The 576,716-nt window shown below is 41.0% G+C and overlaps 7 protein-coding genes across 11 annotated transcripts in view; 2 read left to right on the top strand and 5 right to left on the bottom strand.

Moving 5' to 3' along the window:
• MFSD4B (major facilitator superfamily domain containing 4B) overlaps window positions 1-8,620 on the top strand; it is a 10,950-nt gene extending 2,330 nt beyond the window's left edge. Inside the window, exons 3-4 of the mRNA XM_058021261.1 lie at window positions 783-899; window positions 3,393-8,620. Of these exons, the coding sequence (XP_057877244.1) occupies window positions 783-899; window positions 3,393-4,630 (1,355 nt within the window). The 3' untranslated portion in view covers window positions 4,631-8,620. The remainder of the gene's footprint in view (window positions 1-782; window positions 900-3,392) is intronic.
• Window positions 8,621-8,890: 270 nt separating this feature from the next.
• On the bottom strand, window positions 8,891-120,727 carry REV3L (REV3 like, DNA directed polymerase zeta catalytic subunit). Its single transcript, XM_058020326.1, has 32 exons — window positions 120,557-120,727; window positions 78,978-79,167; window positions 77,489-77,563; window positions 75,889-76,049; window positions 71,713-71,809; window positions 63,790-63,884; window positions 63,106-63,210; window positions 62,058-62,142; window positions 61,824-61,972; window positions 61,406-61,534; window positions 58,662-58,899; window positions 55,455-55,591; window positions 48,814-53,005; window positions 47,457-48,439; window positions 46,797-46,879; window positions 45,626-45,751; window positions 43,860-44,052; window positions 41,387-41,498; window positions 33,000-33,115; window positions 27,904-28,022; window positions 27,101-27,219; window positions 25,997-26,138; window positions 21,909-22,153; window positions 20,811-20,919; window positions 19,755-19,961; window positions 19,009-19,118; window positions 17,872-17,986; window positions 16,312-16,449; window positions 15,294-15,484; window positions 13,988-14,234; window positions 12,387-12,596; window positions 8,891-10,014 (listed from the first exon to the last, which is right to left on the bottom strand). The coding sequence occupies exons 1-32, from the start codon at window positions 120,693-120,695 to the stop codon at window positions 9,874-9,876; spliced, it is 9,498 nt and encodes a 3,165-aa protein (XP_057876309.1). The 5' UTR covers window positions 120,696-120,727; the 3' UTR covers window positions 8,891-9,873.
• A 32,886-nt stretch (window positions 120,728-153,613) lies between these two features.
• TRAF3IP2 (TRAF3 interacting protein 2) lies at window positions 153,614-168,624 on the bottom strand. The gene is made up of 7 exons (XM_058020858.1): window positions 168,264-168,624; window positions 165,870-166,045; window positions 164,285-164,373; window positions 162,504-162,572; window positions 160,116-160,232; window positions 158,940-159,014; window positions 153,614-154,220 (listed from the first exon to the last, which is right to left on the bottom strand). The coding sequence occupies exons 1-7, from the start codon at window positions 168,383-168,385 to the stop codon at window positions 154,074-154,076; spliced, it is 795 nt and encodes a 264-aa protein (XP_057876841.1). The 5' UTR covers window positions 168,386-168,624; the 3' UTR covers window positions 153,614-154,073.
• A 19,145-nt stretch (window positions 168,625-187,769) lies between these two features.
• On the bottom strand, window positions 187,770-324,805 carry FYN (FYN proto-oncogene, Src family tyrosine kinase). Of its 5 annotated transcripts, none has more exons than XM_058019761.1 (14): window positions 324,708-324,805; window positions 263,949-264,023; window positions 240,094-240,223; window positions 227,520-227,777; window positions 226,900-226,996; window positions 222,275-222,373; window positions 221,071-221,174; window positions 216,714-216,863; window positions 214,780-214,944; window positions 210,331-210,510; window positions 208,449-208,525; window positions 208,194-208,347; window positions 199,805-199,936; window positions 187,770-189,379 (listed from the first exon to the last, which is right to left on the bottom strand). In XM_058019761.1, exons 4-14 carry the CDS (start codon window positions 227,764-227,766, stop codon window positions 189,171-189,173), a joined length of 1,614 nt encoding a protein of 537 aa, XP_057875744.1. In that variant the 5' UTR covers window positions 227,767-227,777; window positions 240,094-240,223; window positions 263,949-264,023; window positions 324,708-324,805; the 3' UTR covers window positions 187,770-189,170. The 5 variants fall into 5 exon arrangements, with proteins under 5 accessions (XP_057875744.1, XP_057875743.1, XP_057875747.1 ...); XM_058019760.1 differs by having other exon boundaries at window positions 240,094-240,228; window positions 263,953-264,023; XM_058019764.1 differs by lacking the exon at window positions 214,780-214,944 and adding an exon at window positions 214,149-214,304 and having other exon boundaries at window positions 240,094-240,228; window positions 263,953-264,023.
• Window positions 324,806-360,127: 35,322 nt separating this feature from the next.
• CCN6 (cellular communication network factor 6) lies at window positions 360,128-395,379 on the top strand. Its single transcript, XM_058019929.1, has 6 exons — window positions 360,128-360,246; window positions 361,272-361,481; window positions 391,496-391,758; window positions 392,119-392,361; window positions 394,500-394,693; window positions 395,098-395,379. Exons 1-6 carry the CDS (start codon window positions 360,128-360,130, stop codon window positions 395,377-395,379), a joined length of 1,311 nt encoding a protein of 436 aa, XP_057875912.1.
• A 1,122-nt stretch (window positions 395,380-396,501) lies between these two features.
• Window positions 396,502-409,722, bottom strand: TUBE1 (tubulin epsilon 1). Its single transcript, XM_058020841.1, has 12 exons — window positions 409,698-409,722; window positions 409,551-409,624; window positions 407,700-407,752; window positions 406,529-406,586; window positions 405,836-405,951; window positions 404,714-404,835; window positions 403,258-403,445; window positions 402,271-402,446; window positions 401,359-401,499; window positions 399,692-399,832; window positions 398,253-398,427; window positions 396,502-397,188 (listed from the first exon to the last, which is right to left on the bottom strand). Exons 1-12 carry the CDS (start codon window positions 409,720-409,722, stop codon window positions 397,030-397,032), a joined length of 1,428 nt encoding a protein of 475 aa, XP_057876824.1. The 3' UTR covers window positions 396,502-397,029.
• A 3,319-nt stretch (window positions 409,723-413,041) lies between these two features.
• On the bottom strand, window positions 413,042-511,056 carry LAMA4 (laminin subunit alpha 4). Its single transcript, XM_058020810.1, has 38 exons — window positions 510,673-511,056; window positions 488,867-488,968; window positions 479,959-480,083; window positions 475,704-475,784; window positions 470,980-471,194; window positions 466,972-467,067; window positions 464,958-465,109; window positions 464,706-464,816; window positions 461,836-461,947; window positions 459,741-459,908; window positions 458,803-458,996; window positions 456,944-457,060; window positions 455,210-455,358; window positions 453,087-453,228; window positions 451,934-452,030; window positions 451,057-451,173; window positions 450,236-450,421; window positions 445,223-445,362; window positions 443,876-444,049; window positions 442,708-442,850; window positions 442,199-442,361; window positions 439,989-440,122; window positions 438,671-438,842; window positions 436,526-436,657; window positions 435,352-435,494; window positions 431,676-431,811; window positions 430,416-430,553; window positions 428,769-428,902; window positions 427,366-427,530; window positions 426,467-426,620; window positions 425,592-425,782; window positions 423,878-424,067; window positions 422,888-423,043; window positions 421,903-422,062; window positions 420,774-420,904; window positions 418,258-418,351; window positions 417,155-417,274; window positions 413,042-415,731 (listed from the first exon to the last, which is right to left on the bottom strand). Exons 1-38 carry the CDS (start codon window positions 510,871-510,873, stop codon window positions 415,586-415,588), a joined length of 5,481 nt encoding a protein of 1,826 aa, XP_057876793.1. The 5' UTR covers window positions 510,874-511,056; the 3' UTR covers window positions 413,042-415,585.
• Window positions 511,057-576,716: the final 65,660 nt, after the last annotated feature.

Genomic DNA, 576,716 nt, shown 5'->3' with positions numbered 1-576,716 from the left:
TAATAACCTAATATTTTCTGTTCAAGATATTAATTGCAGGTTGCTTTATTATGGAGGCAATTATAAGCATAGAATTGAACTACTGAACTTCCTCCCAAATGGTAATAAAAGCAATTTCCATCTGCTAAAAATATTTTCTGAAATGGCATGTTGTAAGTGTAGCCAATAATGGCGAAATGAATGCAGGTAATGAACTGCTGCAAAATTTGTTATGAACAATGTTGTAGTTCTGTCTAAAACCCCAGAAATCCCTTGGAATACATCCCTCATGTGAGAACAAAATAGAAATAAAAGTCAGTATCTTTATATGAAGATCACTTGGTGGACGAGGTGCAATTACTTATAGCATTTTTAAGAGTTTAGTTATTTGGGTTCTTTTAGAAATGGAGCCAAATTAAATGTTATGCAGTTCTCAGAGGACAGGCTTGACACTGCTCAAACCCATGGTGTACTGGTTTCACACTGAAGTCACTTTCTAAATCAGAAGTTTGCAGAAGACTTTTTAGTGTCCCAGCAGGAGCTACTCCTCTCTTTGCTTTAGCTAGAGAAGTTTTACATGCAAGTTTTGATGAAATTCCTTTTTTTTCCCAACTAAAAAATTATCTGTTCAACTTTCTAGCTGCTGCTGCTCACCGTGGATTGAGGTATTTACATTGCATCCCTTATTAGGATTATCTGTAACTTTAAGAAAACCATGAATTTATTTGTATTTCTTCTTCTTCTGTGTTATTTAAATGGAAGCTGTAGTATGAGAGTGTTGTTTTGTTTTTTAACCTTTGCAGCCTTCTCCATGCTTGGAACAGCAGCTGGTCTTTATGTGATACCCTGGTGTAACCAGTCCCTGCTATTGACCATCTTGATGTCAGTTATTGGAGGTTCCATGGGAATTCTGGACACAGGTAGGGCACCCTGTGCTCTGACCATTCTTTCAGCAAAAGAATTGGAAACTTCAAGCATACCAAAACAGTTGCTGGTTTTTCTTGTGATGCATGGTGAATGAAAAGAGGGGAATGTTTTACCTGGTTGTGGCTCTTGGATTAGTCTGGTCCTTAGGCTTCCAGCGTTTGTGTGTGAGACAGGCCTTCCTTTGGGGCTGGTTCCTGGAGAAGATCAATTTGCATTTCAGTGGGCCATTACAGGCATAAAGAAAGTGCCCTGTGCTCTTTAAGCAATGTTTTCTTTAAATTGCTCATTTGCAGGAAGCTGGTGAGGACGTGGTTCATTAGCATTAGCTGTGCCTAAGCTAGTCCTGAACAAAGCCTTGGTGTTTGAGCTTCTTACAGCTGCTGTTGGCAGAGCTGCCCACCTGCAGCTGGGAGTTCACAGCACCATGGTGCCCATCTCCCTGAATTAAGGGCTGTTTTCCACCTTTGGCCAGCCATGCTTATGTGGCTGGGAATACAAATTTGTTCTGTCCCCAGATTCTAAGTCTGTGGCATGTGCATACTGCAAATGGCCTGGGCAAAAACCCCCAAACCCAGCAGTTTGCTGGACAGCTGTTCAAACCCAGTGTCTTAGCAGAGGCTTATTATTGGAGGAAGATGATCTTGAGGATCTTTTCCAGCCTAAACGATTCCATGATCCTGAGATGTGTTGGTGAAGTTGCAGAGCCAGTGCAGGTGTGGTCAGAAAGGTCAGTGGTGCTGGAGCTGTGAAAAATGAACTCCCACAAAGGAGTCCCTGGGCAGGCTCGGACAGGGCAGCTCAGGCTTTAGCAGGCAGCTTGCAGCAGGAGTCAAGGCCACAGCAGAGGCTTTGGGCACGCTCAGAGATGCCTGGGAAATGCTGGCACACTTGCACATGGAGATTAGGAAATGCCCAAAAGTGCATCCGTCAGCAGAGTGCTCTCATTGCTGCAGCACGTGGTGGTGAGGCAAGAGCAGGCAGCCCCTCCTGGCACCGCTCCAGCCGTGTCCCAGCAGCTGTGCTGGCTCTGCTGCCCTCCTGCAGGAGCTGGGCAGGCTCACTAACCAGCAATCACTACAGCAGCTGCTTGATCACCTTCAGGGCAGGGTTATTGCTGAGACAGAGCTGACTCACGTGTCAGCTTATCCAAACAGCTCTGGAAGCATCCCAGCCAGGGCCTGGCTGGTTGGCAACAAAGAGGAACGATGGCTGCACATGTCAAGTGTCTGCCTTAATGCTGTGGGGTTTGAGGGAGCTCTGCTAAGATGTAAAAAGAGCAGGATCCAGTGGTGAAGAGATGGTTTTGCACAGCACAGGTTTGTGTTAAATAAACTGAGTGCAGAGCTGTATTTGCTGCCTCTGGTAAGATTGTTATACGTGGCACTTGGTTTAAAAATTCTTTGGATGGGAAAATCTTGTCAGCCAACGGTCAAAATACCTTCAGTGGGTGTATTGCCTGGATCAGACCTCAGAGCCAGGGAGACTCCCCATGCTGAGCAGGAGTACCAGAAAAAACTCACAGCAAGGCAGTAAGGCAAAGCTGAATTGGTTTGGAAGAGTGCTGAGTGACAAGGGCTGCTGTACTGCAGCACAGGAATTTGATTACTGTTTTGTTTTCCTGCATTCCTCTGAGGGTCTACTTCAAAGCACCTCTCTGAGATCTCATTTCCTACCATTATTGTTGATCTGATGGTGTTGTAGTTTGGTGCTTACAGCAGTACTGATGCAAACCCTTCTGTTTCTGGAAAGTCATTTGAACACAGTGGGGTGGTGGGCCCAGCCCATCAGTAGCAAGTGAATTGTTATTTTTCCTGGGATGTTGTTTAATGAATTTTAAATGTTGTTTTTGTTCCTCTGATTCTTAGCATTGGGCATTGTTGCTTTTGATACTTAGAGAAATGAGAAGCAGTTAAATTTCCCTTTTAAAAAAGGCTGAAAAATGGTGCAAATTGTCAAGGAGGGTAATTAGAACCATAGAATCATAGGGTCCCTAAGTGGGAAAATACCCTTAAGGTCATCAGGTCCAACCCTTAACCCAGCACTGCTGAGTCCTGCCTTAAACCATGTCCCTAATGCCACATCCACATGTCTTTCAAACACCTCCAGGGATGGTGACTTGGCACTACTTTCCTGGGCAGCCTGTTCTAATGCTTAACAACCTTTTCCCATGAGAAAATTTTTCCCAACACCCCATCTAAACCTCCCCTGGCACAGTTATGTCTGTCCATTGCTGCTGGATTAAGCCACTGTGTGACTCTTTGTTTTGACTGCTCTGAATATCCTCCTAAAGCTCAAGTAATCGCATGGATTTAAGGTAGAGTTTCAGTAAACTGCTGTTTTACACATTGTGTTTGCTAAACCTGGCATTATTGTACATTGAATTAGCAATATCTGTTATGGTTTGTTTTGTTTTGTTGGTTTTTTATTTTCTTTTAAACAATATCTAGTCTCAGACTGAAAGGAATGTTTTTCTCTCTGATCTGCAGGTGGCAATGTACTGGCACTGTACACCTGGGGATCAGAGGCTGGGCCACACTTGCAGGCTTTGCACTTCAGTTTTGCTGCTGGTGCATTTCTGGCTCCTCTGGTGGCTCAAATGGACTTGGGGAGTTCCAAATCTGAGGAACTGTCAGGGGCTGAAAAGACAAACCAGTCTGTCCTCAAGTCTGTGCCAACAGCATCAGCTGCATCAGCTACACCAGCACTGAACGACCATCGCAACGAGAGCTTTTTGTGGTCCTATATTTTCATAGGTTCCTATATTCTCTTAGTTTCCATCTTCTTTTTTGTTTTGTTTTCAAAGAGCAGGTCAGCTAAAGACAAATCAAAGGCTTCTGCGCACAAGGACAAGCTTGCCAAATACCACTGGCCCCTCGTCAGTCTGCTGTTTGTGTTCTTCTTGTTCTACGTGGGAGCTGAGGTCACTTACGGCTCCTATGTGTACACTCACGCCATGGTCTTTGCTGAGATGAAGGAAAGCGAGGCAGCCACCCTCAACTCCGTCTTCTGGGGCGCGTTTGCCGTGTGCCGAGGCGCGGCGATATTCGGCGCCGCGTTCCTGTCCCCTGCCACCATGATCGTGCTGAGCCTCGTGTGCTCGGCCGCCTCCTCCACGGCCCTGGCCTTCTTCTCCCACCTGCGGGCCGCGCTGTGGGCGGGCAGCGCCGTGTACGGAGCGTCCATGGCCACCATCTTCCCCAGCGGCATCGCCTGGATCGAGCAGTACACGGTGGTGGAAGGGAAAACGGCCTCGCTCTTCGTGGTGGGCGCGGCGCTGGGCGAGATGTGCATCCCCGTGGCGGTGGGCTACCTGCAAGGCAGGTACCACCACGTCCCTGTCGTCATGTACACGGCCTTTGTCACCTCCATGGTGACGGTGCTGCTCTTCCCCGCCATGTACAAACTGGCCAACTGGCCCCAGCAGCGCGACTCGCGGGAAGTGAGCGACAGGGAGACCCGGAAAACGCTGCTGTCGAACGCCAGGCTCACTGAGGATGAGGAGGAGGAGGAGCAGCACGTGAGAGAGTGGAATGATGCAGACTTCGAGGTGGTAGAAATGAATGACGAGCTCAAAAACTCTCTGAGGGACACGTCCCACAGGATACCAGGGGACTCTCCAGCTGTCCAGCCCCATCTGGACAATGCTTTGGGTGATCCTCCAGTGGTTGCTGATGGTTCCCCTGGGAGACAAAATGGGAGTATTAACTGGGACAAGAGTGAATAGAGTCAAAACTGACTTTTTTTTATTAATGGAAATGCAATTGAATTGTAGCTGTTGTCAAGTGGTTCGGGAACCCTTTCATAGTGGTGCAGAGCTCAGCATGTTCATTTTCCCAGTCCTTTCTCCTCTTTCAGCCTGTGGGGATATGTCTTGGAGTGGGAAGGTCCTCAGCGATGTGAAAGGGGCAACATGATAAATGTTTAGCTATGCCAAAACTGTTAAAACATAAAAGATGTTTTCTAAATATGAGGCATGCCTCCAAGGAAGAGATGCTGTAATAACTGGGAAAGAAGGGGACTGCTCAGACTACTCAGATTTTTAAGGTGGGTGAAAGGTGCAGGTCTGAGATGCTTTGTCACAAAATGGTTTCATGAGAGAGGAGAGGCATCTGTTACCAGTAATGCTGAACTTTCTTACCTTGCGAAGGAGGAATGTTCCTACTGTGTCTGAAAGTTGTGTGTGATCAAATCAGTTAAAATTTCTGGTGATGCCCAGGAGCTGTAAATTGAATAACTTGTGGCAAACTACAGGAATTTTTGGTTCTGAGACAAAGACAAAAAAAACCCCTGGGAAATGGTGGCATATTTGCACGTGGAGATTAGGAAATGCCCAAAAGTACATTTCTTAGGAGTGAAACCATGCCTTTGGGTCACTTAAAAGCAGTTTAGGAGAAAGGGCACAAAATGGGCCACTGTTTATCTGCTCAAATGCATAACTCTAACCTACTAAACCGTGGCGACAAATCTAAATAATCCAAAGTCTTTCTGATTTTAATTATGGCACTATCACTGAAATAAAAAAATGTACCCAGAAGATGATAAAATTATAATGTAATCTTTGAATGGTTTGAGTTGGAAGGGACCTTTAAAGATCATCCAGTTCCAACCTGCTGCCATGGCAGGGACACCTTCCACTGGAACAGGTTGCTCAGAACTCTATCCAGACTGGCCTTGAAAACTTCCAGGGCTGGAGCATCCACAATTTCTCAGGGCAACCTGTTTCAGTGCCTCACCACCCTCACAGGAAAGATTTTTTTCCCCTGATTTCTAATCTAAACCTACTTTCAGTTTGAAGCCATTCCCCCTTGTTCTATCCTACATGCTCTTGTAAAAAGTCCCACTCCACCTTTCTTGCTGACTCCCTTCAGGTAAAAGAGATTGCTTAATATATGGTATTTTAAAGCCAGTTGTGAAAGGTTATCACAACTTCTCTGGTTTCCTGTCCCAAGACTTACCAGAGTAATGTTACAATGGAGATTTGAGGAGAGGGAATTATCAATGAGACAATCCTTTCCAGAATGACTACTTGCCCCGGCCATCTGGCTTGGTGACATTTGGGTTTTTTCTTTGGGGGGTGACATGGAGATGGATTCTCCCTAGTGGAGAAGCAGTGGTTTGTATGTGAAGGTTCATTGCTGCTGAGCAGGAAACCCTGGGCAGGTGCAGCCATGCCAGAGAGCTCTCCCAGTAAGAGGAAAAAAGTAACAGTAAATGCAAAATCTGTCTCTGAACAGTAATCTTGTCATTTGTCAGCTTGGAGCTCCAAATCAGTTCAGTATTTTTTTAAGTCTATATGATAAGAATGTGCTTTGTTAGGGGTTTTTAACTTCGCGCTGTTGTTAGTATGTTTCTTGCTAAGAGGTTTCATTTAGTAACAAAAGGTCTCCAGGTGTAACAGCACAGAATGTCAGATGTTCCTGGATTTCCAGGTCTGGTTTTGTTCCCTCTCTTGTCCTTCAACTATGCAACCTAGGCTTGAATGGCATTATTTTTTTTTTCTTCTGAGAAGTTAATAAGAAGCCAGAATCAACTTGCAGTGAAAGTTTTTTTGTTAATAGCTTGCCATGTTGCAGAGCCTCCCTCTCTTTCTGCTGCTGGCACTTAAATGCCACTGTGGTTTTGATGGATTCCTTCTGTGGCATCTTTTTCCAGTGCAATGCATGGACCTGCGCTTTAGAATGCAGCCTGGTTTCACCTGAGCCACGAGGGTTCTGTCTGCTTCCAGGGATGGTCAATGCCAGCCCCAGCCCCGGGCACAGGTGACATGAGTGAGTCTGTGTGGCCCTGAGTGCTCCTCTGGTGTGACATGGAAGCAAACAGTGTGGTAGGCAGAGGGAATGGAACGGGGGCGCCTGGAGCCTGCATTTCACTGTTTTTCCTCTTCCCATTTTCCCTCCTGCACGCTGTTCTGTGTGTGGGAGGTAGGGGGTGTCAGCTGATGGTGAGGAGAAATCTCACTGGTGCAGGGGCAGGGAGAAGGTGCAGGACACCGGCACACAATGAAAGATACAGAAACTGTTGAAAGATACAGTGAAAATGAAAGATACAGAATGAAAGATACAGAAACTGTTCTATGGCAGCTCCTTGCTGGACCTGCCATCCCCGTGTTGACATTGCTATAAAAATGTTTCCCCATACCTGAGATCATGGTGCCAGAAGAAAGTTACTTAAAGAAAGATACTGAGCAACCAGGAAAATTATTCTAAACTCCCCCAATTTCTATGCTAAGTTTTGATGAAATTCCAGATTGGAATGTCCTACACGTAAGACTGTTCTCTGGGATACTTTACATGGATATTTTATATCGTTTGCATAATCAAGTACTAAAAAACCCCAGAACATGAAATCAAAGCTGCATTGGGCAATATGCTGTAATCTCTTAGAAGCTGATCTACTGCACATATACAGACACTTATTTGTGTTTCTGACCAGCGTCGTCCCAGCAAATGTAAAAATATTGCACAAAACAAAGATTTTCTTTTTTTTCCTGCATGTATTAATTCCTGTGAGAGTAACTTCAATTCATCCCCATTTCCTCTTTAAAAAGCAAGAGGTCTGTGTAGTAGGAATGGAGCAACAGGCAGGAATGCCAAGGTAAGAGCAGCCTTTTCCCTCAAGTAAAGGATCCAAAAAGCAGTGGCTGTAAGACAGTGGAAGCTGAAGAATTATCTATGTGGAATCACTTTCCACTGACGTGTGGAGACCTGCCTAAATTTAGAGTCATCTTAATGAGGACTTGGAGCCTTCAGTGTCTTAGTTCTGGTCTTAAACTTGAACTGGCTAGACAGACAGAAAGTCTTGTCCTTATCCCCTAACCAGCCTGCTTTTAACACCAGGGGCTGCCCTTGACTGAAAATAAAATGCTTGAAGCAATTTAAGTTTAAAACAAGATCTAGGACATTTCCAAGGATGAGTCCAGCTCATACCAATTCTAGGCACCCTCGATGGCCAAGGCTTAGCTCCCTGCTCTTGGATTTTGGCGTTCCTCAAGACTGGTTATCAGACAATGAATATTGGTTTTCTCATGTTTAAATTTCCTTTCACAGTAAATTGCTTCCTGGTATCTACAGCTGAAGTGAGGATCTATTTACAATGCAGATCTATTTTAAGTTACAGGTCCTCCAGAAAGCTCAAATACTTGCATGTTGGGGGTTGAAATTACTTGAAGTAACTGTATTACATTACTACTGCCCTGCTTATGCTTGAAAAGCCATCCCTCTGTTGAGGACAAGAGCTTTAATCCATGAATTAGATACCTGAATTTGATAAGAATCCTATTTTTGTCCACGAACCCAGGAATAGTTTGAAGATGAGTGCTGTGCTCCAGTGTGAAAGGTAACCTCTTGCAGCTAAGTGTCATTTAATACTTTATTTATCCTGAGGCACTGCCAAGTGCTGGAGTGTACTACAAGCACTCACTCCTGGCATTTGCACTTTTATTCTGTACTTGACCAATGCGTGAATGCACGACCAGGCAAAGTTTTCTGCCTTGATGTTTTGTTTTTTTAGAGTTACTTTGCATACAAGTGCATTGCAATCTGTAGATTTTCTATTGTATATGTAATAGTTTTTATTCTGCTTGGTGTGGGTTTTACATTGTACTGTGTAATGTGACATTTAATAGACTGACTGGTGTCTTGACTGTAATAAATTCTTAACTGGAGAAGGCACTCAGGTTCCTCGATGTAAATAAAGTTTTCTTCTATTTTTCAAATCTTCTCTAGACTTTTAAATTTAAAACTTGGTCTTTGTCTGACTAATGGAAAACTGGAAATGTTTCTCTTCTGGTTTGGGGAAGGCCTCTAAGAACTCCTACTGATATTTTAGATCCCGAAGTTTAAGATGGATTCTTAACTTTGATTTGAGCAGTCTTGTTTTTACGCTATTGTGTGTGCCAGAGAAGGAAACAAATTGAGGGTAAATATTAAAAAAAACCTGTACAATTTTTTACCATATCATTTTATTCAACTTTAATATGGTTTCCATTATTAACTTCTAAAACAAAATGATTTCCAGTTTAGAAAACAATGCACTGACCACATAATTCCTTTTCCATTTTATACAGTTATACAAATATTCTAAATACACATTTTGTCAAGATGGTGGCAAATAAGATTTAACTGTACAGTACGTAAGGAAAGAAAATATTTTAAGCATATTTAGAAGCAATAGAAATGTCTATACAAAACAAGCAAAAATGGAATAAAATTTTATATTTAAAGTATTGCAACAGTCCCACAGGTTTGTAACAAAAATGTCTTTGCACAGTTCCTCACAATGCCCCATTAATAGCTAAAGCAAGACAGCAATTTTTAGAAAATAATGTTTCAAAATGCTACACATGGTACTACTGCTTGCACAGTCTGATCAAAATAACAATCTACTTGGAATCAAGCAAAACTTAGGAGGAGATATACCAACCAACTTTAAAATTATCTGTATAAAAGTCATTGCACATTATTTTACTCAGTTGTTTGAAAAGTAAAAAAGTGTATTTACAAAATATTTCGCAGACAAAATTATAAAGTGAATGGAGAATATATAAGTAACACGTCTTGATACTGACAGTTCAAGAACACACACGAATGGTTTTATCATTTCAAGAGGTTTTCAGTGCTCCTTCCTCCAGGAAGTAAACTTGACTTCTACTTTGAAATGGATTTACAAGATGTTACACAGAGCTATTTCAACATCAGCATTATAAAACAGTATGTTAGAAACATGAAAGGAAGAAGAAATTTTTACATCTTAAAAAGTGAGCTATTCATAGATCAACAAATGGGTTGGGTTTTTTTTTTCAATTTAGTTATGGTAAGCGTTCATTATTCTTCAGACAATAAACCCAACAGTTAAAATGGAAATCCTGGACTAGGTGAGAATTGAAAAAGCACCATGCACAATAGTCTTAGTGTGGTAAACACTGAAGGAAAAACAAAATAGCACCTGGAATCCTGTAACACAGATCATTTAAAACTGGTCAAGCAGCTGGCGGAGATAGGGTGCCTTTGACAGTTCTCTGCTCACTCTGGAGAGCTTGAAAAGCACGGGGCAGTTGAGGGAGACACACTGGATGTGCCGGTCGAAGCAGCCCGTGCAGTTCTTGCATATCTGTATCACATAAGAAAAAGCAGAAATTATTTTAAACAACACAAGCGAGGCACAAACCACTAGGGACTACTAAATCCTCAAGCCTGCATCAGCAGAACAGGCACAGCCCTCTGCACAGAGCTGCTCCCCAGCAGGGAGGGCCCCACAGCTGCTCCCTTCTCTGCCTCAGCCTCTTGGGCTGCTGCCCAGACAGCTCATTTGGCTGCTGGGGGGGGGCTGGCAGCATCACCCACTGAACTGGGCAAGGAGCAACAGCACAACTCCACAGCTTGGGCTTCAATCCTGCTAATTAAGTCCTGCTTGTGCATGTGGTGGCACTTGAAAAAACAAGGTAAATAAGTTGACTGGGTTTAAGCAGGGCAGTGTGTTCTATTTGTGATAAACTTACTCTCTATGAAAGTCTCATAGTGAAAAAAGAAAGAACTCTTGTCCGGCAGTTATTCTCTGCAGAGAAAAGGGACTTTAAATAAATTACTCATTTCAGGATAAGCTTTAATTAGTTTTACCTAGTTAGAGTCAATCAATCCCAACACCAAAATACACAGGCCACAGTAGTTGCACTGCTCTTCTTGATCAAGGAATTACTTGTTAGTGCTGCTTGAAAGTACTTTTAATGTGAGATACCTGATGGAATAAAATAGCAGCAGTTTTTCCAAAGGTAGACACCTTCAGGAAACAAAAGGCCCCTGCTTTGGTGTTATTTTTAACCTTTGCAGCATTTGCACCTGCAACAGTTTTTCTAAAACCTTAGAAAGTTGCTTCCAACCACACCTGTCTTTTGTAACATTAAAATGTTACAGTTTATTCTATCACTTGCATAGCCTGATCAACAAACCCAAATTGTATCCCTTTGCCTTTAAAACTAGTTCTTTTCCCTCTTTCCACCTTCCCTGGTGATGCCAGGCCTACATCAGCACCAAATCCCTGCAGACTGACCATAGCTGGAGAGGGGCAGCCCCTCCTGGCCCAGTCCCACAGGTGGCACCTCAGAGGATACCAGTCCTGTGACCAGAAGGAACAGGATTTTAACAGCTGGTTCCAGGTTTGTAAACTCAGAACTTCATCTATCCTAGCTCTTCTGAAAGAGGCTGTGGCTGGTTTAAATGCAAGGGATCAAATTAAATGGTACTTGAGACAACCCCTAAGTTCGGTTTGTGTTGAGGGGAGAAGTCTATGGTTTTAACCTAGAGCATGTAATTTTTGAGTGCATTTTAAAATAATGTACAGCTCAGTGTTATATCAGTTTTCTGCTGGCTCCAGAATGTTTAAAATCTCAAAGGGCTAAAGATTTAAGCTGTGAAGGATATATGAGCCTTCACAGTAAAATAAGACAGATGCTCTTACAGAGGCATCAAACACTGACTGGGACAGGTTCCCAGACCTTGCTGAGCTGTTGTGTGGTGCAGAGACAAGAGAATGTTCTAATCAAACTCACTGACCCTTCTGTGGGGCTGGACCAGCCTGCCAAGTTCTGCTTTATTTCAGAACAAGAGCAATGCAAAGAGTTCAAAGTACCACAGGCAAACAGCAGAACGTGCAATTCCTCATTTCTGCCATTCACAGCGCAGATAAAGGCAAATATTACAAAATACAGCAAGAAGTCCACACCTTAGTAATGAAATACTGATGAAGTGAATGACAGTGCTTTTTTAGCAACCCCATGAGAACCTATCAAAGCAATGCTTAGATTTAGGAACATTTATATCTCCCTGACATTCAGACACTAGCATGTTTCACGTGCTAGTGCTAAAAATAAATTTTCACTAAAATATTTATTAATTATAAAATATGAAAATTAGGTGAAGGTATGTATATGTTTCCACAAGGGGAGGCATTGTGCTTTGCTGTAATACATTCATGAGCACAGTCAGCTACCCTCTTAATTGACTTCTAGCTCAAGGGGAAAAAGCAGCTTGGAAAATTCCTATTGAGAGGAAAGGTAACAAGAAAATCCCCAAGCTAAACCACATCCATGCTTTACATATAAATAAATAAATTTTATGACTCAAACATTTTTGTTTCTAGAACATCATCTGTTATTTTAATGCAAAAAAGAGTGAATTTTTTACACTCTCACAGCTCTCTGTCATTATAAAAAGGGACTTACAAACCATATAAGGTACTCTTAAAAATCAGAAGAAAATGAGAAAAGTGTCTTCTGTTCTGATCGCCTCCTTTGCCTTAGCTTTCCACAAAGCCTAGGAGAGTAACAGCTGCTGTGCTGCCTTCAACAGCAATGAGTAAAGCAAACAAGCTGCAGCACATGTAACACCTGGACCATTTATTTCTGTTGGAGCATTCAGTAACGCACTGCTTTGGAATTTCAGCCCCTGTCTTTTGCCGACAGACATCTGACAATGCTCTAATCGTACCTGGACCAGCTGCTCTTGTTTACGCTCCAACTCTCGGATTTCTTGGTTGAGAATCACTGCCACATGCTGGGGCTGGCTTCTGCATTTATTACAGATCCCATACTGGGTCAGTTCATCACACACAGGACAGTGTAAGGTCGTGAAATACTGGGAGATGGTGCCCTTGCGTCCCTCCAGCTCTGTGTGGGCAGCTGAGGCAGCCTTCTGAATCTGTCAGGAAAAATAATTAAGAGGTAATGAACTCCCAAGAGAGCAGCTTGCCTTATTCCTAGCTTACATAGTTGTTTTTTTTCCAAAGGAGTAAGAAAGTGCAAGATGGCCTGCAGGGCCTGGGTTCATACACAAATTATGAACATGGATCACAGCACTCTGAAGAGTGCAGCACTGGCCCTCAAGTGATACACTGAACAGAGCCCTCCCCAACACCTATTTCACAGGGAATCTGTAACCAGAAACATCCTTGGTCACACATCCTTAACTCCTGATCTCACCTCGAACTCTGCCTCCTGCAGCTGCTCCTTTTTTAGGTGCTGGTCTGATTCACATCTAAATGTGCTCTGGCTGCAGCTCCAGTGGCTGCTTTCTGGATGCTGCTGTCCTGAGCACAGCTCTGCCATGGTGCTTTGGTCCATGGCACCAGCTCATGCTCTGATTTCCTTGGACAAGGCTCCACAGGCCCATCACCCTGGGAAGTTTGTTCTCTGCACTTACTCCTGCTGCTCATGACTTTTGCTTTGTGCTATCCTTCACTCTCCTGCTGCTCTGCTCTCTGTGACTTCCTTGCTGCTCCTTGGCCTTGCAGAAAGCCAGGGCTCTTTTACCTTTCTAGAACAGCTTGTTGGAGGCTTAAGGTGACTGCCATGGTGCCATTGGAAAGGTAAAGAAAAGAAGAAGAACTGAAGTCAATCAAGGCTGTATTGGGAAATACAGCTATACTGCAGTGGGAACATGATGTATTACTATGCTGCTGAAGTCTGTTGTGAGCAGAGTAACCAAACTACACAGATACACTGTCTTTTACCATCCCTTTTTGTCAAGGGAATCACAAACTAAAATCCAGCTATCTAATGCTTCTTTTCCTGCATCTCAATGACTTCTTTAACTTTTAGGGAAGTAATGTTTGGGTATTACTGGCTTTAAACTTCTGGTGATAAAATTTTTCAAGTGTTCCTGCTGCTGGGGCACGCCACCCTTTCTATACAGACAAGAGATGTCAGAACATTTTGAAAAAACAGAAGTTCCAACATCTAATATAGAGAGATTTAAAAAGTGGCACGGCTAAACAGATGCACATACACATACTGCTAAAAATACAGAGTTATGGCAAAATATTCTCTTAAACTATAGAAGGGATCAGGAAACAAAGGATGACTGTGATCAGCCCAGCAGAGAAGGGTTGAAAAAACTGATTTACTACGTGAAAAAAAATCCCACACAGAAGATCTAAGAATCAGGACTGTATATTTGAGCATCAAACACTGCTTCACAAAATAACCTTTGCTGTTGCCTCCTGTCAACCTCATTCCACTGCAAGTCACAGCAAGGCGAAACACTGCAGCCAGATGCACTGCACTCGTTAACCCCTGTTAGAAAACACTCACCCGGGGCAGCTCGTGGTACCAGCTGAAGACATCTATGCCAATGAGCGAGAAGACCCTGGCCAGGGGGGGCAGGATCTGCTTGGTGATGTAGTAGGTGGCGTTGAGCCTCAGGCTGGGGTCCTGCAGCAGCTCCAGCGGCCGCCGCACGAGCTGGATGAGGGGCAGGCCGGGCATGCCGTACACGATGACGTAGGGCACGCGCTCCCCCACGCGCGGCTCCGAGCGACGGTCGTAGGCAAGCATCCTCCTGCCAAAACACAGCCCTGAGAATGCACCCAGAGGCACATCCATAGCTACTTCATTTGCCTGTAAGCCTCCCCATCTGACTAAATTAGGTGCTCTCCAGATGGCTTGGAGTCAGTGCCCGTTATGAAGCACAGGACCAAAATGGTTCATTTTTAATTTGACTTGTGATTGGACCTAAATTTTAGAACCTGAGGCATAAACCCTAAAGACACAGTCTGTTTCAGGTCACTTGAATTTGCATGCAGACTGTTTTCTAGCTACCACTTCCTTAAAGAAACATTCCTGAAATATTTCCAAGGTACTAAAAAGAGCTCAAGTACAATTTGCTTCCTGGTCAAATTCTGATCCTTTGCTTTCTGAGACTGCTTGCTCAGTAGAAGGATATCTGCTTCAAACTGAATTATCTTCCACTCAGAAAGCAAAGGACAATTCAATTTGAAGTAGATATGAGTTCCGGACTTCAATGTTGTTTTATTACAGAAGGATAGCTTAACTGGAAGACCTTTTGTATTAAGCAAGGTGGCAAAATCTTTCAGCTTACATTATCTACTTTTCTATTACTGATCAAGGATATCAACAGGATGAAATATTAACTTTAGGTAAGGTACTTTATTAAAAATGAAAAACTATGCCTAGTAATGTATTTCACAGCACTAAGAGACACAACTGTCACAATCTGTAACATATCTAATAACTGGGAGTGATCAATAATCTTGGAGAGTCCAGCCCTTGTACAAAACCCAAGCGGTAAGTAACAGAAGTGAACACACTATCAGTGTCCTGACAAGACTTTCCTCTTGCATGTGTGCCTCTTTCCAGGACCATCTTTCACACACAGAAGAAATTTAGGGACAACAGCTTCAACAGTATTTGAAGAAGACATCTGACTGCTATCTGTAACTTGACAGTACAAAGGTCAAGAGAAAAAATATCCACAATCTGCTATCTAATGTGTCAGTGCAAAGATCAAGACAAAAAACCTATGAGCTCCTACCCATAACCTGTCAGCAGAAAGGTCAAGATAAGAAATATCTGCGATTAGCACTTTTGATCTCATTACCTGGTGATTTCCAGAGCAGGTACACAGGCTCCAGGTTTGTATGCTGAGCTCCCTCTGTACTCTTTTGCAAAGATGAAGTCCTGCATGCTGGCTTTTCCTTCCAGTAACTTCATGCATTGATTCTGAACATACTGCTTGATCTGACTTATGTCCCGTGTTTCAAACAGCAGCTTGATAGAACACTCAAGTATCTTTACAACCAAAAGAGAAAGGTGAGAAAAACATGTATGTTTGAATAAAAAAGAATTAATTGCAATTAATTCAGTAAATTATATGGAAATACAAATACAGTGCTTAGAAAAAGTAGCAGTGGTGAACCAGGATATTGATAGGTTGCAATGACTTTCACTCAAAGACATTCATAAACACATTACTGGACAACTTTCTCCTCAGTTTGCCACATCTTCCATGACATCATCCATACTCCAGCACTAAGATCATCCATACTCCAGCACTAAGATTTTTTCAACAATTATAGAAGTTTCCAAAGTATGAGAGAAGATGTTTTTACCCTGCCATCTAAAATATTTTGCCATGACTTTACCCTTCTATGTTACTATCGTTTTTACTGGCATAAATGTCTTTTAATTTGGCTAAGGACAATATTTCCTAATTTCTTTTTAACCTCTCAATACACAGCTTAAAATAAACAGGCAAAAAAAGGGGTATTTTAAGGGAAAGCTTAGCTGAACTAGAATTATGTAAGTGAGCTATTTGGAAGACAGATCAGTGTGTCCCACTCATCTGGCAGTAATACTTCCAGCTGAAGTGAACTGGATCAATAATGGTCTTTGAAAGGGCTTACATGGGCCAAGGGCTTTTTATGGGATGAAATATAAGCTGTAAAATACAAATCCTTGTAATGCTGTAAAAGATCTTCAATTTATTTTTCAAATAGCTCACACAAAAAATCAGATGAAGATTAAGACAACTCAAAGGACTAGAAACTCTGAGAAAGGACAAATAAAAAACCAGAAGATTACAATTTCATTCAGGAAGAAATCTATGAATAGTTTACCTTGGAAACAGCAGGACAGGAGTCCCTTCGGACTGTCTCTATGCCTTTTGCATCAAATACTGGGTCCTTCTGGTCCAGTGTTTCATACATGTAACCCACATACCTCTTCTTAGTTTGCAGGACACATGGCAAGTAGACCTGGAATGTTTAGAAAGAAGACAGCCCAGTCTGGAATGTGTTTGGAACATAGAGGGTTTCCTAAGGAATACTGTGCTTTGTTGTTTTGTTGTGGTCTGCAAGTTTGTTTGCCTTTTTTTTTCTTTTTTTTTTGTTAAATCATTACAACTGATAAAATAGATCAGAGGACTCTTAAAGGATGGCTGAGGAAGTTGGGATTCTGCGGTGTTCCATTCTTAAATCACTTTATATTTCATTTAGCTGAAGCTCAGATGGAAAGTGACACACAGTATACATTGTTGCAAGTACCTTTACTTTTCTGGATTGCACCTGTCACCATTTCTAATGTAACTCTATTATCATTCTTTCTTATAAAGAAAATGTCATTTTAAACATCAGAGAAGAAAATGCTCCCAGCACAAGTAGTGGCTTAGAACTTTCTGTTTTCAGACTTAAGGAGATCCCAAAAATCTGCTAGTATCTCCATTTGGAGCAAATGTGCTTTTTAAATTCCTGTGTTTGGAGAACAGTTTTCTCAGGAATGGATTTTAAGGGTCATGGTCTCTTTTGTTTGTTTTCTCCAACCTCTTTATTTGATTCTTGATTGTGGTAAGCATTCCTTGAATACTTTGAAATGAAAGAATGGAGAACAATTTCTTCTTTGTAGTGTTACTAGAATAACACCACATCTTCCTGACTCTCATGGAAGAGGGAACAGTGAGTTTAGGTTGCCTCAGGCTTAAAAATTTTGATTGACCTTGTCGAGTCAGGTATGTATTTTAAAAATATCCAGACCACCTGAACTAATGCTGACTGACCTGGACACCTTGCTAATGACTTTGCAGTGACAAACTTCCAGCAAAATCATTAACATATTGCCTTACTCTTCTATAAATATTTGTTGTGATTAATATTTCTTTTAGAAGCCTAATGAATAGATTTTAATGACTTTTCATTTTAGAGGTGTATGTATCATGTGGACATATGCTGAAGTGAGTGTGCTAAGACAGGCTGAAAAATAAATATCAGGTTTGTAATTAATGCACTGGAACTGGGGATGGCAAACATTTCCTCTGCTAAGTTGCCAACTTTGACTCAATTGTAGGTATACACTCCCAAACTCAGGGAGATATTTCAAAGCTGATGAGACAGGAATTCAAACTGCCTGATGCTGCCAGCACAACAAGCCACTAATGTGAAATTAGGAATATTTCTCTTTATTGTTCACACTACAGTGTTCCTCTGAAAAGGGCCCTGAGGCATTAAGGAGCTTGCAATACATCTACAGAAACAGCACATGACTTGTTTATTCTTACGTACATTAGGTTCAGAAAAATATTTTATCTTCAACTTTTTTTTTTGGCTTTTTTTGTTTGGTTTTTGTTTTGTTGTTGTTGGTTTGATAACACCAAAAACATTTCAAGCAAAATACTTTTCTTTTACCTTTTCAAACTTCAGTTTAACAGGCTTGGGATTTGTTGCTGTTACAGCTTCAGCAATTTCTTGACCAATCTTAAAAGACTGCTCCTTTGTGGCTCCTTTCAAGAGTACAAACATGCTACAAGAAATCAGACACAGGAAGTGAATGCAAATCTATTCAACATAGTTCCTGAAAACCATACACTATAGTTTCCTGGTAGCAAGGCAGGGATGTTATTTTGAGTTGTATTCTCCTTCTTCAGCTAGAAAAGCCAAAAATCTGAAAAACTTCAGTGTTCAGCATGAGCTGAGGAGTGCCAAAGGGCTACTGAATGCTGTGACAATCTGATGAGGCAGGGAATGGACCGCTCCCACACCCTACAAAACTGGAGTTCCCAGGGAAGTATTGCAAAGAGCTCTGGTACACCATTTTTTCCCAACTATGGGAAGCAGCAGGATTTTACTTCCTTTCTTCAACATTTTTTTTTAAATGAAAGCACTATGAATTCAGTATCTTTGAAATGTCAAGTCTTTTATCAGATCCAGATGAAATCAGTCACTGGATTCATAAGTTATTAAGAAAGGACAGCCAGACAAGCTTTGTTTCCCAATGGCTGAAAAATTATCCAAGTGTGGAACAGAGATGGATATGGCTAGAGCATGGCTATTATTTAGATGAAAGACTGACTGAGAAAATGTATGTCAGGCAGCCTAATAATATCTCTGTATGCTCTGGTGGCTGCTTTTGAATTGTATCCACTTCTGAAGCTTAAAATAGTGCCTGCCTCGAAGTGCAATGCCTACTGTTATATATACGATATTTTCAAAAATAAAAATGGCATCAGAAGCAGGCACAAAAATAATAATAATTTGGTAAACTAGATTTATATTAATTCACAAGTGAAAAAATATTCCCTCCCCGCTTTCTGTTCCACATAATTTTCAAAAGAAAGGAAACCTTTAAAGTACTTAAAGAAACCCGAGCAAACTCAGTATTATTCACTTTGCATATTCTGCAAGGCAGTAAGCAACATTCCAAAGAAGATCCACATACCCTTTTCAGCATTATAAATTTGTCTTGCTGAGACAAAAGCAAAATCTATCTATCTATGAAGAACTGTTATGATTTTAAAACATTTCAAGAAGCAGATCATGAATTACCTGTCTGTATCACCATATACAACGTGAGCACCCCATTTTTTTGTATCATTCACCAGTTTAATGGCACGCTCCAATGTTTCTCTGGCTTTGTGGACAATGCTGTCTCCAATCTGCAAAGTTAGATTGAAAATCTTTATTCTACTGCTAAACCAAATACTAGCTCTTGGTAACTACAGTCTAATCATGCTTGATCTTGTTATAAAAATCACTGTATTGAGATAATATATTTTATTTAATGGTTTAAATGCATATAATAAATAAAAAGGTCGCTTAACTTACCCCAAAATAACAAGAACTTAAAGAAAAATGACCAAAAACTAATAAGTATTAAAATAAAGGAGAATCTGTTTTTAACTTCTAAAGAAGTTTATAATATATATTAAAAAATCTATGGAGCAAGACAAGACTGCTCAGGATAGTTTTCTCTAGTTTTTGGATTCTGCTGATTGCCATGAAAACGAAATAAAACCTACAATGTTTTGTTTAACTTCCACTACTAGAACTGTAATCCAATCTACCTTTGGAAACAGTTCTACAGAAATGCCAACTCCAAATGCTTCTTTACAGGAAGAAGACAAGCTTTATATTTTTCTGGAAGATCAGAAATAAATTCTAAGTTGCTGATTTTCAGTACTACTAATAAAAGCAGCTTTGCTGAAAGTATGTAGCTTGTTTCAAATACTAATATTATGTTATCTGACTAGTGTCTTTCCAACATTTTAATACATTTTACCTGCAACCCTTACCTCAGTGCATGGCATTCTTCCAGAAAAATTAGCAGCAGTATAGCCAAAAGTAAAATTAGCTATATATTTAAGACCCAACTGACGAGCTTCAAGCATTCGAGTCACAGCCTTGTCATGCTTGTAAGCCTTCATTGACTGTTTCACCATTATCCTGGTGTTCAAGATTTCTTCTAGCATCCTTGGCAGCACACCCTTTCTTACTGATGGCTGCCATAAAGGGAACAAAGAAAAACATGGTGTTAGAAAGCCCAACAGAAACAGTCAGGAGTGAAATCAAACCCCAGAACTGTTAGTTAGCCACTGACAGGAAGACAAATTAACTAGCAAGATGCCCCATCCACCAACAGTTTGGCCTTTCTCACAAATATTTCAAGGAACCTAGAATACAGGCAAAGCTCCTAAGGACAGAACAAATATCTTTTTGTTCTTTGTATTCATCAGCCCTGCTGATGCAATGTTTAGATAACCTCATTAACTAAAATGTGACTTCAATATTTAGCTGTTAATTCTCAAAGTATTAAATGATGAAGGAATATTATCTTTTAAAAATTCTGCAAATATTCTTTACTTTTTGTTTCACATTAAATACAGGTATGCTGGTGATTGCCTAAATATTTTTAATAGCTCCAGGCCATACTCATTACACATCAGCCATCAGGACACATTACAAAATGAGAACAATGGAAAGCAAGTCAGAGACCCTCATTTCTGAAATCATTACTCTTTTTCTAAGAAAGCATTCTGCTATACAGACAGGAGAAAAATGAATTGTTACACACAGATAATTACTGTTTGATCCCCAAACTGCACAAGTAAAAAACAGTTTAATTATAGATGAAATAAGCCTTCAGTATAAAGGAAAGCATAGAGACATTTTACTTCCTGAGATGCCAGAAGTTCAGCATTGACAAATAGCAAAAACATTGTGAAATGAAAGAATGAACCTCCCCTTTCTGTCAGCTCTTAATGCAGCAAAATATAAACTACAATATCAATTTGATCTGAAGTGAGCCAACAGGCAGTGAAAATGCTGTCACAGGGCACTAACATCATTACCTTGACAAAAGCTACTCCACTGGGTGACACTGTGATATCATGTCTAATCTGGTAGAGTAAGTCAGGAGGTACTCTCAGAGATGTACAGCCAAATTTGAATGCATCATACCTAATAAAGAGAAAATTTAAACATGAAGACAATTCATTCATTTACAGACTAATCAAGTGAAAACATCAGCTCACATTAAAATGCTAATAATGCCAGCAAGGACAGAATAAACTCAAGTGTAAACAAACACAACATAATTTCAAATTTCTTAGCTACATACAGAAGGTTCTAGGAACAAAGTAGTAATAAACAGCTAAATTCCAACACATGCATAATTTATAAATTCTGCTCTGTGTTATGAATTATTACCAAATACTGAATTAGTGGAGGTATGTACTCAGTACTGTAATCCCCTATGGAAACTATCCAAGTTTACCAAGTACCACACTGCACTTTCTTCCTACAAATTCAGAATTTCAAATCAAGAACTTGAAAACCTGATGGTGACACCTAGCAATTACTGCAGGCATCTTTCCATTCTTCAAAATACTGTTTTACAGAGGTAATTATAACGAGCAGTGAGATCTTTCTCCATTTAACAGAGTAACTGTTAAGCTCAATAAAAGATAAGATGCTACAAAGAATAACTCAATTGTACCTTTTAATTTTCAGTAATTAGAACCAGAGTGAACTACAAGTGATACACAAACAATCCTAATTCATTAAGGAATAACCCCAGTCTAGTTTTGAAGACAGATGGTGGATTTACAGTAACTTTAACTTGTTCTGAAGCAATATTAAAAACCGGCATCACCACAATAATCAAAGAGGTGTACATACACACATGCACAGAGTTGTTTCCAGGGGTTTTTAAGAGAACAGAGTCTAATTCTATATTTAATTAAAAATACATATTGATTTTTATATGTATGTGTATAACGTGCACACACCCACATGGTAGATTTTTATCATCTGTATTGTGTAACAGAAAATGGTGCTATTCATACGTGCCCACTGTTTCCAATGGCAACCAGGGGTTCTCAGTACTTTAGAAAAGACACTCAAGTATCTACAGAATCAAAGATCATGAGAAAAGAGTAACAACTTACTTTCCTAAGTTCTCAACATGTCCCAGGCAGGTAGAATAGCAGTAGTTGTACGCTATGACAATGGAAGGATACAAGGACTGGAAATCCAAGACAAGAACAGCGTTGCTGTAGAAGCGGGACTCGGGCTCCATGATCAAGGGAACACACTGTGGGGCTTTCATCTGAGCTCGCTGCTGGACACTGGGAGTCACAGCAATGTAGTTCATGGGCTTTGCAATGCGCAGCATCACCGACTCCACACGGTACTGCAAATCAGTTTGGGTATAACCATTGGCATCAAAAGGGCAGAGCAAACCTGCATTAACTAGTGCAAACACACACTTGCATTGCCTGATTTTAAAGTACAATTAACTTTTCCAAAATAAACAGCCATGCTCTTAAGGTATATTTTAATTGTATTTTATATCACTAGATCATCTTTAGGTGCCTTCCAACCCTAACCAGTCTATGGTTCTGTACTCTGTATTACACAGAGTAGAACTTTTCCACCTGTTTCCTCTTCACTTAGCCCAAATCATTGAAAATTGAGTACTTTTTATATATGGAAAAAATAATCATCCAACAGGCTTCAACAATGTATGTGGATGGCCATGCTACTGTCAGTGAATGAGCATTTGCTAAACTGTACTACTGTCAGATCTGCAGATCACTGAAGAAAAAGTCTAATATGCAGTAAATCCACTGGGTATCCTGCTTTCTCCCCGATACCACAAGCAGAACAGGAAGCATAAAACAACAAACCCTGTTCAAGATACCACAAAAGGTTGTATGTGTAGCTGGCAACAAGAGAAAAAAACCTCAATGCTTTAGTAAAGGCTTTACAAGTACAAATGGGCAGGTATGCACTGTGTCCATTCAGAATAAAAACCAAAATAGCTGAAAACATAATACATGGTGTGAAAACTACATACATGGGTGGCAAGGGACTGAAAAATCCCAAAATATCAAAGAACAATTCTACATAATAGTAAAATCCTGTGCTTTGTAAAAAATCACTATTAAAGACCATCTGCCTGACACACTATGTATTCAATCATTGTACTGAATGGGTTAGATATAATTTCTTTAACCTTGAAATTATAAATGAGCTTACAGAACCAACAGCCTTAACAAGATCCTGCACCTTAAACAGAGGTTGGGGTTTGATGTGTTGTTAGGGAGCAACATGAACTGCTACTGCTGCCTTGCACTAATTGCATATTAATTTGTGTCCAGTGATGAACATGGATGTATGACAAGGAGGTCAGGGACTGGTTCTGGCAAAAGGTAGATTTTGGGTTTTTCTCTCTGGTTTTCATAGCATTGTAGAATTTAGGTTGTTAAAGACCTCTAAGATCAACCAAATCCAACTGTTAACCCAACGCTGCCAAGCACCACTGTACAGGGATGGTGACCCTGGACAGCCTGTTCCAATGTCTGACTATCCTCTTGGAGAAGAAATTTTTTAAATACCCAATCTAAACCAGCCAGAGAACAAATTGAGGCTATTTCCTCTTGTCCTATTGTTTCTTATTTTGGAGACTGACCCCCACCTCAACACAGCCTCCTTTCAGGGAGTCACAGAGAGCATTAAGGTCAGTCCTGAGCCTCCTTTTCTCCAGGCTAAACACCCCCAGCTCCCTCAGCTGCTCCTCACAGGACTTGTTCTCCAGACCCTTCACCAGCTTCATTGCCCTTCTCTGGACTCACTCCAGCCCCTCAATGTCCTTCTTGTAGTGATTGGCCCAGAACTGAACACAGGATTAGAGGTGTGGCCTTTACCAGTGCTGAGTACAGAGGGACAGCCTGGTGGTGCTGGCCACATTGTTTCTGGCAGAGGTCAGGATGCCATTGGCCTTCTTGGCCACCTTGGCACACACTGCCTCATGTTCAGCTGCTGTGGACCAGCACCCCAGGTCCTCTTCCTCTGGGCAGTTTTCCAGCCATTCTTCCTGCAGCCCTGCATGGGGTTGCTGGGCGCCAAGGGCAAAACTCTCATACAACTGGCCTCAGCACATTGACCCAGCCTGTCCAGATCCCTTTCTAGAGCCGTATTACCCTCCAGCAGAGCAACACTCCCTCCCAACTCGGAGTTGTCTGCAAACCAACTAAAGGAGCACTGGATCCCGTTGTCCAGATCATCAGTAAGACACAAACCAGGACTGGCCTCTTGTTTGTTGCCCATGCTGAGCGCACTGGTGCAGATGCACCTCAGCTGGGCTATTGATCCTACCACCATTTTTTAGGCAGGGGGAGAAGCCCTAATCCCTTTCAGGGACCATTCTCAGGTGCATCTGTGGTTCCTAACACATCAATAATCCTTCTGTCTTTGCTCCCATGTGGATCTCCAGCCCTTACCTCCACTGAGACAGCAGACTAAAGGACTTTGCTAGGACACTGTTTCTCAGCCACTGGTGTGATGCTCCCAGGTTTATCTCTAGTGAGCCTGATCTTACTCCTTTCCCCCTCCAAATCAAGTTTAAAGCTCTCTCAATGAGCCTTGCTGACTCCTGTGCAAAAACCAGCAAGTTCTCCAAACATCTGACTAGTTATCTGTAATGCCTGTGACCACCTCTTGTTAGATTTTGTTTAGTCTACTAAGAAATGTTTGAGATGGCTTAATACAATAAACAAAAATACTTTAAAAAAGTTATTGTAAAAGTCAATGAGAGATTCGAACATGGAAAAATGAAATATCTGAAATCTGTTCTTATTATTCCATTTTAACATGTTTTTCAGCTATGGGGGAGTATCTTCATAAAGGGTAGTGACTCTTCTGTGTGAAAAAAAATTATTTGAGGTGACTGGGATTTGTTGCAAGTGCCATTTTTTTTGGTCTAGAAAGTTTCAATGGAAACAGAACATACGTGCACAGAAGGGAAGAGAAAAGAACAGTCAGGATAGAAAATGCAGCATGCTTCTGTTGCTCACTCCCACTCACAGACATCTGAGAAAATGACAGGCAGAACAGTCTTTGTGGGCTGCAATCACGACAGTTTAAGCATATCTATGCTGGCAGTATGCCAGTCCCACACTCCCTGTCCCTAACTGTGCATTTCTCTTCCCTTGCTCCAACAGTGGTATTTTCTGATAGTATGGTGAACCAGATCAGGGAGCTAAACTGGCAAATACCTGCTGAATATTGCCATGGTTCTGCTGATGGTGCCTGCCAGCCTGCTCCCCTTTCCCCCCAAATACAGGGTCATTACCAGAAAGACCAACAAGAACCTGATTTGAGTCAAGAGATGACACAGGCAACTGCAGTCTAAGAAAAAAAGGTGGCTAAAGTTTTTTAATAGCATTGAATTGTTAAGGAAACTGCAGCTTCAGACACTCCCATATCTTGCTGGCTTATGATAACAGAAGAGTTGTAACACATGACAGAGCATCTGACTCTCATTTCAGGTGCTGCTCAGGTCTCACATGTTGCCATGAAAGCAGTTCAGTTAGCCCAGTCACTCACAATCTGGGCAAGGAAAGCTTTTGGTATTACTGGAGACTGCTGGGCTCCCAAACAAAGTACACATCTTGCTCTGCTCCCTTTTCTCTCTGATGCTGGTATCAAAATAATAGAACCACAAACATCTTGCATGACATGTATTTAATAAAGCCAGAGCCCCTCTTGTCTTAGTGTAAAATCTCACCCAGAGGTCTGCTGCACCAGAAATGTCACTTAGAACATACTCAATGCTGCTTTGTCTGCTCTGAAAGAAACTAATCTCATCTTTCTAAAACATGGTTAATTATATTTCTTAATGTTTTAGAAAGCACTCATTTTCAGTCTCATGTAAGTGTGAACAATACCAGCTCAAAGGGAAAGCTTAGTGCTCCTGAAGGCAGTAGAAGATATTCACTGGTGTGATTACATTTGGGGAACTCTATTTTTAACACCTATTTTTAACCTCTGAGACTAGGCAATTCTAAAGCAGCAATAATAGATTGCATGGTATTCTTTATGTTTCAATTTCATGTTTATTCATGTTAACAGCCTTCTGTGACCCTATGAAAATACACATATGGACTGTTACCAAAGAGAAGTTACCAAAGAACTAGAACATTTTGTAAAAACTATTTTGGTTTTGTGAAGTATAAGTAGAATGAAGTCTTACCTGGGAGCCTCTTGTTAATACATGTAAGAACTGAATGCCAAAAACTCTTGCCATTTCACTTGTTCTGTCAATCAAATCCAGTTTGTCTAACAAGAGGAGATTCCCACGAACCCGGCTAACATAATGATCAACCATTTTCCATCTGTCAGAGTGAACACCTCATTACAAACAATCAGAAGACTGCTGCTCTTTCAACTAAGACAAATTATTTTTATGGTAACTTGTAACAAAACAGCAAATAAAATTTTCCTCTAGAACACTTTCATACAATTCTTTCAAAAGTGTGGCATATGTAAATATACACTTAGGTATTCTAAAGACATACACACCTTGTGTTACAGCAAGCTATTGTTAAGCACCTTGCAATGACTCAATATATCCTGTTTTCCTCACTGCCCCAAAGAATTACCAAAACAGACACAACTACCCTGTCATCACTTTACATGTTTTTTTAACTGGACCTTTGTGGAAACATCCTTCTGTATTAAGAATGCCTACCACAGCTGAACATAAATTCATAATTTCAGTATAAATCATGTTTCCACTTAGCTACAGAAACCTTTACAGAAATTTTATGTATGTCACAAACAACGTGCAGATCAGTATACAGTTTCATAAATTGTTCATATCACATAATACCAAATTGCTTCAAAAAGAGTGAAGCTGAATGTGATACATGTCACATGAAGGTATTTTTAAGCAGCTATAGCTACTGTCTTAACATTTTGTGCACTGTTTTGTAATACTTTTAAGCCTAGCTTGCTTGACATGCACTTGAAGTAAAACAGAAGCCTGGCAGTTCATTAAAAGCCCTTCTAATGAATAGCATATACAAAATAGAATAAAGACATTATAGAACTTCAAAACAGTATACATCTATTCAGGTATGTTGAAAATGTAACTGAAAATATTTTACTGTAATATTGAGGGTATAACTATACAACAGAATATCCAAGTAAATAAGCTCATGTTGCTGCATATACACTGCTCTAGTACCTAAGCTAAATTGATTATTTCTTCCTATTGTGGCTTTATCTTACACCTATCCAATGTTAAGAATCTGGCCTTAAAAACAGCAAACAAAATTAATTAATAGATCATTACCTGTAGACATCTGCCTTATTGTCAAACCAATCAGACAGAACTCGGAACGTAAATAAAGGAAAACGATGATGAAGGACATGAAAGCCCACATTTTCAAAAGTGTAATTTGTTAGATTCACCTAGGAAAGCACAGTGGACATGTCAAGATGCATGATGGCTCTCATAATCGAAAAATCTCTACTTCTCAAAAACTGCAAGAACTAGATTTATTAACTTTTTGTTAATATTTTGTTTAAAAAGTTAGTCTTAATTCTTAGAAATCCCTAACTATTTACAAGTCAGGAAAAAGCATCCCTTATCAATTGAAAAGAATATGCAGAATTAAGTAGTTCATAAAGATCAGGTCTGAACTTGGTCAGAACAAGATTTGTAAAGACTGGGCTATTTGAGTATTAAATGGAAAGTTATAAATGGAACAAAAAAAAACCCCAAACCAAGAAACAAACAAACAAACAAACAAAAAACCCCCCAAAACCCCTGACAGTTTAAAATATGCTCAAGTACTTATTGTACTAAAAGCACCATACTAGATAAATTCCTAAAACAAGTAAGTTGTTCTTAAATCCCACAAATTACTGAAAAGGAGTATCATTAAGAAACATTACTGAAAAATAAAGGCTTCAGGTCTTTACAATTTAGAGATACACAAAATCTATTCTCAGAAACTGACAAACCACTCTATTTGAAAAGGTGTCTAAAGGAAAAAATTGTAGAAGTTACACAAGTTACATGAAATTTCCAACTAAGTCTGCAATAATTAGAAAACTCAGTAAATCAAAGCATTAGCCTTTTAAAAAATTTACCTCATGTCTCATCATTCTCCATATATTCAAGACAATTCGCCCAACAATATTTATTTCACTCATTGTATCCGCTCCATATTCATCCAGCTCAGTGGCAAATCTGTTCTCTTTATTTTCATCTAAAGACATTAAAGGAGAATCTATTTAGACAAGTTATAAGACAGTCAAGACCAGATAAAACCATCCCTCTTTCAATTTGTGCTCTCCAGAAAAATAAGAATTCATAAAGATTACTGCTGTTTCCACAAAATTATTTATTTACTAGTCATCCACACAATCTTTACATGAAACCCCCCCACATTATTCTGCTCTTGCCCTTTACAGAGAACTCTTACTTTGGTTTCACTGAAATAGTGTCCAAGGCAATATATTCTCCATTGGTTATGCAATGCTGAATGTTCCTTGAGCTGCACATGCAGTAGTGCACAACATAAAAAATGTAATTAAGAAAAAAGTAATTTCTGCTCTAAGGAGCTTATAACTCAAGGCTTCACTTGCAATGATCTTACACAGATTGAACCAGGTCATGGGAGAGAAAATTCAGTCTCTTTCATACAGTATAAGCAAACCCACAGCTGTGGGAGTAAGTAGAAATAACTTCTGCATAGCACAGGGAGAAGGAAATAGGAAGGAACCAATGCAGATACAGAAGCAGCACTCTAAATCTTTCTGTGAGACAGCAGTGTCTAAAGTAGAGAAATATATCCTCTTTCTCCATCCTTGATTTTTGTCATGCTTTGGAATACTGCAGCACAAGAGAAGGCAGTCTTTTTGGTATGCCTTTCTTTAAACCATCTTTTTCCCAGCCATTTTAGGTCTACAGTTTTGGTGTTTTGTCCAGAGTTTACAAAGATGTTTTTTAAAATGTACCACACAGACTAAAATCCATTATGAAAACACACTGATCTTCAGGCTTATTAGTTTAACAGGAGAGAAATCACTTCAAGGCAATTTACTCACAATTCTAAACGCATACCCATTTTTAAACTGCTGGTTGCTTTGTATTCTACCAGCACTCATTTATCAGGTACAGCACAGTCTGTACAGTACCCTGATAATAAAGAGCAGAACATTTTGGACACAGAGTGTAGAAGTGTGGATACACACTGCTTTGCAATAATGATCAGAACTGAACAATTAGATCCTCAGACAGTCATGAAGCACATTTACCCTTCATGACAGAAGTAAAAATTGCCTGAAATGCTGCAGAACAGTTGTGAAACAACATAACACAGACTAATTTTGTATGTTGATCTTTAAATGTGTCCCATATAAATTAAAATATGGTTAAAAAAACCTATTTGTCATTTACTGGCCCTATTAGTAAATCCCAGATCCTTGACAAAATTTAGCAGACCTTTTGTACACTTCATTAAAATGCATACTATCTTTTTAACCTTCTTATTGTCTCAGATTTTTAAGGAGAAAAGCCAGCAATTTATCTTCCCGTGTTTGGACGGAAAAAAATGCCCCACCAAGTAGCAACATTTTTTCTTCTGCTTTTCTTCATTTCTACATGCTGAATCTCCTGTGAAAGTGAGGAACTTGCCTTTCTTCCCCTCTTTTTTTGTTTTTACTGGAAGTAGAAACTATTGGTTAGTTCTACTTTCTTCAGTGTCATCCCAGTTCTCTTTTGATTTGTTTAGGGGATTTCCTATATTAATTTTGTTTCATGTCTTGCTGGTAAAAAACAGGCAGCAAAGTATACTGTGATCACAAGGAGACCCACTGTCTGATGAACTCTGCCTGTGATGAGCACCACCATATTACAAAAAGCCTGCACTACTTTCAACTGGTGTGGGAAATGTGTCACCAGAACCATGTAAGCCTCTTTGGGAACTATGCTGGTAAGAAGCAGAACAGGACATTCCTCCTATTTTTCGAGTGCATGAGATGAAATAAAAAGAAGTCTCCTCTCATCCTCTCTTACCCACTCCCTAACTTTGAGCTGTGATGCAAAGGAGGAACCAGGAGGGCACACAAAAAATGCCACCACGCACAGGCATAGTATGCACTTCTCTTGTGATGATGTGTCCTATGACTTATGAATCATTCACTTGTAAAGGGCAGAGGCAGCATCACACTCAGCCAATAAAGCAAAACCAGAGAGAAGCCCAGCTTTCTTTTTGTTAAGTTGAAAGGAAAAAGTCCCTTCCATCTCTATTGCAACAAGAGGTAAGAGAAGCGTACTTCTTGAAGGAGCACTTCCTGTTCTGAAAATACAGCATGTGAAGAAGGGAGGGAAATGTGAAGCACAGGGGTTGGAAAAGCAAGAGGAAGACAGATAGGGTCAAAATCATGGACAAGGAGGCCAAAAAGCAACAGAGAACACAACGACTTGCACATATATGGTCATGCATGCAAGACATTTACGGCATGACATTTCTGGGAAGAGCTCATCAGTGTAAACATTTTCTCATCTTTCTGCTGCAATTCTGTCAAAACAAACCAAACACTTACCTTAAAATAACAGCAGTTCTTAGAAACATTTTAAAGTGTTATGTATTCCACTTCTGAGTATGCATCTAACAGCTGGCACAGGAACACCTGCACTACAAACACCAGGGCTGGGCAGATCGTGCCTGTGCTCTGCATGCTCACTTGAACTTCATGTACAAAAATGTTACGGGCTACAATCCTGATTTCCTTCACTAGAACTGAACCCATGTTGTGTGGGGCTTCATGGTTGTAGAGAAGGAAACCTGACTGTGAAATACATGGGGACATTACCATTAGGAACCATACAGTTCCCTTTCTTCTTTGAGGACCCATTCATGTGTATCCCAAAATCAATAACTTGAGGAAGAGCTTATGTCAGGAAGATGGGTACGATTAACAGCTTTGCTCATGGTTTGGTTCTGTATCAAATACAGTGCAGACAGAGCGGTCCTGCAAGACACCAACTGTGACTCAGCCTTTGAGAACAACAGCAGAGACACATGTCCCAAACTGAAGAGATTGTTCAGCCATACTTCTACAGTGGAGCAGCAAATCTTTGTGATCTTTGGAGGCTTTAAGAAACCTTTGACTACAACACTTACTGCTCCTCTTAATACAGACATTGCAAATCTTTAGATGTAATGGGTCAAGAATTTTTCTGAACATCCTTCAGTACCTTTGAAGACTGTACTCAGAGGCAGGATTTTGCAACTAGTGTATCATCTCAATTTGAGCCATCAGGGAAACTGAATAACAGGGTTCATGCAATCCACTATTATTCCTAAAGAATAAATTTGAGAGCTTTGTCCTGAAGAAAAAAACTTAGGGGCACTGATGGCCTGTTCATATTTAAACTACCACATGATCCTCTTTTCATATATGAAGTATTTAAAAATTCACCAAAGTTCAATTGCCAACAACATTTAACTGAAGAGGCAATTTTTTTTCTTGTGTTTTCTTGTCTCTGGGAGGAATCTATAACCCAGTTCTTTTCCAAACATGTCACAAGTATTGAAAGCATCAAGAGTATACAAATATTCAATCCTCAAGGAAGGACTGTGTGAACACAGTGCTGCTAAAACAACATATTCTCCTGGCCTGGCACACAGGACAACTACATAAAGGATGATTTCTGTGCTGGGTGTGCTCAAAGATTAAAGTAGCCCAGTATTATGTTCTGTCATGTACTCAAAGGCAGGTGCTTCAAGATGGGGGAAGCAGCTGCTGATACTCTCCCTAAAACTCTTCCAGCTTCCAATCATTTTCAGCTTCCTGGGCCAGACATTATTTTCACATATATCATAGCTCCAAATGTATTTTTCTTGCAAGAATTTATCTCCTTTTAAAGCAATGTACACTATAAGCATTTGTACTATCTTGTGACCAGGAACTAAAGAGTTCAGCAATGCTGAGATTAAAAATTAACTTCTACTCTGTAGCTGCCACTTGCTAGTTTCACTTGATTTCCAGTTCTTGCATTGGAAATAACCACGAAAACCCAATCTCTATTTCCCTTTACATCCCTCAATATTTCACAGGCTTTTACCTTTCCTACACTGTTTTGGCTCTTCTGGAATCCCAAATTACTAAATTATTAGCCACATTTGGATAACCCTTCTCATCTTTACCAGTTCCTCTATATCCACTTTGATGGGAGGAAGGTTATGAGGGGGCTACTGCCTCAGTATTTGAGGTACAAGCACACTACATATTTTTACATTTTTTACATTTACATTCATTGTTTTATATATTCCTTGCTCTGTAATTCCTAACATTTCCTTTTGCAACCATTACAAAGCAACAGGCTCAAGTTTTAATAGAACTATCACAGTAATGGACTTCTTATTTCATAGCAATTTAATTTCTGTACTGATGCTTTTTTTCTGTACAGCTGGCAAAACCAGCTTTTTCAACTGTTTTGATCTTTAAAGTCTCCCTCATCCACATCACCCTGATGACTGCAAAGAGCCAGAACAAATTACTGAGACACTTTTTCATTTTATAAAGTTATCCTGACTCTTCTCAGGTATGACAGCACATTTATTTAGCTGTTCACTAACTCCATTCTTCAGAATGATGGCTTCTATTGATTGGCTAAGTATAGGCACTAGGCTTACCATTCTCATCCAAGTTTTCCTGCCAGTCTAAATAGACTTTTTTCTGAATGCTGGAGGAAAGCATCAGCACTTGGACCCAATAAATTTGCCCAAAGTACAAGAATGGTCACTGAAAGTGAGGATTTTTATTACAAAGCTGTCCAGGACAATTGCTGCTCAGGAGCAGTTTTATGTTCTTGTATTACATCCAGAGAAATCACAAATGATGATTATGGTAGGTACTCTGAATGGCTGGAGCCAAGGAAAGCAAAAGAAGGTTTGGTAGCAGAAGCACCTCCAAGAACTGAAACTTAACCCACAACTATAGAATATAAATCCAGGTTCATGAATGCAGGACACACGCACAGAAGTGGAATATGCCACAAATTTGAAAATTCAGAAAACACCAGGGGTATGTGTGATTATACTATTAACAACACAGGAGCAAGAACAAAAAAAAGTCTTTCTGAAGGAATACTCTGCATTTATTTTTTAAATTTGTTCATAGATTTCAACTTGCTTCTACTGGAACTGAACTGAAGCCCTAAACAAATAACTTACCTGGCACACGAGAAATCATCTGGCATAAATCAACATTCAGTGCTGCAGCCCTCTGTAAGAGATATCCCCAGGAATGCATCTGGACTTCATAGCCTAGCAAAATGTCTGGGTCATATCTAGAGAGGTAGGGGGAGAAGAAAAAATGAGCTTCATATAATTCACAAAAATATTTTCCATGAACAAAGTATAAACAGGATTTCATTCAAATTATGTTGAGTTTTAAAAAGGCGCAGTCATAATCGGTTTCTATGAAAGCAGCATCTGGACTAGGAGACAATATTCAAAGCAGGCAATCTTTTAGGGTTTATAATAACATTCAATGGCAAAAATATTTAGAAAGGATATTTTCACTGGATTTTTTTTTTTGGTCTTTACAAATAAAGGAGGTCTCATGAGGTTTTATTGATGGCATCAGGAAGTATCAAGCATTAGCTGAAACTTAGCAGCATGAGACAGATGTGCAGTGAATTATAGCCATGCCTATGGAACAGAATTTGCCAGTAGGTTAACTGGAATGTTTACTGATAGTATTGTGTCACACATAATGCAGTATAACTCTGAGTAATCAGAGGGAACTTCAGGTCCTAAATGATCACCCCTTATTGTGAGTTACAATTTGTAGTTGAGCGAGAGCTGTCTAAACTGAAACAGAGAAAAGCAACTGTATCTACCAGTTCTCCTTAAATACCTTTTTCTAGATAGCCTTCTTTCTAGACGACACACAAGGAAAACTTATCTTATGCTGTATCTCTTTCCAGCTGGAAAATCTAACTGGCTCAGGTATGATAATAAAGTCAGAATTGACTTCTGACACAATCACTTCCAGTCAGGCTCAAAGTAAACCTCACTTGACCGGACAAAAAATGTGGCTTTAAAGACAAAGCACAGGCAGGAGTTAGCTCAGAGGAGCCAGTATCACCTAACTTTTGAGCAGGCACTATTAAAACCCCAAGTCATGATCTGGTGATTTGGTCAACAGCCTAAGAATGATTTTGTTGGGCAGAAAGAGACCGGACAAAGTAACATAAGATATCTGTTATTTTTACAGCAAGGAAACAAAGGAAGTTTCAGTGGGATGAATAGCTGCTTCCTGGTTAGACTGAATGACTTTTAAAGTATTTTCCAACCTTGATGCAGCAGGCACTATTCAATACAACTGAATGACATCAGGGCAGCTGTCAGGAGGTAGAGGATGGATGATGGGCTGAGGATCCTGTACACCACAGTCTATGCCCAACTCTACAACAGGGTACAGGCTTGTAGACCTTAGTTTATGGAGAGAGTGGGCAGGGGCCTTGGATTACTAACAGGAACTCTGTACTCCTTGCATCCATGAACACATAAAAAAAATACAAACATTTCTTGACTGTTGAATACAGAACACCCTTGCCCTGAATACTCAGTTAGTTATATCACAGACATTACAAATGAAGCTTCAGACTTTATCAGGAAAGTGTCTTCCTTGCTTATGTGTCCTAGCCAAAGGCAATGACAACTCACTTTGAGTTGATACTAATTACTTGGAGAATAGCTCCAAAAAACAGTTTCTCCACACTTCTGCCATGGACACTGACCATCTATGAAAAATAGTTGAATGCTGTTACTTATCATGGCTCTATCTTTATTAAAATTTGGGCTTTTGGTCAGAAGTTGCAAAAATCCCCTTTATCACCTACTTCTACTTGTGAGGGAATGGTTTTGATACAATTTTAACCTAAAGCAGGGGATTCTAAAGCAAGTTTTTGATTTCTGGCATTCTACAGAAAGTAAAAGAACTAGCAGTTTGAATTTGGGGGATATCTTGCTATCTGCTGTTCATGTCAAAAGAAGAATTATTTGGTTTTGGAGGTGGAAATTTACTGCTTCCAGGAGTGGAAGCAGTAAATTTACTCAATATGGAAACCTATTCTACCAATGGTACAACCCCAAAGCTACTTGGAACAATTTATGGACAAATGACTCAAACTAGCCTGCAGTTCGTTCCAGCAGCGGAACCAGTGACAAAAAGAGTTAGGACTGCTGGCTGCTCTGCACAACATACAATGATTGTGAAATGATGCTTATAATTATTAATAGCTCAATTTCAGCTTTGAAATAAAAAAGGAATTATGCCATGTTTTATACAGGCATAGAATAAACATTATAAAAATTAACATATTTTCAAATTAATTATTGTAATAACTAAACTTTCCTGGTCCTAGCATATGGCAAATCAGTACTGATTAATTAAAATTAGGGAAGTAGTCATTCGTTACCATATTTGAAAACTGGCATCACATAATTCAAAATGGAGAATACTTGTAGATTTTACACAAGACAAGGCATTATGCAGATGGGGTCTATGATAGATGCAAATGTGAATCAGAAACTCGTGAAGAATTGCTTAAGAAAACATAAAACAATATTCATTATGCCAGAATTTTGCTTTCTCTTATAAGCCTGTTCTGAACAGAAATAAGAACTGTTTGGAAGCAGCAAGGTGGTGAAGTTTGTCCTTCATCAACTGATGAAAGATAGTTGCTTTGGGTTGTAACTTGCCCAAAGAGGGCATTACCTTTCTTACTTCCTACTTAAACAAAATTAGTGGGCTATTATATTACTACTGCAACTGAATATATTTTATCAGTTCTGGAGGTAATTTTCCCATTACCTTTTAACCTAGTGAACAAAATGTCCTCTGTAATCCATCTGCATATAATATCAAGAACTGTTTCTCTAGTATCCTTCAGATGTGAAGGTGTTTTTATAGGACAAGACATAAAAGCTCTTTAGTTTATGATGTTTTCAGATACATGCTTTTTCTTCTAGAAATAAATTGTGTCTAACTTAAGTATCACATATTTTAACACAATTCTATGTAAATCCACATCCAGATTGGAAAGCTTATTAATCAAAATATTTTTTTAAAACTCAGTCTTGCTCATCCAGGCCATTAGGGATCGCCTGTAATTGCACATTACTGACTTACAGGCTATCACTTTACAGCACATTGCTTTGCTTTTCCATCCCAACTAGATACCACCCATGTATTAAGGGGAGTGTCTAATTTCAGCTAATTTTGGCATCTCAAGTTTTCTAAACTGGTCTCCATTGTCACTGAACAAAAAGGCCTCTTCAGGTGAACCATTCTTTGTATTTTAGTCATCTCTTGCAGACCAACATCCTATTCTGTTGAACTCTTCTGGTGATGAGGAAAGCTAATTAGACACTGATTGTGAAGTACAGATGTTTAAGTTTCAGTCAGATGACTTATACAAAGCTATCTAAATGGAAAATCAAGGTAGAGTAGCTAGCAAATGGTGAGATCAAATCTTACTGTGAATTTCCTGTAATCACAGTCCTTTAATGTCAGTTGGTACATATTTAAAACTTGGATCCAAGTGGTATCCTTCTAAAAGCATGAAAACCAATAAACATACTACTGGCAACTCAGAAGTTGCTCAGATACTGCAGTAAGTTACACATATATGTATTTTGTATGTACATCTGTATGCATTCCCAAGTGTATCTCAATTATCTCTGAAGGAAAAAACAAAGTAACATTAAACTGCAGAACTCCTTTCTACTAAGTAACACTTACAACCCCAAACTCCTGCACTACATACACCTAAGATCTACCTTATGCAACAGGTTTAAGAGACCTATCAAATTTCTTGCATCTAGTAAGAGACAATATTGTTTCCTGCCTCTATGTTGCTTGCTCATGAACTACATCCCAATTTATGCTGCAGAAATGCCCTCTCCTGCAGCCCAATCTCATGTACCAGCGGTACCAATGTACCAGTGGCACTTGCTGAGACTTCCTGTGGTATTCTATTTGCTAATAGAGAAGAAGAGATGTCTGGAGCTAAAAGAGTACATTATTCTGCATGGGAAGATGAACAGGTAAACCCAAAATTTAGCTGATGTGAGAGCTTAGCTGAAGTGTGACTCTCTCACTCACTTTCTCCTTTTCAGGCGGCGCCACAAAGACAACAGGCTGTGAGCTAAGAGGACAAGTTTTATCTTTCATCCTCCTGTCTCACAATTTTTACAGTATACTATGAAACTGGTCTTCAACATCAATTCAAGCTATTTTATTAGAAAAAATTGTAATAAGACCAGCTGTTACACCTGCAAGAAACTAGTAAACTGTAATACTGATATTTGAAAGCTGCTGGCTAGGAGTAACACGACAGGGATAAGAGGTGTGCTTGCCAACATATGCTCTTTTGTTAAAAGGGTGGGCCCTGATACTGCTTTGCATGCTGTTGCCAGACTTTCTGCAAAGATGAAAAGCAGCATTTATGCTGGCAGGATTTAAACACAACAGCATTAACATTCAACTCATACATGCTGCAGAGAAAAGAAAGGCGATTATTTTCCTTTCCAGCTAAGTTGTATCTGCTGCTATGACATCTCTTCCTCTTTCTCATTTGATGATTTCGTGAATGAACACTAAAGCTCCCTGTTATACCTTCCCTTCTCTTATGTGTCTGCTTTTCCTGACTGCTATTTTTCTTCCAGCTTATGATTAAGAGAAAAAGGGAGGGGGTGGGGAACCATGCCAGACCTATGATACAGACAAAAGCAGTAACTGTGCATAGCAACAGAATGCTTGGTGACTCAAACACATAACTGAAATCTCTGAAAACATTTTTCCAGCTTGCCTTAGACAACAAAAAAATCCATAAAGTTGATAGAGGGCATTAGATACATATTTCTACAGGAAAATGTCACTGATGAAGATGATACTGGCCTGGAAAAAGAAGGTTAGATTAGCACATCTCTATTTTAAGAAGAAGACGTTGCTAGAGTATTTACAGAGGAAGAAATATAATGCACTGTATCCAAACAAAAAAATTCATTAGCATTATACACCTTACAAGAAAAACACTATAGAAATATGTAAGTATTAAGCATTAGCAGTTTAATACAAAAATGTTATCCCCAAAATGTTTATATAAAATCTTGTATTATACTCCATTCATGTAATTCTATCAAAAACTACTTCAGTTGAGACAAAGAGCTGTGGGTGTCTCTAAGTTTCAAGTAGCAATGGATCTACTACTCTTTGTTTCAAGCCTGCCCTGTTTTCACATCCTCTGTTTGTCTGAGAGATGGGGATTGTGCATTCCCACATGAATTCCCCAAATTTTGCTCCTCTCACACGTGCAGGACCAGCCGTTTTCTGCTATCTGCTAGCATCTGCCCTTAGGGAGAAGCAGAACAATTTGCCCTAAAAGTGAAGGAGAGGCTCAGACATTTAATTTCTCTTTCATGGGAATCCACTGCTCCATCAAGCTTGCACATCTCTAGTTTTCCTATCTAGTTTTAAATCCCAATGCAAACATTCTTGTAGCATTCCATTCCACCTTCTCCTCCTCCTCAGTCAGCTTTCCTGTGTTAGGGAAGTATGTAAATGTGTTTACTTTTTTTCCTGCCTTTAGGTTCAGAGAGATGGCTCTTTTACTTCCTCAAGCAGAGAGATTCTTCCATTTTTTCTCTATCTCATTGCAGCTGACACCTTATGATCAACAGAGGATCTGTTCAAGAAAGCACCTCAGGCAGTACAACAGAATGCTTTAGGACAGCAATACATGTCCAGGCTCCATTTCAAGAAAAAAAAAAAATCCCCTCTGAACGTTCCAGAGAGCCTACAACTTGGATGTCTCTGCTTCTAGGACATCCCCAGCAACTGCACAGATTAGAAGGATGTTGTCTCTCAGCTGCTTTATGCCAGTTTTGAGCTGAAGCCCATTTTTCTGGTTTACAGCCAGAGGACAGTTTACCAAAGAAGGGAAATTTGGACCTATGCAGGTGCAGCTCCCTCTCAAAGTCTAAGACAGTTGTCAGGGTACCAAAAACCAATCTAATGATGCTTTTCTTTCTAGACAAAAACCTAGTCAGACACTGATGAGCTATGAGTATTGCAGAAGTTATAAATTTTCCAGGAACACCCTTTCCTTCATCTGTGTGCTGGAAACAATGACCCAGAATTCTCTACATGGCTCTTCCAGAGTTTACGTGTATTGACAAGAAGTTACAGAATCAACCATTATTTATTCTCAATAGCCAGGATGGAAAGAAAACAAAAGGCCTAAACAAGGAAGTAGAAGGCTGGAACTTGAAACAAATAAGTATGTTCCACAATTTCCCATTTCACATATATGGAATAAGAGGAAGAACTAGGCCAACTACTAAGAGAATGAGTAGAAGTAGGAACAAGAATTCTTAAAGTGGACTGTAAAGATAATTCCTCCTGCAGCTAAGATCCTTTCTATTCCATGCTCCAATAAGTTGATAAAGTCTGTTCCTGATATTGACAACCAAGAGTGATTAGGCAGTCTGTCATTCATCATGCCAGGAATCTGGAATTTCAGTCTTCCACCCTTCCCTCCAGCTGCCCAAGAGGCCAAGAACATGAACGAAAAGCAGGCTGCAGTCATGCTGGGCATGCTGTTCACTCACAAGAGCCTATTATTGTCCAGCCTAAAGCATGTATCAGAATATAAGATACTGATACAATTCTTTGCTTAAAATTAAGGTGATTTTGAGTGTTGATCCATGAAGTTCAAGTGATAATATTTCTTAAGTATAGCCTGATAGTTCTCTTTCTCTAATCTATCAGACCTACTATTAAGTGCATCTACCAGAACAGTCAAAGCACCTAGCTTGTGCTGGAAAAAAATAACACTAAAAAGGTAAACAGAAGATTGTTTAAAAATAATTACTATTTTTCATTAAAGCTGCTTGCTTGTTCATTTCTCATTGAGGAAGTTTTTGCACTACTTCTTAATTACATGGTTTTACCATACTTCCTCCTTCAGTTAAAGCTACTCTGGGCCTAGACACTTGTTTTGTGCTTAAGAAATACAAAACACTAACTCCAACAAAATTTCTCCTTTTTTTGCCCAGGCTACAGAAAATAAACGGGGAAAAAGAGCAGCAAACTGTAGATGTGGTCCAAGTTGCAAAAAACTTCTTTTTTGAAAGTCCATCAGAAGTTTGATAGCTGAGTTCTAGAGTCGTGAGGGAAGGAAACTAAGATGATGACAATAGTCTGTCTCTCCATTAATAGAGCAAACTTTTTATCTTCCAGGAATACAAGTCAACTAACTCAATCTTTATGGATGAAGTTGCTTCATCAAAAAGATACACTTGCACACGCTAGAGAAGATCTCATTAGCAGAGATTTCTCAGACAGCAACCTGATACATTCCATCTTGAAGTACACCAAAATTGGTTTTTTGTTTGTTTTTTTTTTTTTTTTTTTTTGTTCTGTAATGCCTTCAGCACATACAGATATAGAAGACTTCTGATCTTCAGTGATAAACATATATTTTAACTGCTGGGTTGTCTCTCTACCATATTCTGTCCTGTCACGTTTTAGAGTTCCACACAACTGGTGGAGAATTCTTCATGTACTGGCAGTTTCTCATTCTAAGTAATTTTCCTAAGTTTGATGGAGCACTAGATTTCCAAGAAAGAGAAAAATAATATTATATTCCTTACCTGAATTTTGTCTTCTCTGAACAGGGATCTGCTGCTCTGTCAGGACCCACCCTGTGCTGGTTGCATTCAGCAACTCTTTTTGTATTCTGGCTTCATGGGGTTGGTCAAAGCCTTTCTCATCAGAGGTTTTCTGGTTGGAGAGAGAAAGAATTGCAAATGTACTCTGCCTAGTTTGTTTTTTTTTCTTGTGCCTCTATTCCAGCAGGGTGACTCAGAGTTTAAATCTGTTTGTTTTTCTTGAAATTTTACAGCTTTGCACCTGTCAGTAGGGTCTGGAGAGACGTCTGTGGTTCCACCTACGCACCAGGCGAGAGGGCTCCCAAACAGGCTTCTCAGCCTCGGTGGAGAGGGGGAAAACCAGCAGTTTTCCAAGTTTGATGGAGCAGGGGATTTCCATTCAGAGAAGACAAAACTAATCAAGGAAACTGATTTTTCAGTGAACCCTTATTTTAAACTGCAGCAGTTTCAGTACCATGCAGGTTTTTTTCTGTCTTGCCTCAGAGTTCCTAGAAAACTCTTCCTGTCTGAGGGGTTTTCTGTAGCTCTCAGCACTCTTAATATCTACTGTTCTGTGAGTTTCAGAGAGAGATGTGTAATGAATTCTGGGGTTAACAGGAAAGTTGTACATTGAGAAAGATTACTTATATGGCTGATAAGTTTCAAGATTGTAACTCAGCTGCTTAAGAGGATCTGAATGTTCTTGCTGTCAGAGAAAAGGAAAAGCAAAAAGTATTTTTATCTGAAAGACCACCATGCTTGTCCACTCTAGAAATAAGCCTCTGAGGGAAACAACAACAAAAAAAATCAGTATTTGAAAGACTGGCAAGGGTTGAAGGAACTAAATCTGCTGTTCCAAGCCTGAAAAATAAAAGCAGAACGTACAGATATGCTACCTTTTTACAATATTCACTACTTCCTGGAAAAGAGTTCTTTCATCAGTAGCGTAACTGACTTCTAGTCCTGTAACTCCAGATCTTGTAAGCAAGGGGGCTTGGTCTCTGCTCCCTGGAAAATAAAAGTAAAAAAACCTGTTACAATTTAGAAGGAATTTCATTACTTCAGTCAACAATACTGCTTTAGAATAAAACATACGACCAAAAAGAAGAATGGAACACAACTTATTTTTATCTTTAATAATTATCACAATTAATTCCATGAACTTATTTTCTTCCTCTTGGGTGGAATAAGTTTTTTCTTTTCACTTTGTAGAATTCTGCCATAGTGGTAATCTTGCACAGATTCTCAGACAGAAACAAACCCGAGTCACAAGAATTTTCACTATTTTACATGCACAGGAGTCTAGCTCCTGGAAAATTACTCTTAATAAGAAATATTAAATGACTATATGACAGCTCACACACTGTTTTTATGCAAAATATAATTTTAATTGCTATCTCAGAGTAGTGCTTTGCAAAATGCCTTACAGAATGAAAATGCTTTATAACAGTATAGCTCTTTTTTTCCAGCACACTAAGTTACTGACAGAAATGGAAAAACATGACCAAATGCTCACTTAGTGCACATTAAGAATGTCCACATTGATAATGTCTGAGTAATATCTGAATTTGTATGCATGTAGAAACTCAGCATTTGCCTTCCATATTAAAAAACCTTCTTCAAATGAATAATGCACAACACATACTCTGTTTTCTTTACACAACAGGTAGTATGAGCTCTGATACAGTGACAATGCAGATTTTATGAACTGGAATTTTTAAATGGCATTCTACTTTGACACATTCTTAAGAATTAAGAAAAGTGTGCTTTCAGAAATAAATGTTAAAACAAGTACTGCGACTTACAAAGCAATAATAACACAAAAGGGAAAAAAAAAGATGTATCTCAATGTCAAGTCACTCCACAGGGAACTCAAAAAGTTCTAACCAATAAAGTATTGACAGCACACATCAATTAAAGCAACGAATGTCACAATAACATTTAAACACATCATTTTATTTCACTAACAAACCAGATCAGAACCTTCATTTTTTCAAATATCATTGGACATTTACAGTTCTTGATAAACTATCAGTGGCACACACACCTAGGGAGCCATAGTGGCTATACTGTAGAAAAATCTCAGTAAGGTAATAGAAATATATTTTTTAAGATAGTAACAAGCATATAATACCAGAATAAAATTCACTGAGAACAATAAGAACTTAGCTTAACATGATATAGTATCTACAAAATACACTGGTAAAAGAAGAAGCTGTTGCCTTATTGCTAATTTTTTTGTAGGTTTTGTCCACGCTTAAAATTTTAGACAGTATTTTGTGGTTTGATACACATTCACATTGCCAAAGAAACCCTGAAAGAAAAAGGACTACTTTGGGGATGTTTTTTGGTTTGAGATTTTTTTTGTTGGGTTTTTTTTTTTTACTAGCCTAAACCAGTGGTACTCAACCTTTAACAGCTGGAGAGCCACTTCTTAATAAAATGGAGTTGTAGAGCACCATAAAAATCAAATATCAATGGATTTTTTTTCCATCATGACACTTCAATGTGTGATGATGCTGCCTTAATGCCACCACACATTGATACATCACGACATGACACATCAGCATCCTCTCTCCCAGCAGCATTCTGTCTTCAATGCCTTCTGGCTGCTAAGAGGGAGTGGGGTGGAGGGGTGCAAGGGGCAAAAGGGCAAGTTTTTCCCCATTCTGCCCCACAGCTGCTGGGTGGGAGGTGATCTCTACTCTTACCTGTGGGGGGATCCCAGCAGCTCCTTTTCTTTCCCCCTATGGGAGGGGGAACTTCAGCGACTCCCACACTGCTGGTCCATTTGCTCAGTGCTCCCCGCGCTGCCTGATAGAGTGGAGCGCCGATCAGATGCCTACATTGCGAGAGCCGCCTGTAGGGCCATGAAGAGCCACATCCGGCTCTAGAGCCACAGGTTGAGTATCACTGGTCTAAACAAAGCCAAAAAGGTACAATAGAATAAGGGCCCCTGTTTAGATCCTAAAAGGATCAGTTAAAACCACAAAAATAAGCCTTAAGTAAAATATAAAACATACTGTCTCGCTTTTAACATTTTCTACTTGCAGCTATCCAGCAACTCGAGTAGGAAACTAAAGGCAAGTTTTCCTCTTTACACTTTTAGAACACTGCAGGAGCTTGTCCACAAGCACGCAAACATGGATATTTTGCACACGCAAATGCCATTTGTGGTTTACAGCCCATGCAATAGTTCTTTGGAAGATATAAGCAGGAAAACTCCATATTTAATACGGCCATTCAACAAGACAAAATTAAATGAAATACATAGTAATATAGATACTCTATTACATTTTGCTTGCTACTGTTTGATTACTATGAAATAGCATTTCTGTAAAATATCATATGAAAAAAAGAAATAGGAACCTTGGCTTGATGGTGTCCTGCCTCTATCAATCACTATAGCACCAGTGATTTCTTTTGTATCAGAATTTGGCAGTGCTGAGTCTGATGAGACGCAGTAGAATAAAGCGCAGATCGGATCAAACTCTGGATCTGGTTCCAAATCTCGTCTTGTTCGAGCATGTAACTCCATACTGATGAGGGTAAGGTGCTGGACCTAGCAACAAATAAAGACAGTATGTTAGTTTGTTCTGCAGGTTTCTTAAAAAAATTAAGAGAAGACTGTGCAAATGAGGACAGTGCCAACATTTATATGGTGGTATTACATTGTAACTACAAGGTTCCACCCTAAAATTAACAGAAGTGATTAACCATGCATCTTTGGATCTCACATTTTTGCAAATACCACCATCTTAGGAAAAACTAAGATTCATCATGAAACACAGCTTTATAGTCAGTTATGAAAATTCAGTATTTATGTCTGAGTACTGTATTCTTCTACTAAAAGCAGAAAGTAAGACAAAAACCAGATAATGCTCAACTTCAACAATTGTAAATTCCTGTAGTGTTTTCAAACACCTTTGTATATTGAGATGAATCACATTTCTGAACTGATCAAGAACAAATAATCACTCTTGGTCTTTCTTCTCCCTTCCCTCCCTCACACAAGACAATCATGAAAACTAAGCCCTACAGGAAGGTAGGGAGAATACCTAACTTTGCCTTCAGAACTTTCACATCATATTGCCAGAGTTTTTTGCAGAATGGTTTACATTTAGAAAATGCTAATCCCTATATACTGTGAAGTTTTGACTGTGCAGTAAAGACAGTATTATTTAATACTGTTTCCACACCATATTGCTACTCTTTTGTCTTGCATAGCATTGCTCATAATGTGGATTAATGGAGAGGTTGGACAGATTAGGAGGGAAAAATTAAAAGTATTTCTGTGTATATAGGATGCTCTAGGGGCAGCCTGATTTCCTCCAGATTTGCATGCTATAAATTGCTACAAACATCACTGGGTAAAATTTTACTATCAGAACTCCATCTCCATTTCCCCCAGGATCACTGTGGCTTCTCTATGTCCTTTACTCAGTGCTATCTCCCTATCTGCTCTATAAACTGGCCAACAGCTAATTCCAGGTGTGCAGACTGTCTAGAAGCACATATACACAGGCTGCTCGCCCTGTCAGCAGCCAGACACAGCAGGACTGTATTTACACTGCTTCCCTTTCTCAGGCACCTTGATTCCTCTCCCCACACCAAACACTCACCTACATTAGACAGATATAAAGAGACCTTCTTTGAGATAGGCACCCTTTTGTTAAATGTAGTAGAAACGGTCCAACAGGTTCAGAAGGTAACAAGTAGAAATACCAGGAGGGCCTTACTAATTGCTGCCAGATGCCTTATTTCTTAAGGAAACAATCCATTAAAATTATGGTCTACTAGTTTTTCAAGTAACGTTTTTATGCAAAACTGACTATTCCTTCTGATTTTTCCCCTATTTCTATTTTTAAAGGGAGATTTATCATCTTCTCAACCAAAATACTGTGAAGTCTAATTCAATACTGTTAGAGGCATTGGATATCAAGCTGAAAATGGTAGATCAACTACTTATGAGCTCTGCAGACATCAGCTGATTAACAGCTGACATCAGCTGCAGACATCACTGATTAATTTTTAAGTTACTTAGGGAACTCAAGAAAAAATTACTTTTTATTTTCAGAATAAAATTGGCTTGATAAATTATAATTTTAAAAAGTGACATGCAAGAATAAAGTTACCTCATGTAAAGATTTTGCTTCCTGCAGGTTTTCCACACTGACTTTAAAACCGTAAGTATTATTTAAAGATGGTCCTTCAATCTGGGAAGTCTCTTTCTTTGGAGCACCGAGGGCAGCAAATTGATTCTTATCAGGCAGGGGAAGAAAAAAATCACAGGATAGTGAGAAAACACAGGTTGCTAAACTCATATGTAGTATTAAATAACAGGCAATATTAAATACAAATTTATCAATGAAAATGCAAATGCTACACTGCAAATTACTAAAAGGTCCCCAACCTTTAACTATCTCCTCATTTCATTTTTCAATATACAAACAACCGTTGTATCTTTCTGCCTTTTCGGAATAATTTTAATTCATAGCAAAGCAAGAGGCAGTTTGAAATACTTAAAAAACCTCCCAAACAATCAAAAACTCCCAGAATCCTACCAAAAAAACCCCAGTCCCACACATACTGGCTTTCTTGGAAGTCTGAGGATATTGAAACCAGCAATTCTCTATTCTCTCTTGAGCAGCAATTTGTCAAAAAACCCTGCTTCAGTCATTACTTTTTAAGGCACTGAAATAAAGGTATATTAAGTACCTCCTTGAAATAAGTGAATATATTAAGAAAAAACTACTGGGTCACTCCAGTAATGCACCTAGCCCTCCATTCTGCTTCAACATGGAGAGCAGAAACCGTTTAAGTAAAATAAGTCCAACCTCTTTCTCCTCTGTTAGCACACCACAAACTGCCCTCCTTGTTTTCAGAAAATGCCTAGAACATTGTCTGAAAACTAATACACATAGAAACACACAAATATACACAGGTCTGGATATATCTATATATATATATCTATATATATAAAAAAGGGAAATCACACTACAACTTAAAAAGGATGTTGTAACTCCAAGAGCAAAACATCTTTATATGGTGTCTCATTAGTTTCTCACTACCCTAGAGCAGCATTCTCAATCTCCAACTTACACGCGCTTCCCCCAAATTAAACTCATAAATTTGTTCCCAACTTTGAGTGTGCTCTGATTCTACAACATTTGCACCATATCATTTTAAATGTATTTTCAAGATCTTAATAATAAAAGACAAAAAAAAAAAAAAACAAAGAAGAAAGAATGGAAATGTGTATATACCACAAAATAAAACACATCTGTGCAGAAAATGTTAATTTACCTTCATTTGTGTAGTTAGAAGTACTCTTCGAAGACCATCAGTATTACTTCCCCTCTTGTGGCTCAGTTTCTGAGCTTTTGGTACTGTAAACAGGAGAGAAAGACTACTTAGCCTCAATAGTATTGTCTAGGCATCAAGCAACATGCAAGGAACAAAAGAGGCATTTCATTAACATTCCAAACAAATGTTACATACATAAATAAATACAGCTTCATCCTTTGTCAAATCCAAAGCACAACTACTGCAATTTGGTACTTATGGACATATAGGAACATTAATAAGTTACAAAGCCTCACATCATCATCTTGAATACTGCAATGTTACTCATACTCTACGTTGAGATTTTTTTTTAAAATACAAGCAATATAGTCAACAAGATTAAAAAAAACCTCCAAATAAGCAAAACTTCTAAATTAAGCTTTTAACCAGCACTTCAGAGTTCAGATACTAGAGACTGTTAGGAAGCAAATGGATGTTCTACTTGTAGACTTTTCCAATAATTCAATAGTTACTTTGGCAATAATGCACAGAACTTTTCCTTTAAAACTAATTTTAAATATATTTTTGCAGAGATATAATTTTTTTCTTATTACGTAAAAAGAAATATATTTAGATTTGTGTGTGTGTGGGTGTATAATTAGAATCACTTAATGGATTTACCTGCAGATAAAGGAGTAAAACCAAGAACTTCAGGTATTCCATCTTGGTTTTTTCTGTGCACAATGGGTGTACTATGTAGACAAACTGATTCAGAATTTCCAGGATCTTCATTAACTGGAAGCGGGGATGTGTCAAAGGATGTCCGAATGTTCTCCTGGGTGCCTGGAGAATTTTGTGTACTTCCAACATCGTTTCCTTCCCCAGAAGACAGAATAATATTCTGATTTTTCCACTCTGTGTCTTCTAAACTGGACTGTTTAGGATCTGGAGATGCCACCTGTTGCCAAGGAGGAAGCACCGGAGAATCTGGAGAACTGTAACTGACATAATAATCTTCTTCCTCCTCCTCCTCCTCCTCCTTATCATGTTCTAGAGCTGAAGTAGTGTGTGTCTTGCTTGCACATGAAGTTTTATTAGATTCTACATCATTTTTAGTATTTACAGAAGTTCCTATGGTGCTTATAGACTTATCACAGTTTTCCTTGGTTTGCGTTTTTGTATTTTCTGCCACGGAGGCAGGAGAAGTCTTTGTAGGCACAATAGGTCTTTCATCTTCCAGGCTAGACAAATTCAAATCTTTAGCTACTTTTATTACTTCTATAGATTTCTCCTCAGACAACACTGCAGAGTTGAAACTCTCATCTGCCTTTGCCTGCTCAGCAGGATGATTCTTAGGCAATTTCTTGAAATGTTCATACTCTTCTTTGGCATGAAGCCATATCTGAACCTGCTGTTGGCTTGGAGCACATTTGCATGGCATTATAACTATTTTTTTGTCTTCACTAGTTTTATGGCTATTACTTTCTCTTTTATTAACAGTAGAGTGACCATAATGAGGAGGAGATCCTGGTCTAGGACTTTCTGTCATTGCTGAAAATGCAGTCTTCCAGAGTCGTAGACCTTCTAATGAGAAGTCCCCTTCAAACTCAGGGAGGTCATTTGGAAGTCTGGTTTCCACCGTGAGAAGCCGCCCTCCAATCTCCCTGTGAAGAAAATAGTTTGAATTACTGTTTTACTCCAAACTGCACTGCAGGCATTCCTCCAGATGACAGAAAAGCAGAGTATTACTAACTAGTTTTCTCACTATGCAATTCCCATGGGCAGTATTTTCATTTTACAAACTATGAAGGCACATTCCCACTTATTACAACAATATGCAATAAAAAATCCAAAGTATCATGAAAGAAAATGGGTATTTGGACTGGAAGCACAGTAACTTTCAACTTCAAATGGATGTATATCAGATGGGATCTTTCAAGCATCCGTACCATATAACAGCATAAAACTGTTTACAGGAATAAATTAAATTTAATATAATCACAATCACAGGTAGACAGAAATGCATTTAACACAGTACCTTGGCTTTTCTGGAGCATCTGAAGGGTTGCTGCAGAATGGTTCCTGATAGACTGTTTCTGCGAGATCATGATCCAGCAAAGTTGCCATGATTTCTTCACGACTGGGTGGAGACATGAGAGGTTTAAGAATGTGAGCAGTACGTGGTGTAAAGCTTCCATTCTTGGATTGTGAGGGAGAACTGGTTGATCTTGGTGAACTATCTGGAGTTGGAGTTAATGCTTCGTTGTTTCTTGAAACGTGTAATTCTAAATCCTCAGAAGCTGCATCTAGAAGCTCACCATCAGGTGATGACAATAAGGATGTAAAAGAGGTATTAACTGAATCAAGTGGTTGACAAGGTTCAAAAGTGGTTTCTTTTCTAAGGTGGCTTTGAATCCAGTCTGAGCAGGTTGGCTGAGAAAGATTAAGAAATCTCTCTTTATTTACTGTATTTATATTCAATTTGAACTTTTCATTTAAACAGACTTCAGTCTCTTGGGTACAAGAGGTATCAATAAAACTAGATCTAGAAGTTGAAGAATGAATGTTTTTCCTCCATTGACTATGGCAGTGGTTCTCACTATTATCTAGTGAGGTCTTCTCAAAAAGCTCAGGGCTCAGGCCACCAGACCGTATCCATTTATTTGTGCTTGAAGAATGTTGCTTTTCTTCCTCAGATTTTTGGTCATTATGACATAGAAACTCACCTTCTGTTGTTTGTCCAGAACCAAGATCCTGAACTGCATCACTCAAGAATTTCTGGGGCAAATTTTGATCTGCTGGGACAAACTGGCTTGCAGAATAAAAACTGCAAAATCCACTTTGCCCTATAGTATTAATATCAAAGTTGTAATTGTGGTCTGGAGATAAGCTGTCTTCAAGTGAGTAACAGCTTTCAAAACCAGGGTCTGAAAAGAAAATGGGGCTGTCATCAGATACAGAACGATCAGTGCGATTAGTCACCGGCTGGCTTGAAGACTCCTTTTTTGCAAGTTTTGCTGTTTTTTCTTTAGGTTTTGTGCTCCTGGGAGAACGAGATTTTCTTGATGATGTGACTGGTCGTGACCTTTTGATGGCTTTATTCTGTTCAAGAGGGCATGGTATGCTCTTGCTCAGCTGTGTTTTGTCTGGCAACGGCTCCTGTGCAATACTGGCATTCTGAGCTTTCTGCTGTCTCTTCTGGAGCAACTCTTTTAAAACAGCCAGGCCAGACTGTCCTTCACCAAATGCTGATGGGGCCACTATATTCCTGTTTTTGTACTGGGAGATGGGTTTTGGTTGCATGGTTGTTTCTGACAGAGGCCTTTGTTTTGTGGTTTCTGGTTTAAAATGTGACATATCCAAAATAAACCCTCTCTGGTTTTGATCGCAATTTAACTGCTTCACTGGACTCTTCAAAGATGTTACTAAACAGTTTTTAGGCAGTTGAAGTGGCCCAGGGTTTTCCTCAGATGGCTTAAGAATAGAAGAACAAGGATCAGAATGCTTGGATGCCTCTGGTAAACAAATAATCTGCTGCTGATTATTGTCTTTACAATGCAAATAGTTAGTGGTATGTAATTGATCCATCTTTGCTGTGTCCAGAGAGTCACGAGTTTCATTTAATTTCCCAGCTGGTGGCAAATATCTGATTTGAAAATTTTTTATCTCTTCTGCTTTTGGAGAAGTCTTACCTTTTGAGATATGAGCATTCTGTGTTATGTGAGTTGAGTGATTAGATGGATCAAATATGTTTTGAATGAGAGCAGAGTCCTTCATTCTAAATATAGCACTCTGAGTCCTGGACCTCTGAGAGCTCATTTTTGGTACTTCCCTTCCAGATGCTGTGAGAGTAGATGTGAAAGATGGATGAGGGTCTTCCCGTGGAGCAGGCAAACACTGTACATCTACAGGCTTATCAATTTCCATCAGTGAGTGAAAACAGCCCAATGAATTACCTTGTGCATCAGCTGAAGGGAGCTGTGCTGACGGCAGATATCCAGCTGAATAGCCGGGAAGAGGACTGTCTTTGAGGTTGTGAAGTGGCTGAGAGCAGACAGAGTTGTAAGAAATCTCATGAGGATCTTGATGCTTCAGCACAAACTTGACTTCTGTAGCAGAGCGACTACTTTCTTTTTCATCTTTAAATACAACGCGTTTTCTTGAGGATGCTTTTTCAGCAGCTTTTTGTTTTGTTCTAGGTTTCTTCTTTCCATCATCCGGTGTTTTATCAACCTGATTAATCTTTTTCTTTTTCTTGGTAGACACAGTGGGGCTAGAAAATTTCTTTTTACATTTCTTAACCTGAGTTTTTGCCCTACTAGTTTTTCCTACACTAGTATTAAGTGTCTTGCTGTTGTAGATATTGGGACCCCTACTAAATAAAGCTTCTCTGTCCAGGTTGGTTAAAATTTCTTCTGCTTTTGGATCAGTGGGAGACCAGCAGCGAGGTGGAGATGTGTTTACTGGGCTTGTGCTTCTCTCAGAAAGAAAACCTAACTTAGACATAACATCACTATAGTTATAGTCACAGTCTTCAGCTTCAGCACTGTAGGAGGGCGAAGGAGGAGAAAGAATTGTATGAGTCCTTTTTCTGAAAGATAAAGTTCTTTTAATATTTGTACTACCTGTTTTTTGTGGTTTTCCAGCTTTTTTCTTGGTTGACTTATGTTTTGCTTTCCTTTTGTGACTTTTCTTTGGTGTTAGTGGATAAATAGGATATTTGGTTGCAGGAGAGTCAGGAACTTTTGGCCAAAAGTCCTTTAAAGGTGCAAGCTTTTTATATAAATTCATCTTTTCCTCTGTGAGTACTACTCTTTCCTCACTAGAATCTACTTTCCCCAATTTAACAAGCATATTTTTTCTCCCTCTAAATCTATTGATGATAATATATTTAATAATAACAGGTGGCAATTTTTTAGAAAGTTTTCTACGCTTTCGAGACTTCTGAGACCCATCCAAACTTTCAACACTTTCCATCGGTTGAGGTAGATTAATTTTTGAGTTGTGTGCGACAAAGCTCGATTCGCTGTCTTCAGCCTCATAATTCACCTTCCGTTTTGTTCGGAGCGTGTACTTATTCCCACACAGTCCAAATGACTGCTCAGTTTCAAGAGATCCATCTGCAAACTGGCAGTCAGTGTAATTAGCAGTACTTGTAGGCATTTTGTTTTCAAAAGCCTCAAGAGGAACTTGAACTAAGTCACTAGGTAAAGCACTATCCTTATCAGGAATGTTACTACAGGCATTACCTTGTGTATAGCAGCCTTCCTTCACTGCTGCAACATCATTTACACCTGCAGGCTCCTGACGATTGATAAAACTATGCTTCTTTTTATTCAGCTTCAGCCTGGACTGTTTGTTGCCCTGCTGTAATTTGTATGTGACGGGAGCTAACTTCTGTGGTCGACTGAGACAATTAGAAAGAACAACACTAGGAAAGAACATATAATGTGCTGCTTGTTGACTGAGGCTTGGCTTTTCCGCCTTGTGCTCCTGAAATTCTTCATACCTAATTTTAAGCTTATTAAGGCCACCTTCATCAGTGTTATTTTCAAGTGAATGTACCACAGTTCGACTGCCTCCTGAACAAGATACCAATTCACAATTTTCTGTAGCTGTTGCTGGAAAAAAACTATTTATACTTGCACTGCTGGATTTTTCATTTACTTCAGAGGACATTTTACCTTTGGAGTGGCTCATATCAGAAAAGTTATATAAATTTTTATTCAACATGTTGTCACCAATATGGCGGCCCACATGCATAAAAGAGACATCCTTTTCAGCCTTCCTAATGCTAATGTACTTCCTACTAGGTATTGGTCTGTTCACTGATGAAATATCATCCTCATAGTCAAAAATATTATTTCCACATGAAGGAACTGGGAGAGTATCTTTCTTGTTGCTCTCTTTGTGAGAGTTTTCTGCATGGGTACTATTGCTGAATGGAGTTGGGTACTTGGCTGAGTAAGTGCTTTCTTTTGTAAGAGAATGGACTGAAAGTTCAGGTCTTGTTTCTGTGTTTGGTTGTGAGAGGTCTTCTACAAAATCTTCATTATTCAAAACATGGTTAGAAAGGGCACTTGTGTGTTTACACTGAAAAGTAATTTTAGCAGAAGATGGGGGTTCTAGTGTAGCAGCATCTTTGTGAAAGATTGAGGTCTTTACAGACATTTTGCTTGTTGCAATAACGGAGGAGTGAGTTCGAGAACTTTCATTATTCAAAGGATTGTCTGAAATGGAAGAAAAGCAATTTCATTCTAGTCTTCTTGTAAAAAAATAACCTAAGGCATTAAAAATTTTAATAGTATTTTCCTGAAAGCCTTCCCATCCAAATAAGAAACAAAACACTTGCAAGTCACATTACATTTATCATCATGACAACTAGAGACCCTGACTACATGAGTTGCTTTATCAAAATCACATTGTCAGTACATTTGTCTCAGGCATTTTGTCAGTTATACCTCAATGGCAGACTTGCATACAATTGTCAAAGATTTCATGCTGACTTTCTGAAAGAAGACTTCACAATTGCTTTCAGATGACTACATAAAAACAGACTGATTTCTAGAAGTTCTGTACCCTGCTTTGTCCCTGAGAAGTATGTATACTCATTGGCTCTGAAAAACTAAATTCTTATTTAGATGACCTTCCTTATGTAGAAAAATCATTGCATAGAAAGCTAAAGTAGTACATCTCACAACATGGCAAGGGCTTTGTATGAACTGTGCTGTGCACTAAACATAGGTATTTTCCTGCATTTCTATATAGCAGAGCAATACAGCACCCATTCAGGTGTTCATGCAAGGAGCTTGCACCAGTTAGTTAGACCATGGATTCATAACCATGTATTAATGTTCTCACAAAATCTGAGACCAGGAGGTGCTGTGGTAATTTGTCCTGTGCAAACTCATCACATGGTACGAGTGATGATTTTCATCTCTTTTGCTGATACATTCACCACATTTATTGCGGGGCAAGTTTGGACAGGGACGTGGTAGCAAATTAACAAGTGTGTGCTTGCTCATAACCTTGCTGAACAAGTAGTTTGTCAGCAGCTGTACCACTGCAGAGGCAGCTACCACAGAGCACCTGGCACACAGAAATTTGTTCCACCTCTTGTATCCACATCTTTAGCTGAAATGTTGAAGGGAGATAGGAGTTATGAAACATGCTACATGACCTGAAAGCATGTGCTGCACACTGATTTACTAGCTTGGGATCCTTTGGGCCTTTAGTGTAAGTCTCAATCAATTTGGGGATCATCTTCGATTCATGCTGCCTTCAGCTTAGCAATTTATTTGCTGCTGGCTGAGAAAAATAAAAGGAAGTCCCAATCTGTTTTGAATAACATTTTCTAATGCATACACAGAGTCCCTGAGGTGTGAAACACAGCTGGGAGACACTGCCTATTATTGTCTGGAGGTAGGAGTCCACAGAAAGAAGGAGGATGATTAACTGAAAACTCAGAAAATGGGAGTTTGGTGGTGCCAACAAACACCTGGAAAATACCTGGCTAGTCAGATATAAAAACTGCAAAAATACTTGTCAGTCAGTCAGATTATATGGACACAGATTCATGTGTGGATAGGCATTTTCTAATTTAGACAACCTGGACTGAGATCTGTTTTGAATTTACTGTATCTCATATTGTAAGAAATCAGTGTAAAAGTTGACAGAAATACGCTTTCTAAGCCAATGTGATATTTCACATACTTAAAATATGCTTAAATTCAAACAATTACTTAAGGAACAGTCTCTTTAGCCAGCAGCATCTCTTATTACAACAAATTAGAAAGTATGGCAAATAAGGAAATTACAATTCTATATCTGACAAAAGCATACCATATTAGCAGTACATCAAATCATGTATTAATCCTACCATTATACCTATAAAACAAAGGAAAAAGCAAACTATGTTTTAAACACTGAACACAAAAAATAATGGTTATCTATAATCTATCTAGTAAGATCATACAGTTCACTTTCTCAACTGAACATTATAATGTGACTTGCAGATTTTCCAATGAAACAAATAATGTTATTTATATATTTCCCTAACTTTGAAATGTGCATTCTGTTGACTAATGTTATTTGATCAAAGATATTGATCATGTTATAAAGATGGCAAAAGATCTCTACAGAATAATTTTTTTTTATTTACACATTTTGAAAGGCAGTTCCTTCTGCAGTGGCTTTGCCACTCATAGTTTTAATTCATGCAGTCCCAAATGTGAATATGCAATCTGCAGAATGAAACACAGGCCCAAACAAAAGCTCACTATAGTTTAGCATGTGTGGCAAATACTTGTAAAGAATCATCTAAATCTACACAGTAAGACATTAATTATTTACAATAATCCTAGGAGAATAAATGATCACACAGAATCATTACTCTTAATATCACATTTGTTTTTTTCCAAAGAACTAATTAAACTATGTCCTTTATTGGATCATCAATACAATTTGAAAAACAGATTCTGGGTAATACATAGAGGGCACTGAGATTAAAATACAAGCGTTTTTCAACGAAGATGTTAAGGGCCTGCTTCTGCAATCTGTGAGAACTTTTCCTTCCAATTGAAACACGGACTGAAAATGGTCAGCACTTTTGAGAACTAGCAATTAGATGTGAAAATGAACTATGATTCAACTTCCAAACCTGATTTTCCATTTACTTACCACCATTTTCATCTGCAGTTCCATCTAACTGAGGTATTGAGAGATTACTTAGGATATTGTTAGCGCTCCACTCCATTTCTTCCTCCGAAGACGAATCCTCTTCTGTTGAACTTCGATGCATATTTTTGCCAGCTGACCTGGAGGAAAGTGAAGAACTAACTGATGCATATTACTTCTATTAGTAAACACCATGAGCCATAGGGAACATGAAACTCAATGGGGTGTGGTGCTATATGGTTGTGTAATTTGGGGGAGCAAAAGGAAACAAACAAAAATTTTGTCACATTTCTCAGTGAGAAAGTCAAAATATTATTCAATGTTACTATTTTAAGAGGCAACAGTGGTAGCCAAACATTTTAAACAGCAGGATTCACTAACTTAAGAAGATGCAGAGAAAGCATTTAGATGTTTAATTTTAGATCAATTTTACTGCAATTTAATTTCATTGCTTCAAAGTGCTTGAAATTTGAAGACTAAACCAACTATGCAAAATTACTTCAGTTCAGCTGTTAGTGAACAGATGTCTACTTTTTTGTGGGTTTTTTTTTTTTGTTAAGAAGTCTTAGTGTATTATAACAATTCTCTCTCTTGGCAGGCTTAACTAAATCATGACCAACAAAACTATGCTTCATTCCACTTCTCACTGAATATTCTGAAGCAGCTGTTGTTAATACTTAAGCTGCTTTTACTAAGTTAACTGTTCTACACTGCCATGTTTGCAGTCATAAATTCACTGGGAAAAAAAAGAAGCAATTCTACAAAGAAAAGCTTCTCTGGATTTTTTGTGTTTGCTTTATATGGGCATTGGGGAAGGAAGAATATAATAGAATATGATAGAAAACCACAAAGAACAAATCCTGCAGTATATTATAACTTAGGGATTTGATTTCTTTTTTAAAATTAAGTGTGAGATAGTCAAAATTCTTACCAGAAGTAAGGTATTTTGTGACTACACAAAAGAAATACAGATACATAACAGAACTGAAGTTTGGGGTTTTTAAATTTGTTTGTTGTTTGTTTAAGTTTGTGTAATACCTTAAAAGATATAAATACAAATGTTTTGAATTTACAGGAAGGAAAATCCACAATAACCTAAATACAGTTGACTTTTGTAGAATGCTTTGATGACTGGAGATATATGTATGAATTATATGTATGGTACCACCCCAGACATCTGAATGTCAGCACAGAGCTAATTTAGATCAGGACAGATTTGTTAGCTCAGAAACAACAGGCTCAAATGTAAGCACATCATTTCCACTCACGTCTGGAAGCATGACTTGGAGAATCAAGTAATAAGCACAGCTACTCTCCATGATCTAAGAGAGCTTAGTTTCCCTCTTCCATGTTCCCAAAACATGGAAAAGCACAGCACAAAGCAATCAGCTTGATATGCAAATTAATATCAAACTGAGGATGTCTTCCAACATGAATTATGCTGCAATCCCAGGTAAATCTTTGTAAATTTTAGTAAACCAAATCAGCCTGGAGATGACCTCTGCAGGTAACTTGGATTTCTCCTCATTCAAGCCTATCAGTTTGGATTCTGGGAAAATTTATGTGACACAAAGATATCACCATACATGAATTAGTCAAGGTCTTGGTGGGCTTTTTTCTCCAATTCAATACAAATCAAACCCAAGCCACTGAATTCATTCAATGGGGTGTGGTTACTCCTCATTAGCACAATAGATTTTCTGAGATCATGTAAGACTAGTAAACACTCACTAACAGAAAAGCCTTAGTATGGATATTCAAGGATGCATTAGGAAGCCACACAGATGGAATGAGCCTGAGCAGAGTAAAGTCAGATCCATCATCAGATTCAAACTGGTTCTTCACACATGAGCAGAATCATGCAGGGGGCAAAGATACCCATGGCTTGTGTCTGAAATCAGTCCAAATTCTGTAGAGATCTCAGTGAAACAGAACTTGTAATTAATTCCCTCTGAACACAAGCTCAGTCCCTGTGGAAGTACACGGTACGTACATTTTCCCTAGTGTTTTCTGTCTGGGATTAAGGTGTAGGCATATGTGAGTAAGAGATCAGTGAGACAGCTCATCAAGTCTCTTGAGTTTTTAAATAGGATTCTTTTCTGCATGAAAGCAGTTAATTGCTTCAGAATCCTACCTGACTCCTGAAGTTCTACAGTCAAGCCTATACAGAGCTGTGCCTGAGCTAATGAATTCTGCAAGATACAGGTTTTCACAGTAACTACCACTAAACTGAAGTTTGATGTGAAGTGTTTTGGATGAAAATTTCAACTTTCAGACTACTGGAGGGAAAAAAACCAAAGGTCAGATATCCTAGAAAATCAAAGGTCAGATAGGAAAAGTAGCTTTAGAGATCAATTATCTCTAGAACTAGGAGACTAATGAACTAACTAAATTCTGGTTCTGTTACAACTTTAATGTGCCTTATGGAAATAAAAGAAGCATTTCTATACCTCTCTAGTCCTCTGAAACATAGTATGATTACAATTTCTGATGTAGGAAGAAACCCCAAATAAAAAAATGTTATGTCTGTGAAGTTCCTCACACTTCAAACAGAATTATAAATATCAGAAGCTGTGCTGAAAGCAGGGGGCAAGAGAAACTGGATATAGCTGCTTTCAATGCCTGTCAGTGCAGACTGTACAAAAGGTCATTACAACCTGAGAAGGTGTTCCAAGAAACTTGGCCTTAAATATATTGAAGTTGCTGACCTTTAGCAGTCAAGCACAGTGAACAACATTCATGTTTTGATTTAAGCTTTGAACATGGAAACAAATGGATGTTTCTTCCTCAGGTTGCTTGGTTAGTCTTCATATGAATACTTCTTAAATATTGACTTTACTAAAAGATGTACAAGATACACCTTAACATTTGCATCATACCCAAGGTGTGACCTTACAAGCAAGTTACCACTAAAGGTTTTCTTGTATTTGGACTTGTAGAACAAAAAGCCCACTTAATTCTTCCTCAAAGAGCAAACTAGAAGCTTATGTTTGGCCAAGTTTAAACACTTAATCTTTATCTCCAGATAACACTGATAATCACATCATCATCTAAACAATGTGCATTCCATCCCAAGATCTGCACAGATTTTTCCATGTTGTTAACAGAGACCTCTCCACATCTCATTGGGCCCACAGCATACTTGAAAACAAGGTGGGAGGAAGGAAAGATCTGGCAGAAAAAAAAACATTAAGAAAAGAAAATATATACCTCCTTTTTTGCCCAGGCTCTTCCATGCTACTGTCCCACCTCTGGGACATTAGCAAGCTAAGTTCCATTTCTTCTTTCTCACACTGTGGCTCATTTTCTTCATCATCACTGTTCTGAGAATTTCGCCAGCTTCCAAGAGAACGATGATGAGAGAGTGTTTTTTGATGTCCCATCTGATATCCATCACTCTCCAGTCCAGCCAACAGATCAATCATGGCCTCATCAGCACTACTGCCCACTGCAGAAAAAGCCCATACAAGTAGAATCTATATTTTGTTCTACTTGTAAATGACTAGTTACAGTCTATCAGTAAAAAACAAAACCAACCAAACCAAACAAGAAAGCCCCTCACCATTTAAAAATCTATTTTTTTACTGTCTAAGGCAAGGCATGCTACAGAACAAAGCTCTTTTCATATCTTGTTTTTTCAAATTTTATTATTTATCTTTTCTAGCTCTATATCTAAAACTTTGACAACTTTCTTTCTGCCCTACTCTTCTGATTGTACCAGACCCAGTGGACTCACTTCTCTCTCTCTCCACTCTCCTATTACCTTCACATATTCAGTAAAGCTTCCCTCTCCCCTTTAATTTTAGCTTGAGTGACAGCTTCTGAAGCATCACTGCCTTCTCTTGCTCAATAGCTGCATTAGCTTGGAGCACTTTTTTCTGTATCACTTGAGGACTTTCAGGCACTGCATTTTGTGAAAAGGGATGATGATTTTGACCAACTATTCCTCCTTCTGTTCTTAAATATAATGCTCAACTTTGGCTCCCTTTTCATGTCACTTTAACCTGTTTTATTCCAAGGTTTCTTGAAACACTGAAAGTTTACCTGACATCACTCCTCTCTTAAATTTCATATTTCTTTTATTTGACCCAAGCTTACAGTAATTTATGCACTTCCCTTCTGTTTTTTTCTTAAAAATCCTTCCAAGTCACCATTTTTTCTCACTCTCTTCCTATTTACCTATCATCTGACCTCATAATCATTTTATGACCTCAAGTCTACTAGGCATCTTTGTTACTTCTCTCTCCTTCTCTAGTTTAAGAACAATAATCTCTAATTTCTTTCCTTGGGAAGCATCATATGATTAAAATGATCTTGAGAATTATATAAAATAGATCTCAACATTGGTGAGAAAGGCATTTTTTATATTTTGCAAAGGCTTCACAAGATACCACGCAACCCTTTACAACAGAAACCATCCCTTTTTCCAGAGTTTTTGAATTAACCCACTTTCAATTATACTTTCTGTTCTTGGCTCCTGTGCCCTTGGTGAGGCTCATCATTAAACTCCAACCTCTACTTCATGTTAATATGAACCTTGGGGTGTAATTCACACTGAATAGCAGAAGTCACGTGGTTCACAGTCTCCTTGTGGCACTACAACTCTACTAGAGGAAAAGTGAACACTTGTGCAGGCTATGAGGGAGCATAAGAAATAAATATGCAGCATGTTACTCATAGTCACACAAGACACTAGGAATCAGCATGACAAGAAGGGAGGAGAGAAAGAAAGAGAAAAATAAAGTAATATAATCTCAATTTGATTACCTAGTCAATGGAAAAAAAAGACAATTTCATCACTTCAATATGGTTGAGCAATTCAAATGTATATATTACATTTATTACCCCCTACATATTATTTTAACCACGTTTTATCCTCTCAGGTCTGCTCATGTTTGCCAGCTCTTACAGGATTTCTTACAGTTCTTTCAATAAATCCAAATCCTTGCCTATGAAACTTCTACAATCAAAATCTTACCTATTCTCTGCAAAATAAAACTACACTCTAAATATAACTTCATCTACTCCTCCTTTTTTAGCAAAAACAGATTTCAAGGTTGTATATTCTATTACCCACAGACATATACTGTTGCCCAAGCACATACTCATACACTATAGGTATCAAAACAAATGGAGGCTACCACAGGTTTTAAATACTCCTCCCTGCCCAACACTATGTGATTCACATTAACATTATACATTATGTTTACCAAAGAACATACACAGAGATACATCATGAAATATGTGCTTTTCATCTCCTTTAGAGTATTTGAACTATTTCTACCTCCTAGTTTTTCATACAAGGTCCTTTCTTGGTTATTTTATGGTTGTTTCCCCCTCATGCCTCACAATTTTACTGTCATGGTTTTTCTCCTCCTCTTAAATATTTTGCTTCTTGTTTCTTTGCTTCAACCATTCTTTGTATCTAAAATTTTTGGGAAATGCTCTGCTGCAACTTGCCTCTCATTATCAACCTACTATTGCCCAGTACCTCCAGACAGCTCTTCTGAGCCTCTGAAGACAGATCACATGCATATTTTCTATCTTAACTGTATGAAAGATGCAGTCAGTAACTGCAAGAGTATCATGGGCAGACAGTCAAAATCATCTTCATTCTGATAGTTTTAGCCTTATAGCCCTAGGAGCACAAGGAAGAGCAATACCCACAAGAGACTGCATTGAGCTGACCTGGCAAGAGGACAGGGCTTGTTGAACCAGTCAAACAGAGCAGCCTCTACAAATATAGTCCTGGTGACACTTCTTAGAAAGCAGAAGGTGTGTTTTGGTGGTGGTAGAGTATGTGTCTGTGTGTGTGAAGTCTAAACCCGTTTTCAACCTGAAAAACTCCTTGAGAAAAATTATTTTCTTTCTTTCATGATGGGTAGCCTAAGGGAACACAAAGACTGTTGAACAATAAAATAGTCTGGAAGAAAAGACATTCCAGTCATACTCACTGAAAACAGTAGTCTGATTCAGTCTTTGAGACAAAGGCTGAAAGCACTGACTATTCTCCACAATGTTTAAAATTGCTTCTTCATTAATAAGTGCTTCCTCTTCTTTATCAGTATGCATCCTATTGGAGTCTTAAAAAGAAAAAAAGAGAAGAGAAAGCATAAAACTTCTGAGTCAGAGGCATCAATACATTATGAAAGCAAGTCACTTTAGAATGGATTTTACTATCCAACTCTATTTCCATTATTTGCTGTAGCAATTTTAGAAAGGCTTACGCTAACAATAACAAAAACCAAAACTACTCTTTGGTTTTTCATAACTAACAATCACAACTTCCTTGGCTTACTTCTGTTAATAGTATGAATAGACAAACCATGACATAGATTTATGCCTAAACAATTAGGATATTAAAAAACTCACCTTTGCCCATCTGTTTATCATCATGCACTTCTACTGTATTAGCTGGTGTACACGGAAAGGCTTCAGGAGAAAGTACCTCAGAATGTAGTGTTAGCTCAGCAGAGAACTCCTCTGATCCATTACTGTAGTCCAATGATCCTGACAACGTTCTAGTTAATTGAAAAGCAAGTTTTAAATGCATATTTAAGGTTTGCATAGAAAACTATATTTTATGACAAATGGCTAAACACTTACACAGAGAAGTCATTTTGCTTGAGAATTTCTTTAAGTCTCTTCTGAAAAAATTTTTCACTCTCTGTTGCTGGCACAAATCCACGGTCTTTAAAATTTGAAAAATATTTGTTATTCAGTTTTACTTTGACCTCTCAACACAGAGAGCAGCTAAAATTACTGATTTTATAAGAAAAAGGCTCAAAGTTGAAGTGCCTGCTAAATTTCAGTGCCAAATCCGAGGGCTGACTTTCCAAGAGTATTAAAAAAACTTTAAAATACTTCACATACTCCCAACTGATCTCATATGCAACTGTGAGTAACAACAGCATTTATAAATGATGATGCAAGTACCCCAAGGTGAGCATCCAAGAAAAATCAGTGAACATTTTTGAGAAGTCTGGCTTATGCAGCCTCAATAATATTACACAGAAACACAGGAAAAAAGTCAACCAGAAAGTAGTCTGCCTTAGCCAGAAACCTGCCTCTTTCCTTCTTTCAATCCTCTGTCTTATTTGCCAAGTATCATTCATATTTTAAAAGAAATATGGCCCCAGTTCTATGGAGAATAGCCTGCTCACTATGCAATTACGTTGCAGAGCACAATCCTCCCCATGTAATGAATTTTACATAAAAACAGGGACATAAAGACAGGAATTTGTCTATCCTATTAGAATTTTAATCTAATATCACCTTAGCTATAATTCTGCAGAAATTCAATGGAACTGCCCTTGTGCATAAACTACAGTGGAAAGCTTCAGCATAAAGAGATTTAGCTTTGTTGGTATTTAAATGTTTTCCATCACAAAGCACACAATCTTAACTAACATTATCATTCATTCTGTCAGAATGTTTTGCAGACAGCTGAATCATGATGCTTTAGGCAGGGTTACATCATCTTGCTTTCAAAACTGGAAAACACATACTGGACCATCAGTAAGCCTGGAAGTAAAAAAACCAGTACATCTAAAAATCCCTCAAACATGATACACCAATTTAAATTCTGTCCTCTTGCTTGCTTCTTATTCAAAGTTTTGGATTAACAGCTGCTCAATTGTTTGGGTTTTGTTACCTTGTGACTCAGGTGGCTTAATCTGAGAAGATTCACATTTCTGCCTCCGTCGCTGCTTTTCATCCTCCCATATAGCTTGCAAACCAGGGTTCCTGCCAATCTGGGCTGAAATATGCAATTATACATGAAGGGAAATCTGCCAAAACGACAAAGCATTCTTTCCCCAAATTGGATTCTAACACTTTTCCTCATCTCTTTGTCATTCTAGCCTGTTATTTTTTAATTGTCATTCCTGCCTTACTCTAAGATTTGGTATTATGTAAAAGTTAAGGTGTAACTTCATTTGCTTTCTAGATCTCCTATTTGTAATCTAGATCTTTGGCTTTTTCTTGTCTTCCCACCAAGTAGTGTGTGTATATATATATGGGTGTATGCACATACATAGGCATACATGCACACATGATGTTAGTATTTCCATTAGTATTTTTCGTATAGGTCTGAAATCGTCTATTATGCATTTAAAAAAACCCTCTTTATATTGCTCTGATAAGACACTATTTTTATAACCTCCTTTCTTTCAGTTAACTATTTGTTTTCAAACTTTATACATTTGAAGATCAACAATTCACTAACACTGAAATATTGATTGTGATTTAACTAAGATGAACCTTAGAAGAAGAGTGAACTATGACAACATGGTTTCTGTTCTAAAACCATTTACATGGAATGTTATTAACAAGTCACCTTCAATATCCAGTTGATTCAAAATGTCAGCAGCTACTGCATCCACCTCCAATTCACAGGTACTTTGTGGCTCAACACCTTTCAACATTAAAGAGCTGTGACAACATAAATACCACAGATTAATTTTATCAATACACTGAGTTTGAAACATGTATCATCACTGCTTTTTAACCGGACTAATATCAAAAATTATTTTGAGGAAACAGAAGTGACTAACTGAATGCAGAATTATCAGTTCCCATCCTCACCTGCAAGTTCTTAAACTAATGATCATATTCAAATCTAATTAGATAAGAAATCTGTACCTTCAACTGAAAGGGTTTAGCTTTTCCTTTTGTGAGGAGAAGAGAAAGAGCTGGTAGATAACTCCAATTAAATCCAACTACTAAAGCAATTACAACAATGTTCTTCCCCTCAAACACAAAATGAAATTCTCTACATAACTCAGCCAATAGGACCAGGTATGCTGGCAGGATCATGCACCCAGAAAACACAGTGGCAAGAATTTTTCTTTCTCATTCATAGTTCAGGACAATGCAGAGCCCTTTAACATTTACAACTAGTTTTTCTGGAGATTTTCTTTATTTAGCTTGGTGAATAAGAAAGGGAGTATTAACAACCTTACTATATGCTGAATTAATACAGCTAACCAGGACAGCTGGTTTGATGAAGACTTGAAATACTAGAAACAGATTCAAGACTGCTGTACAATTATCTGATCACCTTCCTGCCGTGCCTTTTCAGATCTGCAAATGTCAGTGACCTTCCACCTGCTGCTGTCAGTGAACAAATTTTAAGGAGTCCATGGAGGAAGGTAACAAACAGAAACCATCTTGTAAAAGTCTATTTACCCTTTAAAAACCCTACCCTTTTAGGGCAATACTGAAAATCCACTCCAAGCTCTTCAACTTTCTAGTAGGGCTTATAGCAATAGGACAAGAGGTAATGGTTTTAAACTGAAAGAGGGTAAATTTAGACTAGACATAAGGAAGATTTTGTTTTATGATGAGGGGGTTGAAATGCTGGAACAGGCTGTCAAAACAGGTGGGAGAAATCCCATCTCTGCAAACATTCAATGTCAGGTTACAGGGCTCTAAGAAACCTAATGTAGTTGAAGCTGTTCCTGTTCATAGCAGGAGGGCTGGACTAGATGACATTTAAAGGTCTCTTTGAACCCAAACTATTTTATGATTCTATGCACACTTTTAAAGACAATCCACTGCCATCATGTCCCTCCATTCCCAGTCATGCCACCAGCTAGGAAACAAACCCACAATATGCTCAAAATTCATACTTTTCATGTCACATACTTTGGGTGTTCACTCATCAAAGGAATCAAACAGAGCTCTGCCTGCACAGTGGGCAACAGGAACTGGAGGCAAGCTGAAACTTGTATTTTGATCCCACAGTAACAAATCACTGCAAGAGCACTGGGAAACAAGACTGAGGAAAGAGGCTGCAAGAATTCTTAGCTCCCTTTACAAAACCAAAACACTTCTGGGAACAAGCAGAAAGGACTATGATAGAGAGTGGTCAGAGACATCAGAAATTTGGTAAAGACTTGCTCTGACTTGTCTGGAGGATACAAAATCAAAGATCTGAGCTTCCCACTTTCACTGATTTCCTCTTTAAAAGACAATTAAAAAACCCCAAAACTAATGGGGGTTGGAAAGGAAGATGAGGAGCCTTTCTGTCGAAGACTACAGTATTTCAATTTACATGGCATATCATTCAAATTAAAAACACTGAGATAATACCAGGCCTTTTCTGAAACAAATCTAGGATTTATCATTATAGTTGTCATTAACACTTTGATGATGAAGGCAGGGCTGGCAGTCAAAACTGCACACTCTAAAGAGTTACATGGAAGCTGATAAAGACACCTGACACACAGTAAATTCTTCATTAGACTTGAGGGAATGTCTTCCCAATACCACTGGTTCATTAGCTTGGCATTTAACATCCTTGTCAAGGTGAGCTGCTAGACACTTGCACTAGTTGAAGTCATGGTAGTAGCACTACAAGCTTCTGTAACTTTCAGGTAAGCCACAAAGGCCAAGAAGTCATTTGTTCCCACTTCAGGAAAACCCTTGAAGGGCATATGAAAGCAGAGCAGCTTTAACTGACCCTGCTGACATTTTAATTTAAGTTTAATAAAACAAAACCATGAAGTGGTAAGGGGGGGATTACAAACTGTCCTGAATACAGTTATTTAACATGGTTACATGCTGCTTTGGGAACTGGTTCAAATGAGTATTGGCAACAGCTTGGTCAGGTGTTAGGTTTGGTGCTTTTGCTCACCTAAAACAAATGTGTGCAACATATTGGGAAAATACACAAAGTAACCGTATTTCCCATTCTCTCTGATCAACACACATTTCCTCAGCAGCTACAGTGCTGTTTTAGCAGGTGAGAAGACAGCATGAAGAAGTCAGAACATGTCTACTCTCCTCCCAGTGGTGGTTGATTGAAAATATGAACTATTTCATGTCATTAGCAGCTGTAATACCTTCAAAGATATTCAGAAGTGCCTGTTCAATACAGGTTGCTTTATACTAATCACCTGCCTCACATTGCATGCATTAGTTTTGCAAAGAAAAGTAGTGGTTTAGGTAATGCCAAAATCATTATTTGATAATATCTGTATTAGAACAAGGTTGGAAAAGAATGAATTAGGAAGACCCAGGCAAAGCTTTTCACAGCATCTGTGTTTCATTTTGTAAGAAGGCATGTAAAGAGACTTGTTCACAAGATAAAATTTGTAATACAGGTATATGAAAAACAGGCTTGAGTGAGGTAGTGTCGAAGGAACCCAGCTGCAGGAGAATAGAAATTTACTCTCTGAAGAAGCAAATCAGGGTTGTACAACACTGAGCTGCCATACTTGGGATACTCATACTAATTAATTTTAAATTGCCTTTTATACCTACACACTAGGTGAAAAACTGCAATACAAATCCATCTTACTTTTGTATAAAAAGCTCCAAATACATTATTTTGAGAACAGAGAAAGTGGTCCTTATTTTTGAAGAACGTAGTAGTTTGTTCACACTATCCACTGAGATAAAAACTATAGTTTAGGATGAAACTTGTGCTCAAAGAAACTACCAAGGTCTGGTTTCTCAGATGTTGAGACAAGGAATTAAGGTTACAGTCAACACTTTTTAAAAAAAGTGCTCACTACATGCAGCTAGGTAGATCAAAGCTCTTAAAACCCCTGAAGAATACCAATATTAATGACAGCCTAAGGAAACAAGTTCTGTAATGACCCCATCTGAGGTATTTGTAATGTTAAACACACAAGAGCACAAGAGACAAAAACTAACTTCGTGGAGTATCTGAAAGGTGTTACTCAACTGTGCTGATAAGGACTCTAAAACTTCACATAATAATTTTCCATGCTCTGCTCATGGCAGAAAACATGTCCTTGTTTTCAGGATGCTCAAGTGACTTAAATAATATGCACATTATATTAAAAAATCAAACAGCTAAATAAAAACATGCACAGGCTGACAAGCGAGAAAAGCAATTATGACAGTCACAAGCTTAGCAAAAATCTGCAACATTACATATCTGCTAGACTGTGCAGAAGTGTTATTTGTCAGATCTCTCCACTTCCATATAAACTAGTGTCTAATAGCAAATCTAAGATTTAAAAAAAGAAAGTGTTTCTCAAAAGCATTCTACCAATCATTCTGCTTTTAACACATTATGTCCAAGTGGTAGACTTGACTGGCAGATACTCCAAGTCTGATGTTTACCAGAAAGTTTTTTCTCAATGGAACTCATAGAAGTGTTTCATCATTTATTATCAGCTGCCTGAATGGGATAACAAAATGTGTCTCATGTCCAGAACTCCTGATGTCAAAAACTCTTGGATAGCAGTACCAGGTTCAGGTGACTGCTGCCCATTTCAGGTTAGGCTTTGTAGGCTTCACTGCAATAACACTGGCAAGTATTACAACTAAAAGCCTTACAGGGATTCCTGGGCACTAGAAAATTTGGACATTTGTCTACTTGATAACAGAATCATTCTACAATTACATTTTTTTAAAATGCCTTTGACTTAATACAGTGCACTTATCATAGCAGCCAATCAATAATTTGGAGATTTGCCAGGAGCAAGAAAGGACATGGCTGGGTTGAATGCTGTTCTTGCTAAGTGGCTGAGTAGCAAGGTGCTCTCTAGCATGAAAGAGGGAGTTCAGTCACCAAGAAAATTTGACATATTCTCAAATGTTTTTTGAAATAAGGAACCATCACTAGTATTTACTCAGCAAAATGCTGTCCATGTTACATATGTGACTTTTAAATTTTGCATATTACCTTCCAGGTATCCAGAATTGTATTTCAGCCAAGTGATATACTGTGTTCCAAAGTCAAGAAGTGCCCAGTCACTGGCCCTGCTTGCTTAAACAAGAGAACTTGTTAACTGCCACTTACAGCAAAGACTTGGCAGATACATGTTGGACTATCCCTAAAATGTATTCTTAAGGTACACAAAGGATAATGAGTCCAAACAGACATCCAGGTCACTAAGAATACAAGACAGGCCTAGAAATGTTGCGGTCTCAAACAACATTTGAATGTCTTTTCCCTTCTTGCTTTTTCTTGACAGAACAAGTAATTACTTGAGCATACAGTTGAAAGGTAGGGAAAGATTTATGTGATCTTCATATCTGATATAATGGACAGGGAAAGAAATTTAGAAGTTCAGTGATATTTAGAAGAAACTCCAAATGCTACTGAAAATAGCAGTCAAGTGATAAAATTACAGTACGTAAAAAAATTTTGCTAAACAATTCATAAAACGGTTACATGTCTCAACTTGAACTGGATGGAACTTGAAGAGGACTGGATAAGAAAGTGAGGGGACTGTGCAGATAATTCACATGAAACTAAAAATAAATACAGCTGTTGATATGCAAGTATGTATGTTGGGAATACAGAAGACATTTTGTTAAGAAAAAAGAAATAAAGTAAGAAAGGCAGCTTTACAGTTATTGAGTAATGCTGTAGCATGCAAAAATAGAAACAGCTGAGTCACAATCATTTCAGCAAACAATTAAAAGGGTTTCCTTGGATAGGTATCTCATACTATCTGGGTCAGATTTACCCTCAGTAAGGCTGATCATGACAATTACAAATCCATTAAGCCAACCTAGAAGCAAATTTTCAGAATTTGAAAGTAGGAAGGCAATATGAAAGTGGCACTGAGTATGGGTTTGATTACAAGAACACTGTTTTAACTTGATGACTCCCATAAATAATCCAGGAGAAATTTCAACAGGCAAACATTTTTGCGTAGATACAGAACAGAGTAAAAGCAGGACTGGAAAAGTTTAGATTTCTTGCTTTGCTATGACATGTATGTCCTACAGCATGGGGAAGACAGTCATGCTAGAACACCCTCAATAAAAAAATTAATTTTCTAGATAAAAGAACGTTTAACACAGTATCAAATGTAAACAATTTCAGTTGCAGGAATCATAAATGAGTTCCTAATTTATTAAAGCATTTTAGGAGCTAACTAAATGTGAAATTCCTCTTGGTTATCGAAAAAGGACAGAGCATCGATACAAAATGTGTAGAACTGAGTATAGGGCAGTTTCTGTAACTGAGCTTACTTCACATCTCATTAATACAGCAGTGTAGTAATGAAATATCCTGATAAGGCAAGCCAGTAGACATGCTGGATACACAACCAGATCATAGTATCAGAAAACAAAAGCAAGATAACTGAGAAGTAGAATAATAGAAACAGGATGAGAAGAGAAACATCTTGCACTAATAAATCCTAAAATGTTCACAAGCCAAATTGGCATGATAAATGAAAGTGTAAGGTGTATGGGGAACTACCATTATCATTGCACATGATGTACAGAGAATTTGTGTGGTATTTTATGTAGTATTCAGGCTTTACATTCAAGAAATAAATTCCTGCTGGTAGAAATACAGCAAATGACTACCAGGGAATGGACAGACTTGGGATTTTCCCCATTATTGTTAATGTCCCACTTCTGGAAGACATGTGAGTGCTGGAGAAGGACTGGCACAAGTGAGGTGCTGCACCCCTTGCTGTACATGTGGAAGTGTGGAAGGAGGAGGAAAGAAGACTTGTGGTTACAGCCATAAGAAGGCATCCTTGGCTCCTGCTCTGCTGAGCTCACCCCTCTCTGGTGCTGACAGCCAGAAGTACTACTCTGCTTTCTGTTTATCTGCCTTCCCCAGATCTGTGTAAAGTAACATCAGATAATCCTGGTCTAACTTATGATCCAACCCTAATGCTTACATAAGTTGACTTGCAGAACCAAGCCAAAAAAAAACTGAAATGGACCATGAATGAAATATGCAGCCAAAAAGAAGAAATAGCCCAAGAACAACTGCACATAAAGTGACCACAAGTTCTAAGATGAATGTTGGTGCAAAATTCCCTTGAAGTAGTAAAACAAACAGAAAACCAGATGTAATCAACACAAGCTCATGTTCTTGCATGCTAGAAAAACCTTAAGTATGGCCTAATGCACACATTTTCTACTGGGTAGGCAAAAACTCCCAGTATCTAACACTTGCAGGAAGTGTGGCATATCGAGCCCAATAAGCTCTTCAGAGAATGACAGGATCCACCCAAAGACTGAGAAGATTACTAGATGACAGAAGGACCTGCCAATCATTAGCAAATAGCTTAAAGAATGAACTTGCTGTAGATAAACTATATAAATCAGTAGTTTCCAATACTGTGAATTTCTCTCCCCTCCCCAACTCTGGCCACAAAATCCCCAAATTCAAAAAATATTTCATTTTCTTATAGAAGTAAAAGGATTACACATTACAAACTGCGTAGGTTAGGAAATGCCTAAGAAAAAGGAAAAGCATGGGAGACAGAGATGGAAATTCTAAGCTAAGTTTCATATGTAGCTGCCATTTGGAATGGACAAACTGAATTCTCTGATAACACACTATTCATAGAATCATAGAGTCATTAAGGTTGGAGAAGTCCTCCAAGATCATCAAGTCCAATTATTATCTAAGACTTCTAAACCATGTCCCCCAAGCGCCACATCCACATATTTTTTGAACACTTCCAGGAGATTCCACATATTCCTGGGCAGTCTGTTCTAATACCTGATCAGCCTTCCAGTGAAGTAATTAATACTCAATCTAAACCTCCTCTGGCACTTTTATTGTTTATTATTTTAATTATTGTAAATTACTAGAAATAATTTTATTTATTGTTTATTATTGTTATTATTTATTACTCCCCTTTCCTCAGGCCATTTTATTTTGTCCTCCCACTTCTTACCTGGGAGAAAAAACTGACCTTCACCTGGCTGAAACCTCCTTTCAGGGAGTCATAGAGAGCAATAAGGTCAGCCCTGAGCCTCCTTTTCTCCAGGCTAAACACCCCCAGCTCCTCCTCACAGGACTGATGCTCCAGACCCTTCACCAGCTTCACTGCCCTTCTCTGGACTCACTCCAGCCCCTCAATGTCCTTTTTGTCCTGAGTGGCCCAAAACCAAACTGAGATGTGAGATGTGGCCTCACAGTGAGGTCACATTAGTTAAGGATGATTACAAAAACACAGTCTGTGAACTGATGTGTAAATATTCTCTATAACTATTAAATTGGCTTAACTCTTCACCAAACTCTTCATCATCAAAGTCATCATTCAAAAACCCAGAAAATAGAATTTTGCCCATTATTTCCAAGCTGGATTTTTATAACCATAAACCACAAAGCATCAGGTGACTAAGACTATACAGAGAAACTAAATAATGGTCATCTGTGTCACATCATCACTTTTGTTTTTTGAACATGCAAAAGATATAAGGGTCCTTTAAATGAGAGACTGGAACTCTATTACATGCCAGTTAATGTATACAGGAACATATAGCATACAACAGAAAAACCTGGGATGCTGACCTTGGTATTTCATCTTCTTCCCATTCAGTGAAAGATACATTGCTTGAATTTTCTGGCAAATGAGTTCTATAATGTTTACTTACACCTGATGTGTCACCTAGAGAAAAAGTAGAATGAGAAATTAATTAATTTGTGGCAATATTTTTTACAAATATTATATCACTGCATTTATTATTTAATATTACCGGTCCACCTGCTCCTAAAGAATTAATAGCACTGCATGATATAATTTTCATCCATTAACTATGCTATCATTTATAAATGACCTAATTTTCTTTCTCAAACATAGACACATTTATATAAAAAAGAAAAATATACTTCCAACACATTGACATTGTCTGAACTACATTTGTTGCATTCCAGTCATATCTTAGCCTAAATTCAACCTTCTCCTATTCGTGAAAATTTCAAAATAAATCATACAGCCTGATGTAAACTGCAGAATTTCTGGGTCCACATTTCAAATCCCAATGGAAATTAGAAGCCAAAGAAAACACTACTTCACACTTTTCCTTTTTCTTATTTGTTAGCTGGAAGGGAATATACAACACAGTCGAGATACAATGGTAGTAGCAGTAAGTGGAAACCTGCAATGAAGGCAGATGTTGTCTGACCTACAAATAAAGAAAATACTCTACATTTGCTCAGAGGTCTCCATGTAAGGGAGTGTGCTCCAAAGTCATGCTGGCGAAGTCCTCTCTGAAGAATTCCTACCTCTCTTGAGGTCTCCACCTGAACCCTCATTTTTCAGAGAAGGCAAAGAAAATATACACAGGATATGGCACAAGAAAGAAATCCCAGGCTCCAAGAATGGAGTTGGAGGGAGGTAGAATGGGAGAAGACTTTGAAAATTACTCAGTCTCCCACTTCTACCTAAAGGACCAGCTTGAACCTTGAATTTTCTCAGCTATGTTGGTGTCATGCACCAGCAGCTTTCTGGTATTAAATTTACCTTTCAGCCATAGCAAACACTCCTGCATTTGTTAAAGTTACACCAATTAACTCAATTGTCAGAGGTCTTCAGTAATTAAATATTTATTAGAACATATATTTTTATTCTAAAAATTTCATAATAGTCTTCCATGTGAATTCCACTACTTGGAATATTAGGTTTGTCCTCATGTAGCAAAAAGTGCTAAGTTACTACAGAAGCAATTGGAGGCACCGTGCCAAAAGAACCTTAGAAACTACAAATGGAACCAAGCAGGCTTAATTCCATGTGTTCCAGACCAAGCTTACTGCTCCCAGATTAGGTTCCTGCAAGCCCTGTCCCTACATCAGACTCTTCAGTGCACAGGATGGCACATGTGGCATTCAAGTGGGCTGAAAGGACACTCTTGTGCTCATGCAGAGCGAGCTCACCTTTCAGCCACACCTGCCCTGTTATGGTCCATGCACTTCGACGCCTAAGCATCAATTCTGGAAAGACAACACAAAATATCTGATCCCATTTGCACAGATCCAGCTCAAACCTAGCACACCTTACTGTCTGGGCTCTTCAAAAGTGCTGACTTGTCCTGGCCAGCTAGTCCAGGAAAAAAACACAGCCATGTTTTTACTGTGTGGCATGTCAGCTAATTCTCCATATTAAAATGTAAACTGACTATGCATGGAAACAACTCTTCTTATTTTTCATCTGCAGCTTGATTAATTTTAAGTTAATGAAATAGGACTGAATAGTTATATATTTTAAAGGAAAATGAATCTCACAGCAGTTATGCAAGGTTATAGGCCAATTGGTAAAATAGATACTATTTTAATGTATATAATTGCATATATACATTATATATACATTATATGCATATTGCATATGCAATAAAAATGCATATAATTTATTATAATTTATTTTTTTAAATTACATGCATTTCAAGTACCACACCACAGCAGTTTTAGGGCATTATTCCATTTCTTCTTCCTTATCATTGCTGTTTTCATATATTTCTAAAAATTGAGGCTCAAATTCCTGTATTAGCTTGTTTCTTCAGTAAAATTAATCATAGGAACAGGAATTAAGAAGAATCAATATTTCCCTTCTCTTGACATAAAGATCTTTAAATACAGTAGCAATGACACATCAAGGTCTTTCAGAGACATATCACAGAAGCAGATTCAGCTACTGAAAATAAAAGTTTTGCAACAGTTACAGTGGTATGTAGTGCATGAATGAATAGGCAGCCTTCTTCACAGCCCACAAAGACAAGGCCTTGAAGAAATGAACTGCTGCACTTTCTGGATACAAGCTGATGAAGGCAGAATATTCCTGCTACAAGAAATCTGCATGCTGACCTCTCTTAGCCTTCAAAAAGACTGACTTATCTCAGTGAGAGAAACACCACTATGAACAGGCTCCTGAGGCTGCTTGCTTACACTGACAAATGTGTTAACTGGCAGACTCATTTTCATATCATCTGCAAGGGAAGTAAGGGAAGTGTTTGCTGCACATCTTTTGGCAAAGGCTTTTACTGCTGTCTAAGAAACAGTGTTTGGTCTGGCCTGTGTGACACAGCTGTACCTGACTGAAAGGAACTCCCACAACAGAGAGGCTGAGTGAGGAACAGGCAGGTAAAGTGTGTCAGGTGAAAGCAGAGGCTGTGCTTCCACACCACTCCAACAGCCTGAGCTCAGAGAGGGCTGCTGTACAAGGACAGGCTCCTGACAGCAGGGCCTCTGTAAGGCTGCACCAGGGACAAACCATTTGTCGCTTGGCTGCTGTGCCAGGAGCAACAGACAGTGATCCTGTGCCTGGGGACTCTGACAGACTGAGCTCAGGCTCCTGATGCATGTGTGATGTGGAGCCATGCAAAGCAGAATCAATCTTCCTAGGAGCACTGCAGCCAGTATATGATCAAGCCAGACCAAGTAGTGTCATTTTTTTCCTTTTATTTTATTGTATTCTTCCCCTATAAGAATAGTTAAAGTACACTGGTCTCAGCCCATACTCCTCTTCCACTCCTTTGCTCCCATTCAAGACTTAAGTTTCTCATCCATATATAAATAATGAAGGAGAATATAAACAGCTTATATTTTTCATCTGTCATCTAAAAAAGGGAGAAAAAAGATCACTGGAAAAAGAATGGAAGCAACTATTTGATACAATCCCACTGCACGTTTCCAGAAGGCTGATTTGAATATTTTGAGAACTAAAGGTACCTGACCGTATTTCCTCAGAACTGAAAACCCTGACAATGCTCTGTCCATGGCAGAGCTTTTGCCTTCCTACAGTTCTGACACTAGCAAAAAGTGTGGCCTGTTGTTGGACATGACAAGAGTGTTTTTCCTACAAACACGAATTAGTTATAAAACTGCATGGGCTAATCCACTGTCATCTGAATATACATACATAAAAATAAGGAGAAAATTCAGCATGATTATTGGTCTACCTTTTTACAGAAAGATACCTCACCATTCCTTTCAACTTTTGCTTTAGCTGTAGGAACAATTACTATTTAAGTAATCAATACTTATTTTACTAAATGTTACGTACCAAAGGCATGCTTTTTCTACTGTTATCTCTCCTTTATGACGAAGAATTTAGAAGAATTAGGGATGTTTTCACCAAACTTAATTTTTATGTCAGTGGTACATCCGAAATGCCAAATTGATTTCTTAAAATGCTTCCTTTGCTCACACACTAATAATTCAAATTTTACCTTAGAGCAAATGATTTCAGCACAAACACAAGTATTTTAATTAAGAACACTGATTGTGATTAGAGCAAAATCTTTAGCCATAATTTTGTAAAGACACTACTGCAACAACAACAAAAAAAGAATTTTAATTGATGTAAGAATCAAAACCATAAAAAAAATTAAACAACAGTCTTATTGTGCTATCTTTCATGTCAATTCTTCAACTAAACATCAACAATTTTTCATCTTCTAGAAAAGAGGTGTGGTCATCTTGTGAAATGGTCACAGCTGCACTGTGGACAGAACACGTTTCCTGACACACAGCATCTCATTTTGGGAAGCAGGCTGTTCCTCAATCCCCACACAGAGGCATGAAAAGAAAAAAAGCTACATATGGACTTCGTTTTGACACAGAACTTCACGGAAACAACACGATACTCATTCAGCCAAAATAAAGCAAAAGCTTGACAGTGAGTGATGTCTTGTACAAAATGGTAACTTTTAGCCTTAAAAACAATTATTTGGTCTTAAGAAATAAACACCTTACCTTTTCTCCTTGCTTTTCTGAATTTCACAGCAGCCAGGTTTATTAAATTCATTCCATATAAATTGTAGTCTATAAAGAGTTGGAGGAGGTAGGGAATATGGGCTTCATGAGGCTGGTAAGATTTGTTCATTATGGCTCCACCTTGCAGAAGCTCACAAACTCTAAAAGACAAATTAGGACACAAATAAAAAATTATTTACGACAATATTGATATCTGACTTAATCAAAATACAGAATAATTATCGACATTTTAAATTTTGCCTTCGTTGTATTTTTAACTTAAGAACTGTGTTTTCACAATAACAGTTGAACAAAAATGATCTCTGCTAATAATGATACAATATTTGTGTTTAAGTTGCAAAGGAGATTTGAATCTTTCAGCTAAAAAACCATGAAACTCTCTGAAAAAAAAATCCTACAATATTCTATTTCTGCAAGTGATCCAAAAGCCATTATAGGCCAAGGAAATCTTTCAACAGAACAACTGTGGCAGCTTGGCAGCTGCATGCCTACCCAGCAGTAATAAGTTTGAAATTCTCTCTAGTTCTCATTGACATATATATAATGTAAATGATACATATAATGTCCTTCATGGTTTTCAAGCTACATACTGTATACTCAGAAGTATTTTATAACTCTGCAGAAGGACAAATCCTCTCGTTTAAACAGCTGCACACTAAAAAATAATTGCAAGTATTTGGATAACTGTAAACTGGTACAATAAGTTTATCTCAAATTAACAGTATACAACTATACAACAAAGAAAAGCACTAAGCATTTCTAAATGCAACAAACTGGGATTTAAAATAAAGTTTTATACTGAAAAAAGAAAGGAATAATTTCAGTGAAGTGTCAGTCCTTATTTGGATAGGAGCAATTCAAACATGAAGATCTCCAAATTTTGAAACAACTTTCCCATCACCCATTAATACAGAAATTTTAAATAATGCAAAATTTCACTTGCCTAGAAGAAAAAACAGATAATCCTGTCTTATGATCATGTATTGGACCTTTCAAAAAAAAGTTACAGTATGTAATAGCACACACTCAAGAGATTTTAGTTTATGCTTGGAAAACAATTCCTCCTTATTTATTTTTGAATTTACTGCATCTACAGTAAGATTGAAATCAACAGCACTTTCATACAGCAGAACATTACTGAGAAATAGAGAAACTGTCGAATAACAAAAGCTACTCAGTTTTCCAAGCAAATCTTAAATTTAGTAATTTTTACTGGAACTAAAACCTACCAAAATTTACTTCCTAACAGATGAAATGAAGCCACATGAGAGACAGCTACTTTGTTATCCTTAAGAGTTACAGGAAAGTAAGCTGATGCAAATTTGTTTAAGTGTTCACAAATTACAGTAAACATATAACAACTAAAGGCAAGCATGTTTTGGTATTGCTTTTCTGACATTCTACTGCTTTAAAAGATTATTGGTGTGTTTAAAATTGGTAAATTTTATAGTGTTTTGAAAACCATGAGAAAATAATTTTGGAGATTTTGTTAAGTTATTGGTGAATCTTATTTCAAACCTGACTTTTTAATTCAAGATACAAGGAAACCAGACAGAACTTTGTACTTCAAGATCCTTACCTTTTTACCATTGCAGGATTGTAAAGATAAATCTTCATAAACTGTCTCTCCTTTTCATGGTAACCATAAAAAGGCCTGAAGAGAAAGGAATAAAAGCAAGAAGCTAGCCAGTTATGCTGTGGCATTTATTCAATGACATTTTACTATAAGGACTATTAAATAAGCATGTCTATCTACTCAGTTAAAGATGAAGATGGATTTAATCTAGGTCTTTCCCATTAGCCTCTAATGCAAACAAACAAAACACCCAAAACACTCTTAGGCTGCTTTGAGGCAATGAGCAGCTGACTTTCAGTAACAACTGTTCTGAAATTCTAAGGCAGGAAAGGTGAAAAAGAGGCAGGTTCTCCTAATTACTACCTGCTCTTTTCTCACTTATTCAAGTAAAGATTGTCATCAACAGTTTCCTCTGCCCAGCTTTCACTATTGAGATGAACAGCTATACTACAATTTATATAGTTCTTACAAAAATAACAATATCAAGAAATTTGGTAGGTGACCTTCTTTGTTACTGTAAAAACATCAGAAAGTTCTGACTGAAAATAAAAACAAGTTATTGCAGCCACTTTACTCATAATATCTAGAAGCCACAAAAACTGGCTGGGAACAGAAATATTAACTTCCTACACCTAAACAATTAGAAAGAGTGTATTTCAGAAATGCACAAAAAAAGCAAATAAAACAGTGTTGCACAACACTGAAAATTAGCATTTACATAGTTTTGAAGATGAAAAACTGAATGCATGTAGCTCAATTACCTATGCTCTTCAGGGACATTCTCCTATTACTCATTATGATTTGAGTTATTTTTCAACCCTTGGTTGTGCAAGTCAAATAAAAATTAACTAAAAGAATCCTTAAAATGCTAACACTCAATATAGACAGCTACACCAAATAAAACACAGTGGTCATCTTGACAGATTAATAAAGGAATGTTTAAGGGCCTCCACACTTCCTGGCCTGTGCTGCTGTAAGAATCAGACCGATAAAGACAACTTGAGAGTCTCATAGGGGCAATTTCATTTGAAACAAAAAAAAAAAAAAAAAAAAAAAAAAAAGGAAAAAAAAAAAAAAAAAAAGAAGAAAAAAAAAAAAAAAAAAGAGCACCTAGATTCAGGCTCCTGGAAGACATGCCCGGTCTCAGGGAACACAGAATAATCCAGAGAGGTAGAAATGCTGCATGGAAAGTACTGCTCTAACAGCAGAGACAGAAAAAGCTAAGAAGAACAGATTTTGCAAAATTATAGACACTAGGATACAAGCTAGGAAAAAATGGTTGTGTCAAGAAGGTTTTTTGGGAAAACCTGTTAACTGTGTTAAGGCCAAAGCAAGTGAGAAGAATAATTAAGAAGTTGTACAGCCCTGTATAAAGACATACATGGGTGGAAAACGAAAAAAGATTAGCACTGCAATCATCCAAGTCCAAATAGTACAACTGCAAAAAGCTATTCAAAACAAGCAACCAGAACTGCTGACAGGTCATACTTACATTCCAGACACTAATGATACTTTGAAAACATGTTGGACAGTAGAAGATGGATTTCCTAAAGCCACATTGAGTGCCCTGTCAATGCTGAACGCCACCTGACGAAGGTAGCACTCTGGATGCTGTCCAAAACCATCGTACGGTACATAGAGGTAAGGGAAGATACCATGCAAGTGGAGACAAGTCTTCTGACCTAAAAACAAAAGGTAAACATTTATTTTCTAAGGACTACTTTTTCTTCTTCTTAGTAGTTGCTACATCTGAGTTTTTTCATATTACTTTCAGGTTCTTCAGACAGGATAAATTTATGATGCAAGTGCAGGTGTGTTTCAAGCAAAAGGTACTAATGTACAGCAGTTCTCACACTTGATCCATTGACAAAACCAAAACAGAACAGATGTGGTTACCTGACATACCCATGACTACACCTGTGTAATAGAATCCACTATTAATTGTTTTCTTTATAGAAACAACACAACATCTCTCTAAGATTACCTTTGCATACTGAATAAATGTTGGATGCTTAACAGTTTCTCAGCCTTTGTGAAAAGTTCTCAGTAGCAATTACACAATCTCAGAAATTAAAAAGAACATCCAGAGCACCTATGAGGCCATTCAGTATTCTAGTTATTAGGGTGTAAATTGGGATGTGGAAAACATACCAGGCAACTTTCAACTTTTAACATCTGTAGATCCCTCAGAGATTTCTACTCTATCTGCAAATCTCTAGACTCCTAACAACACACTTACTTCTCAGCATTAGTTTCTGTGAGTCTGCAGCAAGAGCAGAGTGAAAGGACACACCATGAAAACCTTCGTGCTAGACCAGTCTGAGCTTCTCATTCACACAAGGCAGTACAGTAATACAGACTGGGGCCTCCCAAACCCACCACATTTTTAGGGGGACTAGTCTCAACTACAATGCATGTTATCTGCTCTTTTCTCACCACAATGCAACAAAGCATGAATTTGGTGGCATCCATTTGCCACCTTTTCAGTCCCCAAAATCATTCATGACTTCTCAGTGGCCAGTGAAAACCTTTCACAGGAAAACACTGTAAGCATGTGTTGCTGACTCACAACCACCAGCACAAGGACAGGCAGCACATATCCCTTTGCATTTTGTTTGGATGAACTCCCTGCATGAGGACAGCAAAACTGGCTGTGCTTTCATCACCCAGGAGATGAATGCTACAAAAAGGGAACACAACTTCACTGATCCACAAGACCCATGAAAAGACTTCTAAAAGCCCACTCTTTCAAACTGAGGTTATTTCTTAGCTGGTAGAGCTTGCCTGAAGTATTTACACTCAGTCATGTCCCAGTGGCCACCCAGTGAAGACAGCTTATGCCTGTTGAAGTGCAGCAATAACAAGACTTTCAGACTGGGGACTGCCTGCAAATCTTTTACACCTGTGAAAAACATGCCCAAAAATCCCACTAACAGCACAGCTTTTTTGACTCTTTTAAAACTGGGGTCAGATGTGTTGTTCTTCAATTATGTTTAGAAGTAAAGAAATTGATAAAAAAATGGTACTACAAGTCCATTTTCTGAACTGAATTTTATTCTTGCAAGTCACCTCCATCAAGTCTCCTCATCAATGTTGAAATACAATCTATATATGCATTCATAATGTTAAAGTCACCATCTATGAATTCTGCCCAAGTCTTTTAAGGTATTTCAGGAGTATAAAGTTCTTATTTATGTACCACGCTTTTCAAACAAAAATTCATTAAGAGAAACGGAAAACTAAAGAAACTAAGAACTACAGGTTTGAGGGTTTTTTAAAAACGAAAAACAAAGGACAGTAAAAGCTTTATATGGCAAAAAACTTCTTCATCTCTAAGGTGGAAAAAATAATCTATTAGTAGCATGCGAACTGAGAGGACTGATTTGTACAGTGGTAGCAAACCATTTATTTTCTATACCAAGTCACCAACAAATCTGAGTGTATACTGATGGCTGTACTTAGGATTGATCTTGAAATAAAGGAGTCCCCCATCCAAATATAATTATCAGAAAATTAATAGTTCTTTGAAGTCCTACAGGTTCTCTATTCAAGTATGGTTGGTTGGTTTTGGGAAGGATTTGAGTTTGTGTTTTTTTATTACTTTTTGTTGCTAATCTGTAAAGAGTGGGTTGTTCTTCTTGTTTTTTTAAATCCCAGGATCATGTTCAGGGGAAAATTTAAACTAGTTCATGAAGTAATTTGTCTGAATGCTCACTGCAGCTTAAAAAAACAAGTAAACAAACCAACTCACCCCAAGCTAAATTTGATATTGAAATACAGATTGAATTTCTATATATACAAATATACATGTCTATACCCCCATGAATTTTACAAATTCAGGTGTTTGCTTTCTAGAACTCATCAGTCAGAATCAGTTCTGTGCTTATACATTTTATTTGCACTGCTTGCTATGGACTCCTTTCAAGAGCATGAATTTTTTCATATTTAAAAAAATATCTTAGCTTTAATGGTTGTCCAAGTATTCTGAGTTGGAGTTAATTTACGATCCCTTCGGTTTTTATGTCATAATTTAGGACAAAATTGCAAAGCACGAGAATAAACAGAACGGTGACACAGTCTAAACTTACTGTACTTAATTCAGGTTTCTTTCAAGTTAAGCAGCTATTTAACAATTCTTGCTGAACTGAAAATCTACTTTTATTGTTGAATAAAAATGAGAACACGTACAAAGAAAGTTTCAATCTGTTCCCTTTCCCTGTACTCCCCTTTATGTGCAAAAAAACCCATGAAAAACACTGGCTTTGGATTGAGCAGAGTCAAATTGCCACTTAACTCCAGGGAAATCTTATAGAATACACACCCTGAGCTGCTTTTCATTTTTGATTCTGCCAAGAAAGCAAACAAGTTACTGCTGAGCTAAGACTCCTAGTAGGCTAACAGCAGTCAAGTTACATGGGTTTACACAGCTACTTCCTTTGATCCTCGATAGTATTGATTTCTTAATCGTGATCTTTGGTTATACTGCTATTTTTACTTAAAATTGACATGATTAGAAGTCTGACCCTGTTAAGAACAGTCATGTATTTCCATCATTTAGGTAAAATCATCAAAGTGCACCAAATATCATGGTATTGAGTTTGAAGCCCAGACTCCAGTAATAGAAACCATGGTTTGCACTAACCCATTAAAAATTCTAGTGGATTCTTTCCAATAGAGCCACAAGGAGAAAAAAGATCTACCCACTGAGGATTTCAGGCTACACAGACCTGCCAATTTACAAGAATTAAAAACTTGGCTTGGGAAAAGGTTAATGAGTTTTATGGTTTAAATATGTTAATCTTATGCTCCTGTTTCTTTTTGGAGATACAGAAAAACAAATTTGTGCCACTAGAATAGCAATGACTGCTACAGTGCCCACTTACAGTGACCAGATGATGTTATTTTTATTTCTGTTCATCAGTTTCTTCACATCTGTAGAATCAGTGGAAGGGATGCTCAACAGCAGATTCTGCATATGACTGCTCTCCACAGAATTTCTGGATACAAAATTGGCCACTGATGGGACAAGCAACAGAAATGTTTTCATTCTGTGCCCTCTTCATGGGCCTGAAAGAATGAGGTCTGCACTGGCTGAATCACCTGCAGATCAAGCACCTCAGTATGACTCAAAGAGACTGCTAATTAAAGCACCTATAAGTAAAGCTGAGGCTTAATTATGAGTCTTTGTAAGGCACTGAATGAAGTGGTAAATGAAGGAACACAAAAATTGCTGCTGTAACATAGAAAAAAGGCAATACACAAAACCTTGAGATATTATGAGATACTCAAGTAGCAAACTGGCCATTTTCTCTGAAAAGAAGACACTGCCAACTAAACATCGATATGGATGAATATTCATAATAATAATTATGAATCAATACTTCAAAAATAATACAAATGCAGTATTTTCATACAGCATAGAAAGAAAGCTCACCTGCAAAACCCATACTTCTAAAAGCAAGTGGCATAAATGTTACTGAAGTATTAAAATAAAGCATTTTGCATACTTGACCCATGAGAGAGATATTAAGAAAGTCAATCTGGTATTTCTTCTGGAAGATGGTTGCCATATACATTACTATTAGGAGCATATACCAAGTATAATCCTTCAGCTACTCTATAATTTTTAGTATTACAAGAAAAATCTGTAGCAACCCTAAGATAGAAAACGTCAATCTTATCAGAAGAGAACTGAAACCAGAATGATAATGCAATGCAAAGATACAGGAACTGATGTCTTCTGACCACCAAAATGCTCAGCCATGAAGAATGATCTGGTGGGGATGAAACTGAGATGCAATTTACACAGAATGAGTGAAGCTGGAAGGACCTCTGAAAGTCATCTTGCCCAGCCCCTTGCCCAAGCTTATAAACACCTAATTTCACAGCACAAGAAATTAGAGAATCTGAGAATTATTATTCAAGTGTCCTCAGAGAAGTGCCTTTTCATCATTTGTAAACATTGAATTTGATTTAAACTTCTAAATCTTTCTTACACCAAGATCAAATTGGACAAATTTGTGTACAAAAGAAAAATGTGAACATTATTAATAAGGGAACTTATTTAATTGTCCAGTTCAGGAATAAAGTTTGCAAATAACACAGAAAAGGAGCACATGAACATCTATATATACATTCCAAGAGAAAACAGAAGTCTATCTGTTCTAAATAGACACATACATGACTATCTCATATTCCATCAAGGGAAGAGCTTCTGTAGATAATGTCTCCATTTATTTCCTCCAGAAGCCTTACAGAAGCCTTACTTTTCATAAATGATACTCAAAGCTGTGTAGCTCCTCTCCTGTAATTCTTAATTTAGAAACTGACTACAGAATCCTCACTGATGGAACTCAGTGCTGGAAACATTCTGAAGAGATGTCTTCTTTAGTATTTAGAAAACAAAAACTAAATCTAGATAAATATGACTTCAGAGAACAGTTCAACACTGGTCTACATGCAGTCATATTTTGCTGTGATATTTCTGCTACAGAACAAGCTGATCCCATTATAAGACGCTAAGCAAAGCCTTAGGGAACAATGGTTTGGGAGTAATATAGAAATTACAGCAGCATTTAGAAGCATGGCAAAATCCTAAGATTTTAGGAAATTTGGGCTGGGAATTAATAAAGAGATGCAGAAGACGGAAGACAAATGGCTTTTCATACCCTTGCAATCTGTTAGAAGTACTTCAAGTACAGTTTTATAAAGTGGAAGGACTAACTAAGCATGGGCAAGTATTAGAAGAAGAATGCACACAAACATGTCAAGTGTCACTACAAGTTGCAGAAAAAATAAGGGATTTCTTCCCTTTAACAGAAACAGTAAAGCAAAATTATAAATCAAAAGACATGACACTACCATCTTAAAAAGAAAATTGGTATTTTCAACTAACTTTTGAACCACTTACATTCAAAAACACTTGAAAAATGAACTGTGAATAGTGATGCCTACAGAGAATTGGAAAATTAATAATTCTATTGTAAAAAGAATTCTAAAAATGAAATTTTTAAAGTGGAATATTATCTGAAGTCAATTTCAAATATGTAAGAGAGGCATTCATTTTTTTGCACATAAACAATGAGCAAACCCCAAGAGAAAGCACAAAAGTTGAAACAGTTTATTTAATACATCAACTCAACGAAGATATTCTGATTATCTCCGTAAAACCACCTCCTCCTGACTGGAATTGATTAGGATGGATCTTTTCGGAATTCCTGCTGAGACATTAGAAAACAACCTCAGAAGTACTACTGATAAGCCTAGCTGTTTATAGGATGCAAACATACATCCAGCAGAAAGGAACATCTACTCCCTACTGTTATCACCAAGCAAAAATAACTGAAATATAACAAAAAAAAAATTATTGTTATGCAGTCCAACTAAAACCAGGAAAGTCCAGAGTGGGATAAGATAATTTAAAAGTATCTCCAGAAATAATGGAGACCAAAGAAAGTAAGCATCTCAAAAAGCAAAGATAAGCTATGTACAAACCATTCTTCAAGCTGATGACTGTGAGTTATGAGAAACAGCCATAGTTATTTTCTTCTTTTCTTAAGACATACAAGGTGAGGACAGGTATTCACTTATTAAGGATCTGTCTATAAAATGAACCCCATACAAAATATTATTCTTGCTTCCTCTATTGACAGATTACTCATGTAAGCAGCTGGACAACATCAGTAACTATTTCTAGACTGAGTGTCAAAAATCACTATGAAGCCAGCCAGCTAAAATGAGCTAAAACACACAGAGGAGGGAAATGCAGCTGGCCCCAGCTACAGACTCTAGCTATCATACTGAGTGAGCTCTTGGCACTCACAGGCTGGCAGCCCAGTCCAAGCTGCCATTCTGGTAAGAAACTCAACCACATGAAAGCAACACAGGCAGGCTATGTTAGACCACACTGACCAAAGCACAGCTGAACAGAAAAGAGTGTATTTACTAGTCTCAGGTAAACTGATGAGGTGTACTGCACCACATCCTGTAAAATATGAAGAAACAAGTCAGTAATAAAAAAGGAGGGCAGAACAGTCACCCCCCTTTTGGTTTCCACTTCCCTCCTCAACTGTTCATTAAAGACTGACACTGCCACACAAGTCAATCTTACTGGTCTCTCTTGGTGCAAATTACACAAGTCACACGTAAATGGAGACTGGTGCACAGACAGATATTCAAAGAAAAGTTTTTGTAGTAACTGAACTTTCACTTCCACAGGAGGCTCATCTTCCTATTTAAATACTGCAATGTGTGTGCACTGCTCCAGCCACAACTCATCCCTTTGTCCTGTGCTACACAAAAGCAACTAAAACATTCTTATTCAACAGGTATTTTTCTGTCAGCTGCAGAGCTAGTTGGATAAAAAGCACCATAAATTATTACCAAAAATTATTTGTTACTCTAAACTGCAGGCAAAAACTCTCTGGCCTTGTGGTAAGGTTAACAGTGTTTTCATCAGTATAATCCTTCCTAGACACTTTTCAGCAATGCTGACTATAAATTCCTGGACAACACCAAGCTTGTGTAATCTCCCCAGAATGACACACTGTAGAGTACATACACTCATGAGTCACATTATTTTATGCTGACAATGAAATGACATCACATTCTGTTTGTTTTCTCTTTCTGTATTCTTCAAATGGCACTAAATAATTCTATAAATATTTCTTGAAATTTTTGGGTTTGTGTCTGCATTAAGATCTCTCACTTGCAGGTAACTGTCATTTCAGCCCACTCCTTGAGCTGATGAAAACTAGAGGATGTGCTCCACAAATACAAGCACTGCTCTTAGCCTACTCATAAGCAAATCTGCAACACTTGGTACTCCTTATCACACATACCCTTTCATTTCAATTAAAAAAAAAATGTTTTTATTTTTATGTTTTAGGCTTATAATTTTTGGACAAGTAGCAACTTAGTAGGAAGTACTTCCTTACTACAGACACCCTCCAAATTTCTGTGTAAGCTTTTGAAATGACTACATGGTGTGTGACAGTAATAGTAGGGGACAGAATCTCATGACCCAGGAAATAAACTGTATTCTTAATATCTTGCTAACTCTGTGTTCCAGGTTTATGTGCCAAGTGTTTGGCAGAGGAGGGGTTGCTGCGCAGGACATGGCCAGACCCAACAGACACACTGCAGAGCAGAGCTGAGTCCCTCAGCCAAGCTGGGGACACTCCTGGGAGAACATGTTTAGGAAAAGGAACACCACAGTCAGAGGAAAAGCGGAGCAGGAACATCTCCATGGAACAGCAGATAATCCCTGCAGTCCATGGAGGATGCCACAGTGGAGCACAAGGATATTCCTGAAGGAACTGAAGCCCATGGAGAGCCCCCATCAGAGCAAAGCCATGATGAGGAGGAAGAAGACAGAGAGACACCATTGTGTACTGGCTGCAACTCTCCATGTGAGCGGGCATGGCACGGGTGTGGGATGCGAGAAACAGAGCTGAGCCTGGGGGAAGGGGGGGAAAGGTGTGCTGTTTTGAATTTCTTTCTCACTACCTGAATCAATTTTAGTTGGCAATAAAACAGCTATTTTTTCCCAAACAGAGTTTGTTTTGCCTGCAATGATAATTGGTAAGCAACTTCCCTGTTGTTATCTCAACCTATTGTTTTACTGTTTCTGTTTTTCCTATTTTACCCCCTTCCATTACCAGACTGGGGGTGGTGGGCTGCACAAGCAGGCAGCTGGATGGAAATTTTGCTGTTGGTCAAGTCTGGCTGAGCACAAACCACTTAACAGAAATTATTCTCTGGATGTCAATCTCTAAAACATATTAACTATGTCAGACAGTAAAGGTAACAAAGTAAAGCAAGACTTAGTGTTAGCAGACTCCTATCTTCTACCTTGTGATCTCTAACTGCACCAGAAAACTTCAGAGGGTGTTACAGCTGCAAATCTCTACTTTAAGCCTTTACTCAGAATAGAAGTTTCAGTCTACCAGATTTAATTCAATAAAAACAATATACAGCCTCAATCACCAAAGTAACAAAACCTTTCAAAATGCAACATTAAAATATTTAACCACAAACTTGACTAAAATAAAGTAGTCCTATTATCATAGCTTACATTAAGTGATGTATTGGTATAAATATTGTCTGTTTGTTGTGTTAATACATAATTAAACAATGTGGGAGACAGTATTATCCTTTACAACAAATGTACTTAAAAATATATTAGTGAAAGATATGCCTATTCATGAGTCTTCCAAAAAAGGTTGTGCATGAAGGTGGAGAACATTCAAGACACTTCCATGTGGGGGAGAAACTCCAGCAAGCAGACAGAAAGATAAAATGCTCTAGATCCATTGAAGATTTTTAAGTTAAGATTGCACATACCTCAAATCCTTATTATAGTTTTTCCTAGAGAATTTCATGACAGGATCTTTCAAGCAAGTGAAACAATTTTCATCTGGTAACAGCAGCACTAGGTGTGCCATGAACCCATCCTCAGCCAAACTCAATTCTATAACCCAGTTACAGAGGGAGCGGTTCCATAAGTGACTTAGAGAAACCATATCCTCAAAAACCAGTGGTCTGAATCCTGATTTATCTAGCAGAACTGTAAATCCTGAGCATTTCTAAATTCTAAATTCTAAAGTTTGTATCACACACATAGACAAAAATGTTACCAATCCCTTTTTGATCATATAATTTTTAAACTTCAATTTAGCAGTTGTTCAATAATTATACTTATCATCAACAGATAGTCAGGATTGACTTGAGAGGTACTGTGCAAGTGCAAATACAGTAGTTTCAAAGAGTGGAAACAACAGCAGCATTAGAAAAGATTCAGATTACAGCATTTTTCAGTATTTTTTAAAATTGTTTTCCTTCACACTAAAGAGCACAGTATATGGAAATCACACTACAGTAATGTTTTATTTTATTTTGCCTGTGAATATATTAGATAGTCTCCTTGCTTTACAAAAGACATAGCAGGGTAAGAGTCTCATAGAAGAAAAAACGACCTTGAAACCAAAAGTAAATTAAATGAACTCTTTTTGGACCTTTCCTACGGTATTTTAAAAGAATCTACATTTTAGCTTTTTGCCTTCTACTGCAAATACTGTCCTCAGGTGTCTGCCACACCCTTATCTGTGGGCACTAACAAGCAGGGTCTTCACTGACTCGTTTCCAGGTGAACAAAGACCTAAGCACCCACTAAAGCATGACTGAAGTCGATAGATGCTACATGCAGGCACAGCATTTGTAATTCTTTACATGTGCTATTTTTATGCCATCTTCTTTCCTGTTTTACAAAATATGTAAATGAATGCTCTTTCAGTAATACAGCCAATGCTATTATATTCTACACATTTTGCAATAGTATTAAGTATCTTAATTCCTATTTTAAGGTTTTTTTTCAACATACTACTTTCCTTCCTCACCCTGAATTAGGCACCCATCCCCCTCTTTTCATCTTCTGTAAAGTCTAGTGTCTTTTGGCAGCACTGCAAGGCTTTCATGGTTATTTGCCTGCTCCAGGCCTTTGTTTCTGCAAAGAATGCCCAGACTTTGTAGTATCTTTATCTTAGGCTTGTCACCATCATTAACTGAGAACACACACACTGCTCTACTTCTTCACATGATTAGAACTACAAAATCTTTTTCTGTTCCAGTGCTACAGCAAAAAAATTTAAACATCTGAGCACTTTACAGAAAGTATGTATCCAAAGACTGCTTGCCTTGTATAGATCATTTCATGTGGTTGCCTTGTATACACTCAGCAGCCTTCAGAGTGGCTGTAAAACCTGTGTAGACTGGATGCCTCACTTGCCAAGGCAATGTATTTATAGCAGTATCTGCATTCTTTAAGGAATGTTTTGAAGTGTTACTCAAAAATATCTGTTGCAGATGCAGTGTCACCCAGCCCAAATACTCCTGTTTTACAAGGTCATCTCACTGGCTTTTGTATTTTGAATTGCTGAAATTCTGTGCACAGCACAACTAACCAGTGGCTACTTTTCTGCACTGAAAACAAAGGGTCTCCCTCAAAAAATCAGACAGCAATCTAGTTTCACATTTTAAGCGAGTATCAAAATGTGCTGAAGGGTTACTTAATCTCTTCACAGCTCTGTTCAGATTTGAATTCTCTTACCTCCCTTTCCCCAAATCTATGATAGCAGTGATACACAGGCAGCGTCACAGAACCACAGAATTAGGTTGGAAAAGGCCTCCAAGATCAACTCCAACCTATGACCAAACACCCGTGTCAACTAAACCATGACACTGAGTGCCATCCAGTCTTTCCTTAAACACCTCCAGGGACAGTGACTCCTCCACCACCCTAGGCAGCCCATTGCAATGCTCAACCTCCTCCTTCTTGTGAAGAAATTTCTCCTAATGTCCAACCTAAACCCTCCGTGGTGCAGCCTTAAGACTGTAGCCTTTGTGACTGAGAAACTAACAAGTTTTTAAATAAAAATAATATTTGAGCAATATTTGAGGTTTTGTCTAATAGCATTAATAAAATGTGCATCAATAGCAAAATAACGGCATTAAAATACAAAGACTTCCCCTCCCTAGGTTCTCAGTAGCCCTATAGCTAATATCCAGTTAGCACAGAAAACAACAAAAAACCAAATAAAAGACCCTAAAAGCCACCACCACAATATAACCCTTCCAAAAAAAAAATAAATTTACATTCTGCATGAAGAGGAGGCCCAAACAGGTAAACAGAGATTTAAAAAAAAGTCAGAGTGGGAGGTATTGGTGTTGGAGGAGAACAGGGCCAATCTACTGACAGAAATCTGAGTGAGTGCCAGAACAAAGTGCTACTAGTCAAGCCCTGGACTCCTCACATATATTATTAAAGTGTATTTGTACAACTGATAGTGACTGTCTCACAAAACCTTAGCTACACATGATACAGAGCAAAGACCTGGAATTTGCAAGTCAGAACAACATGCTGAATGATTTACCTGCATAATGCATATCTCATTTGTCATAGCAGTCAGAAATTCATGCCAATGAAGCAGACACCAACGCACACAGAAAGGTTCATCATTGAGGCAGATGAATATCACTGTAGTAAACAGAGAGCACTCCCACCTCTCCCTCGGAATTTTTACTGGGATGCTGAGTAGGTCATATGTTAAAAAGGCAGAGGGAGCCTTTATTGCATTGAGACAGTTAAAATGGTTTAGAAAACAGCAAAATAGTTCTATGCCTAATTAAATCATTAAGCAGTCTAATGTTACAGAAATTCAATGCATAACTTTTGGATGAAGCCCCACAAAAGCTTAAAAAATTAAAACCTAGTCTTCTCATTTTACAATCTCAGTTTTTCATATGCAAGTTACTATCATTACCACAGCTCAGACTTGCAGATAACTTAAAAAAAAAAAAAGGTAAATACATCAGTATTACAACAAGGAAAAAACCCTCTCAGAGTGAATGTGTAATGTGGATTGAATTTGTGACTGCGGATGATAAAAAAATATTATGCCTACTCACTGAATAATTGGTGAGAGCCACTGAGCACCTTGTGCTAATTGCTGGGGAAAATGAGAAAATATAGTGTTTTATCACTTTATTGAAAATCATCCTAATGTTTCACACAAAGAAAAATACTTCTGGCATATTTTCACTTTTTTTAGTGACTGCAACCCTGGTGTTCTTTTAACCAAGAATTTATATGCAACACTGATAAACAGAGACTCCAGAACTCCTACAGCAGATGAGGAAAAGATGAGATGGGAGGGGAACTAGTTAAATTTGGCACCTCTGAAGGTTGAAGAGGTCCTTGTTCATTGCAAGAGGGTTAGACTAAATTACCTTTAAAGGTCCCTTCCAAACCAAACCGTTCTCTGAAAGCCAAAAACCATTTTGAATTGACCAGCAGATGCCACTTGTCAGACTTTGCTGATCTAGATGAAGACCTAAAGTCATTTGTTCATTGTCTCAAGTCACAGAAGGACCAAAAGTCTGTGTCCAAATTTACACTGGTGTTTCCAAGGCTCCATAAAGCTGTATTTCTCATTTTTTGCATAGGTGTAGCTCACATTTCAGGTTAAACCTCCAATGATTTACTACAATTAGATAAATGATATAAACAAGCAAGCCAATTAACAGTAAGACACTGAATGCTGAAAAAATTTGAGCTACATAAAAGGTAAATATGCTGAAGATGAAAGTATCAAATTAATAAAATTTAAGGTTGCTGCTAAAACTACAGAAAACTGCAATATATTACCAAAACATAAAGAAAAAGGAATTAATGGTATCATGACACAGAGGCCTTGCTATTATAGAAATAACATCAGCTCTTACAAATCAGTTCTGAGAACAACTGCCTACCAAACACAAAGTGACCAACATGTGGCCTCAGCACAAGTGACATCTATCACTATTTAACCTTCTCAATCAAAATCAGCCCAGGCCAAAGAGCAAACCTGGCAAACAAAACAACTTTGATTCAGCCAGTGCTGTATGCTGTCCTTTGTAGTGAATATATACTTTCTCATTTAATTCCAGCTCTGTAAGAGCAACAACTGCACGAGTCACCTTGTAGCTGGAATGAATAATGTACTAGATTCCCTATAAACATTAATCTAAAACCAGTTTTATGAATGTACTGCATGTTCAGCATCTGCACACATCAACTTCAGCAAATGCATCAAAAGGTGAGATTACAAGTAGAGTTTGATTGCAAATAGTACAGCTAAGTACCAAAGATTCCCTTCTCATACCACATATGAGAAACTACATTATAAAGGTGCATGAATTCATTCAAGTTAGAGGTAAAGAACATGCTTACTGGTCTTTTTTTCCCCCCTAAATTTAAATGTCAAATTTATTTAAATATTACCTATGAATTACTATTGAATGATAAGCATGTTTTAAATTACAACTTTTTAAAGTAAATTTTTAAAATAGATACATCACAGCATATTTGAACCTAGCACATTTGGATTTTTGAGTTTTCAGATTACAGTGAAATGGAAAACATTTCAATGTTTAGATACTACTCTTTCTCCCACCCATTTTTAACCTTAACAATACCTAGGAAGAAGTGAAATAACACACAGTGTTACAAACTTGGAAGTTTGCTACACATGTTCCTCAGTTTTTAATTTTTGTCCTTTTATGTCTCTAAGAAAGGTAAGGGAAAGACAAAATCCAAAATACAGCATAAGGAAAAAAACAAAACAAATCTCAAAATCTTCTTTGTACTCCATGAATTTCAATACAAAAACATCTTCCAGGTGTTTATGCAGAGAGAGATAACATTGAGAGGTCATTCTTTAGAAAAAGCAATTTGGCTGGACAGTAGAGACAAAATCAGATGACATCTAAGCTGTCCAAGTCATCTGGTCTTGCTCCTGCTCTCCATTTCTCTTTTGAGACTGAACAAGACTGGGGAAATCTGCACTAGGAACTGAACTGGAACACTGACCTGGCTAAAAACTCATCCTGCAAAACAATTACCCTTTCAACACATATCAGCTCCCCAGGCTCACCACAACTGCACAACTTACTGTGCCAGCACACACAACCACACAGAGCAGCTGTGCTTCTTGCTTCATACAGCACCACTGTCAGCTAATAGACAGCATATGCAGCATCCCAAACTATCACCTAATTGTTAGCTACTTTAAGAGCCAAGGGAAAACAATTCCTATACTGCCACATTCTTACAAGTGGGAAGGAATGGCTGGTACACACATACAGCTTTTATGTTGTGCCCCTTCCACAGAGAGATGAAAAGCAACTATCTTCTGCAAATACAAGAAAATACCAGTAAACTAACTGCTCTAATGTATTTAAGCAAACGACATCTCTTAAATGTTTCTTACTTCTAAAGCAAGCTAGACAGCCAGTATTTTGCAGTATTTTTGGCAAACTAGACCGAGAAAGCAAGTAACTTCCAAACACTAATAAAACGGAAAAGGATTTCTTCTACATTTTCAAGAGACAAATCCTATTTTTCTTATCACTTGTAAACCACATCACATGACTTGAGTTTCATGTGGAGAAAAAGAACCAATTAATCCAGAGTGTAAAACAAATTAAGTATTTCTAAAACGGAAGCAATTATATTAATGTTACTATAACTGTACTAGAGGTAAGACAATGGCTATTGAATGGTGAACGTCACATTTCTGCCCTTTTTCATATTTAAAAACAGAAAAGATGGTGGTGGTGTTGTTCACAATCAAGAAATGTACCAGTTTTATATACTTTGCAGTTATTTTCTGGACAACATAAAGGGGCAGAACAAGAGACCAGTATGAAATCATGTGTTCACACTGTAAGGCTATGGGAGCACAATATAACAGAAATGAATAAAAATCAGTACAGTTTGAAGTGCACCATTTTAAGACAGATTTAGTGAATAGCTACTACTCAGATTACAGCTGTGATTCCCAAACTGATTAAAACAATTAAAGAAAATTAAAACATGACAGTGTCATACAGCAATAAATTGTCTTTCCACAAATGAAACAATGCCAGTTTGGTAATTGTACTTATAAACAAAGATCTACAGAAAACAAATATGCATGAAAGTTCGCAAATAAATTACAGCAGAAGAAATTGGCTCAGCATTGGAGATTTAAACAAATCTGCACAAAGTTACTGTGTCAGAATTATGATTTATCAAATCACTTTTAAAAAGTGGAACAAAAACAATCTCACTGGAATACACCCAATACAGGATTCAAGACACACCCACCACAATCTGCAGTTAGGCATGCAAAAGAATGTAAAGTTATTTAAACATTTGGAAAGAAGTTAGACTATTGTTAAGAAAACTTTTAAGAAGTACTGATGATAGAAATCAACACTGTGGCTTGCCATGTGACCAGGTTTACATTTTTGCTCCAAAGAAGTTTGAGGTTAACCAACTAATAATTAACATCTGCACTCAAATGGAAGATATATAGCTCTAGGGAAGTGTATTACAAAACAGGCTATTTTCTAAAGTAGCTTTATTCTAGTTTTTAAAAGTGCTTAAAAGTCCAATTTGTAGTTCATTGCTTATAAAAAAATTGTTCAGACAAGCCCCCTGTGTACACTATAAACATGCATAAAGTAACTTTCCTTTTTCTAATGGAACCACATATAATAAGGGACTGTCTAACTTCAAATGGACCTAATACAGTCAAAGTGATTTTTAAAACATTCCTAGTCCAAAGTAAATCATTTCAGCAAAAGAAGAATCACTGCAAAAATAAGCAGACTCAAGACAGTACATGGGTAAAATTACTACTCTTCATGTAGGTACCACACCATATTTAAACAACACGAGCTCTCTTGTTACCTGCCTGGATTTTTGGGCCCATGAATCCTGTCTATATGTGTGAGGCTCTTTATCTGCAGTTTCCTATCTTGACTCATTTCGCTATGTGTACTTCAACCAAAACTTGCATCACATTTTTAGTGGCAACACTGACTACATAAAGATGCTCCTCTCTACAGCTGTTCCCTGAAGAGAAGGAGGGGAAAAAGAAAGTATTTTATTTCCATGTGTCTAATTGTCAGAAGAACAGACCTACTATGAATCAGATGAATCTTTTTTCTTGGTCCAGAGACCAACCTTTTTTTTTTAAGCATGAGATTCATGCAGTCTAATGAGTTAAGCACCATACTGCTTCAAAGGGGACTAGCAGCAGATTGGACCCCTTCAACAGGTAACTCACCCTACATTAAGACAGCGGTTTTGTAGACAACATTTCTTCAGTGTTTCAGAAGCACAAACAACTACTTCCAGAAACAGCAAGAAAGCAAAAACTATTCCCTGCTATGTAAATTTAAAAAGATATTTTACAGGGGCATGTTATATGCACTCAAACTTGAATAAGTTGGAGAAAATTTCAAGCTGTCACCACAAGATTCATTTTCTAAGAAACTTCCAATATTTTCTACCATGTTCTAAGTTTCCTTACTTTTCACCAGATAAATGAGGCTTCTTCCGATTACCATCCACACAGAAATGTGTAACACAAAGACAAAAAGCCCATAAATGCAAACAGAGAATCATATCTTTGTGATATTTTTAAATTTTTAAAATTAAATTATACATTTCACTGCCTTTCTTAAATAGAGGAATAGTCAATGGACATCACCTCCTTAAAGTCTTGTCAGGAGCATGTTCAGCTAAATAATCAAAGCCAGTGATGTCAAATCAGAAACACCAAATGCAACTTACACTGTCAAGCAAGTAATACCGATTCCATGCTATTAAGCTTTATGAGAAATACAATGTATAGTGCTTGACAGTTTGCTACTAAAGAGTATTAAGTCCTCTCTACTAAGCCCTTAGCTGCACTTGCCAGAAAGTACTGATCTGAAAAATACTCTCTTCCTTTCTTAGTTCTCCTTTTAAAAACTGGGAATCGACCAGCACAATATTCACTCAAGCTGGAATGGTTCCCCTGTGATGGACATAAATGAGCCATGCTGAATTTGGTGAATATTCAGTGAAGGACATCTACTTTCAACAAATGAAGCCCATTGTCTAAAGAGACCCAATCCTTCTGTGACTGGTGAGGATCCTGCACTAAATGTGATGATGTCAGCTGCTCCTTCTACAACAACAATTATCTCTCAATTCCACTTGAAAATTCTCCAGTGATTCATTCTGACTTTTATTTCATCAACATGGGTTGTGCAAAGTACAACTAAGAAATCTCCAAAGGCATGGAAGCTTCTTTCAGTGGACGGGTCTGACTATTTGGAAACATTTGTTTCCAAAACAATACCGAGCCATATTTTGCAATGAGTGCTCACGCTTTCGAAAAGAGACAAGGCAATGGCAATGCCAGGAAAGGCCTCCTAATGCCATAAATCAAATCAATACCAGGGAAACACTTGTATTGCCATAAATAACTCAATCTGTCTAGAAATAAAGATAACTCTTTCAAAGAATATTGTGATGATCAGAACACTCGATGTTGAAGTGCTTAACACTAACAGGAACAAAAATACAATTGCATCAGAAGAGCCCAGGCTTTCTCTTTCTATTTCACACAGTACAGAAGCAAACTGCATCTGGCCTGATGCTGTGCTCTCCTGAAGCTGCTTTTTACAGTGTTACATTTTATATGCTAGAAAGAGGTTTGAATTAAAACAGACTGGGCTTGCCAAACTACACTTGTATTTACTAAACAGTGGCTTTATTATGCTGACGCACTTGCCTGATCTTTCAGCAGATCTACCCAGATCCAGCACTACCTGAAAAGGTGTCTCATGTGTCATTTACATCCCTCTGGAGAAGAGTTTCCTCACACAAAGGAAACAAGAAAATAGCATCTGCCAAAATACAAAAAGCATCAGAAATGTTAAACAATAATGGATAAATAGTAAAGCCCAATGATCCTATGAACCCAAACACTGTGCTTTTGCCACTGGCCAAAATGCTACTTTACATGGCTTATCCTGTTTGAATGGGAGAAAGAAACAAGTAATAAATAAGTATATAAATTCTATCTCATCACAGTTATTTTATAAACAACAGCATTCTCTCTTAGAACCAGAAAGAGCAGACAGAAGGTAGAAGCCACTTGCCCTTTATGCCTTGAGCTATGTGTGAGTGCACTCAGTATTGGCATTCTCTCTTAGTCACAAGCAGCTGAAAGAATTCAATCCTGCACATGCTGAATTATTAATCAGATACATTTCTAAGAACAAGCACATCTCAAAAACTGGTTTATCATGCTATAATTTACTCAAATTATGCATTTAACAGCTGCTTTTGGAAGACAACAAAGGCCTCTGCTCTATGACACTGATGTCCTTCTCCCATAGTATGAAAATGGCAGAGACCCCAGTTATCCATGGACACATTTCATGAAAAGTTACATTTAGTTTCAAAGTCTGATTCCATTGTGGCAGTGACACCAGCTGAAGACACTATAACAGATTGCTCAAATGCTTTGAAAGCACAGGCAAGATGTTTTGCCTGTCATCCCTGGAAGTATGAGCACATGCACAACTTACAGCAGGTTGAACCAGCACATAAATTTACAGCATATCAGCTGCTCCTGCTATGACAGTTTGCAGAGCTGTTACTACAGGGTAACACCATTAAAGTAGTGCTGCAAAGCTAGTGAGCTCTCTCATGAGCTCCAAGATAGAGGAAGCACAATCCTACCTACAGATTTTATCTAAACTCCCAGTATTTGGAGTCAGCTGCTCACATACAGCTCAGACCTGCACAGGCCAGTGAACTCTGAGTAACACAAGGAGCCTAATGGGATCTGGAACTCACATTTTTCTACTTCACACAGCTGTAGTTAGTACCCTACACTGCTGAGACTGAACTACATGCAGTATTTCCCAACCAGAAGCAACCCTGCACTGATACAGCACTGAATCATATTGATGCAGCAGGCTGATATTTAATGAGTTTTCCCCCCTAAGTTATGGGGGAAGGCTTCTTCAATTTGTCTGTATTCCAGGACATTACAGACCTGGTTGCCCAGTGGCTTACATGACAAAAGCAGCCATTCTAGAAAGATCTATATCTATCTTTAGGAGAAGTTGTGGCTACCACTTTCTCCTAACAGACAGCTCAGAAGTCTTTAAATACCTCTCTCTACAATTCTTCATTGCTTATGTTTTTGTTTGAATTTGACTAGCCTGAATTTCAGGTATTTTTTTCCTGTGGTTTTCTTACTAAACTAGAACTCATCACTTCTTCTCAAGCTCCTGATACCATCTAATAGAAGTTTATTTTAATATCCTCTAGAGGAGAAAAAAAAATGTTTTGAGCATTCTTCAAAGCCTCCTATATTTTTCCTACATAATTTAAAATGCAATGCCACAGAGTCACACTGTTTAGCACATCTGTTTCACAAATGCTACCTTCAACCTCTGGCATTCTGTTGTAACCAAAAATGACATTAGCCCAGCCGCTTGTCTGCAATGACCTGCAATTCTTTTCACAGTCGCTGTTTTCCATACCAGGGACTTTGTTTACATTCTTTGTTCTTACAAACAACACTGCACTTTGTCTGAACATTTAAACTCTACCAAGTGATCTACATAACTATGTATGACTGCTACTATTCTTCAACTTTCTTGAATTCTATGAACATTGCATGTTACTTATACAAACTAACTGAATTATCAATTTGCATTAAAGAGTTTATTATAAATAAGTATTATGATCAGTAGTAATATTTCTCATGTGAAATCTTTTTGGTCCTTAAAGAGATGAAACTTCCAAAGTTATTGAACTTTTCTAAAGACCAAGCTCCAGCTTTTACTCTGCAACTACATGCAATTCAAATCAAATGAAAACATATGGTATCAGGTGATACAGTTATCAGAACACTTTTACCTTGAATTTTACATTGCAGTGAGAATTAAAATAAATTCTCAAGCAGTTCTCTCCTGTGTCCTCCACTCTCAATAAATTTCTTTAATAAGTTTTACTACAGTTATAAGGGATATTGTTAAACAGGCCAGAAAGAACCAATATGCTTGTACTTCACAGTACACAGCTATGGAGCAATAAATTAAACAAGTACTAAAAGAACAAAAACCTAAAAATGTATCAATAAGAATATGCATAAAATTTGCAAAAATATGCAAGAGTATGCTTACCATAGAACTCAAAACTAGCCTGATTGAAAACAAGATACATTGTATATTAGAAGCATAATAACATTTCCAACTACATACATTTTATCTATCTCTATCTATATACATATATACAGTAGTTAGAGCATGTGGGTGTGTTCATTCAAATAAGGAACACTGGTTGAAATGTCTGCATTCTAAAATTTTACTTGTGGGACTAAAAAAGCTCTATCAAGCTCAGATTTATTTACTTACTTACTTTTTTTTCCTCCTTTTCACTTGTGCTGCAGTACTCCTAGTTTAATTGTACTCATTTTGACCACCAAAGCTGACAATTTAAATCTTCTGAAGGGATACTCTGCATGCTAAGTGCGCTGTTAAATGCCAGTAATCAAACACAACCTAGACTGAACTACGCATATTTTACTAAGTGTTGGCTGTTTGCCTTTGTTCCATGATTGAAGATTTAATCACTTACTTATTTAATATCCAGTCTCTCCTGAAATTCGGTTCTTACAAGTCTGTAACTTCATCACAAGCAACTAGAGTTCATCTTTGTTAGCTGTACTGAGCTTCTCCCTTATATTACCTGGATCAAATCATGCTCCTTTAGCCAAACAGGATCACTATTACAATTCCATTTTTAGGGAATCACAAGTTATCTGTCTGTGTGTGTAATGGCTTGATGAAGGCATTAGAAGAAAACCAAACCACGGAAAAGGTAAAGTAAGTGAACTAGAATTACAAAGTTTTTCTAAATTCATCTTGTAACATAGACCATTTTTCTCAAGTAGGTGCAGAACAAATATCTTAAGATTGGTGAAATTAATGTATGTAGATAATATTCCTTTAGAACTGAGAAACAGCTCCATAAATAAATGCCACATTAAAATTACTAAAGTATTCTTTCTTTTAATTCAAGACAATAGCATGAGAGAAAATATTTCAACAAACAAAGAAGAAAATTTGAAATACAAGCTAGTTGGATAAACCCATTTCTGTTGTAGGTATATTAAACGCAATTCTTCTGTCATATAACAGATTGGCAGAACAATTGAGGTTGGAAGGCACCCTGGACATTATCTAGTCCAACCTCCCTTCTCAAAGCAGAATAATCTAAAGCAGGTGGTCTATGGCAATGTGTAGCACTTTAGTTAAGGAGTTTTTTCTCCATTTGACTCCTGTTTCTACACAAATGTATTTTAACAAATATTTAAGCCATACAATCACAACCACAATTAGCTTTAAGCCCAACAAAAATGAAACAAAAGAAAATGCAGTGGGTTAGGTTTTGTTCAAGAAAATAAATATAATTAATTATCATGTGCATGAAGTATCCCGATTTGACATTAATTATATTGGCAAGTCTGAAGTTTTGTTCCAGAAGAGAGATTCTAAATCTGAAAGTTTGCTGCTGTTCTGTTTAATATTCACATACGTATGCTCCTTTACTCTTTTCACTGATTATCAGCTTGTATGGGCTCTACATTTTTCAGAATGCAAGTAACATGCACATAAACATGGTATTACTTTCTAGAGCTCAATGAACAATCAAACAGTAAAGTACTCTGACATTCTGGACCACCACTATTGCACTTAGATTGCTGTAGTTTTAAGAACTATTGTTTCAGGCTCTCTGACAGCTCTAGTCCATCACACTGACTTAATTCTGGTGTTGAATGTTCCCTTGCAACTACAGAACTGATTCTCATTTGAAAACAAAGTTAAAATGACAAATCACAAAACAAGGGTCCCCAAGAAGCTTTCTTTTGTGTCCCCTGAAATTGCTGCAATTATTCTTAGAAGTCTGACTTTGCAAAAAAATTCTTAAAGTGAAGATGGCAAGGAACAGCATGTATTATACAAAACTGATATACTGTATCAGAACGTTATTGATTCAGGTTTTGAAAATTTATGTCTACTAATTACCACGTTTAGAAAAAAGTATCAAATATCTATACAAGCTTAATTAAAAAATTTCACATATTACTGTATTAAGCTTTTGAGTTGAATGGATCATCAAAAGCAACAGGAATACTTAAAGAACACAAAGAACTTGCATTTCCAATGCATGGAGAAAATCATCATCACTATTCAGTTGCATCAAAATAAATCCTCAGTTCTGATCTTTAATCTGTTTAAAAGCTGCATATTTTAGTAATAGGATGGAGGCATCTACATTTAAGACACCCAGAGGACTTAATTAAGCTCTTCAGTAGAACCTGGTAACTGGAAAAGCAACATCCAACCCAAATACAGACATCTCACTGCATTAATGAAAAGTCCACATAGACTAAGTTTTCATACAAAAGCAGGGTTAATACAGATATGAAAAAACCAAAATAACAAAAAGCATGGTGCAGAGTTTATGACTAAACGTTAGCTAAAAGCAGGAGCAATGTGGATGGGACAGAACTCTCAGGACACTGAACACTTAGTAAGTAAACAGGATAAAGTCTCCTTAGCACACTAACAGGAAAAACTTGCAAATAACACTAGAGATTAGCTATGAAAGGTAATTTAATGTATTTTTAATATAATTTTTGATGAAATTATAAAATCTTTGAAACCAGTTTATTCCATACGAGTTGGTTTTCTGTAGTGAATTCTTTGCTTTTCAGAGCTTACAGAAACAAGCATATATTATTAGGTCTTTATTTCAGCTGGTGGCAGAATACACACATGGCAACCTTCTGAAACCATTGTTTCCCCATGCTACAACCACTGGAATAGTAGAAGTTAGCCCTAAAAGAAAACAAAGAGAACTAGAAGCTACTGAACATATTCTTTTTGTTGTCAGAGAAGCAATAGTCTTTGTCTCTTCAAAAATAACTTTTGCTTTATTCACATGTGTTCAGACACATCTAGCAGGTGTTTGTAAAACACCAGTCAGTAACTCTTCATCTTCACTACTCTCTGCTTATCCACGTGCCTCTGGTGGTATGTTCTACTTTTCATCCTGAGCTCCTCTAAGAGTGTTTACCAGCACATACTGTCAGTTCACATGCCTCTTGAGAACTACTACAGCCAGAGGACTGGAGGACTACAAGCCTCAAAAATAATTTTAGCTGCATAGTCACAACAAGAGTAAGAAATGGGACGGAATTCCAATCTGTGATTTCTCCTGAAATCAGAAAGCTGGACCAAATCTGAAAATACAGGTAGGTTGTTAAACTATATGGTACACTTCTGGAGAAGAACCAAAGAAGCACTACTGCTAATTGCTTAGTGAAGACACACCTTAAATGAGCACTTGAGAGACTTCCTCAGAAGCAATTATTTACGTCTGCAAGATTTGAAAAGAAAGACCATGTTCCTGAAGCCATGCAACAACTTCCCAATAATGATATTGTATCAGGAGACTGATGAAGAAGTTTATACAAGTTCAGAAGTACACTGAGGAATCAAAGCTCCAGGGTTTTTTTGTCCCTGAGGTCTGCTGGACAGTTATTGCTGCAGTTAACTCCCAGTCTGTAAAGATTACTGATTAGTAAATAGTTTTAGGCTGTTGAAGTATAAAGTTGCCATCATCTCTTGCTCCTTTAAAAAAGAAGCAAAAGATTTCTCAGGATGTATAGTTTTGTAAAGCAACGAGCACTACTCAACTAGCGACCCCAGTTCAAGTCCAAAGAAATCTCTTGAGAACACAGTACCACGGAACAGAAATTTTCCCATTCTCATGTTTCAAATTTGAAATTATGCATGTTTTATTTCCAGTACTAATGGTTTCACCTCTATTCTGGGCAATGATATTTATTTCACTGCCCCAGCTCCTGGTCCTTTTGAGAGAAAGGTCTAACTCAATCCTTTGAACAGTAATGAAGAAATTATTAATCATGAGTTTAAGAAACAACTGGCACACTTGAACTCGCTCAGGCATGCAAAACAGAAGAACCTGGAAATACTGATAGCAAAGTTCAGAACAATGAAGAAAAGAACACATTTTCTTATTTGCAATTAGACCAAAAGGGGGAAACAGGATGATGGAGATTCAAATTACTCAGGTTAGATTACCAGTACAGCACTGTGCCTGTTTATAATTTATAAATTAATACTTTACTTCTGCTTATATTTTTATAGATATTAGAAGTATTTTCCAAAGCCTCACAGGAAACTGGCAGAAAAAACAAATCTGAACTCTAGCCCCCTAGCCATGAGACTGCTCTTACTTTTCCAGTGGGGGTTCAAACAATTGGACAACTGGAAGAAATGGACCATATTCAGCAAGAAAAAAATCTGAGTTTAAATAATATTTTATATAGTTGGGACCAACACTTCTCTGATTATTTGGAAACCAAGTCAATTAACTTGAATGCATTTATTTTACTTTTGATATCAAGTTAATCAACAGCAAAGCACAGACCCAGCAGAACTTCTCACACGGTTGGTGCTACATCATGGTATTAACAATTATGGCTGTGGACTGGGAAAACAACCTGAAACCCTCCTGTTGAGAGAAAATAATAAGAAGTCTTGTGCAAGCTTAAAGAAAAGCTGACTATTAAAACTTCCAGGGCTCTAGCCTTTTCAGAAAAAAAAACTTCCTCTTGAAAAAGCAGAAAAGCATTGCCATCCAAACCACCAGAAGACCTTGAAATACAAAAACACAGGTAAAGCTATTTATTTTCTCCCTTGGCTTCGGCCAGAACAATAATTCACTGCTGTCACTGGGGTGTCTAAAAATCAAGATTCAAAATCTTGTAATTACATGTAGTATAAACAGATTTTAATTTCTTCAGGAAAAAAACTTTAAGAGAAAAAACCCCTATGTTTCCAACTCTTTGATGACAAAGGCAGTCTTCCAAATAAGCATCATTTAAACCCTATGCCTGTAGAAAAATTGTTCCTCTGCCTTTACTGTTGCTATTCATAGTTCTCTAAGCAGCTACTAGTCCTGACCAGATGACTGTAACAAATCCAAACACTTCTGGCAGAGGCATGTTTATTATTTTCCAATATGACTGCCCGCCAAGTTTCCCTGTCCAGGATTTTTTTTTTAAATAAAGGAACTATGTGAGCAAAACTTTGTCAGGGACTATCCTTCAAGCAGTTCTTTCAGGAAGTGGAAGTGCACTATCATATATGCAGACTTACACTTGAATATGGTTCAAAAACATTAGGAGACACAGCACAGTCAAAACTGCAATTTTCAGAGCACAAAATGCTATCCTGTGAATCTTGAAAATCACTTATCAATACAGAATCCTCAATATTGAGCTTAGCACATGATAAAAAAAGCCTAAACTTTAATGAAAAGGGTCTTCTTTAATTCTCCTCAAAATGTAATCTTTTAACAAAACTTTCTCTTTAGTGACTTTGCAAAACACATATTCTACAACGTCTTGTGTCCAGTCTTTTGCTCATTAGGTTGCTGTACAAATCTGCACACAATAGTATGGCATAAAGGCACAGATCTTATGAGGAATTCTTAGAAGCACTGGTGCATATCATTATCTTAAATGATGGTCTAGTGATTAAAATACCTAGTGGCATGAAAAGGAGGATGAATTCCACTTCAAATCTACCACGACCTTGTACAAAAGTCATTCAATCCCTCAGATTTGATTCTACATCTGTAATAACCAAATTAATAATTGATTAAATATCTTAAAGCACAAAGTCATTCACTAACCACATACATGGCATTCAGAGAAAAAAAGCAGTCACATAATTTGTATGTGACAAACACTCAAAACCCACTCTTTGCAGGAGCTGAGTTAAAAGAAAGTCAAATGTCTTTGCAAAGATTCTGCACATTACTCTCAGCTTTAAATCTGAACGTAATCCTACAAGGCCACCTTGAAGGATATATCTTGCAAGAGCTTAATCCAATTGAAAATAACTCTAATATGTAAATGTACAAAGTAATGACCAAATAAGAGCAATACTGCTTAAATGGGCAATGCTTTGATATGGTAAATACTTTGATTCATCTTGCTATTACCAAGTTATCAAGTCCTGATGTATAAAATTCTGTTTTGGATGTAAACTGGGGAGCTGTGGGGGAGACAAAAACCTTAAGATATGACTGCATGAAAAATAGCAATCACTTCAAAATTATGGTCAAAAGGAACTAAAAACCTCATACACAAATCACAGATGAGACTGTGGGTTCTACTTATGCGCTCCTACAAAAAGTAACTACCCTTGACAATTATGCATTAAAAAACCCCACAGGACTCCAATTACTGGTTCTAAATAAAAACATCTGCAGCACAGTTCTATTAAAAGAACCAATCAAACAAAAAACCGGTAAGAACGGAATTCCTAGAGATAGCCAGAAACATATTAGTTTTATAGGAACTGTGATTCTTATATACTACTGAAAAATAAAGTCTTGATGTTATTATATAACATCAAGACTTTATTTTTCAGTAGTATATAAGACTAATTTGTCAGTACCTGTTATATACAGTACAGTATATAACTGTACTGACAAATTTCCTTGCACGCGAGTGATGAATTGTCCATTGAAATTTTGAGGTCTCACATATTAAGAAACTGTTTTAAAACAAAGAAAGATCTAACACATGGTTTCTTACAACAGTGGTGTGTTAACAAAAAAAAGTCTGCTAATGTGACATTTTGGACACATTGATTCTGTTATTGTGGCTGCCACTGTTCAATAGCTGGGGATCAAGAACTCCATTAACAAACAATTACAGAACATAAATATTTGTCTCCCCACTGAAAAAGGTGCAAGCCATTTCCAAATAGATATTAATTATAATCATAATCCACTGCATTTTATTCTCCTTTCACTTAATAGAAATTATGAGTCTTAATTCAATCCAAAATTTCTTTTGTTTCACTTTACTTCTCTGGAAAAGGTCGCTCCATTTTCATCACATTCTTTACTAATAGTAGAAAACATCTGTTTGCCTTTTTTTTTTTTAACACTTTTTTTAACTGCTTGAGCAAATTCTAATACAAAATAGAACAATTCCAACCATCACTATCCTTCTTTGGACTAAAGCCTTTTGTCTGTGAATGGGCCTATGCAGAAATACCACTAAACCTCATGAGAGCTGATCTTTAAAAGACTTTTTAAAGCTAAACACTTCAACATACAGCTTGGTAATGAGAGAAAATTATGTCCAGTTGCAACTGAGCTTATTTTAAAATGTGACTGAAATTCCTGAATAGCAAAAGAGCTTTTGACCCCACTGTGCAACCACAAAAATGGTCAAAGAGCAACAATTTTCACTACAGATGTGAGCTGTGCTTCATGACTTCAGAACTAAACTTGAACTAACTCATAAAAGCAGAAATCACCTCAGGCCAGATTTACCTCTGAGTTAGGGATGAGTGTATACAGAAGCTATTTGCCAGAAAAACAGTTGGCACCTCGTCCTTTCACATGGCTAGTCTCCAATGGCAATTTGGACATTTCCTTGCTCTAAAAGTTGCAGCTACTAGAACATACCTCAATTTTAAAAAATCCACTTTACTCCTTGGTACTTTCTAAAGATTTTACACAAGAGCTACAAGGAAAAATAAACACTTTACCTTAAAAAGTAGCTGATTAGTACTCAAATAGTAATAACAACTAGGACTTTGTTGTTTATTCCTTGGCTGGAACGCTGGAAAGAATTTCTGGAATTGCAATTAAGGTTCAATTCACTATAACTATGGAAAGCACAACATGCCTTCTCTTTAACCAGTACTCTAGGTTTCACAGAAAGAAGTAGCAAAGTTGCACTGAGAGATTCTGGGTGGCACCAGAGACAGAAATATTTAAGAATATTTAGAAAATCAACACGCACACAAAAAAAAAGAACTGCTGTAACTTCCATAGAAGTTAACTAGAAGTAATTTCTTTTATATCGATGACATTATCATCCTTAATTAAAAATTTTATCCTTGAACTGATTGTTAAACAATGCTTTCCCAAACATTTGAATTTTCCCTAAAAAAACCTGTACTAACAAATGAAAGACACACTTTGAAGTATAATGACATGGGACTGCTGTCATATCCAATCACTCTGGTATTGACACAAAGATTTAGCAGACACATTTCCCTATCACATATTCCTTCTCTACTCTTCTGAAAACTCTAAGAAAATGAAGGGCATCAATACAACAGCTGGAGAATTTTCCAAATACTATTTAAATGCAAAAAAAAAAAAATCGAAAGCTTAGTCATATCTAATTTAAACATAAAAATTTTTGTTCCAAACTGTATCATAACATTTGTAACTGCTAGACCAGGTTCTACTCAGTCAAAAAGACTATGGTTCTGGCTATGCACTTAAATACAATTAAGAGATACTGAAGAGCTAGGGTTATATGCAGAGTAGCAGAATAGATCTAATTCCATTACATCTAGTTACATTAAGGAATGACTGGTATCTATGATAGTTACATTAAGGAATGGCTGGCATCTGTAACAGATCATTTCACATTTGAAGAAATAAAGAAACCATTTTAATATGGAAAAAACCAGTTTAGATGGAAAAAAGTTGAGATTCCTTCATGAATGCAGGTGGAATGGACTTCTAATTCCCCAAGACTTATTTTTTTCCTCTTTTTTCTTCATCTGTTTCTCTTCCTGTAATCCTCACAGGAATATGCCACCTCTAAGTACTAGAAGTATCCTGTTTTACTGTACTGATGAACCCAAACAGCACATTTCTGCAAAGCTTCAGTGGGTGCAGTAATTCAGCACACAGCCAGTAGAAAATTATCTGCCTTTCTCAGTTACTCATTACAGCATCAATATGCAGCTCACAAAACACTCTGAAGCTGTAAGTTATTTTCAGCTCTAGAACAGTTGAAACCTCAATTACACTGTGCTAACAATGAACCCAATTACTTGAGGACAACAGATTGAGTCTACCTCCATCAAAAAAACAGAATACCAAAAACACCCCCGCAAAAGCCTCTTCAGCTCAGCAAGCATACTGAGTAAGTCCTTTCCCCTCTCTTGCCTCTTCCCTGCAATTCTAAGTGATTTCTTAGTTTAAAAGCACTAAAAAATAATATTACCTGACCACTCACTTGTCATAACACAAGCCAAATAAAATCAGAAGGCTTCAGAAAGCAACATTTATTCAGTGTGATGATTACTGTATCAAATTCTGGGACGAAGAAATTCTGGTTCAATACTGCACACAATAAAACATTTAAATCATTAACCAAATATAGAAGAAATTAAATGCAAACCACTGGATTGGAAACTCATCAAGTTATCTGATGTAGAGATTCAACTGTATGATCAAGTTTAAAGTTCCAACTGATGGCTTCTGCAAAGCAGCTGTAACAACAGACAAGTTTGGTACTACTGTTTTAAATATTCCATGTGCTTCTCCTGACCCTTGTATGCCAAATTATGAATCTTCAGACAATAAAAGAACTACCATGCAATCTTAAGTCACTAGGTTTTCTCCTAAATCAGTTTCTTACTCAAGTTTCTCTGGCCAACTCCACTCTGATCTACTGTTATTTTTCCACCACCATTTTATCTCCACAACTTTATTGCCAAACTCATAAGCTTCAGCCTCTCACCATTACATGATCTGCTGTCAAAATACCAAATCCCTAGTAATTAGGGTACTACAAGTAAAAAATGCAGTCACTCATCCTTTAAAAAGTAAAATTCAAACATCCACTGAAATTAATGGCTTACTGTGAGTCAGATGGCTACAGAAGCCAAATTACTAATAATCATAAAACACTGCATTGCTAGTGGTTTCCATTAGAGAACAACATTCTGAAAAAGCCAAAGACTAACCTGGAAAGAACAAGATATTGCTACAGTTTTCTTACAATAAATCAAGCTTACACAAGAGAAGTAAGATTCTTATGGAAGTAACTGAGTAACATAACAAACAAACAGGCTACAAGAAGCCCATTGGCACCAAAGAAGAGATGATCAGGTTGAAGAAATGTGTTGTTTTTCACAGCATTTGTGTTTTGTTCTGTTTCTGAAACCTGCCACATATGCACCTAACATTATGCAGGCCCACCTATCTTACTCAGCCAGAAGAGATGCATTTTCTTGTGCACTCATTACTGCAAAGTCTGGTTTCAAGTCTGGCTGGTTTTAGTTTATTTCTATTGATATACTGGGAAGATGAACACCAGATATTTATTTGTTTTATTTACATTCTCCCTTAACCAAAAACTAATTCAAATTTTCATGAAAGTAGACAATACAAAAGGTGTTTACAAACTGTACAGTGCTGATGAGAATACTGTAGCTCTGCACTATGTTCTACACCTCTTGGAAAGTTCTCAGTCAGGAGTACTTTGTTTTTCTCTCTTCTCTCACTGCACAGAGCGATAAACCTCATGCAGCATCTCATGTACCTTCAGCCACGAGTCCAGATAAATTTCAGGGGACGAGTCAGCCTCATGAGCCAAAGCAAGCAAATCCAAAAGGGAGCAGCTTTAGATAACCGGTCCCTGTTACTGCAACTCCAACATCAATATTTTCCACAGTCCTAGCTCTCAGCACCCTCCTTCCTCCAACCTCCCCTACCCCCCAGCTCACCTCACATGCTCTACATACTGCTTTATGATCCCAGTCTTCTTTTCAACACATCCTACCCTTCCCTTGTTTTTCCATTCAGGATATCCCTCCTACAAAATTCCACTTCAAACTAATGACTAACAATATTGCCATGCCATCTGTTTTTATAACATACCACTCTTTCCACACCTTTTAACGCTCCATTTATAAAGAACATAACTCTTCTGGAGTGAGGACTACTCCACTATCATCTGCACCCTGCCTAAAACAACTGGTTTTGATTCTTAAATCTTTCATCTTTAATATAGCAGTGGTTTAAAATGACTATTTATTTCCTTGATTAGATTTCGAACTGCTGGCATAAGAACACAAATTCACCAAAAGCTGACATGCTGGCACAATCTGTAAATGCTTAGCAGCACTTTATTCTGTTCTTTCCATCTATCTGAAAGTGTGTTGATGGGGTTCTTCTGGGGTTTTTTGGCTTTTCTTGTTGTGGGTTTTTTGGGGTTTTTTAATGCATCAGACTGAAACCAGGAATCTGTACTGTAAAGACACTAAATTAATCCCTGCATGGGAATAGCAGGTTTACAAATGCACATTGCAATGCACAATTCCTCAAGAACAGTACATCAAAAAAACCACCACCAACAAAAAAACAGAACCCAAAAAACCATAAGAAACCAGAACAAGGACGGACCTGAAATACTGTGGCATAAATGTACAACATCTGTCACTCTTCTGAAGTATGAAAAATATGGGACAGTTTAAAACTGTATTTCCAATACAGAACACCTTTTTAGTCACATGATGACTTATATACAGTTATTTTACAAAATTCTCTTGTTTTCCATCAGGTAAAACATACCATCAAAACCCAGAAAATCCAGATCCAGGATTTATTACTTTTACACAGCCACAGCATACCCAAGATATCTTATGGAAATTGTATAAATGTTATGAAACCAACCTTTCTGCAATCAGAATTGAGATGCAGTGCTTATACTTTCACCTCAGAGGATGGCATATTAAAAAAAAGAAGGGGTTACAAGACACATACTGGAGATCACTAAAACAGATTTGACTGTTATGCAGCAAGGAGAGTAATGAAACTTCAAAGGGTGGAGAAGCAGCCTTGCAATAATGGATCACAGAGGCCAGTCATTTTTGGTGTACTTCAGAGGTCAAAACTGAGGCCAACGCTGTTTAACATCTTCATTAAGGACCCACACATTGAACAGGTGCACCTCAGCAAGTTTGTAGATGATAAAATCTGGAGCAGTGCCTGATACACCAGAGGGTCGTGCTGATATTCATAACAGGCTGAAGAAATAGGCAGAACTTCATGGAGCCCCAAAAGGAGAAATGAAAAGTCTTAATGTTGGGAGGGGCTGGAGGCAGACTGTCTGGAAAGCAGCTCTGATGGAAAGGACCCTGGGTCCTGAATTGAACAAGCAGCCACAAAGAAGGCCAAAGAGTGTCCTGAGCAGCATTAAGAACAGTAACACCAGCAGGTCGAGGAGCATGATGTTTCTCCTCTACTCAGCACTGGTGAGATGCATCCTGGAGTGCTAGCTTCAGGTCTGGGTATTCCAGCACTAGACATGGACATACTGGAGTCAGGCCATAAAGATAATTAAGGGCTGGGAACACTGGACATACAAGGGAAAGCTGAGTAGGTCAGGATTTTGTAGCTTCAGGAAGAGAAGGTGGGAAGATCTTATTGATGTATTATTGATCTGGTATAAATGCCGGATAGGAAGCACTAAAGAAGAGTGAGTCTGACTTCTCAGTGGCACCCAATGAATGGACAAGAGGCAATGAGCACAAACTGAAACACAAGAAACTTTTAAAAAAGTCTGGTGGTTTTCTTTATTTGTTTGGTTTGGTGTGCTGTGAACGTGGTCAAACACTCTAAGTCACTCAGATTGTGGCATTTTCATCCTTGGAGCCGGTCTAGAGAGTCCTGCTTTGTGCAGGGTGCTTGGACTAACTAGACAATCTCTAGAGATGTCCCTTCTGACATGAACATTAATCTGAGAGTGAAAACATACTTCTACTGTAAGAAATATATAAACAGATAACCCCCCAGAAAAGATGGCTAAGGGTCAGTTGGACAAAGCCAATTCAAAAAGCTCAAACATTAAAATATTTGATACCATAAATTCATTTTACCTCAGCATAAGGATCTGCCTGTAATCTCTTCTAATTTCCTACAGACAGCAAAACAGGTTTCACTGCCTACAAATGTGAATGCCACAAATCCATTTGCTTACTGGTCAATGGACAAAGACATACAAAAACATAAAGAATGATTCATCAAGTATTTAGTAACATTTTAGCTAGCTTAAATACGTAACTTTTCAAAAGAAAATACAGAAGCTTCTGTATCAAAAACTCCAGAAAATAGCCTCTTCATCTGGTTAATAAGCATAAGGGTGGTAGAAATAAAAATTTGTTCATTATTGATCTGAAGGCAGTACCTGCCAACATGAGGACTGAATCAGTTTCTAATTCCCACTGCTTCATAAGATCTGTGCTATGCAGAAACCCACCTAGGTAGTTTCGAACACAAAATGAAACACAAAATGAAAGACTCATTATACATCTCATTATACAAAACTCGGAAAACTTCTATTGTAAACCTTCCCTGAGGTGTAATGTCAGGTATTATGGATTAGGTGCAACATTCCAGAGTCCTTTCAATATTCATACTGAGTACCACATGTTGATATTGCACCTAAAATAGGACATACAGCTTTTCTGTAGTAAACACTGGCTTAGTCAGCAAACAGCACAGAGGCACAACCTGAATATAAATAAGCAGGGCTCCTCCTACTTTTTCTCTAATTTTTAGGAAAAAAACATGTCACTAAGGGACAAACACAACTTAGGTGTCTGTAATGAATATCCTCTCTTTTCTTCTTTCCAAATCTTAATCAGTTCTCACCAACAGCACCAAAATCTTCCAGTAACTTTCACAGCCGTAGGGCAATCAGCTCAAAGACAGCCAGCTACCTGGCAACCTTTCCACACCGCTGGAATGCAACTGTGCTTACCTGGACACACAAACAGGCTGTACAGAGCACCTGGATACTCACTACTGACAAGAGTAATCTCTGTAATCACAGAATGGTTGAGGTTAGAAGGGACCTCTGGAGGTCACCTGGACCAAATTCCCTGCTATTCCCACCTAGAGCTGGCTGCCCAGGACCACATCCCAAGAACTTTTAAGTGCCTCCAAGGATGATGACTCCACAACCTGAAACCAGAGAAGGCATGCACATACACACAAAAGTAACATAACATGAACTCATAAACATGCAGTCAACATGACAGACTGCAAATATATGAGTTGGGGAAGAAGTTATCCAAAATGGCTGTCGGCATACTGATCACAGGAAGGCTGCAACATACAGACATCAAATGGTTCCTTAATAAGCCATATGGTTCAGCCCAGCCAGCAAGTGTGAGGTTTTATTTAAATGCCCTGCCAAAAAACACACAAACTTCTGCATACCTTATAACTCCCCTGTAATAAAAAGCAGCTCTTGAAAGAAAAGAGCCTTAACAAACATGCATGAATGAAGCCTATGCAAGAAGTGATGTTTCAGACAGTCCCTGTATCTGGTACAAACTTTTCTGGTATTTGTTTAGTTTCTTTTATATTTTGGGCTCTATTCTCAGTCTTAACTATATCACTGGCAGAAAAATACTGCCTGTTTGCAAGCACACATGCTTGATTATATAACTTAAAAAAACCTTTTTAAATTGTTACACAATTGTAACATATAGGGGCAAATATCCAGGAAAAGGCAAAGAAGCAAGTCCATCGGTTGTCACCTCAACATTCAGTAATGACAGACCAGGAGGCTGAGATACTGGCTTTGCAATAGCTGGAGATAACAGTCTTTTTAAGGTGTAATTAAAGAAGAAAAAATTTTTCAACTGTCAATTTTCCTGAGATTTTGAGGAGCAGGTCTTCTGTGACATGAGACCGAATCTTCAGTGATACAGTCCAATCATTATCAAAAATTTCAGCTGCTTTATTTGTGAGATAGAACATGGACTATAAATCTTTCAGTATGAGTGCTCATACTGCCTCCTTCCAAATGGTTATATGTTCACCACCATGCTTCTCAGAGGTCTGCTGCACACAGAGGTCAATCAAGTCAACCAAGGGTAAAGGACAAAACCAAGGTAATGACAAGAGTTAGTAGAAGAGGGTATTATTAAATGATCAATACTGAAACTCTGTATATGAGAGACTGAGAAGAAATTGATAGCATGGTATTATCACACCTGCTTCTTTCTTTCAGAGATTTATCTCATCTACTCAGACTGCAAAAATTACTAAGCAGGAGCTGTTTCTCACTGAGTGTTTACACATCATCTCATTCTGCCAACCTCAGTTGTGATATGCATGTGCTTCTCTGGTAAAATTAAGAGAGACAACTATTCTCAGACTAGTGTGCTATTTTGAGGAGGTTCGTTTTACACACTGAAAAAGAATATATTCCAACCAGCAGCCTAAAAGTGTCCTTAAGAAGTATATAACAGAACTGGAAATTACAGCTGAGATAGATAAGCTCCTGGTCCACTTCCAGGGACACTAATCATAAAAACCAATCCCAGATTCAATATAGATGCAATTACTTTGTGGGACACTTTGAAGTCTGCAGCTGATCGAGTTTTAAGTGTGTAGGGTCAGTTATGTATGTATTTTTTCCACTGAATTACAACAGCACAAAAATATTCAGTGAATTGACCAAGAGGTACTCTACAATAGGAAGCACCATACTGGTTATGAACCAGTATCTGGATTCTATTTAGAACATGAATTTTGTCACAGTATTTAAAAGTTTATTTAAGAGACAGAATTTTAGCAAGTTGTATATAGACAAGTGTGAAATTGGCTACTTAAGTTCCATGCTAGTGAAGTATAATCTCAGTTTATTCAGGCAGCCTTTCATGCTCAAACAACTCAGCAGGCAATCTATACAAAGTATGTAACAAATGCCTCTTAAAAAAAAAAACCAAAAAACCAACCAAAAAAAACCCCAAAACAAAACAACAAACCAAAACCAACAACAAAAAAAAAAAAAACAGAAGGTTCTTAAAAACCCAACCAAACACAACAGCCCCACCACAACCTGACAATTTAGAAAATATATCCTTTTAATACATGAGGCAATTTTTCAAACAGTACTTCAAAAGTATGAGAAGCCTGTCAGTGCAAGATGCAGAAATGTTAAGCTGGAAGTGAAGCTACACTGTACAACACAAAAATCTTTTAGGCCATGCTGTAGCCCACAGAATAACCCTTCACCAAGAGTTGTATGCTGCTATGTTTTGGGAAAGGGTGTGAAAAGGTAAAACAAAGACACAAGCATCGCCACAATGGCTATATCCTATTTGCATCTTCTCACTGTGAAGGCACAGAAGAAAGTGGAAGTGTTATCAAGAAGTAGTACCTGCCTCTGGGAAATGGAATACACAAAGTAGCAGCAACTGGAATGATGTTCCTCTGTGAAGACTGAACTAAGGAAGCTACAGGCAATGACCACTGTGGGGGCCAGGGTCTGAAATAGTAGTGAAAATGGGAGAGGAAAAGTTCATCATGAGCTGAGCGTAGAAAGCAGCAAGATCCTGCAGTGAGTTCAGTCCTTCTCAAATGAGCAATAACAGAGTACAGAAAGGCACAGACACTGGATGGGATCAGATATACAGCCTGGCCAGGTCAGTGAAGGGGGAAAGGGGAGGGGGAAGAACAGAAAAAAGAAGATAAGCAGGCCCCTTCACTGAGTCATACCAGAGCTACTGCTGCTGGACAGGAGCCAGATTTTAGCTGGAGCTTTTGCCTCTGCTTTTCTTCCCCCCTCTCAGAAAACCAAGAAGTGAAAGCACCAAACTTAGATGTCTACCTGAAATACATTAAGATTTTGCTGACTCTAAGCTCCTACACTATGTTACATTTAGCCTCAGAAAAACTTGTAATCAAAAGTATGCAAAAGTAACTTAAAAACATCCTTTTTTTGACTGGGTTTTTATGCTGCCCTGAGTAAGATTCTTTCTTGGATCAGTGATTTCATAATGTAAAATACAAAACTCCTCCAAACAAGACAAATACATAAAGTGGCAGTTGAGGATAGCACTTACATTACTCCTCAAATTACACATTGCTCTTTCCTACGTAAATTCCTAATCTGCCTTCTCCAAAGACCCTCCTGTCAACGGAACACACATTTCTCAGCCTAACACCCTTCAAAAGCAATTTTAAAATGTGCACCTATATTTGTAAAATTTATCACATATCAGCCTCAAATCACACTCACATCAAAATGATTTTTTTCCTAACATTTCAGCTATCTGTTTGACAATACTCATTATCACACACCAACAGCTATCTCCTATGTGGTTTATGAGAAGTATCCTCAGCTACTTGTGCTTGTTACATGAAGCGCTAATTTAGCAACCTCAGCTTGCTTATTAATGCCTCTCCTAAAATGACACCCAGTTCATCTAGTCTCCCTGATTTTTTTATGAATGGATTTACAGCTTGGTTCTTTCTGCAGTTGAATAAGCACCTGACAGAAACACTCAACTAAGAATTTATGTACATGTTCTGAAGTGGTCAGTGAAATCTTGAGGACAGACTCCAAGAGCTTGAAATAGCCAAGAGCTAGCAGAAAACAAAACAAAGCTTTAATACCCCCATACACCACAAGAGACCTCATAGTAAACTAATCTTCACTGTACCAGCTAAATGGAAGCAACTTGAGACAGCAATCTTCTTCTGAGATCACCCAAATTTAATATAAATTTGGAATGAGACATAGGGTGACTTACAGTGCTTGATTTGCAAATGGAATTGAATTCCACATACATTTTCAGAGGAATAAAAATAATACAGATATGGCATCCAGTCACTAGTGGGATTCCGTAGGGCTCCATCCTTAGCCCAGCTCTCTTCAACATCTTCATTAACAACTTGGATAAAGGATTTGAAGGAATACTAAGTAACTTTGTGGCAGCACTCAATTGGGAGGAGCTGCTGACTCTCTCAAGGGCACACAGGCCCTGCAGAAAGACCTAGATAAATCACTGAGATGGGCAACCATCAATCACATGAGGTTTACGAAGGTCAAGTGCTGGACTCTGCACCAGGGACGGAGCAAGCCTGGGTTTGTCTCTAGATCAGGGAAGGGACCTGGGGATTTGGAACAACAGCAACTCGAACAAGAGTCACTAGGCTATCAGAGAGCACCCAAAGGAGGGCCACAGGGATGGTGAAGGGTCCTGATGGGAAGCCTCATGGGGAGCAGCTGAGGTCTGCTTTGTCTGCTCAGCCTGGAGGAGACCTCACTGCAGTCCTGCAATTCCTCATGAAGGAGATGCAGGCACAGATCTCTTCACTCTCAAGACAGGACTCGAGGAAACGGCGTGAAGCTGCGTCGAGGAAAATTTAGGTTTGATATCAGGAAAAAGATTTTTCCTTGCACAGGAACAGGCTCCCAAGGCAGTGGTCATAGCACCAAGCCTCACAGAGTTCAAGGAGAATTTGGACAACACTCTCAAGCACATGGTGTGACTCTTGCCATGTCTTGCACAGGGCCTGGAGTTGGATCCTGACAGGTCCCTTCCAACTCAGCATATTCCATATTTAATGACTAAGATCTATGGAATAACCTCTTCCCGAACAAAACTAAAAACATACATGACTTTTATGATTACAGATATGTCTTACCTTAAATATATCTCTTTTGAAGCTATAAATTCAGGTACTTACATGGTTGCAAAAATCTTAGGATTCAGATTAGCAATAGGAATGACAATTCAAGAATTGACAATACAACTAACAGCAATACACTAACAGAAAAATAAATTTTCATTAAGATTTCACTCTAAACAACAGGTCTTGCAATTTTTCAGCCTTTTCCTATTTTTACAAAGAGCATTTACAAAAGTACTAGTTAGCAGACCATACTGCCTGAGAATAGAATGTGACTTTGTTTCATACTTGAGCATTACCTAATGAATTAAAACCTATTGCTTTTATGTAAAAGCAGCAATATTATGAGATTCCCTTAGAGATACAAATACTGGTGTATCAGATAATATCTATGCCCTTGTACAATAAAGCATGAATTCAACACTGCTTTCATTGTATTACCACCATGGCAGTGTTGCAGCATTTCTGAAATTATGCTTTTGTCCACGTCACTATGTCAACAGACATGCCAGTCTGCTTAACCAGCTAAAATTGAATTAAATGGCTCAACCAGCTCACATCACCTTTTGCTACTGTAATCAGAATTTTACTCTTTATTTCACAAAATAACAGAATATAGCAGGCAGATCTTTGGGCTGAAACCAAATTTTGATTCCTCATCTTTCAAGCTCTTATTATGCAAAGATGTAGGACATCAAGACAGAATTTGTACAGCCTTACCAAATAAAAGAAGATTTCTTCCTCAAAAGACATAAAGAAGTTGTCAAATGTTATTGCCAGCAGAGTCCATTCTAGAAGCTGATCCTTTCATTACTTTTAATTAAAAGTCTGGCTTTTTCCTCCCCCAACCACAAGCCACTTTCATTTTATAGATTGTACCAGTAAACCTCTACAAATTAATTGTTGAGTACTGGCTTACACGAAAGCCTTCAAAGGTAACACTGGCAATCCCTGTCATTCACACACCTCACTGAGTGCAGTCCCTCCACAAGATGGGGCAGAGAGCACAGGTGGGTGCCTGCAGGACCACTGTCCTCAGCTGCTGGTGGACACAGGGATACAGCAGTGCCAGATGTTTGACTTTCTGAACATCTGCACAAGCCACTGCCACATACCAATCAAACCCCCCTCGCTCAGCAGGTGACATTTGGAGTCTGTTCTGACCCTGACTCCCAATTACCTGCACAGCTTGGGCACTCAGCTATAAACACACCAAGAGTTGTGCAAAGTTAATCATGCTGGAGGTGGAGCAGCCCCTACAGCCATAATAGGCTGCTACCATGGAGGCAACAAGGCAGCAGAGCACCTTTCCTGGAGGCAAGGCACACACATTAAACCCAGTGAGAAAGGGTTATTCCCACCCAGACCAACTCCAGGGAAGAAAAGCATCACATTCCCTGTAAGCCAAACAATAAGGACATCCCATTGTCTCAGACAGTATGCTAGAAGTTGTTTTCACTATTTCTTTTTCCTCAAAGAAAATGTGATTGTAGATGTAAGTGATTACACTTTGTTTTAAATTTCAGCTCTCAAGAAATAACCTGAGAATCACTGTCAGAGTAATTCTGACAATGAGTGCTTAGGTCCAACACCTCTGAAGAGAGAGAAATACATTTTTCTGCTTTCCTAAAAAGGAAAAAAAACCCAAAAAACAATGCAGGGATGCAGTAAGAAGCTCATGAAGCTTAATAGCAAACATTACTAAAGGTACAAAACATTAAAAAAAATTTAAAAGTTCAAAAAGGAAATAAATGGGATACACAAGTAATACTGCTTTTGCAGACTCTAGTGAATTGTTTTCTCTAACGAAGTCAAATTAGAAACACTTCTATTATGCAAACTGACATTAAAGTTTATGTTTGGGGAAGCCAGGGATTTCCTACCGTATTCCTAATAGCTGGACAACTAAACTACTTCACTGTTTACTTTATGATGCCACATTCATGATATGGCATAGCCTAAACATTTTCTTAAAAGAAAATAAGCCTTAATGAGTTAACCACACGCATGCACAAAAATCCTGCTACCTGCCAACAACCTCAGGCTCTACATTTTTTAATCATGAAATAGTTACTCCTGCCATTACATAAATATTATTACATAATATCTCCTTTGTACGCAGAATTAGAGCTACAATAAAATAGGTCCCACTATTTCAATATTTTATCTATTAATCCCACTCATTCACGTAATAATTTGGAGCTGTAGTTGCATCAGAACACAACAGCTTGAATATGTCACGTTCCTTTGTGCTTAAACAGAGAAGACAGTTAATTCTGGATTTAAAAAAAAAAACCAAACCAAACAAAAAACAAGCCCACAAAAAAGACAACAAAAATAGCTGCTCTACTATAATAACTGCCTGAAAGGAAAAACACCTCTGCTGTGCTCTTTTATTACATGTTTTTTGTCTTGCCTAAGATTTAATGTATGTGCATGAATAGATAATTTTCAACATGTCAGTCAATAAAATATGCAGAAATACCTTAATTCCCAAGGTCAGCATTACACAGCATAAGTGTAAAGAGATCACAACCAATGATGCTTACTTACTACGCCTAATATCTCAAAAGCGATGGGGTTTTTCCAATTTTATATTTAACGTACGGGCAAACTACAATACATACTAAATTAATTTTCCTAAGTATTTAATTTGTTCGAAATTTGCTCTGACAACGTATTTGTTTGTATTGGTCAGAAACACGTCTGAGCCGTGGGACGGCTGTAGGCACAAGGCCACAGGGCGAAGAGGCAGCGGAGAAGCGGCATGTGGCATTCGGCAGTCTCGGGGGGCAACATGTGGCCGGCGCTCAGGACGCCGCTCTGCAGTGCAGCACCGGTGCCTCGGGCCGTGCGCGCTCCGTGCCGCCACACGAGCGCCGAGTCCCCGCGTCCCAAGTGCCGCACAAGTCCCGCTTGTGCCGCGCTCGGCGCCTTCCCCCCGTCCGCCCGCCCGCAGCGACAGCTCCCGGCAAGGGCAGGAGAGCGGCACGGGCCGGCCCCGGTGTTTGCACAGCTGCGCCGCTCTCCCGGGGCAGCCCCGCACAAAGCCCCGGCGGCCCCGCAGCCCCCACCGCCGCCGGGCGGGCGCGGCGCGGCACCCGGGGCAGGTCCCCGCTGCTGGCCGCTGCCCTGCCGTCCCCGCCGGCAGGTGAGACGCGCCGCAGCGGCGGCGCCGGGCGCGGAGGGGGGGGGGCGCGACCCAGCCACAAAGAGCGGGAGCGGGGTGGGCGGCGGCGGGGCCGGCGCCAGCGCGACCCGCGGCGCCGCAGCGGGGGGACGTCCCCGCCCGCCCGTCGGTGGCGGCGGCGAGGGTCGTCCCTTACCTGCAGGGGTGGCGCCGAAGACTCTCACGACGGGCACCCGTTTGGCCGGGGCCTCTCGGAAGCGGGACTGGCAGGGGTCCAGGCCGGGCAGCGGGCTGCCCATGTAGTAGTCGGCAGTCACGATCCGCACTGAGAACATGTTTGTTCGCCGCCGCCGCCGAGGCACCAGCACAGCACCGAGCGAGCGAGCGAGCGCGGAGCGAGCGCGGAGCCCGCACGGCTCCCCCCGCCCGCCGCCGCCGCAGCAGCGAGCGCGCGCGCGAGCGCAACACTCCCCGCGCCTGCCGCTCCTGCCCGCCCGCCCGCGGGAGCGCGCGCAGTCCCGCACGCGCCTTGTCTGTGTCTCCGCTCCCCCGCCCCCCCTTCCCCGCCTGGTGCCGCCGCTCTAGGCGCGTGCGCGGCGGCGCGCCCCCCGCGCGCTCCTACAGCCCGTGCGGCCGCGCGCCCCTCAGGGACAGCGCGGGCTCGTGCCCCGCGGACGCCCCGGCGGCGACGGCGGCGCCCCGGCCCCGGGCTGCAGCTGCTGTTGCCATGATGATGTCGTCACGGATGCAACCACTGGGGGAACGGGCAGGGGGGTGGATGGGCCATGTGTTGGGGCGGAGAGGGGTTCAACGAGCGGAGGAGGTGTCCGTCACTTCCCGGCACACACACGGTCTCTCCCCCCCACCCTTCGGTTGGGCTCGGCAGGCAGGGCGCGAGCGCGCGTGGGAGCGGGGGAAAAAATCTTTCTCTCGCCTCCCCTGGTGGCGACGGAGGAGGCAGGGAGGGACAGAGGGACGGCCTCGGTGATTCGGCGATCGGCCGCGCGGGCTGAGGGTGAGGCTGCGGAATCCCGAGCCGCGGATGGGGCGGGAGAGGCAGCGCTGCGGGGACACGACGGGGTTAAGCTGGGTCGACCGCCATTTTGAATGGCAGGGAGGTGAGTCTCCCCACGCCGCAGGGGCCGGCCAAAGAAAACCCCAAACCTTAAGAAGATGAGGGCGAGGAGGGGGACGGGACCGGGAGGAAGGGGTGGAGCGGCCGCGCTCCCGCCGGCGCCCGCGCGCTCTCGAGCTGTGACGGTGAGCGCGCGCGGCGCGGGAGCGGGGCGGGGCCGCGGCTGCGGAGGGACGGCGGCGATTGGCGGCGGGGCCGGGCGCGCGGAGGGGGCGGGGCGGGCGGGGCCGGGCCGGGCGCGCTGCGGCGGAGCGGCGGGGGCGGGGTCGCGGCCCCGCGCCCCTGCGGGCGGCTCGGCCCTGAGGCGGCCGCGTCCCCGCGGCCCCGCTGCTCCCGCTGCCCCTGCTCCTCCGCCTCCTCTGCCCTGCAGGAGAGCTTACTGTGCGGTTTGCAGCGCTCTCGTGCAGGCTTTTATTGAAAGCCGTAAAACAGGCTTGACTTTAGGTTGAGGAGCTGAAAAAACGTTGATTTTAGGTTTAAGATTCCTGTTGCAGTCTCTTTGTCTGAGAGCTGCGGGTCCGCGGGTAAAAACCCCAAACCATAGCAAATATCCAGAGTTGGCGGTGTGGGAGTTGAGCCGGTTAAAAGGCCAAATGCTCTCACATGCACTCAGAGTGATGCTGCTACATGTGCGTGCAGCGCTGGATGATACGAGACATGCACAAATCTATAAAACCTGACAAACGTCCAATATGTAGAACACATGTTTCGCATTTCGCTTACATGTGTTTCGGGTTTAGATTTGAACAAAAGACAGGTCAGGCAGTTGCTACCCTTCATTTTTTCATTGTAATGAACAGGAAGCTTGCCTGTCTACCCAGGGGTAACTGGTTTCCTACTCTTTCTTTGTAAGCTGTTTATTTTCTCTAGCTCACATCTGTTTTCCTCCTTAAACTCATTTTTATGTGAACAGAAAAAGAAAATCCAACTACCTAGTCATCAAGCAATCTTGTGTCACAGAAGTGGTTGAAATAGGGTTGAAATGCAAACTATTTTCATTGTATCTAAAGAATAACTGAGCTTCAACTTTTGACAGTTGTTTACATTTGCAAAGCTAATATTTGGAAAACCTTTGGAACTGCAAAAATACTTTTATGAATGCTTAGATTTCACAAAGGCTAATAAATCACTAGGAGCTTGCTGGTGGGGCTTGTTAACAAACACCATCTCTAACTATTGTTATTTGAATACGTTTTGTACTGGTCCCTCACTACTCCATTTCCTCAGTTTTCCATAGAACTTTGGTAGGGACGGTAACAGTTCTTGTGTTACTCCATTCCATGCTCTGTTTACTCTCTGTTCACATGGTCTTCTTAACTTGCTGAGCATTGTGTCTTCCCCCCACTGTGTATTTCACTGACAGTTTAATGCCTTTGAACCCTGGCAGATGTGGTCTGGTGCCTGCAAGAGCTGAGGGTAGGTCAGCAGTTCTCCTCTTTCCTGGGGAGGACCAGTCCTGCTGTATTCTGATGTCATTGCTCAGGCAGGAGAACATGGTGGTGGATCTGCCCCTCAGTGGCGTTGGTGAATAAACTGAGACATTTGAGCCACTGGTGGATTCTGGTTTCTCCTGAATAAGGTGGTGTGTGAGGTGTAGCACGAGTTCATACCTGGGAGTCCTGCTGAAGAGGAACCAGTTGCCCGCAGTAGAATAGTGTAGAAAGCTGAAATAACTAACTTCTTAGAAGCATAAAGCAGGATTTGCTAACAGATGTCATGCAGAGTATTCCATTTAAAATGACAACATTTGTTATGTTGTTTATTAAATCAGGGAGAACCATGCTTTGAAATCAGAAAGAGCAATTGATACCTAACCTAGAGCCAGTTTTTTGTTCATATGAGTTATTAATTTGATTTCTGAAAATGTTGAATGTTACTCTTGGGAAAAAAAAAAGAAAATGGCTTTCCTTTTTGATGTAAATAGTGTAATCCACATGTACATTAAACCTGTGCAGACACTTTTGTGGAACTTGCACGCTTTCTGAGTGGTGCCTTTTCAGTTTCCAGTGGTTTCCTGCAGCTCACTTCTGCTTTCAGTTTTGTCTTGCAGTCAAGTCAGTAGGTTTGTCTGCAGGGTTGCATCAAGGTAAGACTGAGTCAGCACTGTCACAGGAGGTCCCCTGCCCTACTCCTCATTTGAATAGCTGCACAAGAAACTTGGCTAGGAAACTGAGCCAGGTAAAAGCAGTCCCACTAAGAAATATGGGTTAGTTTTAACCTCCATCAGGTCCTTGATGTGCTTCATTATGTAGGGGTGTGAAAGGCTGTGCTTGCACAGAGGAGGAGGCAGTGCAGGGACTGAGATTGAGCAGCAAGAATAAAGAGAGCACTTCTTCCAGAAAGCTTGGCTTGTGGTAGTTTTAAGTTGCTGAAGTCTGAAAATTGGTTTAACCCTTTCAATAGATGACAGACACAAAACCTGTTTCTGGATTTCCTACATTTCAATTTGTATGTCAGTATTTGGTTTTAGTTGTTTTATGTGTTGTTCACTCACATGTGTGTATGCATGTATGATATATAAATTTTCTTATAGTTTACACTTCATTACCTTAAAATGCTGCTGTCCTAGGGTGTCAGTAATTGTAAAAGGAAATATCCTGGTCAGACAGCACTACCACTCATTTTTTCTCCAAACACTGTGTTCTCTCTCTTAAGGTTTCATGCCATTTTCTGTTATAAAGCAAGTCACCCCCTTTCTCTGTTCCTCCAGTTGCTAAGCAGCAGCTGTTCTCCCCATTAGCCAGCCAAGTATTTGCATGAAAATAATCACTCTTGAATATATAACTGGTCCTAATCATGCACAGCTAAACAGCTGTACAATCAAAATTTGAGTATTAATAATATTACTTATCAACATAACTGATTACTGTCTTTTAAGTCAGAATTTCTCCAAAGAGTAAAATCAATAAAGGTTTGCCCTGTTTTTTTAAACAAAAGACATAGCACTTTTTATTTTGTTTAATGCTTACTGTGTAGCTACTTTAAAAAACTGGTCACAAAATGATATCTGCAGTTTGCAAAAAATTATAAATACAAATATAAGCAGAAACAGAATCATCTAGTGACTATACATGATGGACGCCCAGGGAAAATCTACATTTTGCTACTATTTATAGTAGCAGAGTGCAACAAAATGTGCTGATAAGAGTTTAGACTATGACACAAAGGTAAAATTTCCAGCAGTACATCTTAAGTTCAAAACCCACTTAGTCAGCCATGTTTGAGTTCCTATTGATTTCAGGGATGTTCAGTATTTATGAGGTCTGTGATCTGGAATCTTGGAGTGCTCTCTCAGTCAGGGGTTTTATCTAAGCTGTGATTTCAAAATGAGAGCTGAGGGTGGCTCATATTCTCAGGTGCTGTTTTTCCAGGTGACAGAAACACGGTTTCTGCAGGGAGTAAATCTAGACACATGGATGAAGTTATATGTGGTCCATTCAGTTGGTATCCCAACCTGGACAGTCAGACTGCCTGCATTGCACAGGAAGGTTATTTCCCAGTGTGGCCCCAGTGACTGAGTGAATGTTGAAGATCTAAATCTTCACACTGAAATAAATACATGGTGCTACGCTGTATAGTTCTGGCCTGCCAAATGTGTCCTTGCTTTGTCATGTGTGACAGTCCATAGTCTTGTTAGACTCTAGGGCTCCATACACACCCAGGGCAAGAAGTCCTCACATGAGGATTCTGACAAGCCTTGCTTATGCTCCAGGTAGCTGAGCCCACTAAAGCCAGAATTTTAAGCAATACCACACATGCCATCAGACCAGCTGAAAGACAATTACTCTCTGGATGTTATCAGATAAAAATCTATAGACTGTATGTGGACAGCAAGGGATTGAGCTACCTGTGCATACCAAACTGCCTCAGAGTGGCTCTTAGGATGCTGAAATAATTGGTAGGGGTAGCAGTGTTTTGGAAAGAACACTTAAGCTCCTAATTAATGAAGTGTATTTGTTTGTTTGTCTGTTTCAATTCTCAGTTACTGGCTACAGGCTAGGCAGTAGGCTCTGAAGTGTAGTCAGTGGCATTACCATCAGTGTCTTGTCACTAGAAACCTGATGGGAAAATGAAACCAGCTCTCAATTATGAAAATATTAGAAGTATCAAAAAAGTTTTTTAGCAAAGACTCTTAATAAACCTGTCAGGGCAAGAACAGTGCCACGTGATTGGAAAGTCACCAGTGTGGTTGAAGGAGAGCCCATGGGCATTGTATGGGACATAGGAAACAAATTATAATATAGGGTGTGCAAAGGCATAGAAATAAAAAAAAAAAAAAGAGATATATTTTTGGTGTAGTAGCATTAGATTCTGTTGGGGTACCTGTAATTTTTAATAAAATAATTATTTAACAAAATTAAGTCAATTTCACAAAATCATCAAGGCTGAAAGAGACCTTCAAGATCAGCTAGTCCAACTGTCATCCAAGCACCACCATAAAAGATTCAGTATAGTGTCATATGAGAAAAGACGGAAGATGCATAACGTAAAGAATTGCTGATGAGAAGTTCTGATGGATTGTTTTGAGAGAAGGACTATAAAATTGGATGCTGGCTGCAGGTGGAGTCTGCCCATTTAATGTCTTTAGTGCAGTCCTAGTTAGCTTATAACTAAAAGTTGCTAATGACTTTAAATTTGAAGGAGAATAGTGTATCAAATAAGATCTAGAACTTTGGAGTTAAGAAAGGAAAAAAATATTTAAGACAAAGAACACTCTCAATGTAGAATGATTAGACATAAATTAGAAATGAACTTTCCAAGAAAGAAAGTTTCTATCCAATGGATGAATGGATTTCTTCTCTCAGTGAAAGCAACAGGGCAGAGCATTTCAGTGAATTTTAATATGGAGATTGACGAGGTTATGGAAAAGGTTATGTGATGTTTGCTGTTATTGCACACGACTGCACCTGATTATCTAAATCCTAGAAGGACTGCATGTAGATCCCTGAACATTTCAATAATGGGTTCCCCTAATCAATACAGACAATTTAGCCATTAGGATAAATGAGTTCTCATCATCATTGTACTAAATACTTTGTATACCATGAAGATGGTACAGCTTTCTGTTTCAGAAAATCTGGAGAGCAGTGTAGAAGGCAACCCTCCTACAACATGCATTGTGTCCTTATGTGTATGTTCCTATCTGTAAATGAGTTGTATGTACAAACTCACATACATAATCTTTATATGAAAGTACAAATGACCTTTGACCATTTTTGTTTCCTGGGTTGTATTTGCATTTAGCAACTTATGTTTCAAACAGTTTTCATTGAAAGTTATCCTTTTCTTTGTTGTTTTTTTTTAATAATGATTTTTTTCTAATATTTTCAGGTCTCGCTGTTGCCCTGTATCAGAAAAACCTGCCACCGAATGTGCCTACAGGAAAATGCATAAGTATTCAAGAAAATTATATAAATTGAAATGTAAAAATTAATAAAGAATTACATGTGTAACAATGTAGAACTATTCCACTTTTTGAAAAAATTGAGAAAGTGTAGTTAATTGAGAAGCAGCACATGCATCATGTAAGAGGAGTGCCAGTAAACACTTAATTGTAAAGGTGAGGTTTGCTGGCAGAATTCTACATGTCAAGAAGTGATTGAGGTTCCCTTCCATGCTTGGAAAATGACCTATTGTCAAGAGTGAAATAATTATATGATTTTTTAAGGAATTCAGTTTAGTATAACAAGAACACACATTGTTGGGAAGCAGTTAACAGTATAGCACTAAGTGACCTTCAGAGATTGCTTATATGACAGTGAGAATTTTGTAGATTAAATTTGATTAAGATGAACTGATTAAGTCTTAAATAATTGAGGAATATTGCTAGAGTTGTTGGCATTGCTGAACCAGCATAATTTAAAAACCTTCTGTTTGTTGCTTTGTACTAATGAATGTAAAAGTTGGAGGTGGACTCACAAGAGAAAACAGTGTGTAATGACATATAACATTTGAGCACTAATACTATTTTGGGAAATGGTATGTTCAACAGATTTACTAGCAAGTAGTGGAGTATACAAGAAAATTGGTTGAGCATTTGAATACCTTTTTGTAAAAAATCAAAGTAATAGGTTTATTTCTACAAGAGAGCTGCCAATCCCTCCATACTCCAAAATTTTTATTCTGCACAATGCAGCTCAGGTAGATGCTTGTAAGAATTTCTTTTAAACAAGAAAGTGAAACATAATTTTTCATATTCTAGTTCTGATGAATAGCTGAAGCATTTAGTTGAAAGTCTCCATTGAGAAATATGTCTGGTGTGAAGACAGTTAGCCCAAATGGTTCAAATAATAAGTAATTAAAAGGATGTCATAATGGAAAATTTTCAAGTGCTATAACTGCCAAAAGCCCTATCATTCTTCTATAACTTGTGTAGCCAAATACACATGAGTATGTGGTTATTATTTGAATTTTTGTTGCTTTAAAATGGGAAATGGGTTTCTGTGAATGAATCACAGAAATGGGGCTGGATGGTAAGGAGTGAAAGCCATTTAATTTTAGATGCTGCATTTTTTTCTGCCATGTAGTCTGACTTATGGGAGGCATTCCTCGTTCATGCATCAGACAAAGTGAAAGAAGCCCCAGCGCAATATGTAGCTCACAAACAGCCATCTGTTATTCAGAAGGAAAGAGGAGTGTTGCTATAAGAGTAAACCTGAAATGTTTTAAGATTAGCTTAGAGATGGCAGAGCTCCATTAAATATTTTGTCCATCTCTGTTGGTCTCTGTCATATACAAGTGTATACATTATACTGAAGTTTCAGAAGCCTGCTATATTTTCTTCTATTGGGACAATTACCTCTAGTTTAGAAGTCAGTGTATGCTTTCTGTGAGTTACCAAATAAGTATGTATATATAACCTTTTATTGCCCTCAAATAATTATTTTTCCTTCCTGGGGTTTGTTCCTTTGAAATAATTTTACTGATCAAACTGAATGTTAACAAAAAAGCATTTTTAACTTTTTACTTGTTTAGCTTAAGCTAAGTAAAGTAACGCTTGTTTAGGCTTGTAGTATTTCCTTCTGATTCTTTCCAGCTCACAAAGAATTTCTGTTATTTTTATGTGAATTCCATCCAATTTGCATAGATCTTTCTTGTAATATGCCTAGAACACATTTGTGATTTCCACAGTGGTTGTAAAGAGTGTGGATGAAGCATTCGTGTTTTATGTCCAGGCAACTGCATGACCTCCATTTGTAGGGCAGCATTAATTACTTGGGAGTATTGATGTTTGGTCCACCATGAGGTTTGAAGGACTCTGTTGGCTGCCCACAAATAAAGTGTTGCACAGCCTGCCTAGAGCCATGTTTAGAGAGACCATTACCTTCCTGCTCCAGGATACACTGCTTCCAAGTATGCAACCCAAATCTCACTTAGTCTCTTTGTTGGTACTCTCACAAATCTATTTGTAGTTTCTACTTGCTTGTTATCCTTAGATCCTTTACAAAAATGATGCCTCTGGGGTATTGCCATCCCATTGAATATATTCCAGAATCTGTTCCAGAATATTTCTCTCAGTCTTTTCCATAGCAGTAGCTTGATTTTTCTTGTATTTAATTTAATTTTATAGTTTTCTGGCTGCATTTTAGCCTCACTAATTTATGTTGAACTATCTCAGTGTCCTCAGAGTTGCCCACGTTGTAACCTCTTGGGGATTAATGAAGCTGTCAAATAAAACAAGGCCTCACAATGGTTCCTGTGGCACCACAGGTATAGATAAATTACTTATTTTCCTATATTCCAGTTTTATCTTGAGCCCTGTAATAGTCACTGTTTACTTTAAGCTACAGAATTTTTACACAGTCCTTTGGACCTCCCATTCTGCATTGTAACCTATACAGCACATCCTAAGAGATTTTTGAAGTTTCATTGGAGTACCATATGCTTTCCAAAAATCGAGTTATGTACTATCTAAAGAATTCCTTTGGACCCTGTATTTTGTTCTGGCTTTTGGGGGAAGTGGAGGTGTTTGTTTTATTGTAAGGTAAATATTGCCTAGTATTCTGCTGTCCTTAAAGGCTAATATTTTCAGGCTTGCTTCATCTGAAATTAAGTTTAATGCAATTTCAGAGGTAAGGCTCTTATCTAGATGCTTAAAAAAACTAATTTTGTGGCTACTGAAGCCTATTTTCAAAAATGTTCATTTACTGAATGCTTTTTGCTAGTGTTCCTTTTTCCCCAGAACTTGCACTATGAGTAACATATTATTATGTTATTTTAATATTGAGATATTATTATTACTATTACAGTGTGCAGACCCCATCAGCACACAGATCTACCTTGACAATTTGAATTTTGCAAATAAAATTAATTTTCATACCAATGTATTGATCGTTTTATGTCTCAAAGCATGAGGGAGGTACCACTGGAAATGCAAAATGGGTTTATAAAGTGCCATGTACTAACTGAAGATAGGACAGATTGAAAGGCAAGACACTGTGATTCTGTTTCCAGATTTTGGGGAGGAGAATCATGTATGCTGTTTATAAACACACATAGTCACATACAGAAACGGGCCATGTTCTCTCTGGGAGCTGTGCAGTTAAGTACTGGGACTGGATTCTGTTATAATATGGTGCATGTTTCCTGCTGTTCTTGAATAATCTTGCAGCTGTTTTACTTAGAAAATCAGTGACACTTGTTTTTGTCCAAAAGCAGGAACTTGATGACTTGGCTAATAAGATGAAACAACACTGCCCCCAAAATCTGTGAAGTATCAAATACTATTTCATATTCCAGCCTCGTCCCACACGCTACCTCCACCTTCCTTTCCCTGTGCTACTTTGTAAGCCATTTTGTGGAGACAGTATTTTGTCCTGTTTTTCTAAGGACAGGACTGAGGCTTTTGACCTGTTTCATTTGTAATCTCTAATAATTAACTGATGTGTTTGCATTAGGACAGTGGTTTTTTGAAAGAAAAAAAAAAGTGAGTGAAATTACTAATGCACAGGGGGAAATAGGAAATGATTATGCCATAAAAATAACTTTTAAGAATCTCACATTGTTCAGAGAGGGAAGAGAACCTTCTAAGAAGTGGTCACATTCTTCAGCTCAGCTTTAGAGACATTCTTTACCTTTAAAAGGAAACAGAAGATAATCAGTCAGTAAATCAGATGTAGTTGCAGGCATGTCTGCAAAGCTGTAGCAACATTGGTCTGAAATAAGGCATTAGGGCAGGACATTTGAAACAAGAACTGTCAGTGCCAAGGTCTCTTGTGCTTTGAGGAAAATGGGTATGTCTTTCATTAAACAATACCTTTTCTCCATACCCTGATTTTTATTTTTTTTTCTTGATCATTGTCTAAAGATAGCAGCTATGGTGGCTATTCTGGGCAGATCTTTAGGCACACATTAAAAATTAGACTGCATTTTTGTGCTGTAATGAATAAGCTTTTTAAAGCGTTCTAAGGTTTTTTTAATATCTATTTGTTTAAAGAGGAAATTGGATTTCTTATGAAAAACGTCCACCTTTTCTTAGTTGATGTTGGAGGAAAAAAAACCAAACAAGTTTAAAGACCACATGTTTTAGCTGCCACTTTTTTGTGATCAAGCTTACAGTACTGCTAATCTGAGTTTCCCCTCTCCTGCCCCTGCCAAGGTTACTAGTCAGTTCCCTAATTTCTTCTTTTTTTTACTGGCACAGAAATGCTTTCTTTTGAAAATACTTCAGAAATTACTTCTTTTAAACAAAGGAATCTACAGCATCCATGTTTTTCTATCTTATCATGAGTAGCTTTAATCTTTTATCACAATTTGAAAGTATTACCATTTTTAAAATTAAATAGTTCTGTTTAGAAGTAAATTCCACTCAGATAAAGAGAAAATACAGCAGTAGTTGTCAGTGGGATAAAGTGCATTACCTGGAAACATAAACAGCTTTATTTCTTGTGTTCTGACAGAAAATGAGATGAATGAGCTTGTTATAGGCACAACTTTTCAGTAAATACTCTGATGTTGCTAGCATAATATATACGTTCCTAAGAACCTGAAACTTTTTAAGCTTATTTTAATTTAATCATTTATAAAATTATAACACTGCTACTTCCAAGGTTTAAAAATTCCAAATTATTTTGTATGAACTGTAGCATTAGAGTAGAATTCACAATTTGGATTTGAATTCACTCCTTTGGATCCTTTTTAATGTTACTTGCCGTATATTGCAGCTATAGTGGGAAATGAAAAGGGCTGCTGAAACCACTGCATCACCCTGCCTTGCACTGCTGCCCCTGACCACTGTGGGAATGCTGCTTTGGATGGCTCTTGCTCTTATGGTCCCAAACTGCCCCCAGCACGCTGGCCAGGTGACAAGCAGGCTGGTATTCAGGTTTGTTCCTGGGGATCATTTTACTAAATCAGACTTTTAAAATGTGCCAATTTGCTGAATTCAGAAAAAGACCTTTAGGGTTATTCAGTTTCATTGATTGATTTCTTTTCCATGTACTTCAAATAGAACCACAGAATGGTTTGGCTTGGAAGAGACCGCAGACATCATCTAGTTCCAAACCCTCAGCCAAGGTCAGGGACACCTTCCACTAGACCAGCATGCTCAAACACCCATCCAGCCTGGCCTTGAAATGCATTAATAGCTTTTCATAACATCCAAACAAATGAGTAATAATGGCCCCTGCCTAAAGGTCCTGTCGCCCTGCATTTATTACTGTGTATGTAAGGTATCTAATTATTGTCCAGTGAAAAAAAACATATAGCAAGCAGGCCTAGGAAATTTAAATTTCCTTATTCTTTTTGTCCTCTAAGTCTTCCAGTCATCAGCAATGATTGGCAAAATCCCAAACTGGAGGTAAGAGATGCTTTACGTGCAGCTACCTCCTGATTGAAGGATTCTCCTCAGAGTGTGCCAGGACTGTGAGACAGGGGAGGTTGGCTTGGTGTCCTTCAAATGGAAAGCCTAGAATCTGGTCTGCTGTTGCCTGTTCAGCTGCTGTTGTGTAATGCACTGTCCTAACCACTCTGCTGCTACATAAAAGCATGCAACAAAGGGATATGTCCCAAAGGAGGGGGAGATAGCCTAAGCCAAAGACTTAGTTCAAGAAAAGCTCATGCAGTGGGTGCAAATTTGTGCCTGAAGACTGACCTAAATTTTGCCAAGGAGAGAGACACACTAAACAGCAATAAATGTCCTGTGACCTGTTGTCTGGGCTACTGTAAATCTGTCTGTGGTTCAAGCTTTTAAGAAGACAGGAGTTGTGGTGCATTGCTGTCAGCAGGTACTGCTGTTGGAGGACTAGACTCTCTAAGTTCCATACATTCACCCATCTCATCAGGCAGGCACCATGGCACCAAGTGGGAATAGCCAGGTTCTGGACAGCATTTGGGATGGCTGCATGAAGGACAGAGTTCTAAAGAATTAGATCAGTAGGTTTAATATCTAATTAGGCCTCTAATCCTACAAACCAGTCACAGTTTTGCATTATTATATGTTTATTGTGTCTTAAATGGAACTACTTATTTGAATGTAGTTATGGATGTAAATGCATGCAGGATTGGGCAATCACATTTTGGCTTATTATTTGTACCATAGCACTGCTGCAAATTGGATATCTCTGATGTTATCCCTTCTCCAGACAGGGTGAAAGGGTATCTGAAACTGAATATGTTCCTGTGAAATGGCTTGCACTCCATTACTGTACCTGTCCAAACCAAACACTTACACGAAGACACATCACAGAAAGCATTTCAGCTGCTAAGAGAGTCATAAGGCATAGATTTTCAATGCAAAAGGTCATGAGGCTGCAGTTTCACTGGGTAATGTGCTGCATTTGCATAGACACATATTCAGACAGTTAATGGTAGTGCAGAATGCTTTAATGATTTTCATTTGCATCAAGCTGTTCTCACCTCTTAGGGACATAATGGATAAATAGAAGAGGCCTTTTGTTTGCTCTTCATAAAAGTTACTAGTGATTAAGTGGTGCTGAGGGAACAGACTCATGTTCTCATTTGAAAAAGAAAACCAAAACCAACAACAAAACTACCCATCAAAGCTGACTTCAAAGTGACCTACTTAATTTTGATTTAAAATGGCACTTGAGTAATTTATTTTAATGTTATGCAGATTTCCTAATTCAAAACAGAGAAATGGTCACTCTTAACTGAAAATGCAGAAATAGTTACGACATCAGTTGCAAAATACTCATAATTTGTTAGGGTACTCTTCATAGTGTTGAATTACAAACAAAGCTATATACACTTAGATCAGATTTTCTTCCAAATGGATTCAGCAGTCACGTTTTTAATGAAAAAATACATCCAGAATAGTTGTGAGTAATTTGATACTCTTTGCACTATGCTGTGGTGTTTCATAAGAAAATCCATGCCAGAGGCTTGCTAGAGAAAATCTTGTAATGATTCTGTAGAGGGTTTCCCTGTGGCAAACTTCTCCGCACCCTCCTGGAATATAAAGGTGTACAGGGTTTCAAACCCCTGCAACTCAGTATCAGCTTCTGGGGCTCCTCTGTCATGCACAGCCCTTGAAAAGGGTTTAAAGGAAGTTATTCTAGTCTCTGGCTGTCTTATGTTTTTAGGCATTTTATGAAGGATTCAGGTGCAGTTCAGTCTCTCAGTATAATCTTGAAAAAAATCTGAGTGGCTTTTTGAGAGTAGAACTCTGTTTTAAATACCTTCTTTCTCAGAATAGTCATGCTTAAATTTTTGTTCCCACAATTTGTAGGCACACAAATTGTGATTTCATCACCCCAATTTGCACATTGGTGTCTTGGTATGAGTATTTTAAAATTATATTTGTCCAGATGTGCTAGAGTTTCAACTTTATGTGTTATACTGAGAAGCTCAGCCAAGACATTCCACATCCCAAATACCCAAATTTCAGTAATCTCCACTAAGGGTACAAGGGTGCAATGTTTCTGAGAGCTGCAAGAATGAGCAGGATTTCAAGTACATGGGTCTTTTCATTTAATGACTTCCAGTTCTTTCAGTTTCTAACCCTCTGCCTTCCAGACGGTGATCTAGAGTACTTCTTGTGGCATTCCAAGCCTGTCATTTAAATCAAGATATGGAACTTGACTTCATGTATTTTGAATATTCTCCATTTTCACAGGATCAGTAAGATATTTGGGGAACACAGAATATGCAAATGCAGACCTGCTGAATACATAATTTTTATGGTCCTTCTGTTTTGTATTGGCTTTGTAATTTGTCCAGTTTTTGACTAAGGGGTAATTAAATTTAGAATGAGAATATATCAGTCCCTCCTTCTCTTAATTGATTTTAATTCTTTACTCCTCCAGTTAATTTTCTTTTAAATCTGCCTTTGTGTTCTCAGTGTGTGATGAAGGGACTGTCAACAGCCTGAGTACAGGGGCAGTTGAGGGAGATTTCTGTCTGCAGTCAATCTCCCCACTCACTACAGGAGGAGTGCTGGATATCCTTATATGTACAATAAAACTGGCTGAATTCAGTGACCACTGCCTGACCAGCATAACGATTCCTTAGCAATTTATTGCAGGTTTGGAGAGAAAGGATTCAGGATTGCATGCAAGAGGTCTGTGCGTGCAAGACTATAAATATCTTGTGTTAGGAATAAAGGACCTGTTTGGAGTTATGTGTAATTTCAGTGTATGGTAAGATGCAGTGCCTTCTCACATGAAAATAGGACCCATTATTGACATTGTACATGTAGATAAAAGTGTATTTTACATGTATTATCCATGTAGATTTTTTGCATTTTGTGTGTTTATAGCCTCACAGTGGTCTCGATCATCTTAATCTTGGGTTTCAGTTATGCACTTGCATGCAACAAATGGAACTATAGCTTACAAAATGTAAATGACTGAGAAGATATTCCAGAAGCAAATCCTAGAAGTGAAGGTGAAGCATTTTAGCTGATGCTGACAGAATTGCAGAAATTCCTTGCTATAATGGGAAAACTTTGTTCAAAACCAGGAATGTTCTTATGGTTTTAATTGAGTGGCAGAAAATTACTTCTGTGTGGTCATCCCTGCTAAGAGGTTCTTTAAAACCAACATTTTCCATTTTTCCTTGTTTATTTCTTTTTTGGCTAGTAGTTGCCTTCCTGAATTGGATTTATAAACTATGAATCTAAGGAGGATAAAATGCTTTTTGAAGAATTTGATCCAGATGTCTATTACTATTTCAATAGATATATTTTAAGTATTTAGGGCAAAGAAGGTTTTTGGAGAATTTGGGGATTTGTTTGGTTTTGGTTATTTGGGTTTGTTGGGATATTTTGGTTGGTGGTTTTTTGTTTGTTTTGGTTTGGGTTTTTGTTTGTTTTTGTTGTTGGCTTTTTTTTAAATATCCCAGTTAACTTAGAACCAGCCAGATTCTTGCTGTGTAAAGCTTCAGGAAAGTCTGTAGTATTTCAGCAGGGATTCATGTGGCCCTTGGGTTTTTGGACTATATCGTGTTGCAAGCTCCTAAAATAAGAGTGTTTGGAAAGCTACAGGCTTCCCATCTTTTTGTCTGGAAAAGTTATAAAATGGAACAGGCAGGCTTTTCACTGAGCTGCTGAGAATGCAGTTCTGGCTATGCAATCAGGACTAAATAAGGAGTAAGATCTGCACTAAAAATAGAAACAGAGGCTGATCCAACTGCGTGAGTTATAATCCTCACACAGCAAAGGGCTGGTAGGTTCAGCTGAGGACACACAGTTACAGAGAATCAAATAAACTTTATCCTGCCCCTAAAAAACCACCATACCCTAGCTGCTATAACCAGATTTTTACCATTCCGCCGAACTGTTAATCATGCCTGCAAATTATTTAAGATGTTTTTTCAAATATAGATATTTTGTTATTATTATTTTATTAGAAAGAGGATTATATCTGTGACATAGTAAGATAGAAATGTGGGTTGGGTTTATGTAACTGTTTGAGGAACATGGTGGAAAATGACACAGAGAGATTTACTGCACTTTTCCTCTTAGCTGGGTAAATATGTTCTTATCAGTGCTTTGTGCCTTAAGCTAACGTGTCCAGTGACATGACGTGACTCCAGCTGGGCACAGAGAGCTGGTTTGGGTATCTGGCCAGGCCTGGGCTCTTGTCAGAGCCTGTGCAGTTCACAGTGTGTGCTTTGAGGGAACTTACTCTGCTTGTTTCAAGAACAAAGTACGGAACTGTGTAGTTAATTTGTGTGTCCTCCCCTCCTCTTTGTTGGTAAAGTAGTTCAGAACATATTCATCTTTTATTTGTGTATTTCCTTTCCACTAACACATACCTCATAAGCTTAAGCCAGACTTGCCCAGGGAGTTCAAATATATCCTTTGATACAGAAGAGATTGCTATTTCTTATTTATTGTTAGGAACATTTGGTTATTAAACATTTGGATTAAATGAGCCTAGCCAGCTACAGCTATGTTCTGCTTGCTTTCTTTGCATGTTCCTGCATCTCTCCAGGCAGTCATATGGCAAGCGTGAACAAATTTTCAGTTACTTCAGTCTTAAAAGGCAGAGAATCTGTAACAGACTCTGGTAATTCATCATAGAATTTCAATTATTCTAAATATGATTACATATGAAAATTTTAAAAAGTAGAAGACACCAAATCACTCATCTACTGACTAAATGTTTAAAAGTATTTTAATTAATTTTTACTTTTCAATTAGCTGCAGAATTTGTTACTGAAAATACATCCTGTTCATGTACTTTTTGCCTGTTAATCCCAGGAATTGCTCAGTCAAATTGGAAGACAGTGAGTGAAGGAGAAACATCTGGGTCATCTGACACATGCAAAAGCTCACATAGCAGTGGGAGTAAGTGGAAGAACACCAAAGGACAGAGATCATCAAACTTGCACAGGCCAAGAACAAGGCAAATAAAATACATGGTGTCAGTGAGTCACAAACCAATGGCTTGGTTGCATTTTCCTTCCTCAGTGTCCTCCACACCATAACATGAGCTACACTATTCCCTGTTTCCAGGCTCCTATCCCAGTACCCCATCTCCTCTCTTCCACATCCCTTACTGAGTGCACAGCTTAGCAGAAGCTGCGAGCAGCTGTCTTGCAGAAAGCTGATCAACACCATCTTGTAGCTGGGGAGGCAGCAGCCTCATTCTCCAGCTGAGTTCAGAGGCCTTTTTTCCTGTTTTGTTGTTGTATTCTTATTATGTATGCTCATATTTGCAGAGCTGTATTTTCTGGGGGGAAAAAGGAGTGTGTGCAGTCCAGGAGGCAGAGAGAAGGGATATTGGGTGATAATTGCTGTAAGTGCTTTACAGTGAAATATGTGTATCATGTTTTAGTCACATTCAAAACTTACACTGATTAATTGTCTCATTTTTTGACATAAACTAAATCTTAATAAGACTACATAAGGTTATGCATTAGTTTAACAATGGGTTACACACACCTAGTTTTCGTGTACTGTTAGCTATTTGAAATAAATCATTTGGTGTAATAAAAGCAATATAAACCTGCAGAGCAGACACAGTAATTTTAGTGACTTTATTAAAAATAAATACTAGTATCAGTTTAGTGATTACACTTAAAAAGTCACACCCAATCCAACAAAAAATTGTTTCAATTATTTATGGAAAGAGGGAGATCCTTTTAATAACATATTTTAGGTAATTGAAAGTTGCACAAAGAGGGAATGGCATTGCTTGAACTCAGTTTCAGCCCACATAGAGGCTTACATGAGTGCCATATCCATTTACAATAAGTCTGGTTCTGTGTTAGAAAACAGTGGTGGTGAACAGTGCATTATTACTGAAATGTTACGAGACAACTCCAAAACTACATAGGAACAGGTGTGAGAGTCTCCCTTACCTGCCTCTTCACTAATAATTATGAAATTATTCCATGTTTTTATTACATTCAGAAGTCCTTATATAAGCAGAATGAATGGCTCCAAATTAATTTTTTTTTCTTAAAGAGGATTTGTTTGTTTTTATCAGAGTCCTTTCAAAGTACAAGGGGAGGTCACAGCTGTTCACTTCATTCACATGTAGTCTAATAAAATAAACAACATATGTATAGGTCAGGAGAGTTAGCACTCAGAACATGGGGATTTGTGTATGATTTTGAAAACTGTAAATAACAAATTATGCTTAACCTTTATCATTCTGCCCATCAACCTGATTTGTTAGTAAAGATTTGTGTTAGAATTAAAGTTTTCATATATTACAATGTTGAGAAAAATAAAAACTCCCTCACCAAATGCAAGATAGCAAAGTCCACATTTACATCCTCAGTCTTAATTCCAGTTGTCATAAGTCTTACAGATTTACATAATTACTTCATTTGCATAATCACTTAAGACCTAGATTTATGCTCTAATGAAAGCAGACCTGAAACCTTTTCGGAAATAACGCTTAACCACATTTTGTACTGCAAAGATACAGGACTGACCTCAGAAATGGGCATGTTGCCCTTTCCTTAGAGCACCGTGGCATCTGGGCACCTGAGTGAGTTTGGTGGGTTAGTACAGGAGCATCCTAAGTGTCATGAGCAGTCTGCTGGTGGTCCTTGTGCCATAAGACATCTGGAGTGGATAGGGCTTGGGGAGGAGGGGCTATGGATTATATACTGTGTGTGCTCATGGTCCAAAGGACCTTTGGTTCAATTACAGTGTCACACAGCTGTGGTGGTCTCCTTTATCCTCAGAGGGGGACTTTTAAACAGTGGGGATTAAAATAACAACCCCCAAATGCATCACTCAGTTTCTTATAAGTCAAGTGGGAAGATTAGCTGGAGAATTCACACATACAAATCAATGTGTCCTTCCCCTTTTTTGAAAGTTTTCTTGTTGAAGGCAGTGAGCTACAGAGAACATCAATTTAGACATGGTCATGTGGTTGCTTTTGAACCAGGCAGTGAATTTCGCTTTGACTTCCCCAAACCACAGAACCCTTACCTCTCTTTTTACTGTAAAAATTCTGTCAGTTCAGGGAAATTGTGCTTGCTGAAACACTAGAAAGTAGGTAAATATTTCAGTGCAAAATAGGTGGTTGCTCTTCTGTTATATGATAGAATAAAGTAATTCCTCATAGGAAATGGATAACTTACAGGATATAGGCTAGGTCTTGACACCATACAAGTCATGGCAGAAAGTTTTTGTCATCTAATAGTTTTTGGATGGACTGTGTACAGTTAAGTCAGACCCTTAAACCAGTTTCCAGTGGACAAATATCTGAACTAGAAAGGTCATCATGACTGTTGCAATCTTGTATGGCTTCATGTGTGAGAATGTGACATTACTCTCTGTGCCAGGAAGAAATTAAATTACGGTATTTGCATAAAATCTTTTTTTGTGTTGTGCTTAGTCTGCAGAGTATCTGCTTGAAAGATTTCAGCAGATACTCCTCCTCCAAACATAGACAGGAAATCAAAGTCAGTTGAAGGCATCTGCTCAGAATAGAGTTGCCCTGAATGGACATCTTCAAGCACAGGCCAATAAGGCAATGATTTCCATGTTCCAGGGATAGATAGGTGTTTCCTTTTATTCTTTCCTGTCAGTCCTTCCCATTGGCAGATTACTTGGCAAAATCAAGTAAGACTCAGCAAAATTAACCTTTTAAATCAGTACTTGGCAAAAGAGTCCTGCTTTCCCAATATCCTGAAAAGAGTAACTGTGGAACTAATGAACTTCCAGCATTTGGAGCCACCAAACAGAATGGTTTGGTATCTGTACTTCAAGCTGTTCCCTCTCTTAGCCTGCATGCTGGATAGCTGTTAAGAATAGGAAGTGCTGCATTTCACTCATTCTTGCACAGTGGTAAGATCTCATTGAGGCAGTTCTAATTGGCAAAGAAAATGAGATTTTCCTCTTAGACCTGTGAAGTATCTTGAGCACATTTCAGGAATTGCTACATGATGTTTTAAACCATCTTCTGGCTTTGGAGCAGTGGGCAGTCCTGGAAGGCTGAAAGAAGTTGAACTTGCAGGAGTCTATATTCAGTGTCTTTGCCCACCTTACTGAATTCTTGAAGGTTTTTGAAGTGTACATGTAAGGTAGTTCTGCTTCACAGTGGGACCTGTGCCTGGAACCATCAGCTCACATTAGTTCCTATCCTCAACAAAAATTTTATGCCTTTAATGACTTTTGGCCATCACTTCAATGACAAGAGAGATGGAAAAATCAAGCTGATCCCTCTTCTGTTCTCTGTGCACTGGATACAGAGCACTTAATGGAATCCTCCAATTTCTGAGAATTCATCTTTCTGTATTCCTCTGTCACACAGCGTTATTGGAGTCAGTCATCTCTTTGCACTTGGGATGTAACAAGTGCCCTGCTAACTATAAAAAGTGAAGTATTTGAAGATATTCACTTGACTTTTCCTACCTAGTTATTGCAGACTGCACATCTGTTTTAAGATTGTTATAGCAATTCCAGGTAAAGTGTTAGATCATACTGTGTCAGAGCAGCATCTGTGCTGACAATTTCAGCAAGAAAATTATTTATCTTAGACATCTACAGAGCATCATCCTGAAGCTCTGTCTTCCCAATTCAACAGATGTTACATAGATTAACAGCTCTTGATGGGTTGCAACATGAAGTGTTGTTCCTATTGCAACCCCTCAAGAATCTGAGTTTGCCAGGGAAGGAACTAATGGTTGTTATTGAGCACACTGTGCTGAAAATATGGATATATGCCACATGCAGATAACTGCTAGGAGGAAAACAGAGCATGAGTTACCTACCAGTAATGATGAGTGCTGGATGTGCACATATCCCACACAGCCCCCTTTCTCCTTTTGTTGTACTCCTGCACCCTTGGGATTCTCACACACAAAGGCACACTGAGTGTTCTGTTGTCCAAATTAAAATCTCCAGGTGCCTCAAGGCTTACATGTGCTACATCAACTATGTCAGTCCTTGCAGTCCCTTAAACAAATGTGCAGATATGCATATATACCTCTCATTGAACCCTGGTGCTATATTTTAGCAGTCATTCAATCACAGCAATGAATATCTTTCCTTCAGGTTCTTTGTGCAATGCAAGTAGCAATACCAGACAGCATAAACATGTTCAGTCTTACAAAGGATAAAGTAATTTTAAAATGCACACACAAAGCAACAGTAAGAGTACGCAAGCAAACAATATTTGAAATAGAGTGAGTCACTACTTTTAAGATATTTTCCTTGAACTCCAAATATTGAAACTTATTAACGGAATGTGGCATCAATAAATACCTTGTTCTAAACCTTTGTCTGCACAGCAAGTGCAGTTCTACTGTCATGTATAAAATTTAAGAACACAAGCAAAATTGCCAGCAAACATCACCAGGCAAACAGTGATAAGGCAACGGTAAGCCATCATCCCTAAAAGCAAAAATTCTGCCAAGAGCACATCACATTTGCTCTCAAAGAATTCTGTACATTTCAAATCACAGCCAAAATACACAGGTAGACATCTGTCTGCAATCTGCTGGATGTGTGTTCTGCCAATTCATCCCTTAAATAATGAGTATTTCTGTGCAATCCTATTGTTGTCATACTTTATATAGATTGGCTTAAACTTTTCAGTATCTCATAAACAGCAGTAGTAAACTAACCTGGGGATTAGACAGTGCAAAGCCTATTAATAGGAAAATAAGGATTCAGGAGACTAGACAAAAAAAAACCAACCAAACAAAAATGTAGAAAAGACTGAAAATGAGAGAAGAGCAGAGGGGAGCAAAATAATAAAATCTTTCCTCAGAGTCAATGCCAGTAAATGTAATATCCTGTTCAAGAAAAAAAGAGTGAAGCACTGATGGAAACAGGAGAGCATGTTCATCCAAATCCATTGTAGGAAAGCAGGACAATTTACCCTCTTTTGTTCTTTACCATGTTTTACTACTAATGTAGAAAGTCATGCATTGTAGCTGTTGAGGGAAAGGTATACCTAGAATTTAAAAGCAAGCATATGCCATAAGAAGAGTCATGAACCACAGAGATAGAAAATGAGGGTGTTGGTCATTGCTGGAGAATTCAGGGCCTCCTGAAAGCTGGGAATCAGATTCAGACTCGATTCCCTCCATTTGGTTAAAAAAGCCACAACTGTTTCCAGGAGGTTTGTTTCCTTGTGAGTCAAACTCCAGTCTTACCTTGGCCCTTTTGTCTCAGTGGAAGATCAGCATGTACGTATGAACAGAGAATTATTTTCTTTTCCATAATGATAGAACCCAAATGTTATTTTACCTTTGCCAGCTTTGTGTAGGGTGATGTGCCATCTTGCATATTTATTTTCCTGGAGTGATGCCCAGAAGTATGCTATGTTTTTTCTTGCTCATGTCTCACTAGCTTTATTTATGAGTTGAGTACACCAGGTTTTCAGTCCCTGGGGACAGGCCTACAAAGGAAATCTGTGGACAGTATTTAATACATACAAGTATGAGACCAGTAAAAAGGCAGCTGCTGAGTGGCACTCCAAATTGATTCACACTTTCAGACTAGATTGTGGATAAGTTAGCATCCATGATTTAAAGCACAAACACCTTTACCTGTTTTGTCATGTAGGAGGAAGGCTCCTTTATCAAGTGGAAATGACTGAATGTGCAAATTTTTGCTTGGTTTACAGATTTAAAATTCCATTGTTCTCTGATGACTGAGTCTAATAGCAGTATTGTTATTGTTATTGATTCTTACTGATTGCATAGAACCATGTTTTGAAGATACCTTTTTCTTGCTATTAGATACATGGATTCCCTTTGGCTGTAAAATAAATCAAGATAAGGCCCTCTTTCTCACATGGCATCACAACTGATGAGTTCTGAGAGGTGTATTATCCCTTCAGTTATAGCCTGCAATCCTATTAATTGAATAATAGCATGGTCTGGGGAAACTTAATGGCTAGTAAGAGTACATAGGAAAGCTCACATACGTTTTGATGTACGTTTTAAACTCCTGTTGTGTTTCCAGGTTGGATGCTTGGAAAAAACACAAACAGTTTTTACCATCCTCTAGGACTTTTTTGAGATGCCATAATTGCTGGACCATTCTTCAAAACAGAACTGATGGACAAGCCAAGGAGCAGGGCATCTACCCCCCAGCAGTGCTGTAATTCATCTGACAAGTCCACTTGATATTCCTGCCTGTGTTCTTCCTCTGGCACATGTTTCCTGCCTAGATCTCTGTGTAACAGCTGCCCTGGGTGTGATGAGGCTGTTGGCTCATGTAGCATGTTAACACCTTGGCATTGTACTTAAGGATGCTGCTGGACTTGCCTCTGGGGCAGCTCTGGTGTCCGTGCACCCTGCCAGCCTGGGGTCTCACCTGCAAGGCTGTCTGTGTGTCTGTGCACATCCGAGGTTTGGCAGCTGGTATTTAGTGAGGGGGTTTAGCAGGGGATGTGGCACTGCTCCTGGGCATGGGAAGCACATGGAGTGGGGAGCACATTCAATGCCAACTGTAACCAAAACCACTCTCCCAGGTGCTGTGCCAGAGCAGGCTTTCCAGTGATGCTGCACAGATGATGGTGAGATGGTGATGGCAACTTGTGTGCCAGGCTGGGCACTCTTGCCTTGAGGCAGGCAGGAGGGAAATGCAAGGGCTGTACATCGGATGGAGGTGATGCCTTGTGAAGGCTGACCTACAAGACAGGCTAGACGGAGTTAAAGAATAGAGTAGGTATTTATTAAAAGGCCTCAGTAGATACACCCTGGGCAGTACAAGAGCCCAGCCAGGGCTACACCCAAGATGAACCCAAAATGGTCACAAAATGGATGACCAGTCAAGGGGTCTCACACTTTTATAAGTTCTGGTCCATTAGCATACTGGAGTTATTGTCCAGTTACAGCTTTAGCTTATGTAGTCCCACCCTTCTTGTTTTTCTCTCTTCAGTCCACTGTTGTTTATGCTCTTGGGCCTGAAATTTGCATCATTTGTCCTTGGCCCCCAGCTAGAGAAGGAATTGTTTTGTCGACCTACTCTGTGAAGAGAGTATCTCACTATCCCCTAATATGAAGCTCAGATCTACACACCAAAGAAGTACAAAATCTGCAAAAATATAAAAGTTAAAACCTGAGGGATCAGAGGAATTAGCACTGCCAGTGTGGTTCCACTCTGTGGCATTGGCAGCTATCAGACCCACTGGTGACAGGCAGGACAGAGCTGCTGAGGTGACCTGCCAGGTGTCAGGTCACCCTTTACCCTCTTGTTTCTATTGACACCTGAACTGCCAAAGCAATCCCCTTTAAGGCACTTCACCCAGTGACCCTAAAGAGCTGATTACTCAGTGGGATGATGGAGCAAGGTAGCCTGAGGACAGGCATTACTGTGGGCTGGCTTTGCAGCCTCTGCCATCTCAGCTACTGCTCTGTAAAGCCGGGAGCCTGGACTGAGGGAAAACCAGTCAGTAACTAGCTTAAAGGAAAGGGATGCCCTCATTGACCCTTTACTGAATTAAGGCTCCCAGGTAATACCAATTACCTCACTTAAGAGTCCAGCACTTGTCTACCTCTCTTGGTGCTTCCTGACATCTTTACCACACCCAGCTGAAGCATTTGCCTGCTCCAGCTGACCCCCCAGCCAGGGATATGGCACTGGCCTTGAAGAAGCAGTGCTGTAATTTATGCTGGCTAACAGGACAGGAAGCAGTGCATCCATCTCCTGCTTCATGCCAGAACCAGGATGCCTTTTGCAGAGGTGCTGTAGCTTGTTAGGCACAGACAGCTTGGGAGGGTAAAGAAAAGAGGCTGTGCTGCTGAGAAGGAGAAAAAATGAAGCTGCAAACTGGGGGTGAGGAGAGAGCAGAGCAGATGCTGATGTATTACCTTGGTTCATTGGTCCTACAGGTATTGGCCAGGCCAAAACTGCAAGGGATGCTCTCAAATGTGGCTGCTGTTCTTAAACAAACCAAATTAGCATATGTTACTTGTGAGTTTAAGTTCTTTTTTTAGTTCTTTGGGGTTTTTTTCCCCTATAGAATCATAGAAGGTTTGGGTTGGGAGCAACCTTAAAGATCATCTAGTTCTAACCATAGCCATGTTTGTTTGTATTATTTTGTTTTCTTTAATAACAAAGAAATCATTTAGAAGCATGACTAGACTTTCTTGCAAGTAGTTACATTTAGCTGTAATCTGCCTGGTGACTTGTAGGAGAAAAATTGCACTAGTTTGAACTGGACTGAGTAGCAAGGATACTTTAATCTGGGACAGCAAAGAGAAAATTGTATAACATTGTTATGTGTGTCCTGAGTGGGAGAAGCCAGTGAATTCATGATTTTTTTCCATCTTTGTAATCAGTTTGTTATGCAGAGAGCAGTGCCATGGGATTCTGCATTTTTATCTGCTGGGTTTTCCCTGGCAGCATCTGAAGAAGTTCATTATAAGTGTTTATCACATGATGCACTTAATCAATCCACTGAAACTCAGAGAATAAGTCATTCTAATAAGACCCTTCAGAGCTGCCTCATAAGCTACTTACTGCTGTCCCCTTGCTTGGTGAGTGTACAATGAGTTTCCTTGTATCCCAGTCCCTGATACAGGAAGTTCATTATCCCCAGCCCGAATTCAGACGTAAAGAAAGGAAGCAGGGCTTACAAAGAAGTGACAGTGATAATTTGCAAAGGATTTTAGTTAGCCGCTCAAATCCCAGATAGAGTCAGACTGTAAGCTCTTCGTTAGAGCAGCCTTCTGCTATACAGCATTAGGCACAAGGCAGCTGTATCTGCATAGCTGCTTCTAATATTGTAAAATGCAGGCAACACACAAAAGAATTATGAAAAATTCTTCTTTTGATGAGAGGTTTCCTAATGGAAGGGTGGGAGAGAAAAGGGAAATCAGAACTGATAGCATGCTTTTGCATCTTGCACATCTACAGCATGATAGTCAGAGCTGATAGCTGGGCTGATGAAATGCCTTTGCTAAATCTCCATGTGCACCGAGGGTTGAAGCACTGAGACTGGTCTGACAGCCCTGGAGCTCACAGACGTGCTGCTTGCAACCTGTGCTTGTACCCCATGTGTCTGGTAGGATAAATGCCTTTCCCTGTGATGTACCTAAGAAATGTCCTGGTTGTAGGGAGCAGGTAGGCCTAGGACACCTCATTTTACTGAGCTCTGCCACAAACAATGTGCCACCAGATTTCCTGGCACTCGCTGGATTTTCTCACCAATGCTGTTTCACAGACAGTGTCTCATCAAGGCTTGTCTTCTTGCCCTCTGCAGAAGACCAGTTTGGGCATCACCACAGATGTAGGCTTAGACCATACTTGATATAGAAATGCCCTGGAAGTTCTGCCCAAGCACTGCCCTCTCTCCATACAACAGCACTGCTGAACTACACCTCTCATTTCACATCATGTGAAGGCAGCACAGGGCCACATCACATCCAGTGTTGAATTTGTGTAGGGATGCACAGGCTGAGCCTGATTTGAGTCCCTGGATGAACATTTTTTTTTGTAGTGAAAAAAGCTGGGGCCTGGAAAGTTGGGGCCTGGAACATCGGGCTGTTTTAGACAAAGTTACTCAGTAAGACATCAAAACCAGGGAAGTGTGCACAACTGAGAAATATGGGCAACAGAAAAACCATAACCTGGTTTGATGAGGATGATGCTTTTTCCCTCATACAGCTCCATTAAAGCAAGTCACAAAATTCTTTCCCACTGTCTGGGCATTGCTTTGAGGGAGTGGTGAAACCTGTCTCTCCAATGCCAAGTCCATCCAGCACAGAGCTGAAATTCAACCTGTTAATTGCTCCTGGGAATAATTAACTCTACCCTGGAGTGAGCAAGGAGTCTTGACTACATCAATCAGTGTTAGGGTCTGAGATGTGCAGTTTGCATTCCTTGTGTTTTGCATCTGCACCTCTATACCTGTCTGTCTTGCCTTGATGCAGCTGTCTCTTGACTGCTGGTATGCTGGTATATCAAATTGTCACCAGTGTGACTGTGTCCTCAGGAGGGACTGTGCTGCTTTAGTAGGTTGGTTTCCAACTACTAAGTTAAAATGGGACACAAAAGCCTGGAGGAAGATACTGGTTTTCTCTCTTTTTCCTCTTCTTTTTAAAAATAGTAAGTGCTAAGTTATTTTACCTCTTAAAAAAAAAAAAAAAAAGAAAGACCAAAAGAGATGAGTCTGTGCTAGCTGATTAACTTTGCTACTGCATTCAATTCTATTACAGTGTAGTTCCCTTCTTCTTTCTCACTTCTTTATTGTACTCTGTCTGTCTTCTCAGGTGCTATTGTGCCTATTTTAAGAGCTCCCCTTCATCTCTCTTTTGGGATAGTCTTACTGCTGGCTTTCTGCTGTTTCAGCTTCTGCACAGCTGGTGCTTCAAGGAAAAAACTGTCTCTTGTAAGGCTGTGAAGAGAATGGACCCATAAAAATCAGTAATTTTGTATGTACGTGCTTCTTTCATCAGTAAGTCTTCAACAACCTTGCCTAAATGGCCACTTTGCTATTATCTCAGCTTCTTAGCTAAGGAGGCTGCAGAAGAGTGAGTGGGTAACTTTCTGCTGTCTGCAGCAGTACAGTAGTAAAGTGAAGAATAAAAAAAAAAAAAAATCTCTGTTTTCCAAACAATTCTCTGCCCTGTATGTGGGGAAAGCCAGTCCTGAGCATCTGGAACCATTGCTGGTAGGGATATTTTTAGTCTGCTGTGAAGAGGGGTGGTCAGTTGTCCTCTGTATACTGTTGGTTTGGCATTTGGGAGCCACTAGTGCCTTATCAGTGCTGAGGATGGATTTCAGTGTCTCTGTAGAGTCTGTGTGGGGGGAAGTTCTGGGAGGAGGACTGTGGTGGGAGCATCTGGCTGTGTGCATTTGCACATGATTGAGATGCACACAGCACCCACTGAGAACTGATGCTACCAGATACTGATGGACTGGGCTTGGTCAGTGCCAAGCTGGGCTCAATTCCCTCTCCCAGCCTTGGAGTGAAAGATTGTTTAATGCACTCGCTGCTTCTGGGATGTTCAGCTCAATCCCCAGTAGTGTTACCTGTTTAGAAGTCTTTCTCACTGAATTTCTGCCTTTGAAGACTGCAGGGCTTTTAACAGTGGACTGCAGCACCTGCTGCTTGCTGGAAATCCCAAGGCTGGCACAGGAGCAGTGCAGTGCTGAACGTGGCAGTCGCAATGCATCACATTCACCAGATTTTCATTGGGTGTAGCTGATGAAAACCAGAACAGACATGCTGTAAGGACTGTCAGCCCAAGTAAAGGAGGTAACTTTGAAGAAGGCCTCCAAGATAGTATTTCCAGAATGTAATTCCTTAGGAAAAAAGTGGAAAATCCAAAGAATGGAGTACAGACAGAATGAGCTCACTGCAGATGCTTGTAATGATTTTTAAAAAATCAATTTTAGTTATTAACTATTTTAGTAGTTTTTTGGGTGGTAGGGTGTTTGTCCAGTGTCTGCCGTTACAGTACCTTCTTCTGCACACCAGAAAATCCACACTTTTGAGGTTCTCTGGAGCTTTTAAACAGTGTGCATTTTCCCATTCTTAGAAGAGTGGTGCAAGTCAGACAGAGAGGGCTTCATCTGCCCAACCATCAAAGTAGGTCCTGGGAAATGTCCTACTCCTTGGCAGGTCCCCCTTCCACAACAGCCAGTCCTGGAGGGATTTAAATCCACTGGGTTCATCCAGGTTTCACCTGAGATTCCCTGGATCTGTCCATTAGCCCTAAGGAGTTGGTGTCTGTAGAGGTTGCTGTGAAATTCCCCTTACCCCAGAGTTAGGTGGGCAAGCAGGCGCTTTCCCCTCACTCTGGAAACTGGAGAAATCCCTGATACTTTTCAATAAAGAACAAATGTTTTTAAAAACCCTGCCTTTGCTGCTGGTGACATTTTTCCCGTTTGCATGGATCTGTGCAGTGGCATGCAGTGCTCAGAGCCACGATGCAGGGAGTATGTGTGTTTGTATTTGTTTGGTCGCCTCCACATCAGCGAGCCCTTGAAATGCAGCCCAGCTGGCAGATCTGGTTAGGCTGGGCAACTTAGCTTGAGATGGTTTTTTGTTTGTTTACAAGTGATCTTGGCCACAGACAGGGACACACAGCTGGTGGTCTGTGCACTGTTCCATGATCAGGCTGAGGCTGGGCTCTGAGCCCATGGAGGCTGGAGTGGGGCTAAGCAATTCCATCTTATTCTTGGCCTCATTTGGAGGGGGATTGGACAGGCTGCTACTCTGCTGCCTTCTTCTGTGCTCTGGCATCTCAGGGCCTGGTTTGGCTTTGCCTCTGCGGGCAGCAGCATCCAGAACTCCTCTGCCATGGCAGTGGAGCCTCTGCTTGCTCAGATGTCCTTCCCTGCAGCCCAGAGAACATCTCTTGCTATGAGCAATAACTTGTAATACAAATACCACATAAACACAGGCATTTCTCTTCTGCACTGGTTGTAATATGCACGTGGGAGAGGTGTGCCTGATGTCTCAGAGAGGGTTTTGCAAGTGACTTTTGTGAGGTGTTCATGTGCCAGTGTGGTGCATGCTGGCCGAGGGGACTGTGTGAGCATCCATTGCTCGAGGAGAAGTGACACACTGGAGCTATGTAGCGATACTGATGTGCTGTGTGCCAGCCTGTGCCTTCTCCTGTCTGCACAAGACCCATGCTGGGGGCTCTGGGGAGAAGCAGCAGTGCCAGCCCATCAGTACTGCAAAGTGGGTGCTGTGGCAGTGCTTCCCTGCAGCAACATTGTGATAAAAGGTGGTGGAGGAGGAGGCTGACAAAAGCTGTGACCTTCCAGGCAGGATCTGTTTCCCAAACACAGGTGAAACATAATCAGATGTGGGCATGGAGGAACCTGTTAAATTAGAGCCAAAGTGTAACAAGGGAGATGTTTGCTTTGGAAGATAAGATGTGCCTGTTCTGCCCTGAAGGAGGGAACCCTCTGAGACATGTTTCACTTCATTGCCACAGCAGACCTCTGGCACTGCAAGGCCACAGAGCTCCCAATTCCTCTCTCTCACATCCCCTTCCCTTTTAAGACAAGGGGTGTCTGTCGGCTTTACCAGTGCCTCCATCTGACAACCCAGAGCATCCTAAATGGTGGCAATTGCTCCTTTTCTTATCTCAGTGAGGAGCTTCCTGACCACACTGCCCAAGTTTGCTGCCCACACTGATGCTGTTATTGAGATGCCCATGTCTTTGCTACCTGCAGCCTGGTCAGTGGCTGGAGATGAGGGAAAGGCTCTCAGCAAGGCACCCTTTGGTGGAGCTGTTTTTATGAGCCAGTTTCATTACCTGCCTTGCTGGTGGCCCCAGAGAGGCTGCAGGGAAGTCCGCTGATTTATTTTCTTAAATGGCATCAAATGATGCCATTTAAGACCCTACCAGGAGCAAATGAGCTCTTAGGGCAGCATTTCTTGTCCTGTGTACAAGGCTTTATTAAATTAACTTTGTACTCGAATCACCCTCTCTGGAGAGGTCCAAATTAACTGTGGGATAAAATTTTGCAACCCTATTTTTGTCACACAGGTGACTTGCACAACAAAACCTTTACATGCATTAATGTCATCTGAATTTTGGCAAGCCTCCAAAGCAGGCTGTCTCTAAATCCTGTATTTCTATCTTAATGCTGCATTATTCCCAGTGTTAAATATGTAATTCTCTTGCTTTGCTTACTTTCCATGTTAGGGACAATGGATTTCCTTTCCCACACACCCCTTGCAAATTTACAGGTGCTGTGAGAAAAACCCCTGGTGCTGTCGCCATCCAAGTGATGCCTTTTGCCTCTGTGGGCACCTGCAGCTTGGCAGCTCCAGCTGGGCAGCAGCACTGCCAGTCTGCAGGATGGAGCCTTGCATCCTTTCAGCTGCTTCTCTGTTCTTTGCACTTAATAACTGACACAAGAGTTCATCTACAAATATATATTTAGGGCTGCTCTTGGTAAATTTTCCCTCTCTCAGCCACAAAGCACTTGTTTTCTGCAATTTCCTTTTTGTATTTTCCCTTAAACCTAATCCATTCTAACATTAATGCATTAGTTTTGAAACAGCTGGTGTATTCTCAGCCTCTTCTTCTTCCTTACCTGCTGATTATTTTTTTTTCTTTTTTCCTTTCCTCACCATCCTCTATACTTCTGCTGTTTGCAAAAACCTCTCCTGCCTCTCCCTCTTCACAGCTCCCACCATCTGTCTCTCTACAAATACAAAGCTTTAGGGGAAATGATTCACTAGGCTGCTAGCTCATTACTCACACTCTCCCCATCATGGTTTCTGTCCTTGTAGGATGCTCTAACTAATGTAAAGATCAATGAATCCTGGGAATTGTTATTCGATTAAAAAAAAAAAAAAAAAAAAAAAAAAGGCCCCAGCAGTTAAATAGATTGGGCTCTTTGTACTTCCCAAACAGCAAAGCTTAGTTTTTCTTCCTCACTCTGCTAGTTTTGTTTTGCAGAAAAGGATCGTTCAAACAGAATAGAAATAATCACCGGACCATTTAATGCAACCTTGTGCATCACATGATGCAGGAATTGCTTAATGAAATTCCCTGGCCCAAACCAAGCAAATCTGTGGTAAATCTAGAGCAGATATTTTCAGATGACAGCCAAAATGATGAAAGGAATTCACTACCCAGCCTCACTAATCATTTTGAATGCTTAACTGCACTCCCTAACATGCTGCCTTGCAAGCAGCTAAACTGACACAGCCTCATTCCCCACATGCTTCTCTCCTGCAGACCTGTGCAGGCTGTGAAGCCCAGGAGGCCTCCCAGCCCCCTGCCAGGGCCAGGGTGGCCAGCTGTCCACCTCTGGGAAGGGACCAGAACCTCTCCCTCCTCAGCATGTGGTTTGGGGCTCGCTCTTTGCTTGGGGAAGTCTTTCCATGAAACTCACAAGCACTTATATCTTTGAGCCCTCCCTATTAAATGTGGCAGAAATTGGCTAAGAGGCTCAGAAGCCAATTGAGACTAATTCATAGTGCTAGAACACTTCAGATAACAGAGGCAGCCATACTGAGTTGGCAGACAATGCCCCAGCATTTCAGAAGACTCACTGAACCTGGAGGCTGGGCTCGATGTTGTAGTGCACTCCAGGTGACCCCAAATGTCAACCCACATCCCATTCCTGTGTTTACTTTGGTGACCATTTAAGATAAATTTCTGTCATGATTTTAGGCTGTCACCACATGCTAGAAAATTATTTTCTTAATAGAAAATTTACCACATGAAAAACAGACCTCCCTTCCCCACATGTAAGAAGGTGCCAAGAAGTGCCACTGCCTAACTCAGTTTTATTGTGCCCTCTCAGGAAGCTGCTGGCACATCAAGTTTCAGCTCTTTAGCTTCCCTTTTGAAACTGGAGTAGCAAGAGGCACAAAAAAATACTACAATAAAAATCATTGGAGTTGACAACACTGAATACACCCTTCTCTTAAATGGCTGCAATTATTTTTGCACAAGTCTGCTGAAGGAAAATCTTAATTTTTTTCTCCATAAGCACCAGAAAGCATGTGCTACATCAACACACCATGCTGGCACCACCTCCACGGAAAGCTAATTAAATAATTTGGATACTGTACTAGGAGTATCAACTTCTGGGCTAATTTTCTTTTTAGGCTACCAAACACATGTACTTTTTTATAAAGCTGTGTTTGGGTCATTCCGTGACAAATATGAAAGCTGGGGAGGATTGGTATGACTGCTCTGAAGAATAAGGGCTGCAGAATTTTAAGCCAACAGGGTCCACTGTTACCTCAGTAAGATCAAGGCTGTTAAAAAACAAAAAACCCTCACCAAAGTCGTGCTTTTGTGGTCTGTTAAAATGTGTTTAATTTTAGCAGATGTGATGTTGTTGAGCCATCCTGGTGGCCAGCACCCTGTGGCCCTCCATCTTTGATTACTTTATTGTTCCATACTGCATACTGCAAGTTGTAGGAGTCAATGTTCTTTCTCTTAACAATTGCTGGCTTCCCAAATGCCAATTGTCCTTTGACACGCTCTGTTTTAAATAAGGGCTGAAGAGCAATAGTGAGGCTGAAGGCCTGCCATAAAAAACACTGCAGTGTTCCATGGCATTGGCAGCACACATGTGGGCATGCATTCAGCTCTCCTTGTGGGAACTATGGCTGCAGCAGGCTGGAGGTGTGAGGGACCAAGCTGTAAGGAAAGGGAACTCTAGAGATTCCAGATCTCAAAGTCCTCTAATTGAAGATGACAAGAGCCTGTCTTTATGCAAGACAGGCTAAGGAAAATCTGCCTCACCCAACCCATTTCTCCATTGTCCCCAGCAATAATAGAAGTGGACATGGTATATAAGATTGCCTTACAAAAGGCAAATATATTTAATAGTGTATATACAAATTGATGGTTCAATATTGCTATACAGAGCAGGAATATCTTTAAAGAAACCCTGAGCAAAAAGGAGGATGTAATTTTTATTTTACACTTATTGCAACATTATTTCTGGTATTTGTTTGCTATAATGACTAATAAAAGGAATATGTTAAAACCAGATGTTAAAATAAAAGTGGGCATTCTTTCCATTTGTAGCTTATTAAGAAAAATCTAGAGAAGAGAGTTCTGCCCCATCAGCTTTGGAAATAGATGTTTAACATGGTAGAGAACAAGCTGAGCCTGAGTAACCCAAGACAACCAATTCCTTTAGCAGAAAGAGTGTCTTCTGTCATCAAAAAGAGCCATCTGGAAGAGTGTTGGCTCCCTGCCAGGAACAAGCCTTTAACAACCACTCGTGGTGTGCCTGAAGTTATAATGTTCATAGCGGCACAACCTGGAGTGTTGGTAAAGGTCCTATCGGAGGGGCAACGTATTCCTCCTCCCGCAGCAGCCGCAACAGGATGTTCTTCTTGTTCTTTGGCCAGCTGTAAATGTGAGTGTTCTGCAGCCAGGTAGGCACATGCTCCTGAAAGAAAACACAAGGAAAATAAAAGCTAAATCCCATAAATCCTTCTGAATCTCTACCAGAATCTTTCAGATTCCGTCACACCCTGCCAGGGAAGATTTAATTCTGTCTGTTGTAGGCACTTCCTGTAACAACAAGAAATGTTAATTTGGCTTCAGAATTGTATTTGGGTTCCTAAATAAATGAACTTTGTGTGATTCCACAGCTTGCCTGTCTCTCTTCTGCCATCACGTTGGCTAATTTCACCATGTTTCAAAGGAAGTCTGATGTCAATGACAAGCATCAAAAAGCTTGTGAAAATAAAGAGAGGAGAGGAGAGGAGAGGAGAGGAGAGGAGAGGAGAGGAGAGGAGAGGAGAGGAGAGGAGAGGAGAGGAGAGGAGAGGAGAGGAGAGGAGAGGAGAGGAGAGGAGAGGAGAGAGGAGAGGAGAGGGAGAGGGAGAGGAGAGGAGAGGGAGAGGAGAGATTTCAGTGCTCCTAGCAAGGAAAGGCTGCCACCTTAGTAGCTGCTAAAGAATCCATACAGCATGTTCAATATTGGGATGAGGACCAGTAGGGAAAGTCTGGGACACCACAGGAACATTCCACATGCTGGCAGCCCTCTCCCCCTCCCCCTGCACCTTTCTTCACCAAGCACGGTGTGCTCTGACCAACTGAGTAGAAGGCTGAGGCTGATGCTGAGCTTGAGGAGAGACTAATGCATCTCCAGATTAGCGGGGTCAAACTTCCACCAATCCCTGCATCCTGGAAAAGGTGCAGTTCTTCACAGGGGTTGGCTAATTCCCATTAACATAATGAAGCTGGGTCCACCATGGCACTGGAGAGTGACAGCCAGCTAACGGAGATGAGCCTGCTCAGACCTCATGTTCCCATGTTCCCACAGCCTTGGGAGGTTTCCATATGGACAGTCTGGATGTTGGGGTGAAGGGCTATTATAATACCAGTAATTAACAAAGGAACAGATCCTTGACCAAAACCAGTTCATGGTCACCATAAGACAGAGAGATTTATTTTGGAACTGGAGGCACCAGAACCTAGACGAAATGAGACAGCAGGTAAGCAACGTGAGGAGCCAGGACATCCAGCACTTGGTCCCTGGACCTCTTATTTAGCAGTGTTTTCCCAAGATAGCCCCTGTTAGGAGCACCACAGTTCCTGTCAAGCTAGTGGAGCTAGCTCCATGAGGGCAGAGCAAAAAGCTGCTGGCATGCACATCTCTGGCACCTCGCCAGGGGATGCCCTGGCATGGGCTGCACACGTCCTGCTGCCAGCACACAGCCTAGCTGCAGTCCAAACCCTTCATTGCCATGATCCTGCTTCTCAAATTGGCTGTCTTTTCCTTGGCCTGTACAGCTGTAGGAACAAGGCTGCATCACTTTCCTTGCTCAGGGAGCAGTTTGTGGTACTTGATGCAGCCACTCTGTTAGAGATCCAGGATTTATGTATAGGAAGAAGGAGGTGAGTCACACAGGCACCTACAGATCCATTAGTGTGAACTCACCTAGGCTGCTGAACAAGCAGCTTTGTGACTGGCAGAGGTATCTATCAAACCTGACCTTCCTCTTTCTCCAGTGCCTGAGAAAGGATAGGCTCTGGTCAGTGGTCTCCTAAAGGGAAGGTTGTTCTTCCAGATGGACATCTCACTGCACAGGGGTAAGATCCCACAGCATTCCCTTTGGTAGGAGCAAAAATAAGGCTCCTGGCCTCCACCTGCTAGTCTTTTTATTTTGGCATAGGAACGGATTTTAATCTTTGTGAATTTAAATCCTTTGACAAAGCTCTTTGGAATTGGCCAAGAGACTCATATGTGACTGGGAGAAAGAAAGATAACTATGTTTACATGCACATACATACCATTGTTACATGGAATTTGTTTCTTTACTAAATCTTGTTAAGAGCTATAGAAGGAAATGCAATTAAATATGGCAGGGGTTTTACCAAATGAGCCCTTTCTCTACCTTTGATAAGAAACTACATTTTTTTGACAAAGGAAATACAGGAGATATAGTCAGTCTAGACTGCAGAAATGCATTTGATAGAGGTCCACGTGGATAACTCAGTTAAGATGGAAATTAGTGTGAGAAATGTGTAGTAGGTAAGAAATCAGCATGTGGGGAGATATCACGAAGAGGTGCTATTCATCCAGAGACAAGCTCTGTGCCTTGCTGCCAAAACTGCTCGTGCAGTTTTGTTTAATCCCCTCCATAATGAAGTCAGTGCAAAAAGCACCTGGACATCAATCAGCTCTGGCAATAGTTTTAACTTGAGGGAGGGTGTGTAGGGGTAAAGGGTAGCTCTAGCTGCTGTTTTTACCCAGAGTGAGAAACGGGCTGTTCCTTGCCACACAACAGCATCTGTCACTGCAGGTGGGAGTAATGGGAAAATTGTTTCTGTCCTTTACATTTTTAAAATCTGGCTGTGTATCTGTGAGCTGAGAGGAAATTCTCTCTATGCCATAGGGAGAGTATTTGATAACTCCACAGTTCAAACTGGTAGGAATAGGGCAGAGTGTATTGGTGTAGAGGACAGGAGGGTTCAGGCTGTGACAGCAGAGCATGGTTTGACATCTCCTGCCATCAGGTGATGACCAAAGCATTAAGCTTCCTCCAGATGAGGAGGACACAATTCTGTGGTTTGTTGTGATGCAAACCTTGAACCAGCAAGAGCCATGTTTCCTTTAGCAGTGTAGGACTGGAAGCTGGAAATGCCAGTTCCACCTTAACCGTGTGTTGCACATTCCTCGCCTCATTATTCAGTTTCCTAATGAACGCTCCTTGGATCACACAGATCTCTTCCTGTTGGAGGTCGACTAATTTTCACATACCAGCAGTGCTTTATGATGTGCTGTGTATGAGATTAACTCATCTAATAGCCCCATCCCCAGATGAAACCTCCAAATCCTAATTTTCTGCTTTTTTCCACTGCCAGCTATGCTAACACTTGAACGTATAAAGGACAGTACAAAAAAGACAAAATTGAAGTAATTTGCCTGCCAACATCATCCAATTGTCCATGTACTTGGCAGGTTTTTAGGTACCTCACTTCCTCTGACTGCCTCCAGACTTCATTACTGCAACTTGTTCAGGCTCTGGTGCTCTCCTTCCACCCATGATGTCCCCAGTTACATTATCATTAAACAGCTAGATGAAGGTAGGTGATGTACCAAAGGATTATGCTGAGAAAGAGACTAAACTTAACAGCAGTAGAAAATGCTGATCTGCATAATTTAATGAGAAAGGCACTTCTTGAAAAACTGAAGGGTTATGTGGACTACAGAGGAGGGACAGGAAGGATTCCAGGAGCCTGATGCCTTGATAGAGGCAGCTGGATAAACCAACCCTGGAAATTCCTTACAGACCACTGTCTGAGAGAACTGCTGCTATACACTAAAGAGTCTTCTAAGAAATAAAGTTGAGCCCAAATTAACATAACTTACTGTTCTGTCTCAGAGCCCCAAGACAGCTATAGTGCCTCCTGGAACACTTTCCTCTGCAACCCTTAAAGTGCCATGTGGCTCTAGACTGTGTGGTCTGTTCACATGGCGGGCACTCAAGTAGCCCCAGGGTCAGGAGCCCTTTTCCCCCATCAAACCCTGGCTGAAAAAATGCTGAGTGCTTTTCTGCCTTTGGCCTGCCCAGTTCCCACCATTGCTGTCTTCCAGGTACTTACTTAAGGTAAGCAGCAGACTGAGATCCTTCAGGAAGGGATCTGAATGACATGAAATACCAGAGGTACTGTTCAACCCACAGGACCTCACATAATTTACAAACCCAGGGACATATTTTCAAATTTCTGACCTTAAATTTCTGCTTAAATAAAGAACTTCATTACACTAAAATCCACAAGTGTGGTGGGACTGCACAGCTTTGATAAAATTTAAACCATTGATAACATTGTTTAAATTTTGATGATAGAAAATTTGGGCACCCAAAGAAATATAATGTATTTTACTATACTTTTTTTAAATGCAGCTGTACCTAGGGGCAACATGATAGCTAACCAACAGTGCACAAAGCATTTAGTTATGGATACAATGCAGGAGATTGGGAAAACTATAACTGAAGTCTTTTAATATTTTGTCTTTGTAAAAATCCAAGAGATTTTCTGAGTGAGGTAGAAGAGATAGGAATCTGTTGCATTACTTATTTCTTATTCTCAAATGAATCTTCCAAACAAGTAAGGAGGGCAGATGAAACTGCAAGTCCTAAAAAATCTTAGTTTGCCTTTGATGGGCCCGTCACAGTTCAAGAAACAGCCTAGTACTTTAGTATTTATTATACTCTTTATTTTTATTTTCTCAACACGCCCTCTTCCAGACCCTCTCTTCACATCAGTCATAAATCCTGCCCATCTCACTGATCAGCATTGCATTTGGACAAATTATAAAAGGGTTAATATAAAAAGCGTGCTTCCTGGAGAGATTGCCCCTCTCCATTTAAATTCTTTCAGTGCACAAGGCAATTGGAGTTTTAGCTGTACATTCATAATCAGAAATACATTTATACGCTGATTTATGTTGTGGATGAAATGTTTTTTATTTGCATGTACACAAACCTATGAACTTTGGAATACATAAACCTATAAGCTTTGAATATTACTTGCAGGCTGTTAAGAACCAAGAAATTGAGTGTTTTGGTTTTAAGATTCCATCTGCTGCACTGTGATCAAAATAATATGCACTTAATCATGTGGAAAGTATATAAGCATGCGTGTATGTTACCTTTTTGGCATTTGGGAAAAGCACAGGGATGAATCTGAAGTTCATACTTCCTTGCTGTATAAATTCAATCTGCATCTAGAACAGAACAAAAAGCCAGTTTTATTGTAATAACATGACAGTTTTTCTCTGCATGCATCTGAACCCTATGTATAAAAACATTCCTTGCTTACTTAAACTGCTCTTCTGTTAAATGAGTTGATCTATTGCTGGTGGACTCGGTGTTGTTTGGTTTGGCCACTTAATCTAATTCTTCATTGCTACAGAAAGGGTACAGGAAAGATCTGTCAACATTTCTTGAAAATTCAGTTTCATGGTGTGAAATAATTGTGGGCTTAGCTGCAGGTGCAATCCCATGAAATCCATCTCGAACTGGTGCAGCCTGACTTGACTAACATCCCTGTTTGGCCTACAGATGGGTGAAAGATTTCAGCCAGAGGCCAGGTCTGTGTCTGAGCCAGGGCCCAGCCTGTTCCCCATGGCCCTGGACACAGGCATCCCAGGGCTGGTATGGACAGCAAGGTACTGCTGAGAGCTCAGCTTCTGAGAAACCTGACTGCAGATTCCAGCTGGGGGATCAGATGGGTTACAGGCTGAGAAAGGCAGCTAACTGCAAACCAAGGCAGAAAGGATCAGCTTCATGGCTCTATGGGCTCTTCTGGGCTAAATGTACATCCTGTCACAGGCTGTGGAGATGGGTGTCTGGTCCTCTGGCACCTCTCTGCACTCCCCAAGAGCCCCACATTGCATCTCTGGCCTTTGCTTTGCAATTCCATCCTTCAGTCAGCTCTACTGCTGCCTAAGAAAAGATCTCAGCTCCAGGATGGCTGAAGCAACAGGGGCTGGTTTAGAGGAGGAAGGTCAGGCACTGTTAGATAATATTGTGCTCAAGGCTGTACAAGGGCTCAAGAAGGTGAAGGAGGGGAAAAACAGCGAACAATAAAGAATATGAAGAAATAAGATGAGCATGGTTAATAGGATTTTTCTTCCTTGAACCTCTTAGCAGATGTTAATGAGCATACGGAGCTGATGAGAGGAAGGATTAATGAATTCCAAAGAGGGGTGTTTAACTATGGGGATCAGGAAAACAAAGCAAAGAACCTGCCATTTGGAGACAGATTTGTCTTTTGAGAAGAAGAGACAGTCTTTGTAAAACAGCAAAAGCATGTCCTTGCTTACCATCCTGTGGATGTATTTAGTATGTAAGCCGTGTTCATCCCTGTCCAGCTGGGATTCAGCCCCTTCCACATCCTGTTTGTATTTTGGACTGATTGCTATGATTATCATCACGGTCTTCTGTTAGGGAGAAAAGCACTTTCATGAAATTGAGAAACGTGGCGTGTTTGGTAGAGGCAGATCGGAAATCTGCCAGTTTGTGTTTTAAGTGATCTTTGTGTTCCTGGCAAACACAAGAGGATCTCATTCATTCTGGCAGGAAATACAGGAGAACTCACACACTTGTTCTCCTCGTTATTTCTCAACAGCTCAATATAGAAAATCTAAATGTCAAGAGATGTATTAGCAGCTACCAGTTGACACTTGGAATCCCTGTCATAAAAAGCTACTTTTTATCAGTGTAGAGTGTCTATGTGCATACACAGAAAACTTTTGTCTTTAAATTCAGACCCAAATGTTTTCCAACAGCTTATGTAGAAGTGCATCTCTTTAGTCATCTACAGCATTTTATACAAAAAGCTGCTAAAGACAGTGGTCTGTGGAAGCTACTTCTAGGGCTGTCAGTGGCAGAAATTATGTCTTTTCTTGCTGATCTTAGTGGCAAAGTGTGCAGAGAGGTGGCTGTGTAGAGAGGGGGGCTGTTGTGGATGGGCTGGGCAGGTTTAGGGGTACCTGGCAGCTCTGTCATGATGGGCTGAAGGCAATGCTCCTCCACCTTGCTAGGACAGCCCAGATCCTGCCTCTGACCTGTTTAATCCCAGCCCCACACTGAGCTCAGGTTTCCAGAGAGGGGCCATCCTTTATATCTGGGAAACATCTCTCCTCCTTAATGGCAGGCCACTTGAAATGCAGCAGATGAAAGCTTCCTACTTGTGTTTACCTGGGGCCTGCCTTTCATCCCCAGCACATGAAGCCTGTGTAAGGCTTCCAAATCCTACAGTCTGCCAGGCATGTAATTAACTCTTTCCTTCTGTGCTGTATCAAGAGAATCTGCCCCACCATAGGGTCAAATATGGTAAGGAGCCATTATCCCTTTCACTGGTTCAACATACTCCTGAATTACTTTTGCTTGTGCTTGACATGTGTGTAAGCACTTACAGATGTTGAGGGTTTGCAAGAGACATGCCCAGTTGCACACTTTCCTCTGCTTGTGTCCAAGCAGTCCCTTCCTCCACACACATGTAAGGGTTTTGAAGTTAGAAACTGCCTCTACAGTCAGTGAGGGAAACCAAATTTTCTGGGGTGGGTAGTCAGAAAAAGATCCTCAGGTGGAGGCAGGAGATTGTTCTCTGCACACACTGGTTTCTCTTACTGACTGTGCACAAGTTCCAGAGGAGATCTGCCAGCTTGTATTTTAAGTGCTAATGATGTTTTTGGCAAAAGCAAAGTCACCCTGTCTTCTGGTTTCATTACCTACATTACACACAGTGAGCCCCAGCCTAATTTGTCCTGATGGAAGCCCCAGTAGGCATGACTGCATTTCCATGGCAGAGGTCCCAGGCTGGCTCTGCATGCAGTTGTATCCTGCCTGCATGGACACCTGCAGGAAACCTGTGTAGGGCTGCCTCAGATGGCTGTGTTTCCTTGCTCAGGTGGAGGAGAGTCCAGCACTTCTGTCATCCTGTTCCTGAACCATGGAGATCTGGCCAGAGTGAGTCAGAGACCCAGTGGACACTCAGCAAGGCAAGAATCCAAGGAAGGCAGCCCATGATGGCTCCTGTCCAGTGACAGAATTGCCAGTTTGCACCCAGCTGTGCTGGTATAGTCCAACCACTTGGCTTGATCCTAAAGGAGATGTGCACTCACTGCTCAGGGGACCTTCAGAGGAAGTTGTTGCTGCTGCAGGGAACAGCACTGGCAGCAAGATAAATCTCTGGTTTACTGCTTAGATAGATACAAAGTGATGAGAGCAAATCTATATATCAACCAAGAGAATACCAATTTCCAGTTTAAATGTAGGATGGTTTATCCAGAAGAAGCCTTCAGCGTTTTAGATACAGGTAAGAGGGATGAACATTAGCCATGACTATGCAGCCTGGGATGAAATACAGGTATCATTGTAACCAAGCACAGCTAAACCCCACTATTTAAGAAGGGGATGGAGGAATAACTTTTCCAATGGCAGCTTCAGGCTGGATGTAACAGGCAGCAATAGAATTCTGCATGCCACGATTAGCCCTTCATTTCTTAAAGAAAGAGCTCTGGGACCATCAGATACAGATGTGAGAGAGATTTGCCTCTCTCTGCGACACCTCTGCCATTTCTACAGGGGCAGGGAAGACAACAGTAGGGTCTTGTATTTTCATTCTGTCCCTGCTGTGTATTAGAATAATTCAACCATTTTCCTCAGGTCACCTCTGCTATAAACAAGGTTAAATTGCCCTTACATACATCACCTAGGTAGCGCTCCATCCACTTAATGATGTCAATACCTCGTACCGTGTCCTCAAAGATATCAATCTGCAAGAGAATGAAAGTCTGTAGTGAGCATCCCTTCACCTTTCCTCCCCATTTTAGAGCACTGATAGAGCACCTACTCCTTTATTTGTTTATGACAAGCATTTCCAATTTCCTTAGGAAAAAAAAATGTGAACATGCACGTCTCCCCTTTCCATGCAGTCTGAATCAAGCTGGGCAGGCAGCAGGCAGAGAGGGGCTGCTGCAGGCACATCCTTGGGCTCTCAGCTGGCCCTTTGGTTGGCTGCCCTGCCAGTGCCCAGCTCCCAGGCATTTTTTACTGGACAGAACAAGGTGCTGCCCACCTTCTCCATCTGTATAGCTGCAAATGCCTGCTATTTTCTGACTGCAAGGGTCAACTGAGTGGGAAGCTTTAGCTTCATATTGAACTAAATATTCAGGGTGTGTGGTGGGAAGTCAGCCAGGTCACTGATAACCGGGTGCAGTTACCCAGACTTCAGTGACAGACTTCACAGGACTGAATATGACCAACCCTGCTGGCTTCTCTGCACAGCCAGTAAACCCAGGAACCAGCAATCAGTGACTGTGACCAATGGAGTAATTATGAACTTCTCCAAGTTTTTGAGATAAGGGTCATGATCTGCTCTCACGTCTCAAGTCTTTCTTTTTCCCTTTCTGAATGCAGAGAGCCCACTTGTTTCCCTGCTTTGGGGCCATTTTGCTGTATTTGTTACTCTGCAACAGGCTCCAAGTGTGCCTGTCCAGCAAAGGTGCTACTAATGAGCCTTCCACTCTGTAAAGCTATGGTGCCCAGAAGCTTCCTTATGAATTGGTCATAGTACAGAACTGCTGGAGAGAAGTATAATTGCAGTCTCTGTAAAAAAATCTTTGATTCATGAAAATAAATAAGCATGTGCAAAGCTCCCCACTGAGTCTCATTCAGTTTAATGATAGCCACTTGCTTAAATGCTTTCCTGAATTGGAGCCAAAGACTGAAGGTTGAGGGGTCAGGTAGCATATGCTCTTGAAATAAGAAAATATGAATCAAGATTTTGATGAACACTGAATCCTAGAGCCTCTGTGGGCCTCTAAGATGAAGCAAACCCATGAGAAATTCAGTAAAAATCAGAATGGGTTATGGGATTAGAGAGTATGACACAGACCTTTTCAGGCCAATGATTTTCAGAATCTCTTTTAAAAGCATAACAAAGCAAAATCACTTTTAAAGGGATAACAAAGCAAACAAAACCAAGAGATAGGCTGTTTCATTAAGTTGTGTGAATTTTAGAATCCACTTTTAGTTCTTTTTTAGCAGAAAGTTACTCACATCTATATAGAAGAATCAATGATATAACAGCATTGGAGAAAATAAAAGGTAGGATGGGAAGAACGTAAAATTGACCTTTTGTAATCCTGATATTACAGATCACATATGAGACAATATTAATGGAATAGCTCACAAAACCTCATATTAATTGCCCATCTGGTGTCATTAAGTGAAATTGTCCAGGATCATTATAAAAGCATATTTCAAAGCACAAAATTCAGTTAAATGAAGAACAAACAAAGAGGCAGATCATTTAAGTTACAGCTTGCAAAACCGAGGCTAGTTCATCCTATCTGTATCTTCTTTAGCCTACAAAATGTGATGATAACCAGAAAAACATTTAAATGGACAGTGTATTGCTTCTGCTTTTTTTAAAAAAAACTCTTCCCTGGTTGAAAGCCATTTTTTTTTGGGAAGGAATACTTACAGCAGTTTGAAATCCATTTACAGACAGGAAGTTCACAAATTTCATAACCTCCACTGCCGTATCCACCGAGTAGGTTATAAAGACCTTGCCTGGGAGAGAGAGTCTGTATGAATACGTAACACATTTAAATACACCATTCAGGGGTGAGACTGTCACAGCCCTCCTTTAAATACACCATTCAGGGGGTGAGACTGTCACAGCCCTCCTTTAAATACACCATACAGAGGGTGAGACTGTCACAGCCCTCCTTTAAATACACCATACAGAGAGTGAGACTGTCACAGCCCTCCTTCTCCACCACGCTGCAGGTTCTGCCCACTTAGGTCTCTTTGGATTGTTTACAAAATGGATGTGGGATAGTGCAGTGGCTCAGTGTTGAAACCGACCCCCTGTCACAAAGCCCTGCTCTAGATTTGAGCTCCTTCTGCCTTACTGGCAAGCTGTAGAGGATATATCCCTCTGCTGCTCCCCCTGCCCTGTGGCCAGAGCTGCTTTCTCCCATCCTTGGTCATACCTGAGCCTGGGCTCTCACCCACAGCTGGAGTTGCCTGCACTGGCTGCAGCCAGCACAGCTTTCCCCAGACCCACTGATATGACAGAGCTGGAGGGGCCCTTATGCATGTCACACTGCCTGTCCTTGGAGCAGCACTAACACCCTGTGCAGGCAGGGTGCATGGCTGGTGACAGCAATGCCCTTGCCCTTGTGGGAGGGGTTTTCATGGCTTTGCATCAAGGTAAAGCAGCTGGCTGATCTAATCCAGCTGTGCATCTACCACAGATGACCCTGTTTTACCCAATAATTCCTCCATCTAGGACACACTAACTGATAAAGTAGGGTTCATCCAAGAGTGGCATCTGGTATCATCACTCACTCCCCTGCAGGCCGGAGAGGTGTGACTCTCTGGATTTGAAAGGTGATATGCAGAATGAAGAATAAAGGAAAAATCAAAACCTCAGGAGAGCTGTGGAGGGTTCTTAGCAATGGTACATCTCACGTACTAGTCAGACTGGCGTTCAGTAATAAGCTATTTTTCTGAAACCTAACTTTCCCCTAGGAGTTGGAAGGTGAATGCATCTGTGGTGCTGGTGGCAATAGAAGCATGTCAGTCAGAGCCTGTGCTGCCCTCAGCATGTCCCAGAGTCCTCTCCAAACTCACCAGTTCAGGGAGAAACTGAGGTCAGGGTTCAACATATTTGTCTGGTTTGGGACAGGCAGAAACACTTTATCCCTCAGGCTTTGTTTGTTTTTAGTCTTTTACTGTAAGCTCCAGCCCCTCCTGCCTCAAAGGGACATCCTGTTTAGCAAGGAGTCATGAAAACAATCTGAATTTACTTTTTGTAAACAAAATAACAAGCAATTAATGACCACTCTGTTTTCAGGATTCAAGGGGGTAATTCCATCCCACCAAACACAGACACTCACACCCAAGAGATGTGGTGACACTTGGTATTTTCTTTTCTTGTTGTCTTAGTGTCATTTCTCCTGCCTTCTCCTCCCCCCCTTCACCACTCTGGAGCTCTCCCACCTAAAGCTGTTGGGCCATGCTGTAAAATCTTGCACAGAACAAATTTGCTAACCACTTACGCAACTCCTCCGGCAGATTGCTGGTTCTCAGAGTTCCCCTGGCTGCAGGGTTACTGAGAGGTCTTGGGACAGCAGCTGGAGATGGAAAATTGTCAGAAGGACAACCACATGCTTCATCTGGTCCACAGGCCTTGGGGGGCAGCTGACCATTGGGTGGCTGGTTGTATAGCTGGTTTCTACAAAGAAAAGCAATGGAGGATTTGCCTAAAAAATACTTATTTTTAGGCAAAATTCAGAATTTCTTCTCCTGTTAATAACACACTGAGAACTTTATCTGCATATTAGCTATGAGAAGTTCTTGCAGAAATGCTTGGCTCAGCACATCTGCTTAGTTACCACAATGTCTTTGGAATGGATACCTTGGTGACAGGCCATCACAAGAAGCAGTTTATCAGAGAAACATTAATCACAGGAAGTAAGGCACATCATAGCTGAAAGCTGTTCAGTTTGCAATTAGCAGAAGCAAAGGCTGTTTCTGAGTGAGAAATAATGGCATGTCATGGAAGTTGTTATGCACATATGGAAGCGGGGTGGCCCTTGGGTAATGTCTTCCCATTATCTAAAGAACCTTTCATGGCACCTCAGATGCTCTTATGGTGTCCTGTGCAGTGCAAGAGGCTCAGAGAAAGCTGGAGACTGGGAAAATGGGTCTACAAGGGCACTCCAGCTCCAGCTCCACCTCTGGAGGGCCTCCAGCCTTGGACAAACCCAGTGTTTTGCCAAAGGGAACAAAGTTAATTTCTTGTCCAGCAATGGCAGACCCAAGCAAGAGTTTCTCATGTCAGGGACTGGCATTCCAGACCTGCAATAGCCTTGGCTAATGTCTTCTCCATTGTAGCAAACAGACAGAGAGGGAGGATTTTAGGAAGCTTAGCAGTTCTTGTCCTACACTTTGGCTTCAGATTTTAAGTCAACAGGAAGGTGAATCTATAGAGATTTTTACGCGAGGTGTGCTTGCAATCTGCTGGGTTGAATCTGCTGGATGAGTTTTAGGTTTCTCTGAGAGCTTTTCCCCACAGAGCCATGATGCTTAGTCAATCAAGACCACTCTCTTTTTTTTCCTTAGCCTTCCTTAAATGAATGATGACAGGCTGGTCGCAGCATGTTTTCTGTTGTCACATTAAGATTTGGTTTATTCATTTCAGTGCAGATGTTTTCTGTTACAAAATACTCTATAGGCAAACATTACCAGCATAGAACTGCTGTTCCTGGAGTCAGCCTGCAAGCAGCAGCCACACAGCCACAGGACAGACCCTGACTATTCTGGATCTCTTTCAGCAAAAGAAAGTACTAACAAAAGCAACACATGCCTCATCAACGGCCACAAAAAACACTACCTGGTGGCTAAGTTACAGATCTTCCCAAAACTCCACCTTATTTAACATATGTGCCAAAAATCAGGAGTTTGGTATTAAATTTTACTACTGCAAAGAATACCCACCATCTCCCAATATTTTTACATTTTCATACAAACCCTTCAGTGCAATTCTCTCTGCTGCAGGCACTCCCTGATCCTGCTGTCACTTTTCTGTTACAGTCCTAAATTTTTTCAAAGGCCAGAGCAGAATGATATTTCAACTGACTGCCCTCTTTTGTCCTGCCCATTCTCACAGTTCCCTGCCAAGACCATGTCACGTAAGTGGACATTTTCAAGCACAGATGCCTGCAAGTTTAACACCTCTACAAGTATTGTGGCACTTGAATAAAAACAGTCTGATTTCAGATATTCTCAAAACCTGAAGCTTCAATTTGTTTTTAGATAGCTGAGTCTGAAGGAACCCCTGCATGAATAGGATTTCCCATCTGCTAATGAGATACTCATAAGAATTGAAGGCCTGGTAATTAATATCTGAAAATATATTAGTCAAAAAGCCCTGGATGAAAAGTGCCAGACATTTTGCAATGAAAAAATCATAGAAAAGGCTGCAAACTGCAGTGCAGAGATATATCAGCAACTGATGAGATTTCCTCCCTTTTTCTCTGCACCACAGAAGATGTAAGAAGGAAGTCACTGGAAGCCAGTGATTGAGTTGTCCCAGGCTGGTACAGTGTAAAGCTGAACACCCAGCAAGCCACCAAACTGACCTTTGCCCGTGAGCAGGAGAGCTCTAAGGTTTCAACGGAGATATTTTTCAACCCCTCATCCATTTAACCTTCAAGCATTTATCTTCCTTAAGGCATGCATTTCAGGGTGTGCTCTGACAACCTATCAGGTATCCGGCTTTGAAGTCCTTTAGGAAAGGGTCAGGCCCCCATTGGGTGTAAAACAGCAAATAAAGAAAACAACCCAGCATCTCACAGTACAAGGATTCAGAATTCCTGGTTGAAAACCCACAAAAGCAGATCAGAGGAACTTGCACTCCCCACAGCCCCCACCCCCCCAGGCATACTTACGGGAATGGAGGAGGACCAGGGGAGGAGCACGTCCTCTGGGGTGGTCGGTCTCCAGTGCCTTTGGGAGCACGGAGGTTTGAGTAATTGGGGATGACTTGCTGGGCCGGGCGGATAACTCGCATGCAAGGTCCAGGAACAGGAGGAAGTGGTTGCGATGGCTCAGCAAAATGTTGGTAAGGAGCTCTGCCATCTGGGAGGGTGAGAAAATAAAGGCAGCAACTATCATTTCAGCCAACACATTTTTGCCTCAGTTTGTGTTTATTCCTTTCCAGGCATGTCTCAGGAAACTGAGCAGTTTGGAGGCATTTGCAGGTATCTCGCTCTGAAAGGAGCCAGATGAAGGAATGTTTTGGAGTCTGAAGCTTGCTATTTCCCATCCACATACGGCAGGGTTCAGATCCCTGCTCGGGGCTGGGCTGTTGGGACAGCTGACAGTTAAACATTCAGAGCTGCCTTGTCCCTGTTCTTACTGTGCTTCAGTGTTTTTTGTTGGTTTTTTTTTTTTTTTAATTTCATTTTGGCAATGACTTGTGAAAATGAATCATCCCAAAGTTCTCATGAAAGCAGATGCAAAATCCTGGAACAAATCAGTTTGCAACACTAAGGCTAAACAGACTGTGATTATTGTAAATGAAAAGAGGAAAAATAATTGCTTAGTTTGTTACTTCACCCTGTGTGAATTTTCTGTCAAAGTGACGTTTTAAGGACTTGCTGCTGCTCCCGTTGCCATCCGAGAGGCTGCAGGGGAAGCCCAAAGTGATAATTTTGCTCAAGCAATTCCGAAAACCTTTACTGTTGCTAGCCACACATAATACTGATTAATAACTATTGTACAGTGGAACTGTTGGCATAAACTGAAAGAGAAAGCAATGTAAGCTGTTTGTTTCCCAACTGGGGAAAAGGAATTTTTTTTCCTCTCAGTCTTTCTGCTTGTGGTTTTCATTAGGCAGCAGCTCTGTGCACTTCCAAGCTGCTGTGTGCAGATCAAAGTCCAGCCTGGCAGGGCTTATTAGCACTGCATGATTATGGTGTTATGAGCTGTCTCTAAAAGCTGCAGTACTCAAATGCTCTTTTCCCCCAAAACTGGTTGCTAAAATCCTTTTAGCTATTTTTGGGTCATGCCTTCCTTTCCCTAGCAGCCATGAGGACGATCTATCTTTTTTTTTTTTTAAGAAAGAAAACAAAGCTTTAATGGAATACTCCAATTCCAGGAGCCAACACTAAAGGAAAAAAACCCTCCAACCAACCCCATAATTACACAGATTCCTGATGATTGTGAGTCAGCAACATTGTATTTGTTGAGATTGTTTCAGGAGATTGTTTCAGGAGATTTTCCCACCCCCCTCTTAACTATTTGCAACAGGACAGGGTGAAAGGGACTGGGAGAACCATACTGCAAGTCAATATGGTTTCCTCCTGGATCCCTCATGACCAGCTCTAGGGAAAGTGACAGGGATTTGGGACACTGGGTTTGGTTTGGAGGCTTTAAGGCAAATATTTCACCAGTTTCCTTTAGATCTGACTGCTGCTACAGTGTATTGGATGCAGCCACAGTTCAAAGCACAGCGCGGCCAGCCGTGTGTGCCCACACACCCCCACATCCCTGAAAGACTGAAATTATGGCCCCCGGCACACGGCATTGCTGTGAACATTTCTCTGACTTCAAGAAGCAGTTTTGTTGTTGTATCTCAAATAGCAGGTGCCCCAGCCAGCTTAGAGCCTCCAGGCACAGTTGCTATTCCCCAGGGGAGGTGCAGAGCTTTGTTGTGGGTTGCCACTGCCCAACAATTATCCGAGACACACGGAGCTGTCAGGAGGTGATTTACGCTGCAGCAGGCATGTGAGAAACGGGAGTACAGTTGCCAGCTTCTTGGTCCCGACCAAATCTGCTCCAGCCATCTGAGTTTACTTTACTCTTTTTGCCCTCTGGATATGGCTGGAATGGTAGTGATTTTTCTGAAGAAAGCCTTTTAGAGTTTCTGCTTTCAAACAAAATGTCCTCATCCAGTAAATGTCCTACTTCTCACGATGCCTGCTTGTGGAGGAGGTAAACTGAGGTAAATAGTGAGGGGTGTTGTGCAACCAGCTCTTTGTCTGCTTAGAGCTGAACTGAAAGGAGAAGGTAGGAAAGGAAAACCAGAGGACATTTTCCAAATGTTAAGCTGTAGATGCTGTTGAAAGCCCATCTGTAGCCCCTTCCCCTTTGCAGAGTTGCAAAATCAGAGCTGGAAACCGAGTTTCTGAAACCCTTCTCTTTCATATACCTAATTATAGCACATAGCTGAAATGACAAAACTCCTTAAACAGATGCAATATAAATGCTGTGGAGTCAAAAAAAGGTTAAAAAACAAAAAAGGTTTATCAGAACAGGCCTACAGCTTTTTATTACAAAGCCAGCCCAAAACAGGTCAGGGTCTCATGAGCCTAATGTAATATAAATTATATTAAAACAATGATATTGCTGTTGAATGTTCAAAGCTCACTTCATAACAGATAAAAATCTCAGAGACTGAAAAGGAATACTAATTAATAGCAGGCTGCAAACTGCACTGTAGTCTCCCAGAGCCAGAACGCCCATATTGAGGGAGTCACATCAGTGCTCTGCAACACAATCACCAGCAGCTGAGAGGGCTCCATTTTAAGTAATGAGCTTTCATTTCAGCTGACAACAGAAAAAAAAATTAGGATGATTGATGTCACGCTCTTTTCACATAGAAATAAAACACATGGGTGAGTCTGGTCATAGTGCTGGGAGATACTATTTATGGAGATCAAGGGTAACCTCCCATCCTGATCCTGGCAGGAAATTCTCAACTTTGGGGATCCAAGGGGGAGCAGGGAAATCTATGAAAACAACAGGAATCGAGTGGGTATAGGAGGCTGCTGAATGACTGATGCAAGGAGGAAGGAAATGACTAGAATATGAAATAACAGCAGGGAGAGGCTGTGCATGCTCAGCGTGACCGACAAAGGCTGGTTTCTAAGCAGAATCATTCGCCTGCACTCGATGAGTAACCGCGACCTCTTTAACTTAAGAGGTTCAGAGGTTTTGCAGCAGAGAGTCCAGCCACATAACCCAAAAATCTGAAACTGTAAAATGGACTGCAATTAGATGTTTAAAGAGCTTAATAATTGCATGCTGTGCTGGAAACACGCCCTTGGTGAACGATGGCTGAGACAGAGCCAGAGAACCTCCTGTGGGGCGGGAGGTGCTACTCACATGGGCCTGGCGGGGGCTGCTGTGCCGGGCAGCCGTGCCTGAGGCAGCCGAGGGCCTGCGAGGGCGTGTTGGGATGGGGCAAGTGGTGGCACACAGGGCACTGCTGGTGCTCAGGTCCCAAAAACTCTCTGGAGATCAGTGGTCCTGGGAGGTCCTGGGGGTTCAGCACAGACAGCAGCGGTAACGGGGGCTCCAGGTGCCTGATGCCCATGACGTCTTGGGACTGGGAGTTGTACCCGGTATCTACAGTCCCCAGCTCTGCCAGGAGTCTGTTTCCTGAGGGTTGCTGTGACTGTGAACTCCCTTGGCTGCTCTCCTCCAGTGAGTCCTCAGGAACATCAGACAAGATCTGCTTTGATTTACTGGACTTGTGCCTGGTGTCAGCTGAAAGCTGCGATCTTGGCTGCATGCCTGGCTTGTCCATAGCTATAGAATGTGTCTTCGAGGGAAATACTCCTGATATTGATTCACCAGGGGAACAGGAGCGTCCACCTCCATCAGGATCAGTATATTTTGACCACAAGCTGCTGTCTGGCTCCACGGACGGTGCTGAATGATGATGTGCTTGTGCTCTGCAAAGGCTAGAGGGATGGGCCTGAGGTGTTCGAGCAACGTGTGAGCTCTGGGCCTCCTCATCCTCCATATCCTCTCCAGAAGGCTGCAACGCCTTTTCCAAGACATGTTCAGGTAACTGGGACCACGACAGGGATTCATCTACTTCGACTGGTATGCTTCGACCCACGAAAGTGCCTGAAAAATTGAGAGAAGTATCACTGGAGATGGACAGCCACACAGTCAAATCATGTCATCCATCGTCCTTCACTGACTGTGAGCTGGAATACTGAAGAGCAATATGTATTCTTTATAATCTTTAATGCTTTTTAAAAAGAAAACAGCAAGAAAGGTCTGGCTGACTTTTGGCAAAACAAGAAAGTAGAGGGTTAGCTGGAGTGAAGTTAGTAGGGAGTTATAATTTGGACTAACCTGACACAGAGGCCATTTCCAAAGTTTTTCGTTGAACCGGAAGTGAGTCAGCTGCCTTACTGCAAGGCCAGGATTTTTCAGCAAACTGGAAAACAAGAAAAAGGACTCTTGTGAACACGGTACTGTTTCACATGGGCAAGAATCCTAAAATAACTCTATCTCAGATGCTGGAAAAGAAATAGCAGTTTAAGTTTTGGAAATTGTGTTGCGCAAATCAAATGTTTTTATGGGATTTCTGAAACCTCCTGTTCCCGCTGACACTGGAGGGGGACAAAAGCAGATGAACTGTCTCTCAGAAGTAATTCTGGTACCTGACAGTAGATCAGACTTAGGTCTGGAGGTTTGGTTTAGGCATAATTCAGGCAACACAACCACTTGCAATTATTTTACTCCTGACCTTCTAATAACAGCTGATGCGTCGGATCTAGACTTTATGACACACCTAGCTGAGTAATTTCAACTCGAAATCTTGTTTCCAAGTGCTGCTGCTTAATTTATTGTACCGTTTCTTCCACTCTACCATCACATGACTCTCATTATTTTGAATTGTTGAAAATTAAAAGATAATTTAGAGAGATTAGTTATTGGTTGGATTTTTTTCCTCTTTCCTTCAGAACTGACTTGGGCCTAAAACAAAATTATCACTTCCTTTTGGGACTGCCATCCCAGTAAATTTGATCTGGCCAAGTGACTCCTGATGATGGACACCTCTGCTTCACCCCAAGTTAGGATGACAGCAGCAGTGATGGGTGAATGCTGAGCAGGAAGTGCAGCTACCTTCATCCTCTTACAGGGTGCAGCTCAGCTTCCTCCCAGCAAATTCTCTTCTTTACCATGGAGTACAGAAAAACAGCTTGGTGCTCATCATTTCCCCAGCCACTCACCTTATATCAGACTGAAGAAGTTAAAATCCCAAGTAGGAGAGTTATCAGAGGAGAGGGAGCTAAGCACTCAAGCAATGGGAATGACAACATTTGGTGAAAGAATCTGGCCTGAAAGCCTGGTATAAAAAGTCAAAATCACAATGTATTTGAAGAACTTTTAGAGATCCAAGGGTTTCTCCCAACTTCGGTCACTCAAATGAACAACAAATTTACATGAGCACTCTATAAAAAAGAGTTGAACAGGATCACAGAGAGGTACCATGCAGTCTCCCAGCCTTTACCCTGGCTTCCACAGTGATTCTGTAAAAGCAAATGTTGTGCCCCATGTTTACAGGGCAAGGTTGAGGCTTTTCATTTTTGCTGATCAGATCAAATGATACGTACTTCCCCCTGAAAGTACCTCTGGCACAGAAAATTCTGGGTGTAACATTTGCCGGGAAGTAGGATATAAACTGTGCTTTGCTGCTGGGCTGCAATGTAAACATTCCTCCTCTATGTAACTTAAACCCCATCTGTGCAGAAGATTTGCCATATATTCATACATAGCCTATGTTATATTAAGCACATCCACAGGGAGAGTTATCCTGGGATAATTACAGTGGGATAATTACACTGGTGAATTTTCCCATGTAGGCAAGTCCTCAGAGCAGCGATTAGCCGCACGAGCACAGCACACACGCTGCTGCTGCTGCTGCTCTGACAGCTGCAGCCCCTGCACGAGCGAGCTGGGTCTGGTGCCAAAGCAGCACCCGGCTGGAAAGGCTGACAGTCAGCTCACCACCATCTCATCTCTCCCTGAGATTTGCACGCCTTTTCCTCTACACCGGGTCACAAACATCAGCCAAGCCCGCTGAGTCCTGGTTTTCCAACAGGCATAACTGAGGTGATGGGAAAGAGAAAACCTGGAGCTCTCACACCGGTGTCAGGAACTTGATGCTGTGCAGGGGTGGCCAAGTGTCCTTTGCCTGGGACCTTTGGTCACAGTCAGTTTAAATGATGACTGCCCTGGGGTGGTGACTCACCAGGGCAGCACAGCACAGTCAGATTTACACCAGCCAGGCTGTAAAGCTGCTGAGTGGTCCCCTGACAGAGAAGCACCTGGGAAGGAGAGGTGTCAAATGCCCTGCAAAGCATCTGTCTTCTGCTTACCTCAACAGTTTTGTAAACCTGACCCTTGGATCAGCTGGCCTTGAAGTGCCTGCTCAGACATGCTTCAACGTGAGGATATCTCTGTAGGTTTGGTCATAAAGTGAATGACTGCACTCCAGCAGCACAAATCACACTGCAATCTCTTATTCCCTCTCTGAGCATCTCCAGTTAACTGGTTCCTTGTGCAAAATTCACCCTGGTGTTCACAAAGCACAACTCAGCTGAGCACTGGGGTACAGCTCCACCTCGCAGGCCACATGCATTGTCTGATCATGCCTCTATTCAATATAATCCTTACCAAACATACAAACTTGACCCTTCAGAAACAAATTTGCAATGCTTCATGCACCAAGATGCTGTTTTGATGGTCTCTGAAGTACCTGGGTGAAAATACTAGAAAACACTTTGAATTCGGATCCTCTATATTCAATAGCCTTCAGTTTAGCACCATGCCAAGAAGAACAGATTTCTGTGAAGAAACTGAAATCTCAATCCAGAGCTCAATGAAGTAAATGGAAATCTTTCTATTGACTTCTGTAGGTTTTGGATTGGGTGTCAGATGAGAGTTAAAAGTCACTAAATTCCTTTGGAGGCTATAACCTCCAAAGTTCTTGGTCTTTTTTTTTTTTAGTTCCATTGCTAACATCAGACTATCTATGAAATGAACTGCATGAATCTAATGAAAGGGACAACACGGGCAAGAAAACTTCAGGTTTGCTCTCCTAAAGTTTGTTATTTAATGTATTTAATCTGCCTTTTGGAGAAGGGATATTAGGATTCTAATAAACTGTTATCACAAATCATCAGCCACTAAACTCTTCAAACATCTTGCTTCAGAATATTTCAAAAATGTCTTTACTATTAGTTTAAACTCTGAATGGATAAATGTCTCTTTATCTCCCTAATCAACTTAATATTTTAAAGGCAGCCTTATTTCCTTCCTGTGTAACATGACCTCAAAAAATTACTCCAAATACCTGAGTGAAATAATTTGGTCAGAGAGAAGACACAACTAATTTGATAGCTTATATTTTTACCTGCAAAAAATTCTAGGTTTTTTAGATAGGTTTTTGCTTAGACCATGCTGCGGGGTGTAAGCAAAAGCTGAGCTTTGACACCCACGCACAGCCCCTGCTCTCACAGGATCAAGGTAGGAGGCACCAAGGGGATGAGGGCTTCGGCATTAAAAAAAGTAGGAAAAGTGACTTCATCCTCCTCCTCCTCCTCCTCCCTCAGTAGCCCTGGCTGGAGAGAGAAGCTGTTACAACAGCAGAGCTCTGTCTGTAGCAATGGCCCCCGGGATAAATTAACCCCAGGACATGCTGAACATCTTTTAAGCAATGCTGGCAGTGGCATGTGGATGGGAATTCCCAAGAGAAATCCCCACACTGCTGGAAATATAACAGATTATTTAAAAAACATCCTCCTCCAAAAGCAGTACTTCAGGGTGCTGTTTTTGCTCAGCTGAAGATTCTTGGCTTTTGGAAAAAGACCCAAAAGAGCCCATTATCCCTGTATTTTATGATGCCTTGTGCTGCTGAGTTTCATTTTGCTTCCTTTGACTTTTCTAGTTAGCTTATCCTGCCAATACAGTTAGGCATAGGGCAGAAAAATTACCTGCTTGGTCTCCTGTGTTGAAGAAGTAGAGGAAAGGAATGCTTCAGCATACTGAAATACCCTCAGAAACCTGTAGCCTGATCCCTTCTCTGGCACAGAGGCTGCTGCAGAGCAGAGATCATGCCCAACCTCATTTGGAAAGACACTGCAGTTCCAAGTCAGTTCATGATATTGCCAGAAAACGTCAAGAATTTAATATCCCCCCTGCACCTCTGACTATTCAGGAGATTACTGATAACCAGCTGGAGCCACTGCATGTATTTCTGCTTGTAATAAAGTAAGGAGGCCCTTCCTAGAGGGACAGAGCCTGGACTGCTCCCAAAAATGTCAAGGGAACTCCTTAAACCACTCTTTTTCCTTCCTCTCCTTATACACCCAGTTCTGCAATGTGCATTAATTCAGCAAATAACCTTTGTGGGTGGGTGCTCAGTGATTAAAGCTCCTGAGAAGAACCCCCCTTCCAGCTTCCTTGGGAGGCTTCCCACACCCAGAGAGCTTCTTCCTCTGCTTCTGCCAGGGAGACAAGGGACGCCACCCAGAAATCCTGCTTACATCCAGCTGCTGCTGGCCATGGCCATTCCTGGAAACCTGCAGGGAGAGCATAAATGAAGGGGAGCAAATTCTTCTGCAGCACGGCCTGAGCACCCAAGTTTGAAGCAATGGCCAAAGTCCCCTAAAAATCCTCCCACAGAGGCAAGGGGACAAGGGGAAGGGTGTTGGGCTTAGCTCATCTGTGCTGTTTTCTTGCAGCTGATTGCAAAATCCATCAGGTATTTATTTCATCTGTTTTCCAGCAGGAAGACTTGTCAGGATGCGCTGTCCCAAAACACACACACTAACCATCTATCTGCTTTTGATTAGAAACCTTCTGTCATGAACAGAGAGAGAGACTGCAACATGAGCATGGTTGTGCTCTCTGCTACTTCTGGAGAGAGGGAAAATATTTTTGCTCTTTTGATCAAAGTTTTATTTGTCTACCTTGTTAAAACAGAAAACATTAGGATGAGAAAGAAAGCTCACCTTCCTTGGTGCACAAGACACAAGGACAAGGTTGTTTATTTGCCAGTCACAGCATTTCTGAAATGGCATGGGTAGAGATTAAGGCAAAGCTGAGATCACAAGGGGTGGGGACAGACAGGTATTTCTTGATTTCCAAACAATTCCTGTGTACTTTGGCCGAATCCCTTGAGCTCCCTGGTGCTGCTGATATCCATCTGCAGGATGGGAGTAAGTGGATGCAGAATCTGCACGCTGCTGTGAGGATGCACATGCTGAGATCCCAAGGAATGCTGTTGCCATGGGGTGAAATGAATGTATGTGTGCAAGAACACTTGCTCTAAGTGCTGCTCTCTCTACAGAAACACTAAACACAACTTTCCTCAAAAAATCCCAGAGGGAAATCCTTACAGGAGGAGCAAGTGCAAATGTGGGAACTGGTCTGGGTCTACAACTTAAATAAGCACTGCCAAGGAAATCCAAGCTTCAGAGTTTTGCACTTCACTGTGATAATTTCGGCTGCTGTCATCACGGACGCCGACCCTCTCCCTTGGGTACCCTCCACAGCAAAGACCAAGACAACATGTCACATTCCTGCCCCAGACTTTTAGCTCTCTAGGGCAGGTAATGCTTATTTTTATGACTTCTGGAAAAATTAGAAAAAGAATAAGGAAACAATGTTCCTCTGGCTATATGGTTGCTCTCATGTATTTTCTGAAGCCATGGCAGGAAAATCTATATGTGCCAGAAGAACACACCTCAAATCATGTCTGCATGGCAAACATCACATTCTCTTTTGGAGCACTACTGCTGCTTCACTGGACAATCCATGGTGCAAAGGCTAGAGCAGAGCTGATATTTTTTTGCCTTTTTAGTGCAGACATCAATATATATGTTGAAGGAATGCTGGGCAGTATGCAGTAAGAAATTAGTGTCACCCTCTAGCAAGATCCAAACAGGCACCTCAGATATAGGCAGTTTGCTAAACTTTGTGAAATATGAAAACATCTACAATTCTCTTCAGTATCCTTAAAAATGTGATTGTTTTCCAGAGGCTACTTCCTATCCATTTCTGGTGCTGATAAAACTCTCACAGGCACTTAAGAACCCCAAGTCTGGGATGTTCCATAGCGCTGGAACATCCAAAACTCCTGTCAGAAAACTGGGGCTGACTCAGTGGGGTGGGATGAGGGGATTACTCTGAGAAGCCTCAATTTCTTCAGTACAGCTTCATGCCTTACACTGAAGGCTCTGGTTCCCGAAGAGCCCCTGGTATTTCACAGGGCTGATGTCTCTCCCACCCCCAGGCTGCTCTGCAGCGCGGTGCGTGGGCGGCGGGAGGCTGAGGGAAGCCTGCGGGACCTGACGTGTCTCCCTCAGCTGGTGTGAGAACAGCCTCGCTCGCTTGCAGTCGTGAAACGTGCAGAAATGTGTGTATCCTTCAGACATGTACCCTCTGCCACACTTCAAAAGCCACTGCTGGGGGTGAGGGGCACTGACAGACACTGCACATGCCTTGCTTCCTGCCTTAGGAAAACAGAAAGAAAACTCAACTCCATTGGTAAACAGAAAAATACAGCATGCTTCCATACACTGCCAGCACTCTGCAAGGGCAAGGCCAGCTTCAGAGGCTGATGGCATTGCAGGCAGCAGCCACCTGCCCACCCTGGCCCAGCCACCCATGCCCCTCGCACCCCTGTCTCTGGAATCGCCCACCATGGGTGTCACAGCAACATCTGGTCATGGTGGGGCACTGGTGTGGCCAGTCCAGGCCTTGACCCACCCAGGGCTTGCAGGAAACGGGAATTTCTGGTCTCAGGGCCGCTGGTGGTGGTTGAGGACCAGTAGGCCCAGATGTGCCAATCTCGGCGCCCAGCCAGTGCTAACCCTACAAAACCTGTATCCTGAAACTGGGTGAAATGGGAGCAGGTTTTATATGGCTGATTTTATCCTAACAAAAATATCACCACCTTGCTTCCACGTGTTTCTGTGCCAAGGGTATAGAGAGGACGAGAGAAAAACGATGCGTGATTCTGTTTCCTTCACACCTTGCAGCCACCTCTCCCTCACAGACGGGGACGGGAAGGAAAAAGGAGAAGGAGAGGGAAAGGGAGAGGGAAAGGGCCATCGGCCAACACACCACCTTGGGCCTGCCGAGCCGGGCAGGGCGGGATCGGGATCAGGCCCGGCCGCCAGTCATTGCCAGGCAACTACGTAAATAGGCAGGACAACATTTCGACACCAGGCGTGTCCGTCCTCAGCGTTTACCCCAAACCCCTCCTGATTAAAAAAAAAAAAATAAAAGAACAAGAACCAGCAAACAAAACAAACTGCAGCGAAATGGCTGAAACATGTTGCAACCATCTGTGAGAGTCGGGCTCTCATGACCCGAGAGAGGGGGGAGAAAGCGAGCGAGACAGCGATTTGAGGGGGGAAAAGAAGCCCCAGCGAGAGCCCGGCGCGGGTCAGCAGCTGAGGGCAGGCGGGGGCCGAAAGAGGCGGCACCTCCGGCACTTCTTACCTTGCGGGCGAGGGAGCTTCGCGCTGGGCTGCCCCGGGAGAGCGAGAGGGCTGCGCGCCTCCCGCGCTCCCCGCCGCGCCCGGGGCTCCTTCCTCAGCCGGCCGGGCGGCTTTCCCTCCTTTTACGACACCCTCCCTGCCTGCCTGCCAGCCTCTCCCAGGTGAGCGGCAGAACTGGCTCTGCAGCAGGAAGTGGAAGAGCACGCAGGGCTCGGCGCGGCGGGAGAGCCTCTGTGGGGGAGTGACACTTGGAGGGAGGCTCAGGGCTCCCCGGCCGTGCTCCGCGCGGCTCGCCGCCTCTCCCGGGAAGCCGGGCGGCCTCTGCCTGAGCGCCGCGGAGAAATAACTCAGGGGGAACCCCGGTGTGGTTGCTAAACGGTGTGCCTCGTCGGGAAAGTCATCCCTTGCTTTCGGCCCTCGGCCTCCTACTGTCGGTGCCAAATGTTAAATCAGCTGTGATTCAGACTACTGAAGACAATCACATGATGCGTGTAAGAACTATATAAAGAACAACAAAAAAAGGATTTCTCGACTGGTTCTTTCTTTTAGGTTAGATTTCTAGACACTTCCAAGTTTCTACACTCTCAAGGAGCAGAAACGGTTTTCCTACCAGCTGAAACTTCCTCATTCTCGCAGCTCCGGAGATGCCGGGTGAGCTGCCCCAGGAAAGCCGCCCCTGGAGAGCCGCTCCGGCCGCTTTATCCCAGCCCTCAGCACTGTCCTGACCCTCCAGTCAGCGCATCCCCCTGCCGATCTCCAGCCGCATTTTCTCAGTTTAACCCTAGAAGGAGGTTCGCTTAGCTAGCTGCAGCCTGGCCACGGCTCCTCATCCTCTAGGTGACCGTGGGCGGACACCATCGCTGCCTCAATGTCTGACCGCTCTGCCTGGGCACACAGAGACATCGAAACCATCCCCCGAGCTCCGAGCTCTGCCAGTGCCAGTGCCACCGCTGCTCCTTCCTGTGCCCTCCTTGTGACACTGGCGGCGGAGGAAGGAGCCGCATGCCCAGCATTCCTCTCCCCAGGAAGGGCTCTCTCTGCATGCCCACCACTCTGCCAGCCCCTCTTTCTGCTCCAAAGGCAAAGCTGTGACCCAGGCAACTAACTCCTCTCATTAGGGAATGACTGCCCACATTTTGGGAGGGAAACCTCAAGCAGCTGGGAGCAGCATGTGCCCCCAGCTGAGCACCAAGTGTGATTGTATTGATGGCAATGCAGTGATGCCCTGCAGCCTGGGCTTACCTTCCCCTTGAGAAAGCCTACATCAGCCTGCCCTGGAATTGGCCATCCTGCCCCCTCCTTCCCCACTTTCTCCCTCCTGTGCCAAGGCAAAGGCCAGCAGGACACCAGGGCTCCCTTTTGGAGCATCCTGAAGTTGTCCTTGACTGCTGCCAGACTTCCTGGACAATCCCTGCTGGTCCCAGCCTAACCCAGATGTGATAAGCACTAGATGCTTGCAGCTGGAGTGGCTGCATTATAACCACAGTGAATTGAGTCAGCTGAAGGTTTAATCCCTCTGGCCTGGCCTCTGCTGCACAGCTGTTTTGCACCATGAACACCCTGGCAGCTGGCATTTTCATCAAGGCTGCCTGAGCCCCGACTTGCAGCACACTGGATTTGGGTGCCTGCCTCTCCTGCCAGTTCTCCCACCAGCTTCCAGCTCGGGAGCAGTGATGGCTCCACTGCCACCTGTGTGGTACAGGGGGTGAGGGCTGCAAGGGGCCCATGGCCACACAAGAGCCAAGATCAGGACCTTGGTGAATGTCAACAGGATGGAAGCAGGGAGGGAGAGTTGCTCTGAGGAGTGCCTGACCTTCCTGAGATGTACGTGAGGGATGTGTGTAGGGTTTGCTGTGCAATGGCCAACTCCTCAGGGAATGCAGGCAGCATGGGGACTCGGCAGGCAGAGTGTCCCCTGGAATATTTCATCAATATCCACATTTGTGGGGTTTCCTTGTAAAAGGCTGTGCTGTGCACCAGCAAGCACCTCCCTTCACACGGTGGATGGCCTCCCTCATCGACAATGGGTATGGACAGTTCTCTGTTCTCCTCTGGTCAAAGCCTGGACGCTGCTCTGTAACATCCAGCAAACAACAGTGTCCACCTGCCACTGCTGTAGGCACTGCCAGTTGGCCAGGAGAGGAAGGTTCTGGCTGTGAGATCTGTCCCTTGTGTGAGCACTTCCAGGTCCAGAAATGTAGAGACCTAATGGTGTCTGCAGATGTGGCCAAAGAACCAGGCTCTGTCCCCTCTTTAGCTTGCCAAGCCCCAGAAAGCAGCAGATATTTGGAGCGGTTTCCTCTCACTTGAGCTTTATGTACTTTATTAACAGCCTGACAAAGAGAGGAAAAATAGCTTGAAAGTCACACTCTGCTGACTCTGTTAACAGCACTGTCTGCTGAGTGGGTTTCAAAGGTCCAGCCCAAACCTAAGTACCCTCCCACAAATCTGTAGAAACTGTTGTCAATTAACTCATTTTTGGATTAGGAAACTTGGACAACAGATACCCAAGTTTATTTCAGCATTTCAAAAACCTCCCTCATCCCCAAAACTGAAGCCATCATAATTGCCTTCAGAAGGCCTCTTTTATATATTTGAAATCTTCCTACCCTACTGACTTCACTCACTGAAAGCCAGATAAAACTCTGAACTCTCTGAAGTTAGTATCTCGTCTGTACATTATTTACAAGCAGAGCGTGATGAGTCATATTGGGCCTGTCATAGAAAGGACAGATGCAAGTGCAGGATGGTTTTCTTTGGCAAGGCAAGTAACACGGACCTTTTTTTTTTCTAAAAAGGTTCCTAATCCTGCAGGAGTTGTAATATTTCTTTTTTCATTAGTAAGAACGTGTTAGTATTGAGTGCCCCTTCTCATATTTCCTACCACATCTCTGTATTTGGAGAAATAAATCATGAATCTTTTTGCTTCCAGATGATTAACTGTTTAAATAAAGCGCTGTCATGTTGCTCCTCTTTTAACATTGGTGCTATGAATTAACCTGGAGACATTGCAGTGAGCCTTTAACCCCCTCTGCCTCAGCACAATGCACATGATGGTCTCACTCTGGTTCTCTGCACGTGGCTTGTCCCTTGCTCCTTTTGCACCGTGAGGAAAACCGGGGCTTTCTTCCATGTCTTGCTGTTTACATTGCTAGGCACATGCCTGCAAAAATATTTCCCACTTACTTTATTTTAAGGGTCTTGCTTTGGCATTTTTCAGTCACGCCCTGGAGAGACACCTGAAAGGAAGGAAAACAGTACCTGGATGTTAGCTTGTGCAATGCATGTAATTAAACCCTGCATAATGACAAAAACCTCTCCTGCTATTTGTTAAGATTTTCCCCACAGCATTATGAATCCTCTTAATTAAGAGCAGAAGCTAAGTAATACCTATTTTATTCCCTCTTGCGTCCAATTAGTCACCCATTGATCATTACCCACTCAACATTTGACAATTAACAGAGCCCCCATACTCTCCAGGATGGGGATGTGTAGTCTTTCAGAAATGACACGTCCAGAATAATGTGATGGGAGCTGTGTGGATGAGTAGTGGTGCAAGAGGTGGGGGAAGGGGAGGAAAAGGCCACCCAAGTGGAACAAAAGACATGTAACATATGCAAATGTTCAATATGTGGTATGTGTTTTATACACTGGATGTATATGAGGTCATAGACAAAGCTCAGCTGGCGGCTGCACTGCTTTTGGGAGGCATGGGAATTTGAGGGAACACTTGAGCTCTCGTGTGATCAAACATACCTAGTCCTCTCTCTTTAAGGCACAAAGCTGTTCCTCATGTGGCTCGTTGCCTTTGCTTTTTTAGGAGGGCAGGATTTAGCATCTGGTTCTCCACTGTCAATGGGACTATGGGCTGTAGCAACACAGCCCTGGCCAAGCCACCCCAGGACCCGTCAGCAGCTCCACACAGTTGTGCCTGAGCTGCTGCCAGCAGAGCGTGGCAGCCCTGGGTGTCCAAGGGGCTCCAGGGAAGCTGCAGGCCCCTTGTGCATTGCCACTCCCTCCTGGGAAGAGTGTCCCAGGAACACTGATGGCCCAGGCCTTGCGTGGTAGCAGGAGCGGTGTGCTGGGACCCCTGAGCCCTTTCCCAACACCAGGGACCCTTCCTATATGAGTAACATTTTCTAGCTGGGGAATTCCAGCAGCCTGTGGGACTTAGAGGCAGCCCAGAGCCTGAACTGCAGCAGTGAATAAAGCACAGGGAATGCCAGGGCTCACAGACAAGCCTGAGGCATGAGGCTGAGCCCCAACAGCCACAAAGCAGCCCTGCATTCTTTTTTCTTTTTCCAGATTAGAATTCATCCATTCCATTCCAGGGCTCAGGAATTTGTGTGAAGCTGTTACAATAGGTAGCTGAGCAAGGCTCTGGGTGCAGCTCAGCAACAAATGCTGATGCACAAAAAAGCAAACCAGAGCCCTTGGCAAGCTCTAGCCTGGCTGTAGGGCAAGAAGGATAATCTCATTTCTTTACTCTTTGCCCTTTTAGCTATTCACAGAGCTTAATGCCGAATTATTCCCAACAATGAGCCAAACAATCAAACTTCCATCTGGCCTGGTCAGGCAGAACCAACACTTGCCTCGCAGTCACAGGCCACACCAATCCTGTGTTTTTTTTCCCCCATCTTGAACATACAGTATTTTCCTCTATGCTGTAACAGAGAAGATATTTACATTTGGAAGCAGAAACCGCAGTTCACGCTCCTCAGCCTGCTCTAATCTCATCACCCAAATCCCTGGGCACAAGGAAGCACAGGCGCTGTGAGCACAGCTGGTGCTGCAAACACAGCTGCTGCTGCTGCTGCTGCAGCCTTTGGCTCTGCCTCTCCAGCACACCATGCAGTGCCCACCAGCAATGACCTGCTTTTCCTGGGAGGGCAGTTCTCCCTGCACTCCTGCACATCCCACCGCAGGCTCCAAACTGCAGCCATGCCCTTGGGAGAAATGTTTTCTCTCCCTGACTTTAAGGTAGCTGCAGGCTGCTCTTTGCAGTAGCCAGAGGCCCACAGCATCTCTGGGCTGTAGCACAGTGCTTGCTGCTACCACCTCTCCTGGTTTGGGAATAGGGATTGTAAGAGATCATGTAGTGGGAACCAGCAGGAAAAAAAAAAAAAAAAAAAAAAAAAAAAAAAAAAAAAAAAAGGAAAACAAGAAGAAAAAAAGAGCAGCTCTTTTGTTGTTAACAACATTTTGTCCTCTAATCTACTCATGTCCCAGTTTTACATCTTTTAGCTGTTCAGCTGCAAGGGAGGAAGGGAGGAATGCAAGGAGATAGACTGATGTTTGTGTAGATGTTTTTATGTGTGAATTTCCTTTTGAGTTACTGATAACTGTACACACACACATAAGAACAGGCTCTGTATTAAAAGTCAACAGAAAATATCTCACAGACTTAAGGAAAGCCAGCATTTCCTCTCTAACATTCAAAATGGACCTCAGCAGCCTGGTTTTAGCTGTCACAAGTTCTGAGAAATTTAGAAGCACTGAGAGGGAGACACTAGCACCCTACTCATGCGGCAATCCCAACAAGGGGCCTGTTTTCCTTTTCTGCAGAAAGCACACGGGTTCTGGTTTGGTCTGTGCAGGAAAATCTGAAACTAAAGTGCCCCTTTCTTCAGTTAAGACGGCAGGGAATGCTGCTCCAGTTGACAGGAGTCCCCTCAGTGATAAAATATCCCTGTGTATGAGTCACAGGAAATTATAATCACTGCTTTCCAAGACTGCAGAACACAATGAGATTTCTGGGCTACAAACAGACTTCAATTATTCTTGAAAGACAGACAGACCCTCAAACTGACACAACTGGAGAAAATAAATATCCTTTTGTCTGCACTGCTGGTGGTAATTTCCCATTAGACAGGAAAGGGCTCCTTTGATGAATGAATATTGTCTACACTTCAGAAGAGGAGCTACTGTATATCTCCTAATAGCTCTTGCATGCTTGGGCTCAGCCTTGTGTGAGGCCCTTAAACCCCTTGGGTGCAATATGGTAGCGTTCATTAGCACGCTGCATTTTTTATTGCAGCACTTGAGAAAAGGATGGTGCATGTTAGCATAAATTGGAGCAACTTTCCTCACTCACCTTGAAGTTATGAGGCAAGATTGAGATATTTAGCAATCTGCCTTCTTGGGCTGCAGGTAGGCCTTTCCAGTCTAGAGGCTTCAGGAGAAACACTCACACTGGAGACAGATTTTCCATTTGTGATTATTCTTGTAATTTTAGCAGTTAATCACTCTTCTGTTTTGTATTTACTTTGTTTTTCTACAGTGGTAATTAAATCAAAACCAGAGTGTCACCCAGAACTACATTGAGCACTGTTTACAAAAGCCAAAGAATATCATGTTAGTGTCTTTTGTCTTTTTCAAAGACCACCAAGTCTCACATAATTGCCTTCTCACAGAAATATAATAACCATACTAACCATCCCTTTTGCAGCAGTGTCCCATTTCCACCTGTCACTTTTCCTGAGACAGGTCTTGGATTAAACTTGGCTTAGAGAAGCCCGTGTCTCCCCACAGAGTCCTTTCTGCTGCTGGTAGATCTCCTAGAAGACCTCTTCTGGAAATCAGCCACCACACCATGGATCGGTCGGGAATCAGGTGGGCTGTGAGAGAAGCATTTGGCCAATTGTTTTTAGCTGGGTGGAATTTATTTAGTCTTACACTTAAAAATTATTGGAAGGAAGAGAAGATCCTTAATCTCACAAATTATACTTTTAGAGTCACCACACAACTACTTGTGGTGTATACGCAGTGCTTAAGAAAAGGCTTTTATTAATTTATAGCAAAAAAACCTAACAACCTTGTTTAAATTTTTTGCTAATGTTTTTATTTGAGAGATTAAAAAACCCAAACAACAAAACTCCCAACATTAAGAAAAAGAAGCAGAAGAGCTACCGATGAGAGATGGTCTGGATTTGCCACTCAACAGTGGCACCAGTCTGCACACAAGCCAGCTGCAGGCAGAGATCCGGCAGAGACCAACATGGTTCTCAGAGACCGAATGCAATACAAGAAACAGCAAACCCAAGAGTCAGAAACAAAGGCCATAAAACCCCAACAACGCCCCATCTGAGTCTTACTTCCAATGAGAAACATAGGCAAACTAACGTTTTAGGCTCGTCCCGCATTGCAGATGGAAACTGCGCTTAAGTTTGTGGCATGGCAAAGGCTGCTAAGGAACTTGGCAGCACGGCCACGCTTCGCCACCGGGCTCTGGGCTGAGGAGGTGACATTTTGGCTTTGCCAGCCCGCTGAGTTACTATGGAGTCCTCAGTTTCATGGATGGTATTTTAAGGCAGGGGGGTAGCTGTGGGAAAAAAAAGAGCGCCACGACTTGCCTTGTAAGTATAAGAGGAAGCTAGAAGTCCAACAAGGATCATGGCCTCTTCAGTACTCCACAGCTACAGGTACAGCAACATTGAGTAGATAATGTACATAACATTACTTATAGACTCTACATGTAAAACGTTAACCAATTTATCATGGAAATCTGGTAACAAGCAACATTGCCGTATAAATTCACACTTTGAGAAAGGCTAAGTGTGGAAGCCTCCTTTGCAAGAGGATTTTCAGTCAGTTTTGTATAGAAAATATTAAAACGATGACAATTTGTTCTCTGAATCTCAATTGATTATTGGGTTAGTTTTCACAAATGAAGAAAGGTTCTCTTTAGAAAATGTGTGAATCTTCAGAGTATGAATTCACAATCTAAGTACTAAATAATTAAAAAAAAAAAAGTTTCAACTGTCAGGAAGTCTTAGTTGGCCACAATCTTTTAAAGCAGTAACAGCAATACAAGACATAGAAAAGCTTTTCCTGCAACACTTGTAAATGTAAAAGTATTCATGTTAAATGCAACAGAACTAATAAAGAACAAACTGCTGTAGAAGAGAGAAAGGAGAGACTAGCTATGCATTCAGCCATCTTCCTTACAGTTGAACTCCAGCTATTTCAAAACATATTGACTTCATAATTTGGAAAATGATGTCCCATAGGTAATTGGTCTGCATACTCCTATGAAATGTGATGCCCCAAATGGCATGACACCCCTTCTTGAAAAGTTTTTAATCTCATGTCCACCATTAGCTCCACAGTTTAAACAAAAAAACAACTATCCAAATGTAAAATGCTCTTTTGTTTTTTAATTACTAAATTAAGAAAGTTAAACAGTTTTAAAATGTAAACTTGTGAATAAACCATAACAAAATGTAATTAAGACTTTAAAATTTGCAACTCAGTATTAAAAACTCAATAGAAATAGAAAGGAATTTTTTTTGTGTTTTTTGGTTAAACGTAAGTAATTCAAGGCTGGTACAGACAACTGAAAAGGTAATACTTTGTTCTGTGCATCCCCCATGAAATGTAAAGAAGTGCATAGTAATTCCACTGGAGAACTTGCAGACACAGAGAAAGTAATTTCATTAGCAGTACAGGACACTCAACACACTTATTTTACAATGGAAAAATGTTACACATAAAACAGAAAAATCCTAGTTGCATGACCAACAGTTTAGCAGGGGGACATGGCTAAAATGCTATTATTTTAAGACCATCTGAATGTGGTTACACTGCTTAATAAATTTTTTTGAAACAATTCAGTATACATGTTTTGATACAAGAAGTCCTTGCAGTTTCAATTTTCCAGTTCAAACGGTGATGGTGTAGTTTTCTTGCTTTAAATATGTTCGTTTTAATTTCAAGAACAAATCATCACACACTTGTCAAACGTTGGAAACATTACTGTAAATACAGCACGTGATTCCTGAAAGAGCAAAGTTACAACCATCTACAGGTACATAATCATAAACAAAAAGTGCAATCCAATTTAAAAAAATCATGCTTGGCAAAAGCCAAAAATTAGATCACTGGCTTTCAGAATCCCACCAGTGTTTTCATGTCTGCAGTAAAATTATCGCTTTTTGGGTACAGCTGCAGCAGGAGTCATTCAATTCCAAATGAGCCTCCTCTGCAATAGCACCCATATACTGTATGTACAGGTATGTATATATATTATATATATTTTATATATAAAAAAGCAAAAACCCAAACACCTGTCCTGATTTTTTTATTTGTTAAAACATGAAAAAAAAAATGTTTTAGACAAAGAGGCCACTTCTGGAAAATAATACTTTTAGTTGAATCAGGAGAAGACTAGTTAAAATCACATAGGTTTTGCATTTTAAAAAAAGGAAAGCACTAGGATCAGTTATTGGCACTGAGTTACTATTTACAATGAACAGAGGTTTTGCAGTTTACATAACATCAATACAATGCAGTTTTGGAGTCTTTGATTAAGAAAAAACAAGTGTTTTTCTCCTTTTCATCCAGGACATTCAGATTATTAGGACAAGTGGTCGTAGGCAAGGGCTGTGGAAGTTCCCAGCTGCAGCCCCTCCTGTGCACTGCAGTGCTGGAAGATGTTGCACTCTGGAGAAGCCGATCACAGAGTTGGAAGGTGGAGAGCAGGTGGGACAGGGCTGAGAAATTCCTGGTAATTCATGACAGTGTCTGGAAACCAAGGATTTACAGGTTGTCACCAGGCTGGTACTGGGGTTCTGTTGCAGTGAAGTAGTCTTCAAGAAAACCCTGTAAATATTCAAAAGTTGGACGCTCCTCTGGGTCTTTTTTCCAGCAGTGAATCATAAGCTCATGCAAGGAGATGGGACAGTCCTGAGGACACGGCATCCGATAACCTCGTTCTACTTGCTCCAAGACTTCCCGGTTATTCATGCCTGTGAAGGGCAGACAAAGCCACAGTGAATTACAGGAAAATTAACCAAGTACAACTATATCTACAACACATGTGGTTTGCTCACTCATACTAATTTCTTTTGGTTAAGACAAGTAAAACACAACCACACTGATGTCCTATTTCAGCTCTTCAAACACTGCAAGGCAACCTGGATTATTTTCTTTCTCAGTAGAGGGTTTTTAGGATCAAGTGATGAGCAGAACACTGGTCCCATGGTTACCCTCTTAGCTTACTCACAATGGGCAGGATTTGGTGTTTTCCTTCTCTGACAGCAGGAACTGTGAAATGTACTATGTCATGTGCTTAAGGAAAACAAATGCATTGCAAAAAAAGTGGAAATTTCAAAATTCTAGAAATTAGGATGAATTTCTGAAACCCTCACCCTGAGCGTGGGCCTTTGTGAAAACATTCTATGAGGTCATGCTGCAGGGACTTCCAAGACAAACTGTGCTACTCCTGGCTCCCAGGGTTGTCCAGCAGACTGCCTTCAGTGTCAGCCCAGGAGCTCACTGCTGCTGACCTGCACTCCCTCCCTCTGTGTGGGTTAGTACAGTTTCTATCATAGTCGACTGCTCCCAAACTAAAACACAGCAAAGCCGCTCACAAGACAAGCCAAATGCCAAGCAAAACATCTCCACTAAAGAACCACAGCTCTCCCTCTCTCACTCAGAAGAAGAAAGTAAAAGTCGATTACCTTCACAGAATCATAGAAACATTTAGGTTGGAAAAGACCCTTCAGATCACTGAGTCCAATTGTTAACCTAACACTGCCAAGTCCACCACTGAGCCATGTCCTTACAGACTTTTAAATACCTCCAAGGATGGTGACTCATCTTGCTTGACTCTGAGAGTAAGGCCAGGCTCTTTGCTACTTTTTCTTTTCTTTGTAACCCCTTGATTCCTCTGCTGAAAAGCTGAAGTGCTTTTCACCACACATTAACTGCAAGTCACTCTAAGCTTAGTTTACACCTCTCTCCCAGTACTCTCTTTTTAACTGTACCAGAGGTAACAATGGCACCACAAGCATGCAGATGTGTTTCAGAACAAGCCTGCACACTGACTGCGGGCTTTGTGCTTGCCCTGCCCCAGTCCCCTGCTGAAAAATATCTGCAGAACTCATTCTCCTGACTTAGCAGGTCCTGCCAAGCAGCTCTGCAGGAGAACCAGCAGGGACACTTCAGTTTCTCCATGACTGAATCTAGAAACCAACACCCTGATGTTGCACTTTGTGTTAGCTTATCCTCTTCCTGGCTTCCTTGACACTGTCCTTTCCGGGGAAACCTCCACTTTGTTCTTGGCGGATGTTCTTTTGAGGAGTCTTGTCCCTCCTCCAGAAACCAAAACCTCGTATTTTTTGTAAACGTATTTGTGAGGAATAATTCAATCACCTTCTTCAATACAGATTCATTTATCCACTCTACACTTTGACTTGTAGAAATGTCTGGTTTTGGTTAGGATAGAGTTAACTTTCTTCCTAGTAGCTGGTACAATGTTGTGTTTTGATTTAGTATGAGAATAATGTTGGTAACACACTGATGTTTTAGTTTCTGATAAGTAGAGTTCATCCTACATCAAGGACTTTTCAGTTTCTCATGCTCTGCCAGTGAGGAGGTGCACAAGAAGCTGGGAGAAACTGTATTGTGCATAATTTGTTTTTCTTGGCTAATATGCCTCTCTTTTTTCATTTCCAATAAAATTATTATTATATTTTACTTTATTTCAGTTAATAAACTGTTATTATCTCAACCTCTTGGATATCAGCAGGAGGATATTACCCTGTCAAGATAAACAGAAAAAGTTTTACCTTTTTTTCTGCTTCTCCTCCCCATCTCACCTTTGGGGGGCCTGGGAGTGGGCAGTGGGAGTGAGCAAGTGTCTGTGTGGTATTTAAATTACCGGCTGGGATTAAGCCATGACAGGGAATAAAATCCTAACATTACATAGCATTTAGGCCAGTAACTTAGCTGTAACCTTGGATGTGGTCTTTAGTCTGTTTCCTCATGTCCTGGCTCTGTTTAATTATTAAGGATGCTTAGAAAAAACGATCTGTATCATTCAGCCTTTCTTGACCATCCACCTCTAGATTCTCATTTCACGTTAGGATTACAAAACCCCTCTTCCTCTTATCTTGTCAGGGTAATTTCCTCCTACTGATATCCATTTGCAGTGTCTGGGCAGGGATCATATTCCTATCCTGTCACTGTAAGCAGCCCTGGCATGGTTTCCTCACATGTTCTTTGTATTTATATTTAGGCTCTCAATTATCCATGTTGTGGTCACAGCGTGGTTCTGCTTTGCTTACTGCAGCACCTCCCATTTTCAAACACGAGCAGTACTTGGTTTAGTTTCATATGTGGGTTTTACTGCAAGCCAAGGGAAAGGAAAAGTAGGGCACTGTTTCTTTTGCTGCCTGTTGTGCACTGAGGAGCCTCTCCAGAAAACTGTCTCATACTCTTACAGGCCTCTCCTTAACCCTCCCTTTCACAGGGAAAATTGCAAAAAGAAAGGTTAGATTACTGATTTACAGTATTCCCTAACCTGCAGACCAACACTTCAACACTGGTTTCTTGTGTTTAATTTATCAGATGCATCTACCCACCATAGTTTTGTTGTTAGGTATTTATAAACTAGAAGCAAATGCTTTGAGTGGCTCCTAAAGTGGACCATAGTTATAGAGGACTAGCCCTGATGAAAACAGACTAATAAATAACAAGCCTCTGCAGACATCAGATTCTGCATAGAGTTAAGGTTCTCCTGTATTATTGACTCCACACTGATATTGTTAGGTCACAGAGGCTCACAACAAACCAGAACACACTGAAAAAATATTTGGATATTCCTCACTATCCAGCAGGAACATTTCCAGAGATATTTTACTTTTTCATTAGACTACAAAATACTACTGGTCTGTTAGGCACCACAAACCCAAGGCAGCATCAACCCAAACTTTCTGGACTTGCTGTTTTCAAGACACTACAAGAAAAAAAAAATGCACATTTTGTTTACGATGTGTTCTCAATATTAGTTTTATAAATTTGTGTTTTGAACAAAAATCTGCACCTTTTTTGTCCTTGTCTTTGAATCAGCTGAATTACCTGGTGTTTTGGGGTGAGAACTTCTGCTGTGCTTTGCTTCCCTTACATATTAAAGGCTGTGAAAATAATTGTTATAGGTAACTCATCTGTTTGTATGTAAATAACCACTAACAAACTGCATTCTTTGCTTTTACTTTGGCAGTACATCCTTAAGTACAACAGGGAGGGAAGCAACAGCAGCAGAAAAGCTCCTTCCCAACTGATTTGTTGTTGTAAGATATCAAATGTTTGGTATTTTTATCCAGTGCTTTACTTGGTGCTGCAAAGCACACTCTGAAACCTGATAACGAACTGTGTGCTGGAAGAAAAGCCCTGAGGAGACAGAAGGGGGAGGAAAAACATAAACAGCTCTTCACTTCCCTTTGTTTAACAAAAAGGTAGAAAAAAGAACATGAAAGAGACATTGCTGTCTGAAATCATAGTCATTTTTTGTCCCTGGAAAGTGAGTCAAGCCAGGTTTTTTCATCACAGTTTAATCCAGGAAAATGCCATTCTTTTCTTTTCTCCTTTCTCCTTTCCCCTTTCCCTTCCCCCACAGTAAACGCCAGTTATGAAACTAAAGCAAGTAATCCTCATGTTCCTCACTGGAATTCATACATCCAGCAAGGGCTGAAGTACCTAGGATTTGCTAAAGAAATTCTGTTAGTTTTGACATGAACTGCTAATTTAAAAACAGAGTTTCAAAGACTTTTATATCTAAATCAATTGGATTACTAGTCAGACTTATACAAATAGCAGTGCTTCAGGTATACATTTTACTTCTTAAATGGCCTATTTATGTTTACAAACCTATTCTATAGACTTACTTATCTCATCCTGCAAGTTTAGTGCTTCTCTTTTGATAGCTGGAGTCTGTCATATCTTCACTTCTAACATCATAGAGAGAATATCTGAGCAGTCTGTACAACTCCTCTCTCCTAATGAATGCCCTGGAGTTTCAACTCTTAATAAATAATAAATTACATTCTGCTTGCAGTGTGCTTCCAGACCCCTTAAAAGTTTATCCTAAAATCCTTAAATCTGTGAAATAAAATACTCAGCAATATTCTTTTGTTGGGTACAGCTCTTCCACCTGGGTTGGGGCAACACCTGGTATCAATCCAGGCTGGGGGACGAATAGAGCAAGAGCAGCCCTGCTGAGAAGGACCAGGGGGTGTTGGTGGATGAGGGGCTGGACATGAGCTGGCAGCACCTGCAGCCCAGAAAGCCAAAAGTGCCCCAGGCTGCATCCAAAGCAGATTGGCCAGCAGGGCAAGGGAGGGAATTCTGCCCCTCGGCTCTGCTCTGGTGAGACTCCACCCAGAGCTCTGCATCCACCTCTGGGTTCCCAGCACAGGAAGGACATGGACCTGTTGGAGCTAATCCAGAAAAGGGCCCTGAAATGAGAAATGGCTGAAAAAAATCGAGATTGTTCAGCCTGGAGAAGAGAAGTCTCCGGGGAAACCTTACTGTGGCCTTTCAGTACTTGAAGGGGGCCTGTTAGCAGAGCCTGTTGGGATAGGACAAGGGGTAATGGTTTTAAACTGAAGGAGACTAAATTTGGACTAGGTATAAGAAAGAAAGGTTTTTTACAATGAGGGTGGTGAAACACTGGAGTAGGTTGCCCAGAGTGGTCATGGATGTCCCATCCCTGGGAACATTCAGGTTCAGGCTGGACAGGGCTCTGAGTAACCTGAGATATCCCTGCTTATGGTAGGACTGGACTGGATGACCTTTAAGAGGTCTCTTCTCACCCAGACTATTCTATCATTGTAGAATTCTATGAAAAACCAGCTTGTGCTCATGAGGTTTCAAGAATTATGATTTGGCCAAGAAGAAAATATCCAATTCCCAAAAGATGGCTTTTCCATTAGCTTTTTATTCCCTGCAAAGACCAAAAATCAAATAACCTTCCACCATCCAGCTTTATTAGTGAAACCTTCAATAATCTCAGGATGCCACAGGATATGGCCACTCTAATGCTCAGTACAATAAAAATCTACTGCCCATATAGACTGGGGACAGAAATGCAATACTGCTTGGCTTTTCCTAGAAAAGTTGTAGGAACTTTAAGTTACAGTGACTTTAAGAGTTACAGTGACACAAAAAAAAAGATGTGGAGTTGAAGAAAACACTGGAAAGTACTTTGGTGTGCTCTTAGGAGCTTGATTAGATGGAGCACTGGAGCACAGCAGATGTGCAAATAGCATGGATCTGGGCAATGCTGCTCTTCCAGAAGACAGGAAACATTACTGTAACTAGGGAGTGTCCCTGCGTGCAAACTAATGAGCTATACAGATCACTCTGGGACTTGTGAACTCCAGTGAGGAGAGCAATTGTTTTAGGCTGTTTTACTCTTGCTTTCTTCTCTTAGACTGCAGTGGGTTGACCCTGGCTGGGTGCCAAGCACCCACCAAAGCCTCTCTCTCACTCCACAGCTGGACAGGGAAGAGAAAATATAACAAAATTATATTTGTTATAACTTCATGAGTTGAGATAAGGACTGGGATAGATCACTCGCCAAATAGTGTCATGGGCAAAACAGGCTAGAACTAGAGATATCCATTGAATTTATTGCTAACAAAATCAGAGCAGGATAACGAGAAGGAAAATAAGGCCTTAAAAACAGCTCTAGCTCCTCCCTCAGTGGTGCAGGGAGACAGGGAATGGCTGTTATGGTCAGCTCATCACTGGTTGTTTCTCGTGCAGCTCAGGGAGAGAAGAGTCCCTCCCCTGCTCCTGCATGGAGTCCTTACATGGGAGACAGTTCTCCATGAACTTCTTCAGCATGGGTCCACCCCATGGGCAACAGCCCTCCCCAGACTGCTGCAGTGGGTCACCCTTCCATGGTCTTTCAAGGGCAGGCTGCTCCAGCAGGGGCTCCTCTCTCCACGGGCCTCCACAAGGTCACAGCCTCTTCTCAGGCACCCCCCACCCTCCCACTGTGATAGCCTGGCCATGCAAACCCAATACTCAGACTGGGAATGATGCTCCTTCCAGACCCAATGCATGCTTTCAGACCAGTGATCAAACTACTGCAGTGCACAGAAGGGAACAGCAAAGCTGCTCCTAAGGGAAGACAACCTCTGAATGCTGTTCTTACTGAGTACAATGCCAACCAAGTTATTTCTGGGGAAAAGGAGGAACAAGTTTTAAAACTCTGGAAGTCATGCCACTTCACTTAGAAATTAAAGCCTGAAAACCCCCAACATCTCTTCATCCTCAAAGCTAGACTATCAATATCTGTTTTTTGCTTTGGCTTTATTTTCGAAAATAAGTTATTTCCTTGGTATAACAGATGAATAGATGCAACCTTGAGCTACAGCATTTGTGAGCAGAGCTTCCTTGCTTACAAATAAACCCACCTGACCTTATCTATCCTCTGTGGTGAGTACACCTCTTTCTTAACCTCTTATTTACCATCCCTGATGCTGTTACACCCACCCACCTGCTTATGCTGGCTCTCTGTTATGTACTTGGCCCCAGGTTGGGTGGCACATGCTCTCTGGCACTCGTGGCCCAGCTTCCCCCAGGGATGAGGAGGCTGAATCCAGCTGCCCAAAGACTGCAGGGCTGCTTGGAGCCCAGGCTCAGAGACCTGCCTGACCAGAGGCAGCAATGTGAGTAGCACCACAGCTGTCACACTAGAGTGAAAATGAAAATGCTCTTGGCGTGACAACTGCAGCAGAAATTACAAGGGGCAAGGTCAGAGGTACTTGTTTAGTACTTGTTTGGTATGGCTGATATTTCTCCCTATCCCAAAGGCAGCATGTTAAAAACCCACAGATTCTCCAGCTACTGCTAGGGAAGGGCATTTGTCAAAGAGAAAAGAAACTGATATTGAAAAAGATCCACTGAGCAGACTGTTTCTTGAGCTTGGCTCCTCCTCTGGCCCAGTCTATTTTACATTTCTCCACTGTAATACTGGAAATAGAGACTCTGTGTGAAAGTTGCTTAATTGAATTGGTTGCCTTGTGAAAAGGATAAAAAAGCATAAATTAGTTATTATAGTGGCTCATTATGATCACTGATAGAGAAACAGGCTTGGTTGAAGTATGAACATGAGGACACCTTCCAAAAAGTTGGTCTTGCTTGTGGGAGCTATAGAGTTTGGGGCAAGGCTTTATTGTGAACTCTAGACTGAACTTTATCTCCACCAGCAAAACCTTTACAGCTCATACATCTCACCAGAGCACCAGCCTCTCTTCCAAAATGGGGCATCAGGACAGGAACTGGTTGAAATCTGTAGGACAAAGAATGCCAAATTCTGTGCCACCCAGTCTGTTTCCCTGCTGTAAACTGCCTGCCCTCCCCCTCTGTCCTACTCATTGTGCTTCTCCCTCCTTCTACACAAGCTTAAAACAATGCCTGGTTCCAGACATGGGAAGGCATGAGGTATGGTGTCCTGCAGGCATGGGTACCACCCCAGGACTGGGATGTGTGCTGTAAATCATCTCCCCAGGCACTAAGAGCTTGTCAAGCAAGAGGGCAATCCCTTTGTCTGAGGGCTTCTCTCCACTTCTCCCAGCCTGCTACAAGCTGTAGGCAGGAACATCAGGACAACATGCCCACAACTATTTCAGAAACTGGATATTACAGCAGACAGACAGCTCCACGACCCTCTCTGTTTCAAAGCTGACACTTTTCAGTGTCACATCTTGGGTACCAAAGTGCTGGCAGTACCAACAGACTGCATTCTCTCACCTATGGGTTGTCCACTTGGGTGAAGAGGGCTGAGTCTTGCCTCTCAGGGTGACAGAAATCCTATTTTTCCTCCTTGTGCAAGCCATGCCATAATGACAAGAAAAGCCCTGTGGGTCCATCTGAACCCTACTGCCTATCTCAGACAGGGATGGGTATTCACAAAACTTTGTACTTCACAAGATCTTTCCTCTTCCCAGTGTGAAACAGGAGATTGATAGTCCTTTCTATGTCAGGGGAAAAGAGAGCCTTTTCTAAGGAGCTCAGGAGGCCTTTGTCACTCTGGGAAGTCCAAGCTCTCTTCTCAATCCACTTGCAAAGACAGATCCTCCTGAGAAGGCCCCAATTCCCCTCTACTGCTGCCTCAGCCTATAAAAACTTTCCCATTGAGGGTCTGGGAAGTGAGACTGGACTGAAATCTGTAAACACTTTGGATACTCAAATGTAAGATCCATGCTGCCCTTATGTAAAACTGGCAGAGAGGAGTGATGGTGACCATGAGAATTGTTAAGACCTCCTAGAAGAGCAACAGGGGAGTCCTGGTGGGAAGGAATGGCCCTGGCCTAGAGCCTGGGTAGGGTGCAACCAGGCAGGACACGACTGTCCAAAAAATTGCTGACTTAGTGAAATGTAACACACGAAAAATTGCTTCCAGCTACTTGGTGTCTTCCTAGTGCAGGTGGAGGAGAGTGAGCCAGAAGGACTTTTGGCATGTGAGGGCTTTATGTAGTGAGGGATGAAGGGGTAGGATGGTGCTGAAAGAGCAGAGATCCCACTGGTTCTCTTTGATGTGCTCAAGCTGCCATGTAATAAAACTGTCCAGAATTTCAGGACACAGCCCATGCCTGAGATTACTGTCATGGCTCCTACAAGAAGTTATATATTGCAGGCACTTAAATGCACATCCTGTGGACTCTTTCTCCTTTGGTGGGGGAAAGAAACATTTATGAAGTGCAGACATCCTCTGCAGCCATGGCCAACCCTGTGTTCAGCTACAGACTTGTGAGTAAACATAGGGTTTAAATGGTTGTTTTTGCATGGAATGGTATTTTCACCTTAACTCTGCCCTGGCTGGTGAGAGCCTCTGTGCACCCACTCTGCTGGCAGTGACTAGAGAATTCCTGCAGCCCAGTCAGGGACACTGCCCACCCTCTGGGAGCAACACTGAACCAACTAAAGTTTATACCTCTTTTTTATCTCTTTGACCTTTGCACAGCATGCAATGTCTCCTTAAACCTTCAATAAACCTGCAGAAATCATACACACCACTACCAGGAATCCTTCTGGCAGGAAGACTTTTGTGCTGACTGGTGACAGAGCTGCTCTGACTGGAGCCAACATCCCACATGGGGAAGTGCTGGGCAGAGGGACTCATCCATTCCACAGAAACATGCCATTATATTTTCTGCTACCTCATTCAGTTGTCACAGCCACACCTTTGCTAAGCTGCTCCCTGTTAAGGATTCCAGAGTTCACTGCTGATCATGAGATGCCCTCCAGTCCCCATATTCTCTCCTCAAATTTCAGCTACTGGCTGCTAGGTGCTAGCAAACTTGAAATTCCTGGTAAAAGTCTGGAAGATTAGTTTTGCTGAGTTCAGTCTTCTGAAGTAGTGTGAGACACAGGGTAAACTGAACTCCACCTTGATGCTTCTCCTGCTCAATTTGATATATGGATCTGACTGCTTGATCACAGCACAGATTGGAAAACTGAAACTGCTCTAGGGCATTTTCCATTAAATCAGCTGCAATGCACACAGCCAGACTGTTGAGTATTTAGATTTTTTTTTAAAAATAAAAGGACTAAAAAGGCAGCTAGAGGCATCTTGAAATACAGGGCATCCCCTGTTAATATCTGTGCTGATGAGAAAAAGAAGGAATTAAATTATTTTCCATGTAATGCATGGCTTTCACCTCACCCCTTTCCTCTTCACCTGAATGCCCACAATCTTCAGGGGGGCAACAAGAATAAAAAGCTCTTTCTGCATAGGCAGATCCAATCACTCCCTCCTACAAATCTTAATCCATTGGACAGTTGGCAGGGTTTCAACAAAGAGCCATGGGGCCTCCAGTTCCCCCATGCAGAGAATCTGGCCCTGCTGTGACCCTGCCATGAGCTCTGGTCTGCACATTACACAACTATTTTCTTCCCTTTCCATCCATCTCAAAAGCAAGGATTAAAATTTAAGAGTTTATGAAAAAGAGATTTGATAGTACCAGACATTCAGACAGTCATCAAACCTTGCAGTGAACCAGTCTGACAGAATAAACGGAGTGAGGCCTCTGTGGGAGCTTAACTATAGGTATCTTAAAGTAAATGCAATGCTGTGGAGAGCTATTTGCTCCAGAATGTAATAATTTTACACCATTTTCATTAGTTGTCTAGAAATTATATTAATTGAATTGAGCACAATTAAAACAGTAGAAATGAGTACATTGAATTGTCCCCTTGTCATTTTTATCACGACCATGGCAAAGCAGCTTTGAGTCAGAAATGTTTTCAAGTATACACAGAATTTACACATTATAGCCATTCTCCTTTGAGCTCAGTGAATATAAAACAACATTGCAGCTTAAACATATGGCCCATTCCCACTCCTTTTCCCAGGTGAAGCAGGACATTTTTCTTACCTGGGTATGGCACTCTCCCTTTTGTTACCAGCTCTGTCAGCAGGATCCCAAAGGACCACACGTCAGACTTTATTGTGAACCTTCCGTACAGCGCCGCTTCTGGTGCAGTCCATTTAATGGGGAACTTTGCACCTAAAGAGAGAATACATGAGTCTTAACCACAACAGAGACAGAACCAAAGCACCAGCTCACAGGTGACTCTTGGGTTCTGCAACACGTGCAGGTGGAAGGAGCTGCAGACAAATGTTACCCAACAGCTCCATAGAGTACAGTCAGAGAGGACAGGGGGCAGAATGTGTAGGGCATCAGGAAAGACTAAGCAGGGAGAGGGTCAGCTTGTCCCACATCACAAGAGAAGAATAAGATGTTTTAACACAAGTTTGAAGTTTTATAAAATGAAAAAAAAAAACCCACCCCAGTTTTAAAAACAAATAAGCTCATCCATTCCACAGATATAATAGAAATACCTTCTCCCAGAGTGTTTTAAATATTTGCAAATCAAATACAGTTACTACATAGAAGCAGAACTGAGATATACTGGATATGTACCTCCCAGTTTGCCTGCTCAAGCTGAGCAAAATGCAAACAAACAAACATGGTGAAAGCAAAAATTCAAAGCAAATCAAATATTTCATTAGAAACACACAAGGACTTTAAAATAATACTGCCATTTGAGTTGCTTGGAGTGCTTGATGTCAAGGCACGACTTTGGCCTGTGATTTATAACTTGACAGTGTACTTTAAGCTCCTGGCACTGCAAAGCCTGTAGTGCCTTAAATACGTGCAGCTCTAATGTGCTCATCCATCATCAGAGCTTGCAGGAGCCAGTTGCAGTAAGGATAGTGAGATAACAAACCTTTAAACACTGATTTATTTGCTTTTCCAATCACTGACTGTTTTCTTAGGAAAAATATTTTCAGTATGACTTTAAAGAAAAGTCTTGTGGTAATAATTAACTCACAGTATGTACAAAAAATATGCAGACATTTCCCTGGTGCCTTGTATTAACACACAGGCAAAAGAGTTGCATTGCTTACTGCTGATCCCTAGTGACAAACACTCTTGAGTTTGGAAACAGACTGACTTTGACTTCACATCACCCTCTCATAAAAGCTCCCTCTGCTTTCAGGAGGAGTGTGAAAGTGTAAGAACGTGGACAAATCACTCTCAGGGAGTGAACCTATGGCACTGTTTAGAGTTCCCTGCCAGCACTGTTCCACCATCACATCCAGGGCTCAATGTCCTGTATCTTCTGCCACACACCCCAGTCTGACGTGACTTAGAGTAAAAAGTACACATGGTAATCCTCATCTCCCTTCTTAGTAAAACTTCAATGCGCTAAAATTTTTTCTGCTCTACATGTAAATGGTCCTAAGAGAGACTAGTACTCTAGTACAAATACATTTTTTTTCCCAGGGAGTATTGCAGTTGATCAAATAAGTCCTGCTAAATAACTGGAAAATGTCCTGCTAAAGGATGAAAAAGATGCAAGAGAAAGTTTCAGATACCTAATGCCTGAAGTCAGGAACTTAAGACTAGTTAAGCATCAGCACATCACTGGCTAGATTTGCCAAGGTGCTGGAGGATTTTGGATGCCTGTTCACTTTTTAAAACCTGTCTCTTATGTATTTTCATTGGTTGACAGGTAAGCAGAACTAAAATTTGGGTGCTTGGCTCAGTCTCAACCTCCTTCACTTACACTTCTTTGTGTGACCAACCTTAGCTTACAAGACCCAAAGCCTTCATTTTTTCCTTTTTCCTTGGCTGTGCTGTGTGAGTCCTTTGCAGCAGAAGCTGCCATCACTTGAGCCTCTCTCCTGGTGCTGCTCCAGCAGCACCAGCAGCCACATGGGCTTGGCAACTGCTGCTCCAGCTGCCAGGAGGTCCTGGGGCTGTACAGCCCATGCCAATCCCTGGAAAAACTGCAAGCTGCATGTGGTCAGGCTGCCCAGGCCAGCAGGGCATGCCTTTAGATGGGCTGTGCAGGCAGCCCTGGATGGGAGGGCCAATGTTCCTCTGCTCTCTCCTACGTGCAGCCCAGATAGTACACACACCCCGTGCCAGCTGGATGAAGGAACAGCTCCAGGCTGGCCAGGAGCCTGAAGCCTTGGACCTTGGCTGGTGCTGGGTGAGATGGACATGTAGGGGCGTTTGATTGTTCACACGTTGCACACATTTTATTCCACAATTTTCTTTTTCTTTAATCAGCTGTGTTTGTCTGAGAAACTTAGAGAAATCTGCTCAATTCCCTTTTGCTTCAAACTCAGATCCAAAGGTAGCAACCACCTACAACTCATCTTTGGAGGAAGGAAATCTCTTCAGACTCTTTTGTGGCCAACTCCCCCAGTATTTTTGTCTTCCTCAACCTACTGCCAGTGTGTCACTGGGAGATGAGTATGTGGCATGTTGTCAAACCACAGGAAAATGAGAAGCAAGGTGAGTCCCCGAGAAGGGGGATCAATTCCAGGACATCCCTTTTCCTGAGAGCTAGAGCAGTACCATCCTCACTGGGGTGTGATGAGCACTGCTGGAAAGATGAATGGTCTGTGCTGAGGATTTTCCAACGACAGGACAGCTATTCATTACTCCTCTATGCTGCCCCTGCTGTGGATGATTCTCTGGCTAAAGCAACTAATACAAAAAATCACGTTCTGCAGTTTGTGCAGCATTTCCTGATAGATGACAGATTTGGAGTGCTAGATGGGGAGGGGAAAAATGCAATCTTGGCAGAGAGCTTGCTAGCAGAGCCCTGCTTCATGGTTTTCTGGCCCTGCAACACATGTTGGAGGCTGGATGGTTCAAGAGAGTCTGCGGTCCAGAATGGCAGAGCTGTCAGTGAAGGGAGAGCAGAGACCAGGGGGAACACACCAGGCTGGTCACCTGCAGGTACAGCACATGCCCTGCCCTCACATAAAGAGATCACACACAGCTTGTGTGAATGGCAGTGTGTGTGTTTGTCTGACAGGGATCCTCCAAAGTGCTGCCCCTCATTCAATGCCTGGAACTGGAAACAGACACAGTGCACTGCTGTGAAAGCACAAAATTCCCCAAATGTGTTGAGCACTGCCCTGAAGCCTCCTGCTTGCTGTAGCTCCATGGAGTGCTAGCACAGGCCAGATGCTCTGTGTGGCTCCTGATGGACACACAGTTCCTGTGCTTAACTCTCTTCCCAACACGCTGATTAAAACCCCCAATGCCTCTCTCTGCCCAGGCCTCAGAAGCTTATTAAACAAACTGACTTTGTGCTGCAAACAAATTACAGCATCAGATAAAAAGTGTATTACTGACAAGCATGTTAATAAATCTGATAAGCCAAATCACCCCAGCTGACAAGGCAGCCCATCTCCTGCTCTGAAGGCAGATTTTGTATCAGTGGGGGAGGGATTTCTCTCTTTTTGTTGCTGGAACATGTTTTATTACAAACTAGCACATGAGTAACCCCATGCATGGACACAAACAGCAGATTGCATTCATCAGGTCAGGATGACCTGTCTTTGCCCCAAAACAGGGTACTAATCTGCAGCTTTTATCTCAGTCCCTCTTTTTTTTTTTTTTTTTTTTCAGTTGTTACAGCCCGGGGAAAGCCTTTTTTGGGTTTCTGCACCGGCTCAGTCCTATTCTTGGGACCTCTGCCCAGGCATTCACACAGGTTATCTCCCAGGAGGATTTCCCTGGGAAAATCAATCCATGGTCCTGTTTTAATTCTTTGCTGGCTTTAAGCGGGTCATGTGACGAGAAGGAGCAGAGGGGGCTGGGATGATTGAGTGACCCTGAGATCCAACTCTCAGCATGGTTTCCTCTGAGGCAAGCGAAAATCCCTCAGAGCTTTGGTCTCTTTTCAGATCTAAATCTTGATGAAGTAGAAACCTCTGAAATTCATGCCCCAGAGCCACTGCCAGCTTGATAATGATCCTGTTTCTGGAAATGTTACAAAGCTGCTACCTCTTGTACCTTAAAACCAAACCAGTGGAGGACTCCGAGCTCTGTGACCCAAAACCTCGGGGCCCGCTCGGGTTAGCCATCAGGGAATGCAGTGTGGCATTGGATTGCTTCTGGGGCTGGAAAGGGAAAGCTGTAAAAGGTAAAAACGGAGTGCTGAAGCAAGCATGAAACAGGAAACGAGTCAGCCCCGGCAGGCGATGCTGAGTGCCGTGTGGGAGGGACCGCGCAATCACGCTTTTTGTGCTCTGAGAGCGAACGAACGTGGAATGACAAGCCTGGCAAACACCAGCCATGAGGAGCAGGCTGGGCAGGCGGACCCTTCCCAGGGAGCGGCTCTGAGCTCCCCTCTGGCTCTCTCCGGCAGCCCCCATTCCTTTCCCCTCCTTTCCCTCGCCCTTCCCCTGGCCCCGGCCGCAATCCTTCCCTCCCCGGGCAGGCAGAAGGCGCCTCTGCAGGAGCGGATCCCCACGGACCCGCTGGCTGAGAACCGGGAGCCCTCTCTGTTCTCTGTTCCCGCAGGTAAAGAGCGAGAACAAAGCCCTGGATGCTCCAGCCTGCACTGCAGTCACAAACAAACCAGCTCTGATTAGCTGGTGAACAAGTCTGCAAAGAGCCTGGAAGGGGAGGGGGGAAAATCCCTGCCTAGTTCTAGGAAATCAAACTAAGAAGCATCACTTGAAATCCCTGCCTATTTCTAGGAAATCAAACTTAAGAAGCATCACTTGTTTTTAAGCAGGGCAGGAAGGAGTTACTTCTAAGTGTTAAGGAGGCAAAAATGATCTGTGAGTTTACAAACACGTACTAGAGCTCCCAAAATAGCTCTGACTCGTCTGGAAGGCATCAGAAAGATCCTTATTGTTTCATGTGTGCTTAGAGTGGCACTACTGCAAGTGTTGCTGGTGTGTGCAGTAGAAACATGGCCTGGAAAACAACTCTGCACTTTTTATTTATTGAGAAAATTTTAAATTTGTATCAGCTGCGGCTGCTTAGAATAGTAACAACTCTAACCCAGTGACTCTGTGGAGCACTGGCACTCTCCACAAAAATGCCATGTCCTCGGCCAGAACTCCACATAACTGTGAACCCTATCAGTGCAAGGATAGCAGAACTTCGTGGGAAATCCTTTGCTGGTGGTGATGGCAAGTTTCTCTGTCCTGTAGGATACCAGGAGTTTTAAGTCTTCCCTTACAGGGCTGACACAAGCATCATCACCAATGGAAGGGAGCAACACTCCATGCCTGACGCTGTGTGTGGGGAAGATGTTGCAACAGCAACAGCCAAAAGAAGCAATGGGACAGGCTGCAATACAGTCCCCCAGTGTAGCCTTTGAAATGGGTGTCACCCCAAACAGGCATGTTTTTCCCCTTTGATTACTCACTTCCTCTAAAAGCAAGAGGAGCCAAATGCTCATTACAAGCCAAGAACTTTTTTTTTTTTTGTATTATTTAATGGCAGTGTATGGCTGCTAGTCACACACTTTAAATCATTAGTGGCATGACCATCTCTTTCCTTCTTGACAATTGCTGAGAAATGGCAGTGCAGACAACGAGCTGCTTTTTATTTACCTCTCATAAATCAGGAGCAGTCAGGCCTCCTTTGTTCAAACCCAAAAGAAAATAAACCGGGCAGTAAAACATTACCACCAGGCTAAGTAATACCCACACAGGTTCAGGAATCCTGCACTCTGGCCTGCTGGGGCTCAAAGCATCCCCATCTGTTTCCTTTCAAAATATTTAATCAGAGACAAAAGTGACAGTGGGGGAAGGGAGCAGGAGATCAAGCGAAGCTGGAGAAAACCACCTCTTCCCCACGCCAACAACGAGCTCTGTACTAACACACTTGAGCCAAAAGAAGGATGGCTGCTGAGAAGAGTGACCAGAGACTTTAATCTTCAGATTTTGCAAGGAAAAACATTTCCTTTCTCCCACAGGAGCTGCCAGTCTGGAGCGCTCCCTGTTCTCCTCCCCTCTGCTGGCCAAGCTTTCCTCCTGTGTCAAAATTCCCACTGAAGCAGTAGTCAGCTAGATAAACAGAGCAGTCCCCAGATGCATCCCCTTGGAGGCTGAAGTAATAGGTCATGGGAAACAAGCAGAGGCAACCATTTCCTCCTGATACTGTGGTCTCCAACAAGCATTGCTCAAACTGAAGCTTAACTAAACAAGCCAGAGCTGAATTCCAGTTGGAAAAAAAAAAATCCATTGGTGCATTAGAAACCATTTTTCTCTTGCAATAAATCAAAGGTCTTAACTCACCCTGGCTTGGAAGCCAGGTTAATTGCAATGAAATGTAAATTGAGTGTGTGCTACTTGGTTAAAAAAGAGCACCCCTTCCTACTCCTTAAGAAAGGGACAAAAAATATTAATGAAAGTAGTAAAACCTTTCTACTTGACACCTGTGGTTACAGCACTTTGGGTCTCTCTTTTAAGGAATTCTGTAGCTCTGAAGGATTTCAGCCTGACTCAGAGGTCAGGGGAAGGAATTACTGTCCGTTGCCCTCAAGCATGGGAAGGATGGATGACTTTTCCACACTGGCACAAGGAGATGAAGCCAGGCAAACATGACTCAGATCTCCAGATCATCAGCAATGCATTTTAAAAGCCAAACTAATTCTCCCTTCCCAGACACTTTTTCCTCAATACAAGCGATTTCTGCCATGAAAAAAGGACAGGAGACACCCACAATGCTCCCTCTCCCTGCCAGGCCTGGTGTTACACTTTTCCAAAAGTTTCTCCACCCCAAATCAAGTGATTTTTATTTAAAATTTAAAAATATAAACTTCTCCTCCATATCAGTCAGGTAGGTTTTCACAGCTTTTTTAACATGTGAAGGGAGCAAAACTATTCTGAGAGATTTAAACTGGGAGGCAAACAGGTCATCATAGGATTTCCTAGGGATCAGGAGCCTGCAGAGATTTGGCCAGAAGTAGGTCACATATTTGTCTATGAAAACAAATAATTAGTCATGTAAAACTATACATTGGGTGGTTTCCAAAGGGAACAAAAGACATGGCAGCAAACCAGGCAGAAGTGGAGATAATACAGGACACTGTTTCAAAGCCATTTTGCAGACTGCATCTGCCTGCCTTGTTCAGGGAAAACTCTTCTTGTTTTACACAGGGGAACAGCAAGCAGGCAGCTTTCTGTCTGCCAGAGCCTCTCCAGACACTCTTATTGCTCCAGAGAGAATGACACAAGACTATTTTTTTCTAGCAAGAAGCATTCCCACCCTCAGGCTGAAATCAATAGTAGTTAAGGCTCTGCATTAGTATCTGTCAGGGGTTCCTCAAGGACCTCACTGTCTGACTGTGAAGCAGGCACCTTTCAGGGTGGATGCAGCCTGTGCTCCACACCCTGTGATGGGTACTGCCCACAGCAGTTCAGAGGGCTGAGAGCAGCTTGAGAGCTGCTGCTGCTCCCAGGGCAGGGCAAGGCATGCTGGAAACTCTCTGGCTCCTTCTGTCAGCACTTAGAGAAAAAGTTACAGAAAGAGGTTAGCTGTTTCCTCAGAATTAATGGCAGGGTCCATGCTGAAACAGGGACTTTGCTCAAGGGAAGAAACTCACAAGAGGAAACCCACAAAGAGAGTTCTTGGTGATGTACAACAGGGTTTAATGGGATCCTCCCTGGCTTTGGCACTGAAAGGATGGAGTCGTGTTTACCAACACATATTGAGCAAGCATGACCAAAGTACTGCCAGCAGAAAGAGAACAAAACTGTAGCTCTCCAGCTTGGACCAACATCTGACAACTAAGCATGACTTGTAAAGAATAACTAAAAAGAGCCTGTGACATGGCTCAGTTTGAACACACATGCTTTTTAGAAAAAGCTGCAAAACTGTTTGACACATTTCTATAGTGTATCAGTGGTGTCTGTGACCAGAACCCTGTGTTGCACTGGAAGATGTCATTTCTATTAAAACAATAGGAAAGGAAAAGGAAAGGAAAAGGAAAGGAAAAGGAAAGGAAAAGGAAAGGAAAGAAAACAGAGTGCTTAGAGAAGCAGCTCCACTGCACAGAGGCACAACTCTTTGACCTGTTTGAAATAAAGAAAGTAAGAACAGTACAGGAGTCATAATAGTGGTTAGTAAATACTAGAAGGCACACTACAAAAGAAATACCCTACATACACTTCTCTGGATCACCACATTCAGACTCTCATAACCAGCAAGTAAAATATGCTCTTTGCTATGGCACCATGAAGATCCTGTCTTTGCTGTCATTTCCAGCTGTGTTCTCACTTGTCACCTTTGTTTCATTTTGGTTTTCAAAGAAAATACAACAAAATAAGACATTCTCTTTAGGACATGCATTCAGAAGTAAACTTCTGACTAAGAGTTAATATGAGTTGAAGATTTACTGCAAGCAGCTCCGAAGCACAGGAGAAAGAGTTTTCAAAACCACATTCTACTCTTTCCCCGCCACAAGAATGACACTCAGTGCTGCATTTACCTTGTCTGGCTGTATATTCATTGTCTTCAATCAGCCTTGCCAATCCAAAGTCGGCAATCTTGCATATGAGGCCGTTGCCCACCAGGATGTTGGCAGAGCGCAGATCCCTGTGTATGTAATTCATCCGCTCGATGTACGCCATGCCCGCGGCCACCTGAGCAGCAGGAGACACAAGCCATGCATTTAAAACAAACTCAGTCCATACATGGGCTACAAAACACCCACACCTCAGTGCTCAGAGCTGTGCAGACAGACCTGGGCCGCCATGTCCACCAAGTTTGGTAACTTCAAGGCTCTTCCTTCTCCATCCTTGAGGAAATCTAGCAAACTCCCTGTAAATGCAGAGTTGACACAATAGAGAGATGTTAGGAAGACAACTCATCAGAATGGAGGTGCAGCAATATGTGCAATATTAAAGACAGCAATGTTTCAACTTCAAGGAACAGTTTCAGAAAACCCCATGATATCTCCAAATTCTCCTATTGTACTTGCTTCACTCTTGAAGCTGGCTTGCATTAGAACATGCAACTAGTAAAACGAGAGTTGCAGTGAAAGGAAACAGGATTGTTTTAAATTTTCCTGACCATTATTGAGAAAGTTGATCTTTCCTAACTTTTCCAGTGCTCTTTAAAACTACATAGCTGCTGCTCTCTAAAGGCCTCAGCTAACTGCAAAGCAGCAGCTCAGTTCCAATCCACACAAATCATGGAAGAAGTCAGATCCTAGCTCAACATGCTCCAAAGGAAAGGTCAGCCCAGAGCCTGGTGAGCCCAAGGGGGATAGCATTAGCAAAGGCTATTTCTCCTTAGAAATTAGTGGTGCTCCTCCTCTAGGTAATCCAGAACTAAATACAGCATGAATCATTAATTTTAGAAGACAAAGAAGAGATGAAATGAAAGCAACTTCAGCAAAAGTTATAAGAGTATCACTTTCCTGTGCTAGGGAAAACAAGAAAGTACCCTGTTGCCTTAAAGAAAGAGCCTAGGATGTATAGATTCTGTCCTAATCTTGTATCTGAACAGAGAAGTGTAGCAGTCTCCTTTAAATAAGGTCAGAGAATTGGTTTAAAAAAATAAAGGAAAAAGAGAGATGATTAAGCGTTTCTCCCTTCATAAATTGTCAGCCTCAAGCTCAGATCCAAAGATGTAAAATGTTACAGTACAAACCAGTAAAGTAAGCCAAAATAAACCCCATACTTCAGAAGGGTTTTGAAAAGTCTTTATTTTTAAAGGGAAAAAGCATATGCTTGTCACTGAGACATTTGATTAAAGTGTGAGTTAGTCAGGGCTTGGATGCCTCTGAGGAGGGAGGTGGGCAAGCACCTGCCAGGAAAATAAAAGTCAACTCCAAATAGACTGAAAGAATGCACTTAAAATTTCAGAGTGTATCCTCCAATGTACAATGAAACTTCCCTGTGAGAACTTATGTTTCCTATTTGGTTCATTTGCTTTTCCAAAACAAGCAGATTTTTTGCTCTGCTCTAAGCACCCTGCTGGAGATCTGATGGAGCAAAAAGTTTTCTTTTTCTCATTTTACTACACTGTTACCAGCTAAATAGCTTAAGGAAGAGACAAGGGGGAAGGGGAAAGTGAGGGAAAGAATAATATGTGCAAATCATGTATTAAGTAGATAATGGGGTGGACTGAAAGTGAAGTGTGATCTGAGAATGAGGTGCAGTGACAAGATTCAGGATTGGCTAAACAAGGAAACAGAAATCCTAGGCCAACAAGTAAAACACTGAAAGAAGATGTCCTGAAGAACTCTCTGATGCCAGGAAAAGCTAGGATCTTGGGAAGCAGCATGTGATATCATCAAACCTAGAATATGCAAATCACTTGTCAGGGAAGTCTGAATGCTGGTGCAGTTGGAATCACTTAGCCTGCACCAACTTCTCTTTCCCCCAGCTAGTACAGATTTTCTTTGTGCATCAGGGCCCAGTTCATACCTAGTACAGATTTTCTTTGTGCATCAGGGCCCAGTTCATAGTGGAATTCCTAATTCTTCTGAAGCCAGAGGTGGCTCTAGTTTCCTGTTCCCTCTCTCCTTCCTCGCATGCACCCCGTTGCACCTCCCTCTGTATCCCCAAGGAGAAACAATAAAGAAAAAATATTATCAAGGCTAGCAGCTCTGGCTTCACCTTTACTCATGTACTCTGTGACAATATAGATAGGCTCTTCAGATACCACAGCATAAAGTTGGACCAATTTGTCATGTTTTAGCTTCTTCATGATTTGGGCTTCCTCTAAGAAGGATTCTGGAGACATGGTGCCAGGCTTCAGGGTCTTGATAGCCACTTTAGTATTTCCATTCCACGTACCTACAAGCACAGACACTTAGTTAGATTAAATATCTTCTGCTCCTTTTTCTGCCTGATGCCTAATGTAAGCAAGGAAAAAAATAGCAAGGACATTTAATATAAATTTAAAAAAAAAAAGTTTGGTTTCCCATGTTGCCATATCATTATGTTCCTCCCACACCTCCTTCATATTTTAGTCTTTTTCTGTTACACTGAAAAATAATACTCCCATTGGTACTGGGGCACAACTGCTGTTGTCCTACTCAGACAGTGTTTCCAGTGATCTCCACAGAAACCTTCTCTGAGTAAGAAACTTGGGACTGCTGAAACCCATCTTCGTGTATTCCCTTGCTAACAAGTAATTGGTCCAGACAACAACACAGCTCCAGTCACAGATTTGGACAACAAAACTGGTTAAACCAGAATTTCTTATTTGCAACACATTTTAACATTTTGGTTTTGTTCTGAGTCAGATTAAAAAAAAAACAAAAAAAAAAAACACCCCAAAACAAAACAAAAACAAAACAAAAAAAACCCCAACAAAAAACTTCATGAGAAACAAATCCTGAATTGATTTCAATTTAGAAACACAGGTGTGTTTCCAAACTGAAATGTGTCTTTTTCCTTCCCCTCCTTATCCCCAGGGGCTGCTGACAGAAAATGAGGTGTTCCTGTCCACTTCAGTTTGCTCTTTAATCGTGGTCAGCACTGAAACAGACAAGTTGCAGCATTTTTCACCCATCAGCTACCAAGCTTTCTGGAACATCCAAAAGCCTGCACAAGAACCTGGAGACAAGTGGGGAAGGCTGACTCAGGGCATCATGCAAAAGCTGGGGCTTCACTTGGATATTAGAAAGGGGGAGGAGAACTGGAAAGAAAGAAAACCCAGAAGACCTATTAATGTAAACAGTGGAGACTTTTTTGGTTTTGTTTTGTTTTGGGTTTTTTTTGTGGGAAGTAAAAGGAGGGACAATTAAAATGGGCAGAAATACCCCTTTCCTACTGCCTTCTGGTTGTCCTTTGCCCAGACTAGCCAGAACCCTGCTCCAGAGTCAGGGCTGACATGGCTCTGAATGTGATCTGTAGATAGGGAGCTGCTGTGTGATAAGGCAGAACAACACTAAATTACTTCAGGAATTAATCACATTAAAAACCACTCCTCTGCACTTAAACACGAGGACAGCAGAAAGCTCACAAAGTACACAAAGGCTGTGTCATGAAAAAAGGTAACATGTAAAATAACCCCATTTGTCTTTGTTAAAAGTATGTGAACAATAACAGGGCTCAGCTGCTTCATGGGAATTGCTTAGGCCAAAATAACTTTATCATAAGCTTTTGCAACCTGCCAGAATATAAATGAGCCATAAAATGGGTCTTTTTTTGTGCAAATGCTCAGGTCCCAGGTCTACCTTGCCTGGCTGAGGATAGCAGAAGAGCAGTGGAGGAGCTGCTGCTCCTGTGCTGCTTGCTCCTCACTTTTAAAGGGCAATCCCAAATGTCTACCAGGGCTTGAGGCACATATTAGTCAAAAGTGTGCAGTGCAAGTTGGTTTTTATGATGCCTTTATTCCCTTCTGCCAGTTTGGTGCCAGCTGTCACTGAACTGACAGTTCACTGTACTGTCAGTGGAGTAATGCCTCGAGTGACCACCTCTGCTACCCCACACGCTTCAGAAGGACTCCTGAAGCCCTCATTTCTCTCAGTCCTTCAAACCAGAGCTGAAGCAGGACTTTGCTCTAGTGGCACTCCTGTGTAACCTGGGAAGGATGTGGTTTTGCCTCTAATTTCAAGCAGGGTGGCCAAAATCTTTTCAGATGGGTGACAGGGAGCGTGTTTTGTCTGGAGTCACTGAGGCTGCAGACTGCAGTGTGCCATCAGTCACGGCCACTTTGCAGAGGTACCACAAATTATATGAACCAGGAATAAAAACAGAGTTTCATGGGCACCAGACTGGCATTCATAAAATAGGATCCCACCTTGTGTGTTAACAGGATTAATGGTATACTATCTGTTTAAATAAAAATTCCAGGACTTGTTCTATTACTAGTGTTTTCAGCAAGTCTGTTTTTAAATATTTTATTAATTTCTCCAGTTTAAAAAAGAAAATAAACAAAAATGTTGACTTATCCTCTCAGCCCTGATTCCAGTTTAAATTCTTAAATTTTCTTTTTCTGTTTTAGTATATTTTTCTAATAGAAAAGCAGCATAGACTTCCCTCTGAATTCCTCCCATATGTAGCTAGTTACTACTTAATGTGTTTTTTATTAATTGTTACTGTGTTAATCTACTCCAATTTGGTAATGCTTCAGGGCTATTAACATATTTTTTACTATACATAAGAAACAGAATTTCATAATTGTAATCATAATTTTTGCATTTCTGACAGCTGCTTGGTACTGGTACTTGGCACTTTATTTCTCATAGCTGACTTTATTTATTTATTTATTTATTACATTTGCTCCTTTAACTTGTTGAATCAGTTTAAGGTCTATGGCACACAGAGTTGACCACTAAGTATGAACATAAACTGGAAACTTGTGCATGCAAGTTTCCATTTCTCCATTTCAAGATGGAGAATGAGACGGAGAAACTGCAATTATCTGGAAATGCGAACAGAAATGTAGGCAAGTTTCTTTGCATCAGGTCAACTGCAATTCTGTGAGATTCTATAAATTTCCATATTTCTGGTCTATAAATTCTGTAAATCTCACAGACTTGCTGTTGGGCTCCCTGCTGGAGCACCCACTGGTTGTTTTGGCTGTACATATTTTTGTGTCACTGCAACAAAAGGAGTGCAACTGCCTCCTCAAATTTTTGTGAAGAAACAACATATAGTGATTCTTTATTTGAATTGGTAATTTTAGAGTCTATACAAAACACAATTTGGCATAGAAATTGAGCCACATCTCATGGAATGGCCACTATATTGTGTTTTAATGCTATGGCCATACTAAGATTTATGTATATTGTAAATTGCTGTTGTTTTATACTCATTAAAAGAATGAGGCCCATGATGGGTAAGTTCAGCTGGCAAATGTGCAGAAAACAATGTCAGTGGATTTGGAAAAGGTCAATATTTCTGGACTTCAAAGTGGGGGTTCAGCTGGGCCTGGCAAGTTTTGCCTCTGTTGTCCCTGGTCTCTATATTGAATTACTGGGCTCTGCTGCAGACACAAATTGCAAACAGGATTGAAGAAGTGGATGCATGGGAAAGCTAGCTTGACAATATCAGCTTGCTGATATTTGCCATTATTTTTAAGCTGGGAGAGTGGATGGAATCATTTTCAGGGTCTGATTCCATCAGTGCTACAACACACAAGGAAAGAAAAATGTCTACTTACCAGATTAATTTCTGGTTAGCCATTCTGCCTTACAGGTTTAGCATCATTCCTATCTTAATACCTAGCAATTGTGTAGTCACCCAAATAAACCCAAGGCAATTAATGAATTTTAATGCCCTAACCTCTCATACCACTGTGTGCAAATGAATGGAAGCTTCCCCATGGATGACTGTATTTATGTTTGACTGTTTCAGGCAATATAAACTAACATTTCCCACTATTCTGATCTTTTAGCCTTAAGATCTAGACTTGAAATGTTTATTTCTGCCAAGAGGGCCTTAAAAGATCCATCCAAAGCAAAATATATTCTCTGCCTTACCACGCCACACTTCAGCGAAACACCCCTGACCAAGCTTCTGTTCCAGAAATAATGAATCACGTGCAACTTCCCATGCATCTTTAGCCAATCCAACAGTTTGTGGGGTATAATTCGTAGCAATCACAGTTAAGTTAAAACACAAACCATCAGCTTTCTCTATAGGAGAGGAAATTAATAAAAAAAACACACTTATAATCCAAAATTATGCATGCATTGAGAAAGATGGAAGGTGAGGGTCTCTCAGTGCTGCAATAAAGTTCATTTGCAAACACTGGTTTTTGGATGCTGATGATAAGGACTTCTTTTGTTAGCTGGCAGAAAAAGGCTCCTTGGTACAGCTAAGAGATTACTACGCGAGCCTTGATTTATTATTAAGACAGTGGTAATTTGTCAAAATCAAGACCTTCCAAGGAAACATGGATTTTCAGTTTTCTTTTGCCATCAATTATAGTGAAAGTTGAAGATTAAAGAATTTCAAAGTCAAAGACATGATTCCAAAGACATTTTTCCTAACAGTTTGAGCTTTACTAATTTTTTTTCTTGTGGGTCACAATGTCCTCCTACATTTTCACCTTCCATCTTGTAATCCCCACACAGCGAGCTATTTTAGAGTAATTATTTTGCTCCATACCCATCCATACTTCCCCAAACTGCCCATTTCCCAGTCTCTTGATCAACTGTAGGGATTCTCGTGGAATTTCCCAGACATCTTTGGTTTTGACAGACAGATCAGTAAGCCTTGGCATTCCTTTATGACAGGGGACTACTAAGCGGCAGCAAAGACCTGCAGCTCTCTCTGATGGAGCCAGAAGTGAAGCCAACAGCAAAGGAGAGGAAAGAAAAAAAAGTGTGACATGAAACAAATACAGTAAGCAAAAAAACAATGCTACTCACAACAGCTGTTAGTTGCATACCACAAAGCATCCTGGAAGATTAGGAATTGAACATTGAAACATATTCATTTGAGACAGAACAGGAAATATTTTAGTCTCTGCACAGCCTGAAATGGAAGGTGACCACCACTGCTTTCTCTTGCAGACTCAGGATTTCCCTCCTCCCACAATGCTGCATTAAGATAACCTCTTGAGTGACTGGTTTACTATGGTACAGTATAGCTTTTTAAAAATAATCTGTCAGTTACAAGCTGAATTGTTTCTGAACTGAGTAAAAGAAACACAGAGAAGATTAATGACTTATTTTTCTGAAAAATCGCAGCCATGAAAATTTGGTGGACTTTTTGTCACCTGGGAAAATATATTCTCCATATTTTGCTCTGTGAAAAAGTGTCTTTGTAGGTGTCATGCAAGTCTGACATTCTTTCTAGAGCAAACCTTCATTAGCATATGCAGTACCATGCCTCCAGAGCTACCCTGCCTGGATCCTACTGATTATGCCTCTGTATTGCACAGAAATGGCTGCTTCCAGGTCTTTTTGTTTCTGCATCTGTGCATGGAAAATATGCCACCCAAATAAGATGACCACGGGAAACTAAAATTTGACATATACCAACCGGTACATTGAGGTGGTAAATTATCTTCCTTATATGTGAGTTTTTGTATCTCATTTAGCTTGAAGTAGAGTCACCAGAAACAACTAGGAATTCTCCCTGGCAGCACACACCCATCAGGAATTGGGTGGAGAAGACAGCCAGATGTCTAGTATGAATAGCATAAGAATGCAGCAGACAGAATACAAAGAATACAGAAAAAATGCCCGCAGAGAAGCTGATTTCCCAAGTAAAAATTATGAAAAGTTTTTGAGCAGCAAGCATTTGGGGTAATCTGTTAATAATATTATGGAAAGCTAAAGAAAAGGGAAAAACCCCAAAGACCAAATAATTCAAAACACAAATTTCTGCTTAAAAACTGACTGTGCTGAGAAGCATGGCAATCTGTGTAAGAATCAGTTGTCCTATGCAGAGGTTTGAGGGGCTTTGAAGTTGCATTTGTTGTACACCAATTGCCAGTGACAACAGGACGTACTTTTGGGTGGAACAGTGCATGTCACACTTTATTCACATAATAAATAAAGTTTGGTGGGTGGACACAAATAGTGTGCATAAAGAAACGTGCATATTGCCTTATTTATTTAACATACTCTAGATGCACATAGAATAAAAATTCAGTGGGAAAATATATCTAATGTATCTAATACATGCAGAACTTTTGGCCATTGTTTTAGGTGACTGAATTCCACAATGCAATTCCTACTTGCTTCATTGGCAATAGTGTGCTGCAAAATGGCACATCTTAGCACTCACTTATTCACAGGGAATTGATGTGCAAGTCAAATTTGGTAATTCTGTTTGCTCAGAAATAGGGAGAGCTGACAAAACCTTTAGCACAGTGAAGTGTTAGGTTTTAAAAGCTCTGCTGCTGTATCCCATGAACAGCACTCAAAGACATTTATAACTCTAATGGGAAAGGGATAACAGAAGATGCATTACAACAAGCTAGAGTCATAGATCAAATGACTCTTTAGGGCATCTTACACATACATCAGCTCAGCAGCAAACACTTTTGTTTTAAAATACTTCAGAGTGCCATGTATTATCTGAAAAATTACCTGAGTAATGCTGAACCAGCTGCTGAAGAGTTTCAAATTGTGCCCGAGTTGTGATATAATATCCACCATTGTCAAGTTTACGAATCTTATAATGTTTGACATGATCTCCTTTCATATCATCCCAGTCTCGAATAGACAGGGAATAGGCACCTGTTCCAAGTAAAGAAAAAAGAAAAAATTGTAATTAGCTCTTAGTCACAAAGATTTGGGTTTTCTGGTAAATTGCTACAAAGTGAAAGAGAAACTGCTTCCAAAAATCTCACTGTATCTTGAAAAAGAACAACTTAATCTAACACAATGAGGTAAGCATCAGAGAAATCCTGGGATGTTCACACCGTGTCCCTTTCACAATGTTCTAGAAAGGTACCGGGACTTCTGTGTAAATGAAAACTCACATTTTAACATTTACTGCTCCAGGCTGTTAAATTGACTTTTCCTATTCTAAGTGTCAGGTTACACTGCAAATACTGTCTTTTATGTAAATGCCAGTGGGTGGTAAATATCAAGGTTTTGAGGACAGGAAGCTCTGAAGATAATGACTTTATATGTGGGTAGTGTTGTTACCTGGATGGATCCCAAACTTCTTTATAAACAACCAAATAAGCATATTTTGTACACCACAGTCTTTGGATGGTAATACTACACCAAGACTGAGCACCAGTAGATCTGCAAGAACTTCACATTTAACTTCCCAAATCCATGTGGGGCTTTAGAGCTTACTAGTAGGATTCAGATGCCCTAGCACAGGGATTAAGTGCCATGTGAGATGCCTCAGGACACGCTGCTTGGCAGTTTTCCCACAGGCTGTCACATTTTTCCAGCCATGTGGATGCCCTGCAGACATTTGAAATGGCTCTGGACGCTCAGGGCCATGTGAGCCTCAGTTGATGGGCTGGATTTAGTTTCAGGTGCAGTGGTGGCAGTCACTGGTGGGCTGGGGGTTTGATTTATACACCCATGCATAAGCCCCTGGTGCTACAAGGGTGGCTGAATGCCAGCCCAGTTTCCATGCGAGTCATGGCACTGTGGTGTAATGCCAGTGTGGGCACTTGGTGTTTGCAGTCAGGGGCAGCTGAACAGAGCCTCAGCTTCCTGCTGGCTGCAGAAACAGCTCAGGCACCTCCGTGGGGACCTGCACCTTCAGGTGACTCGCTCTGGAGGACAGTCCTGTTTTACAGCCAGTGACACACACGTGTTGTTTGTAAAAAACCCACTTTTTTACAGTGTAACGCAGCATCTGAACAAAAACATGGCCCTTTTCAAAGGCAGCAAAGAAAACAAGTTCTCTCTCATGGCTCAGACAAATACTGTGTTTACTCAAGGGAATTTAGGTATTAAAACGAGAAGAGGAAACTGTCAGCTGCAGAGAGCTCAGGGACGCCCTCCTTCTGGAGCCTCTGCTGCTTTCACTGGTAACCATGTCAGCTAAGGGCAGAAAAGGAAAACCACCAGCAAACAGTTTTGTGTGACATGAAAGGTGGTCCCAGTGTAAGATGTCTTTCTTGGATGTATCCTCAGTAAGAAGCCTCCTTGACCACATTAACCAACAACAGGTTACACTGGTGGGTGGCTGATCCCTGAGGGAGATGCAGTGCGTAAAACCTCTCCAAGGGCTTCTCAAATTCCCTGTTGTTTGTCCCCTATATAGGAGGAAAAGAGCCAACACTTAAAACAGATGATTCTGGTTTATTTGAATGGGAGGCACCCTTAAAGGAGTGTCAGGGGTTGTTTTATGTATTTTTTTTTCATTTTATTTTAGTTTCATGTATTTATTTTGGTGGGGTTGGAGCTAGATAATCTTAAAGGTCCCTTCCAACTCCAGCCTTGCTGTGATTCTCTGATTTCTAAGTGTAGACAAATACTGTTTGTTTAGGACAATTTTCTGAAGAGGCTCTCCCCGAGTCAGTACATTTGTCTCAACTAGGAGTTCAAAGCTTTTTGGTGATTTGCAAGCACATCTTGTGCATGCTTTGTACCACCACTCTGGGCTGTGCATTGTCAGCCTCCTCTCAGAATTCTCCAGGCAGTCTTCTCCACCTCCGCATTTTTGAGTTTTGATCCACTGGCAGCAGCTGTATTTTCTTTAGTCACGCTCCCTGCCTATCTGCTCACTATTTTAGATTCTTTAGGGAAATGTAAACAATCTGTGGTTCCAGGTCTGCAATCAGAGCTGTGTGGGTGGCCCTCAGTGGACCCCTGTTGACCTCAGATCAAGTTGCAGGACTGGAGCTTTAGCTCAAACCTGGACATAAACAAGAACCAAGATTTATTTCATTATTCATTTATTTAGGCTGTTGGTTATCTATACTATTCATTATTCTCTGATGATAAATTTAAATACAAGAGATAGAAGTAATAAAAATTTGGGATAGAAATACGACATTACAATATATCATGCTAATGATTTTTTTAAAAAAGCCAAACAACTAAAACCAGACAGTCTTGAAAGGTGGAGATTGAAACCAGGTGAAGGATTATGCAGACAAGAGCTGATGAAGCACCTGGGTAGTCAGGCATTGAAAAAATGAAAAGCCAGCTCCATATGATTTATTTTGAAAGTAAGAAGAGAAGGCAACCATGATCAAGGGAAGTTAAATTCATGCTGAAATCACCCATGATGATACTTCTAACAGGATCCTGATTAATTTTATTTTTGTTATTATTTAAAGCAGAAGGGACAATTCTAGGTCATAAAACAATTCCTGCCTTAAGCCCACAATGGCTGGTTGGGATAGGGCATTTTGAGAAGACTTATGGCAGAACACACCACTTGAGCCCACATAATTGATTTTTTTCTCTCTCTTAAACAACAAGCTCTCTGTTTTCTTCTAACAACATACTTGAACACCCCAAGAATGAGAAGGGAAATAGGCATTTTTGACAATAAAACATACATGTTTGTTTTTTTCCTATAGCTTTGATGCAAACTCTGCTTGAAGATGTAGAGAGCCTTAAGTTTGAATGCAGAGAAATGTAACTTGCTGCTGTAAGTCCATCCATGATGGATTTCTACATTTTTCCAATGCATTTGTGTCTCACAAGAAATTAGAAGAACCCCTGACTTGGCTAAGTAAACAGCTCTGCAAAACATATCCCCTATCACTGTATAAAACCTGGGGAAGCCAGACTAAACTGATAATGTGGTTTAGAGAAACAGTGTTGTGTTTGTTTTTAGGATCCATGGCTGCATATATGAGTGAGTTTTTAAACTTGGCACAGAGTGGGATGAAGTCCTGCTCCTCACACACATCAGAGCAACTGTTGGTGAAAAAAAACAGGTGGAAGCTATTTGCAGAAAAAGAGCAAGTTTGAGCCTGTCTTGCTCCTGGTGACAATGCCTCACTGCTATGGGAAGCTGTGGGGTGACAAGAAACTGTCTGCCTGGAACAACAGCAAGTCTATTCAGATTTTGCATCAAAAACAGTTTTCAGAATTATACGCAGCCAAGGAAGAATCTCGTGACTTCAGGAGGCAATGATGCAAAGCTTACAATTTTAGATGATTGAATGCAGCATCTGAAGATAGGTCAGGGAGAGAGGAGTGCAAATACTGCTTCTCTTCTTTAAACTCCTCCACTAGCCGTGACATTTTGCACGCTAAGCCTGGCTGATAGTGTGCTCTGATCAAAGCACTGACAAGTCGGTGCTTTAATTATGTGAACCATCATTAGACTACAGAACTTGTATGGAATTAATTCTAGTGACTTATGCCTCCCACAGCTTTTGTTCTGGATTGTTGGTTAATTGAGAAATGGCCAGGTTTGTTTTTGGTTAGTTGCAAGTTTTCTGCTCAATAGTTGTATGAATTAGAAAGATCTTTTCATACATGTGAAGCTTCTGAAGAAGATGTTGACAGGCCCTGTGAGCAAAACGTAAAAGCAAAAATAGCACCCGCCGAGAAAACTGGAACTCCTCCAATATTTTTAAAGGGAAGGAGGAAAATACACCCTTCCACTTGACTTCAGCAGAATGGATACAGCTGAATACTTTATGAATATATTAATTAGAAGTATATTCAAGTCTTTTCCCTCTTAATATGTGAATTTAAAACTGCTGCATAATTTTTTTTCTCCTTTTTATTTGTTCCCCCCAAGGATCCAGCATTTCAAAGGATCACACCATGTGGCTTGCACTGCAGATACCATGGGTTGAGTGTGAGTTGCACTTTGGTTGTTCTCTACTTTGAACACTCACCCTAAGACCTAGGATATCCAGACATCCAATTGCCTAACACAAATACATGCAAAAATGATACTTAATCTCTGCCTGCCTTCATACCACTGACAACAGTATTTCACACACTCAGCACAGTTTTTCCCATGTGACCTTCCCATTCCCAGTCAGAATGCCCATCCTACCTTTGGTAGTTTCGCTTTCCCGGATCAAGAAGGTACCTCTGGGGTTTCCAAACGACAGCAGCTGCCTCTCGGCATCCTTTCGGCCCAGCTTGCCAAAGTACCACCTTAGGGAAATACCAGAAATAGTAAGGCAAAATGTGATGTGGCAACACTAAATAGTGTCACAAAGCCCAGACACAGAGAGGATTTTGTGTGGAAACTGTGCTTACTCAGATACAGTTCATCATTTTTGTCACACTGTGTCTCTTTTGTCATGTTGGAAAGCCAATGTGACAAACCACACAGTAGATGTTCCCTGTGCTGGGCAGCAGCTCTTTGCATTGAGCCTGTAATCAGCAGGTGCTGAGAATGTTTGGTGTCCTCCAACAAAGGCCAGACTTGGACAAAGAGAGGCCAAGATGTGGTGGGTGGAGGGTATACACAAGGAAAAGGGCAGAAAACTGTTGCTGCCAAAGAGCAGTATTTGTACAGATGTTGCTAAAAATATTTTACTTGTATAGTGATTTACTAGTACTCAATATTTTTGTTGCAGCACAGCTATAAAATCTCAGTAGAAGGATGAGATTCAACCTTGATGAGATTCTATATGAGGCTTTCAAAGGCTTTTACAGCCTTTTTTCCTTCCTGCAGCAACGTTTTTGTGTTGTTTCCCAATCAACCAAGGACAACCTGGAGTACAGACTCCAGGAGTACCTGCTCACTCTATAAGCTCCTCCACTGTATCTTTTATACTGGAAATAATGTGAATACACACATCACTCTTTTTCATTGCATAGATGGGCTCTCATTAGAGCTTTGTGTATGCATTGTGGGCATCCTACCTATCCTAGGATTTGTATTTGTTGATACAATGTGTCCTCTTTAATGGACAGTTTGCACACTAATTGACTCAAAATATTTTTACAAGTCGGTTCAGGAAAAGCAAGGACACCTTTTGGTTAAAGCTTGAAATTAGCTGACAGTTGAAAAAAGGAAGCAGACCTGTGTTCCTTTAGGTTTTCTTCCTTTGTTTTGACATTGAAAAAGCACTGAGCTCGTGCTTCTTTTGTTACTAATTACCTAATTATTTATCGGTGCAGTTAAGAACTGAAATAAATATAACGTAAGTCATTTGAAAAATCGCTGCAATCAATCAAAACCAACTCCTCACACCTCCTTCTAACACTGCACTAATGGGTCTTTAGAACAGAAAAAGAAAACATACTCCTCTGCTTGGATGGAATCGACTGGAGCCACATAATTACTGGGAATGTAACCAGTTTCTCCTGTTGTCAAGGAACGGGCCTCCCACCAGTCTCCTTCCCTGTGGAAACAGAGGTGAGAGGAGAAGTGAGAGCAGGACACAGATGTACAGACAATGATGTGGCTTTGTCTTCAGTTCTCGGTCTCAAGGTTGTTTATTGTATCTTATCTTTAAAATTCTTTCTCCTGCCCTGCCGAGGTCCGTCCAGCAGGACAGTCCAGGCACTCTGCCTGCCCCCGGGGTGCTGTTATGTCTTTGTACTAAAAATTACATATACAATGTTTACAATTACTTTCCAATACCTATCACCTATGTTAGACAGTGAGCTTCTACTGTAAACCAAGCCAAAAGTGCCAACATCACAGCAGAAGATGGTGAGCAAGAAGAACAGGACACACCCAGATCCCTCCATCTTGCCCCCCTCAATCCCCATTCTAAAAATCCCAAAAATCTACAATTTCACCTTGTGATAAATTCACTATCATTCTACTTTGTTGTAGCTTGCAGATCTTCATATAAGGTTGGTAACTTGCTCTACGGGTCATAATCAAAACCACAGGCATTTTGGGCTCTGTGCCAGGGTCTCTGAGCCCCCTGGCAGGGGTCTTGGCTGCTCAGGACAGCCAGAGGGATGCCCTGGGTCCTGCCAACTTTGCTAACAGCACCCAGAACTGCATGGCTGTAAGAAACCACAGCCACTCATTTCTTTGTCACCGGTGTGCTTCTGAGAGAGCTGTTTGCATCTAAACCCAAAAAAAAGTACATATTTCTTTACATCTGGAATTATTGCAGCAGTGATTAGCACTGTAGCCTTTCAGATGCAGCATAATAGCATGAAGAAGCAGAAGAGCCCAGTGTAATCAGGTTTGGTGAGGGCTGAATTTGGACTAGAATATTGAAAAGTGTATCCATAGCAATTATTCTAATACAGACCCTTGAAAAAGCTTACAGGAAAATTGCCAAATTGAACGCTGTGTTCTGCTTTTGGCTGGGAATGAGTTAATTTTCCTCAAAGTAGCTGCTGTGGGACTGTGTTTTGGATTTGTGCTGGACACAGCGCTGCTGGCTGATAACACAGGGATGTTTTCATTCCTGCTGAGCAGCATTCCCACAGTGTCAAGGCCTTTCCAGCCTCCCCCCGGAGCAGAGAGGGGCTGAGCAGGGGTCTGTGTGAGGGGACACAGCTGGGACAGCTGACCACGAGGTATTCCATTCCATATGGCAGCACGCTCAGCACGTAAAGCTGGGCAAGAAGAAGGACAAGGGGGGAATGTTTGAAGTGATGGCCTTTACCTTCCCAAGGCATGGCTGGGCATGATGGAAGCCTGCTTTGCTGGGGATGGCTGGACACCTGCCTGCCTATGGGAAGCCATGAATGAATTCCTTATTTTGCTTGGCTTCTGTGCATGACTTTTGCTTTACCTGTTAAACTGCCTTTATCTCAACCCATGAGTTTTCTCACTTTTCCCCTTCTGATTCTCTCCCTGATCCTACCATGGGAGAAGTGAAGCCCCCCATGGGGGCTGTGTGGGGATGAGTTGTTCTCCGAGGTTAAACCACAACACAGTGTCACATTCACTGCTGATTTTAAACTTCTATGAGCACAATTATCTGAAACCCAAAGATATCAAAAAGCCATCTATCAATGTGGCATTTTAGATGGCCCTTAAGGATCACACTTCATTGTCTAGATTCCCTCTGCTGGCCACCTGGAGGAGGTAGCACAGGACTAAGCTGCATTTTCAAATATTTGCAAAAAGCTTCACATTTAAATGTGAAGAGGTTCATGCAGGACTATCTTAAGGCAGCATTCTGTAGGCTTAGCATGAATTTTTGTCTTACACTGGTGCAGACAGTGGGACATGCTACTGCCTTTCAGAAAATGCACATTGCTGCAGGCTGTGCAGCTTTAAAAGAAGTTTATTTCTCAGCTTTCTGCAGGATGCAGTGGCTTGGGATTTACCAATTTCTATTTCATTCTCAGCACCAGTGAGAATGAAATAGAAATTGGTGAATTCACCAGTGTTTAACTCCTAGCACTACTACTAAGCATTCTCTTTTCTATTTCTGGACTGCTTAGAAACGCTTTCTCAGTTCCCCTCTCTGTAAAGCAGAGACTTGTTCACTAAATAAAACACTATTATCAAATGTGACTGGAGAATTCAGCCTCTTCTGGAAGCAAACAATTGCAGAAAACACACTGTCTAAGCTATTACTGGAAAGAAAGGTTGTGTAAAGGTGAATTCTTTAAATGTTCAACTTCACTTTATTTAACAGTTTAAAGGAGCACGAACTCTATGGAAAACAACCAGAAACCAGCTGTGATTAGTCAAAAAGGTGACTTTCCAATTTTACAGTTCAAGAAACATGAAGTGCAAATAGCTTTTGCAGAGGTTGACACTGTTTTAATACACCCTGTGTGCATTAGTATGTCAGGCAAATGGCCCTTTTTGTTTGTGTCTCTGGTGGTGCCAGTGAAGTGCAAACCCTTCCCCCAGATGCTGCTGTAGAATATTTCTGAGGCATTATGCCACACGGAGCTTGATAAATTGTACCATCCCATCTCCTCCTTACCGTGCAGAGAGTCCACTAGATGGAGGTATTTTGTCGTATCTAGGGAGGAAAAAAGCACGCCTGTGGATGCTCCCAACGTCAGGAACAATCCCCTCTGCTTTGACAGAGAAGCTTAAATCTCTCAAAGCACTGCCAGAGGAGGAGGAATGCAGGCTTTTTTCACAGCTCTTAATTTCAGACCTGCAGCTGAGGTAGGAGGCAGCTAGTCAATGGGGCCAGACAGGGAGTGGTGGTGGTGGGAACGCTGGGGATGCCCAGTGTTCCAAAGCCCCACACTCAGGCTCTGATATGAACCACTCTGCAGGTGCCTCTTTCACCCAGACTGCCTTTAGTAAAATTTCTGGGTTCAAATCACAGGGATACCCCCTGTATGTAATTTCAGGTGTTGTGCTGAATGTTTACTCCAAAGCACAAATCAAATTTTGGTTTTTGAAAGCTAAAGCGAAATCCAAATCCAAATCTCTCCAAAAATTCCAAACCAACTACTTTTTTTGCACATATTGGCAAGCAGCATTGGCAGGTGCTCTTAAAAATGGGCTTATTTAATGTAATTCCTGATGCAAGTGAAGAGAGGAAGCATTCTTACAGAAAAGCAGCTTTCTGGAGATTCCCAGTCTGGCTGTCACTACTCCAGGGGCGTGGTTAGGGCCATGTTTATAAGCAAATAGACCTAACTACAATGGGAGCTGAGCTTCTATGATCCTACAGGAAAATAAATGAATGGTTGGTCTTTTTTCCTTACTTAGAAACCCTTCTTCCAGGCCATAATTACCTGCATCAAAATGCATATACTGCAGCCACTGACATGAAGGGGAATCTCTCTGTCTCACCAGCTCCAAGGATGACAGCTCTGTAAGTCATGGTGAGCACCACCAGATTCCACCAACTGGCATGGACAAGGTATTTATAATGTGTGGAACTTCTTGTTCCAGGTTATGGCATAGTTTGTGCAAGGTTAGGAAAGCACAAGGCAATGTGAACAAAAATGGATCATAGGTTTAAAAAGGGTTTGTTTCCAACCTCTAATTTAGAAGCAGAAAGGTTTTAAACTGCTGCTCCCTCTACAAATTGCAACTGAAGTTTCTGTGCTTTCATCTACATCAAAGCTCTTTGGCTCATGAAATATTCCACAGAATTACCTGATTTTTAAAAGAACTTCAGTGCACATTGAGCCAATTCCAACCCTTCAGTGGCTATATTAAAATTAACAGGAGCTGCACCAGGGGTGAATTCACCTCATTGTCACAAATTATAAAAAAAAAAGAGAGGACCAATATCACAAAGCCTTTAGAAAGTGACATACTTGGTTGTTAAGCCATTTTTACCTCTACATGATGGCAGTAGTGAACATAACACAGAGCCTGCCACTTTATGCTCTTAGCCAAGAATTACAAGATGTTCAGATATAGGTCAGTAGCACAGTGAGTTTTAGAAGTTATTTTTAAATCGCTAAGGGATTTTTTTTTTCTGTGGGCAGTTGATAAAATTAATTTTAAGTTGATGATTTCCAGGATGGAAATGTGGTTTTCATGTCAGATGCAGCAGAACCTAAGAAGTTCTGACTCCATCACCTATCTTTAAAAGGACAAAAATGCTTTTAAACTTGGAACATACATATTTTGTGAATCACCTTTTAGCTCATTTCTGTGTAGGGATACTTGCAGCAGATTGGAAAAAGTGTTAATACATGCCTTGCAGAACCTCTGTAGCTACTGATAAAGTAGAAAGCTGGTAGTCTCAGTTCTGAATGTGGGGTTACTGTAAAAGGTAAGTAGTAAATCACACAATCTAACACTTTTTATAAAGTAAATGTGGTTGAAGCGTTTTTTCCCCAACAATACATCACTTTGCAAAAGTGCACTAAATGTAAAGATGAGAAAGTAAGCATAGAGTAAATCCCCTCCATACTTGAATATCCAACATCAGATTTTACTAATAGCATAAGCAAATGTTATTGTAAACATTGTAAGTTTGAAACTATTAAAAAGTAGATTTCCAAGCCTATAACTTACGAGCTGTTAAGTATCTGGAATTTTTCTCCTTTGTGAAAACTCAAGTCATCTTCTGTTCTTGCTTCATAGTCATAAAGCGCCACAAAAAGAGTTACACCTAAAGAAAAAGATAAGTGGGTTATACTCCGTCACAAAAGACAGGAGGGAAAGGAACCTCAAGAGATGTTGTGGATAAGCCACAGGTAAGGTGCTCCAGTTGCTGAGGAGCAAACCAAACTGAACCCTCCAACTTTTGAATGACTCTCATTTCTCTGGTCTTAGGCAGCCAGTGGGCACTCCACCTCCTTCACTCTGCACAGTCACAGCATCCCAGGCAGGCAAAGGGGGTTGAAGAGACAGTTTAGACATAGCCATGCCAAGTATTTAACCACTGGAGGTGGCTCAGCCCACACTTTACACTCCCTGGTAGAGGGATGAGGCAGTTAGCCAAATGTGGCATGTACACATAATTTCTCAGCCCCAAGTGAACCTGCAAATTAGCAAAGAACCCAGGTCCACCCTACTTCAACTCTTCACACTATTTAATGAAATAACTGTTCCTAAAAGCAACATGCTGAGACAGTCAGGCCTCTGCTGTAGACACATGACTAGGAGCACTAAAATAAGATGTTCAAGCTCACCTGTTCCTCCTCTTGTACGCAGCGTCCCTGTATGAGAGGAGGAGTTGACTCCACCAAACACAGTCAGTCCTTGGCCTCCTGTGGCATGGAAGTTGTTGTAGTTTGGGATTGAAGTCACACCGAAGCTGGGATAGTGCTGAGGAGTAGGATCTGTCCCATAGCGGTAGCCTGAGCTTTGAGTTAAACTGCCATCCCTCTCGTCAGTCAGTTTTGTTGCTTCTTTATCCTTACATTGCACACAGCCCATTATCTAAAATCCTACGAGAGGAAGGAAAGGACAGGTGTTCATATGTTGATGCTCACCAGATGTCCTCCAAACACACATATGATGAGGCTCAAATTAAGTTCATTGCTCAAAAGTTAAGTACTTTGGAAAAAAGCCCTGCAGTGGTTTTAAGACAAACAGCAACATGTTGGGAAAAAGTTCACACAAAATCTTCCCCTCAGGAGTTTTCCATCAAGGCCTGGGGAAGGGGATCCTGCCTGCCCTTAGGGCAGTGGCAGATCTTTGTCCAGCCCTGACAGGCAACATTTTGCACAGAGGGACCAAGAGGACGAAACCCATCTTGCTCACCCTCTGCCAGGAGATGCAACTGGCAGGCAAAGGACTCAGCCAAAAAAGTGCAGCTGGAGGTGTTCAAGACTGCCCTCAGAACACAGAATCAGGCACTTAGCTTGTGGCTCATATTTGACCTTGCCAACTACACAGGAGTGGACTTCACCTGAGGACAAAACCCTTCTTCCATTGCTGGAGCTCTGCATGGCAGGCAGAAAAAAAAGCCACAGTGAGCCAAGAATTATTACAGCAGGAAAGTAGGAGGGAGATATCAGAGGGCACAGCTGACAAAAAAAAAAAAAAAAAAAAAAAAAAAAAGGAAGTTCCTTTTCAAGCAATACCAAATTGAAGGCTAAAACCACTGCTAGCAGAAGGTGGGGCTGGCAAAGGCACATGTTAAGAAACCAGAGAAAGTCCCAGAAGAATTAACACATCAAATGCAGAGCAACTCCAAGTACAGATTCTGCACAGAATGAAACTGAGAGGGTTTCAAAAATTACAGCTTCAAAAAGGTTGCTCCAAGTTTTTTAATTCTTGTAACCTCTTGCTCAGCACCCTCATGGGGCACTACCAGCCTTGGTTAAACTCTTTTTATTTTAGAGAGTTTATTTTAGCCTCTCTCTGCATGGAGAGAAACAGAGGGTGATTCACCACAGCTCAGAAGCAGTCCTGTAAGGTTAGTCCTGTAACCTGATGTTGCCTTTCATCTGTAGCTCTAACTTTCTCTAGTCCATGTGGTGCTGTGACTGAACTCTTTCCTATTGCCCAAGTTGAACCTGGACACAAAACCCGAGTTTCTGGAGTTGGGTGGGATGAACCTGGGCAATCAGATACTTGTCTGGATGCCTCCTTGATCTGAACCAGTACAGTGACTCTTAGATGCAACCTGGCACACAAATAACATACTCTGAACAGCGGGGTTGGAAGAGAAATGGCAGAAAAAACCCTAAAAAAATTGCTTAATAGACATACTTTTTTCAGAATATATAAATAGACAGGGAGAAAATGCAGAGAACGAAAAAAAAAATATAGTGAAGTACTTTTTTTTTTTTGCCCCACATTTCTTTTCACATTTCAGACCAATATCTGTCACTTTGGGTAAATAAAAAGTCTATGCTTTTTAAATTTTTGTAATTTTTCTGTAGCTGCCAGGCTGGCTATTTTCTATACCTTACCCCAACATCAACACAGGAAATTGGTTTTGACAAACTCATGGGATTTAGAAAAAGAATGTTTCACCAGTGCTAATGCTTGAAAAATTATGCAGCAGCTCCCTGTTTTTCTGTGACAGTGCACAGTCTGGATACCTGCTTCCCACATCTCACCTGTCTAATTAAAAAGAAAAACACTTCTGCTGAACGGTATTTTCTACAGTTTGCAGATACTTCCAGTTATTCTACAAGTCAGTTCAGAAAAACAAGCATCATTTTGCCTGCCCAATGTGACACCCATCCACAAGAAGGACCAGAAGGAGGATCTGGGAAAATACAGGCCTGTCAGTCTGCCCTTGGTGCCCAGGAAGGTTATGGGAAGCTCACTGTGAGTGCAATCACAAGGCACACACAGGATCAGACCCAGCCAGACTGGGTCTAGGACAGGACACAGCCCTCAGTGCCATGGCCTAGTTAACAAGGTAGTGATCAGTCAAAGGCTGGATGCTATGATCTCAGAGGTCTTTTTAACCTAAATGATTCTGTTTTGCTGTAATTTTATCTTTATTTATTTCCTGGAGTTGTATTGCCTGCAGTTAGCATGGGTCTACACTCTCTTGCTCTTAGCCTGACTTAAAGCTGCCCTTTTTGCATTTCTTCATTCCCTTCAAGACACCACATCCACTCAGCAGGGCTCCCTCACCAAAATGTTTAAGTCTTTCGGGGAGAACAGAAAAATGGACTCCTGACTCTTCACTTGCTGCATGGGTGGCACGAGCTGGGATCCCCCAAGAAACTAAAGCAACAAATTGAAGCCTGGTGGCTGCAAAACACACTGCTGCTGTTACTGCTGCAGCAGCCATGCTGACCTCCCTCCTCTGCTCGCCCTGGAAGCTGGGCTGGAGGTGCAGAGTGTTGTGCATCCCCAGGACCAGCAGTGGCACCAGGGGAGCCACAGGGACCACGAGAGGTGCAGAGGTGTCCTGGCCAGCTTCGTATCAGCTGAGAAAAACTGCATGTGGAACCAGGACTACTGCTTTTACCATTTCAACAGCAGGACAGTCTGGCTCTGGAGAGCCTTTGTCTGGAGTTGTCACTCAGAACTGAGGCTTTCCTGGCTCCTCTCAGAGCCTCTGTGAGCACTGCCAGGGAGTGAAGCAGGACCACACGGAAGGCAAGAGCCCTGTGGAGGGATGGCTCATCTCCCTGCAGAGCCCCGAAAGCTTTGGGCAGGAGGGATGAGTCTGGGATTCACTGCTGGGACCCTGCTACACCTCTGTGAAAGCGTGGCTGTGATGTGCAGAGAGCAAAACATGGGCAGGAGCCAACACTGTGTGGGAGACACCCCCAGAGAAGGTGGAGGAGAGGTGTGCTGACCACCTGAGCAGGGAAGGGTAAGCCATTAAATCAGCCTGCCTAAAAGCTGCCACATGGGCTTATTCACCTCAAAGCAACTAAGTGATATGCAGGGTTTGCTGTTTCAAGAAGAATTTCACAGCCTTTTTGTTGGCTTGCAGACTTACATCCCTGTGAAACTCTATCACCTCCTCCCTTTCCCCTCCCAGCTCTGTTTTTTTCTCCTCTTATTTTTTCCCATGTGCTTTCATGAAGAAAGTAGAGAAAAAAAATTAAAGAAAAAAGAGATAGGAAACATGAAATCTGTGAGACCAGTGGGAGGGAAAGTGGTTTTCTTGTTGCTCATTCACAAACGTTCAGCTGAGCAGGGAAAAAAAATCCCCACTGAAATCTGGGAATATTTCATGTATATATTTACAACTGCTGACAAGACAACCCTACATATTTCATTTACACGCTGATAAGGAAAAAGCTGAAATGATAAATCAACTGCAAAAAGAAAAATTGCTACAAGTATTTATCCTGGAAAAAGTGAATAAACAAGGGGATGGTATACATATGTACTGGTAGTTTAAAAAAATGGTTTAGGTTTATATTACTAGGAGTTATGTACAGAGAACCAGTGAATTATGAATGTCTTGGTTTTTGCTTGCTTTATCCTTTCACTGGCAATAGCAGCACACAGGGAAGGAGAATTTGATGCAAAGTGAACGACTGACAAAATGGGCTTTTTCTTTCTCTTGTCCCCTCCCACTGTCACAGTGTCTAGACAATCCAAGTATAAAAACTGCTTGATTGCAGCCTCTTGTAAAATGTGACAGAGGGTGTTACATGCACACATCTTTTCAAGCCAAGTCCCTGAAAGTTGTCTGTTCTTGGCTCAAAGACACAGCATCGTGGGGAGCTGGCTAAATGTGAGAGAATACATGTATGAGTGTACATGCCTAAAGTGATTTCAGCTTGCTCAGGGGTTTCATAGACAATAAATATCACCTCCATTCAGCACTGGCCTTTGTGTCAATGAATGGAATCCAAAAACTAATCTCCTTCAGTATCACAGAGCAGGATTTTAATATCCAAAAGCTTCATCTCCCTGCATGTCAGCATTTGGAGCTGTGGAAGGCTGGAATTTATTCAGCCAGCTCTGAGATCACCAAACAAAATCTGGAGCTGTTTAACACTAAACTCTCTAGAGATGAGCACACAATGTTGCTCATCCAACATGCTGTGCATCTTAGAGTAAGGGAACAAGTTTTTAATCCATTTCCACTAGGAAAGGCAGAATTTCTCAGATGTGTGAGCTACGGGTTGCACAGCATTATCATAGTCTGACACTAGTAATGTTAAAAGGTATGTAACTGGCCTAATTAAAATGAACTTTTCTAATGCAAGTAAATTGAATTCGGTTATTTTGAAGTTGTGTTTTTGTGGGCCATGTAAAACGTGTTTTTATGAAAACATAAACCCCCCTATTTTCATGGGTTTTGAGACTTCCTTAGAGACAAATGAAAATAAACATTATATTATTTGTTTCCTTTCTTGCCCTTATTACATTTCTTGGACTTCAGCATTAACAGTGCAAGCAATCCAACCTGTGTCTAACCAGAAGAGTAGTTTCCACCCACATTGTGGAAACATTTGTTGACAAGGATATAAAATTCATTATATCACTATTAATCATTTATATAGTCAGAGCACCCTAATCACTTTTAGGTAGGATACAGATGAAGGCTAAGGAGACATATTAACATTATTATTATTATTATTATTATTATTATTATTATTATTATTATTATTATTATTATTATTATTATTATTATTATTATTATTATTACTGTAAATCAGCCTCCTTTGGTTTTTCTTTTTGTTCTTGATACAAAATGGAAGCCAAAACTGAAACACCCAGCAAAGCTAGACACCATCCACACCATTAACAAAAACAAAAGCCATCCTCTGCTAGCTAATTAAAACCTAGGAAAAGTCCAAGAGCAGGAGGAAAATTCCTTTTTTTATACTTCTATTTTAAAAGTAAAAGTTCCACCATGTGATATCTGAAAAGCCAAAAGTACTGATTAACCTTTGCTTCTGCAGTAGTAAGCATATGGATGGGGGGAAGAGTGGTGTAAATTCACTCCTTCCGAGCATCAGAAGTTTTCTCATAAGCTTTTGCAACTCACAGCTGAAAGTCTGAATTATGGTACATCTTCAGAACCTTCTTTTTTTGGAGTTGTAAGAGAAAATAGGTCCTAAGAGTGTTTGAGAGAGAAGTACAGAGAGATGCAGGGAAAAGCCTGTCTACCCTGCACCCTTCGATCCATGCTGGGGCCCCTCTCCTCCAACCCCTTGCACACGAAAGGGAACTGGCACAGGAGAGGGCTCCAGCCTGCTGAAGAGATGGAGAGCAGGTTCAGACCCTGCAGGGTGCATTCTCTTCCCTCCTGGACTTTCCTGGAATGAAATCTGATGGCATATTTTTAAGATAACTTCTCGGTAAAAAACATGAAAGGGAGAGGCTTGGATGACTGGTAACTGGCAACTGCCTTCTTCTGACCAAGTTTTACAAATCTTGTCTGGAAAGCATCAGCAGGGAAGCTGAGTTAAGAAATAGTTATGTTAAAAGGAAACCAGAAGCACAGAATCCTTGGCTTTCATTCAGTCTCTGTGGTGAACAGGCATGAATCAAACTAAGGGTTGCATCCAGCATGGCTGTGAAAAATGAAATCTCTAAGGGCCATCTTCTTGGTGCTTTATGTTTTGCTGAAAGCACCACAGAACTATCAGTCTGTGACATCAAATAACCCAAATTTTATGAGCTACTGTAGGATTTAATATTCAAAATGCCACACTCTGAGTTACCGTGAAGGTTCAAGGAGGACAGAAAAGGCTTTCCAAGAATAAGAACTCCAAGAATTTTTAAAAGAGACTTTAAAAATGACTGTGGAATGCCTCCTGCAGGCTGTATATGGGAATAATCAACACAGAAATTTACCCCGAAGTTGAAATGTCTTACTTTCCATGCCCTATTAGCAGCTCCTAGAGAGAAACTGATGGATTGGGTATTTTGAAACACAACTCTGAGACACATTAAACCCCCAATTTTCAGAAAAGTTTCACTCACCCACTCTGACCATTACAAGTCACTAGGAAGGCATTCCAAGTTGGGCAACAAATAGGCACCTTAAACCAGTCTTATGTAGGTCAGTAATTCTCATGCTGTCTGCTTGCTGACCTCTCTTTGACTCATATCTATGCTGATGGGAGCATTTTGGATTTCCAGAATTAATACTGTGTCAGTTTCAAGCCAACTCAAATGAAACAGATGGACTAAAACAGCAGCACTTATTGCATTATTTTTTTGTTTTTATCTAGTAACTCTGGGACATTTTAGAGGACTGCCTACATTCCAGCTTTGCCAGGGATTCCCCAATTTTAAGGTCAGAGAGATACAAAATTTAAAATTAAAACTCTTGGGTGTTATTCATTATTCCCCGGGCTTGTGGGCTGCAGGTTACTATATATACATATAATTTTTACACTAAGGTCTGATCCAGAAAGAATATATTTTTACTGCATCGTGATAGATTCAGTTCAGCTTTGAATAAAGCTGGAGATTTGTGTAGAATTCTTGCAAATCTACATGTGCACCACACTTGTCATGATGCATTAAAAAAATGTAAATCAGAGAAGACACAGTACTACCACTGGATGTCCTCTGACTGCTAAAGACATGCAGAAAATCTCACATACACAAAGTCATGTTCCTGAACAAAAAGCCAGAAACACCAGGGCAAAACTTCAAGTATGTTTCAAAACAGCACTCAAAAATTCCTGGGCTGCATAATTTGATTTTTAAGGAAGACCTTTAATGCTTCACTCCCAGACCCTGCTTTAGTGGTCTGAGCAGAACAAAACTCAGCAGTTCAATTGTTTATGTGCAGCAGTCAAAAGTCAGGCTGCTGCCCAGTGTCCACGGCCATCCATGGCTGGAAGAGCAGGAAGAGCAGTCTCAGCTGAGCTCCTGCTGCCATACTGCCCTGGTTCAAAGCAAATGCCTTTTACAGTGCTGGAGTGCTCTCACTATTGTTTCTTGTCAGCTCGCAGTTGCTTTGGAAGCCCTCTACAATGGTGGCAGAAGGGGTTCAGGAAAGGGAGCAGCTCCAGCTCCAGCTGCTGGGGAAGAGCAGACCTTGGGAGGGGCTTTGAAGTGCCACATTCTGCCCTGCTGTTCCTCCCCATGACTGACTGGGGACACAGCCCTGGAAACAACAGCTTCCTGACACCACAGACAAGCTTTAAGTTGTAACACATGCCTGCAAAGCCTGGCCCTGTGCTTGCCTTCCCTCTTTTCCCCTTTGGGACAGGAACTGAAATACAGTTATGAAAGATGCAGGTCTGGGCTTCACCTTGCCCGTTTAATTCCATCCAGCCGTGGGGGTCAGCACCAGGGAAGAGGAGGTGCATGTGGAAGGGCTGCACTGAGCTACACCCAGAGCCTTGGCCTCTGCCAGAGGCTGTGAGCACAGCTGTCCATGGGACAGGGCGAGTGGTTACCCAGGGCCAGGAAGGAAGAGCGATGAATGTCTTGGTCCCCCTCTGGCAAGAGATTTGCTACAACCCAGACAATCTGTTTATTATCCATCTAGCTATATGATCTATTTATTACAAGTCAGAGAGGAAAAAGGAAGTCAGTGTTCCAGCTGGGCAGGAGGAGCAATAACCACGTCCATGTGTTCTTTGAGGGTCAGTGGTGGTGGTGGGGCTGGCTGGCAGCTGTCTGCTGGGGACGTCACCTGGCAAGGCCACAGGAAGCTGCATTACCACAGTGCTGTTTGAGCAGCCCTAATCAAAAGCTCCCCAGCGCAAGAAGAGAAGGTAAACCCTCCAAGCTGCCCATGAAAGGACAAGTCTCCACCCTTTTGGTTTTGTTCAGCTTCTTTGCCAGCCAAGTCTGTGAATGTCAGGGCCTCATATTTTTCAAAAACCAGTGAATTCTCTTCCACTCCCTGTGATACATCCCTTTCAGCAAAATCAGAACAAAACACAAGAAGCAATTAAAGGCTCATGCTGGAATCTCTTAAAGTTACAGTAACTGAGTTATGCCTTGTACTGTCTCAGGGCTTTTATTATTTTGAAAAAAAGATGCCCTAGAAAAATGCAGTAGTTCTGAGGAAGGGTTCTTCTGTGGTTTTGCTTTTTTTTTCTTTTCCCACTAGCCTCCAAATTTCACCTGTAATATTAAAGAAAAAGTCTTATGTGTAACTAACTTCAGAGGGAAGGCCTGCAGGTTTTACTCTCATGAACTGAACAGCAAGTCAGACTCAAACTGCACATAGGATTTTTTAATGCTTAAAATGTGTTAAAAGAATCTTTGAAATTAAGAAGTAATGGCAGCAGCTACATACAGTAAACACACTGCTTACTTTAGAGTTAACCCCCACAAAGGACAGATCTATCCCTGGTTCTGAGAGAAAACCATGTAAATTCAATGGTGTGATTTCAAGCTCCATTCCTCCTTCATCAGGCTGCTTGTGGCAGCTCTATTCATGAGCAGAGAGAAGTGGGGGTGGATGGTCTGCATAAGCATTTGGAGCTAATGCACCTAAATTTTGAAGTGCCTTTTAAGTGTGTAAATTAGAAAACCTATAGCAAGAGAACAACTGCTGCAAATGCCAGAATAATTTTGTCTTGGAAAGAGAAAAAATAAAACAGTGTCTCCACTGATTTTCTCTTTCTTTTTTCCCATTAGGAGAACAGAAAAATGATTGCAGGTTGATTCACACTGTTCTGATTTTTTTCTCTCAATTCTTATTTTTAGATTCTACCCAGGATTAATGGGTGTTCATCAGACCCACAGGATGGGAGCAGTGCAGAGCAGAGTGCCAAATGTGAATCAGGATGGGCAGGGAAGGAAGGGGAGAAAGGGGAAGGATACAGTAAAGAAGTTCTGCCTGTTTGCCACTGCGGACTATGAAAGAGGCATAGAAAAAGATTTTTCTCTCAAAAAACCCCCTCACTGCTCCTCCCCATCCCCCTTCCCTCATGCAGGAATGAAATGAATCCCTTCTCTGCCTTGTCTGATTTCTGTGTTGTGATTGGAGAACTTGGAGGATGTGACAGCAAAAAAAGGGGAGCAAGCTGAGTCTCAAATCAGGAGACTTTGAAACCCTTGCAGACACCATTCCCTCCTAAAGGGGCTCTCATTTCTTCTAGGTTGCTACTGCTAACATTTTAATAGAGTTATTTTTTAAATCCCTTATTTTTCCAGTTACACTGGGGGAACAATACATGAGCAAACGTTTGCCAGCCCACAAGAAACCCCCAGCTTTCTCACCATCACTGTAGCTGGCTTCATCTACAACATCAAAGATGCTGACAGGCGGCGTCCCCAGATTGGGTGGCAACCACACTGTGATAAAGGCAGTGAGTGCTGAAAGTACTGAGTAATGGGGACACACAGAAACCCTGCCTGTGCTCACACCCCCACAGAAAAGTTCTCTAGTGAGACCTGTTCTCTCAAACCCAGCTGCTGCCACCATGGTTTCAGTGTATAACAGCAGCTGACTGCTAGATGACATCTTAGGTAAGTTTACTGTGTCTGGATGGGGTTCAGTTTCTCCACAGCATCCCAAACCCTGCTGTGTGTGCTTCAGCCTTGTGAGCAGAACAATGTTGATAACTCAGCCATGTTTGCTGAGCACTGCTCACAAAGCATCAAGACCTTCTTTGTTTCTCACTCTGCCCCTGCAGCAAGTAGGCAGGGGGAGGTTTGGGAAGGGACAGAGCTAGGAAAGCTGAACCCAACTGACCAAAGGTGTATTCTACACCCTCAGTGTGTGTGGAAGAGTCCACAGAGGTTTCTCTATTTGTATGTATTTAAAACAAAAAGGCAAAACTGGGTGGTAATCTGGAGCAGACAGGGAGAGTTTCACTGAAAATGACTGCTCTGTGATACACCTTGTGAAATACACAACTCCTGACAATTCAGGAGATCTGGAGATCTTGTCTGGAGTTCTTCCCTGTTTCTTATCACAAAGAGACAAAAAGCTGAAGGCCACTGAAATTAACAAGTGTGCTGTCCCCACAGCATAGGGGACACATGTCAGATTTGTGGATTGTGTTGAAAAGGGAAAAGGACCTCTTGATAGGGAACAAATTGACACTCTAAGCCAGGCTGGGAGGGTCAGGTCAAATAAGCAACCACAAGCACATTCAGCACAAACCGGATATCGAGGAGAACATCAACCAAAGCAAAGGCTGTGAGAAGCTGACCCTTTCCAGTTGCTTATATGCTAATTACAGGATTCTGAAAAAAAATGGATAAACCCTCTGCCTATGCAAAATAGTACTCTTGAAAAATAATAGCTATATTTAGACTATTATATTATTAAGAGAAACAGCTGTAGCCAATTTAAAAAATCCAAATGGAAGAGGGTGGGCCAGGCCATATGTGTCACAAATGACATCTGAGTGACTGACAACTAGGAAATAAATAATCTTGGAGAGTTACAGGGATGATGAGCTTCTTCAACACTGACATACAAGAAGTACAGAATCCCTTCTTGAGTTACTCTGGAGACCTTATGTCACTAGCACTAACACAGGCCTGTCCTTTCCAAAGGGCTACAAATGACAAGTTACTAACCCCTAAATTCAAAAAAGGACTGGTCTTCCTAACCTTGTGAAATTAAGCTCTTGCCAATGAGTCATCTGCAACACTGGCCTCACAGCACCAAAGGGGACAGGAGCAGCTCACAGCACCATCACCACAAGGTGGAGAGCTGAGCTCCACCACACACGAGCTCAACCCCACGGTGGTCACAGCTGAACTGCCTGTGAGTCACACGCGGGTTAGCACGGGAGCCAGAGCATCCCTGCTCTGACTTTTTCAGTAGAAATAGTCACAAACCAGAAGTCACTGGTTGTTTAGACTGAAAAAGACCAACACTTCCTGTGCAAATAGTTAACATTGTCTGCAATCAAATCCAGACCAGAGTTTTATGCAATATGTGACCGTACGCTCTTTATAGATACATAAATGAAAATCCAGTGGCATGCTTTCTGAGAAGCAATTTCACAAAACTAGAGCAAATGGGAGTCAAATCAGGCTGAAGGCAGAACATACAGAAAGTTGCTGACATCTGCAAGCAGTTTAAGACATTTCCTAAATGCCTACACTGTTACAACCATGGAAATGGGCTAGATAAAAATAACACACAACGAGAAAAACCCAACAGCTGGGTTTATCAGGGAAGTGAAAAAACATATAAAATGTTATATAGAAAACTAGCACATGAAAGGGGAAAGAGGAAGAGATAATAAGTAGCAAAAAAAGCTAAAATAAAGATTATATACAGGAATCAAGAAGATACTAGAAAAAAAAAGGCAGCACACAAAATCAGAAATACATTTTAAATCTTTTAAAGCAGATTATGAAAGATGAATCCCGAACAATAAAAAATGTACAAACGTTCATTACAATGTGACAGCAGCAGAAGTCATTTACATTCAGTAAATGTTTCCGATTAGCACACAGGTAAAAGGCTGGATGATCTGTTTATGATGATGATAATGAAATAGCTTCCCACCACAGCAGCCCCTGGAGAGGGGATGTTAAGCAGTAGATAAACGATTCTGGGTGATTCAGATTAGTTGCTAGAAATAAACTTGTCTCAGAAGCTTTACAGAGGCAGCCTTGGAGCTGCTACTGCATCTAAAGCAGTTCTTGGCCTTTGGGGAAGGACCAAGGACAGGCAGAAGGCTCATACTGGGCTACTATTTGAGAAGGGTAGAAAGTAATTACAGGCCACTTGGATGAGTCTCCAGTATTTTGCAGAGCATAGAACAACCAGCATTGGTCTCAATTAATAACTTTTTTCAAAGCTCTGTAATTAAAGTCAATTAACTTGGCTTTAAGGAAAATAGATCCTGTCAAACTAATTTGATGCAATTTCTTGCAAAAATTACAAGTACACTTATAAAGGCAGCATCATTAACAGTATTACAAACCTAAGTCATTTGACTAGTTCTGAAGAATATCTTTATGAATGCTTTGAAGCCTACATGGAATGTCTCCATCTGTACAGGGAGAACAGGACTCCATTGGTGGAGAGCACCATATAAGATCAGGCTAAAACCTTGAACCTATTTTATACTGAAGTCACTTTTGAGTCCACAGTCATATCAGAAGCATTAAAAAGCTGCTAAATTAAGGAAACCAAAGTGGAACTGTAAATTGGAAACTATTTATTAGCAAACAAATGGATTCCTGTTGGATTCCACAGGCATTGGTGATCATCCCTTTACTATTTAATAGCCTTACCAGTGACCTGGATTAAAGTTAAGTCATTGTGGTTAGTCATGAGACTAGGAATGGTAGAAAACGAACCACAAAAGAACAAGACAGACAGAGAGCAACTGGGGTCTGTAGAAAAATGGCAGAAACCAGTTTAGGTGTTAATATGGCCAAGTACAAAATCCCCTTATGAGAATGAAGAATCCAGGCCATACTTACAGGAAGAGAGGGAGAGAGAGGACTCTATCCTCCGAAGCACAGACTGAATGTGAGACCAGGGGTCCTGGGAAGTAATCAGCTCGACATGAATTCCCCTCGCAAGGCTGTGGCCAAAAGGGCTAATGCGAGCCTCAGCTGTACAAACAAATGAAAATCAAAAGATGAGTAGGTAGGTTACGGTGACGCTGTGTTTGGTTCTTGTTCCTCTGCTCCGTGAATAACGTATCAGGTTCTGCCGCTCCATTTTACTGTTGGAAAAACTGGCAGAGTGTTCAGGGAGGAGAAATTAAATAACTGGAAACACTGGGCTACAGAAGGCTTCGCTATAAACAAAAATCTTAGAGAGAATTTTGTTATTTTGTTCATGGTATAGCAGTATTCTTACACTGAATAAATTTGATAACAGCAGGCTCTGATCTAGCAAAGGTAGAAATTACATCAGGACTGGAAATTATTCCAATCCAGGCTGTGAACAGGCAAGTTTGTTCTGCTTGTTCAGCAATGGTGTGTTATAGCAAATTAACCAGTAATTAACCCTTTGCACCACAGGTTATGAGGTACTGCCCACCTCTGCAAAGTTGAAAGCAACCGCGCTTGATTCAAGAAGGACGTGTGCCCACACGGCTTGGGTTAACTGCTACAAAGCAGGAGCTCCTGCAGGTGAGCTGAGTGGCCACTGCACCACACTGTGCTCTGTGCTGCCACCAAGAAACATTCCTTCTCCTCTCAGGGTATTAATCCTGGCAGCCTTCCTGCTCACAGCTTACAAAACACCTCTGGAGAAACCCCAGGCTTTGGGGGATGAGGTGCCACTTAAGTAGGGATGATGCCCAACCATCCACCTTCTGCAGGAAGCCTCAATTCCCAGGACCTGGCTGTGTACAAAACCTCACTGTACAAAGTTCCTCACACTGAGATGCCAAGGAAACCACTTTTAGGAAACAGATAGGTGTTGTTACGACTCTGCCACTGAGAAAGCACTGGTGACTCCTTGTTTCAGCAATTCACTTCATCTGCTGCGTGCCACTGGGACCTTGTCCTGGGGATCTGGCTGGGATCTCATCCCAGCAGCACCCGGTCACAGACGGTGACCTCAGAGAATCATGCTGTGGAAAAGAGTCCTCCATCCCTCACTGGTATTTCCTCTCCCAAATTCACCCTTTTAGCATGAACTAGTGGACTAGCTACCTTCTTCGTGGAAATCCTTTATGCAGAATGAATGGATGTGAACACTACTCCTGCAGGAACCTCCCAGGTCACTCAGAGCATCTACCTGTCTCCTCCTTCCCTTTCTGCATGCTGAGGGAACTGGGTGCTGCCAAGAAAGCTTTTAGCTATCTGTCCCAAGGCAGGGGTCGGGCATTTGGGTTCCTGAGGACCATGTGTTCAGCTGTGGGGCCCTGGTGACTGAATTTGCTTCATCTCACAGCCTGCCAATATTTAAATTTGGTGTTTTTTAAGGAGGCAGCACAAGCTTTTGTGCATGCTGTCTGTCTTAACCTGGGCCTTTGGCCAGAAAGTATTAATCCTATCAATGTGCAGGAGTGGGAAGGCTGGAAGTGTTTGATTTGTGCCAGTTGCTGGCATCATCTCATTTTAAGCTTCTGGAATGAACCCATTTATGACTGAATGCTGCAGTGTAAATTCTGCAAATAAAACAGATAAAATAATCTCAATTACTTGAACTTGGGACTAGTTCACATATGCCACTCCAGAGATTTAGAAGGCGTTATTTCATACAAACATCTAATTAAATTTAATTGCGGTTCTACAGTTATTTTTATGTTAAACAGGTGGAAAAAATGTGTTTTTCAAACTTTTGGTTATGCTCAGTAAGTGATGCCTGCTAAAACACAGCATGCACAGCATAGTAAAATCTTGGTTATATGTCACAAACATAAAAGAAAGATCCTGTCTTCAGTAAACACATAGTACAAAGCTTCTGCAGAGTGAATCACAGCAAGAAAGACTGTAAAAATTTTAGGGAGGAAAAAGGCCTGCCCAAGTGTGGTGTGTATGTACGTGTATGTGTACGTGCATTCACACACACCCCACTGCTTCAGCTCTGCCATATCCAGCATTCCTACCAACAGTTCCTGTCAACAGTCAGCTCAAAACTCTGACTGGCAACTCCTTAGACACTAACAGAGCAGAAGTTCAGGGAAAGCTGATCGAGGACAAGGTTTCAGAGCTACTAATAAAACATGAATCAGAGCCTGCAAAAGTACAGTTTGAATTGTGCATTTGTGCATCTTTATACTTCCTGTCCTCCTGGATACATTTTTCCCCCTCTCCCTCTGGCACAACCCCAGCTACATCCTACAGCATGAGGATGTCCTGTTAAGCACACATGCAACTGTGTTTTTAAACGTTGTAAAGGCTTCTGTCAAAAGATGTACCAAGGATCACATAGGCCAGACTCCAGAAATAGAATTTTACAGATGAAGTAACTGTGATAATCTTCCTAACTATAAACTTTAAAAACTACATAGAAGTAAAGAGCTTTAATACATGGATTAAAAAAAAAATCTTTTTTTGAAATATTGCAAAATAGATCAGATGCAAGGCTTTTCCTTTTATTCTAGACACACAGACACAGAATTAAATAGGGGAATGTGAAAGTAACCATCCCATCTGCCTTTGTAATTCACCCAGACTAGACACAGAAATGCTATGGAATTTAATGCAATGAACCCCAGAAGTGTCACTTTCACAAATCTCAAGAGGCATCATTGACCTGAGGCTGGCTGCAGTTTCTGCCCCAATTCCAGTTTAATGTATTCCAGTCTGACCCTCGAGCGACAGTGCTGCTGGAGAACACGCTAAGGAACAAATGCAGGCAATTGCTTTGACATAATTCTTTTGGACGCAGGCAGATCGAATGTGCTGATGTCAACAGAGACCAGAAGAGAGTTTTATCCAATCTCCTTTCCTCACTGAAGAAAACAATGAGAGGAAACAAAGCACAACCCAAACCCCAGCCAAACAACATGCCCACCTCCCAGCAGCAATACTGATACATGCTAAGAAAGGGAGAACCAAGGAAAACATTCCTAGACTAGCATTTGTATGCATACACAGCATTTCATTCATAGCTTAAATTTACACAACTTGTGTATATCATTGGCTCTCTGCACATAACATGCATGAAACATCTCTCCTATAGGAAGTATTAATTTAAAACCCCAGGAACAGCTTAATGGCTGTTCAAACAGTCTTTTGTGACCACAGTATATTCAAAAGAGTTCCTAACATAGCTCCCTCTACTTAATGTAAAGTACTCTTCTTCCCTTTCTCACATACTTCTAAAATTTGGACGTGCTCTCAATATAATTGTCAGGACTACACCTTCCTGCCTTGCCACTCACTTAAATATCCAAGCTCTAGCACGCTCTGGGGCTGCATATTTTGAAGTCAGAGAACGTTGAGACAACACTAACTTTTTTCTGCCCAGGGACAACAAGAAGAGAAGCTGGGGATATTTTTTCCATAAGAAAGATGAATTATGGTAGGAAACCAGATCAAGGATTCTACAATGTCTATCCTGAGAATAAAAGACCAAGCTAAAGATTTTCTTCTCCCCCTAGTGATGCTGCTCCTGAAATGACTTCTGTAAAAAGAGGAAGACCCACACATCAATGATACAGTTTTTCAGAACTCACCAGGGAAAATACCAAGGTTGAACGTGGCTGGTCCCTCAACTTTATACAATAAAAAAAAAAACAAAAAAGAAGATCTCAAGCTCATTTCCTCCTCTCCCTTTTACTGCCTCTCCTAAGAACAGCTTCTAGCTCTGCTATTTAGTTTTTCTTTTCTCCCAGTCCTCCAGCTCCTCCCCCATCAGTCCATACAGAAAGATTGCCTGCAATGGTTTAACACAAAAAACAGATGAGATACTTAAGGCTTCCCCTTTCTGTGTGCCTGGAGTGTTTCCAGGAAGAGAAAGTCTTGTGAGGATTCTCACTTTGCTCTTCTGCAGCTACTTGTGTGGGTCACTCTACCACAATAAAAGCCTGCGTCTGTTACCTGACCACGACTGAGAGACAGATGAAGAACACCATTTTTAATGGTAACTTTACATAGAAAGTGTGGTCTGAGAGAAGACTGGTCATGTGCAAGAGCCACTGAAGCTGCTTGATGTGGAACATTAAACCACCCCTACACAAAGTAGCAGCAGACTTTTGTCCTTTGTCTACCGCCCTTTATGTGACCTGCCCCCAGAATGTGGCCACAAGCTGTGGTCCACAGCTTGGCTGAGCATCAGAAGCCGCAGAATCTTTTCCTCTGTGCAGGGACCTGCAGCAGCATCACAAGGCTCAGGCAATAAGGATTTTAAGGTCACCAATCATCAGGAATTATATACAATTTAGTTATAAAATCATGGAGTGGTTTGGGTTGGACCTTAAAGACCATCTTGTTCCAGCAACCCCACCCATCCTTGCCTTGAACACTTCCACGGATGGGGCATCCACAATTTCTCTGGGCAACCTGTTCCAATGCCTCACAACCCTCACAGGGAAGAATTTCTTCCTCATATCTCATCTAAGCTTACCTTGTTCAAGATCTTTATTAATGGCATAGGCAGTGAGATTGAGTGCACTCTCAGCAAGCTTGGGGATGACACTGAGCTGAGTGGTGCCACTGACACACAGAAGGGAAGGGATGTCATCCAGAGGGACCTTGACAGGTGGGACTGTGCAAACCTTGTGAAATTCAACTAGGCCAAGTGCAAGGCCCTGCACCTGGGTCAGGGCAATCACCAGCATCTGTACAGACTGGGGGATGAAGGAACTGAAAGAAGCCCAGTGGAGAAGCACTTGGGGGTGCAGGTGGATGAAAAATTGGATATGAGCTGGCAACATGGGACTCCAGGCCAGAAAACCAGCTAGATCCTGGGCTGCAACAAAAGCCGTGTGGCCAGCAGGTCAAGGGAGGTGATTCTGTCCTTTTACTCTGCTCTTGTAATATCCCACCAGGAATTCTGCATCCAGCTCTGGGATCCACAGCACCAGACCTTGGACTTGTTGGAACAGGTCCAAAGGAGGGCCATAAAGATGATTATAGGGATGGAACACCTCTGCTATGTAGACAGGCTGAGAGACTTAGGGTTGTTCAGCATGGAGAAGAGTCCAGGAAGACCTTAGTCTCAAAGGAAGCTTACAAGAAACATGAAGAGAAACTCTTTACCAGGACTTGTAGTGACTTTTAAAAAAAATTCAGTTTTCAACTGAAAAAGGGTAGATTTAAACTGAATATGGGAAGAAATGTCTTACAGTGAGGAAGGTGAGACACTGGAACAGACTGCCTGTATAAGTCAGAAGGTGTCCTGTTGCTGGAAATGTTTAATGTCAGGTTGGATGGGGCTTTGAGTAACATGGTCTAGTGGCAGGTGTCCCTGTCCTGGGCAAGAGTGTTGGAGTAGGTGAACTTTAAATGTTCTTCCAATGCAAACAATTCTGTGATTGGTGATTCTATTACTGAACTGGATTCTTACCTCTGTGATTCCTATCACAAAACACAGCTGGTGCAGTTCATGCAGCTGGGACTTAATGGTGCAGTGAGAGAACGTGTGAAATATGGGTACAAACCCACACTACTGCAGACAGAGATAAAGGAAGCAGGATCAAGGCACATGAAGAGGGGATTAAGATACTCACATGGTTCTGTCTAAATGCACATATGATACAAAACAAAAAGCAAGAACCAAATGCACTCATACCTTTACACTGCCATTTGTGTGAAGAGTCAGTCCATTATTTCTTCCACACTGTAGAGCTGTGCTTGTTAGGACAACCACAGCATGTAGTGGTTATGTATTTCACACTCTATCTTTTCAGAGCATGAGAGATCCAATCATCTGCAGTCTTCCAATACTTCCTTCTAAACCTGCTCCTCTGACTCCAGTTTTCAGTGACAGCGGATTATTTGTTGTTTGTGTACTGCAGGCTGTTGCAATATTTTTACAACAGGAAATGCGTGTTCCATACATAAGAAGACTACACTTACAAGAAATAATGCAGGAAAGTGATCTAATTTCTCTTCTGCTTCCTTCCTTCTGCAGTGTGCTGCATTGAGATGTTTGTTCCAATACACAGATACCAGTTCAAGGCCAAGATTTTATTTACCCTGATTGTACAAAACAAGCCAGCACTTAAACTGCAACTCAAACACCTCGAGCTATTGTGCTCCATTCATGTTCATCTAAATGATTGAAGTAAGCAGGCTAAAATTTCTCTTTTCAAGGTTATTAAGCCTGTCTTATCCATGGCTGGATATTTTTATGTCAGTGCTATAGATTTAAAACTCCTGTGAATAAAGAACACTTTCCAAAGTTGCAAACAGCAGAAAGAAGAGGAAGTGTCAATTTGAAGTGAACCTCAGTACTGCAGACTGCAAGAAAATGTCCATTGTGCTGCATTTAGGGAAAAGAACATAACATTTCACTAAGCGCTGCACCTACCCATGGATGTTGCTCAGCTACCACTGCTGAACAAAGACATCTGAGTAACTGCTACACTTCACTTCTCTGCTTTTGGAAAACCAGTTTTTAATTTAGGAAGTCTGAGGTAGCCTTTTAAGAGAAAACTTTAAAGCATTCTCCTATTTATTACTGGGACTGGCAATACATGTATATAAAAAATTATAAATTATGTATATAATAAATTATAAATTGCCACATGCTACTGCCTCCAGTCTGCAAGCTAAAAGCTGGCAAGAGACTCTATACTGCTACAGAGCCAAATCTGTATCAGGCAAGTTGTTGAATTTGGTAAGTTATGAACACCAGCAAATTCACAAGCTGACCAGTCAGTGCTGACTGCTCAATGCCAAAGTTCTTGGAAAGGCATAAACAGATGGGTCATGAAAGGACAGAACTCTGAATAGCTGTAAAAATAACATCTCAGTTCATTTGTTTCTATCTCTCATGCTGAAAACCATCAGACCATTAAAACTCCCCACTGTATCCTGCATTTTTTGTGCGCTAAGAGGACAAACTCTTTCATATTTACATGTTAGAGAGGTATTTAAAACACAAATGAAATCAAGGGATACTTCCAAAAGTTATGTTTGTTTTGTATATGATGTCAGTAGTGTATTCTCCTGGCGAGGCAATACTGTCTCTGAAATGCAGATTTCCCTATGCCTGGGCTGGAGCCTCTGCTTTTTGTTTGCATTTGGGCACTTAATCATCTTCCCCGAAGAAGCAGCATGAAAAATGAGGCTCCATGTTTCCTTCTGTATATATATATTTTTCAGATGCCAGGAGCATAAATATAAGCAAAAGAAAAGGGTCCCCAGCCTTGTCAGCTTCCCAGAACTATATTCTGTATGCTGGTGCTTTTGTTTTCCTGTAAGTTCAGCACTGCTGTGATGGCAGCACCCTGGATTCCCCCTGCCCCCAACGAGTGATACATATTAGTACATCTGTTTTCTCTGTAAAGTCTTTCTGCATTCTTTGCAGGGCACAGGAAGGATGTGGGCTCCTTTTCACATTCAAATGAGGCAAATTAGCCTTTGCCTGGCTCCTTCAGTATAATGCTTATTTTACATTTAAGCGTGAGAAAAAGGGAGGAAATAAACCCCAATACATTAGGTGGGTTGCATGTTCCTTTTTGGTGCAAGCCTCACTGAGCCTTGTTTTGTGAGCTGCTTTCCACAGGACACGATTTCAGGATGATAGTTTAATTAGTTCAACAGTGTAATTATGTAAAATGACCAAATAGTCAGCACAAAGAAATAGCTGCACAGACACATTAAACATGAGAAAAAGCTGAAAATGCCAACCTGGATCAGCAGGGTTCAGGCAATCCAGAGCTGACCAGCTTGAAAGCAGCACTGCAGGAGAAAATCTGAGTGTTCCAGGGGAAACTAAGCTGAACACAATCCAACAATGCTCCCTTATGGCATGACAAAGGTGGCCATCAGCTTCCTGGCTTGCAGCAGAAAAAGCACTTCCAGCAGGTTGAGAAATATGATCCTTCCCCTGTATTCAGCACTGGTAAGGCATGACTGGAGTGCTGGATTCAATTTAGGGATCCTTGAAAATTTGGGTTCCCTTGTACAGAAGAGATATGAACTTACTTGAGCAGATCCAGTAAAAGGGCCACAAAGACAGTTAAGATTTTAGACCATCCATCCTATAAGGAAAGGCTGAGAGAGCTGGGACTCTTCAGCCTGGAGAAGAGGAGGCTCTTTTAATGTGTATAAACACCTCATGGAAGGCAGTAAATGAGACGAGGCAAGACCTTGCAGTGGTTTCCAGTAACTGGTGATGGACACAAAGAACAGGAAATGCTGTTTAAACATGAAAAAAACCCTCTTGTACTGTGAGGGTGCTGAATACTGGCACAGGTGTTCAGCACAGAGAGGCTGTGGAGTCTCCATTGCTGGAGATATCCTAACCCCATCTGGATATGACTCTGAGACACCAACTTTTAAATTGGCCCTGGTTTGAGCAGAGGGTTGGAGTAGATGATTTCCAGACACTCTTTTGAACTGCAGCAGTTTGGGATTCTGCCAGGTCATGTGAGGACCTGCTGCACTTACAAAAATCCTCCTCTCACTCTTTTTACAAGACAGAGACAAAGGCAACAATTCAGTAAAGTAACAAAAGCGTAGTAGACACTTTGCAGAGAAAATGTGTGGTTCAGATTCCCTCTTTTTTATGTCCTGTGCTCCAATCCAAGTGGTAAAGCTAAGAGATGGAATGCAAGGAAAAACCAAACAACTGCTTGGTAAACTGTGCTTTACCCCAGACAGTTAGCTCTAGGGGGAAGTTCAGCGCACACTCTTTGCACTATAGCAACTTCTTGCACACTTAATGCATCCTGTGCACACCCTACATCCAGAGAACAGAGGATGAAGTAGTCAGGTGCTGTAAATTTACACTCAGTTTTCTGATGGAAATCTCATCAGGCAAGAAGCCCTTAGCTCAGTGACAGCTGTGTGCCAGGTCTGACAGGTTTTACTGAGAGACCTGAAGAAGCTTTGACACACCTGCTAACACATGAAGTGCTTTATCCATATTGGTTGCCATCCTCACCCACAGTTCTGGGATGCACCGATCTCACAGCAAGGACGCAATGGGCTGTGTCCTTGGTCCAGAGGCTTGCAAGAGCCATGCCCCAAGTCCCTGCTCTGCTCACAGACTACCCCTGGAAATAAGTTACTTGCTGTTGCTCTTGGTTTTCCCCCAGTTCTGACCTGAGTCACGTACAAAGCACTTTTCCCTCAGCCGGTGTAAGCAGAGACCTGCCATGGTCTTCCACCCTCTCTGTGAGAGCCCTGAAGCCTCCTCTGACACAGAGCTGCAAGAGTTCCTACACCCTCAGAGCTGACACTGGTTTTCCAGACACCTGACTGCACAAAGAACACAACCAGCTGCTGTTCTCACACACCTCTCTCAGCTCCAAAGTCAAATCCATCCAAACTGATCAGTCTTGCAGCACCACTGTGTGTCAGCCTGAACTTCCCTTCACATTCCATCTCCCTGCCTAAAATAGTAGCACAAAGTTCCAAATCAGAGACCTAGAGTAAAAGATAATCCAATCTAGATTTAGATCCAGACTCCCCCCACAGCCTGAGCAGTCTCAGGCTCTAGCTACCCTCAAGCAAGAGAGCTGCTCAATTGGACACTGATGCCTTTAACACTGGTTTACTTTGAAGTGTTGTGCCAAAGAGGTAAGTGGAGAGCCCTGAATAATTCAGAAAGATCTCAAACCCAGTGCAAATGAAAATATACTTTAGGCATCCTAGGAACAGTCAGTTTCTCTCTACTGAGGCATCCACGGGACTTTTAATCCATAATTTCCATTTTAGCCTGTTAAAATAATGAGATTTATTATTCCTGTCACATGTCCTTTCTGAAGACGCTGGGAGGGTGTGGGAGAGGTAAGAGAGAAAATTAGTTATCAGTCACCACTTGCCAAGAGTAGATAGATTAAGCACTCCAAAGTTATACATTAATGTATAAATTACTCAAGGGAGTTTCATTTATTCCTTTCCTCCTAGCTTATATTTTTTTCTTCCTGTCCTGCAGCCCTTGCTCCCACTGCTCTCAGTAACCACTTGCCTGCAGAGGACAAGTTGGACAGTAGCAAACAATTCTGGATTTCCCCCCCTTTCATCATGAGAGTTCATTTGGACTCTCTTTCCCAGACCTCAGAGCATGCCTGCCTGATTCCTCGGAGCAGAACAGAGAATGAGAATAGAGTTAATCTTTAGCAATGTGATAAAAATCACTCTCTCACACAGACAACTGGAGAGGGATTTCAACAGAACTGTTGTGCCAAGCACCTGATAGCAAAACCCGAAACTGCTGCCAACCCACACCTTCCTGCTCACAGACACAGCCCGCTCAGTCTCTCCCCAGCACTCCCACCTCTCTACTAAAATCTAAGTCACCACTGAGCAAAGCCTCTCACCAAAATGAGAGGCCACTCTTTCTATAACAAAGACACAAGTGTGGCTGCATTACAGGTGGGGTCAACTCATCTCTCTTTCCATTTTTTTATAATTGAAAAAATATTTGTGAAAATCACATTAAGCAACCAGATTGGAGAGATGGCATAGGAGGACAGACACAGGGACATTTCATGGCTTTGGTGCACTCTAAAAGGCCACCAATGAGCAGGCAGGTGAGCTGAGCAGCTGGGAAGGGAGGGGAGGAGAGGCAGCAGGAGATGTGGAAAGGGCTACCAGCAGCTTGCTCTCCCAAAGCCAGAGTGCCAGCTGGCAGCTACGTGTTGCTGGTTGCGTGTGGGCTGTGAGTATAACAGAGGAGATGAGCCTTTAGGGGAGGAGCTGTCTGATAAATCATTAATGAATGAAAATATGAAGTAATCAGTCTGCCTGGGAGGCAGAATCATCTAATGATGAGGATGATGGCCTAGGAAGCAGGAGATGAGGTTCCTATCTCACCCACAAGACTGCTGGCACACAAGCTCCTTTTGCCGTGAGCAAGAAGATACAGCCACTTCCTTACACTGAAGGGCTTCTCTCTTAAAATCAACACACAAACCCCACAATCTAGGTGATAATAAAATTTACAGAATCCTTTGTGGAAACTGCACCCCCAGCTTCTCTTTTGTCACAGGCGGTGCACAAAAACCAATATTCCTTCTCAGAGACATCTTCACCAAACCAGATTTTTTTTCAAAGCAATACCAAAACCTAGCACGACCTTTCAGCAGCACCAGTGGCATTTAATTTTAAATCGATTAACTACACACACAGTACTAATTACCCATGGGTGAGGTTTCTTTCTTTTTAGCACTCAGACTACTGGCTGGAAATGTCATGGTACGTCTCTGTGTGAGAAGGGACACTCTGCTTTCTCTGTGCTCTCTGAAACGGAGAGGAAAACGCTTGAGAAATGATGTTTAAAGGGTTATTTGTGTTTATGGGGATGGCTGCAGGGGCACCAGACACATGCAGTCAGAAAGTGATGAGGTTGGTAGGGGAAGGGGCAGGAGGTTAGCACAGTTTCTTTTGCACAAAGACCTAGCAGAACATGTCATGCTGCACAAAATCAATACAGCCCTTGCATGAAAAAGAAATTGTCAGGTTTGTACAGTTCTCAGGCTTATGTGGAAAGATGCTCACAAAGGTGAGTCTTGATTTTATGAAATTTCTGCTCTCTTTCCTCTGTCTTAAGGTCCCTGAACATTCAAAGGTATTGTTTTAAAAGTGTTATTCCAACACAAACACCAAAGAGACACATGGCACAAATTGAAACCATCTAATGTTGGCACATTTGAGGGATAAGAGGTGCAAGGGCTTTATCTTCCAATGTACTTAAAACATGATTTTCCAGAGTGAATGATGCACAGACTGCCGCAGAAGCCATAAATAGAAGGCACATATGGCCATGACAGAGACTATGTTTATAGAAACTCAAACAAGCACCTGAGGAGATCTGTGGTTTTTAGCTACATACCTATTTGTGGCACTGAAGTCCAGTTTAATTGTTCTGCCAAACGTTGCTGAGCCACAGCAAGTTTATTACAGTTTATGGAAGAACCTGCTCAGGCAATTTTACAAGGAAATTGCCTGTACCTAATCTAATTGCTAAGAAGTAGCTAAAATTACATTAGTCCTGGAAAAAATAAGAAAGAAACAGGACGCTCCAAAAGGTTCAAGAAGCATCACAAGGCTGTTCCTGTAAATCACAGCATTGCAGATTTGAGGATGAGATCCCTGGAGAGGCTCCCAGTCACAGTCAGACACTGCTTTTCACCCAGAACAAACATAACACAGGTGAGATGACTTACAGCACATAAAAGTATGATTTCTCACATACTTAATCCTTCTTCTGCTTACTGAATACATTTACATAATAAGTGGGGTTTGGAAATTACCCACTGATGAGATAATACAGATTTAAATGATCTGCAGTTCCAGTTTCTTCTATTTGCAAGCTTTAGCAGTCCTTGCAAAAGATTTAACTGGGCTCCATTGAAGAATCCTATTTCTCAAGATTTTGTTAAACCATAAGATAAGCAACACCTATAAAATTTAATAAATGGATTAGGATGGCTTAGATGTTTCCAGACTCTCGCAGAGTACTAACATGCAATGTCAGAAGGAATTATTTCTGTAAATTAAAGTTTAATTGGAGGTGTTGGACATGTCAAGCAAGCCGCAGTCAAGCTTGTTAACACAGGAAATGTGTCATTACCTGCCACATAATCACAGAAGTACCTCTGGAGAGTTACTTACTAGTTTATGCCTTGCCAAACTAACCAAGAACAGATTTCTGACAGCACCTACTTTGACACTTTGCATCAGCCACCATGATTTCAACTGGCATACAGCCTGTTGTTTTGTTCATGTGTTCTGGGTTAAAAATAAAAGAAAAAAGAAAGAAAAATATATTTAAAAACTAGCTCCCTTCACACTCCCCCACTCCACTGACACAGAGGAGCCTAGAGCAGACAACCTTGACTCAAACTGGTTAAATACAAGAAAGGGCAAGTTGTGAGCAGACAAAGCAAGCTCCAAGGGCATTTTTCTCAGACTTTCACAGTTTTCTGGTACTTCAACCATCTCTGACTTGCAGAGCATATTAAATTTGCTGCTTTCACTGTCCACTATCATTAGAGAGCTGTCCATCAAAAACCATATTTCTCTGAGAGCTGGTTAAAAACCTGAAGAAAATATACAACTAATTGCCAGCTATGCCTAGGGTGTCTTCTTCCTCCACTCTAGTACAGGTAAATGGTTTTATATTTTGAATTGTTCATTTACTTTTTGTTGTTGTTGTTTTGTTTGTTTTTCTTTTACTTTCTTGTGTTAAATAGTTAAGGACAGCCCTTGTCTGGGTGACAAGTAAAAGCATCTCCAACTCAGTGGAGCCTAAAGCCATACCATAAAGCTCCTGGAATTTATCCCAGACATAAGAGATTCAAAAGAGCATAGGAAGCCATTGAATACATTCATGAGTAGCTTCAAAAAAAAAAGAAAAATATTCTGGGCAAAAAAAAAAAATAGCCTGAGAATTGCTGGTTACAGTGGAAGCAGAACAGTGTTGGTAACTTGACACAAAAATTCTCCACACAGCAGCACTCTTACAGCTCCTCCTGAAGCAGGATGGTGGCCTGGAATGGGACTGGACTCTCACAGTATTGAGCAAGAGTTTTCTTAGAGAAGAAGAAGTGGTCAAAAGTGACAGCTTAGGAATTTTTTATTTCTTTAATCAGAAGCACTACCAGGGAAATATTTAATACAGTAATAGAAATTATTGATGCTAACAGAAATACTTCATACAGCAATTAGAAGAATACAAATGACTTTCAGTGCTGTCTCAAATATATGCCTCAAAACAAACTCCATAATTTTCTTTTGATTTCTGCAAACTTAGAAGTGATATAAAAGGGGTCTTGCAACACCAGAGTAACAAGTCTGTTTCAAAATTTAAAATTCAGGTCTCACATACATTCACCCAGATCACACATGCAGAAAAGTAGAGATAAAAGCAGGCGCAAGTTAAGGGACCTAAACTGGATGGTAAAGCAAACTCACAAACCCAATATGAACATGAGCTCTTCCCAAAGACCACTGGCTGTGCACAGCAAGCAGCTCCAGTGCTTCCCCCCTCTGCCTGGAAACAGAGCTCCTTCTTCAGAGCTCTTCCCAACATCCATCCACCTTCTGAAGTGTTTTCAAGCTGGGCTGCTTTTTGCCTGCTATGTAATACACAGTCCCCTTGCACAGTGCTGCAAGATGTGTTAGATGTCTGATAAGAGCCCACCACATGTACAGGGTGACACACACATGGAAGGCACATGCTGCACTAACACAGAAATGGTGAGTATGTTAGTACCAACATGTGAGAATTCTGTTTTACACTAGCAGTGCAGCTTGTGTCTTCAGCATGCTCTTATTTCCTTGGGGTAAGGGAAAGGCTGTTGCAAACTGCCTCGTAGCTCAACACAGGCTTTCCTTCTGCTTTGTCAGCTTTGATTAGTGCTCTCTCTCTGTCATCTGAAACACTTGGCTTAAAAACAGTCTAACCTAAAAAAGAAAATGAAGACATATACTGTAGTTTACAACTGTGCCTGAAAATCCCCCAACACTATCTAATGACATACAGGAAAGCCAGTGGTTAAACCCAAACTAAGCCTCCCGGTGTAATTACAGTCAGTTAGAGGGCAAAACTTAAGAGAAAAAAATATTTAAAAAAGCAAACGGAATGATCTTGGGCTTCCACAAAGGCATTTAGCAGATACCAAAATGGTCATAATGGGTATCTCCAAAATAGGACAGTGGATATTGCATTGTCATCCCTGCCAAAAAAATACGCCCCTTCACTTGTATACAAATTTGTTTCCCTGGGTTTTGACACATTTGGCATGATGACCATGGTAGAAAACAAAGAGAAGTCTACAGCATCTATCAGCTGTCAGTCTCTGCTTTCTATATGTCTAAGCATGTATTTTGAGATGCCTTGTTCTATAGATAGAGCAGAATTTCCTGTAACAGATCTTTCATCAACCTCTGTCTGACAAGAATAAAGACATGTAGTGGCCTAAATATTTCTCATCAAAGGATGTAAATGGAAGGAAATAGGGGGAAAGGGGATTATGTTTGATAGTAAATGGCATGCAGAGAGACACTAATTCCCTAATATTGAGGAATTAGAAGAGGAGGAAAAATGGACAAAAACTCTTAAGTGTCACGCACAGGCAACAAATATAATGGAAAATGAGGACTTCCCCAGACTGATGATTCTGTCCAATTAGAGCAAACCAGACTCAGCAACCCTCAGAAACAGATGCTGGTGACTGATGAAATCACTAGCTTAAAGCATACTGTACTTCAATTTGGTGTAAGTTTCCACCGAAGAAAAAGACAAACTTTTAACGTTTGATAAGCAGCAAAACAGGACAGGAGAAGACCCAAACCCCTGTTTCCATAGTGTACAATTGAAGTTTTGTTCACATAGAGTCTTCTTTCTATGTAGCATCTTAACTGCATGAATGGGAATGTCTGTTAACCAGGGATCAAAGCAGTTAACATTTCAGATCCCATTTAACACCTAGGTCTATTTTTAACTAATAATTTCACAAAGAATCTAAAGTATCTTCTGCTATTTTTATCCTTCTGCCTGTAAAGTCACTACCTTTAGTTATGATTTAGCATAAAACAAAATAGAAGGTAAGAAACGCAGTTCAACTCAGTAACAGCACAAAACTTATGCCAGTAAATCAATGCTGTCTGAAATCATAGAATCACAGAATCACACAGGCTGGAAATCACTTAGTTTGGAAAAGACCTCTGAGATTGTTGAGTCAAGCCTATGACCAAGAACCATCACGGTCGGCTAGACCATGGCACTAAGTGTGCCATGTGTGTCCTTAAACACCACCAGAGACTGTGACTCCAGCCCATTCCCATGCTCAGTCACCCTTTCTGTGAAGAAATTCTTCCTAATGTCCAACCTAAAGCTCCCTTGGTGCAGCTTAAGGCTGTGTCCTCTCATCCTATGGCTGGTTGCCTGGAAGAAGAGTCTGACCCCCACCTGGCTACAACCTCCTTTAAGGTGGTTTCAGAGAGTGATAAGGTCCCCTCTGAGCCTCCTGTTCTCAAGGCTGAACAACCCCAGCTCCTTCGGCTGCCCCACAAGTGTTCCACACCTTACTGTCACTGTCCTCAACCCTACACAGTCTGAAAGCTCCCTAATTCACAAAGCCTCCTCTCCTTCCATGTCCCTTCTGAAGAGCTTGTAGCCATCCGTTGCAGCACTCCAGTCATGCAAGCCATCCCACCACGCTCCCATCACGGCAGCATTGTCACAGCATTCCTGGAAGGTTGTTACAGGATTCAACACCCCCTTGTCGGATTAGAAAGAGCAGTGCTCAGCACTCAGCATAGCATTCACAACCCTAGCAGAATGAGACAGTAGATTTTGTATTTTTCACTACTACCACTGCATGACACGATCAAGGATGTGCACAATATTCAAAGCTTTTCAAGCTTTTGCCAGAGGGAAAATCTCAAAGCAGACTTCTCCCTGCCTTCTAATACTAAACAGGCTGGGCAGCAATGACATTTACACAGTTGAATCTTTTATTATTTTTTCTTCTTAAAAACAATAGCAGCAATATGACTTTCTATATTAGGTAGACTCCTATAGGTGGGTGCTGAACAGGTATAAAGGTCACCAGGACAAAATGCTATTTATGAGAAGGTTGTATAAACCTCTGAGGTTTTCAGAGCTAACACGAACACAAAGTTGTCATGAATTTAAGCTCACTGGATATTTTCTAAAAATCACCACCAGTGGGTTGCCTGATAAAATGTCTTGGGAAGAGCTGACTATTCCAGACCAGTGGAGGCTGCAGTGGACCCCTTGGAGCACAGGAATGTTGTTGCCCATTGCTAGCAGGGCAGAATGATGTGGTACACTCCCTAACAGAGCTTTCCACCTCAGCTAATGGAGTGTGACACCTCAAGCAGTAATCTCCCCCATCACTGAGCACTGGCCTTCAGGATCCACCCATCTTAATTTTTATTTTGGCATGGGTATTGGGATACAGCACTGCAGGCATTCTCAAGACACGCATTAATGCATCATCTTTACACTGCTTTCTGTTCTTGATTTTTCTGGATTGCATCCAAGGCTTTCTTTTATCTTTGAGCTTAGCAGAATGATAATATAAATAACTCAATGTCCAAAAATATTCAGCTTTAGTAATCTGCAATGAGATCTCTCCTCCTCTTCATGATCCTTTATATGCAGTTTCATTACATTTGTGTCAGATGAGCATTTAAATGAGAGGCAGATGTAATGAGAGATGAAGAACTAGATCAGTGTGCTTATGCTATGAGGTGGAAACAGACACACTTGTACCTGGAGATCCATGCCAAACTCTTATTGAAGAGATCACTTGCCTATGTGCAATGTATTTAGTGCCCAACATAAAGCTTCACAAATAGCACAGAGAAATCTCCTAAGCAAATCCCATAATAATTAAATCCTGATACCACAGCACCCTGTATCACACACACATGCATTCTGTCCTCCACTTAGTTTCAGCAACCTCCACTGAACCTGGCTGATAAAATAGTCTCCCAAATGACTGTAAAATCTATTAAATTCATGAAGTATTGATGAGGCAGAATTAATGCTGAGAAAATTACTTTAACCATCTCCCTCCTCCTGTATTTCATAAAAGAAATAGAGAAGAAAAGCAGTGCTGTGGCTGGGACTGCAAAATATAGCACATTTAGGTCAGGAAAATCTACATCTGCCCACATGCCTTATACTCTACCTATAGATCTATTTGTCATTACAACACTTATTCCTTTAGTAAGAGTAATATCCACAGAAATGGCCTTATCTGATGCCCAGAGATCATGTTCTCCTTTCTTTTTATTCCCAGATATGATCTATGTCTTGCACACAGCATTATGCAGGCTCTCTCTACAGTGTTCCTCACTCCCTACACTGCAGGGCTCATTAGCTGTGGGTTGAGAGCATTACCTACACTAAGACCCTGTTGCTGCCTGATTATAAACTTGGCACAAACAGACCCAAGTTTGGCAATATTTTCCATGCTGGGTGTCTGCTGGGAGGCTTTTTTTTCCCCCTTGCTTTGTTGCTGTTTTGGATTTTTGGCATGACGTCAGCCAAAATTTTTCAAGCTAATTCTGAAGCAAGGCATGGGAAACTGGAGTGATTTATTCATGTGAAAAGCTTCTGGTCTCTCCTTGAACAGCTCGAGAGGTTTTGTGATTTGGACCATAAACTTGCAAAGTGTCAAGGCAAAATCTTTGTGTTTTGATCTCTGCAAAAAACTCCCAAACATGACTAAATTACTAACCTCTGGAAAAACTAAACCTTAATTTGCATGAGCTCACTAAGGAGGTGATGCTTCCTAGCAACTAATTTCCCTGGAGATCCCACCTACAATGCTCCAGGATCCCACGACCAGTTGGGTGGCACCTGCCTGCTTGAAGCTGCAGTTTTGCTGTGAGTGATCAGAGCTGGCCATGAGACAGAGCTGCAAGGCTGCTCCACAGCTAATTCTGAGCTCCTGAAGGGTGGCACGGCCCTGTATAGGTGTTTGCATCCAGCTCTCTGCAGGAGAGGAAGGGGAACATAAGGTGTGAAACGTGCCTGAGGGATGGAACAAGAGCTTTTGTATCAACTGCACCAAGGCACATACAGAACAGAGCAACACTGATGTAACACCCCCTAATGCAATATCTGAATTTTCAAAATGTAATGTTTTTCTTTTAACAGAGCAACTGGAAGGCTTATTATCTAGATTAAAAAAAAAAACCAAAAAAAACAAACACAACCAATTTAGCACTTGCTAAACCCTATCATGGATACTCAAGCTGCTGTAACGTCGTGACCCACTGCAAACATCTTTGCCATTGAGCCAGCCAAGAGGGCTGGGAAATGCAGCTCTCTTGTGTGAAGTGCTCTGTTCCATGTGCTGTTTTACCTGTCTTTCCCTATATCTTCTCCAGTGGCTACAGCAGGACAGACAGCCACATAGAAGGCCCACAGATCAACTCTCTTTTGCTGAGTAATTCCAACAATTGGATCACCTCAAACTTTGTGCAGGGAAGGGCTGGGGGAGATGGGACAAAAAGCTATATTAAATGAATTACCAGTGAAATGTATGAAAATGACAGAGTCTGAGACACAGAGATCTCTTCTGCAGGAGACTGGAGCATAACCTTGCTGTGTAGGGTTATCTGATTTAATAAAATGAACACAAGTGTAACAATGCTTCACAGAGAGCAGACTAAATCCAGTCTGGTTGGGACTGGACACATGCAGTTCTGGACAGGGGGAAAACCACATTCCTCAGAAATCTTATGGACCAGATTTAACATTTACTACACCTAGCAGCATCAGCATTCACATCTTCTGAATGGATTTGACTGGAAGAAGAGAAACAGACTACAACTGAAGGAATTACAAGCATAGCATAGCAAATCTTTGTAAGCCTCAAATACATCAAAATGTTCAAGCATTTCCCACACTTTCCATCCTAAGGAGAAAGATAATCTTCAGCCCATAGGAAGGGATAATGAAGATAAGCAACAGAAGAACACTACTCAGGCACATCAGTGCCCAAATGAATGACTTCAGAAAACTAAAAGCTGCTAGAAATAGGACCAAAATGCACCAGGTCAGCCCTAATTACAGAGAACAGCTAATGACTCAAGCAAATCCTCTTGTGGGTATGGTAGAATACAGGTAATAAAGCCCCAGCAGCTTATTTTTGTAGTGAGAGCACAGATAATACATAGTTGCTCTATAACACTTTCTGTCAGAAACCTGACAGGTGTGAAGAATTACCAAGAGAAGTTCAATAGCATTTTTGATAGACATCAGGGGTATAAATAATTGTACCATACAAATTGGACACCCAGGAATGCACAGGGCATCACAGCCTTTCTAAAGGCAAACAAATTTACTACATATAAAGATGGTTTTATATAATTTCTTATATAAATATATAAAATTTGGTTTTAGGCAATTTCTTAAAATCAAAGCAGCCATTACATGCTGGTTTTTTTTAATAAGGAGAGAAGAAAAATCTGACTCTTCTAATAGGGGGGAAGAAAACCCAAAATAGCAGATGAATGTATTAACAGAAATCCAAATTTTCCTTGATATATCTATCTTGAGCTACTCATATAAAAACTGAATCCATTGTTTAAGATGTGCAGTTGCTTCTAGTCTACAGAGAAGTGTGCAAATAGAAGCAAAGCTTCTCAGATTTCAGTTGAAACATCAAAAAGCCCTCAAACTGGGAAGGTATCCCTGTCTAAATTCAGAGGGAAAAGAGCCATGGACTTCCAGGCTCTGAGATACACATTCAACATCAAAGCCTGTGTTTGAAGCATTCACAGCTTTTCTAGGAAGAGCAATTCTATAGAAAATGGATGAATGCTCACCTGCACACCTGGTGCAGAAAGATGCAGGTCAGGTTTATGGTACAGCACTCCCTCAGTTCACTTCACAGCTTCATCCTCCCCTGATCGTGATGGCTGTAACCAGGGACAGCACCCCAAACTGTACAGTGTAAGTCACGCATAGAAATACAAAAAATGTTATGAAAGGCAAGAGTTTCAAAGATAGTGTGGACTGGCAAAGAGCATTGTGACTGTGGGAAATAATACAAGAGAGATCACCCCAAGGTTTTCTGTCCTACATCAGTCAGGCTTCTTGTGACCCCTTGTGATGTGGAAGGGCAGCTGCTCCGTGACACGCCATGGTCAACCTACAGAGCCACACGAATATCTGCTCTGGCAACCACGAGGCTGCTTCACAGAAATCCCATCAAATGAAGGGTCTTCTCACTGTCATCAGCTCAGCTGAGGGAGTTTTAAATTCAGCCAAGATTCCCCTCCCAGCATTCAAGTATATGTCTCTAATCAGCTCTTAAATCCATTATGAATTTTTGATCTAGAGGCTGCATGACCTTTTCTAGGACTTTGATAGAAGATGAACAAATAACTGCTGAGCCTCTGAGCTATGTCAAGATAAATTCAAAACGTCCTCTTCATGTCCAGTACTTCTTGGATTCAGTAGGTTAGGGACAGAGGCTGGGCAAAACTGTTTCTTTGTCATTACATTTTCTGCAATTATTTTTAAACTCCCTGGGAATTTGTAATGCCATAGGCAAACATATAGTAGGGTAAGAGATATTTCAGAGATCCTCACATATGAGAAAATCAAGGTCCCTGATTATTCTACCTCAAAATAAGATATTGCCAACAGTTTGAAGTGGGAAGCATGAAAAGAACAGCTGTGAAAACAAAGAAATTTGCACTCTGTTTATGTATCTTAATGGCTGCAGGAAAACAAATTTTAGAGCAAAATCCTGGAGCACAAACCCAGCTCCAGACTGGCTTGAAAAAATTCCTGGATGTTTACAACCCAACCCAAGTGAGAAGTGTTTCTTTTCATTGATTTACATCACTATAAGCAAGTGAGGAAAGCTGGCAGTTTTCAGTTTGTCAGCTAATCCTTTTCCACATTTCAAAATTCAACCAAGTCAAGCAGCCATGCTCTTTGAGTCTGAACATCAACTATAGGTTGAGAAACATTGCCCAAGTAGAGCCTCTGTGAACCAGATTGTCATTGGGTTTTTGTCCCTCCTAGCAAGTTTACTGCATCTGCATGACACCAATTGCCATGGAGCCATGTGAAGCAACTTTCCTGATTTTGAGATCTCCTTCAAGAGTTCCCTCTCACAGGCAGAGAAGATGCAGAGTTTGCACTGACAGACAGCAAACAACAGCAAGAAGCAAGAAGAAAGCACCTTTTTCACTCTGAGGATGGTCAGACATAATGCCCAGATGCCCAGGAAGGGCTGTAAAGTTTGCAGCCAGCTGAATTTTGAAAATCAAGGCCCTGAGCAACCTGACCTAATAGGAGCTGTTTCAAGTGGGAGTTTGGACAAGACAACAGTTTGTACGAGTTTCTTGGCAGATTCGTGGCAGTTTTTTCCAACCAGGATTATTCCATGATTCTAAGAAGCATGCTTCTGTCACTTTCTCCTTGCTGCTCCTGAACTGTGATCTCTTATTAAGGTGAGCCATGGAGACCAGGCTGATCTTAACAAGCATCTTTGAATGGAAATTAGAACAGAACCATCCAACTACCAGGCCTGCTGATAAACTTTTTTTTCCTTGGTGTTGCATAGCATCACTATTTCCAAATAGTTCTCTTTCAACCTGTGAACTTAGTCAGAACCCACAAAAACCTGTAAGGAAGAACATTGGATAACTTTTAGGATCAAGTATCAGTACTGCCACCAAAAAGAAAACTAGATATGGATCCTACCCTCTTTTGTAGTAAAGTCACAAAGTTTTGTGGAAGTCACCACAAAATCTCATGGACTAATGAACTCATGCTCTGATCTGTGGGTCATCTGTACCTTACAACCAAATTCTAGTTAAAAAATTGGTTTTATTTCTCATAGGGATATAGATGCAAACTTACAACACACACAATTGTCAAAAAAGCTGATTAGAGGAGAAAAAATAATTTAAAAGAATGAGCTGCAGTAGGGTTTACCCAGGTACAATTGGGCAGGACTTTTCATGTGTTTGGCCAGCTTCTTTGTGGATTTCTGGGCTTCTCTATCCTCTTTTCCTGTCTCTTAAAGTAAATGTTCTGCAGAGGGGTAAGTGATCTACATTTAAACATCTGCTAGCTAATCCAGATCTTTCTATATGATGTAACAACATCTAGGGGTTTTTAAATGGCAGAAAAGAACAAGAGTTCTCACAGAGCCAGTCTTTAATTTTCAGTTTTCTACCCTGCAGGCTATCTGACTCTTAAGTCTTCTGCCCGTGGAGAATAAGCCAGTTTTCGTCTGCAATCTGCACATTCTGCCTGGAGAAAAAGCACCAGCCCAACACCCTGCTTGGCCAAGGGAAAGCAGGGACACAGTCTTCTGCTGACAGGTTTCTTTTCCCAAGGGTGACTGATTGGTACTATCCAGAACTGTGTATATTGATGGTCTCCTAGGGGGAAAAGCAAGATGAGCCCACTAACTGCTCCAGATCTGCAGCCTTCATTTTTTGCAGGTTTGAAGGGCTTTCTCTGAATCACTTCCCTCTAGTTGGGACATGCCACTAATTACCTCCTGCTCTTCTCTCTCTCCTCCTACTTCAGAGTGGTGCAGCTCAGCAGCACAGACACATGGTGTGTAATATTTCCAGAGCACTGAGGGAAATCTGTTGGAGGCTGATGCCTCTGGAAGTGTTGCATACAATACAGTCAGACAAGCAGCAAAGCTTGTCATCTGGTATGGAAAGGAGGAATAGGAAAACTGGTACAGCACACATTAACTGTCTCCTTATCTCTCAGACATAAGCAAATCATCCCAGTTCCACATGGCAAGGGTGTCAGTCAGACATTCTGGGAAGAGATGGAAAGATTGTAGAGGGACTGGACACCCCCATCACTTTGGGAAATACATACTCCCTCTGCATTACCTTTCTCCTGGTCTTTTATACAGCTAGCATGATTTTTTTTGTACCCCTTGTTTTTTAATTAGGCCTTTTTATTTCTTCTACTCCAGGTTTTAGCTCAACCACTCTTCAGCAGAATGGAACAGCTACAAACACAATAAGCAGATGCCACTGGAGCAAATGAAAACACATTCCTTGCCCTGAGGCCCAGCATGCTGTTCTCTGTCAATGCTTCTCATACTGTGAGTCTCTGTACCAGAGAAAGAACACATATAATCAACTATATCTCTTTATTTTCCAGAGCTAAAAAAAATCATAAAAGAAAAATTAAAACTGAAGAAAGCTAAAACAACCTTTCTGAAATTTTTGTTGAAAACCAAAATTAATCAAGACAGCACCACTTACCACAACTTCCCCCCCGAAGAGAGCAAGTTTACATTCACCACATTTCCTCACAAATGGCTTGAAAACATGCCCTGTAAAATAAAGAGAAGGAGAAAAATAATAAGTGACTGGAACACCACAAATTATATGACACTTTCTTCTCTCTCTACTAACATTTATCACCAACTTCCACCATTTTTCCTGGTTTAGGGAAGGAGGCAATTAGATCTGAACCTTCACAACTAATTATTGAATTCCACTAGTATTATGCAAAATATTAAAATAATTGCAGGACTCCTCAGACTGCTCAGACACATCAGTCACATGTCACCGACATGATGGCTATCCAGACTTCAGGGAGACAAGGTCAACAACAAGAAACACACAGCAGCACACAGCAAGTGTGCCAATTATTTCAGATCCAACCCTAAAAAAATTGGTCAACCCAGTATCTCTAAGTCATTTTGTTTTAACAAACTGGTTTTGGAATTGGATGCACGTAGGTTCATGACAGCCCCTTGTCTGAAAACAACACAAAGGGAAAAAAGGGGTTGTGCCACACTTCATTTTTAGACTGTATTAATTACTTGGCATTCTCTAGGAGAACAAAGAGGGAGAAGGAAGAAGCCAACACAATATCCAGCTTGACACACACTAGGGCCCGTTTGAAGAAGATGGAGAGCAAAAGTGACAAATGCCATCATTTTGCCGACCCTGAGTAAATTTCAAATGACAGCTAAGCTTCATTTTCCCTTAAGGCGAAATCTTTGAAAGAATAACTCATGGAGCACAGACTAACAATGATGTTAAAACGTTTAGTTTGTAAACTCCTAGAAGAGGGAGTAGGCAAGGATTCTGCTGGTGCTCAGGGTTGGGAGGGGTAACTGTGCAGCAAATGGAGAAGAACATCACTTTCAGGTGAAGCCAGACTAAATCTGAACTGCTTCTAAGTGCCATTCTCCCCCAAGTACGTGGCTGAACTTTTCGCCAGAGAGGTATCTGTGAAATTACTGCTGGAGGAGTAACTTCACAGCTATACACAGATGACTTGGAGCCCTGCACTGATCATGAAAACCTGCCTCAGCTGCAGAAACAGCAACTCTTGTGCCAGCACCTCTCCTGAAAGACGCTGTAGGCATAAACAGGAAACAAAAGGGGAATGGCTTCTTAAATCAAGTTATTTTTACTGGTCATCATTACATAAAAAGCAGTTACGAAATTAGAATTTCTATTAAGGAATAACCAAATAAATATTCCTCTAAAACATGGAAACTGAATCACATTGCTCTAAGTCCTGATTAGCAAGCAGGCATTTGATATTATAAAGCTCAGACTTCATTTGAGCAGAGGGATCAGAGTGGGGAGAAAAGAAAAAAAATTACAAATCAGAGGAGGCTGTTGTGAGAGATTTTTGAGACAGATATTTTCTAACAGAAAAGCAAAAATGTAAGCATCGTCTCTGCTTGCTTTCCTTGTTTAGCAATTGAGAAAAAGAGTGGGTATATCAAGGAATAAAGAAAAAAAATGAACACCCCCTCCTCTCCCATCACCTTTTGTACAGCTTGGCAGAGTTTATGAAAACACTGAAAAAAAAAAAGTGGGTCTTAACTGCTTTGCTCAAACTCAGGGAAGGTGGTTATTATTCCAGCACCATCTATTTCCCTCCCTAGCTTCCAGGCATTTGGCCTGGAAAGAAAACATCAAGTCAAGAAACTCTACTTCTGCCTCCGAACTAATTGGATAAAATCTGCATGCAGAAAAGTTAGAAGCTTAAGTAATGAGCCAGGTCCAAAACAATCCAATGGCACCTCGACTCAGGATTAGCTCATTATTTTCTTCTACACCATGAGACTGATTTAAAAAATTTCCTTAGAGGAGTGACAAATAAGGGAACTCTGTACTTCATGCTGCTTGTCCCAGGAATGCTTGAAAGACAAGGGCTGGCACCACTGCCAAAAGGGGCTGAACTCCCCCCAGCACTGGTGTGGAGCTTCTGGATGCAGCCCTGGCAGCGCTCCCTTCCTCTCTCACCCCAGCACAAATGCCTGTGCAGCAACCAGGACTAAACCAAACTGGGGAAATTCTTCAGACAAGCTTGTGAGTGACTGAATAGAATAGAATAAAAAACTAAACTAAACTAAACTAAACTAAACTAAAATAAAATAAAGCCTGTGCTGACTCTAGGGTAAAAGGGAGGAAAAGATGGAAAGGAGGGACCAAGAGTACAGCTCCACTTGTAACATGTAACATTCCCACGTTACAGCGTGCTGCTGCTTTAATACACGCCAAGGGAGCCTGGCCCAAGCCTTTCACTGAGACCACCTATGACCAAAACTAGCAAGAAGGCTAGGGAAAGAGGTGTCTTGTTAAATCTAAGGCAGCCACACAATTTGGCATATCTCTAGCCTTGCAGTATTTTCAGAACTGTAGGGATGGCAGATAGAAAGCTTGGGGAAGCCTTTTGCTTGATTTTAGATGATGAAAAATGTGCTGTATCTCTTCGGCTACAAAGGAGAAGAGAGGCTTGGAGGCGGAACAGGGAGGGAGAAGGGAAGGGAAGTATTTTGCTGCATAATTAAGGGTGAGGGCAGGACATAGCATGCAGAGTAAACCAAAGATTATTCACTCTTTATTTGTGTTCAGTCTGGGGGCCCATACAGAATTCAATTTCAGTCTTAATGATTTTCATTCTACCCAAGAATGTAGGGGAAATATTCCTTTTTCTTGAAGGCTTTGGATCATGATACATATCTCCAAATTTTAATGAGCACTTTTTAGAAAAGCTCTGCTCAGTTTGGAGAGTACAGCACAGGAGATGCAAAATAAATTAATACAGGCCTCAAGGCACACCAATTCTCTTACAATTAGTATAACAAATAGAAGAGGAAACAAACAGTTTGTCCAACCAGTGTCCAAATGAAAGCATCTCCTCCTACATGGTAAGACACAGAAAATCCTTAGCACACCAATGGACACAAAAAGTTGTGCTGAATCTCAGAGCAACATGATTTGAAACATTAAAGAAAAGCAAAACACTTCTGGGGCACAATCAGAGTTATTATCTGCCAGGACCAGCCTTTTTCTGCAGGCAGGACAAGCTTCCACAAACTGCCACCTTTCACCAAAAACCCGTATCCCCCTCCTAGTGTTACATATATATCAGCAGTGTAGCTATGTAGCTTGTGGCAAAGTCACTTTCTTTTTGTAAAGAAGTATTTTGTGAAACAATGTGGCAAGCAGCATAACTAGACATCATTTGCGTGTTCGCTTTCATGACATTGTCTGCTTCATGAGACAACCTCTATTTTTCCTCATCAGCTTTCAGATGTGTTTTTGTCAGTTCATACTGGGATCAGAATTAAGTTTATTACTACTGACAAAAGAGAAGTCACTGAAAGCAGACATGGTAAATGCTTTTTTCTCAACCCTCCACTCCCAAATCCATCAGCACTCACCAACTTCAAGGGTCTTTGAATCAAATGCATTGTGAATAATCCTAGATGGGAACCCACAAAACTCCTGATTGTTCATTGAAGCAAAATCTGTTCAGTGACAATTTACTCACCATTGAAAACAGATAATAACATGACTGAAAGCATAAAAACAGCCACACACAGAGGGTGCTGGCCTGGTACATGTTGCAGTTCATACGAGTTTCACCCAGCTGGAGGAAGTGGCTGGTTGAAGTCATAAGTGGTCTTACATACTTTTCAAATGCCAGTAGATGCAATTGAGTTTATGGCACTCAAACACAGAAGAAAATCTACATAATTATGAACATCTGTCAGTTTTCTATTAGCAACATGCTTCTGCTGCTGTTTTTTCAAACCTCAAGTAGAAGCAGGCATTCCTGGTGCTTGGGCTGCTATTTTACTTGGCAAAAACTAGGAAGATTAAGTTTTTCATGCTGAACAGTTTACAAAGGAACATGTCTGGATCAGGATGTGTAACCAGTAAATGAGCTGGATCCACTTTGAAAAGAAAGTGTTGGTTAGTCTCTTCAGAGTAATAGCCTGCTTTTTTTTATCTGTTTCAATGTCAGTCATGCTTATGTTACACTACATCATACCACACAGATTTGGGGCCATGAATTGGTCCAAAAAGTTCTTTTCAGTAGTAGGTTACTAGGACTCTGCTCTAGCAATATCAAGCTACTCTTTTCGGACTGCTTGAAGATTCTGTCACCCAGGACTCTGCTGACACTGGCCGTTTGAACAAATCTATGGAAGCACACATGTTCAGTTTTTAATAGAGCACATGCAGCATATTCCACCTATTCCCATCACCTAAGATTTGGAACCTTACTAAAACCAAAAACCAACTAACCAAAAAAACCTCCAACTGACCGAAACCAAGAAATCCCTTCTAGAAGCAACACTGAACAGAAGGAGAAAACCAATATCCTACATGCTGAATTCACACAGCCAGTTTATAAAGGAACTGCACATCTTAACTTACATAAAGTAATCCTTTACTGTGCAATGCCAGATTACATATAAAGAGCCCTTATCCTGTGAACATCTGAAAGCTTTCCAACAATAAAACATTTAAAGTTTAAGGGAAGCTTATAGGCTTGTTCTTACACAGAGACAAAAGCCTCCCTGTTAGCCTGAAACCATCCCTTTTCTAAGTGAGGTCCCAGATAGCTGGCACATGATGTGAAAAAGCCTTGTCATCAACAGGCTTGGGGAGAGAGAGCTGAGGGCAGAAAGAGAAAGCTCCCAACAAAATCTGCTCTTGCAACAAGTCCAGACACACCCCTGGACAACAGCAAAGGAAAAAAAACACCAACCACCAACACTATTAGAAAACTTAGACTAAGACAATACTATTCTAGTGGTTTGTCCTCCCACGCAACAATGCCAAAACTTGGAAAGAGGACAGGGGCTATGGGAGAGGCACTCTGCATTTTTTCATGTCAAAGTCACTGGGTTCCTAAAACAGTTACTGGAAAGCTTCCGCACACGCAGGATGTAAATAAGGATCACTAGGTCCCTCTGTTAAAGGAGTCCAAAAGTAGTCTAGCAGTTTCAAAACAAGAATGTTTGTCTGCACCATTAAACTTGTTCCTGTCTAAAAACACGTCTGCCCTTTCCATTTGGAGCAGAAGGAACTCAGATGCCAAGTCACCACTGCAGTGGCAACAAGTCTTAAGAAACAGGAAACGTGGGAGGAAAACACCAGGAAAACAGAGGTTTTGCTCAAACTTTTTCTGATTTAATAAAATGGAGCTGTGAAGAGAAAGAAATCCACAAACTGTGCTAAAGATCAAAAGCTGAGCTGCTATATTGACTCACCTTTAGCAGACGTGCTACTGTCAGCTGTTGCCCATGTTCTGTGGCTCCCGGCCCTGCCCAAGCTGCTTGCTCTCCTTCACCCTGGGCTGCGCCCCTCACCCAGGCAGTTCCAGCCCTTCAATACTGCCAGCTCAGTATCAGTGATATCAGTACCTTCTGCCTTTCTCTACTTTCAAACTGGATAAACTAAATAAAATCTTCACCCACAACTCCTTTTCCATGCATCAGCTTGGCTTTGTAAAGGCAGAGCTGAAAGCATAAAGCTGGGATCTGGAAATGCAGCACCATCCAACAGCAACTCCTGCCTGGAAAGCGCGAGCAGAGGCAGAGAGGGTGGATGTGTACACTGACCCAGCAGAGGCAGATGCAAAGAATCAAAAGATGCCAACAGCTTTAAGAAACCTCAGTGGGACAGCCGGTGGTTATGGTGAGCAAGTGGAGAATGGACAGTGAAGCCACTGGTGACAGAAAGGCCATGGCACGTGAGGCCCACTCTTAAATCCTGCCCTTTGAAAGTGTTCTGAGAAGAACCCAAACCCTGTGGCACCCCTGGTCATCCACACTGCTGGGGAGAGAGGCAAGAGTGCAGCTAGCTGTGTGTGAGCTGAAAGGCAGCCCATGCTGAGCACAGCTCAGCCTCCCCTGGAACTCCTGTCCCTGCGTCAGGAGGCCGTGGGCAGCCACGGGGCTGAGCAATCCATAGGGGAAGCTATTAGCAAGCTCAATACTGAGCAGGCACTCAGACTGAGAGTGCCACATATGAGGGGCATGTGATTGCAGCAACACACTTCAGTTCTCAAAATAGTAGAAAAAAAAACTTCATTAATTATGGGAAGAGCACTTGCATTTCACTTTGCAGAAAAACGAGAAATACTATGCCCCAAACAATTTTTTAAAAAATGAATGAATGGAGACCATAGTCCTAAAAATAGACTGAACTCTCTATCCCTCTGAGCTGGCTCCTAGAAATGCTGCTGGGGATCTCTGGGGCTGAGGGAAGGCACAGGCAGACAGTGATGTGGGGACATGGTGGCTACAGCCAGTGCTGCGTCACTCTCCCAGACCCCCAGCCTGCTCATCCCTACCTGCCCAGTATCCCACTGGCATCAGTGAAACACTTCTATGGCCAGAAATAAGTACTCACATCACTATAAAAGTTAAAAAATACAGCAGGGGAAAAAACCCCATGCATAATTCAAGGTTTCAGAAGCCTTTGTTTTAATAATTGATTTTCCAGTTTGTTTCAGAGAAGAAAATGCATTCCTTCTAAAGATACAGGATTGACACAGAAGGACCTTTAGCAGAAACTGGCTAAACAGTGTATTTACAAACCTCCTGCAGAAGCAGTAAAGGCCATTTAGAAGTGCAATTACAGTGCAAAGCAAATGTAGATTTTTGTATACAAAATTTTGCTTTTATAAGAAATTGTTATTATAAACAAATTTCCCCTTCCCCTTAAGAGAGAATCTTAGTTATACAATAAATATTTTTGTGCTTTGATCAGTGTGCATGGTTTTAATTAAGGACATTTCTTCCATGACATACAATAAACACATACACAGAGAATATATATAGAATATATATGCTGGTGTTGCAATATTACAGTACCCATAATGTCAGTCATTCCCATTATGGAAGAAATCATTAAAAATACACACATGGGAACACACAGACTCAAAGTCCTGGCAAATTTACTTCAAGGCTTTAAAGGTTAAAAGAATTCAGCACAAGTATCTCTTAGGACAAATTGGGTGTGTTTACTGAGGACTTCTTGTAGTTCAGCCAATACATGGATTTAGCTAATTTTAAATGAGCCAAATGACACTTATATCTTGTACATGCAATACTTTAATGGCTTGATCGCTTCCTATTGTGGTTTCACAACTGCTGTAATTCCAAATTGTCCCAGAGTGAAAAGAAAGCATGAGGGGGCAGGCAAGGTGAGCCTTTGCAGAAGATACCCCACCTACATGTGCCACACTTCCCGATGTGCAACACAAAAATGTTGAAAAGAGGCTGAAATTCTGCAAGAATGGGCTATTTGTAAACCTATTTCTGTATCAAAGAAGGCCCATGACGTGAAAAGTAAACAGTGTAAGAAAAGAATATAGCAACACGATTAGAATACAAACAATGAGAATGCTGCACTGTAAACTAATTATTAACTACAACAAGCTGAAAATAAACTGTTTCCTTTTTGCCATGTTCTCTTTAATCTTCTGAGAGGCAGGAAGGGGGAAGACAGGAGGAGGCAGTGGTTTCAGACGTGTGGAGCTTATCAAATCCCAGATTGGATGATTAGAGCACAGCTAAAAAGAAAACATCCTCTCTCCCCACCTCTCTCCCTCCCCAGAAAGGAAGCACAGCCTTTAGGACCAATCTGCAGTGTTTGTTTGCTGCTCTTTAAGGGATTACTCTGGAGAACATTTTTCTTAAGCTGTTCTTATCTCTTTCTGGAAGTTTCAAAATAAACAAGAGTACTGGAAATAGAAGAACAAAAAACTTGACTTTCTGGTTTATTTTTTTAAATAGTGAGACAAGTAAAGAAAACAAATAAGGTCCTTCATTGTCACATAAGACAAAACGGAAGGGAATATAACCTTGAAATCTGAGAAGCATTGCAAAACCCAGGAAAAAAAATCACCAATGGGCTGAGGATGGGGATGAGTGAAAAAAAAAAAAAAGAGGGCTGTCCCTCATGCTACTTCACTTATTATTTATTTACTTACTTTAATGATGAGACTTTATGTTGCTGGGTTCTATATTCAGGAAATAACATGAATAAATACATACATAAATAAAACGAACAACCACAAAATTTACTGTATTTTGACAATTTATCTTCAAAAAACACCTTAAACAACTATCCCTGCTCTTCAGTGGCTTCCAAAAAAGACTCTCCCATTGTGCAAACAGGAAATTAAATTCTCAGGACAACACACTAGAACTATGAATGAAAAGATTTTGCACTGATGTAATGCTTCAGCCTCAAGCTCTAGATCAAATCTTTATTCTTTCACACTGCCCTTAAAGACAACAGGTTTTCCCTCAGAAAGCAAGTGTCCCAGTGTGAACCAGAAAAACACAAGGCTCATGTAATTCCAGGATTGTGCTACATTAATATAAACCTCTTTGCAGCGCAGAAGCTGCACAAAAGCATTTATTTTGTTGAAATATTCTAAGGATTTAAAATGTCATCACTATTCAGTACAACCTCCCTAATTTTTTTGTCTTTTGTTTTTCAAGATTAAGCGAACGCCTGATCAGTGGAACTAATGCAAGTGAATTTCCAGCTCATCTGGACGTGTGATGCTAACTTTACAATGAGAGTCCTTCCCACATTGCATCCCAGTGCTCCTGGCTCTCCCACAGCCCCAGATGCCTGGTGGCCAGTCGCATTCACTGCACAAGCCCTGCTGCAGCCACTGCTGAGCTGCCCCAGGGGTCTGCAGCTCCCTGCTCCTGCTGCCAGCACGCCCTGCCCATGTCCCTGCAGCAGCTAATGCCTGGAGAAAGGGCAGGGCAGGCAAATGCTGCCCCTGAAGGCCCCTGCCTGGCTGGAGGCAGCCTGCAAACTTATAAAGAGGAGGACTGGTGTACAAACACACTGCGTTACAGCCTAACCCCCATTTCCTCAGGAAACTGGGCTGAAAGATCTGGTTTTCCTCTTGCTATGCCCCCATCTTACACCACCAATATGCAGACGCAGCTTTAAAAAAAAAAAAAAAAAAAAAAAAAAAGAGTAGCATAGACATAAGGCTTAAGGGCCTATATCCTCATACAGCATCTGGATTTCTGTCTCAGACATGTTTCAGAAGTGTCATTGATTTCCTGTTTAATATTCATGCTTTATTGCTGCACAAAGCCAGCCTCGGCTCAAAGAGCAATACATTACTCTCCTACCCTCCAAGAAGATCCTTAATGAGGATATTCTGGTTTCTTGATGTTCAGAGGCCTTCTGTTGGTGTCAGCAGAAGATCAGAACACACAGCACATGGACAAGGAGAAGTCAGCTCTGCCTGTTAAAACAGCTACAGGAGCAAAAGGGACCTTGAATGACCATCCAGGCAGCTTCCCTGCTCAAGGCAGAACAACTACACTTATGTTATTATTTTTATCAGGCCACCTGACCTGGCTGGGGGAAAAAAGATGTGTTTTGAGGCTCACAGTTCCCTGTTGAGCCTGAAGCCTCTCCCCTGCGTCGCCCTGGTCCAGCCCTCAGACACGCCAGTTGGTCTGGTAAAATCTCTGCCTGCAAACCCTGCCTTCCTTGCATTGCCATGGTTACAACCATGCTGCTATTACCGTGCATGTTGAGCCTATTTTTAAAAGCCTGCAGTGACAGGAGATGCTGGTTAAGGCCTTAATCTCAATAAGGTCTAAAATTACAATGAGTGCTTACTACTTGTGCAAGTGCTGCACTCTGAAAGCTGAAGATGGGTGGTGAGCTGCTCTGCATTGCCTGCATCCCAGACAAAAAGAGAACATTTCAAAGGAGAGACGTAAAGGACAAGAAGAAAGTAGTCCTGCTGATATTAACCGGATGGGTTAGGTCAGCAGAAAATCTGTAGTGACATGTCGGAAAGCAGCTCGTGCACTGGAGGAGACAGGCATCACAGGAGCTGGAGGAGAAAGATGCCCTCTTGGAGCTGGCTGACAGATGGGAATAGAGAGGAAGGGAGGGTCTTTCGTGATAAAGATAAGCATCTTGTGCTGAATGATGAAATCAGTATAGGAGTGTGTAGGGAAGGTTACACTGCTAAAAAACGAGGAAATGGGACAAATTTCTTTAGTGAAGACATTCTGGACAGATGGAATTACAATCTGAAGGCGCCAGAGAAAATGATGTTGCAGTAATTCAAGACAACAAATGAGTACTTAGATGTGAATTTCAGCTGTGTGGAGTGGATAGCACAGGGCATTTATAAAGACACTGTATGCAAGAAGAATCGGCTGATCGCAGAGCAAAGACACAGGGAACTAAGAGATGGACAGCTTTTGGCCTGGCTGAGGGACACTGATGTTGTCCATGGCAACAGCAGTGTGAGATAATGTGGAAAGCTGCAGGTGGAGGAAGGAAGAGAGGTATCAATGGATATCTGTTTAGTCATGCTGAATGAGACTTGGTGGCTTGGTATCCACAAAGAAGTGTAAAAGCACTGATTGAGGTTATAGCTTGGATGAGGGAAGAGAAAACTAGTTTTATGTTCCAGTCTCAACAACCTTATATACCTATGTATCTATGACTGGTGATTTTATATGTGTGGTGTGTGTGTGTGTGTGTGTGTAAATACATATTTGTATAAACACATTTGCATACATACATGTAACAAAGGAATCAGAGATAAAGCTGTAGTCAGAATAGGAGAAGAGAAAGAACACAACTCTGTACTCCCTGATAAAAAACAGAAGTGGAAAAAGGCCTTTCTCCTTTTTCTTTTATCGTAGCATTGGTAACAAAGCATGTAGTAGCAAAATTCTTGCCTGCTAACCCCCTGGAAAGTTTAAGCAGTCAAAAAAAAAAATTAGCACCAGGACTGCATCATGCAGCTCAACAAATCTTCCACATTCGGAGGGCAGGTGTCCCAGGCACCCACACTGCCACACACCTCAGAGGATGTGTGAACAGCTACTGGCTCTGTCAGCAGTGGCTTATCTGATACAACACCCCTTACAGCACGAGAGAGGCGTATTTTGGTCTAGTGATGGATGCGTGTGTAGCCATGTGTCAAATCTGCCAGCATGCTGAGTGCTGGGAACAAATGGCACTTTGAGAGCAGCGCATCTGGGTCACTGCCTGCTCTCAGTGTGCCTGTGAGGGCTGTGGGGAAGAAGAGCGCAGCAGAGAGAAGCAGGCTGCGGATTTAAGGAGCTGTGCTGGCAGGTAATATCTAGGCCACTGTTTGTAAACAGGATACCCTCACCCTGGAACAACAGAAGTGGCTTTTTGGTACTGTAAAGGTAAGTCTTTTGCCCCCCTATGTGATGAGGTGACACTGGTTTATTTTCTTCCTACTCTCAGTTTTGCAGGTATAACCAGAACAATAAACCCACATTCAATGTCCCTCCCATCTTGAGTAAAATAGACTGCAAATCACTGAGAAATTACACACAGAAAGTACTCACAGGCTCTGCTTTTTAGTGCTGTAACTAGCTTGGACTCACGCATTTAGGAAATGTCACATTTGATTTTGACCTAGAATCAAGTTCACTCCGCCTGGCTGAAGCACAAGACGCCCCATTCATGCCTGGAGCGCAGCCTCCAGCTGCAGAATGTGGGTTACCAGCAGCAGGAGACATCTGAGAAGGAGCATTCAGAGCAGCACGTGTGCCACTTTCAGCCCTGAACGCATTCGATTATGAACTCCACAAAATGCATGAATGGTACAGGCTGACAGTACAATCCCTGGAAGTACATATCCATAACAATCCTATGGAAAAAACAAGGATGCACGCCTGAGAGCAACAAAGAGAGGAGACCTTTTTTTCCTCTTTCTTTGGAATATGCAAGCCAGCTAATTAATTTCCCCTCCAAAAAACCATTTGCACAATCTGGGAGCTGCTGCAAGGGCCAGTTGTGAAGATTTCAACAATAAACACCATCATCGGCAGCTAATCAATAGTCATATTTTTAATCTAAACTGTACATGATAAAAACATCTGGTTCCTTTTCCTCGCATATACTTTTACATCAAATGACAAATTGTCCATAGAATTTGGGATCACAACAGTCCCACAAAGCCATTGGCACTGCAGCTGGGCAGTCTGTGCAGGAATGCTACTGGCATGTCAAGACACCCTGCTCACCACACATTGCAGTTTTCACCTTGGACAATGACCAGTGTACTTGGTCTGCTTCCTCTCCCCATGCTACACATGCTTGCTGCACTTCTCCACTGCTTGCTGCACATCCAGCCCACCCTCACAGACAGAGAGCTACAAGTACTTTGAAACACCTCATGCATGCAAGGGTACCAAAAAAGGGATCTGCATTTCACCTTGCCATACACGTGTATGGGGAGTGAAAACAGCGCTCTCTGCAACCAGATGGATGCATTTAAAAGAAGAGGACAAAAAGTAAGAGAGAGCAATGGTTCCTCATAAACACGTGTGTTCTATCAACTGCCTGAACACCAAAGCATTTCCCTTTTCCGGACAGACACCTCTGGGTCACATCTTTCAGCTCTCTGAAAATTTCAACAGCTCATTGGATTCCATTTCATGTAAAGAGGGGGAAGGGATGTGGACTGAGCATCAGATAGTCAAATGCAGAAATGGATTTAAATGGAAACTGAAATTCATCTCCCAAGAAGAGGGCTTCCAGTACCAGGACTATGTAAAAGGAAGAAAATAAGAAGGTACAGAGTGACAGATGCATACCATACAGCTGGGACCATTTATGTCCATAGAGTTTTCACTGCATGAGCAGTAAGAGAAGACATTCTCCTCCTAGGCAAGTTCTTTCTCACTCCAGGATTCACAGCGGAGCAATTACAAGCTTCCTAAAAGCCCTGCAAAGCTTTCAAGGCTTGCAGTAGCTACAGCTTCTGACCCAGACTCACTGTAAGCATCAGTAGAGAGCAGAGCAGTAGAAAACATTGCAGCCTGGGTGAATAAATAAAAACTTGCTGTGTGTGAACTTCAGCAAGTCCTGCCCTACTTGCCTTAAAAATGTCCATTGGTCCTTTTGGTATTAGTGATGTTAAAAATTAAGACTGTAACAGGCCTGTTTAGGAAGGCTGGCTCCTTTATCAACAGAACTTGCAGTGTTGCCCTGCAAGTGTCAGGCTTACCTCTCATTTTATGGGGGGAAGCACCAGCACGTACAAAGTAACAAGGGTATACAAAGCATTTTGTAGGCTTGGAATAAAACCCTGATTGTAGGATTCACAGAAAGAATTTATGTTAACAGAGCAAGCTATTTATAGCATCTCGCCATAGAAATGAACTGTCTCTTGGTTCCTGTCCTCGTGAAACGCAGCTTTTTAGCCAGAGAAACCCTCTCTTTACTCTAAAAGCGTGGGTGAAGGGGGGCACGGGGAAAGGGAAGCTCTCTCTGACATACACCCTGCTGGCTCCAGTTATACTGGAGACAGGGTCTTCCTGTGCTGTGGCACAAAAGGGACTGATGGCCTGAGCCCAGAGCAGTCCCAGCACCCTTCCCCAGCCCCCTCAGCCATGCAGTGACAGAGCTGCCTGTGCTGTGGCTGTTGCTCACAGCTCTGAGCTGTGCCTTCCTTGCCCATGGACACACAGGATCAAGCGGGATTGCTCTTTCCAGGTTCCTCAAGCCCTGAATGTTTAATTACAGGCTCTTAGGCAGCGTTAATCCAAGTATACCTAAGGAAGATTACAGTTCCTTGAAAGAGCACAGGGAAAAGCCAAGAGGGACAGAACCCGGTCTCTTCCCAGCCAGCCCTTCAGAACATCTCAAATCAGAGCAATATGTACATATTTCTTACACTTTCTGAAATGAAGGTATACATACCTTAATTCTGATCACACACAGCCAGCCAGCTAGAAACTCACATTCCTGTGAGTTTCACAAACCTCATCACATTAGCAAAATCATTACATGAAGTCTCACCTATTTGTTACAAATGACCCAAATCCACAGTCTGCTTACTACGCAAGCTTAATTAATTATTTCTGCCAGTTTGCTCAGACAAGAAGCTGAGAAAACTGCAGGCCCAAGACTGCACCCTCAGCAAGTTTGCTGGCACCAGGTTGTGGTGCAGTCGACATGCAGGAGGGAAGGAGTGTCATCCAGAGGGACCTTAGGAGGTTTGGGAGGTGGAACTGTGCAAATCTCATGACATTCTACAAGGCCAAGTGCAATCACAGTCAGGACAGTCTCCAACACAAATACGGGCCCGATGGAAAACTGATTGAGAGCAGCCCTGAGGAGAAGGACCTGGGGATGTTGGTGGATGAGAAGCTAAACATGATCCAGCAACGTGTGCTCAGAGCCCAGAGAGCCAGCTCTGTCCTGGGCTGCATCCAAAGCACGGCCAGGCAGGAGATTCTGTCCCTCTGCTCTTGTGAGACGCGCCTGGAATGCTGCATCCAGCTCTGGGGCCCCAGACCTTCTGCAGGGAGTCCAGAGGAGCCCATGAAGATGATCAGAGGGTTGGAGCATCTCTCTTATGTATGCAGGCTGAGGGAGCTGGGGTTGTTCAGCTTGGAGAAGAGAAGGCTCCAGGGAGACCTTATTCACCTCCCAGTACCAACAAGGAGGCTGCAAGAGAGCTGGAGAGGGACTTTCTACAAAGGAATATAGTGACAGGACAAGGGGGAATGGCTTTAAACTGAGAGTAGGTTTAAATGAGATATAAGGAAGAAATTCTTTACTCAGAGGTGGTGAGACACTGGGACAGGTTGCCCAGAGAAGCTGTGGGTGCCACATCCCAGGAAGTGTTGCAGGCCAAGTTGGATGTGGCTCTGAGCAATCTGGTCTTGTGGAAGGTGTCCCTGCCCTTGACAGAGTGGTTGGAGCTAAATGATCTTTAAGGTCTCTTCCAACCATTCTATGATTTTATTAAAAAAACAACAACAACAAAAAAATTTGGAAAAAAAAAGCAAAATGAAGCAGATTTGTGTTTCAAAGCACAAAAATAGTAGATCAATAAATCAGAAACTAAAACATGCACACGCAGACAAATCCCTAATTTCTTTTAAGTACTTACATAAATAAGATGCAATTGATTTCTATATCCCTGTCAGTAAGGGTTCTGTTGTTGAGCTTTTACATCTCAAGATCAGTGCTATCTGGCCAATAAACTAGACCCTGGTGTTCAGAGATTACAGTTTAAACTGACTTAGAAAAGAGAAAATAATGAAAAAAGCCTTTTTAACCTACAAAAAGTTTTTATATTTTGGCAAAAAGCATTATTTCAGACTAAAATAACCTCACTTTTCCCAGTTGGGACTCTACATATCCTCAGTACCCCCTGCCCTTTGCAAACTTTAGAAAGAACACAGGCTCTCACTGTATTTTTGTCACTAAGTCTCATCCATCAACAACTCTGCAATAAAACATCTCATAGATGGTTCCCTCACACTGCTTCCTTTCAGTATCTCATGCTGACAACACTCTTAGTTGGTTTATAAAAAGGCATATCTTAAATCAAATTATTGTACCAATAATCTTAAATTAGACTAATGGGAACTCTGAACTGAAAATAAAACTCTAAAAGCTATAGGGTATACATATATCATGAGACTTTATTAAACTATAAATCTGTTGATTACAATCTTATTTTGTGAAGACAGAATTATCTTAAGCCAATTTGTTGCTGAACATAATAGCATTTGGTGTCTATAATGAAAATTAGATTATATCAGGCCAAGTTTGTTTATAATTTTAGATTAACAGAATTAGACACAGTGAAGTGTTCACACAGATGAAATAATGAAATGCAATATGTTTTCCTTTCATTTCCACTCCCATTTGGTACTCCCTGAGTACTTGCTGCACAGTACCAGAAATTTTGTTTGAAAAGAGAAAATTCTCCTTCTGCATTTCACAAAGAGTTTGATTAAGCTGATACACAACATCACTTATTGAAAAGGTGTACCTCCAAAATAAATCAGAAGTGCTGATCAAGATAAACCCTGAACTGTCCCTATCTTTTAGATGCAGAGGCTGTTCTGATGCAATTCTCCATTTACCTCAGTTCACCTGATTTTCCTGTTGGCTACACTGCACTGATCACTGAATCTTCGAGACACAGGGGGTTACTATCAATCACCCCAAAATGTTTTGGTTTAAATTATGGAACAGCAATGGGTGAGCAACACAGGAGAGCACGTGTGAGCAGGAACTTCTGAGGTTGGCTGTGTCACCCCAGAAGTCCTGTCTTGAACCACAGCCTGGAGGGAAAAGCAGAGTGCACACAAAGTTTTTACATCCTTGCACTCAACAGAAGTAGAAAGGTACACCTAAAATATAAGCCTAAATGTGATATTTTCTTGTGCTGACAACTCAGAGTCCTTCAGACTTACAGATCACTGATTCAGAGACTTTGCACCAGCTTGTTTATTGATAACTGACCAAATCACAAACCTCTGCATGAAAAACATTGTGCAAGCTTCTACATGGTCATTTCACCACCCTCATCACAGTCATCACCATCCTTCACAGGAAAATCTGGGTGCTATGGTTGTGTTCATATCATCTCTAGATCTTGGTCATGGTGGCATTCAGCCTCCTTTGGGAGGAAATCAATGAAATTTGGTCTGCCTCAAGCCATGTTTTTTACATGTGGGCTGTTTGGGAGGATTGTGAGGACATGAAGTGATGGTGGTGTGCAGCCAAAGTTGTCTTTAAGCTTTTGCTCTGCCCTGCCCAGCCCTTCCACGATGATTCAGTTTCTTTGCAGTGGCTGGAAATCAACTGCAAAATAAGAAAGTTTTCCTTCTAGCAACTGGTATTTTTAATTCTTTCTGTCCAGTGTCAAGGAAGGAGAGAGAACGGAAGGGAAAGGAGATCCCACATACTTCAGTTATTTATTTAGATTTGCTGCAAATATTCAGAGGTCTCAATTGTCCTGTTACCCGGCCGGTAAATAGCAGTGGTGACGCACTCCAAGAAAGTATCCCCCATCGAACAACCAAAATAACTTCTGCCAGCACCAACTGTCACATGTCAAAACTCCACGCTATTCTTGGAGCAGATGCAGGCTTGGGAATTTTTCTTTCTTTTTTTTTTAAGCGAAGTAATTTCAAACCAGTCCAACCAACACATGCGACGTGTGTGATGGCTTTGGCAGCCGCTAATTTTCTAAATGATAATTACTGGCAGTTTATCAGCTTTAACACTTTGAGACAGGCAGTTTGACAGTGTTAGCGGACGCTGCTGAACCAAAATACAGTTCCCACGGGCTCTCTCACACACTTTTTCCTTCTTGCTGGTTGAAGAATTTCAAGTGCTCAGCTATGATCTGGCAAATCCTTACCCTGCACTAGTTCTCAGAGCACTGCCAGCGGGGCTCTATTAAATCTCCACAGCATACACCATTAAAAAAAACCCAAAACTTTTACAATGTATTAATTGTACCCTCTCTGACACATGACTGCAAATAGCTCTGGCAAACAACTGTACCTCGATGAATAAAAAGTTTGTTTGACCAAAGAGGAATTGGAGTTGCTTGGCACTGAAGATGAAAACAGCAAAGCTCCAGCTGACACATCTCACGCAGACTGTCCTATCAGGTGTCCTGTACTTACATACAACACAGAGCAAAACTTTGCTTGAAGCTCTGGATTTAAAGACCAAGATTCCTGGGCAAACTGAAGTATTAGCCGCTTCAGACTCTGAATTTATCTTATTAGCCCTCTGCCAGTCTAGTGACTTCACAAATTAACTTTTACAAGTTCTATTTTTTCCTCTAGCAGAGGTAAATTTTTTCTTAAACACACACACACATTACTGGAATACTAGCAAGGAAAAAAAAGATAAATTTTATATTTTTTTAAATCCTGAAAGCTGATCTTCCACGTTGTATTAGAAAGCTGCAATTCTATACTTTAGACTCGGGTAAGTTGAGGATGTTAAGTCACAGGTACTAAATCTCTGGAATATCAGAGTGCCATGCCCACTTTCAGCCAAACCTTCAATGCTCCTGATGTTTTTTGCTTCTGTGAAGCACACTTCATGCCATTAAGTGTCTACACAATGCAAACAGTCATCAGCTATGTGTGGCCTTTTCCTCTTTTATATACTCTCTGTCCTACAGAATTTCTAATGATAATCTCTCTGGGCCAACAATTTGAAAGGCTTAGCCACAGAGAAGAAATGTGCTTTATGTCGTCATTCTGCATCCAGAACTCACCACTCTCACCAACAGGGATTTTATGGAGTAGGATCTTCACAAGTGCAAGGTGAGATGCTTTACATCAAAAGAATCAACATCACTAAGGACTCCTAGTGTGACAGCTCTGCACTGTTCTTCTCATCCTTCTAATTTTCAATGGGAAAATTCTCACTCATTTCTGTAGGAGCATGCTCCTTCTGACAGGAAAAAAAACCAGAATGCATGAACAACTGCTTCCTACTGTCTGTAAAATATAAGTTCCTTTTCAGGCAGCATCAGCATCCACCACAAATGTTGCATTCCCAAAATCACAAGTATTCTCCCTATCACAAAGTACGACACCTTAGTGAAAATATATTGCAGGACTTTGGAAAGATGAAAGGGACAAATAAACCATTTAACCTTTTGGCTTGAAAAACCTCAGACAGGAACAGGAACCTTTCATTTAAACTTTACACTTCCATAGTGGCCTGAATCCCAAGGCAAAGCAAACATCTGAAAGAGAAAGAGCCCAAAACCCTGAACATAAGCAAACCCCTGAATTTATTGGAAAAGTAAACCCAGGTGCTTCTCCTTCACTCCCTCGCTGCCAGGGAGCTGTTGCCCAGCTTTGAAGCCAGAGAGCACCCCCTGCATGTCCACACCCAGCTGGGGAATACCCCCTTGCCCATCAGGACCCCTGTTCAGAGCATGGCTGATGCATGAGGTGAAAGCAGAACCTGTGGCCCCATGCACACACCCCTGGGGCAAGTCCCAGAGCTTTCAGCAGGGACTGCAGACAGGCAGCCCAGCCTCAGCCTCTTATTTCCACCTGAGAGCTCCCTTCAGAGGGCAGAGACTCACTTTGGAGGGTGCTTAGAAAAAGTATGCAAAGCATCATCTTTGCCTAGCTACAAAAGTCCAAACTGTGGGAGGCAGGTTGATAGCAGAAGGAACCTCAGAAAAAAATCTTAAACTGTGGAGAAAGTAGTGAGTGGTGAACACCTACTTCCTTCTGCCCAATAGTGGTGGAAGGAAGTCCTTTACAGAAGATGAAAGAAATGTAATTTCAATGCACCTCAATGCCAGGTGATGCTGCTCAGTTACTGGAAGAACTTTTCAGGACAGTGAAGAAGGTGTGGAGTGGGTATGGGGAAGAAGTTATCCGCACAAAAAAATCCCCCACCAACACTCCTCCCTGACACAAGCAGCTTGGCACTAATAGCATCTACTCTCCAATCTGCACAATGCCCTCCTGGCGGGGAGCAGGGCAGGGTGGCACCACTCACAGCAGGTGTGAAAACCAGAAGATGAAAAATGTACAGGGGTTCAAGTTCTCGAAACACCAAAGGGAGTCTCTACTTTGGGAGATGGGAAGGACGTTCTACAGAGCCCCTCCACTGCTGCACACCTCACAGCCAAGTCCCCAACAGCTGTGCCTTAGGCTATCTGTGTGCACACCCCCTGAGCAGTCGTAAGGCAGAACCTCACCCAGACTCTGGTCAGGCAGCATGGGAAGACAGAGCCCCACAGGCTTGTGTAAGAGCTGTGATGAGCAATTGTCTGAAGATAAAGCATCATCTGCTTCTTGCCACCATTTCCTTCCAGCTAAGTACTTATTCCTGCTATGAAGCCACTACTTCTTCAGAAGAGCAAGTGATTTCTGAGGAGGAAGCATCTGACACATCCCTCTGGACTACATCCCTCTGGAGGGGTGAATGCTGATGCAGGCTGTGTCAGCAGCAAGTCCCCTGTGCAAACAGAGTGCTAGCAGTGGCTTCTCACGTTATTTCTCTGCAGAGGCAGGTGACTGCACAGGGGTTTTACAGGAAGCCTGTGTTGGTATGGAGGCAGACCCTGGTTTCACTTTCTGTTCCGTTCTCTGAGCTTCTGGACAATACCTATGGAGAACTTCACATCGGGGTAGTAAAAAGCAGTCTAACAATTTTGTTGCTTCCCTTTAACTTATGCACTCTTCTCTATCATCTCCTTTCACATGGAAAGATGGTTAGTATCTTTGTCAGCTGTGACAAATTGCGATGATCATAGTGACTGTTAAAAGATTTAGGGAAGAATCCCAAAAATGGTATTTGCGAAACTGGCTTCCAAATTCTATTCAATGTAAGTTTAAATCCTTAAGGATCACCTTGACTTTAGTTTTACAACTTGAACAAGGTAGCCAACAACATTTTGATTAATCACCTGTTCCTTCAACTTTGTGTTTTTATTTCCATGAAGAAGAACGTGGCAAAATAACTACAACATGCTTGTTATTTAAATAAAGTAAGAAAAAGTCTGTGGTGAGCACAAGCAACTGAGCATGAAGAATTTAAAATACTTTGCATTGATATTTCTGAATGCAATCTGCATTAGAATCACCCACCCAAACAGCTAAACACGACTGCAAGCAGCCATTAGATACATGCCTGCATGTAAAACACAAGCTTTCTTTAATTGTAACCTGATTTACATGGGTGACCACACAACTCTCAGATTGTGAAACATCTGTGTCAGTCTGATTTCTCTTTCCCTTTAAGCTTATCTCTTTTCAGCTGTCTGTAGCTGTGCTTTGTCACGTGAGCTTGGTAGAGGAAGGTAAATTGGTAACAGCAATGTAGCAGCAAGGTCAGTGATGCATTTGTCTCTGTGGTCAGCCTCCGTGCTTCTCAATGCACCCAAAAAGAACATCCTCTGGCTTCACCAAGGTCAGCAGAGCTTGCAAAGCAAAGTCAGGTCATACCTGAATAGGCTTCTGCAACCAGTGTGGATGGCAACTCATTAAACAATCCCCCACCAAATTTAAGGTGGGAAGTTTAGGTGCCAGAGACAGGAACTGCAAGTATCAGTGAACTTTCTGAGAAAGAAAAAAAAAGTTTCCTTCCAGGCAAGTGTAAGGACCTTGACAAACTGACCAACATTTCTTCAGGAGAAAAAGGGAGCAGCGAGGAATAAAACCCAGTCCCCTCAGAGGCTCTGTGGTATCTGAGATGCCTACTGCCAATTTCCCCAGCAGGGCGTTCACAGAGGAGAAAGAGGGAGAATAGCCCAGGGCTCACCAAGGACACTGGCAACTTCAGCAAAAGAATGCTCTCTTACCTGTAATTCAGTAAGTTGGGCCAGATAGCTCATAAAAGAAAAGACCTTCCAGTTTCAAAAGCTTTACTGTAGTGCTGTTTCATGGGAGATTTGTATTGACACCAAAATACCCCTGCACCTAAGCATCTTATTGTTCCTAAAAGAAAATTGTTCCAAAAAGAAGAATCACCCATTGAGTATCCAAAGAATCTACTGGTGCAGCTCCCAAAACCAAGACTGGAAAAGGGCAAATAATTAATGATTTCACACATGGCCTTTCCCTCATCTGTACATGAGATAATAAAAGCTCAAGGTTTCAGTGTGCAGAATTAAAAATACAACAACCCTAAAACTATTCACTCTATATATCCTGGGGGAACAGCACTTGCACAATTTAAAATTGCTGGTCTGATGATTCTTCAAAAGCTCAAATGGAAAAATGATGAGTATCTCCTAATAAAATCCCACATTAAAAGTAGGACTCTACTCCAAGCTAGGAAAGTATACTCAGTCTACAAAGCACTCCAAGGACTATGCAAATAAGGAGTTGAACATTATACAAAACAGTTCTAAAAGACTAAAATAAGTAGGCTTCTTAAATGACAATTACTATTTTAAAAGTGATTAGTTATCCTAGGCATACAAACTTGGCATTTGAATGAGGTTGAATTTTTCTAGGCAGTTTCCTCAAATAGTCCCAAAAAAGCACAAGTCACTTTGTGACAACACCACCTTTGGGCACCCCAGAAACAGTTAAGAGATTAAAATAATCCACATCCTTATTTCTTAGAAAGCCTGGACAGGAAGACTTGGAGAAGAATGAAATCTTAAACGCCCATCTGAACATCCCATGAGACACACGTTAGTACAGTCAGAGTAAGAACCTAATTAGCTCTCAGATTAATCACACACTGCACATGTCCCTACCAATGCCCAAGCTGGCAAGCCTTGCCATGCAGATCTCAAGGATGGGACAGTGATGCAGGGTACTTCACACCAAACAACCCTCTCCCTTCACACCTGAGCAGGAGATTCTTGAACAGCACTGTGAAAAGCACAGCCGTGAAGAAGGAAAGCCAGAGACATGAAGCAATTACTCCTTTTTCCTCAAGGCCACATGATTCTTGAGATAGCTAGCTATTGCACCATCACTTATAAGCTCCTACACAGGAGGTCATGGCAGCTACCTCCCTTCACACTTACTAGTGAGAACCGCTCCACAGAAACAGGTAATCTTTATTATTTATTCACCAGTTTCCTTTTACAGTTGAAAAATCAGTAGGTGGTAGGAAAAATCAGATCTGCAGTCCTGCCTGCATGACTGTCTACAGACAGCCCTGTCTGCAAACAGATGCCTCATTCTCCTTAGCAATTATTTTCTAGTAGGAAATCAGGAAGTTGCTCTCATTTCCACCATCTCTTGCTTTGCAGTCACTCCAGGAGAAGACAGCTATATAATTAACTTAGATATTGACCATGTGCCATGAGATCAGAGCTTTCATTCCAGCGCTTCCTCTGCACCTCTACCCATGTCCACGTCCAGCAGGACATGCAGCTGCTGTGACTGCTCCCCAGGCAGTGGGGCAGGATGCAGGGAGGACGGCAGCTCTGCAGAGAGGAGCTCTGACATCTTCTCACTCTCTCCAGTGCAGCGAGCACCAGAGATGGCTGCAGAGACGGAACACCCGTGCATGGATGGAACACCTGTGCATGGTTGGCACAGCAGCAAGCACCAGGGATGGCAGCAGTGATGGAACACCCGTGCATGGTTGGCACAGCAGCAAGCACCAGGGATGGCAGCAGTGATGGAACACCCGTGCATGGTCTGCACAGCAGCGAGCACCACAGATGGCAGCAGTGGTGGAACACCTGTGCATGGTTGGCACAGCAGTGAGCACCAGAGATGGCAGCAGTGATGGAACACCCGTGCATGGATGGAATACCCATGCATGGTTTGCACAGCAGCGAGCACCAGAGATGGCAGCAGAGATGGAATACCCGTGCATGGCTGGCACAGCAGCGAGCACCAGAGAAGGCAGCAGAGATGGAATACCCGTGCATGGCTGGCACAGCAGCAAGCACCAGAGATGGCAGCAGAACATCCACGCGTGGTTTGCACAGAGGACATTACAACACAGGTCTGCTTCAGGGCTTTCTGCAGGAAGTGAGTGATCCGCAACTGGAAAGTCACATGCCTGCATCTGAAATAGTGCCAATGGGCAGCCAAGGGGCAATTCTGCACAAGCAGCACTGCAGAGCAAGGAGACAGGTTAGTGCTGGGAAGGGGTGACACAGTGACACCTCAGAGACCAGCTTCTCACTGGAGCACAGGACACTTAGAGCAAGTGCCACCACACAGGAAGGAGCATTAAGCACAAGGCACTAGTACCCAGAATATTACTATTTCAACACACCAGTTGGACTTCACAGGACCAAACACACTGATGGCAGCTGCAGCTTATCAGTTAATATAGGCCCATGAAAAATCACGTTCACTACCAGTTCTACTAAATTACATATTCTTATTTTCAGGTAGAGACAAGATCTGTAACATCTCTGTGTCCACCATTTGCCTAGGAAGTACCACAGGATACTAGTCAACTACACATTCACCAGAAGTTGGTTAATTATTAAGAGACTCACATAATACAAGCTGCAGTCATTTATTTTCAAGTTGGAAAATACATAAGGAATCTTCTTATTTTGATGTTTTTGTTTGTTGGTTTGTTGCTGATTAATTTTTTTTTAAACATACTCTGATTATCAGATACTAATCTCTGAGTCTCCACAAAACTTTTATTGTACTTAAGAGCAGATGAATAAATGGAAAAGGGCATCATGATTGCATGTTTTAAGGAAAGAATGTATTAGAATGTGTCACTGTCAAAGCAAAGAACAGTGGCAAAACTGGAATGGCTTTATAGTTGAAACAGTGTGTGATGAACTGGCTGCAGCCCCCATTCTCCATCCCCCCCTTGCACTGCTGGGGCAAGGAGGTAGAGAAAACTGGGAGTAAAGTTAAGCCTGGAAAGAAGGAAGAGTGGGGAGAGGGTATGATTTAGCTTTATTGCTCATTACACTACTCTCATTTGATTGGTAACATTAAACTAACTTTCCCTATTTTGGTTGTGATAGTACCTATCACAAGTGATCTCGCCCTGTCCTTATGTTGTCCCATGGATGTTTCATTATATTCTTTGTCCCCTGTGCAGCTGAGGAGTGATACAGTGGCTTGGTGGGTACCTGGCATCCAGCCAGGATCAACCCACCACTGCTCATAATTCATCAATAACATTAGATCTGTCAGAAAGAGGTACAGAGCTGTGATTCTGCATGGTTTATCTAATTGAAAGAATTAGGTCTCTGAAGTATTGCTTTCATTGAAAAGACCTTCCTGACTTGGCAATCCAAGGTATTTGGAGGCTGTCAGTAATTCAAACACACAAACCAGGCCATTTCCTTCCTTATACCAGCTGTCCAAAACCTTTGTGAAAGGGATACTCACTTTTTCCAAAAACATCCAACAATATAGAGCAGACACACAGAAATACAGATATTTTGTACAGGGTGCAAGCACGAGAGAAAAACAGGAAGGTTAAGAAGATGAAAGTAGACAGATTTGAGAGAGCCCTCCAAAGAAGCCAGTAAAGCTAGTTTTTATGGCACACAGAAGAAATCTCCCCTTTTGGTTTGCATTACAGCAGCACAGTAAAGCCTGATCTGAGATGATGTTTTTATCAGTTTTCCTAGATAACAGATATTAAAAATAATAATTTAAAAAATCAGATTAATTCAGCAGGTGAAGGGGAAGTAGCACTCCCCAGGCCTCAGACCCACTGAATTCACAACCTCAATTCAGCCAGGATGGAGGCAGCACATCCCTTTGCTCCTTGGCTCACATGAGAGAGATGCAGAAGCAAGAGACACACTCGCTGAGCCAAAATGAGGGGACTCAGGTGGCTGCCTCAGGAGTGATGCTTTGGGCTTCAGAATAGTTACATCAGCCACCTCTGATGCCACTTAGGGTCCCTTAGGTGATGTAACTTATTTATGGGCTCTTAAGTGAGATTAGAAGTCACGGGGGAAAGGACACAGATACTTCTCAAAACTGACATGATTTGAAGGTTTCTTAGTGAAAATTGCCTCACCATCACTCTGCCAAATTAACCAGAAAATGAATTAAAAGCACTAACCAGTGCAGTTGATGGAATTAAAAATCAAGACTTGCCTGGTTCTCAGGCTTTAGAGTCTTAATTTAAACAACTTCGGGCAGAATATTTTGTGCATCTCTCCTAGGAGCCATGATAATTAAGTCAGTGACTATAGGAAAGCAGATGATGAAATCTTTATGTATTATGTATGCACACACAGAGGAATTTCTTGGAAAAAAATCTCAAATTCTGAACCAACAAATATGAGAAATTGTGCTAAAAGGTACAGGAGAAGTTGATCTCGACCGAGGTAACTCCTATTTGTCTTGATCCATAAGCAAAGAAAGGGATGTTCAATGGAGCAGATGCTTCTGACAGAATTGCTCCCTGGGATGTACAATGGGGCTCACCCAGAGAGAAGCTGTGGCTGGAGGAAGCACAAGCTCTGCAGCTGCTTCGTGGTGCTGCATTCTCCTGCTGGATAGGGACCAGGGGTGGCAGGGCCAGCAGGCAGGCAGGCATGGCATCCCAGTCCCAGATGCACCTACTGCAGTGCTGAGCATCCTGGAGCTCGTGATGGGGAGCAGGACAGGGGTCCTGCTGTGGAAAGAACCTCAGACATGGAAGCTGGTGAGCCAGAGACCTAACCAGTTAACACCAATATTCATCAGTGTGCAGAGAACAAGCTGTAAACCAGGTACACAATCTGATCACCTTATGGACAGGACCAGTAGCTCAGCACAAAAATTACTGCTTCAGGTTGCCTACTAGTGGCTTTCAATCTATGGTCATCAGCTTATCCCTCTCCTTATACCAACCTTTTCCAAAGTGCTAATGCGGAAAACCAAAAAATATTCCCAGGGTACTATGCAACTTTTGTGCTTGTGCGAAGCTCTTCCTTTGGCCATCAAAGATGCCTATCAGGTTATTAACTTTGTTTTTCAGGCTACATAAAATACCTTAACATTCAAACTGATAGATCTTCTCCATACAGCTTTAGTTTGGTGCATGAACAAAGTGAAAAGGCTCCTATTTGACAAGCACTGCCTTGCCAAGCTCTCACACAAATCAAACCATAGCAAGAATGACTAATGAATAAATCTCAAAAAAAAAAAAAAGGAGGTAAAAGGATGTTTACAGATTTCCACAGAGATGTGGTCTATTATGAAGCTATAACTTCCTATGTATTGAGTGTTTACTAGAAAGGCTCAATATTAAGATAAAGTCTTTTGTGGACAGGAAATGATCCAAGAAAAATTATACAGATACAGCAATTCACCATCAAAATGGGAGGAAACACTTTAAATGCTCAATAACTAAAAAGCTTACATGGTACTAGAATACTATTTAAAATTAGGAGCAAAGATTTATCTTAGACATGCACTTCCTCAAAACCTTATATGAGATTTTATTCAGCCCCCTTTTACTTGATCAGATGGCTTTGGATTCCAAGGGCAGTTTGACAGATTAACAACTGTAGGATTAGACATGTTTAATTAAACACAAAACCACATTGTATGATAGGTGTATTTGAAAAGCCTGTTCAGATTAAGTATGATTGATATCTACAGATACATCTGCACATTAAAAAAACCCCACACTTACGTGAACAGAGAACTTGTAGGAAATAATATGCAGAAATATTTCAACCCTAGGCTCACACCTAAGGTCTACTTTCTTCACTTGTATAATTTCATGAAGTTGCTTTATTACAGACAACAGATAACAGAAAACACTGAGCTTGGGGAAGAAAGATGTAATCCATCAAGATCCTATATTTAAAATTTCAATATCTGTTTCATGAATTACAGCCTAATCTACATTTTTTGACTGCAGAATGATATGTTACATGTGGCAATTTTAATCTAAATTCCACAGGAAAGGCACTTCCCATCTGCAGCTGCGCTCTGGGTGCACACCCAAAGGCTCCATTCAGAGCCTGCTGCTCAGCAGCCAGCAGCAGCACTGCACATGTAGCCATGCCACCAGCAAACACAAAGGGCTGCTAACTAGTTCATGATAAAGAGAAACCAGCGCATGAAAGGGACTGAAAATGGTTCCATGCAGCCAATGGCACCCTGCTTTTAGAGAAGTACTTTGAAAGAATGCCACAGAAGGGCCTTTCTGCCAAAGAATTGCGCTGCCAATGACTGGTTCAATCCCACTGATTAGGGTCTTTCCATTAACTTCAGCAAGTTCCCTAGCACTCTCCAGATTTTTGTTATTAAAATAGGCTGACAAACAATCTAGGCTCAGCTTACAGCTGAGGCTGGCAGCTTTTCACCCTGCACTGTAAGAGCCTTCACCAAATCCCCCTCCCAGGAGAGTTTACAGCCCCCAGTGCCCTGAAGAAAGCTCCATGTGGGAAGGGAATATCGGTGCTTCTGAACTGGATATGGAATCACAGAACAGTCAGGGTTGGAAGGGGCCTCTGGAGATGATCTAGCCCACCCACCTTACCAAGGCAGGGTCACCTGGAGCAAATGACATGGGAATGTCTCCAGACCTTGCTAGGCAGCCTGTTCCAGGGCCACCCTCAGTGTAAAGAAGCTCTTCCTCATGTTGAAGTGGAGCTTCTTGCATTTTAGTTTATGGCCATTACATATGAGGCAGTTGTTAACGGTACTTTTATTTTTGGCTCCTATGATATGTTCATATAAACATACATTCATCATATGAACAAGCAGCATGTATTACACAAGCAGCATATATTTTGGCCCAATTGCAAAACTGAAAAATAATTTTTCATTAGTGATCATTTGATAGGGCATCAGAATATTTTGGGGAAGGAAAAAAAAAAAAAAAAAAAAAAGGAGGAAGTTAATTCTTGCTTTATCACTCCAGAGCTAAGTGTTTTTTAGTTTTTGGCTTCTTTACGACAACAAGGCTGGGACTTCTCTATGCTTTCACCAAGATACATGTCAGCTTGACACATTAACAAGGAATTAAATTTGTGTTACCTCTTTATATTGAGAAAAGTAATTAAAAATAATATAAAATTAGGGTTTCATTTTACATTACCAACACTGTGAAACACAAAAACTAAACCAAGCCAAGGATCTAGTTACTTTTGTGCTGTCATTATATGGCAAATGCTTCATATTATTGTCCCCTTATTGCTAGAGTTTTGTACCTCCTGGATGTTTCTCATAGCCAGCTCCTCCAGGCACTGACTCTTCCTTGTCCTCACAGCAGCCAACTGACTCCAGTTCCCACCAACCCACTCTTTTATAACACTCTTCTTATTATCGGCTACAGCTGTGGCCTGTAAAAGTCAGGCCTGCTCCTAACCTTTAATAATGAACCCAGCTGCAACTCTTTAGGGGGTAAGATTACTTTCTATACTACCTTTATTTACATATATTCTATCCCCTTACACTTTTGGGTTATTTTAAAGTAGTCTCAAAGATACATGTCACCAGAAAACAATGGCAGCTCAAGTGAATGATTAAATCCTGAATCTGCATACTGTAAATGATGACAGATGAAGGTTTATCTAGGAACTTCAAATGTCATGGCCATTTGGAATGGAACTAAGCACATATACAAAGGCAACTACAGTCTTTACCCAGATCAACCAGGAAACATTGTTTTCTATGAGGGAAGGCAATGGCCTCCTTCAAAGCAGCCCTCTGTCCTAAAATGCAGATTGCACTAACATGACTACAAGGTGTTTCATACAAACTTCTGTGTAGATGGAGACACAATCTGTGTAGCTCAAATTGCATAAACCTTGGGCCAGAAGTCCCGTGTTCTGGTCCCAAATGCTACGTAGTAGCTTGTGGTGGCTTGTGAACTTCTGGTGGAGGGTGTGTATTGAGTGTTAGCTATCCACAAGCATATTTTTATTCTGCGTTATAACTGCAGGAAAGCCCAGAGTTACTCCAGACAAAGGGCTCAGAATTTTTACAGCAGTTGCTGCTCAGAAACCCACAAGCTGCAACACACCCCACCTTATTCCACACTTCTTGTTTTCTCTTAGCACCTCATTTCTTTTAAGTAGCTACTGCTCCCCACACTCATTTAATAGGTGCAATACTAAATAAAGATCGTGCTCAAATTACCTTTAAAAACTTTTTGCAAGCAATTTTTTTCTTGCATGCATGAACTGATGGCAAATATCTTCTAAGTTAATTTCCCTGTTGGAAGCAACCAAAAGGATGAAACTGTACTCATTAGAATACACAGAAAGAAAGCAATAATCCAAAGCTCTATGCATGCTGATCAGAAAACTCTGAATTGCTCTTCATCTCACTGGTCAAATTTAGAAAGGAAATTATATTGACTCACTAGAACTCAGATCACCAACCAACCATTTAAAAGTACTTTAAAAACTGAATTTAAGAGTCATACAGAAGATATTTAAACTAAAAAGGGAAACTGAAATTTACAAAAATATGAAAATCCCAAATGTTTTAATTAAATAGCTGAAGTGTTAATTTCCAGAATAAAACAGAAAAACAGCTGGAAGCATTAATAAACATACTACTAATTTAAAATTTACATGTCAACAGCATAAACACAATCTCCAGTGCAGTTCTCCCCCAAAAAGAAACAAATCAAATCCATCCACTAAAAACCCTGCTGTACACAACATTTTTTGTACTTGTAAAACATGATTGCTTAAGCCCTACAAAAACGGGGCAATCTAGGAGTCATGTTGTCAAAGGAAATGTCTCTGAAGTGCACCAGAATCACAGAATATGCTGAGTTGGAAAGGATCCACAAGGATCATCATGTCCAAGTTGTGGCATTTCACATGCAAGCAGCCCCAGCTTAGGTCACAGAAGGTCAAGGTTGCATTCTCAGGCTTAGAGAGAAGACTTGAAAAACAAACAAAAACAGTGAACTGCTAGAGGTCAGACTCAGTTAAGAGAAACCCTTCTGGCCTGTGCAGTGAAATCTCATCAGCCTCCCAGAAGACATTATTATACCTCCATTGACCAGTGAAGAAGCAAACAAATTTAAATTCAATTTGGTCAAATCTAGCTCTGATTAGTGCTGCTGAAACACACACAATAAATTGCCAAATTGCTTCAGTAGCCAAGATGACTCTGGCTCTCTTACAGCTGTCAGCGACAGATGTAGTGAAAGCAGAGACCTTCAGCAAACACTTGAGTTTGGTAGAAAATCATTGTTTCCCTTCTATCAGAGCCACACAGCCTTGTCTGAAGAGATTCACAGGAGGACAGCAGAAGCTGATGCTGACACAGAGGTGCTGACTGGAAAGAATACTGGAAGTTGAGCTCCCCATCTTGCTGCCCACTATCCTAATGTGAACCACTAGACAAAAAAGGCCAAACCCAACAAAGAAGACAACAATTACTGGAGTTAAGCTTTTAATTTTGTATCCCAGGACTTGAGAGTCCTGAGGAATCTCAAAAAAGTACAGACTGATGAGACCAGGATGATGAGCAAAGCCTTACAAGAAAACTGGGGCAAGGATTGGGGAGCACTTTCTCCATCTGGCTCCACACTAGAGAGCCACATCTCTCATTCACAAACTAGTCAGTGTTTCACAAGCCTTTCCTTCACAACTGAGTTCCATCTCTTGAGTCCACCCAGCTACTCCAGGCTCCACCAGCAGTTTGCACCTTGCACAGAGCAACATGAGCTTCCCCTCTGCACCAATACGCCAGTGCAAGCTCCCTACACTGTACAACCACAAATGTTGGCTCCTCCACCCAGCTGGCTTTGCACGTTCTGAGATTTAAGGCTACCAACAGAAGAGAAGCAGCAGGGGCTAGTTCACCCATCTGTTCTAACGTGGCTGCCTCGTTGGCTCAGGGCTGTCACAGGAGCGCAGGCTTTCTCCTCCATTCCAGCTTGTCACACCTTCTGCACAGGACAAAGACGAGGAGAAACCTCTTCTGTGGCTCTGGCCACACGCCCCAGCACCCGCTGAGCCAAGCCATAACCGCTCGCCTCATTTTAACAGGGTGAAAATCAAAGAGCCAAGCCCAAGGCAAAAGCCTTAGAGCACCGAGGAGTGCATTAGCAAGCACATCACTAGAATCTCCCCAACCATTAGAAGTGTCAGGACACTGATTTAATTTATGCACCACACATACTACAAATCTGTGTGAAGAAAAATTCTAAAGTAAGCTGCCTGAGGCAACATAGTTATTGTAATGCTGTTTTCTGTATTATAACCCATAATGATACCCATTTATAAAGTCTTCTGTTCCAAAAGTTTTAAGTGGTAGCTTTACACAAAATTTTCTTTCAGAAAGGGGAAGTCTAGCAGTTCTGACCTGATTTTGCCGTTTATGTGATGGCTGCAACACTGAATATCCTGATGAAAGGAATCTCTGCTGAAGCCTATACTCTCTCATTTCTTCTTCTTAGAGCTTATTCTGCAGCACTTCAGAGAGCTCCAAGACATCGCTGTGTCTCTGCCCTATGAGACACAGCACAGATACTGCTGCTTCTTGGGATTTCTAAAATAATTAAAGACACAAGACAACAAAGGAAGCATGGAAGAAAGAAAAACGTGAAGGAGGCAACACAAGCCTCCTGCAAGCAAATACATGCACACTCAAGTCTGTTAAAAGGTGTATGTTTTCCCATGTGATATGTTATCTTTTTTAGCTGGCTAATTTGACACAATTACCTCAGAACAGTTATTCCAAGAAATGTGGCTGAAGTTTATCCATTTTATTACAAATTTGCTACATTTCAATATACTCCCAGAATTTAAATCTTCCTATGCATTTTTAAAGTTGTGATAGAGATATCGTCTGATTTATTTAAAAAGAACAACTGTGTCTTTCCTGAAAATTTGACAGGATTTAAGTTGACAACCACTGTTTTAGCTGTTCATGATTAGTGCAAATTCAGAAGCTTCTCAGAGTTGCATTAAGGAAAACGCTACCAAACAAAAAACCAGCAGCAGCAAACCTAACCAGATAAAAAAGGAAGGGAAGGCAGATTACTTCACTGTAGGAGGGGCTGCCGTGACTTCCTGGAAGTCTAAAAGCGCCTGTGTTCCCTGTGCAGGAGCCAAAGAGGGCTCAGATGGAGAGGTCTCACCCACCCAGCCACCCCAGCAGGAGGTTAGGAAGTGCCCTCAGCCCCACACACACACATGTGCTGGAGGAACAGTCACACAGCCACATTTCCACAGCATGGAAATGAAGCATCACACAGCCCCCTCTTGTCGTGCCTTTCTGAATTCCATGGATAACAAACGCACCCGATTAGGCTGAGGTTGCTTCTCCCCCAGTGTCCCAGCTCTCTGCAAGGAGGCGAGCTCCAGGACCTCTGCACACTCCTTGTTACCCAGGTCCTGGGGAGCTGCAGCCAGGCAAAGGCATCTCAGACAATGAAACACTGAAAGGGAAAGCCACAAACAGCCTTCTTTCCCCCATGGCACACTTAGAAGACCAGAAAACCACTTCTTACAGGAATTGCCTTCATTTCCTGTAAGAAAGCTGAGAGAAGTATGACAGATGACTGTCACCACCTCCCAGTCTGCGCCCCCAAAGCACGGCTGCTTCTTGAGAACTTAAGCAATGACAAAGAGAAAGCAACAGCGGTAGTTAGGCTGGAGACAGAATAAATTCCTGCAAATACGCCACACTAATGATTAAATATATTAACATAAACATGTATTACTTATGGATGAAATACATAACTTATCACCACTATGGTTCAGAGCATTCGCAGTTTCCAAAGTGAGGGAAATGCTTGTGGAGCACAAGTAGTTCATCATTTTATCAACAGCTCTCAAACCCCCAAAAATACTTCTTAACTACAACCAGAAAAATTACAGACCACAGCCATGTTTGCCTTGTGATTACTTGAAAGCTAAATAAATCTTCTCTTTGAAGTGGAAACAAAGTTTTTGAAGGTTTTACTGAGTTTTTGGCCACAGATTTTATATATAAAAGCACCGATTTAAAACTTATTATATCCCAACCAGGATAATTTTTGGAAACACTCTGCTTACTTCTTGGATGGGTTTATGTTTGATTCAATCACAGTAATTCTGCAGCTCTCATAATACTGAGAATTAGTCAGGAAAACAAAGAAAATTACAGATATTTCCTTTTATAGATGACTGGTCTACAGTTTGGTTACCTTGCAACCAGGAGTGGGAGAAATCATTCTCTTCTTTTCAATATCACATGGCAGAATCAATTAGAAACAGCCTCAAATTATATGAATTCTCTTCTCCTGATTTCACAGATATACTCTTACCTTAAGCCTTTAGATTATCCTCAAGTCCCTACTCTGAAAAACTAACACTACATTTACATCTCAAGTCCCATCTTTGCCATCAGAAATTTCACTAAATGCACCTATACCCTGCAGCTTTTTTTTTTTTTAATTATTTCAGGACCACAACAACCCTGAAGAAACACTGAGGCCCAGGTTAACACCCCCCATAGAAAAATCTGTGTAAAGAGATGGTGCTTGATAACATCTGCAGAACCATCTGGGCAGCTTGTTGCTGTTGAAGTCAAAGTGGGCATCTCTGAATATTGCAGACCCTTAAGACTCAGGAAGAAGACCCGTTATAGAAATTAAGCTAAAATACAAGGAATAAGTTTTATTCCACATTACTAGTCTGCATGGTCAGACTGGATAGGATTCTGAGCAATCTGAATATGTCGCCACTCACTGCAGGGGTTGGACTAGGTGACATTTAAAAGACCCTTCCAACCCAAACTATTCTGTGGTTCTGGGAGAAATCGGTGGGCCAGGAATGTAGGTCCATTCCTCCATAGCTGCTACATGCAGAACAGCAAAGCAATGCTTTGCTGCACTGCTGCCAATGGTGTTAGAAGGGCTATTAAATGTCACGAGTAAGATTTTATTACAGTCTAATTACAAAGCAGGTAAGAGAAGATTCATTGTCTACTCTCTGTCTCATGTGGTATTAAAAACATTTCCCAAAGCAACACAATCTGGTTAAGCCAAAACAAGCTACTCGACTTGTTGGGCCACAGGTATGACCTAGGTGTAGCAACTCTGCCTTTTGTTTAATAAAGAGGAAAGAAAAGAAAAGGCTGTGTGATGATTCCAGCAGAAAAGGAAGAAATGGATCAAATGGAGTTCTGACATGCAAATTTTAAATCCCAGATCTTGATGGAAAAAAAGCAGCAATTTACTTTTGGGGGTACCTGTAACTTCCCAGCACATTGCACTTCATTGCTTAGGAAACCTTTGTGTCTGTGGGCCTTTTGTGCTGAAGCTGTATGCCCTGAGTTCAGGCTGAGTGTTCTGAGGAGCTGCAGCCAAAACAACCCAGTCACTTCCAAGAATGTAGCTGGGCAAAAAAGGGAACCTTTTATTCTCAGAACACAGGGCATTGAAACTTGTCCCAGCATAAATTCTTTTCACTCCCCAACTTGCGAGTACTTGAACTCAGAATTCCAAACCGGCTCTTCCACAGTGTTTTATCCATGGGTTTGTATAAGTCAGGTGAAATAAAAACATCATTCTGACTACTCTTTTGCAAAATCTTCCTGTTAAAATTAGATATAAGGGAACAGATAGCCAGTCTGCTAAATCAAGGACTTAACACTTCTCGGTCATTTGATAAGCACAAGTTTCAACAGTGCTTACTTGTACAAAATGATGGTGTTGGGATGTTTGATACTTACATTTCACAGATGTAACTAAGTTCAACTAAAGCCCATTGAGAACTCTTATCAGATGAAGGTTGAAGAGATATTTACTTGCAGGAGATGAGAGGATATTTAAACCTTTATCATGATCCATATAATTTCCTTGAGAAACTTTTATTTCTAGACACCAGAGATATGAAGTCTGCATATAAAATATACTGTGTGCTACAGCAACTTCTTTTCCATTCAAAAAGGCCGATTCCCATTTTAAAAAAGCAGAATTAAACTGCAATCTCAGTTCAGCATTAATAGGAACAGCAAATACAGTACCCTAAGATAGAGTGCCTATAACATATATAACTTATCTGTACAGAACAAGCTGGCAGAGCAGTTACATCTTTAGCAAACCAGACTCAATATAAAAAGGATTTACTTGCATGCAAGAACATTTGCAGTCTCTGTGCAGCTTTACTTTGAATAGATTTAACATTTAACTAGTTCAACCACATTAATCCTTGAGCTCCTGACTCCTGGAAAAGTATTTATCATTCTTCATTTTGAACCAAAAATTACATTTGTGGCAATAAAAGGTGGAATTTCAAAGAACTGTATGCAAATTTTAAAACATCAGTATCTAAATAAATATAAAAACATCCCAACTTCCTCAAACAAAAAAAGTTAAGATTCATAGCAAAGCTATGCTTTCCTCATTTATATCAGAATATGTTTTAAGCTTTAAAAGCCAGAACTCGGAGCAGCTTTTTCTCAGATAGTAAAGGCCATCACTTTTGAAGTGTCCCAATTGCAAAAGCGAAATTGCAGCAATAATGATGAAATACTCCAGTCAAAAGGACCTCTAGATTGAAATTTTAAATGAGAAACCAACTCAGAGCAGTTACTGATAATGCAAGTTAATTAAAAGCATTTTTGAACATTTGTCCTATTTCCTCACTGTGATTTCCAGGTTTGCTAAAGAGTTTTCCATTGTGCTGCACATCATGCTCCAGGGTGCAGCAATAGTTGCCCTTTATGCAATGCCTTTATTCGATACTTTGAATTTTACAGTTTATCCTGAGATAAAGGCAGAGAGAAGAGGATTAAAGGAAAGTTACTGCCATTATGCTGCTTTCCTACTGGAGAAGGACAGATGGGAGTTTGCACAGCTAAGTCCACCCCTGGCTGTCTCCCATTCCCTGACGCTACTCACTGCTCCTTCCCCTCTGCTGCAGACCACAGCTTTCCAAAAAAAACCCACCAAAATGCAAAAAACCCGAATGCCTCCATGTGTTAACCCAAGAAAGGACTATGAAGTAATTGAGAACAAACCAGAGAGCCCTACAGCAGCACATCCCCCACTCCAAGGCAGCTACAACTATGGAGAACTGTGCTGACATTTTGGCATGTGTACGTATGGACCAGCAGGCAGAGAGGCTGCCAGGTTTTCCTATCCCAAGTAATATGTAAAATGCCACAGCTCCTGGCCCACAGCTCTGGTTCAGGGAAGATTAACTTGCTCTTCACCTTAATAGCTTTGGGGCAACTTTGTCCCTCTCACAAAGAGACACTTATACCAAAGCTCCACCATCACTGTGGTAAGAAAAAGTCCTTGGAAGCCAAAGCCTCTCTACTTCAGATGGATGTAAGAGATGATCCTGCCTTCTGCAGTGGGGTCTGATTTTTCAAAAATAGCTCATCCACTCATTTATGAAACTGAGCTTGTGAAACACTAAGTGTGTCTCCTATCAGTTTAATCAGATCTTCTGCCCCTATAAGTCACAAACCCAGAAAAGCCAGCTTCTCTCCCATTCCCTAGAGGGATGCTGTCTTGTGGATGGCAGGAGAAAGGAGACTGTCCCGGGCTTCTCATCCAGAGATTCCCATTCCTCTCCAGTAGAAAGCACTTCACCTGCCTGTCGTCCTCTTCAATCACTTGTCTTGGAAAACTATAATAACTTGAGCAAGTCTCATCTGACTTGTGGGTCTGAACTTTGATATTTGTTCACTGTCCAAATCTCTTCCCTCACACTTCAACAAAGCACGTTTCTCTTTCTTCTTCCTTTTTATTTTTAGATTTTACTCTCCCAGGCAGACACCAGAAAAATCCCTTGCACAGCAACTTTTCCTCTCAGTACCACCTTCAATTTGCATCTTCCAAATAAAAATTCTCATCTTTTCTCCCACCAGTTGAGACTTCTGCTGCCAACTCTCCTAGCTCTCTTAATCAAGCATGTTTGTCAATGAACTTGCAATTACAATGTGTGTGGTTGATAAAGCAAAGATATGTGTAGAAATACACTGCCAAACACTTTCACAAATTAAACAAGACATTAAGCTGCCTCTTGCTTCCCTCTTCCCAGTTCAATCCCTCTTCAAGGCCTTGTATCCTCCTCCTGTCTGTAGCCACCTCCATGCCTGCTGTTCTGAGCTGTTCTGCCCTCAGCTTGACTCAGCATTTCTGTATTTCAGCATCTTCTCCTCTGCCTCACCAGCCTTATGCTAAGACTGGGACAATGCAGAAACCATTATGCCACTCTCTAGTAATAAACCAAGTTAAACAAAAAAGTTCCAGCCTGCTATATTCTAAGCAAAAGCACTTTCTGAAATACCAAAATGCATATGCCTACATTTTATAATAACACAACCATCCAGCCTTCTGGTCAATGAGTGTAAAGCACTCAAGTTTTGTTTTTTTTTAAACTCCATTTGACTTCTTGGATTCAACCCACTGTTATTAATTAGATACAGGAGTTATTACATACAGGACTGTGGGTTTTCGCTCATTTCATGACTACACTGTTGGCTTTATCTTTACAGTTTCTGCCTTCTGTAGATAATCTCTTGTCCTGGCTGTATTTTTTGTATTCACTCTCTACCCTTGAGCCTTTCTTCAACCTTTATTAAAACCCCCCTCCAACCCAAAAGACCAACAAAACCCCACCCAAATTCTGTGTCTCACCTCACCCATGTTCCGACAGACGCCTGCTCAAACCCCCAGGCTTGTTTGTGTTCTGCTGCCTGCTGCTCTGCTCAGAGCCCCTCAGGGCATCTCTGCCCCCAGCACCTCCTGTAACACACACTGCAGGAACAAAACAAAACCAAACAAAAAAGCCAGCCCCACCTGGACCCTGCTGCTGTTTCTCCTTTACCTTGGAACAGAAGCGCCCCACTAGAGTTGTTTCTTTCAAAAAGAGTGCTGGCTGCAGCTGTGCCCTGGCAGACAACATTGGTCCACCTCAATGACAGAAACAGGTTTTATTTCCATATAAATAAACAGCCTCCACTGAGGAAGGCAGGGAAGCAGCACAGAAAAGGAAATATTGCAAATATTGCAAGCACATGATTTCTAGTAAGTTTTTGTCAGTGGATCTTCATTTCTTTGCTCCTTGCAAGGGCTATAATACCATTCCACTTAAACTGTACTTTGTTTGCAAGAAACAGCACCTTCTTTCTCACTACTGATTTCCTGACTTCAGCAGGTTCACAGGAGGGTTCACAATCCCTTTATTGTCCACTTTATTAACATGCATGAAGGTTTTCATTTACTACTTGAGCTTTCTATGAGCTCTAAAGATCAGGAGAGATACTACTGAAATGCAATTTGATTGCAAGTAAGCACCAAAAGAATAAAGTGGGACTAGAACTTGCAAGTACTGGTTATTTCAGGACTTGTGACTGGCACAAAGATCCCTCACTTTGCAGATAGATAAGGCTTTTCCTTCCAAGACTAAACAGCACAAGCAGTGTCTGTCCTGAATGTTCCACTGACACCACTTTTTTCCTGAACACCAAGTAAGTCAATGTGGTTTTCACTCTGTTTCATTCCCTGACCTCCCCAACTAGCCTAGGCTGCAGCTCTGTCTGGGAGTGGAAACATTGGTATTGCAGACTACTGGGTTAGTGGGGGAGAGGGCAAGGAAAAACATTTAAAGATAAACTGAAATCCCATTTGAATTATTTCTGATCCTTAAAAGTGTTTGAAAATTGTATGGACATGGTGCTTCCTCCTTGTAGGCTTCAGGGGAGTTTTGCAAGCAAGATTTTCATTGTACTGAGACACAAGAAGATTGAAGTCTGGGTTTCATCCCACTCCACAGGTGGAATGAAAGAGGTCTTAATGAATAGAAAGTAGAAAATTTCAGCTGTCAAAGAAGTGAAACTCTCAATACCATGGACATGTCATCTTCTCACAATGTTTTTGTCACACAGATTCTTTGGTCACACAGCAGTACAATATGTGCTACTGTAAACTTGCTTGAAAGCACCTTTCCTGGACTCTGAGGCAAATGCACTAGAGCTGTATTTCAAAATTTTTTAATTGAATAATTTTTCCTTCATGTGCTGTTTTAATACGAGTGCCTCCAAAATGAATCACCACGATTACTCTTCCACAAACACATAGTACTGGCATGTAGTAAAATTTGTCAGCACAAAACACTAATGATCCTAAATAAAACCAAATAGAAAGAAATAAAAGACAAAGGACCATACAGTCCATTTGGGAAATGCTTCCTGAAGCCGGAGAGAGAGAGGCTTCCTGCAGTGCTAACATCTGCACAAGACAGAAAATTTATTTCCCCCTCTCCCCAGAAAGAAATAGAGATGGAGGGAGAAGAGGAAATGGCAGACAGCAGATAATCTCTATTTTACACCAACAGACAAAATGACAGTGGAAAAGACTTCTGCCCTCTGGGGTTCACAGGAAACCAGTCACAGGATATGTGTTCCTTTCAGTTCAGTAAGTGTACACTCTGGCAAGTTGTGGCATTAAACACAAATGGATTTTTTCTTAAAGTTACAACCACAAGCAGCATGGAATTTCTCAAAATCTCTTACTATTAGTATGTTGAATAATATGAATATAGTCTTAAATAAATATTAATATATCTAAGTCCAGAAGCAATGATACAACATCTATTATGCATATATATCACTTATGATTTGCTCCATTAAGCCCAAGGAAGAAAACCTCTCACAGACACAACTGACCTGGGGTTGGTTTGGTTTTGGTTCTTTTGTCTGTTTAAAGAAACAAAACTGAAATTGCAAATCCAAGTTCCATCAAAAGGCTTTCAGGTAACCTTTTCTCAGAGCACAGTATAAATGTTTACCCACTTCTCTCAAAATGTCATCAACATTGTGTTGGGGACATGCAGTGCAGGCACTGAACCAGCTTTTACTCATACAATAATGTTAACAGGCACAGGATGTGATTGCATTTTTATTATTTCTTTGGACTCTTTTAAGTGTTTTATCAAGTGTCCAAACACTACTGACCATGGGCTTCTCAGGATTTTCTTTTTTTATTATAATTGATAAGTAGCTTATACAAACACACCAGAAATTATATGACTCAAGTGCTGGTTTGTGGCTTTAAAAATATCTTTACTTCAAATAAAAGTTAATTGCCAAAAAAGATCTCCTCACCACTGACCTCCTCTAACAATCCTGTCCCTTCTTCTAAAATCAGGGTAGCAGTATCAAAACATAACAAAGAACAACAAAATCCCCCCCCCAAAAAAAACCGAAAGGAAAAAATAAAGCGGAAAACCCCAACAACTTTCAATATCTCTCACAGTTTGTCAAACCTGTCATGTTCAAGGTAAAAGTCATTGTAACACTGAAAACTAGAAATTTTTGAAAAAGACAAAGAACACAACCTTTTGGTTCTATTATATTTTTTCTGATTGACACGTGCCAGCTGTTCAATGACTGTTTTAATGCCTCCTACTTCCACTCTGTCAGCAAAAACAACAAAAAAATTCAGTTCACATTTAACAAAAGGCTCATTTACAAACACCTCATTTAGCAAGTAAAATTTGTATGTAGTTTCATCCTTTAATGTCTTCTGTTCATTCTATAATCTCATTCACCAGCACTAGTGCATTTCACAATATCCTATCACCCCACTGCCACAGTAGAGAGATATATATAAATCTCTTTATAATCTCTTATAAAGGCTATTGCTGAGAGTCAGAAAAGGACAGCTTGATGAGTTTGTCCTTTGACATGCAAGGAGCCCAAACAGCTTTTAGAAGTTTCTACCTCTTATTTTTAAACAGATGATAAACTATATTATAAAGTTAAGAGAAATTAACCTGAGAGTATTAACTATCAAAAGAGACGAGGTAAGTGAGATCGTAGGACTGAGCTCTTTGTAGAAATCCACGAAAAGAGGTGCTGATGGTTAATTAAGATTGTGCTGATAAGTGCCAAAAGTCAAGTTCTCCATTTCCCCTACACCTTTCAAGTATAATTAGGTTTAAAATAAAACAGAGTATCAGTGCTGACAGACACGGGATCACTTGTTTATGTTCTGACTCTGCTTTGTATTACCTGTAAAGGACAGTAAGATTTCATACAAAGAGCTGCTTCACATTCTTTGACAGAAGAGCTCTTAGCACCGTACAAACTGAAGTCCTAAATATTAGTGTTAAAAACAAACAAAAAAACCAGAAAAACTCGAACCAAAACCAAAAAGAACCAAAACCACTCTGGTCCCCCCAAACTAGAGCCAGGTAGTTAGAAAAACAGAAGTCCCATTTGTAAGCTCTTTCCAGGGTGCCAGGCTTCCTTGTCGAGCAAACCATGGTGTCTGTAACCCGCGGGGTGCTTGGGAAGCCAGCCTGTGGCTCAGAGCATTCCCCACGCACACCCACACACACACACCCACACACACACACCCACGCACACCCACACACACCCACACACCCACACACACCCACCCACACACACCCACACAGACACAGGTGTACAATGCACCCCCGTGGCAGCCACAGGAAGGCAGAGGTGAGGAGCCTGCAGCCTGCCCTCCCACCAGCCCCCAGTTTCCACTCTGCACCGTGCCTCCCTCGCTGGTTTCTCGCTCACAAAGGCTGGTTTGTCGTCTTTGCCACAAGCACTGCAGGCAGCAGCAAATCGCTGTGGTTCACGTGTGCTGACTTGCAACACCAGTTCGCAGAGACCTCTCTGGTTAGTGAGTGTGCTGCTTCATACCCGAACAAGAGAAAGCCTCAGCTTTTGCTCTCCCCGCCTCACTGCAGATTTGTGACAAAAAACCAGTTACACACCTTGGCATGACAAAAATATTAAGGCTATGTATGAAGTACCAAACCCCAGACCTCCCAGAGCTGTCACTGGTTGTGCCACTCGCATTTGCCTGCCCTCCCCCAGCTTGCCCAAGACTTTACTGTGATGAAGCTCTTAATTACATGGTCACATGGAAAGCTTCCCATAAGAGCAGAGTCTCCTATTCAGTGCCTAAAATGGCTGGTGCTTATTCAATGTGTATGTCTAATGCTTTTTTTTCCCCTTTTGACATTCACTGTCATTTTACAGAGTGATCTTCTCAGCTTGCTCCAGAAACACAACCAGCTCACTCATGGGTCCCTGCACTGCTCAGCACATGAGTTCTCCCTCACAAAGCATGCATTTTTTTATAGCATCCTAAGACACCGGGAGTATTATTGATACTTAATGACAAAGACAAGATAAACTCCCAAGTTCTTTAGGTGCCCAGTTTGAGAGAACCAAGGCTCGATTATTCAGTACATCCACAGCAATGAGCCCATTGACTTCCTTTGCAGCTGCACTAACTTGACACTTCTCCGGCCATCCCAGAGTTTATTGGATTGCAATGCAGCAAAATAAGTCACTTCTCTTAACAAAGTATGCTTAAGTGGAGCCTCTTGCCCAGATGCCCAGCAGGTTCTTGCCTTTCCCTTCCTCCAGACTTCCCCACTGCTTTCATGCAGCACCTCCCAGCTCCTGCAACAGGTGAAGCTGTGATACAGCAGGAGACAATCTCTCCTGCTGCTGCCTTGGTCTGCTCCACCGGGCACTAAAGTAAACAAGGATCTTCTCAGCTGAAAAGCCCAGGATCACATCAGGCAACTAAAACCTGAACTGTAACACACAAACACTGGTACTGCAAGCACTTAAGCATCCTTGACATCAGGAAAAAAATAAAACCCAAGGAAATATTATTTGAAACAAGACTATTTTAAGATTGTTAAAAGTAAATGTTTCCCATCCCCTGACAAGTTCTCATCATATGAGTGCTTGTGATTAATCAGCAGGCTGATGCACAGTCTCTCCTTTTTAAACTCAGGGAGAAAAGGGAAACTTCATGCTGTTTTTACTGCTGGGTTAACCACATTCAAGGGGGAGGGCAAGGGGTACACACCATTTATCAACAGATTTCATGGGTTGTTGCTACCTGCAGAAGGAAGAGCCCAAGCCCTCAAAACTTCAGTTCAATTACTTCCAGATTAGACAAAAGAGACTCTGTAATCCGTGACTTCTTCCTCAACTTGGTTTAAAGTTTTTACTCTGCTGGAAAACAGAATCAGAGAGGCTAGAGGAATTGGTCAGGATTATTAAAAAAAGGAGAGAATGAGAAGGGAACACATGAGCAGCCTTGAAAGATGAGGAAGGCTTTTACTAAGTGACAGTGCATTTTACTTGCACAAGAAATACAGGCAGGAACAGACAAGCTTCCAGGACCTGTTCCCTTATGGTCTGCTGTTTCCCTGAGCACACTGAAGGTAACAGAGATGCTTTGTGCAAATACTGATGACAGCTAGATATTAAAATCTCTCCAATAACCAAAGGGTGGAGAGAGCAGTTGGAGATGCCCTTCCCCTGAACTCTCTGGAAATCGGCAGTGAACTGCATTCACTGTATCCTAACTTGTGCCATTAGGACTGGAACGATTTAAGACCCTGGCATATCTTACATTTCTACCATGCACAGTTTTGTGTCACTCTCAGAGGCTGTTCTCAGGAAAGCAAGATTCACAAAACCTCAGCTGGCTTCTGCCCGCCCTTATTTCAACATGCCTGTGTGCTTTGTGGTTTAAGAGGCAGCCTGAGTCAGTGCTGATGTAAATACATATATGTTGTGTCAGTTCTGGATACAGACACTGCAAAAAGCCATGAGAGATACTTGGCAGAGATGATGGGTGGGCACTCCTCCCACTTAGCACCATTACTGAACACTGCTGATGTACACACTCCAACCGCAGCTGGAAAGCTCTGCACAATTATTTGCAACTGAGCTGGCAACTCAAGGCTATTCTTCTGTACTTAAGAAGACCAATTTCCCTCACAGAAGCAGCAGGTTATTAGTGTAGAAGTACTGGCAATACCTTAGAAGCCACACATCTCCAAACACTCCACTCTCCTCTATGAGGCCCATAGGAACTCCCCTTCAAAAGACAACAGAGCTTTTGCAACTGCAAATTTCCAACTCTCTGAAGTAGCTGGGAAATTATCTGTTCTGGACATCCATTAGCAGACTCCTCAAATATATAACACAGAGAAGATTATAAAAACAAATTACTGTGTGCATTTTATTTTTCTTCTAGACACATCTGCATAGCAATTTAGGGGGAGATCACTGGGAAGAAAAGGAGTTCTACTGGATGTGGGTAGCCTGTTAAACCTTCTGAAGGTTCAGGGTGTCATGGTAAGAATCCACACTCAGTGTCTGCAGCTCAGCCAGCCTACAACTGTAGGATGCCTTTGCACCAACCTGCCAGCCCAGGTACTCTGCTGACAGCAGTGTGGACAGATGGACAGACACCTACATCCCCCTTTACCCTTTTCACCAGGAGCAAGGCCAACACCCCAGCCAAAGCCAGCTGCCTAGGTGTGAGCAGCCTGCAGGAGGGTAAACCCAACACAAACCATGTAATCCAGAGCAACTAATGAGTGTCCACCTCAGCAGCATCCAGCAGAAGGGCAGGCCCCAGACCAGTAACACATAAAAAGCCAAACCAAACCCAAACCAAACAAAAAACACCCCAAAATTCTGTCCAACCTTGAATAAATATATTAGAGCTCACATATGTGCAGATAAATCCTTTTCACTGTATCAGTTCAATAAAAGATAGTATCAGTTTAAGCCAAGATGGCACAATTTGTCCAGTTCTACTCAATGAGAACTAATGCAGGATCCTTACTCACAAATAGAGTGGTTAACAAAAGTGACAAACCATTCAATGCTTACAGGAAGTCTCAAGAAACACCAAGTTTCTCAGCACCCAATATTGCAGCAATCTATTTCTTTCTCTCCCCTCCCTCCTTCTTTTGTCTTTTTCTCTAGAGGATGAATTTATCTCAATTCCAGTAAAAGCAGAAGTAAAGAAAAAAAGCAGCATGTTGGCTGGTACCTCTGTTGCTGTTGAAATGCAGAACAAATATGAAATGTCAGAGCATGATACTCCCAGAGGAAAGGGCTGGCCCCAGCCAAAACTTCTAGAATAAAGCACAGACATAGAAACCTCAGCCTGCAAACAGAATGAAAAGTTTTGTCTGCTCCCCGTTCTGCTCAATTCACGCCTAAACTTTTCTTATACCGAGTAGTTTCCATAACTGTCACTGAAATCAAACCAGCAAGACCTCAAAGAGATCAAGCAGACAGTTCCTGAACTTCTGGAGAATGAAAGGGATACGGATGAAACATCTTTTTTGGGACATTAAAAATCTCTTCTCCTAGGAAGAAGAGACTGAAAATTACACATTCTGGGCACTACCCATGTGAATTTAAATAGAGTAAGGCATTATTCTGGTGACACACCAGTCAACTATTTTTCCAACAAACTCGAGGAGGAACATTACTGAGATGCAGATGCAGCCAAGTAATGCCACTAAAATGCCATGACTGGCTGGTGGAGCAAGTCTGGGAGATTGCTGGGTATGCCTAGAAGGCAAACTGGCTATCAGGTTTTCAAATCCTCTGTAGAACACTGTGTGTTCAAGTGGCTTGGGTTACTTTTCCTCTATAAAAGCTTGATAAATAAATCTACTGATAAAGATTCTGCATTGAAAAAATTTTTAAAAATTAGATTGTTACTTCAGGTATCTAGCAGTTACCATTTGAACTTCCTAGAAACAAGGGTCACTGAATTTAAATATCAAGTTGTAATCCCTAGGCCAACAGAGCTCTGTTTCTTACTAATGCATCCTCCTGTTCATCCCTTTACTGCCTAGTTAGTTGTGTCATTGAGGCTTCCCTTTCACCTTCCCTTTTGCTCCATGTCTCCTGCCACCCTGAAAAGGTGAGAGAAGAGCTATGGCTGGTCAAGCAGAGCATACATGCTGACTTGGTCTGGCAGCACCCAGGTGTTTGACATCCACAAGCACCAAGTTTGAGAGTCCCTTCAGGAGGGTTAAAAGCAGAGTCTCCTCTACACACCTGCCTCTTCTGAAAAACATTGGTCATGAATATCATTCACAATCACCTTCATATTTACTCTGAGACATCAAAAGACTCACAAGTTTGAGGGACAAGTGAACAAACTGCTTAAGGCTTATGCCTACAAGAACCAAAATATACAGAAATCTATGCTTTTAACATTTATTTCTTTGCTATACTAAAACCCTCACTCTACTCTTAATACTTTTTAAATTTTGTAATACACAGACAGCTGTACTGTGTGGTCCCTCACACTACAGGGACAGGAGACCGAAGGTACAGTTTCAGAAAGCCATAGAAGTAGAAAGAATCTTCAAATATTCATTATGCAAACCCAAGTAATTTCTTTTACTTCCTATTATTCTTAGATTGCTTGATAAGAATGCAAATTTGTACACAGGCAAAAAGAAAAAAAAAAAAAAAGAATTGGTATTAAAAACTGAAGCAAAGAAACCCAAACCACAGGTGCCAACAAGGAACTTCAAATTTATTTGAGGAATTCTGGCAAGTCATCACAAATGAGCTCTCATAGGAATACCAAAATTAGGTTAGCAGTTTCTTGTGAACATCAGGTAAAGAAAAAAATGCCCTGAAAACACAACAAAACTACTGCCAAGAAGGCTGTAGTTTATGCTGCTTTTCTTCTAGGTTCAGCCATTGCTAATTAATATAAATCATCATCCAGATCTCTCTTCCTTTGAGTCAAAAAGGGGTAAGATAGCTTCAACATGTTCTCCCACTCCCCCAAAAACCAAAACTCAAAGGAAAAAGTTTTCAAAACCAATTAGCTATATATACAGGCAATGGCAAGTACTACACCTCTAGTCCAAGCATGTGGCATGCACTCAGATTTAAGCATATCAGCAAAGGTAGTTTGCAAAATTATGATTCAGAGATAAAGTTACTTGAGATCTGCCCAACCCTTTTGTTTTAATACAGTGTATACCTTACTTTGCCTCTTTAGCATATGTGGTAATTGCTCTTTTAAGTTCCTACAAAGTAATTCTTGACAAAAGGGCATTGAAATTCCTACACCAAGGAACCAGAGGGAATAAGAAGCCCCCTTAAAGCAGCAGTCAATACCTGATGTGCTCTGGGTGAAACCCCAAGGTGCCGCTTTTCAAGCAGTAAGCCACCACACGCTTGTCAGAGAATAAAGTCACAAGAAGAGGAGAAAAAAAAAAAAAAACCCTGAGTCACATCTATAAGATGAAAGGACCATTTCTGACATTTTTGGTTCATACACATGTTGCACACAGGCTGGCAGTGTGCTTGAACAGCCAAGGTCAGTTATCCTGGAGGGCATCTCTATCTCCAGGAAGGTTGGAGATTTGGGAAGGGTGAGGGCACGGGGAGTCAGTGGGCTTGTCTGTTTAGACAGCACTGATAATGCCTTAACTACTTTAAAACAGGGAAGAGAAAATAGTGTTAAATGCTTCATACTGAGCCATGCTCCAGCTCCTACCACTCCTTTTATAGAGGATTTCCCTTGTTTAATTTTTTTTTTAAGAGATTAAAAACAATATACAAAGAAGTCAGTGTATTGCTTAGAAACATCTGCCAGCATTAACATAAGAAAATTAGGAACATTTTTAGGATCAGCCTCTACTACGCCCATTTATGCATCAGCAATTTCAAAACAGCATAGATCAGCCACAAATCAACTCTAACAACTAGTCTTCCAGACAGAGCAATCAAAGTATATATATTAAAAATACCTGAGTCACACTGGTGGAGCCGACCTCCAACACAATTTGAATGTGTTCGATTTAATTAGAAGGTGTTGACAAGTGCACGCACATTTATTCCATAAGAAAAAGATAGTCACCTTTGAGATCTTGAGCAGCAGCAGCCACCACACTACCTTGGACCTCAGTGGCCAAATGAATATGTAATATCTCTAGCTCTAAACTCCCACCCCTTCCTTCTCTCCTCCAAAACCACTCAAGTATTTAAATATTTAAGACTGGTAACACTGGCTTCCGGTCTTGCCACCATCCAAATTTTACTCAAGGCTATGATGAAGAAGACTAAAGGTGCTGGCATTGTCTGGAGTAGGTACTGATCTCCTGCACTCAGTGCTGTTTGTTGCCTCATGTCCCAAAGTTTCTACCAAGATAATACACATCACATTCTTCAGAAAAGGAGTTTTTGACTTCTCTATCTTGTTGACGATAACCTAAGTGTAATCTTGTACAGCCCATTTAAAAAAATATTAAATGTGAGTTGAAACACATCCCCCGCATCTTGCCATTGGAACTATTTTACTCAAGCTGCAACCAAACACCAGAAAGCTTTCAAGCTCTTCACATGACTAAAATCAAAACTGGAACAAAAATTCTGAATACTTTCAACTCTCACTCTCTCCCCCATGAGAGCTTAAATACTGGGCCAAGTGACCCTAATTTCTGATTAAATAAAAGCAAATAAATAAAAGCATGCACCCTTCTGAGCTGGTGAACCTCACCTGAGCGGCCATGGCAAGAGCTGCTCACCAGCACTGCCACTAGTACCTGGGGAGGGTGTGTCCCCAAGGGGTCAGGGGCGTGTGTGTGCCCATTATTTACTGTGGACAGGCAAAACTCCCCATCTGTCCACACAAACCAGTGATCAGATTAGTAGTAAGCCTCCACTTTGAAATATCTCTTTCACAAGTCATTCTGCTCTGTAACAATGCCTCAGTCACCTGAATGAGCTGTGTAACCCAAGGGTTGTTTCAAAACCAGGAGGGGCCTCTTGCTCACTCTGAGCTGCAAACAACTCAACCTACAGTGATAGCTGTACTGAGTGAAAAAAATACAACTAATTTTCTGGGCTGGGCAAAAAAGTAATCTGTCTTTTTAATTTTTAATCACCGTGAATATAAGCAGTCCTGCAACATTATGATCAGAGCATTGTGAACACACATTAGCTCAGGCTTAAACAGCTCATTTGTGTTGGGAGATGAGAGGATTCACAGGTAAGGCAAGGAAGGTGAGCAGTGGAGAAGAACAAGGTAAGCAAACATGGAGACATGATTGCTGTAAGCAGGGGTATGGGAACAGAACAGATGAAAGAGGGACCACTAAAAGAGCTTCTGTCAGCCATAGACAGTGCCACAGAGCTAGAACAAACACCCAAAGAAAAATCAGAGGAGGAAAACAGTGGTAGCAACAGCCAGAGTAGGAAGGGAGACTTTGAACAACTTCTCTGGTGGGAATAAATAAATAAATATTAAAGGTTAAATTAAAAGAAAAAGGAAAAGAAAAAGAAAAGAAAAGAAAAGAAAAGAAAAGAAAAGAAAAGAAAAGAAAAGAAAAGAAAAGAAAAGAAAAGAAAAGAAAAGAAAAGAAAAGAAAAGAAAAGAAAAGAAAAGAAAAGAAAAGAAAAGAAAAGAAAAAAGAAAAGGAGAGCAGCCTGACATTTCCCCTCCCTTGGCAATCTTCCCCTGCTCAAACCTCTCTACCACTTCCTTTTACACCAATGGGCTGTTAAGGCTTCCTTTTTCTTTGGTGGAATAGATACCCAGGAGATCCTCCAGGCACACCAAGAACTCAGCCCAGCCATCTCCCTGACCACCAGTCAGTCAAGCAGCTCTCAGCACACACTCAACACCTCAGACACTGTGCCACAGCTACCTGTGAGCCAGAATTTCCTAAACTAAACATTAATATATTACACATTAAAGCAGGTACATGCAGGTATAAAACCTACACCTTCAGCTGATCTCCCACACTGGACTTCTGAGCAAGGTGATGTGAGCCACACTCTCTTAGAAGCAGCAACAACTGCAGGATAAGTCCCACGTGCACAGGTTTGCTGATGGTTTCTCTTGTACTCCAGTTGTTCCGTGTTTTTTCAAAGAATAATTTCAGTACTTAAACCACTAATCATGAAATTTTCATTTTGTGTGTGTTTGGAAAAAAATAATCAAATAGTGTAGGAAGATTAGACCTTAAAAAACACAAACTACAGCAAATCACATGCAGTACGTCAGACACCCATAACAGCCCACTCACAATGACAGAGCCTCAGAAATCTAGTGGAGTAGAAAACACTTTCTGGGTATAAAATTTTAAGCACAAGTTTTTGTCCCACAGCTCCCATGAGGCTCACCTGGGTGGCACAACTCTTAGTTCAATACTCATATTTGCTACCAAACATTAACTTTAAAGCAGGTAACTTAGCTAATAGCCAAAGTACTGCCAGGAAAACAAACAGAATGCACACAATGCATCTCTGCATGTGCTGTTTACTATATGCATTTTCTTCACTGTTTTAACCAAAATGTGATACAGATTTTATCAGGTTATACAGTTTCAGGTTATATTGCAGTATGAACCATGAAGGACTGGTGCAAAAAATGCACTAGAAGGAAATTGAAAACCTTTGCAGTTTTCTGTACACAAACACTGGATTGGTCACATCCTTTGTGGAACTTAATCAGAGGACCACCACTGCTTTAGCTCTATTTGAGGTGACGGAGCCTGGAAATGCTCTCCTCTAAGGGAGAGTTTCCACCAGCTCCAGCTGGAGGGAAATGAAGATAACTGGCAGCAACTGAAGACCTGGCACCAAATAAGCAGTTTAATTAGCCGACAGGAGGAGTGAAGTAATTATTCCTCTCCCTGCAGCATTTGGGAGACCACATCTGGAGCGCTCGGTCTGCTTTGGGAGTCCTGGGAAAAGAAAGACTGACGTACTGGAGTGAGTCCAGTGCGTGTCCACAAAGCTGCTGCAGCACTTGACATCTGAGGGCGAGATTGAGAGCTGGGTCTGTTCAGTCTGTCCTGGGAGATACTCCAAACCTGCCTGGATGAGGCCCTGGCTTTGAAGTTACTCCTGTTCTGTTCAGGGAGATTATTTCCTTCAAACCCACAGCTCAGCTCAGAGATGGCAGAAAAACTGTTAAAAAGTAGTTTAATGAAAAAGCTAGTAAAAAAGTAGTTCTAGAAAGACATCTGTTATCTCTAGAGAGATCAGTTACAGAAAATAAATTTTTACAATATGATTGGGTAAAAAACACATAGGTGATCACTCCTTTAAACAACACTAGTCGTTTCTCCCCATTGTCTTCCACCTCCTTCTTAAAGTATGATGTGAAAGAGTTCAAAGCTACATACTTGTCACAATTTAAAAATGTTTAGCAAGTTCCCATACCAACAATCATGAAGTAAATCTACATGATGTGCTTTGACTGCCATTTTCAAGATATTTTCTCAGAAATTATACCTCACAGTGGCAACTGCTGATTATAGAAGAAATTCTTATCTCAGTTTTGGGTACCTACATTATCGGCAAACAGATTTTATTCCCTTTGCAGAGTTGCTTACACCTGCATTTTCTTAATATTTCTGTGATATTTCACTTTTGGAAGAGAGTGTCAACAACAGTCCAGTGGCATTAAGAAATCCACAGATATGTATTAAAACTTCAAAATTAAACTTGAATCACAAGCTGTCTGCACTAGTTTACTTTGGTAAGACCTTGTTCACCAAGAATTACTCTCAAATTCTTACAATGATACAATTTGAATGCATGCTTCTCTAAACAAGGTAGATTGAAAATAAACATTGCATACCATCACAGCATCATTGCATACTATCATAGCACTTGTCACCTCAAAGTTTGTGGGTAGCTGTTTTAGCTGAAGATCCTATGGAACATAATAATGTAATATAATAATAATAATCCTGTCTTTCGTGGGGCAGATAATGTAAAAAAAAAAAAAAAACAAAAAAACAAAAAAAAACCACCCCAATAATACTAAAAAATAATAAGTTTAGTTAAAATTTTTAAAAAAGCTAGTTTGAGTAGTCTGATGCTATGAAAATGAACATTCATCTATTAACCCACTCTTTCTGGTCATTGTTCTCTCGTCTCTTATTTTTTATGTCCAGAAGTGAAGCACAGCCTCTACAACACCACACAAATACACCCACAGCAACCACAAACATGTCACAGTGGTCCTGGAAGCAGTGCAGGCACATGAGCACACTGTTCCTCTGGGCCCCTGGGGCTCTCCTGAATCTCACAGGTGAGCTCCTCTGCCCACCGTGAAGGCACTTGGGTATCTTGGGTCCCAAACTTGCCCTACCCAAGGAAATAAAGCCAAAGCAATGCAGATTGTTCTCAGCATAGTCCTGCTGTGCCACACCAGCACTATCTAAAGGATGACAGGTATCTTCTGCAGGACACCAACTGAGATGACAAATCATGGAGGAGTTGACCACAAAAGCAAGATTAGGCTGACTCGTTTAACACCTACATCTGTACACTCAGCTTCATAAAGCAGAACTGCCTACTAACTCTACTGCACAAGAGGAAAAATAATCCCCCAAGCCCAACAATGTAACCTCATGATTTTGAGCTAAGATTTGCTGAAAATATAAGGAAGGGCAGAGACAAGGTTACCTCACCCTTAAAAAAGTCACTGAATCACACTGATGGTCAGTGGTTTTAAAAAAAAAAAAATTAAATGCAAGATTTTTAAAAAACTTCTTACAGGGCTAGCAGAAAATTTCTGTGAATGCCGAGTCATCAAGCAGTGCAAAGCGATGCTCTCCCCACCCTGCCTGCCATGACTGAGGGGGAGGAAAAGGGACACAGTCTTCCCTGCACACTTTTATCTGCAGCCCTATTTGTTCCTTTTTGGCAGCCCCACTTGAACACTAGGACAAGGAGTTCTGCAGTTTTCAGACAGGCCAGTAATGCTGCCCTAAGCAAGAAAGACACTCAGTGCTTGTCTTCCACCTCCCCCCGTGCACAAAAGGTCACTTCCGACCTTCAAGTGCAGGGGATGTTTCTTCCACAAGGTCACAACATTTAGCAGCTCTCTTCTCAGTCAAATTTTTGGGCTCACTACTTTTCCTACAAAAGAGAAACTCCTAGAGAGGTGTTCAAAAGAAATTGTAGCCAATGCTATGTGTGGTGTTTTTTGAGAGCATACAGCCTGCTACACTGAGAGTTAAATCTGGCTCTTCAGTTTGTCAGTTCCTGCACACTGATCTTATCCCAGTTGTAGGCTGAGGGCCTTACAAAGTTTTTCAACAGTGACTACAACTAGTACAATAGGTTTCATTAAACACTTTTTTTCTCCTTTTAAAGGTGGTTTGCCTCAGCCTTTCTGAATAAAATAGAAGAGATATTAAAAAAATAAAATAAAAATCCAATAGCTATTTCTCTTCACAAGTCCAAAGTATGAGGTCTTATGAATATAAAAATCACTGACCATTCAAAGATACCTGGAGAATTTAATATTTGGAAAGAAAGGCCTGCATATTTGGCTAAAGACTGTAAATTAAAATTATTAATAACCTCAGATACTGTGCTATTTAAAATATTAATTTTAAATAGTTTTACTCCTTCTTGAAGAGAGAGAGACCAGCAAAACATTTTCAATTAATTTGGAAATGGGAGTGAGAGTGTTTCTTGATGAAATCACCAATTTAAATGCTGCACAGACTGATAACATCCAAAAATTTCATAATCTGTTGGCTATCTCACAGATTAACCCCAGAAGGAAATTTAGGAGTTTTCAGTTGCTTCCCAGAGAAGACAGGCAGCAGAACTGGCATTTTTGTTGATCTTTGGACAAAAATGTTGCTGGATATGGGCTCCCTCTCTGTAATTCAAAATTTATTGGCATACAGTGACAGCATGCAAAAGGACCTGTTCACAGGAAGTCCTAAAAACGTGCAAGAAGTCATGAACTTCACCATAATAAAGTCTCTCCACCATTAACCTCATCACCAAGAAAAAAACCTGAGCATTTACATATAGTTTAAGACAAGAAAACAGTCTAATTGCCTTCTCATATGACAGAAGTTTCCATACCAAGTCTCAGAGATGCTCTTTTTTCTTGGAAAAAAAAAACATATCATAGCTGCCTGGTGAGGGGTGCCCATAAAGAAAAACGAGTCCCAAGAACAAACAAATATCCTCTCTTTTAAGGGTGTGAAGTTTGTTTTGCTTACACCTGCTCTCCCCCTCTGTCCCTGGGGTGAAAGCAGCTGGAGGACATCACCATCTTCCAAACAGGGCTGTGAGCTGGTCTCCTCTGCTAAGCCCTAAGGAATGACCAGGTATGGGATGAAGCTGTGTGCCCAGCACTTTCATCACCCACTGTGGTGGCTTCTGGCTTGGAGAACTTCTGAAGCAACCAACAACAATTCTTCTCAATTATTCTGGGCAAGAGCATCAACTTCAACTATAAGCCCCAGGGCAGCTCTGTGGTTTAAAGGTCAGGTACAAAGGGGGAGAAAACCCAAAATACATGTTAAAAAATAATTTAAAAAATCAAAACTCAACACATTTATCTGTACATTGTTATCAGCAGCCAAGACAGGAAATGCATGATATTCCAAAGTCATGCCAGGAAAACTTTCAGAGCTGTCTTTTTTGTAAGTGGTACAGCTGCAAGTCAAAGATCAACGTTACGCAAAGTGCTCTTTCACACACAGGTTGTTCAAAAACAAGGGAGGTTGAAAGGTCTTTATTCATACAATAAAAAGCCTTCAAATGAATGTTAAAGTTTATTTGTAAAAAAAAAAGCAAAACCAAAAGACCCAACCCCACCCCCAACAAGTAAAATAATTGAAATTGTAAAGTAAAAGGATGCTAGGAATCACCAGACAGGCCACTAGGGAACTGTCATGGAATAGTAAAATTTTTCTTTAAAAAAGCACAAACCTGAATGGGCATTTAAGATTAATCTTCATTTTCACAGGCTGTTTAACTTCTCTGTATAGAGAATATAGCAAATTTAGACCTGCCATGATTGAGATTATCTGGCAAAAATATTTTCTACTAGGACTATACCAAAAAGACTCGAGCACTATTTTGGTCAGATCTGTTAACAGAGATCTGTTAACTGGAGCCAAGAGGAAAAGGACAATTTTAAACAGAGAAGATATTTCATGTAAGCCAAGCCAATCATTTGAGGTTTCCTCCTTACTCCTCCCAAAATCACTAAAACAAGAGTTATTTTCATGTTAAAATGGTGCCAAACACTTCTTTTCTGTTAAAGCAAATGTCCTCAATCATACACACACAAGGACAGCTTCCTCTGCCTGCTTCAGCCAGCTCTTCCCTCCGCCTGTTCAATGTCCCTCCACCCTGCTACTCCTCCCCTTCTTCATACATTGTCCTGGTGCCATTACCATCACTTTCAGCTTCAAAACACTTTCCAAATTCACCACTGTTTTATTTACACTTTGGTGAATAAAACTGTACTTTCCAAGCATTTATGGAAGCTTCAGTACTGATGGTACAATTTGTCTGAAATGTAAGGTCTCAGTTTCAGGTTATAACTGTCCTTACAGAGCCAAAGCTTTAGATGTTGATCTGTCTTTTAGAGCTCCCAGAGCCGCTGCAAGGGAGCTTGGAGGATGTGCAGATGATCTTCCAGAGGCCATGCCAAGAGCTGTGAAGCAAAGTGAGCCATGTGAGGTGCAGTCTTTCTGTTCAGGGCTGGCTGGTGATAGTGCCTTTGTTTTGGGGAGAGCAGACTAGCTGCTCTCACAGCACAGGATTCAGCACTATTAAAAGTGTCTCTGGCTCCTCTGAGGAGCTCTGACTGGCATCCTTTGTATGTCAAAGCACTGAACACATCACTCACAGCCGCTTCCCAACATCCCTCCTTTCTGGTTGTAGCCACAGGGAACCTAAAGCAGGATGGAACAAAGAATTTCCCTAGGCCAGAAAAGGCCTCCAGTCATTGTTGCCTCCTAAAAAATCCACCAAAACAGAGCAAAACAAATAAGCACAGAAGGGTCACCTTCCCCTTTCTCATCAAAACATTCTCACATTGCTGCTGCCTTGTAGAGTTCACCACTTTAAACCACATCTCAGTATGATGAACATCAATGAACTTGCTCTAAAAATTTAGGTTTCTGCCTTAAGCAAGAAGGACTTATTACTCACAGATACTTTAAAAAATTATAGTGTGGGAGAGGCAACTTTCAGAACTGCAAGACTTCTCTGAATCAGGAGAAGCTGGGCAGGAAAATGTGGGCTAACCTCTCCCCATAGCACCTTGTCACAACCAATATCATCCATTCAAACTGGGATGTCTTTGATACAAAAAAGGAGCTGCATCTTAGGAAGGGCAAGTTTAAAATTAATCTGCTGTCTTCATCCCTCTTGGAAAAAAGATTTAACCCGGACCATGTAATTCAAATCAGTTGATACTGCCAGGCTATCTTTTTTGATAGCTTTTTCAGATTAAAAACATTCATTCAAATTCATGGTATACAAGGAATAGAGCTGGTCAAGAAAAATCGGACAGTCATTTTCTGCCAGATGATTTAGTTCTATCGACACCTTAAAGCTCTGTAAAACTGCTGCTGATTTTATACTCCAGTAAAAAGTCAAGGTGTCAGAGGTTCTATTTTGCTCCAAACAGGTGGCAGTATTTTGAGTTGAAATTCTTGCTTTCACAGCAAGTTACCATTTAGAACAGTCAGAAGCAAGATGAGGCATCATGTTTTGACTGACTTGAAATAATATGATTTTTCACCTCCCCCAGTAAAAGCAGTGATACCGTTCAATTTTGTTTCCGTTCCAAGTGAACTAAAGTTCCAAAAAAGCCCTACAAAATGCGATTGTTTTCCCGCAGCCAGTGGGCAAGGACAGCAACAGGGTACCGCAACGCCTGTAAGGTCAGGCCTGTTCCCAGTTTCAGGGCTCAAGGACACCTCCCACGGACAGGTTTCACCTGACCACTGTCAAAGCAGGAGGCAGACTGCCTGCCCGAAACCAGAGCCCTGCCCGCGGCAGCAGGCGAGGCTGCCCTGGAGCACAGCGCTAACGGGGCTCTCGCTGCCCAAGGAGAGCCACACACACCCGCCGTGCAACCAAACAGCTTCAGCCTTTCATGTTTCATCTGCACCTGCCATTCCTCTGTCTGCAACTCAGGCACTAAGGGCAAAACCCATGGCAGGATGCAAATGCTAGAAATCCCAATTCTTCTACACCTGCATGTTTATCGTCTACTGAAATGCAAAGCTGGCTGGGGTTTTTTGTTTGTTTGTTTGTTTGTGTTTTGTAATTTGCCAGGGGGTTTTGTTTGTTTGGGGTTTTGGTGTGTTTTCTTTTTTTAATATATATATTAATATATATATAAATTATTGCTACCTCACCAAAATTTTTAGCCTCTAATAGCTAACCTTCAGCCACCATGGTACAAGTGAGACACCCAGCAGGCAGGCAGATGCAGCCCTGAAGTTTCAGCTCCTTCTGAGGTGAACGATGCAGCCCTGGAGTTTCAGCTCCTTCTGAGGCACTTCGCACTGGGTGGCCCTGGCAGCATTTCCCTGGCTGCTGGGAACTCAGCTCTGAGGTGCACAGTGCATTCAGCACGGCACAGCAAGCAGCCACATCCCTGGTCCAGGAGAGCCACGTCTCCAGGGATCACAGCTCAGGGTGCTCCTCACGGAGGCACGCAAATGCTTTTGTGGGTTTCGCCTCAAGTAAATGGCTGACTTGCACAATACAGATCCGTGGGCCTTTTGTCACCAAAGGAATCCTTAATTGCTGGATTTCAATGAGACTGCTCGGGTGAACCAGATTTGTCGGTTCAAGGCCTGGTTTTGGAGTAATGGGTCAAAGGGACTTGTGAAGACACTTCTGCGGGAGCTGCAGGGGTGGGAGAGGGCCAGGAGTTACTGGTTTTCTCCCCCTGAAAGGAAGGTCACTTTGACAATACACACTGCCGGCAGCAGACTTGCCCATAAAGCAAATTACAAAGCACTGCCCATGACACAAACAAACACCATTATTATACATTCAAAGTAGTGCCCAAACTGAATTAAGCAGAACTTTACAGAACAAGTTTGAATCAAATATTAATGTGCACCCCAGAGAGAAGGACGAAGGGAAAGCACATGCCTCCAACTCTTTTTCTCCCTGAAGTAAAAAGCACAGTAATGCAGCAAGACAGAAGAGTGAAGGTGCTGGTTAAATAAAAGTAATTGGGCATAAGATGAAAAACAGCTCTATACTTTCCTTTACACAATTAAACATATGATACTGTAGATGTACCATATTACCATATTACAGTGTGAAATCATCACAAATGTGCTGGGCAGTTTTCACTCACCTTGGCCACAATTTTATTACACTGTAAATCAGTGCTGATGACACCATGTCCAGATTAGTGTATTCAGCTAAGCCACAGGGCCAGTGCTCACAGAGGCCCTCATCATATCAGACTCCACTCATGATTTCAGATGACACCATTTAGCTATTTCACATGAAGGTATTGTGGAATCTGTTGTAGTCTGTCAGAAATAAAAAGTTCCTCAGCAATGTTTTTCTTACTCATATGAATACTCATTTTCTTACTCAATAGAAATTTACCACGGGGTCCTAACTTTCAAAGACACTTGTTAAAATGATTAATATCCAACTTCTTTACACCACCTTATTCATTTCTGGCTTACACTGACTGCCATGCTCATATGCCAAAGCCATTTGTCCCTCACTGAAGACATGTATTTACTCAACACCAAAATAATTTCCAGAGAAGGCTGTTCAGAGTTTTATACTTAACTGGAATTTTATGCCACTGTGTTTTTCACCAGCAGGCAACACAGAGTTTCTGAAATAACATGCCTGAAGCATAAACCACAAAACACCACAGCCAGTGGCCTACCATCAGACAACTTTGTATTGAAAATTGTTTCTTTTGCCAAAGACAAGCCACACAGATGAGGCAGCAATTTGTTGGAGGTGGAGTGGAAGGATGCTTACAGGCACCCTCTAAGAAGCATCTGAACATTTCAACAGATCTGCAGCCTACTATCAACAAAATACAAATTTCTGAAGCATTAATTAGGCAATCTTTCTCTTTTTCATCAAAATTATAACTTTATGGGGTAAAAAGAGCTCAAGAAGGAACCCAATGTTTTTTCACGAGAGATACCATTTTAAAATTGTTCTTATATTGTGAAAAGACACTGACCTACTGACATCCATCAAGTGCTACTAGTTTTCTGAGTACACACATCAAGGTGCTGAAAACTCCTGAACCACTGGGGCAAAAGTAACAACCTTTCCACTTTAGCAATCCTAAATAAATGTGCAACTGTGAAAATGAACTGTAGCCCCTCCAGTTTCCCACTGGGTCAAGCAGTGGGTACAGTGGATGTAACTGAGAAGTTGGAGATGTTGCCTTCCCTCCCTTCCCACTCTGGTATTTTTCTTCTGCACTCCTTTGTTCACTTAACAGGACTTTGTTTGAAGTGTGTTTTTACTCCTTCACTGCATGACCAACCCACACAGTCAGAAGACAGGCTTATAAAAACCACAGATCTCCAGCAGGGAGCTCAACGGTGGGTGTAATATTGGACACAGCTCTCCATTCATCACGCACATTCTCTGGATTTCAAGTTGACAGTGTCCCTTTAGCTTACTGTTCCTCCTCATGGGAGACCAGGCGAGTCAACCCTAATGAAAACACTTCCTCCACCAGCATATAAACAAACAGATCTTCACCTGCAACTCTTCTCAGCTTCCAGAACGCTAGTTAGAAACACATCAAGACAAAAAGAAAAAAAGGAAAAAAGGAAAAGAAAAAAGAAAAGAAAACAAAAAGGGGTGTGGGAAGGAGATACTAAAAAGTGTTACAGCTGCAGGGATGGTGGAAGGAAGGATGTGGGAGTTAAGGAGGTTGTATACAAGGAGGAAAATGACAAGGTCTCAAAGGCGTTCCCAGTCTTGTGCATTTCAAAAGCCCGGTCCGCCCTGGTCACTCGTTATTTAGCGTTTTAAGAATCAGAGCATATCAGAGTGACGGATGAGCAACTGCAGAGGGCTGCTTTCCACTCAGCCCAAACCTTCTCCACCAGCACCTACTCAGCGCTGCCCTCCCCGTCACTGCTGAAGGGACCGAGGTACCATGGGCTTGTCCCCACAAAGTGACCCCTTCCCTGGCCAGCCCTCTCCCAGCGCTCACGCACACGCAGAACCCACAGAGAGCAGAAACCGGGCGAGATCCCGAGGAAGCAGAGGCCAAACCGAGCATTATTAAGGAGGTCGGGCGACACGTACACCGTGGCTCTGCAGACGCAGCAAAACGCTGGCACCCATGGTGTGGCGTTTGGTATCTCTCCCTAATCTCAAATGTAGCTGAAAAGGAACTGGCACCAGATCAGCGGCCTCGTCTGGGAAGGAACAGAGAGGCTCTAGGGGAGACACAAGAAACAAGCCTCTTTTCACATCCTACCACCCTTGGGCATTTTGTGCGTCCCTTCTTTCTTCCCTGAAAGAGGCCTTTGTCACAGACGCGCAAATCCTATACGATTTATTTCAGAGGGAGAGAAGGTCTTTTTATTTATTCCTCCCCCCTCCCCTTTTTCGCAGTTCGGCGACAACAAATACGTCCCTGTGCTGCGCCCCCTCCCCTCTCCCCGGCCGGCGCCCTCGGGGGCGGGGGGCAGCGGCACCGCGACCCCCGAGCACGCAGGGGCTGCCCCGGCCCTGCCCGCGCTGCGGCCGCGGGGTCCGCGTGTTCCTGCGTGGGGGAGACCCGCAGCAGCGCGGCCGCCTCCCCTCGCCGGGAGCCCCCGCACCCCGCCAGCGCTCGGGCGCACAAAGGAAACAGACCCGCCGCAGCATCCATCCATCCATCCATCCATCCATCCACCCATCCATCCTTGCATGCATGCATGCATCCCCCCGCCCCCGCTGCTCCGGCCCCTCCGTTACCTGAGGCGGCTCGGCTTGGCTCGGCTCAGCTCAGCGCAGCGCGGGGCCGGGGCGGCGCCGCCGCACTCGCATCCTCCTCGCTCCGCTCCTCCGCCGGCTGCCCCCGCCCGCCCGCAGCGAGGGGCGCCGCTCCGGGCGCCGCTGCCTCTCCCGGGGCGGACGCGCTGCGCCGAGCCGCGGCCGGGCGCGGAGGCGGCGGCTCCGTGAGGCGGCACAGCCGCAGCCTGGGCAGGGATGAGCTCTCACGGGCTGTCCGCGCTGCCGCTGCTGCCTCGCCTCGCCTCCGCTCCGCCCGGGCGAGCGCGGCTCGGGCGCTCCCTCCCTCCCGCCGGGGCTCTGACAGATGGCGCAACCGCAGCGCCGCCGCCGCCGCCGCCGCCCGGCCCCGCTCGGAGCCGGCACCCCCCGCCCGCCTCGCCCCTCCGCGGGGGCGGCCCCTGACTGACAGCGGCGGCGGCCAATGGCGGGGCGCGGCCCGCAGCAGCCGCCACTCTGATTGGCGGGCGGCGGGGGAGGCGGGGCGCGCGGCCGCGGGCGGGCAGCGCCCACCGACGCCCCCGAGCAGCGGCCGCCGCTCCGGGCACCCGGCGCGGCCGTGACGGAGGCGGACCAGGGCTGGGAAAGGAAGGGAAGGGGGCGAGGAGGAGGGAGAAGGAAGGAGAGGAGGGGTTGCCGCTCCGTGTCGGGGTTCGCGGCCGGCAGCTGCCAGCGCCGGAGCGGTTCGCGATGCTCCGAGCGCCGCTGGGGCGCCTCGGGAGGAGAAGGGAGGAGTGAGCTGAACGTCTCAACATCCCCGATGAATGGGAGAACAATCTTAAGCAGATTATGCGTCTTTGTGAAAGACGACGGCTTGTTTTACTACTATGGTTTGTTTTTTATCCGTAATTCTTGAAATTGGCAATAGTGGGTGATAAGGCGACGGCGGGAATGAAATACGCGGAGGTTTTCCGGAGTTATGGTTTTATTCCATTTTCCACATTTAATCACGGAGTGCTCAGCCGGCTGTTTGAGGAGCAGCGTCAGTCCCACGAAGCTGGTCTGTCACGGTGTAGCTGCTGCCCCACAGCGCGGCTGGGCTTCGGTCCTGGCTGCAGCCAAAGATGTGCGGGCAGCCCTGTCCCCAGTCACGGGCACCCTGCTCCACAGGCAGGGCATTGGAACAGCTCTCTGCACACTTTGTTCCCTTCAGCTTCTCAGCAACGCCGTGAATGCTCCCAGCGTTTCTCAAGGTGTTGCATCCACCTCCCACGCCCGCTGAAAGCCCCGCAAGCTCCAGCTTCGGGTCCTGTCCCCAGCACCGCCCTGTCTGTGACCCTGAGTGCTCCCATGCCGACAGATTGGCACATCTCACTGTCACTTGTCTCCTAGGCTTGGAAAGATCTTCTGCCTTAGGACTGAAGATATTGCAGTCTAGGCTTCAACAAGAACAGGGGAGACATACAAAATACAAAAACAGAGGGAGAGAAACTTAAGTAACTATGTTGAAATAGCAAAGAGAACTATAACACAAGTTTTCAATAAATGAGGTTTACATTTCTCTCCCACTTCTTGGATTTAATTTTTGTATGCTGGTATTTAACCAGAGAATTATGTCATCTTGGTAATTTGATTTCCTGATGAAATTATGGTTTTACAAGTTCAAATATAAACTTGTTTCTTATCAAGATGTCTACAGCTGAGTGCTCAGAACAAAAGAGGTTTTCCCCTCTCTGTCTGGGTGACTGTGTAAGTTGTGTGTAGGTGACTCTTGATCATTACATTTCAGGACGTGAGTTTGTTTCACAAGTTCACATAAAGAACTTGGAGAAGATGGGGAATTCCGAAATAAAATGTCACTTATGTCACTTCTCATTTTAAACCTCACTGTAGATGTACAAAGAAACGAGTCTTTCAGGCTTCCAGGTAGCTATTTTTGTTTCCATCCTAATCCTTCTATGCAGATTGGTTTTTTTTTAATCATTTATTTTACCATGTAAAAGGTATAATCAACACAAGCGTAGAAATGTATAGATCAGCTGAATAAACAACCTTTGATTTTCTTCCTGTGGGATGAAAACTGCAGCTCGGTGGAGGGGTGTGATGATGCCTTCCCAGAAACACGCACTGGGATCCTGATGCTGTAGACTTTGGGGAGCTGAGGCTGCAGCCCTTGGGCCAGCACAGGGACCAGTTCATGCAGAACAGAACTTCAGCTGGCCAGAGCAGTCTGGAGGCAGAGCAGATTTATGGACTTCCAGCTTGGAGACTATCAGGACTGCAAATGGTGTCTTAATACTCTGGGATCCACAGCGGAGAGCCAGCATGTGGCTCTAGGGAAAGGGGCATTTTTGCATGCCTTGTTTGCCTTTTCTATGGGTTTGTACATAATCTTACCTCCCCACAAGACAACAGAGGTTTCTTAGGGACCTTAAGCACCTTGGAAAATAATTAATCAGATATTCTTTCTGCAAATCTACAGGACAGAAATGCACTTAATTTTCTAGTCAAAGAATCTCTGTCTGAAATTTGAATGCTCTTGCTCTGAATGAAAACTAGAATGGCACAAAGAAAAAAAAAAACAACTGAAACAGACAAAAACCTACTTGACACTCTTTTTTGAGCCGAACTAGAAAGTAACCAACTAATCAATGAGATGAGACCAAAGCAACATCACACAGCAGCCACAGGACTGCTGTAAGCCTGGGCAGACAGACTGGCTCAGCAGCATGTCATTGAAAGTCTGATTCTGAGCTAACGTAGCTGAAGAGGAGCAAGGTGTGGAGCCAGGAATCGAGTGCTGGCAGTGGCATGGGCAGCACAGGAAGAAGCCTTGGGTTTTCCCTTTAGGGTACCTGCACTTCCCTCAGGATCACAAAGCTGCTGTGAGTTCCTGCAGCCCCAGTGGCAGAGGAGAGATGTGCTGGAGTGTTCCCTGTGTGTGAGCCAAGCCCACGTCCCCACAGCAGCTCCTCCTCACACAAGTCTTGTTCTTCAATACTCATCACTATGGTTTGACTGTATTGATATTTGCCTTCAGGAATCACCCAGAAAACCCGACAGACATTCTCCCAGTTAAACAGAAGAAATAATTAGATTTACCTACATAACACAGGAACAGTTCTTCATACCCTCCTCTTATTCTGTCAACTTTTCTAAATACCCTAACCTTTAAGTGTTTTCTCCCACCTTTGTCTGTGTAGCCTTCCTCCTCATGCCAAACTATTTTCTCCTTTCTCCGATCTCTTTAAAACACTTATTCATTAAAATCTTGAAATAATGTCCATTGAAATGCTGCTTCTCCATCAGTCATTTTCATGAAAATACTGTCAAAACCTTAAATGTGCAATCACATGTGCTAAACAATGTGATGTCAAGATTTTCTCCTCTCCTTCCTATTCCCTGCTCCTATCTTCCTATAGTGATACACGGCTTCTCACAGCAATATGAAAATGACAGAGTCTGATTAGGATTTATTGATATCAATGATTTAGCATCTGGGAATACAGGGTAGCAGTCCCAAAATGACACACAAGTGTCTTTTAGACTTGTCAATGGGCAAGAAGTCAGTGACAGCTATCATGAACGTATGCTGAATAAATAATGTCCACAGTTTTCAGTGAAAGGTAATATTTTGAGAAGCCAAACATGCTCACAGCTGTAACAGCAAGGAGATGTAAAAGCAGCTCTTTTGTAGAACAGGGCAGGACATCAGTTTCCTTGGCTGTGTCAAGCCACTCTTGGTAAAAGTAGGCTGACTGTCAGGAATAACCATCAGAATTATTTGCTGGATACTTCTGAGCCATAACTTGTAGAAGTCAGATCCTAAGAACTTGTATTTTAAAAGATCCCCAAAGTATTAAATGTTATAGTGTCTTTATTTTTTCTTTTTTTTAAATTAATAACAAATGTTATTATTGAGATTACCTTTCATAAGGATTAACAAACATCATGCTTAAATTCTTCATTCAAACCAATGCACTAGTCACAGACTGATAGGTCACTAATCTGCTTCACCATTTTATCTTCTGTCTTACACTTCCTCCCTTTTTGCATTGCTAACTTGGCAACACTTCCATTTGTTTTGGTTTTGGCTGAGTGTATTTTACCAGCCTGTCATGTATAGCATATTATAAATAATTACGGAGTAGTGGCGGGGGGAAAGGGATCTGAACTTGCCTACACTATTTTAGGAGGCTGACAGTATTTGCCTCAAACATCCCACTGTATTTTTGGGAGGTGCTTCAGCTGGAGAGTGCTAAATGGGTCTTGCTGACTCACAGGTGATTTCTGCCAGGGAATGCTGAGGTGACAGGTCTGCCTCCCTGGGGACAACATCTCTGAGGTGTGAACAGCAACCTGGAAGCAGAAGGGGAGGTCTGAACTGAGCTCTTCCTCATGCTCATCAGCAATAGTCACACTAATACACAGAAGCTGAAAGAAGGGTATTGGCAGGGATAGGAAAAGAGCACTTTGACATTTGTGTGTTAGGTAGATCATTTGTGGGAGCAAGTAGACAGGAGAAACATCATCACCTTATATCTTTAAGGAATAAACCAAAGAGGCCTTTCTTATTGCTGTAGAGGGTCTAATCTCAAACATTTACATTCATATAAGCCTGCTTTTCTAACTGTCTCAGAATATTCCAAACCCAACAATTAGAAGAGCTGTTTCCTCAGACACTACACAGACATTTTCCAAAACCAGCAAAGCAGGTGTTAAACTGTAAGAACAGCATCTTCAAATGGCATCATGCATTTTCTAAAAGTCAAATTTCCGTGTTTATAAGTTCCAGATGTGTTTGCACTCTCTGTGGCTACACATGGACATGGGGGATAAAACAGACATGGGACAACCTTAGGAAATCCAGAAATAGCATAAAAATATTAAAGCCATTTTTCATAACTTCCAGATTTATTAGAAGTCACATACTACTCAAGTCAGAAAAAGAATTCTTACTCTTATTTTACGTACTCAAATAAACATTTTAAATTCTCTGGAAGTTGGTAAAAGGCATTGACTTTCAGTAAAAATATTTTTTAAATTACAGTGAGGAGCCTGTGGGAAAAGAATAGTAATTTGTTGCATTTATAATCCAGCCAAGGAACATAGCAGTTCTCTTCTTGGGATGGGATATTTTCAAAGATACAGGAAGCAGTGTGTATATTACATCACATAATTTTGTAGACATGAAGAACAGATAATATGCTTAAAGATGTGCCACTGTCCTCCTTCTGCTGTCAGCACTAGCCCTCTGCTGAGCATCAGAAGATGCTGGGAAGGCTGGCTTCCTACAGCAGAATAAAGCCCAAGTTTATCCTTAAATACTACTTTCTTCATTTGTTTGTAGACACCAACACCATAGTAGATGCACTGATAAACTGCAGATATATTTCCAGGAAATAGACCCTCATAGGGCATTGTGATTCCCAGAAGTATACAGTTTTATTAAAAAAAAATAGAAGTATACAGCTTCTTGTCTGTCACTGTCTCCAAGCCACACTGTGTAACAGAACTAACACATTAATCTTCAGGTCTAAAATGTCAGCACATGCTAAGAACTAAATGAGTCCGTGAGGATACTCAGATTATCCGAGGGGGCACTTTGGCTATAGTGCTTCCATTCCCAGGATACAAAATGGGGACAAAAATGTCTTCTTACTTGTGCAGCCTAAAGATTAATTACTATTTGTGAAGAATTATAAATATTCTGGGCAGGCTGTACTGCAGAAGCATGAAGAAAATTAGTAATACTCTTTCCATTGTGGGGCTGAATTTTTGCACAGTGCCGCCTCCTGAATATGAGGAGAGGCATATTTCTATTTTCTCTCTAATCCTTTTGGCCATTACGTCACCAAATGAGTCAGGATCATCTCAAAAAAATAAAACTATTCATGTTCCTGTGACTAACTGCTGCATGCACTCAGGGAGGCTACAGCAAGGTTATGTAAACTGTCCCAGTTCTGGCACTACCCAACTGTTGAACTCTTGACCTTCCACTTCTCATGTTCTTTTAATCTATTTTTGGGTGTGATTTCCCAGTTTTCTTGGTTTGTTGGGTTTTTTTTTTTTTTTTGTTTTTTTTTTTTTTTTTGGTTGGTGTTTATTTTTTTTTTAAACTCTAATGGTAAAACAACCCAGAGATCTGTCAGCTGGAAGTTGTCTGGTTCCATGTGTATCGTCAGCAATGACATATGTTAATGAGCTTATTAGAGGGTTGGGAGAGCCCTTTGGTTGCCTGCCCTCCTCCTCCTGGAGGCTGCAGTTGCCACCCAGAAGCAGGGGGCTGTCCCTGTCTGCCTGGGACAATTATTAGGAAGGTACAAAGTACACATACGAGCAGCGAGTTTCCAGCTGTCTGGTGACAGGGAGTGCTGGTGGGTGTTCCCACAGTCTGGGGTGGGGGCTGAGCTTCTCCCAGATTGTTTTACATGCCTTCTTTCCCAAATCTGCCCCTTTCTACTCGGGCTCACAGAGGCTGTGTTCTCTCTAGTGCCCCATCTGTTCGTCCCTGTCACACACCGACAGCCTTGATGCACTGTTTTACTGACAGTAACCTCTTTCTAATGAGATGCTGACTTGTGGACTGGATTCCAAGCAAGCATTAATAAGATTTGCATTTGCTTTCAGCTTATTAATCAGAGCCTCTTCCGCTGGTGTTATCTCCAAGGAAAACACATCCTAGCCAGCAGTGTGCTCATCGAGCTCTTTACCCACACTGTGTCTGCTGGCACCTGCAAATGGATGTGATTCAGTGTGAACCTCCCACAGAGCAGCCTTCACCTTGCTGTCATCACCTTGGCAGCACCATGGAATGCTGTTGTGGAGCTGCAGTAATGCCACTGCCCTCCTTTTCCATCATTCTCACCTCTTGTAGTATTTTTGAACAGACTATTTTGTTGACAATGTCAAAGTGAACCAGTGCCCTCATCGGCTTATTTTCTAACTGGGAGTCTTTATTGCTTGGCAATTGCAAGTGCATCTGTCATTAGGGATGAATTCTGGATCATTCAGCTAAAGAAAAAGCAATAATCATGGCACTGTGCCATAGCTGCCTGTATACAGATGACCATGCTCATGATTTGGACATTCCCTAGCTGCACTGGAAAACAGATATAGGATGTAGTGAAGCCAGGCAGAGGGAGGAATGAAATAAACGTGGCCACACTGCCCTCTGAGATGCACAGCCGCTGACCTGTCTTCACCCAAGAGCAGAACTAAAAACTTTCTAAGGCTGTTTCTACCCAAAAAGGGGATCTGCTGAGTCTGGAACGGATTACCATTTTGCTGAACTGTTCAAAGCTCCTTTGATTATCAAATCTTAAAGTACCTAAATAAGAGATTGTTCCTCAATGAGCCTCTCACAGCTGGAGCTGCATGCAAGGGTGAGGAACAGTGTCCCATGTCAATGCAAGACTTAAAATGAACCAGACCCAGAATTGTTAATCCACTAGCAGAAGAGAGAAAACACAGAAAAGTACCCATATGAATGCAAAACCCAAATGCACAGAGGCAAAATCTAGACAAACAAAATTAAAAGGGCAAAATGAATAATCTGAGGAATAATAAAGGTCTCCCTGCACACAGACTTTGTATACAGTTTTCATGGAAAGAGAAGTCATTGAGATTAAATGTACTGATAAAAGCAATAATACAAAATAACATTGTCAGGCAGGCAGGAAGTGAGACCAAGAGTCAGATTTTGCAGACATGTGTTATTAATGTGGTGCAGGGGCATGGAAACAGGAATGATGCTGTAAACCTCAGAAAACCTAATGATATGAATGCAAGGTAGAATCAAAAAACCTGTTCTGAGATAAAACCCCATGATGCAAACTCAAAAAACCCCTCAGGAAATCAAATGCAAAAGAAGCAGTAGGATAGTAGGAAATATGTGAAGGGATAAGATTTCAGTCTTGTCTGAGAGAAAAACTCAGTCAACCAAAATCCTGTAGTGATGATAGGAAGGTATAAAATTCAATCTGCCAGCATTGCTCTGAGTCCCTTGCTGGTGAGGTCAACAGGTCATGGTGTCACTGTGTCAATGACTGTACCAGCTCAGGCAGGATAAGAATCTTCTGTCACACAGATCACATCGACTCTGTGCATGAGCGTTTTGCTGCACCCTTCTCTTACACCCTTTTCCTACCAGGAACAGCAGGATGTTCTTTTTTTTTTTTTTTTTTTTTTTTTTTTTTTTTTTTTTTTTTTTTGGATATCCATGCTTCACTTCAGTGTTTATTTCATTTGAGAACTAAGAATGTTTGGCTGGTAATCAAGCTCCCTTTTCCCAAGAGTGCCTTTTGGGTGTTGCTGAAGCACGTATGTAAGTGTGCTTCCACTTTCCCTGGATGAGGAAAAGCTCAGCAAGCATAGCAGCCAGGACAGACAGGACAGCTGGAGCTCATGACTAAATACCTTCCTGGATGAAGATTACTTGCTTTATAATAAAGTATACTTGCTTTGGAGGAGCAGGATGATTCCCAGTGCTTCATGGCTAACTGTGGTAATGTTAAAAGCACCCAGGTAAGTCGAATTGCTCCTCTGCAAGATTATAGACCTTATCTAGATACAGAAAGTTGGCAGTGGCATTTAGGCTCCTATCTGCAGAAGTGAGTAATCCTTGTCAACAATTTAAGTGGAATTAGCTGAATCTCCTGGGAGCAGCATGTATCTCACAACCTTTTGCTGGCCACAACCTGGTTTGATAGAGTTCTGTAAGTGGAATAAAATTTGACTGTAACCACAGTAAAATGGACTTTTCTGCTATGTCATTCACATGCATTTGCTGACCTCCTTAGGATTATGTGCTAAAGAGGTAAAAGCCACAAAGCTGCATCTAAAGATAGTTTCTAAATGTCTTTAATAATAGTTTTTTAAACTAGCAGACATTATTTGTACTATTTTCCCACCATCAAATAGCTGCTGAATTCTGAAAAAAAGGAAAAAAAAACCAACACAGACATGGTTACCACATATAACCATTACATACCACAAGAAAACAGACAACCATTTATCCCGTCCCAAAATAAGGTTGTATGACTGAAAAGGCGACAACACTGTGTGATGTTAGTGAGTTGTATTTTGGAGGGACAATTCCTACAGCAGAAGACAGCTGTTAGCTTTTTGACTGAGTTCATTGTCACCACAGAACCAAAAGACACCCAAAGGAAGAAGAAATGTCTAGCAATCATGTTTGATGTGAGTCTTTTCACCATTAAGTTTGAGGGTGTAAAGCAACTGAAGTAGAAAATGACATTAAATCACTAGAGAGCATTTTAAAAGAGTTATTGCTTGTGACTCTTCATGATGCTGGAACTGCAATGCTACAACTTTGAGGTACACAACAAAAAGAGGGAATTAGATATCCATAGCTGACTTAATTTTCTGGTCATGAAAGTACAGCAGATGAACCAAGATGCGAGATCCTCAAATTGCTAGAAAAATGGGTAAGAGAAAGGCACAGAAAGCAATCAAGCCAATTATTTACCATTGTCAAAGAAGCATCTGAAAGGAAGCTGACAAGAAACCATATGAAACAAGTGCTCATATCTATAATTTTGTGGAACTGGGCATGTGCCAAAGGAGAACTCCCACCCATATGCACAGAGTACTTGGATTTTTGAGGCAGTCTGGGCACACAAGATAGAGCATCATAGATAAAGGCATTTGGCTCACAGCATTCAGATCACAGATGCTTCCTCAGAGCACCTTCTGAAAATGAAGCATGTCTCCAAAAACCTGGAGATGTCACTGTTTGGCAGGCATGGCCAGGGATATCAAAGACCTGGTAAATGGTTGAGGTTCACGTGGGTATGTGCCAAAGCAACCCAAAGCTGATGAAATGTACATAACATTTAGTTTGCTGTGCTCTAAATAAGGGAGAGCATGGGAATGAACTTGAGTATTGGAAGCACACTGTTTAATTATTGTTCCTGGCTTCTCTTGGATGATTCAAACTTAGGTTTCTTCAAGCAACTACCCTGCAGATTTGTAGGCATGATCTAGTGTGTTCCATTTGAAAACTGGGACCAGGAATCAGTCCCTGATCCTCCCTTATTCAGTGGTGTAGACATATATAGATAGTTACAGGTGCTTCAGAAAAAGTTAAATCTTGGTTGTGCCCTCCCACCTACACCACAGATATTTTTTGCACTGCCTGACTGAGCTGACCTGAGACCCTGAAATTGCCTTGGCTCCCCTCTCTGTCTGTGCACAGGCTGTGGCCTGTCTCTCAGTCTGACAGGAAGCAGATGACTGTCAGACACTGCACTGACCACAGCAGGAATCATTTCAGCAGGCCTGGTACCCTCAGCCTCGTGCTTTCAGATAATAGCCCTGACTCAGGCCACTCTGTTCAGATGATTTACCTTGGAAGAGGAGTCCTAGATCACCATCATTTTACAATGATAAAGCTTAATCCCTTCTTAAAAGTGCCACAGACCTATAAAAGCAAGCTGCTAAAAAGAAAATATATGCCAACCCATCCCTGAATATAGTAACATTCCCTGCAGAATGTGTTAGCAGCAGCCTGGTGAAAATGCTTGCTGTCAAGATGAATATATACTTTTAGTACTTTACCCCATCAAGCAGAAGTGGTAGTAAGAGCAAGAAATAGGATGAAAGGGAAATACCTATGGGCCAAAGCCTGCCACTGTGGGCAAACTATGGTCCTCCAAGAGCTTATCATTAAATTGATAAAGCCAGATGAGAAAGTATCAGCTCACAATTATTAAATACCCCACCACCAGAAGCACAAGGCTGTTGTCAGTGGGAGAATAGCCTGATGTATTTTTTGGTATTGAGCACCTAGAAAGTATACACCTGACTCTTTACAATGCCTCACAAACCCAGGGTGTTTGCAGTGAAACAAGATCACTCAAAGAGAGATTATCTCTAGAGATAATTAAGTGCTATCTTAACACATGAACAAGGAGCAGTATTCACTCTCATTTGTTGAGACAAATTTAAACAAATCACCCAAGTGGGAGGCATTATACCAGGATCAGGTATGGGATTGTGTCTAGGGACCTCAAAAACTCAACGTGTAGTGTTTGACAAAGGTAGAGAGTTTCAGCAACTCCTGGCTCTACTGGTACTGGCAGCTGCAGTGGCGTGGGAGCAGTGGGGGAAGGCTGGGGTGCCTGCCCAGGGCTCCCGGGACAGGAGGCCCAGTTCAGTTTGTTCCCCACTCTGCTGCCCCATGAACCATCCCATGCCCCTGGGCCACCACACTGGGCAAAGGGATTTTTGTCTTGTCCCTCCCTCTTTCTGTCTGTGCGTGTGTACAGAGCAAGAGGCATGATGTTTTGGAAGGACTTGAAGGCCAGCCAAAATGAAAGTGAGAGAAATCACTGGAGCAGCCAACAGGCTCCAGCCAGAGGAAAAGGGGACACTGAAGTACAGAGTAGTCTTTCCATTAATTTCAGGGCAGGCTGGATCAAACCCATATAAGCCCAAGGCTAGAAACAGGAAATGTCATGCCAAATATTAGGAAGCAAACTGTGGCAGTGAAAGCAGTCAAGCAATTTCTGCACAGGGAGGGAACAGAGCCTTGTCCTACTATGGATGGTGACATACTACTACAGCACTCTAGAATCCTTTAGAATGAGTTTCCTCACTATCTCATTATTTAGGATTTCTTTGTTTTGTTTTTAATCCATTGTGCTCAGAAAGAAAAATACAAAGAGAGCCCTCTTCTTCCATCCATCCTTGGGAATAACAGGCCATTTCAGGCAAAGAAACCTCTGGCACTTCAAGCAGCAGAAGTAGAGATAACATTCCATAATGAATTATTTGGTGACAAAATATGACAGTGCCCAAGAGATTCATACTTTGAAAAATATTTTGGTATTTAAATTTAGAGAAGGGAGCACTTAAATCACAAGCCAGGGATCTCCATTTACTCTTTGGGGCCTGTTACTTTGTTCTGCTTTGAGGTGTGCAAAATTTATTTTGACATCTCTTGCTTCTGGAATATTTAAAGTTTAAGATGATTTTTTGACAAAACAAATCTAATTTTCAGAGTTTTGTACTTCACACTTCACAGATGCTTGGAGTCAGATGGGCCAGATTCTCAGCTCTATGAAAAGTCATTGTAACTATCCAGGGAATTCTAAGGGAATTCTTAGATCAGCACAGTGAGGAAAACAATTGGCTTCACTATGAGCATGTCTCACAGAAGTAATGAAACAGTATCAGTTGGTTGGTATTCTATGCAAAACAGGTATTGTTAAATACTATCACTGAAAAAAATAGGTCTGGGAAATGCTCCATAAACAATCCCAAATGCCCAGAAAATCAGCAATCTATGGCTTCTCTCCCTTGTTTTGGTCTGGGCTATTGTTTTGAGCTGTTGCTGGCACAGTACTTTTGTCCTGTCCCAAATCTTTTTTAACTGCAGACACTTAAGATCTAATCAGCTTTAATGACCCTATGAAACTAAAGGCATCATCACTTAGCACTGTGCAGTGCAGCACACTGCAGAGCCCCACCAGAGCATCACATGAGCTCTTCTGGAACTGGAAGACATCATTGTGCTGCCTGTTTTCCCAACAAATTTGATAATTTCATGCATGCTTTGGGAACCAAGGCAAAGATTTTTGCTAGGTGCTTTGTATGCCTCATGTCATGCAATTCTGAGCAAGATTTTTGGCATCTGGCGAGTTCAGGCATTTTAACTGTATGGTCTGTGGAGTAAATCCACCTGTAAATTCAAGCAGAGCTGCTAAACAGGATCCTCTTGAGAAAGAAAGGCAGACACTAATGTGAGAAATAGCTACACACTTTTCATAGTTTAAGAAGATTTATTAAACCTTATCAAAATACAACAGAAGACTGAATAAAGAAAAAAGGTTACGGCGCCGGGAACAAAAGACTTTCCCCACCATGTGCTCAGTCCCCTCACAATGAGGTTTTCCCTTTTTAACCCTTTAACCCCTCCCAAAGTTCTGTCTATCAACCCCTTCTACGCTGTCCAGTGGTGGAGATCTCTTCCTCAAATCCTGACTGGAGGTCAGATGTCACCATGGTGACAAGCCAGCCCTCCCAGATGTCCCAACTCCCATTGTCCCTTGATAACCATGAGAGGGGCACAACATAACTATAACTATGAAACTTTTCTTAAACCTATATACATGATATTTGTCCATTAATTGTGAGAGTCAATCATCACATTACTCATCATTCACACTAAGACTGGAGGGCTGGGCTAGGTGAAACTAAAAGGGGAAGAAGCAGAGAGGAAGAGTTACCTACCATTCCTGCAGCAGCTCTCTCATGCCTCCAGAGCCAGTTTCTATTCCCATGGTAGTCCTTACCCCAGAATGCTCACTGGGCATACTCCATGCTCACACTGCTGGCATAGAGGAGCCTTTGTAGAACCACAAACCCCTCTAGCCTTCTGGCAGTCACACCAACTTGCACACCAGAGAGCAAAGTTGTCTTGGAATTGCAGTCAACAAATGTGGTGGCTGGCATCACAGTGCGTATTTAATGTTGCATTTTTCAGTCTAAGGATCAGCTATTGACAGCGATATGATCTATGCTAGGACAATTGCAGGACAGTGTCAAGTTTGCAAGAAAGGAAGCGAAAGTGTTGTAGTATGGATTTTATTTTTAATTAATAGCTGCATGAAGTTACAAATGAAATGCTGGAAATTGTTTTCAAGAGTGTTTGATCAGTCAAAAGCTAGGTGAGGTCCTCAAAAATATCTGATAAGTACCACTTGAGGTTGTACCATATCTAGAGACTACAACATTTTCATTTTGTATCAGAGCATTCACATAAGAGCAAAGGGAGTGGAGAAAGTAGCTGTGAGGAACTTGACCAATTTATGACCTAGAACAGTAATATAAGCCTTAGGTGCAAATTTAGAGGACTCCAGGAAACATGATAGATAGCAAATAAAAGAAGTAAGGCACCAAGGAGTCCCTTGCCTTATAGAGACCTCTGCTCATTACCTGAACATCCTCTGTTCAGTGGTAAAATACATGTGAACAATCTGTCCTGGCCCCCTGAACTGTGCGTCACAGGGCCAAATAAAGAAAAAACAAAAAAAACCCCTAACACCCCAAGAATAAGCATTTATGGAATTAGCTATCCATACTTCTACACAAGTGGGATTGCTGCCAGAGAAAAGGATGTCAGTGTTAGCATCCTCAAGTGGCCAAGAAAGAGGAATGGGGCTCTGTGGTGAACCCTCAGTCCAATACAGTCCATTCTGGCGTCCCCAGGGTCCTCTATTGTAATGACTTTCTCCTGGGAAAGAAATTCCCTGTTTGTGCTATGATTTTGTTCAGTACAATATGACTTATTCTGAAAATGTTTTTTAATGTATTTCCTGTTAACATGAGCTTACAAATTGAATATATACTCATGTTTACATAACTGTGACTAATTGTACTTGTTTATAAGAATCGGTGGTTTTTGTTCATATTCAGCGTGGGCTTTTCATGCAGAGTTCAGAAGTATTGAAATCTAGTAATTTCTTTATTTTTCACCAAGGGTGTTTTTCTTGATCAAAAGTATTCACATATCCATAGTAAGAGCATTCAAAGACATTCAGGCTCCATAAATTGATTTACACAATACAAACACACAGAGTTCAAATTTCTTCATTCATCTTCACCAACTGCTGTCATTTAGCTCCAAAGTAATTCTCTTTCTCCTACTCTGCCCAGTTCCCTCCTCCTCCCCCCCCTTTTTTTTTTTTTGTTATGCAAACTTGGCAGATTTAGCCTATGTTTTTGGTGTGTTTGAGGATTATACTTTTGCTTTGTACAGAATGGAAAATATGTGATTTTCTGTTTCAAGAGAAAAAAAAATCTAAGAAATTAACAGTTGTTGGAAAGTCTGTCCTCTCCAACCTTTCAGCTGAAAAAAAAAAATACTAAGTTGCATATTGTTTATGAGACTTAAGTGGTCCTCAAATCATGATCAAAAGTTTCCTAATTTAAAATTATTTAAAGAAGTACAGACTGTTCCAGTTAGAAATCTGTGAGTTTAAAGTTTACACTTGTATCAGGATAGAGGGGGGTTCTCTGAGGTTTTTTTGCTTCTGAATGAACTTTGATATTTGTCACAGGTCTGAGCGAATTGGAAAGGAAAGGGAAGCATTAATTGCTGTTACAAGTCCACTTCCCATAGCTTGAAAATCTTGACTATCAAAACACCTCGTATGTCATTTTAAGCAGTCTTTTTCTTCCTTGTCTCTAATGTACCCATAACCTCTTAAGAGTAATTTTTTCATCTACTTTCCAAACAATATCCTGAAACTAACAACATTTACCTTAGAAATGCTTTATTCTTTTAAGTATTTTGACTTTGCTGTATGCATTTGGAAAGCACATCAGCTTCATAAACAAAAAATAATATAGATTTTCTCTTTTTATCGAATGTCATTATGCAGTGATAAGAACTGCATAAGTGAGGTGCTTTTATTGAAGTTGTTTTCTTCTCCATTATTGCTGAAGGCTTTCAAAAAAGGTGTGATCTAAATGGTAATTCATGAGAGCACTTTCAGGACTGATCATGATGCCACAGTGGGACTATGCTGATGTGCAATTATTGGGGGTTTTTGCCACATTTAGTCGAGTTGCTCCCAGTTTATACTAGCACAGATGAGAATATTCACAGAAATAAAGGCTGTGAAGCTCCTGGAAATGTGTCATCTTATGTCTTTGCTGTTTTAGACCTCAATTTCCCCATCATTTGAATTCTGCTTTGAATCTTAGCAGTTCATTAAATACTGTGTCAGTGAAGTCAGAATTTGGAAGAGTTAATGAGTTGCTATTGGGGAAGGCGCCGTAATATGATGGATGTGGTTTTGGATTTTAACTGTGAAGAAGATTCAGGAGGCTTATATAAGAGTACTGGATGATTTAAGGAGAAGAGGAAGTTAACTGGGGTTCGGAAAGATGGTCCTGTTGGCTTTGTGAAACACATACTCTTCTTGTATCTTCCGTGGGAAGAGGGACAACCCAGCAATCTCCACCTGGACACCTGTAATCCTTGTACACAGTATGAAACATGGCAAACTGAGACTCCCTGACATGCACAGTGAGCAGATCGCTAATATTTTCATCATAAACATTTATGGCCAGTTTAATTCTCTCTTCCTTTCTGTATGTGCTCATTAAACTTCAGTTTCCTCCTGGAACTGGAGTCTTTGTGTGTGCCCCCCCCTTACTTTTTTTTTCCTTAAAAAAAATAAAATTCCTTGAATCTGTTCCAAAAGGGCTCTGAACTTTATAGCACAAATCTTTGCTTGGCTAGGCAATATGTGCACTTCCTCTCCTGAGGCCACCACTGGGATGGATACAAGAAACTCGATGAGGTATCTGAAATGACTCCAGTACCCACCCAGCTTATCCCCCTTAAGTGACCTTTCTGAAGTCAACAGGCTTCATAATGTGACATCACTACCAAGTGATGTTTTATATTAACTTTATGCAAAACAAAAACAGATTGGAGGACTCTTTGAAGACTGTAGCATACCTTTAGCTTCCCTAAACTTGGTGATGTCCAAGGCCTTTTTATCTTCCTTCTTTTCTTGAGATATTTTTAAAATTTTATTACATATTTAATCCTTTCTGCCTGTGAGGCACATTATCACCGAGTATTAAAAAAATAGCTCTGGTAGACTGCCTCAAGGAATGAACTTGTCCACAGACCTTGCCCAAAGCAGGTCCAGCTATACCAGAATGATTCCAACTCACATCTGTCACATTTGCTTTGAGAAGCCAAGAGTGATGGATATTCCACAACCTCCCTAGCAGTCTTTTTCACTGTTTACTGTCCTTATCACTGGAGGAAGCTGTCTCTTGCACCAACCCTTAGTCTCTCTTGGTGCAATCAAAATACATTACACTTGTCCTATCTCCAAAGAACATATGAATAATTTCTCCCTTTTTGCATCTGTCTTTCCCTTAAAGGCTCTTAATGTCTCTCCTTAAGTTTTTTTTTTTCCTGCTAGACCAATCAACTTCAACTCTTCCTAGCAGTTCATTTTTCCTACACCCTCATGTTTTTATTTCTGACTTTTTTGAAGGGGGATATTTTCCATCAGAGACATTAGAAGCAAGCACCAAATAGAACACCAAGGTTATTTTATCTATTTTAATAAAAGTTCTTCTGTGTGGCTTACTGGAGTCCATTAGACCCCATGTAATCCTCTTCAGTCTGGTAAGCCCAAGTTTCCACCAAGCTGAGGTGCAAGTCACTTCCTTCAAAGGGCTGCTCAGGCTTACAGTGACCATGAACAGAGATGCTATTTGAAGATGTAATAAGAAGAGCCTGGAAAACAAACCAAAGGAGTGGGGACCCACTGTAGGATGCACTGTGTGGACAGTCCCTTTGTGTTTTAAATCTGCTTGGAATGATGGAATATAAATGAGTTAAGAGATTTTAACTTGTAGGAAAAAACCCAAACAAACAAACAAACAAACAAACCCACGAAAACCAACCCCCAAAACCCCCCAAAAACCCCAAACCCAAAAGACCAAACCAAAAAAATAAACCTCACAAAGCCCCCCCCCAGAGTAGTAGCATATTTAAGCTCTAGAGCTGACAGGTGCTGAAAGGATTCAAGAAATTATCCAAAATGAAAGCAACTGGAGTCACCCAGATATGAAACTGCCAAAGTGTGTGGGGACTGTCAGAGGGTGTAACACATGTGCTCTGCTTTTGGGGAGCCAAACACAGCAATGGAACAAGTACCTGTGATGAGGGATGATGAACTTATTCTGGGAGGATTAATAAAAACAACATAATTCTTCACTTACATACATTAGAGAAGTAAGCCAAATAAACGCTTATTCTGGATGAGATAGTTTGTCCAGAGAATATCCAGGCACTACCATCTGACCTGGAAAACTGCCCAAATGAGAATGTTAATTTTTCAGATGTTTTAAATTAAGAGCTGTGCCTGGAAGTTAACTTTTCACTTAACAACAAAACCTCATTTTAATCCAAGGTCTGTCTATTGCAAGCATAGCAATCACCAGTCATGCCTCTCTTAGTGTAGTGCTGACTTTACAAGCTGCACGTGGTTTGTAAATGAGGGGATAAATAGGTATCAAACACTCTGTGCAAATTTACCACAAAGACATCTGGATTTAAGAACCCCCCAGCAGGCAAGTTGCTAATGATCTCAAATGTTTCCTTCAAAGAGAATGGCTTGGTTAGGTCTCTGTACTCTTTAAAGATCTACAGGAAATTCAAGCAGGGAAATGGCACAGGTTTATTTTTAGTCATGGATACGACTTCCTTCAAAATAATATTTGTGTCAGTCTTGCGAAGTAAGCTGTGTCTTGGTGTTGTGCATTCTCAAAATGCTCACACCTTCCTGCCTTGCAGAATTAATAGTATGTCTATTGAGATGGCAATATTTCAGCACGGTGGTCATGAATGTCCCTGGTTTATGGATTCTTTTGGCAGGGATATGTGTCCCTAAGGGAAGCATAATTTGGATAGCTCTGCATCAAGGATTACCTTTCATCAGCCTTGAGACTGAGGAGGGGTGAGGCATGGAAGAGAGACAGGGATGCTGTGGCAGTCCCTAACCAGTGGTTTCCTGACTGGTGCAGCTCAGCAGATCCTGCTGGGTCATTCTTCAGGACCAGCCACCACCAGCCTGACTTTCAGCCTTAATGCACTGCTTCAGCTGCTTGTCTCTGCCCCACCTGGGCTGGATACGTGGAGAAGTCACAGCACTGATCAAGCCAGGGCTTTCCTGATCCAGTAGAAATTAAGGGTGATGACATAGCCTTAGGGATCTGTTTAGCCATGGATGTTCTCCAGATCCTGGGAGCCTGAATAGCCTGGGAGTCCCTAAATCACTCCATAACTTTTGCTGTGGACTGGAGCAACATTTTACAGTGTTGATGGATAAGGTCTGGTATAAAACCCTGTGGCCTCAAGACTTCTCTGTATTGAAATGCCCAAGGTTTTGCTCAGTCTAAATAAATTTGTTGTTAAATGTTGCTAAATGCATCACTGGAGTACTCAGGGAGCACAATCTCTTTAGGTGGTAGAATATCTTTTAAGGCTTTTTTTTTTTTTTTTAACCCACAGGATGGGTCTTTGCCTTTAAACACAGTCCACACAAATGTGCACACAAAGTCCATATTTTCACGGAAAGCAAGGCCCTGGGATAGAGGATGTTGACATTGGAAAGATTTCCTAGTCAAACTGTTTTCCTGTCCTGATTGCTCTCTGGGGTCCTGGGCATGATATACGTTCTGTGCTAGGGGCAGGGAAAGAAGGGGGGAAAAAAGCCTTTAAAAGGGTCTGTGTTGCAAGTTGCCAAGTTTTGTGCGGTGGCTGGCTGCAGAAACCAAGCTTCTTTTAGAAACCCTTCCTCAGGGAGATCCCTCCTTCCTCAGGGGAGTCATCCCAGGCTCATGCTCTAGCTGGATCACACACACCAAACAAAAGCAGAGCTACTCAATGCTACTGGTCCCTATCCTGCTTTTTCCCACCAGCTTGTGCACACAAGTGCCTGTGCCTCTTGTGGGCTTCAGGTGGGCTTTGGTTTTTTTTCCCCATTAACTGTATGGGATACAAGCCAATTCAGCCTTATGTGAATCCCATGGCACCCTTAAACAGAAAAGACCACTGTAGCTGGGGCACTAGCACTCATAAAAACTCAGTGTAAATCTGATGAGGCTGCTAAGCTGATGATGAGGAGGGATGTGTCTGAGGATCTCTCCCAGGGTTAGCACCAACAGTGCAAAATCCAGGTTTTCCTCTCCCCTCTCTGTAGAGTTATGTGGACACTTGAGACCAAGGAGGCCTCCTGAAAGGAGAGGAAGGTGAAAATGTCTTGAGAGTTCATGGCTTGTTACTCTGGCAGCCAGTCTTGGGCTGCAGGCTCCTCTGTTTGCAGCTCCCTTTGTTCTGCCTGAGGTGGCTGTGTACAGCAGATGTCCCCAGGCAGGTCCACTCTTCTTTCCTCTGGCGGAAACAGTTACGAGGCAAACAACATTAGTTTGGCTACAGGGATTTTGATCTGTGGAGAGAAGTGTAAAAAAGCCTGCTATGATAGGGGATATTTCTCTGGCACCAGGCAGTTTGGCAGTGACACATCTGGACACCTTACCCAGAGCCTGTCTGCTGGCTGCCAGCTGATAGAAAAATCTGGGGTAGATTTACACACTGGTCAGACTTTCCCTTCTCTTGCCTGCACTAAATAAGGCAGACAAAGAAAATATGGCCAGATAGAGGTGTGTGCCACCTCATGGAAATCCCTGCTTGGATTAATTGGGGAATTAGCCTGGGGATGGAAAGTTACTGCAGTTGTTGCTTAGGCAGAAAAGTGAAGGAATAACAGCACAGTACAATATACAGTGAGACAGCAACATGAGCTCTGTGCTAAGCCCTTTGGTGATCCCTTGGCAGCACTTGGGCACCACAAAAAGTAAGGGAGGGGATTTTCTCATCAGGGAGTCAAGAATGAGTTGGCATAACTGCTCTGCACTAACCCTGCCCAGCCCCTGGGATGTGGCTTAAAGCAGGCAGCAGATGTAAAACAGGAAAGCAGCTAAAAAGATAAGGTTGTTTCCACACCCTATTTTTATGTATGCCCAGATCCTCCCAGTTCTGAGGCTGGAGCCGACTGGGGGCAGTCAGGAGCCCTTGTGACCTCAGTGGAGTCACCTCTCATTCCAGCATTGCTCATCTTGCTATTCCACTCACTCACACACAGGCATGACTTCCACTGCCTTTTACTCCCTCTCCAGGTTTGTATGCACTGACACAGGCTTGGTGCTGCTAAAAAATGGGCAGTGTATTCCTCATGCAGCTGTACCTGGGATTTATATTTAGATCATGGCTGCCCATGAGGCAAGAGAGGAGCTAGAAGGAGCCCATCCATGATGGAACTGCTAAACTTCTTGCAGGGCTGTGTACATCTTTTCATGTTCATAACCTCTTGTGGAAGTCTGGAGTAAATGTTCCAGCCTTCCACCTCTCCTACCTAAGCCATGTTTTCTTCCTCTCTCTTCTCCATGGGACTCTGTTTAGAACTGCATAATTCTAGACAAGCTTCCCCCTAAACAAATGCTTTTGTTTGCTGCAAGCTTGGGGAAAGAAAAACAGGAATTTTAGATCACATGGTAGGAACAGGAACAGTCACTGGGAGAGGTCTAATAGTCCTTGTTCAGGAATGTGAATTTCTCCCTCCTATTAAAATGAAGGACTGTCACTCTCCTATGAGAGGGACTAGAGAATCTTAAAACTAATATACAATAATATACTGCTGTATATTTACAGCTGTAACTCCATCCCTCTTTGTGCAAGTTTTGAAGAAGTGTCTGGAAGGCAGGATTGACCCCTAGCTGCTCTTTGGCTTTACTTGCAAATGAGTGAAACAAGGCAGCATTGACTGATGCTGGGGCCGACTGGTGGGGGTGGGTGAATTTCCCTGCTATCCAAATGTGAGTCCCCATCCAAAGCACAGTGGAGCAGTACTCCTTGGCACCCACACTCTCCTGGCAGAGTGCTGAGTCCTGTGGGTGCAGGGGTGGGCACATCTGTGCCAGAGCAGTGTTTTATTTCCCAGCACAGGTGTGTGACAGCCCAGCTCTCCCCCAGCTGCCTGGGCAAGCTGGCTGCTGGGGATGAGGAGCCCACACGTGGCACAGTCCCATGGAACATGCACAATGTCTCTGCCCAGGGCTGATGGAGCCAACATGGTCCTTGAATGCACGCTTGTTGCAGATTTAAAAATCCCCTTATGAGCATTGGTGACTCCGGATCTGTTTGGACACAGTGGGACAAGAGTGGGACATCAATGCCAAGGTCTCCACTGCAAGGCAGATACCAGGGATATGGGGCTACTCTTGCCTTTGAATTATTTATTATGCTGTTTTCTTGGGATCATTTTAACACAGCTCAACTCCTCTCTGCATATTTGGAATCAGCAGTGCTGCTCGGAAATGTTTTTTTCTGGTCAATTTTCCATTGAAGTTGATGGTTTGCACTCCCAAAATATCACCTCAGGGTGGGCTTTGGTCCCTGTGAATGGATGGGGATGTTTACTGCTCCCAGCAGGACCTCAACAGCAAGTCAACTAAAAGAAAGAAAACAAGTCCCCACACTGCCATCAAAATCAGCTGTGACAATAAACATCACTGTCCTGAGGGGTGAGAGAGGAGGGAGGTAGGTTAGAAGGCACAGGAAGATGACAGCTTGGCTCAGCTTTTCAAATTACCCTGGCCAAGGCTGATTCTGGGCGAACTTCATCGAGGGGCCGGCTCCGAGGCTTTTCCTTAAAACTCTGGTAGACAGAGCTTCAGAAAGCAGCATGTTGAGAAGGAATGGGCGAGATTGCCAAAATTTGAGGGGAACGGCTGGTTTCTGCTGTGAGTTGCAGCAAACCCCCTCCCAGCCAGTTGCAGACCTCACTTACACAGATTTGCTGTCTGGGTGAACTGGGCTGGTGTTTACCAAGCTCTCCTTCAGTCCAGCAGCATTTTCTAAAGTTGTATCATCTCATACCCCTAGCTGTAAAGCCATTTAGCTCTTGTCTCTTTGCCATCTCCTCTACAGCATGGTTTATCTTATGAAGGAGATCCCAGTGTGACCTGCTGAATAAATCCCACATTTAGGAAAAGCCTCTTATGTTTATTTGAAAGCATCACCAGATGAGGACTGTGGTCTGGGCCACCAATTTGCCCTCCTCTTGGGGTCCAGCAGCAGGGCTCAGAGCACGACAGGCCAGCACACCCTGCAGCCCAGGGATGAGCGGGTGGAGCAGAAGGGATGCATGGTTCCCTGCCAAGGCTCCATCCTGCACCATTCCGCCTCTCCAGAGCCCTGGGCAAAAGGCACATCAGGGTCCCCCCTGTCACATGTCCCATTTGTTACTTTCTTTGCCACCCTTTATGGTGGAGCTTTCCTTCTTTCACTGTTCTTCTGCTCTGTGTCTGTCCTGGAAAGAGAAACGTGGAGATTATTCGAGTCTGATAATTTGCTGTCCAAGCAGAGCCTTTGTCCGGCTGTGTACTCAGTGTTTCTGAACACCAGCAGTGAAGAATTACACTGCAGTTCTTCCCTGAGCATTTTTTAGTGTTTATTTAATTTTTAGTATTCATTTCACAGTCACTGCTGCTGGCAGCACAAAGACATCCCATCCACTTGGGATGTTTTGAAATCTGGGCTTTAGGAAAGTTGTACTGGATGTGTGGCTGTCCCACACGGACCTGAGACATGCATGCTGCTGGAGAGGCACAGGGTGCCAGTGTGTGACAGTGCCCTGTACTGGGATCCTTGGCGTCCCTGGCATGCAGAGGGAAGCTGCCCTGAGTCCTGTGAGCACACCCACGGGCTTTGCATTGCTTCTGTGCCCTTCCCCGCACCGGGCACTCTGCATTCCTCCTGCTGCTCCCAATGGATTGCCTGAGTCCAGGCCATGTCTGGCAGGGAGGTCACAGTGGCAGAGCCTGTCCCCTCTGCAGGCAGGGCTTTTGCCCTCCCTTTCCAGCCGTTTGTTCTCCTTGGGAAATGTCTCCCCTCAGGAATAGCTCTGCCCTCCCCTGCGCTTACCCCTCGTGTGTTTCTAGAGAGCAGCCGCGGTCCCGCTCAGCTCTGTGCGAGGCTGTGCGAGCCTTGCTGTGCTCCTGCTGTCTGTGCTTTGACAGCCCGCGCCTAATAAAAATTCAGTCCCTTGGCTCCAAGTCTGGAGCTCACAGAGTGCTCATCAGTATGCAAAAACAAATGCAAATAAGGGAGAGGTCTTGCTGGTTGATGCAGGTGAGCAGAGGACGGTGCTGCCCTTCTATTAATCTTTTTCCTGTCTTGCTTTTCATTTCTGACCTTATTGCAAGTCTTGGCTCTGGAATTTCCACTGCCTTTTCCTGTGGCACTACTTGTATAGGGACAGAGTACGTTAGCAATCAGATTCAGCATCATTTTTTCCACTCTGTCTGGAACTCTGCAGCTCTGGGGTGTCAGCTCTCCTGCTGATTGCTTTGAAGCTACTTTTTACCATCTCAAAAGTGTCACTAAATTTTGAGACATCTTCTTGTAAGAAAAGACAGGGAGGGGTTGCTGCTCAGTTTTCTTTCCGTTTCTCTACTCAATTATTCCTCAGCACAACTTATTATAACATGTAGTCATTCTCTTTCTGACCAGCATGGATTTCAGCCAGTTGATTTCCCATCAAGTGCAATTTTTGCTGTTTTTTTTAGCTATTGCTTCACTTCTATGTGGTTTTTTAAGTGTGTGTAGCACACAAGATTCCTACAATGCCAGAAGTAGATTGAGCCTATTTCTGTAGCTTATTTATTGGTATCTAGCAATATTTATTTAATGTTAATTTTGAATACGTGTATTTTAGAACCCGAGTTTTTGGCAGTTAATTTCTACATCTGGGTCATCCGCTTGTTAATTTTTGGACAGCTGCTCCTCTGTCACATTTTAAATACTGGTTTTGATTAGGGATGGGTCAGCCAGTTTATTTCAAGTAAGAACAGTTCATAGCCATCATGCCTCACACAGACTCAGAGGGGATCAGCCAAAGCCGTGGGAATAGAATGGATTGCTTTTTTTTTCCTGAGGCTGAAGAGAAAGTTTCATTTAGGGGACTCACTCTGTTCCTCTTCAGATGTCAGCCAGGTAAATTGTTCCTTCAACATGGTTGGCAGCTCTTTCTTGGCTGAAAGCAGACAGACAGCTCAATTTAATTGCACAGAGAGGCTTGCCTGCTTTCCCTTTTCAAGTAAAACAGGTTTATATGTTTCTGTGGGGCTGGCTGAACAAACAACAGGTGGATCTAAAAAAGCCCTCTGGAAAATCCCTACAATTGATACCCTGGGAAATAACAGGGGAGTGTGTTAGAGCCACTCCCCTCTCTAGGGTAGCCTGTGTTCTGCTGATGCCCTGAGAGAGTGCAGAAGTGGAGGATAGGGACAGTGCCAGAGGGATGCCTGACAAGAGAGAACAGGTCCTGAAAGTTTAGGGAAAGTACAAAACTCATCACTTTATGTACTTGTCAGTATTCAGCCTAAAATCTGTCCCACTGAAATTTCTAGGGTTCTGCAAAAATCCCCCTTTAAATATAAATGGGCATTTGTGTGCTTGTTACACAGATCAGTGTGAACAGGGAGGTGGCCGTCTAAAAACGGGACACGATGGCTTTTCACGTAGCTGCTAAACAAAAATGTGACAGCACAGTGCAAGGCATTAAATTCCTTGCTTGTTTTTGAGGATAGTTCCACTTAAAGTATGCAATGTATACCTCTTTACCTTACTGCCCATACCAGGTCTGCTACTGCTGCAAAGGCACCAACCTCCAAAAAGTACTGAATGTCTTTTTTTTTTTTTTTTTTTTAATCTTTCAAGAGGAGTTTGAAATTTATTCTGGCATTTCATAATATATAAAAAACCAACCCAACCCAAAGCAAGTCAAGCAGTCCCTCTACTCTAAGGATTTTTCAGCCTTTCTGTTCTAGGAAAGAATTCACATTTTTATCAAAAACACGGGCTGGGAATCCATAAATCTGGGCTGAGATCATGCTGTGTTCAGTCCTCTCATTTCAGTCTTCAGCCCTGCTGCCACCTCCCTCCTGCGTGCCTCACAGGTTTCCCTCTGCCCAGAAGCAAAGGGGGCTGTCCTCCCCACGATGCCTCTGCCTGGCCTCTGGAGGTAAGGCAGGAGGGAGGAGATATTTAGAAAGTTTATTAGCAAGAACAGAAAACAGCTTTTAATGAGCAGTGAGACCAAAAGGCATTTCCACATGCTGCTCATTTCCAGTGAAGTGCAGGAGGACACCTACAAAGGGCTTGGTACCTGCCTGCTCCTAGTCCTCTGCTGGGTGCTGCCCACTTGGGAGCAGGGCCCTCTTCTCTTCCTTGCAGCTGTTTTCTGCTGGACCTAATCTCACTAAGAAATTCTTCTCCTTGTAGTGACACAGCAAAGTACTACCCAGCCAAGTGTATCTTCACAAAGGGATTTTTGCAATAGGTGAATTTCTGTGTTATGAGAAAGGACCTCTCTGAAACAGCTAGGTCACAAATATTTTTGGTGTGGTCAGTATGGCATCTTGTTTTCTTTAATTACTTTTAACTTTAGCTAACAGTTCTCTGGTAAGAATCATTAAAGCTCACCACAAAAGCTGTAGTGACCTTGTGTGTTTCTCTCAATACAGAGCAGTTCCTGGGAGGAATCCACAGTCCTGTGGCCCAGCACAGCCTGTCTCTGGTTCTTCTCCCTCTGAGTCACAGGGCTGTGTCACCAGGAAGGTCATGGGACTGCCAAACATACCAGTGGGTGGATTTGGGGTTTCTTTCATCATAACCTCAGCTGATACCTCTTTTCCCTCAGTGACCTTCTGTGGGTTTTTACAAAATCTAAGCCATATGCAGTGTTGGCATACAACCATCCAGTCGATATTTAGGTTCCTGGGAAGCATCCCTTCCATGTGGATGTCACCAAGTTCCATATCCCCAGATCAGTTTCCATAGTAACTAATGCTATTCAATGAGAGGGGGGAAATCGGAGGATTCTGAAAGGCAAAGACTAGCACTGGAAGGGAGTAAGTGGAACAAACAGCATGTACAGTGGCTAGGAACACACCACAGGTTTTATGATGTGTGTTTTAGGGAGACTTGCATGGTTTGTGAACCGTTCCTTTCCTCATGAGATGTGCCAAAAGCTTGGCGGTGCAAAATAAAGTGGTGCTTCGCAGTATGGCACTCATACAAATCCTGTGTCAGCTCATATTTATTCACACGCTTGTGAGCACATGGAGACAAGAGGAAAATGAGTTTTATTCCCCATTTCAAAGAGAATTGTCATACCAGTATTTTGGAGAAGCAAACATGCTTTCTTTTGACACTCCTGCCCCATCCCTGCTGCAACAATGGATAAGTGGAAAAGAGCAGGACTCAGGCAGAACCACTTTTTAGCTTCTCACTTATTCCTGCTGTTATAAATGCCACCTTCAGTGGGTATAAAATGATGGTGCTGCTAAGATATTGTTACATATGGTGGTCAGAGTCACTACTACTGTTACATTGCTGCTTGAGCTGTGAGATATGAGGAACAGAAGTGTGTATTTTCCTTCAGCCATGTGGTATAATCAAGGAACAAATATATTGGTTAAAAATATATCTGAAATTAATTTATTATGTGAATCTAGAATCTTGCACATTACAGATTGCATGGCATGACATATATTCCTCTGGAAAGCAAATGTTCAGAATGTTAATTCTGCAGAGATAATTATTGGAATATCAGGAATGATCAGTTCAAAAAGCCGTAGGAAACACTGCATTCATACTTTTGCACAAGTGTACCTGTTAAACATGCATATGGCAATGCCTTGTCCTAGGGCTCAGTAGGCTAGGTAGAGGCAAAACCACATAAAGGAAGATTCTTGTCACCCAAGCTTAGCTGGGTGAAGAAAGTTGTCTGAGTTGGTTCTCTTGGCTCCGTCTTTAATTAGTGGATAGTAACAGATGTCTCCTGTTGGTGACTCACCCCATCTATTTTAGGTTGCCCATTAGAGGTTCCTGTTTCTGTTCCTTCACTAAGAGGGAAACTGGTGGATGATTAGATTTAAACAGCCAAAGGCTTGTGAGGTGAAGCCCACCTAGAGGTCTGCATCCCGTGATGGTCAGAGGGTGGTAACTCTACAGAGGAAGAAGTTTGGCTCTCCTGCTCTTATCCCCATCCACAAAAATGAATTGTTTGTCTGAGACAGTGCAGTGGGGTGTTGGCCTGCATCATGCAACATAACCACAGGGATAGTTCAACAGTGCGGAAAAACCCCAGGAGAAGAGCCATGACACAGCAGTGTTTACGGTGGAGGTGTAGACAGAGTCAAAACCAGGACCCCGTGACATGGACAGGCACAGTGACCAGTGTGACATTGTGTCTGGTAGATAGAGAGATGACTAAGAAATTAGCTTTAAGTTGGGCAGCTCATGTGATGGCTGTGACAGAATGAAAAAAGCAAATCCACATGGGTGGTGAAGATCTGGGGCAGGCAGGGAGCACAGCTATTCTGGGCCCTGCTGAGGCTGACAGACGCACGCAGCATTTCCTGGCAATGTGCTCAGGAGCGGAAGCTCCGTGCTCAGTTCAAGGGTACAGGCACGTCTTGCCTCCACAGCCAAAGCAGGTAGGAGTAGCTGAGCAGGGAACATCACACAGCTCCAGCTCCCCGTTTACATGGTCCATCTCCTTCTGCAGCAACGTTCAGCAGGAGGAACCAAACCTCCTAAAGGAAAGGCAAGGTGAGGAGAAGCCAAATATGCTTCAGGGCACAGATGAGAGAAGCACTTTCTAATGCTCTCTGTGAGCTTTTCCAAGCTGATTTGTGTTACCAGGGCACAAAGGTGAGTGACTGAGCAGGAGTTGTCATCCCTCAGCATCCCTGAGCCCTTCTGCACCAGAGGGAAAGAAGAAGGACAGCTGCCAGGAGGTGAGCGCCCTGAAGAATGCTGGGGATGGCAGAAGCTGGATGGTGCCGTGTCCTGATGGCAGAGGAAACCAGAGTGCAGCCCACAGGGTGCTGCAGCCACCTGGCTTTAATGCATTTTGCCCTGTGATAAAGAAATTACGCAGATTACAGCTGAACATGGAAAATATGATTCATCCGGTCTCCCAGCACCGAGCCCTCCATCCATCACGTCCGAAGCGTGCAGCGGATGCCGAGGCGAGGCGCAGTCTCTGGGGAGCAGTCTGTGAGGCTCCATCTCTTCCCGGCCTTTCTCCCTTCTTCCTAAGCACAGGTGACAGGACCTTGTTCATGCTAAGGGGACATGGGGGGGGAAGTTCTGAGCTGTGGAATGACTGGAGGCGCTGCCGGTGAGAAGCCAGCCGTGCCGTGCGAGCTTCCTCTGGCGCCCAGGCAGACCCTCAGCATCTTCATCTTCCTCTGCCTCGGGCTGCCACTGCCGGCCGGTCACACGGGACAGCGGGATGCCTCCAGGAGCACCTCAGCCCGGACCCTGGTCCCCTTTGATGAGAATAAATCGTTGTGTTCCATGCACTGAAGCGCTGATGAGAGCAGACGAAGCACGGCGGATGTGCGGGGGAAACTGTGACTTCCTTTGCTCCTGCAGATAAAAGTAACGTCCTGTATGCAAAGGTGCAAAGGTTTCCTGTGGTGACATCGCTGTGGTTAAGCCTGTAGTCCAAGAGAGTAAGCTGGAGCTACTGAAGTTCAATTTGCATCCCTAATGTGCGCAATTGAAAGTGTTAGTTGTTTCAGTGAAGATGTAGGAGCCACAGCCAAAGCATATGTGTAATTCCACTTGCAGCTCAGGCAGAGCAGGAGGATGTAGGACAGGATATGCAGCAGCTGGTGTAGTGCTCAGAAAATCAACCATCCTTCTTTTCCACCAACACTCTCAATTTACGATAGCCACACAAGTTGGAAGACTGAAGCAAAAATCCTGTAGGGCTTTGCATTCCTTGCCAGAGTCAGAAAAAGCTTTATAACTGGGATAAGAGAGACAGGTAAGAACAGAGAAATTGTAGTAGAAGCTTTAGTATTTGAAATTTTTCATTCATATTGGAATCATTACCCAATTTTGTTGTCACAGAAGCCTCAGGATCCATCAAGGACTCAGAGCTTTTAGGTTCAATTAAGACACCATCATTTCATGTGATACCACAAGAAATATTGTTCAGATGGGAAGGAAGAGACAGCACACAATCTTGTTAGCATAAATTCATTTTACACCTGCCTGCTAGCTAAGCTGTCAATGTGCCATTCATAACCTTCCCCAGCACAAGGTAACATTGCAGTACCAAGCTTCAGTGAGGATTAACCTAAAGCAGGATTACTCTGCCTTTGGGCAAGTCTGAGGCTGTAATCTGCCCCTTCCCCTCAAATACTGTCATAGTAAAATGTATGGAAGTATAAAACTCTGCTGCCATTTTCCTCCTACATTCTAACCCCAGTCATGTTCTATCACTTGTTTTTTGGGAGAAATTTGCCTGAGAGGTGGGACAAGTCAGGGACCTTTGGGGCAATCCTGACCTCTCTCAATACATCAGTGATGGAGCCTGAGCTGCTGCAGGGACTGAAAGATGTATGTTCTACTCTGCTTGCTCTGTTATGGCAGGAGGTAGCCAGGGACAGAGAGGTGCTGACAAACACTGTGGAACCAGGTGATAAGCAGTTTGAGAAACACATGTGCTCTGTGAATATTGCACACAACAAATGCAGCATCCCCACAGATCAGCAGCAACTCCTGAAGCCAGAGCTGAGATTCACACTCAACCATGAGCTCTGAGTCTCAAGAGAGTGAGTGGTGAAGAACTGAAGTCTAGGGTGGGTTTTATGCCTTTCTTTAGAAGACCAAAATCCCATTTCTAGCTATCCATCAGCCTCATTTATGCTTTTGGGAAAATTGCTTAAAGGCACATTTTTCAAAATAATAAATTGGAAACTTCCTTTGATGCAACTTCCATGAGTGTCTGTGATCACCTCCCAGAAGGTGAATCATGAGAAGGTATTTTAACTTGTGTTTGATGGCAGGACACTGGAGAGTGTCTCAAATTAGTGAGGACAATGCCTGAACACAGGTAACTCCCTTTTTGCTCTCCATGATCTGGTTTCCATTGGAAGGAATACTTCATGTTGGGAGGGTGAGACTGCTTGCTCTGCTGAGCTTTCCATTATCTGGACCAACCCCAGCTTAGTCCCTCTCTGATGAGGCTAAAATACCAACTGATGCTGGCAGAACATCTCAAGAGAAGAGTTAGCTTCTGCTAGGGCATTCAGGATTAGTTTAAGGAAAACTGCTCACAAGAAAGTGGAGAGAGAGAGAGACACAGAGACATTAAATATTTTAGTTACACAGTCTGGCTGGGGGTGTTTAAATGCATTCAGGGATTAACACTTTAACATTGTCCACCCAAACTCAAAATATCACCCTAATAAAGTTTGCAAAAGTGTATGCAAATATTGAAAGTGTAAGATTAAAGAGAGGATATTGGAAATAGAAACCTTGAATAAGTAAAATAGTTTTATAACTTGTTACTGTTATTTTGACCTTTCAATATGTTTTCCTAAGTTTTATTATGAGGCAGTGTTATGTTTGGAAAGGAGGTGTATGACCTGTGAGGTAGTGTTCAATGGGAAAGATTGCATAAGCTGTGAAGAAACAGCTAGGTCCCTTTTCTACATTGGGTAGGGTAAATTAAATTACAATTTACTATTCTGGTTTCCTAACACATTTTGTTTCTCATGGCCCAGCATGCACACACTGGCCCAGCATGCACACACACATATGCAGAGCAGCCATGAAGTTTTAAGTTTGTGCTCTTTTGAAGGGAGAATGCCCAAATCTTTTTTTTTTAATTAAAAAAAATCCCAAATCCTCATGACTTTTTTTTTTTTACTGTACAAAGCAGAAGACTGGAGAAGTGTGCTGATTTTGGCTGGGGTAGAGTTAAATTTCTTCACAGTATGGGGCTGCATTTTGGATTTGTGCTGAACACAGGGTTGATAATACAGAGATGTTTTTGTTTTTGCTGAGCAGGGTTACACAGAGCCAAGGCCTTTGCTGCTCTTCTTGCTGCCATGCTGGCATAGAAGTTGGGAGTGCACGGGAGGCTGAGAGGAGACACAGCTGGGACAGGTGACCCCAATCAACCAAAGGGATATTCCAGACCATATGACGTCATGTACATTACACAAATAATAATTATATAAAATTGAGGGAATAGGGAGGAGGAGGGGGACATTTGAAGTGATGATGTCTTGTCATGTCACCGTTATGGGGGGGCCCTGCTCTCCTGGAGATGGCTGAACACCTGCCTGCCCACGGGAAGCAGTGAATTAATCCCTTGTTTAGCTTTGCTGGTGTGCACAGCTTTTGCTTTCCCTATTAAACTGCTTTCATCCCAGCCTGTGAGTGTTCCGGCTTTTGCCCTTCTGACTCTCTCCCTGCTCCTGCTGGCATGGCAGTGAGCAAGCAGCTGTGTGGGGCTTGGCTGCTGGGTGGGGTGAAACCACGTCAGGATGCAATCACTGACATTCTTGTCAAGCAGCACCACCAGGTGACCCCTTCAGCCTCTGAGCTTGAATCTTTTCTTGTGTTTGGTTGAAGTACTACTGTCATCCTTGCAAGAAGTACCTACTTGTTGGAGAATTTTGCTCAGACATGGCTTGAAGGAAAAAAGGCCATGAAAATATACAGCTGATTGAAAAGTAAAAGGCAGCTGTAAACAGCAAAGTTCTCAGACACGTTCCTGTAAACAGCAAATTTCTCAGGCTTGTTTTTTAATAACAAGTAAATACCTTGTCCTTGGATAGTGATGGGAAAGCAGAGTGACAAACATGGAGGCCTTGAGAACAGTTAATAACAGGATGAGAAAAACAAGTTTTGGTCTCAATAAAAAACCACAGGTATTGAAAACAAAGGGAGGGGTTAATGTGTAATCTGTAGCCAATGATGAGCTCAGGTTTTGCAATAGGTATGAACTTAATTAACACGGTTATGAAATGTGCATGTTGGATCAATAAATCGGAGTTCGATGCTGATCAATAAGGATGTGGTCGTCTCCCTTCGCTTTGTCACCTACTGCTGGCTGTGCTTTTTGGCTGTAGGTCTGTTACAGGTTTTCTTCATGGATGTGAGGACCTTTTCTTGATGGCAGCATCACAGGCAGTGCCCTCAGTGTTGCCCTGTGCTAGCAAGAGCAATACTCAGCACCTAGAGATTTGCTTGTCAGTGGGTATCCTCTGTGTGAACACCAACTGAGGGGTGTATCCCTTTCTGTTATCTTTCTTTCTGAACCAAAACTAACTCAAAAACTAAAATGGGACTGCTCTCTGATTTTCCAGAGCCCTCATGCTCATGTTGCAGCTTCTTGTCCAGAATAGTTTATTGTAAGTATGATATTCAAGAAAGTGAAGCCTGTTCTTGGCATAGGAAGTCCCCTGCTGCTGTTATTTCTGATTAACTTGCTATAATCTCTGTGGATCAAGCTTTTAAAATTTTTAATATAAAAATCAAGCTTTTTATATTTCTTCAGTTTTATGTTACAGTCCCTATTGCTTGTGAGTAGCATTAACAGATTCCATTGTGCTTCTTTCTGATTTTACCAGAGCTGATGATCTGACTCTCTCTGTTCCTCTATGTTGACATACACATTTTCCTTGCATGGCTGTTAGGACAAAGAGTACTCTTCTGAGATTATTTCTTTCAATCAAGTTGGAAAATAGTCATCTTCTAGCTCCTTGTCCAGTCAGAATTGCAGCAGTGGGTACAGCAATACCCAGCATAGAGCCATTAAGAGATAGTTTTTGTGTAAACATGAATTTCTTATAAGAAAATGAATCAAAGAAGTTCAAGCCCTGTGCTTCTCTGGACTTGCCATGAAAGGGCTGTGCTTTGTGGTGTGTTCCTTCACCCTTTCCCCTGAAACATTTTAAAAAAATTAGTTTGGTTTTAAATTGCAGACTGTTTAACTCCTTCAAATGCTGTAAAGATCAGCCCAATTAGCACCTTTCACAGATCTCATTTTTCCACAGTGCTTCCCACTTAAAGTTTGCAGGTAACCTTGCACTGTTCTATGTGAAAGCAGTAGTAAAAATTTCTTTCTTCTGATAAAAAAAAAAATAAAGTTGTTTTGATCCTGACTTCACAGAAACGCAGGTTCACACAGGGGTCAATGGCGATGATAATTGTAGGTAATTATTTCATTAATAGTCTTCTTAAGATTTTACCTCAGCAGCTCTGCTAAAATGAAAGTTCTTCAGATTAGTGACCAAGATGTTGTATCTTCTATCCCTGTGCTTCTCTTAAATGGCTTGATGGACCAGTTCTCTGGTTGTAGAGGTGTACATCCCCTGCATGCAGGGAGTCCCAGGATCTTGCTATCAGACTTTCCTCCCCCCCTGCTTGTGTAATGCTTCTTCCTAGCCTTGAGATGGGGGCTGTGCTCCCCCTGCCCTTGTCTCTGCAAACTTCTTGATGATGAAACTCCAGTAATTAATTTTCAGAGCCCTTCTGAGCTAAGGGTCTGCCAGAGCGAGATAGAGCACGGTGAAAGTCTCCTGCAGCTGGGGGATGAGGCAGTGTCCTGCCAGGGTGGCATGGTGGTAGGCAGTCATCCATTAAGAAGGAGTTACAAAGGCAGGAAGGATAGGATGGTACATGTCACCTTGTGCTGTCTCCAGAAATCCCACATCCCTGTAGTCACCGACATGCAGTTTATGAAATGCCACACGTCTGTGAAAGTAATCTGGGCAATGAAAGCCTGAGAAAAAAGAACCATCTCAGTGAGCACAAGAGTCCCTTGTGTGTCTTATTTGAAATTGAGTACCTTGCATGTTTATGTTTTCCTTTGTTTCCTTACTAAGAGCACATAAAGGCATTGACAATGAGTAAGTGGAATTTAATTACAGGATCCTTACTCCAGTCAGAACATCTTGCAAATAAATTAATGAATTTCTCTAGGATCCTCTGAGGCAGAGAGACATTGTTAATATTACCCTTTGCAGATATCTTGCTTTTGTTTTGACATGTTTTCCACACACGAAGGATGGCAATATGCTCACAATCAATGCACTCTTATTTTGGTTGGGAAAAAATGGGATGGGAAAGCAGGAATAGCAGGTGAGCACCAAACAAAAATCTTTATGAGGAGATGTGATCTTTCCTTTATAATGTGGGGCATCTGCATGGCTTGGCTGGACAGCAGCCCGCCTACCAATGACCCTTTGCAAACCAGGGGGAACCTTCCCTCCACAGTCACAGAAGCTCAGAAGCCCCCACAGCTTAACCCTATGTTAGCTGTCAGTCTGTGAACATAAAGAGCTTTGAAAATGGTTTGTAAAAGCCCATCTGAGAAAGTATACCGCTCAGAGGACCTCTCTAGTCATCCCAGACCTTTCCATGGGCTCTACACTAGCCATGCTTGCTGTTCCCAGTAAAGATGTCTTGTACAGTGGTGGCCAGCACGTGCTACTCAAAGGGACAGCACTCGGGGGCCACATGGCTATTTTTATAACATGGACAAACATTGTTCCCCTAAACAACTTAGATTATGAGGGAATCAAAGTGTTTTAGAGCTTCCTGTCCCAAAATCTTGAGAGTGTCTCAAATGGCTGAGCTCTGTGTCTTCTGAGTCTGTCTGCACAGTGTGGTACTAGTCTCCAAGATCTTTCCAAAAACATCCTTGGAAAACAGCAAGAAGAGGCTGATGCCAGGACTTAGGCATTTTCACAAGAAAAAAATAAAGCCAAAACCATTCAAATAATGAAATTCTACACACAAATTTCCATGACTCAGCTGTACAACTTGCTAAATATTAATAGTGATTTGTTTAGTATCCGAAAATTCATTGTATGCTTCCATCTCGGCCCCAAGGAGCATTCAGCCAAGTGATATGATGAAATTTCGCGTGTGAAGTTGCAATCCTACTCCTTGACAACACTTGAAAACAATGAAAAGCTTCATCCATACAAATACCATGCGAGAGCATGAACTCGCTCGGGGAGAAGCGCGCTGCGATCAGAGTGACCCGCTGGGGAACTTGGATAAAGCAGATGTGGAAATCCCAGCCTGGAAAGGACTTGGGAGGTCACTAAGGTCAGGTCCTTGTGCTTGCAGGAAGTTGTGTCCCAAATCTCATCCCAGCTCCATCTTCAAGCTAACTGGGGAGTTTGTCCTTCTTCCACCCATGTTTTGGAAACATTTAGAACTGACATTAAAATTGCTTCCCGTATTTGCAACCATGTGCCTTCATGCATTCCAGGTAAGTAAGTGATGAAGCAACACACCTGATGACTCACTTATTCTTCTCTTTATACGCAAGCTTAGAATTTCTGTAACTGCAAAAGGGAAATAGACACTCAACAAAAATATTATATAAAATGTGGGGTTGGAATTTAAGGTGGGGTAGGTTATAGTCTAGGCTTACCAGAGTCTTCAAAACTACTCCTCTGAGGAATGAATTGGTATGAATTAGAAAAATGGATGAAGGCGCCAGCTACATAGCCTGCTTCTGTTTTATGACTAAATTTCAGAATAATTCCTGTTCTGGCCTTCTGACAAATGTTCTGCCCTCCCCAGGTGTCATGTGCACATCAACAAAAAGCTTTCCAGACAATGCTGGTGCTCATGTGCAAAACTCCTGGAGATCTCAGGGTCCCAAGTACCTTCAAATAAAGAACAGGAGTAGAGGTATAAGCTGAATAAACCATGTGAGCACACATGTTTAGACCCCAGAAGAAGGAAGGAAGAGTGTGTGACCATTAAGAGCATGTACAGCAGCCCAGCCTAGAAATGGAGTCAGCTTCTGGATTTAGTGCTTGTAACAGCACCAAAATACACCCAACATGAATGGGTGTTTCTTATGACACATTGGAAAGGTCAGTATGAGCAATAATCCACAAAGGCATTTGAAAGAAAGCCCCATTTGAGAAAAATGCACAGTCTGAAGCACTGATTTTTAAACTTTTCTTCTCATGACCTTGCTCTGTCATGGCCTCAAGTGGCAGTGGCACTGCCACGAGTGCTTCCCAGCTCCAAGAGAGGGATCCACTGACCTGGAAACAGCGTGTGGCCAGCAGCTCTGAGGCAACCCCCTTGCTTGGTGTTTGTTTGTGCTGCAGGGTGGGTGCCAGCAGGTGCCTGGCAGTCCATGATGACAGCGATGACAACGAGGGGAGGAAGCAGCTCGGTGGCTGCAGCAGAGTCGGTGGGCTCAGGCTCCTGCGGCCTGGGGGACAGGCACTGTGGCAGAGGGGGCTCCTGAGGCAGCAGCAGAGAAGGACACCCTGCGTTCCTCAGGGGCTTTTTGGGGACTTCCTTTCACAGCAGATGTATGGCAGGGCAGGAAAAGTTTATGTATTTGCTAGAAGAGCTTTGCAATTATTGAGCAACACCAGGGGAATTATGCTATGACAGGAATTCCTCCAAATGACCAACATATTTCATTTTGCTGATTCGATTCAGGGCACAGAAAAGAATTGGTCTCTTTTTTTTCTTTTTTTTTTTTTTTTCCTCTAGCCTGTGTGCATTTCAACAGCTTCACAGCAAGGTTGTTTTCAATTACAAAGAATTGTAGGAAGGTAATGGACATGACCAGAGACATTTTGGTAGAAAGTAGTCTTAATACTCACTTAAAACACTACCAGTACTCATAGGTCCAAACTGCTGCTTCCCAAAATTTGCTCTAGCACACTACATACTTTATATAACACATGCTACCTTAAATGAAAATTATTAGACCAAAATAAACCCTAATAATTTTTTCCAATAACTTTTTTTTGGGTGGGGAGTGACTCAGCATCTTGGAAACAGTTTCTGGTGTGTACAAAGTGAAAATGGATTCTCAAGAAGATGTAGAAAACCTGAGAAATGATCATGCTGAAAAAGGCATAGGAGAAATAACAGACAGGGAAAAGTTGAACTGAACCTGAACCTGTAGTATAAAGCATCTTTACAAAGCTGACTCTAAGTTTCAGTTGCAGATGTGAAGCCTAAAAAGTGTAACAGCAGATCAGATTTGAGATGGGAAAAAATAATTTGCAGATATTTGAATAGTATTGTCAGAGGAACTGAGAAGTAATTCTTTGAATATTTATTAGCGACAGAAAACAATCAAGGAAAAAGGAAGACTACTCAGGGATTAGAAAGATGATTGCTACAAAAGAAGTGTATAAACTGAGTTTCATGAAAAATGTTTTGGCAGAACATTTTATAGAGATGGAGTGATCTGTGCCAAAGCTGATCAGGCCTTAGGTGGCTTCTGTAGTGATGATGAGTTTGTCTCTTGGTGTCTGACACCTGACCAAGATGAAACATGAGAGATTTTACAAGAGGTGAGCATGGGCATGGGCCAGGACTGGGAGATGAGCTGACCTTGCATCACAGCTGCCCACTACAAAAATACTTTTCCCTGTCATGTTCCTGCTCCGCATGCCACTTGATGCAGGAGAAAAATGAGATTGTGAAAATTAAGTGCATGGGATAAAATAATGCCAGAAGGATGTGAAATGCTGGAACTAAGACTGAATAAGGAGAAACAGCTGACAAAATATGTTGTTGTCTACTGTGATAAGAAGTTCCCTGCACAGGATGTGCCACATGAAGATGTGCAAAATCATCAGGAACCATGGTTCCTATAAAGGAAACAAAACAGGAAATGTCATGAATCATCAGCAAACAGGCTGTGGACAGGTTACATGGCTTGATCCTGAATGAAATTAATAATTCAGCAAGGTTGGGAAAAAAGAGACTTAATTAGCACCATAACATTATGACACAAGCTTGGGAAATACAGGCTGAAAATTGAGGCTGATCATCTGTGCTCAGCCCTACAAGATGCGTGTGAGAGAGAAGCTACACTGCCACAGTGTGGGATGTCTCATTAAACAAACAGTCCCAGACACTAATTAAGAGTATAAAGAAACAGATACAAGGAGGCAAGCATGCTTGGAGACTTGGGAAGCTTCAGGATAAGTTGACTTGTGCACAGTAAGCAGTGACAGTCTCTCCCCAGGAAATTATTTCACTGGCATCCCATCTGTAATCCTCAGCTAATTACCCACTGCTTTGCATCTCTGATTCATATTAAAATTCCTTGTGTCCATTTATTGCTGTATAGTTAAGCAGAACTTGAATGCTGGAGATAAAGGCAGCATTGGTCTTTTGGTCAAGATAAGCCAACCCTGTAGTACCCATTTCAGAGAGAAAAAAAATAAGGAAGAGGACCAGTGTGACAGAAATCCCACAGGCTGACATAATTATCAAGTTCCAATTAAAGCAATAGAAACTGATAAAAGTGATCTGGTGTTTCAAAAGAAAGGGCCTTATATGTGCCTCTATCCCTCTTCTCCAAAAATCTCAATATCTCTCAGTTTTCATCCATAGCTGAATAGGCATTATTCAGTGATTCTTTGCACTTGATACAGCATAATTCAGTTAGCTGCTGCTTTTTGTTGTGAGTCACCTTATAATAAATGGAGTGCCCAAGCTGCTAGACAGCTCTTTCCTTTATTATAGCAGTGACCTCTAGTGTACAGCTCTCAGTATCCAGAGCTAGCAATTCCAGCTTGCAGAGCAAGGCCATTTTCCATCTCATGGGAAGGAAGCAGCCTGACAAAGTGACCTTTCTGTTTATTTTGGATTTCTTTCAAAGAAAATAAAACCCCACTCCCTTGAGACTTTAATAGTCAGTAAGTCAGGCTACATCAGCACGCTGGATCTGCTGCCCAGCCCTCATGCTCTAAAACATTTTCATTTTGGAATGGCTCAGGAAGAAATCCTGCAGCCTGTAGCACTGCCTGTGCTGTTCTTTTATATTTTGACAAGAAACCTGCACATGAATTTTCTTTGTTAGAAAGCTAAATGTCAGATGCATTTTTAGGGCAGGACACACTAATCTAGTGCCTAGTAGGTAAAGTCAGCTGGGATTTCTTGAAATGAAACGCGCTAATTATTTGTAAGATGAATTACGTTTAATTTGTTTCTGCTGTAGAAGTTCCAGGGGAATCACTAGGACACACAGCAATAATCTTCCTCCAGCTTTGAGCTCTGTCTTTGATGGAGGCCAACACAGGATGTTTCCCCACTTGCATTCCTATAGGAATACTGTGGGTTTCACTGTGTGATGCTGCTTCTTCCCAGACAGTGAGGATGGAGGCTGCCCTGTTCCAGTGTAGCTGCATGAAGGGAGCCCTCTCACACAAGCCAGTTACCTGCCAGACACCCCTCAGGGACCACTGAGAGCTGCCAGAGAACTGAATCTGTTACTCCTCTCCCTGGAGAGACCTACAGACACCCCAGCCTTATTGCCCCTGGAGGCAGAGCTGGATGCTGCTTGGGGAGGAGCTTGCCCGTGGCAAGTGGTGGGCACCAGGGATCTCTCCAGGCCTCACTCCTGCCCATAGAGGGGCTGGGATATGAGGCTGGGGATGCAGGAATGGATTTTCACACCCACAAAGCTGTCCTGGGATTTGCCTCTGGCAAAACGAGTCCTGTCATCCAAGGTGTGATGGTATATTTCACCTTCTGGTGGTCTGGCACCGCAGACCACTTCTGCTCTCCCACAACCAAATCTCTTTGCATATTCATATTCAAGGGCTACTGATAATTATCAATACTAACTTAACTTAAGGACATAAATCACCATGTCAGAGAAACAACTCTTCCAACTCTTCCTAAAAAAACAATTGTATTTCAATCTGTCCACCTTGAGAGGCGTTTCCATTCAGTAGTCACGGACGTTTCAATATAATTGAGAGAAAAAAGCCATAATTCAGGTAATGAGGAGGTGAAGGGTGGCTCGTGGGGTTTATTCACCATCATAAATAACCTAACCTCACCTGTGCATTGCTTTCTAGATGGTGAAGTCACAGTAAATCATGGAGGAAGGGGTCAGGAGCTTTCAGGAAAGTGAGGAGAACACATTTTAGTACTGTTGGCTTCCTGCTGCAAAACATCCAGCCTTACTGCTGAAGTGTTCCAAAAATAGGCAAGCTTGCTCATTAGCCTCGTGAGCATTTAAATAGGAGAGGGATCGTTACCCAAATTACATCCCTTAAAAAGGACTTTCACACTGGGGTAAACTTAAAAAAGAACATTTACGCAAAAAGCAATTTTCTTTGCCTGCAATCTTCTGTATTCCCCTAACTCTCGTTGGAATAAAAAACTTCCTCCCTTTCCAGCCCTGTTCTCTTTTTTTCTTAATCCAGCTGTGAAATCATAAAGCTCAGTGTTTATGACAATAGTTAGCTGCCATGGAAACAGCTATGTCGTCACAAATTTAGCCTTATGATATGACCTCCCTGACTGCAGGAACAGTCAAAAAGGAAGATATGTTAGAAAGAGACCTTGTTTAACCAGAAATGTCTATTTTAAATCCTTTTGCACAGCACACTCAGCAGCTCTTTAATAAGAGGACTTTTGATAGGAGCTGTGTACCTCATTACATACTGCTTTATTATGCTGTTTGAATTGCTTTGAATGTCACCTTTGAATGTGAGCTGTCCTTTTATTGTTGAACATTTTGAATTCCCAGTGTCCTAACACAGCACTGTGGTGATTTCTACAACTTCAGATCATTGCCCTTCTGAGCAGTTTACTGTACCCTGTGGTTTTGCTTGTTTTCTTCTTTTCAAACTGAAAAAAATATTAAAAGCAAAAGAAAAATCTATTCTTGAGCAGATGTTGGAGGGAATCTATTGGGATTCTGGGACACCTCCTGCTGCCACACTGTGTGTGCAGTCCTCTCATCATCATTGAACAGAAGAAGGGTCTTTTGTGCATTGGTGTAGCCAGATGGATAAAATTTGATGGGCATCTGCCACGCCTTGCCATGGTGTCCCCTGCCCCCAAGTGAGACAGCCCAGGCCTGTACGTGTGCCCAGGAGTTTCTGATATGGAGAGTGCTGTTTAAACTAAGCACCAGAGTGCCTGATGAAAGTCAAGAGCAGCGTGACCCTCACTACAGAGAAGCAGACATAAAATTTGGCAGCTGAAGCCATAAAGAGTTTAGTCCTCCCGTGTTCTTGCTCACTGAGCCCATGAGACACTTCCCTGCAGACCTCTTGCTCCAGTGGATGAACCCATCTGCTTTTGCCACGCAAGCCCAGTGGCTCTGGGAGCTGTGGAGCATTGGGGGGTTCCAAGGGGCTTTCTGGTCCCCAGCCTCTGAAGAAGAGAGCTGTGGGAGGAGGCTACAGCATAGCATAGCCTTCACCCAAACAGCAAAATAAATATTTCAGAACACCCACAGTACACTATTTGGGAAAAAAATGAAGCCCTGAAGTTATTAAAAGGGTTACCAGTTCCTCCTCAGCATTTGAAAGTAATTCACCATTTCTGCAGGAGGCAGTGTCCAGCTCCAGCCAGAGGACAGGGTGACCCTCTGAAGCGTCACATTGTGAGAAGGTCCCTCTGCACCTCTCTCTCTGTGCTGGCTGATTGTATTATTTTGCATACCCACACAAAATAAATTTACATGATTTTCAACAGATTAGCTGTGATACAAACAAAGGGGGAAAAAAGCTTCTAAGAGCAAGATGAGCAACGTTTTAAAGTTCCTATAGTTCTGAGCGAGAAAATCCTTCCCAGGATACCTGTGCTGAAAATGCTCATTAAGATAATTACACTGAATGAAGTGTGGGAAGCGTTATCAGAGGGGCAATGGGGCAAAGTTCCTGTGGGTGGGAGGAGCAGGAGGGAGCCTGGTTAGCACAAGCTGGTGCAGCAGCACCCAGAGCTGTCAGGACCATGCTGCTGCATGAAACCATGGTGTGCTCACAGTAGCTGCAGCAGGAGCACAGGCCTGCTTGGACAATACAGCATGTCCCATCTATTTCCATCAGTTTTGGAAATTCTGCATGGTTTCTTTAAAGTACATGTAATTTCATCCTTGCTTTCTCTGTGCTCTGCTTATTTTGTCCTCAATAAATGGATGGGGGTGTGGTCTGTGCAATTGTAGAAATAATCTTCTACACCTCACTGATTCTTTCTTTCTTTCTTTCTTTCTTTCTTTCTTTCTTTCTTTCTTTCTTTCTTTCTTTCTTTCTTTCTTTCTTTCTTTCTTTCTTTCTTTCTTTCTTTCTTTCTTTCTTTCTTTCTTTCTTTTCTTTTCTTTTCTTTTCTTTTCTTTTCTTTTCTTTTCTTTTCTTTTCTTTTCTTTTCTCATTTAGTTTCACCTTTTTCAATTGTCAGATTGTTTAAAACTTCTTTTGTTTGTTTCCCTCTCAGGATTTCCTCCAGCATTTGCTTTTTGTCAGTTGTGACAGAAGGATGCCCCACAGATAAATGCTGTTCTCACACCAAGACCTATCTGTGCCAGTCTACCTCGGGAAAAGCCTCTGCTAGTTTTAGGCATGAGCAATGTTCCTGCTTGGGATGCATGTGCAGTGCTCCTGTGTAGCTCAGGATCCACTCTCATCTGAGGCTGGGCTGTGCTGTGCAAAACCAACATCCCTACTTTCTGTGTTTGTGCAATTGATGTTTCCCTCAGATAGGAAGCGTTTCACGTTTGTCTTCTTAAATCTCAGTTTCATTGCACTTCATTTCTACAACTTATCTAGCTCACACTGTATTTTAAGGCTCTTCTCCAAATTGCAATACTCACTTGACTGTGAACCTTGCTCTCTCTCGTTGGTGACTGCAGTGGAACATTTACCTCAAGAAGGCTCTTAGCCCTAAATAACCTTCATGTGTCAGACTGCCCCAGCATCTTCCATGCTTAAGTACTCTAGAGCCACCAGACGTTCCCACACTGCTCCCTCAGCCTCACACCTATCCCATTTTGGGGTGCCTTGTCAGCTGTGGGTGCCTCCTTTTAACACATTGCTTCCTCCCCCTCCGGTGCTAAGCAAAACATGAAAGGCTCTGTCCTTTTGGTTGCTGGCTGTGGCTTGCAAAATGCAGATGTACAGTAAATGACAAGCCTGGCAAGGGGTGTTGAAAGGAAGCAGTGGTGGGAAGCATTTCAGTTTAAGGAGAAATAGTGTGGGCGTGGTGCAGCACAGAGAGAAAATTGGATAGAAAATGAAATTGGGGAGTGAAAATCTATTTTTAAAAAGGGCTTTGAAAATCTGGCTGGGGCCAGGCCCTGTCTGAAATGATGTAGAGCCATAACCATTTCCTGGGGCTTGCATTTTCCATAAGGGAGAACATCTGATAGCAGAGCAAGAGGTCTGCTCTTTCTGACTACATCCAGTGAAAGCCTTATCATTCTTATGGGAGAAAACAAAGGACACTTGTTACCCTGCCCACAGCACAGATGTCTGGCTATTCTCCATGCTAGGTGAGATCTTCTGGGCATGGAGGGAAAATGAGAGCTCAGATGCAGAGAGATGCATCCCTTTGTAATAGAGAAGTGACAGCATCTCACCCAGGCAGAGAGAGATCAGCATAAAAAGGTGGTGCATGTAGTTACTATATACACTGAGTTTGTAACAAAAATACACACTTCTGTTTGTACAGTCAGGATTTTCTGTGCTTTGTGAGGGTGCTCACAGGAGGAAAAGCTGCTGATGTTGAAAGCAGATCTCTGTGCAGAGTCAAGGGGGGTCCCCTGGAAGCCAGGAGGGTATTGGGGAGCGCCTCTGCTGCTTGCACACTGCTGCCCTGGGCACCCCATGTGCCCCTTCCAGCTGAAGGGCAGGAGCAGACCCTTCTTGCGTGTGAGTAATGTGACTTGCTCAGACCCCTCTTTCTGAGAAAACAAAATGCACCCAAAGAATAGTTTTTATCCCCTGAGGACAAATGAAGGGTGGAGTATTTGGAACACACATCTGCCTTGTTTGCAATTGAAGACCTGCAAAAAACCCCAAAAAACCCCTACAGTCAGCTGCATCTGGTCTGCCAAATTACAGCCCCAAGCCTTCCTAGGGGAGGAGCCAAGTGCCAGCAGGCAAGACCTGTTGGTCACTGCAGTGCTACACGGAGATAAAACCCCACAGCAGGGTCAGAGGAAATGGCTCAGCAGCAGCTCCAATGGGTCACTACTGCCTTGCAGGCGCCAGCAGAGCTGTAAACCATCTCTCCCCAGTGCCTGGCACTCAACAGCTGTGCAATGCTGCTGAGAGCATCACTAAGCCTTTGGGGAGTTTGTTTCCAGCCCTTGGGGCAGTGGTTGGTGGCTCAGCTGGGAGCTGGTGAGCTGACTCTGGGGAACTGGTTGGCAAAGGCTGCAACAGCCCATGCTGATCCAGAACTGCAGGTGAGCCTGAAATAGGCAACAAACCTCACCTTGCAGTGCTTTGTGAGGCCATTTCACTGAAGCACAGCTCCCCAAACCCTCTTTCTTCCTGGCATGAGTGATTTTGCTGCTGACAGCCCAGGTACCTGCACCCAGGTGATGGACACCACTGCTGGGGTCTGAGAGGACATGGCCTGTTGAAGGAGCAGTGTCAAGAGCTACTCTAGGCAGCCTCCTCGTAGGGATGCCATTCCCTGGGCCAGGCTCTGGCTCCCTGCTGCACAGCCCCAGCAAGAATCACTGACTACAGCTGGAGGTGGATGCTGGTGCCACGCTCAGGGGAACTGGGCTGCCCTCACCAGCCCTGAGGGCTTTGTAGAGCCCTGAGGTCACTTGCTATCATGCTGAAGTGGTGGGAGGCTCTGGTTTGGCCTACAGTGAAGGAAATGCAAATGTGGTCTGCAAACCAAGTGCTGAGGACGGCCAGATGAAAGCAGCAGCGTCCAGTTTTCATGCAGGCTGCGAAATGCAACATTTTCAGTCTGGACAGAGAAACTTCTCACAGCAGAATGGCAACCTACCTGATAGTCACTGGCATTTTCTGCCTCTGGAGAGGCAGTGAATTGGCCTTGAGGCTGTAGAGGGGCACACAGCAAGGAGCCAATGTAATTATTATGTGCATTTGGGAGAACAACTTGATTTCTTCTTTCCACTGTTTTCTTTTCCTTTTTTTGTTTTTTCTTTCCCTTTCTACTCTTTGTTCACCTGAACAATATCTACGAATATTATAACTATATAATAGCTACTACCAGTTTAGCTATACTGTGCAACACATCCATAGTAGTGTTGTGTATATGTATGCACACAGAAATCTTCTGTTCCTGCTGTGGTTTGTCAGCCTCCTTTGGAAACACACCTTTAACTGCTGTCCTAAGGTGAGCATGAAAACTGTGACACTGAAACTTCCTTTCCTTCCTTCCTTCCTTCCTTCCTTCCTTCCTTCCTTCCTTCCTTCCTTCCTTCCTTCCTTCCTTCCTTCCTTCCTTCCTTCCTTCCTTCCTTCCTTCCTTCCTTCCTTCCTTCCTTCCTTCCTTCCTTCCTTCCTTCCTTCCTTCCTTCCTTCCTTCCTTCCTTCCTTCCTTCCTTCCTTCCTTCCTTCCTTCCTTCCTTCCTTCCTTCCTTCCTTCCTTCCTTCCTTCCTCCCTTCCTCCCTCCCTCCCTCCCTCCCTCCCTTCCTCCCTCCCTTCCTCCCTTCCTCCCTTCCTCCCTCCCTCCCTCCCTTCCTCCCCTCCCCTCTCACACTGAATCCAACAAGAGGACAAAGAGCAGAAGAAGCTGCATTTCTGATAATCCAAGTCCAATTCAGGAGGAGAGTGAGTCTCTCAAGTTGAAGTGCATTCCTTATCTCCACATGCCCAAATGTCTAAAATCCCTCCCATCCAGGAGGGAAGCAGTGCCCTTTTGTACAAAACATCCTGATTTGGGAAGAAGCTGATCCTGACAGGGCATCCTAAATCCAGAGTGCACCCACTGCCCTGGGCCTGAATGACAGATGCCTCTCAGGTGAATGTTAGCACAGAACCGGGTTCTTTTTATTTTTTAATTTCGCCTTCTTCTTATTTGTGAGGGGAGAATCATGTCCCTGCCTGGTAAAATGGAGCTGTTGTGATCTTTCAGCTGGGCAGTTTCAGTGTGTGTGCATGCTCTCCATCCACTGTGCTCCTCAGAGCACTCCCAGCAGAGCCTGCCAGCCAGTGCTGCACTATTGCTCCTTTCCACCAGGACAAAAGCTCTGCCTGGGGAAACTGTCAGTGCACCATCAGGAGAGCTCCAGCTAAGAAACACCAGGTGTCTAAAAGCCATTGAGGTGCATAACTATGAAGGGTTAGGCTGAAGAACTGCAATTCTGTCGCAGACATCTTTTCATGAAAATCCTTTCTTAGGATTTTTCTTCCTGAGAAGCTGAGAGGCGTCAGGAACAAAATGTAAACAATGATTATCTGCTGCTGTGGAATGCAACAGGTGCATCTGTGATTGGCCCATCTTGGATGTTCAGAATTAATGGCCAACCACAGCCCAGTTAGCTTGGACTCTCTGTCTGAGACACAAACCTTTATTATTCATTCCTTTCTATTCTTAGCTTAGCTAGCCTTCTGAGATGGAACTTTTCCTTCTATTCTTTTTAGTATAGTTTTAATGTAATATATATAATAAAATAATAAATCAAGCCTTCTGAACATGGAGTCAACATTCTCGTCTCTTCCCTCACCTGAAAACCCCTGTAAACACCGTCACACAATACCCTTTATTCTTCAAAGAAATGTTTGCCCTCAAAGATATTTTTCCTAAGCAAATATTCAATTTAACCATCAGGCAATTATTTTAAATTCCTATCTGGGCACCAGTGGGGGCAGACATTGCAGCTACAGAAAATGGGTACTGCCTGATTTTCTACAGAATGCAGGCTGGTGGAAGGGGCTGCCATCCCTCAGAGCCACCTCAGCACCCAGACTGCAGGTCCTTGGGGTCACCCTGGTTTGTAGCCTGGTCACAAGTAGCTCTCCAGACAGCCTGCAGGGGTAGTGGTGTACTGGAGGTAGGAAATATTAGCAGGATTTGGCTCATCAGAAATCGTTTCTTGAGGGGAAAGGAGAAGATGGAGATCCACTGCAGAACTTTGTCATCTATAATTGGATTTTCCCTTAGGTCTAACTAAAAATAAATTAGCTAATAGTATATTCAATTAATTTTGCCAAATTTGAGCAATTCTTTTAATTAGGAGGGAAGAACTTAATCTCACAGAAAACAGACAATTTCCAAAGGCTGGCACAGGAGTATGCCACCTGAGTGTGTCCATATGAATTGCTGTGAGATGGGGAGCACGCACAAACTTACACAGAAAATATAATTATGTGCAAGTAGTGGAGACAGCAGTGCAGTGTGAGCTATTTAACCTTGAGGAAGTGGCAAGTGAGGTTGGGAGGACAGGTATTGTGGAGCTTTTAATTCATTTAGTGAGAGACTGTCGAGCTAGTGTGTTACGATAAAATCAGAATTTCATTTTGGTGCTAAGGCTGGGCACATTAACTGATCTTCCTTACACACATGTGGTGAGGAGAAGAGGGACTGCAGCTTTCACAGTCATGCTGCTGAGAAGTGTGTTTGTCTGTAGTTCAGCAAGTGCCACAGGAAGTTATTTGCTAAGCTTGGGAGGAAGAGAGAGACCTGGTGTGGTTGTGGCTTTATTGATGTTACAGGGCAATGGCACTGGTTGCAGGCAGAAATTTCAGGGTGCAGAAAGGCATTGGGATCACTGAGCCTTTTGCCTTTCTCTCAGCACACCCCAGCATGAAATGCCTTCTGGTGACAGACACAGAAACTCCACAGCTGTAAAAATCCCTCTTTTAGTGCCTGGCACCATGTAGACTTTGGAAAAGAGGATGTTTAATTCTGATACTAGCTACTCCTCTTTGTTATCTTACTGACAGTACAAACAGACAAAACACGAAGAAATAAAATGTTTTGCTGCTTCTCATTTTTAATTAAAGTAACTGTTAACCCACTGGCAGGTTAACAGAACTGTGTGTGGGATTACAAATTATAAAATTTGACAAAAAATTTCTTTTAACCTATTTTACAAACTGATTTTTTCATGTATTACGCATTTAATTCCATTTCTCTCTGTCCTGTTGCTCAATAAAAGAAGTATTTACTTCTCTCTTCTGTTATTAGAAAATCTGAACAAGGGAATGTGCTGAAGAGAGGAGTCAATGTTTCCCAGCTGAATCCAGCTGGATGGACATAAATCTGTTTTTTTTCTGAATGCTTCCTTACATACATTCTGAAATATTAAGTACAAAACCACTAAAAGTACTGCACTAGTCAAAAAATCCAATTCCACACCAAAAAAAACCCTCCCAAAAACAAAATAAAAAACCCCACCACCAAACAAACAAACAGAAGAACATTCCCCATCCCCTGTAAAAAAAATAAATCAAACCCCACAAAAGAAAAAAGGAAAAACAGAAGAAAAAAGGAAAAATAAAAGAAAAAGTTAAAAAGGAAACCCAGTATTTAGTTCTTCAGGAGTTTCCATAAAACCAGAGCATTTCAGAGGATTTTTAAACCATCGTTCTCCACAAGCTTACATGACAAATCATGTGTGATGACAAGTCCAGAAAATTATCAGGAGTCTTGTGATCTCTGGTGTTTTTTCCTTACAGTCTCAGTTTGTGTGACTAAACAATTCCTTGGCAAACCAGGCTTTCAGTTTTGGAAAAAGTCTGTAGCCCTTTGGCTGCAGAGCTAACCTCAGGGACCAGAAGTCTAGAGACTGAGTAAACAGAAAAATAATAAAAATGTTCATTTTAAAAAATCATGTGCTTTTCAAAACAACTTTATGAGTTTTGAGGTTTGTGGCATGGTTGTTGAGTGTGTTAATTTAGGAGTATCAGCTCACATTTGGGAGGATGAGCTCTTTCTTCCCTGTGTGTCAACATGGCACCACTCCTTGTGCTGGGGACAGTTATGGATACTCAGTTGATGCTCCAAGAAAATATGGCCCTGAGCCCAAATCTTTAGTTTTTCCAGGCAAATTGTGGAGTTTTGTTGTTCTTTTGTGGCAGAGAGCTGGTGTCCTGCAGCCTCAGATGAAAAGGTAGGTTGGGGTATCTAACCCAGCTGCTGCCCCTTCATTGTGATCAGAGGTCATGCCTTGGCCCAGCTTTGTTATGGAGTGAAATTTGGATAGTTTCTCAGATGAAAGAAATTGGGCTTTTTTTACTGTCTATTTTTTCTGCAACACTGTGCTGTTTGATGTGATTCCTGAAATGCAGCTGCTGCTGCACAACCCAAGCCTTTTCTGTGCAGCTGTTGGGAAGAGGGAGGACAGAGGACCCTCCCTCAAAAGCCCGCAGGGATAACCAGGAGTGTTGTATCACAAAATATCTCCTAAGTCTCAAAACTTTTTTCTTTTGAAACCCCACTGATGGTCACTGTAGAGAGTCATCTGTAGCTTCTGTGGCACGTTATAGCTGTGTTTAAATTAAATGTATATAATATAGGTTGGATATGAGGAAAATGTTTTTCACAGAAAGGGTGATAAAGAACTGGAATGGTCTGCTCAGAGAGGTGGTGGAGTCACCATCCCTGGATGTGTTTGAAATAGACTGGATGTGGCACTTGGTGCCATGGTTTAGTTGAGGTGTCAGGGAACAGGCTGGACTTGATGATCTTGAAGGTCTCTCCCAACCTTGTGATTCTGTCATTCTGTATTTCTATTCTTAGCCAAATTAACACATTGCTCTCTGAATCTTTTCCCAAATTGCCACTGGTCAGAGGAGCAGCCTGTTTTAGTAACCTATTTCCACTCTGGAAAGCGTCCATTCATTATTAATATTTCTTGTCTCACAACAAATTTTGCTTACGCCTTCCTCTTTACTTACTCAGCTTTTGAAACGTGTCTCTGGGGCAAATACCATAATCATTCCCTGCTTCCCTCCGACAAAGTAAGCTGCTAAATCATGGGTAGTGTGTACTTCTCTCCTATAAATTGCCACTGGCAGCTGCCTGAAGCCTTGGTTTGTGTCCTGGGCCCCCTCAGTACGGACATTGCAGCACTGCCTGCCCAGGGCTCCTCTCCTTCTCCTTCTCCTTCTCCTTCTCCTTCTCCTTCTCCTTCTCCTTCTCCTTCTCCTTCTCCTTCTCCTTCTCCTTCTCCTTCTCCTTCTCCTTCTCCTTCTCCTTCTCCTTCTCCTTCTCCTTCTCCTTCTCCTTCTCCTTCTCCTTCTCCTTCTCCTTCTCCCTCTAACTCTCCCCTCCTCTTCCACCTGCTGATGCTCAGTGTGTAGCGTTGCACAGAGCAGAGCCACCTTTGGAAAAGTCCCTTTGCAAAAGCTCCAGCTTATGACCCAAATTCTCAGTCCCCATTAGGTGACACTAGAGCTGTTGTTGCTATAAAAAGAACTCTTTAGTGGTTGCCTCTCAGAGCTGTAGCCATCCAGGAATATCACAGCAAAGCCACTTTCACATTTTCTGTGGGTTTTTTCCTGATTGTCAGGATATAGGCTTTGCCACAGTGCTCTGCTTGACGCTTCCAAAATGGCATTAATAACCCAAGTGGTGAGAAATGTTGGATCTGCTGGACTTGCTTGCTGGGTGTGGGGCAATTACTTTCTCCTATCTCCCACCAGATATTCTGCTTTCTGTAGAAATAAGGATTTCTTTGATGTTTAAGACCTTGGCAGGACACAAAGGGGACTGTGAAACATTCAGTCTTTCCCCACTACAAAATTCAGCACAAACTCTCCTCCTGCCCCTCTGTAAAGGAGAGCAATGATTGTGAAACAGTGTGTGCTGCCACCCACACTCAGAAGAAGCAGACAGCCTCAGGAGCAAGGCCTTGTAGTCTCCTGCCAGCCTCACCAAGGCAGCTGTCTACAGTAGCCTGGGCAAAACCAGGAGACACTGCAGCTGACAGTCAAGTCAAGCCCAGCTCTCCAAGTGGCCATGGCCAGTGGAGACACCCCTGAACAGCCTCCCTTGGGGCTGCTGGGCATGCAGGTACCCATGTTGGTCTGGTTCATTGCTTCTCCTTCTTTTCTTTTATTAATGCTGTAACTCCTCCCTCAATTTCAAGAGGGACTGACTTACCTAATCAACAGTAAGTCTGAATAGTGACACAAATAAGTGACCAGCTCCTTTGTAAGCACTGTCTCTGCCTCGTAAGCCAAGGCCAGCCTGTGCTGAGGCTGGCAGGGGGTGACAATGGGGACAGAGGCACTCAGGCCATCCCAGGGGGTGCTTCTGCTCTGGGCTGCTGGGTAGCAGCTACTCTTGCCTGGGAATGGCAGTTGAGTTTGTAGAAAATCTGTAAAAGCTTTTGTTCTGTTATGGTTTTTCCAATTTGTGTTGCTCTGACCCTGACTGTCAACAAGAGCACTCCACTATAGGGCTTCTAAATTAGTGACATGTTCTAAGTGAAAGGAGGGGCAATAAAACCCAAACAAAGAAGATATGACCCAGGTATGTTTTTATTCCTCCTTTCTTCCCTCCCACCCTTTATAAGCATAGAGACCACTTAGAGGGCACACAGCACCCAGAGAAAAGCTGCAGCTTAGATCCCTTATTCTGTTGTGCTGCTGATGGGCACAATCCATGCTGAGAACAAGGGGTCACTTGTGAGAATTGGTGGCTGCGGGAATCTGGACCAAAGGGACTCACCCTGCACAGTGCTGTTCCCTGGAACTTGCACTAGCTGGAGCTCCATCAGAGATTGGGGGTGAGCCAAAGTACAAAAAGAAGATGAAAAGGCTGATAGAGAAAAGGAGAAGGCCAATATAGAAGAAGATACAACAAGTCCTGTAGCCTGCACAAGAGAAGATGAATGTGGGAGTTCCTTATAGCCTACAAATAAATGCCTGGGATACATTCAAAGAAGACTTAAAGGGTCATTATTTAAAAGAAGCAAGATAGTCAAGCAGTTGAACTTCAGATTCAGACAGGCTGGGGATATGCATTGGACTTGTTTACACAGGAGAAGGGGTTCCTCAAATCCACACTGGACAGTCTGCAGGCAGAAATGCTGTAGGTCAACAGGAAGATTCTGCACTCAGTTCTGGAGGTATCTGGCTCAAAATAAAGCTCTGTGTTGGGTAAGGTAGCATATAAAGATGTAGGGATCTCTGACATTGTAAATTATAGGTCAAGTGACAGAGAATAAATCAGGAGGGATTCTCTTTGTTACTCGCTGTGTTCATGACTGTACAGCTGGACACACAATGTGAGCAACCTGATAGAGCTGAGGATGTTTGTATGCCTGAGGCCTTGATGGGACTCAATTAGTCTGAGCATTTAAGAAGAACTTCTGTATTTCCCTCTCAAAGGGTCAGAAGTTACTCATCCTAAATGGCTTTTGGCGCTGCTGAGTGCCTCAGCTTTGATTTCATCCAATCAAGATTAAACTGATCTGCTACTCCTTGTAGTTTTCTCCAATGTTCTGTGCTCATAGGTCAGGCTCCCGCCCTGCAAGTACTTAGGCACAAACCTTTATGCACATCAAATAGTCCCTCAGTGAACTGCACTGGTCGGATGAAAGCACATCCTGAAGCCTTTGAAGGACTGAGGCCTGGGGTCCTGGAGGGAAGGTACTCTCAGCTTGTAACACCAGTTAAATATTGGGCACCCCTATGGCATGATGAAAATATAACAACTGCTGTTCAGTATTATTTTCTGCATTGTGTGCATTTTTTCTAAACGTTTTATAGCAGCACTGATAGAACTGCAAAAGCTGTTTACTTTCCGAGCGTAGCAGTTTATCCTGTCAGAAGGAAAGGCAGGAAGGAAGGAAGGAGAATAAAGGCAGGTATTTTCAACAGCAGTAATTGCTACTGTGACAGACATCTGCAGAAGGCAAGGGGAGAGCTGAGACACTGCTGTGCTGAGGGCTGCTCTAGCCACCAACAGCAACATGTCTGTCTTCTCATTGCTGGGGGCTTGCTCTGATCTCAGGACAGGCTTACGCAGGTTTCACATCCTATCAGGCCTCTCATGCCACTGGTCTCCCCCTTTTCTTATGTGACTACTGATTTTAGGTCTCAGGTTGTTGTTTTAAGAGAGAGGGACAAACCAGGTTTTCTTTAAGCCCAGTTTGTTTTAAAGAAGTATCCATTGGATGCTCTGAATGGTTTGTCACATTTGGAAAGGCAAGCAAAGATATTCTGCTGGGCCAGATTTTCATGCTGCCATGGCAACTCTGTTTGCAGGACCCCAGGTAGATATTTTAAAGGTGTACTTGGGTATTTTCAAGAGACCTACAAAGGGCTGACAGTCACGTTGACACAGTCTCAGTGTGCAGTTAAGAACAAAAGTTGGCAACTGCCAGATGACTATAAAACTGATTGAATAAAGTGATTTTTAATGATAGTAATTTCCTGATTTAATGCATAATAGGCAACTGCACTCTGCATCCTGTTAGGAGAAGGTACATGGAAAAAACGACCAGGTACATTTTAGACCCAGAGGCTGCCTCCCCACTATAATAAAACAGAGCAGAGATCATTACCTGGCCCTGAGGGCTGCAGGCACAGCACTGCTCATATCTCTACTAGTAAATTCACTTCCCCCCAAAACTGGATCTGTGTCTGTACCCTAACTCCTGCAAAGGGTGCCAGACCCATGCTGAGCCCTGTTTCCTTGGGAGAGTGCGAGCAGCTGGAGGTTCAGCATCACTGAGGAAAGGCTGAGCTTGGTTCATTGCTCTGAAGATGCCTGAAGACTACGTGGGCTGTGCATGGAGCTGAGGTGTTACAATCCATATGTGAGCTGCTAAATTGAGATGGTGTGGCCACCCTGCCTGAAGTGGTGTGTCTTTTTGTCCTCCCCTCCAGCCTCCTCTCCGTCTGGGTGAAGTTCAGGCTGCCCGTACGTGTGTATGAGCAACGTGGGTGCTGAGTGAGACTTTGCTGAGATTTTAATTGACAGCTGAGCTTTACCCTTCTGTACCACTGCAGTTACATCCTCTGGGCTATGTCTGTGGGAGTGCATTTGCCCATGGCAAAGGTCTGGAGCGTGAGTTCTGCAGTCCATTTAATGTCACCTTCTCTCTGCTGTCATCATAAGCCAGGCTGGGTGTCGGCAGTGCCGCTCATCCATGCGTGTGCACCCCGGGCTGCCTCCCAGCACACTGTGACCTTGCCTTGAATCAGATACATGACTCAGGGAAGCTTTTTTGCCTTGGTTCTCCATTGTTTTTGTCAGGATCCAGCTGCAGTTGGGGCAGGACTTAGTCCTCTGAAAGGTTTTGAGTTAGTCTGCGTCCACTGTGGGGAAGAACTTCTGGAGGGCGGGAAAACCTGACAAGTACAGATTAGATATGAGCTTTTTCCTGTTGTTTCTGTCTCAGTGTAGAAACTCCACAGCATTATTTGCAGTTGTTTCCTTTATCTGCCTGCTGGCTTTCAGAGAGGAAATTTGCCTGTGTTTTGACACAGCAGTAAGAGTTACTGTAGGAAACTGGACAAGACTATTGGAGGCACAATGCAAGCTCCCCACCATAAATATAGCAACTGTTCTAAATATCCTTCTTCCAAACAGCATGCTTCAGGGAACATCTGCCATTGTCCACAGTTGCAACAGCACCTCAAATAAGCAGTTTCTAAATACCACCTTTGTAGGGGGATAGAATATAAGTAAATAAAAGTAGTATAGAAAGTAATCTTACCCCCTAAAGAGTTGTAGCTGGGTTGATTATAAAAGATTAGGAGCAGGCCTGACTTTAACAGGCCACAGCTGTAGCCAATAATAAGAAGAGTGTTATAAAAGAGTGGATTGGTGGGAACTGGAGTCAGTGGCTGCTGTGAGGACAAGAAAGAGGCAGTGCCTGAAGGACCTGCCTATGAGAAACATCAAGGAGGTACAAAACTCTTGTACTAAGGAGGCAACAATATGAAACCTTTGCAATATAATGACAACAACCTAGTTGTTATTATAGTTTCATAAGGAAAAAAAATCCAGTTGCCAGTTTATTTAACCTTACCTGGGTCTCTCAACAAAAGCCAATTGGGGCTTCTTTTCTGTTGAATGTAGCTTAAGTGTTTGGAAACAGAAGCCAGAGCATTCATTTCTTCTGTTCAGAGTGAATGAGTAATGTGAGCATATTCAACATCCTCAGAACAGTGAATCAGAACAGAGACAATGAATGAATTCTCCATGCTCAGAGGTGCTCTAGTGAGTCTCTTTTATTTTATTTTATTTTATTTTTTTTTTTGTTGAAGCCCTCTTCATATTGAAAGGAAGAAGCTGGTAGAGGGTGCTGTGCTGGGCAGAGCTGGCAAGTCAATGGTTGCTGGTGGGGAATTTCTTCTGTGACTTCACTCTGGGCCAAAGGGCTGTCCTCTCTCATTGCCCCTCATATGATGCAGGGGAACCAAAAGGCACTTATCAGAGTCACCTGGATCATGGGCTGGTCCTGACTGCCTATGCCATGCTGATGGTTCTGCCGTGGTGCCAGCCCCAGAAACTCAGAGAGAAGGCCAGAAGGGACTGTGGGGTCATCTGAGCATGTCTAAGCATTAAGTTTTACACCATACCTGGTCACCTAAGCTTTGGGAACAATTACTTGTTTCATTCAAGTAGTTGTGCCAGAGAAATTCCAACACAGAAAACTCACACTTGGCCCATCAGATGTCACCCCAAGATCCCAGCATGGTCACCAGAGACAAAAAGATACAGAGATACTCAAACAGATGCAATTCATTTCAGCCTGAAGAGGAAGTGTCTGTTAGAAGAAATTATCTGCACCACGAAAGTACTTGTGGTTCTCCAGAAACAGAAAGGGTTCCTAGCTACATGTACCTGTCCCCACTGGAGGACACTTAAGGGAATCTCACCTAAAACAAAGGCAGGGAACTGCCACATGCCTCCATATATTGTGTTGGAGTTCATGTTGTTAAATACAAGAATTTGTCTTGCTTGAGGTTCCCATTGTTGTGTCTTCCTATCCCTTCTCTTTCTTTGGTTAAAGGGTCTCTTGTTCCCTTGGTAGCCTTCCCTCTGAGAGTCTGGAGTATAGATAAACATGTGTGACCTGTTAGTCTTATGAGAAAAAACCCCAACATTTTTCCCTTAAAATGAACCTTTGCCTTTTCATGCATGAAGATTCCCACAGAAGGGGGATGTTGCCATCACTGAAGATGGTTTACAGTTTTGGTGAGACAGGCTCTGAGGCAGGAATCCAACCTTTGGGATGTCTGGATGAGATCCCAGATGAATTGGATTCCCCAGGAAATGTCAGGGTTACTGCTTGTTTCTGAACTCATTTAGGAGAGCAAACATGTATTTGACTGAAATAAAAAACCAAGACACTGCTGCAATTTTCCCCCCTGATATTAAACAAGTGTTTAAAGAAAAAAATCTGACAGATGGCAAGGCTGTACCTAATGCAAGACTGAGCATTTCTCCAGTGAATTTAAGGTGGTCTGAAAGAGATCTAAAAAGGCAAGGGGTGGAGGCATAGATGCATTATTGAGAATATATAAAAGAAAACCCTAATAGCTTTCTTGCTTTAAATTATATGGGGAAGGTTTTCTTCCTTTTTCCTAATTAGCCATGCCTGGTTTATTCAGAAGCCTCCTGGATGTCTGCCCAGGTACTCCAGGGTGTCTTTCCTCTGGTAACTGGTCAGCAGGAATGGCAGGATGAGGTATTAGGTGCAGTAGCTGAGGTCTCCTAGGCAGGAGGCCAGAGCAGCGATGAGGCGATGTTGTCATCTTATTGCAGGGGTTCCATACTGTTGTCTTCTTATCACAAAAGTTTCATGCCTTCCTGATGTTTTCTCATGGGCAACTCTTCAGAGCACTGACTCTTTCTTCCTCACAAAGCAGCCAACTGACTGCAGTTCCCCTCTCAACCAGCCAGCCACTCTTTTATAGCACTCTTCCTCTCACTGGTTACAGCTGTGGCCTGGTAAACTCAGGCCTGTTCCTAATCTTTGATAATTGGCCCAGCTGCAACTCCTTAGGGGTAAGATTACTTTCTACACTATCTATTTTCTTATATTCTATCCCCCTACAAGGGGACACCTGCCTCATGAATGATCAGGCTCCAGCAGCACTAAACCTTCTGTTTCTCTCTCCCATTTAGATTTCCTTGGTTTTGCTTTCTGCCACTGCATTGTACCACTTGGAGTCAGCACCATGTCCCCCACCACATGGGGAGACAGAATTGTAATGAGGCAAAAATCCATAAGGTGATATCTTTGAGGTGCAACTTTTGCAAAATAAATATGGAGAGTTTTGTAGCTCTCAATAGGTCATGACAGATTTATAGAAAATGCAAATGAAATAACCCTTTAAGCAAAACAGTACTGAAAACCTTGGATCCCAGACACATTATGCTCTTGTTTGAACTGTCCTGTAGGATTTTCTGCATCAGAAATGTCTGATTCAGGTGCAATCATTCGCCAGGAGACTTCTGACTTAGCCCCTTCCTGGTTTTTTTCCTATCCTTACCCTTCCACCCACATGGCAAATGAGACTTGGACAAGTCACCAGCTGATTCCTTCTCTTCCATCTTGATAGTGATGGTGAACACATTATTTGGACCAAAGTATCTGGATAAAGTAAATGGACATAGTTGTGCAACAGAGGTGTTTGCTTTTCCCCTGATGATTTACAGGGAATTCTGCAGTAGGCATGCAAGAGGAAGGATAACTGTACAACTGAATAGTAGTTGGGTCAACCCAACACAACTCAGCTGCATTTTCCTGCAAGCTGGGCAAGCTTGCAATCCCTCTTTTGAATTGATGTGGAGTTTTGATTGGATGTTTGTAGATTTTGATGCCTTTTCTCTAAAGGAAAATGAAAAAAAAAAGTGTGAAGGCTGAGTTTCCCATAGGTTTTTAACTTTGATACAAATACGCTGAGGTGAGATTCTAAAGTAGAAAAATCAAGAAATTTCATACCTGTCATTTCCATACCCTTGTCATAAACAGGTGTGGGCTTTTTTTCTCTTGGATAATTCATTGTTTTGTAGACCCTGGAAGACATAGCCTGAGGGCTGAGATAAGAACTCTCTTATGCCCTTTCCAAGATCTTCCCATTCGAGCACCTGAACATGGGCTGTTGTTACCATCTTTGTGAACCCTGGACCCTGGCCAGATCTGCCGTGCCTGCCCAGCGTTTGCTCTTTGGATTCTCCACCACTGGTACCCCAGCTTCTGCTATTTTTAACGTACCTGGTGAATGAAGGAATAAATCCTTGCAGCCCTGAAACTTGGAGCAGCTTCCTTGTGTGCAGGAGGAGGGATGTGGTGGTGACCTTCTTCATTCATGAAGAGAAAGAAGTGGAGATGATGCCGCCAGCAGGGAGAGGAGCAGGCACAGCCTCCCTTCCCCTTTCTAGCTGTTTCACTTCCTGAGACACTTGGCATGAAAAATGGGCACCAGGTCTGGCCAGTGCGCTACAATTCACATGTGTTTCTGGGTCTGTAGAGAGCATCATATACTTTTCCTGTAGAGACCAAAGAGATGAGTTTGTGTTTCGGTGCCAAAATAAATCCAGAGATAGCAATGTGAATGCATTAGTATTTATGTGGGATTTTTTTTTTAAGGTTAATAAAGTATGTAATGTGAATAAAATAAAATAAAAAAAAACCCCACTGATGGCTTGGGAAAAAAAAACAACTCTTTTTTTGTGTCTCTCCCATGCCTTACCCTCAAGGAAGGTTTGGGCAGGACATTGACTAGGACCTTATTTTCATTTCCATCAGGAATGTTTTTTAGCTGGCACACAAACTACATGTGTAAATAGTTCAGGAGCTTGGGAAGCTGCTCTACTATTTCCTCCTATAACTAACAATGGAAACCCTTTGAGAGCTGTACAAGCCTCAGCGGACATTCACATGTCTCCTGACATGCAGGATTAGCTGCCCTGCTCAAATATTTATCCTGACAGCGCTTCTCCCTGAGGAGCAGCTGCCTGCCTGCTCTGCAAGGCAGCCCAGCTGTGGGGGAGAAAGGGAGGAGAGGCTGGAGCTGCCAGCGCTGGGGTGCCCACAGAGCCGGGCCATGAGGAGAAAAGCTGATTTACAAGTATGGCTTGGGCTGATCTGAGTTTGTTCTGTCACAGGGAATTCAGCATCAAACTGAAAAGAGCATAGCTGCAGCACTGTGTGCAGAATCAGCCAATTCCAGCATGTAATAGGTTAGCTCGGTGCAGTTGAGCTTCTTTGCCTTGCTCGGTGGGCCCCAATTTGTCTTCATTTTTATTCCTTCACTTTGGCCTGCTTTTTGCAGCCTGTCCCTTTCTGGATTGATTGCACAGAGCCTGCCCCACAGAGCTAGGCAGAACACAGACTGAACCTGTTCAGTGTGTGCAGATATTTTAAAATGATCTGTTAACCAGAAATGTGGAAACTCAGGCTGTTGTTGATGACAAATATTCAACTTTAAAAATTCTGAGAATTCCTAGTTTCACAGTTCAGAGATGTGTGCTTTGGAATACAAGCACTTTATGGCATCTTTTCTGTATTTAAGGCATGTTAGAAAAAAATAGGATAGAGACAACTACCTGCATTAATCAGTTTTGAAAACGGGACCTAGTCTTAAACCTGCATGTAAATTTCTTCATATATGATGTCTCCTATTACAGCTCAGAGAAACTTTATGAGTTAGTTTGGAAGCAGAGCACAGCTGAAACAGAAACAGTGGCACACTGTGGGGAACATGGTATAGCTGCCATAGTACAGAGCATTCCTGCCCTTCCAACAGTGACCTCAGTGTTGCACGTGCTATTACTGAAGTGAGTATGCAGGACAAGATGAACTTCTGTCTCATTGGAAATACCTCCATCATCCTGGGAGAGGTTCCTTAGTTTTTTGAGAATGTGCTGTTGCTGGTGGTGCTCCAGGAGGAACATTTTTGAGTGCCACTTTTGTCTGAAAATCAATTTGAAGAGAAGCAAAAATGTCCCAAATTTGCAATAGCTGAGCAGCTGAGCAGCAGAGAAGAGAGGAACCTCACAAGACTGCATTGGTGGTGGGTGGGTGGTTCCTCTGCAAGGACTGTCACAGCTCCTGGCCTCAGGCTTCCAGCTGGGAACTTCACCACACCTTTGAGCATGGCTAATCCCAGGACCTGTGCATGCCATGCTGCCTGCCACTCCCAGCAGGGAGATGTCTGTGCCTCAGTGTGCCCGAGTTGCCAGCAATAGCAAACAGAGCTCCAAGCAAAATCCATCAGTGTTTTTGGAGCACTGTTGTTTTGAAGAAGGCAGCTTCCTTCCAAAACCCAAGTGAGAAAACAGCATCTGAGACAGGGTGAGCCAAGGGCAATATGTTGTCATATAATATTCCTATTCTTTTTACCCATCTATTTATTTATTTGAATGAAGAGACACAAACTGTAAGTTTGACTGAAACAGAGGAGTCCTCTCTGCAACATCCATGTCCAAAGAACAATGAAACAGGACAATGTGCAAAAATCTTCCTGCCAAAAGGTGAACTCCCAGATCTGATGTGGATCTGGAACTAAAACCCAATTACTAGGAATGACCAAAACCCAACCCTGGCTTTGATGGATTTTATTGCAGTAACTCCACCAAGTCCAGTAGGGAGTATTGAGAATCCTGGCCCAAAACAAGCATCAGTAACTAGTACCTCTGACATTTTGTCTAAGACCTTGTATCCAGTTAGAATGCATGGTTATATCAATTTATGGGTTTATAACTCATACTTTTCCATCTCTTAAGACAATGGATTTACATGACATATTTCACAGACAGGAAGATTATTTTTCTCACCAAAGAGATGTGTGCAGTATGTAGAGGTCACTGAATATACAACTAAATTACATTTCCGTTCAGGGTGGTATTAGAATGGCACCAGATAGCAGAGCAGGTTTAGTTCAGAAAATGAATGATGCTTTATGTAATCAAATCTGCAAGGGAGATTTGGCAAGGAGGATGCATACAGACAAACTATTGCTGAGTCTGGACATGGCATTAAAAACGTTAGTTCTCAAGTTGTAGAGGATCACTAAAAACCAGCAGGAGAGGAAAAGGGCAGATCACCTCTATTTATTGAAATCAGAGCCAATACTAGCAGAGACACAGATTCCCATACTCAGTAGTCAAAACTCCTATTTATGCATAGGAGTTAGTGCTGCTGTCTTTGTGGTCTTATGGCTACTTATGCATGCAGGGATCAGTGCTGCAGTGCAAGGTCTAGCCTCACTTAAGTGAATTTTTTAGGGAAAGGCAGTGAAGGCACATTGTTGTCCTGGAGAACTGAGTCCTACTCTAGCAGGAGTGGTGCTCCTAGCAGCAGGCCCTTCTCAGGCTGAAGAGGTGTGCTGATTGATTTGCACACATGTGAGCATTCATCCAGCCACCTAAAATGACATTTTCATGTGTTATATCACCAGAATGTCTTCCTCAGGGAGGAACTTTCCTCCCACTCCTTCCAAACCCAACATTTTCTATCAATCAGCTTAATTATACTCTAACCACAATTTTGAAGTTTCATTCTCTAAAGCTCAGATAATGTTCTCCAGGTGATTCCAACAAAATACACCATATAAAACCAATGGGTAATCCTGCAGAAGTATGTCTCTCCTATTTCCCAAGACTGGGGACCATTATTAACATCAGACCAGTCTTTGCCAGCTCACACACAGCATTCCCAGTCCTGCACTGGTCACATTTTTTATCTCTGCAATGTGAAGAGAAAAGGCACATTTCAAATGAATGCTGTGTGTTCCCCTTGCAGTACCAGAAGAAGAATGGATGTGCTAGTCCTCTGGACTTCCTCACTTCTTACAGGCTGGAGAGGGAATGGGGTGTCTTTGGGCTGCGAGAGAAAACTGAGCCTGGAATGGCCTCAGACAGCCGGCACTGCTCATTATTATCCCTCTGAAAGGCTGCCAGGAGAGGTTTAGCGGCCTCCACCCTTGGAGGTTTTCCACATCCAAATAGACAGAGCCATGAGTAAATGATCTCAGAAGGAACCCTGCATGAGCTGGGCTTGGACTAGAGACCTCCTGGGCCCTCTTCCAGCCTCAGCTACCTTCTGATTCTGTGAAAGAAGCTATGTTTTGATGGGATACAGAAGAGACTTCAGAGAAACCTGTGTGCTATGTTCATAATATTTCAAGGGGAAACACAAGCTTCAGTCTGCCCTGCCACGCAGCAGAGTAACATAATGAAATGGTCTGCTGGATCCACTTGTCACCCAGGTACTGCCTGACCTTCATCTTGAGGTATGTGACAAAGTGATTGAGCTAAAGTAAAGCGGTTTTTCAGTGTTTTACAGATAAATGCTCAAGAGTTTGGAGGGGCAGTTCTGGCTGCATTTGTAACCACCGAGGGCACGTGGTGCTCCAAGTCCAGGAGCCAAACAGAAATGCTTGGACTGGATTTGATTCCCTACTCCCACTGCTGCTTCAGTCCACGCATGGCTGCAGTGTCAGTGTGGTCTTTGGCAGCCTCCCCTAGTAGCTCTTGGGCTTCAGGACGTGCCTGAGCAAGGACAAATGGGAAAGAAAAACATTTACCAGGGCGCCACCAACACCACTGCTGCAGCTCTGGAGCTTTTGTCTTACCCTGGAGACCCTCACTTGTTAGCTTAAAAATCAAACACATCCCCTTGATATTATTAAGGGGGAGGGAATTTGGAGATTTAAACTATCTTCTCCTTAAATGCCATGACACAGCAATAAGACAAGGTGCATACTTCAGGGAAAAGTACATTATAGTTTGGGCTTTCCCATGGAAAGAAAGAGTGCTGAATATGTAGCAGCATTTTAGCACTTTATAGCATCTCCTTCCCTCTTTAGAGTGCAGGTACTGATTGTGAATTTTTCATGCAATGATTTTCTAGGCAAAATGCATTAAAAATTTTGAAGAACTCTGCTTTCTCCATCTCAGAAAATACATGTATTTGGGGCTCTGCCCTTCGGATTTCAGAAATTCCTGCAATGTAGATTTAAAGACAAGTTAAAAATAACACTGCATTTCCAGCAGCAAGACTTTAAGAATCAGATGTCACCCTACCCGACCTCAATTAAGTCTGGCTGAATCAACTGGATGGGATCAAGCAGGGTGTGAAAATCTGTATTCTAGCAGTGGGCAGAGAAACGAAGGCCAGTTGGAAATTTCAGTGTGAAGCTGGTTCAGTATGAAGAGGAGAATTTCAAGTGTGAATGCGTGTATGTGTTCCTGCATGTGCTGGGGAAAGTTGGCTTGGCAAGGGAGACAGAGGAGAGCTTTGTGTTCAATGCTTCCTCTGACACAGCTCAGCCTGTTCCCTATCTCCCAGTTTCACTTCTGAATGTGCAGGAACATGCGGTGGCTCCTTGTTCCCACCATCTTCATCATCCCTTATACTCAACAGGTAAGTCCATTAAAAAAAAGATTTTCCCTTTCCTCACCTTGTCCCGGTTAAAAGTTTTTATTTGCTTTATGACAAATTAAATTTCAGAGAAGTAAATTCCTCATAAAGAATAAGGAGCCATTCCCTCCTCCTCAGTAAATTTCATTTGCAGCTTATTTGCTGCATCGGTTATGTTTTGGTAATTTTTTTTCTCTCTGTGCATTGGTATGCCTTAGTGGGAAGAAAAAAGTGTTAGGGAAGCTTAAATTGTCACTGACCTTGCTTTGGTTTTTTCTTTTTTTCTTTTCTTTTTTTTTAAACAAGAAAAAATTACTACCTGATGCAGTAAGAAAGTAAACATCTTACTCATGCTCATCTTCCATATATACATGTATGCATGTGTTTGCAAATATATATAAACACACGCAGCAGTCTGACTTCAGCCTCGTTTTACAAACAAGAAAAGAACCTGGGCTGTGCTATACTTCGTCTCTTATGAGACAATTTTAAGTGATAGCTTTTTCTAAAGGTATTTGTGTCAAAGGCCAATTTCATTACTTACTAACCTAATTTTGAAAATCTACTTTATGTGTATATAGTGTATTTTTCCTTTACAATTAAGATGAATGTCAACAGAATTTTCAAATGGCTGTCTGCCTCCCCTTTCTGCCCATTTAAAGCTAGTCTAAGATAATCAAACATTAGTGATAATACATTGCCTATTTTGATATTTGCTTATTTATGCCATACTGAACCTTGTTCAATCTTTAAAACATGGGAAAACAAACAAAACATGAAGGGTTCTTACACAGTGGTCTCATTTTCTGATTTGCCTATAGGATCAGGAAAAGTTTGCAAGGGGTTTGTGTGATGTGAATAGCTTTGGTATAGAAACCTGGGGAAGCACAAATTAGAAAAATATTTAATTTGTAAACTGTACAAGCAAACTTTACATTTTCATTGTAACTTAATAGATATGTGAAGATTTTTCATGTCAGCTGAAGTTCTCAGTAATTCCACAGTTAAAACTGTCAGATATTCACCTGATGGTGTTTTTCTTACTTTCTAAGGACTTTTTTGTCTCCCACCTTTCAGCAGACATCTCTCCCTAAAAAAAGGAGAGAAAACTCCCCTAAGCAGAAGTCAGTAGGTTTAAAGCATGTTTCAATTTAACAAATTAAACATATTGGTTGAAGCTCATAAGATTACTTCCTGCTACACATACCCATTTTGAAACAATACCTGATTCAAGCCACATAACCTCATATTGCTGGCATATGGCCAAATTCCTGATGATAATAATAACAACAATAATAATAATAATAATAATATTCTTCTTCTAAAGAAAGAAGCAGCAAGGAACTGTTTCCTAAAGCAAATGCATTGTCTTAAACACTGCTAAATGTACAGGAACCTGCTTGTCTTGTTTCCAGAACAATTCTTTAAGAACCCTTATATTCCAATGCACACATTCATCAAATTAACATTATGGTTTATAAGAAAGGCTTAGCTGCCCTAAAAAGTGTACTTGAGTTAATTGTTTCTGTATTATTGCTGAATTTAGGTAGAAAGGATTAGAAGAAATCCTTTAACAAATGACACATTTATGAAACTATCTTCTTCATACTGCATGAAATACCCCATTACCTTGTTTAACATCCATCTACTATGTGAATTGCTTATGTAAATTAATATCTAGCTTAAAAATCATTCAGCCAAAGGAACTTGAAAGCTACTATTTTGGAGCTTCATTAGTGGCTGCAGATTAAGATATCATAAGTATAGTTGTAAATGACCATGAAAAATGGAAATTAGGGGTAGAAAAAAGGCTTTTAAAAGGTCATTTACTACTGCATTCAATTAAGCCAGCTCAATTATGCGGCAAGAGCTTTCCTGGGCTATGACATATGAAATGCTGAATTCTGCAGAGACTTCCAGTTTGGAAATTGAGCAGCAAGGAACCCCAGCTGAATGAACCCTTTCCCTCAGCATCTCTGCTGGAGGTGATTTCTACACCAGTAGACCCTTGCAGTTTGCAGGAACAGACAGAAACTGATAGGCTGGACTTCACATGCCCAGAAAAAAAATATAGGATATATGTTCTGGGCATTTTTTTTGCAAGCTTGATGGTGATACTGGCACCTGATGAGGGGCTTGGTCTTCTTTCCCTTTTGCTCTTTGGGCAGTCAGAGCTGTGTGATGAGAGTGGTTTCCAGGCCCTGTGCTGTTTAGTGGCCAAGTGCTGTGCAAGCCCCCACTTAACTACAGAACCGGTCATCCATGGAGAATAACTATACCACAATCTGCATTTCTGCTGAAATCAGCAGCATGAAAACATTGAATGCTAACATCTAAACTGCTAGGTTTTAGGTTGTAGTTCTTAAAAAATGCAGATAAACTATAGCTATCTCAAATAGATCCTTTCACACTGTGCTAACTTAATCTGCCCAAATACCTCACAAAAATAAGCCCATCAAGAATTAGTTTGTCCTTCCTTTACTTAAAAGAAAAAAATAAAAAAAGGAAAAAAGAGAAAAAGACATGAATTCTGAGACAGAATGTGTAAACCAGTAAATTCTGGCTAGATCTTAGCTTCCTGCTGCTGATACAAATCTCTTTAATGAGATGTGTTTTTGCTCTGTAAGCTCTGGATTCAATGAAGGCTTAGTCATGCAAATAAATGCACTCTTAGAAAGTGACCTATTAAACTCAGTACAGCTACTTGCCTACCTTACTAGGACTAATTTTTTGCATCTAGCACAAGAGCATTTGTAAATAGTATAATGCTCCTTCCCAAGCATCTACTCAAATTTTGGAGCAAAAGTAACATTGAAAAGAGGTTCCCTTTTTTATAGGGGTCTTGCCATCAGAACTGGCACACAGGCCTGTGGCTGGCTATAAAACACTGTGAGGAATCAAAAGCTAATTAATTTGATAGAAGGTTTCTAGGAAGAAATACTTAACCACTAAAACCACCATCTACTTTAGAATACTTTTTAAAAAACTTCTGTTCAGTTTTGTTATATAGAAGGCAAAGGAAAAACTAGTGAACTGTGTTTTGTACAAGCAGTAGGCCAGGCTCACTGGTGGAACACAGTGTACCACACTGATGAAAATGGTCCTCTGCCTTCTACCTATACCTCATAGCCTCTCTCACCCTTTGATCTTGTGAAATGAGAAATGTTGAGCATTTTCATGCAACTTGTCAGTTTTTTCCATCTTGACTTCATTTTATGCTATTCCAGCTACAGATACTGCATTCAGTGCTCAAAATAGCGCGCTCTGTGTAAGTTTTTCCACAGCCCACCAGAGCAGCCTGGAGATAAACCTTCAGAAACGGGTGAAGCCCAGCGCAAGGAGGTTTGCCGCTGGCCGTGCCGCTGCCCGCCGGCGCCAGCCTGCACCCCCGGGGTCAGCCTGGTGAAGGACGGCTGTGGCTGCTGTAAGGTCTGTGCCAAGCAGGCAGGAGAGCCCTGCAATGAAGCAGATGTCTGTGATCCCCACAAAGGGCTCTACTGTGACTACTCGGAAGACGAGCCTAGGTATGAAACAGGCGTGTGTGCATGTAAGTTGCTCCTTCATGTTCCCTTCTTGAAATCCAAGAGGGTGGGGATCACCAGGTGAATGGTTTTGGAGGAAAACTCTGCTTGCAGGTGCTGCACAGCTCTGCGCTAAAGAATTCATCCTCATTTAGTCCTCCAACTGCTCAGTCAGAGAATCTGAGAGTAGGGCTGGGACTGTATTTCAACTTACCTGCATTAGTGAAACCAGGTCATTGCGCACAAGCCTGTTTGTTATTGGCAGGCATATTGATGTCCGATTTACAAAGCTGTGGATGTCATAAAGACTGACCACATTTTAGCACCCTGTTTAGCAAGACCCACGTGCTCTTCCCATGTTAGTAACTGCTGTTCACCATTTGCAGATCTGGTAGCTGTAGGATGTGAGCTCAATGGAGTTTATTACACCAACGGGCAGACCTTTCAGCCCAACCGGCTTTACAAGTGCCTGTGTGTCGGTGGTACGATCGGATGTACCCCTGCATTCACACCAAGATTAGCAGGAAGCCCCTGCGCCAGGGTACCAGGCAGAAGGAAGCCAGGACAATCCAGCTGTGGCCTGGGACAGCACAAGCAACTTCAATCAACCAACTACAGGCTGATGTCAGGTGAGCCTGACTACACTGGTAAACTTTTCTGCACATGAGCCTTTCTGCCTTTAGTGTCCCTGGCTCCAGCAGCCAGGCAGGCAGCACACTGGCGCTTGCCCAATTCTTGCTCAAGGCTTTTGCAAGAGTGACTGTTGTGTCCCACTTACCCCTCTTACTCTCAGGTCACAGACTCATTTCTCTAAACCTAATAAATGTGAAAGGCAAAAAGGCTTTTGGCTTCTGTCACCAGGGAATTGGCCAAAGCATCTTTCTGCAGAGGTCTGCAGCTCATCGGATCAGCCCAATTAGGGATGCTGCTGGACAGCCATTTTGCAGCCTGGGAACTGCCCCACTTTTTCCTACTTTGTGGTGTCAGCCACTCTTGGCTTTCACATACATATATTAACAAAACACAGGTCTCTTCTTTCAATAGAAAGCAGAAAATGATAAAAATTGCCTTAGTGCCTTTCCTGCATTCACAAATTTTGGTCACTGCAAGAACAATACCCGCCCCAGTTCTTTATTCAGTTTGATCAAAAGCATTCATCGGCTTGTCCCTGCAGCTCTGCCAGGGTCAGTGGATATTCCCAGTAAGTCCATTCTTGCTCTGCAGCTAGCACTAGTTCTCTTTTGCCCTCTAAGGCAGTGCCATTGCCAGAAGCAGCTATGCCAGCCCTTCCCTGGCCACAGCTGCTATGCTTGTGCCATCTCCTTCCCTGTGCATGTGCAACTTTCCATGGTGAGAGTCATCTTTGTTACAGCTAATGCAGGTACGAGAAAGCAGAGCCATTTATTTGGTGGCAGACTGAATCAGCATCATGGATCAATGAAATAAAAGGATTGCAACACTTATCAGAAAAACTTTATCAAAGGCTGCTGAGTAGATGCACATCAATCAATCTGCAGGTAAATAGACCTGCTTACAAAACCTGAAGTCCATTTTGGAAGTCCATTTTGAAGTCCATTTCTCACATGTAAGCAGTGGTCACACAAGTAAGAAATAAATAATAAATAAATACACAAATAAAAAAAAAAATCAACCTTACTTCCAATTATGATTCTGGAATTTGGATCAGCTGTACAGCATAGTCTTCAGAGCAGGCACCCAGCTGGCAAAGCACACTTTCTGTTGGGCTCAGTTCAGGGACCCAACACCCTGTCCCTGTGGTGGCTGTACGATGCTGCTCTTTGGGAGCCTTCTGAAGGAAAACACCAGGAAATTTTTTTTCCAAGTAAAGTCTTCCCCCTCCCAGTCCAGCAGAATTATCTTGTCAACTTGTCCATAAATTTCATGGATGGCTCAATGGGCTAATATGTATTTTGAAAAGTCCCTTTTCTGTTAGAGTGGATAGTAAGTGCTAAGTTTCATTTTACTCCTCTTGCTTTGTTTTCTGGCTTTCTATTCAATTTGATTTACCTAATTCAGATACACAGAGATGTAACTAGGTCATACTTTAAAAAATGTAACAAGTATAAACAACCATTTAACTTCCTTTTATTTGTTGCAGATCTGTGACAGGCTTTTAAAATGCTTACTTCAATGAAATCTTTAAATTGCCGTCTACTTTCTAAGTAGACAGCAGTTCTGGTAATTCCAGGTAATTCTGCATGTGCTCTTATACAAATGCACAGATTCCACACAGATTTTCTGTAGAACTTTTCCATTGCAATTTTGTTTCATGTTATAGTATACTCCACCTAATCCAGCCCTCGGGCTTTTTAGTGGTATCAAAAAGTGATTGGATAATTTTATTCCTCAATACAAAACCTAAAGTCTTATCAATATCTACAAAGACACAAATATTAATGTTCTCAGCAGCCTTTATAAACTATGCTTGGCCTAAAATAAAAGAAAAATGTGGACATTTCATAAGAATTCCACAATTAGCTCTTTTCACACAACATTTCCATCACATGAAACTGGAAGGTCATATAATGCATGCAATTTCATAGTCCTTGGTAGGATCCGAGTATCCAGTATCACTGGATACTGGATAAGTGTAACTGCAGCTCAGCTGAATTTTGTATAAATGTTATTTATGTCTCATTTCTAGGTTTACCTACAGAAGTACCTTCATGAACAGAAATCAAATTGTTATCCTTGTATTTTCAATTCAAACTTTTGGGGCTGCATAAATAAAATATTGCTGTCTTAGCTTACAGAAGCTTACCACTAGTTTTGAAGAAAAAGTGCCTCATACAGGCAACTCCCTGGACACCCTGTTCCAGGACCTGTGGCATAGGCATATCCAGCAGAGTGACCAACGACAACAGAAAATGTGAAATGAAGAAAGAAAAGAGATTATGCTTCATCCAGCCTTGTTTGACCAATATGTTGAAGAAAATAAAGGTATTTTCTAGCATAAAATTAGTTCCTAATAGAAAATGAAAATATTGGAACTAATAGAAAAATGGATGCATTAGCAAGTACTAATAAAACATTAACTTCTTTCTTTTTTATGGGTTCTAAAATAACTCTTCTATGTTTTCTACCATTAATGTTTGTGTTTCAATAGCAAACTATAGATGTGCAATTTCAAACAAAAGAATGTAATGTCCTGAAATAGAAGTGCTGCTAATGCTATCCTGATGCACAGTCACTCTGAAAGTATCTCCTGTTTGTTGACTGACAAAGGAAAAAACAGACAGCTTTCAGACTGAGTAACTTCCAAGATATTTCTAAGTAAATGTTGCAACTTTTTCTTACATGATCTGCAATTAATGTTCAGGGTTTTCTTTGTTTTAATATTAAAGATTCCAAAGGGAAAAACATGCAAACCAACTTTCCAGCTTCCAACAGCAGAGAAGCTGGTTTTTTCTGGCTGCTCAACTACTCAAAGATATAAACTGACTTTCTGTGGAGCGTGTTTGGACAAGAGGTGCTGCATCCCTAATAAGTCCAAAATGATCACTGTACAGTTTGAGTGTCCCAACGAAGGCTTCTTCAGGTGGAAGATGATGTGGATAACATCGTGTGTGTGCCAGAGGATTTGCAGTGCTCCAGGAGATATATTTTCCCAACTCAAACTCCTATGACAAATTACACCATTGACTGCAACACAGGGAGTGCAACAGCACATTCACACCCTGAAGAGTCAGCACAACTCCCTGCCACAGCAGTGTTTATCATGAAACTACAGAAGTGAATATTCACTCATTTATTAAATAGCACCTGTAAAACGCCAGAGGGCATCTTTTTAAATGTAACTGTTTTTACATGAGGAGATACATTCCTGAGGATGTATCCGACACTAGCAGTGCTCAAACAAGAACTCTTGGTGACTGTGAAAGGTACAGCAAGAGGGCTTCATACCCCACTGTAACAAGCTTTTGCCTACAAATACAAATAGATGCTCCAACCTCTTGGGAAAAAATTGCCCTGTAATACTTCATCTATCATTCTTCATTCTTAAATTAATATTTTCTGCTATACATCTGAAATAGTAAAACACATCAATGCTGAAACATTGAAACAGAAGTTGCCAACTTCAATCTCAGACTGCTTTTTGCAACAGACAGTCTTTCTCTAGTGTCATAGATATAAATGCTGGATGTGCAAAGGAACAAGTAAGTGGGCAACTGCAGATAACAGACGCAAGACTTAAGAAAATTTATAGTTTCAGAACATTTTCTTAAAAATGCTCTCAACAAATGTTATCACAATACTTTATTGAATACTTCTGGGCTTACACATTCAAAATTGTGCTTACCTACATATCCACTCCAACTGCACTAGAAGGACTTCAAATTTCAAGAAATCAATCCATTCTGATCTGTACCAGCTCACTGGCAAGCAACTGGAAATAGCTGTACATTCTATTTTGGAAAAATTCTCACTGTAATATAAAAAGTTGCTTGATACCCCAATAATTATAAATATTAAAACATCTATTTTACTTGCATTCTTTCAAGGCTATAAGTGTTTTTCTCCAAATGGTATTAACTTCATCATAAGTGCATGTTTTGCTCAGAGGTATTCTGTATTATCTCATTATCAAGTGCAACTCAGCATTCATTAATATGAATCATTAAAATATAAATTAATATTCCAAGCATAATACTTGAAACAAAATTTATTTTTTAAAATTTTCTGTTATTGCTGATTTTGGTATTAACTGAGAATCCTCTAATATAGTTAACTACAACACAGGAGCAGAAATACCAAAATGAGAAACATAGCTTAGAGCATTCTGAAATGTCTGCTGCAAAGTGTAAGAAAGCAGTTTCATTAGAGACTTGCTTTCATCTTTGAAAAGACTACATGGGCTTTTCTTCTCTTCGTAGTTGCTTGTTAAAAACTAAATCTAGCAATGGTAATCCTTCCTTGAAGCAAGACCAACCTTTAGTTTACTGGAAGTTGAAAGTCTGAGAAAACAATTACATTTTTGGCTGCTACATGCAACCTCTCCTCCTATTCTTCACAGCATATTGTGTGTCAATTTACTCCACAGTTAGGATTACTGTCCTTACTGATACCAGCCACAATTAGGTGCCTTTAAATCTTTCTCACAGGCATGGCTCCCCACCTAATGACCACTCTTGAGGAAAGGAAGCTGTTCTGCTGGTCCCACTTTGGAATTACAATAGCCAGACAAGTTGGAAGTCATTCTGGTTAACTGAAGTGGCTGGATGTTTAGGGAAAGTGCTTATTTGTTGTTATTGTTTTTTAAATCAGTTCTTCCTTCTTTAAACAGCTATCTTCAGTCTTGAAGCATCTATTCTAGGCCCACCCTTTGTAGCATCCAATTCATTGTACTCTTCTATTAGGTCAGACAAAGAGGATACAGCTTCTGAAAAACAGCTTTGCTCCATCCCATCTATTTGCAGATAATGGTGAAGGTGAGCCTAAGAGGATTAAAAAAAAAAAATAAAAAAAAATCAGTGTTATCCTTTTCTTGGTATTTGATTGCTTTGGCTCAATAAATACCAGTTAGCCTGTACTGAAGGAGGGGGGAGTGCAAGCAGTGTTGAAATGGCACTTAGAAATTTATATCACGACATCCCTTGTTTAAAACACTCGGCAAGTTTGGTAACAATCCCCTAGTGAATCACAGTCGATATTACTGACTTCCTAAAATCCATCTTTTCATATTGTGTTCTTGGGTACACCAGACCAGCTGTGGATTGGGTTTACATGGCAGGGTTTTGGCAGCAGGGGAGTGCAGGGCTGCAGGGGTGGCTTTTGTGAAAAGATAACAGGAGCTGCCCCCACGCTGAACAGAAGCATCCCAGCCAGCTCCACTGTGGACCTGCCACTGGCCACAGCTGAGCCCACTAGTGGTGCTGGCAATGCCTCTGTGACAGCTGGGGGGTAAAAATGCTGCACAACAGCTGTGACAGAAGACTCAAGAAAATGTGACAGAAACAGTCCTGCAGACACTAAGATCAGCAAAAAAGGAACAGAATTCTGAGGCTGGGAAGAAGGCAGTGGAGTGGGGGTGAAGGTGTTTTCAGGTTTTTTTTTTTATTTTTTGCCATCCTACTCTACTATTATTTGCAATAAATTAAACTAATTTTCCAAATGCCAAGTCTGTTTAGCCCATGACAATAACTGGTGGTTGTTCTCCCTGTCTTGATCTTGACCCACCAGTTTTTCACTGTACTTTTCTCCTGTCCTGCTGAGGAACTGAAGTGAGAGAAAGCTCGGTGGACTACAAGGTTTAGATTAGATATTTGGAAGAAATTCTTTACTGTGCACTGGAACAAGTTGCCCAAAGAACCTGTGGATGCTCCATCCCTGCAAGTGTTCTTGGCCAGTTTGGATGGGGCTTTGAGTCACCTGGTCACACTAATAAAACCCTTGGGCTGTTAATTACAAACAGTCTGTTCACAACACTAAGATCTGGGTTTCAATAATGCAAGATGCTAGTGATTAGTGACTATGGACATTATAATGATAAGAATTGTACCTTTTTCTTGTAGAGCTTCATAAATCTGTCTTTGAGTTCAATGAAAGTCGGTTTTACACAGGTGTTGTTTGCTAAAGCCAGAAGGGAATGGGAATGACCCACAGGAGGTACTGAACACAAACCAGTTTTCCAGCCCTCTTGATTCCAAGAGACAAAGTGCAGAGAAGGCTTCAACCTGTGATAAAAAAATGTCATTAACTAAGAAGTATAAAGAACACAAAGGCTAACAACTAACAGTTTCAACTAACAGTCTGAAAGATTAACACTTAAGCACTCAGGATTAAGGAGGACAGTTTTAACTATCACTGTGAATAAGATACTTTAGACTTCAGACTAAACCACTTTGTCTCTATGTTAAATTTAAATTGAAAACATCAATTGTGTTATGTTAATTTAATGCATCAGGATTTGAAAAGTGAAGTTACAAGTACCTGTTTCTATAAAAGGGACTGGAAGCACTCTGAGATTTAATAAAAGGGCAGATTAATAGAGGGTAATCAGTCTACCTGTAGTTTTGAAACAAGTAAAATACTTTAGATTCCCAGAAATTTTCCCCATGCACCCCTGTCTGCCTATAAATTCCATTTTGCCTGCCTTTCCTGTTACATCTATGTAGCTCAATACTGTTAAAGAAACACAGAGTTACTGTTAACACAACACAGAGTTGTTAAAATAAAGATTATTTCCTACCTATGTGAAAGTAACCATGGAAAGAGAAGGGCCTTCTGTTCAGCAAAAACAAACTTCTACTACACAACTCATTACTCCAACATCCTTTGCTGTTGGGAGACCCCTGAAAGGGTGGACTTTGCTTTTTTTTACAATTTTGAGGAAGATAGGAGTAGCAGCTCCCTTTATTTGAAAATCCAGGAATAACTTTTTTTCACACATTACATAAGTTAGTTATGTTTTCTTCCCTTCTGTTACATGGCTTTGCAAGGGTCTTCAGGGTGAGAGAGATAGATGAGAATCTTGCTTCATGATCAGAAGGCTGGATTTATTAATTTATGATATATAATACATTATGACTATACTAATAGGAATAAAGAGAAAAGTTCAGAAGCTGCTAAGCTAAGAATAGAGTAGGAATAGAATACAAGGGAGCTCTCTGTGAATCTGTCCCAGAGAGCTTGGCCCTGATTGGCCCTTAATTGTAAACATGGAACATGGGCCAATCACAGGTGCACCTGCTACATTCCACAGCAGCAGATAACCATTGTTTACATTCTTCTTCTGGGGCCTCAGCTTCCCAGAAGAGGAAAAATCCAAAAGAAAGCATTTTTATGAAAAAATGTCGGTGACACCTTTCTAAAATTAAGAAAAGGAAGTTGGAGTAAACTGCTTTGGTATTGAAACTGTTCAAATGAAAAGCTGGAATGCTCTGGACAACTGCCAATTTCTGTACAAATCCCATGACTACTCTGTGTGGCATCACAAACCTTTCAATATTTCTGCGAAGGTCTGAAACCTGCACATTTCCTCGAACAAGAAGTGCACAGGCCAGGTAGAGGCTGTGCTTTGGATCTGCTTGAATTAGTTGATGATCTCTGCTAAACGCATCTGAGAACATCTGATCCAACCTGGGTGAAAAGAAAACAGTTATCTACTCTTACTAAAGTAGGATACAAAGGTTCTTCAGAATGCCCCCCTTCAGGGTTTAAAAGTTCATAAAATCCTGGATAAAGGTACATTTAACCCACAATCATAAATGATAGGAAAGATTCAAACCTTTAAATGTACATATGTTGGTAATAGAATTTTTAAAAACACACTAGATCCATTTTTTCCTCAACCACAAGTTACAAGCTGCTGTTGAAACAGAGAAGCTGCCTTTATAAAGGCAATTTGAGGCCAATGGTTACAAAAGTCTAAAAATTATGTAAAGGGATTTAACTACTTGGGGTTCCGGTTATGTGGCAATTTGAGTGGACAATCTCACTGGGAAGGATCTGACAAGGGATATCAAAGTGCTGACTCTTACAGAACTGATTATCTGCCTGTTACACTTCATTATTAAAAGGATCAATGAGTCATAGAACTGTATTAATTTTGATTAATGATTTGGGAAAAGACAGGCTATATCTACTTGCCTAGTCTACTTATTCTAATTTTATCACACATGACTACTTTAAAAGATGACACTGCAGATCATATTCTTTCTCTCTTTACTTCTGTAACCCAGTTTCACTGTACTGTGGGATACCAAAGATGGTGTTCTGTGGACTCACAACATCTAAGCTATTCTTTCCACTTGTTCCAAATACTGTACATTTATAATATCTATTTCTTTTTTTCTTATATCATCTCTGCCACAACCTGCCGATTACAAAAAAAAAATAAAGGGGACAAAAATATTGTCTGTTCCCACTTCATTCTGAAACATCTTTGACCACCTCCTCATAGTCAGCTACCTTCCCCCCAGCCCTATACCATATCCTCAATGTATGTTCTCAACAGATCTGACTGTCACAACTTGGAAAATAAGTGTGGTCCTGCCTTCTTCTCCACTTTGCATAATTCCATCATTTACCCTTAGCTGTCTCTACCACTATTTGTCTCTATCTCACTCTTGCTGACTGAACATAATCCACCAAACCCAGTAAAATCTATTTTTACTGGTAATTTTTCTGCTATGTCAATGGGATAAATATCTCACAAAATTTGACACATCAGCTTATCATTACAACACGATGTTAAATAGGCTCACTGCCCTCACTGCATCTCCAGACTGAAGTAAGATAAATACTGAAGTAATTCTCCAAAGAGCCTAGTTAATCCCTTGCTTGTCTTTAGACTATTTTGTCAGTCAACTGCAAGCTGTTACTCAAAAAAACTTGTGGTGTGGGTTCTAAGTAATACATTTTCCCAACAGAAACACTTCCAGCAGAGATTAAAAGCATGTCAAGTTTACTGGCACAACCATTACATAAAAAAGGGACAGCAGATGTTCCATAAATCAGCAGGACGAATTTGAAAATGTGGCAGATATACAAGTTTCAGAACTTCCACCCTTAGTTTGGCTACAGAATAGAATTTTTAGATTAAAAGTATGAAAAAATCAGAAATTAAGGTTTAAATGTGAAACTCCAATAATATTTTTTCTTACCTTCTAGATGGAACATTAACATCTGCCAGTGTATACAGAGGAGTCAAGCTTGAAACCAAATAATGAAGTCGAGGAAATGGAACCAAATTCATGCTGATTTCATTAAGATCCATGTTTAGGGAACCTTCAAATCTAGCAGAGCTGAAAAATTAACAAATTGCTATGAAACTGATACAAACTAAGTACATCACTTCTATAAGAAAGTGAAATCTATTTTCCAGCTGTTCTATACAATAAAACTGTAAAACAACACAGCATTCAAGCAAGTGTTTGAGTATTATCACAAAACTTGCACATCTGTCAGTAACAGTGCTATGTCTTACTTCTACTTCTCATTAAAGAAGAGTAAGTTACCAAGAGTGATTCCTACTTTCCCAATTGGAGTCTTTAGCATTGATTTATTATCATTATTAATGTTTAATACCACTTAATACTGGTTAATACCAGTTAATTATTACCACTTTTACTAAACAGGCTATAGTAAAACACATGTGACTTAGCATTCCTGACAAGCTGTTTAAAATAAAAACAGGCCAACCAGAAGTATAAAGTATATTTCTGGCAGCAATAGACAGTTTATGAGCACAAATGATCTGACAATATTTACAAAATAATGCCTAGAAAGGCAAACCTCTGTGGGTTACATTAGGCACTTATAAAAGACAATTTCCTTCTGCCCATAAACTTACCTCAGGTTTAAGATTACCATGGCTAAAGCAGCACCACTACAATCTGAATACTTCCAAGTACTTTAGCATTCAGTAACCACTTCTTATAAAGAGAAGACTCATATTGTAATATGAGTAATGAATGTAATTAATACTACTCAAGTTGATGCAGGCCTGCATATTTACAGCACCCACCACCTCCAGCAATCCTACTTTGCTACAGAGGAATAACCTGTAACTTTACCTGGTCAGGTTCAGCAGCAAGTTGGCTACGATGTTATTCATTGCATCAAATGGCTTCTCAGGTACTGTTTTTGCACTGCCTGCACTTGATGTTACCAAGCTGTTTGGCTTCACAGCTGATCCTAACTTCCCAGAATTGATCATCTGATGAATTTTATTAACTATCTCAAACAGAGACTTTAAAAGAGAGGAAAAAAGAAAAGCACAGAAGTAGTCTTGAGTACAGAACTTTGAAATTCAGTACAACACATTTCATTTCTAATAATCTTGAAAGCCCAGACACTGTAATGTTAGGTTAAAGATTATACCTTGATACATCTAAGTCCAACTTTTGAGCAATTCCAGTTGATTGAAGTGTTTCTAAGTCTGTGCCTTACATATCACAAATATATACACAGCTTGACTCAGAAGTTTGAATTTTATTCAATTATTCAAAATGCTTATGAAAATTTAAAAAGCAGTTTTAGAAGAGAACACCTGTGAAGCAAAAAATGTAGTTTCTAACTAAATTTTATTTTCTCTTGTTTTTTTCATAAACAAACAGCAAGACAGCCACTGAAGCTAGATTCAAATGAGTCTAGCACTTTGCAAGGTCAGGTATATCTATGATGCCCATATCACTAATCAGCACAGTTAAGCTTGTTGGAATCTGGAGAGATCAGAGGTCCTTGAAGCACCATACTAATACCATGCACAAATTGATTGTTAAAAGAATTGAAGATGCTATCTCAGTAAATAGAAGCTTTTCACTGTTTATCTTGAAATAGACATGATAAAGTTTACTCTACCTTAGTTTGAAGGAGCAGAGCAACTTTTTAGTGATACCCATGTTCATTTCAAAAGCTTGCAAGTGACTTAGAAGTTACATGATTACTTAAAAACTGAAATTATGCTTTCAGATATTTTGTACGCAAATCAGTACTGAAATGGAAGAGACATTTCCACATTCTAATAAAAAAAATTACATAAATAGTATATTATTTCTTACTTCATTCTCTATTGGTAGCACACAGTCTGCATGTTCATTAAGTTCCTTCATAGCCAGAACACTGTTATATGGAGAAGTAATAACATCATCTTCACCAGAGGGATAAACTGAAGTAACAAATCTATATACTTCTGGGAATTCCTCCTCAAGCAAGTTTAGTACAAAAGTTCCAAGACCAGATCCTGTCCCTAATTATGAATGAAGACAGAATGAGAGAAGACAGGTTCCCCACATTATCTTTGGCTCTACGACTAATGTAGGAAACATACAACTTTTCAATTATATATATTAATGAATATTTTCTGAAGCATTTGGCAGACAGTAGAGGGTACTCAAATGTAATTAAGGCAGGAAGGTTTGTCCCAGACAGGAAATTAATTATGTAATAAAATTATTTCCCACAGTATGTCAGTCAGAATGAAGAATACAGTCTCAAAAATTTCTGCAAGCCAAAATGCTCTATGATGTAACAAACACTCTTCTGACCTAGTATTTCCACTTCTTATTTTGAATTCTTTAATTTGAATTATGAAACACAACATTTGCTTAAAAGCATTGAACTGCCCCAAACAATACTATTTTCATTTTAGGGTTTCTCATTCTTCAGTAAAAACAGAACTGCCCCTTCCCCCCAGCAGACAGGCTTTTTTCCTCATTAACACTAAGCACACAGCCCTGAGTTCAAAACAGAACTGAACTGTCGTCTGTTTCTGAATATTCAGCTACATTCTCAGTGACAGACAATTTAATCTATGAACAAGACAGCAGTTTTCAGAATAACAGAAACAGTACCTCCAGGGTATCCAAAATTAAGCCACAAAAAAGGCCTTTGACAAAATCCTTGCTTCATATTTAGAGCTATTTTCTGTGTCTTTTTCCACATCATAACCAGTTATAATACATGCTACTCTCAGATTTCTGGGGTAGGAAAGCTTAATGGCAATGCAATAATGACAAAACTTATGCGACAAAGGATTCTTCCTTTTGGCTTATTAACTAACTAGATCAGATTCAAAAAAATTATGAGGAAAACAGAAAAACAAAGTTTTTCCAAAGTTAAGCAACATTAGAAGTCTCCTTCAAAGCCTTTTGGAAAACTCTTTCCCCACAATTAAAATGATTATGACAATGCTGTCAGTGTTCAGAGGTCACTGACCCTTCTTCTGATCAGTAATACCTCCGTGTTTGTCTTTGGTACCTGTCTTGACCTACTCACTGCCTCATGTTTAGAATTTTAGCTGCATTTTTGTTCTGGGTAGCACATCAGAGCTCCTCAATGCTCTAATATAACTAGTGATAAATAATTACAGGTCCACTTAATTGTACTATGTTAATTTTTTAAATCTTCATTCTGAATGATGTAGATTATTATACTGATTTTATTTTCAAGATCCATGTATTTTCTTTTTTCATTTGTGGCTACTGCAGTCATACTCCCCATAAAAAGATTACTTACCACCTCCCATGGAATGAATTATAAAGAAACACTGTAGACAGTCACAATGTTCAGCAGTTTTTCTCAGCTTTTCCATTATGCTTTCCCGGTACTGACAGCCATATATCTTATGACCTACAGCCCTGAGGATATGAAAAGTACTTTAAAACCTCCCCCTAAAAAAATCAAACTTTAAATTTTAAATCCTTTTATGTGACATTTTAGAGTTTAGGGTCCAAAGCTGGGTGCAACACCTCATCTGTGAGAGTTTCTAAGTTGTGACTACATATGAGCATATGGGAGTCAGGACACGGTTTTAAACTGGAGGATGCAAACAGGTCTAAGTTCACAACTTTGGAGTATACACTTATTATTCTGTACTGAAAAGGAAATAAACTCCCATGCTGGATAATCCAATAGTAGTAATGAAAGCTACATAGTCCTTAACAATAAAGATATCCCTATGTAAGAAATGTACAGATAATCTTTCGAGTACTATGCAAGTCAGTTGCTACTAGTAACAAAAAACCCCAAACAGCTCATTTTCAACACACTTGTCTGCTAGATGGTAAAGTTGGTATATAGTAAAGATTGCTTTACTCTCCATATTGCACTCTTTTTTGGTACATTTGCTGGTGATTCGCTTTCCAATCTGTAGTGCACTGAACATTATTAGAGCACCTTAAGGTCTCTGTGAAAATTTGGAATTCATTATGTTAACCAATCTTTTTCTGAATTTTTCTTTTGGTAATGTAGTTTATATGCATGAAGTCAGACTCCGCTTAGAAATCAGAAGTGCATTTGTTCAGATATCTCATTTCCACAGTAGCTGCACAGTCTCAAGCTAGATTATAGCTTCGACTAAGCAATGAAAGTAGCTGAATGCCAAAGAAACAAAAATAAAAAGCGTGCTCTTTTGTAAAGAAAATAAAAAAAGAAGAAAAAAGAGAAAAACTGATATATCAGCAGAATTATTCTTCTGTAAAAGCATTTTCAAAGCCCTCCTCCAGGCAAGAGTGACTCCAAGTTTGCTGGTAAAATGCTGCAGCTCTCCAGGTGCAGAACGAAAGCTACGGTTTTCATTCCCCCTTTCAAATGCCATCTAATTAGTTGCTAAGAAATGTGTTCTAAAGAGGTTCTCACCAGTTGTTTCCTGAACCAGAAACATCTGTGATAAGCTGCTTGCTATCAAACACATCCCTCAATGGTCCCTGTAGAATTTCATTTACCACACCCTCCTCCATGTCAATCAACAGCGCCTTCAAGAATGGAAAGAATTTAAATTCAGTCAGTAAGCAAACCACCCTTAAAATAATCACGCAAAGAAATATGAAATTATTGACAATACCAAAGGAATTCTGTTTTCACTCTGCTCCACAGAAACCTTTTCCCACCCTAGTTGTTAACTAGGAGACCAACTAGACTCACCTTAGCTAATTTGCTAGTTGTTTGATAGGACTGCATTTCAGATGAAATTTTGTTAAAATTTTATAATGTTTTGTCCCATTAATATAGGGACAAAATTAATAGGAATAAAAAAATTAAAACATTTTTATGTTTCAAGTTTCCTTGCTTCTTAATCATTTAAAGTGGCTCAAAGAAACCCAACCCTTAGTTAATAATATCTGCAATCATTTTATTAAAATTCCAATATGACTTACTCAACAAGACTGGCAGCAAACTGTACTTACTGCATTAATAAAAGTTAATATTAGAAATCTAACTTTCAAAGCAATACTTATACCTGCATGCAATTTTAAGAACTTCATGAAAATTCCCACACAGTTGGGCATAAATATTCAAAGTAAAAACAGTGACCTTTATAGATTGCCTTACTCGTGCTTTTAAAGAGCAGATTTTTCCTCTGTAAATATCAGGACCATTATCACCACTTCTGAAAATAAAAAAAACGCAGAAAAATCAAAGATCATATTTGCAGCATAAAAGATATACTACAATAAAATTTTATCGCTTATATATTGTGTTTGGAGGACTATGACAATGCAAACAAACAGAAACACCCTGAACATGCTGCTAATAGCTTATAATTCCTGAAAGTAATGCAATTACAGGACATGAACTCAACCAGAATTATCCTAAACATTACTTCAAGAAGCTGAAAGATAAGCGTAGAAGTTTACTCTCAGATACAGCCTCTGCTTAGTAGCAATGCTACAAGCACTGCCAGAACTGGAAAGGATTATCTTTTATCAGCATGTGATACCTGTATCCACACCAAACAATGGAAAAAAGCCACCCCTGAGCTTTTCAGTGGGAGCAGTACAACACTGTGCTTGTGCTCCAGGTGTGAAAGCTCTGTAACTGCACCAGCACAGTGCTGGGCTTGACTTATCCTGCTTATTATGATTTACCAGTTCAGAAATCCTGCTGGGCTAACATAGCTAAATCCTCCTTCTTTCCCAGGATTGGTTGTACTGAGCCAACATAGCAGACTATACATGATACAATTTTCCCACTCAAATGATGAGACAATATAGTTTGGTCTGGCCAAACTATATTCAGCACAAGGAGAGGAAAAAAGGCAGGGATACTGGAACACTGATCTTATTTCCTCTTCCATTACTTACCTAATCTGGGAGCTGGCCAAGGCTAAATTTAAAGTATCTCTTAAGACCATACTACATTTAGCCACCATTATATTCACAAAATATCAGCTGAAATTCAGCACCGATGTTCTGAGCCTACTGAGTCCCATCAAGGACAAGGGGAAGAGAGTACAGGGCTGCACTAGATTAGTCAAGAATTTTCCAATTTGTCACTCAAACATGGTCTCTAGGTGAGCAGCTCACAGCAGCCTCCAATACCCATGTGATTCCTCTAGCCTACACAACACCTGCAGGACAACACTATAGCACCAGTAAATCCTCCTAGAGAATTCCTCTTCAGGGACTAACACAATTCAAAGAGGAAATAAAACCAACCCCAAAACAATGTTTATTTTTCTGATCTACCATGTAATCTCATGAACTGGTTGATAAAAACTTACCTTGTATCTACATTCCTAAAGAAACTGCTTAAGGCTTCATCATAAATTCCTTTCTGAAAGGAAACAACGCAAATTTATGTGTAATGTCAAAAATTCTCAGTGTTTTTTCATGGAATAATTTAAGTTGGCAGGGACCTCTGAAAGATACCTGTCAAACTTCACAACTTGGAACTGAGTGAACATCTCTGTAGAACCCAGCTAGTTCTAGTCATCTCCAAAAAGAACATTTCATTGAAATATCAGCTTGTTATTAAAAACTGAGAGAATGTAACTAAGAAATTAATTTTTCAGCACAAGATTAAGCAACTGTAGTAGTCTACTGAAGATCCCAATGCAATGATTAAATTGAAGAGCTGCTCTTCAGCTGACTCAGTTCATCACTGATACAACTCTCAGTTCATCATGAGTTCCAAGCCTGTGATACCAATGCCCATGGAGTCCTGCAAAGAGGACAGCCCAATCACACTGATTCCTGAACTCCCTGCCAAGGGTTCAAGGGGTTCAATGGCAGTTACTTACCCCAACATAAAACTAAAGAGATCTGACAAGTTTAAGTACCTTAAGTGCTTTATAGTCACAGCAAGAAGAGTGTGATTTTGTTCAGGGTACTCAGCACAATCCCATGCCCTCCTCATGTTGCTATTTTGGTCAGTAAAACTGTACAGCAAGCCATGGCATAAGCCAACAAGGAAAACAATGGTGGGCTTTGGGGGTGTCCTCTTTTGCTTTACTGCCAGTGGCAAAGTAGCAGCACTGAACAGCCCTCACCGTGTTGTTAACAGCCTCAGACCTGCTAATGCCTGGCTGTAGGCAGACACACTGAGCTTTCAGGGTGCAAATGCTGAAGAAAGCTGGCCAGAATTAGTGATCACAGAATATTCTGAGTTGGAAGGGATCCAGAAGGAACACACAGTCCAACTCAGCCCTTCAAGCCCTTCAAAAGACACCCCAAGAGTTGCACCATGTGCCCGACAGTGTTGTCCAAATGCTTTTTGGGCTCTGACAGTCTTGGTGCCGGGGAGTCTGCTCCAGTGGCCAACCACTCCCTGGGTGAAGAACCTTTTTCTAATACGTAACTTAAATGTTCCCTGACACAACTTCAGGCCATTCCTTCGGGTCCTGTCACTGGTCATGACAGAGATCAGTGTCTGTCCCTCCTCTTCCTGTCAGGAGAACATTGCAGACTGCCATGAGACCCTCAGTCTCCCCCAGGCTGAACAGACCAAGTGACCTCAGCTGCTCCTCATATGGCTTCACCTCAAGACACTTCACTATCCTCGTGGTCCTTCTCTGGACGTTCTCCAACAGCTTGATGTGGTTTTTTACATTATGGCACCCAAAACTGCCCCCAGCACTGGAGGTGAGGCTGCCCCAGTGCAGAGCAGAGCAGGACAATCCCTTCCCTTGCCCAGCTGGCCACGCTGAGCCTGATGCCCCCAGGACACCACTGCCCTCCTGGCTGCCAGGGCACTGCTGACTCATGTTCCTCTTGCCATTGACCAGGACACCCAGGTCCCTTTCCACAGCACTGCTTCCCAGCCTCTCATTCTCCAGTCTGTCCGTACATCCAGCGTTGTCCCATGGCAGATGCAGGATGCGCTAATCCCCGTTAAACTTCTCACGGCTGGTGACTGCCCACCCGGATTTAACGGGGTCCCTTGAGAGTTAAGAGCTAACCTTACGGTTTGTTTTCATGATTAGTGAAACGGCACAAGAAGCCGGGAGTGGTTGTGCCCACAGTGAAGCGCCCTTGGTTTAAACAAACAAACCCAGCGCTCTGCAGCCACAGCGACGGACGCGGGCGGCAGCGAGGGCGGCTCGCCCGGGCCGGCGGGGCAGCGGCGCCCTTACCTTGTTGACGGCGGCGTGTTCCCGCAGCGCCAGGTCCCAGAAACGGCATCCCACCTGGTTCCCGCACTGTCCCACTGCAAAGGGGAGAGACACGGCTCAGGCACGGGGAGGGGCCGGCGGGAGGCCCGGGCGCCACGACCCCCTTACCCTGCACCACCACCGACTGGGTCATGGCAGAGCCGCCGGCGCAGGCCTCTTTCGAAATCGGCGCCCGGAAGCCGCGCCCCCAAAGTTCCTGCGGTGGAACGTCCCAACCGGCGCTTCAGCTGCGGGCGCTCGCCGGCTGCCGGCCGCGAGTGGAACGTGCCATTAGGGAGCGGGGGGAGGAGAGCGGGGGGACAGCACGGGGGTGTGGTGAGGTTTTCATACACTCGGAGGGTCTGAGGGGGACGTGAGAGGGGCTGCGGGGTCTCGGCTGAGGCCCAGATACAGGAGGCCTGACAAAAACCCAACATAAAGTCTCTGTACAAGAGAACAAAAGTATTTCCATGCGCTACAGTTCATTATCCTTTATGGATAAAATGTTGCAATAATAAAGCGCTTTATTTTCCCCAAATACATAATTCAGAAAGATAGCGTGAAATGTGTGAAACGGTATGAAAATACAAACTAAAAATTAAATGAAAAAGCAGCCATTTGGAAATGCTGTAATGTACCCTCCCACCAGGCTTGCACATTAAGCTCAGTTTCATATTGTGCATATAATTGTTCACAGTGAAAAAACAAGGAGTGTAGAGATGCTGTTGTCTCAGCATGGCAAGACTGGTCCGCAACACAGCTTGGCAAAACAGCTGCAAAATCATAAAATCCTTTAGGTTGGAAAAGACCTTTAAGACCATCAAGTCCGACTGTTAATCCAGCACTGCCAAGTCCAGGACTAAAACAGTAAAGAATGTGGGACATGCAAAGCCTGCAGAAAGCTGTCTTGTGACACAGATGGCATTTCTGCTTCCTGTGGGAGGACAAAAGCGATTCCATGCAACCCAGTCCATTAAGTTTTATGGCTAAAACCTTCCAACAAAATACTCTTTTTCCAAATAGATTATTTGTAATGCTGGTGAACAAAAAATGTGTTAAATAAAATTTTTTATCCGTTTTTTTGCTCCTAGACATGACATGGTAGAGATTAATTGTAGGTCTACAGAAAAATAAATTTGTAGCAAATGACTATTAAAAAAAAAAAATCTTTCCAGACATTCCTGGAAAGATTATGTATATATTGCAGCAAATAGAATATTGTACAGTATGTGTTATATACTAGAAATAGATACACAGAGTAAATTTGTGAAACTTAATTGAAATCATGTTGGTCTTAAGAAAAAGTACTGGGTGGCCCAAGTTTATGCAAGTGTCATGTATGAAATGTGTGAAAAGGACCAATGGCTTCAGTGTTATAGGCATGTTTGGCATGAATACAGTACTACTGCTTCAAACATGTCTTTTCTATAAACTAATCACCAGTGTAAAACTACATGAATATTAAACAGGAAAGTAGGTAGTCCTTTCTCTCTGGACAGATTAGATGTAACTATAACTTAATTTTGTTCCCTGTGGTTTTTTTTTTAAGTGGTCCAAACTCATAGGCTGTGCTCTGTTCATGTTATTAGATGTCAAATTGCTTCCATACTTCTTGCCTACTGTCATGTCCTTAAAGTCTTCTCTTCACATGTCTTCTCAGCCTTAATTAAGGTTAAAAGCAGTACAACATTGCTTGTAAGCATTCTAATGCTTAATTTAAATTCTACAGAATCTCTTGATATTACTGTATCTGATTTTCTTTCTTCTTATGTAATTTTCTCCACTTTCTACTTTATTTTAGAATTAGTTGTATTTTTTGTGTCTATGTCCCATGAAGATTCAACTTAGTCGGATTCACTCTATTGATTGTGATGTTGCAACAAGACACACTGAGCTTTGGCTTCCAGTGTTCTTTAAGTGGTCTGTGAAGGCAAATATAAAGTGATTATTCTCTTTGAGCTTGGAAACATCAAGAATTGTGAATTGACAACAGACTTATAGTAATATGTGTTTCTTATCCTTAATTTCTCAGTAGCATTTTGCTGATGTGTTATACAGGAATGGTGTTCCACAGCTTTGGGACACAAATTGGATAATTGTATAAATAACTTACTGTGCTTTTTAGTGGAATTGAATCTCCACAGTGAATCTGTGAATAACCCTTAAATCCCACACTGTAACAAGAGCCAAAAGTGCATCACAAGTTAAATATGTGTGCTATGCTTTCAGCATCTTTTTATTAAGTCATTTGACTATTTAGGCCACATGCTGCTGTAGGGAGAATACACTGGAATTTGAACTAATGTTATCCTTTGACTTACATTGTGACTTAGTTCACATATGAAGGTTTGTTGGTTTGTAATTTTGATTTTTTTTTTGGTCTATTTTTTGTTTGTTCGAGTCTTTTTAAATTTAGAATTGTTGTATTTTGGGAAATTACTGTCAGGCTTGTAACACTTCATCTTTCATTTTTCTGTTCAGGATGTTGTCCATACACTGGGTTCTTGAGGAGAAGGGTATTCTCTACAAATCTTGAGGTGTAAGAGATAGAGGGGGCTGAGATCTCATTTAAATCCTCTATTTTGGAGCAGTTTCCTGAGCATTTGAGCATTTGATCTTGGAATTGGTTTCTTTATTACATAATCATGCAAATGTCCAATTTCAGAATATTTTGAGATACAGTAACAGTGTAGTTGCAGCCCTGATTTAGATAATGGCTATAACAACACTTATTAAAACCTTGAAGGTGCCAGGGAAAAGTTGTAATCTATTTAGAGTCAGTGCTCATTTCTTGTAGGCTTTCTGCAGAATTTAGATAGTTATGTTAAAAATGGAAATGGACAATCTGACAATGTAACTCAGAACTTGAAGGTTTTCCCCAAATCTTTGTAGATGAAAGCTTTTGTACTTTGAAGGTATAATTTTTAAGATAGATACAGGAGACAAATTGAATTCTGGGAAGATTTATCTTTAGACAGTTGCCCTCTCTTAAACTCTAGCAGCCCTTAAAATGAGTGCAAAGGTATGTGCAATATAATGCATCACAGACTGGCTTTCTTTGGCACATATGACATGGTAGTGTTAAAGGTCTATGTGGATGTTGGGGGCAGGGAAATTTACATTATTTTTTGCTCTCTCCTGAGTCTGCAAGTATCCTCTGGTTTATTGTGTTTTTCTTTGCAAACCCTGTTCTGCAGAGGGAAAACCCACACCTCTGAAGCCTACAAGGGAAAATTGATGAAGACACCCTCCAAAATAGTGCTGTGTTTGATTAGCTGGTGATATAGTAAAGAGAAGTAAATTGAATAGTAGCAGTTTATGAATTTTAATTGGTTTTTATTCACATACTGTTTTAGTGTATTTTTAGTTTTCCATATATAAAGTATGCAAAGGACTGATTAAATCAGAAAACTCATTCTTAAACATAAATCCACAGAAAGAAACCAAATCACATTGCAGCAAATATGACTAAGAGAAATATTGTTTATTCACAGAGCTGGGATGTGGATATGAGAGAATATGCTTTGGTTTGAAGTAGGTGTGAGACAGAAAAACATTCTTAGTATGTGTGTACCAGTTAACATACAATGCTCCACTTAATACCAGCATTCACTAAACTCTGTTGCTCTTAGGGGCCACAAGCATTTGCTATTCCTGGCTATCTCTGCTGAGCAGCTGCAGGCAACTCAAAAGGAATTTCAGTAATCCTTGTAACCAACATATCTAAGCAGGGAATCTGCTGTTCTTTTCTCTCCCGCAACAGGGTCCTGGTGACCAGGGCCTGAGGAAGCTTAGCTCATGTTGTGGTGTCATGAGCTTTTTTGAGCTAATCTAACAACTCACTGGCACTGGGAGGAGAGAGACTTCCTTTTTTACCCCTGCTCCCAGCTGTACAGCTCTGACACCACACATGGCTTCTGTAACCACTGGGAACCCAGCTCACTGCTCTGAGGATATTCACCCTCAACAGCAATAATAAAATATTCCTGAAGCAAAAGCCCTAAATTTTCTGTTCCATTTCTGGGTAGTAGCTGGGAGCAGGAAAAGCTGAGCAAGCATACTGGCTTTGCCTGAGACAAAGATGGCATTGGAAGGCTACTGGATTTAAGGATCCATGCCTGAACCAGAGGTACTGCAGAGGGCTACTGTTCATGCTTGCTTCTCAAGTGTGAGCAATGGGCTTTGGAGTGAGGAAAAGAAGGGTCACTCCCCTGTGAAGGGGGTATCTGTAAGCTTGGAGTTGGAAAGGGAATCAGTCCTTGGAGCATAGTACCTGAGAGTGGCAGGGAAGGGAAAAGGGGATGTGTTCAGGAGAACACAAGCAGAAGAGGAATGGTGCTGAAAGTGTGAGCAGAGCTGATGAAGCTGGTGAAAGGAGGGGCAGTGGCTACTGGAGCCCCGCTGTGTTGTTCCCTTAACCCAACACTAGACTCCAGAGGCAAGTGGAGAGTCTGTGATGGGGTCCCAGCTGCTGAAGAGTTCCTGTGCCTGTGTAGCCAGAGGTTGCAGTTCTTTCTCCAGAGTAAGCCAAATCTGCTGCAGTGTGTCAAAACCCTTTTTTCACCCTACTGGGACTAGTAGGGAAGCTGCTGATTAGTGCTTACATATGTATCTTATTCTGGTGGTTCTTCCATCCGTCCATGCTTTCAAGACCTTTGGATTCCAGTTTTCATTTGTGTGTTTTCCAGATGAATTCTTATTAATTTTCAGTCTCTAGGGTGTTGTCCTTTATTTTTGCATTTCATAGTTTCTTGCTTTGCAGCTGGTCATGTTTTGAGTTGGTTCCAACAATAATTTGCTCAACAACCATAAAACTTTCATTACTTTAATCTTTATTGCATTACTTTATACTTCAAAGAGAAGAAAGCTAAATGGCTTTGATTCCTTGTAGGTGATGATTGAAGGGACTAAGTTTTGCAAGTGATTTGTATCTATTTGGTGTGCAAGCCTACTGTGAGTTGAACCCTACCATTAACTTCATCTACCTTCTATGGTTATAGCACAGCTCACATTTGCAGCCCTTTGCCTTCTGTTTACATGTTCCTGCTTCACTCTTGGTTCCTCTGCAGCAGCATATCTTCTGAAGGAACTTGCTCCTTGTTTGGGGATTTCTGCGGTAGACTGAAGTCCTGCAGGAGTCTCACAAGGAAGTGATGTTTTTGTATGATGAGGGAGTCACCTGAAACTGTGACTGTGATTCTGCTTTCTACGCTTCATTTTTACTTGTGTGATGTTAGTGCAAATGAGATCACAATGAGATTGTGAATTTAGTGCTGTGTTTGTATCTAAGTGCATTTTAAAATTCAGAGAAAAAACTTGAAATTTAAAATTGTCTCTAACGCAAGCATTACTCTAAAATTACCTAGTTTAGGTAAATGAGTCTATATATAAAGCATCTGTCTTAAAAGATATACATCCTCTCTTCATATTGTGCTAGAACATATCCATGAAGTCTAGAAGTGGAATAAAAATTTTAATTTTTCATTATTTGTAAGCTTACATAATTAGTATACTCTCTTCCCCCCATTTTATTTGAGGAATATAAATGAGTTGAATGGAAAATTAAAAATATACAGTAAGATCTTTATACAGTATTTGCGATGTAAATCTATTATCTAGCTTTATTCTTTAATGTGCATTAGCAGATCTTTTTCTGTGGAACAAAGGATGACTAAGATATGGAATGAGATTATGTAGAGGATCTATTTTGAAAGCAACATATTTAATATAATTTTATTTTATAATCTCATATTTTCATGTAAAAGACTGGCCACACATATAGTATAAGAAATGGTAAAGCTCACTCTTGTGGTATGTTAAGAGAAGTGCAGAAGCAACAGCTTTTATTCTTCAGTGATTTTTGTTTGCATGTAAATATTAGAAGTGACCCCCCCTTCCTGCTTTCTGTAGATGTGGCTGTGATATTTTCATTCTTCTTGTCTCGCTGGACATGGTTTCTTTTGTTCTATTTTATTTCTGTGGTCTAAGAAACTTTTCAGAATTGATGCAGTGCACTCTCAGGCTGCTGGACAGGTATTAATGCTTACAGCACCACTAACCAAAGCTGCTTTACTAAAACTCACTGGCTTTTCATCAATCATGAAGTTACGAATGCAGCCAATGAAGGAATTGCGTGTAGTCAGGCTTGATGTTAGCAGAGACTCTGGAAAAAGAAGATCAAAAAAATTAAATAAATAAAAGTTTAGAGCTCATGATGGGCAAAATAATCAGTTTGGTAGCAGAACTTTGCTACTAAGTGCAGCTCTTCTGAATCTTCTTTTAAAATGTTTGGCCTACTGCCAGTGTCCTAGAGACCATTAAAGCATGATTAGTTATCTACAGTTAAGTGAAACTCTTGATACTATATTATCAATAGAGACACAATTTTGCATTTTTTGACAACTACATTTTCTTTTAAGTAACAGAGTAGATGAGTCCCAGTGTCTGTTTTTAAAATTTAACGTCACATGTATTGTAATCTGTGTCTGATTTGTTAGTTTGCCTTCAGTTGGCTGTATCTGCATGGCATTATTTAGTATTGTATCTCATTTGTTGTTGTGAACTTCTGTGTAAGAGTTTCCTGTGCCAGGCTGATAATAGCATTATAGAGCCAGTGTATGGCATTGCTTTAGTATTCTATAATTAATGTAGAAATAGAAGGCTCTATTATGAAGCAGAACAGCATTTGCAATTACCCCTTTATATTACCTCTCTGGGAAGAGTTCTGTCCTAATAAAATTCCATTTTGGATTTAAAGAGTGAGCAGGCATCTGTGCGTAGATTTTATTATTCCCTTTAGGCTCATTTTACCTCCTGGTAGTGTGGGATGGATGTGAACACCACGCACTCAAGCCAGTAATCCAAGATAAGCATTATAATGAATTTTGTAGTTAGAACTGTTAATGATTGACATGCAAGGCTCAGAGAAATAATGCTGCATGTTTTCACTGAGAAATGTATGGAGTTGACTTAAAAATTGGATCACGTAGTGTTGATTACAGTTTGTATATGAACCCCAACAGAGTAGCTCTGTTTGTTGAATAAGGGAAGGAAATGTAGTAATCTTGGCCCATGCTACACAGATGGTCTGTGAGTCACAAATACACAGGAGCAGAAATCTGTCTAACAGAAACCCCTTGTAAGAAAAAGAATCTCCATTTTATCTTGTGTTCAAAGATGCCATTGCTTGAAGAAGAGGAAAGAAGCCTACCAGCAACTAAACCTTGGAACTCAGTTACAGTGACAGCGAGTTTCCAATCCCATAAATAAATAAATCCCTTCTTAAAAAAGAGTTAGCCCACGTGGGAAGGAAAAACAGGAAAAAAAGAAATTTTGTTTGTTGTTGGCTGACTTCTCTAGTGAATCCATACCTTGCCCTCCAGCAGCTGTAAATGTTTTCATTTCAATGAAGCACACATCTTTTTCTTTGAGGCAGAACATTTATGATCAGCTCTTGAGCCTTTGAATTTTACCAGGTTGCTCACATATTTTGTTCTTTTTTGAGATGAAAACTTAGTCTTTATGCTTTCTCTAGAAACAGGGCTGAAATCTCAGAACAATGTACCACAAAGATACCAAAAACCTACCTGGTACACCTCCAATAAACACCGGCTCCCTGTGGTCCATTGCCTTTGGATTTAGCGGCCCTACCACATGGTTGACTTCAGAGTCTACGTCCAGCTGCACCACATTTGCATCTCTAATAACTGAAAGGAGAAGGAACAGAGATCAGCAAGAAGTGTGACATGAGTCTTTTATGACAGACAGGAGTCATCTCTTTGGTGTATTTGATTTAGTGTTTGCTAGATTGGGTGTGAGGCATCAGTGACAGTTTGTGAGTGGATTCTGGGTAGAGCAGGACCGATGGTAGATACAGTGGGAGCAAGGGTGCTTTTGAGTGGGGCTCTTGATCCCTGGTGGCAGTGTTTAGGCTCCAGGTTATGAGCATACAATGGCTTGTGGCTTAAAAAACTGTTGCCCAATCACTCCCATTTAGGGATATATTGGAATGCAGTGAGACTTCTCCCTTGCTTGAGTACCTGGATTTCCTTCAGAAGGGAAACAGAATGCTTGTGGAAAGGGTGTGCAGACTCAGATCGCTTCTGCAGTGATAGTGGAAGACATTCTAAGTCCACATCTAGACAGGAAGATGAGGTGGTTCAAAGCACCCAGGAAATGCTTTTTGACTTTCAAAACCAGGAAAAAAGGATGACTGTCTGGCACAGAGGCAAAATCCCAGCTGCAGACATCTCTCTATCATGAGCAAAAGGTTCCCCACATCTGTCTTGTTATTTGACTTTTAAGGGCAGCATTTACTTTTACCTACTGCATTCTATCAATTTATTTAACCTCTAATAGGGAAAGGAAGACTATAATCTGGTATATGAATTAGGAAAGGTAGCCAGAATTTCAGATGGGCTGCTTCCTGTTCTTTAAACAGGGGGCTTCCATCTTTGTTTGCTTTCCCTCTCATTGTAGGCACCAGTGCTTGTCTTCCCAGGAAGCCCTACAGTTCTGTGTCTGAGGGATGACTGAGACTGTGTCTTTCACACAAACTTGGGTCTTGGCAGGTGAAAAAGAACTGAAAATACTTCTGCATTGCCAGTGCTCTAGCCCATGGAGATGGATATCTGGGGAGCAAGAGACGGGCTTTGTTACCTTAATTAGGGAACAATCACCTTTTACTGACCTGCAATTCGATGCCACCTGCCGTCGCAGAGACTCTGTTTCAGTGTCACTGAAGTTGAAAAATCCCTGATTCCATTATTCAGTTTCACAGTAACCTGAGGGAAAAGAATGTAATCATCACTGTAAACCCCCTCCTTTTCTCTTTTTACCTTCTGTTGTAGTAATGTTGTATTCCTCACTCAAAACATGTCAAGTATCCGAGAGAAAGGAAAACATGGCTTCATTAAATTCTTCAAAATAAATAAAATTTTAAATAAAATTTAGGGTGGGTTGTTTTTTTTTTTTTGTGTTTTTTTTTTTTTTTTTGTGTTTTGTTTTTTTTTTGTTTTGTTTTGTTTAACTGTTCAGATTCAATAGTTCAGAGACATTCCTAATTATCTCAAGGAAGAGTTCAAGAAAAGATTTAAAAAAAAGAGCTAATTTCACTCATTTACTAGTACCTCTACTCTATAATTTCCTGTGTGATAAATTAGTGTTTAGAGGCATCAGATGATGTTTTTGGCATCTTGCTAGCCACTTACTAAGGAAAACAGTCATGAAAACCCAAGTATAAACAAGCAGAAAAGATATGAGAAAGGAATGGATAGCAAAATTAAAAATTACTTTAAAGTTACTTGTTCAAGCTTACAAGTAAATCTCTGGCAGAGCTAGAAGGTGAACATAATTCTGAATTTTGCACCTCCATTTTAGTTAATGGATTAATATCTTTTTTCATGGAAATGGTGCAGCAGCAGCAAAACAGTGTTGGGCCCTTGTTGTGAGACATGAAATTCCTGGTGGTGATTGCCAGAGAACTGCAAACTCTGAGCCCAACCACTCAGGCTTTTCAAATGTTGAAGTTGTTCCTGATTATGCTGACTCTATGCTGACTGGAAATCACAGAATCATAGAATGGTTTGGATTGGAAGGGGCCTTAAAAATCATTTTGTTCCAACCCCCCCCCCCCCCCCCCCGGCGTGGACAGGAACACCTTTCATAAGATCGGGTGGCTCAGTCACATCCAACCTCGCCTTCAACATTTAATGTGATGGGGCATCTACAGGTTTTCTGGGCAACCTGTTCCAGCCTCACCACCCTCACAGCAAAGAATTTCCTCCTAATATCTAATCTAAATTTACTGTCAGTTTGAAGCCATTCCTCCTTGTCCTGTCAATACATGCCCTTGTAAGTAGTCTCTCACAAGGAATAAACTTATAGTTAATTCTAGAGGGTTTTGATGCAGTTGTAACCAAAAAATATTAATTTATTTTCTAGAAGGACACCAACAAACACAATTAAAATGATCCTCATGTTCTGTTTTATCCATTCTTAGGCAAAATGTATCGACTGAAGCAAATAAAGAATCACAGGATAAAGTGACTCCTTAATAAATCACTCAGACAAGCTGTACTGGTAGAGATGTGTACATTTTAAAAATGAATTATAGTTGCTGATCTTATTCGTTCAGCAAAATGGTTTTCACAAAACAGGTCTTTTGTAATGCATTCAAAGAGGGCAGATAGTTAATGCTAAAGACACACAGATCCTTACTAAGAAGGTACTGAACTGCTGCAGTGACAAGCAGGGAAAAGCTGCTTTTCCAGGGTGAATTTTGTTTATGAATTGCATTTCCATTATACAGGAAGGGAGGTGTGAAGCAGTAAGTGAAGCAGCGCCCTTTGTTAGACCAGCTGGTACAGTTGGGAAAACCAGACAACTTATTGGGCATGCAGAACTTTGGTTAGGACTTGACATAAGAAGTGCTATACTGGACTGGTTCTATACAGACTCAGCATTTAGGTGTGGCATGATACACATCAGCACAATGTACTTAAGAATTTCTCTTTTAATTCCCTAGATACAGGGGTAAGAATGGGCTACATCTTACTTAATGAGCTGTCAAAAGTTAGGTGGTCTAAATCTTTGCTGGTGTTGTTCACTTAAGACTGAAATGTATTACTGTAGATGTGCAATGCCTAGCATGAAGACATCCAGATTTTATCAATAAACACAATAAAAAATAGCAACAACTGTCTGGTGTGTTAATTTCTAGCCTCTCTCCTTCATTTGAAATCCAGAGCCTGTAGAAACCAGGCCAACAGACAATCAGAGCTTTTCCTTTCCCTCACTCTTTCCATCACACATATATCTGATAAAGAAAGAAGAGACTGAGTGTAACTCAGACTTATCGTTTAAGAAATAAGAAAAAAAAATTATTGATGGTTACTTGTAACCATGATACATTTTTAATGTGTGGGTGAAAGAGCAGTGCCAAAGAGTCAGTGCTTTTGCTTTTCAGCTCACAACAAAATATTTATGCCTTGTATTAGTAAAGTGATCTGAATTTGCCACAGGTGTTATTTTTAGTATTTTAAAGTAAATATTTTGTTTGGCTAATCTAAGATGTTATCATATTTAGGGGAGAAATAAGAATCAGTTAATGGCAAATTTGTAAGACAAAATCTACATGTAGCAAAGCCCAAGTAAGTGGAAGAGAAACCAGTCAGGGCAGTGGAGGAGATGTGACCTTATTTATACCTGTCCATTTCTCATGTGCATATTCAGGTACTCTCCATTCACGCTGTGACCATGCAGTAGGATTCCTGAGCTGCTTCGAGGACGTATTTCAAAAACAACTTCAAATTTCAGGCCTAAACTGAAGGATTCATCTGTGAAGTAAAAAGAATAACGTTCTTTTTGTCATCTGAGTTAGTGATGAAATTGGACATTTATTCAAAGTCAAAGTAGAACATCAGAGGGTGGATTTATTTGTTCTTCAAACTATTGAAATATGAGATAGCATGATGTGCTGTCAATGACCCATTTCAACTTTTATTTTGATTGGAGTACTAATAAAGGTTTATTTACTTTTCTCATTATTTAGAAAATGTATTTTGTTTAAAAATGTTTCTTAGCAATAAAATGGACAACAGAAAGTAAATTATTTGTATTTTTGGCAGTTTCTTATTGTGCAATTTCCTAGACACTCAGAAGTCATTATTGAGTGAGTGGGAGTTCACTTGAGCTTTGATGATTCAGTCGGAGAAACTCCCTTTTTCAAACTGGTGACAGGCCAGAGAGCAAATTAGAAACACTAGTCTGATTCTTCTTGGTGCTGCCAGTGAATAGGGTTTTGCAGTTCCCTTTCCTGTTCAGATCAGAGCCTATGTGACTGAAACACCCTCCTAAAACTCTTCCTGGAACACAGAAGGCCAAAATGACAGAAAAGATATGTTCTGTCATGCTGTTCTGTATCAAGACATGCTGAAAGCCTTTCTGCAGGATTTTTTATTTACATGTTAATTAAAAAAGTAAGGGATGACCATTTGATGGTGTACTTGGTCTTTGCCATGTTGACTTCTATGCTAATTTTTAACATATTATGGTCTGTTCCCTCACTAAAATTATTCCCTTATTAAATTATTATTTGAAACACATACATACATACATACATACATACAGATGTGTTTATTTAACAATGTTAAGTTTCACAGTGACATTGTGACCTGTCAATATCATCTGCTTAGCACAATAGCGATCTGTTTCTGATAATCCTTATAGCTCACAGCCTTGGAAATTACCACACTCTTTAGTGAAAAATGCCATTCTGAAGCACAGTGAATACCACAGTCCTATTTGGGGATACATTTGGTTAAGAGTATATTACCAAGGACGACATATCCTCCTTCTGATGAAAAGTATGTTCCTGCTTCTGATGGGCCTTCAAAGCAAGGTGTTACACTAAATGTCTGTGAAGCTGAAGTAAGTGGTCTTCCATTGAGCTGGAGGTTGCTGAGACAGCCACTAAAGCTGTAGACAGAGTTAATCTGAGGGGTAAAAAAAGCCTTGATTAGTAAACTAACTGCTTGTGGAAGGAAAAAGATTCTTCTGCCCTTAGTTCTACTTGTTTATAAGCTGTAAGGCTGTGATTGTCTGCACATCAGTTTTGAACTAAAAAAACAATTTCCAGAGAAGGGAAGGAGGAAAAATGGTTCTCATAGCCTCTCATGTCTTTTTGATGACTTCAAGGTAATTCCAGCTTGTGTTGTTTCTCAGTCCTTACTGAACTGTGAGAAACAAAACACAAGTAGGGTGAGGCAGTGCTATACATATACCTCATAGCCTCAAGGCAAGATGGGTCTACTTTTTCAGAGTAGTTTATCAATCTTGTTAGGCATATAACACTAAAGATTACCTTGAAAGAGAATATTATGTTCATTGTTGGTTCAACACTCCTTTCCGTATACTTCAGTACTGAGCTGTAGAACAGAATCCTGACCTCTAGGTATTGTCTTAAAACAGAGGTACTGTGAGAACATTAAAATGTCTCCAAAACTCATTCTGTATCTCAGACCTCAGGGTGAAATGTATCTTGCCTAACATTACTTGTCTCATCTAATTTTGGATGTCACTAGGATTTTTCTGTTCCTTATGGACCCTTGGTTTCCCAGCTGCTGCTGCAAGGCTGTGGAAGCCTTACCCAGCTACCACCAGCCCAGCCCTGTGGAATGCTCTGTACATGAGCTGAGCTGCCTGCTCCTTAGCAGGACGAGGGTCAAGATCTTAGATTTTGTCTGATCTCATCCCTACAGTCAGCTTTTGTTTTAACTTTACACAGAGGAATGGGGTCTGTACATGGAGATCTGCTTTACCTGGATGTTTTTCACCGCTTTTCCAGGAGCTACACCTCCAATATAGAGTGGTTCAGTGACTTGCCAACCATTCGCATTCCCATCAAAAGATTCTTCTAGCACTCGGAGACCATCGATTATCAAGCGACCGATATTTTTGCCTCTAATAAATATCACCTAGGAAGGGAAAAAAATGTGGAAGATTACTTTAATCTGTTAATGGATCACTACTGTGCATTAGAAGAAGATGAGACATTTGAGAAGAAAAGTGCATGAGTGATGCTCTACAAGCCTATTTTGCTAACTGCCAGTATTCTTTGCTGGACAACCCTAATTTTTCACATGCATATGAAGGCTAGATAGTAAAACTGCTGCCTTTCTTACATTTTGGTGTACAAGGCAGAGATAATTAAGGTGTCATAAGGTCTACTGAGATCTACCTATCACTGCATTTAGCATTTTCACGGTCATCATTAGTTTTATGGTATGAATTCATCCAACCTCCTTTAAACACTTAAATGCCCAAGTCAGTAGTTTAGTAGCTGTAGACTTCCTCTGTAGTTAATGAGGAGAGAGAGATACCTACAGAGGGAAATTCACCTTGACTCCTAAAATTGTCTTTTTATTTTCATAGACTACTGAGGCAGCCTAAGACAGCTGTGCTCCTTTCTTAGGCACTTCAAAGACATTTGCTGAACAAAATTATTCTAGTCTTTCCTTTAATAACTCATTTAACTCTTAATTGCCTTACTGCTCTGCTTGCTTCCTTCGTTTCTGTTCAGCTGTTAGTGTCGGGAATTGCTGAATTTTTATAACTGACTCACTTTCCTGTCCCTAGTTAATGACTTAATAAAATGCTGCGAGGAAGATCTAAAAATATTTATGGAAGTTTCTCAACATATAGGCATGTTTACGAATACATGACTGAAAACTCCCTGAGCTGTCACATGAGCAGTGTCTTTACTGTAGCCTTGACAGCACGTGCCATCATGATTTCTTTGTTTTACTTACATTGTGCCACAGACCATCATTGTATTTCTCTTGGCTCTTAATCCTTATCTTCTGGTGACCGGCGTTAAACATAAAAATGAGTCGGCCATGAGCAACAAAAAGGGCCAGGAAGTTGGTCTCTTTTTGATCCGAAACGTAGCAAATCATTCCGTGAGATGAGTGAGTTTTCAGACTGATAGAGAACTGAGCTCTGGCACATAAAAACACAATATTCACATTAAAGCAGATACTTTTGATTTAAATCAAATATCAGGCAGAGGAAGATTGAAATTTTCCTTTCATCCAAAAAGATATTCATCTGCTTTATGGAAGTGGTGTTTCTGAGAAACATTCTGTGCTGGTTTTTTGAGCAGAAGTCAAAGCTGGAGAAAAACCTTCCTGGTGAAGAACCATTTTTTTCAAAAATTAAAATCTCTAGAGGGAATAAGTTCAATGCAGACCACCAAAATCTGACAGTACATTTCCTTTTATGTTAAACAGCAGGGCTGAGGGGATTTTTAAGTGTAATGGCATGGAGGCCTGATGTTTAAGGCCTGTCTGTTATACCAGACTCTATGGAAGCTTCTCCTTCCTCGTAGTTCCTTGTGAAGTCCAACGCAGCATAGGAAGTCATGCCACTGTTGGTTTGACACTGTCACAGTGAAAATTTCTTGAGTGATTGCTATTACTACTTATGGTCTAAAGCATGGCAAAGCTGTATTGGTGTAGGACAGTGCCAGAACTGGTTCCTCCTTCTTCTGATGCCAGGTCTAACCTAGCTTCCATTCTTCATATTGTGTCAAGCGTCTATACATTACTAATGGCCTCTGTGTGTACATTCCACAGACACTCAGTCCCTTGCCAATATTGTTTTAAAATGACACAACTCATTACTTTTTAAAAATGAACATTACTAAAATGAAGCTTTAATAAAATTTGGCAAATTAATATATGTTTTAGGAATGAAGGGGGGATGAAGGTATTAGAGTTTGGGTTTGCCTTCATATGGGTGCCATCAGAATTGCCCGAAGTTAAATGTATTGAATTAAAATTAACATAATGACTTTCTAATTTAAATCAGGAAAGAACACTCTTTTTTTCTGAGTTAGTGGTCTGGTATGCTTCCAGGAAGTGCTGTGTTGTTGAATTTATGGTCTTTAATGGAAAGTATTAAACCAAAATCCTTATTGGATTTTGAATATTGCATGAGATATTTTGTGGGAACATGAATATTAAATTTCAACAGTATCTGGACTCATTATTACTTAGATTTCCATTATGGCTTGAATTGGACCAGGTTTTCATAGCTTTTTGTCTTGCTGCACTGTGAAGATTAAAATAGTGGCAAGGTCCACTCAGCATGTTACTGCTTCCTTTCTGCTTTAATGCCTTTACTTCTTGTGTAAAGAGACTGATTATTGTGCAATGCTTGTATAGAACTAACATTCTTAAAAGCTTCACACAAATAGGCAAGGAGACACATTTTGTTAAAATGTAATGCACATGAAGCTTCCACAAGAGGGATGTAACTGGAAACACAATCTATGTTTTTCTCTTACTCAACTGAAGCACCTTTTAATATAACCTAACAACAGGCTCAACACAAAATTTAGTCTAAGATATAAAGGAACAAAGCCAGAGTAACAGTGGAAATATGTCCCTTAAAAGAAATAAATTGAAATACATCATTCTCCCCCCCCAGCATATTTCATTTTTATTTCTAAAGTCACATTACCTTTGACTGAAATCCTTTGGTATGTGGTCAAATTCTTGCCGGCTGTTTGCTGTTCCTCCAAATTGATAGGCATGTTCAGTTGCCTTGGGATTCATGGGCAGGTGGCACTGAGGCTCTTTTTGCAAATTCACTTGATACAGTTTTTTGAGGCCAGATGAAGGCTGTGCAATCTTGTCTTTATCTCTTCCCACCTTCATAGAAAAAGAACTATTAACCAGAATTTTTAGCTAAGATTGGACATAATAAAAGAGCAGTATAATTTATATATGTAAACTAGTAATATATTGTTTCCCTACATAAATCCCAGGGTTGTTTCTGAGTCAAACTTTCCTAGAACAGATCTACTGTAAATGCTGTTTAGGACAGAACAAAGGATAAACAAAGTACTTGTGCAGCTAACATAATTACAATTATTATTTTTGCAGTTTTCCTAATCAAATCTTTTTCTCTCTGCTTTTGGTGATATCAGCTATATTATAGGCATGAGAGGATATGCTTAGACTAAAAAGTCTGCATGCTGGAGGAAGGTTTTTCCCCATTTATATTAATATGTGCTAATTGTACCCAGTAGAGAGCCATACAGAAGCAGATGAGAACAGAAGCAAGCTTTTTGCCTTTAGAATACAGAAGAAATCAGAAAGGCTTGTTTCTGAAGTACTGTTTTAAAGAGGTCAGGTATTTTATTTTATAATTCTAGCAAAAGAGAATGATGCAAGTGTAGATAGATTGGGTCAGGGCAATCACTTCCAATGATGGAATATGTAAAGGAACAGGATCCTGTTCATATATTTGGCATTGCCTTTATGCATTTTAGATCCATAATTTGGAGAATTTTGGAAAACTTTAGAGTGGTACTGGAGCAGTTTATAGCAGACCTTTTTATTACGGTTTCCTTTGGCTTTTGATGAGTTTTTTCCTTTCTTATGGAGAAGAGCAACTGGAGGAGATTCAACAGGGCATCCATACAAAGATGCCTGAACTTTCTCAGAGTACTTCTGGAAATCCTCCACTTCAACCTCTTGATCCAACCTGTGTTTCAAAGAGGAGATGACAAGAACAGCTTTATTTTTTCAAGTGTTAGAATTGTCTGCATAAAAATCTCAGAATTTTACATTTATAGTTTAAATTATATTTGAATGGGTTTAAATTATATTTAAATATTATATTAAATTATATTAAATGATATTTGAAGGGTTCCTTCTTAGATCATGGATGAAAGTACACATTGATCAGTCAATGAATGGGTAACGAGGACAGCCCACACTACATCTGCCTTTTATATACATGCTGGCATAAACAGAGTGTCAATCTGCAGCATCAAATTCAACTTTAAAATCTATATAAGAATATTTCATAAAACAATTAAGATCAACACATTCTGACCATTTTTACATGATCAAAGTCCTAACCTCCCCAGCTTCTGCAAGATGTCTTAATACAATTTTGTTTCAAAGGCAGACCTGAGAGCTACATAATATAAATGTAAATTACAGCTATGCAAATTATTCATTGCACCAGCAGCATTAGCAGGTGCAGTACTGAAAGCTTATTTCATCAAGTTATTCCCACCTTAACAATATCTTAACCTAGCAGCTCTGTGCCAACAGATTCTATGGCAAATAAGGTAAGAACCTTCTTCACACATGCTGTCTAGCCTCACAAAATGAGAGAGGAATTTTTATTGTGATGATAAATCATTTCTCATGAGCTACTATTCAAGCTGTCAGGCAGGGCAGTGACTGCCTGTTAATGTGTTTGGGAGGATGTTACTCACCTAGTGAAGTAGGCATTGCTTATGCAGCCAGTGAAGTTGGCTTGCTGTGTTCTGAGGGGAGAGCCACCAAAATAAAACTTCTTGATGCTGTCTGGGCTTTTCCCTGCTCTGTCCTTTGCTGGGTTCTTCTTGCTCTGTTTCTTGTCATCAACAGTCAGCTCATACCTGCAGAGCAAAGCATCCATTTTGCAGGCTAGCTTTGGAAACGTCGTTGCCAGCGGTCAGACAGCACAGTACATGCACCCAAAATGCTCCACTCAGTGCATACACACTCAGTGGTGCTGCTCAAAGGCTTGAGAGGACCTTGATTTCAGCTGTGCAGTGCAGTGCATTGGCAAAACTGTGTACACAGGCCCGTGGATTGAATATTACCCTGCAGTGAATTGTGAAGTCCAAAACTGTACAGCAAAGAAAGACAAACTAGGGGGTTGCTGATGAAGGGATGGAGCCACCTTTGGGGTAACATAAGATCCAAGTACATGCTAATTGTTTATGATCCTATCCCTTTTTCTTTCTCTTTCATCACAGTGCAGTGTTTGAGCTTTTACAATGCTTTTTACCTAATCTGATTTTGCAACTTACAAATTGTTGCAATAGTCAGGAATGATTCTCTGGCTTTATGAAGAAACTGATTATACTAAAGCATTAGACATTGATTTTGTTTTGCAAACGCAGGGAAACATAATCCCCAAGGTTATTCCAAGGCACATTTTCACACCTTCAGCTTTTCAAACTGTGATTCTTGGATGCCAGAAGTCATAGGTACAAACCTTCATTTCCATTAGGAAAGTAAGAATGCTTGTATCTCATAGGTAAGAGATATCTCAAGATAAGAATCTCAAGATTCTTAAAGAAAGTTGCTTTGAGCACGTGACCTTCTAAAAAAAATTAAACATATAAACAATAGTAAAACATACCAATAAACCAAAGCTTTCAAGAGTTACAAGGAGCACAGAGAGAGACTTATTCCCTACTGCTGTATTTAGTCATGTTTGTGGCTGCCAGTGCTAAAAATATTTTTAACGTGTTTCACTGTGTACATCCCAGATGAATGCTTTGTGTGAAGATGCCTCAATCACTATAGGGTAAACTGGGAATTGTTTTAACAAATTAAAAGAATTAATCCTGTTAAAAAATTAATCTCTTGCTAACCTTAAATGTTATTAAACTGTTTTCTTACCTGAGAATGAAAAAAGGACTAAGCTTTCAGAAAAAACTATTTTCATTTTAATAAAAATTCCCATCATCTTGAACTCAGGCCCAAGATTGTCAGTCATTTTAAAATCAGTCATTTAAAGAAAGCCCCACTCAAGTATTTAAAAGTAAGTGCTAAATGATAATGTGCTTTACAAGAAATATTTATGCTCTAAAGGTAGGGAATAAAAGATGCTGTACAGCTTTACCTTTCTGGGGTGACAGAGGTAATGATGAAATGGGTTTTTCCATCATTGTAATTTCGTTCTGGTGACTGAATTTTGGTTCCACTTGCATTTAAAACCACAGCACCTCTCTCCATAGAGATGGATAATACATCTGACTGAAATACAGACAAATACACCTTCATAAGCAAGTATTACACAGAAAAAAAATTAACAGTTCTGTGAATTTTTCTGTTGTTTTTATTTTTCTTCTCTCTATGTTCCCCATTTGTGCTTAATTTGCAAAAAGATATACTCTGAGAAGCAAAACAAGAGATGACATCATTAGAATTTACATTGCCAGTTTTAAAGCCTGAATTCTGGGAATTCTGCTGCTGATTATGTTTCATGTACCTGTCACATGAGCACAAATGTATGATGTTTACATTTCATTTGTGTTTCTGGTACCGTATTGAGCAGCTGCTACTGCGAGATTCCTGCTGTCATAAGAACAAGACATCTTCTTTCTTTTTCTAATTCCCTCTGATCAGACCCGTTCAATCACTCAAAATTATCTCAGAGATAAGATGCGCTATCTGGGTCAGGAGTTTGGGATCACTGTGCCACTAGCAGAATCCTCTCAGTTCCATCAGAGCAAACCCTGCCGCTGTGCACTGGTAGGAATCGCTCTGCCTCATTCTGCCAAGCGCTAAATAGCTGAACTTCTGCTTGTTAAGTAGGGCACTTGGCACCTCAGGATTAGAGCTGTTGAGTTAAAAACATGAAGTGGTGTGTGCGAGGCCTCATTTATGCAAAAGGTGTGGGGAGCTGACACGGTTACTGATTTCAATTGAAGGTAATTCTCCAGGCTGCAACACGGGAAAGTTTGAAGTGGTTATCGGTGCCACGCAGCCTCCCCTGCTGCACTGCTGATGATATTCTGCAAGCATCGCAGAACAGACATTTGGGGGTGGTTGCAAATGTTCGGGCATCTGAGCTCATGCTCGCTGCAGATGCCAGTCTGAGCCTACGGCGTCTCGGGATCGCTTTGTCTCACACAACATTTTGTGAGTGCAAGTCCATATTTGTGCCCGAGTCACACTTCTGAGGGGGTATGTAGAGCAGCCTGGCTTCCCAGAGCTGCAAGGAGCCGTTCTCAAGCGCAGCTTTTCCAGTCACACATGGAGGTCTGAGTGCCATCTGGGAATATAGGCAGCTTTGTGACTGATTTCTGTCAGCTCAGCAATGCTCAAAATGCCGTGCCACTAATTCAAACAAACTTTGCTTCTCGGTGATTGTCTGGATGGCAAATGTCAGGTCCTAAATATTATTTGTACTTTGGTAGCACCTGCAGGTCCAAATAGGGATTGCAGTGCTGCTGAGCACAGCAAGATGCTCTGTGCATTTCTGCCCTAAGGACTTCAGCGAGCACAAGTGGATGCATGTTAATTCTGGGCATATGATCCTGTTATCTTCTCAGCATCAAAATAACATCGAAGCATTACTGGTTTTCATCTATAGATCAAATGCAAACTGTAAAAATGAGATCACCAGTGAATGCTTCTATATTGCGGACTGCTTTATTTTGAAACCATTAAGTGAGAAATTGTATTATTCCCCTAGTATTCTCCTGGGAAAAAAATTTAAAAGGTAAAATAAAACAAACAGTAAAAAAAAAAAAAAGATACTTACTCCTTCAGAATAGTAAAACAACAGCCCACTGGGCTGCAAGGTCCGGAAATTAAAGCCTCCTTCAAACTCAGTAAAGAGGGACACTTTTTGGCTTGATGCGATGAAGCTCTCACCATTGAAATATGCATTGCGGGACATCTGTGTATTAAATAAAACAAAATGAGAAGTACAGCTCAAAAAACATTCCAATAATACAAAGAATGAGGCTATTTCTTTATTTTCTTTTTTTTTTTTAACAGTTGCAGCCAGTTCAGTTCTAAAAACCAATTTTTCCTGCATATCTTACCCTAATTTATATAGGCTTTCTCTCACATCATGGGAAAATCTTGAGAAAGTGTAGCAGTTTTAGACTAAGTCAAATTATTCCCAACTTCCTGGGGTCTTGGCCCCATCCTAAGTCTGCTGATGTTAAAGAGCATGACAAGTAGAGGCAGAGGTGCTCATGTGCCTGTCTGAGCTGTGTGGCACTGTACCACAGTTCCAACATGTGACATGTTACTTGGTGTGCTGTGCTGGCTACTGGGGTAGGGTGGTCTATAACCCTCTGAGTCTCACGAGCAAGGCTAGGTCCAAGGCAGGACAAATTGCAGATATCTTCCATGTTGACGAAGGGTGAGGTGGTGTGATGAGTTCTACAAGCAATCCTTCCTCTTCACAGGTTTGCAGCATGGCTTTTGATAGACATGGCCACAGGATGAAGACGCCAAACACTATCTGGATTTGCCAGCCTTGCATTGTGCTGGACAAATGGTGAATGATAGAAAGAACCAGAAGCTAAATGGCAATTTTCTCAGAGCTAATGCTGGTGCAGTTGGTGTGTGTATCACAGAGGAAGAGCCGATCTGGCTTAAAGGGAGAACTCATTTGAAGGGTGAATTTTTTGCTGTCTTTTCCATTTCACACATCTGTATTAGGATGCATGTAAGGATGATTCTTCTCGTATCTTTGAGAAAAAAATGAATTACATTGGAATATTTCCATTCAGAATGCAATACATAATTTATTGAGTTTTCACATTGCAGTTTCACATATGAGAAGAATTTTAAGTGAAACACCTTGTGCTATAGTTCAGAGTGAAAACTGGGTATTATGTCAGCAGACTTAACAGACACACACAAACCCACCACCTCTGCCAGTCAATGAGTGCACAGTCATTTCCTTGGTGGAAGACTGTCTTTCCATTGTTTGCAGTAAAACTCAAGCTCCCAGCTATACCCATTGTCAAAATTGCTGTTATGTCACAAATGGTGTTATGCTTACCAGTGAATCCTCTGGGCACCCATAGCTGATTCCCAGGGTTCCTGGTTCTTCCAACAAGTTGAAATCCTTCTTTTGGAACTGGAAACCCTTCATGCAGCCTTTAAAGCCAATACTTCCTGCCAGATGTGAACTAATGCTGCTGGACAACAATGCCAAACAAACTGCAGTTAGATAGCTCTTGCCTTCCTGAACAGGATTTTGTTGCCAAGATGTTCTAAAGAATTTTGGAAGAGCTTCAGTTATTTGCCTCACTAGTGCACAATTCTTGTATCTTTATGTAAAACAACTAACGAGCCACATTCTATGTTTTGAAAAGTCAAGATGCACCAATTGTAATAAAAATAATGTATTTATAACTACTTACAGTAAAAATAAATAGATTTTTATCTCAATTTTTTTTAGCTTTGAAGAGAAGTTCTGATTTAGGTTTCCTGTCTTGCTTTTACTAGCAAGCTCCATTCTTGGCTTTGAAAGCAAATGGGTGTGGACGGATAGAATGTAAGAAAATAAAGATAGTGCAGAAGGTAGTTTCACACCTGAGGAGTTGCAGCTGTACTAATCACCAAAAACTAAGAAAAGGCCTTAATAGTCCTTAATGGGCCACAGCTGTGTCCAGTAAGAAGAAGGGTGCTACCAAAGAGTGGGTTAGCTGGGTGAGAAGAGAGTTGGAGTTTGTTGGCTGAGCTGTGAAGAAGAAGGAGTCAGTGCTGTGAGGATCTGCTCATGAGAAATCACTTAGAAGGTATGGAACTTTTTGCGATAAGATGACAACAAATGGGTCTCTATTTCTTATGAAAAACACTAACAAAGGTCAGGGAAGTAAGAGTAAGTTCTACTTGCTGATGTGTGGGTTTACATAATTTTAAATGAGAGCAGTGGGTGGGCTTCCAGGATCATTTTTATGTCAGATTTGAGGTAGATAGCACATCAGTGAATCCCAATTGCTCCTACTCATAACTCTTAGTTTTTCAACTCCACACATTTCCAACATACCAGCACAATATTACAGCACAGGATTATTATAATTGAATTTATCCTCACAAATCTCAAGGTGCATGAAGAAATCATTTGCATAAAATCACAGTGAGTCTGTGATAGGGGTAAGAAAATTACATGGGAGCTGCTGTGTACCAGTCCAGGAGATAGCTAGGGAGCAAATACACTGAAGGAGTGGGTGTGAAATCCAGAGTTCTGACCTGGCTGCCTGGAAGCAGTCTTTGTCCTTTAAATAAGATGTGCCTTAGCAGTGGGACTCTCTTCACCTCGTGTGACGTGATACTGTTGACATTGCTACCTGCACTTGTTGTCTGTGAGTTATCTCACTGTAAGGCAGATATTGGGAACACGGCAGAAGAATCAAGGTCTGGAAATTACTAATTTTGCATTGGCAAAACCAGACTATCAGGGGAGGTAGTGCAGATGTACGTGTACATGTCTGAAATACAGTGGAGTGCTCTAGGGGCTTCATTTGCTCCACAGTGAAATCAGCAGGAAGGCTTCTGCCATCCTTACTGGGATTTGGACCAAATTGTGGGGTATCAATTAACCACTATAATCTTTACTCTGATTGGGCCTGAGGCTGCCTGGATGTGACAAATATGTCTTTCTGTTAAATGCCACAACATTTTCTAGAAACAAGCTATAGAAGAAAGGCTTTCACTTAAAGAAAGGCTTCTGAGATAATTTCTTCATTCAGTTAAGAGTTAAGTACCCAGTGCTCCTACCTACCCTTAGCTTTCTGCTTTATACAGTGAGTGAAGTGGGATAAAATAATGTATGGTGGTACTCCCAGATTAATTTATTTGGAGAAAAAAGGCAATTGACAGAGAAAAATGCATTTGAAGAGAGAAAATTATGTTGCTTCAGGAGAATATTAGACTACTATAAGACTAGAGCTAGTTTCCCCACGCTGCTGCTGCCCTGCAGAGTTGGTTAAATGTGAGTCTGTCTGCAAAGAGGAAGCATAAATATCAGTAGTAGATAGCAGCAGCAGTAGAGAGAGTAGTACATCATCAGTAGGATACTAACTTATGCTCCTGATAAAAATAGAATGATGCCACCACATTTGGTCCATACTTTTTGCTGTCTACTCTTGTAAAGAGAATGAAAGCTGAGTATAATATCAGAGACAAAGCTGCACCTCTGCTTAAATAATTTCTGTATATATTTTTAAACATTATAATTGATAATATTTTTACAATGCCTACGGTATTTTTTATCTGATACTGCCTATTAATTGAGATGCTATTTTTCCTGCTTTGACAGTACCTTCCAGGTGTTTTTCAGAATAACCTCAATCTGCTTGGAAAACTGCAGGCATAATTCATGTGATTCATCTTTTGTCCTATATTTGTGAACAAGTCTCATCTGCCATTGAGCTGCTCAATTGCCTAGATTTCTAGGTCCTTCTGGACTTTTTTCTGTGTTCTTTAGCCTTGATTAATGAGAGTAATTTTCACCATCCTTCTGTACTTTATTTCTAAATCATTAATGTATTTAATACCAGCCCTGAGAGAGATCCTTTGAGCATGTGCTGTAGACTTTTTATACTGTGAAAATTGAAAAGTTACTACTATGTCCTATTTTCTCTTTCCCAGTTGCTTTCCAATCCACTGCAGCATTTTCTGTCTCCACTCCCCTAGCTATCTTAATAGCCCCTTATGAAAGACCTTTGAAAAGAACTATTTGAAAGGACAGTTAGGGTTATACTCTGTTTCTCCCTTGCCCACCACTTGCCTGCACATTCAAATAACTACAGGAGATTGAAAGCCATAATTTTTCTTTACATGAAGTTTGTCACTGTCTTAAAATCTTAAAAATTAAACACTTTGTATCTCAGATATTATTTTTCAAGTCAGCAGTTAATTCTGACAACAAAATAAAGAATAAAATGTCACAAGATTTACCACTAAGTCCCAGAAGCTGTTGCTCAACATTTGCTGTTTTTTTTTTTTTTTTTTTTTTAAACATGGAGGGTATTCCTGTTAGCAGTTATGACACTTGAAACAGCAGCTGGAGCCTTTTTGAAAATTCTGGCCTTGCTGTCTGACCCTGGGAATGCATACTGCCTATCAGAAGAGAATGTTCTTCTTCAAGTAGCCAGTCTGCTCTCAGGGTGTGACCCTGGGGTCCAGCAGATTCCTGTGGCAGGAAATGAGAGTTGCACAGTCTACTGAGATTAAACTGCATTTCTGTCAAATGGTACAATAGGAAAATGAGACCTCTTCTTCCCACGCCTACACAGAGACAACTGACTTCGATCCAAAGAGAACCTGAGACAAATCAGAACTGAAATGCTTAGTGGGAAAAAGATCATCTTTAGATTGAAAATGTGGCTGGTAGAGAGTTTTGGTCACTTTTTGCTGAGCAAGAAGCAATACCAATTTTATATGTTAATATGTTTTTTGAAAAAGCTTTTTTGTTTGAAGAACACAACTGTTCCTGTTACCCTTTCTAAAACAGGGCCAGTGTCAGTAAAATTTAATTGTGCTGGATCAAGCCTTGTCTTGAGTACTTAAGAGTTCTGAGACACACTTAAAAGAGTGTCTGAAGGGTTGTTGTACATAAGGTTGATGCCAAAGAAATTGTTTCATTGTTACTCCTTAAGGACAGGCCATACAACTTTACATATGGTGATTAATTGAAAATACTGATTTAATCTCATTTGTAAACCAACCTGGAGTGCAAGATCTCAGTAGGTGCTCCTCCAATGTAAATGTCTGTGAAAGGCATTGCTGTTCTTTCATTGTCCACACTTTTTATGTGTCTTCTGTCTACTACCAAGATCATCTTCTTGGAATTGTGATATATAATAGAAATCTGAAAAGAAAAGCATGTGCTTAGAAGTGTAATCTTTTATGAGCTGTTATGGTGATCTTGCAAAATTGATTGCATCTTTGTACCTTCTGTTTGAAAAGTTCCTCCCATTTAACAGAGAATTTGGTTGTAAATTGGGAGAGGCTGATAGTGATTACTAGTAGGAAGTTTGTTTTGATGTCACTATTTTTCTGATGACTGAATCCTCAGGATATTTCAATTAAGAGTAAAGAAAAGGTATCAAATTCTACAGTGTGGCAAACAGAAGTTCTGTAAACTTCAGAATGCTTTCTTGATTTATCCAACAGTTAAGGCATACTTTTAAAAAGTTATTTTATTGTCAAAGCATAAAAAGTTAAATTGTTCTTTGCTTAAACATGAACAGATCTATAGCTGTAGTTTTGGTCATGAACCAGACTTTGAATTGACATCAAGTAAAGGGCAGGAGAAGCAACTCACTATGGGGGGAATTTATTGCTGTCACAGTTACATTGGCTTACAGCAAATTCCCTGAAACTAAATGCAAGTAGATATTTTACATCTGCCAAAGTCCCTAAAATACTGTGTGTATATAAAAGGTTGCTACCAAATCAACTCTCTTTTCAAAGGAAATAGTAAATGCTGTAATTCTTGTAATGCAAAGCATAATAACTAAGGTGATCAAGTTATCATAATGACATGGTTTTACTTGAGGAAAGTTTTATATTTGATATAGAGGACTGTCCTTGATATAATTTCATATGGAATTAATAAAACTTTCTCCCATGTGAATGGTTCTGTCCTTGGCTAGTAATACACACAATCTGTCTACAAACACTGATTTATGAGGAGGCAGGGACAGCCTTCCCTTTCCTCTGCTCGGTACTGGTGGTACTGGCTCGGTACTTGCATGCCCACTGCTCTTCTGCCTGTTCTACCATATCACTGCCTGCCCCTCATCCTTTGGCACCTTTCATGGCCATTGGAGCAATTATTTCTGCTTGGAGCCTCTGGGATAGTTGGCCAAACAGCTGTGATAGTGACCACATCTGTACCTCATGAAATTTAGCATCGTTAATCCTAGCCTTCCTCATGGAGTCCTCGAGAAGCACGGGGCCACTGCTGAAACCAAAGTCATAGCGGAGGTACAAGAAACCATTCTGCATCTCTAGGCTGAAGAACATGCTCTGTGTGAAAACAAAACAGCAGTCAGAAAAGGACTGTGTGGCAGCAATTAAAAAAAATTTATAAATAGAATTATAAGATTGACATTGGGAAAAGTATGCTGGGAAATAAATTTTTATTTGTGAAAGTCCAACACATTTTCTACATTTTTATATTTGTAATATATGTTTATGTATGCACATGAACATAAAATTGTTTTGTAAGTGTCGCTTTCTTGGAAGACTTGGAATTGTTTCCTTATAGAAATAGTATTTGGTAGTACAGTGATGTCACTATTCTCAACCAGCAAGGTTGAGAATACACCTATTCACTGTTGAAATAATACCACATGCGCTAAATGAAAGATATTGTACTGGTGAAAGCAATGTTGTGCTCATATGGCCGTGTCTGCATTATGAAGTTCTATCACGATGTCTGTAATTGCTCAGGATTTTGTCTTTTCGCAGCCCTGATCAGCACTGATGTATTTACTGAAATGATGGCAATAGCTGGAGTGTATTTACTATGTATTTGGTTTCTAGAATTCCTGACTGCTCCTACTTTATGATTCAGTTTCTGTTTTGTGGCTGGGTGACCTAAATTTTATAAACAGGAGCTGTACTTTAGAAAATCTTTAGGGAGTGCTTGAAATGAAGATCACCCTAGAATTAGTCTTGTTCCAAAACTAAGCATAAAGAAACAGAAACAAAATTTTCAGCAAATGTGCATCTGGGTTAACGCTTTCAATGTTTTGTCTTCTCTCCTGGTGTTCATGGCTAATGGAAACATGGGAACAATAATTCTCAATTCACTACTGCAAGCTAAGAATTGCTGTCTTTGACACAAATGAGTTGACCTTCTGAAGTCACTAGTTAAAGGAGTAGGTTTTAATCTAGCACTTTTAAATGAAACTGCAGCTTGGGTTTGTTCTGAACAGCATAAACTTGAAAATTAAACAAGGATTACATTAAGAATATTTATGAGCTGGACTACCTTACACAGACTTTCTAAAAGTGCTTGTGAGCAGGCAAGGTCTCCCACAGCTGATATACAACTTGATTACAGTTTAAAATGACAAATACAAAATGCATACATCTCCAAGAAATGTCTAGGTGCTTTTGCTGTGAAGAAAAATGAATGCTCTGCAACTTTTAACAGCAACTGCTTAGTCAAAACTTCCTAAGAATAAAGGTTAGTGGCAGCATGCTATGCTGCAGAGCAAATTGCTTCCCACCACCCTCCTCTGGAAGTTACTCTAAAGGCAAACACTACAGAGTAGCTCTTCTAATAAGAGTGGATTTTTTTTTTCTAAATGCTTAAAGCAATGTTACATGTAGGTGTCTACACAAGTGTCTGTCTGTGGATTGCATCTGCATAGAAAAATATTTTCTGTGGCTTTTCTAGTCTTTTCTGTAATCCTGAGCTTGATATGGAAATGCCCAAAGACAAAAAAAAAACCCCAAAACCCCATGTTTGTCTTCAGAAGATATTTTCATGTCTTCAAACTCTTACAGAGATTGCATCAGTCTCACACTTCAGAAAAGCTCCTGACATTTGGATCAAGCCTTTTTATTTGGACTGCTTTCTATTTTCAGTAACTTAAATATTTAACTCTAGTACAGCCTGAGGCACAGTTATAAAGTGGCAGCTACCATGAAGTGGCTGCTTTTTGGGAGTTACTTCACAGAAATTTCCTATAACTTTGATTGAGCATTCACATTTAAACAGAGACACAACAACTGGGCTTAACTGGAGTTTGTCTTGAAGTATCATCACGAGCATCTGACCAGTTTGAAGTCCTGACTGTCTCTGGATAAAACAGAGTCTATCTCAGGACTTTGGCTTCCTGAGGCCTTTGCAGAGCAATTTCCAGTCACCTCCTAATGTACACATGCACCAGACAAATACAAAGTGTTTCCTCTTCCCAGAAGTTAAATGTGAGGACATATACATTTTGGATTTTCCAAGATGTTCTAGGTACTGAGGGACTTGTGGTGCCAATGGATAAAGGGTAGTAGCAGGAACTTGGTACTCACCCCGTTAATCATCAGCAGGATCAATCCATTGTCTGTAGGCGTTCGAACTTCGATGTCAAATCGTGTCACCTGGCTGAATTTTCCCCTTCTCTCGATGTTTCTGGCCAAAGCATAGCCAGAGCCATCAAAGAAATAGCTCACAGCCCTGCTCTGAGTGAAAGCCAACTTATCTCTATGGAAAAAACAAGCAGGGAAGAATTAGTTGGCCCCATTGTTGGTCCCCCATTTTAATTTAGGGGAACTTAAATGCCTTTACATACTTTATTGAAATAATTGTTCTGAAGTTCTGTTCTGTCTGGCAATAGTGAGACTGGTGACTTCCTTGCAATTTTTTTCTGGGAATTTTTTTTCCTGAGAAATAATGTGTAGCTTTGAAGGGGCATCTAACTCCTTCATCATCATTATATCATGCTTTTATCCTGTGCTATACGTAGAGGACGGGAAAATTCTTTACTCATCCTTGTAAAGTGACAGGCCCACAGCACTTCCTTGTTATAAGGATGCACAGATATGTCTATTAAGAGCTTTCCCAGTTTGTGCAGAAATCCATTTGAATTCTCCAAGAACTTTAGCTGACTCTGGTATGCTCTGTTCTGGAGAGCAGCAGCTTGCACTCCCTGTGGGAATGGTGTGGGAAGCTCATTTTCTCTATCCCAACACTTCCTGCATTTCTTCCCAGTGCATGCTGCAAATTACTCTCCTTTTCTTTCCAGGGAGAGGTTCTGCTGTTGCTGCCTGTAGGGTGAGCAAAATGCCTGCTGTGTCTGTGCTAAATGAATGCTGCAGCTGATGTTCACTTCTACTTTAGGAGCTGCATTTCCCAGTTTGTGAAAGCCTCATCTAAGGAATATCTGTGGTGGCTTTAAGTGTATGGCAGCAGTAAACTTTTGTACAAACCTTCCTAGCTGGGGGTGGAACTTCCCTCAAGGTTATCTGGCCTAGTAGACCTGACTGCCTGTGGCAGTATCACTTGGAGCAAGTGATTTGAGTCAGGAGAAGCTCTGTCCTAGGCAAGCAGTGGGGTAAGGAGGGAGCCTGGAACAAGCCCCAGCTAATGTGGCACTTTCCTTTATGAAGACATGAACAAGATTGTGAGCTAGCTAGTGGAGACAGCAGGAAAACCATAGAATATCTCATGCTAAAAGGGACTCATAAACAGTCCAACTTCCATACATACATAGATTTTTAAATAAATAAAAAAAAAATTAAACTTGTCGATGCCTAACTTCCTTCTGGGACAACTCCATACCACCTTCACTTTTTAAATTTGAAGCAGGAATGAGCCATCAGGACCGGCGCTTGTGAGACTGTCCCCTACCTGGCACAAGGTGGCGATGTGGCGGTGTCGATGTTGTAGACGCGCTTGAAGTTGTACAGGCTGATCACATCGTCGTTCAGGGTGGCCAGCTCCAGGCAGCCGATGAAGCCGGGTAGGTTTAGGCTAGGAGGGAGCTGTGCAGAGGACAAGGAAGAGTTAAAAGGAGAAAGGTGGCCCTCTTTAGTTGGGTGTTGTGAGAGCATTTGTGCCTGGGATCTGTTTTGTCCCTGTGCAATCTGTATTTTCAAAAGAAAAGGTTGATGCTGCTGAGAATAGTCTTCGTATGATATGGCCTTTGGGCTGTAAGTGAAAAGGGAGCACATAAAAGGTCTCACAGTGAGAGAATTAGGCCGGATAGGGCAACTGCAAACAAAAACTTTTTCTGTGGTTTTGGTGGGAGCATGCTTGGAAACAGGGAAAAAGGTTAAGCTTTGACTAATAAGAGAGCTTACTCAATGTCTTTGAATAACTCAGTGAATATTTCATATCTAATGCATAGATATCCTTCACAGCCAGAAAAATAACTCCATACCATAATTAAAGAGAGAGAAATGAGAGAGCTCTTTAAACCCAGGAGACAGGGATTCAAAATCTGTGCCAGTGGGTAATCCTCAGTAGGTATTATTTTGAACAGCTAGCAGGATGTAGAGACTTCTTCTTTTAACAAAGGTCACTGCAAATGGAATTTAAACAGCCACACTGGTGAGGGGAAAAATATAAAAGAATAAAGCTAACGGACCTAGACTATTCTTTTTATATTAAAATATTTTGCCTTGTGGAACAGGTGTGATAATAACACCTCTTGTACTTCAGAGTTTGATCACTGTGTGTAGCTTTTCTTCCTTTTTCTCATTATTTTCATTTTCTTATGATACAATAGTAATGGTAATACAGCAATACAGAATATAAGTAGCTGTAAAAGAAAATTACATTCTTATCTGCAGCACATACATTTGGTAAATGATCATGTTTTCTTTTTTTCTTTTGTTTTTTCTAGTCTTTGAAATTATGTTAAGCATGGGAGTTCTAGTGGTTAAGTGGTGCATTTCATATTTGCAAAGTATGTAACAGGAAAGCAAAAGGCTTTTAACAAATCAGGCTCTATGTTAAATAAAAGTGTGAGGTGTCCTTTTCTAAGGGGGAGGGACCCAGACGCCTATCAAATAATACCATGAATCCTTTTCTTCCTATTTCCCTTTCCACTTCACTCTCCTCTTTTCTTTTTCCTCTGCTGTGCTCTGGAACAGACTTGGAGGGTTCATTTGCTGGATGACTTTTTGTATGTGCATGTGTGTATGAGACTTATTCCGTCTTCAGTCCTATTCCCAGGCAGTTTGCACCCAGGGCTCAGTAATCCAAAATTCCTGCCATGGCATGTACCTATAAGTCATAACAATGCCAAGCTCAGGAATGCATACATATCGAGTTACTCTTTCTTTGTTTTCATGTTTTTAGGAGAGATGCTTGTGGATCAGTATTTGGATCTTTTTAGAGCCTACTATAGTTAGCTTAAAGAATTTAGGATTCTTTTAAGTCTTTCTAGGTGTGTTTTTATTCAGCCATGCAATTTTCACAGCCAAGATCATTCATAGAAATTTTTAAATTCCAAAAGAGGAACTGGTATGTTCACAAAAGCAGGTAAGTGAGGTGCTAATTTATGCTGACTATTAAGAACTAGACTGATGCCACTGTCTCACATGGGTCTTCGGACATATTTTGCACAGGTTACTTTTCATGCTGTTATAAGTCTGGATTTGAATCAGTGATAATCTAAATTCAAACAAATGACTGTATTGCTGCTTTGCCACAAGATCCTAATATTAGCAATATATATTTTTGTGACAGTTGCAAAAGAGAAATTCTAAGTACCAAGAACTCATTAGCATTGAAAAATAGTGGTAGCCTGCAAGTTAGGTTGGACTAATAGGCCTTTGTTTATGCATGCTATTTAACAGCTAGCAAGCCTTCCTTTTAGTACTTTCCAGGAAACCTGAACAGCAGCTCATAGACACCTGATCATCATACTTGCATGACAAAAGATGCTAGGCAAAACTTCTTCACCATGGCTAAAAGATAGAGTTCTAAGATGATAAATGACTAAATAAGTTTTTTTTTTTTTTTTTAATCTACCATTTCTGTTTTTAAATGGAAGTCCAGCAAGGTTAGTTTGCAATATTTAATTTTGAATACAGAATATTTATCTGACCAACCTTGAAGTCTGGAGGCACTCCACCAACATAGAAAACAGCATTTTCAGGTTCCAAATTAAGAAGGGAGCCAGGACCAAGAACCTCTCCCTTTTTGATGAACTTTTCTTCAGCAGTGTTGCTAAGACTGGGCACAGTTAAAAACATTTTGCCATGTCTTCCGATCCTGCAGAAAAGAATTGTAAGAGAAGAGAATTTCATGTTGGCCAGACTTACAAAAGAACAAACAAGCCCCCATCTCAGGAGGTAACTGAAAACAGGAAGGGTTTTTATTCCTTAGCAAGGACTAGTAATCAGGAGGTAAGAAAAGGGAGGGACCACAGACACTGTCTCTTCCTCCCTGTGCCCCTTGGGTCTTGGCTCTTCAAAATCAGGAAGAATTTCCAAGAATTACTCAGTAGGAGTAGAACTAGGCACTGAAAATTCCTGATCAGCAGTTCTGACACAGCCTTTTCTTCTTGATTTTTCCCATGACCTGTTTGATTTTGGGGAAATTCATGTTATCACTTTACCTCTCAATTTTGATGATGCTGAAGTAAGAAGGCCAGGTGCTGACTGGCTTGGCATCCAGAGGTATCTCCACGTCTTGGCCCCCCAGATTATAAATGTACACAAGGTTGTCATTTTTAATTGCAAGACCAATGTAATGTTTTGCCTAAAACACCAATGGAGAAGGATGTTAGAGATAAAACATTAAAAGAGATTTAATGCAGGACATGAGTAAAGGTAAGCTTTGACAAACTGAATGACACCTTTAAATATTACTGAAAGCTATTTAAATAGAAACAAAACCTTCATTCTCTAATTGGTTACTTTCACCGCATAAAACTGTACAGAACAAAAACCTCTGATATTTTACTTTATATCCATTTTGACTGAGGTAAATTCAAGGTCATGAGATCTCTGCTGACCATGAATTAGTCATGTTCAATGGGAAGCTGTTCATCATTATTTAGTGCGCAGCGCCATGTGCAGGAAATAGTCTAAAGCCTAAGTATTATGCTGTAATTAAATATTCTGCCAAGAGGCGTTTCACTTGATTTATATTCAGTAGACATTCTTTTTAGGAAAGCTTAAAAATGAAAGCCTGGCTCTTTACCTTCCCAAGAAATGGGTTGCCAGAATGATACCTGGCTTGTGAGTAGTGATTTTTTTTCCTTTCAGAACCACAGTTTAAAGAACAGCTATTTCAAAGTAGTGATCGAGAGTGTACAGAGTGTACAACAGCAGCACAAGCCACAGATAAAGAAGCCTGCTTATCTTGTGGGCCTATGACCTCAGAGATTTGGAATTGACACTGTCAGCAGCATAAACTGATTGAAGCATATCTCACAGAAGCCAGGCAGGTGACATTAACTGCTTCAGAGCGCCGCAATATTGGCAGAGGAGATAGCAAGTGTGGCTCGCAGCAGTGACAATCAAAGCAGTACACTGCCAGGCAGTCTAATTTGCTTTTTAGAAAGAATCCTTCATTGTTTGGGGTGACAAGTCTCAAGGACAGGGGTCTCAGGAACCCTTGCTCTTTGCTTGTCACAAAATCAATGATGGTCACAGAATAGACACCTTTAGTTCTGAAACATGAAGAAAAAGTGAGAGGAAAAACTGAAGAAAAATAAATTTCAAACTGATGTATTTTTTTAAAAAATCTATGCATAAAAGTTAACTGGGCTATTCTCTTACATTCTTGTTTCCGAGGTACAAAATGAATCTGTCTGGAGAGGCTGCCAGCTGTGGGTTGTCTTTGTGGAGCTTTATGTACAAGCTCATGGAAGTGAAAGATTTCAGTTCTTCCACGTTGACTTTTGGATTGACTTCAACAGCAGATTGGCCTTCAAACATCATAGAGACTTGGACCTGCGATTGCAAACGGGCAAAGTGAGACAGGTGCTGTTGCCTGGGGTCATTACTTAAGGTGAGTGTGTAACAATACTGTGCCAGCTGCCTTGCTTACTGCAAGAGTGGAGTTGGCACCTATATATTGGCATGTAAATTGTATGTTTGTAACAATCTTTCCTGAAAGACGCTGTACAGATTATGGAGAAAGTTATCTTAAAATTGATTAAAGGTCCTAATGAACTCTGCTTAGGCATATTCATAAAGTAAATTACATTTCAGTGGGAGATAGATGTGTGCTTAGTTGAATCGGGCTACATTACTATGTATGCCACATAATGAAATTCTTACAGAGCTATAAAACTTCTGCCCATAATTTATTTCTTTGCTTTGGAAGTAGTACAACCATTTTCTGCTCATGAGTAATCCTGTTATTGAATCTACAGTGATATTTATGAGATGCTAAAAAAATTGGAAAACTGTTCATTTTAGTTCAAAATGCTTTCAACATAACTGAAGTAATGTTTTCAAGTTTAAACACAGTATACCTGAATCACAAAATACATTTTAAAGAACAGTCAAGCACAACACACAAACTGATTTTTCCAAGCTATATTCCAGCGCTGTGAACATACAGTAATGCACTGAATTTTTTTATTTCTCTGAATGGATTCAAATATACTTGACCTTGGTTTTCTTGTTAGAGAAAAAAACCTCATTATTTATGTATGGTAATGAAAGTGGTTTTTTTCTCTATTAAATATGTGTGAGCCAAGGATTCTCTTACCCTGCAGAAAATTAATTCAAAAGAAAGGGAAAAAAAATGCTGTCATCTCAGAAAAGCTTACATTAAATTGCTGTAATTATTACTCATGGTAATTAGCTTTGTAGGTAATTTGCCTGCAAATTATAGGTAATTAGGTTTTGTTGTTCTGGCCATCTTATACATTGTGCTCAAACCTTTATTGTCAAGTTGCTACTGCAGTAACAATAGAGTACCGTGAATACTATGATAATGTCAAAGGCTTGCAAATAGTAACTGTAAAGATTTTAATGACCTCCAATGTGCTTTGTTCATCCAGTTTTGGGGAGGTGACAATGTTCAGGTTTGGGCTTCTAGCATAGCCCAAGAAAATGGAGGTTATAGTAAGATTTGATTATTAGCATTATTACCCAAAAGTCCAAAAGTTTTACCTTGCTTGCTACACTCCTGGTTTGAGCAATTAACTCTCTGATCCGCTGAATGCTGGAAGAAATATTGTTTGCTGGTGCCTTCTGTTCTACTCTGCGCATCTTGTCCAGGAGCTGAGGGAAAACTTCTGTAAGTTTTTTCACTGCAGTTAGAAAAGAAGAGACAGATTTTTTTTCCTCTTTGAAAGACTGGTTTTGCATCAGGAAAATTCCACCCTATCCTCTTAGGTTAGCTCACCTGTCTCTTTCTGCTTTCTGACCAAGTCACAATCATGATGTGTGAGATGCCGTGCTTACAGAAAGGATAATGATTTCTAAGAATCTGGTATTGCTAAAGGTTTTGGAAATAAGTTTGCACAAAGGACACTTTTTCTTCAGACTATAGGTAGTACTGTGCTGTGTTATTACCTCTGTAATACTTTCCTCCAGGAACTCTGCAAACATTAATAGTTTTAACCTTTTAATCTTCCTTCAAGACAAATGAATGTTAAGCCTAATTTTACATCTGTGGCAACTGGAGCAGAAGGATTATTTGTTCAGCATTGGGTATCTGAGGCTGACCTGGGAGCTGCATCCAAGAGTTATGGTTCATGAACTCTTCAAATTCACTGTGAGGGAGATGTACAGGCTGTTTTCAGCTGTGTGTGCCTCCCAGAGGTCACCATCTAGACAGCAGCAGTGGCTGCACAGGAGATGTGTTTGCTTGTGGCTCACAGTCCGCTCTCATGACAGAAACACTGCCAATTTCATCCTGTGGTGTACAACAATTGAAGGCTGATGATGATGATGATGCAAGTGCACCTAAACCGGGCTTAGTACCTGTCCTAGCCCTTGTGATTGGAAACCTCCATTAACTTCCCTGCCTGCATCTGCCAGGGGTCATGAATTAGAGTCTGTCACTGCTGTGTCCTCAGGTGGTTCCTGTGCAAATGTCATTGTTATGGAAGGGACATGCAGGGGCTCTGTCCTGTTCAAAGTCAGAGAAGTCCTTTCCCAGGAAGATAAGCAGAAAAATTATCAAGAAGGAAAAATAACTACCCTTAATTATAATCCAATTTTATCACATCAGACTCCAATGACATGCTGCCCTTTGAAGGATATTTACACATCACATCATTTTTCATCTTTAATTAAATGTAGGTACAAGAAGCTGAGTATAATGAAATGCGATTTTGGCTGCGAGCTACGTGCATATAAGAAAAATCCAGCATTCAGAGTTAATTTTAATGACATGGATTCACTGTAAAGGTTAAGACCAGATTTGTAGGGTTTAAAGTTATATTTTAGGGGTTGCCAACTTAGATCCACCTGCTCTTGTGTTCTTCTTGTCATATTTTTACCTTCATCTGAGCCTCATAGAAGGGTTTGTGTCAGAAGGGACCTTAAAGATCCCCTATTTCCAACTCCCCTGCTGTGGGCAGGGATACCTTGCACTGGATCACATTGCTGAGAGCCCACCCAACCTGGCTTTGAATATTTCTGGATGAAGACTGCAGAGAGGCAGGCAAAGGGGCTCATCACCAGATATAGGAGACTGTATAAAAAGCAAGGGAGGAGGAGCAGACTCCAATCACTTTTCTCTGCTTCCAGTCTGCATTGAATAAGCCTCAGCCTCGTTCATCTCAACCCAGACTATGAGAATACACCATGGAGTCCTACAAGTCTGCTTGTTTTCAGATAGAGTGAAAAATCTGTATTTGTCAGTCCTGTCCTGTCTCTGCTTGGCTGTTTTCATTTGTGTTTTACTCTCCAAGTTCAGTCTAGGAGTGGGCCATGTAGAACTTTGGGCCCTCAATTTTTTTCCATTTAGTCCTGAAAGGGCTTATGTAGTAGGACTTAGTAATCAGCTGTTTTATATAAAGAACTGTACTTTAAAATATCATGACTGTAATGAATCCTCAAAGAATTACAGTAAATTTTGGTGATCCCAAAATTTGTTAAATTTTCTATTTAAAAAACCCCAACAAAACCCAAATCAACTTACAGGAAGGTTTTTTTTACCTTTTTCCATTTCTAAGGCAAAAATAATGCAATCTTAGAAAATGATTTAGCAAATTGCAGCTACTTTCTTGTTTTTAATAATCTGTAACTCACTTGGAATTGTATTTGATTCATTGTCTTAAAACATGGCTTTTCTGTTTGAAATTTGATGTATTAAACTTGAAATGCTGCTATAACATGAAAACACAAAACCAACATCTGTAACTACTAGAACTATTGTGAAATCTCAGTACAAATCTCTTCCTCTTGGTCTTTATAATGACATTCTTCGATACAGAAGAATATTGATTTTGATTTTTGTCTTTGAGATGAAGGTGAGAGTGGAAAAGAAAACTAGTCTTACGCAGTGATAAAATATAAAAAAGAATAGAAGGGAAATTGTCAAGGAGGAAATACCCTGACTGCAAACTTCCAGACATTTTCCCCTTTTACTTTTTCCTTCCCAAACTGTCTGCCAGCCTCTCTGCTGAAGGCCACCAGTTCCCTGCACAATGGCGAGATGGACTGTTCTCAGACAAACTGCACAGCCAAGATATGCTCTCATCCTTCCAAACACCAAGTGAAAGCTTTATTCAAGGGCAGTGCAGACATGCCAGCTTAGAGGCTTCAGCTGCTCTGGTACTGATATTGGCATCAAGATCAGGTGTTTTGGTGTTCCAGGCACCTGTCTGAACATTTGTTGTGACTTTCCTTTGGACTTGGATGGACATTCCTCCAGTCAGATCAACCTCTCCTGGCAGAATACACAGCTGATCTGGGAACACTCCACCATGCTTGCCATGTCTGCATCTGTCTTCCTGGGCTGTGAATCACAATCACATCTGTCTGGAGCTCTACCTTTGCCAGCCTCCTGTGTGGCACTGATCTCTCTTCTCAGCTATTTCCAACTGATCTTTCTGGCAAAAACACCTCATCCTAGCTTTAAACAAACTAATCAAATGCCTTCAGAGCAAAAATGCCATGGGAAAGCTTCCTCCACAAATGTACTGGGGCACACTTTGCTGTAGTTTGGATATTGGCATCTCTACAACAGTTAGTTTGTGGTCAGCAGGCCCTCCAGGAGCTCAGATAGGAGCAAATATTTTCAAGGTGACTCCTGACCTGCAAACCCATCATCACAGAGAAGACATTTTTTTCTCAGCACGTCACCTAGGAGCTGTTCTTGTTCCTTTTTGGGAACATAACCAAGGGAGAGCTGGCCATTTTAACTCTGTTCACTCTTACAGAGCCCCTCAAATGATGCTGGAAATATTTCCTCCAGTACAAGAGCTAGTATGAGCAGATTTTTTTGAATCCTGTATGTCTGCTGGCATTTTGAGCATGAAGAGCCAAATGCAGACTGTGTTGCTGCTCTACCCACTAAGCTGGGAAGGGAAAATGTTAAATGTAAATCAAGTGTAAAGGTGAATAAAAACAGCCTCATTTGTAAGCTACAGCACACTGTTTCTCTTGGAAATTTTTCATCGTACCATTCCCTCCTGGGAGGCCAATCATATCCACATTTGCATGATTTTACATGGTAATTAGAGCTCATAGCCTAAACTGCTCTATGGTGATCAAAAACATTTTACAGGAATGCAATCCAATACAAGTGCTGTTATATTAACTACACTCTTGTGGAGCTCTGTGCAGTGACTAGCAGTGAGCTTACTCATTCCCAGAGGGACAGGTTCACTGTTTCCTTTTGATGAAAAGCTCAGAGAAATCTGAGTTTCCTCCAGTTCTGGAGCCAGAAATTGGGATATTGAATAGCACTGAATTTCTTCTTGTAAAGGGAATCACTTCTATACCAGTTCTTGGTAGCACTCACTTAACCAAAAATACTAGGGGTAAGGGTCTTATGGATCAGGGAATTCTGAAAATAATGACTCTTGGGATTCCCCAGCTGAGAGGGAAGACTGTGACTTTGGAACACTAGAAACAATGTTGAGTTTGATATTCATAACACTATTTGCAGTAAAATGACACTTGAGTTGCAAACTTCCTGACAGAAGGAGAAAGGATTTAGGGCAGTAGAGCTGAGATTCAGACTGTCTGGAGTCAGAGTCAATGAGGTTATGGAATTTCTCTGGGGCACTTTTAGGAGGAAAGACATCACTGAACAAGTTTGCAGGTGATGGTATCACCAAAAGTGTGAAGGAAATGACTTGTTCTGGACTTCCAAGCACCCTAGCCATAAATATCTTAGGATTAGTGAGCCTCCTGAGCAGAGTCAGGAATACATGGAGCAATAAATAGTGGTGCTGTAATCAATTTTTTATTAAAAATATTTTAATTTCTAGATTGTATATTTTCTTCCCCAATTATTCTTTTCCTTCTTTCTGCAGTCACTTCATTTCAGCTTCATTTTCACATCTCTTTTTCTACTCTTGCCTATCATCTTCATTTTAATTTTGTTGTCTGCCTTAGCTTTTCTTTTGTCTTTTTAGTTCCCTTAATTTTTTTCATATTAAGTTTTCCAGTGTTTCCAATAATAAAAGTGGAATTAATGTGATGTTTACAAGCTTCTCCAGAAATCACCCTGCTTAAATATTTTATTTCCTCTTTTATCCTCTTTGACCCCTTTGTTTAGACTACAAGCTCATCAAGTGAGGGACCATTTCTTCTCCATGTTTGTACTCCTGAAGACAAAAGGGCTCTGTTTTCAAATGCTTCTCAATGTTAAAAAGCAAACAAATAAAAAACCCTAATTCACCAACCATAATAGGAAGAAGTGTTTAAACAAGCTGTTTACCATTCAGTGTGACCTTGGTACCCTGATAAAAATGAACTAAAATTCAGCAAGTCTTCAGCACTTAAGTGTTTAAATAATTTTTGGAAGTCCCTGAGGATCCAGCCTTCTTAAAATATAGCCAAGACCTAGACAACTGCTAATTTGTGAAAATTTTCATGGCGACAAAATGCTAGAAGATTGTACGCTATGAATATGCAACATAAACAATTCATACAACATGTTATTGCAGTGATTTCCTGATTTTTTAATACTGAGGAATGGCAAACTTCAGCTCACCCTACCTGCATCCCCAGCTGAATGCACAGCACTGTCATATGCCTGTGAATTGTGCTGGAAGTCTTGCAGGTTTTGGGACCACAGCCTGACGTTCTCATCCATGGGGGTGGTAGCCTGTGTCACAGTCGTGGTGGCACTTACAGCCTCTGCAGTCTTCAGCTGAGCTTGCTCCAAACGCTCTCTGGTCTCCTCTACAGAACAAATAGGGAAGGATAGGAAATGAGCTCGTTCAAATATTCAAGTGTGTTGTGTGTCCCATGCCTTCCCACTCTCTGTCTTCCCCTTCCCTTTTCTCTTCTTCCCTTCTGTTTATATACACTGAGCATGATGCCGTATTGAATGGAATATTCTTTTGGTCAGTTGGGGTCAGATGTCCTGGCTGTGCTCCTTCTTAGCCTCCCATGCATCCCTCACCAGCATCAAAAGCAGAAAAGGCTTTGGCTCTGTGTAAGCCCTGCTCAGTAGCAACAAAAACACCTCTGTAATATCAACTCTGTGTTCAACAAAAATCCAAAACACAGCCCCATGCTAGCCACTGTGAAGAAAATTAACTCTACTACAGCCAGGACCAGCACAAGTAGAATGGTAATAATTTCAGTGACAAAGCATTTAATGTCATTATGAAAGTGTTAAGGCTGGATATTTGATATCGAGGTCTAGTAGTTTCAGCCAAACTCTTTTAAGTGCCCACAGTGCCGAACTCTTAGTAGCAACTTCACATCCACGTTTGAAGATAAAAATTTGCTCTTGAATGTATGAAGATAAAGCATCACAGGGATGAATGTATGAAGATAAGACATCGCAGAGATGAAGTTCCTCTTCCAACCTGTCTCTGCTGACTGCATTTTTGCGATGGCTCTCATCAGCTGGCTCCGCAGGGCGTTCATTCTGGCAAAAGTGCCATTGACTTGCCAGCTGGTGTCTGCAATGGTGTAACCGCTGCCTGTGGGGACAGAAGGGAGGTACAGCTGAGGGGCCTCCAAGTGGTGTCTGAAAAGGTAAATTCAATCCTGGGAGGTATGTCCTTAGGCATTTACTATGCCATGGACAGTATAGCATGGCCTCTTTTAATTTATGACATACTTGCACTCCTGACTTTACATAATCTAAAGGGAAAACCAGCCCTGCAGCACCCCTGCTTGCCACAGGGTGTCTTCCAAAATCCTGGAGAGCTGTGTTGCAGTCAGTACTCTTTGTCCTTGCTTTACCAGAAGTGCTGAGAATAGCTGCAACTGGTACACAGGAGTAGTCTCAAATTGTCCTCAAAATTTTAAAAAGTAATTCTGTAATTCTAGATATTTCTTTCATTTACAGTGAAGAAAGGCCAAACTACTTTAACATTTATTATTACCCTCCACTGGTGAAATCCAGCTTTCTGAACATTTAAGCTGCTGTGATTTGATTTTAATTAAACTACTTAATTGAGTATATTTACCAGTGAACAACAGTTTGCAGGGTCACATTTAAAATGGTAGTTGTATCTGAAATGGACTTTTCATGAATGAAATAAACTATCAGTGTCTAGTAGGATGAGAAAACATGAGCTACTCAAACTGTGCCCAAGGCCATTTCAAGTACTTTGTGGGGTAAATTCAATCAATAACCTATTCTGTTGCAGCAGTAATTCTGCTTAGTGATGTGCTTCTGAAATTTATTTTAATGGCTATAAGCAGATTGGGAAAGTAGAAAGGATGTATATTTACTGTCATGTGCTGTCCGTTGTAGCTGCATGGCTCGGATGAGAAGTTCTTCACTTTTACCTTTATGGTAAATGACCTGAGTATCAATTCCAACTGCAGCCTATGAGCATGTTCCAAAAAAGAAAGTCAGAATAATCCTTATCAAATATTCCACTTTATTGTGATTAATTGTGGACAATATTTTACCTGCATATAAATGCAACTGCAAAGTCACTGAGTTTCTTTGCTTTGTTAACATTTAAGATTGGCAGTTGGATTGGAGAAAAAGTCTGAAAAGCAAAGTTTTCTGTTTCAAGAAAGTTTAGAGTAATGTATGGTTTTCTAAACAACAGTATTGAGTAACAAAGATGGAGAAAATCTTGGTAATTTATCAGCTCCAGTTTAGTCCATGTGACTAAATGCTGCATGTTATTTAGGCTCTGTGACTGTTCATTTCTACTGTCATCTCAGATAGGTGATTAATGCTTTCACTTCATGGGGAGCTGCCTTGCAGTCTGTAGCAGTATGCTGGAAACAGAGGGCTGGACTTGAAATTCCTCAGCGCTCTGGGGTGCAGACCCCTTCAATCTACCCAAATCCTCTCACTACCCTACTAATAAATTGCTGGTAAATAACATGTATACGGGTTGGTAACTACAGGCATACAAAAATATGTTTGTAGTTGTAGAAAGTATTTTTGAATAGAAAGACCAGAGAAAAATTTAGCAACCTACTCCTTACACTGAGTGCATGAGTGGGCTTTGTCCCATTTCAGCCTGATTTTCTACGAGGTGCAGTGATGTCTTGACCACATTTCCTGCCACATGGCACTGAGTGAAGCAGGAGGACTCCAGCACTAAATGCCAGCTCAGGTTCCTGCAGGAGCAGGAAGTTGTCTGTAATTTCACAGAAATGTCTCAGTGTGAGTGACAACACAGAGCAGCATCACCCTATGGGACAGGGACAGAAGATCCTCTTGTGTCTTTTAAATACCAGGGGACTTCAGACTGGAAGAATAATTAACTACATGGGATTTAATTCAGGAAATAATAAAGGAAAAAATTGTGCAGTGAGAAGTTCAATACTGCCAGTTAAGATAAATTGTTTTTTCTTTATACTTAGGTGCCTGGAGTCTCTGAAACATTGTAAAGTAAAAACTGGTATGAAAATTACTTACATCCTTGACCCGGTTTGTTGTGTTCAGTGCCAACAATGCAACTTCATTGGCTTCTTCAATATAACCAGCAATGTTTTCATACACATTTGAAGCATTGATTGCCCTTTGTACCAAACCATTTGAATCAACACCATACAAATTCCTGTTAAAAAGAGAGCAAAAGGTGAAAGAAACCAAACTGAATCAAAGTAGTTTCTGACTACATAATCACACACATAAATGTGCTTGGCCTAACTGGTATTCTCTTTGTTGGGTCTGACCAATCTGAAGCAGGCGAAAACTGTGTGGATAGAAGAGTCTTCCCTGCCACTTAACTCTGAGAATTTTGTCCTTAACATTTATGTGAGCAGCAACAAATGACTACTCAGCTTTTACTTTTTTTTTTTTTTTTTTTTTTTCTAGATTAGATATCCCATAAATTAACAGAATAACAGGTCTATCAGTAATCCTTCTTCAGGAATAATTCCTATCCATGAATGGAAAGACCTATGTGTTCCAGTGACCAGGATAGCTGTGTCACTGTCCTGTCTATATATTCCAAAGGTAAGTGGGAAAAGGGGGAGAATCAGATGAAGAACTACCCCTAGCCATGAGAATTTGCAGGAAGTTAGACTGAAAGAAACCTTTCATGTCATGGTTTTGATCTGCGTATTAGGTGATAACTGATCTTCAGGGGAGATTCCAAACAGAAGATAATTCAGGACTCAACATTAATCTGTTAACAATTTTGAATAGATATTATTTTTTTATGTTCTGGTGATAAGCAGATTTCAAAGAATATTTTAGAAATAGATTCTAAATATAGATGTATTTGCACATGTGTGCATTCACTTCAAAGTGTTTGCACACCGAGAGATTATTAAATTTCCAGATTCAGCATTATTTAAAGAATTTTCTGCTAAAGTCCCTTAAGGCAAAACAATAAACTCTATCAAATAAAAGCCTAACAGGCTAATAAAGCAAACCTATAAAACCAAGATGTTTTGAAGACAGGCTAAATGTTTTAAAGGATTAAAGTTTCACTGCAGGACAATCTTCTCAACAAACAATGGAGTCAGCATTATTCCATATGGGTATTTTGTAATTATTTTTGTTTGCTTTTTGTGAAATTCCTAATGTGTTGGACTTGTTAATAATTTTTAAATTATTTTGGTAAGGGAGGAAGGGTAGCTATGTGGGGTATTTTTTTCTGGTTAGTCTGCTGTCCTCAGTTAGCTGATCTCAGACTGAACATATTGTTTGGTTTTTATGTTTCTGTAGTTTGTGTGATATTATAGAACAGTTTCAGATGTCAGCTTTATACAATTGCATAAAAGAAGACCATCTGGTGGTTTCTTTCTCTATTTTAATCTCCTATCTAGGGCATACGAATATTAAGAAACAACTGGTATTTAGATAATATACTTGAAGAGTAGTTGTAAGCTTATCTTCCAAAAGCATATGCCTATGATATTACTTAAGGTAGAATTTGGTGACATATTTTATTTAAGAATTCATTTACAGCAGTGATTTTTTTCATGGATAGTCCCAATTGCAAAAAAAAAAAAATTAAATTTACCTATAAGTGATTTTTTAGTAAATTGGTGCAATGTTGATGCATTTAGTATCTTCCAGCAAAATATAATGACATAAGTTTTTGATATTGTTGTGAGCCAGTTTCATTGGGGCAGAACCTACTAAGCATCAGAACTGCTCCATCTGTAAAACTGTTCTTGGAATAAAATTATCTCAAAGCTCATTTTGTACCCTGTAACGCTAAGCATCTTTTTAATGTAAATGAACTTACTGGCATGAGCAGTTTCTGCAGACCCCATTTAATCTTGCTTGTATTATTCTATTTTTCACTAATCCACCTTTCTTATTTTGCTATAGGAAGAGGAGAACATGCCCATTTAGACTAGAGAGAATGTCATGCAAGATATATCCTTGTTCTTTAAAAAATTCCATAGATTTTGCCTAGTTCAACTTCAGCTGTTCTCTGTGGACCATGACAAGTCCTTCCACACAAGACTTAACACTGATTTGTTTAGTGCCTGTTCATTATCACTGTGCTTCTGCTTGTCTCTTCAGCTGTTCAGAAAGTGGCACTTGTATGAACAGAATCTGCTGAAGTTAAATTTTACCCATCCAGCTCATCAGCAAGTCTTCTTAGGTTTTGTGCATGATGCATAGCCTTCTCTACCAGTTCATCATCAAACAGGGACAGGTTGGCTATTTTTTCTTGCAGTTCCTTTTTTGCTCCATCTATTTCTGCGTAGAACCCTGATGCATTCTGAACAAAACGGGGAAGGGAGGAAAGAAGATGAAAGCTGTAAAAATCAAGTCTGCATTTTAATTATTATGGGTTTTTTCACCCTTTATGTTATTACAATGTTCCTTTTTTTCTGGTATAGTTGTTTTATTTTACATCTTTAAAAGAAAAAAGGGAAAGATCTAATGGTGAGTGCAAGTATGGAGACAAATGCAGGAAGATAAAAATCAACAAAAATTCCAGAAATCCCTTAGGAAGACATTGGAGAGAGATGCATTAAATAAAAAAGAAAAGTGGTAAAAGTCTTACTATATGTCTTACTATATGTCTTACTACAAATGTCTTGTACATTTGCTCCAGAATTGTGCCAATGACAAGTCTTTTAGAGTGAAGTCCCCTTTCTGGCTTCTTGCACAGAGACATTCCTCATGCTAAGACATCTTGGATTAGTCTAATTTGCAAATCAGTCCACCTAAATGCTACCTATGTATGTATAGGCAAAGAGAAGTGGAATCCCTTTGCCTTAGCCATGTTTCTTCCTTTTATGAAGTACTTGTGGAAAGACCAGATTCACCTTCTCTCCAGTACACAAGCTTGCTGATGTATTTGAATATTAAAAATGTGGCAACATGTGATTGTAAATACAAAATACATGAAAAAGAATGAAACTGAGAGAGGGAAAAAAGGTGAATGGGTGAAATATGAAAATACTTGTTGCTGATGAGGATGGACAATGTATAATGTTTTTACTTCCTTCCCTGCAGTGTGAACATCCTCAATGGGGAACCCAAAATGATAAACTGCAGCAATTTGTTTTGGACAAAACAACACCAGAGGAAAACTCCAATGTACTTCTTCAACACAGGGATGATTGCAAAGTAAGTTGTCTTTCTGTTTTCTCAAATTATTTTTTCAAAGAAAAATTAATTAATTTTGATAAATGCTTTTGTGTCAAGAAGTGGGTAACTATGACCAAAATGAATGCTTGTGGAAGATTTTATTTTTTCTTCAGCTATTTCAAAATTTTAATGTAAGTCATGAAGAAAGAAAGAAGTTTTGGTAAATATTTTACTTAGCAAATTCCTAGTTTTATTTTCTTTATTTTCTCTTAGAAAAGCCAAACGCCAAAAATGTCTACACATTTCCTTCAGCACCACGTCTGATTTAAAACACTGAATAGTAGTCTAAGGCTCCAGAAAAGGATTTCTATACAACAATCTGGTTTTATATGTTTGACAGAGTGCGTTGTTCTAATTCTGGTATCTGGATCTTTAGTGTTCCTCCATGCTCAAGAAAAGGAATTTAGCATATTATGCAATATTTTACCAGAACATCTTTAGGCAGCTGCCTATGAATGAAATAATTGAGAACTCTACATCATAATCTTTCATTATGCTTTGCCTACAGTAATGTGTCCTTATATTAGAATTATTTTTTTTTACAGTAAATTGTAATAACAGAGCTTTTCATTGAAGAAAACCATCTACTTTTTCAGGGAATATTAACCAGTGTTTCACTGAAGCAGTATGAAGCAGGAGAGCTTTTCCATTAGTGATCTAAACGTGACTTCGAAAAATCTGGATGTATCATTTAAACCAGCACTTACCTTTATTACTTCACTTAACTCAGAATTGACCTTCTGTGGTTCTTCCAAAATAGTTGTGGCACTGAGCAGAATGCTGTTCACTTCATCCATTTGCTCTTTTGTCTTCTCATGTTGTTTCTAAAAAGAAAGCTCAAAACATAAACTGTGTCCAATACCATTTGTGCTTTGATGTGTGCTAATCATTTTTGTTAAATGTGCTGGAGTTAATTCAAAGGTAGTGGTGAGCTAAATAGATTTTAGACATATCAGAAGTCTGATTTTCCAAGACAGGTCTAATTGCTACATATTATGATGTGAATTACTTTTTGTTTGTTTGTTTTGTGAAAAAAATGTTGGATGATTTGAAAAAAAATATTAATTTCATTTTATGTTACAGCCTAAGAAGCTATTGGAATGAAGCACTATTCAGTGCACAGCAGAGACAAATTGGCATGGATTTTTCATAGTCATCTGGAGACTAAATTTTTCTGGAGTTTTTTTTTTAAATCTACAGTACAGAGATCTCTTATCCTTGTCAGTAGTAAAGCCAGTGTGAACAATCTCTTTTGTACAGCATCTGCCTTCATTGTGAGGAATAATGGAGATCCAAATGGTGAAGAACAGTGAACAAATACATCTACACCCTTCAGGCTTTACTTCATAACTGCGAGACAAGCTGCAGCTTGGCACTGTAATTATGGAACAATGGAGGAACAGAAGAGGTTTTGTACTTAAGCATCTCAATCTCTTGTGAAAGGATTCACTAGAAGAGCACTCCTGATTTCTCTATTGAATTTTTACGCCTTCCATATCAGCATGAACTTCTAGCACTGCAAATTTCAAGAAGTCAAACTCTGCCACTGATGCTATGAAACACAGAGGTTGGCCTGAATTTGTAGGATCCTTCTTCAAATCACAAAATTGCTCACTAATGCCCTCTTCTCCAGAACACAAACAATTTCAGCCTTTGAAATGAAAACAGTTTGATTTGAATGGCCCCAAATTGTTCTTTTTGTAATTTTTTTTTTCTTGCTGAAAAAATAAATGTAAAGTTTTAGGTGGGATATTATGGTTTTGAATTCCTTAAATGAAATTTATGAAAACAGGGAAAGAATCACAGAACTGCTCTGAAGAGAAGGGGACAGGTCACCTCTGAGCTGTCTTCCTGAGTTGAAGCTCTACTTTGTTCAAAACCCTGAAACTGTTAATTTGGACAGGACACAGGGGAAAACTGTTGTAGCCATATGGCTAAGCTAGCAAGTTCACCTAGCAAGTAGGAAACCCAATTTCAAGGTACCTATTGTGGAGCAGTTAGACAATGGATTTGGGCTTGAAGATTCAAGGGCAACTGTCAACTCCTCCTGAAAAAGTGGGGATATATTTTGTTTAAAGTGGTTCAGAGGAAGTTTGGATCAGACAGCATGGATGCACTCAGTCCAGGGCACAAATGCAGTGCAGAGTCTTTATAAGTAATTGTTTTCTTAGAACAGAATTTTGTGAACATGAGGCCCACCCACATTATAAGTCAGGACACAATATTTGTAGCAGCCATGCTACCTGAAATTTCAAGCTGCTTGAGTTTTACTGTAACATGCCTTTCTAGTCTAGGCATAAATATCCATCTCTTCCTTGGTCTGATGAGGCATGACCTGCCAAAGCTTCTCATTTATTGCCACTCCACAAATAGATAATAGTGCCTTGCACTTCTACAAGCTGTTTCTTAGAACTGAAGAGTCAAACTTATCCTGCTGAGTGCTCCAAGAAATTCTTTTTTGCTGTGGTGATTCCTGAATCTAAATTGTGTGCAATCTACTGTTTGAAGCAGTGGCAGAGATGGAGTGTTCACAGCCAACACTTATGATAAATGTGGTGCACAGTACCTCCTGCCTTTGGAGCCTGGCTGTGTTTTCCCTGTTTATATCCTCTGTTTGTGTAACATAGCCAAGCGCCTCGCCTAATGCCTCCTCCAGGTCTGACAGCTTCACGTCCTGTTCGCTGAGCTGCTCCAGCACATCAGTTACCAGGGATCTGGTGTCATTGTGCTTCTCGTGAAATGCTTCCATTTGCTGTAGCACTGGGAGAAAAATAGGAGGCCAATAAATCCAAAGCTTGCATTTCTGACAGAACTTACCTGTACAGCAATTTCTTTGCTGTTACTCGGGTGACAGTAAAACACATTTTGTAAAGCTCACTTGAAAGATTATATACCTAGATTTTAATTTTCCTTTCTCTTTTGAGAAGGAAAGATCCCTCTCATTTCACTATTTCATTTTAATCCTATTACTTCCCCCTCTGAAATATATTTTATTAAAAGAAACCAGGCCTGTCTTTGCCTGCTTTTAATTTGCTTTTCATTGTTAAACCTAGGCAGCCTGTTCTGGAGAAGACAGTCTTTATGCCTCATATTCTGACTCATATTCACTGAGCTGTGAGATTTGGGCTGCCACTTTTTCCCATGTTAGCAGCTTTTCCCTCTCTGCTGGTGTTTGCTGCCCCCATAGCAGAGCTGGCAGGGGGGATGATGCTCACATGAGCAATGCCAGCCCTGCCATGAACCTTCCTGAGCAGCTGTTTTTGAGGTGCTGCAGTGCACGGGCACACACAGACACACAGACCTTTTCCTCCCCATTCTGCTGTGAGGGGCACCAAGCACCAGCAGGGACTTGGGGCAGGAATTTGGGAGCAGCAGCATCTCCAGCTGGTGCTTGCCGAGTGCCTGCTGGTCCTCCCCAGGGCTCAGCTGTACACCCAGAGCTGCCCAACACCTGCCAGCTGAGCATCAGCACGTGGCTGAATGGAAACCTGACTTAAAACTCACACTCCTCTGCTGCCTTTTCCTCCTCATCTGCAAGTTGCCTCTGATTAGTGAAAGGCTTTCGGCGTTTGATCTCCTTCAGCTTCTCCTCAGCCGCGCTGCGCTTCTGGGCAATTTCTTCAGGGCTCAGCTCTTGTTGGATTGCATAGTATTTTGACTTGCTGCTGATTTCTAGGGGGAAAAGGGAGCAGATGGTCGATTCAGTATGACTACAGAGAAATAAATACTGTGGACTACTTTTACTTTTTTGAATTATGATACTGATGGCAAAACAAAGTTTTAATTATCTTCAACTCCATAGTAGATAATCATTATGTTTAATCCAATCTTAATATTAAACCTTTAAATAATTCACATGTTCTGTCACATGTGGAGGTCTCAACAGAAGAGGATGGGATTAAGCAGACGTGGGTTGTGTGCATTATTTGTCTTGACATTTCTTATAGGCTGGGATAATAATTTTATTTTGGATTCTGTGGCATGTAGCAGGCTGGGGATTTCATCTGGGATCATGGTTTTCAAGTGCTGCTGTGTATAAGATTATAACAATGCTAAGGAGACTGAAGTAACCTCATTTTCCATCTGCAGAAGTTTGAGGCACCCTAAGGAGGTAACATATGGCTTCTGGCCTAGCTGGTTTGGAGATAGATACTATTTTAAGGTTTTGGCCTCAGTTCAAAAAACATTGTTTTGCAGCTGAAATTGAGTTTACCCATTCCCAGTGTAATCATTACAAAGTTTACTCACCTCTCACTCCCTGGCCTTGAATACCAATCACCTCCTCTTCTATGTCCTGTGACGTGTGTGCCTTTGGCTAGCGTTTGTCACTAGCTTTGTGGGTAAACAAAGTTGGCAAAACCAGCATTATTCTTATGGAAGATTTTTATAAAAAATAGGTGGTTAATTGTGGCACTACTGGTTTTTTGGCAGAGTGTCTGTATGTCTGCTCTTTCTGGACCCTGAGCTCATTAGTGGAGATTTAAGGGCTCATACTGAGCAGAAACTGATGATGACCATGGATTTCTTTTTCCTTATGCTGGCACATGTGTGTGTGTGCACATGGGTTGTGCCTCTGTAGAAGAACAGTTTTGAGCATGGTGGAAATGATTTTCACCTACTTGTTTCCAACTGTTTTCATTCTATTCACAGCCATGAACATTTTTTCTTCTATAACAGCTTAATGCAATTGTGCTATTTGTGTGCCAAATTAGATATATATCTCCCTTATGTCCTGTTCCAAACCAATTCATACAAAAGGATGATCTACAGACACCACCCATGATTGTTAGTGACGTGCAGTGAGGCTCATGCTGACACTTTTACTCACAAATTGTAGAAATAAAATGTGATAGATGGCCAGACAGTTAATGTTTTTTTAGCATCAGAGGTGTAAAAAGACAGTACAAATAAAGCATACTATATGGTCTTAGCCTGGCTCTTTTTTGTGATAGGACATATTAACCATGTTTCCTGAGAGAAATTAATGGAGCACCCGTGGAGGTAAGGATAAGCAGGGATAACAGTTGATATGTAACCACTCTTCCTTACACAAGCTGCCAGATGGCTTGCAATAACTGCCAAGATAGAACTAATCAGGTCTATTAATCAAATATTTTCAATTGGAAAAGGGCTGTTTAACCTCAGCTACCAGTCAGCATTTCTATTCTGGTGCCATGGACTGCTTTTGCCTACAGTTTGCTTTGCTGAAGACTGGGGAAAATCTGTTCTGCAGCAGGATGGAGGCTTTCATGTCACAGGTGTACAGGGGACAGGGATATTTTTGAGTACATTGATTTCATTGCTTTCTGCAGGTACTGAAGAAGAGGCTGCAGCTGGTTCAATCTCATTTTTATATTTCAGGATGGTAATGGTATGTCACAGATATTCCAGATGAAGATGATTATCTCTGACTAGGAAATCTTTTTTGAGTGCAGTTGTGCTTGAGAGGGTGTTCACTGTTGCCATAAATTACATATTGTCCAATATATCAGATTTTCCTTTGATATATAGGACAGTAAAAATTCTTGATCCATTAATACATGAAGGTTTCATTAATGCATTCTTGACACTGAGATGAACCAGGAATGAATCTGTTTACCTTCAATGTTATCTCTTATATCATTGAGCTGCTGCACAAGCTGGGAAGCACGGCTGTTGATCTCCGTGGTTTCCTTCTGTACCAGGCGTCCTTTGCTGGATGCTTCATTTCCCTATGAATAAACCATGAGAGGTAAACATTAGATTTCTTTTCAGATGTGAGGATGAGCAGTATAAACACACATTTTGCTTTCTCCTGGTGAGCATGTGGAAGTTCTTTTTATCATATAAAGTAGTATTTAAAGGTGTTCAAAGTGAAGATCTGTCTTGTCAGTGTTTTCAGAATTGCAGAGTGAGAGATTAAATCCTGTCTCATATTTATCCATCGTTTGCTGCAATAAAACTTTCATAAATTATGTTCAGTTGTAAAACTCCATCTACTGAGTCTCCTGAGGCATTCAGTGGGGCTGACTCATTTTGTTGCTGGGAATGGCATTTCCTGAGTAAGCAAATAGAATGAGGCAAAAGGTGTCAAGCTCTCAACTCTTTTTAGATCTGTGTCTCCCTCAAGTGAGGTCCCCAGCCCTGCAACTTGTTAAAGAAAAGGAAAAGCCCAAGGATTGAAAATACTCTGAATAGCACAGACATGATCCTGTACTGCATTGTGTTGGGGGCTGCACTCTGTATTGTGTTCCCTTACTCAGGGTTTGTGGAGGCCCCAGGTGGCATTTGAAGGCAGGGCCAGGGTGGGCAGCACCACTAAAAGGGATGAGCATAATGATAAAACAAATTATAAGGGTTATGAGACCGATAAAATAAGGGTAAGGGTTAGTAGAAATGTTCCTGGTTCCCATCTTCCAAATATTCAGGATCAAGCTATGTGCTGTTTTACTCAAAGCTCATCCCATGCAGATTGGGAGTTCCAGGAGCTATATTTAGCTGGAAGATTTGTCTACAGTTGGTCCATTCACCCTGCCTTTGTGTTTTAGATCAGAATCTGCAGCAACCCATCCCCTAGATGTAGGGACATGCACATAAGATGCTCTGAACAGAAAATGCTGGGTGCCTCGGCAAAACCCACTTAAGGCCCTAGCACCCATTTTCCATAAATGTACTCTAAAATAGCAAAAGCTCAATATATTCAGAGTTAGTATTGTGGTCTTCCACTGTCAGAGTCTGGGGTCATTATTTCCTTGCCCTACAAGCAACTACAAGTATTGATGTGGAACTAGCATTAGCAGTAACCAGGGAGAAAAGACCAGAGGAAATGCTGAATTTATTTGCTCAGGGACAGTAAAACTGAGGAATGAAGAAAGAAATCCCCAGATAGTACTGCAAATGAAATGTTATTATCCAAACTCACTAAATATTCATAGAAAACCAAATGCCTTAATCAGTCTGCCCGCCAGCTACAGAGAGGGACACTGAGGCATGTCAGCTCAGACAGATATTCACAGGTATGGAGCTGAGGCTGTGAGTTGGTTTAATAGAAGCTCTCTTGAACATAGGCATAGTCTGTATAAATCTTATGTGTATTTTTAACCAACATTTACTTAGCCCTTTCTGCTACATAAATGTTGATTAAAAACACACAAACCTAAATTTTCTCTTCCCCTTTCCTTTGTGTCATTTTGCCTCATTCTATTTGCTTACTCAGGAAATGCCATACCCAGCAACAAAATGAGCCAGCCCCACTGAATGCCTCAGGAGACTCAGTAGATGGAGTTTTACAACTGAACATAATTTTTTTGCCCCCTGCCTGCTCCTATATTTGAGTTTTCGTTTAAGGTGCAATTTTAATTTGTCTTGTGAAGGAATTGGTAAAGGGAATATGAGGTCTGGCACTTTGCAATAAGCATGAAATATAATCTAGTTATATGGCAGATGTGGCTATCTTTGATAATAACATGGAGTGATGTATTTTACTAATATACCTATGTTGCAGCAACAGAAAGATGTTTAATATTCGCTTTTTAAAATAGAGGATAAGCAATTTTGAACCCTATTTCTTCTCTTAACATATATCATAGCATATATAGTATTCTTCTAGGATGCAATGAAAGCGTTGTGGGAGATGAGAGCTGATAAACTTAATTTTATAGCCTGGCAGCTGAATGTGGATGCAACATTTATGATTGTAATTGTATTAAAAATATCTTGAGTGCTGATCAAGCTCCCATCTCAGTGGGTACATGAAAAATCTTTTAAACTGGGAGTTTTGAAACATATTTTGAAATGTCCAATCGGGACTAATTTAAATTTAAGAGAGCATGCAATTAAAAAAAATATAGTACAAATGCTCCCAAAATCAATCTGCATTAGTTTAATGTTGGTTACTTCACTTAGAAATCAAAATGTGAATGAGAAAGGCAATGTGTCTATCTCAGATCAAACACGTTGTGTAGGGGATAGATGGGAACTCAGATCCTGAGGGGAAGATTTTTGTGAATGGTGACAAACCTCCAACCATACTCAACACACTTTTTACCTCCTTCCTTTTCTGCAAAGAAGACTCAATAATTCATTTATGCTTTTAATTCATATTTAAAGTAGAAATTTAAAAAATAGAAATAGAAATAGAAATAGAAGGTTCTTCCAGCTGTCAGGGCACACCCACTCTTGTTTGGTGAACCTAAAGTGTCAGAGTAGATGTTAAGAAATGTATTTTTATGAAGAGGAGTCAAACACTGGGGCAGGTTTCCTAGAAAGACGATTGATGCCCCAAGTCTGTCAGGATTTAAGAGGCATTTGAACAACGCTCTTAATAAGATGCTTTAACTTTTGGTGGGTCCTGTATTGCTCAGACAGTTGGACCAGATGATCATTTTAGGTCTCTTCCAACTGGGACTATTCTGTACTTGCCTCTTATGCCAACAGGTGAATACGACAAGTGCAAACCCTCAGATCTTTGGCAGAAGGCTGTAAACAAACCTGTTCATCAAGTGTTTCTGCTTCTCTGACAAGATCATTCATCTCATCTGCAGCATCATCAACCTGGATGGTCCAAAGCGTAGCATGATTCTTCTTTTTGGATATTGCCTCCTGTGTGTGAGAAAAAAAGTCAGGGCATCTGAAAACAAACTCCTTCTCTAGTGAGGGCAGAGACTGAAATTTACAGGAATGGAGTGGAAATTCAGAGATTCAAACTACATGAAAAAAATGAAAAATCATCAATGTTTGTACCTGGAGATGAGTGGTAGTGAGGTTCAGGTCATTCAAACGCCTTTGAGCTGCAACACCTGTAGAAATGCTCAGTAAAGTGGATTTGCTTTCGTCGATCGTCAGAACTGACAACCGGATGTCATCTGTCAAATCCCAAATGCATTTATCGCAGCCTGATAAGAAAATAAGACAGCATAATTTTTCTGTAGTGTTTGCGACAGCTACAGCAAGTGTCTAAAATTCATGTAATAGTGCTCTTGACCCATGGTGTTCACTCTCTTTGTCAGTGATGCTTGCTGGTGGATACCCCTTTTCTTTCAATTTCATCCTCCCACTTCCAAGGTTATTTCTACAGTACAGTTATGACATTTGTAGCTGAGCAGCACCAGATGGGACTGCTCAAAGAGGCTGACACAGGGATTCTGTAACAAGTTGGGAGCGAGGGAGAGGTATTTCCTGGCTATTCCCTAGGCGCTACATGTTTGTGGCCTGAAGGACAACAGATGAAGGCCAAACAAAACCAACTGCATTTTGTCAGAACCTCAAACTTGATATTTAAAACTTAGTGGTATGAGAAATAAGGATGTCCAGCACATGGGCTCTTGACCACCTACTTGGTTACGAGGACAACTTCTAAAAGTTATAATATGATAATGTGCTTGGAAAGTGCTTTGGCAGAATTATATCCTTGTTCCTGCTGAATGATTGCAGTGCCACCTTGTTTATAGTGACACTGGTGCCAACACTGAATGCAAGAGACTTAGGTGAATGTGAAACACAGATTCCTACAGATACTTTTGCTTGATGTTTTAGTAGATCCCAGAAATGTTTTCCTTCTGGTTGCTCTTCAGGCACATGACCCCTCTTCTTGGGAGCTGGTTCAGGAATGCATGTGTGCTACACACTCTGCATTATATACAGGTATAAATACACAAACATTTAAAAAATACCTGTGGTTACCAATAGCTACAACATAGTACTCCTGGAAACTCCCCAGGCTTCCTATCATTAGGTTATGGGAGATAGTGGGCAAGGAACTGACTGATGGATAAATGCCAAGTTGTCAACAGCAGCAATCTATATTAGATGTTGTACTGGCTTTGACTGGGGTAATTTTCTGCACAGTTAATTTCAGTGGCTAGTATGGGGCCATGTTTTGGATTTGTGCTGAACACAGAGTTGATAATGTGGAGATGTTTTTGTTGTTACTGAGCAGGGTTTACACAGAACCAAGACCCTTTCTGCTTTTTGTACTGCCATGCTGGTGATGAGACTAGGGATGTGCTGGAAACTGGGAGGAGACACAGCCAGGACAGGTGACTCCAGCTGACCAAAGGGATATTCCAGACTGTGTGATATCATGTTCAGTAAATACAGTGGGGAAAAGAAGGAGGAAGGCAGGGGGGACATTTGGAGTGATAGCATTTTTCTTCCCAAGTAAATATTATGAGTGATGGGATCCGGCTCTCCTGCAGATGGCTGAATGCCTGCCTGCCCATGAGAAGTAGTGAATGAATTAATTTTTTTGCTTTGTTTGCAAAAGTGTGTGTAGCTTGTGTGTGCACAATTTTTCTGGCTTTTAGCCTTCTGATTCTCTCCCTGTTTCTGTTGGAGTGTGTGGCTGTGTTGTTGATGGAGTTAAACCACAACTAGAAAACCATAAATTATATGCAAGATGTCAAAGTTAAAGTTGTGAGGACAGCTTTTAGGGCCAGAATATTATTTTTCAGGCAGTGTGTCTCAAGGTCTATGGAAGTGGCTTTGGTGATACTTCCCTGATGCTCTGCAGTTTGGACCTGAGTGTGTAGTCTGCATAACAGAGTTGGAAATATGCCTGTACTCAGATAAGTGTGTGAGAACATGCTGAAGTACTCAATCAGCAGGACATTGTGTATATTCACACACTTAAGTGCCCTGTGGGACCACCATCAAAATCCTGAGCCCACTGGAGTACCAAGCTCTTAAGTTACTATTTGTAAGCTTCTAAATACAAGAGCAGCATTAATTATTGGTGTTTTCATGATAATGTTCTTACTGATGGTCGGGCAGTCTGTGTCAGTAGAAACTTCAGGACTGTCTGCGAGGCACTCTCCAGTCTGGCTGTCACACATTCTGCCTCCACAGTTACATGCTGGGGAAAAAGAAAGGACTTTAGAAAGAAGAATCTTCAAAGTGTACAACTCCCCTTCCCAAGACTAGAGAAATTATAATACTTAGGATTGTGTGTGGGTATTCAAACCAATATGAAGAACTTATTGGACTGATTTTCCTTTCAGTACTTGGAAAAGGCGTTTCTTGCACTGGTGAAATTTGAACAAATAAAATATGAAGTGGAAACACCTGTTTCCAGAGAAGAGTGAGAACACCTCTGCTGAAATTACTTGTTCAAAGCTTGCTCATGAGTCAGCGAGGCCAGAGTTGCCCAGAAGGGCCATTGTACATCAATGTCTAGAGAGTGTGACATTTAGGAGATGTATTAAGAACAGCGGGGCAACTAAAGTTAATTATTAGTTACAAATCTCTCCACAGCCCTGTGGAATTTTTCAGCACTCTGTCAGGCTGTCACTAAAAAGGCTTTGCAGCTATCAGGAATTGATTGTGGACTCCAGTTACACTGTCAGCTTGAACATATCAAAAAGTAAATATCTCCTACCACTTACAATGAAGAATAAATGACGTTTTATATTTTTTCAAACTTGAGAAAGCAACACTTTTATTGCCAGCACGAGTGGCTTTTTAAAAAGCCCAATTTTTAATCTAACATCTCTAAACCTCTTTCAAGGTTTAATTGGCCTTTTAAAATATATTATTTTAAAGATTAAAATATTCTTGGAACACTTCAATACAATAACAAAAACTCAAGCAGAACATAAGAACAGCAGTAATCTATCTGGAATTTATTTTGGTCTTGTGATTCATGTTTCAGCAAAATATCATATAACAAAATATTTTATTGCAGCCCATTAATTGTTATGTATGAATTGCCCTTGTATTTACATTTCCCATTGCACGTTCAAGGATTTGTCAAGAGAAAATATGTAAAACAGCTTCAAAGACAACATCCTGCACTGATGTCAGAATAATTTTGTGTAAGTGGACCAGTGTTAGTAAAACACTGTCAGTAGTTTTGTACTGTTTTAGTACAGTTTTTGTACTAATGTAAGAACAGAAATTGGCTATGAATTCTCTGATATGAGAATTCAGCATTTTGGTCAGCATTTTGACCTTATCACAATCTGTGCCTTCCAGCTTTTGGATCTATGATTACTTTTAATTTGTTATTTCTTTTTTTTAAGAAAAGTATCAGTTGAAAGTAGAGATTTCTCTACCTATATCATGGGGACTGGGCTATTGCCAGGTATCAATATTAAACTTAAAAGGTTAAAATTTCAATGAGATTGGTGCACAAGATAATAAAATAGTGTCTTCTTATTTAAATGAATACCTGTGAGTCTGCTACTCAAAATCTTATAGCAAATTAATTCCAAAAGTAGTTTGGACTATTTTTCAGCTACTGGTTTAAGAGGTACCACATTTTTAGTAGGGAATTAAGACTTTCAATGATACCATAGTTTGCTGGTGGGGAAAGCTTCTAAACTTACCTTTACTTCTGAGAGCCATTTGTGGAGAGCTTTGAACCATGGCTAAAGGATATGTGATTAAAAAAAAAAATTAAAAGTCGCTTAAAGCTACCATTCACAGCTACCCAGATTTTTGTCTTCCACTCAAAAGGAAAAAAAAAGATTTGAACTGGTAGAGCTGTTTGTCAATTTAGTGGTCTTGCGTTTTTTTGTTTTATATACCCTTTGAGATGCTCTATGGAAATATGCAGACTGGCTTGATTCATACAATAATTTAGTTTCTCTATTTTTAGTTTAAAGAGGATATTTGACTTATTTCAGAGTAAATTCTAAGCAATAGTTCCTAATTTTCCCAAAAAGCCAAACAAAGGATAAACTTTCCCTGTGAACTACAGAAATAGTTTGAATATTGTGGATGTTTTGATGCACTGCAATCTCACAGTACTGTCGAGTACAGAACATTGTGGTGCTCAGCAGAAATGAAGATGAAACGAGAAGTGTGTAATTCTCTGAAACATAATACTGCAAAATCAGGATTTGCTAGAGTGAACCTCAAGATTAAATTCACTTCTGAAAAGAGAAAAGCTGTACCTCTTACAACATACTCAAGCACCCAAGCACTTTTTATTTCTAGCAAAGATGAAACCCTGCAAGGAAATCTGCTAATGAAGAGAATTACCACACTGATTTGAAGTCTGTGTGAACAGCCTGTACAGAGAACTCCTGTGTACCTCGTTAAGGGTGCAAACAAAAAACTGTACTGAGGTGATGAAAGTTTGAGTTTCGAAACTGCACTTTCAGAGATGCCTTCCAAAATCATTATTGCATAACCTGCTCAGACACTTGGAATGCCCTGACTCTCAGACTTCTGGCAAAGTTACTCTTAGGTGTTTGAAGCTTTTGGTCATGGGCAGGGCAAAATTGCTGTGGTTTGCAGAGTTGAAGGGCTGGGTGTTTTCCTCCTGCCTCATGGAATTCAGGACCCACAGACTGGATCCTATCATTCCTTCCTGGACAACTGCAGTTAAGTCATCTCAGGCAGTGAAGTTTTTAGACAAGATTTTTTTTTGCCACCTCAAAATCACAGACATGCTGTATTTTACGAACATCTTGGCTACCTGAATTCAGGCAGGGGGTGAGTTTTGGGACATGCTGTTTCTCTCAGCTGATGTCTTTTTAGCTGGTTGGGATACATGGCTTTGGCTTTTGGGATCACTGTGCATGAGCATCATCTCTTCCTGTTCAGCATAAATGGAATTCAACCATGTGACTTTGTGATGTGAGTTACATCCTGTAAATGGACACTCAAATTTCATCTGTCACTGGACTATAAAACCAGAAAGGACCAGTATTGGCATCATGGCATCATATATGGCCCCCTACAAGTGAAGATAGCAGCACAAAGGGCATGTGGTTGCACAGCATCCTCACAGCCTCCATCCTGTGCGTCCCAAAACACTTTATAATAAGGAAGTAAAAAACAAAGTCCAAGAACACAGTGAGTTGCAAGAAGGATCAAAACATTGCTAAGTCCCCGAGACCTGTAGCTCTGTACCTGGAGGCCCTGGAGCAGTGCTGAGGTCCAAGTTGAGTGTGTGCTTCAACTGTCTTACTTTTGAGTCAGGCTGAGGTAGAAATACTTTGTCTCCCTCCTTTGTGTTCTGGTCCTTGAGGGACCCCTGCTGAAGAATTTGGGAGGGAACCCCAAGGTACTTGCTCTGAGCACCTGCATTTTGCCTTTAGCAGTGGCTGTTCCAAAGTGCTTTGAAAAAGGATGTAAACTTCGCTTCCAGAGTCAAAGCAAGGATAAAAGGTATGAGGTGAAAGCCCTGTTTGGATTGAACTCCATGTAAATTAAGACAATATTAGAGGAGACAAAACTTTGTGACCCCTCTGTGCAGGTATCTTTGGCTGAGGCACTCTGGGTAGCACTTTACCAGACCCTGAAAGTACATCTTGTGTGAAAATACAGCAACCAGCAAGATTACACAGACTTGTAGGAAATGCAGAATGTGGAAAACAGCAGAAAGTGAGTGGTTATTGGGTCAGGACAGGAAGGATGATCCTGTTCCCATAAAAAATACTTTCAAGTCTTTCAGCACCATCAGTCTGAATGGTCACGGTGTGGACAAGCACAAAGATGAGGACTTTGCCCAAAGAACTCCTAGAGGACCTTATGTAAAACAAGATTCAGGAGAACACAACAGTGCCTCCATTAAACCTTATCAGGCACTAGAGATGTTGGAGTCTGGAGTCTGAGACTTGGTCATGGGAGATGGAAAGAGATATTTCTCTGGTGCCTGGGATGATTCAACTGAACAGGCATCCAAATTATCCCATCACCTGCCTCCCAGAGCCCCAGGTATCTGACAACCCAGGTATCAGGCATCTCTGATTTTTGGGAGATCACCCACAGCCGTGCTGTGCTGCTCAGCTCTGCGGTACCAGACTGCAGACAGTACCTGTGCAGTTTTTAGCCCATCTGGCGTCCCCGTAGTAGCCCGGCGCGCACCGTTCGCAGTTGAAGCCGCTGGTGTGGTGCAGGCAGTTGCGGCACTGGCCGGTCACTTCATCACAGTCTTCAAAAATCAGATTTGGGTCTGAGTTGCCATTGCAGTCACATTTTTTACAAGTGCTTCCAATTAGCAAAGGGTTCCCATAGTAACCAGGGGCGCACCTGAAAGGAAGAGCAGCACCGGCAATGACGAACAATGACATTCCAATCTGTGACACCTTTTTTTCTCTGACCTTATTTGTGTTACCAGGAATTGATCATTGTCTGCAGCTTCTAATAGACAGAGAACTAATTAGGAGCTTTACTCCTGCAGAGGCTATTTTGCGCTTTAATCTCAATCTGTACTGTTATATATTTTCCCCTTCTGGAACACCCCCGGTATCTCAAGCATACCAGTCTGCATTAATTTATTTTTTCTGTCTTCCTTTGGCAGTGAAATTATTTTCTCCCTATTGTTTTAAAATCTGTGACAGAATTGCCTTGGCACAAGGCAGCTCTACAGTGTTTGTTTGGGTCTCTTTCAGCTCTGTATCTCACCAACTATATTGTGTTATATAGGAAACTGGGGTAAGAGGCCACATTTCAGGATGCTGAAACTCAGAGGAAGTTCAGACTTTATTTCTATTATAAATGTACATAAAAAGTACTGCCCAGGAAAGGTTTCTAGAAATACTTCTATAGTGAGGTATTGGGGTGGCTTCTGGTTTTTGCAAAACAGAATAGGCCCTGAACCAGACTCTGTTTTTCAGATCTGTTTGATGTTATCCTGTTGGATGAGGGTAAAAGGCTGAGACCAGTCACCAGGGAGGATTCCTCTCTTGGTCTGCAGAGGGAGAGAGGGAGGTGGGTACCAGGCACCCCAGTGAAGGCCTGAAATAGGTCCAAATTTCTTATCATGTCTTGTTATGTTTGGGAAGCATTTCAGTTGAGAAATTTCTACATCTTAAAATGAGACACATGTTGATATTATGGTGGTTTTTCAGAGTACAGAGACACCAGCAATGCAACACTCCTGGATGGATCAGTGGCCCTAAGCAAAGAGGTTGTAACAGATTTGGTTATTTGGAAAGGAAATAGTCTCAGTTAAAGATGTTTCTGCTGATATCAGGGAATGTACTTAATCCTACAAGCAAGGGGAGCTTTTGCAAAACAACCATTGACACAAGGAGAACTAGTAATGGGGTGGGCATGGAGTACTAATGCCCATGATGCAGAAGCCTGGAGCTCAGAGATCAGGGACTCATACCCCAAAACTGGAAATGAAGAATTCCTGACAGGAAGGGAATAACTGGCTGGTGTAACAATTGCTGGCTGAAGGAACTGGAGGATTGAATAGTTGCTTCAATGATTTAGGTAAGAAGTATTTATTGTAGTTAATTCTGTTTTATCACCATGTTATCCTTGTCTCCCATCCAAAGTCCTGTTTAAGATGCTGTTTTTTCTGTCTGCTGTTGGTAAGCAGGGAGGGTGAGCACTACAGGCAGTTCAGATTAATTTTCCCAGATTCTGGCTCGGTACCTTAATCAAGGTCAGTTGTCTTCTAAAATCTGAACACAGTCAAATTCAGGTTCTGCCATGTCTGAACCCTGAAAATGTGTGAGATCTGATAAAAGCTTCACATTTTGATCTGTTCCTATATTTTCTGTGGTTTTTTTTTTTTTTTTTTTAATTTTTTTGGATAGAGAGAGTAATTTCCTCAACACTGCTTTGTTCATGTTCCAGTCCTGAATCCTCACAGTAGAAACACATAAAATTTAAAGCATCTTAATATAAACCACTTGGCTGCCTCAAACACTGCTTTTGTCAATGACAAAGGCTCTTTCTGTCTCTTTGCAGCACTGCCAGAATCTTTGGTGCAGATTTTATCATTTGGGTGACACAGATGTAAAGAATTAAAGTGTGGCTGGGAGTTCTGTGCACCCCCTGAAGAACTGTGAGTGCAACACTGAGTGCAGAGTGTCCTTTATGATTATGATTTGGTCGAATCATTCCCCATTCCTGTGGGAGTTAGAGCAGGCAGTGATGGGTAAACCTGCTAGTCAGTCATGCCAGAAGTCTTGCTACGATTGTCTAAAATTTCAGTTTTTTGTTTTTCTGTAGTCAGGTATTTTCCAAATGATCATCTGTCTAACATGGCCACCATGTTCATGCACAGAGGCCACTGAGTAGGGCTGGGGTCAGACCAGCCTTTTGCTCACTGCTGCTCACATCTGCCAACAACAGCGTGCTATCCCCACCAGCCCTGCCATGTCTGTCCTGTCCTCATCAGGACAAGGCCATTCCCCCCTTCTTTTCCGAAATAAACTGTTCAGTCACTTGCCGGGAATGTAGAGGACATTTCCCCACAGATACATTTTACAAGTGCTGTTTTTTATGACCACCTGAGGCACCAGAACAGGTTGCCCAGAGAAGCTGAGGATGCCCCATCCCTGGGAGCGTTCAGGGCCAGGCTGGATGGAGCAACCTGCTCTAGTGGAAGGTGTCCCCACCCATGGCAGGGGGTTGGAACTAGACGACTTTTAAGGTCCCTCCCAGCCTGAACTCTTCTATGACTCACTTTTATTAGCCATAACTTCTCATCTGGAGCAGCTGTTTAAAGCAAAAAGAAACTTTCAGAGCTGAAAATAAATGTTTTACCTTCACTCTTCTCTTTGCCACACAGTACGTTTCATAGTACTGAGGCATTTAACCTCTTTTGAATTGTGGGTAGGATGTGAGAAGAGCAGACTGGAAATGTTCTGCTCCATCTCTGCACTTTATGGCCTGATGGCCTGAAAAAGTTCAGAGGCCTGGAGTAAATGTCTTTTCCTAGATTGTATCAATAAATGACTCTTTTTTGCTAAAAAAGAATATTTCCTCTCCCATTATAAAACTGCAAAGTTGTCTTTGTTTCATTCTGCAGCCATAACTGCTTCCTGTCATTATTAGTGAGTAAGAAATCAACTTGCTCTTCTCTGGCAATGCCAAAAGAATCTTTTTCATCTATTTACTTTGGATAGTAAATTGTAATTTGTTCAGTTGTTCTTTTTGACATTTGTGCATTAACAAAACCTGCATGGCATCAGTTACCACCCTGATGCCTTACTGCTGAAGTCCAGGAGAAAAATGATTAATTCCTAAATTTCAAGTAGGGACCTGCTCTTTAGCAAGTGGGCAGAGGCAAGCACTGCATCATCCAGATTTGAAACACTTTTGGACATTTCTGATACAAATGGGAGTAGGACCAGAAGGCGAGTCCTGCCTGTCACTGCTTGCACCTTACCCCAGCCATCAGCCAAGCTCTTAACATAGTGACCAGGACAGGCTGATTCCTTTCTGTAGCTTTTTCTACACAGCTTTGCCTTCCTTGAGACAGATGCACTGTGTCAGGCTGGGGAGTGGCCCTTAGAAAACAAAGCTGATGTTATTTTCTGCTGTTTCTGTGTTACTGCTGCCCATTTCATAGGATTTGTATTGCTTGTAGTCTGGGTTGACATTTTAATAACCATTAAGGAACCTCAATGACCTTTTAATTGTCTGCATTATCCTTTGTGTATAAACCTGACATTTTGAAGGAACAAAAGAATACAGCCGTGAGCCTGTAAACAAGGGTGGGCTTTTTATTTTTGTGCCATCTGCTTTCACTGTTGCTGTCATGATGTTAGTGATGTGGAGGTAATTGACTGATGATTTTGCATCATCTGTAAGGATGATGTTCATTGTTCATCTTACCTTTTTCATTTTGATTTGTCTTTGCATCTTAAGCATCCCTTTTCTCCCTTCTCTGACAGTTACATTAAGTATCATTTGAATTCCAGGCTTGCCCATTGTTGACAGATGACTAAAGACTTAAATACTTCAGGGGCTTTAAGGGAAAACAAAAGGAAATGTTCAGGAAGCCATTGTCTGAGCCATCCTATATCCCTCAGTCTTTGTGCTAGAGCTGTTTTAATTTATTGGCTGCTCGAGGACAATTTCTGAATTATAATCAGGCCCTTGACATTCATTGAAACATCATCCATGTGTGTTCATAACAAGTAAGAAAGCCTCTTACAGGCTTTCTTACTTGTGAAGTTATATTTCTGCTGTATAATTCAATTTATTTGTGTCCTTGGTTATTTAGGGAATATTTACTGGAAATTGTTTATGGAGATAAGGGAAATTTGAAAAGCAGTACTGGCCTATAATTGTTTGCTTGACTTTATTGAATCATGCCTGTGAAGGGCATTTAAAATGTAATGAAAAAAGCTGCATCTGCTTTAAGAATTTGACTCAACAGTGGATTTTCTCCTTTGATTTTGTAAAAATTGTTTGGTAGAAACCTGCTACATATTTTAGGGGGTAAATTGCAAGAAGAATCAATGTGATGGATATTTTTCACTTCAGCTGCTGTTTCTGATTTGTATTTTTTACTTTTAAATTGCATTCCGTTTAGGCAGATCACCACTTGAAGGTACACAAAGTGCAAGAGCTAGATCAAAATACATAATATGTAAATGTCTGTCTTTTGCTGACACTTCTCCACAGCAAATTTAAGTGCTTTTTAATAGGAAATTAACAAGATCTTTTAACAGACACAATTCTTCCTGATGAACACACGTGCATAAGATTTCTCCCCAGTATGGCAAGATTCTCTGAAAAAAATTCTGGACTTCAGTATTGCTGATCAGCAGATCATCCTGAGTTTCTTACCTTTCACAGTTGGGTCCTGCATAGTTTTCCTTGCAGACACAACGCACACTTCCACTTTTTCTGTGACAGGAGACTGCAAAGCTGGAATTTCATCAGGATGAATAGTTAGAATACCAGGCAATGACAGACACTTGGGAATGCTTCTTTGTTACAGTATGGACTTGTCTCAATGTGAATTCTGGCTCTTGGTTGTTCGTTGCTGAATGAGTGTTAAGCTCTTTACATAATTTATGTTATACCCCTTGTTTAGACTTTAAATTAGTTTAGGAAGCACTAATTAGTGCATAGAACTATGGAGCTACATAAATACAGATGTATAGGTATGAAAGTCATCTTGCAGTGCAGATCAGACACATCTGCAGGTTTTGATACACACACTTTAGACAAGGGACTTAACACAAATGTGTATGTCATATGAACCTAATTGTTTCCTGTCTACTATCCTAATGGATAAAATATTGTTTGTGGAAGACACTGCAGTGTCAATTCAAGAACTGAGATTTTGGAACGAGTGCAGCAGTTTCCTATGCAAATCCCACAGTTTTTCTCAAATTCCAGTCTGGAAGTTCCTAGTGATGAAGACTGACCTCAGTAATGCTGTCCTCATCCAGAGGAACTGAGTGTAGAGTAACCAGAGCTGCTCCACCATCTTTCCAAGAAGGCTGGAAAGAGTCTGCAGCCTCTTCTGAGACCAACATGCCAAGTAGTGATGCTGACTGCAGTAATGGCTTGGGCTGTAATTTCTACTGCTCTGATTCCAAATCATGGATTGCTTTGTTTTCTCATGTTTTTAGGATTTAACAAATATTCAAATAAATATGAGACCCAAGAAACAGCAGTAGCCAGATGTGAAAAGTGCAAATTTTATGTGTATTTCAAAAATGGTGATGGGCTTGGCTTAAATACATTTATAGGAAAAAAGAGATACAGTCCTAAGATGTTTCTAGTTAGTTTGCAATATCTGTGAATAAATTTCTGCCAGCACTAGAATGCAACCAGAGTAGTGAGTAGCAGCAGTTTCCAGCTGCAGGCCCATGATTGCTAAAACATAGTTCCTCAGTCATATGGTGCTGGGCAGCTGTGGCTGGGTTGCATCCATTTCACACAGGACAAAAGACTCAGAGCAGTGGGAAAGTGCATAATCCATGCACTGCTTGTTCCAGGAACAAACAGCATTGAAAGCTGATGAGAATTCCCACATAATTTCAGTTCCTGCCAGTGTTTCTCAACTGGCTGGACAACCAGAGGCAAAAAATCTGTCTGGATCTCTGCTGTCTCAAAATATTTGGTATAACCAGAGAGAACATAAAATGAGATTCTTCTCACAGAATTTACAAATTAACTGCTGTGTGGCTTTTACAAGAACATGTTGAGAAAGTCACAATAGTTTGGCAGGCTTCCTCTTCTTTAACCAAGTCTAATTCCTTCACATAGTTGCAAAAACCACATTGTGGATCCAAGTTATGAAGTAGGACTGAAATCTTCCTCAAGTTTTATACTTTTTATGAACTTTTAAGGGGAAAAAAAAGCTTTATAATTCCTTGGGTTTGAAAAGAAGTAACATCTCCTGGACTGTGAAACAACCTCCATCCTCCTTTTTTTTTGTTCCAAAGAGATGACATTCCACTTCATGTGTAATGTCCAAAAGTTACTCCAAAATTTCCTAGGATAGAAGATATGAGGACAGCTTGGTCAGAAAATCAAGAGACACTGCTGAATTCCTGGAAAAAATACTTATCTGGTGAGTCTGTCAGTTTACAGATTTGGTATTCTATTTCCAAAGTAAAACAGGCAAGAAAACAACATCCTTTGAATGTTTTTAAGCCTTTTAATGCTTCTCTGCTTCTGGTAGAGTTATTGTTTTGCCTTATTCTTTATATGTAGTAGGATTAATGAAGGAAAATTGAAAAAAAAATCCAACTAATAAAGAACATTTTTTCTTTGAATTTAGTTAAGCTTTGGTAAAGCTTAATGTTGCTCAATTGTTTTTATTTTTTTGCCTGTTCCAGCCCCAGCCCCAGCTGAAGACTATTTCTGTGGTCAGGTCTGTCTCATGCAAGAAGCTGAACAGGCAATTTCTGCACATTATTTAAACAGGGGTATGAGGCAACTTGGGATGGGGCATTCCTTTAATTACTACCTTCAGGACATTTCTGAGGGGAACCAAGGAAGCACAGTGAATTTTCACTGATGTAGTTTCAAAGGGGAGACAATTCATGGAACATTGAATATTCTGAGATGAAGGGACCCTTGAGGCTCAGCAAGTCCAAGCCATGTATTGCTGCTAATATTGAGGCATCTGCAGTCAGGTTTCTTTCAACATTTGTTCTCCCTTCCCAACCCCATGCAGCTGAGTTTTGGGTGTGGGGTTTTCTTCTCCATTGTGGTCTGGAACTGGAGAGGCATAATGTTGCTAGTTAAGGAATTGGGAATGCTCCTTGGCCTCAGCTGCCATCTCCCATAGCGCTGGCAGAGAAAAGCTGTAGCCACAGTCCCTGCTGGCCCCACTGCACTGAGGCCTGCTCAGTGGCCTGCTGGTCCATGCAGCTCCCTGCTCTCAGGGAGCACCTCTGCAGAGCCTTTGGGCTGCAGCATGGGGCACGGTCTGGGTGAGTGCAGACCCAGCCACCCTTGTCAAACGGAGCTCTAGGGAGCACAGACCAGACCTTGCCTGACTGACCTGGCTTGGTAGAGCCTGAAGCTCATGTGGAAGTGCCTCAGGCATGTGCAGCCCAGGTTGTGGCTCAGAGAACAGCTTCTTACACCAAAGTGGCTGCTCTGTGCCCAACAGGTTACAAAAACCCACTTTGCCAAGGAAAAAAGCACTGCTCCTGATTGTTGTATTTCTAATTTTTCAGGCATTACAGCTGCTACTGAAACTGGAAGGAATAGTTGGCTTTATCTGTGAGCTTGCTCACTCCTAAGCCTTTCTACATGTCAGCAAAAACAGGTTCTTCCACTATCTCTGGAGGATTTTCTCTGTAATCCAGGCAAAGCTGAAGTTTTTCAACAATATGAGAGAACCCGTGGCCCTTCTCACATGTCTGCAGCCCATCACAAAAGCCAAGAAGGGATCTGCGGGAATTTGGCTGGAATGATTTTGTTCCTTTGCCAGTTTGAGCCCTGAGAAGATGAGCAAAATGGAGCTCATCCCACCTTAAGGTCGTGTGAGTGATCCTATAGCAACAGCAAACAAATACAGTAAGGATGAAATTCCCTTTGCTGTGACGTCCTGCTGAAAGCAGGGTGGGAAACCACACTAATAGCTAGCTCCCTGAAAACCAGCATCAGCCTCTTGGCATCTACTGACTAGCATCTCCCTGTGGTGGGATTCACATAGATACCTCTCTCCCAGAGCATGAATCTGAGCAAGAGGAAGCTGATAATTTCTTTCAGCTGCATTACTGACATGCCACTAATTGTTTCGAATGGCTGGCTGTGGCTTGTAGTCTTTTCTTTTTCTTTTCTTTTCTTTTCTTTTCTTTTCTTTTCTTTTCTTTTCTTTTCTTTTCTTTTCTTTTCTTTTCTTTTCTTTTCTTTTCTTTTCTTTTCTTTTCTTTTCTTTTCTTTTCTTTTCTTTTCTTTTCTTTTCTTTTCTTTTCTTTTCTTTTCTTTTCTTTTCTTTTCTTTTCTTTTCTTTTCTTTTCCCCACAAAGCACACAACATTTGGAGTTCTTTGACTTGGTCTTGGTTTTCTGTCAGGCTTCATAATTTCTTACCCAAAAGTAGCTGGGCATTAGCTGAAGGGGCACTCTAACTGTCACAGGATGCTCCAGCACTTTCCTTTGAACTGTTACTGTGCTAACCAGATCCAGCTGCTGTAGACTCAGGGGACTGCAAACTCAGGCTTTTTTGTGTTTGGTTTTACCCTTCAGGTGACATGGATTGAACTTTCTGTCTGTCTTTTTTTTTCTGTCTCAACCACATAAATCTCTGATGCTGTCTTTCTTGAGAATTGTTCTTTATGGGATTTTAAAAAGCAACCACACAACAGAATAATCTCTCTACATAAAGGGTGAACTTGAACTTTCTCTTGGTAAGAATTGTTATAAGCATTTAAAAATATTTTACACTTTCTAAATGAAATGCTGTTTCCTGTGGTTGTAAACATGAGCAGATGGTAGTCCTCCCATTACCCCTGTGTTTGCCAAGGGCAGCAAACTTTGTCTCCTGCATTCGGGAAGGGATGCTGGCCCCACCTTGGAAAAGGCCAAATTCAAGCCAAATGGAAGAGAAGCAGAGAGTCTTTACATACTTGGCCAGTGCTGGCAGGGGGCAGGGGCAGGGCTGGCAGAAGGTGGGCACTCCCCTGACAACGTCGCCAATGAAGCCATCGGGACACTGCTCGCAGTGCTGCCCTGTTGTGTTCCTCTGGCAGTCCTGCAAGGAGACACAGTGGGGAAAGTTAAATGGAGGTGCTGCCTAATTCAGAAAAAGATCACTTAGCTAAGACCTGGCCAAGCAGATGAGTGGCTGATGCCACACCTTGACCTTGCAAGGTATTGACTGATTTGGGCAAACAAGATAACACAGCTGCAAATAAAAATGCTATAAATGATTACAGTGACCAGCAGCAAGGGTTGACAAGGTGCTGTACAGGACAAAACAGACATATGAGGCTGGAAGGTGCTGGTGCAGAAGAGTCAGAGGTACTCTCAGGTGTAGCTGCCAACCCTGTTTTGAACTGCATGTGCCAAAAAGGAAAAAACCACTTTAATGACTCCAAAACCAAATAAAAGGTATCAGCTGATAAATATTGTCAATAAACCTGAGCCAAGACACAGGCTTCAGCAAGACTGCTTCTGGAAAAGAGCACAGGCAGCTGTCTCACCAAGCTACTTTAGAAGAGTAGGAAAGATACAGTGAGGGTTTCCACTCTTGCAACTGTGCAAGGAGTTTTGTGTCCCTGAATCAGAACTCTCCCATTACAGAAATTTGTATGGACACAGTACAGATGTGAGCAACTATGGCAGGCTTAAGACAGCAAGGAAATAGATCCATGGCAGACATATGTGGAGAACTACTCTATCAGTGCATGTTTGCTGTAGGTTTGGCTGAGCTTCCTTGATTCTTTCCTCTTCTGAGCTAATACCAAGGATCATGGAAAATGCATACTGACAGATTGGATTTCCATCCCTGAGAAAATGACAATGTCTATAATAAAGAAAAAGACCTCTGAGTATATGAATAAGCATCAACTGATTCAGGAATTCCTGTTTCACTATCTACTGAATAATGGTGCAATTAAGCAAGGGGAATCAGAGGATGTAATCTATCATGACTTCCACAAAAGATCAACTAAGTTGACAGGATACTTGAAAAAAAAGTTTCTTTTGCAAAAGGAAAGCTTACAGAGGGTAGGAAATTAGGGTAGGATATAACAGTAAATTTTCAGTGTGGGAAGAGTCACTGTTCAGATCACCACCTAAGCCTTGGTGCTGATATGAATTTTGTTCAGTATTCACCAGTGTTTTAAAGAGATAGAAAATGTAGGGCTGTTCAGCTGGGACAGAAAGGCAGGAGGGTGTGTTTGGGTTATGTATCATTCAAAAGTTTGCAAATAAGCTGAATGCAATACAATAGTTCACCCAAATTCTACAATACAAGAATTGAGGGACACTGATTTAAAAAGGTGCTTCCCTACACAGAACAAAGACTGCTGCTACTTTTTGCCAGGAGGTGAGAGTACTTGCAGGGACAAAAAGGGATTCCTTGGAGTGCTCCAAAGGGCACGGAGCTCCTTAGCCTGGGGCAAGGGGCACCTTGGTGTCTCTGTGGCTGGAATATCTTCAGCAGCCCTGGGGTGGGGTGAGGGAGCCCAGCCAACCAACTGTTCACCTGCAGATTTCACACTCACTTTCTTCTCCAAACATGGTGTGTTCTTTGGAGAAAGAGTATGAGAAGAGAGGAATGTGATTAGGGAAGACATGTAATGAAAATAAATAGTCAAGCTTCACTTGCACAGGCATTCCTAAATTAGTTTTGTATCCTCATGCTGTGACTTTGATTTAGTGGCAGAATTTTGTCCTGGCAACATTGATGTTTTTGGTTTTGCTTGTGAAAACACATCTTTTTTTTTTTTTTTTTTTTTTTTTTTTACCCAATATTCCTTATTTGAATTCCATAAAGGATCCCCAATTAGGGCTCAGATCCATTTTGATTCTAAAAGACTTTGCTTGTCTTGCTTCCTGCATGCTTTATAGTCTTGGAGAACACATTTCCCAGAAATTATTCTTTGTGCAAGGCTGTCATTTGGCCAGAGAACTCTACTGCAAGTAGAATGTGATGAGAAAAAGGAAAAAAAGTCAATTTTTATTTCACAGATCTTTAACTAGATTAGTCAATAGTAGTTTTAGAGCTAAAGGTGGTTTTACTTAGTCGCATTTGCTGTAAGGAATAAAATATTTAGTGTATGGAAAACCAGAAGGTTATTTTAATTAAGAGCCTCTAAAATGGGAGAATAATAGGAGAAAGTTTGAATAGGAGGAAGGGGAGGAGGAGGAAAGAAGTGCACTAACCATGGGGCACGTGGGGAGAGCCAGAAGGCTAATACAATTTTAAAGATATTTTTCATTTGTCATTATCCAATGAAAAAATGATGTTAATGTACCACCAGAGAGACAGGAGAGCGTGGGCACTGAGCACTTGAAGTGCTTGAGCCACCCTTGTCTGAAGCACTGGCAGAGGCCTTGGATGTGTTTGGTGTGGCCTTCACTGTGTTTGATCAATTCACTTCACCTTGTTCGTCCTCAGCTCACAGCACATGGGTATTAACAGAGTAAATCTGCTCCTGCTTTCCAAAGCTCAAATATGACTGCAATGAACAGAGCAAGACAGCAAATGTTGCTCCTCAAATCTGCACTTTTGTATCTAAACTGAAGGGAAGTGAAAAGCTCTCTCTTACCACAGATACCCCATTATCTGGTTAGTGATCAAGTAAAAATTACTTTATCTTATTTAGCAAGACAGATCTTCTGTGTGTATTTAGAGCCACATTTTTACAGTGATAGAAAAGGTGTCCTAATATTTCATGTTTCATTATTTTGCATCTACAACTAAACTGCTGAGTGCATTAAGCCCAAGAGAGCAGGGAGAACACCCTCCCTGCAGCTAATGGGTGATTCTCAGCACTGGGTGACACTGGTGTGCTAGTTTGAGAAAAGTGTTTTGCTTCTCTGGGGATCATTTTGAGCGGATGATCAGTAGCAGCCTGGCTTCTAAAGGCTTCTAGATGAGTCTACAGCATGAAATCACTCATCCTTCAGTACACCAGCAGCTTCTCTGATGACAGAGCAGCTGGATTGTATTTGCCTGTGTAAGAAAATGTCTTAGCTGGTCCTGCTACTCCTCTCTGGCACTCTCACTGAGTGCCAATGATCAGTGTGAGCATTTTCACCTGGCTCTTACTGTAACTATTAGTGCACACATGAAAAGAACATGGACTGGTGCTATGAGTGAGTGTGGGGGGTGTGTGGTGTTACTTGGAAATGATTGTCAACGCTGAGCTCCTAGACCCATTTGATAGGAAGTAATGCTGGAACTACCACAGAACACTTCATGTGATGCAGTTCTTCTCAGTACATACATTTGTGCAGGAATAATAATTAAAAGTTTGTTGTTTCTCTTCAGGCAATAGTACTAGGACAAATTTCCGAGCACAAGACAAGCGTGCTTGTGTCAATTAATATAACTGAAAAATTGAGGCATGAATCTGCCCCAGTTTCACTTAGGAACCTGAACTTGCAAGAAAAGGGTTCATTCTGATGGTGTTCAAAGGCACCAACTTCATTAAATCTGCCACTTATGCAGTTTTAGTGAAATTACTTCATCTGAGGGATAACAATGTACAATTTAGGCAATCTGGGCCTTCTCCATAGGAAATAGGTAGCAGATAGTGTTTTCTGTGTACCAGATTGTGTTTTCTGTGTACCCTCTAAAGTTGAAGAAAGACAGGACCTGACACAGAGTGGTGCAGAGCACCTATTGGACACCTGATGCTGGATGGCATGGAAGCACTCCAGGGGCAATCAAAAGTTAATACTCAGCCCTGCCTCTCATAAGTTAGTACAACAACTCCCCCACTTCTCCAAAACCTCAAATAAAATCCCCTAGAATAACAGAGTCTTAAATATTGTCTGTGAAATCTGGAAGGGTCTCCAACTTTGATAATCTTACTACTTTGGAGATGAAAACAGTTATTGTTGCAATGTATTAGGAATTGTCTGTTTGTTTACCTTTTTTCTTCCTTATTGCTTGTCCTTCTGAGAGTAAGTCTTTTACCAACTGTTAATGCAGGAGATTGCACAAGGATAAATATATTGTATAGGTAAAGAGATACAGGTGGCTTACATGGCTGTGCAGTCTGCATTTGGAGGTAGATTTAGACTTCCCCTTAAATATGCTCTCACATCTGAGGTTACAGAACTGCATAGCATGGCCCCTGCCAGCACACCAGAATTTGTTGCTATTCCAAAATAATAGTAATAAAACCAGGGTGTATCATGACTTGAAAGACAAGAGTTGTACATGTTTTATCTTTTCCATCTCTGAGGTTTAGGGTTTCAAGCTTTCTCTCTCCAGCCATTGTGGGTGAGATGCAGTATTAGTTTTCAGAATTTCATATGGAAGAAGGAGATGAGGCACTTAAAGTAAACACAAAGTATTGTGCAATTTTTCACTAGAGTAAAGACAGTTTGGGTCAAAATACCCCCTCTATGTCAAAGTTTTGATTTATAGACCTTGTCCTGTACTAGTGAAGTGAGAGCTGATACCTTGCCAAAGCACCTGGCCCACTGCTTTCTCAACCCATCACTTGGTGTAGCTAACTGTGACAAATGTGGCTGAGCAGGTGGGAGAGCAGCAGCAGCCCCTCCTCGCAGTCCTGGCCTGATTTCCTTCATGCCTCTTACACTGGCTGTGCAGGAGTGGAAACAAATGCTCACACATTGCGGATCACTGTCGCATGTTTTCAACAGTGAACTGGGAGGGATAACAAATACTAACTTTAAACTTAGCTAAGAGAGAGGGAAATATCTATACCTGAGAAAATATGTTGACTAACACTAATGTTTTTGACAATCACTGCATACCAACACTGCATTCTGGTCAGATTTTCAAACATATGTCACCAGTGCTGTGTAGATATCTGCAGCTCATCTCTGCAGAAAGAAGCAGTGAGCTATAAGCAGCAAGGCTCCTTGTGAAGGCAGAAGTACCTAATGAGCTGGGGAGTTTTGCTAGCTCCCTACTGCTTTTTGCTCATGCCTGATGGATGGTTGTAGATCCACTGGCAGTTCTCCAGACCAGCCTTGGCAACCATGTGGAACATATTATCCTCTTGGGCAGAGCTGCCAAATCTGTTCCAACCTTTCCACTCAGCTGTAAACCCAAATGCTTAAACACAAATCACTTACATGACAATATGCTCTATTGTAAAAAATTCCATAAAAGGCTGGAAAGGATACCGGTGGATTTATCCTCTCCACAGTTAGGATCATTTGGTCTTTCCTGTTCCAAAATGGTCACATTTATTTATTTATTTCCTTATGAGTATTTGGATGCCTTACATAAAGACCAATCAAATATATGGAACTGAAGTGATAACAAGCCACTTAAAGGTTTCTAGGGAGACAGCAAGAAATTTACCTTCACCTTCTGCTGTAATGCTTTCTCCAGACTTACTTCTTTTGTTCTGTGTTTTCATGCATCAAAGAAGAACTCAGTCTTACAAAATTTTTGCCTGGATAAACAGCTTGGCATTTTTAAAGAACTTTCTGCTTTTCAATTCATTTTGTCATGTTCTTTTGGAGTCATTGCCATAATATATTGCAGTAACCTCAAGCAACTTGCTTTCCTAGACTGTGCAATCAAATTTTTAAGTATGGTAAAACCCTATGAATTGTACTACTTGCACAATCCTATGCAAGTTTCTTCCCCTACTGGCTTTACATGCATCACCAGATAGCGTCCTTGAAATGAAGCATTATTTGACATCTCTCTTTTAATATATCATTAGTAGAGCTTATGCTGTGTTGGCTATTCTTCTTGTAACACTTGGGTGATTTTCTATCCTAACAAAATGGACTCTGTGTCTCTTCAATTTTAGTCCCAGGGTCACATGACTGATTTCTGTACTGTTTTTATGTGGACATCTATGCAAGGAAGGCCCTGTCTGCAATAATTTCTTCTGTCTGGTTACCTAAGGAGATTGTTGATTCATTGACTGTGTCATTCAATAAGCTTTTAATGACTTGTGGATGTGATTTGCACTCTATGAATAAGCTGAGAGAAGTTCTGAAACAGAACCTCAAGATATATATGTCAGCAGAAATTAAAGATAAGAGCACTCTACCTTAAGGCATCATTAAAAAGGGTTTAATTTTATTTGATTTTGAATTTAGGGCACAGGCCAATGAAAATTTCATTAATTTGTATGCTGTGGGAACTACATTTGCCAAATTGATTTGAGGGATTTGCATAATATGATGGCCTCAGAGCATCATATGGGGCCCAAACCTTGATTTTCATCCCTTTTGAAGCAGAGTACTTTTTCCTTTTCATACTGCCTTGTCTATTTATTCATGTCTTACAGCTTAGTTATTACTTAGACTATAAAAAATATCTAACAACCAAACACAGTGTTATTATTGCTTCCATGTTATTATAGCTTCCAGCATTGTTAGCAGAGTTAACTTTAAAAAGTGAATTTTTTAATGTTCAACTCATTTCCTTATGTTGATAAATATGGAGATATAGAAAACTTTAACTTTGGGGAATATCTGTTCTTCTAAAGATCTGCTGCTAAAGATGGTTTGAATCTATGGCTCAGGGTTAAGGTAAGATGTGTTTATGGTGGAGAGTCCAAATGTGATAAAACTTCAGAATGCTGTTGCATCATGGAAGCAGGGAGATAGCAAGTTCATAATCATGGAAATAGAGGATGACAACAATAATAATGTGGGATAAATACAGATTTATGCCACAGCTCATTAAAAACTAATTGAATGCAGGAATTTTTGTCTAACTGTCACGTGTGGTGGTTTCCACTGCAAGACTTATTGGAGTAAATGGCCTTAAAATTTGAGAATAGGGAGAATGGTGAGTTCTCCATACCACATGGTCCTATATCTTCATAGGAACTCCCAGATATAGAGGTATTGACTCATTTCTGCCTCAGCAGGCTTTGCCCAGATACACACATGTCCTTTTCCTGCTCTTGGGGAAGGCTGCTTTGTCCACTGATTCTAATACAGGTCACATTACCAACCATCAAGTCACCTTTTCCTAAATTGAATTAATTCATTAATCTAATGTGCTTCTTCCTGCTGTAATTCAAGTTATGTCTTTCTCTCTCTAAACTTTTCTTCTCCCAGGCTTTCTCAGTCATGTTTTGCTGTTTACCAATTTCATTAGTCTTCCAAACTTCTCTGGAAATTTCTGATTCTTCCGGAAGGTCCTGTTACTGCAGTCTCCATGGGCATCTCTGGTTCTGGTTTATGCTATCAAACCTTTAAACCTCCTTTTCATTCTGCACTTTTCCTCTACCTTTCACTTTTATTTCACTTAAGCCTTTTCACTTTTTATTCAGAAGTAAATGATCTGAGCTTGGTGGCTTTTAAAATCCTTCAGACAAGCTATCAAAAGGCAACTTGAACTCAAACAGTAAATTAAGGTTTAGTTTTTAGTTTTATTCCTTACTACCTAGCTGGTTCTAAGAGATGAAACACCAATCAGGAATGTACATTTACTTTCAGATCATTTCTTCCTGATACTGTAAATTTTCTGGTTTTGTTTGTTTGTTTGTCTGGAACCCTTGACTTCAGCCATATTTTTGTAGAAGACAGGAAACAGGTCTTCTGTTGTGTTTGTAACCTGAGAATATAATAATTTCTTAACTCATATACTCTACTCCAGAAGCTCTCTGGTGACCAGAGCCATCAGAAGCAGACGTGTGACCAGCTATCTGGTTCCCAAGTCGTCCATCAAAAGTTTCCCCTTGGCATCACTGTCACTTGACATTGTCATGAAGGGGACCATGATCCCATGAGCCAAAAGCCTTGTGCATGTGAAAGAGAAAAGCTGGGAATGCCTGGGAGTCTGAAACCACTTTTGAAAATTTAATAATAAAAAGTAAGCCAATATGTGTTCTGCAGAAACCAGCCAATTCTAAGCACATTACAATGGCCAAGCCATAGTAATTTTTCTTGTCCTGAACAGCTGCACAGTCTTCTTCCCACAGAAATAAAAATGGTAGGAAATATGCCATGGAACTTGACTTGATGTATTTGAATAACTGAAAACTTGATAGTGGTTGCAACAAAGCAAAGTATGTGAATATTATGAGTCCATTTTATGAAGACATAAACTGAGGGCAAAGGTTTATGACTTGTCAAAAGTAACACATGGCAGAGCAAGGGTTTCTGGGCTCTTGCAAGCTATACTCTTTACAAGCCTGCAAAGAGTGTACTAGTGCCTAACTCTTGCTATGTGGTTTAAACAGTATTAGCTTCCATCATTTTTTTAGTGAGTTACTGCCCTAATTGCCCACTAGTAGTTGGGATTAGTTTTACTGGGCTGATTTTTGCTCTGGAGCTACAAACGTTTGACTGCTATTACTAACACACAGCTTTCTGTATGAGGTGATTCTGAGTCAGATTGAACATATGGGAAATTGTAACAATACCTTGGAATTCAACACACTCTTCCCCTGGTGTTTTGTTTCAACCTTCTCATGTTGTTCCTTGGCATTTGAATTGCTCTGGGTAACACATGTATATACACTCACAGGGGTCACTCACCACTGTAAATTGTTTATATTATACACAGTACTGTATTCATAAAGGGGAGAAAGAAATGTGTTTGAATTTATACATTTATTTTCTCCAGAGGTATACAAAACTCTTTCCATATTTCTGATCGACTAAAAATTTTCCACATGCTAACTGTCACAAATACTGCATGAGGGAAGGGTTTTGAATCTGCAGAGATAATTTAAGTGAGAATTAATTTTGGCCAGGACAATTTATTATGGTATTGATCTTGCCCCTACTTATGATCTTTCTTCAGCAAAAAGCTCCTATGGTACAGACACTGCTTTTGCATTATATTGAAACTGAGCATTGGTATGAAAAGTCAGACAATAAGAGAACAGAGGAATTCCTTACCACACAGATTCCAGATCCATCAAGGCATCTGTTTGCATTACCATTACAGTTGCAAGGGGAGCATTTTCCTGAGCTGGTACGATAAAATCCTTCTTGGCATCCCTGCAATGAGAGAAAAAAAAGTGTTTCCTATGCATATGTGGCTGGAGAATTAGGTTTGGTGAGAGGAGAGGAAAGCAAGGCTACAGCCATCAGGTCTCCCCAGAGCACAGTGCACAACCCCTCCATAGCAGACCACACACACACACTGCTGAACTTGACTCTGTTCTTTCACTCTGTCCTGGTGCTTGGATTTTTGCCTCAGAGTGTTAAAGCTGTCAGCATTCCTGCCTGTGTCCTGTCCCTGACAAGCTCTGGGTGTGGAGCTGGCAGATTCTTACTGCATGTTGTACTAGAGGATGAGTTAACCAAAAACCATAATCCTTATTTGGTAAAGAAGGTGTATTTATAGAAAAGGAATAGCTTTTACTGAAGGAAAAGAAAAGAAGAGAAAAGAAAAGAAAAGAAAAGAAAAGAAAAGAAAAGAAAAGAAAAGAAAAGAAAAGAAAAGAAAAGAAAAGAAAAGAAAAGAAAAGAAAAGAAAAGAAAAGAAAAGAAAAGAAAAGAAAAGAAAAGGACAAAAGCTTTAGAAAATTTACTTTACATCAAAGTTTTGATGAGATTTGGATGAATAACCTCTGGGAAACAAACATACTTACAAAGATCAATGCCCTTTTGAATAAATGTGTGGCTTTGCCTGTTTATATAATTTAGTAATTTTGATAATTTACCAGAGCTTACCAAAATGAAAAAGAAATTTTAAACATCTGGATCACCTTTTTTTGAATAATAATTACAGCAATAATATAAGGAATCAGAAACACAAAGCTATTAAGATACCCTTCAAAGACTGAAAAATAAAAAGAAAATTAAAGTGGATAGTTTTTCTTGTGTTGAGTATAGATTCTTGTTCTTCGCTGAAGAACTTTTCCCTCATTATGCAGAGCTGGTGAGATGTACACAGGCTGATCTCATCAATAAACTCTGTTAGCTCAGGTACCGTGTGTCACCCTGCTCACCCTGTCCAGTCTCTCTGTGTCCCATGTATTATGCTAGATTAATGAATTTTTGGATCCTAAATTTCTCACTCTTGTGTAAGTCTTGCAATATTGTTGCAGAGCTGATGTAAAGACACTGGCATGTCATTTAGTGCTCTGAAAATTATTTGCCACACCAGTGATTTGCCAACAGTGATGTTTCTGCTATCACTTACAAACAGCATCCCTGAGGTGGCTGTTAGAGCTTAAGGTATGCCAGACTTTCCTGTAATATTTTTCGTGGCTCTCTGTACAGAACTTTTTTTATTCTGTGGCTCTTGAGGTCACCTACCCTTGAAAAAAGTGGGAAAAGTGTAAAGTTCAAATAACTCAGAAGGGTGTGTGTCTTGCATTTGTATGAGCTAAGAGGCTTGTATTGTATTACTCTGATCAAATCAGGATTAGCTTTCCTTTGTATCTTCCTATTCCTTACTTTCCTGGGTTGCCCTCAAATCAAGGATGAGGTATTTTTCTGCACTGTGTAGAAAAATAGCTTAGCACCTGTAGTTTCTCATGCCCAGGTAAGCTAGGGCAGAACAGCAGGTAAGCAGTACCAAATGCAGACCCTCACAGTGATACCTTCCTACCTGCAGAAACTGGCCTGTGAGCAGCAGTGCCAAATGTCCCTGCTGGAGGCTGGGGCTAGCCAGCCCTGGCACCATGCTGTGACCTCGTCACTCCTGGGACCTGCACTCACATGTCTGCATTGGGCTGCAGTCACAGCTGGGGAGCTCTGGGTAGCAAGAGCCAGCAATCCTGAGTCTTGGCTGCGTGTTAACTTCCATTCCCAAGTGTGGCTAGGTCCAGCCAGACAGGCTGCTCGCTTAGAAAACAACATCTTAGGAGATGACTAACAGCAGGCTTTAAAAATGAGGTTTAGAAATTAATCACTGGTCCCATCTTATCCCAGAGAGCTCTGAGAAGTGGAGATGAACATAAATGGAAAACTCAGTTGCCTTTACCATTCTTGTGCACAGAATTTTATCTGGTTTGTTTTGGAAACACTTTTTTTGATAATAACTCCTAGGAGGCAAAGTCTTCAGACCACAGACTCTTTGGGACAGCAGAAATACTATTTCTACTACTTGTTTCTTTCAGTTGTTTAGTCTTTGCACAGCGGTAGAACTGGCTCCCGCCAGACTAAGGATTGCAGCTCAATGATTACACCACACACTGTGGAAAGGAGACAGTTAGTTTCTAAATTGAAAACAGACTCTTGTCCCAATGTCTGCCTTTGCAATATTTCTTTCCACCCATACAGATCTAAAGCTTCTTATATTCTCTGATGAACAGAGCTGCTGGGTGGTCCTAGCTGCGCTCCTCTAGTGTCTGCCCAAAAGCTTTCTTGGTTTTGCAGGTCTAAGCAGAATGATTTTTACTTATGATAGTCAATATGGACAATGGAAATGTTGGAATGCTTGTAAAGGTGTCTATGAAAATCCTTTAGTCTGCCATAATGATAATCTCATTTATACTTCAACTGATGGTGTGACTGCACTGCAGCCACGAGAGAGCTTCCATCCTGTCCACACACCCAGCAGTTAGAAGTTAGTGCAGGTCAGTGCTACATCATTGGTTTTAGCATTAAGGGCAAGGGCTGCACAGACTTTGCTAAGGTCCACTGGGAAGCAGTTTACCTCCTATTATTAGCAGGCACACTTCTGAGTTCCTTAGGACATCTGCCTCAAGTCTGGGTCCCTCTATTTTCATTGTCAGAGCCCCACTTCAAAATGAGATGTGGGGAAGTCATCTAGGTATTTTTTTCATAGCCTTTCCCCCCCATGTTATTCAATTAATCACAAAAACTTGGAAGGTGCTGATGCTCACTATTTTAAAACAGTACTTTAAACCATGGGATGTATCAATGTAAACCAGAAATGAGATATTGACAATCAATGGTATGAGGGACAGGGGAATGAAGGGAAAATGGGATCCAGACTTCCTTTGGGCTCTGAAGTTTTCTCAGGCATTCTCAATTATTCTGATATATTTTTGTTGCTCCTTGCCCTACTAGCGATAATGGAGTGATTGGTTGGTTGTTCCAGAGCTTGAGCCAACATCATATTTATAAAAAGAAGTGTCAGAGTGTTGAGCTAATTGAGGGATTCAAATTGCTGAATGTTCTGGAAGCACAAAATTATTGCACACAAAGCAGAAACAGGACTGGAACAAAATGGAAATACCCTCCCTGTAAAATAGTTATGTAGGCAATTGAGTGCGGGACATTTCCGTCCACTGTCTGTTTCTGAATGGTGAAGACAATTAGAAGGCCAAAATCTTAGGTCTGCTTTAGCAATTATGTCTTCACAATTATTAGATATTTTTTTTCCCTGAGGGACAAAGTTTGTTCCAGTTCAAGTTGAAAAGTCCAATCAAATCTTGGCCTTGCTGATCTCCTGGAAAATCTCTGCACCCGTGGGGCATTTATTCCCCTGCTCCCGCCCTGCATCTGGGTTGAATGATTGCATGACTTAAAAACAAGAACCAGCTGCATGCTGAAAGTGCTGGGGAGCCTGTAGCAATTTTCTGCTTCTTCAGACCTTTCTGCTGGTCTGGGTGCAATATGGGACTGAAGATGGAAGAAAATTCACATACACAGAGTATGAATTTACTCCCATATTATATTCAAGCAGTTCCATCAATTTCATTGTAGCTGTTCCTGATCTGCACCGGCAAACTGAGGGCAGAGCCAGATCCCCCATTCCTTCCTTGCTGCCAGCTCAGGAGTGGTGCAGCTGTGCTGGGGTGGGTGTTTGCTCTGAACCTGCCTCTTCTGGTTTGCTTTCCCCAAAAGAAGAATGTTGTGCTGGTAACACATGCAGAGCATTCTCTGTGGTCACATCTGCACTGGCCAGCTGAAGAAAGGCAAGGTGTGGTTTCAGGCCTTGATCTTGCTCCTTGACAGACTCTGATTTTCCTCCCAATGACCATGCCAGCTCAGGGCATGGCATCTGTTAGGATATGCTCCCAGGATTCAGTTTTTACAGGACTACCCTTCTCTGGGCAAGCACAGGGGGTGTTTCAGCACATGGACACAGGGTGTGTTATCCTGTTTGGCTAGGAGGTCCCAACACTGCTTTATTCTGTACTTCAGATGTAGCTATTGACTCTCTCATCTAATGGTAAGAAAACATGGCATGTATCTTAAGTTAGTACTGGAAATTATGACTTGTGAGTATGTAAACACACAAAAGCTCTCTTCCACAATAAAAGGCTCCCTTGGATCCGCACCAGTGCTTGTTATTTACAGAGTTTCCTCCCAAGTGCTGAGGTACACAAGAGCGTGTGTATTCAGGGTTAAATGGTCTGCATTTATAGACATTTAATGGACATTTCAGCTTGTGTTACATCCATGATGCTATTTTCAGTCTTGGACCAGAAATCCCATCACATCTGGTCCAAAAAATAAACCCCAGAAGAAAAAGATGGTGCTGTCCTCCAGGACCATTGTGAAAGAGGTGCACGTGGGGAACTGAATCTAAGGAACAGCGTTCGAAGTAGTTGCCATTGCACATCAGCTGCCAAGTCACTTCTAAGTTCAGAGCCAGTAAAGCCTTGTTTGTAGCTCTCAGCAGTGTTATGGTCTTTGCTGCTAAAGAGTGTCCAAAGGTGTGCTTCCTTCCAGGTCTCAGAAAGATCCTCAGGGAGCTGCATGGATGCTCAGGCATGAGGCAAAGGTCAAACGTTATGGTATTACTTGGTAGAGTCTCACTACTGGAGAGAAAGGTCTGGTCAGGATATTAAAAGTCAATGCAGTCTGGGCACAGCAGAGCCTGATGAACTCATGGGCTCATGATGAAATGAAAATTAACTTAATTAACATAATGTCCTAGATCTAGCTGCAAAAATACAAATAAGATCTATCCTGTATTGCAAACACTGTGTTTTGTGTAGAAGGGTGATTTTTGATGGCAAGAGGAGAAAATGCACATTATCTTAGTTTCTAGAAGCCTCCACACATTATTTCTTCATATAATTTAACCCCTTCTTCATAGGGGTTAGATTAAAAACTCTAGCATCATTTATGATATGCTATTCAAGTCTTAGAAACTGTTACTGATCATGTTCTTTTAGCCTTCAGTGGAAGAGAATATAATTAATTCTCATTACCTGTCATCTGATTTTGGCCAAGTACATACATAGCTATCTCTGTTCAAGCTGACATACCAGAGTTTGTTTACTTTCTTTATCTTGATGAAATTGAATTTGCCACATAGTTTAATCTTGAAAATATATTTGTGGATTCCAGTTTTCATTTTTCTGCAGGCTGATCTCTTCTGTAAAGGTAGTAAAAATGTTATAAAAAGATATAAACCTAAGGAAGTCATAGTTTGAGGAGTGTGAAATCCAGCCTGAGAGGCTACCTCTCAGTCAAAACATTTATGGAGAACTGTGACACATATTCTAAATTATTTGAATAATAATGTTTATCACTTGACATAGATTGAGTAATAATTTTGGAACTGTAGGACCATTAGAGGTCCCCATTGTCTCTTATGGAATGAAAGAAAAGAAAGAAGAAGAAAAGAAAAAAATTCTACTTGAACATTATGAAGCTTTTCTTCATAATCAGAACACAGGGAAAAGAAAACAGAAAAGTGTTGCTCCTCTGATATAACAGGCATCATATCAGCCACAGATACCTGTAAAAGTAGGACACATGGATAATTTAAGTCCATATTTTCAATGCATTGATGAAATCAATCAGACAAATTGAGTGGAGCAATGCCCCCTCTTGGCAGCTTCACATCAATGTGTAATGTTTATACATATGGAAGGAACAGTTTAGAAAAACAGGTTTTGGACTCAAAGTTATATCAAATCTCTGAAACTCTATATCTTTTGCCATGTAGAGATGAGTGAATACTTGAAACCACCTCCATTCATTTTACAGTCTTTGTCTCTAGAGCAGAGACCAGTCTGCTAGAAGTACATGGCATTACCATGGAAACATCAGTCCTCTGCTCCTTGAGGACATTTCCCAATCCAACCCAAGCATGCTTGCTTTTGTTTATTTGTCTTTATAAGCACTATTTGAAACTGCCAGCTACAGTTCTGAGGCCTTTTTGAAGTTTGTTTGCTTAGGCCAACTTTAGATAAATAGTCTATTGGCCTTCCAAAAGGTCATAAGCATAAAGCATAAAGATGCTTTCCTGCTTGAATATCTCCCAGTACTTTCATTTATGCAATTGTTTATTAGAAATAGGAACATTAGAGAAACAAGCCTGAGAAAGCAGTCCTCTACTGTACATTTGATGTTATTTCAGTTTCTCTGGCTTCCTCAGAACAGGCGGGACTCTTTTCCAAAGAGATTGCTGGTTTTGATCACCTATAACAGGGACTCCACTTTCAATCCCCAGCCAAGAGCTCACAGAAACCTTGCCAAGCATTCGGCACTCAGCAGGTGTGTGTGAGCCCTGAAGGCAGTCCCAGGCTGAGGCCCTGAGGAGCTCTGTGCCCTGGCGCAGCGCTGAGCTAGCGCAGCTGGGGCCGCGCTGGTGTGAGGGTGAGCCGGCCTTGGCAGCTGCGTGCCTGAGCAGGGAGGCTGAACCACAGCAAGCTGGGACTCATCCACAGGGAGACTTCCACATGGGATGCCATGTGGCCAGAAGCCAGCTGGACACCCGTGGTGTGGTTTGATTTCTTGTATACGGAAATGTATCTAAATTCGGTCAGCTGGGCCTGCTGCTCTCTCCTAACAGCGTAGAGGGACGTGCAGGGTGGCTCATGTGGAGGTGCCAGCCCTGTATACAAACTCCGTGTGATTAAGCCTATTGCATATGTCAGATGTGCTGTGGATTACAGAAGTGTCCAGGCTGCAATAGCTATGCCACAGATCTGGCCAAACTGCTGGGCCCTGTGTCCTTGGAGAAGTGCAAAGTCTCCTCAGAGTCTGTTCCACAAGTCAGTATGTTCAGGTAGAGAAAATGGACAGATATGAAGAAAATCTTGATGTCTGACAGATCCAAACAATTCTCTACATAAGTGCAGGGAAGATCTAGCCTAGAAAGAAGAATGACCCCATTCTAAGGACGCTTTCTGGGTCCTTCCAATAGGCATGCTAAAAATAATGCTCAGCCAAATTTGGATGTAAATATACAAAGTGTTTGAATCCATGGACATCCTGTCTTAAAACCACTCTGGGCACAAAATCTATGGCTTATCATGCTTGGAAGTCATTAACTAAAAAACTGTCTTCTTTACCTTGGATGGATATACAAATATACTTCTGGTATTTCATTCATTAAAAGATACTGAGGACAGCAACGTGACTTTCCCATCTGCTTTTCAGCTTGGGACATAATTGACTTCCAGTGCATTTAAGCATGGATTTTTCAAATCCAGTCTTCCAGCTGTAGATTGATGGTCATTTGACTGCTTCTTGCTCCCTGGGAGCAAACTAATAGACGTTTCAAATTCCTTAGGTCAAAGATGTGGTATTCATAAGCATAGACACAAAGATTTAGTTCTTCTTCAGCCTGCTGAGAAACTTTATGCAAACAAAAAGAGCTGTGATAACACTGTATCCCACTCTCCTGACCCTCCTGCCTTTGGTGACCTGCAGAAGAAACCTCTCTCCATTTGTTGCCAAAATATAAAACCCAGCAGATGGACAGAAAGCACTGTGTGCAACTCTAGCTCGGTGTCAGCCTCTGTACTGGTGTGCAGCACATTCAGGAGCCCTGGCTGCCTTACACAGCCAACATGCACTTTATTGATCACAGAAAAGGTGCTTAACTGCTGGAGGCTAAATTTCGGGTTGAGAATTCAGTATGCGTAGTTTTTAGGAGTATCTTTTTACTGTGTGGGGTTTCAGAAGTGTATGGGTACAATGGGATGGACAAGGGAGAACAGGATATACCTATATCTGCTCTGCAGGGCCCTGCTGCTGTCTGAGACATGCTTGTTTTTGCCCTGGTCCCAGAGGATTGGACAGACTTACATGTTCACTAGAAAACAAACGAACTGCACTTACTGCATAGGGTCAGCAGAGAGGAAAAACCTGAGTCCATCATAGATTGACTTTACTGGACTGATAAGGTGTTTATTAATTAATGCACTTTGGTGCTCTTTATACTTAGACTTTTCCACATTTTTGGATGAGGATCCCAGTGGTGCCAGCTCACCAGTTCTTGCTGCAAATGCTTTGGGACAAAATATTGACTATAGCTGAGAAACACTGCTAAGAAAATTTTGGGATGCATTTAACGTTAGAACTCTGCTGTTTTTATGTGTGCCCAGGAGACAGTATATATTTTACAGGTACATGTATGATATCTGAGCAGTGTGCCTCAGCAGGCAATCCATCTTTCTAATTTGGCCTAGCTAACCATGAAAGGCTGACTTGCCACATTTCTTGACTAGGAGATAACAAATCACTGAACCCACCACCAGATGCTTCCAGCTGCCTCTGCATGGCCCCTGATTCCTGTTTTCCAAAATACTAGGCCCATGAGAGATAACTGCATGAAAACAGTGCTCATAGTATTATTTTCTATTTTGAATATTGTTTGGCATTGCTCCTCTTCTTCACAGTTTTTACTCTCATCTGTTTGACACGTGAACACCAGACTGTTCATGAGCTCATCCGCAAAGTGCAATCAAAAAATGCAAAGTACAACTCTGCATTTTTTCACATAATATCTTGTAAGAAAGAGGCTTGACATGGTGGTCTTTGCCTCTCAATGGCTGAAAAGTTTGAGATAACAGATGGCTGTATTGATTTTTATTGCTTCTCCAACAATGCTAACCATGGCAGGGGGGTTGGGATTACATGATCTTTAAGGTCCCTTCAAACTCTTCACATTCCATGACTCTATGATCTGAGGGATCCTGAAGTGTATGACTCGGGGTAGAATTTGTGTAATTAAATTTTCTCTGCTTTGTTGTGTTCTGGTATTTGAGACACAAGGGAGAAAGCATTTCTAGAAGGTGTCCTTGGCCTCTTTATATACAAGTACTTGATGACAGCTCTGATATTGTTTTGACTGTCATTCATGCTGCTGCCACATTTTTACAATAGTAACTATGTAGTTGTGAATCATTTGTTTATTAATTTCTTCTAGACCTTGTGTTCCCAAAATTTGTGTGGACTTGAATTTGCCAAAGTATATTTGGGCAGTCACAATTTCCTCAGAAGCACAGTGAGTACTTGTAGCAATGAGGGGTTTGCTGCAGAGAGTATTTTCCAAGAAGTCTGTTTGTATGTTGTGAGGCATTGATCAAATCCATGGCTTCTCAGTTTGTATTTATAGCTCACCCTAGCTTTTATTTATAGGTTACCTTTTAGTCTTGTCTATATTATATGTCTCTCTTGTTGGCAACGAGGCTTGAATATCATTTAAACAGTCTTACAGTAAATGCCAACCAGATGAGATGATTGTTCATTGGCCCTTCTTGGGGGAGGCCTCGGTGCTTCTCCTGGGCTGTATCTATTAATGGAGCAACTGAACATTACACTGAAGGGTTTGGATCTCCACCTGCCCCTGTTGGCTCCCACAGCCATTCTGTTGTGGCCTTGTTCTCTATTCATGCTTGTGTCCTCCCTGTTCTGCTTTCCATTTGTCCTCCTACTCCTCTTCTCCTATCTTTGCTATCCCTGCCTATCCCTGCACCTGGTCCCAGCCACTCATCCACTTTATTACATAGGCTTCACCTCTAATCTACAACACCTCCACAGCAATAGTTTCATTATACTGTTTGAAATTAACATAACATAAAATATTCCTTCTCACTGAACATCAAAGAAACTCATCACCTTGTTTCCATGCAGGAGCTGCTCTCTCTCTCTAATTATGTTCATAAGAATACTGGGACTCAAGAAAATACATTCTTCTGCCCATGTCTTGTGTGAAAATGAACATTACTCTTTCATTCTGTTCCTCAGTCAGTAAAATGGAATAATGACCACAGCCTTGCAGAATCACAGAAGAGCTGAGGCTGCAAGGACTTCTGGAGGTCGGCTGGTCCAAGCAGGGCTGCCTTGAGCTGATTATCTGGGACTGTATCCAGATGTACCCAGTGCAACCCATGGCAGAGCACACAGTGTGATCCCAGTGTCCCAGATGTACCCAGTGTACCCAAAGGGACACTCCTCCGAAGCTTCACGTCCTTTAAGAGAATTGGTCAGAACCACCAGGAATACTGAATATTCCCATGTGACCAGACATTTTGGGTAGCTGTGTTTTGCTTATTCCAGATGTCTGCAGTGAATATACAGCTGTTTCTGGACCCAAGAATTTCTTAATGCCGTGCTGAAAGAATGTTTTTGGCCTTCAGCTAAACAGCCATAGTTTGAAGACATTTTGATATGTGGACAGCACTGCTTGGCATTGTGCTGCCTTCCCCATTTTTCCCACCATTCTTTCTTAGGGCTAGACCTCACCCTTGCATTTGAGGGTGACTTTTATGAGTGACCTGCAATGATTTACTGCCAGAGCTTACCAGACATAGGAAAAGGATTAGTCAAAGAGTATAGAGAGAAAGAACTACATTTCAGTGATAAAATTTCCCATGAAAGCTTCAAACTAACTATGTAAGGAAGCTTTTCAGATATTTAAGGAATATATGTTTTTTTTTTCATACAAGGAAGGAAACATGAATATGGAAAAATATTTGATATAGTTGGGTTTTTTTAAATATAATCTGTGGTATTTGTTTCTGTTAAATGCAATGATGAAAGCATTTTTCTCTTATCAAAAAAACAAATTAAGAGCAGGAGCTCTTATTTAAGGTACAAGGAACATTAATTCTGCTGGTAATTTCCCCTTTAGCTGTCCTATTATTTTCTCTTAATTTATTCCATGCATCTTCCTAGACCAGGCCTTGGCTAAGGAGGAGATTTCTGTGAATTTTTCCAACCATGGAGGTAAACTATAACTAATTTTAAAAATAAAATGCCCTGATGGTGCCCTTTCACAGAGTTGTCATGCTTCACTCTAAGTTATCATTTGAAGAAATAAATGGACTTTAAATTCCCAGACCGTGAGTAATAAATTCAAGATTGCCTTTGTACTTGAACATATAAATCCCTATGGAGTGACATTTCAGAAGGATCTTTGTCTTCCTCTGGAGAATGAAGCCCTCAGAAGTGAATAACTGACCTGTTGGCCAAAGTTCTACCATCAAAGTAGTCACAAAGAGAGAGAGACAGAAGTTCTGCTCTCCACCATGAGGTACCCCAAAACGTGCAGGCAAAAGGGGACATCTGCTCTGCAATTTTATTTATTCTCTGTTGATTTTTTGCTAAATTTATCTGAGCTTTGAAGCCTTGCAAACTAGAGAATTAAAAACAAACAAGCTTTACACCAGCTTCCCCTAGGCCTCCAAGCTCTATTTATAATTTCTATAAGCCTTCATTACCTCTGGTCTACTGTATCAAATTCTTCTTCTGAAGAAAGGTCACATTCTAACTATTATTACTGAAGAAATGAATTCAGTGTGTGACATCACAGCTAGACAGTTAATTACTCCATTCAATAGGACACTACAGCTGTTAGGGAACTGTCTGCATGCAAAAAGCCACTCTGTAGTATTTACCATTTCAAAGGCAGAAACCTCATGCAAATTAGCCATTTGCAATTTCAAATTTATTTTTAAAACTTTAAACATTCCTGAGAGGAACACATTTTTTAGCTTAGTCTCCAAATCAATGTTTATGATAGTTTTATAATAAGCACCCTGGTGTAGTCCATTAAATCCCTATATTTTTCTTTTAAATTTCTGATACTGTTAACTGTGAAATATTTATTATTTCCTGTGTTCCACTGATGTTGTAAATTAGAAATTAACCAGAAGTTGGTGAAGAGATTTGGGCACAATGCTGGTAATCTTTTTTTATCCACTTATCTTGACAGGTATCGCTGTTCTAATTGCATTTAATGAGACTGCAAGCTAAGGTAATAATTGCACACTAACAAGGTTTGTGTTTTGTTATTTAAATTACAAATGTTAAAGCAAATTCTTTCCTGCTTAAATTGTCATTCAGTTGAGCCCTCCAATATTTTTGCATATTGTTATTTTTAAATGAAATTCTCACATGAGATAGCTTTGATAAAAAACCTCAATGAGTGCATTTGCCATAGATCTGGGCAAATTATTGGAGTGTTCTGGATAAGTGATATGAAATGATCATTAAATGTGCAGCAGTGTATTTTTGTGAATCTGAGTAATTTGAATCTTCAAACACCAAAACAACAACAAATAAAGCAGAGACACTGGTTGTGAAAATACAACGTTTTTCAGTAAATGAACTGCTTAACAAGTGGTGAAACAAATGAAGCATTATTTTCTGTTACCAGTGTCCTTTCTGTCATCCCCTGTGCATGGATCTCAATATTGTTCCTTTTTTCCAGCATTCCCAGTGATGCTCCCACCTGAGAGCACAGGGCTGGTCTGGAGCCAGGCACACCATGTCTGGCCAGTCTGCAGCTGCTGAAGACTGCATCTGACTATTGAATTTAGTCTGGTTTTCCAATTGTTGCTGTCTTAAACAGCGACTAAACACTACAAGTTCTCCATCGTTTATATATACAGAGGGGTTGAGCCCTCCTCAGAATTTACTGGAAAAGTTGTGGTTGCCTTAAGGGACACAGGACAAGACACTAACTTCAAAATTTTTAACTTGAAAACTTCACTTGCTGACTTATCCATGACAATTTGGATTATTTATGTATTACCTGATGAGTTATCAACTCATCAGCTTCCAAAAGAGAAGTTTATTTCAGATGATAATAAATGACAGGTTATGAAGCTGGTGGAAACCTTCTTCTCAAAGTTTTAGGTGCAAAAATCAGAGATCACTAAAACTAAAACTAAAACTAGAAAGACTGAAAGTAGTTAGTAGTAGATAAAATCTGGCTAGCAGGAGGTCACAGAAAAAAATGTTACCTCCATTTCTCCCCATGGCATGGTAGAGCTGGCAGTCAGAGAGACAGTGAGTGTGGCTAATTGCACATGGGTAACCTCCAAACCAGTAAGCAAAGCAGAGCTTGGCACGCAGAAAAAAATGACAAGGAACCCTTTCCCCAGCCCACTGTCACTCTGTATTCTGATTCCTTGGGTGGGCTTGTGTGAGCCTCCACTGCAGCAGTGACAGACTGATGGGGACTCCCAAAAACAAGAAACAGCTGAAAGCCAGATGGCTTTATGCAGAACAACAACATTATCTTTTACCTTGACTAAGTAATTGTATTAAATTTTTAAAAAATTTCCTGTGTTGAAAAAGTTTCCAGACTGTTATCCCTTCCCCAGTTCAAGTGGAAAACAAACTGCCATTCAGCAACAGAGATGGGGTTGGATCCAACATAAACATATCTCAGCTAGGCATTCTCCATAGAACTGCACAGTCATTTTTTCCATATACAGTGGGAAAGACAAAGCCTCTGCTTAAAAGGCATTCTCTCAAAAGGGGGAGGGCTGAAGTGTTTTAGCTGTCTGGAACCTGGCTAAGAATCAGATATTACTACCAGTCTCTAATTTACTTATTAGTACTGCCACTGAGTGAAAAACTTAGAAGATGCTTGCTGTTGGAAATAGAAAATCTGCACTTGAAATGGTAGCTGGTTGATTTTCCTCTTTCAAAAAAATGCCAAGTTTATTCAATTTACAGGAAAAGGGATAAACCTATGTTATTTCCTCATTAACCACCCTCCACCCAGTCCCCACTTACATGAAATGTACATTCTGAGTCATTGAGTCTCTCAGATAAGTGAGACATAATCAGTTGACAAACCACAGTACTCCCTGAGAGATTTACAGATAGAGACAAAAATTTTCAAGGGATGAAAAAGAAAAGTGGGCTTTAAAGCAAGTACTAATGTGGTTGTGGGACACTGTTAATACTGAGAGGGTAAATCTCAAGCTTCAATTCCCCCCTTCCAGATTTCTAGTATTTCCTGGTTTGATTTTGCATCTCTTTGAAATGTTGGAATCACAGCAGAGAGGAGCAGTGATCTGCTTGACCAATAGCCATAGCATCAATTAAAAGCCTGTTAGAAAGAAACCCAAGCCAATGTGACAATCTTGAAAGATGAAGAGAAATAGCTTTCATCCTTCTCTGCCTCCCAAGGGTAGCCCAGCTATGGACAAGGCAGACAGCTGCTGGGGATGCTTGATGGGAAAATCCCATGTTTCTGGGCAGTTCTCAGATATAAGGCTTTCCCCCTGGATTGCTTTAGCACTTTGCAAATGTGTGGGAAGAGAGTAAGACAGCCCAGCATGGTTAATTTTGTACTGCATGCCATACATTCAGGATGAAGCTGGGCAGAGGCTGTGCTCTGAAAGGAGAGGGGAAGAGCCAGGGATGGGGAGAAGAGGTAACCTGCCTCTATATCTCAATGCGTCTGGGCTTGTTTCATCATAGACATAGTCTGATAATCAAGAAATAAATTTTCTGTTGGCTCAAAGAGAGGGAAGAATTAATGTATCAAGAGAAAAACAATTTCTTTTCTCACCCCTCACAGAAATCTATCACCAAACACCCTGAATTACCTGGTGCCTTAGATACCCTGTTGAACCTCTGCAGACTATCCTTGCCATTGGCTGGAAGCAGAGAGCCACAGAAAACCACAAACTTGCAAAAGGCTGGGCAGGGTATGCTAATTCCCTGACCTCACACCATGTCTACACCTCTAATACCTGCTCACATCCCCCTGAATGGATCTGTGCCAGGTACTGATGCTCTGGAGACCTTGCCAACCCTCAATGGACCAGGCTGTGTTAGCCTTTCTGGGCCATGAAGGATTCTAATAGTAAGGGTAGGGAGGGTTATGTTATCTTTTGTGCTGCCAGATTTTGTTTTTATTATTTTCTTTTTTTGGATACTGGATCTGGATAAATGCTTCCTTTCACAAAGTGCTTTTGAGGAAGGGTCCCTGGAGCCAGGAGTGGGGAGCACAGCATAAGGGAGTCATGAATGGCAGGCTCTCTGTGTTCTCTGTGGGCTAGTATCCAGGCTCAGAGGTGGAAAACCACAGAAGGAAACCCTAGGACATACTGGCCTTGCATTAGCCTTGGCAGAAAGGTCTGCTAATCTCTTGCCACTTGGAAGGTCTTTCATAAAAGAGTAAAAGATCCATTGTAGGGTGGGAACTGGTAACAGAGCTCAGAAACTATCTGGTTTAGGTGCTGGTTCTATGCAGCTACTTTTCCTGTAGTTACACTGGCAGCAATGGTCAAAGATTGAATGAACTAATTTTTATTTATTTTCTTGGGTAGGCAGAGTCAAACAGTGGTCCTGAGTATTACAGTTTTAGTTAAAAAATCTATTTTTACAGAACATATTGAAAGCTGTTAATACAGTTAGAGTATTTTTTTCTTGTAATTATTAACTTATGTTTCAAATTCATTAAGGTGTGCCAGTTCCTCTCATACTCCCTGTCTTCCATATGCCATGACCTAAATATTAACATCATAGTTGTTCTTACAGTCTTGTAATGTTGGAATCGTAATTTCTAAAATAATTTTCAGAGCCTTCTCTCATTCTTTGACTCTTGAATGCTGTGGGGTTTAGCACTGTTTCTTGTTGGTTTCTCACAAGAGAAAAAAAAAGAATTCTAGTATTCATGAAGTATTTATTTCAAGGAAATAACTATATAAAGAATTGCAATATACAGCTAAAAAGGAATTACAAAGCTAGATCATATTTACTATATTTTAGTCAATCTGTTTTCATTATCAAATACACACTTTATGTATCCTGACTGACAGTTAGGAAAATCTCTTTGAGATTTTAATGACAAAGAATTAGATTGCAAAAACTTTGGAGCTCTAACAGCTTTGTGTATAATGCTATTCATCAGTTGTTGAATCTTGCATTAGGATGCATAACCCAAACATCCCCAGCTCATGGTGCTGTGTGAAAATGGACTGGGATGAGATCCAAACATTCAAGAGTACCAATTAAAATATAAAACCTGAAGGGTCTATATTTTGGTGTTTGAAATAGAAGTCCAGAAGCAAGTTGTAAATGATCAGTGGCAGCTTATATGTTACTCAAAAACTAGACCTCTTTTACACAGCTCTTGAACACTAGAAGCTCTAATCGCTATCAGTTTAAATCAGGCCAAGTTTTCCTTCAGAAAGCAGTTCTTTCATTTCTTCTCATGCCCCCTGGAAAAACTGGACTTTTAATTCCTTCCTTGCTTCCCATGTTGTGAATAAGAGTGGGCATAAAATGCCTTTTATTGGTTTTCACAGCCCAGAATAAGCCTTAGGGCACTTTCCCAAAACTTTATGGGAATACACTGCAGTGGAATTTGAATTTTGTTTTCTGGTGGGTGTTTTACACATCTTCTTGAAATGGAGAAAACTTCCAACAGAGCATCTGCTCTGTTTTGTGCTTCCATTTACTTCAGCCTCCTATGATTCAAAAGGTTTGGAGACTGGTGGCACTACTCCAAGCAGATGATTTTCATTAAAGTTTTGATGAGAAACTTAAGTTGGAATCACAAACATCTGCAGTAAAACTTCCTCCCCACTAATAGATGTTTCTCAGAACATAACCTTGTTGTATCAGAAAAAAACAGCAGCTAGAAATCCAAATTTCCCATTATAGGAGTTAACCTAACATAACCTCAAGGGTCTGAAGTGAATTAATCTAAAGATCTGCTTTTAAAAGTATATGCAGTTCACATTAGCTTTAAAGAATATAAAGGTTCCTGTCAAGCTAAAACCCTTTTTGGCTCACACGTCAGGATTAGGTCTTCTGCTGCTTCTTGTAGTACTAGCTTGTTTTGAACAGATTAATTCTACAAGTAAGGGTCAAATTGTGGTTTCTCTCAACAGTTTGCAAGATTTTCTGTTTCAGCCATTTTGGGGAAAAGGAGTGAAGATGACTTGGAGATATTTTGAGTTTTTGTTAACAAGTGGCTGGGACTTACAGTTGCTGTCAGTTTATATATTTAATGTGAGCCATTTTAGAGAGGTGAGTTTGTCACAAGTCCCATGCCAATCACTGCTTATCACTTTAGAGAACCAGAAGGCAAGCATCTCAAATAATGCTTCTTGTGTTTTATCAGCAGCTGCTGGTAAAAGTCAGGTGGGAAAAAATGACTGTCAAACACCTCCTTTTAACACACCAGCTCCATCAGATAACTTCTGCCTCTTACTTTCTCTTATAGTAAATGGCTAATTTTGACTTGATCGTGATAATTGTTTCCTTTAAAGGACTTTTGCCTCTCTGCCTTTCCCCTGAGTCAAAAACACTGATGCTAGAAACAGTTTTCCTCTTCCATCTGTCCAACAATATCATGCCTTCCTTCAGTCTGGGAATTGGCTTCCTGCCCTGTCCCAACTTCTTTTTTTCCTTTACTCTTAAGACTCTTGATTATCTCATTCTTGCTCTAATTTTTTCCTCTCCTTTGTCTTCCTGCTTTAATTTACTTCCTTTCCCACTATTTACTTCACTTCTTTCCATGGAGGACATTTGAGATAATCCTTTTTTTTGGCTTGGCAGATGTCTCCACAGAACGTCTGTCTTCCCTTTCTTTTCCTAATCCTTCCCACACTCATCTCCTGTGCTGGCCTCTGTAGTCATTTGTGTTAGCCTTAGTCTCTGGCCTCTTGTAGTCATTTACGTCAGAATGAAACGAATATTTTACTGGATGTCACCTTACATTCATTTTACATTAAGAAGAGTGACAGCAGAATGTGAATCACAGAGAACCATTTGTGATACTCTCAAGTATTTGAAGTCTTGTACCGTGTTTTACTCTCACCTTAGACTCTGTAAGGAGCTTTCTTCCTAATGGGGAACAAAATCCACGCCTATATAATTAAAACCATTATATCAGTGGAATTTAAAAGCGCAAATGTTGACAGTAGCAGGCTTCAGACCCAAATGGTAACGGATGACCTGCCTTTTAGTTTAGAGGCATGTATTTGAGTGGGACATAACTGTTCTCACAACTTCTGATTTTCAATTTTACTGCTGTGCCTCACCAAACCTGGAAGTGTCTCACCATTCCCTTTCCTTCTGCTGTGTCCAAGCTAGTGAGTGGAACACTAAAACAAACAGCTCTGATGTTTGCCACTTGCTTATCTGCTTTCATTTGATATCTGCCTGTTTTAAGTTCTTTGCTTCCATCTCTCACAAATCTTCCTTATAAAATATTTTAATCTGTCCTTGTTTGGAAAAACCAATCTCTGACTTCACGCCACCAACTGCTGTTGGGTTGCACTGATGAGCTGGATCCAATGCTCTGCGCTCACTCTTTTTCTCTCTGTCTCCCCACCTCCCCATATTATCTTGATGAGCCAAGGAACTTAATTTTCCTGAATAGCACACAAGTACTCTGAGTACTTAAGAGTGCTTTTCATATTGATCTGCCTCTTCATGGACAAATCAACACAACTGAATAAAATCTCCTGTGCTTAATCACTTCTGAAAATAAAATTTTTAACTTGTATTTTCAACATAGTCATCTTCAGTTTCCAATTGTTGCATATACCAATACCTTAATTTATTAGACCAACAAGCCTATTTTTTTCTTGTGTATGTACTTACACAGTAAATTCAAATATTTTTCTTAACCTCCCTCTAAGTTGGCAAATTGAAGTGCAGAATCTCTCAGCTATCTTCAAATTCCTAACACTGTAATCCTTGTTATGATACTTTTCTGAATAATTTCAATTAATTTATAAGCAATTTTTTTTTTTTTTAATAAGAGGCAGATATCTTATTTCACTGTGGTCACTACTCCTTATGTAGGGAACACAACATTTCATTGTGTGGAATCTAGTCTGGCTAATTTAAACATCTACTTTAGCTGCTTCATAAAGCTGTCCTGAAGCCAGAATCCAACAAAGTTTTTAAAGAGGAAGAGACTCCTTTGAGCATTTCCAGGGAACACTGCTATAAATTAGAGGCTTAAAAATTCTGCTGTCTCCACTAATGTATGGGGAATTTGGATTTGTACCTGAAGACAGTCCATGATTCTGTTTGAAACATCTAGAAACAATTTATGTGCCTAATTTAGTGTTCTGGATCACATAATGATTAAGAATGAGGGCACCAAGGTAGCTGATGTTGCCTGAAGTCCAGTTCAGACCCATAGTACTCTCTGTGCATGGATACACCATATCAGGATTAAGAATGTAGCTAGTTCTCTTCTCTTAAGAGATTTTCATCCTAATCCCAGGTGACAAAAATCAAAAAAGGCAAAGCTCTTCATGAACTTTAATTCTGATATTTTAAACCACTTCTCCCAGTTCCTCCCAGTTTAGGGTTGCCACACACGGTAAAGGAAGAGGATTGGAAAGCTGAGAAACATTCACTAATACCTATTTACATTAATTGAGATCTCTTGTTTTTCTATAGGTTCATAATGTCAAACTCTTACTGGGATTTAAGAGCATCCCACCAGTTACATCTTGGAAACTCCCACTGGCGCGTTCCACGTTGCAGCTGACTGTCACCACAGACCACAGTGAAGCCCCATCTGTGGCTTTGAAACTCTGCCCTATGAAACTGCCCCCTTTGTATAATTTGGCACTATTTGACATGACTAACAGCCTCTGTCTGCTCGGGGGAGCTGTAGGCCTGAGTCAATATTTAGACGAAGGAGCTGAATCAAACCGCGCTGTGTAAGGGAGTTTACTCTGCGGTTCACTGTGAGCTCTGGGTTAAGCACTCGTGCTTCCAAAGAGGCTAATTCAAATCCAAACCTGCTGGGATAACCCTGTTCCTGAGGCTGAGGAAGGGGAGGTGAGCTGTGGGAGGGAGAAGCTCTTTGAGGACCAAAAGTAATGCTCCTTCCTTGGATGAGAGATTACCAAACCACCATTGTCTGGCCCCTACATCAACCTCCAGGCTTAAAGCCCATCCCTCAAATCCTGTTACCAACCACACACATGGATCAATGAGTAAGTGGGTTCTCTCTGTTGGAGAGGCATCTGTCCTATCCCAAAAAAAGCATCCTACTGGGCCTGGTGTCCTTGGAAATTTCCGTGGAGGTGAGGCCTGAAATATACAGGTAGCAAGGGGTCCTGAAGTCCCTGCTTCTTCCTCATGAAACAAAAGTGTTCTGCAGCCAAGGGCCTTGGCATGATGATGCCAGGCACAGTCATCCAGTGGTAACATGGGATCCAGAGTCTAAGTGCTGCCATTGCGTGGGCTGAAGTGACCTACCAGAGGAAGCACCAGTTATTGAGTCTATTATGTTGGCCTGAGCAAAAATTTAGAAAGGATTGAAATGGTTGAAGGAAATTAAAATGTCATTCCCCTGGAAGCGTCCAATATATCTCACAGTGCTTTCCCAAGATAAAATCTCATAGATGTACATGAAAAAATGTGAAATGTATCTTTGGGAAAACCATACTATGCTATCATAACAAGAAAGACTAACAATCACTTATGCTCATTATCCCATGAAAAGCAGCTACAAAACCCATCCAGCTCTTAAGTCAGGCATTTCATTGAGGGACTTTCCATGTTGCAAGCAACAGGTGGCAATGCAGCTTCTCTGGGCTGATCCAAGGCCAGAGGAGAAAATCTGTACATCCCAGACCATGAAGCCTGTCCAAAAACTGGGATGGCTCCTGAGAGTCCTTATGCTGAGCAAAGCAGGGTTTAACCTTCAGTTTTCTCACACAGGTCATGTTTCATGAGGACTCTCTGGCAGGGTGGGCAGGCGTTTCCTGAGGCTGTCCAGCTGCTTGGAGCAGGGGAATGAGCTCTGCCCTGCCCTGCAGCAGCAACCCTGTCTGAAGGCTTTATGCACTTATTTCCACGGCTGTTAATTCTGGCAAGTGGAGGATAGGTGGAAAATCAATCGTGTGATATTGGAGATTGCAATCTTGATATTGTCACAGTGACACAGCTGTGCTAATCTCACCTCATTTTGGAAGTTATGCTAGAAGAACTGCCCTTTCCCTTCCCATGACCTTATGGAACGCAATTAGCCTCCTACTCTGCATCTACCACGCATGAGATATTACTGTGTTGTGTCCACTGCTCTACTTTCAACCTTACCCCACCCCGCTGTGTATGCTGGAGTAATTTATTATTTCCTCAAGATGTATTTTTGAGTAGCCCCTTCCCCTTGCAGTGTTGCTAAAATAGAGTATAAATCAATCCTAAAATAACAGGAAAAAATTTTCCATTGTCAAATTGCTTCTCAGATCTCTCTAATTTAATTTGTCACTAATCCCAACCACATAATTTTTGGAAGTTGAAATCTCTGCAGGTGTGTTCTCTGCAGGCAGTTTCCTAGATGCATTTGATTTATCATCCCCTGCTTTCACTGTGAAAACAAACTTCAGATTTTGGAGGTGAATGGCACTCAGAGGCAAAACCAGAAATTTCTACAGGACAGTTTGCCATCAAAAGACAGACTCTTTTGGGAAATTTCAGTGAATTGCAATTGCAGGAATTACAAGGCAAGCAGAAAAGTGTTGTGACAATTAACTCTTGTAAAATAGCTCTGTTTGGACAGGCCTGTTTAGTTATGTTGGCAGGAAAGTCAGAGACATGCTAAGCCAGCTCCACTGCAAAGTACAGCAGCTGTCTGCTCACAGCAGGCAGGGCATGTGTACATTTGGAAGTCTGAGCTGTATCTCTGCAGTCCCGAAACGCAGCGTCTCAGACCACCTCCCCCGTCACCCCCAAATCCTCCTGTATCGCTTTAAGGCTCAAATGATTAAGCTAACGTTTACCAGATGGGAGCTTTGACACAGACAGGTGAAAACAGAAAATTGCAGACACTGAGAGAGAGAAGGGAATTACTGTACCTCAGCAAAAGGCACCCAACTTCCAGTAGCTACTGCCTGCTGCTGCCCTCTGATAACAGTGGCTTCTTGCGTGCTGACCGCTGAGCTACCTTCAATGTCAAACTGAAAAACGCTTCCCTCACTCGAGGCTGTGCTGGAGGAGAAGCATCTCAAAAAGAAAAATACAGGAGAAATGAGGGGCCAGGCGGAGATCAAAGCCATTTCCTCCCCTTACATCCAGCAGTGGTCTTCTAGCGTCTCAGTAATTGTTTACCCTCTTCTGCAATCAGCCCCCCTTGGCTTAGTGGTGCCTCAGTTATTTTAACTTTCTTTCAGCATTCAGTTTCCAGATGTGGCACTTCAAGGCAGTCTAACCGGATTCCGATTTAAAAGAGGGAAAAAAAAAAAAAAGAAAAAAAAAAAGGAAAAAAATAAAAGGAAAAGAAGGGAAGAAAAACGCTTTTGCTGCCTCCCTCGTTCTCTCTCCGTGCCTGTGGCTCCTCTTTTTCCCCAGAGGCTCCAGCACAATAACATACAGATGGGCAGTGCTTAAGCAGAGAGTGTCAAACAGAGATTGTATTCCAGGAAAGCACCGCTAGCTCTCCAGCCACCTTATCTCCCCCTGTCAGGATACAGACTGACGCTCCGTTCAGTGCTCTGGCTTCCTTCACATGTTCACATCATTCCCTCTTTTACCTTTCGTGTGGAGACCCTCCCACTCAAACTTTACTGTTCAGAAAGTGAGGTCACCCTTTCCTCCCTCGCCACGCCAACCCCCCACAACTCCATCGGACTGTTCCAAACAAATCACTAACTCTCCTGACTGTTTATTTTTTAACATCTCCAGTTTATTCAGCGGAAGGCAGAAAGGTGCCAAATCTATTAAATAAAAACCCGCTAGACTAGCCATTCCTTATGTCATGGGGGAGGGGAGGCTGTGGGCGGGAGGAGGAGGAAGAGGAGGAGGGAGACAGCCTGGCTGTGCCATGGGCTAATAGGGCTAAAGTGGTTTCTCTAACATGCTTCATTCAGTTCCTTTCCCTCAAGCCCAGTTCTCAGCTTCTCGCTGGCTTGTGAAAAAGAATATAGTTCACTGCGATTTTGGAAAATGACTTCATTCCTCAGACTCATGAACTTTTATTTACAAAGAGCATCTTGTATTCCTTTTTCAAGAGATGCTTTGTGAGGCCCTGGTAACAAGGCTTGCAGTGTGTATGTGGAAGCGAGCTGAATATGTTGCCCACAGCTCACTTCATTTTGTGACTATGATCTCAAAAAGACAAGACAGGAATCCTTGCTAGGTTTTGGGATGAAGTCAGGGTATAATTATACTAACGTGCACTGCTCCAGCCAAGAGGTCAGCACCTTGTCCATCAGTGGTCCTGAATGCAGGGAGTAGTAGCACCATTGACCAGTCAGACTTCTTTCTTAAATCTTTGCAGAAATTGGCTTACTAGGCTTCATCTTCAGAGTGGATTCCTTCTTTTTCCCTCCCTTCAACCTTTCCTTTCTGGTTGAAGATATTATCAACCAAAGAAGCAGCCAGTAGAGATTTAAGGCTAAAATGAAGAATTTGATGCTCTGTTAACTTCCATACACCTGTAGACACAGTTTTGGACCCATAAATGCTGTACAGAGGGACATAAGGCAGTTCACTGTGAAGAAATTCTGCCTGATTCAGAAATGGCACAGCTGAGCAGGCAAGGCCACTCAAGCTTGTGGGGCAAAGTACTCCCCCAGCAGAAAAGAAGATGCTGTGTGACATGAGGGTATGAGGTTCAAGACCAAGTTTAGGAGCAGGAAATAAAAGATATAAATGGTAGCTGAGGGTTATTCCATTCTGAGAGGAATAGAGCATCTCTCTGCTAGCTGAACCTGACCTGATTGCAAGCACACAGTCCTCCCAGAGCCCAAGGGTGAGATGTCACGGCTGCCAGGACTTCCCTAATTCTTTCTGGTAATGGCAGTCCTGGAAATGGCCTGTAATAGGTCTGAAGCAGGAAGCAGAAGACCAGAGAGTCTTCAGGCAAGGAGTCCATGACCATCCCATTAGGCCTTCTGCCACAGGGGCAACCTCGATTAGTAAAGATGACATTAAAGCAGGGCTAAGAAAGAGAACAAAACATCTTGAAAGTAAATTTTAGAATCACAATTCCCATGGTAGTAGTGGAAGTTTTTAACTACCCAGTGAATTGTGGAGCAAATTGCCACAAAATGTGTGAGAAAATTTTTTGGATGTTTTTTGTTTTTTGAAAAACCTACCACCAACCAATCTTCTATGTCTGCTCCCAGGCATTTGGCTGGCCAGCTTGATAAGACAGGCTTTAAACTGAAAGACCTGGGGAATGGTGCCCAAAGTGGCAGTGCTCACAGCATCTCATCCAGGTGGGGATAAGCAGGCCAGCCACAGCAGTGGCAAATGTTCCTCAGTTGCCTCTCAAGCTGAGAACCAGAAGGCCAACCACTTGAAATGTGTCTATACCTCCTGTGCTCCTTCTCCTGAGAAACTGGCATGCTCCATTACCCCTCTGAAATGCCTGTGCTCCAAGGCACACAACATGGGGAGTAAACATGAGGAATTAGAGGTCCGTGACACTCACAGGGCCATGACTTCGGTGCAGTTAGAGATGTGGTGGGATAGCTTGCATGACTGGGATGCTGTCATGGCTGAACATGTATTTAATGAAACACAGGCCTGCAAGGTGAGGTGGTGGGGCTGCTTTTTAAGTGAAAGAGCAAATCAAATGGATGGAGCTCTGCATAGGCGTGGAGGAAGCATGAATCAAGAGCTTATGAGTAGGAATTTATTTGGGTGGCACTGTTGAGGGTGTTTTCTAGAGGCTACCTGGTCAGGAGGAAGCAGCATCCTGGGCGTTTCTCAGTGCAGACAACTGAACATCTGCACCCTGCACATTCCATTGAGGGACACTCCTCATCATCTGCATCTGTATTCATCTGCTTCACCAGAGCAAGAAATACCATCAGAAATGTCATTAAGGATGCTAAGATTACAAGTTCTTTGAGTAAAGTCTGGTGTCTTTTACACATACGTAGCAAGTAACCAAATGAACTTCAGAGTATGATGAAGGTGTCTGGTCTAGTAGGCTAATAATAATACAAAATTCCTGAAACACATTTAGAGAAAAGAGAAAATATATTCTTGAAATGGGCAAAAGTTACCAAGTGAAAAAAAAATTGTTATACATTTTATTTCTTTATGTAAAATCAGAACAAAGATATTTGTATCCTTGTAGAAGAGTTCACCGCGCTAATTTACAGCAGTTTAAAAGAGGAAATGCTGTAATTATTCTCAGGATCAAAATCCTAAAAGGAGGAAGATGTCTGCTTAATAGCTTTTTAAAATCCCAGACTGGCCTAAGGCATTAAAATTTTGAAAAATTTCATGTTGTGATTCTATATAACAAAAGAAATACAGGTATCTTCAAATGGTGGAATTATTAAGTGGTGAATAAGTTATTCTAAAGAAATATAAGAAATAGAACACAGCTCACAAGATCTGTCTCCCCAAATATATTAGTCCCATACAAGAAAAAATATGACCAAAGACTTTTGAGCAGAAAATATTGCATATTCCCCTAAATATCACTATACAGTGGAATAGCTTGCTAAAAACTAACTGCTTAAAAAGCAGTTTTCTGCATTTAATTTTAAATACTTTAAAAGACTGTATTCCTCTTAAAAGAAGTGCAGATTTGTGTAAAAATTGAAAAAATTAAAAATATTCATAGACTGCTTATGAAATATAAACCTTTAAATCTAAATTTATGCTGTGATAGACTTCCAGTTTCTTAATCTGTGGCTGAGATGATGTGGCTGTGTAAGCAGCCTGAGACTTGGAACAGGACTTCTTCAATATGGCAGAGTGCAGAAACAGGAGTTTCTCCTTCCGCTTTCACTGTATCATCCTCTGTTCTTTTTACGAGTTCTTTCCCCCATCTTTAACATTTGGTTTTGATTGGCTGCGATAGACAGTGGAACTGGTGATAGACAATAGGAAGAATCCAGCGGAAGGCTTATTACAAATAACATATTCCAAATTAACCAATCTCAAGCTTTTGTGTGTGGGCCACTGGTGGTTTGTCAGTTCCCAGTGGGACATCTGCAAGCAGCCTGTTGAGCTCTAGTGCCAAATGTTACCAGTTGAGCATTTGAGAATGTTGCATGGTGGTCCAATGGAAATGTTGACTGTTGACTGATGTTGCCATCCAAAATATTTCAGAACCAGTGTTCAAAGTGCCTTTCTAAAGGTTAGAAGACGTTGGCAGCATGTCTTTGTATCATCAAATGAATTATCTACAGTCAAAAACCCCGGCAATCAAATCCATCAAGCAAGAATTTCTCTGTCACAATTAGTGCCAGAGAGAGATGCTAATAGAATTGTACTTATGCAAACAAAACGTCACTTTTTAAAACTTACTTCAGGTGTTTTGGATTATGTCATACAAGGAGAAATCTCACTTGGCAGGTGGAAGGTAGAATTTATGCTGTAGAGTTCAAGGACGTCATACTGTCAGACTTTAAATTGTACCCCTGCAGAGAGATGTAAGCATGTTCTTTGTTTCTTTGCCATACTATTTAGGGGCATCAGCTAATTATTTTCCCACATGAAGGCATTTTAAAGCCAACAGTTCTCATCCCTCATGTAATTAGTTATTGGCAACACTGGGATCTGGCTCATTCCATGTTGCTTACAACCAGCCTCATAGTATTTCTGTGCAATGATGCTTGTCACTGCCCAATTTCTCCACTGTAAATCTTCAATTAAACATGCCAAAATCTTGCTAATCTGATGGAAATGTAGTAAATTCCTTACTACTACAGTATTGAAGACAACCTTATTTACCAAGAAGGATGTCTGAAGGTTTCCATCTCGAGTGTTTCTCTCTCTCTTGCTAAAAGCCTTCTCCTTGGGAACTGTATGGACCTTGCAAGATTAGGAATGAACCACAACATATCTAATACTGGATAACTTGAAAAACCCAACCTACAGTGGTTGCTAGAAATCAGTCAGGTTTAGAGTAGTGCTTTCCCAATCAAGTGTCCTCTCCCTAGAGTCAACCAATAAGTAATAATAATATTTTCACAGTTTTTCAATATGAAAGTCTTTTAGTACTTCTGGTAATTTTTAACAGTCTTTTCTGAACCTTCTGATAATCTTGCTATATCATTATTCCTGTTGAATGGCCTGAACTATAGATGTGCTATGCTACCATTAATGATAATATCTACTTAATTCCTTATGAATTCTAATATTCTGTATACTTCTGATACAGCTTTTCTAGCAAATTGCTTAGAGGTGAGTAAGAGCTGCTAGCCTAACTTCAAATGTAGAAGGGTGCATGAGAAAAGAAACCACCATCATATGTAGCATTGCACAAATAGCAAAGACACTCAGATGTTAAAAAGTGAACTAGAAGAGGTGAGGCTGGTGAGATGAAGGTGGTATTTGCAGGGATGGAAGCCATGTTTCAGTCTTTTGAGGATAAACAGTTGAATCTTTTCATTTCCTCTTGCAATTCCCACGCCATCTTGCAGTGGCAAGAGAACCATTGTAATATTCCATTCAGTTTCTTGACCCAGTGTTTTGCTCTGATATTTTGGCTTGCACATCTACAACCTAATATTTCCAGATGGTCTCTCATATAAGTTCTGTGTGTGTCTGCTTATCTGTTAAGATAAAATTAGCCAAGACAAATCAATTCAGTCTGTTATAGCCAGTAAAGTGACACCTTTGGTAGAACAAACCAAAATGTTATGTGAGAGTTGTATTTTAAAAAAATGTTTTTACAATGGAATTGTCCCTAGTTTTATCAAATATGCTTGTAGGTTTGTATGAGTCTGGAGGGAATTTGATTAGGAGGAATAGGACAAGTTTTGCCTGTAGATAATGACAGTGCTTAGTATCAGTATAAATATCAGTATCAGTAGATACATTGATGGAGAAAGAGGTGGTATTTTAGCATAGCTTGTAGTTTATTTGAGTAGTTGACAGATTTTATAGGTAAAAGCAACACATTAAGTCACACAGAAGAGAATAGGTGGCCCTGACTAACAATGATCCTGATAAGATAAATCGTTCTCCTAAAGTGAAGACCTGTCCCAAACTCCGATTTTCTCATATTTTTTCCTTTTGCTCTTCTCCTTGTAAATCTTCTCCAAGTCTTCAGAAAGGTGCTTCTTTTTAATTCTTTATAATGTCACTTGTGCCCTTACTGCCTCTGAGGATTTATTGGAGAGTCCCCAAATCTACAGCAGTTCCTTTTTGAGGTTCCTTAGTTGGACGGTTCCTCCTGCTGACTGTATCTTGTCTCCTTCTCTGAAACCTTGGACACAAGGGGCTAGCTGCTCTTCCTAGGCAAGACAGGAAGGGTTTACTCTAACAACGACAAGACCAAAGAAGATTAAAGAAAAAAAAGGACTTACTTTATATACTCTTACTTACAGCAGATTTTCTCAACTTGTTTGTGGTACTCATACTCTGATTAACTGCCACAGTGCACTCCTCCACAGTGCAGCATTTCCCCATGCATTATCCTTTGACCTAAGCTGGCCTCTTTCCTCTCTGTCTGGAGTCTTTAGACATTTCCCTTTCTCTCCCAAATTGTTTGTCTAATTCAAGCTGCATATCGCTACTTTTTTCTTTTTTTTTTGAAATTCATTCTCCCTCCTGGGAAGCTTCCCCACCCTTCCTCATCGGTTGTTTGATCATAATAATGGAACACTGGCAAAAGAAAATCGTTGCATAAAAATCCACACTGAACTTTACAACCCCTGTAGAAATGCCCATAAAACTGCTTTTCAAAACTGAAAAAAAAGCCACACCCAAGAGCCCAGATCCTGGAAAACTGGCTAACAACTCTCCCAAATCCAACAGTGCTTAACTTAGCCTTGGATATAAAGTCATATGAAAGTACATATTCTGGATCACTGCCAAAATACTTCCCATGGATCCTCCTAGGTCAGCACAAAGAAGAAATTGTCTCAGATCCCTTCAAGTTTAACTCCATTGGAGTTATCCCTCCAAGGATATGCTGGTGGCTAAAAAGGAATATGTTGCCTGCAGCTGACAGCAAAAATGAGATCTAAGAGAGAGCTGAAGCAATACTGAGTTTAAGAACAGTTTAACTAGGGCAGCAAAGCTCTTGGTGTAGCTTGTTTTCTGGCAAGTTTGGTGGGGTTTAAAGCCTCCTTAAAATACTGAACTTCCCCTGACATGTCCCTTTGTGCTAGATGTAGCGGAGAGATAGCAGACTTGCAAGAACATTCTTTTCCAACCTAGCATGTCTCATAGGAGGGCATCCCAACACCAGCCAGCTCTCTTTGCTCAGTTATTCCCTTTTTAAGCATTGCACCAGTTTTAAAATTGCTCTGTGCCAGCAGTGCTTGAAAGTCAGCTTTAGTTGCCTTGCATAGCAAGCCTAAAATGCAGTAAAAACCTTTTCTACTATGATGGGAAAAGGAAATGTTTCCCTATAACACAAACAGTTCAGCAAGGCAGATCCAGACTTACATGTCTTGATTTTTGTATCACACCTATTACCTGTCAATATAATCTGATGGGGATATTTTAAAATCCTTGGTTTCTCTAGTTCTGATTTTTTTTTTAAGTGGAGAGACCTGTGAAGGTTCTTTGTCTTAGATTATTGGTTTTAGATGCTAAAATTACTTCCCCTGAATGGCCCAGTAAGCAAGGAGGAGGAATAAATTTTGATTGCAGTCTGCCACCTGTACTCCTGAACAGCTTAATTTGTTAATGTCAAGTCTGCAGGCACTAAATGAATGCTCATGAAAGTCTTGACTATCTGATGAAGGGTACTGGCTAGTATGATGCAATTAGCTGAGCTCACCGATTATGATGGATAGCTGGAGCTCCCTGAGTTTTTCTGAAAGAGCTTAATCAATGGCATCAGAATAATAGAAGCTCTCTACATGAGAAAGGCAAAGAATGAAGGCAGTTAATTAGATTTTTTTTAAATGGTTGTGTTTATTATACTTCTCATTTGGCCTTGACATTTAAGTCTCAAACACAAGTGAACATAACTGTACTGCTGATTTCACTGCAATCAAAAACAGTTTTAATTTGCATAATAAGCTGAAAGTATTTGTTTGAAACTATGACCTACAATAAACCCCCCCAAAAATTCTCACACTGTTTTGCAGGAATTTCATATTTTCTATTAAAAGCAAAGGTGATGAAAGTTATTTTCATGTACAGTAAACACTGTTTTCCAGATTTTTTTAAAAACTTTTTTTGTATTTTATTGTTATTTTCACCCTGGCCAAGTGACAAATTCAATAGAATAGCAAAACAATTCCCTTTGACAGGAGGCACAATAGCGGCTCCCTCAACTTGTCTGTTAGCAGCAGAGCTGGCTGAGCAGCTGTCCCCTGTCCCACTGCCAGGAAATGCTGACAGCAACAGCTACACCATTTCAGCTGCTCACTGGCTCCACAGCAAGTTTTGATGGCTAACGAATTGCATAAGTGCTACCCAGATCTGTCCAGATCTAAGGAAAAAGAACAGCAGCTTCGGGATGTCGGCTGTTTTGAGAGAGACCCAGCACCACAGAAAGTTTCTTTCAAATGTGTGGGTCACACTTGGTGCCATTACACAAATCTGCATAAACCAAAGCTGCATTTTCTGGTAAAGCAGAATGAAAAAGGGTTCAGGAGACACCAGCATCTTTCAGCTGGCACAGAATGTTTTGCTATGACAGCAGCCAGCCACGATGGAGCCAACAGACAGAGCAGTGTGCATGCATGTTGAAAATTGGCTGATTTAGTTGCTTACCCACACGTACAAATGAATCCTGGTAGCTCCCTAATTGCCAAGCTATTAGCTATGCAGTCAGGCAGCTCCAAGATTAAGCAAGTCCCTTCAGTTTTAGACACTTGCTTGCATAGCTGTGAGGAAATCCATGTTGCTTTGTCCACTTTTATTAAGCTGTTGGAGCTCTGAATGCGTATGCATGTGGACAGGCATTGTGTAAACCTCCAAGCAGATCAGTGCTGCAAGGGAGCTGCCCTTAGGTACACAGGCTGTGTGCATGACCAGGGGCAGCTGATTCTCCTCTGGTGTCTTAGGCAGACGTTCTCTGTTACAGGAAAAGTCATTTGCCTTTCACAAAAAATCAGATGCTTTATTTGGTGGCTTTTTCTAAGTAGCAGAAAGTTATTAACTTGAACCAGGGTGATCACAACTATGATGTGGTGAGTTTTAAGGCAAATCTGCTACACACTGATGAAGGTACAAATGACTTTTTTTGGGGGAAACTGCCCTTTTATGTCTCCTCAGTTGTGCATTGGAAGTTTAGGCCTGCTGGGAAGGTCTCACAGCTACATACCTGACATTTTGAGAAACACTGGACTGTTTAGATACCTTTGAAAATATTTCTTTGGGTTTCTCTAAGCTTTGCATTGAGCTCAGGTGATTCTCCTGGCCTGGGCTGACAACACCTTATTGAGAAATTGCTCTTCATAATTAAGGTGAAGGGTGTGAAAAGACCTGATTTCTGAGCTGAAAGTGTTTTGACAGCCTTACTAAATGGGTCATCCTTGTCTGTATGGGTCTGTACTGTAAACCAGTCTGCAACTGCAGGCTATCAGACCAGCCGAAATGACAGCCTTTAACTTATGAAGAGTGTGGATGGATGCCACTTGCATTCCAGTTTCAGTGCTCCCCTTCTGCTCCCCACAGAGCTCTTTGCCATGTGCTGAGTGAACGGAGCAATCCAGTCAAGCTACCATCTGTAGAGTGGAGCAGAAGTGTGTCTTCACTCATATAGAACGAAGTGATTTCACCTGTGATTCAATTCTACACTATGAGGTCTAGCCCGACTTCTCAGGTTCTGTATTGATTTTAAAAGCAGCACCAGTAGATGTGTTCTAGTCCTCCTGATTCAGAGTCTACTGGATCATTCCATCACACATTCTGGGTCTCCATAACATCAGCCATTATCCTCATAATTGATGGGAAGTTCACATGAGGTTTGTGTAGCCAGCATCATTCTGGTAACTCCTGATGAAGCTACAGAATAGAAAACAATATTTATTTTTCTTACAAAAAATCTAATACACTTGCCCAAATTCCTGGTTTAGAGACAACCCACTAGCACTTTGATGCCATTCCCATTGTGCTTTTCATGGAAACCAACACTTTCTTTAGTGACTATCATTAGTTTCCACAGCTGAGAAATTACTTCTAGCTGCCAAAAAAGTTTTCTTCATTACCATTCTGGTTTTATTCTTACTTGTGGGTGCAAAAAGCTGTCTTTAAGCTTCTATTTCCTTTTCTCATTTTTTTTAGTTGATGAGCACAGCTACAGCTTTTTGCTTTCTGTTTCTGTGAAAGTCTCTCATGGTCTAGCTCTAGGTTCAGACCTTGTCAGGGTTTGCAAGTGCTTGAACCAGACAATAGAGTGGTTTCTTAAATTTTACTGGTGTGACAGGAATATTCATGGCTGCTGAAGTGGCTGCAGTTATTGTATCCATAGCAGCACACATCACACTTGGCTATGTTGGAAATGGACTCTGTGTTTTCATGCAAATCCTATGATTTGCATGAAAGAGTGGATTGTTCATACAGGCCATCAAATTTAACAAAGAAAACTTCCCATTTTGACTGCATTTGCAGAAAGGCAAAAGTAATTGCTGTGAGCCTCATACAGTGGTTTCTCAGTGCTTGCTGGGACAGAGCAGGTTTTCCTGTGGGTCAAGTCAAGATATCTAAAAGTTTTTTGTTTGCCAGTTTCCATGAGACACTCCAGCCTGAGTCCTCTCTCAGAGCAGTTGATTTTAACATTGTTCATCATACAAGACATCCTTTCCTTTGTGATTCTTTTACCTTCTTATTATGTCAGTGGTTCACACCCTCTCCTGGAACACCATGTGACTGCTTTGATCTGAGGATGTTATTCTGTGCTCAGATATTCCCTTAGTTGCTTTCTTTGATGCAGCAAAACCAGAAGGTTTAAATAAAGATTTCAAGAGCCGGAAGTTTTGACTGCCATTATCTGGCATGAGATGTCCAATTTTTGGGGTTACATTTTGAGGCTGTATGCCTTAGGCTAGATTTCACAGTTTTTGGGCTTGTGTATTAGTGCTGAAAGTTCAGCTCTGGAACCTCTGTCTTGTTGCCCACCTGTTGTTGGTTAATGGTGAATTTAGACTTACCTGGATTTGCTTGTGGCAACCTAAAGTTATTGAAGAAAAAAAGCAAGCAAAATGTAAACAACTGGGTTTTAAACTTTCATTACAAATTTCTCATGCAGCTTTAATAGTGCTATCAGGAATAGAAAATTGTGTTATGAAAGAAGAGTCTTTCCATAGGTTTCCTTAGGACCTCTTTAAAATGATTTATAGAGCTGCTCCTCTTTTATAGAATTATATGGGATAATAAAAGCCCCAAAACTTGAAAACAAAAGGAAGTTGTTCTTTCACATCTTTTCATGAGTAGTTTCTGAACAAACTTGCTACATATTTACATAGGTCTGCTGACAATTTTGTGGTGTTTTAGTCCAATAGATCTGTTCAACATGATGAATATGATAAGCAGAGAACACTGAATACAGTCATCAAATGTCAACTTAGTCAGATTCTCACTGTGCTGCTCTCACTCTTCTACCTAACTGCCTTTAAGCCTTATTTTCAAACTCCCTGAGAATTTATGCTGATCTAAGTCCATGTGCTAGCACTGGCCTTTTTTGGATGCTGTAGTGAGCTGGTTCAGGGAGCTGAAGAGGAAAGAAGACTAACCCTGCAAAGCACAGCAAATTGTTTTCAGTCCGTGTGGCTCCCTGAGCTTGGTTGCTAAGAGATCAGCAAGCACTACTGCTAGTGCAAGTTTAATGAATAGTTTAGGAAAAAAAGCTGTATTTCAGGAGCAGGGTATCCTAAATCTTACCTGATCCCTGGCTTCTAAATGAATGGATCATTCAGAAACATTGGTCAGGATTCATTAATTTCATTACTCAAATAACTTGCTTTCCTTTTTCCCAAATGCAGACTTTGTTGGGCCTTATTGAGACACACTTTGATGAAATAAAATGCAAACCAAATAACTGAACTGACTTAATGAATAACCACATGTCAGTAAGAAAATAGAAGTAAAATCTTTGAAAATATAAAGGGACTGTAATCTTTTAACCAGGTCATGTGGGTTGTTTAATAGTTCTGTCAATTGAACAGAGAAGGTGGTGTCTTGACCCTTCTGGAATCCACAGGAATTTTTTGATTTACTTGAACCAGGATTTGACTGCAAAGATTTTTTCTTACCATGTAAAGCAGAAGACCAGAATTTACTCTCTCTGCATTTATAGCGGCCACATAGTTCAATATACAAATATATCTGTATAAAAGGGGCTCACAAATGTGGATTAAAGAAAAAAAAATGGGATAAACTTCTAGAATCAAATTAGAAGACATTAAATGTTGATCATTACTACATGTCGTCCAAGAAAAGAATTGATGTTTAGGAGGAAATGAATGCTTTTGGAAACACTCATTTAACCTTAATAGATCTTAATAAATTTATTTTAATGAATGCTACTCCTTAACTGATAAAAGAATTGTCTGTATAAGTGAAACACTTTACCAGATGATTTGCTGGGATACAATACAATACAGATAACTAAGTCCAGAATTTGCATTCCAGTATTCTTATATTTATTTGAAAAAAAATCACTGAAAGATTCAAAAATGTGTAAGGAGATCACAGACAATGTCTACTGTCTGACAGAGACAGCTCAGATATTGTGGCTGATCCCTTTCTCTGATAGAACATTGTCAAGGTCAGGCTATTAGTCTGACACAGCACTGATTTTTTGGGCAGAGGAGAAACAACCTTTTCAACACAGCTATGTCAATTTGAATATGAGTAATGTTTCTCAGCACTTAATCTGGGAAAAATTCTCAAAGGTCAAAGCGTCAACGTGGAATAAAAGACAAAGATTCAGAGCAGCTTGGCAGTCAAGACTGAAAGCAAGAGCACAACTGAGCCTCAGAAAATGTGATTGGTTCTATTAAAAAGAAAAACAACAGAAAGAAAAGAAAAAGATGATTTAAAACACTGGCTGTATTTAGCAGAGTGTATTGTTGGTGTTCACCCTGTATTAATCCACTCCAGAGACTGTGCCAATACACAGCACTGCTGTTTTAAAAAGCCTAGTGTTTGGCAGCTGTTTTTCTTGTACAGAATCATGGAGAACTGATTACATCTTTTGGACCTCACCCACCCCCTCCCCACGAATGCATTTGTTTCCTTTCAGCAGTATTGCAACTTAATTCTCTTACAAAAGAAAGAAATAGAAATGAGGAGGAAGAAGAAGAAGATGAAGACAAAAAGAAGAAGAAGAAGATGATGAGGAAGAAGAGGAAAATGTCAACACATAAAAATGTTATGGGTTTAATTTGGTCTAGAAAGAGACTTCACATATTCACGTCTGGAAGCACAATAGCTCTTTCCAGGCCAAAATTATCCTTGTATGATGACCATAGAAACAATCGCCAAAAGTTTTTAAGAGGGATCATGTCATAACTTAGAACTGGAATGTGTTTTCAAGTGCAGTGACATCTTCATTGTTAGCTTTTTCCTGCTACTTCTCTCTGGTTCCTGATGAATTTTGAGAAAGTAGGTATGACACAAAATGGGAATTTTCCACCATTGAGGAATGGTCTCCTCCTTAATGGCCATCATCAAATGAACACAGGATCCTGGGATATGGGACTTCACTGCAGTCACAGGAGCTGCAGTACTCTTCAGCAGTAATGAGCAGCAGTAACTGACTGGAAACATCTTTCCTACATCTCTCAAGCAAAAATAATTCCATCACACACCCTGAATCATGGGAAAGATGTAGATTCACAGAGATATAAGCACATTAAATTAATCTGTAAGTGATGATACTGCAGGTAATGTAAATATTTTTGACTTCCAAGAAGATGCAATTCCAAACTGACTTTTAGATACTGAGTGTGGTTTGCCCCTTTCTTGTCTCTCCTTGTCAAATGTCTCTTAATACCCTTTACAAGAGCCTCCTTTCAAATGGTCTGAAGTAAGAAGAGCAAAATGAGGAAAATGTTGATAAACTATTTTCTAAATGATTTACTTTGCATTCTGAGGGAGAGAAAAAACAATATAAACTTATAGTATTCTCTAATACGTTTGTTTATATATCCTAATAAAGGATACAAAAGGGGGTTGTTTTGCTAAGTAAGAAGGCAACTTTTAAATCTTTGGACCCAAATATGCTGACTGTAGACAACTTTTGACTTAATGTTTCCTAGAATACTTTATTTCATTCCTGAGGTGAACAGGCAGGGAAGGAAAGAAGGTCACACACATACAAAGGTAGCATGGACTCACAAGTTTATTTCCTTGTGTAATGCAAATGTCATTGCTTTATCTAATACTATTAGTAAAAAGTGCTAGCAGCATCAGAGTTTGGTATAGGATATTTTGTGTTTACTCTTAAAATGGAAACTACATCCATTTTAGACTTTATCCAGAATGGATCCATGGCTATTGATTACTTTTAACATGCAAGTTCCCCTGATTTTGTGCACTGAGTCTGCCTAAAACACAAAACTGGGCTGTACACATAAATAAATAAAAAAAGAGTGTTGTTTGGAGACAGAAGTAGCACAGCATCACCTTTGGAAAAAACTCCTGTCACAAATGAAGTCTGTATAAAGTGCTCTCCCTTCAGCTTCCTTGGCTAAAGACTATTTCCTGCCTGGCCACGAAATATTTGGAGGCTGAATCACTCTCTTAACCAGCACACTGTTGCCTCTGTAACACTTTCTCGATTGGAGAAATGCATGAGGATGAACTCTGAGCATCTGCACTTTCCCTTGTTGCCCCAAAGGTAGTGACAAAGGTATTCCCACGCTAAATGTATGTCTCCCTTTTTTAGGTGAGCAGACTTTATGTAGTATCTTCCCTTCTCTTTCTACGTTAGCATGAAGCTCCTTGCTCATTTGGCAGGTGTTGAGAGCCCGGAGATTTCATGCACAGGGAGTTCATTAGCTTCACAGAGCAGGGAGACCAGCCCTGAGCCGCCTTTCTGCTCCCAGAGGAAGGGCTGCCTGCCCCTGCAGGGCGTGGGGAAGAGCCATGAAGGGGATGGGCAGAGGTCACACCCGCACTGGCAAAGGGTACATTCCTTTTGGGGATGTGATGTGCTCCCAGCCAAAGGGCAAATACTTTCCAATAAACTGAAAGCTTCCACTTTGTGGTTTTGCTTGTGTTTTGACTACCAAGGAGTATATTGTAGTATTCAAAAGTTGCACTGGTCTTGCAGGCGTGCTTGCAGGTAGCGGCTGGGAGGTGCCCAAGGTGCTCAGGTGAGATGTCTGTGCTGCAAAGGTCATTTGGAAGTGGAACAGCCAGGGTGACTGACTGGCCAAGGATGCTGCTAGTGCTTGGGTCACAGCACTGTGCAGCAGCTGCTGAAACACCCTGCTCTGTCCCTGTGACAAACACACCTCTGTGAATGCACCAGGGTACCTTCCCTTCATTACTGCTGAGTGTGAACAGGCAAGCTGACCCTGCCAGCACACCAGACAGCCTGAGGGGACTTCAGCCACAGCACCAAGGCTCAGTCCTGGCTGTGTGGCAGCCAGATGTCAGACATCCTGGTCTCTGAGGAGTGTGTATGCACAGATGTGGAACCAAACAGGTTCCGTTCTTGAATGTCTCAGAAACGCTCTGTTTAGTATTTGGAAAGAAATTTAGTACATTGTATTTTAGCAATTTATTTATTACTTGGGAAATTCTCTGGAAAGTACAAAATAAGCTTAAGTACAATGATACTACTGAGGAATAGCCCTTATTCTGTATATGAGCATTCTGACACAGTTGGAAGCAGTTGATTCTGAACTGGTGGTGTTATTGTCATTATTGGTCAGCATTTCTGGTCTACTGATCTGCAAGGGGAATTCAAGACTTAGAAAAGCTCTAACAGATACTCTAGCTGTTTGTTTGTTCTTCTGACTTCCCCCTTCATAATTTATTTTATTTTAAAGTCTAGAAAGGAGCTTTGGGAACTTTATGTATTAACATTCTGTTGAGGAAATCAAGTGCTCAATGGATCAGACAATATCAAAGCTGCGATGAAATGAATATTGTGAAGCACTTTGCACACCTTTTAACTCTAAAATTTGATGTAGTTGGTTAGTGATGATAATTCAAGTTGCACAGAAGTCAAAAGCTATAAAGATATTGATTTTATACAGAGAAAACAGAAAAAGAGGAATGGAAATAGGATCTGCATTAAGCTGTGAACATTACAAGTTGCAGTTCGAGTTCACCTTGTCCAGGTTTGGAGACAGATATGAGAGGAGATTTTCAGTTTTAGTATTTCTGGAGTAAAAGATCAAAGAATGTTAGTGAGTGAAAAAAAAGAAAAAAGAAAAAAGAAAAAAGAAAAAAGAAAAAAGAAAAAAGAAAAAAGAAAAAAGAAAAAAGAAAAAAGAAAAAAAAAAAAAGAAAAAAGCATCATCTCCTTCACTTTTCTATCAGCATATACAACCATTTTGCCTGCGAAATAAAGTGATTAAACAGAGAAGAGGATACTTGGTGGAAGAGAAGTGGATGGATTTGAGAAGAAAGAGATGAGTTATATCAGTTGTGTTTTTGTCCTTTTTGTCCTTTTTGGTGTAGAATTAACTTGATTTATTTTTTAAATGCAGTGAGTAACATGTAAAAATAGGATTACATTAACCTTTAACAGGAAGACAAAATTTCACGAAGTGATGACATTACGGTGTGTTTCGACAAGTTTGACATAACTCAGAAATCGAGGAGAAGATTGTCAAGATAACTTCCAAAAATATCAGAGAGGCAATTTGCTGAAGCTTTATAAAAAATGATGACATTTGTTATTTCAGAATCAGTCTGCTACTGCTAGCAACCTTAAATTGTACTTTGCTCTCAACCCTGAAAAAGCTTTTGCCTGGACTCAGCTTAATGACTATTGATTTCAATAGCACTATTGAAAATAAAGAAGTAAGTAGGGGTGTGTATTTAAGCTCTGCAGGATCAAGGTCTTATTTTGCTGAATTTTTATTGCTCCAGGTGAAATATATGAGAGATAGGGACACCATGAGACACAATTTGATTATTTCTTTTAGAGAGTCAAAATTTCAGTAAATTTTTAATATGTAGAAGAAACAAGCATAATCTGCTCTGTGTCTCTTTATACTGATGCTTTAGTGTAACAATGACAGTTATTCAAATTAAATACTGCCCCTAAAAACGTCAAAATTACTATTTTCTCTATATAGTTCTATTTCCAATACTTTACAACAGGAAAGTATTCCACTGACATTATCTCTTCAATGAGGCAAGCCTGCTGTGCTGTTGGTAATTGTGAAGTGGATTATTGTACCAAAACAAAGACAGCTTTTCTCCAACATGTGTATGAAAGCATTGAAGGTGGGGGAATTATGCTCTCAGTTTGGCTCTTCAGAGTTTATGAATGATATATTTCAGAAGTAATGGGCTATTCAGTCTATGTTCAAGTGCCAGGATAAGCTGAGGAAGAATGATACAGGACTCATAAGCAGAGCTGCAACATACTCCATTTTAGGAATCCATTCTGGTTCTAATGTTGGCAGAAAATTAAATGGTTGCCTGACGGTGTCTGGTCATAATATACAGCACTGGGTTTTACAGCAATAAATATTCACTGTCCTAGACAGTAAAAGTTTGGCATTAACATATTTATATTGGACCAGTAACCACTATAGTAATATAATTATATTAGCAATGAAAATGAAATATCCAGCTCCAGAGGCTGGGTCCATGCCCCGTTTGCTTTGCTGGTACAGATGAGTCCCTGGGGATTTGTGTGCTTGGACTTAGACTTGCCCTTGTGCCAGCTCTGTGTGCACTAATCCATGCTGCCTGCTCTGGGAAGGGGCACTTGTCAAATCCCTTTGCATTCAGGCTCAGCATGGCAGAATCCAATGCAAATGTTGTGCCTGCAGGACATTTGAAATGAAGCCACTGTCTGTATGTGTCCAGGCTCCCTGGTAAGTGAATTTGTCTTTACAGCAGATCCAGGCTTAAATCTTTCCTGTGCCTGATGGGATTCATATCTGAAAGTCTCATTTTGTGGGAGAATGCCTTAATTATCAGATGGTGCAGAGAGTTTAGTGTCTTGTAGGTCAACTGTTGTTCCCATCCCAAATCACACTGGTCAAGGCCCATATCTAGGAAAAAAAAAAAAAAAAAAAAAAAAAAGACAAATGTTGTGGTGTGTTCTTTAAGTTAATTTAATTTCTCCCCTATTGTCTGTATTGTTCCCCCTCTGTTTGGTAATGGTTCTGCCCTCCCTGCTTTTCCCGCCATAGGCCGGCCAATTAGGTTGTTCCCATGGCAACTCCTGCCACTGAAGTTGTCAGTCCTTTTAGTTATGTAATTCCTCCTTCCCCTAATTCCCTTATATGTATACTTGTTTCTCCTCCCTGGGCCCAGTCAATCACCCCCACTCCTCCCAGTTTACTAGAATCTTCTCCCCTATGGGGGTTATGATTGGCTGTGGTCCCGTGGCCCCTCCTTTACTTTGTATTGATTGGGTTCCCCCTAATGTCTATTATGTTAAGTTCGCTCCCTTGTCTTTCCTTATTGCTTCTATGTAAACCCCTCCCTGAGACACTCCTCCCTTTATAACCTTGTTCCTCCGCTTTTTTCTTGTCACTCCCTGGCTGACATCTTGGATTCGTGAATAAACCTGATTCGTTCCCGTCGAGTGTCCAGCTCCTTATTCCCGTCTTGGTGGCAGCGAGACCAGTCCGCGGCGAGCACAGCCCGAGGCCTTCCGACGCCAAGGGGTGCTCGCTTTGGTTGCAGCTGGGTGTTGGTCGCCCTCTGCTAGCCGGACAACTGACCCTCAAGGCCAGACATCTCGCCGCAGACAAATAAGAAATTTGTATTCATGGACTTACGTTTTCTCGTTAAATAAGAAAATGGCACAAATCCTAGTTGAAATAATTCTATATCTGTCTCCATTGAGTCAGGAATGACACAAACTCTAGATCAGAACTCTAAGAGGCTAGAAGCCCTGACTTTTTTGGAACCCCTTCTTTTATACCCTGGTCTGACGCATTTCACATGATTGGCTAATTAAGAAGGCGCTCTTTGGAGTAAATATGAGAAAAACAACTCATTACAAACACCACCTGCAGATAGTTTACAATTCCTTTTCTCTAGCTCCCTAAAATTTCCCAGACTAATTAATGGGAAAGCTTATCTAGCTTTCTCTGTCTCTGAACAGACTCTCATATCTCCATATATCCTGTGCTATTTTCCAAACCATGGCAAGAAGAGACAAATTTGGGCCATAATAATAATAACTTAAGAAAATGAATGATCATGCTGCAGAGGCTAGGTACTGCCCTGTGTGCTTTAGTGGTACAGATGAGTCCTTAGGGGATGGTGTTCCCAGCTGAAGAGACCTGGTTGAGGGGTGTCTCAGTCAGTCCTTTCAGGTGGAAATTGTGTGGAAGTCACTGAGCTGGGTTATGTGTTATTTCAAACTCTGACCTGGAAGGAATGTGCATACCCATGCACTAGAACTTGAGGTAGGAAGATGTTCCTGTAGGCATAAACCTGCATGGAGCTGCCATGTCCTGCTGGACCCTAGGAAAAAAGGAGAAATTTGGCAGAAGGAGGATACTTCTTTTGTCTTGCAGCACTTAACTGTGGTTTTTTGAACTTTTGCCTTTCAGAGGAAAATTGAAAAAGATACTGTTCTGTTGAGAGGTTTTCAAAAGTTAAAAGAAATGAACTCTTCCCAAGCCCCTTTCCACAAAACCTCTCTGCCTTACCCAGATCAACCCAAGGAAGCAACAATTTGTTGGTCAGGACACTCATCTGGACCATATAAATGCTAGGTTTAGGACCTTGTTCTAGATTTCCCTTTGTGATAAGAAAATAGAACTTGTTATGGGTTCTCCAAGTTGGGACCAGCAAAGTCTGTTTGCCTTCTCAGCCTCATGCTTATTTAATGATTTCTACAATATAGAGCTGCTGTATGCAGAGAAGGGTTTGCAGGCAGTAGTCACATCCAAGGTCTTACCCAAGCTATGGAACCCTTCATGTTACTCCTTACTGTCCTTTCCTCACTCCCAGGAGAATATTATTCTGGAATGAAGACTTCTCATACCGAAAATCCCATTCTGGGTCTTATAAACCTTTTCTGGCTTACCTTTTTTCAAAGCAAATCCTTACATCAACTTGTTTTTGATGGTATTGTTTCTCAGCAATGAAATAGACATCATTGACTCGTTAGAAAATCCTTTCAGGTCAGACTTTTATTGCATTGTACTTACAGACCTGCAGGTAGTGAAGAACTAAGTGTGGGAAATTTTGCTGATGTTCTTGTTTTTCAAAGTGTCATAGGATGTATGACAAAGAAAGGCAAAAATACTTTTCCTAAGTAAATGTCCTTTAGAGTGGAACAAGAGGTAGAGCATCAAAATCATCTTTCCCTAAACACAAGGTGACATACTGACATTCCAAGAAAATGGCAACAGATCCCTCTGCCAGTATATGGTGATGGATTCTCAGTTCTTGGTGTGATTCATGATGTTAGTTAGATGTCAAATCTTTGCTGCATACCAGGGAAGAAATAAGATGTAATAACATAAAAAAATCTAGTGACTTCTGACCGGAAAAATCTGAGACAAACATGGCCTACCTAAAAGAAGTTACATATTAACTCCAATGATTTTATGTTATTAGGAGTATTCAAAAGATGTGTCAGGTTGCATGAAAAGTGCAAAAATTTAATGTATACATTTACTTTTTTCACTGTCCAGTTATGTGATCGAAAGCTACTGCATTTTTGTGGGACTTTGTAGGAAGCCAAAGGCCAATATTTTCAAGATCTGAGGTGTCACTGAGAGAACTCAGCTCTGAAAGCCAGTCTCTTCATCACCTGCATCATTTAGGCCAAGACCTTATCAACCAGAAATATTTGGTTGCCTCTTTGAATTCCAGTGAGATATTAAAATACACCATCCACCTTCTGACAAACATATTACTACTGGCTATGTTAAAAACATCCTAATAGTTGGCAAAGCTCTATGGAGCCATGTGGAGCCTCATGCCAAACTCAAACCTGTTGTTTAGTCAGGTTTTGTTTAAGAGCAGAGATAGGAGGGGCTGTGCCAGACCAGACCAATAACCCGTCTCCCCCTGCATCCTGTCTCTGGCAGTGGCTTGCTGGAAAGCATACAGGAACAAGAGTGTCACATAGTAATACTTCTCTGTGGTATTTTTCTTGACTCCAGAAATTAGTCCTGAACAGTCTTCTGAGCCACTGTTGTCATCTCTATATCATATAATCCTCACTGATGTTTTTTGGTCAAATTTTGAACTTGTCTCAATCATTTTCTTCCCCAGTGCCCTGTTCCGAAAGACTGCTGCCACCAGCCAGGGACATTTGATACCTCCTGATTCTTAGGGTATTTCTTCCTTAAGAGTTTATTAATGCAACTACTTTCCAATCATAGTGTTGCAAAATCAGTGTGCACTTTTCCTTCCTATCTCTCTGTTTCAGATTCCTGTTTGTGAAACACAGCCACGTTCTCACCACATGCAAGGATGCCACTTATGAATCACTCAGATGCTGTGCCAAGCCTGTGGAAAAACCCATCGGGAAAATGAACAACTGAACAGCATGCTGTACAAGAGTCTGAGGCCCAGATAGTGAATAATGAGAAGAAAACAAATTATCAGTGGGATGCTCATTAAATGAACACCATCCTCTAGTGTACTGGACGAGCACAGACAAGCTTGTTATCCATTTCTGTAATTAGAAGCAGTGTCCTAATTGATGTGCAGAAATGTGCCAAATTCAGGTGATTCACGTTTGACTTTTCCTGTCTTAAAGGGTTATTTCAGTGTAGCTTTGCATATTCATGTCCCATCTCTGAGATAACACCTTTTATTTAAAGTGAGACAGCGATTCATTACAAATGAGTATTATATTTTTCCTTCCTTTTAAAGTTCTAAAACACACAAGAGATTCAGTTTTGAGAGCAGCAGCTCGGTTGTTTTTTTCTGAGGATTTCATTTCCTAACCTCCCCATTGCATTATGGGTAGGCTAGTGCAAATATAATTTCTGTAAATGAAAAGTCTGCTGGTAACTTCTGTGACCTGTAGAGATCATGTGTGCTAGGTTTAAGTGGAGTGTTTCTCAGGCTTATCTTGGTAATGAAAACCAGCAGCTTTTCAGACACACCAAGTTGTTCATAGCCATATACAACTGAAATTGTGTTTTGTACAAGGAGACAGGTTTGCATGATGTCCCAGGCTGGTAAATAAAAAAAAAAGGAAGGGATTTAGAAACATCTCTGAAAGCATCATCTTCTGACTTTTATGTATCTATTTGTAAATATTGAGGAAAGAGTCAAATACTGATGCCAGCTGTCCAGCAGTCTTAACAAGGAGATAGAAGTAAATAGATCCAGGACAGATCTAGGTAGATTTCTAAAGTAAACAACCCTTGTTCTGTCAGCTGTTTTAACTCTGGTTTACAGCTGACATCTTGATTGCCTTTTTCTTCCCCAAATCTTGCTTTCCTGTGGTTAAAGCAGGGTATTGCTGTCTCACCAGTGTTCAGAGGACCTGGCAAAAGAGTAGTAGTGGGAGTTAATACTAGTGAAGGTGGAATCTAAATGCATAGGCAGGTGAAAATTTAACAATCCTGTGTCTTATAATTCATATCCTGTGGCAACTAGGAAATATTCCATCATGGTCTGCTGTGATGCTGAAAAAGTTATGGGAAACAACTGTTTCTGAACTTAAAATAAAAAAAAAAAAATCCAAGGCATTATAAAGATAAAAACTGAATGGGTGAAGCAAGCTTAAGTAAAAATAAACTTGGTAAAATTAAATAGTTCCAAGTTTTCTTGATATAAAACTATTTGTATACATTACTTCCCAGCACAGGCATAGAAAGATGTGCCACCCATATGTCTAGAATGGCAGAACTGAAGAATAGGAGCTATCACAGCCAAAGTAATTACAGTGGTTACTCTCAGGCCACAACCTGGAGCTGAAAATGTGGTATAGCTAATTCCTTAGTGACAGCAGCTGACCTTCTCTGCAACAGGGAACACACTGAGGAAATGCCGATATGAGCCAAAGCAAAGTCTCGCGAGTTTGTTTTTTTAGCTGTTAATAGAAATAGCCATTAGCCCATAGCCTCTTTCTTACAGGAAGTGCAATCTTCTGCTCATGCTGAGGGAGGCAGAAGTGAAGTGCAGCATGAGTGGTAAGGTCCTCTATCTATAATGTGGCATTTCTGACGTGTGGCATTTTTGGTGCATGGTATTCCAGAGCTGAGCTGTACATCTGATGCTCTGCATTATTATGCAGAAGGAGAGACAGGGTGCATGGAGCTGAAAGGAGAAATCCCTGGCAGTGTATGACTTTGGGGGCCCAGTGGGAAAGGAAATTTGCTGTCTGGTTTTTATGTGATCATATCTTCTCTTTCCCCTCGTCCCTTTGTTCACTTACAATGAGACAATAGAATGCAAACTACAGTCCTTGGGTAGGCATCCTCTCCAGCCAGGGGTAGGTAGCTGCTTGGGGTTGCCCTTCTGAGATGCCCAATTCTGAGAGGTGGCAGAAAAAGGAGACTACATTCCTGATCCTAGTTATTACACACTTGAATTTTGGCACTAAAACATGTAGAGTGTTGCCTTCCTCAGCAGTTTCCACTGCTTGGCTTTGATGGCCGCAGTCTGTGAGGATTTGGTTTTGGCAGTGCTTTAGTACTAATTTTTCTGTGGGTATTTGGAGGTGTAGGAAGGCTGAAGGCTGATGGCAGCTGCAGAACTTGGAATCACCAGTGACTGGTGGCTTCTTCAAATGAGACTACAAAACCCCCTGAGGTTGGCCTGGGGGTGCACAGCCATAGCTTGTACCGATGCTCTGGCTTTCTGCAGTGTGTGGGAGTGAAGCCATGGAGCCAGCACAGGCTGCTGACCCTCAAATCCAGCCTGCAGGAGCAGTCCCTTCTCCCGCTCCCCCATGGGCAGGAAATGCCTTCTTTTTCACCTGCAGCTTGCTTCTGATTGCAGTGGTGAGTGTTCTTGTAGTGAGAGATCTTGCTTGACATGGAGACAGAAAATGTCAAAGATGGGTGATAAGAATAATATGAAAAGAAATTATGAAAGACTCTATTGTCTCAGCATGAGACTGTAGGACCAGCTTTTGGTAGCTGAGTTTTGGGCATATTTGAGTTGCTAGAAATTGTTCAGAAGTGGCATTCTTAGGCACAAGGTCACATGTTGCACTGTGTGGGTCCCTGGCAGCGTGGTCACAGACCTGACTGAGGGGGGACTCACACCTGGAGCAAGCAGGCACTAACTCACAACACAGATTTGTTGTAGTTACCGAGGATTTAATCTACCCTTCAATCATTGCAGTGATCCCATTTTACCACACACTGTGCAGAAAGCTATTTGGTACCTAGCAGTTATTTTCATTTATTTTTGGCTACTCATTTATATTTAATGTTAGATTGTTAAGAAAATGACAAGAAGTGAAAAAAAGTTCTAGAAGTGCTTTACCACTGCATTATCTGGTTTTACAACCCATCTGTGTATATGTGATTAACTTTTAGGTTTAAACAACTTGATAATAATTTAACGTTTCCCTAATCTTTCAAATGTTTCTCCTCCTTTCCCTTCCCAAAATACTGAGTACTTTAAAGAGTGATTTACTTAAAAAATGATAGCATATTTACTTGCTTTAAAAGGCCTGTGTCACTTCTTAACATCAAGGGAGAAGCTACTGTATGATAAAATTTTTTATTTCAGAATTCTTTTTATTCAGACAGGGAAAAGAAAGGAAAAAAATGTTATCTTCTTTATTTCCTGGAAACATTAAAAATTCCTTATCCTACCCTGAAGTGCATTTTGTTTTGTTTTATTTTGTTAATAATCTGTATTCTGATTGCTGCTTGGTAAGGAATAAAAGAGGATTCTTTAGTCATGGGAATGCAGAGATGTTTATTTCCACTTTGGGAGTATAACATCTGTTAACTCTGTTTCCAGAGTTACTTGCTGAAGCACCTGGTATCTCACGCTCCACCCGAGATTGTAAAAATATTTGAAACTGCAGGAAGGCAATACAGCTGTGCAAGCTTATATGGGATCTTGTTGATTTAATTAAGTTCAGAAAAAGCAGCCATACCAATAAATGTGTAGTTGCTTGAAAGAGAGAGGTGCCATTTGATAAAATAAAGCTTCCCCCCTTAATTATCTGGGGTTTAGTTAAACATTATAGTCTCCCATCATTCCTCTGGCACAATTAAATTCTGTTCTTGTTGAATTCATGCACTCATGCAGATGATTATTTTTAAGGGTGAAAATGACACAGTGAGGAGAAATTCAGATCCAGCTCTTGTTGTTGATGTCTGTGTCTTGTGTCTTCTTAACCTGGTTAAAAAACCCCAAAACAACAAAACAAGCCACGCTAAATTCTCTGCCTTTGTGTGGGATCCTCCTTGGAAACAAATACAGTCTCTTGAATGAGGAAGGCCTTCATGCCTTGGTTTGTGAGGCAGTGATATGGTTACAGGAGAGAGCCCTGGCTGCATGTTCCATACATATGGAACAAAGCGCAGCGAATGTTTTGGAGGATGGAATTCAATTCCCGGAAGGGTGCATGCATCACCTCCGCTTGGTCCAGCTGTGGGAAAACCCCAGCAGTCACCCTGGAAACAGGAAAAGTGACACCACATTAAGTGAGGGAGGTGCTAGATGGATGTTTAGCATTCAGGAATAAATAAGGATACAGAAAATGGTATCGTGCAGAAATGTATCCCTGCAATACAATATTGAAATCCAAAAGAAAAAGTACTTCTTGCAAATTAAACTTTTCTGCAGAACCTCAGTGTATGGAAAAAATTGGGAATTTTTCAGCTTTCTCCAAACTCAAGAATCCCAAACCACTTGGGAGACACTAATGTATATGGGAAGCTGTTTGTAATTTCCTTTGTAATTTCCGAACATTTGTGGCAATGTTCCAGGATTTAAGTGTAGCAACCACAAATCACTGTGTGATTAGTTGGCAGAGCATGCACTGGTATAGGGGTGGTTAAGTGACTGCTAAAGGCATAACATATGGAGCAAAGGCCATCGCTTCACTCATTCTCGCTGGAGAATCAGTGGATCATTTGGTTAAATAAAGCACTGACAGACAGGAGATTGTTTTCAGGTATTTGCTCTGCATCCTGTTTGAAGTGTTCCTAGCTAAACTCACTGGCAGTGCTCTCCTCGGGTAATTCTATATTAGCATGTTATCAGGGGAGGACTCTGAAACTTGAGAAATCTTTTAAGTGGTGTTTTAATATAAGAGCAAAGTGACAGAATTGTTGGAAACAGCAGTAAAAGTGACTAAAAAAATGTCAGTGCTTAGCAGATGCAAACTGAGTGGAAAGATGGAGTATCATTACATATTTTTGCTTACTAGAGATGGAGTTATACTGGAGATGTGCTGAATCAAACCTCATTTGACTGGGTAATCAATGAGGCTGGTGCTTCAGAGAGACAGTTCATTTTAACTCCTATGCTGGAAAGCACACACTGTGGGTGAATGTAAACCACTCTGCAGACATAGGCATGGTAAATGGGATTGTTGAGAATGTCACTGACACTTTTTCAAAAATCTGTGTAATGCCACTCCAACTCTTAACATGCCTTGTCTCTCTCTGCCTACAGCCATGTGAAACCAAAAGACACCTAAACTGATTTGTAATTATTTCATATTCTGGTACACAAAAGCATCTTTGCTAAAGGTGGTTTCCTGAGTTTATTTAACTATTAAAAACTGCTGCAAAGTTTGGTATCATCATAAATACCAAACCTGTGTCTGAAAACATGGGCGGGCAAATTCATGTGAAACTGTACTTTTCAGGACTGGGTCTGCACAATTTCCCAAGTAGGCATAAATCTGTCTGAATGGACAGTGTTTTCTTAGGGAATCAGGATGATGAGCAGTTTATAAATTGACATATGGATACCTCTAGCTGGGAGGGGGCACCTCACCCACAGAACTCAGCACAATGCAGCTCTGCATCTACTTAGCCCTTCAGAGCACCGTAATAGAAGTCACTGCATGCAATCCTACACCATTGAAGTGCATGCTGTAGATTTACGAAGCATTTCATTTCTCCAGGGCTTTCTGTAACACTCATTACTCAAGAATCTGGGTTTTTCAGATTCGTAACTGTGTTTTTGTAGCAACTTGGCCAGATGAACCAGCTCTGTAAATGTGAAACAGCTACAGAGTTAAGATGGATGTGTCTGTGATCCTGAGTGGCTGGTCAGATATGGATAGCACAAATCTCTCCTTGCATCATGGAGTTAAGCATTTTCTTCTGTTTCATATAGACCCAGCAGGAGGACCAATGAAAACATATAAAAATCTGCCTCTCAGCTGAGGTTCCTGGACCAACCCTAGAGCAGCTCAATAATGCAGTTTTATGCCTCACTGTGTGGTCTTCAGATTCTTCAGCTGCAAATGTAAACATGACTTCTGTTGAACATGCACAAGCTGTACTTTTGAAGGTTCTGTGACTTGACTGAATTTGATCAGATTTTCACTGGGTAGGAAAAACAATTACTAACACACAAGCTGCACTGCCACTGCCATATATGACGTGTGTGCTCTAAACTTCCAGATTTTGAAGAAGATGTAGCTGGAATTTACCTGAGTACTATTTGTTTCTCCTCTTGAGCTGGTAAAGGCTGGGAGGAATAAATCCTCAAGTGTGTAAAAGTTGAACCTTAAATGGTGATGGCTTGGGAATGCCATATAGTGAAATGCAGGCTGCAGAACTTGAAGCTTAGGCTGGTAGCAGTCTGGGCTTCCAGCCTGCTGACGTAGTTTTGTTACACACTTCTACCAAGTTATTTTCATGTATTTGCTGTACTTTGCTACTCTTAGATGCTTTTATGCCAGGAATGTATTTACCTATATATAATTTTCCATGAAAAAGTGATCTATATGCAATGCAGACAGATGGAATACAATCTAGTTTATGTAGTATCAACAAACCCATGCTCTTCTTTTTTTGCCTTTACATTTAAGTTAAATTGCATTTTGAATGCCACCATCTGCACAGTAGTATGCCTCAGCAAGGCCTGCTGTTCCTAAAAGCTATTAATTGAAAAACTCTGCCTACTCTGAAACAAAACCACTCGACTTACCCCTTTTCTCAAGTACTTAAGAGAAAACCCCAAACTAATAGGTGTCATGAGGCATTTTGGTGTTATTTTAGATAAACATAGTTGTGAAATTTGAAGATGTAACTTCTTTATATCCACTCTGTTATTTAATAAAATTGCTTGAATATAAGTTAATCACCCATGTAAATGTTTTCTTAATAGGTTTCAGGATGGGCTCATGAGCTTGTCTGGAGAGCAGTCCTTCCCCAGTGCTGCCAAGTTCCAGCTCAGACTCACTGCAGGGGCTCTGCTGTGGAGATGTGTGAGCTGGGGACAGCTCTGCAGGGCCCGCATTCTATTTAGTTCAAAGGAGATGGATTTAATTACAAATGGTATAATTTGAAAAGATTTTGTAGTTCAGAAAAGCTCTTAAAAATCCTTGCTGGCAAACTAAATAAACGAACCTTTATTGCATCTCTTCATCTTGGTATGGCTGCAGGCTGTTTAACAAGGACCTCTGCTGTTAGTTTAATTTATTACACCCCCTTACACTTCTCATTTTCCCAATTTTTTTAAACAAGTTCTCATTTTGTTGGGCTTTCACAACATTTTTCCATGTCCCCCGTGTGCTTACATGCACCAACTATATGTTACATAAAAAAAATTGCAAATCCTTCAATACCAGCTGCTGTAGTTAATAAACTTGTAACTCTACCCTCGTTGAACTATGTCAAATCCCTGGAACATCTGGCATGTTTAAATTTCTATGCTATTGAGGGTTGAATTTTTATTTAAAACTTCCAAATATGGACCTGTCAAGAATTTCTTCGCACTGTAGCTTCTTTAAACCCCTTAAATTGTTTCTGTAACTGTGAAGAATTTCAATTGACAACTACCAAATATTTATGGATTTTTTATTTGTTTAATTTGTTATATGGATTTTTTTAAAAATTATTTTCTCTTTTGTTTTCTGATCCAGTGAGTAACCCAACCAAGTGAATAATGGAATACCGTTTCTTTCCTGCTGAGCTGATATTTCTGTCTGTGCTTCTGAATCTATACCTACAGTTTCTCCTTGAAAGAGGAGATGGGCAGCTCTGGACGAGAGAAACATGCAAGTGATGATGGTTAAGTTAGAAAATTAACTTTGTTTCTCTTTCTGTGTCATGTGAGATTTTTCTAGCATAACTATTCTCAATATTTTTATTCACTCTCAATTTGTGCCTTTTTCTACTTAGTGGTGCACTCCTTATTACAACTGGATTTCAGTAGTTCTTTCCCAGAATTAATCCTCCAGAGTTTTTTTGCTTCTATCCCATTTATTCCCAAACTCCTGTCCTACCTCCTGCTCTCTCACCCTTACATCTGCTTCCCTATTTTTAAACAAAAACCTCGTAGAGGAAGGTTTACTGGTGTGTGTCAAAGGGTTAATACACTTCTCCCTCTCACTGCAATTTAATGAGTTGTCTTTGGTATTAGCTCATCTGAGACTACTCCAAATGATATATCATCTGTTCAGGCACTTTCAGGCAAACCATATCATTAGCAATGCTTCCACAGCATCCTCTCAGCTGTGTGAAAAAGCAATTTGAAAGACAGGTTAAAGCATTTTATTGGTTTCACAAAAAGGATGAATGAGGGGAGAGACAAAACAAAACAATGCTCAGCTGAGGCCTCGCTGTCACCGCCTCTTCTCCTTGGTTCATGGTGATGGGGCTGCGCACCAGCTCTCCTATAAGGTCTGACATGTATCCTTCTCTTTTGGCTAGATAGATATAACAGTATTAATATGAAAATAAATCACTTTATGTGGGGGGCTTGGTGGAAACCCTTTTCTAGAAATGGGTATGACTCTTAACAGCTTTAGAAAGAGATAAAGCAACGGGTCCAACAACGTGCTGGAAAGAGCCATTAGAGAAGTTGTTAGTATGTGCAGACTGGAAAACTTGCTGAAAATAAGCTTTCTTATTTGTGTGCTTCTCCTGCTTTAGTTCAGAGCAAAGGCTCTGTCTCTGCATGAGCCTTTATATATATTATATATATGCAATACAGCATTGCCCTGTATGCTGGATTAGGTTACGTTCCCCTCCTCAAACTCTGAAGCAAGGACACAGCGGTCTACAAATGCAGTTGCTTATTAAAATACCTATAAACCAAAAATTAACATCATGCTTCATTTATGTTCTATGGTGCAATGAAACATGGTCTTTTCCTTGACTGTCATGTCAATTGTCAGAGCTACCAGGATGCTTTGGTAAGGCAGTGGGCCTGGAGAGAATAATGAATAAAGCCAAACTCCCACTGCTGACATACAGACATGTTCCAGCTGTGGGAAGGACCAAGAAATGAGATTGTTGTGAAAAGGGATGGAAAGGGAATAAAACCACTCACAGTTTCTAATTGGAATTTGAATTTAGCAAAATAATCCTTTTCACCATGCTGAAGTGCTAGCATTCCGGGGTAAATGATCATGTAGCTACTAGAGATAACCAGTAACAACAGGGCAAAACTATAAATTATATATAAATTTATATATATAATTTGCCCTTCCACATGGAAAACTTTGAGTTGGTTCTCTGACTCTTTTACATCAGTCAGAAAACTAACATTACATAACTCCTAATGCAAATGGCATAATTTCACTCTAATGCATTCATAATTAACTTAACACTAATTAAAAATGTGGAAATCACTGTTATGGTTCAGAATTTGCTATTTTCTTTCTCCATGTGTTACTTTCTGTCTGCACACAATGAAGTCTGAACTAGGAATAAAACATGGACCTCCCAAAGCTCCATGCACTGTGTTTGGTGTCTTTATGAATCTCAGATCATACATCTCTCTTAGGGACAATGAAGACTGGTGATGAGCACTGACAGACACCCTGGACATTCAGTTTATCAATCCAAAGCCAACTAAGGCTGACAAAGGCCAAGCAGTCTGTGTGTGACTTGAGGAGGACATCCTATTTCATTGAATAGTTTTCACTCTAGTTCAGAATTTTATTTTATTTTAGATTGTATCCCACTTCATTATAATTCCTCTTCCCTGTGTTTGTTTCACTTCATTACCTGATTTTAAGATTTCTTCTCCTTTAATGAATATTCATTTCATGAAAGGAAATGAAATCTTGTGATTTCAATGAATATAATTTCGGCAAATTTCACTGTCCATTTCACTGCACTTCATGCCATCCCATTCCATATAATGGTATTCACTTTTTAAATTTTGAATTTTCTTTATTTTTTTTTTTTTTATAATTGCATTTCTTTCATCATATGTCTTCTCATGTCTGTTTGTTTCAATTCTTTCCCAGATTTAAAAACTTCAACGAGTCTCAATTTGGCATGCTTTAGTCCTTTTCACTGCATCTCGTGTCATCCCATTGCAATTAATTGCATGCACTCCATTTTCAAATTTCATTTATTTGTGTCAATTGCATTTTATTTCAGCCTATGTCATGTCCAGTCTGTTCATGTAACTTCATTCCTTGATTTTGAGGTTTCATTTCATGATGGGAAATGAATCCTGGTCGTTTCAATTAGTAGCATTACTATATTATTCACTGCTTTCTTTATGTAAAGGGATCACAAGAATCAGATCCACTCCTTTTGCCGGTTTCATATTGAGAATTTATGTTCTGTTATTTTTCACAGTTTGGGTTTGAAAGAATTTATATCAGCTTGATTATTATCTCTCTATTGTCTCAAAAATCTTGTTTATATTTTCCAGGATTTATCCTTGCATGACATTTAGGTCAGTCATTCTACAATATCTTTTTTTTGTGTCTTTTCTCCATTCTCAAATGTGGGCACTATAATGGATTTTGCATTGTTCTGGTACTTCTCTTTTTCACCATGAATTTTGAAAGGTGTAAAGATTAGCTCATTCAGGTCCCTGAGTTCCTTAGAGATGGTGGAAGTGGGACAAAGTGTTTGTGTATCATAGGTAAGTAATCTCCAGTTTGTCTTTGTTCTAGCCTGAACTGTTACCACTTTATCACTGCTGCTAATTGTGTCAGCCACCTGAGCCCAGTTTACTTTCTTAATGAAGATAGAAGCAGAAAGATTGAAGAAAAAAATAAAGTACTAAATGAATTGCCCTTGCAAAAGCCATCTGCTACCAGCTTTTTTTTTTTTTCATTTAGTGAAGGACCAGGTCACTCAGTTTGTTCTGATTTATCATATGTAATCCATTGTAACCCTTCTCTGCCTCAAATATTTTCTGAATGTGCCATTTTAACAATATTGTTTGCTCTGCATTGGGCTATCTTTTCTTATCCTCTTTTGTGAGGAGCCTTTCATATAATTCTCATTTCTGAGTGAAATTCCTTTATTTTCTTTCAGCACCATAGAGTTTTTTTTCGAGGAATTATGGTTTATGGACATTCTTCTCAGGTAAACTTCCCACAACAGCATTTCAGGAGTGCAGTCAAATGTCACCCATGTGGTGCAAAATGGTCTCATATTATTTTAATCTGATATTAAATATTTCTTCTTTATTTGCCTCTGATGAAATGCCCTCAAACTTTTATAATCAAATTACTTCCTCACTAATGGAAATTCTTAATGACCTTTTATAAATGTCTGGATATACCAATTTTCCTGCAAATCTTACACAAATTCACAAATGTGATTGTTGCCCTTCAGAGACATCCTCTTGCAGTCTTAATAAAATTTGTTAGAAAGTGACCTCTTACTTAGAGTCAGCTCTGCCGACTCAGTGCATGTCTCGGGGCTGCAGCTATCAGCAATCTGGACAATCAGTGTCAGTGTTAACCTATTGTGCAGGTGGCTGGCTGGCAATGAGACACCTGGTAGAGAACGAGTTGTGTGGGAAATACCGTGGAGAGAAGAGCTGTTAATCAAAATCCCTTCTGAGAGAGAGAGTCATTAGAGCTTTGCTTGACACGTGTCATTACTGTGCCAGCAGGACTGCTCAGGGGAAATAAGGGTCCACAGCGCCTAATGTGTGAGGTGGGCATGACTGAAGTGGCTGCTCACCCTCTGGAAATGCCCTGCAGGTTGGACCCCAGGAAACAGGAGAGGGGTCACTGTGGAATTTACATTCTCTGAAAAAATTCCTTTGCCCAGGGTTTTTCTCCTGGGAAGGTGAAAGGCAGCAAGAGAAGCCTCAGAGAAAAGGAAAACAATCCTTATCTCATTTGCTTCTTCTGTGTTGGGCTCGTGTGGAAAGTGGAGATTGCTTACCCAAAGGTGATTGCCTGATTGGACTCCAGTGTGAGTTGCTTTGGCTCATTAGCCAACTAGGGCCAAGCTGTGTTGGGACTCTGGAAAGAGTAATGAGTTTTTATTATTATCTTTTTAGTATTCAGTAAGTATTTTTTCTGTATTCTTTAGTATTCTATAGTATATTCTTTAGTATAGTATTCTTTTATTATAATATAGTATAATAAAGTAATAAATTAGCCTTCTGATAAGATGGAGTCAGATGAACCATTCTTTCCCCTCATCAAGGGACCTGCATTTACAATAGGTCACCAGCACTGAAAATCTTTTGGAGCTCAAGTACAAAACACAGCACCAGTGACAGCCCAGCATGTACCCTCCATGAAAAAAACTTAAGGATAGGTGTTGAGTAGGGATTGTTTTGAGAAGGCACTTTCAGTATCTTTATGGTTGTGCAGTACCTAAGTGTAGCTATGCATTCTTGGATATGGACAACTAAAACATCATTACGATTTTAATCTGCCCTGTGCATCCTGCATAAGATCAGGAGAAATAACGTGCACAGTTTGCACAGAACACAGGAATATAGATCTCTAAACACAGCAAATGGTCTCTTGTATTTCGACCAGTTCTGAAATACCTATTAGAAAATTTGTTCTGTTCTTTTTCACACAGCTCAGAATGATTTTAGCAAGGCTAAGTCTCTGCAGGGACTTAGCCTTTTTTCCTCAGGAAAAAAAGGAAAGAAAATAATAAATTAATAAAATAAATTTTACAAAATTTTGTTGATTCATTAGCTTCAGCAGGGTGCCAGATCGAACATCTACGTGGAAACAGCATTCTGTGGCTCTGACCTGCATTGTAAATTGTCTGTAATGGAATAGTGAGTGAAGCTTAGGGGGAGCAATTGCTTCAAATGTTTGCTGCCATTAGCTTAAGGGAGAGGAAATGAGAGAAATCCAGAAGTTTTCATTTCCAAGTGAAGCATGTCAGACAGCACAGCACAAGACCTTTTTAAATTGCAATATGGCATCATATTAAACAGAGCCCATCTGTGTTTCCTTTGGCTTTCCATCAGTTTACATTTTTTCTTAGATGTAGTAGTAGCAAATGTCAGAGTTTTTTCACCATTTCCCATAATGCAAAATTAATATGTGGCTATCTGTAGGTCTACAGCTCTCACTGACCCATTGCTGCAAACTCTGAGCTGGTCATCTCAGAAGTACCCCTGATGAACTTAAATGGAGACACGGTGTGAAGTGACTTCTATCCAAGCATTTTACCGCTGTTAATGAAATAAAAGACCGGTAATTAATGTGAAATGATGCCTGAAAATGAGTGGCAAGCGCTAGCAGGTACTGATGGGCTAGATAGTGATACAGGCCACTAGCACAGCATGTGGATACACCTGGGTTCCAGCAGGGTGTTTGGGCTGTACTCTGCAGGGTCACCAGCACAAGGGAGGAGGCTGGAGCTGGGCTGCCTGAGCAGAGATAGGGGATGCCAGGGCTGAGCTTGGGGTGGGAGGCTGAGGCAGCAGGGCCTTGAGGTCTGATCCTGCCTTTCTGGGGCTTGAGGAAAAGAAGGAATCTTGCTGGGGAAAGCATTAACCATCAGATGAGAAATGTCCTGTGATTTCAATTGCTGATTCCCAGGCATAAGGCAGTTTCTTACTCTTGGGAGTGAGGATGTGAACATTTAGATTAAAAGAGCAGGGGTTTTGTGACACTGGGGATGAGAGATTGATATGCTGCTGCAAGGGTGTCCAGGCATGGGGCCGTGCCTGTCTGAAAGTGAGCTCCTCCTGTGCAGCCTGAGCCTGCCAGTGCTGCCATCCCTCACCTCCCTGAGGGCTGACACATTTTGGGGCTGGCAGGAAAACTGCAGTGAGATGGGCTGTCAAAGCTGCCTGCAAGGAAGTCACCAGAATGGTGACTCTCCTTCTGAACTGGACCCTGTGGGCTGCTAGCACAGAGAGATGTCTTCTGGAAATATGATATTTTGATGATTCCTGCAACTTGAAAGACTGCCTATTGAGTTGGCTGTGAGTGAGCCTTTGTTTTGAAGGGCTTTGGTGCTAGAGAGAGAGGAGGTGGATGCTTTTGACAGCCAGGGATGGTATGGTTAGAGATGATTCCACTTCTGTCATTCCTTTGTCAAGCTTAGATTCTGTCTGGCAGTGAGAGAAACAGGGGAAGGTGTTTGTGATGTGTCAAATGCTATTTGCCTGTCAAACACTGGTGTTCTGACTGGGGTGGTTCAAGGGTTCTTGGGAGCCTCCACCAGCTCACAGAGAGCTGCATTCCCACAAGGGAATGAGGGGAAGTTTTCAGGTGTCCAAGTGGGATTTATCTTGTTGAACTGCAGTGAGTCATCCTTAGGCCAGCATGTAAATTGGTTCAGGTGACTTCCTCTCAGCAGGCACACAGGTATTTTTCAGGGTATGAGTCTTACTGACCATCCCTGTCATTGATGTGGGTACACTCTGTGCTCAGAGGGAGGGGAGCTGCCTCCCACCCACCTGTGGAAATGACCTGTTGAGTCTGTCTGCATCCTGCTGCTGTATCAGATATGCCGGTGAAATACATCACTCTGTTTAATGAGATTTTTCTACTCTCCAAGTCTATAGTTAAATCAGGCACCTGATTAAGTGGTACCTCTCAGCAGCTTAAAAACAACATGAAGTTTATTGCAGTTTACTCAGCCTGCTGCTGCTCTATCTAGGCAAAGGCAAAGCCGGGATCACTGAGCTGTGTGGCACTTGCTTCCAGAGCAAAAGTGAAAAGTGGCAATTTGGAAAAGACTCATCAGTGACTCTGACAAAACCAAGCTAAAAGCATGAGGAGCACTTAATGTATTTCCAAAATTCAAAAGTCACATACAACAGTACTTATATGTATGTCTTCATTTTGCTCTTGTGGAAGCTGTGGAACAACAAAAGATAGAAGAGAAGCACGAATTTTTTTTAGCGCCTTTTTTTTTTTTGTTTGTTTGTTTAATAAACTTTCAAGAGATTTGCCCTTCTTAATTTCTCTTCTGTGTCACCTTCTGATTCTCCTGGCTTGTCATTACGCATACTTGTGACAATCATGGGAGATTTGCACTGATTACAATAAGTGTGTTTGATGAGATTAGGCTATTTTTAGGTATGAATATACAAAAATTGAGATGGATCAGAAGCTAGTTGAAAAATTTTGCCTGGTCTTCTAAATAAAAGTTTTAACTTAGCTATCTAATGTAATGTTTGTCTTTTGAAGCAAATAAAACTCCTTTTTTCCCAAAATGTTAAGGCCACCAAAAGCAAAGTAGGAGCATTTACAGGACAGTCATGAGAATAGGCAATGTATCCATTTTCTAAAACTTGTTTTTGAAAGCTTTTCTATTTTCTTGTTCTGTTTGTGTGTCTTGAGGTTTTCTGAAAGTGTAAAGTCCAGAGCAGCCTGAAGAGATGTAATGCAGGATTAAGAAAAAATGGCTGTGGTGCTTCCCAATATCTGCATGCAATGCAGATTAATGCCTCTCCTCCATCTGGCAAACTCCTGTGGAACTCTCTGACACACTCACATGTTCATACACCTACTCATGCTTTTTCCCTATTTGTGGCCTTAAAAAAACAACCCAAACCAAAACCCCCAAGAGAGTATGTTTCTGCTCACAGAACAAGCAGATCCTGGCCTGCTCTGCTGAAACATGATTAATGAAATATAAATGGGTAGTTTTCTTACCAAAGGGCTACTGACAGATTAAAGGCTGATTAAAGTTGACTGTTGTTTATATATGAAAGGAGGCAACTACTTGATTCCTGGTGGGCAACAGTCACTGGGAAAGTTTGTTTGCTTTTGATGGAGGTGAAGGATAGACAGAAGGATTCCTGCAAGAGTAAAAATTTTTCTCTAGGAGCTGCCAATTTTTCTCTAGCTGCTGCAGTATGTTCCAGTTTTTATGTACTAAAATGTATATAAATGCACTGACAATAACAGGGGTGGAGAACTTGTGGAAGCACTGGATAAATCCTGCATCAGGTAATAAACTCACTGGTATCAAAGGGCTCATCTGTTCCTTAGAGATAAGCTCTTATGTAATTTGATACTTATCAAAGTACCCATGAGTTTGCAAAATTTAGTTGGGAGATCTCAGCAAAGGCTGTGGCAAGCCATTTGTGAAAACAGCATGATATATTTCACAGCTGCTAAAGCACTAGAGCAGTTTTCCTTGCAGTATCTTAGAACACTTGAATTTCTTGCTGAAGCATGAGAAACTGGGGAAAAGAGCTAATGCTAGCTCAGGCATATGCAAAATATCTTTAAGTCATGACAGCAGAGGTTTCTGCAGTTGCATCACGTTTTCATGTTGTGCATCCTGCCTGGCAGCTGCAGGGGACCCGCTCCAGCTTCATTCAAGACAAGTCTTGTTTGCAGCTTCCCCCACTTAGCTTTGGAAACCGTGTTTAAGCTGGTCCCTGCCTGAGTTGGGCTAAACTTGTGCTGTACCTGGTCTTGCGCCCTGTTGGCCCACACCCACAGGCTAATGCTGTGAGTTGAGCAAGGGTGGTGCCTGCCCAGCTGTGCCCTTTATCTGTGGCTTGCCTTTGTCTTCTTCCATTGCAGACCAGCCATCAGATAACTGTTTCCCTCTGGGGATGAGCATGTACAAGGAAAATCGGTTGCAAATTATTGCCCTTACTCTTAGACCACTCACTGGAAAAGAGGATCAGCCTCTCTTGGTGTGTTTTGCAGTCACATGTAATTTTCTTTTCTAGGAACTGCCTTATTTTGTTCTGATCTTACAGCTCATGATAAACATGTGCTGGCTGATAATAATCAACAACCACAATTTCAGCAAGAAAAAGTTTGAAAAGTTTTGAAAGTCTATTTGCAAACATGTCAAGTGGGTTTTTTTAATGCATACTTTGATATTTTCCTTTCATTTCTCTGATGGTGTCTCCATAATTTCAGCTTCCCTGCAGTAAACATCACAGTATTTACAGCGTACAGAGACACGAACAGTGTTGAAAAATAGGCTATTCAGGGTTTGTTTTATTAGTTCAACATCACCAAATAAATTTAGGTAAGTTAGAAGGAACTTTTTTACCTCAGAGAGTTAAACAGCCAGGTTACTGTGTCCATGCTGAGGATGTTTGAAATTAGGCCAGTGGCCAAACTGTGAGCTGCAGTCCCTGCCTGTTGTCAGAGTCCAGCACCACAAGCTCACGCAGCAGCCTGCCCTGATGTGGCAGGGTGCAGGAGAGCAGCTGGCCCTGCTCTGTGAGCACAGGACCAGCACTGCTGGGAGCCACCCTGTGGGGTATCATTCCTCCCTAATGAGCTTAAGTGGAACCAGGTGGAGTGCAGAGGCAACGTGAGGAGAGATTTTGTAGAAAGCCCTGGTGTCAATGTGACTGCATAAATAAATGGAGTTTTTTTAAATTCAGATATGAAACAACTGGACAGCTGAAGAAGGATGCTGACAACCCAGAGGGAAACTCTTTGCTTTGCACTTCGTTTTGAATCAATAGCAATGTCTGCCTGTACCTTTTTTGGCTGTATGGAAGGTTGTTTTCCTTATGTTAACCAAAATACATGTTTCTCATTTTCTCTGTCATGAATTTGCACAGTCTTAAAAACTTAATCTGCTTCCTTCAGGTGCCATTAAAACCTCAGGGAGAGCTTGGTTTTTGCAAGAGTCTGCATTAACTGAGGCATGAACCTCCACCCTCCTTAAAGGCTGCTCTGCATGTTGTAGATAGCTCTGTTGGCTGCATTTGTTTTCATCGCCTCTAGGCACTGAATTCAACAGAGCAGGAGCTTCGTGTCTTTCTTAGATCTTCCTACACTTGACTAAGGAAAATCCACATCTTCATCCCATTTGGAAAAAAGTTCATGTTTTGTTGCCTTTCTCCTTCCATCCCCATTAAGCAACTCTGTGGTGACTGTGTACCTCTCTCTAGTCAGAGAGATGAATCTAGGCAAAAACAAGTGAGGGCAAGGATGGTATTCGATGTTGACTAGTTGAAGACAAGAGGGATCTTTATACGGAGGAATTTACCCTGTATGTTTGGAGGTTTTCTTATTTAACCAAATTCTGTTATATCATTTGGTATACTCATTGGGATTCCAGATGGTTTTTTTAACATACATGATACATGAAACCACTGAAAGGCAATCTCTGTGGAATCCCTTTGGATTTCCTACAAATATTTCGCCCCCACTCCAGCTTTCTAGCTATCTTGTTGTTTCTGTCCTATAATAAGATCCTTTAATATAGCTCCCAGAGCTGTAGTATAGAACCTAACACCTTATAAAAAGGAAATTTGCAATGGATGTAAGGAAATTATATCAGAAATATCCATGCAAACGGCTTGCCAGTGAGTTAGAGATAGTGTCAAAGCTGGCATAATGCCAGCACTGGGTGACCACTGCTCTTGGATATTTTTCTAAATTTTATTTTTTTTCTAAAGTTTAATTTTTTACATATGTTCACTCCCCAACCCCCAAAGAAATATTTTTCCAATGATCTTAAAAAACAACCCCCAACAACAACAAAAAATCAATGCCAGCCACTGGGTGCTTAAAGAGACTTTTAACAACCAGGAACGTAGCACACACACAATAGAATTTAATACCCTAATTATAAGAAACAGATTTCTTTAATTATAAAGGTTATGGTGAACAGTAAACAAGACAAAATAGAGCTTTTACCTTGGGGGGTGGGGGGGGGGGAGGAAAGGGAAAAGAATGGAAAACCCAGTGTGATGAATTCTTTCTAGGGCTATGTCCTACAGATCAGGGCAGAGGTTCCATTACTGCTAAGTTTGGTTATGAACTGAGGTAGAAGCAAGGGAGTATTTAGTGTGCATTGCAGTCAGCACTTTCAATAAAACTCGTCTCTGGAGGGTGTCTGCTGCTGGTGTTTGCATAGATTTCACTCTGTGCAATTTGGTGTAAATCTCTATTGCAAATACCTTTGCATGGGAAGGGAGCTGTTCTTGCCACCAGAGACTTTTTTCAGCAGTTAAAATCCAAACAGACCTCTACCCTGCAAAACCAAACAAAACTAAACATTCCCAACCTGAAAACTCAAAGACGTGGAGCCCTTCCTCCCAATGACGCAGAATCATAGAATGGTTTGGGTTGGAAGCAACATAAAAGATGATTTAATTCCAGCGCCCCTGCTATGAGATGGGTCCCAGTTGCTCAGAGCCCCATCCAATCTGGCCTTGAACACTTCCAGGGATGGGGCATCCACAACTTCTCTGGGCAACCTGTTCCAGTGTTCAGTAAAGAATTTTTGCTGTATACCAAACCTAATTTCCCCTATTTCAGTTTGAACTCATTGCTCCTTGTCTTATCACTGCAGTTGCTGATAAAGTGTTCCTTTCTGGTTCTCTTGTAGTCCCCCTTAAGCTATTGGAAGGTTGCTATGAGGTCTCATAACCTTTTGTTCTCCAGGCTGAATATCCCTTACTTTCTCAGTATGTTTTCACAGAAGAATTGCTCCCATCCTACAGGATTTTCAAGTTGCTAGGACTGCAGGCTGAATCACACCTCATTCAATCAGGTTTGGCAGTCCTCAAAGACAGCAATTTCATAGTTTTGCTGAGCACCTCTCGTAGTGTTCCTTTTCGCTCTTTTCTGCTATGGATGGACAGGTCAAATATCCTCTTTTCTTCTTCAGAGATTATGATCCAGACCTCATTCAACTATCAGTCTCCTGGAGACTCTTGCCCAGAAGTTGGAAATTTTCTTTATGAGCATCACTCAGTGTAGTTCCCCAGCTGAAGTCTGGCCAGTGCTGTGTAGGATGAAGAGATGATCCTGCCAGTGCTGCAGATTAGATCAAATTTCTATTTTTTCACCTCAGTGTGATGTTTCTCTTTTTTTTGTAGTAGCATGATGTTGTTGACTCATGTTCAGCTTGTGATCCATAGTAACTGCCAGCTCCTTTTTTTCAGAGCTGATTAGTCATCTGCCATCCAGCACCTGTGCAGCTGACAGTCCTTATCTAACTACAGTAAATTCTGCACATCTCTTTTGAATATTTTATTTCTGTTGGACTATGCCTCTGATTTATCATGATCCTTTTGAGTTCGATATCAGCCTTTCAATATGTTTTCATACCTGCAAATGTGACAATTCCAGAGCAGTCATGAAAATACTGTGTTGCGATGGACTCCAGGTGTAACCTGTGGGACTATACATGATTCATAGCTCCACCCTGACAAAAGCTGCACATAATTCCCCTGGTATGGTTTTCCAGGCCATTCTACATCCTTGGATAGCAGTTTCTTGTTGTTCATATGTATCTAAGTGTGATAATGCTATGTCCCCCAAACTGAAAATAGTACCAACATTATAAGAGCTGTTCTTGTCCATACAGAGTCACTGGTGTTTGACTGAGGAAACAAACCCACCTGTGTAAACCCTGGTAAAAATGGCAAATAATTTTACACTGTAGAAGACTTCAGGCATTGAGGTACCAAGACATAACAAAGAAATATTAGAAAAAATAATGAAAATAAGATGGTTTTAAAATTATCACTCGTTCTTAGCACACACTAACTCAACTTTCATCACTTAATCTCAACTGTTCTGATGCAAAAGTAAGATTAAAGTTTGGTAGAACCAAGCAGAGTGGTTGGTTCTACTAGACTTCAATCTTATTTTTGTGTAAGGTAGGTAGGAAATGAAAGGAAAGGTGTAGATACGGAAATTTTGCTTTTCCAATAGGAATTCTTCTGCATTGTATATCATTACAATGTTCAGTTAGGAAAAATACAATGAAGGCGATAACAAACCCGGTGAGATGACAAAACAAGTTATGGGATAGATCCATGGTAGGTTGGAGAGGCTACAGGACCTAGTGGGAAAACAGGAATAGGAACTGCCTATTGTTTAAATGAACAAATATTATACCTTTCTTGGAAAAAGGAAAGCTACAGTGTAATGCACCAAGGTACTATGGGATTATGCCCATTTTACAGAGACAAGAATGTGATGCTGTGACTTGTCCTATTGAAGTTGGCAGGAGTGTGGTAGGGGTGCCAATATTCCCAGCCTTTCCATGATGAAACTCCTATTTCCTCCACAAAGTCCTGCACTGTCCTGAGTCTGTCTTTTCTCCCTCTGCAATTGCCCTGTAACACTTTGTGGTCTGCTCGTAGCACTTCAAAAGGCCAGCTGCTCCCTCAGATTATCAACTAGCTTTTTATCTATAAATAGAGTGTAGCTACTGTCCTGGGGAGATTCTGAGCTGGAATATATGCAAATATATTTGACAGGTTTTCTAGGCCTCGCTCTTGGGTTTAACATAAATTTTCAGGCAGGATCAAAGTCAGCAGCATATCCAAATATTCTTAAACCATTTTATGACTCTGATGATTGTTCTAGTTTATATATGCTTTCACTCATTAATGCCTATTTTCAAATGCCTATTTGAAAATAGGCATTATTTGAAAAAGGAAGAATATGGACAGTCTCCTTTGCTATGCAAAACTCAAGACCTTTAGTGCACATATATGCCTTTTGTATCCATTTGTGCATTGTATCCATACCCTTATGCAACCCCTTCTTGAAACTCAATGAGAGTGATGTGCAGGGATAATTTTCTTTCGAGCTCCATATCTTGCAGGCTTGAGTTTCCTGTGGTAGTGTGAGAAGAGACACAGCAGATGGCAGTGCATGACATCAATTATCTCTGCCGCACGCTCCCGATCCCAGCGGTAATTGCCCAGGGCTGGTGAGATTACACTGGAAGGCACCCCCACTCCCTAATTCTGTATGGTTAGGGAGGAGGACACTTCTGTGAACCAGGGCACTCTGAGGCATCACTTTTGCTAGGTGGATCAAGACTGCTGAATCAGCCTGCCCCCAGATTTAAGCAGCTTTAGCACTGGCAAGAGGCTCTGAAGGCCTCCTACGTATAGACAGATTGCAGCTTCCAGCAGAAGCCAGTCCCAGGGTATTTCTGTTTTCACCCATGTTTTTATCTTCCACAACATGATTCATGTTCTTAATTGCTTTTCTGCTTCAAAATGTGGGCAAATTGCATGTCAAATTAATTTTTTTCCATATATCCTCATGGTTATGTTTTTGGGTGAATGTTAGAGGGCTTGTTCTTGGTGCTTTGTGACATTTGAACTAATATTTGGCACAGAAATAATTATGGCATTAAATGAAAATTTCCTTACCAAATTGTGACGTGTTCCATCAGTTTGATCTGGTACAAGGGACAATCTGAAACAGGAGAAAAAGGAAGATGGAGGGGAAAGGAAGGTAACAAAATTTTCTTGAATGCCAACGCTGGACTGCTTTGGTAATGAGTGGGAAAACAAGGAAGAAAGTCTGCAAATTATAGTTTTAAGTGGAAAACATTGTTTTTAACCAAAATGTTTAATTATGGAGCTTTTAAGGAGAGCCCAGAGGAGTGACACTAAGATGATGAAGGAGTTGGATCACATCTCCTGTGAGAAGAGACTGAGAGAACTGGGACCGTTCATCCCGGAGAGGACACAGGGGAACATTTCCAATGTATATAAATACCTAAAGGAAGGGTACAAAGAGGATGGAGCCAGCCTTTTTATCAGAGGAAATGGATGCCCAGAGGAAATGGGCCAGGCAATGGGCACAAATTAAAACATGGGAGATTCCCTCAGAACATCAGGAAACAATTTTTCAGTGGGAGGGTGAGTGAACACTGGTACAAGTTGAGAAGTCTCCATCCCTGGAGATCTTCAAAAACTGTCTGGACACAGTCCTTGGTAACCAGCTCTGTGTGGCCCTGTTTGAGCAGGATGGTTGAACCAGATGACTTCCAGAGGTCCCTCCTAACTCAACCCTTTTGTGATGCTGTGAACCCAAAGAGATGCAAACTCCTGAACTGTACTCTTGTACAGTTATGGTATTTTCCAATGTCTCATTGAAAATTGCTTGGAGCATTATTAGATAAAAAACAATACTTGAAGTTGGAATTGGAAAACTAGTGTTAGTCAATGCCCAAACATGGTCTCAATGTTCAAATCCCAGGGGATTTCCTGAATCTGCTAAGTTGGTTCCCTAGTGCTGCTTTCCAAAGTAACTCAGCAAATCTGCCATGTGCTGTTTGTTTCAGAATGACTTATTTGAAGTGGATCATGAAGTGACAGAAATGCTGGGGATAGTACAAGAGCTTGTCTCTGCTGTTTGTTACTAATTTTGCACCTGGGCAAATTACAGGTAACATAATCTGGAATTCTAATGAAAGAATGATCTTGTTACCTTTGTTTGGATTGAATATTCTCTCCCTTCAAATAAAAGGCAGACATTTTGTTAATATGGCAGTTCTAAATAACAAAAATGGAAAACTCTAAAATATGGAAATAATCTAATTGCCATATCCATGGAAAAACGAATCTTTCTTTTCAATAAATTGAGATGTTGACGGAATCTATTCAAGAAAATCAAAAAATCTGCAAGTCTTATTATTCTTCTTGAAAGTATCACTTTTTTTTCAAGTAAAGACAGGATCAATATGTAAAAACTTATGTGTGGAATCATCCAGTAGTAGCAAATTTTTTGTTGGTTGTCTTATTCAGAATGGATTGTTTGCCATCTATCCTGAACAATTTTGGACAAGAAGGTGTAAAAAATTATTTTGGTTCTTTCTATTTCAAGACAAGAATATTGCACTAGGATCTTTCAGTTAAAGACAAGAAGATTCATTTATGACTTGCTTCTTTAAGCATATGCTCTCTTTCAGGTATGAGTAAATATGAGAAAAGTCTATTTTGAAATAGGTCTCTTCAGGGAACACGGATTGGGATTTGGGTGAGGAATTGCTCCAGAAGGAGACGCATGCATCAAAGGCTTACCCTGTGCTCCTCCAGGTGCTGTTGAGACAGCCTTCCTGGGGTACAAATGTCCATGGCATGACCATCCACTTAGAGAGAGGCTCTGACTTTCGTCTCTGAAGGACAAAAGATTAACGAGCAAAAAGACTACATCTTTTCCTTTTTCCCTAGATGCCTTTCCTCCAGAAGAGGCTTGGATGCTCAGAAATGTCAAAAGCACTGTGGGAACACTTGCACATCTGTGAACTGGTGAAGCAGCTCATCAGTCAGAGTAGCTGATTTGGGAAAGAAGGATACTGCAGCTAATGCCTGTTCCAAATTCTCTGTAAAGAGTTAGCTTAGGATTTTGTAATGTATAGCATTAGCACTTCAGAGACCCTCATCTTTTTTTAGAAACTGAGGGTAAATTTTGACAGTAATCTTTCTACAGCTTGTCTCAGAAGAAAAGCAGCTCTTGAAGAAAACATCTAACTTTCAATAGTCCTCATATCACCACTAGTCACCACCACCCTTGTGAATTTTCCAGAACAGATGATCACTAGATCTCACGCTGAAGAAACAAAACAGTGTCAGTGAGAGATTTCTGCAAAGTCACAAGATTATCCCACTTAGAATTTCAACAAGGTTGGATTTTGTCTGACATATTTTAATACCCCTGACACCACATCTGCAAGCTTTGAAAGGGGATGTACTTGGCCAGTAAGACAGGCTGCTTTCTTATGCTCCTTTGGAAACAGGGTGACCAGTTAGAAGGGACCTGTACTGATACTGCCACAAAACAGGTTATCTTACAGTGAGAGAAACAAAACTCCTGAGAGCCTGAAACCTTGCAATAAGGAGCTAAGGAACAGTAGAAAATGCAATTTTTTCTCCCACTTAGCTAAGCTGCTGCATTTTCTTTCCTGTCCTGTTTCTCTTCTGATTCAGTTTGCTTTGAGAGTGTTGCTCTGTGACCTCCAGGCCAGATAAATTCTTTCAGAATCTCATTTTTCCTCACAGAAAGCTGTGATTTTTCCTTCCAAACTGAGCCAAAGAATATATGAAGTTTCCCTGGTTTTCCTGGAACATGCTGCTGTTGGTTCCTGTTTGTCTACTAAAGGTAGACACTAATGCTCCTAGACTTTGGGCGCTGGTTAATTATTATAATGAATAATTATTCTCGAGACAAGCAAATAGACAGGGAATGTAAAGCTCCCACCTCTTTTGATTTACTGTTAAGCCAGAACAGTAGATCTGCTAGCCTGCCTATGTAACTTCTCCAAGAAAGTCTTTCCTGGTCTTACTGCATAGAAAATGAATAGATTTAAAAAATTAAAAGGGGAGGGGGAATGGGACATTTTGCACCAACAGAGACCTAAATAGGCAGGTTTGAGCCCCCCCTTCATTACAGTTCCTTCTTACACTGACCTATTTTCAAGCACTTTCTTATTTTTATTTTTATTTTTATTTTTATTTTTATTTTTATTTTTATTTTTATTTTTATTTTTATTTTTATTTTTATTTTTAATTTATTTTTATTTTTATTTTTATTTTTATTTTTATTTTATTTTTATTTTTATTTTTATTTTTGCTTTTACTTTGCTTTTGCCTTTGGCAGAGTTTTGAAGGTCCCTCAGAGGAGAATAGGGGTGTCAACTATTCACCTGTTTATAGATCAGATTTAACTTTTTTTTCCTTTAGACCAAGTAATTGCGACTTAAATATATAGTAGTGTGTGTTTGGAGGTTTTGAATCTTGACTATATCTTTCTTGTGCAAGGGCATCCAAAACTGAACAGATGTTTCTCCCACAATCAAATTAGTTCATAACAGGCATTCAGAAAGTATTACTGAAATATTAATGAGCCTTAAGAGATAACAATGCATGAATACTAATGAATAGTAAGTTGTATGGTGCTTTAAACAATGACACAATAAAGCAAATCCAAACTAAACCATCACATGATTAAACATTTCCTTAACTGCATAGTCTAGGTGAATATTTCACATGTATTTTTCCTCTAATATTCACAATAAACAAAGAAAAAGGCACTGCAGCAAAGTGCATTTCAGCTTAGAAGAACACTTTGTAAATGTATTTAATCCATCTTGAATCAAGGAATCCATGAGACAATGTTTACTGGCTTCATCCTAAGTGGATATCTGTGGAATATATCTAAGGCTAATCAGAAAATTTTCAGTTTATTTCTTAGTTGTAATTGAAGACGATACAACAATGTATCCTGCATGTGTCCAATCACTACCAGCTAGGAGTGGGAACTGTGATTTTGGCTGGGAAATTTCTAATACCAATTTTTGTTTTTCAGTCTTGACATTTTTATCAAAACCAGAACTCTTAGATGACATTTCCCCCCTTACTAATTTGATGCCTAACAAACAGTGACTATTTTGACTGCTGGCAAGCTGTTGAACATGAAAACAGACAGCAAGTAACTTTCACAATTTGGGAACAGTAGCTTTGTGATGGACTCAGGTTTTACTGTTGTTGAAACTGGCAATTGTGATATGACTAAAATCCCTTCAGATTTGTAGTCCATCCTCCCTAAACACCTCTAGAAGTGGAGTGCAGTGAACTGAGTGTGGAGCTGAGGGAATTGACAGCCCAACTCACTGGCCACCACCGTGGGCTCTTTGGGGTCTCTGTGGACTTGTGGCTTTGCCCTGATGACAGGACAATCTGGCACCACTGCAACACAGAGTAGTGCCACCCCTGAGGATGTTGCTGTCTGCTACTTTCAAGTCTTTCTGGTGCCGTTTAGCTTTCATTTGAGAATGGCTGCATTATGCAAATGCTGCATTTTCAGCCCTGGATGTTCTGCATTCCCCTGTGCTAACACAGGAGCTGCTTTAGGTCCGTGCATGGAGATGAGAATATCCCCTCAAATATTCTACAACTTGTCCCATTTTACACAGTTTTTAAATTACAAATTTTGTTATTCTGCCTCCCTGCTGCCAGTGTTTAAAGCCTCATTACCACAGAATTTCAGATGAAATAGAAATAATGATACTGAGAGACATTTACCAACAACCTCAGTGACTGATGAGTTCCAGCACTTATCAAGAGAACCCCTCTCACAAACTTGATCAAATGCTGAAAGCACTGGCATTTCACAAGCCAGTGTCATCAGGAGATGAGAAACCTTCAGTTTTTTTAGGGAGGACTCAGGCAGTCAAAATATCATAAATGATAAAATCTGTGGTTTATAGCCCAATGGCTAATTCAGAACAATGACTTGCCATGTTTTTATCAGGGAAATCACGTGAGATCATATAAGGAAAGATGTAGTGCAAAAAAGCAAATGGAAGGTAATTATAAAAGGAGAGGTTGGCTGTCATTCTGGTAATAGTGCCTGTTATCTATCTGTCTAATTGTCACATGAGATTGCTGGTGGTAGAGCACATGCACCTGACAAGAAGAGTGGTAGAGCTCCCACAGGCTCTTTTAGCCCCTGGAGTTTCTCTGCGCTTTACTGTCAGTCAGGGACAAGTCTTGCAGCGGTGGTACCCATGTAACCAGCCTTAGTGGTAGCTGCAGAGAAGAAATTATGATGACGGAATTGTGAACACAAGCTCTAAAAATATGATCTATTTGGGTTTATTTTTGGTCCTTTGTGGTGATGTCCTAGAGTGGGGACAAAACAACAAATACTTCTCTTGCTATCTGTGTTTTCTGAAACACTGACTTTAGTCATCAGGTATTTATCATTCACTGGAGTACTGAAAAGGAAGACTTATTCTGAATGAATCAAAATAATAACAATTTCAAATATTTCTTTGCTTCCATATGTTCAGCCAAAGGAATTTATAATGTGCTGTTTATTATCTTTACATCTATAGCAGGGTTTGACTAAATATTTGTAAGATTGTATTTGTTAGAGAATCTTATAGCTGTAGAGAATCTTATTTACCAGGGCAGCCTTCAAAAGCTTAACAGAAAAAGATTTGGAGTTGTATATGTTACAAATTCGACTACAGTAAACCATAATAGAAGCATTAATAAGGTTTGAACTTTGTTCTTACAATGTATTTCCAAGATTTTTATGACTCTTGATTTATGACAACTTCCACATTTCATTGCCTTTTCCTCAATATTTCATGGCTTCACTTCTGCATTTTAATAGAGGTGTCTTCTAGAAGTGAAATTTATTGAAAGAGCTTGATTTCATTTTTCCTGGGTCTCTGAAGTGTCTAGGTGTGTTTTTCATTTCTGTCACCTGTCCTGATGAAATGTATAATCTGCTTGAACCACATGTAGCAGTCTGAGACACCTCAGAAGGTGGAGAGGAAAGGAAAAAGCAGATAAAAAATCAAAACCTTAAAAATGTTATTTTATCTTTAAAAATCTGCAGTCTCCTTTTCCTCAGGATGAACATTAGCCCTTAGAACTATATTTTCATTTATTAATGTAGAACCAGGCAGGACATGATTTTTTGCAGTGTGTGGTTCATAGATTTTCACTCAAAATGTTACTTGGGAACAGCAGCAAGAGCTGCCCATTCAGAAAAAACACATGTTCCTGAGTTAAGCAGTTGAAGGGCTGGAAAATTTATCATATTCTCTTTGAGGTACTTAAAACAGTTGCTTGGCTTTGATGTTAGTGGTCCCAAAAATGCAAGCTACTGCCCTCACTGACTTTCATTTTGAGGGCAGGTCTGTTGGCTCATTTATCTGAGATATAGTAGTCATTTTCTGGTGATTGAGAGGTGGCCGGGAGATTGCACCTAGACTACAATCCAGGTCCCAGCCTCCTCAGCTCACCCTGCTGCCCTGGGGCTCTGAACTGGCAGTACAGCTGGGATATGCCATAGTTTCTTTCTAATCCAGGTGTCCAAGGTCCTGCTATGGTAGCAGTTTAGGGACATTAGCAAATGAGGGAAAAAAACATGCCTGGACCATTCCTGTTCCTATGGTCATCATGTGGTTGAGGTATACATCTCAGTCTGGATCCTTCTCCATCCTGTAGGCTTTGATATAGCATCAGAGGGAATGTCTTTCTAGACAACTGGCTGGGCTGCACTCCCCTTCCTTCGATACATACCAGTTAACATCTGGTGTAGAATTATTCACTTATAGAACCCCATTTATTAGTCTGTCTTTGAAAACTGGCCTGTCTACACACATATATATTTTGAAATCTGCAGGCAGGACAGGAGCTGGTTAACAACCCCCTAGAAGGCTGATATGACTAGAACTGTCAGAATATTATCATTTTTCTAAGTGGTGTAGTGATGTGTTATAAGATACCAAGACATTGCATTATTTCCTTTTAGTTGCACTCATTTGGAGAGTAGCATGTAACCCCACCAAGACAGCAAGTTAGAGAAATGCATAAATGCTGTGCTACTTTACCTAGAATTAGGTTAACACTGTTTATGTGTAAATGACCTAGCTGCTCCACTGGCCCTGTTAGGTAGGAGCTGGGAGGGAGTGAAGGGCAGCCTGATTAAATGCTGCTGGAAGCTTTAGCAGCCCAAAACAAGAGTCTCCACCCTGAGCAGGTTGCCAGGGTCCTTTACAGGTACCTCAAGAGTTGCTCAATCGCATAAAGAAGCTGTTTGACATTCAGAGTTTGGATTTGCCCCCTCGTGTCCTTACACTTGCTTTTGACAACAGAGAGAGCACAAACTGTGCATTTGGGTCATATAACTAATCCCCCAAAGTTATGGAGGATTAATTAAACTCAGGTAATGCTGCAGCTGAGTGCTGTGGTGATTTCAGAGCAGAAATTGGGAGGGGGGGATGGCCCAACTCTGCTGTGACCCATGGAGAGGATCCCACATCATGACATGGCATAAATCCTCTACAAAAACATGGGAAAGAGGAGGAGGGAAAGTATCTTTTCTGTCATATTCATTAGAGGAACAACAGAAGAACTTGATGCTAATGGGTTTTATGAGAACAGTGAAAAGAGCTAATGACGCAGGCAACTAATATATGTGCTTTCCCAGGCAATAGATACATCTCAGGTAAAACCAGAAATGTTTCAAACTGATCATAATGTCCATTTTAGGGAATAATGAATCATCTGTCCTCCTATATGGGCAGAAATGTTTATTAAATATTGTCATACTGAATAACTCAGAACTTTATTACTTTCTTCTCTAGCTGGAAAGAACAGTTTTGCTGAGATAATGTGAACTTTATGTTTATTGCCTCTTAAATCCATAATCAAATTAAGCATATCAGAAAGAATTAGATTGTTCACTCTGTTAGCCTCATTGCAGCCTTGAAACACACTCCAGATGCTGGGCACACTGACTTAAAAATTAACACTTTTATACTTTTGTTGAATATCTTAGTGAGATGTTTTCATTTTCATCTCTATCTTTTTCAGATAAGAGACAAATGTTTCTTATAAGAATTTATAAATTATTATGTTTAACTTTCAATAAAAATGCTAATAATAATTTTTTTATTACAGAGAGTGCAAAGCTGCCTTTGGATTAATGTCACAGTGCAAGCTGCATTGGGTTGCTTATAGGGGAAGCAGGATGCAGAAGGACAGCGTCTAGTAGTTAGCAAGTAGCAATATCTGTATACAGCCTCAAACCAAAGCAGCTCCCCTATAAGTGACAGTTTCAGATAAAAATCATAAAAAGACACAAATTCTCCATCGCACTTTTAGAGTCTGAGTAGGGGTTCCTATTCCATTAATTGGCCTAAAATTTTAATATTATATCCAAAACCAAAATGTCTTTAAATGTTACTGATCCAAGTAAATTAAATATGTTTTTACAGTTATATCCCAGGAAGTATATACGGTGCTCAGCTCCCAGAGAGGTTGTCTCCTGTTGATAATATTTCATTCTTAAAATAATTCATTAAACATTTACGAGTTTTTATATTGTTTACCAAATGTATTTGTTGATATCCATCTGAAAAATAATAAAGTTTAGCAAGGATGTCAAAAAACTCTTAGGTAGCACCATGATTGTAATGCTCAAGATCCCACAATTGGTTTGCTAAAATATTTCTAAAATTTTGGGTACTAAAATTTTGGATTTTTTTTTTTTTTGAATGATGGCTGTAACTTGGTTTGGCTGAATTAGAAATTCAGTGTAGACAATCTCTGCCTTCCCATAGCAAACATTTATATTAGTATTAATTAGATAGATTTATGCATATATTGATAGGGAAAAAGCAAACAAACCATAGAGAAGTTAACAATGACATGAATGATTAATAACGTTCAAGTCTAAATTTTATGCAAAGATGTGGGTGGATAGATAATTTAACTGTTGTGCTTGCGCTTGATTTCTAGCAAACTTAGTGTCTTTCCTTTCAAAGACTGTCACTAGAAAGTTTATCTGATTAGTTGTTGGTAGCAAAGGAAGTGTTTATGTCTTTCTTCTCTTTGTTGAAGATAAACTGCTTTCACCCTACCAGGACCTCTCCTACATGCGAACTGTAACTCTTTCTTTATTTCAGTGATCTTATTTCTGAAGGACTGGCTGTTGAAAAAGCATGGCCTGAGAGAAGTAACTTGATTAGGCTGTAAATGCAGTGTGTGTGGAAAAGAGGAAATGTCACTGGCATTTGGGTGTGAATTCCCTTTATTCATTTATAAAGAGTTGTTGTGCAATGGATGGCATATCCAAAGCATAAGTATCTGCTAACTATTTTACTATTCAATGAAAATATATCCAGCTGCGTCTTGTAGTCAAATTGCTATCTAGATGCTGTAGAAATTTGAACCTCTAGGCCAACAGTCCCTGGTTATCAGCAGATCAATACAAATCTCTGAGAAGAGCTTTAGAAAGAGAAAAAGTTTGAGCTAAGTTAGGACTTGCCTGTTTCTCTGTAAAGCTCTTGGTCCTCAGTGTAAGAAACATATTCACCCACCTGTTAGAGCAGGTTCAGGCAAGTTCAACAAAAATGATAAGAATTCTAGGGCACCCCTCCCAGGAAGAGAGAATTGGGGTTATTCAGCCTCAGAAGAGAAGGCTCTGGGGAGACCTAATAGATCTCCACTACCTACAGGGAGCCTACAAGAGAGGTGGAGAGGGGCATTCTGCAAAGGCATGTAGTGGTAGGACAAGGGGGGATGGCTTTAAACTGAGAGAAGATGAGATCAGATATTAGAAAGAAATTCCTTGTTATGAGGTTGGTGAGACACTGGACCAGGTTGCCCAGGGAAATTTTGGATGTCCCACCACTGTCCAAGGCCATGTTGAGTGGGGCTTTGAGCAAACTGGTCTAGTGGGTGTCATGTCTGCTCATGGCATGGAGTTGGAAATAGATGACCTTTAAGGTCCCTTCCAACCCAAATAATTGTATTGCCAACACAGTCAAGAATAGAGTAATATGGAAAAAATCCCCATACCTTAAAAATAATTTCTCCCACTCCTCCCTTCGTCATGGGCCTAATTTTAATCCAAACTTCTCTACCTCATTCCCCCCAGTCGCGCAGGGGTATGGAAATGGTGACTGTGGTCTGTTTATCACACACTGTCTCTGCTACTCATTCCTCTTCAGGGGGAGGACTGCTCACACTCTCCTGCTCTGCTGTGGGGTCCCTTCCATGAGAGACCATCCTTCATGAACTTCTCCAACCTGTGTCCTTCCCACAGGCTGCAGATCTAAACAAACTCTTCTAGTGTGGGTCCCTTCCATGGGGTGCAGTCCTACAGGAACAGGCTGCTCCAGCATGGGTTCCCTGTGGGATCACAAGTCCTGCCAGCAAACCTGCTCCAGCATGGGCTCCTCTCTCCAGGTGATCACAACATCCTTTGTGTGCGTCCACCTGCTCTGGCATGGGGCCCTCTAGGGGCTTCAGAGAAATGTCTGCTCTGGCACCTGGAGCACCTCCTTCCTTTCCTTCTTCATTAATCTTGTTCACAGTGTTTTTTCTCTCATGTATTTTCACTCCTCTCTTCTGGCAGCTGCTGATGTCGTGCAGGGTTTACCTTCCCCCTTGTTAAATGTTTTATCCCAGAGGCACTACCACACTCAGTGCTGGGCTCTGCCATGGCCAGCAGCAGGTCAGTCTTGGAGTCAACTGGCATTGATCCTGCTGGACACAGGGGAAGCTCCCAGCAGCTTCCTACAGAGTCCATTCCTGTACCCTCCTCCTCCAAACCCTTGACAGAGAAACCCAATATAAATGTTATCAAAGAGAAAATCCTGTTCTCTTAATTGGCAGATAGTGAAGCTCCTGGGTCCACAGCAAAGCCTGGAGCCCCTGGCATTGCCAGGAGATGTGGGATGTTATCCCTGGCATGCAGTAGTCATTTCTACATGCTCCCACTGTGGCTCCTGTTTTCACTTCAGAGCAGTAATTAAGGATGGATGACAGCAATAACAGGGAAGGTGTTACAGAGTTATATTCAGTGTTACCATGTAAAAAAGAAAAAAACTGATCCAGATTAGAGACTGTTGTTCTTGTTGCATTTGTCCTAATTTTTGCTGTATGACTGGAGCAATTATAGAGTATTATGGGAGCAGCTAAAAGCTCAGATTGTTTTTCTGGGTACAGTATTGCAAAGAAAGAAATATATATTGTTAAAGGTAGCAGTGTAGCAACATTCACTTAATCAAATGCCGTGGAGGTGCTGCTCCAATTTATTGTGATTCCTGTCTGACCCACCTCAGCTGTGCAGGTTGTCTTTCATCATTCAAAAATGTCATGTTTATGTTGAATTATATGCCGTTATCAGTGTCCAAGCAACAAGCAGAGCAAACTTTTTATGTGTACATTAACTATACAAGGTTAAAAGCAGTTTTGAATAACAGAACCTTGAGTTTTATTTTTTTTTTTTTTTTGAGGGAGGAAGGTTGAAATAAAATATAAATCACTCTTCAAGGTAACTTCAGTGTACAGTGCAAATAACCATTTTAACAATATTTTCGTCTTCTGACTGGTGTTCCACTGTGTATGCCTGGGAGTGCCAACAGAATCTACATTTTAATCTCACTGAAGAAAAAGAGCTGCACATTATAATTTTGTAGCATCCATCTAAAAGCACCAAATTACTCATTTTGCTAGCATGTTATGAAGTGCAGCTTCTCTTCAGAGACAAGGGCTGTAGTCAGGCTAGGATCTTGGATGGGAGTCCCTTCAACATGCTGCTGTGTCTCACCCACCCCAGCCTTGGACCTGCAGCTCTGCTCAGTCTCCATCCTAAAAAAACCTTTGCAGAGATTACGTTTGTTGTGCTGTGATAAAGCATGAGCCTTTGTGGGAGGACTGAGGATATCTGCCAAGCTTGAACGGGGGGCTGGCAGGAGAGGAGTAACCACAGCCCTTTTGCTCCTCTCTTGCACCTGTACCTACTGCAAGGAGCCCTTCTCTCATTCTGGAGCAGCTCGGGGATGCTCAGTGTGTGCATGAATATGGCCCTAAGAGAAAATAAAGGGCTGGCTGTACACCTGCCTGCTCACTTGCGTTATGGTGAGGTGTGTCCCTTCCTCTCCGAAGTCTGGGCTATGGTTACCCAGAATGGGGAACATGATGCCAATCTTTTTTTTAACCCAAATGAAAGAGCTGCCAGTGGCTTCAAGAGCAGATCCCAACACCCCTCTGCAACAGCTTGGTGTTAGTTCAGGGGGTGTGATTTCCTCAATGCTCTTGGGCAGTGCTGCTCTTTCGCTAGAATAACCTCTTTGTAATAACTAAGTTCTTGGTACAAGTGCTTTTAAGTTTTAGAAAATGTGGAAATGTTTTCCCTTTGGCCTGGAATTACTACTTTTGTCATCCTGTATGTCCTGTGACATGATTAAATGCTTGTCTGGTTGTGCAGTCATAACTTTGAGCTGCTGTCACAACTTATTGTTATGCTGTCATAGCTATTACAAAAGTGCCATCTGTATTTAACAGCTGTGAGCCATGTGCCTTAGTGATTCTTATGTAGCAAACTGCTGTTGTTTTGACCAGATGTTAATTTTCTTCAAATGCATCAAGTAAGCCCCATATCTTATAAAAAATACTTGAGGACACTGTGAGATTAGTAAAACTGATAACAACATCCTATTTCTCAAGCATGTATTACAAAATCCTTCTTTCATTTACATTATGATACTGTGCTGTAGCTAGTGCTGTCCTACACGTGCAGAATGAGACAGGTGCTTCAGCTTCTTCATTGAAAACAACAACATTGAATACAACAAAGGTCTCTTCAGCCTTTGTGTCTCCTTGACTCTTCCCCATAAGGGCCCACCAGACACCCCACTTGGCAGTGGCAGGAATGTTAAAGCAAACTTGGACAAGTCAGTGATTTCATTCCCTTAGGCATTGAAAATTCAGAAATTTATACAGGGTCCTGTTTACAGTGGGTAGTTAGGTGCCTAGAAATGCAAAAAGGTCTGGGTAGGATTTGCTAAATCCTAAACGGATTATGTACTTAACTCCTACTGACCTCCTTTCAAATGGTTTTGATTCTTTTGTCTGCAAAACAAGCTGAAAACCTGAAACAATCTGATTCTGAAAATGGAAAAGTTGCTGATTTTGGTCAATACAGAACTAACACATGAAAAACCCACCCCTGAAATGCAAACACTTCTCTGTGTGATGTTATAGACGCCAGGAATTGCAAAAGGAAGTGAGGAGTGAAGTGACCCTTCATTCCAGTTCTCCCTCCTGCTTTCCCCTCTTTCATCCATGTCACTACCAGTTACAAAGACAAGGCATCAGCAGAGAAATGTTGAGTTCCTTTCCAGAGGCCTGTTCCTTGTCTGCACTGACTGGGAAAGTCAGACAAGCTTTTCATTATCCTTCTCAGCCATTGGCATGGAACTTGGTTTCAGACAGGCTGGGTCATAGAAAAACTGCTATTCAAAAGTTTCAATAAAGAAGAGAAGTTGTTGCACTCGACACCTATCTCCTCTTGTTTGCATTTATTTATTTTAAATTTGAGGTAGCCAAGGCAAGGTGACATAAGTTCAACTCGTGGAATGCCTTCCCACTCCATGCTATTGACAGACAGTAGTGTCTACATTAAAAAATTCCAGGAAAAGAAAATCTAACTATTAAGCAGATGAAAGTGTGAATCATAAAAAAAAATGGGTGAAATGCACTTGTTATGTTTCAATTCTTGAGACCTTCCTTGAGATGAAGGTGGTATGTGAGGAAGAAAACAAATCTCCTGGGACAGCTGGAGCCTTTATCCAGTACCTTGCCTTAGCCTTTATCTGCTTACCTCCTGTGGTGCAGAGCTTGTTCCGGGTAGGAGAGAAACAAAGCACACAGGAAAACAGGCAGGAGAGAAGGCATTTTAAAAATGGTCTAGTGCACTCAATTCTTTCAGGCTGAGGGCAGCACACACTGGTGAGAAATGTGAATCACACTGGGAAAGTGCCAGAAGCCTGAGGTTTGCTCCTACCTAATTGGCTTGTTAAGCTGTTAAAACTGAAAGCACTAAATCCTTGGATATTTCTAGCCTGTTGTTTTGTTTTTTTTTTTTTTTTTTTTTGCGTTCACAGATGTGGAAAGAAATGTGCACACCTAAGATCTGATACAAAACTGGCTTTGCTGTGTTTCACCTCCTGTGTGATAACGTCTTAATTCACTATATTCTTTGCTTGTGCAGCATTCAGTGCAGCAGGGTCTTGAGTTGTTCTTGGGGTTTCTGGTAATGAGCATCATCACCACCATCACATGTGAAACATCTAAAACATTATGATGTGTGTCTGCTTAGCTTTTCTCTTTGGCAAGCAATGTTGTTGTCATTACCACATAATTTCTATGTCTTGTCTGCCAGCTATGGTTTTTAGATGTTGATAGTACTAACAATGACCCATGCACAATAGGTCTAAGCAATTTAAAGTAAAGAGATAATCCATTATCAGTAAGTACTCACACAATGTATTGACATAATGCCTTTACCTTCTCTCTTTGCCTGTAACCTAAATTTGTAAAATCTTGGAATCACAGAACACCTTCCATCTGCAAAAATGCCAGATGAGCTTAGAAATAAGTCTTTGTCAGAGTTATCTCACAACTCCAAATCACACTCATTTCTCCTGTGTATTTGCCCAATTCTGAATTATGGACCAAAGTTGTATAATTCTTCACTTCTGCTTTGGGTGACATTCATGACTGCTTGGCTGCTATAGGTCATGTGCTGTGGACACCATGTCTCTGACCCAGCTCAGAGGATGGAACCAATTAAGAGCAGCAGGATTTTATGTGAAAGCTAAAATACAGTTGTTCATGTTAAAGTGACTTTCTTCCTCTGTTTTACAGGGATTTTGATAGGAGTATGCTTATTTCCATACTTGAGTCTCTCACTGACTGAAAGCTGCCTTGTGAACCATGTATGGTATCTTGAATGAAAACAGCTATGTGTTTTCTGTGTAGTTCCACAATCTCATTTTTTCATTAATTTTGTACCTTAAAAACCACCAGTCTGTGTTGTATTAAGGAAGGACGAGTGCCTAATTCTGTAATAAAAATGGAGACATTCAGTGTGGTGTTGTGCACAGGATGGGGTCTCTGTGAATGTTCAAAGAGACAAAAAATTATAGAAAATACAGAGCTGGAAAATATATTTGAGGCATTGCCTTTGTTTTTAAGGTTTAAAATAATAATAATAATAATAATAATAATTATTATTATTTCAGAAGCATTTACATCTTATGGACTTGTCAAATGAGTTTTCATCCTTTTTCTGAAGCTGTCTGTGATGCTGTTCTTTAGCATCTGATTTTTATGAGTCTTATTGCTGGTTTCTAGGTCACTGAGCCCAGAGGCAGCTCACAATTGGTTGTTGCCTTAGATGCAGGCAGAGTGGGGGATATTTTCCTCTTTATCTATTAATGTGCAGTTCATGCAAACAAGTGATAAAAAAAAAGCTGTAGCATTCATTTTTTAATAAGTATATTTAATGTGTGAAGGCAGTTAAACATGAATACAGAACAGGAAATAAGATCAAGCCAAGCCAGAGAGGAATCAATAGGGGATACTGTTTTATAAGCAAAGTATTTGATTATTCCTTGCAGCGATTTGCCAGAGAGGCAGAGTTCTTGTTTCCTCAGTAGGAATTGAATTAACAAGTACAGAACAGCAGTAAATTTCTGACATACACATTTAAGTGTATCTTGCAGTCAAATATTGTATTGTTTCAATCCCCAAACCAAGGTTCAGGAGCCTAAAGATTTCCAGGTTAATGAATGAGATTTTGACTACAGCCTAATGTCTTGGGGAAGCTGCTATCTCTATGGTGACTAAGTAGTTAAAAAGGTCTGTAAGGTAAGAGCTGAAATTTTTTTCTTAAGTTCATTAAGCTTGAGGTGACCCTGCAATGTGTGCTTGCAGCCCAGAAAGTGAACCATATGCTGGGCTGCATCAAGAGAAGCGTGGCCAGCAGGGTGAGGGACGAGATCCCCTCTGCTCTCTGCTCAGCACACTCCATCGGGAATGCTGCATCCTGCTCTGGGGCCCCAACATAGGAAGGGTGTGGACCTGCTAAAGTGAGTCCAAAGGAGGCCATGAAGATGGTCAGAGGGCTGGAACACCTCTCCTGTGGAGACAGACTGGCAGAGCTGGGGCTGGAGAAGAGAAGGCTCCGGGGAAACCTTGCAGCACCTTTTGGTACCTACAGGGAGCATACAAGAGAGCTGGAGAGAGACTTTTCACAAGGGCATGTGGTGATGGGACAAGGGCTGATGTCTTTAAACTCAAACAGTGTAGGTTTATGTGGGATATTAGGAAGAAATTCTTTATTGAGAGGTTGGTGAGGTACTGGAGCAGGTTGCCCAGAGAAGTTGTGGATGCCCCATCCCTGGCAGTGTTCAAGGCCAGGTTGGATGGGGCTCTGAGCAACCTGGCCAAGTGGAAGGTGTCCCTGCCCATGGCAAGGAGATTGGAACTAGGTGATCTTTAGGGTCCCGTCCAACCCAATCCATTCTATGATTACCACGCATGTTAATGTTTTCTTTCAGCTTTGCAAGACATACGGAAGAATTTTCGTGCTCGCACAAACTTTCATTTTACAGGTTCATGAAAGTATAATATACAAGGCATAGTTATGGTAAAAAGGAAATTCAATTAAAATGAGTTCAATTCTAGTAATTTATATTCATACTATAGTGGAAGTTCTAACACAAAGGCTATCTGCCAATATTTGTTTGTAAGTAAATGAGAATTTGTAGGGCCCTTTTCTCCACTCATTTAATATTTGCTGCTTTCAAGCATTTTGTGACTGAATTTTGTGAGCATGAATGATCATAGAAAGCAAGTTTTATGCTCCTATGATCACAGGGAAAATGTGATTTATGTGACTTGGGGAAAATGAGCTTATTTATTAAACACAATGTTTCCAAAAACCTAGGGATAAATGCATTTTCCTTTGAACTAGAGAGCACAGCAAGACAATGAAGCAGAGATTTCTTCTCTATAGTATTGGGCACAAAATAAAGGTAACCATTCAAGGTAACAAATACAGTGGAGAAAATGGAGATCTGTATGGAGAAGCTATGGGAAAAGAGAAATGAAAGTCCTCAGATGTGATTCACTGTGGATGTTTCTGAGCTGTGATGCTGAGTTTCTAAATGCTTTACCATTCTAGAATTTAAAGTGAATGATGATGCCTCATTAGGAGAGTTTCCTTAATGCTTATTTGTCTAAGCCAATTGTTTACACTGTCCTCACTCCTTGGACATTTGCCCAGCAATCCACATAAAGGTCCAGGATATGCCACTTCTCTTGGTGGTTTCCCTAGTGGTTGGGGGAGTTTTGGCTTGAAAAATACAAAGGGAGACCCTTTTCAGGTAACTCAAGTGTATCTTGTGTATGCTCTGGTGCCTGGAAGCTGAGGTTGGCCAGCTTCATGTTTAAGCCCATATAGGAAATGTGGGTCCCTGCACACAATCCCAAGAACTCTGGCAGTGGCAGCCGGTGCTATATCTGTCCTTCAGAGTACCTAACTCATGAAGTTTAATTAATGTAAGAAAATACAAAACCAATTCCTAAATATTGCACCACTGCTTATGACTGCCGTGAGCCTATTCAGCTGCAGAGAGGGCATCACTCTGTGAATTTACAGAACTGTACTCAAAGTAACCTCTTTCACCCTTGCAGGAAAAACCCAGCTCTGTGAAAAGTCAGCTGCTAGCTAGTCTTTCTGCAAATCCCTTTAATTAACCATGCTATGCTGACTGTTGTCACCCTGCTGCTACAGAATGTAACCAACCTTAGTGCCTGACAGGATACAAAACCTCAAAGACATTGGACTTTTCCTGAGAGGGAGGCTGGCTGCCTGCCGATGAGAACTGCTACAGATTATTTATTCCCAGAGGAAAGCTGGGCTGACTTGACATGGAAGTCAGGAGTGACTACAGAGCCATATTATTTGGGGCATTAGGGCTCCCTCAGGACTAAACGGATCCAAGTGACCAGCTGTTGTCATGGCCATTGTCACATCACAAAAGTGGCTCCAGGTTTCTCCAAAGTGTGGGTGAGAGGCGTGGGAGGAGGCAGGGAGCCTGCCCCCGCTGAGGCTCAGGGGTTTTCTGCTCGTTTCACACTGCTTTATTTCTTGTGGAGGAGTGCTGGCCAGGGACAGACCATGCCAGCTCCCTGGGGCTCAGGCACTGGCAGGAATGAGCAGCTCTTATTCTGCTCTTTCTTATTCTGCTCTTTCTTACTCTGCTCTTTCTTACTCTGCTCTTTCACTGCTCCCAGCCCAAACTTGCCCCAGCCCATAGAGGAGCATTTCCTCTGCTTGCAGGACTAAACCAACTTCAAGCTTTGGTTTTTGCAAAATCACACCCTTTCACAGCAGGAAATCTGCACTTGGGATTCTGTTGCAGCAATAGTCTACTAAGCAGCAATTTTCTCAATATGCATGATTCTAGAGGCAGCTGTAGCTGTAATTTATTAATGAGAATTAAGTAAATGGAAAGAATGAAGAAACATATTCTCGTCAAACTCAAAATGTGCTATGCAGAAACTTTTGACCTTAGTAAAAGTTTGCTTACTACGCTAAACACATCTTGAAATCTCCAATTCTTTTATTCCAGACCTCGCATTCTGTGTGGATTGGACTGGGGAACAATGGCATAAAGAAGAATTTCCAGGTTTTTGTTGTCAGTAGGCAGCTCCACACATTCATTCATGCTCATGAACGCGTGGGATGTACCCACTGGTTTCAGTTCAGCAAGGCACAGGCCAAAACATTTATCCCATCAGCAAATTCATCCTAAGAATATATGTTCAGCTCACTGAAGTTGGATGTTTTTTGTTTTTGTTTTTGTTTTTTTTTTTTTTTTTTTTTTTAGGCAGCTAGACTGTAAGACAGAATATAAATTTATTCATGGAAGCATTTCAAATCTTATCACATACATATATGTGAGCTTGATTTACTAGCATACATCATGGCAGTTATGAGTATATTTTAAATAGAGATATAGTCTGTCTCTGAAAGATATGCCCTGTCAATTGTGGCTGTAAACTCTATGTAATTTTAGAGTGCTGTATTTTTTATATATTGATATTGCAGTGATATCAGTGCTAACAAATTAGAGAGGTGTAGAATTCTCTGAAATATTAGCTAAAACCAAATATAGAGTATTTTTTTGTGATACCTGTAAAAATCCTCAAATGTAATTTTAATTTTATATTCCATTCAGATACAGGCACAATGATTAGTTGAATATGCCAGAGCAAATGCAATCAAAGTAAAGTACACAGACAGAAAGAAGGTAGCTAAAAGGGTTTGGCATTTTTGAACAAGACTTAAACTTTGTTATCTGCACATCAATATTTTGTGGCACTGTGGCTTGTAAAGAGCATGTGTTTTTTTTATTTAATTAACAGTGCCCATAGCACAGTATGTTAAATATGATCAGATTGGTCATTTTGCAGTATCTCTGATAATAGTGAGTGCATGTGTTTTCATTTTGTACAATGTGATACCCAGTGGGCACAGAATAGCACAGAAAAGCAAACCACTGCCCATCCCTGACCACACTGCAGCTGTGTGTAGCTATGATCATGTAAAAATGTTCCTGCCATTCATCATGGGTCAATCGCAAATGCTAAATCAGCTTATTAAAACTTGTTCAAGTGAAAATATTTCTACAGGCTTGCAAGGATATGGTTTCTCCTGGACTAGGTTTCAGTTGTGAACTGAGACAATCAGAAGTATGTTGTCTATTTCTGGCCCCATTTATTGATAGAAATTCCTTGCAAGTAATTTCTCTCCTTTTTCAGGGAGACTATGTTTGAATAATGTATGGAAATTTTACTACTTAAGGCTCTGAACCTTGTAACTTAGCCAATGATTCTGTAGCTCCATGTTGCTACAGTGTTGACTAGTACAGAGCATAACAATGAGACAGAATAAGCTATAAATCACATTGCTGGAGCTTAGATGTGATTCAGATTTTCTGAATGAAATAGGAGCCTTTTTTCCCCCCCTTTTTTCTTTTTTGGTCACTGTTTTCCTCACAGAAGATATGGAAATTGAACTGTCAGTTTTGGGTGGTGAGACAAAGGAACTGTGGGGCTGGTAGAGCACCCAAACTTCCAAAAACATCTGAGTTTCAAGTGGTTGATGAACTCTATACTGAAACTAAGACCTAAGTTCAGGACTGTGAGCTGGTCCACAGACATTTCTACTCATTGTGAGAGTGCACAGCATTTCCTGAACCCCACCAGTGTAATTTCTGACTCTGTAAGGCTTGAGAGGGTTTTTGTGTGAACTTTTGCCCTCCATTTGTAAGAAAGGTACAAATTTGAAAGGCTACCCAGCTGGGAAAATTGCATCATTATTTCAATGTGATAAGAATAGGAGAGAGAAAGGGTGAAATGTGAGGGAAGGTTCTTCTTTTGTCAGTGCCTGCCTCCAGGGACATGGGATTTGGACAAAATCAATCTCTGCAAAGACAGAAAAATTTGTTGTGTTAGAGTCAAACATATAATTCAAAAAATTTCATGTTAACCTATCATCTGATGCAATGTAACAAACAGTGTTTTATTGGAGGCGTTAAACATTGTTCAAATGCATGGGAAATAGACACCATCTTCTGAAAAAGAGCTTTGGCACTACAGGATGGAAAAGCAAAATATATAGGTGAGCAGAAAGGTCTGTGCAGTTGTGTGGCCTCTCCCGCTGATGGCTGTGAGAAGATAAACAGCACCTGCAGAATACAGGGACTGTCACTCCATGGCTCACCCCAGCAATTATAAATGTTATATAAATTATAAAAGTTGGGGATGGCCATGGCTTGGCAATACAAGATTCTTTGGCTTTTATCAAAATATATGGACTACTATGTATTCTTCAAATCCACATCATAAGGGAGTTAATTTCTTGGAGTATCCAACTTAGTTTCAGAAAATTTACTTCTTTTTTCTGAGGATACAGAAATTTTAAAATCCTTTTTCCATTACAAAATGAAAAAAGGAACATTAAAAAAGCAGTGCTTGCTTCACTTTATCTCTCTTTTTTTAACATATTTCCCACAGGGAATATGAGATGTATTTTTTCTGCTATCTTGCAATGGTTTTTAAGCAGTTCATTTTTAATTTCAAAATTGTTCTTTGATGAAAAAAATCTGCTAAAATGAGAAAGAAATTCCTATTTTAGACTGGAAGGGCTGAAAAAGATTTTGTAGAAACAGAAGAGTTATTGTAGGTACAGGCAAAATATTTCACACAGTCATGTCAGATAGCAAAAAGAATTGTATGGAGGCAAATTACATGTTTGAAGCCGGTTGCAAAGTGGAAAGGAAATGGTAGCTGATGGGAAAATAAGTAGGCAGAAAAAGAGCTTTCTTTGTGAAGTATTGAAATTAAACTGTTGTGGTGAACTTGATTTTTTTTTAAGGACTGGAAAGATAGAAGATATTTTCAGCATTACGACTGATATATCATGGAAGATCTAAAGAAAATAGTTCCACCTGAATATGAGGAAGAACATTATTCTGCAGGTGACTTGTGGAACAGGTTGCCCAGAGATGTTATGGAGTCTCTCTCATTGAAGATATCCAAGACTTGCCTGGACACAATCCTGTGTTTTGTGGTCTGGGATGACCCTGCTGGAGCAGGGAGGTTGGACCAGATCGTCTTCCGTGGTCCCTTCCAACCTGACCCATTCTATGACCCAAACACAAATATGAAGTAAATGAATACTCAGAGGTAGATGTCAGAGGGAATTAAAGACATTCCCATAACCCAAGGTGGGTCACTCTCTTTATAAAAAGTATTTGTCTTCTCAGAGATAGAGAACTTGTAAGAACTTGCACTGACATGGATTGATAGAGGGAAAATGAGAATATTATGGAAAGAGGCATTGGTTAACCTCCAAACCAGCATGCTGTACCAATCTTCAAATAAAGTTAGTTACTGATATTTTAGATCTTATTTTTTCTGCTGATTCACAGATTTTATCTTTTCAATGCACTTGTATGAGTGAGAAAGTGAACCTTGGAAGCACGTCAGGGAAGGGGTTTGCTTTCACGACACATTTAAGGCTGGTATGTGAAACTGAGCTAGAAAACCATCTTTTCCATGGCAGTGTCTGAGGAAAAGCACACAGCAATGACAGGCTCAGTAGGAAACAGTTACTTTGCAGTAGCACAGCTTTTTACACTGCGTTATCAATATGCTGAGGCAGATGGCTTCTGAAGACATTGTTTCTGACTTTCAGGTACATTACCTGTTAGGAGACACTCTGAATGAGATCCTTAGCAAAATGCTGTGTCAGTGCATGACTAGTGAATCCAGCTGCTTTTTATGTTTTGCCTGCCACTCCAAGTTTTCACACTGTTCCCTGGCTTCAGTCAGACATCCACTTTCTTAATTTTCACTAAAAATGCCTGACCTTCCCATGTAATAGCCTAGGTTTGCCTATTGCATAATGCCTATTGCATTTCTGGCCTCAGAAAATAACCATTCAGAT

The sequence above is a fragment of the Melospiza georgiana genome, chromosome 3, assembly GCF_028018845.1.
Source record: "Melospiza georgiana isolate bMelGeo1 chromosome 3, bMelGeo1.pri, whole genome shotgun sequence".
Taxonomy (NCBI): Eukaryota; Metazoa; Chordata; class Aves; order Passeriformes; family Passerellidae; genus Melospiza; species Melospiza georgiana.
The sequence above is the reverse complement of the archived record's forward strand: the minus strand, read 5'-3'. Positions and strand labels throughout refer to the sequence as shown.

Bases quoted from the DNA above. Each gene is read 5' to 3' on its own strand.
- REV3L (XM_058020326.1), bottom strand. From the start codon at position 120,695: ATGTTCTCAGTGCGGATCGTGACTGCCGACTACTACATGGGCAGCCCG. The intron at 28,023-32,999 runs GTAAGTTATTTG...TAATGTCTTTAG, and splicing joins GATGATTTCTCGTGTGCCAG to ATGAAAATAAAGAGAACAGA. The intron at 17,987-19,008 runs GTAATTCATGAT...GATTTCTTGTAG, and splicing joins GTATATGGTGATACAGACAG to CATGTTTGTACTCTTGAAAG.
- TRAF3IP2 (XM_058020858.1), bottom strand. From the start codon at position 168,385: ATGCGAGTTATCCGCCCGGCCCAGCAAGTCATCCCCAATTACTCAAAC. The intron at 166,046-168,263 runs GTAAGTATGCCT...TTTTCTTTGTAG, and splicing joins CCTGGTCCTCCTCCATTCCC to AAACCAGCTATACAACCAGC. The intron at 162,573-164,284 runs GTAAGTATTCCT...ATTCTCTTGCAG, and splicing joins TAAATGGATTTCAAACTGCT to ATTGATATCTTTGAGGACAC.
- FYN (XM_058019761.1), bottom strand. From the start codon at position 227,766: ATGGGCTGTGTGCAATGTAAGGATAAAGAAGCAACAAAACTGACTGAC. The intron at 221,175-222,274 runs GTATGTTTTCTT...TATTTCCCTAAG, and splicing joins GATTCCATCCAAGCAGAGGA to GTGGTACTTTGGCAAGCTGG. The intron at 216,864-221,070 runs GTAGGATGGGCA...TACTTGGAACAG, and splicing joins GGAAAGCGAAACTACCAAAG to GTGCCTATTCCCTGTCTATT.
- CCN6 (XM_058019929.1), top strand. From the start codon at position 360,128: ATGCGAGAGCATGAACTCGCTCGGGGAGAAGCGCGCTGCGATCAGAGT. The intron at 360,247-361,271 runs GTCAGGTCCTTG...TTTGTGCTGCAG, and splicing joins GGACTTGGGAGGTCACTAAG to GGTGGGTGCCAGCAGGTGCC. The intron at 361,482-391,495 runs GTATGGCAGGGC...GTTTTTCCACAG, and splicing joins GACTTCCTTTCACAGCAGAT to CCCACCAGAGCAGCCTGGAG.
- TUBE1 (XM_058020841.1), bottom strand. From the start codon at position 409,722: ATGACCCAGTCGGTGGTGGTGCAGG. The intron at 404,836-405,835 runs GTGAGAACCTCT...TCATATCCTCAG, and splicing joins TCTGGTTCAGGAAACAACTG to GGCTGTAGGTCATAAGATAT. The intron at 398,428-399,691 runs GTTTGTGATGCC...TTTTTATCACAG, and splicing joins CTTCGCAGAAATATTGAAAG to GTTGAAGCCTTCTCTGCACT.
- LAMA4 (XM_058020810.1), bottom strand. From the start codon at position 510,873: ATGGCTTTGATCTCCGCCTGGCCCCTCATTTCTCCTGTATTTTTCTTT. The intron at 475,785-479,958 runs GTATGTAAAGAC...ATGAAATTCCAG, and splicing joins CCCCTGCCAGCACTGGCCAA to CTTTGCAGTCTCCTGTCACA. The intron at 451,174-451,933 runs GTAAATATACAT...CTGTCCCCACAG, and splicing joins ACAACGGACAGCACATGACA to GCAGCGGTTACACCATTGCA.